This window comes from Sturnira hondurensis, unplaced genomic scaffold (genome assembly GCF_014824575.4).
Source record: "Sturnira hondurensis isolate 20B ecotype Veracruz unplaced genomic scaffold, ASM1482457v3 Scaffold0006505, whole genome shotgun sequence".
Lineage (NCBI taxonomy): Eukaryota > Metazoa > Chordata > Mammalia > Chiroptera > Phyllostomidae > Sturnira > Sturnira hondurensis.
Genome location: NW_028079136.1, coordinates 7,629,756 through 8,197,653, shown reverse-complemented (window position 1 = coordinate 8,197,653; position 567,898 = coordinate 7,629,756). Strand labels below are relative to the sequence as shown.

At 45.8% G+C, this 567,898-nt stretch overlaps 10 protein-coding genes, 1 long non-coding RNA gene and 2 other non-coding genes across 31 annotated transcripts; 5 read left to right on the top strand and 8 right to left on the bottom strand.

Moving 5' to 3' along the window:
• The first annotated feature begins 30,783 nt into the window (after positions 1 to 30,783).
• Positions 30,784 to 33,372, top strand: LOC118989817 (uncharacterized). Its single transcript, XR_005067092.1, has 3 exons — positions 30,784 to 30,857; positions 32,588 to 32,825; positions 32,933 to 33,372. It is a non-coding gene; the product is annotated as an uncharacterized LOC118989817 (long non-coding RNA).
• A 54,218-nt stretch (positions 33,373 to 87,590) lies between these two features.
• Positions 87,591 to 227,524, bottom strand: STK33 (serine/threonine kinase 33). Of its 5 annotated transcripts, XM_037050137.1 has the most exons (15): positions 227,264 to 227,524; positions 225,782 to 226,516; positions 181,824 to 181,966; positions 151,059 to 151,446; positions 149,851 to 149,964; positions 146,105 to 146,218; positions 143,681 to 143,785; positions 138,168 to 138,306; positions 134,046 to 134,134; positions 132,186 to 132,270; positions 123,670 to 123,745; positions 115,705 to 115,817; positions 115,161 to 115,246; positions 104,805 to 105,011; positions 87,591 to 88,413 (listed from the first exon to the last, which is right to left on the bottom strand). In XM_037050137.1, exons 4-15 carry the CDS (start codon positions 151,278 to 151,280, stop codon positions 88,201 to 88,203), a joined length of 1,563 nt encoding a protein of 520 aa, XP_036906032.1. In that variant the 5' UTR covers positions 151,281 to 151,446; positions 181,824 to 181,966; positions 225,782 to 226,516; positions 227,264 to 227,524; the 3' UTR covers positions 87,591 to 88,200. The 5 variants fall into 5 exon arrangements, with proteins under 5 accessions (XP_036906032.1, XP_036906033.1, XP_036906034.1 ...); XM_037050138.1 differs by lacking the exon at positions 227,264 to 227,524 and having other exon boundaries at positions 181,889 to 181,966; positions 225,782 to 226,809; XM_037050139.1 differs by lacking the exons at positions 181,824 to 181,966; positions 227,264 to 227,524 and adding an exon at positions 173,203 to 173,318 and having other exon boundaries at positions 225,782 to 226,809.
• Positions 227,525 to 235,484: 7,960 nt separating this feature from the next.
• TRIM66 (tripartite motif containing 66) lies at positions 235,485 to 284,717 on the bottom strand. 2 transcript variants are annotated; one of them, XM_037050126.1, is made up of 20 exons: positions 284,417 to 284,717; positions 270,371 to 270,474; positions 268,891 to 269,038; positions 267,920 to 268,055; positions 267,515 to 267,631; positions 265,965 to 266,079; positions 265,269 to 265,415; positions 262,968 to 263,085; positions 260,188 to 261,095; positions 258,579 to 258,740; positions 248,629 to 249,150; positions 248,276 to 248,468; positions 244,809 to 244,869; positions 244,208 to 244,382; positions 243,614 to 243,903; positions 243,034 to 243,160; positions 242,652 to 242,726; positions 242,141 to 242,293; positions 241,517 to 241,735; positions 235,485 to 240,766 (listed from the first exon to the last, which is right to left on the bottom strand). In XM_037050126.1, exons 1-20 carry the CDS (start codon positions 284,643 to 284,645, stop codon positions 240,707 to 240,709), a joined length of 4,059 nt encoding a protein of 1,352 aa, XP_036906021.1. In that variant the 5' UTR covers positions 284,646 to 284,717; the 3' UTR covers positions 235,485 to 240,706. The 2 variants fall into 2 exon arrangements, with proteins under 2 accessions (XP_036906021.1, XP_036906020.1); XM_037050125.1 differs by lacking the exon at positions 284,417 to 284,717 and adding an exon at positions 276,128 to 276,762.
• Positions 284,718 to 299,050: 14,333 nt separating this feature from the next.
• On the top strand, positions 299,051 to 302,205 carry RPL27A (ribosomal protein L27a). The gene is made up of 5 exons (XM_037050135.1): positions 299,051 to 299,122; positions 299,513 to 299,576; positions 299,974 to 300,049; positions 300,668 to 300,842; positions 301,822 to 302,205. Exons 1-5 carry the CDS (start codon positions 299,120 to 299,122, stop codon positions 301,948 to 301,950), a joined length of 447 nt encoding a protein of 148 aa, XP_036906030.1. The 5' UTR covers positions 299,051 to 299,119; the 3' UTR covers positions 301,951 to 302,205.
• LOC118989834 (small nucleolar RNA SNORA3/SNORA45 family) lies at positions 300,212 to 300,342 on the top strand. The gene has a single exon (XR_005067104.1). It is a non-coding gene; the product is annotated as a small nucleolar RNA SNORA3/SNORA45 family (small nucleolar RNA).
• LOC118989833 (small nucleolar RNA SNORA3/SNORA45 family) lies at positions 301,586 to 301,715 on the top strand. The gene has a single exon (XR_005067103.1). It is a non-coding gene; the product is annotated as a small nucleolar RNA SNORA3/SNORA45 family (small nucleolar RNA).
• A 5,889-nt stretch (positions 302,206 to 308,094) lies between the features above and the next one.
• On the bottom strand, positions 308,095 to 468,864 carry DENND2B (DENN domain containing 2B). Of its 8 annotated transcripts, XM_037050129.1 has the most exons (21): positions 468,783 to 468,864; positions 416,966 to 417,054; positions 361,711 to 361,815; positions 343,725 to 344,981; positions 339,272 to 339,408; positions 331,639 to 331,790; positions 329,849 to 330,064; positions 328,862 to 328,958; positions 328,316 to 328,360; positions 327,148 to 327,332; positions 326,005 to 326,114; positions 325,720 to 325,789; positions 322,628 to 322,705; positions 321,931 to 322,071; positions 317,212 to 317,360; positions 313,115 to 313,292; positions 312,773 to 312,814; positions 311,741 to 311,852; positions 310,503 to 310,742; positions 309,503 to 309,589; positions 308,095 to 308,878 (listed from the first exon to the last, which is right to left on the bottom strand). In XM_037050129.1, exons 3-21 carry the CDS (start codon positions 361,788 to 361,790, stop codon positions 308,844 to 308,846), a joined length of 3,411 nt encoding a protein of 1,136 aa, XP_036906024.1. In that variant the 5' UTR covers positions 361,791 to 361,815; positions 416,966 to 417,054; positions 468,783 to 468,864; the 3' UTR covers positions 308,095 to 308,843. The 8 variants fall into 8 exon arrangements, with proteins under 8 accessions (XP_036906024.1, XP_036906023.1, XP_036906028.1 ...); XM_037050128.1 differs by lacking the exons at positions 416,966 to 417,054; positions 468,783 to 468,864 and adding an exon at positions 416,211 to 416,447; XM_037050133.1 differs by lacking the exons at positions 416,966 to 417,054; positions 468,783 to 468,864 and adding an exon at positions 388,099 to 388,230.
• LOC118989781 (40S ribosomal protein S15a-like) lies at positions 428,331 to 428,860 on the bottom strand. The gene has a single exon (XM_037050136.1). The coding sequence runs from the start codon at positions 428,830 to 428,832 to the stop codon at positions 428,440 to 428,442; it is 393 nt and encodes a 130-aa protein (XP_036906031.1). The 5' UTR covers positions 428,833 to 428,860; the 3' UTR covers positions 428,331 to 428,439.
• A 25,620-nt stretch (positions 468,865 to 494,484) lies between the features above and the next one.
• Positions 494,485 to 502,359, top strand: AKIP1 (A-kinase interacting protein 1). Of its 2 annotated transcripts, XM_037050122.1 has the most exons (6): positions 494,485 to 494,576; positions 494,765 to 494,992; positions 495,469 to 495,549; positions 497,624 to 497,728; positions 499,015 to 499,086; positions 501,565 to 502,359. In XM_037050122.1, exons 1-6 carry the CDS (start codon positions 494,568 to 494,570, stop codon positions 501,703 to 501,705), a joined length of 636 nt encoding a protein of 211 aa, XP_036906017.1. In that variant the 5' UTR covers positions 494,485 to 494,567; the 3' UTR covers positions 501,706 to 502,359. The 2 variants fall into 2 exon arrangements, with proteins under 2 accessions (XP_036906017.1, XP_036906019.1); XM_037050124.1 differs by lacking the exon at positions 499,015 to 499,086.
• On the bottom strand, positions 502,273 to 513,587 carry CUNH11orf16 (chromosome unknown C11orf16 homolog). Of its 3 annotated transcripts, none has more exons than XM_037050119.1 (6): positions 513,264 to 513,568; positions 510,737 to 510,921; positions 509,320 to 509,476; positions 507,913 to 508,144; positions 506,636 to 507,283; positions 502,273 to 502,359 (listed from the first exon to the last, which is right to left on the bottom strand). In XM_037050119.1, the coding sequence occupies exons 1-6, from the start codon at positions 513,561 to 513,563 to the stop codon at positions 502,343 to 502,345; spliced, it is 1,539 nt and encodes a 512-aa protein (XP_036906014.1). In that variant the 5' UTR covers positions 513,564 to 513,568; the 3' UTR covers positions 502,273 to 502,342. The 3 variants fall into 3 exon arrangements, with proteins under 3 accessions (XP_036906014.1, XP_036906015.1, XP_036906016.1); XM_037050120.1 differs by lacking the exon at positions 513,264 to 513,568 and adding an exon at positions 511,596 to 511,777; XM_037050121.1 differs by lacking the exon at positions 502,273 to 502,359 and adding an exon at positions 502,929 to 503,345 and having other exon boundaries at positions 513,264 to 513,587.
• A 371-nt stretch (positions 513,588 to 513,958) lies between these two features.
• ASCL3 (achaete-scute family bHLH transcription factor 3) lies at positions 513,959 to 518,173 on the bottom strand. Of its 3 annotated transcripts, XM_037050116.1 has the most exons (3): positions 515,451 to 518,118; positions 515,198 to 515,346; positions 513,959 to 514,989 (listed from the first exon to the last, which is right to left on the bottom strand). In XM_037050116.1, the coding sequence occupies exon 3, from the start codon at positions 514,975 to 514,977 to the stop codon at positions 514,432 to 514,434; it is 546 nt and encodes a 181-aa protein (XP_036906011.1). In that variant the 5' UTR covers positions 514,978 to 514,989; positions 515,198 to 515,346; positions 515,451 to 518,118; the 3' UTR covers positions 513,959 to 514,431. The 3 variants fall into 3 exon arrangements, with proteins under 3 accessions (XP_036906011.1, XP_036906013.1, XP_036906012.1); XM_037050118.1 differs by lacking the exons at positions 515,198 to 515,346; positions 515,451 to 518,118 and adding an exon at positions 518,156 to 518,173; XM_037050117.1 differs by lacking the exon at positions 515,198 to 515,346.
• A 3,948-nt stretch (positions 518,174 to 522,121) lies between these two features.
• TMEM9B (TMEM9 domain family member B) lies at positions 522,122 to 536,452 on the bottom strand. Of its 2 annotated transcripts, XM_037050114.1 has the most exons (5): positions 535,948 to 536,452; positions 533,418 to 533,509; positions 529,363 to 529,471; positions 528,173 to 528,307; positions 522,122 to 523,299 (listed from the first exon to the last, which is right to left on the bottom strand). In XM_037050114.1, exons 1-5 carry the CDS (start codon positions 536,050 to 536,052, stop codon positions 523,144 to 523,146), a joined length of 597 nt encoding a protein of 198 aa, XP_036906009.1. In that variant the 5' UTR covers positions 536,053 to 536,452; the 3' UTR covers positions 522,122 to 523,143. The 2 variants fall into 2 exon arrangements, with proteins under 2 accessions (XP_036906009.1, XP_036906010.1); XM_037050115.1 differs by lacking the exon at positions 533,418 to 533,509 and having other exon boundaries at positions 535,948 to 536,028.
• A 9,753-nt stretch (positions 536,453 to 546,205) lies between these two features.
• On the bottom strand, positions 546,206 to 564,544 carry NRIP3 (nuclear receptor interacting protein 3). The gene is made up of 7 exons (XM_037050113.1): positions 564,265 to 564,544; positions 552,131 to 552,292; positions 551,532 to 551,614; positions 549,155 to 549,294; positions 548,200 to 548,252; positions 547,990 to 548,084; positions 546,206 to 547,524 (listed from the first exon to the last, which is right to left on the bottom strand). The coding sequence occupies exons 1-7, from the start codon at positions 564,436 to 564,438 to the stop codon at positions 547,509 to 547,511; spliced, it is 723 nt and encodes a 240-aa protein (XP_036906008.1). The 5' UTR covers positions 564,439 to 564,544; the 3' UTR covers positions 546,206 to 547,508.
• Positions 564,545 to 567,898: the final 3,354 nt, after the last annotated feature.

Below are 567,898 nucleotides of genomic sequence, written 5' to 3'. Positions count from 1 at the left end.
CGAGGCACTGAGCAGGCCCTCAGGGGGTTTTCACCCATTTATTCATGTCACAAGTGCTCAACCACACCAGTAACCCTGGAGGGGCTGCCTGGGTTCAAATCCAGTTGTCACTTAGTGGTATGACCTATGTGTCTCTGAACAAGTTAGTTAACCCTTTTGGGTCTTAGCTTCACCATTTGTACAAAGGGGGTCATAACAGCGTGTGCCTCCTGGTGCTGTCTTGGTGATGAAAGAAGTCCATATGGACAAAGTGCTAGAGCAGCACCTGATGTTCACCAGGCCCTGAGCTGGGCGCTGAGATGCAGGCACTCAGCGACTGTCCTGAGAGTCACTGGCACCGTCTGAGGGTGAGTGACAGTGGGGCTGTCAGGAGCTCTGTCAGGCCAGGGGGATGGCCTCCGCCCTCGAAGGTCCCCCGCATCCCATCCCATCAGTAGTGATCAGGGGCCCTGAAGCCGGGTGGTCTGAGTTCAAACTCTGCTAGGCTCTGTGCCCTTGGGCAGGTCAGTGATGCCTCTGACCCCCAGTCTCCTCCTCTGTAGAGTGGGGACAGCTTTGCCTCCTGCCCTGTGGGGATGCCCTCACTCAGAGGGCAAGAGGCTGACACGCTCTGGGAGGTGACAGCACCCCCCCCCCCCGCCAGAAGCAGTCCCATCTGCCCCTGAGCGGGAGGGCAGGACAGGACTGTAGGGGGAACCACAGCAGAGGTTCACGGAATGAGACCTGGCAGGGGCCTTGGGAAGATGGGCTTACTTGAGAGGGCATGGACTCAGTCAGGAGGTTCGGGCATCTGAAAGTGCTTCCTATTATTTATAGTACTTACTGTCACAATGGTATATAGCAGTGATGTGTGTGCCTCTCCCGTCACATATAAGCTCTACAGGAAAAAGTGTTTTTTCACAGATGTATCTGTAGCCAGTAGGACAGTGCCTGGCATGCAGTAGACGCCCAGCGTTCATTCATTGGTTGCACTGAATACAGACACCGGCGTTCCGTGAGGTGACCTTCCAGGAGTGTCAGAGTAGGTTAAGGCAGACAGGATCTGATCCGGGCTTGTTTGTGCTGGGCCTTTCCCACAGAAACAAAGTGCTTTGTTCGTGCAGAACCCGGGGAGTGGCAGCAGGCCACCTTCCAGATGTCTCATGGCCAGGCCCAAGGGGCTCTTGGCCTGGAGATGTGTTCACTCAGATGTGGTCCCACCTGTTGTGCTGGAAGGAGGAACACGCTCAGGGCTCTCAGTTCTTTATCTGAGCTGTGGGGTGAGGTGCCAGCTGGCCTCCCAGAGGAACATTTAGGTGGCTGGTAGCAGAGGGGAGCAGAGAGTCTGGCATAGCACTGACACACACAGACCCTGGTTTGGGCACTGGTCCTGGCTTTACCACTAACTCAACCTGGGACTGTAGGCAAGGCTTTTCCCAGCCTGGGCCTCAGTTTGCCTGTCTCTAAACGGGAACTCAATTAGCTCTGAGGCTGACTTTGACTTTGCTTGGCCTTACAGATAAGGAAACAGAGATCTAGAAAGATTCAATGACTGGCCTGGGGTCGAGGGATGGTGTGAGTCATAGAACTGGCCCTAGGCCCTTCACTTCCACCCTTCCACCCCTGCACCCCTATGCTCAAGTCCTGACTTAGAGAGCTGGTCTTCTTCTCCACGTCTAGACTTGTTTCCCAATTAGGCTTCGAGGCCCCCAGGACAGGAAGCATATCTGATCCCTTCTTCTCCCAGTTCTTCAAGATTGGGTAACCAGCAGGTGCTGAAGGAAGGCTCAGTGAATAAGAGGAGGTGTTGGGTTTCCCCAAACCATGTAGGGGGTGGCAGGAAAGCCAGGATCCCCACCAGGTCTCACTGGTTCTCCCAGAGCCTCCAGATGGTAGGACTTGAGTTTATCCACTCATTCATTCCTTCACTCATACAAACGATATTTGCCAAGCACCCACGGCATGCCAGTTTCCACTGTAGTGTAGGGAATACAGCAGTAATCAGGCCAGACAAGGTCCCTGCCCTCAGGAGTTATGTCCCAGTGGAAAGCAGCAAAGGAGCAAGGATTGAGTTCACACACAAGACAATTTGAAATCAGGGCAAGACATGTGAAGGAAACATAACAAAGGCAGACAGTGACTGGGGTGGAGGCGATTTAGATCTGGCAGGTCTCTGTGAGGAGCTGAGGCCTGCAGGACAAGGAGCAAAACCACCCCAGGCAGAGGGAGAAAAACTTACGAAGGCCCCAAGGCAGGGAGGACCTCCGTGTGCATGGGGAACAGAGAGGGGCCTGCAGTGGCTGGAGGTGGCACAGGAGGGAACAGCCAGGTGAGGTGAGCTGGAGAGGTAGGCCGGGGCTAGATCAAGGCCCAGGATAGTCAATAGGGGGCTTCAGCAGAGGATTAAAAGATATGATTGAGGCTTCTAACGGATCACTTTAACTCTGGAGCCACTGGGCTCTGTGGTCCCTTGTCCAGGGGAAGGAACCCTTTGCTCCTGGGCAGACAGAGGTTGGGGTGGCTGGCAGAGTCCGGGTGTCCCTCCAGAGAATGTGTCTGAGGTTCTGGTCCAGAGGAGCATAGCCATGTCCCACCCTTGCTCCCCAAGATTCCACCCCCCCAGCATCCCAGGGGCGTTACAGGAAACCGTGCCTGCAAGATGTCTAGGCCCTCGCTCCTTGATTATATTAATGCCAAAATGTATTAAAGAAGCATGGTAGAAATGCCATTCTAATTGTTTCGTACACACGCCACTGGGAGGGAACTGATTGGACACAGCTCACAGGCAGTATGTTAATACGCTATTTTCATACGATGATAGCTTTGCATAATCTTCCCTTCTCCCAGCTTTGCAGGGACCTGTTGTTAACCAAACCCCAAGAGAGAGGGGGAAAGGCAATTTGACTTCAAGTCCACTCCCCGCCACATTAATTAGTCATGTGGCTGGGGAAAGGTGTGCTCACTCAGTACAAAGTAGACTTTATAATTTATACACCAGCTGTTTCCGTCCATTCTCCTCCCTGCCTGCCTCTAATGAAATCGTGTTACCAGAGAACTGACTGGCGTGAATTGAGCCTTTAATCCCATTGACCCTGGCCTGGCTGGTGGGGCCCAGGGGAGGGGGGTGGGGCTTTTCAGCAAGGGGCTGTGATGAGAAGACCCTAGGAGGACGACCCTCCCCCCTACCCAGTCTGCTAGCCCATACAATGAAGCAGCTTGGCCAAGGAAGGGGGGTACTGGGAGTAGGCCTGCCTGGCTGAGCAGCCCTCATGGGGATTCCTGGAGGCTGGGATGGCTCACATTTATTGCCTCATCTTCTGAGATCCAGCGAAGCACAACATTCTCATCTAGGTTGTTTCTGTACTTAGAGAACAGGCCAGGCCAGACTGCACAACCAACAAGCGAATGCTTGCTTTTTGGGCCACGGGGGTCGCTGGGAAAAAAGAGATGTGATTCTGCAGAGAGAATGCTTCCCCAGCCCCCCAGCAACACACCTAAACTCTCCTGACCCAGGGGGTGGACTGGGGGCCCAGAGACCCTTCCTGGAGGGAGGGGTGAAAGAGGACAAGGGAACAGTCCCTGGTCCTAGTTCCAGCTTGTGGCCCCAGATAGGCAAGGCTGAGAAGGATGCTTCTCTTTCCCTCCTGACAAAAAGCAAAACAAGCAAGACCAGGCATCGAGAGCCGCTCAAGCAAATGCCTGCAAAACAGAGCGCATTTGGCAAGCAGGAATAAACACAGCAATTAGCACCATGGCAGCCTCTTAAACAAACACATGGGACCAAGTCGTGAGTGGGGGAGGTTCAGATGTATCTGTCAGAGGGGCCAGAGGCTACGAAGACAGGCTCAAGTGAAGCTGAAAACGGGTGGTCAGGCTACGTATGTTGGGGTGGGTGGGATAGATCTGAGGGTGGGGACAAAGAGGCGGGGGGGGGGGGGGGGCGGGGGAAGGTGCTGGGCTCAGGCTGCGGGGCTGCAGGAGCAGTATGTGGGGGAAGGGTGGCAGGAGTGCTGATGGAATGGGGTGAGGTGGGGGCAGGTTGGTTTCCAGGCTGCCCTCTGTACTGTATTGGAAGCCCTGATAGCCTCACATGGACACACGGTCCTCCTATCTGGGAAATCACAGTGGGGGAGACGCAATGTCCCCAGACCTCATTTCCCCGGAGAGCCTGAGTAGGCACCCTCTACCCAGGCCTCAGTTTCCTACCCATTGCCTGGCCTCGGCTGTCACTTTCTCCCCCCTTGGAATGGCTGCCTTCTTCCCCCAGCTAAGTCTTGGATCCTTCGAGACTCATATCTGCTGTCACGTCTTCCTTTCCTGACTCCCCAAACTGGTCTGCGTCGACAGGTCACACCCCAACTCCTTGATGGCAGGGGCCATCTCTACATGCCTCACAGCTAACATGGGGCATGACAAGGTAACCTGTAGCCGGTCTCCTCTTTGGGGGCTTCCTCAGTTTACTCATCTGTAAAATGGGTTTGATTAGCTCTGAGAGCCACTCTGGATGCCTGAAAGCCCCAGCTGGAATCTCTCAGGCTAAAAACCACATGCTCTGTCCTGATTAAAGGAAGAGAACGTTTCAAAGCCACTCGAACTATGTTGTGGGCACCTGAACTGATTTATTAGCTCTGAAATAGCCAAAGTACTGCTTTTGCTTAATGGCATTTTAAAAAAAACCTACAACCAGTTCTCTTTTTAATGAAAGTGTGGGGGAACATCAGGGGAACCGATCCAGGGAGGGAAAATGAAGTTGTCATTTTTCAACATAATTAAACTTGGTTTTCAAATATCTCCTGATCTGAAATGTGAATTACGCTAATTACTTCTGGTGGCCGCAACATTGATTTCAGTGTTAAAGTTAATGGACTTAATGGACGTTGCTTTTCCCTCGGACGTGGCTTGGGGCTCCTCGCTGAAGGTCCTGTTTGTCTACCACAAGGGGCCTCCACAGGACCCTCTGGATCCTCTATCATCAGCTTCTGCTGCCTGAGGCCCCCACCAGGTTGGTTCCTCCCTGTCAGGCCGGGATCTGGGCGTGAGGCCTTGGGGGCATGTGGGGAGACAATGGTCTGTTCTTGAATACGGATCAGGTGCCCACTTGGTGCTCCCACAGTGTTAGGTCCCTAGAGGGGACACAGGGGAGGCAAAGGAAGAGGGCTTCCGGGAGGGCTCTCGGCCTGGAGCGTGGCTGCTGAGAACCTGGGGAATGCTACTGGCAGGTGGGGCTGAGATTTGGAGTCCGGGGCTCTCTAGCCCTGGGGGCCCTCAATGATGGCTGGGTGTGCTCCCAGAGTAAGGGGGGAGGGAGCAGCAGAGGTGGGCAAAAGAGGTCAGGGGAGGCTTGCTCCCCGGAAAAGAGGGTGCAGGAGCTGGCTAGGAAGGTGGAGCACAGCATTGGGCAGGGCAGGGAGGTGGGTCCACTGGGGAAGGAGGACAGCTGGGCATGGCCAGGGGACAACATTCTCCATGGCAGCAGTGGGGATTTTAGGGGAGGCCAGGAGGAGATGTGTGGGTGTGGTCTTGTGTCTTGACTAGAGTGAGACGGAGCCTTGGTGTGACACCACAACCTGACGACTGGGGACCCTTTCTCCACCGGAAAGAACGACTTTGGCATGCCCCGGGGCGGGCTAGGCTGGCTGCCTCTACCGTTGGCATGGCCACTTCCGGAATGCCTCACGTTCCCTCATTAAAATGTCCTCTTAACTGGAAGTTCGGGGTCCTTTTCCAAAGGTTCTGTCTTTACAGGAGAAGCCCTTGGGGCGTCCCTAACTAGCAGGTCACAAGCTGTGGGGGACAAAGTTATAGTCTTGAGTACCCAGCTGCCTTCCATGCCAGTGAGAGGTGCATGGGGACAGATGCAGCCGCCTGGGATAGCGTGCACAAGTATATACTATACAATTTGTTTGTTAGATTATAATTTATTACCTTTCTCTTCCCACTAGAATGGACACTTCATGAGGGCAAGGATTGTGTTTGTCTTACCTATTTGTGCCCAGAACAGTGCCTGGCATATGGTGGCTGTGATAAATATTTTTTGAATGAGTGAAAGTATCTTCATACCTCTGTGCCTTTGCTCAGGCTGTTCCATCTTCTCCAAATGCCTTTCCCCGTGGGTACCTAGAAAACTCCAGTGCACTCTCTCTGTGACCACCTCCAATGTCACCTTTGCTGAAGGCCTTCTCCAGTTCTCATAGCCAGAGCCAGTCCTCTTTGATGGTCATAGCCAGGAAGCTGGCCCTGTCACCAGCCATACACACTGTCTGTCCTGTGTGGTGTGGTCCCTTGCACTTGACTACTTGCCACAGATGCAGCTGGAGATACTCTGCTGGAGGGCAGAAACCAGGACCCCCTGCTGCCCAGGGCACTGGGATGAGACAAACCCCACAGAGCAGAGAGACCCAGGGGAGGGCACCCATCAGCCCCTACCCCCAGCTTGTGCTTCCAGACGTGCTTTTGCAGTTCTTTGGGACTTGGCTCCTCTGGTTTCTGCTCCCATCCTCAGGACCTTCAACTCTTTGTTTCAAATCCTAATCTTCAAAACCTGCTCTGTACTTCTCTTCCACCTGACCCTCACCTCCCTCCCTACCAATCCGGCTCTAATTTATTTAGTTCTGGCCCCCTTGTCTGGGTGAATGGTGCTCGGTTGAAGAGGCTGTGTACTGCCCAATTCAAAGAGGGGAATTCACGTTGTGGGCTTTGTGAACAGCACTCCCTGGAGCTCCCGCAGTGAACAGGTGGCACAGCCAGATGAGGGGACCCGCTGGGCCCCCACGCATCGTGCCCCCCCGGGCAACACGTCCACCCAGACAGAAGTACCGGGGCTTTTCTGGAATGCTAAGTCCTGTTTTACTGGTGTCAGACTTCACCCACCCTGGGGCCCTCGACCTAGCAGAATTGTCTGAAGAGAGAAGAAGGCTCGAGAAAGAAGGATCCCTGGCTGCGAGCCTTCCTGGCCCCTGCCGAGGTAGAGGCTAAGCCTGCAGGTGGGTGTGGGGAGTCCTCACCGACAGCAGCAGCTCCCAGCCGTTGAACCAGTAGCCCCCCAGTTTCTTGGCCCCATAAACTTGATGGAGAGACAAGAAAATCCAGTGGGCAAGTTACTTTGGGAATCTTTCCTTGACCAGCAGAACTTCCTGAGGTGGTGTGATCACTCCTCACCGTGTGCCCCTGACCGCCCCTCACTGCCCCCACCCACGTCCCACGTCCGCTGCTGTCGGCACTGGCTCAGCCCCATCTGCGTGGGCTCTACACACATCATTCAAGACAGTTCATCAGTTCCCCATCTTCTCCCGGGCACAACACAGTCTCGGGCCATAGTAACCTTTATAATCACTTCATTTATGATTGTTAACCATGTATCAGACTACATGGAGACTGCCATTATGCCCATTTTACAAATCAGCAAATTGAGGCCTATAGAGGTTATGTGACTCCGCCCAATTCCTAGCAATTGGCAGAGTTAGGATTCAAACCAAGACTCACCTTCTTCCACGTTCCCAGCCACTCTGCTCTTTCACCTCTAGACCCTCTGGACACTGAACACCTGGTTGAAAGGGATGCAAACCCCTGGGCACCCAGGTGCGAGACAGGAATGTTGGACCGTGCCCAGTCAGAAGGGCAGCCTGGGTAAAGCATGAGCCACAGGTAGGTGGGTTGGGTGGGAGGAAAAAATATGGAAGCCCGGGCTGCTCTTCTCCTGCCAGAAGCAAGTGCCTGAGTGGATTTTCTCACTGAGCTGGTCAGGCCAAATCTGCTTCCTCGCAGGTGTTAGGTTGCTCCTGTTGGCTGGAAATTCAACTGCGGTTGATTTAAAATCCCGACACCTGTGTCCATCACCCCTGCCTCCACCGTGATTACTGTCCCTATAAAGTTCCTAATCCCTGTACTTATGCAGTGTCCCTACCCTCTGACGGGCCAGACCTATGTGAGCCTGGAGATTGGGTTATTATGTAGAAGAGTTATAATAAGAAATATGACTGCAAAAGCCAAGTCAGTTGAAATTGGACTATAATTAAATGCTTAGAAAATTCTATGCTTGGCTCATTTTAAAATCAAGTGCTTCTTTGTAGCAATTTCCTTTCTTTAATTACAATTTCCTGTCTAGTTTGACATTTACAATGCAATCTTGGGGGACATGTTTGTGATTTATTATTCCTGCTCCTATCAGGATATCACTGTGCAGAAATGAGTTTATAAAATAAGAGCTCAAATTATTATGGCCTTTGACCAATAAAGCAGGCTCATAATTTCAGGCCTGAGAGAAGATTACCATTTTTGACAACCCAAAGCAGAACTACTGGAGAGGGGGAGGGCATAGTTTAGGAATGTGCTCCACGTTCAAAAACATTACATGGTCTCCTCAGGGAAGGCCAGCTTTGGAAATGAAGAAGATATTAATAACCCCCCAAATACATGGACGGCTTTGCAGCTTTGAAGAACTTTCACCATCATTGAGTCACATCATTGCAAGAGGTAGGTGGGCGGGTACTATTGCCCCCATCTGTACGAAACTGATGCCCAGGGAAGTTCAGTGACTTGCTTAAGGTCACGAAGCCTGTAAGAGGGATCTTAGAAACAATCCCAAATTCTAACCGTGGTGAGTCCTTTCTCAGTGATATAACAGCTGTCCCAAAGACCTGAGAAGTGACCTGAAACGCACAAGATGCCCTGAGGGCGCCTCCGAGAGGAGAGTCTTCTGCTTCCAGTGGTAGGAGTTTTGTCCAACCCCCAGAGCAGCACCTGCCTTTGACTGACTGTGGCCCCAGCTCACAAAGGAGTGCCATCATTTTCTTTATTCTAGGTTTTACCTAGAAAGTTGAGAGTATCATCTACCCACTGACCTGCACCATTTCCTTTGACTCCTGGGCTGCAAAGTGAGAGTTCCAAGCCCAGGGATGAGGGTTCACCTCCGTGTGCATGGGTGGATGTACAGTTGCACAGCTATTATGTGGGCCTGGATGTCTGCATATGTTTGAGGGGTGTTGTGTGGGCACATGGGCACCTGTGCACATATGTGCTGTGTACATGTGCCAAGGAAAGGTTAGTAGATATGAGGATGCTTGTGCAAAAGTGTGCACTATTACCCCAGTGCACAGATCTAAAGAGTGGAAGGCCAAAGTGGATGCACGGAGTCATGTGCACCAGTATTGGTCCAGCCCCATTGGGAAGGCCTTGCAAAGAATGAGACATACAGAGGGAGGTTGGGCCCCCTGGGGGTCATCCACGGACTAGAAGGGGATCCTTCTAATACCTAGAACTTCCCATGGTGAAGGCTCCCATCACCCTGGTACCCAGCTGGGAATTGGGGGTTACTTCTGGTAGGTCAAGTGCCCCTACTGGCTCCTCCTTGAGGCTGGAGAGTCTCTGAGGGGGTGGGGGTGAACATCCATTATCCCACTCCCTTCAAGAATGCCATCTAGCTCTGTGCCCTGGTCAGGAAGAGGGTGCTGCCATCTGGTGATTGGGAGCACAGGGGGAGGGCGGGCTTGGGAGCTGGTTAGGATTTTAGCTGTGGACACGGTGCTTCAGAGGCACCTGTGGGACGTCCAAGGCGAGGTCTCCAGGTGGTTGTATGTGCAGGCCTGGGCCGGGAGAGGAGGTCTGAGTTGGGTTTGTGGTTTCTGGGCCCCTGTCCTCTCAACACCTGCCCCATGGTTATGTTGCCTCTGGGTCCTTCCCCAGCTTTGACTGTGGCCAGCCAGCCAGGATTGGAACAGACTGGGGCACACGGTGCAGACCCCTGGGGTGGGCTGAGGTGACCAGTCCGTTGCCAATGTGGCTCCCAGCAGCTGGTTGAAATGAGGTCATTGGAGCTGTTGGCCTTGGTTTGCTCATAAACAAGAGTTTGGGGCCCAGAGCAGAGGCTTCTGGGGTGCTCTCTCCTGCCCCCGTGTGGATCCCCTTTAGGAGTAGAAGTTGGTCCTCCGCTTTGTCTCACTTGAAAGGAGCTGGTATAGGAGGTAAATCCCCACCTCTGGCTTTTTTGGCCTCAGATTAAGTCTCTCCAGAGACTCATTTGTTGCCTGTGAAAATCCCTTTATTACTTCAAAACAATTTTGAGGCAGAATGTATTAAGATTTTGAAGAAAGAAAGAATCATATCCACCAGGAAGCTGGCTATGAAATTCAAATGAGTGGGCCAAGGCAAAATCCTCTTACAGTGCCTCCCTCACTTGGAACTGGGAGATGGGGAAGGGGCACAGCCCACCCCTCAGAGTGCCGAAGGACCGCATGACACTGAGCAGAGGATTGCTCTCCTGAAGGACAGAGCAGGGCTGGTCTTGACCGGGCCGGTCCTCACTTGCTTCCCCCGGTGTGTATCCCTGACCTGTGCATGTACACGTTCACACCAACACACACATGCACACAACGGTCCCTCTCTTCTACAGTTACTTCTCTGAATCATTACATTGTTCAGGGAGGAGGTCTGGGAGACTGTTTGATCCATATTGCTCAGAGAAAAAAAAATGCAAGCCCAGACAGGGGAATGACCTTTTCAAGATCAACCAGGACCAGATCTGAGGTCTTCCCCTTCCAAGGTTAGGACTCTCCCCTTAGTACTTCCCTGACTCCCAAGCATAGGTCTGAAGCTCCTCCCAGGTTCCTCACTCTGTGATGAAGGCCATCCCAGGCCCAAGAAGTCCTGGGACCCTAGCTCCTCCCTCACTGGGTCTGTGAAGCCTCCTAACCTGGCCGGCCCAAAGACACAAAGTAGACCGAGTCGGTGCTGCTGCCCTAACCACCACCGTATTCCTCTCCTGCACTGGAGCCTCCAAGCAGGCAGAGAGACCTGTACAGGAGGACACTGCTTCTAGAGCTCACAGAAATCCATCATCCATCCATTCGTCCATCCTTCCATTCCCCCAACAAGTTCCCCTACACTGCGGCTACAGCAGAGAGTAAGACAGACAGAGTTCAGCCTTCAAGTCGCTCATGAATACAGACAAAATAATAGTCCCCACAACCCAGCGTGTTAGTATCGTGACAGGAAAAGTACAGGGAGCTGGGGACGCATGGAGATGTCATTTATCCAACTGGGGAGGAAGACCTCTGGAGCCAGGACAGATGGAGGAACCAGCCATATGGTCTCAGGGAGGAAGGAGGTTGGACAGCGTGTGACCAGGCTGTTTCTAAATGTTTGGTTAGAGAGCAAAAAAAGTGGGGATGGGAGCAGAGGCCCAGGACTGCCCCTGTTAATGCTCACAGAGTCTTCAGGAAGCCTTTCCCTGGCCTCAGTGGGAAGCCCACAAACTGTGTGCGCACAAACCGTGACTCCACTGTCCATCAATCCCAACTCCACCACCGCACATTCATCAGCAGGGGGCCTTCCCCGAGCACTGTCCAAACTATGGCCGTCTCGGGCAGGAACGCTCTAACGCCGTGTGCCACACCGCACACCAAATGCTTTGGGGGATGCCGTCTCCCTTGAAGGTAACGAAGCAGGGACAAATTGCTCGGTGATGCTCAGGGTGGAAGCAATGGCACATTTATTTTTCTAACACAAATCTGGTATCAACCCAAATCTACCAATGTTGGTAAGAGGTCCAGTTCCAGTCATTTGGGAAGAGAGAAGGCTCTCTCTTCCTCCCTTTTTTTACTTTACAAGAACTTCACTGTAACACATGCCAGAGAGCCAGAGGGCCCCTTATCCCCAGACATGGCTGCCCTTGCTTCTGACTGGGGCCCATTCAAAGCAGGGGTCCCTGCTGGGACCTGCTCCCAAGGTCTCAGAGCCTGGTTCTCAGCCTGCCAACCACTCCTCCAGTGTCTCCAAGGCTGTCCTGGGCCTGAGGAATTGTCCCGTGGACTAGACCACTTGGAGTCCTCTTCCCTGAGGTTCATAAACTGGCCTAGTGGCCTGGGATCCTCTTTGGCCACCCAAGGTTTGGGTTCCTGGCAAGCTCAGTGCTGTGCATCCTCACTGGTCACTGGGAAATGTCCAGCAGCCTGCCGTCACTGCACCCTCCTGCCAGTGCTCCTGCTAGCCCCTTGGTCCCCCCTGCAGGCGGACCCAGCTCTGTGACAATTCAGAAATTGTGCATTCAGTGGGAAGATTAGGCCTGATTAAGAAATTTGTGCTAACGAACTGTGCTTAATTAGATTCGGGGAAGGACACAGAATGAGCTGCTTGACATTCCAGGGTCTTCAGCAAAGTCCTGGAGCCTCCTTGTCTCCTCGCTGCAAGGCTGGCCGTGGCCCCAGCCCCTTCACCCCCAATGCCACAGCCTTCGGCCTCTCAGCCTAGGAGCGGGGAAGTTATCTGCCTAATCAGACTAATTAGCACTGGGGACACAAAGTCATAATCTACAAAGAATGCAAATGCCAGTTTTACAAAATGAAAACGCCATATGTGCAGTAATTAGCAAACCACAGGCACATTTTATAAATCATATTTATTAGTTTGTAAACAAATCAGGCTCTAAATGAAATGAAAGATGCCATTAACCGCGACTGCGGCAATGGCAGTGTGGAGAGGCCTCAAATCGGGGAGCTGGGGTACAGGGTGGACGCTGACCCAGGAGCCCTGCCAGGGGCCCCACCAGTCTCCACCTAACCTGCCCTCCCCACCCCCACCCTGCCCGGGAGCCCTGGTGTGGGAAGCAGAGGTCTATACCTTGACTAGCCAAGGTCCATGGACCCCTTGTCCTGCCACCAGAGACCCTGGTGGACTGCCTACCTGCCAAGCACCACAGGACTCTGGGTTGGGTACGCAGGCTAGGACTTCAACAAATGATTGTTTCCACTCTGATGACAGATGGCATCTGAGCCTCAGCTCAGCACCAGGCCCCTCTTTCTTTAATTTTGGAACCATGCGCTTCCGTGTCCATTTATGCTCCTGTTTCAATTGAAGGAACTTCACACATGGACCAAACATGCTGCCCCGCTTTCCAGCCTCTGCTGTCCTTGGAGAAGAGCTTGGGGAAACAGGAGCTTCTCCAGGTTCACTCTCTCCGGTGCTGCGCTAACATGTTCTCCTGTCAATCTAGCGGAGGGTCTGCCTTGCCCTCTGCCCGCCCCTGGATGCTCACAGTGTTGGAATGGGAGTAAAAGGGTATGTCTAAGCTTTCTGGACGCTCCAGATCATGAGAAAGGCTCCCTGTGTGACCACGATTGTGTTCTGCGCAGCACACTAACCCACTCCTCCTCTGGTGAACTGTTCGCCCTGCATTGAGAAACACCTTTCCCCGCCCTAGGGGGCTGTGGCGAGGCTCTGCTCTCAGTCTGGGTATCCAGCATCACCCCCACAACAAGGTGGGTATGTGACCCAAGCCGTTGCACAAGCTGACACGAACTGCACCCATCACTCTCCTGATTTCGATTTTCTGAATAGAGATGGAGGGATTGTTAGCTTCGGGATGATGTAGGTACTTCACACTTTGATCACCTGATCTGGTCTATACAAGGAGCAACGACAGCAGATTATATAAAGAGAAACCTAGAAGTTCATAGGCAGGTTCAAATATAAGATTAATATCTCCATAAACCAGAAATGGAATAGAAATCTAAAATGGCAAATGGAACCAAAGCCATAATTTTGCTGGGTTGTCTGTCAACAGTTTATGCTACTACATCCAGGAAGAAGGAATTGCAAAGTACACCATGAGGCCTGGTTCTAGGTAGAAATTGGGAGAGAGAAGAAAAAAGAGGAGGAGAGACAGAGGAAGAGGAAGAGAGAGAAGGATAAAAGAAATCCCCACTTAAAATAAGCATACAAATAAATATTTCAAGATATATGAAAATAATTTTGCGAAAATATCAGTAATCCAAACAGAAATTCACACTATATAAAATTGATTTGAGAGAAGAGTCTGATCTAGTCTTTAGATTAAGTACATTTAGAAGTTCAAAGAGATTGAGGTAAAAGTCTGGTTACTAGAAAACAAAAAATTACAACATAAAAATGGGCATAAATAACAAGAGGATATGAGAAAGAACCAATTAGAAATCTGGGGGGAATAAAGACAAAGTCATGGAAGTTAAATACTTAACAGATTAAATAAACTCCACACCTGAGCACAGTTAAAGAGAGAACCAGAGAATTCAACTGTAATCTAGAGCTACAAAAATTCACCCAAAATATAGCATGAACAGATAGAGTTTTAGATATTTATACATGTAACATCCATGTTGAAAAACAGCCATGTTGAGGAACATGGATGTTAGATGTGTGTATATATGTATACATATACATGTGTATACATATATATTGTGTATAGCAATTGAGACACATGGAAGTTAGATCGAAGAACGCAAACAGGCTTCTAATAAAAGTTACATAAAAAGAAAATCAAAGAAACAGTACAGAAGCAATAGTTAAAGAGATAATTGTCATTTTTTCCAAAATTAAAGAAAGGTGTAAGTTTTCAAATAAAAAAATCCACGTAGTGTATTGAGTTGGAAAAATCAAAATAGCTCCACATCCAGACATGTGATAGTGGGACTTCAGAACATCAAGAGGGAAGAGATCATTTTAAAAACTACTGGAAGGAAGAAACAGATCATGATAAAAATTGAATTAGACCAATAGTAGGATCCTTTTCAGCAACAGATATCAGAAGAAAATAAAATAATTTCTTCAAGATCCCAAGGAAAAATAACAATTAATCTAGAACTTTATACCCCTCTAATCTATTATCCAAAAGTTTAGGCAAATTAAACTCCTTATAGACATGCAAAGACTAAGCTAATATGCCTCTTTAGCCCCTCACTGAAACAAAGACTTCTTCTGGTGAAAAGAAAAGTGGACATGAAGGGAAGACAAACAGGATGCAAGAAACCACGAATGACCACAGGAAATGACAAAAATATGTTGGTAAATTCAATTAAGTGCTGACTATAAAAAAATAATGATACACATATTTTGTATATTTAAAAGAGGTTAAACTAAACCTCTAAACAAGACAACAAAGTGGATGGGCATGTTAAATATAGCAACACACAGGAAAAATGAAGAGAAATATCCGGACCAGAAGCAGTGTGTTTATTGCTAGGATGGTGGGCAGGAGCTGAGGCTTTGGTGGTGCATGGTGGTGGTGGTGCGTGGTGGTGGTGGTGAGGTCTGAACACCCAGGCAGGCGCAGGAGACCCTGCCCTGGAGCTCTACAGAGCTGGAATTAAGCCCCTTGTCTATGGCTGGGAGCACGGCAAGGTGGCCATGTATATGAAAATGGAACCAGAGAAACTCACGAGCTCAGGAGTCAAGAAAGTATATTATGTGCCTGGGACAGAGGGCGGGGGAGAAAGAGTCCATGTGAAGTTGAAGCCTTGGGAACAGGAGAGAAGCAGGTGCGAAGTCCACAAGTACACTACCTGTGTGGCACGGGATCTACAAGAGAATAAAATGGGTTTAGTGAACAAGCAACAGGAACCATGGAGTTGCTTGGAAGAAATATACATATTCTTTATCCTCACCCGGGGACATTTTCATTGGCTTTTTTAGAGAGAGAGGAAGGGAAAGGGAGAAACGTTGATCAGTCACCCACCTAGGCACCAAGACCAGGGATATGAGCCAGGACCAGGATCACACATGTGTGGACCAGGGGTTGCATACACCAGTGCCTGGACTGGGGATGAGCATGCAACCTAGGTATGTGCCCTAACAGGGAAAGAAACCTGCAACCCTTCAGTTACGGGATGACAATCCAACCACTGAGCTATACTGGCTAGGGCGGAAGGAATTTTGACAACTACGGCACCCAAGACTTCAACAGAAGCACAACTGCTGCTAAAGGTGAACTCAGTAAAAAGTTACCAAGCACATGAGGAAACGAGGCACCATGTGGGAACATCAGGAGAAAAAAGAGGGTGCAAAGATTCCCCATAGTTCCGGAAGAAGAGAGCAGAGTGAATAGGGAAAGGCAGCCTAGAAGAGAAAATGAGTAAGAATTTTCCATAACAGAAGAAAGAGATGAGTCCTCAAATTGATTAAACCCCTTAAATACCAAGAAGGTCAAATGATATACATCCACATGTAGATGTATTATGGGAAAACTTCAAAACATTAAATAAAAGAGAAAAGCACAGGGAGACAGCAGAACGTCCTAACAAGAACAACAATCGGTCTGGCAGCAGACTCCTCAGCAGCCACATTGCTTCCAAAAGACAAAGGAATAATGTCTTCTTCATAGACCAAAGGCAAATAACTGGCCATTTGGAATTTATCTGGAGTAAAGGCAAAATAGGAGGTCTGAGAAAAAGTCGGAGAGGGCCTACTGTTCACGATTCTCTCTGCACTAACGACTGAGGGGTGCACCTTAGTGAGAAGGAAGTTGAGACCTAAAGGAGGGCATGATGAACGAATAAATTAGAAAAGATGTGTGGTAGATCTAAATAATTAACTACAAAAAATGAAGAAAGAAGGACTAATCTTTGAAAGGAGTTAAAAACAAGGTAGAACTAAAATATTTTATAAATAGTAAGTTGATGAAAGCAGGGATTGAAGTTAAAACATTTAAAGATCCTTGCATTGTAGGACACGAATAAAGATATTGACTAAATTTAGACTTTTTAAAAAGGGATAACATTCAAGTCAGTAGAGAGAAGAAAAAAAGCTAAAAAGAACTCAGTGAATCTAGTTTAAAAATGCAGAAAAGAAAAACAAACAAATACACGGTAGAATTAATTTTCAAGTTTATCAATAATCACAATATATTTAAATGGATTAAACCCATTTATTCTGAGATATTTTCAGAGTGTATTTTTAAAATCCAGATATAACTTGTTGATAAGAGACATAATAACTAAAACATAATCATACAGAAAGTTTAAAAGTGAAAGGATAAGAAAACATATAAGTACTAACAAAAGAAAGGAGATACAGCAGTATCTATAGCAAATAAAAAAGATTCTAAGACAAAAACAAACCTTGAGATTTGAAGGAGGTAGGTGTCAACTAATAAGAGGAAAAACTCAATAGAAATCTATATAAATGCTGAATCTGTTATTAATAACAAAGCCTTAAAAATAACAGAATTATGAGAAAAATTGACAGTATAGTAGGCCAAATTACACAGCAAAATTTGACAGACTTTGGTGGAAACCAACAAACCTACGATCATAAAGGCAAATTCTTACATCACTCTTTCAGAAACTGATGAAACAAGACAAGAAGCGAGAGCACAGGCAGCTGAGCACGTACGACTGAACTACACAGTAACAGTGTTAATGTACGTGTGTAAAGCCTGCATCCCATAATTAAAGAGCACACTTTATCTTCAAGTACACATGGAAGGTTAACAAAGTCAACTATATAATAGGCCACAAAGGAAGTCTTAACAGATACTAAAAATCTGATATAATTAATGACACATTCTATGACTCCAGTGCAGTAAAATTAGAAAAACAGCAAAAAAAAAAAAAAAGTTAAGTCCAAAAAAAACCTCAAGTCCAAAAAAAACCTCATTCATTTTCTTGTCATAGTAAACTATACTGTATGTATACAAGAGTATACTTATAATACACAGAATTTAAAGAAATAAAGCAAACACCTGTGTAATCATCACTCATTTAAAAACAGTGTATTTCCAGAATCTCAGAAATCTTCTGTGTTCCTCTGGCATTGCATTCTCTTCCTCATCCCAAAGGTAAACACCATCTGGACTAATTGTTTGTTCTTTTCTTATTGTTTTACGACTCATCTATGCATCCCTTAAAAATATTAGTTAGCTTGTCTGTTTTTGATCTTTGTAGTAATAGGATCACACTCTCTGCACTCTGCCTGGTGCTCGCCCTGTGCTGGGAGAAGGGAAGGCAGAGCTGAATTTGACATGATCACGTCTGGCTGTGGGAGGGGAACTCTGACACAGTCTGAGGAAAGCTCTGGGAGCGCAGAGAAGGGGTCCTCACAGTCAGACTGCGGCAAAGAGAGACCTCTTAGTGGAGCTACCATCTGAGATGAGCCCTGCCCTGGCTCAGAGGCTCTGCAGCCCCCTCTCATCATTGCCCCTCACAACACTCCCTTAGGCAGAGAGTGATTAGCATGATCCCCAATTGACAGATGAGGAAACTGAAGCCCAGAGAGGCAAATGGAGTTGGCTGAGGCCCCCAGTGGGTAAGTGAGGGGATCAAAGTGCAAGTGTAACCGGCATCTTGGGGGCTTCTGTTCTTTTCAGGACAGTTGTCAGGAGGCAAGTCACCTCGAGTGGTGGGAGCATGGGGCTCTTTGGAGAAGATGCTGAGCTGTGATTTTCCTGGGTGCCAGAAGGGGTAGACCAGAAGTCCAGCTTTACAGGGAACACACTAGCCCCTCCCTCTTAGGCCTGGGTTCCTAGGGGCCCACACAGCAGATGGTGACACCCATGAAAGACTGATAGCAATGTTGGGAGGGGGAGAACTGAAGGAGTGGGTGGCTGGGGGTGGGTTAATGCTGCTATCTTATGAAGGACATTTTTCAATGGAGCCAGTAACTAGAGGCCCTGAGAGTGCGTTGTGTCTCAGCAAAGCACAATCAGAGGATATAAACTGGCTGTGAGAAAGCCATCAGGGGCCGGCTAGTCCCAAACTCTTGGAAGGCACAGAGCTAGATTTAATAAAAGGGGAAAATGGAACATTTTCATTAGCACCAAATTTTCCATTTAATTTGGACTTTTGCAAAATAAGTGGCCTAATTACTGCCATGATTTGAGCTTCTCAATAGGTTTTTCCTCTAAGAAGTTTCGGGCTTCACATGACTCCTTCTCCAGAGATTGCCCCCAAGCCACGGTCCCTCTTGCCCCTTCTGCAGAGCAGGAAGGCTTCTGAGGCCTGAGAGGGCAAGCAGGGCAAGCCGCAAGGGGAGAGCACAGGACTGCTGATTCCCTTGAACTCTTACCGCCTCCTCAGCCCTCGGCCAGTGGGAAGCTGCCATTCAGGGTCATGGACCCTCAGTACCAGCCTAAACTGTCTGAGCCCTGACCTCGGGGCCTGGGATTTGGAGGAGCTGCAGTGAATGGATAGAATCTTCTTCCCGGTGGTCTGGCTTTTTTTGCTTTTGGTGCTGCTCATCCCAGGCTTCTGTTCTTGGCCAGGAAAAATGATTGCAGCCCAACCGCCTCAGGCCACAGACCACTCACACTGACGCTGCCAGTCCTGGCCAGGCTGAGGACGAGGAGGCAGCTTCAGCCTGGGCCTCACAGCTCTGGTCCGGGACCCTCGAGGACCCTTGCTATCCCTACCCTGTACCAAGCCTGATGCCTAGGGTGGGAGCCCCTTCCTTTCTCTCTTTCACCCCTCCCCCAGCTCCCCCACCAGCAGGCCTTCAGCTTTTTCCCTCTGCGCTTGAGGAGAATCAGGGATTAAAGAAACGGAGCAAGAAATTGCCAGAAACTAGCCTAGCAGACAATCAGATAGAGCGATGGAAGGAAGGAACCCTTCTCTGCAAGAACAGCCTGGAACATCTGGCCCAATGGGGGCCCGAGGGAGACAGGGCATCTCAGTGGGCAGACTCTGGGCACTGGGTATGCACAGCGCCAGAGACCAGAGTGCCATTCTGCCACCTATGGTCTCTACCTCAGGTCTGCTGTTCTCCCAGAGAGCCAGTCCCGCGAAGCTCTCATGGCTGGGCCTTTGTTTAAGCAGCATTAACTCTTCAACTCGTCCCTTTCTGCCCAGGGAAAGCAAACCCTACCCTGGCCCTTCTCCAAGCCACACCCAGCCACCCTAACCTCCCAGGACTCTGCCCCTGGTTTCCAGTGTCCAGGCCCTGCCTCAGCCTCAGCCTCAGCCTCTGCCCTGCAGTTCTGGCCCTCCCTTTCCAAAGGAGAGAGTGGTTACCTCAACTCCTTACGGAAAAGCAGCTAGGGGCATGAGGGACACACCAAAAGCCCCAATCAAACTGGGATGGTGGTAAAACAAGGTAAGATGTTTTTCTTGGGAGCTATAGCTCCCCCCAATACCCAGAGGAAGGTTTTATTATACTGGAGGGTTTTTTTTTTTTAAGCCTGACCCTTTGGAGGGGCCAGGCAGTGAGAAAGAGGTGATATCCTCCTTGTTTATGAATGAAGAGACCCGGACTCAGGCTTTGGGTGACAGGCCTAAAGGCGTCCAGCTGAGGAGTGACAGAGATGGGACTGAACTGAGGCCCTTAAGGGCAGGGCCTACGTGTGTTCGGTATCATTATAATCTTAAATTTAAATGCAACAAAAGATGCACCTCAATGCTTGTTTGCTTTTTTAATGTGTGTAAACCCATGTACCCATCACCCGACTCAAGGTCTAGATTTCCAGCATTCCAGGGGCTCCTTGGCACCCCCTTTCCAGTCACCACCCTTCTGCAAAGGTCACCTCTACATGGCAAGTCAGGGCACCCTTCACAGCATGAAAGGGTTGGCTGGCCCAGCAGGGCTCCCCCTTGGTGCCTGTGACTCGCCACTTGCTGGAAAGACAGCGTAGCCTAGCACCAGACTGGCACATAGCAGGGAATCTTGGCTCTTTGGGAGTGAAAAGATTTAATAATGTCAGGACAAGTGTTAACAGGGACTGTTCTAGCTCCTCTCTCCCTCCCCGCTGCTCCCCCAGCCCTGCTGCCTCTCAGCCCACATTACAAACACAGAGGCTCTGAGCCAAGGTTTTTCGGTGGGAGCTGTGGGGAATCTCGCCTGTGGCAGATCCCACCTGTGGAAAGACCACCAACCCTTTTCAGGGATACACCAGCCTCAGGACTGAGTGAGGAGGGTGGGGTGGGTGGAGGGCTAAGACCCTGGAGGCCTGCCAGAGGCTTCCTTTGCCCCTGTGACGGTACCTTCCCCTAGCTCTGTGGCCCCCAGCCTGTACTTTCCTCAGCGAAGGTTGGTGGGGACTCAGTGTCTGTCACTCACAGCATGGACACTGTCAGGAAGCAAAGCCCTGACCCAGTAGGCCTTTCGGGGGCCCCAGAGTCCCCCAGACCTGCCCCCATCCCACCCAACATCCACTGACCAGGAAGGAGCCACATGGGTCAGTCCTCTGTGACCCCAGCCTGTCTCTTTTTGTCTCTGAGCCAGACCAGCCAGTTCAGTGTTAAAGCTGCAGGGAGTGTCCAAGGAGACATAAAAAACTTTAGAGACTTTTAATTTGCCAGCACGGCCTCTCCCGGAGGCCAGCAGGTTGAGCATTTGTGGAGAAGGGCAGCCTCAATAAAGGCTTATTGTTCCTCCTCTGAGCCACCGTTCGGTGACTCCTTTCTTAAATGAGACAAAGAGAACCCAAGGCCCAAAGGCCTGCTCAGGCCTGGGCAGCTGGGCCCACAATTAGAAGGTGTCCCCCACAGCCGTCCTGGGGCCAGACCCTGGGGGTGGGGCCCAACTCTGCCTGCACCCACAGGAGAGAGCAAGCTGGGGGCCTGTTCCCTGGGCTTCCTCCAGCAGGGACTCAGGGCGACCCGGAGGCAGGACCCCAGTGTGGAAGGGCCCAGGAGTCCCACAGCAGGGCTGGAAGAAGAGCAGCGCAGGGCACTCTGGGGAGCAGCCAAGGCTTGCAGAACAGAGACTTTGCGAGAGTATACTGATGAGGAGGGGACACACGGGGGCCTTCTGAGAGGCCGGAAGTCATGTAGACCTTGGACTGTGTGATGGTCACATGGAAGTAGGGGTATCCCAGGAGAGATTTCCAACAGCAAGAGAGGCCACGGCAGGAGGGAGGGAGCTCCTCGCCACAGGAGGTGTGTGAGTGGAGGCACAAAGCCTGCCTGTTAGAGGCTGCCCAGAATGAAGGCTGAGCTCTGGCCAAGGATGTCACTTCCAGGCCCAAACGCCCACACTCAGGATTCCCAAGCTGGCCTTTTTGGCCGGGCAGGGAATGGGTGAGCAGAAGGAGGTGGCGACCCCTCTAGAGACACTGCATCTGAGAGAGCCGCCTGGTGTCGCACACACCTGGGAGCCAGCGATGGCTTCCCCGTGGGGCGTGGAGATGGAGAGGTGGCGCCGTGTCCCACAGCTCCCCTCGCTGGGAGCACCTGGCATCATGTCCCATAGGCCACCAGGCTCAGGGCCCCAGAAGGGAGCCCAAAGGATTTGTCTGTCCCGGCCTGCCCTCACCCACTATGAAGCATGAGACCTGTGAGCATCCTGGTGGGTGGGGATGCTGGGAACCCACTTTCTACTGTCCAGTGCCTGTTCTGAGACTCTCCCCACCTCACTGCCCCAGACATCGTGGCTTTGGAGGCATTGTGCAAACAATGAGTTCTTTAAAAATGGTATTTTAGGCTGTAAGGCTGCTGGCAGGGGAATACAGGCACCGAGCACAGTTGTGTAGGTTATTCGCTGCCCCAGAGCTAAAGGGGTAAATGAGAGCCGCAAGCTAGACTTTGTCATGCTCACCAGCCCACGGGCCCTGCACTGCTGGTCCCTGTGTGGAGGAAGGGGAGCCTTTATCTCATGTCAGTACAGACAGGGGCCCTGTGAGGGCCAGTGGGGACCGTGAAGCGGGGAGGGAATTTTTAGCCAAGATGCAGCCACCTGGTCCATGAGGACTTGACTTGCCACTGTTGAGCTCTTTCCTCTTCAGAACACTCCCATGAAGGGTCCCATTTCCGAGGTTTTTGGGACAGTCACAGGCCCAGCTGCAGTGTGTGTGTGAGTCTGTCCCCAGCAGGTGGATCCTTTCCTGGAACTGGTGCCTGTGACTTTTATGCCTGCATGCAAGGTTTCAGCCCCAGTTATACCAGGAGTGCTGCCCCGGCCCTCCCACCTCCCGACATCCCTCTTCCTTGGGTAATTGGATTGGGGAGAGGGAGTATTATTTACTGGTCACATGGACCTGTTCCTCTCAGGCCCACCCACCCTCCCTTTCCTCTGCCTTGCCAAAGAACAAAGATTGGGGATGAAATAAATTTGATAATAACCAATAAGGACCCCAAGAGGAAAGAAGGCAGCTTTTATTAAACTTCTTCCAAGACCTTTTGTGCTGAGTCCCTGCAGGCTCCCTGGGTGCAGCCTTCCCAGACTTGGCTCTGTTCTCACGGTGGGAGGAGCCCCAGGGCACCCCGACGGGCCCCTCTGCAAGCACCCCACCCTAACTCAGGCCCTCGTCTGTCCGATGGCAGTCCCGCGTCGACTCCTATTTGAAAGGCAGTCAAAGCCACAGGAAACACTCAGTCTGCGTACTGCCCGGCTCTGAGGTGCGGGCAGAGTGGTCTTCCTTGGCCAGGCCAGGGCTCCAGGCCCTGCAACTAATGGGCCCTGGCTCCTGAGGCAACAAGTCCAGGCTGGGGGCCTGCTGCCATTCATCCCCGGAGTCGCCTCTCCAGGTTGAGTACGGTACGATTTAATGCCCCCATTCCTCCATTCCTGCTCTGCATGACAAATTGTTTTAATAAACATAAACCGGGTAATAATAAAGTCATAATAAGCCCGCGACTCACCTTATATCACTGCAGTTAAATCCTCCCATAAGCCAGCGCTGGTTACAATGACAATTACGGCCGGGCCAATCCGCAGGCAGGCCTGCGTGCAGACAGATTTAATATCGTTTGTAAATATGATTAGTGGGCTGTCATGTTATTGCAGGCTGCTATTTACATTTCTCTCCGGGGTTATACACTCCGCCAAATCAACATTAAGTAGTGGGCCTCTCTTTCTTCCTTAAATCATACATTCCCTCTGCCTGCGCCCGTCCTGCTTAATGAAGAAAGGGAACCCGACGGCAGGCGCTGGGCAGAAGGGAGCCTCGCCTCGGCATTTTTCAGAAGACAGATGGGCACAGGGAGCCCCGAGAAAGCTCCGCCCAGAAACTCCAGTGGGTGTGCGGGCCCTGCCTGCCTGCTGCAGCCCCCTCCCCTCCCACCCACAGCCCTGGCCCCTCTCTCTGCCTGCTCGCTTATGAAAAATGTTCAAATAATGAATGGTTGTTGTTTACAGAAGTAATTTCATGCTACATTTCCATTATTGCCTGGATTTGTTTAGCTTCGCACACCACCCCATTGCCTACAATGAACTTTTAAGGAAATATTGCTTGCGCTTCCCGCTCTGCCGTTCCGCTTCTAATGGAAGCCGCTTGCATTTGAGACATATTGTGACACTTCATAACTGTGTGCAAATAAGCAGTCTTAAACTGCTGGGGTCAATTAATCATTGCTGCAAAGGCTGATGTGCTCTTGGTGTACCAGAATCCACCCCACTGGGTGGGAAAGAGCCAAATACCTGGTGTAAAGGGGGCAGGGGACGGGGGAGGCCAGGAGCCACAGTTGCACTTTCCAGGTCGCCCTCCGCCCCAGAGGCAACACAGGTGCACTCCTCTCTCACCTTCCAAACAGTTTAGCGTGAGGCCGTAGGCCACAGCATGCAGAATGGCAAGGGCAATGGGCCATTGGGAAGAACAGGAGAAAACACGAATAAATACCATATACCTCCTATGCCGTCTCAAAGACAGCACTGGAGACAGGACTGCATCTTCTAGAGATGGCCAAGGTCACCGTGATGTTTGGGAGTGTAATATATTGATGCACTCTGAGGCAGTGGTGGCTGTTGGTTCCTGCACAGAACGCCACAGCGCTGTGGCTTCTGAGCCCTGCAGTTGCATGCACAGGTGTCTCTAAGCCATCAGGGTGGCTGTCCACAGCAACCTCACTTCCTCGTGCTGTTCCTGGGCTTCAGCGAGTTTGGAGGCCAGGATATCCACTTCGGAGCGTGAAGACTAGAAAGCCAAACTTTATGAATTATTTGTGAAAACCGAAATAGGCTTTGGCTGACATCACAGGAACTCTCCTCAAAGTAAGGTCTGGGATGTATTTTATTCAGAAATCTGTTTCTTTGCTGATTCTCAACTGAGCTGGAGCTAGGAAAGGGCCTGGATGGAGCCTATGAGGAGCTATACGCTTATGCAGAAGCACAATCATAAATTCATTCGACAAACACCGTACATTAGGCACCTGCTGTACACTAGGCACTGTTCTGGGCATAGAGATCAGTCTCCTTCCTTCTCCGACGAGATGCTGTTGGAGCCGAGCTGCACACCCTACTCCCCTTGGTGCACAAATGCACATCCTCACAGAGCCCACATGCACGCACACCTGTGTGCATTTTCTTCTTCATTAATGACTCCTGAATGAAATAATTTCTCCTCATAATGGCCGATAGTTGCCAAACTTTGTATAACAAATATTTATTATTTTAATAAAAAGAGATAAAGATACAGTTTTTTTAATCTCAGAGGAGATTTAGGAAAGATTTTCATCCCAAAGGGCTGAGACGATAAATGGGTGCTTACATGGCTACACACTCCACTCTCTGAGAAATGTAAGTGACGCGTTAGGGCTGAGCACGTGTGTGTGTGTATTGTGTGTGTGTGCAGGAAGGGGAGGCAGAGATGGGTGTAGGCAAGGGCAGGATGACCAGCCCCAGGTCCCCAGGCAGTGGACACGAGCCATGTGTTCACCAGGCTTGTCGGCCAGCACAGAGATTAGATCTGGGACCATGGCCAGAGAGCCATCTCGGTCCCCTGCAGCACAGAGGAAGTAAGAGACATAATGAAAAGTAGTCACTCAGCACTGAAAGTGGAAAACGGTATTGATTTTTCCAGTGCTTGGTTGCTCAGGGGAGCTCATCAGGTACAACCTCATAGACTTGTCCTCCACCCTGGAAGGACCGCAGGGTCTGTGGCGCCCCCTGCCTGCCTTGCCTCCCCTCTCTGCTCCACAGAGGCCAGCTCCCCAACCCAGCCTCTGCAAACCTCACTCAGTGCCTCACCTTCTGTCCCAGGGGTGCAGCTCAGAGAGTGAAAGGGCAGGTGAGGAAGGGGGCAGAAGAGGCCTTAGAGGGCACAGCTCATGGCTCTGGGATGTGTGAGCAGAGGTCAGACCACTGCCCCAGCTCTGAAGCGTTACCCCGACCTGTGACGGATGCCTCTGGGTACCCAGGTAAGCCCCAGCACTGGAAATTTTTTCTACAGGAATCCAGAAGATAAACGAAGAGAAAGATCAAGCTTGACCCAGGAGTAACAAGCAGGGAATGGAGGCAGAAACTGTGATAAGTAGCCCTGGACACAGGCCAGTGTAGCCCCCAGGCCTCACGTGCCCGGGTAGGGGTTGTCTGTCGAGGTGATAGACCCCTTAATAGCTGTCAAGAGAGGAGTCAGCAGGTGTGGCCTGGTACCCTGACTCCTTCATTTGCCAACGAGGTGAAAGCAGAAAAATTGTTTAACTTTCTGGAGCCTCAGTAACCCCATCTGTAGAATGGGGATAACAGTTGTCTCCTCTGGAGTTTATTGTGAGGAATCCGTCAGATAAAGCAAGTAAAGCACTTACCACCTGCTTGCTCTAGAATTTAGTGCTCACCTTGTTAGCGAAAACAATACCAACGATAAAAAACAGGAACGGGGGAGGGCTGAGGCCCATGTCTGCTCCCTTCCCTGTGTTTTCATCTCACAAGCAGCACCGCCATCCCCCGTTGCCACAGGCAAACCTTGGAGCCATCCCGGACTTCTCTCCCGCCCCGTAGTTAAGCAGTCGCCCAGTCCTGCCCAGTCCACTTTCTGAACACCCTTCCATTCCCACCGCCTCCTTTCCGTGCAGATCGCACGTTAGCACCAGACTGGCCTGCCCACATCGGCTCCCCACCGCATTCAACACCCTGTGTCTAAAGCGAATCAGGATTCCATCACACTCTGATGGAACGTCTTCAGTGGCTCCTCCTTATCCTGCACCTGCCGTCATCCTCTCTGTCTCCCTCAGGGACAGAGTCCTGCCTGGGTTTTCACCACTCTATCCCCAGCGCCTAGCAAGTGCTTGGAACAGAACAGGCTCACTGAGTGATGGTTGAGTGAATACACAGTGTATACTAGAGGCTCTTCCCGCCACCCCAGCCCCATCTCTCCTGGTACTTTCAATGCAAAACTTTGGACCAGCATCTGACCACAGTGAGATAGAGGCATGAAGTGGTGGCCTGTTGTAGGTGGGGCAGGCACCAAGGGGTAGGGTGATTGGGGCAGAGCTGCAGAGGTGGGGAGGCAGAGCCAGCAGAAATGGCGGGCAGGGGTGAGATCCTGCAGAGCCTGGGACGTCGGGTAAGAATCACGTACTTTCCTTTGTGGCAACAGGAAACCATTGAAGGTTCCAGGTAGTGCAAAGACATGATGTGATTTTTGTCCTAGAAAGGTTGCTCTGGATTGGGGGTAGGGGACGTGGAGACAGGAAAGGCTTCCAGTGGGCCAGGTAAGAGTTGAGGTGGCTCCACCAGGGTGGTGATAGTGGTGGAGAAGGGGAAGCAGATCCAAGAGGCATTAATGAGGTAGAGTGAACTTGGCCTTGGTGACTGCTGAGTTGGGAGGAAGACAAAGAGAGAGACGTGGAGGGCCTAGGAGGCCGCCAGGCTTCTGGAGAATTTCCAGACAATTGTGTGATCATAGGGCCATGCCGCGTAGCAGGTGCTAACCACAGGAGAAAGGGCAGTCTGGGGCAGGGCCGGGGCCAGGGGTGGGAGGAGAGTGACAGGCTCTGTTTTGAACATGGCACGTCCAAGTGACGATGTCTGTGGTCTATTGGCTCTGAGGGTCTGGAGCCCAGGAGACAGCTCAGGTCTGGAGACAGAGAGGCGGGGGCCTCAGTGCACAGTTCCATGGTGGAGGAACCTGGCATGGACCAGATTACCAGGCGAGGAAAATCCATAGGACAGGCCCCAGAGACCAGCAACACGTAGGAGACCAGTGAAGGGGGAGGTGAGAGAAGGGAGTGAGGCGGAGCAACCAGAGAGGTAGCAAGGGTCAGGGATGATGGAGGACAGGGGCGTGTCAGTCACGGGGCCCCCAGAGACCTGACAGGAAGGGAGGGGTTCATGATGCTTTGGGATGGGAATGGGGGAAGGAATACTTCTAAAAAAAACTTGTTTTCAGTAATAATTAAAGAGACTCAGATATACATATTTGCCCTTGGGCTTTAATGTATACCCTACCTCCTTTAGGGCGCTGTAAGGCAGCTGAGGACAATGCAGCTCTTTCTAGAGCAGGGTGGGGGAGTGAACACGGAAGTGGGGCCAACACCAATTTCTTTCTTGATTCCCTGCAGCAAAGTTCCGCTCAGAGAAAGGTCTGCATTGAAAACACCCCCTCAGCAGGCGCTCTGCAGGGATCTGGGCCCTGGTCGCAGTAAGGATGAAATCAGAGTCGGATGAGGTCATGGAGGGGACAAGAGGTGTGACGACAAGGTGGGGTCACTGGGTGTGGGAGGCCAGGTCAGGGAGGAGGCTCGGTCAGAGGGTCAAGGTAGCAAGGGTGGGATCAGGGTGCACAGCAGCCCAATGGGAGGAGGGGGAGGTCAGAATCGTGCACTGAGTGTGGCCGGGCTGGGGTCCTCATGATGGGACCTCTGCAGGAGTGAGAGGGAGTGGTGACTCTGGGGTGACTATGATGAACCATTCTGTCCTTGTCCCACTCCCATGCCTGTGCATTCATATACATTTGGGTGGTGTGTGTGCCAGCTGCCCATGGCGTGTGCATGCACATGTGTGTGTGTGACAGGTGCTCTCTGAGTGCATGTTTGTGCTCGTGGATGTGGCATATGTATATTTTGTATAATATGTGCCTGTCTGTGTTATGGTTTCTAAAACCTCAGAATAGATTAAATATTACAATTAGAAACTGAATACCTGACCCTCGAAGCTGCGGCCAACATCCCATCCCATTTCCTGATGACTTCTCAAGGCCAAAGAATTTGGAAAGTGAAGGGGAAGAGATGACCTCTGGTCCTTGTTGGCTTGAGAAGGACACACTCCCAGTTTCCGGGCATAGGGCAGGGGGCAGTTGGTAAAGAACACACTCTCCTGGGTCTAGAATGTTCCCACCCTAAAGCCTTGGTGCTCTGGGAGCTAACCTTTCTGAGACCAAACAATTCTCCCACCTACATCAGCATCAGGGTGAATTCCACGGTCTCACTGCTGCTACCCCAGACCCCCCAGTCCATCCTGGCTCAGCAGTCACAGTGACCTCACTAAGATGGAATGGAGTCAGTCTGCCTGGAATCTTCAGTGACTCCCCATTGCCTACAGAGTAAAGTGTGAACTTACCAGGGCATTCTCAGTCCTTCGTGATCTGGCCCCTGCCCACCTTCCCTTCCCCTTAGGCCTCCCCCATGCCCCCTTTCTCAACAGGCCGCTACTTCATGCCTCCAGGGCTTTGTGAGCAAATGTGAGTTAAAAGTGTTGATTTCAAACGTCAGTAGATAATGGGGTTGGGGCATGGCCTCAGGAAAACCCACCTACCCTTCCTTCCTTCCTTCCTTCCTTCCTTCCTTCCTTCAACAGATATTTATTAGTTACTTCTAGGCCTTAAAATATCACGATGAAAAGAACCAGGCAATGACCTGCAGGAGCCTGACTCAAGGGAGAGAGTTGGATTAACAAAGTGTCAGCCAGGCTATAACAGAACATAATAGATGCTCAATAAAAATATACTGAACAAATAAGTGAAAAAAATGTAATAAGTGTTATAATAGGTTATCACAGAATAAGGCACAGTGAGAGGAAAGAAAAGAAAACTTCCTTTTCCATTCCTGGAGTTTAGGAAAGACCTCATAAAGCAGCGACAAGCTGGATGAACTCATCAAAGTTAAATAGAAGCTTACAGGTGGCACTGGGGAAGAGCTTGCAGCAAATGGCAGCACATACAAAGCAGAAGTGGTAAAAAGGAGCAGCAGAGTATAACTACATTAGCACAGCTGGGGCATAGGGCATGGGGCAAGGGATGACAGGTGAGGCTGGAGGAAGCCAACTCTCGTCAGAGGGCCAGTGGAGAGGGCTTCCTCCCGGAGGTGAAGGGGACTCTGCTAACTAGCCAGGGGGCAGTGTCCATGCAGGGACCTGGTGAAGAAGAAGCATTTGGGTACAGATCCATGGCCCCGGTTGGTGACCAGAGGGCTGTGGCCTGGGTGTGGTGGCCCACGCTCAGGAGGGCCCTGGGCTAAGGATTTAATGCTATCTTGAAACTTGTGGTTGCTATCTTGAAATTCTTATAATTTCATCTTTGAATTTGTGTTCTGTACGGGAGGCCTAGTGGGCCAGTGGATCAGGTGCTGGAGCTTGGAGCACAGTCCTACTTCCATCACCTCCCTCAGGTGAGTTCTCGGCCTGCTCCACACCCCTGGTCACCTTGCTGGGGGGTCCCCCTCCATGCCCTGCTACTTCCTGGAAGTCCAGGCCGGACCAGTCACAGTGGCAGAGGGAGGCCTCCCTCTGGTGGGGCTCTGGGCACAGACACTGGAAGGCCAGGGGCACACCTCACAGCTTTGGGGGGCAAGGCAGCATGTCCCACAGTCAACAGGCCCGTGTGGACTCTCTGCCATCCTCCTGCAGGGACAGGTTCCCACCCCAAACTTCCCCTGCCTGTTTTATCAAGTGGCAAAGGGTCCTCTCAGTTTGCACAGGGGCGACAGGTGAGGCACATGGGGTATAAAACAAGGCAGTCCTTTCCTGACCTTCCCACCATTTTTTGTTCTGGCTTCATTTTGGCCGTGTGGCCACCATGGGGTGATGAAGAGACAACCCTCTCATTGCTGCTTACTGGAGATTTCGGTGGGGTTGGGGGGCGGTGTCTCTATGGCGCAAGTTCTGTAGATCTGCTTGCGGACAAAGACCACTGTGCCTGCCCACGGCTAAGGGTGCTGTTAGGACCTTCACCAAGGTGCCCCAGGATTAGGAGGTGGCAGTGCAGCTCTGCTGCTACCCCTTCGGGGCCTCGGGCGGGTCACTCAGCCTCTCTGCATTTCGGACTCCCCATCTGCAAACGCCAGGCAGTAACACACCAGCTTCGTGGTGGTGGTGTGAGGAGTGAATGAAACAAACCTGAAAATTTGCTTCGTAGAGCACTTGACATCGAGTGGGCTGTTGAACAATGACACAAAGAACAATAATAACAATGGAAATTTGCACTTCCTTTGTGCCAGGTGCCCTTATCAGTGCTTTACCTGTATCGGCTCATTACGTTCTCAACGTGGCTTTGTAAGGTAGGTCCTGTTTCATGTCCACTTTATAGTTGAGGACACTGAGATCCAGGGAGATTAAGAACTTGCCCCAAGTCATGCAGCTGGTCGTGGGAAGAAGCGGGCCCATGAGCCCGGCTAGTCTGGCTCCAGGGTCTGTGTTCACAACCACAGCACTATTCAGCCTTATTTGGTAAAATATATGCTCGATAAGATGGACGTTGTTAGTTTCCTGTTCTTTTAAATTATGTTTCCTCAATATGTGCATACTTCTATACTCATCAAGATCCACACACCCACACCTTTGGGGGTCTCTCAGCTGGGAGCTCACCTCCCGGGGCAAAGGAGATCAGGCCCCTCAGATCACCTGGGAGCACGGGCCTGCTGGGAAGCCAGCACAGGCAGAGCCAGGCTGCTGCCCCGCCCGGAGGCCCACTCCCCTCCCACCAGGCCCTCCCGAGGGCACGAACAAGCCAGAAAATAGGAGTGGGCCTGGCTCTCAGCCAAGCCCACTGAAAGCGTAAAGCGGTCCCTGCTGTTACGGGAGGCCAGGCCCAGGCGACCTGGTCTCCCGCCAGTGAGAACCGGGCTTCCTAGTTCCACAAGGGTGAGCGAGGACAACCCAGGCCTTCAGGTCTCTGTGGTGGCACTGGGGCAAAAGGCCTGATGGGGGGTGAATCCCTCCGAGTGTCATGCTACACGGTTCCTCTTCGATACCTCTAGTGAAGGGCAGCTCCCTCCTCCCGTGGTCGCTGTGATATGTCATTCCTCAGTATGGCACCACAGTATCCTGGCCTGTGGCTCCTTCCCTTGGGGGTTAATTGGGCGTCTTGAAGCCTGTCAGGGTTTGGATGATCCTTCTGCCTCTCAGCAGGGCTCAACACGGTGCCTCCCTGAGACTCCGCCTGCTCCAGGCTGAGCCCCTTCCTCACGCCATCTGTTCAGGTCACTCCCACAGCAGCTAGGCCTGGATTGGAAGACACATGGGCCTGGAGATAGTGGTTTGTTGGAGTCAGCAAGAAAGAGCCAACTGTTAGGGGTAGTCAGGAATTCTGTGAGTCGGGAGCTTCAAATCCGCCATGGTGGAAGCATTTACAACCAGGAAACTGACAAACACTGTAAATCAGGGCCTGTTTTCCCCGTGGAGAGCCGGTTTGCTAACACTCCACAGCCTGGAGTCCCAGTTCCCAAGGGTCAAATGTTTGAAGAGGACTAGGAGGCTTCCCAGGGTGTGCGGGAGTGTGTACCCTTGTGCGTGTGTGTTTGCTTCTCCGGGTGTCTCTGTGTGTGTCTGTAGGAGCATGCATGGGGGTGTATTTGTGTGTGTTTATGTGTGTGTGTGTGTCCCTCTGTGTGTTTCAGCACTGGGAACAGCAAGAGCTTCCCATTGTAGGAGAATGTCGCCCAGTCGGGGACCCTATGACGAAGCAGGCTTTCCCACCTGACCCCACCTGGCCTGTACAGTGAAGGGCTGGGCCTTCTGTGCACATAAACCCGTCAGCAGCCCCCAAATTCCTATAGCTGCTCCAGTAGCCACTTGCTAGCTCTGTTCAAAAATTGTGTTCAGATTCATTTAGTGATTATTTGGTGTTTTAACTTTCACTGAAGACAAAGTTTGCTGTCTTTGGAAAGGCTTATTAAGTCTGATGGAATTTTTTTAAAAAAAGCTACTGGACATTAGTTAAGGTTAAGTTTAGTTTGTTGGTTTATACAAAGTTATTTTTCATGCAAAATTATGTTCATTCCAAATTCAGAGCAAACCAGTGAGAAGGGAGAACTGGAGGGGCCTGGTTACCATGGAAACTATACCCTGGTGAGAAAAAAGACCCCCATAGGTATGGAACAGGCTGTGGCTGAGTTTACCACCAGGGCTGGGGAGTGCCCAGGCCTCAGCGCAGCCAGGCACTGGTGGAAGAGTATGGACCTTTTCCTTGCAGCCCCCAGAGAGGCCATCAGTAGGCCTGGGCAAGCCCGAAATGGGAGGGCTGGCAGGTGGGAAGCACTGTCCCTCCCCATGCTGACCATGCGAAGGAGGTGCTCAATACATGCTTTTAGATGTTCTCTATTTGGGGGCTTTTTTTCTTCTTTTTTTTTTCTAGATAAAAATGGGGGAGATCTGCACAGCTCGGCCCCCCTGGATGTGAAGACAGCTTTTCAGACCCCTCCTTCCACCTTCCCTGAGGTCTGAGGAGGAAAGGCTGCATTGCCCTGAAGGAGAGAAGCCAGGGACGACCTGTAGCTGTGGTGTCCTACCCGGAGGCCAGGGCCCACTCACTCTCTAGTCCTGACTGAGCCCTCCTTTGGGGGAACTCTCAAAGAAGTAGGCTGTGAACTTTCTGAGAAAGACGGGGGCCACGGCTGACCACGGGCTGGACAAGAGCAGCTATCCTCAGTAGCACTCGGAAGAACAGGCTCTGCCCCACTCGCTGACCACCCCGCACACCACAGCCACACTGAACTGGCTGGACTCATGTACAGGGCCCCTCAAGGAGGAGCACCCAGGAACCACAAGTAGAGACTCAGCCTCCTGGCACCTGGGTGGCTGCCCCCTGGTGGAAGTGGTCCCCAGGCAGGCTGCCCCCTGCCTCCAGGGGTCCCCAGAGACGGTTCAGAATGTGGAGGGAGTGGGAGCAGGGGAGGGGCAAACTAAGACATTTAATCCTAGCTCTGTTGTTATCTGCTTTGCATTCCAGGCTTGTTTGAGCAAGCAAAATATAACCAGAGACATTGAAATAAAGAACAAACTGATAGTAACCAGAGGCGGGGGAGGACAATGGGGGGAAAAGGGGTATCAATGAACATGTATAAAGGACCCATGTACAAAGCCAAAGAGGGGTAGGATGGAGGTTGGGAGGTGGTGAGGAGTGAGATGGGGGGAGTGGGGGTTGGGGAATGGAGACAACTATACTTGAACAACAATAAAAAAATAAGCTTGTTTATAAAAGAGATTTTGCTTGAAGAAGGGGTTCAATGACTTTTAAAAACTGCAGCACATGACATGATAGCATATACAGAGAACCCTAAAGATTCCACCAAAAATCTATTGGCACTGATAAATGAATTCAGTAAAGTAGCAGGATATAAAATAAACATCCAGAAATCAGTTGCATTTTTATACACCAATAATGAAAGATCAGAAAAGGAAACTAAGAAACCAATCCCATTTATAATTGCATCAAAGAATAAAATACCCTGGAATAAATTTAACCAAGGATATAAAAGACTTGTACCCCCCAAAATATAAGACACTGAAGAAAGAAACTGAAGAAGATACAAATAAGTGGGAGCATATACCAATTCATAAATTGTCCATACTACCCAAAACAATCTATAGATTCAATACAGCCCCTATCAAGATACCAATGGTGTATTTCACAGAACTAAAACAAATATCAAAAAAATTATATGGTACCACAAAAGACCCTGAATAGCCACACCAATCTTGAGAAAGAAGAAAAAAATTGAAGGGATCACGATACTGGATATCAAACTATACTACAAGGCCATACTAATCAAAACAGCATAGCACTAGCATAAGAATGAACACACAGATCAATGAAACAGAATCGAGATCTCAGAAATAAGTACATGTCTTTATGGCCAATTAGTATTTAACAAAGGAGGCAAAAACATACAATGGGGTAAAATAGTCTATTTAATAAATGATGTTGGGGAAATTGGACAGATGTGTGCAAAAAAAAATGAAACGAGACCACCTTCTTATACTACGTACAACAATAAACTCAAAACAAAATAAAGACCTAAATGTAAGACTTGAATCCATAAAAATCCTAGAAAAAAATATAGGCAGTAAAATCTTGGACATTTCTCATAGCAGTATTTTTTCTGATATATCTCTTCAGGCAAGGGAAACAAAAGAAAAAGTAAACAAATGGGACTGGATTAAACTAAAAAGGTTTTGCACAGCAAAGGAAACCATCAACAAAATGGAAAGACAGCACACTGAATCAGAGAAAATATTCACCAATGATATACCTGACAAAGGGTTAATATTCAAAATCTGTAAAGAACTTACATAACTCAACACCAGAAAAATCCAATTAAAAATGGGCAAAGGACCTGAAAAGACATTTCTCCAAAGAGGACATACAGGTGGCCATTAGACATATGAAAAGATGCTCAGAGAAATACAAAGTAAAACCACAATGAGATAGCACCTCACTCCTGTCAGAATGGCCATCATCAGTACATCAACAAACAAGTGCTGGTGAGGATGTGGAGAAAGGGGACCACTGCACCACTGGTGGGAATGCAGACTGGTGCAGCCACTGCAGAAAGTAGTGTAGAGTTACCGCAAAAATTAAAAATGGAGCTGCTTTTCCCTGGTTGGGTAGTTCAGCTGGTTGCAGTGTTGTCCCCATGCAGCAGGGTTGCGGGTTTGACCCTCCCATCAGGACACATGCGGGAGTTGCCCAGTGGGTGCAGCAGTGTGTGGAGCAATGGATTGATATTTCTCTCTCTCTAAAAATCAATAAAATAAAACAAAAAAGAGAAGTGGAACTTCTTTGATGACCCAAGCAATCCCACCTCTGGGAACCTATCTGAAGAAACCTGAAACACTAATTCAAAAGAACATACGCACCCCTGTGTTCACTGCAGCATTATTTATGACAGCCAAGAGTTGGAAGCAGCCTGTGTCCTTCAGTAGATGGGTGGATTAAAAAAACACATGGTACATTTATTTTTATTTTCTAAAATACTTCATTTATTTATTTTTAGAGAGAGAGAAAGAGGGAGAGAAACATCAATGTGTGGTTGCCTCTTGCACGCCACAGACTGGAGACCTGGCCTGCAACCCAGGCCTGTGACCTGACCGGGAGTCAAACTGGCGACCCTTTGGATAGCGGGCCAGCACTGAACCATACCAGCCAAGGCCTGGGGTACATGTATACAATGGCATCCTAATCAGCTGTAAAAAAGAAGAAAAATCTTTCCCTTTGGGACAGCATGGTTGAACCTGGAGAGTTATGCTCAGTGAAATAAGTCAGTCAGAGAAAGACAAACACCATATAATTTCACTTGTATGTAGACTCTAGTAAACAAAATAAGCTAAAAAACAAAATGGAAACAGACTCATAAACACAGCTGTCAAGGGGAGAGGGGAGTTGAGGGACTGAATGAAAAAGGTGAAGGGATTAGGCAAAAAAATCCCACCAAAAAACCAAAACACCAAACCTTAAAGTCACAGACAACAGTAAGGTGATGGCCAGAGGGGCAAAGGGGTAGGGGAGGTGGAAGAGGGTAAAGTGGGGATAAATGGTGATGGAAGGAGACTTGACTTGGGGTGGGGAACACACTGCAACATACAGATGATGCACTACAGACTTGTGTGCTTGAAACATACATATTAACCAGTCACCCCAATAAATTCAATTTAAATTTAAAAAATTGCAAATCATTGGTCCAAGAGCAGCAAGTGTCATTGGATGGTTGGTTAATAACCCTTAGGGGACTCCACATGGTGGTGTATGTACTTTGCAAAAGATTCTTGGGAAGATACTGAGTTTCCCTGTCTGAGGCCCAGTAGCTAGCTAGTGAGTCAGAGGAGACCGAGCCAGGCAGGTCCCCCTGATGAGGCAGAGCATGGCCTTTCTCTTCCCTACACCACCCTCCTCTGACCAGTTGTGGGCCCAGAGGCCTGCCTGCCAGTCTGTTGTCCACATGGGCTGCTGTCCTGGGGCCTGGGCCAGCCTCCCTATGACTATAGGTAGCCTCAGTGTACCCTGTTGGGAAAAGATGGTTGGATTACCCTCCTCCCCCACCTCCCTGTCCTCGGGTGTGCCCCTCAGAGGCCGAAGGAGAGAAAAGGAGCCATCAGAAACCAGGAAGACAGAGAGTATTCCCAGCATGACCTGAGCCACAGAGACTCCGCTGACAGACAGGCAAGGGAAGGTGTCCTCTGGAGAGGGTGACTCGGGCCCTGGGAGTCTGCAGCTTCCACCTGCACCCTCTCCGTGCCTAAGGAGTTAGAAGCTAATGGAAGGGGATCCCTGAGAGAAAAGGAGGATGTAGGGGGGCTGCCCTGGAGGAGGCTGTGCCTAAAGTTGGTTCCAGGCCTGGACTCGGGATGTTAAGGAGCAGGCCGGAACTGGCAACAGACAGAAGGCCCTGGTCCAAGATTGCCCTCCCCTTCCCGGGCCAGCAGGTTACCTGCCCACTCCCCACCAGGCACGTTCTTCCAGCTCCTCCTGCCTGGCTGTCCCAAGCAGGGCTCACGGGCTTTTCCCCCTCTACCCTCTGTTGTTGCTGCAGATGTAGCTGGCCTGGCACAAGGGTTCCTTCCCTGTTCTTCTCTACCTATTCCTGGGCAGCTTTGTGCACCTGCCCAGGTGAGCCTGCGCCAGAACCCTGGGCCCTCTTGGGGGCAGCAGAGAGCACCAGCAGACCAGCTGAAAAGCCCTGTCCTACATCCATTTTTGTGCCTTAGGATGCTCCATTGCCCTTCCTGGGCCTCCATTTCTACATTTGCTTTTTGCAGGAGATGACCCACAGGCCCTGCCCTGTCAGACATATGGCTGTGGCTGAGCCACCACAGAGAATCTAAGGAGGAAGTAGGGAAGTGAGCGTTCAGACTCCCAGGGAGCTGTGCAAGGAGGCTAAGCCGTGGGGTGGCTCCAGCAGGTGTGTGTGCTGGGGGCAAGGGAGTGCCACTAACACCCCCAGCCCCAGGACAGCAGCCGGTGGCTACAGACAGGCCAGGGACCCAGCTTTGGGCAATGGGGCCTAAGAACCAGAGGGGACCATGGGCCTGGAGGAGCCTGAGAGCTTCCCGAGCCCACAAATCGCCTCTCCCTCTGCCAACACTTGCCTGAATTTTCTCAGCTCTGTCTGATTTTAGGACTGACAGATTTGGGCTTTCTCTTTGTACAGAAATACACCCCCAGTGTGCCAGGACCAGGAGACCCTAGCCCACCCAGATGCCCAGAATCCCACATCGCACCCCAGTTTGCTGGGGATGGCGGGAGTCTGGGCCTAGGGGATGTGGCGGCCCTATGCAGGAGCGCTAGGGAGTCAAGGAGGCTGGCGGAGTCTGTGCCCAGCTCCGGCCTCCGCCAAGCTGCACAGGGAGGCCCAGAGGGGTTTATTTGGATTTTTTAATTATCATTTTTACTTTTTTTCTCCTCATGAAAAAGTTTTAATATACACAGTAAATTAAGCCCAGAAAAAAAGGGAGGGGGGAACATTTCATCTTTAATCTATTTACTTCTGAATATTTAACATACAATTCTGGCACCAATCACCAAATTTAACTGGAAAATTACTCACTAATCTGTTTGCTTATTTGGAATAATTGGGTCGGCTGCCAGCACGAGGATCCCCCCCCTGTTTAATATCTCAGTTAGTAGTCCAATTTCAGCTTGGCGGCATAATTACTCTGACAGAGCTGTAGCCACGGGGCCTGTGAGTGGGGCTGCTTTTAAACCGTAAATTATGAAGGATTAGCATTTATGAATTTTAAATCAGGGCTGGGGTAGGAGACACTAAAGCTGCTTAACGCTGGGGGAACCGCGGCCTCCACTCAGCAGCAGAAGCCGTAACCCTTCCGCTCCCAGGATCAGCCTCAGTATGTGGGAGGAAGCTGGAGACACAGAGGGTGGTGACCCAGTGGGTATGGGAATACAAAGGACATGGGATGAAGGGGCAGGGGAAACTGAAGCAATGCTGAAGCCCCTGGGGGTTAGAAAACCTGGGGCAATGTGGTACAAGGGGCTTCAGCCTTCCCACTACCCAGTCCATGGGGCTCAGTCTCCCTCTGCTTAGCCGGAGTTCAATTCCCCATTGCCCCAGAGGAAACGTGGGGTGATGACTTACTTAGAAGCTAAAGAGATCAGACCTTGCAGGCCCTGCCTCCACCCAGGCTGGCACCGTGCTATAGGAAGGTTGCTACCTCTCAAGTATCCCCATCTGGTCTTGAGCCAGTCTGACCCAGTGCCCGCTGGCTCTAAATGTGACTTCTCAATGTGGGTGTGCCCAGGTGTGGGGAGCTGCAGAAGGCCATCGGCACTCCCCCAGGCATGTCATTCTGAGTTCTCACCTTCCTTCCTGCCCTTCCCCCATCCCCACCTGCTCCTTTCTGGTGCATGGTCACTGTGGGCCTGGGTTTGAAACCCAGCTATGCTTGTGAGCTGTGTGACTGTGAATAAGTTACTTAACTTCTCTGAGCCTTCCTTTTATTTATCAGTTAAATGAAGACAGCAATTCTACCCTACAGGGCTGCCGGGAGACTTCTGTCCCATGCCAACATGCCATGGGTAAAGCACCTGGCATGTAGCAGGGGTTTTTATTGGGTCTTTGGGGTCTCCTCAAAACTCAGTCAGTGCTCTGCATCCATTGCCCTCTCTCTGTGCCTCATCCTTCACGATGCAAAAAACCCTCAGCCTCGAGCCACTCAGCCTGGCTCAGGGTGGGTGCCCAGTTCAGGAGTCCAGGCCCGAGGCCCCTGGAGCACTGGCTCTGGAGCCAGGTTGGCTGGGTTTGAATTCCCACTCTCTCCCTCACTAGTAGGGTGACCTTGAACAAGTTATTTAGCCTTTCTATGCCTCAGCTTCATAATCTGCAAAACGGAAATAATAACAATAGTATCTCATCACAGTGCTGTTAAGAAGACTAAGCTAATTAACGCGCAACCTTCAGAATTATGCTTGGCACGCAGTAAGCACCAGCTCTACTAGTTATTATTATTTATTATCCATATGAGGAAGACGACTGTGGTCTTTCTGTAGGACCTGCCTGTTCTGAGGCTCCACGCTGACTTTCCCCAGGCTTGAGAGATCTCCAGGTTGCCTGTAAAAATAGGAGGAAAAGGGGCAAGATCTGAGCGGGCAGGACAAGGCCACCTCACTGAGGACCGGTCTGGACCACATCATTGTGTTTGAGATCAAGCAGACCTCTCGCCATCCCATCTGCCAGCTATGGGGCCTCCACATGACCTACGGCTCTGGAAGGGCTTCCCGAGGCACCTGATGAAGCAGATCCCTGGGGGTCCAGGCCAGCTGTGCAGTCAGCAGAGGGTCAACGGGCAGGAGAGCACACAGCTAGGCCCCTAGGACTAACAGTCTAAGCCCCGCCCTTCCCACTGCCCCACCCTGCCTCAACCATGCTGTCCATCATGTATACAGAGTGACAACCTGCCAGCACCTTAACGTGAGTCCTCTGGAAGATCACTTCCCCTCCCTGATCTCCGTTTGCACATCTGGAAATCTAAGAGAACAAGAGAATTCTTGCCCGCCTAGGGGATCTGTGATTCAAGTTCATGGCCTCTTAATTCAGCAGAATGGATACAGCATGTCACTCACCTGCTCTCTGCAGAGGAGGTTGCACAGGCTGTTCTCAGGTCCAGGCTCAGTAAATTTTGGCTTCACGTTACATATTGAATGGATTTGGCTACCCAGCATCACTCATGGCCTTAGGCTTAACGACCAACCAAGCCACAGCCTGAGCTCCAGGGCATGGGCTGGTGGTGGGAGTCCCTGGGAAATGTTGTAGCCCATGGGGGCTCCGCAGGCCCACGCATGGTATTAACGCTGCTTATAAAAATGGCCTGCATGATAATTTTGCTTCAGCAAATAAATCCTTAATTATCTCCCCTTTTATTCTCACATACCCCCCCCCCATTCCCTGCACCCCCCAGCCATCTGGCCCTTAAGGACCATGATCTGGGGGATGAGGAAAGGGGGAAGCAAACTGCAAAAGTGGCCACGGCTTGCGCAAGTCCAGGCAGAGGCAAGGCTGCGTTCCCAGGGGCCCCACACGATTTCTGGTGCGGCTGGTCTGCGATCGCGCTGGAGTGCTTGATGGATGGGATGTGCCCGGTTTGTCGAGTCCTTGCTGAGCTTTGTGATAACTCATTATATTTCTTTCTTTACAAATTGCCCCATTAGCACTCCGGAATTGACCAAAATCATAAAGCCAGGAGCATCCCAGCCTGGGCTGAGGCTGGGTCGTGAATTACCTGTGCTGCAAAGGCCTGCATTTGGGGGAAAACTGGGAACAGCTGGCTGAAGCAGGCCCTGCACTCTGCAAGGGAAGTGGGTTTGTTTTCTCTAAACTTAAGAGAATAAGAGTTCTAACCAAGTCCTGCTGGATTTAAATAGCAAGATCTGCCTCTCTGCTCATTGGCTTTCAAGCTGGGGGCTCTGATCCCTGTTTGAGGGGTTAAACTCTAACCCCATTAAGCCATTTATGGAAAGCTGACCACCAGGGAGGGAGCTGACCCCTCTCCTGCAGCCTCCCTAAACCCCACAGATTCTGAAATTGGTTGTCACTCTCAGTCAGAGGATTCGAAACAAGTAGGCGCTAATCCCCTCTGTTAAGGAGATACTTATTTTGTCTGAAAAACTTCAAAGAGCCCATGACAGACACTCAAAATCAAAATTAGCATTCCAATGAGGATTTAAAAAATAATAATTCTTATACTTCTGCCGAGGAAAGGAGGAAAGGGGAAATGACTGGCCAGGAGGCTGAAGGAGACAGTGGGGGCCAGCGCCTTTCATCTGCCCTCTCCAGGAAGCTTTTGGGATCTGCCCCTGCTGGCTGCCATGCAGAGCCCCCTCCATAAAGGGGTGAAGGCTGAGCCATAGCCTGGGCCCCCCAGGGTAAGCAGGAATTGGCAGCTCCCCCCAAATATTGTGCAGATAAGAAGTTCAAGGTTTGGAGAGGGCAGTGCTGTCCTGGACCATCAGGTAAAGCCAGAGTTCAGACCCAAGGTGGCCTGCCTGAGGGCCTCAGTCTGCCTGCCTGAGGGCCACAGTGTGTGATCTGTTCACGGGGCTTGCAGGAGGTCTGCCTGCCTGAGGGCCACAGTATGTGATCTGCTCACGGGGCTTGCAGGAGTACACAGAATCTTACAGCCATCCTGGGGTAGCTCAGTGGCCAACCGTGGAGCCCAAGGCCTTATTGACATACCTGCCCACGTCACAGCCACATTTGAGAACCACAGGGCCCACACACACCCCTGGAGTCCCAGCAGCCTGTCTCCCGGAACACAGCGAGCCCCCTCTCACCCCAGCCCTGACTCTTCCCTTCGTTACACTGGTTCTCCCAGGCCAGCCTCTCCCTGGCCTGCCCCACCCCAGGTGGCCTCTCTAGCCCTCTTCCACCAGATCCGCCCTGGCTTTCTCATCTCTCAAGGGACCCTCCTGTTCCAGATTCCAGTTCCTGGGTCAGGAGGAGCCCCCCCCCATCTCCAGACAGGGAGCTCCTCTCTCTCAGGCTCTGTACCCCATTTCTTTATGAAGTTGCTTAAGCACCTGCAGGGCCTCTGGCACCGCCCGTGGTTCCTGGGCCAGATCCCCCACTTGCTCTGCTGGCTCCTACTTGGGCTGCCCAGGGCGCCAGGACCTATGTCTCCTGCTCCCCTTGGCCAGGCCGCCCCAAGCCTGTTGGGGATCGACCCTGCAGAGAGGACTTCGCATCTCAAAGACGACTAGTGCAGGGGTCACAGAAGTTCCTTGGACTCCCAGTCTCTGCCTGCACCCCTAACACACACTGCTTTTCTGCATCCCCCCCTGAGTTCTGTCTACCGCCTGCCCAGCCAGCCCCACACCTCTGCTTTACTCCAAGGCTGATCCAGAACCAGGTCTTGTCCATTCACTCACACTCTCCTTCAGCAGGTAGACATGCTCGGTGCCTGGCCCGGGGCTGGGCCCCAGAGCACAGGCACCCAATCAGCTCTTGGGATGCTTCCAGCCACGTGGAGACAGCTGGGAGTGGTGGTCCGTCACAGTATAACAGCTGTAAGCATTTGACAGAGGGTCGGAGAACTTCATCTGGGGGCTCTCTGAGCTTTAGTAGGATGTCACCAGGAGCACAAAAGCACTAAGGACCTTCCAAAAAGAGCAGCGTGAAATGTAGGGAGGCCTAAGAAGTCTGGGAATGAGGGAGAACCCCTGGGCACCTTCCTGACACCTAGCCTGGCCCCAGGCCCCTCATGAAAACCAGGTGGTCCTTTTTACCTGTTCTGGTGACCACTGGACAGGTCATGAACTTCAGAGGGGGAAAGTAGGAAGCACCGGTAGGAGCCCTCCTCTGCTTACCAGTGACGCCCTTGGCCACCAAGGAGGCAGACCCCCTGAAGGCGTTACCTCACCAGGACAATGGTCATTGGTATTAACCATTTCCGAGGCAGGTCTCACCTCTCCTGTCTGCCACGGTGTCCCCGGGAAAACGGGCTCTGTTCAAAGCACTTTAACACCCACCATCTGACATCCTAGATTCTTAGACGTTCTCACCCAGAAACCAGTGTCGTCTCGTCCAACAGAAATGCACGTGAGCCACATATAAAAGCTTAAAACTTCTAGTAGTCCCGTTAAAAAGATTAATATAAAAATTAATTTTAGTAATAAATCTTATGCAACTCAGTATTATTATTGGGTTTCTATAACTCCAAACATTATCATTTCAACAGGTAATCCATATAAAATTATTAATGAGATATTTCATATCTTTTTTTTATAATAAGTCTCAGAAATCTAGTGTGTATTTTACACCGACAGCACGTCTGGGCTCCTACAAGGCCCATGTCACGCGCTGCCTGTGGCTCGGGGCTCCTATAACTGGACGCTCAGAGACCAGCGCACTGGGTGTGCAGAGGGGGAAACTGGTGAGGAGGGAATGGACTTTGTTCTGGACTGATGTGCTGGCCACCCCAGACTCATCTGTTGAAACCCTACCCCCAGTGCGATGGTATTAGGAGGTGAGGACTTTGGCAGGTTGGTTAGATTTGGATGAGTTCATGGGAAAGGGGATACTTGAGCTGGGCTTGGGAAGAGGGTGGAAAATTTGCAGCTAGGGCCCACGCCACTTCCTGAGACCATAGGACCCCAGCTACTCCTGAAGGGTGAGCAGCCCAGGCGCGACATGCTCAGGTAGCACAAAACGAATAGCCCAGCCCTGCCTACTGTCCTGCTGGACACGCAAAGCCCAGCCTTAGAGGTGGCCGGTGCTACGTCCTCCTCCACAGAGCCTGAAGGAGCCTGGATTTGGCTCTTCCCCTTTTCCTTCAGACATTCCAGACCCCTTTGGGATGAACTAAGTCTGCCCATGGGCCAAGCTTGGGCAAGAGAGGTAGCCTGAGACCTACCTGCTGAAAGCCAGGGAAGCCACAGCCTGAGATACGAGTGGGCCTGCCTCCTGTGCCAAGGTTGAGAGGCAGCCTGTGGGACCTGGGGCCTGTGGGGCTTGTGAGGCCCAAAGGCCGTGGGGCCTGCGCTCTGCAGACAGGGCCTAGCTGCCTCTCGCCCCCACCTGGCCACGAAGCCCTGATGCCGGTAATGAGCATCTCCCGCACCACGGCGGCTCAGAGGAGGCCTCCTGGCAGCCGGGCCTTGTTCTCATTGTCCTGCTGCAGCCCAAATGCACCGGCCCAGGCCTCAATCACATCAATGGGCCGAGGATGTGCTGACGCGGCACTTTCATCTTTTCTCAAGGCCCGTGTTTGAACTTCGAGCAAGCGGCCTTCCCAAACGGGCCTGTCTTCTAAGAAGGCGGCCAATCTCCTTTCCCTGGCTTCCTAAGCAGGCTGATCCTGAGAGTTATTGAGGCACAAAAAAGGAGACGTTCAAAGGCAAATCTAAATTACCGTCCTCTTCAAACTGGGGAAAAGTCTTATTAAGTCGCCTGCGTGTGAATCCCGGCCTATTTCTGTCTGCAGACCTTTCTTCCTTTGTGCCACATAAATGGACACATCTTATTGATTTTCTTTCAACCTGGATCACCTCCATCGCTGTGAATATGGGCACACGAATCCCATCCCTTCCTTCCCAGTGGGGCTGAAGAAGAATGGGGGTAGCAGCTGGAGGGGCCCAGCATAGTGGGGGCTGCAGCACCCTGCTCAGCACCCCCTGCGTGCCTTCCCACAGGACCCAGCAGAGCTGCCTATGAGCTGGCACTTTCCCGGGGCCCTGGGGGAGGCACCCCAGGCTGACAGGGAGGCCTTGGGACCATGAAGCTGGCACACAGGGCCTAGCCAGCCCTGCCTAAGGTGGGAAGACAACTCAACAGGCCCTTGAACTCACCCACCTCCGCCGTCAGCCTGTTCTCTCGTTTTCTGTGTCTCCTACCACTCGTCCTCTGGGACTCCCACCCCCAAGCCCTGGCCACTTCGCTCGCTCCATTCTAGCCCTGGCCTCCTTGCTGAACAGGTCACACACCGTCCCACCTCAAGGTGTTAGCACTGTTGCTCACACACCAGGGAAGCTCTTTCCACCAACGTCTTCAAGGCTTGTCTCCACTCAGATATTAATTTCTCTGTGAAACTTTCTCGGACCACTGTATTTAAAATGGCAGTTGTCCCACCCTGGCCGGGTGGCTCAGTTAGTTGGAGTATCAGCCCATACACCAAAACATCGTGAGTTCGATTCCCGACCGGGGCACATACCCAGGCTGTGGGTTCAATCCCCGGTCAGGGCATGTATGGGAGGCAACTGATCGATGTTTCTTTCTCATATCAATGTTTCTCTCTCTCTCTTTCTCTTCCTCTCTTTCTAAAATCAATAAAAACATATCCTTGGGTGAGAATGAAAAAAATAATAATGACAAAAATAAAATTGCACCTGTCCCCTATACTCCCTAGCTGCCTCCCCTACTTCATTTTTCCTCAGAGCACTTATCACAGCTGACATTACTTGGGTTGGTGGCCTCCCCTCTAAAATCTACACTCCAGCTCGGCAGAGCTGTTTGCCCCTTTGTTCTCTACACTGCCACCAGTACCTAGAACAGTACGTGGTAGTATAGCACGTGTGGTACACAGAGGTGCTCCGTAAACGACCAACTCAGGCTGAGCAGGGAGCCCAGCTGCACCAGCATCTGCCCCCTGCAATCCAGGCCCCAGCCTCCAGGGGGCCCCACCCAGAATGCCCAGACCGGATCCTCACTTAGGCATCTTCTCTACTCGAAGCCACCTCAGGCTCCCGGAGAAAGACCCTTCTCCAGGCCTGCACACTGTCCCGCCCGTTTGGCCCCAGGACAGTGGCTTGTCAGCCCACGACCACATCTCTGAGCCTCCAGTCCCCTCCTACTAGGGTGAGCCCCTGACTGAGGACTTGTCACCCTGTCAGGTCCAACTGAAATGCCAAGATGGTGGCACCGAAATGCCCCGGGCCCTCAACTCCCTCCGCAAATGACCCCCAGAGGATGGACCCTCGTGTGGGGAGCCTCAAACCCTCACTACACCCCCAGGCTGGGCAAACGGATATTATCACTACTGTGCACTATGGTCTGAATTTTCTTTCCTTCTAAAGTTTGGATGTGGAAATCCTAATTCTCGAGGTGATAGTATGGGGAAGAAGGGCCTTTGGGAGGCAATTATAAAAAAGACCCCACAGAGCTCCCTGCCCCTTTCCCTGTGTGAGGACCGAGAGAGACCTCGGCAGTGGGCAGCACCGAAGAGGACTTTCACCAGAACCTGCCCATGTGGCCACCCTGATCTTGGACTCCCAGCCTCTAAAACTAGGAGGAATGAATTGCGGTATTCTGTAAGCTGCCCAGTCTGCGGTATTTGTCATAGCGGGCTGAGGCTCTGTACAGGCTGCCCTGGTGAGCTGACGGGGCTAGCCTTGGCTTTCCCAGTTACCCTCTGTGCCCCTGAGGGACTCTTCTCAACTCCTGTCCTCAGTGTCCCCATCTGCAGCATGGAAGGAGTGAGCCAGAGAATCTGAGGACCCCTCTGTAGGCCCAAGAGTCAGAGCCCCTCTGGCCCATCCTGGGGAAAATCAGAACCAGCAGCTGGGGGTTCGGGGAGTGCAGGCAGGGCCGGCCCACCAGCTAGACTGACCTCCTCATGCCTGGTCTCATTCTGGGCTGCGCTGGACCAGGACGGTGGGTTGGAACCTTGGAGCCAGGCCTAGCTGTGCCCTGCCCAGGTCAGAGGGCACGCCCGAAGTCCTCACTTCATTCCTCCTTGTCCTTGGGCCCCAAGGGAGCCACAGTGCTAGGTGGCTAGACTGCGAGGATCTAAAGTCCACCAAACTGCACGTTAGCCCCAAGGGGACTTTACAATGACCGATTCTTTATGGTAGGGGTGGGGGAGAGAGGGTGGTGGCCCAGAGTTGCAGACTCAGGACCCGCAATCCGGTAACCTTTCCTTCTCCCAGCTCTAATGTGCTGAGCAGAATCCTGGTCACCAGCTCAGCCCTGAGCCTGGCCCTTTCATTGACCCTGACCCTGGTACCAGGCCCGGCCCAGACCTGCTACCCCACTGGCCATGCACCCCTTCAGGCTACCAGCCTCTTCTGAGCTGAGCTGCAGGGAGTGTGGCTGCCTTCCTGCATTCGTCTCCACCAGACTTCCTCTTGAGGCCATGCAGGTGGCAGCTTTGCCCACAGTGACACAGCCCCCAAGATACCTGTTTCTCTCCCTTAGTCTATGGACTCCCCCAGAGAGGCCAGTCAGCGGTTCTTGCCCCTCTGGCCTGCCTGTGCTGTGTCTCCTGAGTGTAGCCCCTCCTCCCTTCTCCCTGCCCTCACCTTAACTGGTGGGTTCTCCTCTCCCAAGCATCTTTGCAATCACTTTTTAACTGGCCCCCCTGATCCTAAATCTAAACCTCGGGCTGTGCTGGATGGGGAGGATGGATTCCAGCACACAGATGATCTTTCTTCAGTTAAAAAACCTGGTCCTGTAACTCTGTCTGGAAAACTTCCAGTGCCCCAGGGCCCAGACTAGGGCACGGAACTGAAGACACTCACTCTCAGAGTTGTGAGGAGGAGTTGTTTTAAAGCCTACAAGTGCAGGCTTGGCTTTAAAACGCAGCACCTCCTGAGACTTACTAACACCCCAGGGGACCTGCTGGACTTCCCCTGGTCCCGGCCCTGCGTCACCCTTAAATCCAGACAAACTCCAGACCCCTCCCCTTGGCCCAAGGCACCACCACACCGCAGCCCCAGCCTTTCCGCCCTGCGTCCCCACAAAGCCCGCCTGCAGGTGCCCCTGCCCCTCACCTCACTCGAGTCACTCCCCTCGGTGCTCTGCCACTCCTGGGTTTCTGCACATCCTGGGACACCCTCACCCCCGCTACGTTGCTCTCCCTCGTGTCCTTCCAGGCTGCACTTATTAGCTGTCACCTTTTCTGGGTATGCCTCTTCTGACCAGAGCAGATAAGGGGTGTCCTCTGCTCCCGGGCTCCCAGGGCTGCCCCTCACAAGGCGCTAACCCCACTGCACTACTCTGGCCAGTCTGTGTGTCCTGGTCTCTCAGTGGGCTGAGCCATCCTTGAGGGCCAGAACTCGGCCTGGTGTTTCTCCTTTTCCACCCTCGGGCTGGCCTAGGGTGTGTTCTCTGTAGGTGTTTGTTGAATGAACGCTGGGTGAATAAAAGAAGAGCCCACAGGTAGGCAGCCCCGTAAAGGCAAGTAGCCCCAGCCCCAGCCCCAGCACGCCGGTCCCTTGGAGAAACACCACACCTCTGCCTGCTGGAGAGAAGCGGACCGACAGATGAAGGCGAGAGAGGCTCCTGAATTCTTTGGGGGAAAGAAACTCATTTCCAAACAGGGGGCATATCGGCCGTAGGAAGACCAAAAAATTTCTCAAAATGAAACCAAAGGATGGGCTTGGGGAGCCGTGGGGCTCCTGGGGATTTATTAATGCACGCCTCCGAGTGATTCTTCCTCCTGCAATCCAGGCACTGGGTTAGCACCGACTTCCAAATTATATTTAATTGGACAATTATTCAAACTGAAAAACTTGCACAGGAAACGAAGGCGGTCCTTAATAAACACCTTGTCTCCTCGGCCCCAAACAGCAAGTCGTTTACTGACCCAAGAGGCACAATTTGTCTTTGGTAAATTTATTTTGAAGTAATTGCCGACTCCAGGAGTAACCATTTTTCAAAGGGAAACTTGGCTCTAGCCAGCAGAATAATAAATTGTTCCCTGACCCGTGTGACGCCTAATCCCATTAGAAAGATGTGCATTGAGAAGACAGAGGGCGGCGTGAGAGGGGACGGATGGCCCTGCACGCAGCTCGGTCACCCCACTGTGACTGGTGGGAGCCTCCAGGGCTGATCGGGGCATGACCACTGGGACCAGCCTGGGCTTTCTCTACAGAAGCGACTGCAAGGGTTGGGACTGAGGATGTTACCCAGCCATGGTCTCTGTGGCTCTGGACAGAAGGCTAACACTTCCCCAGCCACCCGTGGGCGCCACTGGGAGCCCAGTGCAGCCCTGGAACCCAAAACTCTCCCCTCGTCTCATCCTGACACTGCCAGTCTGCCCACCCCACCCTCTGCCAGGACAGTCCTCATGCTGCTCTCTGGGTCCTGCTGGCCCTGACCTGGACCCACAGCCTTCTTGGTGCCCCTGGTGAGGTGAAGCAGAGCTGGGGACAGAGGGAGGGCACACACTTCACGCAGAAGGCACGCCTGCACAGCCGCACCTTGTTGAACAGCTGAGGGCCTTGGGGAACCTGCTTTAATGAATAGAAATGCGTTTATAAATAGCATATCCATATGCAAATGAGCACCTCCAACAGCCTGGAAACAGGCTGGTCTCTGGTCGCTTCCCATTAAGCAAATGCAATCTGTGAAAACAGGGCTCTTTCTTCAGGAGAGAAATGAAGGGACTGGTTTACAAAGGGGTTGCACCTTGGTCTCTTCGAAGAACTAGGCCCCTCCCTTCTATGTAGAGTGAACCTCGGTGCCCCCAGTCCAGGCTTGGCCTGACATGGTCTCTACCAGGGATGAGCCTGAAAACTGGTCCCGCTGCTACCCGACCCCAGGTTACAGATCCCCCACCCAGCGGCCCCATCTTCTTCACTGACCCAGACTGATTGTAGAACCTCGGTCTGCCCTTACCTTGACACTGGTAACAGCCTTCCAGTGACTTCTTATCACCCCAGGGGCAGAGCCCAACCCCTCCGCCTGCCACATCCCCTCTCCCTTCCTAGGCCCCATCTCACACCCTTACCCTCCCCCAAGGGCAGTCCAGCTAGATCTCAGGCTGTGGTCTCAGCTTTGCATGCCCTGCCCCTCCCTTCTCCTCCACAGGAAATTGTATTCATCGCCTAAGCCCCAGTCCATGGCTCCTTCCCTGCAGCCCATTCCAACCCTTACTTCCTCTCATAAGCTCCCAGGTAACACCTATAAAATGACAGCAAACTCTTCCCTAGCACTGGCTACGTGCCTGTACGGCCCTGAGAGCTGTCGCCCTCCACTTCTCTCACCCTGACAACTGCGTGTGGCACACACTATGGCGGCAGTTCACAGATTAGCACACTGAGTGCAGGTAGGTTAGCAATGTATCCAGGGCCCCATAGCCAGTAAGGAGTAGGGCTCAGGCTTATCCCAAACCATCTGGCACCGGCATCTCAGCCACTATTTTATTCTCTTGATGTCAGTTACAGGCTTTGTCTCCTTCTAGGCAGTGGATGGGGTGTTGGGGCCTACGGGGGTAAAAAGCCTCTGATCCCTGCCCCATCCAGGCCCCGGCCAAGTTTCATCATTAGGAGCGTTCCATAAGGCACAGGACGGGCCCTCCCACGGGCATCACCTTCAGCCTCCATCCTTCTCTCTCAGCACCTGGCTTTTGACAGTTCCTGTGTGTCTCAAGCTGCCTGGCAAAGTCCTCCCCATTGGATCTGGAAGCCCCCAAATCTGCTCAAGGTCCCCAGGAGAAGGGCCGGTCCGGAGACTTCCCCTTCTAAACTGCCCCCCATTTTGCTGCCTCCACCCTCTGCTAGGTTTGGCCCCAGAGAAGGGTGGGGTTGGTGCCCCAAGTCTCCAGGCATCTCCAGAGCTTCCCTAAGAGGCCTCGCCGAGTCCCAGTGAAAATCTGTTGTTCTGCTGTAGCCCACATTCCAACTGTTGACAATCCCAACCCTCCAGTCTTAAGATCATTTGGAAAGTTCTGGCTAATACTAGTCACAAAACTACTGTGTCTGTATTAGCACTGTTAAAAGCTGGCAATTCTCACACAAACGGAGGATGATGTGCCCAGAGCCTGGCACAGAGGAGACACCGTTAAACTGACCCTCCCTTCCTTCTTTCCACAGACAGGCATTGCAAACTTGCTGGGAGTCCAGCCTCCTGATGGCTGCTGGGGGAATGCTAATAGACAGAACACTGATCGTCACGGTCTTAACAGTCTAGTGAGAAAGGCAGCCAAGAAAACCCACCCATCGCATGAGGTCTGAGAGCACAGATAGAGGAGGGCCCGGGGAGTTGGGGACACAGTCCCCCACCCTGAGGGGTCTTGAGTGTGTGATGGCCAGGGAAGGTCAGGCTGAGCAGCTTGGCCTCCACGGACATGGTGACAGGTCCTACACATGGGAGTGTCGTGGTGAGATGTGAGCTTCAGCAGGATCACCGGGCGGAAGAGGAAAGGGGTGACTAGGGGCAGGCACACTGAGGAGGACAACTTAAACGGTCAGGAGAACGCGAAGGGCGAGCTCTCCTAGGAAAATGGCAGTGGGGCTGGAGATAAGTGACGCTTCAGCAGTACTTAGGGGGACAGTTAATTACAGCTCCCAGTCATGGAGTGGCAGCCGTGTCCCAGGTGTTGGATCTTTGCACTTTATATGCACATCTCTAACCTTACTGCTATCGTTCCAGGGGAAAAGTGCAGATGGCTCCCTCAAACCGAGTACTATGAGAAGAGTTTCATCAGTGAACTGTTTCCAGAGGAGTTAATGGGCTTCAGAAAAGTTATAAAGCAAGGCATTCTACTCGTAAGCTAGGAATGGTGAGGACCGATTACCACCACAGTCTGGGAAGGAGATGGGGAGGAAGCAACTACTGGCACCTGGACAGAAGAGAGCTATGGGGTGCCACATACGAGGTGTCATGCTTCAGTTGAGGGACACAGTGAGCCCATGTGACCCTGCAGAAAGGGGAGCTGGGTGAAGCCTCCCAGGCACATGGCAGGATGGGGAAGGGTGAGTCTAGAAGGTCTAGATCATGGTCAAGGCCAGTAGGCGTGGTGACTGCTTGTGGAAGAAGAGGAGTCAAAAGTGACCCAAGTTGGTGGCAGATGGTGGTGTGGTGCCCTGACACAGAGGCAAAGAGAAAGGAAAGCAGGACGTCCCCAAAGGAAGGCACTGGCCTCCACCCTGAGGTTCCCACCAAGCGCACAGTGGCTCCACGGCCCTGAGGACACGCCTCATTTTGTCCCTGGCCTCTATTTCTAGAACAAAGGACTTACCAGCTCCATCAAATGGCCTGCTCATGCCCCCCAACCCAGCTCTTGTCTTTCGCCTTCTCCCACAACTCTGAGCTGGGCACATGGCACTTGGATCCCCTTCCTCCTTGGGGGCAACATTTTAGGGAACAAGAGCTACCTTGGAGCCATAAGGGAGGATTAGGCCCAAGCTCCGGAGTCAGACAGAACGAAGTGGGGCAGGCACAAAACTGCAAAGTTTTATACATTCAGATGTACAAACATCACAGACCTCCATTCTTCTGTAATTCATCTTTTCTTGAACCAGCATTTCCACAGATGGCACGGGAAGTTGGGGAGGATCCTCCACTTGCCAATTAAAGTTAGCTCATCCCTTTCCAGTTTAAAACAGTCTCAGGTTAACTCAACATCTTTTGCGTAAATACTCAGTCTTTCAAAATTCAAGCTATTGGGACTATTTCCCTCCTCTTCGAACGTATCTCCATTCTACTTCCTTCTCCTGGAGATGGCATTCAGCTCCAGGGGCGGGTTGCACCTCCCGTGACAGCAAGGGCCGTGGGCTGCGGGTTGGGCTCTTTCTGGTCTCAGGGTGATGGACTGGCTCCTTGTGTGAACCAGGAACTGAGCCCTTGAGTCCTGTGCTGGCCTCTGTTTATGACATTTGTATCAGCCGGTATAAGCTAGGTTATGTTGCAACAACAAACAGTCCCCAATGCTAACTCATGTTACATGTCCATCACACATCAGACACGGGCTGTGTTTTGTATTATGTCTTCCCTCTTGGACCCAGGTTGACAGAGAGGCCACACCAGGGAACATCACTGCAGCAGAAGGAAGAAAGCGCTATGGAAGGTTTCACTTTAGCAGTCAAATGCTTTGTCCTGGAAGTGGCACATGTCAGTCACTTCTACTCATAACGTTTTGGCTGGAAGTAATCACATGGCCCCATCATGGAGCTGGAAGCTGAATCCTGCCCCAGGCCAAGCGGGAAGAGAGGCTGGAACATCTGACAAACAGCACTTCTGGCCCCAGAACGAGACCCTGGCTCTGTGACTCTAGGGCCCGACTGACGGCAAGCCTGTTCGAATTTGCCCTCACCCTCCAGAGCACCCCCTTTGCAGGCCTGGGAACGCAGATGCATTTTCTCCCCGCTGTGACGGGCTGTAGGGGCTCTGTGAGGCTGCCCTTCAGCTCAGCCACTTAGACACCTTCCTCGGCCATCTCCAAACTGCCGCCTGCGTGGTCCCATTGTGCCCTGGCCCCTGGGGAGCTCGGAGCCTCATTAAGGAGGAGGCCTTGTTTCCAGTCTAGGTCCCCTCACTGGGAGGCCCCCAAACCATCTGGGTGACTGGCTCCCCTCCCCTAGCCCCACCCCTGCCCGATGCTTTCGCAGCAGGAGGCAACCAGGGCTGTGATTGCTGGCCCCTCGCTGATCTCTTGCTCACTGTTTTGTGGCTTCAACCCGCCACTTCCCCTGCCTGTCAGGGGAACCTCCCTGTTGTAACATCCTGCCCGACCCCGTGGCTTCAAGTAAAACCCAAACATCCAGTCCACCAGGTTTGACTCAGTTATGTCAACGAAGCTTGAGGAACCTAGAAAACCTCTTCTCTCTCAACCTCACTGGCTTTACGACGTGTCCGTTTCTCTGTGGACATGAAGTCGAGGGCCGGGGCTGTTCTGCACATGAGTCTGACTCGCACTTTGTGGTCCTGCTCTGACAACCCCCAGCCTCCCGAGACAGCAGGGGACTCTCCCTGAACGGAGGGTGGCAGTGTTGGCAGGGCACTGAGGAAACTGAAGAAAAGAAAACCCGGTGACCCCGTGTTTTAAAAGTGTCACCCTTCGTAATGCACACCACGCTGACCATGGGAACACTGCTATATGGCATGTACGAACGTTCAGAAGGTAAAGCCTGAGAGCTCTCATCACAAGGAGAAAACGTGCCTGTGTGTTTGTATCTACACGAGATGACAAATGTTAACCAAGTTTATCGTGGCAATTGTTTCAGGATATACGGGAGCCAAATCATCATGCTATACAGCCTAAACGTACGCAGCGCTGCTCATCAACCAAGTCTCGGTAAACCTGGAAAAAAGAAAAAGTCATCCCCTTGACGTCAGTGTGACTTCCGCCAGGTGTGTGTGACTCTGAACGAGCCCCCAACCCAGCAGCGCCCTGCAATCTGCCCGACAGAGCCCCGCCCAGGCCAGCACCCGCCACCAGCCTGGGAGCACCCTCTCCACACAGTCCCCTTGCTGACACCCTCCGTCCTCCAGCTAACCCTGCTGGCCATGGCCACTTCTGGGCACGTGACCTTGGGCACGTCAGATGGCTTTGCCAAGCCTCGTTTTCCTCACCTGTAAACTAGTGAGAGTGGTTATCTGTCTTCCAGGATTAGTGTATGGAAATTATAGAAAGCCCTTGAAACAGTGCCCGGCATAGGGTAACTGCTATGCCAGCGTTAGCTACTATCCTTAATTGTCATTTTTCCATTTTCCTCCCCTGGAGAACCTTTGTGCCTTAGAGGCTTCCATCTCAGGATCGGGGTGGACTGTCCAGTGTGGACTTAGCTAGTTCCTGTGAGGCCGTGTGCATGGGGCCTCCACCCAGGATCTTTGGAGAAGTTCTGGGGGTGCTCGGCCCAGGCCCTTTCATAGGCGCTTTGTCATTTCTGCCAGCCCCTCCCTGGGCTCGGTTTGCCTGAGCCTCTGACCACCTCATATGCAGGTCACCGATGACAGTGACCGCCCCAGGACAGCCGAGCCAGGGAGCGGTCCAGGATTGACCTCCGTGGGGTGGGCTGTGTTAGTCAGCATTCTGCAGAGAAACAGGACCCATAGGATGGATGGATAGACAGACAGACAGAAGAGATTTATTCCAGGAATTGGCTCACACGGTTCTTGTGAGGCCGAGAGGCCCCACAGTCTGCCATCTGCGAACTGGAGACCCAGGAAAACCAGTGGTGTAATTTGGTCCAGGTCCAGAGGCCCGAGGGGAACCATGGGAGCTGATGTTCTAAGTCCCAGTCTGAGTCCAAAGGCCTGGGAGTGGTGGGCCACACTAAGTTCTGCTCTGGGTTTTCATTCTAGCCAGGCCCTGATTGGGCCGGGCAGTGCAGCTGTCCTCACTCAGCCTACCAACTCAAATGCTGATCTCTCCTGGAAGCACCTTCACAGACACACTCGGAAACCGGGCTTCACCAGCTCTCGGGTGTGTTCTACGGCCCAGTCAAGTTGACCCATATGATTAACCATCACACAGGTCCTGGCCAAAGACCAACAGGCCCTGGGGCGTGAAAGCCCGGCTCCCTTGTCCCAGGTCAGGACGCCTGGGACTCAGCATTTCACTGCACAGTTCCCCAGGCCAGAGCGGACCAACACTGCGTTTTAGGGATCTGGAATGACCTGAAACCCTGTCTTCTACCCTGGCTCCCGACACACCAGCTCGGCCCTGCCCTTCCCAGCCCGCGGCCCACCCCCACTTTTTGCAGGCGCGTCTTCCCGGGAACACCTCCTTAGTGAACCACAGGCACACCTGTTCATCTCGGGCTCTGAGGCTGAGCCCCTGCCTCACTCCCAGAGACAACACAGGCCCCACAGAGCTGCTTACTGAGCACCTGTTGTGGGCGCTGAGGTTCACCTGCATTGTCTCACTGATCAGAGCTGACCTGCTGTACAGGACATGTTATTATTCCCATTTCACAGAGGAGGAAACTAAGTGTACATTCATCTAGGACAAGATACCTTCCCCCTAAACCAAACTCCAATTTTGCTCCCTGATCCTAAACTCAGATGGAAGCTTTACTTGACCCCTAACTTGAATCCAGCCTTACCTCGAACTACACGGACTGACCCCAGACCAAACTGTAAATCGCACCCTGCCCCTACCTGTAACATCCTCCATGACCCTGTGACAACCTCAGTCCCTGCTCAGCTCCATGCTCACCTCCATGCTCACCTCGGCCTCCGCGTATCCAGAGCCTTGGCTTCATTCATTCAGGACCATGCTGGGCACCTGGTGGCCATCAGTCTCTGCCCACCCCTGCCCAGGAGGAGCCCTTAAAGCAGCCAGGGTCCTGAATGGTTCTGGCCATCCCTGCGCAGGTGATGGATGGGCTCTGGTGCTATCAGCTCCGCAGGAGGGATTCACCAATTTTCCCGCCTGTCACTTCACCATAATTTCTAAAACACAGTAAGCCGATGCCGTCTCCCAACACCATTTAGCTCTGTCCCTGCCCTGGAGGGCTTCTTTGGTGCCAGGACTCAGAGCAATGGCCTGGATCTGTGATTCTTTTTCAGATGCTTCAGCAGTCACACCATCCGCCGGCCTCCCAGACAGACACCACGCTGAGTCTGCTCAGCCCCGCCTCAGCACGCCCGGCTTGTCTGAGGCCTCCACGTCGCCAGGAGCACCTCCATCGCCTTGGAGCTGACGGAAGCAGGTAAGTAAATGCCAGCAGGGCTCCCTCTCTAGCTGCATCCTCAGCCCCTTTGAAGATGACAGAAATCCTAAAGTTCTCAGAGGTGCTCAGGGACCTGCCTGCACAGGCCAGAGGAAGGTAAGCAGGGCCACCGTGGCCTCTCTCCAGCCACCTTCACCCTCTGCAGCTGTCCCATGTATTGACTCAGCTGCCGTCACACAGTGGCTGTGCGACTCACCGCAGAGGCAAGTACCGGGGGAAAGTGGTTCAGGAAGGATCTGAGAGTAACAGGGAGGACAGATACTACAGCCAGAGCCTGGCAGGATCACCCCCAGAAAACTGAAATGGCTGAGGGCACCACCCACCCAGAAGGCTGATGTTAACCATGGACAGAGAACTGGGGTCCCAGCCCAGGCCAGGACTCAGAGGCAGAACCCCATGGAGCAAAGGAGGGGCGTTTCCAGTCCTTGAACCTCGGTCTGTGGGGTTGTCAGTCAGTGCATCCCCAACATGGAGGGTGGGTGTTAGAGCCCCCTACAATGCCCCTCCCCACTGTCCACAGCCTCAGGACAGGCCTTCCCAGGGCCCTGTACCCGGGGAGACCAGGTGTCCCCGTCCAGCATAAGGAGAAGAAAGTGGCGTGTTGATAGGAAGATTTCATCTCACTATGACAATCAACCACCTAACCATCACAGCCTCCCATTTAAAAGAAAATCTAAGAGGAAGACACCACATCGACTCTGATTGTTTGCAGGCTTCGAAGCCTGCCTATAAAACCTCCTCGGTAATTAAGTAGAATGACTCCATTTTGCCACATAAGTATGGTTATTGCTCCTCAGAGGCTGCAATTAATATAAAAGCAACTTAAGGAAGCCATCATCAAGGCATAATGAGTTTTTAAATATTAATTAATATGTTAATAACCATTCTAGGTTGAGGATGAGGTTGCAGTGCTGTTGTATCGGAGACGATTTCCGCCAGGGCCCCAGGAACGCCTGTGTCCTGCCCTGCACACCCTGCCTTCCCCTGCCTCCTCGGGGAGCAGTGGCAGACTGGAAGTCAGGGCCTGCCTTATTAATAGCACTGGGATGCCCAACACCCCAGCACAGGGTTCTGAGCAGCTGGACTGGGCTCAAGGAGCCTGGACCACCGGCTCGAGGGCTCCGGTGGGGCCCACCAGTTCCCCCAGTGTGGCATCAGCACCTCCAGAGGGCCCAAGGACAGAGAGAGAAGCCCCGGGAGGGGTGCGGGGTCCAGTGCTCCTCCCAGGACATGGAGCCAGGAGGGATGAGCAGAGGAGAGGCGGCCACAGGACTCAGGGCTCATGCCCAACCTCGGTCAGCAAGATGCCATGACCTTGAGTGACCAGGCCCAGTGGACATCTTAGGTTCTGATGTCAAGCAGGTTAGCAAGGCCTCCATTTGGCAGGAGCTGGGAGGACAAGGGTCAGAGGAAGGTCTGGCATAGGAACGGTGAGGGGCAGATGAAGTACCCCTTTTCCTACAGTGACCCAGTGTGTGTTCTCTCCAGCCTTCCTGGTCTGCCCAGTGGCTACCGGGGCGAAGCGGGGACAATCAGTTGTCCAGTTGCTCTTAGGTAGCCAAGGCCCCTCCCTCAGCCCCTGCGAGGGTGCTGCAGCCCCTAGAAGCCTCTGCATTGGCTGGAACAGGACGTTAACTGATTAACCCAAGGCCGGTCTAGACACTTAAGCCAAAGTGTCACCCGCCCTGCTGTGTCCCCACCTTCAGTGATAAGCAGCCCCACTGTCCAGCCAGTCCAACCATAGGACACACGAGGAACCACACAGACAGCGTGGGCCACGGAGGCCTGAGCAGCGATAGAAAAATCCCCCTATGAATGAATCTCACATCCTTCTCCCATCATCAAATTCTTTTTTTAAAGATTTTATTTATTTATCTTTAGAGGGGAAGGGAAGGAGAGAAGGAGAGAAATATCAATGTATGGTTGCCCCTCATGTGTACACTGCTGGGAACTGGCCTGCAACCCAGGCATGTGCCCTGACTGGGAATCGAACCACGATCCTTTGGTTCGCAGGCCCATGCTTGATCCACTGAGCTACACCAGCCAGGGCCCCATCATCAAATTCTTACAGAGAAATTAAGGTCCCAAGTGAAGTCCCTTTCTGTATGTAAATCCATGCCCAAAATTCTCCCTTCCCGTTGATTTTGGCTGTCTCAGAGAGTGGGGTCCTTCCTTGAAGGCCTGGGACATTCAGGGCACCTCTCCATCCTTGCCTCCTGGACAGAACCCTCTGGTGTGGATTTCAAGGTTGGGGAGAGCTTTCATTTGTGCCATTTTCCCTAATACTCCAAATACAGCATCAGCCACAGTCCCAAATCCAGGCCATTTGGAACCAAGCACAGTTATGTTCGTAACAAATTACATCCGCAAGCGAATCAAAGGTCTGGCATTTCTGTTGGCAGCCACGGACCGCGGTCCCTCGGAGCCCGGGCTGAGGAGCAAGAAGGTAAGCACCAGGTTGCATTGGCACCTCTGACATCGTGTGACCTGGAGCAAATCGGTCTGCCTCTGTGGGCCTCAGTTTCCCTCTTCTGCAGAATGGGAAAGGCAGTCTTGACCTGCTTGTGTCCCACAGCGGTGGGGATACACTGAGGAGAAGCACTTCGTAAACTGTAGAGTGAGATGCGGAGATGAGGAGGGAACTGAGGCCCCTCCTCCTCCTCTGTCCCTCCTCCAGGTGGATTAGCTCCAAGGACAAGGCGGCCTCAGTGAGGAAACGCCCCTGGCAGGCCTAGCCTGAGCCACCGCCCAGAACCCTTTCATCCCTGCCGCCACCTCTACCGTCATCACCTCAGGCCTTATCTCCCATCCTAATCTGTTGTCATGCTTTCGTCCCCAGATAGAATAACCTAAGGCACAGGCGTAAGGGTGCCCAGGTGTCCTCATCTGAACTAGCGCACTGAAGCACAGCCCTCAAAGGGCCGGAGGGCCGCAGCCGCCCCAGCTCAGCACCGGTTGGGGGAGCTTTCTCTCCCAGCATCTGCCCAGCCAGGGAGAAAGTCCAGAATGCTGTGAACACAGGGCTGCCACCTTCCGTCCAGATGGTTCTGGACTTGCTGGGACAAAGGGCTGAGCCCTTCCCAAGGAGCGAGGAGTGGCAGCTGGGCCCGCGGAAGCAAGGAGAGCACTGCTGAGCGAGGCCCGTGACAATTAGCTCCTGATTGTCGGGGAGGTGGCCAGGGGGGTTGCTGGCTGGGCGCCGGCCCCTCCCTGGCTGCAGCCTCACTTCCCTAATTGGAAGCCGAGCCTGGCAGGGCTGGGCACAGACTTCACGCCGAGAGAGGAGAGAGCAAGGCGCAGCCTGAATGCTTCGGTATCTGATCTCTTCCAGCAGGAAAGAGAGAGCAAAGCTGCTGTGAGCTGCCCAGCCTCCGGAGGAGGGCACCGGCAGGTTTCAGCGGTGGCTGCCACCTGCTAGCTGCAGCCTCTGATGCTTGAGTCTGGGCCACAGAGGCAGCTCTGAGGCTGTGGCTCTTAACGCTTTTCCTCACAGCCCCTTCCCACCCTGCCCCTGCCGGACACTCAACACTCTGAGGCTCTAAAGGGCGCTGGGGAGGAGGCTCTGCAAGGTTTCGGACTCCAAGTCTTACCCTGAGCTGGGAAAGCCCCTGGCACTCAGTGTGGGGTGATTGGCGATGGCAGAGGTTAATATTCCACGGTGACCACTGACACAGCAATGGGGCCGGCGCGACTGAGGAACCCAATTTGTAATTTTACTGAATTTAGTTCATTTAAATAGCCACACGGGGTTAGTGGCTACAGTGCTGGACAGCACAGAAGTGGAGAGGACGTTGTCCACGTTATTCCCAGGCCCCTGGGGGCCAGCGCCTGGCCCCAGCCTCCCCTCCCACCACAGCAGGTCTTCCCTTCCTCTCCTCGTCCAGCCTGGGTCTCTGCCCCAGGAGCCCCTGCTGGCCTGGCCTTCCAGGAGCAGCCAAGGAGCAAGGCGAGGAGCCCAGCCTTGGGGGCCGGACAGACCGGAGCTCAAGTCCATCTCTGCTCGGCTGCTTACCGACAAGCCACCAAGCTTTTCTGAACCCGCATCCCCTCATCTGTAAGATGGGGAACAATAGATTATAATACTGTCCGTTTGGGGCTACTGTGAGGCTTGAAGGAGACAATGCCCGTGAAACACCGAGGCCAGCACCTGGCCGCTAGGACGTGCTCAGCCAGTGGCAGCTTGTGTTACCATCGTCACTGCCGGCACAACTAGTCAGCAGGCAGTAAGCCGCAGCTAGGTATAAAAGGAAGTACTGACGACTCTTCTGGGTGAAGACCTTCAAGACACAGTGTGAGTCAAAGCCCCTCCCTGGGTAACGGAGGAAAGGCTGACGGGGAAGACGGCCAACGCTCCTGCTGCTCTACTCACTCGCGGGGCGAGGGGCCGCTGCTCGGTAACTGAGAAAGTGCGCCCTTTCAGAGTCTGGACTTAGACCGGACAAGGACTGCACACTGGGCGGGGGCAGAGGAGCGGCCCACCTGCTGGGAGGACTCTGCCAATGGCAGGAAGAGTCGGGCATGCAGCTCAGCCCGGTGGGAACAGAGGCCGGACAGTCCACCCAGACACTCCCATGTCCACCCTTGACCATGGGCCTGGCGCTCTTCCTGCCCACGGCTGTCCTGGGAGACCTGGGCGGCATTGGACATTGAGGGGGAGGCGGAAAGGGAGGGTGCAGGGGTGGGCTGTCGTCCACTCCCCCCACCCCAACTGCTCCAATATGAGGGACTGATGTGGGACCCTGGTCCAGGGCAGACAGACCAACATGGGGTGGGGTCTCTCCTGAGAGAGGTGGAGGCGACCTCCCTCAGTGAGGCATGCAGGAGCCTGGGGTGGGGTGGCAGGCTTTGTAGCTGAAGAAGCAGCTCAGGAGTGGAAAGCACGCAGAAGTCCATGCCTCCGGGAAGGGTCTGAGGCCTGAGGTGACATGCCTGGGAGATTCTGGAGGAAGTCTCATTAACAAGCAATCTGAACTTGCTCCCTCTGTGGGGTTAGAACTGTCAGTCCCAGCCTGGGTGTCTGGGGAGCCCAAAGACCCCATCTCTGCTGACCCCAGGAAAGAGGGGCATCAGCAGGCAGGTAGATGGTGGGACCATGACCCGCCGCTCTGGGCAGTGGTGGCTGTTGATGGCAAGCCACAGGCCTTGGTGGAGCCGGGAACACCCAGCACCGTGGTGGAGGAGCACTTTAGAGAGACAGGGCCTGGCCCCAAAGTGACTCCCAGGTAGAGGAAGCCATCCCTGAAGCAGGCAGGTGGGGAGCAGGGGGGGTGGGTGCGGCCACACAGCTGAGTTGCACTGAACAATAAAAAAGGGCCAGGAACTGGGGGGGCCTGGAACTGGTGTGTCTGGGCCTCTGCTCACTCCTCCCTCTGCTCCCACCCGCCACCCTCCCTCCTTCCGAGCAGGGCTGTCATCAGACTCATTGGCTCCCGAGTTCTGAAATGAACTCTGCTCCAAGTAATTACAGCTCTTCAAGTTTCCCGTCCTCTGTTTAAAGAATTCGTCCTCTCGCCCTCAATGCCCCATCAGCTCCCTAATTAGCAGCGTGGCGCGATTACACATTCTCCGCAGTTCGCTGGGTCCGGCCCCTAATGAGTGTTTGTGGACAGCTGGGAGCCAGGCCGCCGCGGCGCCCTGGCGAGCCAGGAGTCAGGGCCCAGGAGTGCGAGCTGTCAGCTCCGTGATGGGGCTGGAGCTGGTCGCAGCCCTGCGGGCCTCCAGGAGGAAAGGCCTTGAAATATAAATGAAGATGAATATTCATATTTGGTTCAATAAGTGCCAACTATTAATATACATGTCTGTCGGGAAGAGGAGGTGGTGCAGAGCCAGATCTGCCAGGCGTAATTGGGCTCCTAATTCACAATTAGCCTTGAGCTCCAGGCCTCTGCACAGCCAGAACCTGGGCCTGGAACCACAGGAAGGGTAGGGCTGGTCCCCAGGGAGGGCCCTGCTCACCCCAGGGTGCTTCTGCCCCGAGACCTCTCCCCACTAGGAGAAGACCGGGGACAGAAGTGGGGCCTGCAGTCTCCTCCAGGAGCCGCTCAGGAATGACAGGAACTGTGTCCTTTAGGGGGACCCCAGAGCCACATCTGAACCATGCGCACTGGTCCTGGGAAGGCTCAGACCCAGTCTGTGATCAGAGCTCCCACCAGGGAATGTCTACAGGTGCATCGGAACAGAAGCCAGAAAGTCGCCAGGACTCAGCCAGCATGGCTGCTGTCCACTCCGAAGTCTGGTCTCCCAGGGCCAGCCTGCGCGGCCACAGAGACCCCTGTGTCCGCCCCACCCAGGCCCTGCCCCACCCAGTGTCACTCTCTGCCACTCTTCCTTGCCCTCTTGCTTCCCCAGTCTCTGTCCTGATGTCCTCCGCTGTGACACAGCTGCCACCAGGCCTTCACCCCCTCAAAACCATGGACTACCTGCACATGGCCACTGAGCATTGTCCTGCCCTGCTATACACCCCATCTCAGAGACAGCAGCAAAGAAAGCTTCATGCCCGGTGGAAGGCATGGCTGAGCCTCGGGAACGAGCCCGCACCCATCAGGGCAGCTGTGGAGACCCCCTTGAGCCAACAGTCCAGGCCTGCCTGCAGTGCGTTGGTAGGAGTACCAGGATGCCCCTGGCTCAGCCCAGATCTGCCTCAGGCAGTGGCAGGGACCAAGTCCCACCCTGGAGTAAGGACCTTCCTCTGCCCTCCAGCCAAGGCCCAAACCTGTCAGGACTCAGAGAGCCCCAGCAAGGACGCGAAATGGGCACACAGCAGGCCCACCTGAGAGCACCTTAGAGATGCTGCTGAAGGATGCCTCAGGGGTGAACAGGGAAACCTGAAGCTTGTCCTGGTATAGGTGTACTTCTGTGTGAGCGATGGCCCCCGGTGGGCTGGAGCAGGGACAGGGCGGCAGGGGCTGCGGCGAGGCCCTGGGCCAGGTCCCCCCAGAAGGCCCACAGTGCACGGGGCCTAGAGCACTGCATCCCCCCCGCCCCCACCACCACGGCGTGTGAGGCAGGTGCTGCTCTCTCCACTTCACAGCTGCGAGGGCCGAGGCAGAAAGGTTCCGCAGAGGGAGCAGAGAGGACGGCCGAGCATAAACCAGGCTCCTCACCAGTCTGATACCCTGAGGTCGGCAAAAGGACGGTGCCATCTGGGGCCTGCTGGACAGGGGGCGGCCGCCCACCGCAAGTGAGAGAGATTTTCAGTGGGATTTGCCACTCCTTCTTTTAAAGAATGATTTGGTCCCAGACCTATCAGGCGAGGCCAAACATGTTTGGGAAACATGTCGTGGCAAAATTCATTCCATGGCTTCTGTTACCAGAGCAGAAGGGACATTGTTCTGCTGTTGCTAATGACACAGGAAGGACTGTGTGAGGTCCCAAGGTGTCCACTTTGAAGGGGACTGCGNATGGACTACCTGCACATGGCCACTGAGCATTGTCCTGCCCTGCTATACACCCCATCTCAGAGACAGCAGCAAAGAAAGCTTCATGCCCGGTGGAAGGCATGGCTGAGCCTCGGGAACGAGCCCGCACCCATCAGGGCAGCTGTGGAGACCCCCTTGAGCCGACAGTCCAGGCCTGCCTGCAGTGCGTTGGTAGGAGTACCAGGATGCCCCTGGCTCAGCCCAGATCTGCCTCAGGCAGCGGCAGGGACCAAGTCCCACCCTGGAGTAAGGACCTTCCTCTGCCCTCCAGCCAAGGCCCAAACCTGTCAGGACTCAAAGAGCCCCAGCAAGGACGCGAAATGGGCACACAGCAGGCCCACCTGAGAGCACCTTAGAGATGCTGCTGAAGGATGCCTCAGGGGTGAACGGGGAAACATGAAGCTTGTCCTGGCATAGGTGTACTTCTGTGTGAGCGATGGCCCCCGGTGGGCTGGAGCAGGGACAGGGCGGCAGGGGCTGCGGCGAGGCCCTGGGCCAGGTCCCCCCAGAAGGCCCACAGTGCACGGGGCCTAGAGCACTGCATCCCCCCCCCCACCACGGCGTGTGAGGCAGGTGCTGCTCTCTCCACTTCACAGCTGCGAGGGCCGAGGCAGAAAGGTTCCGCAGAGGGAGCAGAGAGGATGGCCGAGCATAAACCAGGCTCCTCACCAGTCTGATACCCTGAGGTCGGCAAAAGGACGGTGCCATCTGGGGCCTGCTGGACAGGGGGCGGCCGCCCACCGCAAGTGAGAGAGATTTTCAGTGGGATTTGCCACTCCTTCTTTTAAAGAATGATTTGGTCCCAGACCTATCAGGTGAGGCCAAACATGTTTGGGAAACATGTCGTGGCAAAATTCATTCCATGGCTTCTGTTACCAGAGCAGAAGGGACATTGTGCTGCTGTTGCTAATGACACAGGAAGGACTGTGTGAGGTCCCAAGGTGTCCACTTTGAAGGGGACTGCAGCATCGTATTCTTGTGTATCATGTTTCTCGTATCTGCTATCTTCTTCAATAAACAGCTGTATTTTTCACAGCACGCGGCTGGATACTTTCTGGACAGACCTCATAGATGTAAATGTATCTATTCCTTTACCTATTCATATTTTCCTTAGCTCAGTCCACTGAGTGAGCCTGAGAGCAGCAACTCACCTACAGCAAAGAGTACAGAGCTTGAACTCTACGTATAATCGTCCACTGAAATGAACCAGGGCCTCTTGGAGAAATGGCTGATTCCAGGGCTGGAGCGGGGCAAGTACAAGATAAACCCAAGACACCTTATTGTGCCAAAAAGTATGTGTTCAAATAACGATGGGGAGCAACTATCAAAAGGAAACAGAAGCCAGCTGGAAGGGGCTCCCACTGGTCAAATTTGGGGCAATTTGAGCATCAAAATAAATGGCGAATAGTAGCAGTTTATAACCCCCCCGTCTAAAACAGGAAACCATGAAGCCATACTGACATAAACCAATGAATTGAAAATTTAATGATAAAAGTGATACTTACACAATCTCAAAATACCTTCCCACATAGTTATTAATTACAAAGGAAAAATGAGTAATTTTACAGTGGAGGAAGCCTGCAGACACCATCCTAATCGAGTGGTCAAAGTGACCGTCAGTCATGGAATGAACCGGAACCGGCGCCCGGCCTGACTGGACGCAACGAGAAGAACCCGCCATCACTTCCGTCATGTGTCCGCCAAAACTGCAGAGCCCGAACCAAACCTTGAGAAACATCAGACAAACCCACCCTGAGGGATATTCTACCAAATACCCAGCCTACAGCCTCGAGAATGATGAGGTAAGGGGCAGCCCAGGAACCGCTCCGTGTCGGAGGAGACGAAGGGAATGGTGACTGAGTGAGGCACAGAGGCCCTGGATCCTCCCTGCTACGAAGAGCACCTCTGGATGGCCGGTGGGACCCCGCAGGGTCCAAAGACGACGTGGCAGTTCTACGTCAACACCAGTTTGTGGGTTTGCTGGCCTGTGTGGTGGCTACGCAGGAGATGCCCCTCTCTGTGGGCAGTGCCCACCAACACGTGGGGGATGGAGCACCATGGGGGCCACTTGATCTTCAGCTGGTTCCGGGGAGAAGGCAGTGATGTGTCCTGTACCTGCCCCTCACCCAGTCACCACCTCCAGTGGGCAGCAGAGAGAAGCCAAACACCCATGAAAGACTTGGGAACTGGGATTTCTCTGAAGAGATCTCATAATGCTGGTCATCACCTCTCCCTCCCGCAGCGGTTGGAGAGGGCTACCAGGCCATCGGAGGGGTTCTCGGGGGGAACATGACCTGTGTCCTTTGAGTTTGGGGGCAGGTGCCTGACATCTTCCCGAAAAGTTTAAAGGCCAGAGGCCAGCTGGAGCTGTTGTGCTTCAGAGAGAAGAGAATGTACCACCCTGGAGGTGTCTGCGAAGGCAGAGTTTGGGTGGACAAAGGTGAGGATATCCCTAGGAGCAAGAGAAAGGAAGGTGGCAGGGCGCCAGCTTTCTTGGAAGAACCTACCCAAGGAGACTGCCCGGCAGGGCACAGAGAGCTCGGGGGTGACTCCAACAGGAAGGGCGCACAGAGGCCCAGAGCGGTTGTCGGGACCCTGAACGCCTTAGGTCCAGGTGCAGCAAAGCGGGAGTGGACGGGGCGCTGCTCTAGGACCCAACACAGCCCCTGCCTCTTGTCCCGGCCTGTGCCCCAGCTGCTCAGATGGAGGTATTTGTCACAGCCAACTATTACTGTGACACCACAGCACGACAAACCTCTCCAGCACTCTGTGACTTACATTTTGTTCCTCACTCCCAGGTCTGCAGCTGCAGGTGACCACTTAGGGTACAGGCTGACTGGGCTGCCTGCAGGTTTTGGTCGGTTTTTGGCCTGCTCCTCGGGCCTGGCAGAAGGAGCTATAGCTCCCTGGCCATGGGCTTCTCATACCAGCAAAGGAGACAAGAGGCTGAGCGGAAGCACAATGCCTTTGTATGTGTGTGTGTGAGGGGGGTGCATCTTTAGAATTCTGCAATTTTTTGTCCCGGAACCCACATACTGTCCCGGCCATTGTGCAAACCAATCACAGGGCTGTGTTAGTCTTCTACTGTTGTGTAACAAATTACGGTGAATTTCCCAACTTAGCTCAACACCTCTTCATTACAGTGTATCTCCGATCTGTGAGTCCAGCTGGGTGCAGCGGCTCTCTGCTCGGCCCGAAGTCAAGGTGTCAGCCAATCGCAGTGTCACCTCGAACTCAGGATCCTCTCCCAAGCTCATTCCTGCTCTTGGTTCGTAGCATCATTCATTGTGCCTCTGGTACCAAGTCCCTGCTTCCTTGTTGACTGTCAGCTAGTCGGGGCTCAGCTTCTATAGGCCACCCACATTCCCAGTCACGCGGCCCCCTCCACCCTCTAGCTAGCAACGGCGCAACAAATCTTCCGTGTGCCCTGACTCTCTTGCTGCCCTTACTGCTGCTAACCAGTGAGGGGATTGCTCTGTCTTGAGAGAGCTCACCTGACTGGGTCAGGCCCACCTGCATCGTCTCTGCATTTTAGGATCAGCTGACTTGGGACTTTAATTACATCTGCAAAATCCCTTCACAGCAGTACCTAGGTTAGTGTTTCATGAATAATTAGAGGTCAGGAATCTTGGTGTGTGATGGGAAAATGCACACCGCCCAGAGAGGGGAAGCAAAAACTCAGTGAACCATCATCCCATTGATCACAATACTCCTGGAAAACCTCCCCTGTACCCATTCATCTGTCCACCAGACAATCTGCAGCCGGGCCTGGGCAGGGCCCAAAGAAAGGGTGGGCCCCAAGCCTGTTCCCAAGAGGCTCCATCACTTTCCTCTTCCCAGGATGGCCCTGGCATCTGAGCCCCACCCAGGCCCCATGGACCCCCCCCCCCGAACTCCCTTCCTCTGGCTCCCTGTCCTGTCTCACAGTGGGTGGCTGTCTGGCCTCATTTCACCCCAAAGCTAGCCCCTCCTGGGCAGCCCCCAGCCCCGTCCTGACCAGACCCTCCCTGCCCTCAGATTTCCTAAGGCAATCGCCCCACACTGGGACAGAGGCTGAGGTCCAGCCCCTTCATCCTGGTCCCTGGCCCTTCGTCCACTCTCCAGCCTTTGCTGTCTGAACTGCCCTCCACCCACTCATCCCCGACGCCATGGCTCCTGACAACCTCTAGGCTTTTCATCACCCTGCACCCCACCCCGACCCTGATCCCTTTATCCACATCCTCCCAATCCTTCCAGGCCTAGTTTGCCTGCTCCCTCCTTCAGGAAGCCCTACCAGACTACCCCCTGGGCCCTGTCTTATCTCTACTCCAAGGCTGGGCAGGACTCTGTCTTGAGAGGTCAGGACAGGCCGGAGGGACCCCTAACCCACTGTAGCACAGTTATCTGTGGGAGTGTTCCATGGCAGGGAGTGAGCACCCCAAATACCAATGTTGCCCTACGTGAAGGGGGTCCAGCAGGGGCAGCCGCCCCCAAGCCCACATGAACCCATGACCCCCACGAGGTCCCACACCACCCTCCTGCAGGCCAGCTCAGGCCACTTCATTCTCTTTCACACACTCTGGGACCCTGCCCAGAATGGTTCCGTATCTGGGCTGCCTCTGTTTCCCCGGGTTTTGGAACACACCTGTGCCTCCTGGGGCCCAGGAGCTGGACTCGATTTGAACAGCGGGGGTCAGCTAGCTCTCCGGGATGCAGCTCTGACCACTCCCTGGCCGGCAGAGGCTGCGGGAGGAAGCGCTGGGCAGAGCGGCTGAGGGGCTTTGAGAACAAGGTCACATCTCGGCAACCGAAATCCAGCGGATCGCCTTCCATCAAGTTTTTAACTAGAAAAATAGTGTGCCCATTTCTCTGTAATACACCTCTGGGCTTTTTTATTATGACTTCATTTCCCCTTGTAATATTGGAACGTCTCTATAATTGTAAAAGTGTAATAGAATCTAATAGAATTTCATTTGGCGCCTGGAATGCCCGCGCCATGGCCGCTCATTCGGAGTGAAATAATGATGTCTAATGCCCACACACGCTCCCCGTGACCTTATTCAATCTTGGGGCTGATCGGGAAATATATTGATTCAATTATACACTGATGACAAATGAACTCAAAGAAAGAGGAAAAAAAGGTCAGCATATATTTGAACATGTAAATCTTAGCAATGTCTTTGGGGTTCGCCCCCAAAAAAGCCATTTCAAAATGCCATATGTGGCTAATAGTGCGGAGTTCTGGGCTTGATCGGGGAGGCACGTGGGGTGGCTGGGACGGCATGGATAGGGCATCACTTCTTCAGGGTATCGGGCCCAAACCCTCCCTGAGCAGCGCCAGCCCGAATGACCTCTCTCCGCAGGGCCTCTCCCCCAGCAGCCTCACCTTCCTCCCCCCTCCCTCCCTCCCTCCTTTCCCCTCTTCCTTCCCTTCCTCCAGGGACAGGGTGAGGTGACAGGGGTGACAGAGTCAAACCACTGGTCACACCTGGACCTAGTGAGGGCCGGGAGGGTTGCGGGCGTGCCTGGGCTCCTGGGCGGAGGGTGGTGCCCCGAGGGCGGGACAAGCACCGCAGGGGATGAGCAGGACGGGAGGAAGGGGAAGGAGCCACACTTGGAAGCCAAAAAGAAACGAGGAGCCCCGGGAGGGCTGCATCTGGAAGCCGGACAAGGAGAGAGTTGGAAGGAGAAATAGACCCGCCACTTCGAATCCCGTCAAATCCTAGAAGATGGAGCCACATAAAACCCTGAGGTGCTCACAAAATTTCTCCCACAAAAATGATTTATTTAGGACTACGTTATATACAGTGCACAATGATTGAGTGTACAACTTGATGAATTTTTACCAATTTATACATGCTTGGGACCAAATAAAAATATATATTATATATATATCATATTATAATATTATAATCATCCAAATCAAATAGAGACTATTTCCAGTACCCCAGCAAGTTTATAACCCCACCTCCCCCGAGGGCAACTGCTATTCTAGCTTCTATCGTCGTAGATCAGTTTTGCCTCCTTTTGGATTCCTCGTACATGGAACCGTAAGGTATGTGCTTTCCTGCGTCTGGCTTCTTCCGCGTGTTGGAGGTGCCAGCAGCGCTCACTTTGTGCTGGAGCTCAGGAGCACGCACGTGACCGCCAGTTGAAATCATGTAGAGCGATCTTGATAATCAGTGGGGAAAATGGATGTCCAGTGACTTTTAAGTCAAAACATTAAAAACTCTTACTGCTGGTTATAAATGCATAGGGAAATTTAAAAATGAGTAACTAATACTTGAGTGTACTGTTTCTTTGTAACAAACTCGCCAAAAGCACCTTCCTCTCATCCTGTGACTGATGATACAGAGTCAGTGTCTTTTCTGTGTCCTGGTGAATTGTCCTACTATTTTATAAGTTTGGGTCACTTCCAACATTTCATCCTTCGTGCTTTCAATGTTGTGAAATACCCCCGAAAGGGTGAAGAGTTGTGCAAGCGTCACTTTCCCTGGGACGCGTTGGTCCTTGTCTCCACCCCTGCCTTCCTCCTCACGTCAGGAAGTCTGTCTGCACTAGGCCCTTGTAGCTGAGCAGCTAGACTGGACGCCGACAGGTCAGCATCCTCGCGGTCGGCTATTTTTTCAGCAGCTCCATTTCTGTTTGAATCACATTTCAATACCATCAGGATGGACGTTCATTTCTTTGTTGCCCTTTCATCTTGGTTGCCTAACTCCTTCTTCTGATGACCGATTTTGTGGAATGTCACATGGCTTTCTAACTTGAAGACAAGAAGGCAACACATTCTGCACTTCTCTCTGTGTGTGTGAAACGAACAGCCGGTGCCCAGTGGCCGATCTCCAACAGACTTCGAAAGGACTGACATGATTGGTCACAGATGACAGAGCGCCCCTGCTATTTGCAGTGACTGAGGGACTGAAAAGCCAGCAGGGAAGTGTGTATTTCATGCAGTCACGGTTAATATGCCATGGTAGCCAAAACGGGACCTGTGTTGTTGGGGGACAAGTATGATTTAACCAAATTGCCGTCACCAAATCCGTGCCCATTGGGGCCAGCGTGTTCTTTTTCACGGCTGCGTACTACTCCACAGTGTGGCCACATCACCACTCATGTATCCCTTCCTCTGCTGATGGACACGCAGGTGTTTCCAGCCCGCCTCTGCTGGGAATGATGCATCTACAAACATCCTGCACCTGGCTCTGTCGGCATGCACACCCATCTGAGCGGGTTACAGACCCCTCTGCTCTGGTGCACTCATTAGTTCATGGGGCCCCAGGCAGGTCCCCAGCCACCCAGGGCTGGAACCTCTGAGTCCCGTCTGTAAAGAGAGTGGCTCCGCCGGGTCCGAAGTGGACTGAGGTGGGAGAAAGGGCCTGTGGGATGATCTCGTTTAGCCCTTGCCCTCCGCCGGCCACTTTCATGGATAGGAAGATGACTCTAGACCCCGGGCACTTGCCCAAGGTCACCCAGAGTCAGACCCCTGGGGCCCTTCAGCTGCCCTCAAGGAGGCAGCCCCTCCTAGCCATGAGGCTGGAACTTGCCTAATTCTAAGTCTGCTGGGGCTCTCACTCTCTCTCTCCATTGTCCACCACTTGCACCCCATGCATATTGGGGCTGAGGTCAAATCAGGTGTGTGGGGCCAAGAAGCTGATGGCAGGAACCTTCCCTCCTCCGGATACTCCAGAAGCTTTCAGTAAAAGTTCAGCCCAGCCTGGCTGCCCCATTTAATTCTCATAATTAGCTGACAGCTCATTAGCAGCTCATTAGAAGCCCTGGAAATGCGGTGACAGTAACAAATTCAGTGCAACCAAGCAGTCTGGGGGTGACCCCAGGGGCCTGGCCCAGGCTGGGCTTCTGCGGGCTACTGGGATGGGCTCAGACTTTGTGTCCACGTCTGAATCCTCGGTCTGAGACCTGTCTTTGGGTCCCAGTAAAATCATGAACAAGGCCGCTACGAACAGCCTGTAGCTGGGCTTTGTCAGCACAGGCACCTCACCTCCTGGCCACTGCCACCTTCCAGCCCCACTCCCAGCTGCAGGAGCCTCGGCGACTCTCTTACAGGCTCCTCTCCTATGAGGTTAAGACAGGAAGGGGACCCCAAAGCCTGGAAGGGACCCCAGAGAGTCCAGATTCTCTGCAGAACACTGGGTCCCAGGCCAGCCTGCAAGGTCGGGGGCTACCTGTCCACTCGCTGCGGCCTGGAGCACATGCTCTCCAGCTTGAGTCTGTGCCTTTCTGTCTGTCTGTCTGTCTGTCTTTCTGAGTCTATCTCCATGTATCCAACATTCTCTAGGCACTTACTATTGGCTATGCTGGACTACGTCTGAGGTAGCTACAAAGTTAGGTTAGCTACAGTCCATCAGTAAAGGGCTCATGACACTGGGGAAGGAGATGAGCAAACAGATCTAACCCTGTGAGATAAGGACTGCAATGGAGGAAAGACTGAGAAATGGTAAGAAGCAGGGATCCCAGGACTCCGGGGGTAGGATCAGTCAGGGGAGCTCCCTGGAGGGGGCAGCATCTTGAAGGAGAAGTAGGAGTTTGCTGATCTGTCTGTTCTTCCAGCCACTACCTCCAAGTCTTGGCTGTCTCGCTGCAGCCCTGGCCTTCCCCTCCCTGCGGCTGAGCCCCATCACCCTGTGATCCGGGGCCCACTGGAAAAAGGCCAGAGCCAGCCCACAGGAGAAAGCTAGAGCCTGGAGGGGGCGAGGGGAGACAGAGACTTCTCCTGCAGAGGGGTGGAGGGTGCAGACCAGGAAATGGGGGTGTGGGGCAGCAGGGGAGAGGAAAGCAGATGGGAGGGGCTGGAGTCCTGTGTCCCCCAGCAGGCCAGGTGACCTTGGGCAAGTCTCTAATCTCCCCTGGATTTCTGCCCCCCACTCCCTCCCTCCCACTGTGTTCTGTGGGCACCACTGCCCGGGTGGAGGGAGCAGCAGGGATTCCTGGTGTGGCCACCAAAGGTCAGGGGTATCCAAGGAGGCCTGGGCCTCAGTCCTGAGCTCCCAGCTCCACTTCCTCGGAGTGGCCAAGCGTCTGCCACTGGGATCGATGGGAAGTCATTATCATCTCCACATGTTAATGACACCAATTAATTCCCCATCTGTGGGTCCCATGCAGCCTTCAGCGCTGAAGGTGAAAGGGAGGGACATTGGCTCAGGGCGGCTTTTCCCCAGGATAACAGTGCAGGCCTCTGTGTGTGGCTGGGTGTGCACAAGCACGTGCACAATTCCCCTTGCATTGCCTTGTGTAGAAACAGCATGGCCATCCTTCACTGTTATAAGCCACACATGTACACACGTGCATGCAGGCACATTGCGTATACAGATGCTTATGTGTACAGAGTGTAAATCTTATATATTTATGCTAAGTAGTGTACATGTGTCCTATCTGTGCACAAAGTATACACTATACATTATGCTTCTATGCCATGTGTGCAATGTGGAGCTTACATCTGTGTGCATCATGTGTGTACAAAAACTAGGTGTGTGAATCCTCTATCTGTGAACACTAAGAACACAAGGTATTCATGCCTCCTTCATCTATGTGGATGGTGCGTGGGTATGTGGGTGCACGTTTGGTCTGTCTGCATCATTATACGGGTGTGTGCACCACACACCCAGGTGGGTGTGTACATCAGTCATGCTCACTTGTACATCAGTGAGCTGACGTGAGGTGCCCTGGCCAGCAGAGCCCTCATGCTGCTGTGTGGGTGCGTGGCAGGGAGCAGAGGCTCTTCTCTCCGTTTTTGGATACTGAGGTTCTGCCCTTGAGCCCAGGGTTCCAAGGGTAGGCCTTCTAGCACTGTCACATGGACCTGATGCTGCCTGACCTTCTTTTGGGTTTTGAAGGATGAGTAGGAGTTCGCCAAGCAAATAGTAGTAGAGAAGGGAAGGGGGCTCCAGGCTAAATGTCCTAAGTGTGTTGCATACATTCCTATACTGCTCACAGGAATGCTATGAAGGGAGCATGATCATTATTCCATTTTACAGATTCGGAAAATGAGTTACAGAGATGTTTAGAAGCTTAACCAGAGACACATAGCTTGAAAGTGGTACGATCAGGATTTGAACACACTTTCACTTGCACAGCACATTATACACCACTCGCATGAATAGTTACACACCCATCATCACATCAGCGTGTCGGGCACATATGTGCACACACAGGCACATGCCCATATCCAACTGTCTCCAGTTGTCCAGAGTGACCCTAGCCAGAGCTCTAGCTCAGCCCTGGCTTTGTTGGGGTGGGAGCCCAGGGGGAGGAGAGTGGTGAGTATGATGAAGGGGAGTCAAAGGGAGGTGCCTGGGGTGGTCTCCGCCTTGCAGCTGTACCCCTGCAGCCCAATAACAGAGGGTGAGATCCTCCCCACACACCACCCCCAAACAAAGCAGGCCCAGTTTGCAGACCTGGGCGCAGCCTCATTTTCTTCATCAGCCATGGGGGAAGAGTGCTGCCCCCCACTGTGCATGAACAAGCCTGTGGGAAGGACTCCCTAGAAAGTGGGAGACTCTAAGCCCTCCTCTCCCAAGTCTCATGTGTCCCCAGTCTCCTCCTATGTTCCCCTGGCAGCCACCCAGCTTCAAAAGGAGAAACCTGAAAATGGGCTGCCTGCACCGTGCTGCCTCTCACCTGAGGAGTGTGCCTGGGGGCGGGGCTCTTAAGGGCCTGCACCCTCATGGTGAAGCGGAGCCCTGGCTGCTCCCTCAACCCCCCGCCCCCCGAAGGCCCTGGATGGGCAGTCTGCCCGGCCTGCCTGTGCCAGAATGCCCAGCTCAGCGCCCCTCCCCTGGGCTCCCTCTCTTAATTAACAGAAAGCCATTGTGAATACTAAAGAAGAAATTAGCACCTGTCAGTCATTTCTGGTGTTTATAGATTTCTCAATCCCTCTTTAATTAACCCCTCCAGGTCCACAGCCCTGCCTCCCCTTGGGTGGGAGCAGGGCTCCTGCCCTTAAGGAGCCCCCTTGACCTGGTCTTGATTCCCTGCTGAACAGTTGCTTCCCATTCATCTTAGGGTCACACTCACCACGGCCCCAGGGAGGCCCCCGCCACCCCAAGATGTCAGGCAGTCAGATCAGGACATGAAGTATACATGCCCTTTCGCCTTCCACGCCACGCTGGGAATTTATGGAAAGGAGCTAATCACACAAACGTGCAATGTGTAGAGGGCCTGTCACACAGCTCTGTGTCACAGCCAACAGTCCTGCACAGCCTGTGTCCATCGGTATGGAATGGCTTGTTATGGGGCCAACAGTGTGACTCAACAGCCACCAAATAACAGTGACAAAAATATATTTATCAACATAAAAATCGCCCTTTATACACTGTTTTGGTAAAACTGTAGGTTACTAAAGTGCACTTTTACAATATGGCATTTGCATAAAATCATATTCATTAAGAGAGAAGGAGGAAAAAGACTCAAGGGACAGAAGTTTTGAAGTCACAAAAATGTTAACGGTTATTCTCGCTCAGTGGTGAAATCTCAGGTGAGGTTTTAACTTCATTTTTTGCATTTCTCTGTGGTGTTCAGGTTTTACTGTGTATATAAAATCAGAGTCCCACTGAGCTGTGCTGACCTGATGGAGGGCACTGACCAGAAAAGCTTCGAGGATGCCAGCTCGGGGGCCCAGGGGCAGCAGGAGGTACCTGGGAGGAGCCTCCAGAGGGCAGGGGAGCTGAGTGAGCACCCCCAGACTAAAGGGCTTCTCATTTTGTGTGGGAAATAAAGATTATTCGGACACACAGAGTGGGGTGGAGGAAGGGAGGATGGCTGCTGCCTGGAAATCCAATTACTCGGCCTGTGGGAGCCCAGAGCCCTCACAAGGGGATTCCAAACTCCTCAGCCTGACTCCTGGCATTTCTCCCTGCCTCTGGGCACCTACCACCTCCTGCAGGGTCCTCGGGTCCACCAGCGCCCACTCAGGTCAGAGCCCAGAGCCTGTCCCCATTCCTCAGCCCCTCCCTTGTCCCTTGCTCTCAGGTGCTTTGTGAGCTGGTAGGAGGGGAGATAGGTGGAATTAGGAGATGGAATTGTTCAGAGCCAACTTATAATGAAATATCACAGACCTGTGACTCAAACAATAGAAATTTATTTTTTCACAGTCTGGAAGCTGGGAAGTCCAAGATCAAGGTCCTACAGTAGGGTTAGTTTCTGGTGAGAACTATCTTCCTGGCTTGCGAAAAAGCAACCTTTTCAGTGTCCTCACATGGGGGAGGTGGTGGTTGCGGGGGAGAGATCTGGTGTCTCTTCTTAATAAGGGCACCAATCCTACCAGACCAGGGCTGCACCCTTATGACCTCATTTAACCCCAATTACCTTCCTCAAGGCCTTGTCTCCAAATGCAGGCACAAGAGGGAGGGGGCACTAGGCACCTGAATTTGGTGGGAGGGTACAATTCTGCCCATAATGGGGATGATGACAGAGAGGTGACATTGCAAATGGAGAGTTTTGACCACCTCGCCTCAGAGTGATAGACATCCCTCCCCCACCCATCTCTCCTGGACTCAGGCTTGTCATCAACTGGACTTCAGCCCATCAAGGGAGGTTTCCCAGGCAAGTACGTTTTCCTTCCCAGTGGGAGTTTTCACAAAGCATTTCCCCCATCACGTAGCATGAACTAAATCCATTAACATGTTTCCAGAGTCTACAGAGGACTCAGACGCAGAGGCCTCCTGAGGCGGCTGGCCTGCAGGGAGGCGGCTGAGCTCCCACCTGAAGGCACGCTCGTGGGGTTTGAAGAGCACGGATAGCGTTAAAACCGAGTGCTTGTGGTTTTAATTAGCCACTACTCTAGCCTTTTAACCACAGACTCCTATTAATTTAGCTTCATCATTACTGAGTTAGTTGCCTTCCGGTTAACCTTACAGTGTACAGTGACATGTATTTGCGACAAGAGGTGGCCAGTGCATAGCCTAGCCCTGAGGGCAGGCATTCACGTGGGTTCAAGTGTGAAACACTTCTATCCTGGGGCTACCTCGGAGGTGTGTGAGGTATACGTGCCTTGCCAGTCCCTCTCCCCATTGCTGATGGATGGACACTCATTATTGGTGATGAAATCCTAGAAATTGTGTTACTTAAACAACTAGCAAGGCACCATCAAGGTAAGAATAGTGGAACCTCTAGATGACTTTCAAGTTCACAAACAATGACTTTATAATGTACTTAAGCTTGTATCTTTAATAGTAACTACGTAGTTCAGACATGCTGCCCACAGTGAGTTGTCTGCAACTTACTTGTTTGTGAATTCTTTTCCCCTGGAAGGTGGAAGCATATCTGTGAACCTCGGAGGGAAACTCAGCTTGGAGAACACAGCCTTCTCCCTCGGCTCGTGGGCCAGAAATCTCTAAACTTCCGGCAGGACGCATGCACCCCCTCGCTTCGGTTCCAGAGAGGCCCCCAGGGAAATGAGTTGGGTCGGAGCTGTGGTTCCAACCTGGGCACCACTGAGCAATGCCCAGCAGGGGAAGGGGCTTGGGAGCAGGAACCTCGGCTAAGTCTTGGGAACCCGGGTCCTGGGCAGGAGGGGACAAAGTGAATGCGTTTTTGGTATGTCCAAACACGTTATGCTGGCTGGCTCAAACCTGTCCGCTGCAGCAGGGAGGGGGAGGAGGTTGCCCACGAGGGTGTCCACAGGTGTGCGTTGGGGGTCGGGGTGTTACTCAGGACTGGCCAGAGCAGGAGACAACAGGGAGCCTGCAGGAGCTCCCAGCCCAGTTGGGCCAGGTCCTTTCATCGCCAGCGTGATCTCTGGAAGTGGACAAGCATCGGCACAGCACCTTATCAGGCAGGCATGGCTTCTGCATTTCTCTTACATAAGCAAGATCACATCTTCTGGTGGCCACATGTTGGCCCCTGACGTCCTGGACGTGCCCAACATTGTGCCCAACATTGTGCCCGGGTGGGAAACGCTCCTCCTTGGTGGGATCTGGAGCTGCTTCCCTAGTATCGGTTCTCTCCTCCGCAGAGTCCCACATGCGGTGTAAGTTGGTCGGTTCATCAAAGCCAGTAACTTGACCAGCCCCTTTGCACTTTGTAAAATCCTCCATGTCCCTTCAGCATGTCACAGCCGAAGCAATAACTGGAAGCTAGAGGTGGTGTCCCTGTCACTGGAGAATGACCAGTAAATACTCCTATAGCCTTGGGTTCATGCTGTTGTCTGTTGTCTAGGTGGGTACATTGCAGGCCCCTTAATCTTCACTTGGGTCCCAAACAGATTCCCCTTAAAAACTGTCCAGTTAAAATGCACCTCATTTGAAATCTCTTAACCCCCAAAGGCAGTGGTTCGGGCCTCCACATGATTGGTAAAGGGTATCCAGAAATCCAGGTCAGCTGAGTCTCCTGCCTGGCCCCCTCCCCCCAACAGTGGCTCAGGCTCCTGCTGCTGCCCCCTAGAGAATGGGAGTGGGATTGCTGTTGAGGAGCTGCTGGAGGTGTGCGTAGGTTATCGAGTATGTGCCTTCCCTGGCCACCTGGTAGGATCCAGGAAGTTCATCCCACAGGGAACAGTCTGAATGCAGAGTATGGAGAGACCACACAGCTCCCAGAATCCCCCACTCCCAGCTGACACCCTGCCCCATCCAGTGGGGCTTCTGGCCCAGTGGGCACTGAGCCCCAGAACACCCCTTTCACTGAGGTTCACTATACAGCGAGGGGTCAGCCTACATCTTATCCTTTGCACCTCCAAAGATGCTTTCTATTATCTTTTTAATCCTCATCCAAGATATGTTTATTGATTTTAGAAAGAGAGGAAGGGAGATTGAGAGAGAGACATTGATTGGTTGCCTCTGGTATGTACCCTGCCTAGGGGTAGAACCCACAACCTTTTGGTATATAAGACCACGCCCCAACCAACCGAGCCACCTGGGCTCTTTGGGTTTGAAGGATTATTTCTTTTATGGGCTCTGTGTTTTTGAAGGATTCTGAATGAAAAACTTCAGGTGTGAGTGTGGCCAGAGCCATCCATCCTGGGCAGATATGCTCTTTGCATTACATCCTTGACATTTGAAAATAAGGTTATTTTTAAATAAGCAAATTTTCAAATTACTTGCTTTGGGGCCCAAACAGGAAGCAGGCCTGCTGAGTGCCAGGATTACCTGGGAGCTCCGAGGCCGTGGCGGGGCTGGGGAAGGCCCGAAAGAGAAACCCCCACGTTCCTGTGCCCATGACACTCCTCCCCACAGACTCCACCCCACCCACCCCACATCCTACACCACAGACCCCTCAGCACTCTCTTACTTCCCATATCCACCCACTTCCCATGGCCCAGTCCTCACTGGGGGCTACCTGAGGGGATACCACAGCAAGGGACGCACTAGGGTTCATGGCCTGGGCAGCCCTGTCACACCAGGCTGGGAGGACGCCCAGGTTTGGGGTCTGGCTCACATCACTTTGGACACATGGCATCTTACCGGGGTCCCCGGGAGCTGCACACACGCTGGGGAAACAGAAGCCTGAAGATAAAAGTGCGGGATGAGAACATCTAAAGTTATGTTTAGGTTTCAAGCATTGGATCTGAGCCTCTGCTTCCAGGCGAAGAGCAGCACGTGGACAGGGAGGGGCAGGTGGGGGCGCACTCCTGACTGCTGAGGTGCTTTCGAGGAATCCTCTGGAAAAGACTCTTGCTTCTGCTGGCCACAGAGCGGGAGGGTTCAGGGGCATTTACTTTCAGCGTGGAGGTAAATGTTCCCGTCGAGTAGGAGGTTTGGGGACACTTGGTGACCCAGACACAGAGGACATCCCCTGCTTGCTGTGTTTGGAGAACCCGGGACAGGTCTGGTCCAAGGCTGCCAAGCCTCCCCTGCCCCTTGCTGTCCCTCCAGCAGCTGCTAAGCCACTAATTCGTTCTCTGGTGAGCAGGCTGGAATTTGGCTCATGCGCCTCCCTTATGCGTATCTCGGTGAATAATTAGCGAGACAGACAGGAAAATCCCAGGTAATCCCAGGGCCCTGTGCCTCAGCCCCGACCCAGGCATGTCAGCACGCTCTGTCAGCCCCCTGGCAGCACACTGGGAGGGGCTCCTTTATGGTCGCCGACAGTGTCTGTCACGTGGACATCGGCAGGAAAACAAATGTGCTTCAGGGACCACTGTCGCCAACCCTGTCCTACCAAACTCACACCGTACTGCCCCCAAGTCCTGTTCACAGGACTGGCTAACAGGAACACCATGGGCCCCACTGACTGAGGGCCCGTGTCCGAACGAACTAAAATGCAGGGCCAAGAAACATGTCATCCAAGGAGTCGTCCAAGAGAAGTGGGAGCGTTTGCAATGGAGAGGGCACACAGGGCACTGAGGGGGGGCACCTTCAGTTCCTGAGGGGCCGTTATGTGGCAGAAGGAGTAGAATTTCAATAGTTCCAGAGGGACCAGTGAGGAGCAGGGGTAGGTTAATATAAAGACTTCCTAGTCCTCATGTGTGTTCAGGGCAGAATTCCTCTGCCTTGGGAGGTGGGCAGCCCCTAGCCCAGGAAGGATGTCCTCAGAGGCCTGCTGGAGGCGGTGGGGGGGGCTGCCCAGGGGCAGAGTTGGGCTGAAGGAGCAGTGCAGGCAATCTTCAAATTGGGGTGCAGGGAAAGTATCTGGCCCCCCATTTTCTTTTTTATTTATATCTTAATAGTTTATTTTCTATTATATTTTGTCCCATTACCATTTATCCCCCCCCATACCCCTTCTACCTCCACTACCCCCTCCCCACCATGGTCCCCCATTTTCTGATTTACTTCTGATAAAGGGATTATGGAATTGTGATTTAGCTGTTGAGGGCTTGTTACCTGTCCCTCAGGACAGGATTTGATTAATCCAGCTGCAAGGAGCTGGGGAGGGACATCTCTTGCAGGGACTTCCCAAATGGCATTTCATGTCACCTCACTCCCTTCGAGTCCTCGTTCTTGCCGAAGTCCAGTCACTGCTCAGTCCCGGGTCAGGGGAGACAAGCTGCTGTGTGGCCAGCAGCACCTCGACGCCGGGTCTCCCTGGGGCCCTGGTTCTGCGAGCCCTGCCCAGGGCCCAGGGGCCCTTGTGCACAACTCACTGTTAATTCTGGGTCTTTCTTAACATCTTTCCTCCGCTCTCGGCTGCCTTCCCTTCTCTCCATCCGTCCTGATCCACTGCAGCCTCTAAGTCTGTGTCAAGCTGCCACCCCCACGTCAAGGCCGCGCAGCGTCTCAGCTGCAGGTGACCAGGTGGAGCTCTTCGTTCCACTGCACCCCCACCGTGGTCTTCCTCGCCGAGTGACAGCACCATCAGTGTGGCTGCTGAAGCCTAGTCACTTCTTGATTCCCTGCCCCTTTCCCCACCCTTCACACCTGGTCCACCACTGATCCTACCAATTCTACCCCCAAAACCTATTTCAGATCCACCCACTTCTCTCCACCTTCTCTGCCCCATCTTACCCAGTGTCCTCCAACCAATCTCCCCGCCCCTGCTTTTGCTCTTCATGGTTTGTTACAAAGACAAAAGCGATCCTGTCCATAGTTTCCTGTTTAGAATAGACGGGTTCCTTCTTGTGGCCCCCAAAGCCCTGCAGGGCTGGCCCCTGCGCCTCCCACTCCCCCGTGATCCCAGCTTTCCGTCCAAGTCCCGGAATCCCCCAAGCTCTTTCCCCGCTCCCTCTGCCTAAAGGACTCTTCCCTTCAGCCTTCGAGCCTCCTCAGAAAGGCCCTCCAAGAAGGTTCCTGCCCTGTTATTCTCTACTGTAGCCCCCTCTTTCTTTCCTTCCAAGTTCTGATCATAAACATTATTTTACATATCTGTATAGATATTGATGACAACTAACACTCCTTCATGCCCCCTAGCCTGCAAGCCTCTTAAAGGCAATGACCTTGACTGTGTCTTACATCATTTTATGTCTGTCATATGCCTATCACATAGTAGATGATCCATAAATATTTCCTGAATAAATGACTGAGTCTCTCAATCCAATTCTACCCAGTGAACACTCTTTGTGGAACTCCTGCTCCTTCATGCTGGTGCCGCAGACTGTGGTGCTGGGCAGCCCGGAGGGAAAACAAGACTTCAGCAGCGGCCACACTGTGTCCCGGCCACCCAGCCCGGGCCCTGACCCCGCCCCCGCCTCAGACAGGCAGGCAGAGTATCCTGTAGGCGGGACATCCCCGCTGAGATGTCACGTGGGGTGTGGAGGACCTTATGAGGTTTCATGGTCAGAAACTGGCATAAAAACACTAGCAAGCAGAACGTGGGTATGAAATATAAGTGGCTGAATGAACAAGGTCTCATGACTGATGGGAGGAGGGGTAAACTGCTTCTGGAGGGAAAACACCTCGTACAAAAATTGCCCATTTCAGTGGGCTTCGGGAGCTTTCCTACTAGAAGCCCTTCCTTCCAATGTTCAGAGGGCACTGAGAATCCTGCATCAGAACGACTCTCTCCTGAAACCAAGCCGCAGGCAGCAGACTGAGGGACAGGCAGCCCAGGCCAGAAGTTTGCCCGGTCCTACCTCACAGAACAGGCCCGAGCCCCCAGAACTGGGGGCAGTCTGCGCTGCCTCACCCTGGGTGCTGTCTGTGCACCCCCAACGAAATGCCACCCCACCACCTCACGATAGAGCAGCAAGCAGTGGTGACAGCGAGAGGCACGCAGGAGACATAGGGTGATAAAGCGCTCCCACAGCGGACCTCTGAACCCTGTATTTCAGCTGCACAGCTACACCTGCTGCCTGGTGGAGAATCACAGGAAATGGAGACATCGTAGTGATTCTTAACTCCCCAATGGCCCTGTGATGGGAGTCATGGCACCTGCTCTGGGTAGGCATCAATCTACCCTGTCCACACCCACAGGGCTGCCCAACCGAAGAGGCAACGGGGTCTCTTCTCTCTCTTTGGTCAAAACGATAGTCCACGGTTTCCAAAGGCCAGTCCTGACGATGACCCGCTAAGGCGTTTAGAATTTACAGCACGCGAAGCCCTTCAGCACGCAGCCCTGCCTCTCCCTGGCATGGTGTGGTTGGGCCGAGTGCGAATTTGTTAACACGTCAAATAAACCTACTCTCTTCTGAAACCTCAAGCCCCAAACTTGCCAAAATTGCCGCTCCGGGGTTTGGCTGGGGGACATAGGTGTTCACGAGCACTTGGCCTCTTGCAGCGCTGAGACCAGACCTGACAGCAGTCTCGGGCCTAAACTACAAAGGCCTTGAGAAGCACGGGGCGCAATGGTGACACACTTGAGCCACGACTGGGTCAGACCCTGGCTCTGCTATTTCTTAGCTGTGTGACCTAGAGCAAGTTTCTTAACCTCTCTGTGCCACGGTGAGTACGAATCTCACACGTGGTTGTCAGGATTGAGAGACTACACGTAGACTGCTTAGAACGGTGTGTGGCAGGTGCTAAGTGCTCTGGAAATGTCACCACCATGATTACGTCATGGCCCTGCCGTGGGGCTTTAGTTCAAAGACAGACACCCCTTGCACTAACGTGGCTCAAAGTCCCATTCACAGGGGTACTTCCATTTCTGGTAAACTTAGTGTAAACCACTGCCTGGACCAGAACACATTGCTGCCACCGCCACACAAGGCCACCTTCCCCCTGCCGTGTCCCCGAGGCACGCTGGAAACGCTGACTCCCAGTGCCTTGCGATCACCCCCTGGACGGAGACAACTTTCTGTGCCAATTGGAAGTCTGTTCTCAACAGCAGCCTGGTGGCTGGCTCCTGTCTGCAAAGCCCGACTCCTGAGGGGGCCAAGATTGGGTCTCAGTGCCCTGAAGGCAGAAAGACTTACGTGACCCCTTACGTGTCAGTGCCAAGGACAGATATGATCCGAAGATGCTGCACAATCCAGTCTGCACTGGGGGGAGGGGCCCAGGTGGCAGCTGGTGGCCCTGTCCTCTGCGCCAGGCCAGGAGCCACTGCATGTTTCAGGGTGGAGGTCCTGTGGGGTCTCCATCCTGTGTCCACTGGGGACGCCTACGGTGTCTGGGGTGGCACCAGGCAAACAAGAGGGAAGGCCTCTGAGATAGCCACTAGTGACCTGCAGTGGCCCTCCGAGTCTCCCCGTGCTCTACGGTCACGTGTGTGGTGCTGCTCGCAGGGAGGCCACGGGGCAGCAGTGGGAATGCCCCCCACGCCCGCTGACAGCTGCTCCGGATAATTTAGGGAAATGTGGAAACAGAGAGGGAGCAGAGTCGAGTTCATTATACGGGCAATCAGGGAAGGCAGCCACAAAAAGGCAGAACAGACACCGAACATGGACTTCCTTTGAAGAACAAAGGCAGAAAAAAAGTTGGCTCGCCAATGAGAATTAAGTGATAACAATGTACTGCAGAGAAATCAAACTGATCTACACCAGGTCACTGAAAAATAGAGGTTCCTGAAAAATAACACCGAACTACGGTGAGACCTTTGAATAGTGAAGCATTTGCTCTAAAATGCTTTGCAAGCTGATTTTAGCCCTTGTGGAGATGAAACGAACGCACAGCTCAGGGAGACAACTTCAGATGGCCTGGGCTTCTTGCTGCCTCCCTGGGGTCAGGGGACAGCAAGGGAGGTCAGTTCCCATTCCAGCCCAGAGGTCCTCTTTGCTGTTACAAGCGTTGCATTCTTTAGCCTCCCAAAGCCCCCTGCCCCACCACCCCAGTTGAAGTTTAAGACCTAAATGCAAGGCTCCTGGCTCTAGACAGTTTCACACTCAGCTGGGCAGTGTTAGATTTCTCTTGCTCAGTCTGGGTACCAACCCTGGGAACATCTCTCAAGCCACCCCCGCCCTCAACCCCGAGTCACCACTCAGTTTCAGGAAGAACCCATGTAGGCTCTTCCCTGGGATTTGGGAGGAGCTTGGCAGCCACAGACAAAACTGACCCCAGTCAAGAAGAGTGCAGAACCAGTAGGGCAAGGGCCTGAGTCCCTTTGGGTTCCAGGAGGAAACAGGTGGTACACTCAAACAGGGCAGCTGAAAGTCTAACACAAAGGCTGTTTATGCAGGTGCTGAGAGTTTAGGGAAAACCTGCAAAGGCAAGCACAGTGCCCCAGGGCAATAGACCCTTGGCCTCAAGGAGCAGGGGACACACCTGGGAGTGAGGGGCAGAAGGTGAGTCCCATGGAAGGAAAATGTAGCCGACTGACTTCTCAGCAGCCCAGCCCCAAGGTGCTGCAGGAACCAAATGGGCCTGACTCTCCCACCCTCTGCTCTCTGCATGGTATCTCCCGCCAACAGAATCCCCATGAGCCCAGCGGCCCAGGGTGCCTGTTGCTGCAGTCCCTCAAGAGCGCGCTGCCCCTCCTCTGGTGGGAGAGGACAGGGCTGCCCCTCTGGTGGGAGAGTGGCCCTGGGGAGGCAGCTGGAACGCATCCAGCCCCAGTTCATTTCCCAGAGGCCAGAGCTTCCTGGTCTCCAGCCAAGTGCCGCCTTCATAGGGCACCACCTCCCCGGCCAGTTTCGGAGCTCTGCTGACTGCTGGGAATGCGTGTTTGAACAGAGCCTTTATTCTCTATTCCAACAGCAGGGCTGGAATTTAAAACGCTTCATTTTCAAGACTTGCTGCTTTTGATTTGTCTAACCTGAAACTTACATTTTGGAGTCAAATAGAATTATTTAAACAAAGCATTTCAGTGATAAGCACAAAATGTTTTGATTTTTCTTTCCTTTCCCCCTCCCCACATAACATCCCTCCTCAAAATGTAAGGGCTATTCCACAGCCAACTCTTAAATCACAGCCTTTTTCAGCTTCGACTTCCCTGGGTCTTTGTTCCTTCAGCCCGGGTCTTCCTCTGGGTGTGCCTGAGGACAGGCCACAGGGGGGCCAATTTGACCTCCGACTGGGCTGGAGCAAAGGCGACTACAGAACAGCCCTTCCCTCCTCTACCTCCCATGTCTGGGTTTGGCAAAGGCGTGGGTTGTTATCCATGATCACTGTTCTTTATTAATTGTACGCACTACCTGTCTTTTTGCCCCACCCCAAACCCATTTTCCTTTCTTCTCTGATATGCCTTTCATCTTCTGTTCTCAGGTAAACTTCGCCCCAGCCCCCAGCCTGCAGTTATCTCCTTTATCGTGTCCCTCTCGCCTTAACTTGTCTGTTATTTTTAAGTCGGAATGTAGATCAGTATTTGCATTCCTTGGAAGTAACACCTGTGCTGTACTGTCCTAGAGACAATGTGTCCCTCTGGGTCACACCCCAGCCCAACCCCCCTGCTGAAGCTCACAGAGGCCAGAGTGATTGTCACCGAAGCCTTGGAGTTGGCCTATCGGTCACCAAAAACCACTCTGAAACAGAAGAGCTACTTTTTTCCCACAGCCATGAAGGCAAATGGAGAAAGCAAAGCCCTGAGGCCCCAAATATGAAAGAGGAAGACAGAGCTCAGACGTGGCCTGGCCCAGGTGCGTCCACACAATTAAATAATAAACATAATGTGAAATTCCCCTTAGAAAGAGTGAGCTAAGTTTCAGTGAGAAGGTTCTGCATAAACACAATGACGGTCTGGACGGAGGAGAGCTAATCGGACGCACCTTCGTGACAGAAGGACGGCTGGCCCGGCCGGTGCTGGGTGGGAGAGGGCACAGACACAACTCCACCTTCCACTCAGTGCTTAGTTCTGGACCTTTGCTCAACCTCCTGAGCAAAATCACTCATTTAGGACCAAAGAGAAATGTAGACAGAAATTCGGATAGTACTCAATTTAACAAGAGAATTCCCTGTGATACAAAAGACTGCATCATGCTATAAAAGTTAAGAGCATTTTGAAGACCGAGCATGTTCCATTTTCAGGCCCAGCGGAGGGCAGAATCAAAGCCACCTTCTTGGGTAGCTTTCCTGCTCGGAGACCAGCAGCAGCAACCCCCTCCGCCAGCGGAAGCACTAGGGGGGAAGGGAAATCACCTAGCTAATGAGGCTGGGCTTCTCAGCAGGTAAACAGAACCTGCTTCTCAAAGACTGGCCCACTGAACCGGGAGAGAAGGGGTAAAGCTCAGGAGACAGTTTATAGACACCTGATAAGACTCAAAGTAACAGAAAGGGAGAAAGACCTTGAAGAAGCTATGTCAATGCCAGTTTTAAAATAAAGTCTAGACAAATTTAAACTACATACACTTATGCTGTCAGATTCCCCCAGGGGAAGCACATCGAAGGCAGAACTACTCAGCCAGGGGCAACACAAGTCAGTGTTACCTTTGACCCATTCAAAAGCACAATGGCATCTTCTAAATTAATCACAAGAAGCACATCTACTGCCTTTAGCCATTGAGTGGATTTATATGCAACTAACACACGCTCAGCTGGCCAGGTGTGTGTCATTTTGGAGGCCTAGATGACAATTCTACATGGGATGGGGGGTTGGAATGGAACCAACTAGGTTACTACTTTATCAAGGTAAAAGCCAATGCAAATGTCCTCTTCAGAACTGATTTGGAAGACCGAGTGAAGCATCCACTCACTCAGTTTGATTGGAATGGCAAAATTATTTTGCCCAGGTAGAATAAGAGACCCATAATACTCAGAGTGATTATAAATCCTGGCCTGGTAGGTCAGTTGGTTAGAGTGCTGTCCCGATACACCAAGGCTGTAAGTTTGATCTCCTGCCACAGTATATATAAGAAGCAACCAATGAACACATAAATCAATGGGACAACAAATCAGTATTTGTCTCTCTCTCTCAAAGCAATTTTTTAAAAAGAGAGTCATTACGTACTCCCCCCTGCACCCAGCCTCATGACCTTGCCCAGAGATGTGTGCCTCCCTTTGAGGTGGGGGGCCACACTCCTAATTTGCATAGGGGCTAAGAGGACCTTATGATATTCACTCCTTGTTAACATAAAAATGAATGTGCATGGGTAACATCTATCTTTTATTGAGTCAATCAATACATTGGGAATTTAGCAGCAAGTTAATGGCAAGCAGTTATAAAGTCTCCTATTTTTCTACATTTAAATCATGTTAAACAATCTATAGCAACCTACCATCACAAGAACACACGTGAATGGCCGAGGCACTTCTGCTGTTATGCCTGTGGTAAGTTTATTAGTAATTTCCTAACAAAGTCTTCTAGTGCAAAGTGCACATAATAATTAGGAACCTCCATTACCATACTTGGCTCTCGTTTCCCCTATAAAGAATTGTGCTGAAATCAAAGAACGTGAAGTAAAACTGAGCAAGCACGCCCACAGCCTTGCTCTGAGGGAACATGCTCCTCTAAACAACCCACAAAGGATCTTGCGTCGGTTTCGACCGCAGCCCTGCCATCAAGCCTGTGGGTGGCTGTCCGTCAACGCCACGCTGCTTGGAGATAACTAGCTTCAATTTTAAACTGATGCAAACACACTGCAGGGCTCGGTGGAGCTAAAAGCTCACATAGTGCTGGGCCTTTACACATCCTACCCCCTCATTTCAGCACTAGAGAGCTGCTCTGGTTTTGTGCTATTCAGCGTTGGAAGGAACCTTAGAGCTTCTTTTTGGTTCTGGGCAGGGCAGAGGATTTAGGAGTGTATTTGGCTGTTGTTACATGGCTTGAAGTCACAGAGGGTTTCTCTAGTTCTCCCCTGATTCCAGCTGGAAGGAGTTTGCTGGATGTGGAGTTTGAACTGCTCGTGTCCAGGTTGTCCATGTTTCCCTTCTTACTGGTCACAGGAAAATTCTTTTTATAAGCAGTGGGCTAGAAAGAAAAGGGCTGGATTAATTTCCAGACACAAAGCAACACGCATCAATTCAAAGAAGCAAAGAAGTGCAAAATTGTCCCAGATTTGCAAGCTGAATACTCTCCAGGTGTGAGATATAAACTAATCACATAGTAAAATTGTTATTATGGCAAAGAAAGCCCCGCCAGCAGCTTCAGGAAAACGGGGCTGTTTAGTGTTTGGTGGAGAGCAAACTCAAGATACAATTTCAGACCCTTTGCCACACAAAGTGAAAGTAAATGTGTGCTGACGTTTGCATGGGGAGGTCCGTTTGCACACAGCTGTGCTTGGCTTGTCTCCACAGATTCTAGACATGCGGTGACATTTGCGTGGGTCCCCACAAGCCCATCTTGACTATTCTTCCTGCCTGGGTACAAAGCTGATGCCCAGGCCCACTCCTCACAGCCTCATGGTTCTCCGCATTGGCTCCAGGCACTGGTTTCTAATCCCCATCACACCACCAGGCTAGGCCTGCAGGCCTCTCGGAGCCTCGACGCCTCACTGCCATGTGGGGAGAGCGGTATCTGCACATCTACTACACGAGTCTATTATGAGAATGAGCAAGGTGGCGGCTGTGAAAGTACTTCATAGCTTTAAACCATGAAGCAGGTAGACCAGATTTTAATAGGCGACTGTATTTTCTCAGGTCACCTCACCCCACACGGAGGAGACAGTCTCTAATCCTGTCGGGAGGGAAGCAGAGTCTATTTTGACCTTAGACCCATTCTACAAGTGATCAGTTCTAATTAAATGACGCAGAGCACAGAGCTCTAAAGGTAGTGTCTCAGGAGTCGGACACCAGCAGGCCGGGGGCAAGACTTGGGGTGTGGTCCAGCAAGGCCTCAGTAGCCTGGGGCTCACCAGTGTGTGCTCCAGTCACGGGAACAGCGTGAGCACGTGGTGACGGGTTAATGACTGAAAATGAAAAGATTACATGTGACACAAAACAATGAACCGGGTACTTCTCTGGTCACCCAGGCTCCTGTGATCCAGGTGGCCATGTTTTGTGCACAGTGGCGGCACTTAANCAGTCTCTAATCCCGTCGGGAGGGAAGCAGAGTCTATTTTGACCTTAGACCCATTCTACAAGTGATCAGTTCTAATTAAATGACGCAGAGCGCAGAGCTCTAAAGGGAGTGTCTCAGGAGTCGGACACCAGCAGGCTGGGGGCAAGACTTGGGGTGTGGTCCAGCAAGGCCTCAGTAGCCTGGGGCTCACCAGTGTGTGCTCCAGTCACGGGAACAGCGTGAGCACGTGGTGACGGGTTAATGACTGAAAATGAAAAGATTACATGTGACACAAAACAATGAACCGGGTACTTCTCTGGTCACCCAGGCTCCTGTGATCCAGGTGGCCATGTTTTGTGCACAGTGGCGGCACTTAATATCTATGTGTCCAATGAGTAAACGACCTCCCTGGGCTGCAACAAAACTACAGGTCAGTAACGGTTTTTGGTGCCGGCATTTTAAGGAAGAGAAAATCCACCTGACGGCCATGTACTGCAGAGAGCCCTGAAGTACGTGCCTCTGCAGAATGACACTCTTGCATGACCTGACCACAGCGTATGCCAATTCTTGAACTGGTAATTTTGTTCATTGGAAAATTAATTTGTACAAATTTGGAAATGTAAACAGGTCCTTTCTTCACAGTTTTTTTCCCCAAGAAAACTTCTATGTTGCTTCTCTGTATAGTCTTTCAAGAAACAGAAAACACTTGAAGTGCATTAGCATTCAGTAACGTAGGGGGCGTCCTCTCACTGTAAACTCCTCTGCTCAGCAGCAGGGGGAGAGGACAGTGCCCACGGCATCGGCATCGGCATCGGCATCGGCATCGGCATCGGCATCGGCATCGGCGTCGGCCCCTGGCTGAAGGTAAGGGGCTTTGTCTACTGCGGTGTGGGTCCTGAAGGCATGAAATCTATCACGGAAATTTCAACTCATAAAAACTTAATTCACTTGACATACAAATCCTATTAAAAGGTGAACCTCACTGTAACCCTCTCCCTTTGACATTTCCACCTCTAGGACATTGAGGAAATGTTTTTCAACAGGTCCACCACAACTAACACTCTGGAGAATAGGAATAGACTCAGTCATTTTCTTTCTGATGCACGCGTATTCCTACCTGGTTGAGTGTTTCCATTCTTCTTCAGGCTTCCTTTTGTTAATTAACGTACTTGAGTCATTACACTAAATGCTCTTACCAGAAACACACAAGTGCCTGTTTTCTTACTTTGTTTTCAGTCTGGTATTTAATACATATTAAAACTGATACTATCAACCATATATTAATGGAGCTCCAAAACTGGCCTAAAACTGGGTACAGTGAAATAAATCACAGTATTTGTTCCTCTGCTCCCTGGTAACATCAATGCAAATCCACTTACCTTTATTCGAGTGTTTATCGCTTACCAGCTTCTGTGCATATGTGTGCTTTTTGTTAAATATTATATGTGTGTACACGTTACCATGTCTCTTTGCTAATGTGAAGCTGCACGAAGTTTGGAAAGCAGTCATAAGAACCATCCTAAAGACGCCTCTCACATTTCCCCTCATCGAGACCGCTCTCCGATGCCAACCAAACAGGGTGCAGGCGGGCCCTCACGCGGCCCTTCGGGCAAAGCGTTACCTTCCTCCACCAAGAGCCTAAGTCTCTTGTCTCCCTGGAACATAACCAGCCAAGGCAAATTCTGGTTTCTGGGTTTTTCTCTAGCAACATGAACAAATCTTAATTTTTCAGGGACACAGATTTTAGGTTATAGATTAATTAAATTTAGCTCTTTTTCTGTTCTTATAGTTGATGGACTTCCTCAAAGGTCTGTCATGATTATAGTTTGACGGTTTTATGGGTCATAGAGAAAGCAAAAGTGAAACTGCCAAGGCTCCAGGAGTTACTAAGACCTTGCAGGTCATGAAAGGCCAACAGAAGCTGAAGGGCTCCCATAAGCTGGTATGAAGGGGGAGAGAGACGAGAGAGGAGCATCAGTGCTCAGGTCTGAGGGAAAGAGTCTAAAGGGTCATCATGCGACTGCTGGCCATCATCCCTAATCCCAGAAAGCGGACCTGCAATAAAAATCACTAGACGAGTCCCTGCAGACACTGGTACACTACGGCACAGTGACCAAGAAAACCTGGCTATCATCAGTAAGCACCTTCGAAATCAAAGGAGAAAAACCTTCTATCCTTATGTAAAATCATGGAGAATTAATACCCGAAAGACTGCAACCAGCTCGAACAGAAAAAAGAGACCAAGAAGGTTTACAGACAGGCTACTAATCTGATTAGTGAGTGGAGGTTTCTTTACAAGAGAGTTCTTCAGTCTCAAAAATATAAAGAATTGGAGGACCCACGTAATCACAATCCATAAAAGAAGGTTTCGGCACCGGAGCTGGACAGCATCTCGGAGCGAGGCCGGCCGGCAGGAAGGCAGGAAGGCCAAGTCGGGGCACCACTGCCCTCGCTCCTCACTCCGACCGAGCCTCACCTGACAGAGCCTCGCCCTTTGGGACTGCTGAAGGGCAGCCGGGCCTACCGGGGGCGGAATGATGGCAAAGATGACCTTACATGGTTCCCTGTAGTTCCATCTTTTAGTAATACAGCACCCTTGGCCTGCTTTCTCCAGCTCATATTACCAGTCTTGAAAAGAGGGCATCATGTGTGCAAGGGGAGATACGTAACAAGAAAACTGGACTAAATATACATATTTCATTATTCACTGGCATGACTTTAACCTGATGAACTCATCTGGTGATAATGGATGCAAAACCTGCAAAACCTCTGGCTTATCCCTGAAAGCTAATACCAGTGCATGATTACTAGAAACTGCTACCACTTCTCTGAATTTTGAGTAAAATATATGCTATTTAAGTAAAGTGGTTTATCACCATAGCAACCATTTCTAGAGTCACACATTCAAATAATAGGCCTGCACAAGGTGCAAGTGACAGAACATTCTGATACAAGTTTTCCGCTACACCGTCGGCTGCAATGGTCGCCCACTTTTGCTCACGTTCCCGTGCTTTTCAGAACGGGAAGGGAAAGACAAGCAAAGAGAAGAGAAACTGACTTCCAAATACACAGATTCCTTCCCCTATAAAAAGCTGGGTCCTGCATGGAGCTAATGAAAATAAAAACTAACTTGCAAATTAGAGAGATGTAAACATCTCTTCCTTTTTAATTAAAGTATAATTTACATACAGTAGAATGAACAAGTTTCAAGTGTACAGTTTTATGAGTGTTGACAATGCACAGACTGGCATAACCAACATGCCAATCGAGAAGTAGAACAACTTCCTAGAAAGTCCCCTGACGCCACCTCCTTGTCAACTCCCTTCTATCCCGGGGCTGGAAATGTTTTGATATTTTCCAATATAAGTTACTTTGTCTTTTCTAAAACTTCATATAAGTGAAATAACAGACAGTATGTATTTTAGTTTCTGACTTCTTTTGCATCATGTTTTAATTGGAATTTTTATTAAGATAATAGATTCTATACCCTGACTGGTGTGGCTCAGTGGAGTGGGTGTCATCCTGCAAACTGAAAGGTCTACTGGTCCTGCTCCCAGTCAGGGCACAGGCCTGGGTTGCAGGCCAGGCCCTCTGATTGCGGGTGGTGTGAAAGGCAACCAATTGATGTCTCTCTCCTATGTCGATGTTTCTCGCCCTCTCTTTCTCCCTCCCTTTCCCCCTTCTAAAAAATAAAATCTTTAGCCTGGCTGAGGTAGCTCAGTGGATTGAGTGCGGGCCTGTGAAGCAAAGGGTCACCGGTTCGATTTCCAGTCAGGGCACATGCCTGGGTTGCAGGCCAGGTCCCCAGTAGGGGACACATGAGAGGCAACCACACATTGATGTTTCTCTCCCTCTCTTTCTCTTTCCCATCCCATCCCTCTAAAAAATAATAAAATAAAATAAACAAATTTTAAAAATACATTCTCATGGTATTGTATCATGTTTTTGAGATTCATCCATGATTTAGTATTTTTATTGTCAAGTAATATTTGATTGTACATATATGATATAATTTGTTTATCCATTCTTCTATTAATGGATATTTGGGCTGTTGCCAGTTTAGGGCTGTTTATATATAAAGCTGCTATAAACATATTCTAGAAATCCCTTTTCAAACTTACACTTGGGATTTACTGCGTAAATGGTAAGTAAATGCTTCACTTTATAAATAACTGCCAACTGCACTCCCAAGGAATTGTACTGTTTTGCATTCTTACCAGCAATGCAGGAAGATTCCAGTCACTCCAATATTTGCTGAAAGTTGGACTTTGCAGTCTTTTTAAATTTGACAATCCTAGACTGTAGTATTATATCATTATGGCTTTTCCTGATATCACTGTATTTTCTTGATGACTAATAATCTTGCACATTTTTCATATGCTTATTGACTTCTTGTATATCTTCCTATCTGAAGTATCTGCTCAGGACATGCCTGTTTTCAAAATTGGGCTGCCTTATTATCATCGACTTGTAGGAATTATCTTCACCCACTGGATACAAGTCCTTTGTCAGATATCGTTATTGCAAATATTTTCTCCCTGTCTGTGGCTTTCCTATTCCTCTTCAATATCTTTTAAATGAACAAATGTGTTTATATTTGATAAAGTCCATTTTATTCATTTTTATTTTTATTGCTTTTTTAGAGAAAGAGAAACATCAATTTGTTGTTCCACTTATTTATGTACTTATTGGTTGTATTGATCTCCAGTCAGGAGATATAAATGCATACACACACACACACACACACACACACACATACACACATACATACATATGCCCCTCCTGACTGGAGCTCAAACCCACAACGTTGGCGTTTCGGGGCAATGCTCTAACCAACTGAACTACCTGGACAGGGCTTTCATTTTATCCATTTTTAAAAGTGCTTCCTCTGTTCTAAGAATTCTGACTACTCTCTGGTTGGAAGACACTCTCCCAGGCCTTACAGTTTAACTTTGAGATTTAGGTCTATAACCCGCCTCGAACAAATTTGTGTGTACAGTGTAAGTTAAGAATGTCAAATTTAATTTTTCTATATAAATATTCTATTATTCCAGTACCATTTTATTGAAAAAACCATCCTTTACCCACTGAATGACTTTACATCTGTCAGTAATCAATTGACTACATAAGTGTGAGTCAATTTCTAGGCTCTTGATTTGTTTTATTCACATATCTGTCTAATCCTACACCAACACCCCACTGCGTCAATGACTGCAGCTACACAGTGAGTATGGAAATCAGGTCATGTAAGTTCTCCAACTTTGTTCTTTTCAACTTGTTGTGTTCTAGCTCTTATGCATTTCCAAATGAATTTTAGAACTATTTTGTTAATTTCCAACAGAAAAGCAAAAGGCCAAGATTTCAACTGAGGTAGCTTTAAAGCTGTAATTTGGGGAGAATTGACATGTTAAAAATATCAGATCTTCTGCCCTGGCTGGTGTAGCTCAGTGGATTGAGCACGGGCCTGTGAAACAAAGGGTTGCTGGTTCGATTCCCAGTCAGGGCACATGCCTGGGTTGCAGGCCCAGATCCCCAGTGTGGGCCACAGGAAAGGCAACCACAGATTGATGTTTCTCTCCCCCTCTTTCTCCCTCCCTTCCACTCTCTCTAAATGAATAAATAAAATATTTTTTAAAAAATCAGATCTTCCAATCAATGAACGTGGTATATCTCCCCATATATTTCAATACTCTTCAATTACACTCAACAATATGTTGTAGATTTGGGTATAAATGTATTACATATTTTATTAATTTATAACTAAGTACTTTATGTTTTACAAAAATATTTTAAATGGTATTTTAAAATTTTGTTTTCCAGTTGGTCATTGCTAGTGTCATCTACAAATAGAGACAGTTTTATTCTTTTCAATCTACATAACTTTACTTCTTTTACTTCCCTTGCTGTACTGGTTAACATCTCTAGCATATTAAAAGTAAGTAGAGCCCTGACTGTGTGGCTCAGTTGGGTGTGTCCTACAAACCAAAAGGTCACTGGTTTGATTCCCGGTCAGGGCGAGTGCCTGGGTTGCAGGCTCCAGCTGGGGTGCTCGCAGAAGGCAACCAACCAGTGTTTCTCTCTCATTGATGTTTCTCTCCCTTTCTTTCTCTCTCCCTCTCCCACTAAAAATACAGTGATACCTCAGAAATTGTCAGCTTCAGAACTCATTAAACCTTGTACTCATTGCTTTTTGGTAAGAAAAACACGTTTCTGCACTCAGAGTTTGCTCGGGACTAGTCGCACTGGCTAGAACTTGAGAGTCATGATGCCGCCCAGAGAAAGAAAACGCTTCAGCGTTCAGCACTCATCACATGTTCTGAATGAGTTAACGTAGAGTACCAAGGCACCACTGTAATACTAGCTTTAGAAGTTTCTGGGTTTTTTTTTTTTTTGGTAAAGATCTCTCAGTATGTAAAAGAAGTTCCCATCTGTCCCACTCTGCTGAGGGTTTTTCTCATGTTTGATTGTTGAATTTTACCCAATTTTTTTCAAAATTAATGAGATAATCCCATGGCTTTCCCTCTACCTATTAATGTGGTAGTTACATCAGTTGATCCTTAGATGCTAACCCAAACACACATTCCTGGAATATACTGTACACTTCATCATTATGCCTTACATTTTCTATGTATTTCTGATTCAGCTTGCCAATATATTTTTTAAATATTTTATTTATTTATCTTTGGAGGGGAAAGGAAGGAGAGAGGAAGGAAACATCAATGTATGGTTGCTTCTCGTGCATCCCCTGCTGGGAACTGGCCCCTGTGGGGAACTGGCCTGCAACCCAAGCATGTGCCCTGACTGGGAATTGAACTGAGATTGTCTGGTTCACAGGCCCGCGCTCAATCCACTGAGCTACACCAGCCAGGGCTCAGCTTGCCAATATTGAGTTTCAAATTTTCAAATTTTTGCATCTATATTTATGAGAGATAATGCCTAATAATTGTCTTTTCTTGTAATAACCCTGTCATGTTTTGGTATTAATGTTATGTTAACCTTATAAATGTGTTGAGAAATATTCCCAAGAGTTGGTATAAAAAGCTTTCTCTTCTTTCTTCTTTAAATATTTGGAAGAATTTAATAGTGAAATCATTTGGGACTGCATTTTCTTTCTTGGAAAATTCTTAATCATAAATTCAATTTTAAAAATAAATATAGAACTATTTAGATTTTCTATTTTTGTGCATCTGTTATGATGTTTTTAAAAGGAGCTTTACTCCCATATTTACTCTTGCCAATGACCTCCATATGTTCCTGCAGCTAAGTACTTCCATCTGGGATCATTTTCTCTTACCTTGAATTTTTTCTTTTACCATGAAATTTTTCTTTTAGTATCTCTTATAGTAAAATATGCTGGTAACAAATTCCCCCATCTTTTACATACCTGAAAACATTTTTATCTTTATATTTGAAGGCGAATTACCACTAAAGAATTCCAAGCTAGCAGGGCTTTTTGTTTTGTTTTTTAGCACTTTAGTGATGCCATTCCATTGTTTTCTGGCTTCCATGATTTCTGCTAATGTGTCAGATGGTGCTCCTTTGATGACAATGGGGTTCTCCCCTCACCCCACCACTGCCCCAGACTGGGTGCTTTTATAATCCTCCCATTCTGGTCTTAAGAATTAGAGAACAGCATTGAAAGCAACCACAGACACCAGAAAGTACTGAGAGAATCTCTAAAAGGACACAGGCAGAGAAAGGGCGTCCTAAATTCTGCCCAGCTGAGGATACAGGAACTGACCTAAGCTTTGAACTGCTGGCTGAGAGACAGTTTGCCATTTGTGTTCAACCTCAAAACTGCCTGCTAAAACAGAAACATCAACACTTTTTGGAGGAACAGAGCTGAATCCAGAGTCAGCACAATGTAACATTTTCAGTGGCTAGGGTACATGCGAAGTTACTTAACAGAAATAACAATTGATATATTGACACAGACCCCGAGATGACCCAGATGTTGGATTAGTAAACAAGGATTTTGAAAAATAGTTATCACAACTATTATCAGTGCTGTTAAGAAAAATATTATTTGATGAATAAAGAAGGTATCAGCAGACCAAATTAAAATTTTAGAATAAAATATAATATGCAAAATTAAATATTACACCTGTCAGAAGACAGGTTTGATAGGAAAATAGAAATAACAGGAGAGCAAACCTGAAGATAGATCACAGAATATATCCAATTTAAAGAAGGGATTGATAAAAAAAAAAAAAGAATACACCTCAGTGAACTACAGAACAATATCAAAAGGTCTAACATGTGAGTAGAGTGAAAAAACTTAGGAAAAAATAATGACAAAATTTCCAAAAGATACAGATTTACAGATTCAGGAAGTTCAGCAAACCCTAAGCTGAATAAATGTGAAGAACATGCCTGGAAATGTCATTGTCAAACTGCTAAAAACCAAAGATGAAGAGAAAATCTGGGAAACATTCAGGGGGTAGTAACACATTACACACAGGGAAAGGACATTTCAAATTACACATGACTCCTTATCAGAGAAACCGGAAGCCAGAAGGCAGTCGAATAACATCTTTAAAGTGTGGACACCAAAACACGAGAAGACAGAATTCTGTAAACAGAAAATATCCTTCAAAAGTTAAGACAAAATAAAGACATTCTAGATAAAAGAAAACTAGGAGAATTCATCACTAGCAGACACACAATACAAGAAATCAAAGGGAGTCCATCAGGCCGAAGGGAAATCACATCAGATGAAAGACCGGATTTTTAGAAAGGAAAGAACACCAGAAATAGTAAATATCTGGGTGACTATATGACAGCTTTTCTTTTTAATTTCTTGGAATACATATGACTGCTTAAAGCAAAAATTAAAACATTGTTTTATGGGGTTTGCAATTATGTAGATTTCATACATGTGACAATTAGAGCATAAAGGCAGGAAAAGAGATGATTGCCCCAAATTAATATACCTGATTGAAGCACATTAGTAATAAGCCAACCTGATGGTTGCTTCTCCCCAGGGAAAGGCGTATGTAGCACATCCTAACAGCTACAGACCCTAAGGGGGACTAAGCAAAAGCCAGGTTTGGGAAGCCAGGGAAATGACTGGAAAGGATTCACCAATCTATCCATTTAATTGTGGATGCCTGGTTGAGTCTGTGGTGGTGAAACCTGAGCCCTTATGTGGGAGGTTCCAGAGCAGGTAAAATGGGGACCTTAGTGCTATTGTCTATGGAAGTCTATGAATCCGAACTAGCACCTGGCACTGCAAACAGCATTATTAGGTCAAAGAAAAATGGGGTCAAGATTCCTGTTAGCACAACCAATCATTTGTACCTCTCTTAGTCAGCTGTTGCTGCAGTCATGCTCCTGGGTTTGGAGGTCCCCAAGGTCACCCCCAGGTTCCATGATTCAGTATATAGTTGTGCTCATCGCTAGGATTTAGTACAGTGAAAGGCCATACACAATTAGCAATGGTAAAAGGCTCTTGAGGCGAAGTCCAGTGGAAACCAGGCTCAGGCTTCAAGGGCTCCCTTCCATCACACGGAATGCATTTAATTACCGCAGCAGCAGGTTGTGACAACACAGGCAAGATGCTGCCAACCAGGGAAGCTCTCATAGAGCACGCAACCCAGGGTTATTGCTGGGAGCTGGTCGTGCAGGCAGCCTCTGCCTTACAGATGCCAAAAGTCCAGACTTCCAGGAGGAAAGCAGGTGTTCAGCAGAAAGCATATTGTACAAACAGTTTAGGCAAGATGAATCATTCCTTATTTTAAAAAAAAGGATTTTATTTATTTATTTTTAGAGAGATGGGAAGGGAGGAAGAAAGAGAGGGAGAGAAACATCGATGTGTGAGATACATTGACTGGTTGCCTCTCACACGCCCCCAGCTGGGGACCTGGCCTGCAACCCAGGCATGTGCCCTGACTGGGTCAAATCAGCGACCTTGTAGTTCCCTGGCCAGCACTCAATCCACTGAGCCACACCAGCCAGGGTGCAATGAATCACTCTTATCAGTTAATGGTAGTAACCATCTCAAAACCTCAGTTCTCAGAAGCCAGCCAAGGGCCAGCCTTGCAAACAAACCTTTTGAAAGATAGCAGTGTGGGCCTGCTTTGTTAACCCCTTTCTGTACAACGACATAAGAAACAACTACAAAAGTCTTATATCGATAGAAATTAATTTTTCTCAATTAGCTGTAGGGCTTGGCTGTGTTAGGCTAGACTTTGGGCTTTGCTTTGGGTGCAGGTCTGCTCCACAATCCCCTGGGTTCCGAGACCAGGGGCTCCCTGCAGGCGTGTTCTCCTCATGGAGGGTGGCAAACATACACAGAGCAAGCTAAGTCACGCAAATACTTTAATGTCTCTGCTTACATTACACCTCTTCACATTCCATGAGCCAAAGTGAGTCATGTAACTCAGACGAACATTAGTGGAGTGAAAAAGAAAACTTCCTTTATTTATTGTAATAGGGAGAGCTGCAAAGTCACAGGGCGAAGGGTGTGAATGTACAATCCCTTACAGGGAGGGATTAAACAAGTGGGAAAAATAACACCATCTACCACAGTACACTGGGGACCCCACCAAACTCAGAGGACAACTAAGGTTGGAAGCATCACCTTATTGCCTTTGAAAAATTCTTAGTTTGTTCACTAGTTTATTCTAACACCTATAGCCAAAGAAGCCTTGAAACAGGCAGGCAAAAATCACGCAATTTTAGTAATAGTCTACACAAGTTCTTTAGCAATATAGTAATAAAATAAGTTAACATTAGCCCTGGCTGGTGTGGCTCAGTGGACTGAGTGCCGGCCTGAGAACCAAAAGGTCACTGATTTGACCCAGTCAGGGCACATGCCTGGGTTGCAGGCTGGGTTCCCAGTTAGGGGTGTGTGAGAGGCAACCAGTCGATGTATCTCTCACACAGCGATGCTTCTCTCCCTCTCTTTCTCCCTCCCTCTAAAAATAAATAAATAAATAAAAATAATAATACTAAAAATAAGTTAACATTAATCTGTGCTTATGACATGTCAAGAGTGTTACATGTAACATTTCATTTAGCTCTTGGTTGATACTATTAACCCCATTTTACAGATGAGAAAACATGAATGTTTTCAAAATGAAAACATTTTACAGATGAGGCCTACAGACTTGCCCAAGGTTGAAAAGTTTGCAAGTGGTGAAGCCAGGATTTGAACCCGGGCATCTTAGGTTTGGAGCTTGTGCTCCAACCTCCATGCTATTTTGAGTGCAGTGCATGGACACATATAGCAGCTTGTGATGCTTCAACACTGAAGAACAAAAGCATGCCAAATTGTGAAAACACCACCAAATCTCCACAGATTCACATGAGCTCAGAGGGCTAAGATTCAATTGTAAAAAAGAGAAAATTTTTTATTCTATTCAACTAAAATACCATGAAAACCTGACTTTTTCCTCATTGAAACATATTAATATACCACAACTCAACTGTTTAATTTCGATGTTAAATTCAGACACATCTTGTCTTTGAAGAACTAACATATGAATATATTTCATCAATCAAAATAACTTTCCAAGTCTCTAAGCCACCTTACTTTCTGCTTTCCAGATGGGGGGGAAGTATCTGCCACATGTACTATCATCTACGATACCATAAAGGCCAGGTTTGCAGCCCAGAAGAATGATCACAAAAGAATAAAAAATTTTTCCCATTTTCGTTACACGAATACATTCGACTACATTCAATAAATAATTTAACAACTAAGAAGCATGCCCTTTACGAAGCAGGAATTCTGTGAGGCAAATACAGAACTTCAATCACACCCAGAATTTCTAGTCCCTCCCTCTACGATTACGAGGAGGTGCATTTTAATTACAGACATACAAACAATTACATTGTTTTCTGGGCTTACTAAATAGTGAAAGTATCAGCACTGTTTATCAGAAGTCACTAGAGGCCTAATGTTAACAGGCATGCTCCTGCAAGAAGCAATGGTCCGCCGAGTGTCTCACCTGAACAGGAGTGAGGGCTGCCGTCAGAGTTAAAGTCTCGGGCCTGAGAGCAGATCCAGGACCCACTGTAGGGACTTCAGAGGGTCACTAATGGCACAGAACATTGCCTAAGTGTGCTCAGCTTGGAAAACACAACATATACATGAAAGAACATCTCTGTCCTCAAAGAATGCCATTACCTAAAATACACAAAAAGTTAGAAATGAAAAGAAAAAAAGAAAGGACAGACACAGCCAAATGCCAACCACGGGAGAACAAGTTCAAAAAAGTGAACCGTGCTCTCCACACAGGCAGGGCGTCTGGAATTAGGGAACAGTCACTCGGGGAGAGAGAAAAGTGCTTAGTTCAAGTGTTCTTGTTTTTTAACAAATCCTCACTTTCTCTGTTAGTTTTCCAAGAGTTCTGGCACTTACCTAAAAAATGTAATTTTCCTGGCTTGTGAGAATACAACATTAGGAGCTCTAAATGGGTTTATAAGATTTTCCAGAGGGAGAAATTGTTCTGTTGATACAATAGAATGGACAGTAGGAACTGTAGACAGATTTCCATGTAAATTAGCGCCAAATTTCAAAGATTTTAATGGAAAGATAATCATATACATATTTTTAATTTAGTAGGTATAGGTTATTCATATTATCATATCATATAGTCCACATAATGCAATTTTAAAAAACAAAATTTTCCCATGGGAGGCATTTCAATGTTGACAGAATAGATTTCAATAAAATTGAAATTCCACTCCTAGGACTATGAATGACTATGCGACTCCTGTACGGGCTCGAGAATAACTGGCCACCCTGTTCCCAGCGTTCCCTTAGAGCTTTACGCAGCACTGCCCACCACGAACGAAGATTTCGAAGTAATTTCTTAACATAAATTCAATATAGTTCGCAAAGTATCATATTTATTCATAAAAATCCTTGGAAAAAACGAAGTTTATTAAATGCATGCGAATTCTTTTATCCTCACCAGAGAATATGCTTTTGCTGATTTTAGACAGAGAAAGAAACATCAATGTGAGAGAGAAAGATCAACTGACTGCCTCCAGTACATGCCGCCAACTGGGAATCGAACCCACAACCTAGGTGTGTGCCCTGACCGGGGGTTGGACCCTTAGCCCTTCGGTGCATGGTACAATGCTTCAACCAACTGGGTCCCCAGCCAAGGCAAGGATTCTTTCTTTTAAGTGGTAACACTTTTCAGAAAAATTCCCAAACAGGAAAAGGTATCCCTCCTAAGACATCACAGCCTAAACTTAAGCATGGGAAAGTTCCTTAGTCACTCCTTAGTTTCCAGGGCAAAGTCCTGCCCATCTTGCAGGAATTTCTGCTATAGCATTTATAGCAAGTAGCTTTCCAGAGTCTGCGTGAACACGTCCAATAACCGGGAGGTGGGGTCCACTCTCCCTGGTCCAGCCTGTTCTACTGCAGATGAGCTCTGATTGTGGACTAAGACATGTTCTTTCATGTATATGTTGTGTTTTCCAAGCCGAGCACACCTAGGCAATGTTCTGTGCCATTAGTAACCCTCTGAAGTCCCTACAGTGGGTCCTGGATCTGCTCTCAGGCCCGAGACTTTAACTCTGACGGCAGCCCTCACTCCTGTTCAGGTGAGACACTCGGCGGACCATTGCTTCTTGCAGGAGCATGCCTGTTAACATTAGGTCTCTAGTGACTTCTGATAAACAGTGCCGATACTTTCACTATTTATTAAGCTCAGAAAATAATTTAATTGTTTGTACGTCTGTTGGGTAGAAATCTATAATCTTGAATTCTCAACCCACCAGGTATAGCTCTATCATCCATAAGCTCCTCAAATTCCAACTCTTCTGTTCCCCAGTTCGAAGTAGCCGAGAACAGCTTAGCAAGTCCCATCACTTTGTGACTTGGAGAGGGAAGAGGAGGAGAAGCAGATGTGTGACAGAGCAGGAGAAAAGGTGAGGGAAGACAACCAAACATTTGGTTCAGGGATGTTTCATGCCAGATTCAGCAACAAACACAGATATAACCTAAGGCTTCATAAGATAATGTGTGTGTACGCATGTGTATGTAAGTATGTGTTTGTATAGATGTGAGGGTATGTAGATGCATGGGAGTATATATATGTAATCTACATGTATGAGTGTGTAAATATGTGTTTATGCATGATGTGTGTGTATGTATCAGTATGTGCATATGTACATGCATGTATAAAATGCTAAGCCAGCTAATAAGAAAATCTTCAAATTATGTTCAATAAGAAAATGCAAATGTGGGTTTTTAAAATATCATTTTTAACAAGAAAGAAAACACACAGAGCAGCCAAGTACCGCAGGAGCCGTTAACAGATACAGAGGAAGAAGAGATCTCAGTAGATTCATGTTTACATTATGGCAAAAATACGATTATTTCAAAACACCTGAATGATTAAATGTTAAGCTTATTATCTAGACATTTACTATCAAGTAGATGAAGTTCCCAACCAGTACATCAAAATTAGTTAATCGCTCTACTAGGTCTCTTTCTGCCAGTTTCTGACGGGATTCCTAGAACGCAGGGTGCAGGCCAGCAGCACTGCACCTCGCTGGGTGGGGCCAGGCCTTACCCTCTCAGTCCCGCTCCAAGAACCGAGGAGTAGCAACTCCCCACAGGAGGTCTGGGCTGCCCTAAGGGGCACCCAGCCCCCACCAGCAGGGGGCTCACCCATTAAAGAAGAGCTAAAATGCACTCAGCAGATTTCAAGGCATGGAAGAAAATAAACATGCAGAAAACTTTTCTCCACAAACACAGAAAAGTGTTCAGGTATATTGTGAGAATATCCAGTTAGTAGAACACAATCTAGAATCAATCAGAATGTTACAAAAATTTATTCAACGAAAAGAATAAAACTATTATTTAGATCTAGTAAAACAACATGATAAACCTACATAAGTAGTTTTAGGTATCAAAAAACTGGAAACAATTAACTAGATAACATAATAATTCTTTGTCTAATTAACACACAAACACATTCCAAATTGTGTAAACTGGTAGAGTAAAAAATTGTTCATTTTAACCCATGGGCCGAATCTGACAGGCCACCTGTTTCTAAGTCCTAAAGTTGCCTGTGCCTGTCTTCATGCTACATTATCAGAGTTGAGAAGTTCTGACACAGTATTGTGGCCCCCACAGCCTAAGATCTGTCTGATCTCTCCCTGTGCAGACCCCTGTCCTACATGCAGGGGTCTTCAACATGCAGGCAACACTGCTACACCATGACAGCCTCAAAGGAGGAAAGAACTTCACTTGCTTTGTCAGGTAGGGCCTTTGTTACAAACCACCAACAAAAAAAGGCAGGGCGGCACGAGATGTTCCAAGTGCTGGGAGGGCATTTTACAGTTTGGAGAAAGAAATGACTGTTCTTCCTACTGGTTCTGTTGGTTCCTCCTACCTGTTTCTCCTCGTCTTCATCTGAAGTGCTGGCGACGTCGTGGGCAGCTCCGCCGGGTCTGCTGAGTTGGGAAACTTTCAACTTTTCTTGATTGGACCACTTGTTCTTTTGCTCTGCGGCGTTTTCTTCATCACTCCCTGGATTGTTTTTCCACTCTTTCATCATTTCTAACACATTGGTTGGTCTCGCCGAAGAATGTGTATTGCCCTAATGTCAACGAATTTTTGGTGTTATAGACAGTTTGGAAAATTAAACGGATTCTTACATCTCTTAGTAATATATTCCCCCAAATTCAGTTAAGTCACATAGAAATATTATAATGCTGAAAAATGGCAAAACTGCTGGCCCATCGGAGCACACGCCCTATACTGAGAACGACCCCAGACGGGGCAATTCCCCAGGTCCAAGGACCCGCTGGTAGCACTGTCCCTACACAAGTGGCAGAGGAGCTGGGAGGAGGAAAGCAGCTCCCCAAAGCCTAGTAGATCCAACACGAAGGGCAAGCCTACACAGCACCAAAGTGTCCAGATAAAAAAACCTAACCTCGGTTGACTAGCCAGGTGTTGTGTCCAAGGAACGGGTGTTTGATTAGAAAGCCTTTTGTTCACTGAAACATTTAGACAGGAGGAAAAGTAAGGATGCGCATCATACATGGGTAGTACCAATTCCATATATATATATACATAAATGTTTTTAATTTTTTATTTATGAGTATGCATTAAAAGTATAACTCTAGAAAGAAATAATAATATCCATATGCAAAATAATACCCTGGAATATGATAATTGGTTTTGTTTCTAAATATAAATAAATGAAAAATTGAATTAAAAATTAAAATAAAATATTTTCTTCCTGAAAGTTTATGCCAAAAACGTGGGTGCACACTAAACACGGGAGTGTATGGTGCACGGCAAAACATGGTAATTCCCACTTAATGCCAAGAACGACATGAATGCAGTCTCCAATGACTTCTGCTAGACCAAGTACGCCTTAAATCATTTTTCTCCTAACTCAGATTGGTAGAGAAAGTTTGGACAAGAAATTTGGGCCACATTTAGGTTAACATGGGACGTTCAGGCATGAGTACAGCTGGGGAGGGTTCTACACTCATTTGGTAAGTGGGTGGATTGAAGCCTCAAGCATTGGCAACACGGGATACTCTGAGACAGGATACTTCAAAGGCAGCCATCTGAGTACAATGTTGAGAAGATTTTTAGTTTCTTACATTTGTGGTTAAAGGCAAGCATTAAGTAGTGATAACTAAATGAGGATCATCCTGCAATTAATTCCCTGTAGTTCTTTTATTTCATCCTGTTTTAAGAAGGCCTGTATCGTTAACAACTTCACAGCACCCTACTTCTGACTGCACTGATGCATCCGCTACCACTTACTTCCAGAGTGCCCTGACCACGCCTTCTGCCAACCCATAGCCTACATTTCCTTCAAGGCTCAATTTGAGAATCATCGCTGTTAAGTATCCCAGAACCTCCAAAGGCATTGCCGACTTCAACAGTATGGTGATTACAAGAGGGAAAAGGGGGTGGGGGGAGGTAGAAGTGGGTAAAGGGGCATAAATGGTGACAGAGAGAGGCTTGACTTTGGGTGGTGAACACAATACGATATATAGATGATTTATTCTGTTAGAATTGTGCACTTGAAACCTATGTAATTTTATTAACCAATGTCACCCAATAAAGTCAATAAAATTTTTTAAAAAGAAAAGTACAACAAAATAGTAAAAACCCAAAGGAAAAAACCCAAAGATGTTGCCAACTTAAATTCAAATAAAGCTCAGAGGCTCAAAGACCACAAAAGAGCAGAAACCATCTACAGCGGCAGATCGTGGCTGCGCTCATCTGCAGGGGCTCTGGTCGCCAGGGCTCTGTCCGCTGCTCTGCTTGACCCTTATGATCCAGCTGGTCTCCATTACAACCTCCTGGCTCCATCGTGGCCTCCAACCCCAACTTTCATGGAATCACAGGGTCCAGAGTTCTGGAATGCTCGATTCTCTCAGTGGCAGACAGAGACAATCTAACATGTAACAGATTACACGTCTGTAATCCCAATCCTCAACTGCCCTTTTTGGATTAACTCCCCTTAAATTAACTCGTTAGATACTACACTAGTCACTAATGCTGCTCACCCAACATTCCTTTCTTCTAAGCACATGGTAGAATTGTGCTTCTCTACCTCTTTTGAGGCAGGACCGTGTGACTTGTTTTGGCCGGTGCAATGTGATTAGAAATGGGATGTATCACTTCCGGGTGTACTTTAAGAGATAACATGCAATTTTTCATGTTCCCTGCCCAGGGAACTACTGTATAAAAACACAGAGACGTTGTGTAAAAGCCTCCCTCAGCCTGGGTCCCAGAGTGAGGACAAAGGAAAACAGAGTCTCGTGTCTCGCCCCCAACCTCCCAGCCAATGTGCAATGGAAGGATGAAGACTGTTGAGATTTGGGGGCCACTTGTCACCACAGCATAACCTAGCCTACCCTGAAACACATAGCAAATAAACATTTACATTCTGTAAGCTACTTCTAAAAGGCCTTAAAAACAGTGAGCCTACTCTACCACCAGCATACCCAACAAAACTGTCACTACTACAGAAATCACACATAATCAGTACCGTGTATGTGGAAGGCCATTTATTTAGGCAGCCCCTGCTTTGCACAGTCCTAATATGTATGAATTTCAGCCATCGTGACTTAGTTAGACAACATCAACAACACAGTTCAAATTTCAATCACCATGGTATATTCACTATAACTGCAGAAAGTTCAAATTTCACTGCTAGCTCTTTAATCTAGAATCACTATGCAAATGACAGACGTGCATCATGATCAGTGACCAATCAGGTCACAGCTTTCACAAACTGTTGATGACTCAACACTGACTGTATACCTGCTATTAAGTTCACACACAGACAGCAAAGTGTGCCGTTGTGCAGTCTCCTCCTCTCCCAGGGAACTGGTCAACAAAAAGACTCACAGCAATCACGCTGGAAGCGCAATCCGAATCAAACACAGATAGAGTAACAGGAGAAACTGCTGACCGTGGGAACGATGATCCTGCCACCATCACAGAGAATCTGGATACACAACCGAAGGACCTCAGTGAAGGCAAATTTATCCGCATACATGAGGAGCGTGGCTGTGACAGAAAGGACGAATTTGCCTCGGAGACAGTGACACCTGCACAATACTGCACATTGAAAGAATTTTCAGAGATACTTCACAACACTGAAAACACAAAGGACAAAATGGTGGAAGCTGACCCAGCCTTAGAAACCAGCAGGACAATCTGGCGGGGCATGAAAATGATGTCCCCTCTGTATTGCCAGTAATATGGCAAGAAGAAGGCAAGCACTGCTTAAACCAATCTTGATAAAGTTTTTTTACCGAAAAATAAGATTCTCTAATTCTCAGCATTTCTAATGTTTTAAATTATAGTGCATTAAAAAATATTAGTTCTTTTATTTTTTTATTTTGTCATTTCTTAATTTAATTCTTGTTCAAGTACAGTTTTCTGTCTTTTACTCCCATCCCAGCCCCCCCGCCAGTGCTCCCCACCTCCTTCCCATTTAAAAAAAATATTACTTCTTTTAATTCCCTGTTTGAATGTTTTCAATATTTAACAAAAATTTTTTAAAATCACAGAACAATCCTAATATTTCCACTGATTACTAAAATCACTTTACACAGTTCTAACTTGCATTATTTTTGCAGTCTTGCACAACTGCAAAGAGCAAGAACTCCTGTATTACCTTGAACCTGCCTCTCTAGCACTCTCTCAAATGCTAGTTTACATGCGCATACCCCCAAGAGCTGGGTGACTGACACTCCACATAGGTAAAGTAGAATGCCTTTGTACTCAGTGAAATGAACCTATTTCTCATTCCAAAGAGACTGTGGAGAAGAACAAATGATCCAGAAGAGGAGCATTATCACCTCAAAAACACTCTACTATTTTTGACTCTTTGCTCCCTACATTCATTTGTGGTATCACATGGTAGTATCAGTTCCAGACTTTTTCTCTTGTCTAAACTCCAGCCAATAACTTACTAGACTAACCCCCCTTCCTTCCCCCCACTCCCCGCCGCCTCTTGCTGCCTGTAGTTGGAAGAGGACTTGCATCAAATTCTTGGACGGACCAGTGAATAACCAGCCCAGGGGTATGTGTCATCAGCCTTCTAGGTCCAACAGGAATTACAAATGAGCCAATGAACCAAACAGAAATGGGAGGAATTGTTAGGACAGACACTGTAGACTGTATGTCACCTCACCATCAGAACACTAGCCCCTGAACTCCCTTTACTGGCTTTATTCAGAGGATCAGACACTGAACTCATCAACTTTCAAGGAGTAGGTGGCAAGAAGGCAGCAGAAACAGGCGGATAATGAGGCTATCACCAGTACAAAACCAACCTTCCGGTTAACAAATAATGGGCGGAAAAGGGAAAGAGTCGAGGAATGTGTACCAAGGACCCATGGACGAAGACAAGGGGACTGGGGTAGGGGATTGAATGTGGGAGGTGCAGGGCAGGGAGAGTAATGGGGGGAAATGGCGATCCCTGTAATTGAACAACAATAAAAAAGGGGAAAAAATTCCACTTGTTTAGCAGAAAGTTAAGACTATTGTATTTTGAAAAACTGGAAAAACAGACATTCATGGAGAAGCACTGGTCAAATACTAAGATTTAGATTTAATACCTTAGTGGACAGGCTCCACAAATGGAGACCCAAACATGTGCCCCTAACAAAATCTGCCCTTTCGGGGATGATGCCCCTCAGTGTTTGGTAGGTAACAGGAATTTTTAAGTGAACGGCACACATGAGCCACGGAGAGGTAGTATACAGCACGAAACTGGCAAAACTGAAAGGAAACACGCTGGTTCTCTAGCTCACAGTCACCGCATTCCACTTTTTGTAAACAGCTAGAACTCTTCATTCTGCGATGTTCCCGGGGATAGTTTTTTCAATAGAAAAACAGAATAGTCAATCTATGTAAAAAAATAAACAAACAACCAAATCCAAATCAAAACAATGAGATGCCAGTTTTCACCTGACAGGTGGACACAAATTCGAGTTAGACAACAGCCCATGTTGGAGGGGGTGGGGAAACAGGCTTTCTCATCTACTTGCTTCTTACAGAGGGTGAGTTCGCAACAGCCTGTGTACCGCCCATTCTCTCTGGCCCGCAGCTCCACTGCTCAGAATTTACCCAGTAGATATGCTGACCCAAATGCAAACATGTATTTACAAGAACATTCATCGCACCACTGTTTGTGATAGGAAAGATATGAAGCAATTTAAATGATCCATATGCACTGGGGATTATTCACAAAATAATATTGTATCCATAGCTTGGAATACAATGCTATTTTTTTAAATAAGGAAATCTTTCCAAGACATAATAGATAAGAAATAATAATTTGCATAATATGAACCCGTTTGTGTAAAATATATACACAAAAACGTATGGAATGTTTCTGAAAGGACACATTAGAGACTTAACAATGGTTATCTTTAGTAAGAGGGAATGAGGTTAATGAAAGGAGAAAGTTATTTTTTTCTGTTTTGTTTATCATTTAAATCATTTGCCATGGTTAGTCTCAATTATTACTTTTATATGACTAGTAATTAATGTAAATTATAATAGGAGAGAAATAATGGAAGTTGCAGATACCCACAAAGAACTGACCGCACCCAATAAAATCACCAAACCTCTCCAAATGGGTCTCAGTGAGACCGAGGCAACAGCACATCAACGTAGTAACAACCACTAAAGTAAGCAATTGAACGCTGCTTTAATTTTTTTCTGACAAACTCAGTGATGTTTTTCCCCTACAAGTACAGCAACTATATGAGTACACAGGTTGGTGGTGATATTCTTAGTCCTCAGGAGGAAACATGGTAGTGATATACCATTATTCTAGAAGCTCATTTCCAATTGCCTGCTAAGAACTTCTGGCTAGAAATGTTGCTGAGCCTTCAATACTATATTGTACTGTATGTATATTTGCAAGTTGCTAAGAGAGTATATCCTAAAGCCCTTTTCACAAGAAAAAATTGCAACTGTGATATGATAGATATATTAACTAAACTTATTGTGGTATCATTTACTAATCAATACATATATCATTATGTTGTACACCTTAAATTTTACAATGTTATATGTCAATTATATCTCAATTAAGCTGGAAAAATCAAAGTGAACTCAATATATTCCAAACTGACATTCTTCAAATTGGTGCACGGGTACATCTGGCTGAACATAAAGACTTTCCAAGGATATGGGGGAAGGACAGTTTGCAGGGATCAATTTCAAGACCCTGAATTTCCAGTGATCTATTCTTTTCAAGGTCATCTGCTTGGGTAAGGATCTGCTAATCCTTTGCATGTTGATTCTCTTCAGTCGGTATCTGCCAATGCTTGTTAATGTGCATACATTTATTTGTGTGGTTGTGTGCATGACAAAAGACCCATATCTAGAAAATGCAACAAACCTCTACAAATCAGTAAGTAAAAGATACAAAACCCACAGAAAACTGTGGAAAAGACCTGAACAGACATTTTGCAAGAGAAGACATCAAAAAGGCCAATGAACATAAATAAGGGTGACCAATTTCATTTGTAGTTCATGAAATGCAGATTAAAACCACAATGAGAAGACGCAGGACAGAACTGGAACTCTGGCACACTGCTGGTGAGCGGTACAGCAGACACTGTGGCAAAGAAGAAATGAACTTCTGGATAGAGGTGCACAAAGAAGAAAATTCACGCAAGTGCAGCTGTGATGGTGGTCCTTCGGTGCCTTCGGTAGGAACCCCTTATCAAAACAAGTCAGACACAAAGTCCTCTCTGCGGAGGCCAAGGTCTGCAGCCAAACAGCCCCACTGGTCTCTACAGCTTAGTTCCGCACCACTTCCCTACAGGCCTTTGAGAGTTCTAGAGAAAAAGAGCTACTAATATGCTTCATAGTCTCCCAATATGCTTTTTTTCTTGTCTTTAAATCTTTGTCAAGTTCTTCTTATCCAGAACCCCCTCTTTCTTAGCATGACTCCAACATTAATTCCTACTTTTCCCCCTTCATTCAGAGCCAGGTTCACATATCGCCTTCACGCTAAGTAGTTTCCAGTGCCCTAAAGGGAGTAATGGCTCTCTTCTTGGGAACCTAGTAGTACCACTGCCATATACCCCTGTACACTTTCTATAAAGCATATTTTTATACTGAGTACACATTTACATCTCTTATAGAACCCATTTTATTATATGCTATAGTTAACATATAGAGTGCATGCTTACACATGTGTACGCGTACATGGTGTACTCCTTCTCCAGTGCTTTTGTTTCAAGCCCTCTACTGGTCTGTGGAAAGCCTGTGGGCCAGGCCTGGACCCACACACAGCCGCTACCAGTAAAGATCTGCTGACTAACTAAGTACATAATAATCATTGAGTATTGAATCAATCCCCAAGGGTTCTGGTTCATGAGGTTTTTCTTACCATAATTTTTATAAAAGCCTTTTTAAAAGGGCCTCAACAGCATATTCATATACATAATTCAGAGTTTGAGAACAACTAAACATAGTAAAATAAAGGTTGAGTGTAAACATATTTGGGATGAAAATATACAGTAGGAAAACACTACCCATCAATTAGGCATCAGAAAGTTTCCATTTGCTTATGTAGAGTATGTACATTAAGGCTAAAGGTCAAAAGCTAAGGACCAAGCCATGGATAACAATTTTTAGATTAATGAACAAGGGCCTTGTTCACACATTAGGACACGCTGTTCTGGAAATTAGACCCTAGACACCTTGAGTACATACGCCTTCGCAAAGTGAGACTATAAAGCAAAGTATACCACGATCTGTGGTAAATGACTCCCGGGAGAGACTGCATTTTATTCATCTTTGTACCCCTATAGTGTCCAGTGGTTTAAGTAGAAAGATACTCATTAAAATCAATATAGACATGTAAATGGCACTTGTCCCATTTAAAATAAGCCACCTTGCAAGGCTTATATACTATAACAATAATTTCCTTCATTTCAAAGAGCCTATAATTGGTCTCCACTATTTATGAAAGGAAGTTAAAATTCTTTCTAGCCTGAGATTCAAGTCCTCCACACAATTTTCTTTCCTTTTCTAAAAGTCTCATTTCCCATTTCTTTCCTTCAAGCATCTTAATCTGCCAGTCAAATTGAACTTCCTATTTTCACACTTGCTTGCCTCTGCACCTCTGGTCATTTGGCAATTTCTTAGGTCATTTATCATTCTCTCCTTTGCATTGTATCTTGTACATGGCATGCCTCCCCTACTAGGCTGTGGGCTCCTCCTGTCAGAGACCATGTCCTGCATGTCTACAGCTACATTTCGTCACCTAGCAAAGGTCCTGGCACCTGGTAGACACTGAAAAAAATTACTGAATGTCTGAATAATGCCATAGAGCTAAAATCTGAAAGCTTTCTTAACAAGGCACAGAAGAAAAATGTTTCCTTAATTCATAGCAGGGTTCTTAAATATAAGCAGGCATTAAAAATACCTGGGAAACCTGTTTAAAATGCAAATTCTTGGTGTCAGTTGTCACCAGGGGACTTGAAGGAACACCACAAGGCACCTGCATTCATCTAATAAAAGGGAATAAACTCCCGAAGTGCCGCTGAGAGTAAAGAGGAGGAAGGGAAGAAACGGACAGGGGTGGTCAGGGCCCTCCTGGCACGCGAGTCGCCATCAAACTCTTCCTGGTGGGAAAGTCATTCCTTGGCTATTTTTCTTTACATCTGATCTTTGGACTTTTGAAATCAGAATGACAATATGTGCTTATTTTAAGTTCCATTCACTTAAATGTACATAGAATACTCTTCAGATATGTACCATATTTCAAAATGGACAATACATAGGTTAAACCCTAGAAACTTGTTATCCCATAAAGCTCTTTGAAAAAAAATGGTGCATGTGTGAGATATCGCAAAAGATAAGCTCCAGTTATAAAGCAGCAAGGCACTGAGAGAACTAACATGTTCCCTTTAGGTTATTTCAAACCGAGGATATGAAGTAAGACTTCAAGTGGGTAAGAAGAAAAGAGTTCTGCCTTTTAGAAGTTTGTAAGATGCTGCTATTCACAACTTCACACACTGAACTCCTTAGGACCGTCGGATACAGTGCAGGCTATCTGTCACTCTCCATCCATTTGGCAAAGACCACACAGAAACAAATGGTATGGTGGCTCAAAAAAGGAGGCTTCTGGAAAAATGACCAAAGCCAGAAATAAAGCTGTACTAATTAGAACACAAATAATCACATGGCCAAACCCGAACGTTGTGTGATGCTGAAAAGAGAGAGATTTCCGAGGCACACCATCTGTTGTATGGGTTTTGATCTTGTTGCACAAATCTACTCAGTGCAGTTCTGCAACGATCTGTCTAGCTGCTAGCTCGTTTGCACAGTTACTTGAGGCCAGAAATACTGATTGCACAGAATGATTTGAGAGATCAACATATTCATAAAGGAGGGCAGAAAGAAACCATTTTTGAGTGAAGACTAATTTCTTTTAGCCTTGGAGAAAAAAATATTACTCAAAGAAATGATTAGAAATTGCCAAAGGAAAATTAGAAAATTTGAAAGAAGAGTGATATCACTATAAACTTATGGAATCTAAACTTACCTGGGCCTTCAGGGTCACCACCCACAGCTCTACTGGCCGGTCTAATGGAAGCTTCTCATTCTGATCTTGACCTCTCAGCAGCATTTACCTGGGAGCTGACTGCTCTCACTTTCTCAAACATTTTTCTCACTTAACTTCCTGGCACCACTCTTGCAATTTTCCTCCTCCCTCGCCAGCTACTCCTTCTCAGCCTCTATTGCTAGCTTCTCCTCTACTAAATGTTAAATGTTGTATTATCTAAAAGCAGGGTGCAGGGGTCTCTTTTCCTTTCTATCTGTATTTTCTTCCTAATTCATCTCTTCAGCCTAATAGCTTTCTATGGCATCTGTCTACTCCCAATTCCCACACTTACAGTTCCAGCTCAGGCTTTTCCAGCTCAAGACCCATATATTCAGGTATATTTGATATCTCTAGGTGGACGGCACATAGGCGTCTCACACTTAGCATTATCTAATATGCTTACACAGGGGGGTGACTCATGAGTTCCCTGTTAGAAATGCTAAGTTTGTAGATACCCATTTCAGAAATGTGCAAGACTCAGTAATTTTTTAAACTTGTCAGAAGATAAGAGAAATTGACTATATTTTTTAATAAAAACTATATACAAGCTATGAGGCCAAATGAAAAGAAATGAGCAATGGTAGAATGTCAACAAGAAAGAAAAAGTGTTGTAACGCAGTAACTTACTGTTAACCACTGATTATCCAGTAGCTCCTTAGCTGTGATTCTGTGAGCAGGATCTACTTTCATAAGTTGTTTCAAAACACTTTTGGCTGCAAATAAAGGAATATCCTGAATATCTCATTTCCTAACTGCAATTAGTAACACTTAATTTCCAATTTATTTAGAATTAGGTCTGTATGACATGAAGGAAAAATAACCATTATAAAATAAATATCATCAGTATAAATAGCTTAGAAATAAAATTAAGGGCCTACAGTGAAGTTTTATTGCCTGGATTAGCTGATTTATGTTCTACAGTAAAAATTAACTAGATAATCAGCACATTTCCTCTTCAATTTTTACTATGTAGTTTCTGTTTTGGTTGGGAGTTTTGACTATAAAAATCACAGTGAAGATAATCACTATTTCCACAAGTAAAAAGTGTTATTTCTACAAGTAAATTCAATGACTAAACAAAGGTTTCAAGTATCTGAATTACTAGCAAACTACAATTCTTCACTACGATTGTGCACATTTGCTTTAGTAAATAATAACGAATCCGCATTACCACAATCACTTATGGAATCCCAAACCGGACCATCGAAATGCAGTTCTCCTTTTCTTATTAACTCAAAAAGCTTCTCTTCTGAGCTTGCCAAAAAGGGCGGTTCTCCACATAATCTACAACAAAGGCAATCGTTTTCTTTAGATGTTTTAAAAAATCCAAATAAGGCTATTAAAAATTAAGTTTCCACAGGACTTGGAAATAGTGCTGCTTCATATTTACATAAAAGACAGGAAGAAGGAGAGACATGAAGACACGGAAACTGTTAAAGATTTTGCTTATCTTGGTTCAGTCATTAATTCAAATGGAGACTATACGTGAAACCTATATAATTTTGCTAACCACTGTCACCCCGGTAAATTCAATAACAACTAGAAATTAAATAAATAAAAGATAAAAATGGGCTGCGGCCAAGAAATCAAGAAGAGACTGAGACTTGAGCCCTGACTGGGGTGAATCAGTGGGTTGGTTGTCATCCTACAAACTGCAGATCGCTGGTTCAATTCCCAGTCAGGGCACATGCCTGGGTTGTGGACCAGGCTCCTGGTTGAGAGAGTGTGAGAGGCGTCCAAGTGAGGCTTCTCTCCCTCTCTTTCTCCCTCCCTTCCCATCTCTCTAAAAATAAATTAGTAAAATTTCTAAAAAAAAAGAGCAAGAAGACTGAGACTTAAAAGGGCAGAAATGTAAGAATTGGGAAAGACCGTCAAGAGCAAAGATGTGTCATTAGAGACCAAGGCTAAGCTCATCCATGCCCTCATATTCCCAATTCCTGTGCATGGATGTGAAAGTTGGACGATGGAGAAGAATGACACACACAAAAAATGATTCACTTGAGAAAAGATGTTGGACAAGACCTCCATGGATACCCCAGACGGCCAGAAAGAGGAACACATGGGTCCTAGAGCAAGTTACGTCTGACACATTGCTCAAGGCAAAATGACAGCACGGAAGCTGTCCTCCTAGGGGCACATCATGAGAAGGTAGGTTCTTCGGAAAAGACAGACTCACAGATAAAGAGCAGGAGGATAGATGCAGGGGCGGGTTATGGGGTGTAGGGGACTGAGCAATGAGGAAAAAGGACTTCTGGACATCAGTATGGTGATTTGTGGGGGAGGGTGTATAAGGGGACTACATGGTAATGGAAAAAATACAATAAAAAAAGTTTTAACCACTCGATCATCCTAGCACGGTATTAAAAAATATTTCTTAAAAGAAGCCATAGGCATGAATCTACAGGAACTGAGTAGGGCTGGTGAGGACAGGACACCATGGACATCACTCAGTCACAGAGTTTCCAAGAGTTGAAGCCAAGTCAATGGCATGTAACAACAGGACATACCTCCTCTGTGTAGAAACAGAAGCAAAGGGGTTTTGCAAGATCAGTGCTAGGCTCTTACACCCAGCCCAGGGGTGTCTAGCCCACAGCCCATGGGCCGCATGCAGCCCAGGATGGCCATGTATGTGGCTCAACACAAAATTGTAAACTTACTTAAAAGATTATGAGGTTTTGGGGTTTTTTTGTTTTTGTTAGTGTTTGTGCATTTAATGTGTGGCCCAGAGACACCAAAAGGTTGGACACCCGTCACTGAAACCTCCAGATCTGCAAATGACCCAAAGCTGTTCCAGGTGGAGAAACACTAAGCTTAGCCAGGGTTGAAATACAGGAAGGTGTGCACACAGGAGTGGTTGCAGATAATAGAGGAGACACAGGTTATTGTGAGCAGAGGTAATGTAATGCTAACGGCACATGAACTGAACTAAACTTCTGGGAAAATATACTGAGTTATCAGAGTCTAAATGACCATGTAAGAATTTTATCCAAGGTAAAAGACTATGCAAATGTTACTAAGACTAAACCAAGAATAACCCTGGAAACATCTATAGATCTGAGTCAAGCTAAAAAAAATCCTTTAAAATGATCAGAACTCTTCAAAAATAGCATACAAAATGAAGAAGGTCTGGATGAGAAAAATCAGATGGTGATGATTGTTGTAGACCGCTCTGCCTGGTTCTAGGAATTGTATCTCGACCCCTTGTAGCTAAGTGCGAGGGACAACCTCTGGAATGTGAGCCGCAGGAGACAGGCTTGTCTCTAGTAGCAAACACTGCCTCAGTTTCTTCCCTGCCCCCAAAGCATGGTTGGAAGTCCTTGATGGGTAAGACCCCTCAGAGGGGGGGCAACCTAAGCCAGACACAATCACTTGGGAAGTCATCATGGAAGGACTCAGGGGGCTGCAACAAAGAGCAATGGATTATCACCCCCGGCTTTGTCAAAGCCCCAGTCCCCACGTCCTCTGGGAGAAGCACTTCCTGGCTCTAATCCCCTTAAGTCTGAATATCTGTTGGGAGAGGTACAGCTCCTTGCCTTGCTTGCTAGAGCGTGTCCTGGGGAAAAATCTGGCATCGCAAGGACTTCCTGATAAACCTGGGAAATCTGCTCTGCTAAGAGTGCTTTCATTCATATGTTAAGGGTTTGAGCAGGAAACCCTAAAACTCTGTTCCTGACAGACTGACTCAGACTAAGCCCTCGGATTTCTTTGAAATGTTATCTACTGTTTGATCCTTGCTGCCCGGTATTCCTGTGTATTAGAACCCAATAAAAACCCTGGAAGAGGGTGCTCGGGGCCTTTTTCTCCTTGGAGAAACTGGCCACTGCTGGCCTTTGTCTCCCCTGAGAAACTGGCCACCAGCCCACAGTCTTTTCCCTCTGGGAAAATGGCCACTTTTCTTCCCTAAGCAGATCACATCATATCTCAGTCATGATTTACTCTCCATCCGTGGCACTCGGGGGGACTTGCGATTAAAGTCGCCCCCACAGATGATGTGACACTTCAGTCTGAAAGGGCGAAAGCTGAGCAGATGGAATGACCGACATCACTGCAGCCATGACCAGTGTGTGGGAACCCAAGCTTGTCTGTACATTCCAGAATACAGGAGCTACGTGTCGTCAGGATCTTTTACATGGAAAAACTGTGCTATGCTTAACGAAGAGCAGGGCAAACCTATGCTTCAGTAGATAATCCAGTCCCAGCCTACAAAAGTGTGCTTAAAGTTGAATTCAGTTCTTCCCAGTCCATTGTCAGCAAGTGTTAGCCATCGTCATTATGGCCAACCCTGCCTCTGGGAGCAACCCTGAAAATGATGACCAGAGTATCACCGTGACGGCCGGACAGAAGTCAGACCTGGACTCCTCACAGAGCGACTCCATCTGTCTACTCTTCAACTCTCAAGACTGTATATTTTTCCCACTTTAATGCTGAAAGAATAAAATGGCGCAATTCTATTACTCTTCCCAAATTCTGCTCTAATATGTACTTAAGTATAATGATCTCTAAGTCTATCAGTTACATTTCTACTAATTTTTTAAATCATTGCCAACCTCAAATTTACTTTTGATGTCAACAACACTTTTTCTTCTTCCTTTCTTTCATTCTTTCTTTTTCTTTCTTTTTTTTTAAAGATTTTATTTGTTTATTTATCTTTAGAGGGGAAGGAAAGAGGGAGAGAAACATCAATGTATGGTTGCCTTTTGTGCGTCCCCTGCTGGTAGTTAGCCTGCAAGGAACCCGCCTGCAACCCAGGCATGTGCCCTGACTGGGAATCGAACCGCGATCGTCTGGTTCGCAGGCCTGTGCTTAATCCACTGAGCTATCCAGCCAGGGCCTTTTTCTTTCTTTTATAATGTATTTTATTGATTATGCTATTACAGATATCCCATTTCTCCCCCTTCATTCCCCTCCACCTGGCATAGCCCCTCCCACCCACATTCCCCCCATTTAGTTCATGTCCATGTGTCATAAGTTCTTTAGCTTCTACATTTCCCACACTACTCTTGCCCTCCCCCTGCCCATTTTCTCCCCACCATCTATGCTACTTATTCTCTGTACCATCGCCCTCTCTCCTCCTCTCACTCTCCTGTTGCTAACCCTGCATGTGATCTTCATTTCTATGGTTCTGTTCCTGTTGTAGTTGTTTGCTTAGTTTGCTTTTGTTTTAGGTGTGGTTGCTAATAACTGCGAGTTTGCTGTTCTTTCACTGTTCATATTTTTTATCTTCTTTTTCTTAGATTAGTCCCTTTAACATTTCATATAATAAGGGCTTAGATGATGAACTCCTTGAACTTGACCTTATCTGAGAAGCACTTTATCTGCCCTTCCATTCTCTAAATGAAAGCTTTGCTGGATAGAGCAATCTTGGATGTAGGTCTTTGGATTTCATGACTTGGAATACTTCTTTCCAGCCCCTTCTTGCCTGTAAGGTCTCTTTTGAGAAATCCACTGACAGTCTGATGGGAACTCCTTTGTAGGTGACTGTCCCCTTATCTCTTGCTGCTTCTAGGATTCTCTCCTGCATTTTAATCTTGGCTAATGTAATTATGATGTGCCTTGGTGTGTTCCTTCTTGGGTCCAACTTCCTTGGGACTCTTGAGCTTCCTGGATTCCCTAGAAGTCTATTTCCTTTGCCAGATTGGGGAAGTTCTCCTTTATTATTTGTTCAATAAGTTTTCCACTTGTTGCTCTTCCTCTTCCCCTTCTGGTACCCCTATAATTTGGATGTTGGAATGTTTAAAGATGCCCTGGAGGTTCCTAAGCCTCTTCTCATTTTTTTGAATTCTTGTTTCTTCATACTTTTCTGTTTGGTTGTTTCTTTCTTCCTTCTGGCCCACTCCATTGATTGGAGTCCCAGTTTTCTTTCCATCACTATTGGTTCCCTGTGCATTTCCCTTCATTTCACTTAGTTTAGCCTTCATTTTTTCATCTAATTTGCGACTAAAATCAACGAGTTCTGTGACCATCCTAATCACCAGTATTTTGAACTGTGCATCTGATAGGTTGGCTATCTCTTGGTTGCTTAAAAGTATTGGCTCTGGAGCTTTGATTTGTTCTTCTATTTGAGCCATAATTTTTTGGTCAGGTCGCACCTGTTACATAGTGAGGGGCGGAGCCTTAGGTGTTCACCAGGGCAGGGTAACCCAGTGGCTGGGTTGTGATGCTGTATGTGAGGGTAGGGTCAGAGAGAGAAAAATGGCGTTTGCTCCCCCCTCTCTCGGATTTCAGTCCCTTCTGCCCCTTCCCACAAGCAAATTGGGGCTTTCTGGTGCTGGTTCCTGGGCGGGTGAGCTTATGTACGTTCTAGGACCCTGTGGGTCTCTCCAACGAACTCTCCTGTAAGGCTGGGAGTCTTTCCCAGAACCTTTTCAACTGGTGCTTTTAGGCTTTATTTCCTGGCACTGGAGCCCTGGGTTGCACGATCTGTCTCACTGCCCAATTTTGCCTAGTTTATCTGCGTACAAATGTGTGACCACGGTCAGCCCCATGCCACCTGCACTCCCGGATCTGGCAGCCACCGCCTTTTCCTGCTGCAACCCCTCTCCACCAACCCCGTCCCTCTTACTGGTCTGGTTGAATGGTTGTCAGACTTCTATACAGTTCAATTTTCTGTCTGTGCTGGTTCTGTTTTTCTTTCTAAATCTTTGTTGTCCTTAATTTTGGTTGTGCGAGGAGGCATAGTATTTCCACTTATGCCTCCATCTTGGCCATAAGTTCTACTGATTTTTTAGCTATGCCTTTAAGTTCTTTAAAAATCTTTCCCACAAACATCTTTTAATAAGTCTACATTTAATAAAAATTTTGAATGAAAATGATGATGATGATTTTCTGAGGGGGAAAAAGGTGTTTTTGTCCTACTAGTTTATCAAACTAGGATGGATAATGTAGCTTTTTATTTACCAACAGGCCCTTCTTTGGTACAAGATGGGTATTTACCAAATTGCTCCTCAAACTCTCGTTTTAATACTTTTCCATTTCTCCAGCTCCTTCTGATCCTCCTTTCTCTGATCTTACCTGCCTCACCACTATTCACTTTTAAAATGCAACTTTTAAAAAGCCAGAAAAAAAGGTCTTATGGACAATGACTATCGACTGCAACAAGTATGGGCCAGCAAAAGACCAGCTCACCGCGTCTGTTAATAACCAGCGACGTGCACATTCGCTGGTTTCTCCACTGCTCCTGCGCTGCCCGACTAGCAGGCAACTATAGCTTAAGGGCTACGTTTTTAAAATTTCACTTTTTTTTCTGTCCTTTGCAATTTTACTTACACAAGAATGTATCTAATGGCTGGTCAATCAGCAGCATGTGAAATTTTATGACAGCAATTTTCTGCACATCCAGAAAAGCAAATCCAAGACATGAAAAATGCCTCTTAATGCTTTCCTATTATTTTCTGCTGCATTCACAGGAATCAAAATAGCAGAGGATATACCCATAAAGAGTATTTATGTTAATTTCACCTTGAGAAAGTATGTTAACATTGTCCAATTAAGTAGAAATAAATCAGAAGTTACCGATAAACAAGAAAATAACCCCCCCTGGAGGAGGTAATGTGTTTGTACCCTCAGTGAAGGAAATTACCCAAGATCACTGGGCTCAGGCAGATTAATGAACAGGCACCGATTAGCTAAGTAAGAGCCTACTGTAAAGGAAAAAAGATGTCGTTTGTGATGATGTGCAGTGATGCTCTGAAGCAGAAAAATTAAAATGGTATCATCAAGAAAGAGAAAAAATTAACATATTAATACGCTATCACTTTCCTTAACATCAAATTCAAAACTAAGAAGGCAGCAAACACATGAATTATGTAATATTAGGTTGCACATATATTTGATTTGTGTTGTCTAGAGAGACTTAAGAGTATAAAACACTATGTTAAAATGGTTATATTTTTAATTAAAGACTAAGGCTCAGAATTTTTACAATATGATTCTAACTAACACAAAAAAATGATCAAAACTGTGTGACTACATTTATACTTAATGTAATCTAAGCAGGCAATGCATGCTGACCACCTGAGTTACAGCTATAATCCAATCATCCAATTTCCACTGCCTGTGTATTCCACCCCACAAAACTACGAAAGTGTAACTATTGTGATGTCAATATTTAGGAATGGTCTGGAAGAGGAAGTACACAGTGAAATCTTCAGTATGGCCACATGACTAATGTTGCATCAACACAAAAATGTTCATATTCATCAAGAGGCAGAACAATGGTCCCTGACTTTTCAGAATGCCTCTTACAAAATTCACTTTAATTCAATTAACAAACAGATATTGAGCACTGACTACATGCCTACTATTGTACCAGATGCCAGGGATGCAAAGATGAGTAAGATGTCTGTCCCTCATGGAATTTAGAGCAAGAAAAATAGATACAATACACATAATACAATAATTAAGTACAGCATTATAATCGAGTTTTTAAAAGTGCTATGAGAACACAGAGAAGTGACAATTAATTCTACCAAATTTACACACATGCTAACCTTCCTGGTTAAATATTCTTATTATTTTGCTTTTCTTTCAATGTTACTATTTTGCATACATTTCTGCATGTTGCCTTAAATCCTCTGGGAAAGTATGCATAATGAACATAGTAACTCTGCTGAGGCCGAGTAGGAATTTGCAAAATACAAAGTGTTAATGTCTGACAGAAGTTAGCAGAGACGAAAGAACATTCCAGGCAGAAGGAACTGCATGACCAAGAGGCACGGGGCACAGGGACCCCGGGCTGAACCCCCGCCTGGCTAGTGTGCACTCATCACACCTGCCCATGCGCAGGGTAGCTCTAGTGCCAGTTCCTAGGACAGCCCCCTACCCGACGGGCTCTTAGTGGTCTCCTAAAAAAACACAAAGAAGCAAAGAAGCTTGATTTGTAGCAAAAGATCAGGGAAGTTTTAGGGCAGGTTTTTCACTACGTTCACTTCATACAGTGCATTGTTACAGATTAATAAAAAGTGAATTAAAAAATATGTAATGTAAGTACCTGACAACTAGTGAGAGAGCTTTCAGACTGAACTCCCAGCTTTTTCAGTCACTGTTTAAAAACTATATTGTTTACTTTTAACTGAAAATCTACATGATTGTGCTAGAAAACATGCATTGTAAACTGCGCATTCAGCGAGCTACTCACAAAATGTACATGATGACCCCTATGCTCCAGATGTCACACTGCTGGCTGTAGTCGTGGGCATTGATGACCTCAGGAGCTGCCAAACAACCAGAAATAAAATAGTATTAATAATACAGCCCTGGCGTAGCTCAGTGGATTGAGCGCAGGCCTGCGAACCAGAGGATCGCGATTCGATTTCCAGTCAGGGCACATGCCTGGGTTGCGGGCCAGTTCCCACCAGGGGATGCACGAGAGACAATAATACAGCCCTGGCTGGTGTAGCTCAGTGGATTGAGCGCGGGCCTGAGAACCACACGATTGCGGTTCAATTCCCAGTCAGGGCACGTGCCTGGGTTGCAGGCCAGTCCCCAGTAGGGGACTCACAAGAGGCAACCATACATTGATATTTCTCTCCTTCTCTTCCACTCTAAAGATAAATAAATAAAATCTTAATAATACAATGTATGACTTTTAAATGCTTAAACACAAAGCATGAAAAATGTGCTGATGTGCTGTAATCTATTCCCCCACAGGGAAAACCAGAACCGATGGCAGATGTTAAATGAATAATGTACAGGCCCTAACAACTGATGTCACTACATCCTCACTCCTGTCACTCAGCTTCCAAAAGAGCGACGGCACAAACTGTGTGACTGAATGCATGACTACTCTTCATTCCTCTGGAATTGTTAAGAAATGATATTGCAGGACTTCCAGCCAAGATGGAGGCCTAGGTGGAAACACTGTGCCTCCTCACACAACCAAGTTTAAAGACAACAAAGGTTTAGTAACAAAAACACAACCAAAACACAGAAAATTGAACTATACGGAAGTCCGACAACAACGAACCATTCAGCCAGACCGGTAAGAGGGGCGGAGCCAGAGACTGGAGGAGCGCGGTTGCGAAGGAAAACTCTGCCAGACTGATCCAGGTGCACAGGCGGCAGTTGGCAGATCCCAGGCATGGGGTTGCAATGGGCAGACCCAGTGAGGGCACAAGGTCACACATTCGCGCACGGATAAACCAAGCAAAGGAACGAGCTGTCAGACTGACCGCACAGGCCCCTGCAGCAGGAACTAGCAGAGTGAACTGCCACTGCCCCTCTCTGACCCCACCCCCACATACTGGGTCACAACCCAGTCACTGAGTTGCCCCGCCCTAGTGAACACCTAGGGCTCCGCCCCTCATACATAACAGGCACGAACAGACCAAAACATCATGGCTCAAGAACTCAAAGCCCCAGAGCCAAAAACTCTAAGTGACCAAGAAACAGCCTACCTCTCAGATGCATAGTTCAAAATATTGGTGATCTGGATGGTCACAGAACTGGTTGATTTTAGTCACAAATTAGATGAAAAAATGAAGGCTAAACTAAGTGAAATGAAGGGAAATGCACAGGGAACCAATAGTGATGGAAAGAAAACTGGGACTCCAATCAATGGAGTGGGCCAGAAGGAAGAAAGAAACAACCAAACAGAAAAGTATGAAGAAACAAGAATTCAAAAAAATGAGAAGAGGCTTAGGAACCTCCAGGGCATCTTTAAACATTCCAACATCCAAATTATAGGGGTACCAGAAGGGGAAGAGGAAGAGCAACAAGTGGAAAACTTATTGAACAAATAATAAAGGAGAACTTCCCCAATCTGGCAAAGGAAATAGACTTCTAGGGAATCCAGGAAGCTCAAGAGTCCCAAGGAAGTTGGACCCAAGAAGGAACACACCAAGGCACATCATAATTACATTAGCCAAGATTAAAATGCAGGAGAGAATCCTAGAAGCAGCAAGAGATAAGGGGACAGTCACCTACAAAGGAGTTCCCATCAGACTGTCAGTGGATTTCTCAAAAGAGACCTTACAGGCAAGAAGGGGCTGGAAAGAAGTATTCCAAGTCATGAAATCCAAAGACCTACATCCAAGATTGCTCTATCCAGCAAAGCTTTCATTTAGAGAATGGAAGGGCAGATAAAGTGCTTCTCAGATAAGGTCAAGTTCAAGGAGTTCATCATCTAAGCCCTTATTATATGAAATGTTAAAGGGACTAATCTAAGAAAAAGAAGATAAAAAATATGAACAGTGAAAGAACAGCAAACTCGCAGTTATTAACAACCACACTTAAAACAAAAGCAAACTAAGAGGACAGGAGCGGAACCATAGAAATGGAGATCACATGGAGGGTTAGCAAGAGGGGAGTGGGAGGAGGAGAAGGGGGAAGAAGGTACAGAGAATAAATAGCATAGATGGTAGGTAGAAAATAGATAGGGGAGGGCAAGAGTATTATGGGAAATATAGAATCTAAAGAACTTGAGACAATGTAGACATAAACTAAAGGGGGGGAATGGTGGGGAGGGGTGTGCAGGGTAGAAGGGAATGAAGGGGGAAATAGGACAACCATAATGGCATAATCAATAAAATATATTTTTTTTAAAAAAGAAAAAAAAGAAATGATATTGAAAAGATTGTGTAGTTACAGTAGAAGACAACATATCTCATTTCTTTTCCAAAAATAGAATTAAATACATGACTTAAGTGGTTATAATTTAAAGTAAGCCCAATATGCAGAAATCTGGATTCAGAGAAAAACTACGATTTATGGTTATAAATCGCTGTGGTAAGATAATAACATCATGGCACTGCCCTGACAGAACATGAATTATTTTCCATGCTTTCCAAATGAGGAAACTGACACAAAGAGCGAGCTCCCTGCGACGTAACTGGATCAGCCAATAGGCACAGTGCTCCCTCCCCTCCCACCCTGTGCAACGTGTTCACAACAGTGTTCCTTTAAACAAGCTTTTCAAAGTAGAACTATTTTTTTTTTAACTTTAAGGTAGCATATTTTTTAATGACTAGATTTTTTATAATGCTAGCTTTTAAGAAAGTCACATATATTTTGGAAATAAGTCTATTATATCTCTACAGCAAGGAATCAAATATCTTTAAGGAAAAAGGAAGAATAGAACAGTTGTAAATATAAAAATAAAATACATGCATAGATGTCATTAGAATTCTAACACTGACAAAGCACTTTTGTACAGACTATGGCACTTATGTAAGTGATGTCGAGGACCTTGTGAGATGAGTATGTAGGTATTTGACTCACTTTGCCAGTGAGGAGACTGAGGTTTAGATACGTTAAGTGACTTGCCCAAAGTTACAAAAGTGCTTTTATTTTTTAAAAATTTTATTTAATTACTTTTAGAGAGAGGTGAAGGAAGAAAGAAAGAGGGAGAGAAACATCCATGTGACAGAGAAACATCAATCAGTTGCATCTGGTCCACTCCCTGACTGAGGGCCAAACCCACAACCCAGGCATGTGCTCTGACAAGAAGCTAAACTGCTCACCTTTTTTTTTTTTAAGATTTTATTTATTTATTTATTTATTATTAGAGGAGAAGGGAAAGAGAGAGGGAGAGAAATATCAATGTATGGTTGCCTCTCATGTGTCCCCTGCTCTGGGAACTGGCCTGCAACCCAGGCATGTGCCCTGACTGAGAATCGAACCACAGTTATTTGGTTTGCAGGCCTGCGCTCAATCCACTGAGCTACACCAGCCAGTGATACACTGCCCACCTTTCACTTTGCTGGACAATGCTTCAGCCAACCAAGCCACATGGGTCAGGGCAAAAGTGATTTTATTTTAGAAAACAGTTTCAATCTCCTTCACCTACACACACAGACAGACACACACACACCTTTTATAACTACTAAAAGCAAATGGAATTTCATTTCCTCTTTGTATTGTTAAAGGAGCTAAAAAGCATAAAAAAGTTAAAAAGTAAATGGAAGAGAGAATGAATACTTCACTATAGAAAATTTACAAACTGAGTAATTCATCTCCAAGTCATTGAAAATTAACTGATCAATAGTGTCCTTTAAGCAGCTGCTTGTTTTCTTTAACTTTACTTACTCTTTAAATACGGAATCATTAAAGTTCAAGTTGCTCGCTGGCCACATGCCTATGACAAGGGCACATTCTGGGATTATATTCCATGAAGAATCTCTGTAGAGATGAGACATGAAGACACTGCAGGGGCCCAGGTCCCGTCCCTCACTCTTTAAGAGTCACCTTAATTATCAGAGGCATTTCTATTGCACTGCCATCCCAGCTCTCAGAGGGAGGCAGAGGCCGGGATAACCGTGCCAAGGAGCCATTTAGAAAGTCAGCAAAGCTCTGCAAACCATCTGTTCTCTCTTGTTCTCTCACTTGTTACCAGTGTAGACAACTAATAAGCAGGCATAAAACTCAGGGTGCTTGGCTATATCTTCCCCATATAACTACAGACCAGATGTCTTTTGCCAACAGAAGGATATGAACAGAATCTAAAGTAGCCTTTTCCCAAATAAGATAAAACAATTTTGAAACCTTATGCATCAAGCAGGCCAAAAAAATCCCCCAAAACAAAAATCAATGAACTCAGTAAAATCCTTGGAAGGAAGGAAGGAAGGAAGGAAGGAAGGAAGGAAGGAAGGAAGGAAGGAAGGGGAAGAAAGGGAGAAAGAAGGGAGAAAGAAGGGAGAAAGAAGGGAGAAAGAAGGAAAAGAAGGAGGGAAGGAGGGAATGAAAGGAGGAAGGAAAGAAGGAAGGAAAGAAGGGAGGAAGGAAGGGAAAGGAAGGAGGAAAGAACAAACTACTAATATATCTAAAATCATTACATGGAACAGAAGAAAACAGACAGAAAAATATGTACTGCATAATTCAATGTATATAAAGCCCCACACAAACGCTGCTGAGCTACGGAGCCAGAAATCACGCGTGGTTGCTGGGGTCTGTCTGCATGGGGACTGTCTGAGGGGGACAAAGAAACTGTCTGGAGAGACAGAGGTGTTCCGTATCTCCACTGGGGTGGTGACTATACAAGTACATGCCTTTCTCAAAACTTGTAGAATTTTACACTTGATATTTGTGCATTTTATTGTATGTCAGTTATATTTCAGTAAAGTAGGTTTTTAAAACAAATCTACCAGAAGTACAAAAAGAATTTCTCAAAGTCCCATCTTGATGAGAGAACTTTAAAGAATGTTCTCTCTCAGAAATCAAAAGCAGCAGCAAGAAAAATTAACAATATGGAAAGTTTACATCACAAAGGTATCACATTTAATTTTATAAACACAAACACAGAAAAATTTTCATGCTCAGCTAACCAGGAATATACACACTTCTAAACACCCAATGCAACATTTACGGAAACAAATCATGTGTTCAATCATAAAGAAAATTACTAAAAGCTGGTAATGCTTTTAAGTCACAATTGCCTACTAACATGAAGAAAACCAGACAGAAAAACCAAAGGCTAGGAACACTACACACATTCACGTGAATGGCAAATACATAACAACCTAGAAAATTCTGAAAGCACTTCTAAATACATCTTGAACTAAAGAGGAAGACTAAAACCAAAGTTACAGGCTATTAAGAAATAGTCCATGTAATTTGGACACTGTATAAAGCAAAAGAAATTGTAAAAGAATTACTCAGAGGAAAATACATAACCTCAAATGCATTTATTAGAAAATGAGAAGACTGAAAATAAACGTTTAGCCTAGAAAGTTAAAAAATAAACCAAAAGAAAGTAGAGAAAAGGAATTCAAAGATTAAAGCTGAAATTAATAAAAAAGCAAACTGCATAACATTGGAGTTGAGCCAGTTCTCTGAGATCCCAATAAACTGGCCCCACCACTAACAAATCTGATCAAGAAAAAGAAGATTAATATATTAAAAGAGCTAATGTTGAGCACCAAGTACCAGGCACTGTGCTAATCACTGTACATATATTTTCTCATTTAATTCTCACGTCAACCTGGTAAGACAAGAGTATTACCATCCTAAATGTGTCCTCTCCCCTTCCCCGTTTATTTTTCTCCCTTCGCACTTCTCTCTAATATACCAGATATTTTACTTCTTCATCTTGTTTGGTATTTTCACCAACATGATGTTTTGTTCACTATTATAGTCCCAATATCTGGCCCAGTGTCTGACACAAAGACCCTCAAAAGTATTTTGATAAATGAGTGACATAATCCCTGTTCTATGACGTAGAAACTGTGACAAAAGCAGCTGTTTGCCTGGGGCTCAGCAGACAGTGAGGACAGAGCTGAAATCCGGTTAGCCAGGCAGTGTCAGAGGCCGTAGCACTGACATAACGTCAATCTGCCTTCTTAAAAAATGTTAGGGATCAGTGGGAGGATAGAACCACAAATATGCAAGGAAATTTGAAAATTTTAAGTGACTATATTTGCATATTTATGTCAATAAAATGTAAAATTGCAATGTAATAAATAGTTTTCTTAAAAAAGTATAAAAAGGATTCAAAAAGATGTGGAAAACTTGAATAACCTAGAATAAATTGAAAATGCAATAGAAACTGTATTCCCCAAAGAGTACCAGGACCAAAATATTTTAAGGGGAAATTTCATCAAACTAATGAATAAATAATTTCTACTTCTTAAATGGTTCATGAGCATATAAAGAGTGAAAATGTTTTATTTTTTAAATGAGGCCAGGATAACCCCAACAGCAAAAAAGACAATGGAATACTACTCAGTCATAAAAAATGAAGAAAATTTTACCCTTTGCAACAGCATGGATGGACCTGGAGAACACTACGCTAAGTGAAATAAACCAGTCAGAGAAAGACAAGAACCATATGACTTCACTTGTATGTGGAATATAGTGAACAAACTGAACTAACAAGCAAAACAGAGACAGACTCATAGATAGAGAGCAGGAGACAAGCTCTGAGTGGGGGAGAGTTGGGGTGGAGGAATGGAGCAAAAGAGAATAAGGACGCATGGTCACGGACAAGTGCGTTGATTGCAGATGGGGAGAGTGTAGGTGGAGGTAGAATACGGTATAAGGGGGATAAAGGGTAATGGAAAAAATACAATAAAAATTATCAAAATACACCAAATAAATAAATAAAATAAATGAGGCTAGCATAACACTAACATCACAATAGACGAGGGCAGCACCAAACAAAGCAAGCTACACCCATTGCTCCTCAATAAAGTGGTGACAAACTGAACACAGCAGTATATTAAACCAAGTGCAAGGATGGTTCAACATTTTAAAAAGCCATTAATGTCATTACTTCATTAATAAATTTAAAATACATGATTATCTCAATAGGTACAGACTTGAACAGATACATCATCAGAGCAGACATAAATAACTAATAAGTACAGGAAAAGATGCTCAACAGCACTGGTCACTAGGGTCATGCAAATTAAAACCACACTGCGATACTACTTCATACCCACTAGAATGGCTGCAGTTTAAAAAAGCAATATCAAGTATCAGCCAGGATGTGAAGAAACTGAAACCCTCATACATTACTAGTAGAAAAGTTAAATGTTACAGCCACTTTGGAAAATCGTTTGGCAGTTGCTTAAAGATTTAAACATAAATAATATATGAGCCAGTAATTTCACTCCTAGGTAGCTACACAAAGAAAATAAAACCATATAAATTGTCCTGGCTGGTGTGGCTCATTGGATGGAGCACTGGCCTGTAGACTGATAGGTCGCCAGTTTGATTCACAGTCGGGGCACATGCCTGGGTTGCAGGCCAGGTCGCCGCACTGGGAGCATGCAAGAGGCAACTGATCTATGCTTCTCTAGCACATGTTTCTTGCCCTCTCTTTCTCCCTTCTTTCCCCTCTCTCTAAAAAAATAAATAGAATATTAAAAAAAAAAATAAAACCATATGGCCATATAAAAACTTGCACATGAATGTTCACAACACCATTATTCATAACAGCCCAAACTGGAAATAGTCCCCACATTCATCAGCTAATGAGTAGACAAAATACAGCACATCCATGCGGTGGCCCACTGTGTAGCAACACAAAGGTGCGGACTGTGGACACACTCTACAACAGGGATACACCTCAAAAACATGACACCGAGGGAAAGAAACCAGACATAATAGGCTACATATTGTGCAGCTCCATTTCCGGGGAATGTTCAGAAAACGCAAATCTACACAGACAAGCAGATTAGTGGTTACCTGGGACTGGGATGGGCATGAGGCTAAGTACAAACAGGCATGAGGCAACCTTGGGGGGTAGGAGTTTTCTAAAACTGGGCTGTGGTGAGGGTATGGGAAATCACTGAATGGCACATCTTTTATGGCATTGAAATTATAGTTTAGTAAAGCTGCTAAAATCACATTTAGAAAAATGGGAAATTGTTCTTTTACAAATTAGTATTCTTCATGAAAAACTATTTGATGACAATGAAATTGAATCAAGAATGAAAGAAGGAAAAGACATTATTTTAGCATGAATTAATAAAAACAATAATTAAGCTTGGGGTGTGATTCCTTAAGAGAAATAAACAACTTTAAGAAGAGCCCGGAAAAACAATAAACACTACAATTTTTGAATGAGAAAAACGCTAAAACAACTGAAATTATTTGACCTTAAAAGAAAAAGTAGCTTGCTCAGGGCCACGAAGTCCTGATGGCAAAAGCAAATTGCTTACATCGCTTGCTCTACATTTTAATACCAAATAAATCACTCCAGGCCCACTAACTTACCCATATACATGGGAGTCCCACAGGTGGTCTGCATCATGGCCTCACTGCCACCTTGCTTCTTCACTGCTAAGCCAAAATCAGTCACCTGCAGGAAGAAACTCAGTCACCTGATGTCCTGCCCCAGCGTTCCCTCATTCTGAAGGCAGGATTTCATCATTGCATTTAACTCAAGGAACTGGGAGGATGGAGGGACTTTACTTGTATTACAAATAAGGACCTTGCTTTTCCTCCCCACCGGCCCCTTGTGGCGGTGGGGAGGAAAAGAAGAAGAAACTTGGTAAAGAGAAGCTTGGCTTCTAGAAATCTTGAGAAAATGCCCAGGACATTGATTGCTCGTTCCTTCTAATTAAATTCACCAGTTCAACATGGGAAGCAGCATCTTGTGAGAAGGCATTTCATTTTTTTCAAGTAAAAGTTATTTTTAAGAAGTTCTTTCACTGTAAAAGACATTCTGGCCTTACTATGTTTATTATATACTTTTCTGACACCCAAGCTATGTTCAGTTTAAAGCACTGTTGTAAGTGCAAATCACTGTCCTTTTCAGCACTCAGAGAAACTCCCCCTTTTTGTAATTATTTTAAAAACACTATCGCTGGTGAACACTATCTTTTCTTTATTATTCCCTTTGTTTTCTGGAGTGCACTAGTTAAAACAATGACTACACTAAAAACTCCCAGAAGCAACAGGAAAAACACAGTGTGACTGCAAACACACTGAGTCCTCCTGCTGCGGCTGTGGCTACAGCTGTGGCTACAGTCTCTCTGCTCAGTTCTAAACTTTGGTCATTAAACATTCAGTTGTTAAATATTCAGTATGTGCCCTTGGTCTTGTCTCCCAAGTTGGAACAGCCTTGGGCTGAAAGCAGAAAAACAGGCACATTTATTGATCACACAACCAAAGACAGGCTGTCAATCCATAGACACTGAATGCAAAGTTCCTTATGGAGTAAGAAAAAGTTCCTGTCAGCATGTGGTATCATTCTTCTTGTAACCAGATTAATCCATTTCCCCAGGAGTTTTCACAATTTTCCCACTTGAAGTTCCAGGACACTGTCTTTCTCCACAGAAAATCTATATGGGTATCAAATAAACAAAAGGTCTCACGATCCAATTCTGTTCTTTGGAGAGAATGTATTCCTTCATTCACCAAATATTAACTGAGCACATACTATGTTTCAGGCATTACTCCAAGTACAAACAGTGAATGAGACAGACATGAATCTTGCCTACACGGAGTTTACAATGGAAATGTTCAAGAACATCCACTCAGGTGAAACAACCATGCCGTTAAGCCGACTTGTATCATGGGGATTTACCAGCCACGGCAGAGCGAGCTACCCACAGACACATTATTCCTAAGTTAACGCATTCGTTTGTTTCGAGAGCAGGCACTAGTAAAGTGCTAAGTAATAAATAATGTATCTTATCATTTATTTGACATTAAGGAACACTTAATTTGAATAAAATCTTTAAGAATAAATACTTGGCACATTAATTTTGCTTAGGATATAAATATTAATACCCAGGAAAATTTTCAGTGAGAAATACAGACTTTGGCATTTAGTATCAAAGGCATAATTTTGAAATTAATTAGAATTCAGAGCATCTGTTTGCTTGCTATTAATTAATGATTTAGAACTATCCAAATGAATATGTACTTAAAAAAATTCAACTTCACCACTTAACTTGCAAAATTATTGTCAGTTACAACCTCTTGTGAGTTTTTTATTGTTTTAGCACAAGTCACTTATTTTCTGGCTGCTCAAAGCTTCTACAACATATCTAAAAAGAGGATGTACTTTGCTCCTTTGCTATCAAACTGTTTATGGGCGAATATTTACCACCATTTTTAATATCTTACCTTTATGTTTAAGTTCATTTCATTGTGATCATCAATAAAGCTGCTTTTAACCATTATGTTTTCCAGTTTTAGATCTCTATGTACTATATCTACCGAGAAAATAAACAACAAAGCAAATGGGATGAATAATGGAAAAATAATTAGAGGGGACACAAATACAACAAATAAATATATTTGACAAATTAACGTCCACCACTGAAACACTTGAGGCATGCCAAGCATAACTCTGCTCTGTTCCATTTCCTTCTGAAATTCAGATCCCTTTCTCCACATTTCTAACCTTAAGGAACCAGTTCTCCTTGACTCCCTTGTCTCTCCCCAGTTCCCTTGCTTCCCGACCTGGCTGCTGCTCCTCCTGACGAATGGCCTGAGTGTGGTTGAGGATCCTGTCCAAGGCCAGGGTTCCCAGGAGGAGGGAGACAACTGTAAGTTTGCAGCTTGTATCAGCTACAAGCCCAGTGACGTTTCTTATATCTGTACAACTTCAAGATAGAGAATCACTTCTTCCCTTCTTTGCATATGTTATTGCTGATAGAAACATTTAACATGCTGCAATTTGGCTAAATGTATACAAACTACACTTATTTCAGTATATTTTTCTGTAACATCACCACAGTACTACTCTTCATGTGTTAAAATAAAAAACAAACAAAAAAACCCTTGAGACACAAAATCTCCAGGAGCATATGTTAGACCGCAGGTAGGGTTTTTATGCACAATCATGTACTAAACACTTCCTTTGCAAATAACTGATTTGGTTCTTATCCATAGCAATCATTTCTCTAGGCTTAAAAGGTTATATTCTAAAATGGCTGGAAAAATGTAGTTGAATAGGCCCTGGGTTGGCAGTTATACCTAACCAGGGATAGTTCCCTTACACAGTGCCCTGCCTATATTTGGGGGATTTTATTGTTTCTATTGCTCCACTTATCTCTTCTTACATAAACACCACATAATGTTCATTAATGTATCTTTACCATATGTTTTGATTCTCGGCAGGACAAGTGTCCCTGCCGCCTCCATTACTCTCCTTTTTCATTGGTTTCTTTGCTATTCTAACCAATTTCAGAATAATCTTATCAAATTCCATGAAAAATCCTGGTAAGATTTTTGTTTTGAATCACAATAAATTTAAACCTTAATGGGGGAAAACTGACTTTAGCATAACATTAAGCCTTGGGCTTCCTGCCCTTGCAGAGGCTGTCGCCATCTGCCTGGAAAGCCCTGTCTGCCATCCGAATCAGTGTCCTCCACTCCCGCCCGCCTGCTCTGTGAACTCTCCTCTGCCTTGCCTCATTGGATGGAGCTCTTACATGCCTATGCTCCACTTTACCTGTCTCTCTACTAGAGGAATTATCATGTTGAACTATAATTTGTTTCTATCCTCAGTCCCCCACCAGCCTGAATTTCCTGAGCGGGAGGGGCCTTGTCTGTGAATTTTTGCTCTTCCAGGGCTGACTGCAATGCAGTGGGTGTTCAGGGGGTGCCTGCTGAAGGAACCCCTGGGTTCCAGATCCCGCTCTGCCTCACCTACCCATGTCGCTTCACCTCTCTAGAACAAGGTTTTTTCTCATCTATAAAATGAAACATTTCTAAAATCATAGGTAGGCCAACTAAGCTTGAAAAAAAAGGAGGGAAGCATGAGGAAAAGCAGAACTCCAAAGAACACTAAACCAATTAGAATAATAGAATAACTTTTAAATGTGGACTGTGAAGTAGTGAAGCTGTTCTCCATGGTACTATAATGGTGGATACATGCCATTATACATTGGTCAAAACCCACAGAACGTACAGAATGATCCCAATGTCAAGTATGGAGTTTGGGTGGGAAGGATGTATCAGTGTAGCTTCATCAATGACAAAAATGTCCCACTGTGTTGGGGGGTGTTGTTAATGGGGGAGGCTGTGCATGTACTGGCAGGGGTACAGGGATCCCCATTTTTCAAAAGTTCACTTTACACCACTTTGCTTTTATTAGGAAAAAAAACCTACATTAGTACCTGATTTTGCTAACTGAAAGAAATCCCAAAAGGATTTTTGCTTTTACGAAAAAATGCGAAAAACAAAAATCGAGTTCAACATTTGTTTTCAGTGAGCCTTTATAGAGGCAGCCCACACCCAGAGCAGCGTGCAGTGTGAGTGGCACCACCTAGCTCCTTTCCTGGGAACTACATGCAGCATCTCGGCATCTAGCTGCCATAGCTTTGAACTGTGTGAGCATCTGTGCTTTATCTCGATTTATTTTGGGTATTCATTAGCAAGATGTGTCTTAAGGTATCAGAAAAGCCTAAGAGAGCTCACGAGTACTGTAAAACTAGACATAATTAAGCACTGTGATTGTAGTGATTGAAATAAAGATTATGCATGCACTGAATTTGCCTGTATCCATCATTTGCACTATTTACACACAGAGATAAACAATCTTGAAAGCTGACAAAGTTACTATTGGTTCTGCTAGTTGCTAAGTGGTGTCTTTCTAGCTGATATCCAGTAATGGATAAAATGGGAAGCCCACTGCCTGAGCAGACTGAGGGCTGTACAAAACATGGCGTTTATTTATCACGTCTTTCCTGTTTTTACTATGTTAGTGTTATTTGGTATTGGATATTTGGTAGGTTATTTGGGGGTCTGGGAACACTGGAAAACTTTTCCACATAAATGAATGGTGATTTTTTGCTTTATGCCATTTCAGTTTATAAAAGGTATCATAGGAAAGTTCTACTTTCAGAGTGGGGCAATTTGTATGAGAAATCTGGGTAACTTCTGGTGAGTTTTGCCGTGAGCCTAAAACAGCTCTAAAAAACTAAACAAAAAACATTCTGAAAGCCCTGATTGGTGTGACTTGGTCGGGCATTGTTCCACAAAGCAAAAGGTTGCAGATTCGATTCCCTGTCAGGGCACATGTCTGGGTTGCAGGTTCAGTCTCTGGATTGGGAGAGAGGCAACTGATCAATGTTTCTCTCTCACATCGATATTTCTCTCCCTTTCTTCCTCCCTAAAAATAAATACATAAAATATTTTGAAAAAGACAAAAAGCTGTACTTGAACAATAATTAAATTTAAAAAAGAAATAATGAAAATAGTATTTTGAAAATACTTCAAGAATATATATTTTTAAAATTATTAATAAGGTCTGTCCAGAAAAAGTCCAGCCATTGTTAATACAATGAGAATGGTTTGCGTGACACTGATGTAACCTGGCAGCCAAGGAGAGTGGACTGCAATAAGCATGCGTGAACAATGACGACTTCGTTGTACTAGTCAGTGGGGGCAGTAGACACTGTTGAGTGAGCATGTGCACTGTGTGGCCATCGCATTCAAAATGACTGAGCAAGTAGAGGAAGGAATCTGCATTAAATTTTATGCGAAACTTAAACATTCCTCCACAAAAACTATTTGGATGATTCAGAAGGTCACAGATACGGGCAACTGGTGATTGGCAGCTCCATCACAATAATGTGCCCACTCATCATGTCTCATGCAGAGTTTTTTTGTGAAACGTCAAATCACCCAGGTGACTCCACCCTCCTACAGCCCAGATTGGGCACTCTGAGACTTCCGGCTTTCCCCCAAACTAAAATCACCTTTGAAAGGGACAAGATTTCAGACTGTTGGTGAGATTCAGGAAAATACGACAGGGCAGCTGATGGAGATCGAAAGAACTATGTGAGGTCCCAAGGGGCCTGCTTTGCAGGGGACTGAGGCATCATTGTCCTGTGTGCAATGTCTCTTGTATCCTCTTCAATAAACGTCTCTATTTTTCATATTATATGGCTGTATACTTTCTGGACAGACCTTGTATATAAATGTTTTTAAAAATATCACTTACTGATTTGCCTTTTGATTTGATAATAATAGCTGCTTTTCAAATGGTTGAATAGAAATATTTGAACTTCATCCTTGCCCATGGACAATGTATTTGTATACCTGCTTTGCTTCTAATTAAAATAAGTTATAAAGGAAAATGTATTTTTTTAAAAGGTAAAACTTTAGAATGTTTAAATAAAATCTTCCATACTGACTGGCACTCTTTCTGTGACTGTGAACCCTGAACACAATTACCCTGAACAAAAGTGGGGTCTACATTCATGCAGCTGATGACCTGGAGGATGCTCCCCTTACCGTTGTTGTGAAGATACGCTATGGCCGATGCCAGGCTCTGAATGATCCACCTCGTCTCGTTCTCTGAGAAATGCCCTTTCTTATTCAGGATTTCTTTGAGTTCTCCGTCCTCACAAAGCTCCATCACAAGGTACATTTTCTGACATTACATATTTTAAAAGAGAGAGAAAGAGAGAACAAACTATATAGCTGGGGATCTTAAACATGTTATATATTACATATGGAGTAAAAATATGTTCACAACCTCCACACCAATCTACTAACTGAAAAATATTTATCATCTGTCATGTATGAGATTCCATGCAGGATACCAGAGGGACATGGAAGGATAAGACCCAGTCTGTACAACTGCAATATCAGGTGACAAGCTTTAACAGAGGAGGGGAGATCCTAATGCCATGAGATTACAGAGGAGGGAAGTGTCAGCCTGAAGAATGACCACTGAGGAGGTGACGTCACAGGCAGGTCTGCATGGCTGAATGGCAATACAGGCAGAGAGAACGTGGACAAGAATAGGCAGAATATGTGGTACTCGCAAAGACCACAAAACTCGGAATGGCACTGGCTGTTAAAAGAATGACGGACATCTCAGTGTTAACTGTGCAGCAGGCAGTTAGGCAGGAGCAAAGTATGCAAAGTTGGACAGGCCAGGTATGCACGGAAGGTCACAGGAGCAGAAAGCCTCAGGTGCCTAGCAAGGGCCAGTTGTATGGTGGGACCCCAACCCCAGGGTGACCTTTCCTCCCCTAGCACATCACTGGGCATGCAGTTTAGACCCCTTGACCTTCATATCACTAGCCACTCGGTTTGGAGCCTCCCCTCCTCTCTCCTCCCCTGGCATGCCATTGGTCACGTGGCAAACCCCGTCAGAGAAGGAATGAGGGGCAGGGAACAGCCCTTTACAACTCCCACCCAAACCTCTGCACGAATACTCCCTCAGCCTTAAGCCCTCAGAGCAATGAGGCTCTGACTGTGTAAAATAATTTTAGGAACAAAGCCTTAGGTCTGCTGACCACAGAGTCAGAGTTCTGGTCAAACGAGTAACATTTAGGCCTCAGCTGTGTTTCACCTCCAGGCCCAGAAAAGCAGCAAAACCAGAGGAGTGACGCCATGGCTGACACCAGGACCCACTGCAACAACTAACGGGCCCTGCCCTGTCACGGTCCAATCATTCCTTTGAGACCCTCCTTTGAAACTTCCCCTAAGACCGCCCCCTCTGCCCTCAGAGAGGGGATACAACCCTCTGGGGGGTGCAGAGAGTGCTCTCGCTCTCTCTGGAGCACTCCTTCCCCTTCCCGCCTCCTTCTTCCCCTCTCTCCTAAGCTCCAAGGGCCCGTCCCTTTACCTCTGTAACTCGTTTCCCACACAGCCCAGTGGGCGCAGCTTTTCTACTTCTGTGACTTTCTAAATACACTTTCTGTAATCATTTGAATCTTGGTGTTGAGTTCTTGGTTGGCCAAAACTCAAGTACCAAGGTGCTGAACTGAGGTCTGGTCACATTCTGGTGCCACTTTGCCACTGACAGGAGCACTGGGAGTTTAGTTTGGAGAGAGGAGGCTGGCAGTGAGGGGGGGAGGCCAGGAAGAACAGGCTGGTGGAAGGCTGAGGAGAGTATTGGGTCCCACACAAAGGAGTCTGGACATTTTCCCCATAAGCGGTAGGAGCTACGGAAGATTTTTTAAGCTGGTGTCTGAAATAGGAAAGGTATATGCCATTATCAATTTTGCATTTCTAAATGATCACTCTAACAGTAAAGTGGAGCAGGGCTCAGCAAGTGTTTTCTGCAAAGGCCAGACAATAAATACTTTAAGGTTTGCAGGCCATACAGTTGCTTTTATAACTACTCAACTCTGGTGTTAGAGCATAAAAGCAAATCATAAACAATACAATGAAACTTTATTTATGGACTTTGTAATTTTAGTTTCATATAGTTTTCATGTCATGAAAACTTACTCTTTCAAATTTCTTTCAGTCATTTAAAAACATTAAAAAAAAACTTACCTCACGGGCCCTACAAAGATAGGCAGCATGCCAGACCTGGTAGCATGCTGCGTGTGCCGACCTGTGTGTGTGTTGGGGGGGGTGGTAAGAGGCACGGAAGGGAGACAAGCAGGGGGAGAAGAAAAAAGTGTGCAAGGCACCTAGGAGAAAGAACAGTGGGACTTCGGGACCACCTGGCTGTAAGGGCTGGGAGCCACGGACGAAGCGCCTGCCCCATGTCTGCCGTCTCTGCAGATGAGACTGGGACTGCTCAAGGCCTGACAATTGTCAAGTTGCCTACTGAGTCAGAATGGTTCATGGTCACCCGAAACGCAGGTCTTTTTTCACACCTGTTGCAATTCAGTCACCAAACACCCTCTCCATCGCCATTCTACTCTGTGCTGCTAGATTTTTGTCGTTTTTGAAATCTGGGGGTCTGATTTGATTCTAGAATCTCTGTGAATGTAATTTCTGTGTTCAGTCAGCAAGCATGAGAACAGGAAGAGAAGATTAACTTTTTCTTTTTATAGTCAAAATTCTGATTCACTAAGCCTCAGAATGCCTTAGAATTTCAAGAATAACTATTCTACAAAGCCTAACACAAATACGCTTTTGAACAAGGCCACATTTCTTCTACCGACAGCACAGCAGAGAACACCGGTACGTGAAAGGGTGGAAGGAACAGTTGCGTTAGCTGTGCTCACAACATGCACTGATGTCCATTTTAAGTATGTACAGTGATAAAAGTTACCCCAATAAGAGGTTTTCAAAAGGCTTTTTAAAAAGATTTTATTTATTTATCTTTAGAGGGGAAGGGAAAGAGAGAAGGAGAGAAATATCAATGTATGGTTGCCTCTCATGAGTCCCCTGCTGGGAACTGGCCTGCAACCTAGGCATGTGCCCTGACTGGGAATCGAACTGCGATCGTGTGGTTCGCAGGCCCACGCTCAGTCCACTGAGCTACACCAGCCAGGGCTCGAAAAGCTTTTTATAATTATTGAAATCATCATGTAACTGTGAAGAACATTTGGACTCACAAGATACTGGAACACAGTCAAGTCGGATGACCAGTGCTAATACCGTGGCTTGACCAATCGGGCAGCGACTTCCAGTAATTCTAAAGCTGGCTTCAGTGGAAGGTCTAGGGCCTTTGTGTGAGTTGGGAAGTCGGGGGAGGCAGATCTGACCTACATGAATCAAGGGCACGTAATACATAAAACGACAGTCACAGATAATGGTTTCCTTTGTCTTCAAACTATTCTAGATTTGGACCTTCATTTGTACCCAGTATGGAGTAGCAGAGACTACACTTACTTTCTCTCCTGAAACAACTCGAGAAATGGACAAAATATACAAAACAACAATTATCAGACATTAGACGTCAGGCAACAGAGGGCAGTGTTCCTGAGATGGGAAACCCACAAGGCAAGCCCACGATTATCCTACCTTGCTGTCTGGAAGAAGCTTCCAGGCCACAGAGCAGGGAGTGGTAATCCAAGGAGAGAGCCCAGGGGTCTCCATGAACTGAGAAAATGGAGCTGGGAATCCAGGAAGGCGGAGACCACTGCAGGGCACAGGCAGAGCACCAAAGAGGAGAAAGCTCCACAGACTCGCAGAGCATCACCCTCAGGTCTTCAGCAGAGTACCTACCACTCGGCACGTGTATGAAGAAACTGCCAGAGGCTGGGAAAAGACCATGCAGAAGGAACCAAGGGAACGATGACTGGAGCTTACACATGGTTAGAAAGAGTCTATGTTCCCATGAGCTGGAGCGGAAAATCTCACAATTCTGGGGCATCGGGAGAGTCCTCTGAATGGTCTTTCTTCGTCAGTTGAAAAAAATGAGCCCAAGACTGAAGACTGCCCTGCCGTCACCTAACAAAGCTCCACGGAAGCTTCAAAAGTATCGGACACAGTAATTTAACTGTGTCCTGCAATAAAGCTAACATACAGTTATAAAAACATAAAAATACCCAACATCCAATAAAAAAATTAACAGACATATAGAGACACAGGAAAATATAACCTGTGATGAAGGGGAAGAAAATTAATCAATAAAACTGAACTAGAAATTACACAAATGATAGAATTAGTAGAAAAGGACATTAAAAGTTATCATGACTATATTTAAGAGGAGGAAATACTGACCCAAATTGAATTTCCATTGGAAAAGATAAACACACATACAATGCTACAGAAAAAGAGATGACTGAATCGGAAAACGTCACAAGAGAAACTATGCTAAATGAAAGGACAGAAAAAAGATGTAAAAAAATCAACAGGGCATCAGTAAGCTGTGGGTGATACTAAGCAATCTAACATGTGTACTTAGAGTCCCCAAAATGGGAGAGGACAAAACAATATTTAAAGATATAATGGACAGAAATTTCCTGAATTTGATGAAAATCATAAACTCACAGATCCGAGAGGCTCCATGATCCCCAAGCACAAGAAACATGAAGAAAACCATGCCAAGGCACAACCTAATCGGACAGGTTGCCTAAAACTGATGATCAAAGAGCAAAATCATTCTGAGAATATTGGAGGATAAAGAAATCACAACTGTAAGACTGAGAGCAGAGAATACTTTCGGCACCATTGCCTACTGCTCCCATGAAGGGTAACTGTGGTCTTTCTTCGTTATTAAGCACTCCCAGTGAATCAAGCGTAATGCATAACCCAAACTGACTAGTACCGCCTTAGAGACTGACAGGGGAAACAACAGCTAACATTTAAGGAGACAGATACCTTATATCCATTTTTCCATTTAATCACTCAACAATTAAATGAGGTCAATACTATTATTAAATCCATTTTACAGATGAGGAAACTGAGGTATAGAGAGGAGGAGTAACTTGTCATGGTCTCATAACTAATAATGGAGCTGGAATTCAAGTGCATGGGCAACCTGGCCCCAGAGTCCACATGTCTAATCACTATTTGCCTCCAGGCGGAGTAACACCAGAGCCCACAGGCATTGACAGTCTGGACGCAGAATGGCATCTCCCCAGCCTTCAGAACAATTCTAAATAAAAATGACGTGCATTCAAAGAAAATAACATTACCATCTAGGGGGAGAATGAAGATTTAACACATTGACAAGACACAGATGACAAAGTTTTTTCTACGTAGTGCCAAATATACCCATGCTGACCTCATTAGAAAGCTAACCTTGTAAAATTATGACAATATTCCAAGAGACTACAATGCAGAAACCAAGGACCAAAGCGAAAGTAAAGCCATCTCTAAGGAGGCTCTAATCCCTGCTGGGTTGTGTATGAAGTTGTTTCCGTTTTAAACATTTGTTTTCAACATGCCACCCCAAACTGTCACTAAAGCCATCAATCTAATCATCAGACACCTAATTAAACAATCAATAATAAAAGTCCTCCAGAACGCTCTCATCAATCTTCACTGACAAACTCACGCCAAGGACAGGAGCACCGTGCCCCAAAGGGACCACTGCAGAAGGAAATGGCGTTCACTCTGTAATGATAACGACGTTCAGACTGCAGCGCCCGCTGGGGCATTACCTTGGGCGTCTCGAACACTTGCTCCAGATGTATGATGTGCTCGTGCTTCACGATTTTCAGGATGTTCACCTCCCGCTCGAGTAACTTCACAGCAGAGCTGCCGGCCTTAAATAACGAGGAAGCACAGACTTCGTACACGAATGTCACTACCACACACCAAGAAATTGAGTTATTCTTATATTTTTCTACACTTTCTCAAAAAGTGTCTTGTTCAAAAGATACATGCAACTTGTTTCCATAATAAAATTAAGTTATGCCCCTCCTCTCCTTTCTCTAATTTTATATATAATTTTGCTCAGACCACATCTGCCTGTTGGGCTGTTCCTGTACGTCAGCTACAAAATGGTCTCTGTCACCTCACTAAAATCGCTCCAGTTTCCAATATGTCTTTTGGTGTTTCCTTCAGAATCATGTTGATCCTCTGATGTTAGTGTAACAAAAACAAAATCTGCTTCCCAAGGACATCTACCGGAGAAGATAAAACCAAAGGAGTTTTCTCTTTTGCTGGTGTTTTGCTTTGATTATATTTATAAACATCAACGGAAACAACAAGAAGTGAGAGCCTACACTTGGCCCTGCGTTATATCACTTCCTGGTCCCCAGGCCTCAAAAATTAGTAACTGAGAGAGAGAAATCGAGAGCTTCCTTCCAACCAACCTAACTCCCACTTCATCTCCCTACAGGCAGCCCTTTACCCTACCTGACAGCAAAGGCACACAGGCAGCCACCCAGGAGCGCCAGGCCTCCAATCAGGGTGTAAGTCATCGAGTTTCTATTAATACAATGTCGTCTAAGAAATTTCAGGGCTTTCCCCCCTCATCACCGCTGCCACCACCCGTCATCTCCCTATTGAATCCAAATGACCATCATTATTTGCAAATAAGCATTGTCCTCAAGCATAAATAACATCTCTGAAGGGATAACAATGATTTTTAGCCCTTCCTCCTTCCTCACCCCTTCCCCACACACCAGCACGGCCCCCCACGCCAAGCTTAGGAGAGCACATAATAGTTCTGAGAGGACTGGCAATGGGATGGATCATAAGGCCATCTTTACAATAAAATTGTACCTAGGGTCATCTATGCTTCCAATCAACTTCACCCTTTAACCGAAACTTCCCACATACTATGCCCTACCCACGCAGGATGGAAGTCACATTTTACGGTTATCTGAATAGGGTTGAGGAAAATAGTCACTGTGAGGGGTGAATTTCTGTCTAGACTAGACATGGAAAGTTACCACGATTTCTCCTAAAATCCACCTCAATTCTGTTCCTACCTCCCACCCCAAACAGCCTGACCCGCATATTATGCAAAGATGTGCTGTCCAATACATATATGGAGTATATCATTTCATCATACTACCTCAGTGCCCTGAAAACTCTCAGCATCGGCACGTATGTACAAGACCATGAATCCCGAAAACCGAAAGCAGGTGTCCTGATTACACGAGTATCGCCCTGACCCTAAACCCATCCTACCTGATGCCAAAGAGGGAAAGGGAATAATGTTCCGTGTGGCACCATGGCTTTAAAATTCTGAAGATTTCTAGAAAACCTCTGGATCTCCCTTTATTAAGATTCGGAAGTTACTTTATTAATTTTCAAGGAGAAGTGGTATGCAATTTGTCATCATTTGTTTTAAAGAATACACTTAAAAACCTACTGCCTCATTTCATTACTGTAGTATTTATCATCATCACAAAGCTAAGGAAAAAAATCATCATTTTATTCACCAGGCACAGAAATTCTTAAAAAGCTGATGAAACGATCAGGTGTGAAACCTGAGGACTTTGACTCCCCCTTAGACAAGCCCAGCCATTCTCCAGCCCAGGGGAAATCCAGTGAGGAGTACAGTGGGCACAGTAAAGCATACAGCAGACAGCTGGGGAAAAGGTGGTCCAAACTAAAAGAGCAGGTAGGATGAATAAACAGAATAAACTAACACTGAGGAAACAGGGACTCGATGGGAAGGAGAGAACCGGAGAAAAATAGAGCAGAACCACATCAGGAGAGTTCCAGGACTCATTTCTGGCTGAGACATTTACAGCCAATAGCCCTACATTTATACACACTGATAATCAGAGCTTATCTTCAACTCACTCTGGCATGAACTTTACCTATATTTGGCTGTATTGACTATGTTAGCTATCCCTACATTTGCTTTTTCTAGATACACTTACCCCCTGAGTTTAAGAACTGGTCCCTTCCATAAGGTTTCAGAAATGCCTACAGACCCTGGGGAGAAGCCCAGACCCGGCCGTAAAGTCAGAGGCAGGTATGTTAGTGTAAAGAACTGCACTGCCCCCCACCCTGCATTGCCCCCTCACCCTGTACTGCCCCCTCACCCTGCACTGCCCATCCCACCCTGCACTGCCCATCCCACCCTCTACTGCCCTCAGTATGACGCTGCTAATAAGCCTTACCTTTTCTTTGTTTACTTTTTTAATTGCCCACTTAGTTTCTGTTTCCTTGTCTGTTGCTTCAATGACCATTCCAAAGCTCCCTTTTCCCAAAATTCTTCCAAATGTATAGATTTCCTGGATAAAAAAGAAGAGTCCCTTTGTCTCTCCCTGCCATTCACTGGACATTAAACGTGAGCATATGACACTGACAGATGCCCGCCCAAGGGGAGAGCGGCTCTGCTTCAGGGCAAAGTCAAAGAGAAGGTACCACATACTGCTTCGATACTAATAAACACATCTTAGTTAAATAAAAACAAGCTTTGATGAATTTCATTAAATGTCCTTCGGAGGAAAATCATAAAAATCCTAATGGGGAAATGTAGAAAACCTGAAAAGTATAAAAATGAGTCTCTTACAACTATAATGTTAATGAAATATCTTAATAGGAAAAAGAAGGTGGGATGGGATGGGAGTAATAGACAGAAAACTGTACTTGAAAAATAATTAAATAAAAAAATAAAAAAAAGAAAAGAATATTAATACATATATATATGTGTGTGTATAAAATACACTCACCCCCAAATTATCCCAAAACTCTAAGAGCTATACCATAAAACTAACACATATTAGCCATTGAACTACTTCTTTCTTGTTTATCAAGTAACATTTTTTCTTTACCTTATTTTTATTGAAAATAACTTGTTTTATTCCTTTTGTTTTAGAAAAAGTAGTGTGTCACAGAAATTTTAATACAAATCATCACTGGGAAGAAAATAAAAACCATCCCTGCAGGCCAGGCAGCCTCTTGCTTATCGTCTGTCTCCTGCTCACGAGCCCAGGGCCCACCGGCCCTGCTGACGCCGGCATCCTGGTTCGCATTGTGCGAGAACCTGACCACATCACTCAGGTACACTTCCATTTCTTGTGAATTTGGCTGGGAGGAGTCAGTCTCCCCAATCCAAACCAACTTCAGGGCATTAACAAGAATGTCTGGGTCTTGAGAGAGCTTCTGAGCATGAGAGAACAGCAGAGGCAATGCCACTGGGGCCGCCTCGGCTGGATGGGCAAAGGCTCCCTGGAGATGCTGCTCAGGCTCCGTGCGGTCACGTTCACCTTCCCTGTGCAACAGGTGAAGTAGCTGCCGGTCTTCCTATTTTCTACTTAGTTTAGTAACAGAAGACTCAATGCCCAACTAATTATTCACCTCTTTCATGAAGGGCTTCCCCACCTAACTCTGCCCTGTGGTGAGGGTTCCTTTCTTTTGACTTCTCTCAGCATGTACGCACTGATCCTCAAACACTATTATTACCGTCTTACTTATGTTCTCACTCATTTTTTCCCAAGATAAGATGTGTAGAAGCTCCTTAAGAAGCTGTTTCTTTTGTATCCTTTAAAAAGCCTACCCTAAAACCTTGTCGGCCAAAGATCCATGATTAGTGCATGGAGGAAGGGGGGAGGGAGGGAAGGAAATGAAGGAAAGAATTCAGTTTCAACATGTTAGACTTTCCTTAGATATTTCCTTGTGATTTATACTTTGGGGGCTACAAAGTTGAATAAAACAATTTCTGTATTCTCAGAATTTGTAATCTACTCAAGCAACAGGATTATTCTTAAATCATAAAGTCTTAAGTTAAAATCAAAATACAAAACAACATTGGGGCTAGAGACCAGAGCTAAAACCCTGGGAGAACAAACGTAAACATTCTGAAACAGGTGGCTTCTGAGATTGGCATATGAGTGAACAAAGGCAAAAAAAACCAATTGAGGTGTTTTTTTTTTCAATAATCCAAGCAAGGTAAGGAAAGCTTCCAAAGGTATAGCAATGTAAATGTGGAATGATAAATGAATGAATCAATCAATAAACCCAGTCAGAGCCTGCCTCTCTATATACACACATACAGAAGCCAGTCAGAATCCTTCTCTACAGACGTTCTTGAGAGAAATGAGAGGCTGGGTACGTGAAGCTGAGCCCTGGAGGAGCAGCTCGGATTCAGGGTCATGGATATTGTGAATGGGGACTCCTAGGTTCACAGTGGGCGTGTCCTGTCCCAGACACCTGCTTTCAGATGACTTCATTACTTTGGCTCCCTTTTCTCATCCACTACCACTTAAGAGTGAGAATCAAAGTCAAAAAACTAAGATGATTAAAATAAGACAGATATTTTACTTTTATTATACTTATACATCACTATCTACTCCATATTACATAAAATGAACCAAATCTAAATTTAAATGATCATTTTACCCCTTTATTCCCCCACAGAACAAAAATATCTCAACTCTATAACCATTTCTCCAATTTTTCTTGACCTTTAAAAATGAAATTCTCATTTTCTTTCTAAACATACAGAACCACAACTTGGACACAGAATTTTAATATTGTTTAAATAGGACTTTTAAAATGAGGAATGGGTAAAGGAATAGCTCAATGGCCCAACTAGTTTTTTATAAACTGATCTTTTTTTTTTCAACTATCTGCTCTGACATCACAACATAGTGGTAAAAATAAGAAGAAAATGAGTTCTCGTTTGTATTAATTTTAAGAGGATTCTATTAAAATAGTAAGACAGGTCTATCTTCTTTGACAGAGGCCAAGTCCACGGCACAGTGTGGAGTGTGGAAGTGTGCGTGATCCAGTGCCATTGTAACAGTGCTGAAAATGTGTGTGTGGGGGGGGGGCTCACACTGTGTGGAAACACGCTCATTTGTAGTGAGTGGTTATCGCTGGGTAGTAGAATTCAGATGACTGTAACTTCCTGTTTTATACTCTACCAAAATGTCTAAAATCTTCAAAATGAGCCTGTCCGTTAAATGGAAGAAGAAAAACTCCTAATACCACAGTTAAGGTTATTTCTTAAAAATATGTACATACTTTGAATATTCCACAATTTAAAGCAGAAAAGAAATGGAAAAGAAAAAATAGGGTAACATACATGCATAAAAATGAAGGTAATAAATGTTAAAATTGGTTATATATGGCTCATGATTTTTTTATATTCTTCACTTTTCTATCTGCATTTTCCTAATTTTTCACAATGAATACATTTTTATTTTATAAAAGCTCTTATGACTAAATTCAAAAATCAGTAAATTTGTACAATTTTAAAAATACAGGCCTTTCATTTAAAAGAGGAGATTTAAACTTTTCAAGTTAAAACTTCTCAGGAAGTTTTTCTGATCACTTCAAGTATATTGCTAAACATCTCTTAAAACAATGTTTAAAGTTAACAGTAATACAAGTTTCCTTTTGTGCCTATTCTTGTTGAAGTTCCTCTAAACTGATGTTAAAATAACATTTTATTTCTAAAATGGCACTAATATTTAATTCATATTTGTATGTCACAATCAAAATCCTAGGAAAACTAACATTGGCACTCATCCAATCAGAGGCAGCAAAAAATGGCCTCAAGGAAGTGAGCAGCCAACCCACCCGACACCGCCTGTTCCCGCTCTGACCCCAGTGAGGGCTACACAGACTCCGCGGTTGCACTCAGCAACAGGCAAGACCTGAAGACCACCATGTCTTCATTTTATCTAATAAAAATTCCCTCCACTTTGATTAAAATCCACTTGGTTCTATGAACAGAAAAAACAGCCTGCACTTTCGGTAGTAAAGACTCCAACATACTTGAGAATAGTGAGGTTCCCCTCTTCTTTCCTTCCTTTCCTTAGAGACTTATTTTTAAATCATTTTGCCATTAAGCACTGAGTGACACAGAAGAAACGTGAACATTCCTCCTAGTGGCTTCACTTTGCTTTCTAAATACCTGAATAGCAGCTCCATTGTCCATCCTTATGTGAGGGACTTTTCCGTCTGTGAAGGTGCCCCGACCCCACTGTTGTTGAGATGTCTTTCTCTCTATGTTCGGGGTTTTTGAGGGCTTAGACCAAAAAGGGAGAAAAAAAGTAGTATTAAGATACAACACACTTGTTGACAAAGTAAAAGCCCTAATTTAGAGAACATGACAAATCTTTAATGTGTGCCATGATATTTACTGCAGACACGATAATTCACTGCCTTTTTTCCGATTCTCAGTAAGCCCTTTATGAGTTACTGGCTCATTAGGCTGGAAGGGACCTTAAGAAGTTGCTCGACCTGAGCCCCGGACTCCAGTCAGATGTATGTCCATTGTCACCTGCAGAGCAGACAGATCAGAACCTCCTCAATGATTCTTCCAAGTCACAAGGAGGCAACTTCACAGCTTTCTTAATCATTCTTGTTTCGAAACATACGGGTCGTTTCAAACAGATTATACATAAAAGATTACTGGCCAGACACTCACAAATTATGCTTCCAATGAAAATAACATAGTAACAACTCACCCAGTAACAACTAACTCGGAGATGCCTATATATGGCAGTAACTATATTGTAATATAAATCAGAAAAAAAGTTTAGGGTGAAAATTTGAAAAAGGTACAACATTCAGGGCCAAGAACCTAACTTTTCTTAAACTTCCCACTCTGACTCCAAAGCTGTGCTATGTCTAGTGAAACCCTCCACACCACCTCTTCTCTGGAAAGGTGGGCACACCCAAACCAGCCTGATGGGCCGTCACAGACTGTTTGCAGACTGATTTTGTAGAGTATATTTGATATTCCATCTAGATAACCAGGAATTGTCTTCAGTAATAACCATCCTATTTAACCACAACCACAAGTCATTCTGCATTGAAAAAAGTGCCCCAAAATTCAGATTTAATTCAACTTGAACCATTTTTTTAAAAAGGTGGAACAACATTCCAAATCATTCACAATTCCAGGAAGTAACTAATTTGGGCAGTGTTAGAAATATCATAAAAGAAAGTACTAATTAACTTTGTTCAACTCTTATGTAAGAAAGAAGTGCTCCTTTAATAGTTAAGAAGGCAAAGAATTAGCTGACAAGGGCCCATAAGATCTATGAATGAAGCTAGGCATAGCATTAGACGATGGGATTTCAACTTGTGTTGGGAAGTAGAATCCTTGATATTTACCCCATCTTTTCCAGAGGAGTTATCTTTAATTTGTTGGTCTTTTTTCCTCTCCAGTGAAACTGAAATGTCTGAACAAGCAATGCTTGATGTCTCTGACATTTCCACCACCGACACTGGAGAAAACCTTGCCTCACAGGAACACACGCAAAGGACATCTTCCTGAGAAGCAGACGAGCAGTGGGAGCACCTTGTGGGTTTTTTCCTTACCCCACTATCAGCCATTTTCTTAACTCTGCAGCAAAAGCAACTCGAAAGAAAGATGTTTCCACTGTTTGAGGAGAAGAACCAGACCAAAACGGATAAGGCAAGCTGATGGCAAAATCAGTAGCTTCCAATGGGCGAGGTCCTTATGCTAAGGAGGCGCTAGGCTTCTCTTCACCCATGAGAGCTGCAGGAAGAAAAGAAACCACCATTGAGAACATTCTGGCTCCTCCTATCCCTCTCCTAGAGAGGAGAGAGACACTAGCAACTAGCACAGAAAGCAGCCTATACATAAAAAGTTAATATTTACAACAAAATTAGGACATATTTCTAATTTCTCTCAAAACTGAATTCTTGGACTCCAGAAATTTTATTTATTTAACAATCAAAAGAATCACCCTCTGTTGAGAACCATGAAGCTGCTGAAAAGCAGAGTCTAAAGAAGCCAATTTGGTGGGTTGATACTGATTTTTTTAATGAAAGAGAACAGAAAATATCAGAGTATTTTGCATCAATTCTCAGTAAGTTCTGTGCAACTTTTATTTTAATTATTTATGTATATATGTAATTATATACATAATGTTTGTGTGTGTACGCTTGGTCAGATTATAAAATGTATTTCTTTTAATTTTTTTAAATTTAATTCTTATTCAAGTACAGTTTTCTGTTTTATATTCCCTGCCCTGCCCCCCACCAGTGCTCCCCACCTCCCTCCCATTTCCTCCCCCCACCTTAATTATTGTCCATGTGTCCTTTATACTTATTCATGTGAGTCCCTCCCCTTTTCCCCTATGATTCTCTCCCCTCTCCTCTCTGGACCCTGTCAGCCTGTATTTCTTAATGTGACTTTGGCTTTTAAAAAAGCATAAAACACTGATGTGAAGCACCTGTTACTGTGATTCACAATGTAAACTTCGGTCTACTGACTATGGGAGCGGTTACATGGTATGCATCACAAAGAAGTAGATAATTCGATTTTATAAAGCCACCTAATTCTAAAAGTTCACGGCAATATTAGAAGTATCCTTGTTTTTATACTCAAACAGCAAAAACAGAAAACAATGGGTGCTATCTTTCCCTGCGTGCAAAATAGGCACGCCCAGCAGTTCACCTAACTTGAGTTATCGGCGATTACACAGCGGCAGGTTGGAAAGGAGGGAGGGATGTGTCCTGCAGTGCACATAAAGGAATACCTGGAGAAACTTCCAGAAGTAGCTGGGATTATAGTCTTGTGCCATACTACTTCACATACCGTTTAAAAGTACACAGGGTGGGCCAAAAGCACATTTCCAGTTGTTTGTATGGAAAACAACACAATAATTAATACACAATAATGTAAGAATAAACTTTTTCACGTACTCACAACCATAAACTGACTTTTGCCCCACTCTGTATTTTGTAGTCACTGATTTTTGTTGAAAAACAAGACAAGCATTAGCAAGAGGTGTGTGTGTGCGTGTGTGGGGGGTGTGTGTGTGTGTGTTTACTGGTATCAGCTGCATTCTTTTCCCCTTCCACTTGTCTACAGGGCATTTTTATACACCTTTTCTTTCTTTGTTTTGTCAACGAAAAATAGAATCTTTATTTTTTTCCTCAATAAAGTAATATCAAGATGAGGAAAATAAAACTGCACTCATGGGCAAAAAATCATTATTTATTATGCTACCCTGGAAAACTATTTGGAGATTGTAAAGTTGAGTATCTATCAAAGCTATTGGTACTTCCCAATGATCGCTTGTCATTTGAAATTGAAATTTATTCCAAAGAGCACGACATTGGAATTATAATTCACATTTAGTAGCACTTTACCTCTGACAAAGCTTATTATTTTTATTTATTTACTTCTTGACTACAGCTGGCATGCAGTGTTATACTAGTCCCAGCTGTGACCCGCGTCTCATGTACTTAATGACATGCTCACCACAGTGGGCCCAGTACTCACATGACCACACACAGTTACAACGCTATTACTGACCATATTCTCTGTGCTGTGCTTTTTACATCTCCATGCCTATTTTTATAGCTGGCAATGTGTACTTCCTAATCCTTTTCACCTTTCCCCCCAACCCTCAACCCTCTCCCACTTGGCAACCATCAAAATGTTCTCTATATCTATCAGTTTTTTCTATTTTGTTTGTTTTGCTCTTTGAATTCCACATACAAGTGAAATCATACAGTATTTGTCTTTCTCTGACTGGCTTATTTCGCTTAGCATAATATCCTCTGGGTCCATCCATTTTGTTGCAGTTGACAATATTTCCTTCTTTTTATGGCTGAGTCATATTCCGTTGTATGTATGCACCAATTTGAAGAGACTATCTTTACCCCATTGATATTCTTGCCTCCTTTGTCACAGACTGACCATGCAGTGATCCCTCACCCATCGTGGGAGTTATGTTCCAGAGACCCCCATGATAGGTAAAAATCCACGAAGTACTAGTGTTATATTTTATATATATAAAGGCTTTACAAATCCTTCCCACACTCCTACAAACCTTTCCCACTCTCTTATTAACCTTTCCCACACTCTTATAAAAACACTTCATATGCTCTTATACACTTTCTACACTCTTAAACCTACGTAATTTTAACAACATATAAAATTCTATATGAGTACTCACCAGTGAAGTATACAAAATCCTGTGATATAGAAAAAACTCCAGAATTAGATTTTTTTAAGCCCATGATACAGTGAAGCTGCAGTAAGTGAACCACAATACAGCGAGGGATGACTGTAGGCATGGGTTATTTCTGGGCTGCCTATTCTGTTCCACTGATTTATATGTCTGTTCTTATGCCAGTATCATGCTGGTTTGATTACTATAAACATGTGGTGTAGTTTGATATAAGGTAGCATGATACGTTTTCTCAAGACTGATTTTGGCTGCTCGGGCCTTTTGTCATTCCACGTAAATGTCTGGACTACTTTTTCTCATTCTGTGAAAAATGCCATTGGTATTTTGATAGGAGTTACATTTAATCTGTAGATTGCTTTGGGGAGTATGGACATTTTAAAAATGTTCATTCTTCCTATCCATCAGCACAGTGGAGTTGCCCTTTTATCTTCTTCAATTTCTTTTCTCAATGTCTTATAGTTTTCTAAGTACAGGTCTTTTTCCTTGGTTAAATTCATTCCTAAGTGGGTTTTTCTGATGCAATTCTAAACAGGATCATTTTCTTAATTTCTGTTTCTGATAGCTCATTATTGATAAATAAAAATACAAATAATTTCTGAATATTAATTTTGTATCCTGCTGCTTTACTGAATTCATTTATAAGCTCTAGTAGTTTTTTGCTGGACTCTTTAGGGTTCTCTATATATAGTGTCATGTTATCTGCAAATAATGACAGTTTTATGTACTTCTTCCTTTCCAATCTGGATGCCTTTATTTCTTCTTCTTGTTTCTTTCCTGTGGCTAGGACTTCTAATACTACGTTGAATAAAAGCAAAAAAAGTGGACATCCTTGTCTGGTTCCTGATCTTAAGGAGAAGATTTTAACTTTTCACCATTGAGTACAATGTTAGCTGTTAGTTTGAAATATACACCCTTCATTATGTTGAGTTGTGTTCCCTCTATCTCTACTTTGCCGAGAGTTTACTGTAAATGGTGTTGGATTTTGTTAACTGCTTTTTCTGCATCTATTAAATGATCATATAATTTTTAGCCTTCATTGTGTTTATGTGGTGTATCACATGAATTGATTCGCAGATCAAGGAATACCAGGAATAAATCCCATTTGATCATGGTGTGGGATCTTTGTAATATGTGGCTGAGTTTGCTTTGCTAATATTTTGTTGAGGATTTTTCCATCAGTGTCCATCTGGCACAATGGCCCACAATTCTCTCTTTTGTAGTGTCTTTGTCTGATTTTGGAATCAGAAAAAGGTAATGCTGGACTAGTGAAATGAGTTTAGGAGGCTTCCTCTTCAATTTTTGGAAGAGTCTGAGAAGAGTAGGCATTCATTTTTCTTTGAATGTTTGGTAAAATTCTCCTGTGAAGCCATCTGGCCCACGACATTTGTTTGTTAGGAGTTTTATGATTACGGCTTCAATTTTATTAGTAGTTATTACTTAATAGTAGTTAGTAGTCTGTTCAGATTTTGTTTCTTCCTGACTCAGTCTTGAAAGCTTATATGTTTCTAGGAATTTATCCATTTCTTCCAGGTTGTCCAATTTGATGACATATAATGATTCATAGCATTTTCCTATAAGCCTTTGCATTTCTGTAGTGTTGTTTTTTACTTCTCTTTCATTTGTTTTTTTTTTTTAATTTGGGGCCTCTGTGTTATTTTCTTTATTAGTTTGGCTAAAGGTTTATCAATTTTATTTACCTTTTCAAAGAACCAGCTCTTGGTTTCACTGATCTTTTCCATTGGTTTTTTCTTTAGGTTAGATTTATTTTTTTAGACATTTCTCATTTCTTGAGGTTCCTGTAAGGCTATAAATTCCCCTCTTAGAACTGTTTTGGCTGTGTCTCATATAGTTGGAGTCATCATGTTTTCATCTGTCTCAAGGTGTCTTTTAATTTCTGACTTTATCTCATTGTCAATCCATTTGTTGTTTAGCAGCATGTTTAGCCTCCACATGTTTGTGTGTTTTTCGGTTTTCTTCTTGTGATTGATTTCTACTTTCACACCATTCTAATCAGAGAAGATGTTTCTCTGGGACACAATCTCTACTGATTTCATAGCCAGATTATGGGGGCTCGTCTTCCTGGCCTGATGTCCCAGATTAGGGAACCTAGTGTGAGGCTGGGTCCCCTCACTCCAGAGTGGGGCCTCTGGAGCCAAGGTATCCCTCCTGACTCTTAATCTCTACACTGTGGGCATGGGGCCTGCCCATTCTGCATCTCCAATCCTCCTGCCAGTCTCAACATGGCTGCTTCTTTAGGTCCTTAGTCACAGTAACACTGTGCAGTTAGTCTTCAGGTGGCTCTCACTGAGGGCTGTTCTGTACTTTAGTTGTAATTCTGATGTGGTTATGGGAGGAAGCACATAGTCCATCTTGTCCAGAAGTCTTCACCTATACACCTTATCCAATGCTCAACATTATGAGTTTTTTTAAATCCCCACCTGAGGACATTTTTTTCATTGCTTTTAGAGAAAGAGGAAGGGAAAGAGAGAAATATCAATGCAAAAGAGAAGCACCAACTGGTTGCCTCCTGTATACACCCAGACCAGGGACCAGCGCCTGCACTGGGATTGTATGCATTCAAGCTGGGGTGCACACACACGCATGCCTGGATCCAGGATTGAACCTTCAACCTAGGTATGTGCTCTGATCAGGAATCAAACCTGCAACCTTTTGGTTATAGGATGACACTCAAACCAACTAAGCCACATCAGCCAGGGCTCATTATGAGTTTTAATCATAGCAGAACAAAAGGCTGGCTTTATATGGACTATGCCTTCTCCTTTGAAGTTGAATAAAGTGGACCAGAGTAAGAAGTGAGATGTCTTTATTTCATTAAAGAAATATCTTCTAGTCTAAGACTGGTTTTCAAATCAGGAGGGCTGACTCTTATCAAATCTTTACTGTGATTATCATATTTTTCTTATTGAATCACTTTATATACTTCAGTGTGTCAAAAGCTTTTTTAATATTAAAGCATTTTTGCATTTATAGTATGAACCCTACACGATCATGATGGAGGATTCCTTTAATGTGCAAAAATTTGACATGTTTTTAAGTTTTCACAGTTAAATTCATAAGTTAAACTTATATAATTAGTCTATAATTTTTTTCAGCCCTCTTTGTCAGATTTTGATACAAGATGCTGGCTAATTTCATAAAATAATTGGGTATTTTTCCTTTCACCATGCTTGGTAACAATCTGTATACCATGGGAATCCAAAGGCAAACCTCCTGGGTCCAAAGAATTTTATGATATTGCTAGTATTTTATCCAATATTTATTATCCCATCCTTCTTTACTAACAGAATGTTGATTTTGTCTGTGGCAGTCATGTGCTCATTAAAATCTATTTGCTAGCCTCCCTTGCAGCTTGGGGATGGTGACATGACTTATGGTCACGAACCTTACAGAATGAAAGCAAAGCTGTATTAAGAAAATGTATATTCTTAAACCTTCATTAAAAATAGAAAAAGAGTAAAAATATACGATATGAGTTGTCAGGTCAAAAAGAGAAAAATATGATTAAGGAATAAAATTTAAGTTGAATAGAAATGACAAAGAGGTGTCGGTTTTGTTGAATTTTGCCTGTAAGATCCCCCCAAACTGCCCCCTCTTTACCTCTCAGACTTCCTGTCTAACCATTCTCTCCCTTGCTCCAGACACACTGGCCCCCTTGCCATTCCTCGGACCTGCCAAGCACACACCCTCTGCACGGCTTTGGCCCTGTGCTTCCTCTGCCGAGGATGCTTTCTTCAGACATTTGCATGGCTAGCTCCCTCGCTTCACGGTTGTTTCTGCTCGTTTGAGAGACCCTTTCTAACCACATCATCTGAAATGACAGGTACATTCACTTTGTCCCCTTACCTTGCTTTATTTTTATTCACAGTACCTACCATGTCACACAGGAGTTCTCTCCCAGAGTTCTTTCCTGCTTTTAGGGAACAGATGGTTCCCATATAAACTGTTCCAAAGCAGTGGAAGGCCCTGCAGTTCATTTCATTCTGCTGTTATAACCAAAATCTTACCATAGCAGTAATCTCAAAAGGGTGAAAGGAATTCTTAAAAGGCCAATCTCATTTGTGAATAGATGTAAAAATTCTAAATACTGTACTTATATTTACCCCAGGTAATGTGTACAGCGTATGCTAAAATCATTAGATAGAAATTGTGGACAAGTCAACCCAGTAAGTATGACCTTTTATAAAAGTGGTGAAAATTTTTCCTGCTTTGATTAAAACTCATACAGATGAGCACTGGAAAAGTTACATAAAAAGCACGCTCCAGACCAGAAGAGGAAAAGAAGAATACAATGGATGCCACTAAACACACAGACCCCAGTCTCACAGATGCCTGGCTTTGTTTTTCAAGTATATGTAGCAAAACAAAAAAAACCCCACTCAGAATATATTTGTACCCACTTTGCAAAATGATTTAACTTCAGGCCATGGAGGGAAATGCTTTGCATTTCAGGTTAAGTGTAAGCCTGTAACCACCAGTGACTCGGAGTGGCGGAGGGCATCTGCAAACAACAACCCTTCTGTTTAGGAAAAACAGTGCTTTCTCTCTGCAGGGGTAGAAAAGCCACATGTCAGATGGATAAGGCATCATTTTATGCACGCATTAAGAATACTGACTTTACCTGAATGCATCCGGTCTCGTCTGATCTCGGAAGCTAAGCAGGGTCGGGCCTGGTTAGTACTTGTATGGAAGAATACTGACTTTAGAGTACTTTTTATAAGAAAAAGAAACCGAAGGACATGTTCACAATGTAAAGGTTTATTTCGAGTATAGCTGAGCTCATAATAAACAGTCTCCTAAAAGCGTGCTTACCATATCCTTCAAATACACACACACACACACACACACACACAAACTTTCAACAGAATCTTTACATACTAAATTTCCCATATTAAGATGAATGTTTTGTGAATCAAAAAAGTGATTTTTTTCGTAGTTCTGCTCAAAAAGCATTTCCTTTAATTTTTTCATCAATTCTTCAGCAGCTCATGTTATCACAACATCGCCGACACCGACAGACTGCTGAGGGCTTCCTCGTTCAGGTTTCTGACTTGTCCACGGCCCTGGAAGTACCTAGCAGCTATACGCGGAAAGCGGAGGAATCTCCATTACTCACTGAGAAGTTCCATTTCCGCTCTCCACCCTACCGACCGCTGCACTTGCCAGAGTGATGCTCTGCATTCCCACCACCACAACTCGAAAGCGACAGGCTGAATAGCTGCATGTGAAATTTCTTGACAAGATTTAGATTTCAAATATAACTTCTTTTTGGCTGGCTGAATTCTAATTATTTTAGCTTAAAAACCAAAATAGAGCAAATGTTTACTCACATTTCTTTCTTTCTCATTTATGAATCGATATGAAATATTTGTTACTAAAATAAATCTACTTTCTAGCAGGCCATATAATGTCATTCATATTTCAGAGGCATAGAATTAATCAAGTATTGCAAACCTAACATATCTTTACGTAAACACTAAGGTGAATAACTTCTATAGAACCATGGAATTATGTTTAAATAGGACTTTAGATAAAAAAAAAGATATATTAGAAAACCAAAGAAGCTTCTAATATAATAGTGTTTCTTTGTGCCTCCAAAGACTGGACAGCACAGGTATTAGACAATATGCAAACAAATAAAGTGAGTTCAGATCCTGTCAGTATTTAACATGTGAGCTTCCCTTTGGCTAAGGTTTTCATTTTACTTTCAGAACTAAGATAAGCCAATGGAACAACTCTGAGCTTTTATTTAAGCATAAAAACGTCTCTTACGTATTGGCCCTAAAAGATACACTTACAGCAATTTCCTCAAGAAAATGAACACCAGAATGGTTTTATGAGATACAACTATCTACAGTTCTCTTCCCCCAAAGCAATTTTTTCATTTTCTTTCCTAAAACTGTATCTACGGGAACCTAAACAGTCAGTCAATTCGGTCAACAATGTGTTCTGTTCACGTGAAGAACTCGCGGACTGCCTGATATTACGCAGACCAAGCTGAATGACTGCAGACCCAGTTTTCCACCACCCGTCTCCACGGCTTGCTCACCAAGCCTGAGGAGGGGCCCAGGGAGCTTTCAGACCGTGGTGATGCTATTCTAAAGGAGACTGGCACTTGTTTCCTGTATGTATAAAGGGCGTGATTAGGCAAATGGGTCTGTGTTGTCTTACAAAAGGCTTTTATACTACATTTAAAATTTACATTATTTCATAGATTTTTCAAAAATGTTTAACAGTTGATGCATACCATTAGTGTTTCTTTCCATTTTAATTGGTATACTACTCCTCACTGATTAAGATGTAATCTGGAAGGATAGTCTTAAATACAGTCTCCATCCCAAAAGTTTAAGGTAAGAACAGAGATTTTACTATGAAAGTCTGGCCTACAAAGACTGGATAAAATCAGGAGACCCTCTCCCTGACTCTTTCCTGCTGTCCCATGTCTTTCCTCCCCGAACAAACTACGCAGGGAAGCCAGGGGCCTTTACACCACCACGGACCCACCCCGGTCCATAACTCACACAGGAAGAATGTCCAAATGTGCGTCCTGTGGGGCAGAGCCAAATCACTCAGGCAGGGTATAGGCAGGGTCATCAAAGAATGGAGGGGGTCCTATGGAGAAGAGCTATCTCAAGTGGAATTTAATCTCTTCACAGATCTGAAAAGCATTAGGCCTAAGGAATTAGTCTTTGTGCCATTCAAAGGGAGGGTACATGCCACTTTCAACCTAACATGAAGGACTTCCTAACAGAACTGTGAAAGATGAAAGACTCAGTCTCTAGAAGTATACACACGGAGGTGGGAGGGCCAGTGGGCAGGAAACCCTAGAAAGTACTTAAACATAGTCTAGGATAGCTGGAGGTTCGTTCTAGCCCTAAAAACCTACGGAGATGAAATCGCCCCTTCTAATGACCAGCTGAGGCACAGCAGACACTAAAGGCACTGAAGGGGTGCCTGACCTCGCCTCTGCTGGAAGGCTTCAGCACTGGAACAGAAGTCGCGCTGTCGGTCCTCCCACAACCCCGGCCAGACCCGGCCAGACCAGAGTCACGTCCCCCAAACTCACCTCACCCAATCTGGATCTCACCTCTAACAGAGTAGCTTTGTGAGAATTTACCCTGGGGACAGGGGGACAGTGAGGAGGAGGAAGAAGGGATGAGATGGAAGGTTGGATGTACTGAAGAGCAGTGGAACTAGCCTCCCAAAGGCTAAATAGAGTGTAGAAGGAAAAAGAAATAAGATTTCCTGTCCACTCAAGAAAACAGCATAACAGGTGCAGAGTGAGCACGTGAGCCCCCATGTAGCTAAGGCAGCTAAAAGGCGAATCGCCACAGACTCTGGAAGAGAAGCAGAACCACTCCGAGGGCTGTTTGTGAACGCTCAGCTCTGCCCCACCACAGTGCTCACAGTAAACAGTGTTCTTATATTTAGGAATCTTTTTCCCCAGCTTTGTTGAGGAATAACAGACAAATAAAGTCACAGATAATTAAAGTGTACAATGTGATAACTTGACATACCTGTACACTGTGAAAGGACTCCCCCAAATTAACACATCCATCACTTAACCTATTGGGTACAGACTCCAGTCATAAGATGAATTGTGATGAATATGTTCTCACAACCTGATGTATAACATGGTGACTGTCGTTGACAATACCCTGTTACAAAACTGAAGTTTTCTAAGAGAGTAAATGTTTTCTAAGAGAGGAAACTTAAATGTTCTCTCGAACACACAGAGTAAATATGCACTCAGGAGCATTAATCCAACTAGCAGCAGATCAGTTAGATTAAGAACACGAAGGTAAACTTGAGAGTTCGGAAACTCCACTCACCAAATCAACACTGCTGCATTCAGAAAACGTCCTGATGTCAGTGTGGGCAGAGAGCCTTTCCTGCATGCCAAATACTCCCAGGGGTGCTGGAGGAGACAGACTTTTCCAAATCGTCGACTTTGCGTGGAGCTCATCAGCGAAGGAGATGTGTAATAGAATGCCCCTACCCAGACGTTTCACGTCATATGAGAAAAGGCAGCTGCCCCTCAAGACCATGCTCAACACTGGCTGCACAGTTCAGACACATCCAGGCAACTTTCTTCCTTTGGCCGCATCTGTGCAAATGCGACAACTCCAAACAATCTAACAAGACACCAAAAACATGCCATTGTCCCTGTTTTCAAGTTTCTGTAGAAATAATATTAATTTAGTAAAAAGAGAGAGCAACAAAAACTATTTCTCTTAACACTGATCCCCTTCAGGACAGGAACTACATTCTGTCATCTTCTGTCTGGTGAAAGGCCACCATTAAATAAGGATTATTGACTGAAAGTCATCACTGAATTATGCAAACAGTGTTTCAGATCTTATGAATATAATATACAAATACTTGCCTAGCATAAGACAGCCAGTGGCCTGTCACGTGAACAAAGTCATAATCTCTCAATCTGATGCTCCAAATAGTGTTCTACGTGGGTTCTGACAGACAAACTCCCATCTAATAAGCTCATCTCCAGCTCAGAACACAACCTCATGCAAGCACGCTCCAGACGTGAGCCGCCGAGGTGCAGAAGGAACAGCTTGGGGGACCAGTCCACAAGTCGCTTATTAACTTAAATTCTCAATGCAACAGGCACTCAAATGCTGAATTTATAACAATTCTATTTTAAAAATATATTAATTCTGAATATCAAGGAGAACACTTTATTTAGCCTAGCCAAGAGCAGTCTCCCAAAATATTACTAGTCTATGTTATACCTTAACAACTGATCAAGAAGGAAAAATATGTAAATAGTTAGATTTTTCAGAGAAAGGAAGTGTCTATAACCACAGATTTATTTACTTGGTGAGTTTTCAAAACCTTGCAATGGAACTGTAAAAACAATGTGATTAAAATCGATAGAGCACATCATTTGCTGATACTGTTGCCCAAGAAAAGGCAATAAGCCTCAGGCATGTTATTACTAGATTACACCATTCTACTGACAGGTTCAAGATTTTTAAAGGCAACTGAGAATAGAGAGGACTTCTTTTTTTCAAGCCAAAGAATTTTCCTCTTCAATTAAAAGGAAAATCATTATGTTTCTTTTTTTTATGATGAAGATAAAAAATGTCCTCTGTAATATTCTGGAAATATTAAATTTTTCCTTGGTTCCTAAAATAAAAATAGATTGATGGTCCTGATTAAAATTAAACTGAAAGCTACTTATGTTTAGCAATACTTTTCCAACCACACATCCATTTACCAAATCCTAGAACAGATCTGGGGATGGTGGTTTTTTGTGAGATTATTATCTCAGCAAAGTCCATTCGGAAGAATATGAAAGTCCAAAAATAGGAGTTTCCAAATGTCTTCTGCAAAAATAATCAATGACTCTCTTTTTATGCCTCAGTGATGAAACGATAAACTTTTTAAAAGGCCATCAAAATCAAAGAATGCATATTTCAAAGTATGCTTTTTAATCAAATAGCAAAAGTTAGTCATGCAGACATAAATTCATTTGACAAAAGTGACCAAATGAAACTGAACCTAAAATCAGTGAGACTTTAGTCAAATCTTCCACTATACTACAAATAGAAAATTGCAAAAGTTTTTAATGGCTTCATAGTGCAAACTCCAAAGTAGAAACATCTTCATTTAGCCTGGGAAAGCTGATGGAATCAACTACGTAGTTTTATACTTATGACAGGAAAAAAATTGTTGACTAGAAAAGGTAAGATGATTCTAATTATGAATCCCAATAGGAAATACAGAGCCAGGCTCATAGAAATAAGTAATTGATCCAGGCATCAGGTCTACATTTATTAGCTTTTACCAAGTGAACAGTAAAGTCTCTTCAGGAAGCGTAGGCATTTAGACCTAACTCAGATGTCAACAATTTTTAAAAGAAAATTTACAAAACACCATATACTTTCTTGTCATGAATACGCTTACATACATAGTAACTTTATGTTCTAAATAGCTAGCTATTGAAATAGATAGAATCATTACTTAAATAATGCAAACAACTTTCTGTAGATTCTCCCTTCTCCCTTGGTCTCCACACTGAACAATAACAAATTCATCCTACTTCCAAAACACTTCCCAAATGCATCCCATTTTCTCCATTCCAAATGTCAACATCAATATCATCTCTTGCCTCGATTACTGCAAGAGCTTCCTAACTCTTCCCAAACTGGTTCCTTCCCTTCCAAACTGGTCACTCTGATTCCAAATCAGCTCTCTCACCCAGAGCATTCTCCGCACTCCAGCCAGAGTGCTCTTTCTAGTACGCAAATCTGATCATGTTTTTTCCCCAACAAAAATTACTTCACTGGTTCCCAACATCACTGAGATTAAACAGAGTCACTAATATAACATAGAAGAGCCTGTTTGCCACGACCTCGACTTGCCTCTTCAGGCTCATCGCAGGCCACGTCTCTAACACATGATTGTCCAACACCCAGAACTTCTCTCCTGCAGTCCTACGCTTTCTCTGGGCCTTCCAACTTGCCCTGACAGCCTGGAACACCCCATCCTTCCCTCCATCATTGCAATTCTTCCTCTTTCTGCAGATCTCAACTCAGATATCATCTCCTCTGAAATTTTCATGAGCTCTTGAGCCTCCGCTGGGTGTCTGCCTCTCCTGTGTGCACTGCACTTGCTCAATCACATACTGAATTGCACTTGGTCATGTATTTGTCTGTGTCCGTCACTACACCCAAAGCTTCCCAAGGCAGGGATGGTGTCTATACTCTTATCAATTGTTTACCCAGTTGGGGAGTGACAAAAATGCAGGGTCTGGCAGATTCTGTAAGGCCTGTTTGAGTGTGCTTGGTAGGGTAATAATATGGGGGTAATCACTTATAGTTTTGACTATCTCACCTAAAATGTCATATGGTATGCTTGAGTGTGATACTGTCATATGTTACAGAAGTACAGGCTTACAATTTTGTAATTAAAAAGGGGCATTATTTGTGCCAGACCCTGTAGATGTGCTTTTTAGAAAGCATCTTCTACCAACAGCATAGAAAATGTACGGAAGTCTGAACAAGACTGGAGCTGGAAGGACAAGAAAAGTATTAACAACAGTTTAAGCAAGACAGAAATGTGGCCTTAATTAGGAAAAACAGCATCAGGTATGAGGGAAATATATTCAGAAAGCAGAGTGACAGAAATTGGTAAATGACTGGATAGCCATGGTGAGAAAGAGAAACGTCAAGAACACCTTGAAAACTGAGGAGGGTGAGCACTGAATCACTGGGACTGTAAAGAGAGGAGGAAGAACAGATTTAGATAAGATCATCAGTTCAGTTTGACATGCTAAGCCAGTTTGACTTCAAAATACTGAAGTGGAGATGTTTAACAGACAGTGGTATATAAGCCCACAGATAAAGAGAAATTGGGGTTAGACACATACAGAAGAAGAAATTGAAGTCTGGGGTGTAGATGAGATCACACAGGAAGGATATGTGGGATGAAACCTGAAGAGAGTCCAGGACAGAACTATGAGAAACATCAGCTTCTAAAGGATAATCAGAGAAAGAGAGGCCACTGATCAATGCTGGTCAAAAGCCAAATGGCTCAGCATTTTCAAGAAAGATGAAGGCTGAGAAGTTGTACTTAAGCTATGATGGATTATTGACAAAAAGGTCAGATTAAGAAACTCCAAAATTTCATTCACCCATAAAAACAATGAAAAAGCCAACAAAAGTTATTAGAATAAACTTTTCAGAGTTCTGGAAATTAACCAGAGGTTTGCAGCCATGCAGGAGGCATTTGTTTTAAATAAATAAATAGTTGGATCTTGGTAAGTAAGTTTTGTGGAATTTTAACTTTCCTCAGCCCCATCTCCCACTCTGCATCTCTGCAAAAAGCCTTGAAAAATTACAGCCCACATCCTGTTACAGCCAAGTAGTCACTGGGGAGAAAAGAATGGAGCTGCAGCTCTTTCAAATCCTCATTCCCAAATATTAGTCACTACTTAAACTTTCTGGTGATTCCCTTATAAGTGAGAGGCCCCACTTATAAGCCAATCTGTACTTGACCTGATTCAGAGCTCACCCAATACAAAAAGTCTGTTCCCAGGGTATATTTGTTGAAAATAATCACAAGCAAGTTCTAACTTCATAACTACCTGAGGCAATTATTAGCACTTGGAGCAATAGACTAACCAAAATTCTTAAAAGGAAAAGGTGGGAAATAAGATGTCCACATGGAATTTGAAAAGCTCCAACATATTCCTGAGAATTTTGGAGGCCGCACACGAATAGAGCTATGCATATGCACAGGAAAAGACTTGAGGAGCCCCTAAGTTCTTATCTCTGGCTCACCTCAAGGCTCTGCACAGCAGAAAGTAAAGGCTAGCAGAGTTGATGAAAAGTTTGCCTAACACTGAAGGTGAACCCTAACATGCACATAGGGCTCCTCAGGAAAGCCTGGTGATTCACTAGTCATAGACATTTAAGAAAATCTGTTCCAATCATTAGTTGACCACTGTGCTAAATAAGTAAAAAGTTCAGAAGCTACAGAAAACAAGAAACACAGACTTAGCATAATCAGAAAAGTAGCTACGCAAACTATTACTACAAGAACCAGCAGCAATGAAAAACCCTGGAAAGGGAGAGTATCTGATATGCAGAGTTGCCAACTTATTTAAAATATCCGGTTTCCAACAACAAAAAAATGCAACATGAAAAATTTTTTTTAAAAACAAGAAATTATGACCATACAGAAGGGGGGGAAAAAAGCAGTCAATAGAAACTGGTCCTGCTGAAGTCCAGATGTTGGACTTACTAGACAAAGACTTTAAGTGAGCTGTTTTAAATATGTTCAAAGAGCTGAAGGAAAATATATCTAAAAACTTCAAAGAAAGTATGAGGATATTTCACCAACAGATATTATCATTAAAGATATGTAAATCATTCTTTAAAAATCAAATAGAAATTCTGGAATCAAAAAGTACAACAATAATTGAAATAAATTTCATTAGAGATACTCAATAGCATAGCAGATTTGAGCAAGCAGAAGAAAGAAGTAATGAACTTGAAGATAAGCCAATGGGATGATCTAGTCTGAAGAACAATAGAATTAAAAAGATAAACATCGTTTTGGACACTAATAGAAACACCATCAAATGTAGCAATTATGCATAATGGGAGTCTTAGAAGGAGACTCAGAAACAAAAAGGACAAAAAAGAATATTTGAAGAAATAATGCCCAAAAGCTCCCAAATTTGATGAAAAACAATCTCCACATCTAAGAAGCTTAAAAGACAAAACAAAACCTCGAAGTAGGATAAACTTAAAAAAATCTACACCTAGACATATATTAATCAAATTCTCAAAAGACAAAGAAAAACTCTTGAAAGAATCAACAAAGAAATAATTTATCACATTCAAAGGATGTTCAATAAAAATAACAATTGATTCTCATCAGAACCCATGAAATCCAAAAGAGAGTGAGATAACATACTCAAAGTTCTGAAAGGGGGGGACCTGTCTGCAAAAACTGTCCTTCAAACATGAAGTGACTAGCCAGAGACCAATATTATGCTGACACCAAAACCAGTCAATGATACCACACATATGCATGTATGCATGCACACGTGTGCAGATTACACAACTACAAATCAATAGTCCCTGGGAATGACTATAAATGCAAAACTCCTCAGCATAATATTAGCAGCAGATTCTAGCAAAATACCAAATCCAGTAGTATATAAAAAGGATTATAAATATGACAAAGGGAGATTTATTCAAGGAATACAAGGTTGATTCAACGTGTAAAATCAGTGTACTATACAATATTAATGTAATAAAGGAGAAAATAAATGCCTGATCATCAATACCCAAAGGTAAAAAAAAACAGATAAAATCCCTCTCCCCGCCATGATGAAAACACTGAGAATTTCCTCAAATTGACAAAAGGCATCTATCAAAGTTCCACAGGTACCATCACACTTAATAGTAGAAGACAGAAAGCTTTGCCCTCAAGATCAGAAACAAGACAAAAACGTCTACTCTTACCATTCCTGTTTAACACTGTACTAGAAGTTCTAGCCTGGAGAGCATTAAACATAAAAATAAAATTAAAAGCATCCATGGTGGAATGGCAAAAGAGTAAGTTATCTCTATTTGCATATGATGTGACCCTGTGCATAAAAAAACCCTGAGGAACAGACACACACAAGCTAATAGGCAGAGCAAGGCTGCAAGACACAGGAACCATAAACAAAACTCAGTCGTATTTCTACACATTCACAACAAACAATCTGTAAATGAAATTCAGAAAACAATTCAATCTAGTAGTATCAAAAAACAAGAGTAAATAACAAAATAAGTACAATACTTATACAGTGAAGACTATAAAACCGTGTTAAATAAATCGAAGTGACCAGAAAGACACTCTGTCTTCATGTTTTAGAAGACCTAATATTGTAACATGGCAATATTCCCCAAACTGATCTATGGATTTGATGTCATCTCAAAAATTCCAACTGTGTTTTTTTTTTGGAGGGGAGGGAAGGCCAGAAATTAACCATCCTAAAATTCATATGAAAGTGCAAGACACCAGAATAGCCAAAACAACATTGGGGAAAAGAATAGCAAGGTTGGAGGATTCATATTTCACAATTTCAAAGCTTACTTTAAAACTATAGTAAATTAAACAGTGTGGTACTGGCCTAGGATAAACATGCAGTTCAGTAGAATGGAATGGAGACTCCAAAAATAAACCTATATACCTGCAGCTAATTGATTTTTGACAAGGGTTATCAAAACAAGGCAATGGGGAAAGAACAATCTTTTCAATAAATGGTGCTGGGACAACTAGACACATAAACACAAAAGAACCAATATGGACACCTACCTTACAATACATATAAAATCAACTCAAAATAGATCAAAGACCTAAATATAAGAGCTAAAACTATAAAACTCTTAGAATAAAACATAGGGGTAATACACTTTTCTGATCATGTATTAAGCAACAGCTTCTTAGATATGACACTTAAGCACAAGCAACCAAAGGCAAAAATAGATAGATGGACTTCATCAAATTAAAAATATCTGTGTTTCAAAGGACATTGCTTAGAAAGTGAAAAAATAACCCACTGAATTAAGAAAACATTTTCAAATCATACAGCTTATGGGAGTCTAAGTCTAGTATGCAGAATTTATAAAGAAGTCTTACAATTCAAGAATAAAAAGACAACCCATTTTTTTAAAAAAATGGGCAAGTTCATGGTAAAGCAAATCAAACCACAATGAGATACCACCTCACACTCACTAGGATAGTTACAGTAAAACAAAAAAATAAACAAACACAGAAAATAGCAAGTGGTGGAGAGGATGTGGAGCAACTGTTGCCTCCACGTCATGCTGCTGGGATGGAAAATGGTGTTGCTGTTACAGAAAACAATTTGGTGGCTCCTCAGAAAGTCAAACAGAGTAACCCTCTGGCCCAGCAATTCCCAGGAATAGACACAAGGGAATTTAAAACATATATACTCACACAAAACTTATACACTAATAAACAGAGCAACATTACTCACAGTAATCAAAGAAGCTGAAAACAACTGAAATGTCCACCAACTGATGAATGGATAACAATATGAGGCATGTACACACACACCAAGGATTGACTTGAAAATATGATGACACATAAAAGAAGCCAGATAGAAAAGCCACGCGTTGCATGACTTCTACTGACTGAAATATCCAGAACAGGCAAATCTATACAGAAAGTACATTAGTACTCTACTAACGTGTTTGCTAGGGCCTGGCAGGGAGGGAAAGAGCGTGAAGTGACTGCTAATGGTTACAAGGGTTCTTCTAATTAGAAATATTCTCAAATTAGAAGTTAATACTAGTTGTACAGCCACGGAGCAGCACACTTGAAAGCAGTAAATTTTATATTTAAATTATATCTAAATTTTTAAAAATTATGTTGACCTTGAAAATTTGGCAAAACAACCTTAAATAAATTGGTGGGGGTACACTAAATACAGATTTTTATTAAAAGGCAAGGCAGCTGGCCACTTATCCCAAGCTTTGTCCACACAGCATCAAAAAATTAATTGAAAAGCGAGAATTATAGTGGCCTTGTAATACAGTTTGGTATCAGGTATTGTGATCCTTCCTACTTTGTTCTTCTTTCTCAAAATTGCTGCAGCTATTCGGGGTCATTATGGTTCCATATAAATTTTTGGAATGTTTGTTCTATATCTTTGAAATATGCCATTGGTACTTTAACAGGGAGTGCGTTGAATCTATAAATTGCTTTGGGTAGTATGGACATTTTGATGATATTAATTCTTCCAATCCATGCAATGGTACATGCTTCTATGTGTTTGTGTCTCCCTTAATTTCTTTCTTCAGTGTTGTATAGTCTTCTGTATACAGGTCTTTTATGTCCTTGGCTAGGTTTATTCCTAGGCACGGTATTTTTCTTGTTGCTATATCAAATGGGATTTTTTCCTGATTTCTATTTCTGATATTTCATTGTTGGTATACAAAAATGCCTTTGACTTCTGAATATTGGCTTTGTATCCCACTGTTTTACCAAATTCACTTATTAGGTCAAGTAGTTTTTTGGTGGAGTCTATAGGATTTGTACGTACACTATCATGTCATCTGCAGACAATGACAGTTTTGCTTCCTCCTTTCCAACTTGGATGCCTTTTGTTTCTTTTTCTTGTCTGATTCCTGTGGCTAGAACTTTCAATACTATGTTGAATAGGAGTGGTGAAAGTGGACATCCTTGGCATAAGAACAGACACACATACCAATGGAACAGAATAGAGAACCCAGAAACAAACCCAAGTCTCTATGGTCAATTAATATTTGACAAATAGGGCAGAAGCACAAAATGGAGTAAAAATAGCCTCTTCAACAAATGGTGTTGGGAGATCTGGACAGCTATATGAAAAAAAATGAAACTTGATCACCAACTTACACCATACACAAAAATAAATTCAAGGTGGATAAAAGTCTTAAATATAAGACATGACACCACTAAAGTCCTAGAGGAGAACATAGGCAGGAAATCCCAGATACCCCATGCAGTAAGATTTTCACCAGTATACCCCCTAGAGCAAGGGACATAAAAGAAAGAGTAAATAAATGGGACCTCATAAAATTAAAAAAGCTTCTCCATGACTAAAGAACACAGCATTAAAATGAAAAGAGAGCCAACTATTTGAGAAAACATATTTGCCAATGATACCTTAGACAAGGGTTTGATCTCCAAAATATATAAACAACTCACATGACTCCACTCCAAGAAGGCAACCCAATTAAAAAAATGGGCAAAAGACTTGAATAAACACTTTTCCAAGGAGGACATCCAGAGGGCCCAGAGACATGGGAAAGACACTCAGCTTCACTGGCCAGCAGAAAGATGCAAATTAAAACCACAATAAGATACTACTTCACACCAGTCAGAATGGCCATCAAACAAAGAAATCAACAAACAACAAGTGTTGGAGAGGTTGTGGAGAAAAGGGAACCCTAGTGCACTATTAGTGGGAACACAGACTGGTGCAGCCTCTGTGGGAAACAGTATGGAATTTCCTCAGAAAACTAAAAATGGACCTGCCTTTTGACCGGGCAATTCCACTGCTGGGCTTATATCCTAAGAACCATGAAACACGAGTACAAAAGAACCTGTGCACCCCAATGTTCATAGCAGCATGATTTACAATAGCCAAGTGCTGGAAGCAAACTAAGTGCCCGTCAGTAAATGAATGGATCAAAAAAACTATGGTACATTTACCCAATCAGTCTATATATTTATACATTTATACAATGGAATACTACACAGCAGAAAGAAAGAAGGAGCTCACACCCTTTGTGACAGCATGGATGGAACTGAAGAGAATTATGCTAAGAGAAATAAGCCGGGGGTAAGGGACAAATACCATATGATCTCACCTTTAAGTGGAACCTAATCAATGAAACAAATAAATAAGCAAAATATACCCAGAGACACTGACATTAAGAACAAACTGACAGTAACCAGAGAGGAGGTAGGAGGAAATAATGGGGGGGGGGAGGGGGAGAAGGTTTTTAGGAACAACGATAAAGGACACATGGAAAAAACCAAAGTGAGGTAGAAGCAGGGGAGGGACGTGGGGATGGCTGGGGTGGGGGGGAGTGGTGAGAAGTAAATGCAGACAACTGTACCTGAACAACAATAAAATAATTTTAAAAATACAAAAAAAAGAAAAGCGAGAACTCAGTCTGTCTTCCAGCTTCACTGAATTTCAGGGCCCAGTCATACAAAAAAGACTACCTGAGGCCTTCTCTCTAGCTACCTTGCCCCAGAAAGAGCCTTGACTGAGCAAAACCCCCGGGCCTACGAGCCCTCTGGCCAAGCTCTCTGGACTTCGGTAGTGCTGCGTTCCTTCCCACAGACTGCCTCGGTCCAGATCCTACCCACTCACCGGGTCTGTGATTTTAACGTACTTCTGTGTTTAGTTTCCTCATCACTGCCTTGGGGATAACAAAGCACCTTCCATGGGATTATTATGAGGAGTAAGTGAATACACGTAAAATACTTGTAAATAGTACATAAATGCACAAAAAGTGTCCGATAAACTGTAAGCACTCAACGCACGCTGTGGGGTGACAGAGGGGGAACGAGTCCAGGTCATGACCAACCCACTCATGACGTCTCAGCACAGGGTCTTTGACGGGTCCCACGGGAAACACAAGGGCACAGGGTCACGTAAAGGGGAAGGGAGAAGGAGACAGGCAGGGCGTACCCATGTCAAACCCACTCAGCTAAAGAAGACTAGATAATGGGCAGTACACCTAAAGGCACGCCTGGTTAAAACAAAAAAACTCTACATCCACAGAAGCCAAATCAGACACTGACTGGGTAAACAAGCCCTTCACTTTCAACACACAGTGTCTAACTGAGGCAAATGTTGTAATCATTCCGTGAGCACTAATGTGCACTTATAATATGAAATCAACAGAAGAAAGCAAAGATCAGTTGGACCATTATAAGGATCTTGCAGTCTAGTTCAGTATTTCTCAAACATTTTTATATGATCCACAATAACAAGTACATTTTACATTTTGTCCCAATATACACATACGTGCATATAGGTAAATATTTCATAAAAATACCTTTACTATTTATAATGTGCTCTACTTGCTCTTCTTGTCTGTTCCATTTCCATCTTTGAGAACATTCTTGCCACAGTGCCCTACAACCACTCCGCTAAAATGGTTTCACTACCGAGGAAGGGTTAAGGTACTGACCAAACTGGTACTGAAATTACCAACCTGCGCATGTGTCCAACTAACCTGAACACAGAGAGGAATGACCTATGTGCTTAACGGGGGCTAATACCAGGTATGCTGAAAAAGTTCATTTTGAAGAGGGCATCCAGGGTCCACCGTGTACAACCATGGCTATGAACCTGAATACAAACAATAGGAGTTAAGAATCAGTCACCGTTGGCCTCCCTTCTGCTGCTATTTTCTCACTCTCTGTGGAGGGCCAGCTGCTACAATGCTGGGTACACCAACAAATGGCAAAGCCTGGACATAAGCTTGACGGTTACCTGATTTAATTAGGTACTGTCGTTTCTATTGTCCTTGCTCTTTCTCCAAACTTCAGCAGACTTTTGGTGTCCTCTGCTCATTCTAATGGTTAAGGTGCAAAACGAACATGATAAATAGCTTTTATCACACGCCCTCTCTGCACTCGGTTAGCAATGACCCAGGTCAGTGTGCTGAGGATGTGAGGTTGTCACAGGGAAGGGAGGTTGTGACTGATTCAGAGATGTCTGCCGCGGACACCTGAAAGAGCTAACTTGCAGCATGCGTGAGATCTATTTGCTGAGTCGGACTGTAAAATATACAAGTTTAAGAATCGTTTTAGAAAAATCTCTTGGATAACTGCAACAAAATATGGATGTAATGCAAACATATTTTAACTGCACCATTAACAACGTGTCAGATTTCATTACAACTGCTGTGGAAGGTATTGAAATAATATGCAAATATTTTACCTTCTTAAAAAAGTGAAGAAGATAAAATCATTTGTGGGTTTTGTCACAATGTAATAAAGGCCAGTTTCGTCACGTTTTTGCCCCAGATGCTGAGCCTGGAGTCTGCTTGTGAGAGAACACTAACCGTGCCCCAATGCTATGAGCCTGTATTTTATCAGCTAAAAATGTCCCCACTATTAAGACACCTTTCAAAGATTATAACTCTCAATTTTGAGGGTAATTTTTGCACATTAACACCATTTTCCCATGATGTTATTTCCAGAATAGTGAACATAGCATCAGAAATAATATTTTAAGATTTGCACATTTACATTATTATTTAAAAGGATAAAAAGCATTTGTCAAATGCTTAGACAAAAGCATTAGACAAAAGAAAAACTGCATAAGAAAATTTAAGTCTGTTGTTCCAGGCAGAATAAAAACTGCACATTAAAATTTCTATGTGGGCAAGTAAGTAACCATCAAATACGAAACCCTGGGAGAGTAGGAAGGAACCAGTGCGACCGCCAGGAGCCTGAGGGCGGCGGCCCAGGGTGAGGAGCCAGAGGCAGGTCCTGGACCGATTTGGCGAGGGGCGGCCACGCACACCTGGACGTCGGGTTTTTCTCACCAGCGTATTATTCCTCTCACTAACAAAGCCGGGCACACAGAAAGAATTCACTGATTTTCTGTGAAAGGAGGGACAGGAAGAATGAAAAGTGAAGGGCAGGGGGAACCAGAAGCTCACACGACAGAGCTGGGGCTCCATTCTGACTACTCTATTCTGACTCTGTACGGTGGTTGTAAAGAAGATGGGGGGGCTGACTGCTGATGAGTAAGTTCTGCACTGCACACAAAGATGCCTGGGGAGTCGGCCTGCAGATGCTCGGGGGTCAGTGTACTAAGGTCCGGGCAAAGCAGCGTCTCTGCAAAAGAGCGACAGCTCCTGACATATCGGGAAGCAAGTGTTTGCCTCTCCCAGGTCCCTGTGCACTGACTCTAAATAGTACAGAGACAACTGTATACCCAGGAAGCATAAGGACTCTCTGAGACCTTTAACCTTGGTGTGCAAGATGAACTTCGATTTATCATATGGTCTCTGGCCTACAGCCTGATATTAGTAACACTTCGAGAGAGAAAGGGAGGAAGGGCAGGTGACCTGCTGGGCAGTCGATGGCAGCTGTCCGGGCACACAGGGTGCAATGTGCCGGCAAAGCAAGGTAGCCCCGAATGTTCTTTAGCACTGACGTTTTCAGCACTAGGGAGAAGTGCCTGTTTATACCCGAAGCCCATCAATCTCCTGAAAATGTCTGCAAAAATGTGCACACGCATTTTTCTGAGAAGAGATTCCAGTAATGTCATCAGTGCTCCAAAAAGGCCCGATATCTACCAAACCCCCCAAAATATTAAGAACCACAATGCAGTGATTTACAAACTGTAGCTCACCCACAGGGCAAAATATTTTACATTTAAATAGAAGAGAAAATACAAGAACATAACACTGTAAATAAAGGTATCCTTTCATTACATTAGCTTCACATCATGTGTGTGTCTGTGTGTGTGTGATGTAAACTTTTTCGCACTGAGGTTTGGGTCGAAATGTTTGGAAACCACTGCTCCAAGGCATCAGAAATGACTACATGCAACTTTGTAATGTATTAAATCATCGTCCAGTAAAGACAATTAGGTGACCCGCAGTTCCAGTGGGCCTTCTACTATTTGAGTGACATGTGATCCACCGAAATGAAACTGCTATTATTAGAGAACTGCAGTCTGCAAGCTCAGAAATGAAAGTGTATCTCTGCGAGGTCTTACTTATCTTAAGAAACCGAGGACGATGAAGAGGTTGCCTCTGAAGGAACCCTGCACCCTGGGTGTCTCACAGAAAATGCAAACTACTGAATAAAATGTTTAGGAATGAGAAGGGCAAATATTTCCCTGGGATGACGGAATGCTCCAAGCACCTTAAAAGCTATCAGGAGAGGGGAGGGGATGGAAACTCATTCCTCAACCTCATACAGCAATGAGTTTTAGAAGAATTATTGTTTCTTTCACACAAGAGTCGGAAGACTACGGTGAATCTGCCACGACCGCTGGAGTGCAGTTGCCACTTTCGTCCCAATTACCAGCATCTGCTACTGTCCTCTGTTTCCTTCCAGGACTCAATAGATGGTCCAGGCACTGAACGGTTGGTCTTATTGTCTCAAATGGGACTAAAGCACTTTACAGATTTGAATTGTCCCAATCAATGCAAAAATTTCAGAAAGTATCACCAGATCCTGCAAGGCCAGACCACTACCCCTCCCTCCTACAAATGCCTAGAAGTCATCCTCCCAGCCAGGTTCTGGCTTGGGGTCCAGGTATATCTGTGATCAGCGGTGAAGCACCACTGTGAGATTCCCTGTCCCTCTTTCCCTGTTTATTCCAAGAATGCTGGAGGCCAGGCTTTTACCTCTCAAGCAGGAGAACAGAGCTTCCTTTCTGGAGAAACTGACACACACACACACACATACACACACACACACACAGCCCTGGTCAGGTTGCTCAGCAGGTGGAAATGCTGAGCAGGTTTGATCCCTGGTCAGGGAACACGCCTAGTTTGCAGGTTCCATCTCTGATCGCAGCACATACAAGAGGCAACCAATCCATGTTTTCATCTCACATTGATGTTTCTCTCCCCCCCACCACCACAGCAGATGCTGACATACAGGGATTCTTCCCCAGAACCCTACAGCCCCCGCGAAAAAGAGCTTACTTAGATCCTCACCAGGTCACACGCACTAGTTGACACAAAGCTTGTGATGGAATTTTAATACCTCCTTCTTAAACAGGAAAAATAACAAGGCTAGCAAGACATTTTATGAAAGACTCCAAAGCAAAAGAGACCAAACAAATTGGGGGAAAGGAACTCAAAGTGAGCAAAGAGAAGCCAGGAGCAGAAGTAAACCACACATATAAAAATACCCTCCAAGAGCAGAAGATATACCCATGAAATAAGAAGCTACAAGGAAAGAATACTCAGAAGCCAGAGGGAGTCCTTAACATCTAAAAATAAAAACTAAACTAAATTAAGGAGTTAGAATATAAATTTGGGGAATGTCTTAGAAAACAGACCAAAATGACAAAAAGATGAAAAATGGGAGTGAATAGAAAAAAAATTAAAGGATGAGTCCAGGAGGTCCAACACTTGAATAACAAGAGTTCAAGCCAAAAAGAATACAGAAAATTAAGAGAAGAAATCATCAAAGAAATAATACAAATAAACCTTCCCTGGAATAAATGAATCTTCAAACTGAAAGAGCCCACAGGTTTCACAGCAAGTTCATGACACATGATCCCCATCAAGAACCATAAAAGTTCAGAACACCAAGAACAAAGAGTAATGAGCGGGGAGACTTCTCCCGGGGGACCCGGCGGACGGATCATCGCTGAGAGCCCCGGTGACCTGAGACAACCTGACACCACGTCTCACCAGGTGATGTGGCGCTGCCGACGTGATACAACCAGGACCACACCGCACACTGAGGAAGTGTTATTGTTTAACCACTGAACTAGGCTAAATTTAGTCAAGCATTAATCTAAATACTGGTGTTTTCCTTCACTGTTATATTTTTCCAGTACTAGAATTTCACTTAGTTATTCTTTGTATCTTCTATTTCTATGCTGAGATGTTCTATTAACAAAAATATTAAGGGTGAGTCTTGTCATTTCAGTAGTCACGCGTGTAACTTTACGGCTGCTTTGTTGCCACTAAAGAAAAAGGCCAATAGCAGGAAACTTTCTGGAAAGACAACGAGCTCAGGAACATTGGTAATTTCCACAAAACTTTGCAGAATGACTCAAACTTAGCATCTGTGTCCTGCACTAGTGCCTGGTGTTTCACAACTGAGTGGGTGAATGAACAGATGGATGGATGAACATACACATGTCTCTACAGAATGTCTACAGCTCTTACAAGGTGCAGATGAGGGGACTAACCTGGAGCTACGATCTCCTGACAGAACAGCCCCTAGAAGCCAGGAGTTGGGAACTGTTTCAGGTAATTACGGGACAATGAACCACTGCTGTCTGGCCAGTTAACCATTCTGACAACAGGAAGGTATATAAAGGCTAAGAGGAATGTTTCTAAATACCCAGATGATATGAATGGGGATGAACAAGTTTAAGAATTGTCCAGAATCTGCTCTCCCTTTGATGTCAGACATATCCAAATATGTCACGTGCACCCAGAAGGTTTTTCCTACTGAATGCTTTGCTAAGTTTATGGAAAAGGCATTCTTTTTAAAAAAATATTTTATGTGTTTATTTTTAGAGAGAGGTGACAGAAGGAGAAAGAGTGGGAGAGAAACATCAATATGTGGTTGCCTGTCACGTGTCCCCCACTGGGGACCTGGCCTGCAACCCCCTGACTGGGAGTCGAACCAGCGACCCTTTGCTTCAAAGGCCCGTGCTCAATCCACTGAGCTATACCACCCAGGGCTAGAAAAGGCATTCTTACATTGACAGCAAGTCAAGACCTCCAGGGGCTTGCTGGCCATCTTTGGACAGAGGTGAAGGATCTCTCGTCCCAGTCGTATGAGGCCACTGAGTACTGATTTGGGAGACAGAGGGTCAATGAATAAGGTGAAGAAGTAAGACAGCTGGCAATATGGAAATCAAAACCTGCCCTGGAGACTCACCAAACCAAACCCTCAGCAGAAACAGGTCACATGCTGCCAGCAGGGAAGGGTCTTTTCATCTTTACCCTAAACCAATGGGGCACCCACAAAACAGAAACACCAACGGGGATAAACTACCCTCATTTTGGACTGCAACAGGACAGGAAAATATTTGGAGAATCTACCCGCAGTGGTCCTTCATGTTAAACAACAGCCCCTGGAAACTCACGCAATCATTACCTGGCATTAGCGTACTCATGCCATTTATCTGGCATTTAACTAACAGGAATACATGTAAGGAACTCAGGGAGGTTACTGCAGCCCCTTAATAACTATCTCATAATGAATGCCATACACAAACACAGGCTAATATAAATTTTTAGCTCCTATAGGCTAATAAAGAATATTTGATGTATCATCCTTTGGTGAGCCACAAATTAAAGAAAAGATTATATGATTAATTTAGGTTCTAAACAACATTTTACAGTGGAAAAGAGATGAAATAATCAAGGGCTCTTAAAGAATTCAGTTTAGTTTTATACCTTTAAGATATGAATTGGATTAAATTATATCAATTACTTGAGAAATGTGTACATTTTTCAATGAGAATATTATCTAAAAACTGACCTAATTTACTAATGAAAGAACAAAGGGCTTTTCATCTCTACTTTTCTATGAAGTTTTCTTTTAATAGTTCTCAGTTTGGGGCTCAGGAGTATAATACAGCTTTACATTTCCTGCTTTCTCCACCAAAGCAAGATAACTCAGCAGCTACTGTCCATGTAGGTTTTCATTTCACCAGACCATAGTTTTATACAAAATAAATTTTCTAAGTTCAGAGAATTTAACAACTGCTCCTAATGAGAAACTCTCTTCTTTTTTAAATATATTTTGTTGATTATTCCATTAGTTGTCCCATTTCCCCCTTCATTCCTCTCCACCCTGAACACCCCCTCCCCGACAATTCCCCCCTTTAGTTCATGTCCATGTGTCACAAGTTCTTTAGCTTCTATATTTCCCATACTATTCTTGCCCTACCCCCCATCTATGTTCTACCTACCATCTATGCTGCTCATTCTCTGTACCTTCTCCCCCCTTCTCCTCCTCCCACTCCCCTCTTGCTAACTCTCCATGTGATTTCCATTTCTATGGTTCTGCTCCTGATCTCGCTGTCCTCGTAGTTTGCTTGTTTTAGGTGTGGTTGTTAATAACTCTGAGTTTGCTGTCCTTTCACTGTTCATACTTTTTATCTTCTTTTTCTTAGATAAGTCCCTTTAACATTTCACATAATAAGGGCTTGGTGATGATGAGCTCCTTAAATTTGACCTTATCTGAGAAGCACTTTATCCGCCCTTCCATTCTAAATGAAAGCTTTGCTGGATAAAGCAATCTTGGATGTAGGTCTTTGGATTTTATGACTTGGAATGCTTCTTTCCAGCCCCTTCTTGCCTGTAAGGTCTCTTTTGAGAAATCCGCTGACAGTCTGATGGGAACTCCTTTGTAGGTGACTGTCCCCTTATCTCTTGCTGCTTCTAGGATTCTCTCCTGCATTTTAATCTTGGCTAATATAATTATGATGTGTCTTGGTGTGTTCCTCCTTGGGTCCAACTTCTTTGGGACTCTCTGAGCTTCTTAGAGTTCCTGGAAGTCTATTTCCTTTGCCAGACTTGAGAAGTTCTCCTTTATTATTTGTTCAAATAAGTTTTCCCCTTGTGGCTGTTCCTCTTCCCCTTCTGGTACCCCTATAATTCAGATGTTGGAACATTTAAAGATGTCCTGGAGGTTCCTAAGTCTCTCCTCATTTTTTTGAATTCTTGTTTCTTCATACTTTTCTGTTTGTTTTTTTTCTTCTTTCTGGTCCACTCCATTGATTTGAGTCCCAGTTTCCTTCCCATCACTATTGGTTTCCTGTGCATTTCCCTTCATTTCACTTAGTTTAGCCTTCATATGTTCCTCTAATTTGTGACTATAATCAACCAGTTCTGTGAGCATCCTGATCACCAGTGTTTTGAACTGTGCATCTGATAGGTTGGCTATCTCTTAGTCACTTAGATGTACTGGCTCTGGGGCTTTGAGCTGTTTTTTCTGCTGGAGCCATAATGTTTTGGTCTGCTCGCGCCGGTCTGGATGAATGGTTCATTGTTGTCGGGCTTCCATACAGTTCACTTTTCTGTCTGTTTTGGCTGCGTTTTTGTTACTAAAACTTTGTTGTCTTTAAACTTGGTTGTGCGAGGAGGCACAGTGTTTCCACCTATGCCTCCATCTTGGCCAGAAGTTCTAATGAGAAACTCTTTGACGCCCAGAAAGAGCCCATGAAAGAGAGTCTGCTCAAGCATAGCCGGGGCGTGCCTCACCCCGGGGCTCCTCCACGGGCACCAGCGCACTGTGTTCTGCACACACCTTCCTCTCACTGTATATAAAAGCACATACATAAAGTGATACAGTCCTAAGTCAGTTGCTATTTTACTTTTCATTTGTTTCAAATATTTCACAACTTAAGTCTGTGATATTACAAGCCCCTCCAGAAGATTTAAATAGTATTAAAATACTGCTTTCAATTTAAAAGGCAAAATATCTGGAAAATTAAGGTCACAATGTTAGAGAACCTAATGGAGTATGGATTTCTGCTTGAAGTGCTACAACCAGAAACCTCAGCAATCTTAAATCTGTCTCTCCTGGATATAATAAGTTGTAAAGCTTTGAATGCGTTTTCTGAATATGTTTTGCATCCCTTGTAGCTTCAGAAAAGGAGGCAGCAGAGAAGCCAAGAGCATGGTCTCAGTGGAATGCTTATGCAGCACCAACCAGTTACAGAGGCTTTAAAACAAAAGATGAATAGGATCATTCTTAAAGGAGCAAAAATAACAAGCATTAGAAGATTTCTTTTTAATAATTTGACCCTAGATAGAAAGTACTTTTCAAAAAATCATGAAATGGTAGATTCTTCGATCCAAGATGTCATAAATGCTACAGAATCGTGGTTAAATTAACTGTTAATTTTTTAATGTAAGGTTTCCTTTCAACATCTGTATAGGTAATTTGTCTACTTCCATCTTCCATAGTAAAACCTAAGTCACTTTTTCAGTTAGAGCACTACCCAGGAATACTGAAAGACTAGATCACATGAAGCATGTCCCAACATTTGAAATAGGAAAACAATGCAAAGCACGCTTCAAAAAATTTGCTTTTTAAATGTCCATCTGAAGAACAGTTCTCTACCAGAGATTATTTTCGCTCCCAGGGGACACCTGGCAATGTCTGTGGACGAGTTTACCTGTCAATCAGGAGAGTGCTACTGGTATCCACAGGGTAGAGACCATGGATGACGACGCTACACACCTGCAATGCACAGGGCAACTCTCCACGGAGAACTCAGCAGCCCGAAGTGTCAACAGTGCCGTGGCTGAGACACCTGATCTGAAACGACCAAACGTGAACAATGAGCAAGTACTCGCAGAATGAATGAATAAATCTCAATAAACAAAAAGATTTAGTTTCCACTTTTTATAACTTCTTACTTCCATCAGTTGATGCTGCCTAACACAGACTCAATCTCTATTCTCAAGCTCTTTCCTCATTCACCCGCTTCCCAGCATCGAATACAACCAGGTGAGAACCACACATTTATCAGGGCCTTGCCCGGTGCTGTGGTGCCGTGGGATCCGAAAGAGGAACTCAAATCAGCAGATGGAAACATTGTCAAATGCCTTCAGGTTAGAGCTCAAAAAGCATTTTTAAAGAAACAAAGCATTTTATTTTATCTATTTAATTTTTTTAACCATCATCCAAGGACATTTTTTCACTATTTTTAGAGAGAAAGGGAGGGAGCAAGAAGGGAGGAAATGGGGGGGTCAACTTGGCTGCCCTCTTCTATGCGCCCCAGCTGGGGACCAAACCTGCAACCCAGGTATGTGGCCTGACCGGAATCAAACCCACAACCCTTCAGTCTACGGGACAGTGCTCCAACCAACTAAGCCACATGGGCCAGATCTCAAAAAATATATTTTTAATTGTGAGAATTAAAACACTATTACTTTATTTGGCCACACTTGGTAATAAACCAAGGTATTTCAAATTTATATCAAGACTAAACAACTAAAACAAATAGTCTTTAGAAAACACTCATCGTGTGAACAATGTAAATAGAAAAGGTTTAAAAAAAACAACAATTCAAAATTACCAGTTCAAAATAACCTTAAAGAAATGTAAACCTCTGTGTCCCGGTTTACTCTAATATGAAAACTGCCTCCAGTGAATAAGGAGGGTCTGTGTGGGCATCTTCCGAACTCAGCTGAAGCCACACGCACTCGGAAAGCCCCGAATAATCAAAGTGAGTCCATCACTCAGACATGCTTTCAGGTCTCTTTCTCCCCGCCTGGTACAGACGACCAGAAAGGGTGCTGATTTGCTCTTTCTGTTCTTTTTTACCGCTAAATGAGCATGTGAATCTTCAAAAGAGAGGCAAAAATGAAAATGACAGAACCATTTATGAATGTAAAATAATCTCTGTATATCAGTGTCACGGAAATGCACAAAAATGACATATAAACATCCCAAGCAAGTACTATTCCCTTTATGAGAAAATCTGAATTTAGGATTGCTAACATTAAAAGGATTTTTGCAGATATCAGTCTCTTGATGTATTTATTAGACATCATTAACTACTTTTTAAGAGCAATCTAGCAACCACAATTAACTTGCAAATTCCTTCCAAAATTTTTATTCAGCATCAGTCATATGCAAGGGACTGTGTTAAGCACAGTGTGAGAAGTGAAGATTTATCCATTACAGGCTTCATACTCAAAAAACATACAGCTCCAGGTGCGATGATAAGACATGCCTAGAAATAACTTCAAAACAAAATATAATAAGAAGAGGGAAGTGCCTAAAGGGTGGTAAAATAAAATGTCATGAAAAGTCAGAAGCAAAAGCAGTTATGTCCGGCTGGGGTGGCCAGAGAAGACACAGAGATTAGATGGTAACATCTGGGACGGGCCTAGAACACACACGGGACTCAGACAACCTGAAGGAGGTAGATGGGCCTTAAGGAAAGGGAAACAGTGCGAGTGAAGGGTGACAGACGGAGGAGGCACCCACGCCCACTCACAAGTTCTGTGACTCACAGAAAGTACTGCAGAAAGAGGGGCAATTAGAGACGAAGTGGGCTACCGAGGCCAGGACTGGTTTCGGAGACCATCATGCTGAGAAGCCTGGACTTTATCGGGTAACTGGGGAGCGGGTACAGATTTCTGAGCAGGAAGAAGCATTATCAAAGTTGTGCTTTAGGAAGATCAATCTGGCAGTAATTGAAGTAACTGAACATCAATCAAATGCAGATGATACAGCACAGTGCGTGTAATGCAAGCCTGCAGGAATTCAGGAATTCATTTATAAAAATGTAATTTATACACATCTTTTCAGTAACACAGCTCTATAAACTGTCTTGCTCATATACTAGTACCTAATTATATAAGCATTTCCAAAGGTCATAAGCACTATAAAATGACATCACAAAACCTCTTGCCTCTGCCTGGAAATCCGTCCACCCCCTTTCCCTTCCGGTAAACTCCTGTCCTGTAGGCCTCAGTTTAAATGTCGCTTCCTCAAAAAGGCCTTTTTTACATCACTTATCCAAATTAGGTCTCCCTGTTTCTTCTCTCTCAAAGAAACTTGTCCTTTTCCTTCATAGCACTTATCGCAATTTGTAATGATGTTATTTTGGTCAGTAACTGATTACAGACGATCCCCACCACTAGACTGTGAGAAGAAGGACAACACTGTTTTTGGTCATCATCATATTCCAACCGTACAACACACAGTAGGTGCTTAACAAGTACTTGTTCTATGAAGAACGAATGAATGGAGAAAAGAAGGACAGGGTTTAAGGTCACTGCTGTAATGCCCCCTGTTCTGCACTGTACTATTGGCAAAGATACTTCTTTCAGAGAGAAAACTAAGAGAAATCTTAAATTTCAACTTAGGGCCAAATTCTTATCTTCTAAAATCAGAATACAAGTCCATACTTCCAAAACAAAAATCTTAAACCAAATAGTCAAGCCAAAATGTACCTTCTTACTTCTCCTATTTTTACAGAAATAATTCACAATGTAAATACTAAGTGAATTGGAATAAGGAATGGGGTTAGAGTCATAAGTCAGATGTAAAGATGGTAGTTATGCCCTGGCTGGTGTAACTCAATGGATTGAGTGAGGGCCTGTGAACCAAAGGGCTGCTGGTTCAATTCCCAATCGGGGCACATACCTGGGTTGTGAACCGGGTCCCCAGTTGGGGAAACATGGTGGACAGCCATACACTGATGTTTCTCTCCCCCTCTTCCTCTTTCCCTTCCCTTCTCTGTAAGTAAATAAATAAAATCTTTTTTAAAAAGGCAGTTATACCCTTGTCCTGACTCCTTGCATATCATGTTAGAACCTCAAAAAGAACGTCTATATTCAACATGAAAGAATTTATAGTAACCTCAACTACCACTGGAATAGACAAAGCCCTCAAAGAAAGACAGTTAGGCTTCTTCACAAATAATTCACTTCCAAATAATAAGTATGCGGCTATCAACCACATGCTCCTTGTGGCTTTCTACTTCATGCTACAAACTTGGTATGTTCTCCTCGTATAATAACAAATGTAAAGAAGATTAGTGATGTTCGGGGTTTTGTACACACAGAGCAGCTCCCTCGCTGCGATCTACTGAAAGTCAGCCCTCCACACAAGGGTTTGGAAAAATGAAAAATAAAAATAACTTAAAAAGAAGATTAGCGATGCAATCAACCTCAAGTCCCAGAGGTCTGGAGGTCCAAAGGAGTTCAACGTGTTGCATTTGGGACCTCAATGATAACGTGCAGCACTTTGCAAAATTTTAACTTAGAAAGATCACCCAATTCGCTCATATGCCTGTAAACTTGGAAGGCCTAACCATCACAGGAAACGAGAGAAGTCGGCTTAACCCTGGAAATGCCGAGCTAACTTGGTACAACAGAGCACCAGCAACAAAAGGAAAAACATGATTTTAATCATTCATTTGGAGGAGGCTGGACAACTAAACTTTACACATCTGATGCACTATAGAAACTTAAATGAAAAGACAAAAACATCAGGGTGGAAGGAAACACCTGCATTCCTAAAAACCGTTGCACGGTGTGAAAGTCACAGAGCGGAAGCATGGGGTGTGCAGGGAGGGAGACACCACCAAGCTCCACGGCCACGTGCAGCAGAGCTGACTGAGCCTTTAGAAGCCAACAGCCGGTGCCACCAGGATGCTGCGGTCACCTGCGACTGCTCCCAGGTCTTTAGCTGAACACAATCACAAGATTCTGAATCACAGACTCTCTAATAGAAAAAACGCACGATTTCTAAACAGATTTGTAAAATCATATGGCCAAACTCCAGAAAATGCTGCGGTCTGCTTGGCTCCACGAAAGTACAATCTTCTCCACGTAATCATTCCTGTCGGACACTAAGTACGCAGTGACAAAATCTAAACACCGATGGCAAGTGCAGCCTTGAGCAGATCTGGCTCTTCTCAGGAATGCTGCTGACTGGGCCTTCTCTTCCTGCCGCCTTCAGCAGGACACCTTCCCGCACTCTCCCCAGGCCACCAGCAGCCTTTGTCACGGTAACCAAAGCAGGAAGCCGGCCAACTCCGGCAGCCTCACGCACAGCCTCACGCGACCCTTAGCCACGGCGCTGTCCTTGCCCCTGGTGCCCATTTCCACTGGCATCACAACAAGGGTTAGTAGTGAAGACCGTATTTGTGGACAGATCTGACTTCATCTGGCTTCAGCTGGAAAAATCCAGCCTGGAAGAGGAGTGTCCCCGCCTCCGTCTGCCCCATGCGACAAGCAGGGTCTGTTCCAAGTCCTGTGAGCATCGAGCACGCTCGGTTCTGTGCTTCATGCGAAGTCGGGCTTTACTTTTTGTTGAATAAACATTAGTTAAACTTCGTTAATTAGTTTTTCTCTTTACCCAAAATAATTTTATTCCCCAAATATTAAGTTCCATTTCCATAAGCAACATAGTCGCCAGCACCACTAATCAAAGATTATTTGTGTTTGTTTTTAATTACTATAAAATTAAAAGATGATTGCTTAATAAAAGTGGGAAGAGTCCAGGGGGGACAGAATGGAAATGAACGTGCATGGCATCACCATTCCCCACCTCAGAGACAACTGCTTTCATTGGTTCTTGTGTATTGCGGAACATTCCAGAAATTTTCTGTGCATTTATATAAGAATAATACATGTTATTTTTATAGATAAGATCACATTACAGCTATTATCACGTAACTTGCTTTATTCACCCTAAATATTATAGCCTGGAGATTTTCCCATTATTAGTACATATAATTATACATCTTTTGTTTTAATGACCATATAGTATTCCAAGGCAAATAAGCACCTTCAATTATTTAACAAACAAATGTCAATAGTCAGGTATATGATTTCCAAATTGCTTCCAATGTAAGTAATGATACATACAACATCGTTTCACATATATCTGTGTATGCTAAGATTAATATATTTGTAGACATATTCTCAGAAGTAGCACTGCAGAGATAACATGTACCAGCATTTATGATTTTGATAACTGCCAAACTGCTCTCCAAAAAGGATATGAGAATGCCTATTTCACCACACCCTTTCCATCACTAGGTATTTTCAAACTCATCTTTGTCAATTTGATCAATGAAAAATGGTATATTTTAATTTCTAATTCTTTAATTATAAGTGAGGCTAGGAATGTTTTCAAATTTTTATTATTTTTACTTTTCTAAAAAATACTTGTTCCTATTGACTACCCATTTTTAGACTGGGTTGCTTGTATCTCCTTGTCGATGTATCAGTGATCTCCAAACATTAACAACACCAACCCTTCTTCTGTGAAATATATTGTGATTACTCTTTCCCACTTGAGTATCTGTGCATTGATTCTTATCATGATGATGTTGCCATGCAAAAAGCTTTTACTTTTTATGAAGCCGAATTATTAATCTTTTCCTTTATGGCCTCTGGGTTTAAAGTTATGCTTAGAAAGACCTTCTCTGTCCTGAGTTTATAAAACTATCTGCCCACATTTTCTCCTTCAAGTAAAATAGGTGATTTTTACTGAATGCGCACTTGAGGCCAGGCACTGTTCTGAGCGCCTCCCCAACATCACTGCACTTGACCCTCACAACCACCTCCGGGACCCAGACGAGGACTGAGACACAGATGAGGCCTCGGCTGGTCTGACGCTGCACGGCCGGCTGGTGTGTGGCGGTGTCAGGATTCCAACTCAGACCAACAAAGTCATCGACTGTAGGCTGCACGTGACCCTCTCCACTGCGAAAAATGAGCACCTCACATACTTATACACAACTTTACCTCTTCTCTCTGCCCCGCTTCATAGTCATTGCATAATTCCTTTTCTCATTATTAATTGTATCGCCTTCAGGTTTGCTTGTTTTCATAACACACACAGTTATTTAAGTTTGACTTAGTTCTGTATCTAAATGAGTGCCGTGCACACTGCCAGCCCTCCCATACATCTGCTTCTCCATGGCCAAGTTCTTTTTCCTGATTTATCACTTAGGTGACTAATTTTACGCATGAGGTAATTTTCAGGAACAAGGCCCTTGGATGCTTGAGAACACTGTCTGATACCTTTGCGAACACCCACGGGTGCCCTGCAAAGCTCCAGAGACTCTCCCACTGCCGCCCGCTGTCTCCGTGCGCCTGAGGCCGGACTGATTCTCTCCCTTTCGCATGACTTGCTTTTTCTTTTTCTGCCTGAAGGCCTATTAAGATTCTTGTATTAATCTTAAAACACACTGCATTTAATGTGCTTACCTGCTACTGATCACCCTGTTTCAGTTCACCCTGTTTCAGAACTGTGCACCTTTTTGATTTACAGATTGCGAATTTCCCTAATTTCTGAATGACTTTTTTCTCTATTACTGTCTAAAATTTTCCTATCCGTTTGTTCTGCTCCCTCTACCAGGCACACCACTACTGCATACGTTGTATCTTCTCTGCTTGTCCCCATTACCTGTGCTGTATTAGATAGATCTCTCACTTGCAAGCCTCTAGCAGCGGTCTCTCTCGTAAACCAGCTTAGAGAGAAAGAGTGTATCGGAAGGACACGGAGCACCTCGTACACTCTGGGAAATGCACGAAGAGCAGCTGGGCAACTCTGCTTCTGGGTTTTTGTCCGAAGAAATACAAAGCACTCTTTTGGAAAGATACGTGCATATGTCTGTTCATTGCAGCATTATTTACAACAGCCAAGTCATGGAAGCAACCTAAGTGTCCACTGGTAGACAAGTGGATGGAGAAGATGTGGTGTATGTATAAGTGGAATATTAACCAGCCATAACAAGAAGGAAATCTTGCCATTTGCAACAACATAGACAGACCTAGAGGATATTATGCTAAGTAAAATAAGTCACACAAAAAAGCAAATACCATATGACTTCACTTATTTTCACAAAAAATACATTAAAAAACAAAACAGAAAAAAACTTGTAGATACAGAAAACAAATTGATGATCACCAGATTGGAGGGCAGGTTGGGAAGTTAGGTAAAAAATGGTGAGAGGAATTAAAAAAGTACAAATTCCCAGCCATAATAGTAGTCAGGGAATGTAAAGCACAGCATAGGGAGCAGAATCAACAACACTCTAATGACTAAGTATGGCGTCAGGTGGGTACTAGACTTATCAGGGTGATCGCTTCGTAAGGTACGAATGTCTAATCACCAAGTCTAATCGCCACGTCTAATCACCATGTTGTACCCTCGGAACTAATATTTATAGGACTGTGTGTCAAATAAGGGGGTGCAGCTGGGCCTCAGGGGTAACTAGAACCACAGACTGTGGCACCACTACGCCCTGGCCTGTTTACGTCAACCAGGCTGTTCCTCTCGTCTTTCATTTCTGCTTCTAAGAGTGGAATCAGCTCTCACCATCAGAGACGGACCAACTCCCTGCCACGGCAGGAACAGGGCTGCCCGCAGCTCCAACTCCCACACCCAGGATTCTGACCTAAGGATCTTCCCAAGGTCCACTACAATCATTAAAAACCCTATGTTCCCTTCAGATTACTCCAGTGAACACAGATGTGTTTTTCTGGAACTCATCCCTTGAAATAAGTCTTAATCTTCAATGCACTTCATCTGCCTGCTTAGAGTAGAGCAGTGGAGCCAACTTCGGCTTTGCTAATTGGTTGTTCATTCACTTCTGTTCACTGGATTCTGGTCAACCTGTGCGAAGCTCACTGTCACTCCTTCCTCTTTCTTCCCCCTCACTTCGCTATAGGTCAGAAGTCAGGCAAGAAAGACATCGTTCCCTTAGTCTAATCACCTCTCTGTCTCTGCTGGGATGCAGAACTGGCTTCCTTGAGGATTTCCCAAGTTTTCCGCATGGCCCGCCCCGACTCCTAAACCTCCTAGGATGTAGCACGTAGGGCCCTTCACTTGCCTGCAGTGAAATTCACAGTCTGCTTACAATCTAGAGAAGCACATATCAGCTGTTAGCACCCTTCCTAGACTTGATCCGCAGTTCATTATATGTCTTAGATACCAGGCCGCAGCCTGGAATGGAGCTGTTCCTAATTTCGTGAAATGTCTGTCTGTATGTTTCATTCTATTTGTTAAGTTTTAATTAGTTCCATGACAAGGAATATAATTAACATGCTTTACTTTTCTAAATATCTTCTGAATTTTTAGAATAGTTGCTATTAAATTTCTACTTTGGAAAATTTACAAGTCCATCCACTCATCAAATATGCACAGAATGTGAACCATGTACAAAGCGCTTGGAGACACACTGAAGACACGCCAATGAAGAAGGCAGAAACACTCCCCCTTCTCCCGGAGCTTGTATTATAGTAGGCAAGGCAGACATGTAGACAAGGATACTAGATCACTAAGTGAATAAAAGGGGGCTATTAAAGCAGAGATTAAATAGAGCGCCCAAGAGGTATGTGTTAAATCATTAGAGCTGGAAAATCTCTGAAGTGTTCCTCCATGTGGGAGGATTCAGAAGTCTCCTTGAAGCGTGGTGCTGTTTTGTTTTGTGAAGAGTCACTTAAGTTGCTTCCCTTAATGTCAGACTGCAAGGTAAGTACCCTGCATCTGGGTATGACAGGACCTTTCTTGGGTGTATAACCTTAGAGTAACTACCTTTTCTCCTGGAGTGCAAAGCCCACAGGCCTTCTGGGAGTACTCCTTGGGACTCAAAGCAAAGGAGACTTCGGTGAGCCTGAGACGGCCCTGACCAAAGTCCTCCAGCAAGAAGGGCTGCACGTGCCACTGAAGAAGCACCTGCTCGGCAGCAGCTGTCGGAGTTGGTAACTCAACCCAGGTGCCTACGAAGGAAGGGTGACTCTGGCCCAGCCTACAACCACCATGCTTGTAATACAAGAGTACGCCCTGAGGAACAATGACTGAGAACAGGAAAGCAACCTAATAAAACATTCTGCAGCTTGGGCAGGTCATCACAATGCAACAGCTGATTTGCCCCTTTGGGCTACTCAGAATCCGTCTTCATCACCAACAGTCTTTATCAGCAACAGCTACGTCACACTTAGCACATTTCCAGCTCACTCCCCACTCGCCACATGAAACTAACGCATCCTTGGAACCTCCAGGTTCTCAGACCACCCATAAAGTGAAGGGAGAGTCCTCAAAAGGGAGATCCGGAACTTTCTGGCAATAAGAACATGTAGAAAATAATTCAGTTGACTTGGTAATTAAAAGAACTATGAATACATCGGGATTTCTCTGAGTGACAGTTGAGCAGAGATCTGAAGGACAGCAAGCAGTTTAGCTAGAAAAGCAAAGAATGCATTCCAAAAGGAGGAGCCAGGAGGTCACCGGGCAGGTCTGAGGAAATCCAGGAGAGCCAGTGCGGCTGGACAGTGAAGAAGGGCTACACTACTGTCAGTCACAGGGGCTAAGGCAGACATCTCCTCTCGGGCCTTGTAAATAGGGTAAAGCTTCAAGATGCAACCCAGGAGCACTGCAAAGGAATAAACAAGTTTTAAGAGTAACATGATCAGAGTAGTATCTGTAAAGTATGACTTCAGTTGTAGGATGCAAGAAAGTTGAGAGTGCAAATGAGCAGGAAAGCCAGCCGGGAAGTTACCTGAAGAAGAGTGGATGAGTGCAGGTGCAAGCAGGTTCCTAAATCTGGTTGTAGGGAAATCCCCATCGGCTTTCCTCCTTCTCCGTGAGACACAAGTAGGAGAGAGTTGCCTTTGGGCATTCATGGATTACAGACAAGGAAACTCAACCCCAAAGGCTCGTGGAAGACAGCGGGCACTTTGGTCTTGCAGAATTCTCCTTAAAAGCTTTGAAGGCAATTCTGGTGCTTGTGGATCCAGGGCTACATTCTGCTGCTAGGTTAAGAATTCTATATTATTTGGTCAAAGCAAATCCAAGTTTTACCCCAGAGATTAAACGCTATACAAAGAGAAGTTTCCATTTGCTTGCCCTAAGTATCACCTTCGAGCAACTTCAGACGAAAAAAGCGAGAGGACTTGGGCGACACTTTCCGCAGTCGGCCACAGGCCTTGGCCAGACCACAGGAAAGGGGCCTTATTAAAAGCGTTCTTAGCCGATGGCCCTTTCACCATTAACCAGTCACTTGGGTCAAAAAACAAAAGATAAATGCTATTCCCCAGGTCTTGTGCCACCATCAACATGGAGGAAATGATGAAAGCCCTAGATTACAGGGGAAATTCAGCAACGGGTGCCTTTGGGAGAAGAAAGCTGACACTCTGTCCTCATCCCTTCAAAAACATATCCCAAGCAGAAAGAGATCGAGGATCAAAGCTATCTTTAAAGGACTAAAAGGTCTCAGAAGCCCTGCTGCCTGCAGGTATAAAAATAAAGTGACAAAGGTATACTGACAGACCGAATTAGTGATCCCTAAACTTCTTTCAGGTTGGCCCACTGCTCTTCCTATTAAGGCCCTAGAAAGTCCTTGAGAGGGCGCCTCCGGTAGCGTCATTTACCAGAAACGGCGCGGACAGAGAGGACACCTAGTAAGGTAATTAGCGGGTTTTAGGAGAGGGGGAAAGGAAGCACAAAGGAGTGAGAAGTACAAGGGACAGATTCACCATCTAATCACTGCCACATGGAGAATATAGGTCTTTACCGTGGTTTATAAGCAAAGGTTAAGAAACTTCACATTTTTAACAAAAATATCCTTACCTCACCTCCCTGCAAGTTATAACCCTCTACTTTTGTTGTAGGGGGTTTACCTGTGGGGCTAATTTCCCACTGGGTGTGAGCCTGTGACCCTCTCTACACTGCGGGCAGCATAAAACTGGGGCAAAAGAGAAATACCTTCTGCATCAGAAAGCTGGAGTCACAAAGCCCTGGGTTCAAATACCAGTTCTACCATTTATAAGCTATATGACCCCAGGCAAGTTACTGAAACTCCGAGATCCAGTCGCCTTGTCTATAAAAGGGGATTGGACTCTGCCTCATACAACTGTTAGAAGGAGAACATTAGAACACGAGGTCTGTCCAGAAAGTATGCAGCCATGTACTATAAAAATAGGGACATATATTGAAGAAGATACAAGGAACATTGTACACAGGACAATGACGTCTCAGTCCCCTTCACAATAGGCACTTCAGGACCTCACACAGGTCTCCCAACCAACATCAGCTGCCCCATCATACTTTCCTGAATCTCACTGACAGTCTGAAATCTCTTCCCTTTCAAAGGTGACTTTAGTTTTGGGAAAAGCCAGAAGTTGCAGGGTACCTGGGCTGATTTGATGTTTCACCAAAAAAACTCTCAGATGTGCCGTGATGATCGTGCCAATCACCAGCTGCCCATAGCTGCAGCCTTCTGAATCATCTGTATAGTTTCCTTGGACGAATGCTCATGTTCTAGCTTAAAGCAAAATGTGATGCAGATTCATTGCTCTACTCACTCGGTCATTTGGAATGCAACAGCCTCACAGCACACACGCTCACTCAAGGGTGTCTACCGCCCCCACTGACTAGTACAGTGAAGGCGTCATTGTTCACACATGGTGCCTTCCAGTCCACTCTCCTTGCCTACCAGGTTACGTGATGCCATGCAAACTGTTCTCATCATATTAACAATGGCTGGACTTTTTCCAGACAGACCTCATCAATCAAGCTTCTTAGCACAGTACCTTACATATTAAAAGTAAAAGTGCACAACAGGGGAGAGCACTGTTCGAATTATAAGTCATAAATCCTTTCCTTCCTGTTCATTTGTTCTTCTCTGCTGATCTTACAGGCAACCTGTCTACCTGGAACCCCAATATCTTCTCTGCTTCTACATATTTATCTCTATCTACAAGACTTTCTTGTCCCTCACTCTCCTAAAGACCCCCTAGGTTTACCTTATTACCTACCCAGACCCACATACTCTGCCGACATACCCCCTCCTGTATAACTTCCCGCCCTGGCCTGGCCTCTTCGGCCCGTTGCCATTCTTTCCCAGTGTGACAGATCTGACGTCAAGTCAGATTTTTTTGTTAGTCTGAAGGCTGCCTGAGGGGCTTTATTTAACCCACAGCAGCCAGACCATTACTTACATACAACCAACATCGCTGGTCAACCGATAAATCGCTCTGTGCCCGGGAAAATCCTAGTCTCTCCAGACAACCACAGCTGATCCCTCCAAAACAGGACTTTCCTCTCTCACTGCTGTAGAAATTGCTTTGAAATGTCGCTTCTACATGAAGATTCTCGGTTTCTGTATCTCAGCTCAATACCTTATTATTTTCAAAACTTGACATAAAATTCTCTAGGCAACTTTTAAAAAGACTCTAAAATCTATATTGCCTTAAACTTACCAGAGGGTATCTATTAGTGAACACTAAAAATTTCATTATTTCATTACTTTCAGGGTATATTCTAAGTCCTTGATTGAATTAAATGAATCAGGACAAGAAATTTGGAGTGCTAGTAATTGGTTTAATGTTTAATGTGTGGTGAGTTTAGAATCAATAAAGAAAGGTGAAGGTCATTAGCCTTTTCTATGCCAGATGTTATCTCACAGGATATCTTGATTAAATTCTGCAAGGACGATCTATTGAGCCAATATTGGGTCTTGTAATAGTCATATATGCTTTCACTGCTATCAAGATGGCTCTTTGGTTGTATTTCTAATTCAAAAACTACTCTGCTGCCCAAGTCTCTGTCACAGCATACTACTTTAACTTAGAACAGTTAAAATTGTGCACTTCCAATAACAAAAAGCCCACAATATTCACATTGCCAAGTGATCGACTGACCTCTAGTGGACATTAAAGAAATTACTGAACAAGCTTCTTGGTGAAATCTCTGATCCAGTTAGCAGTGATTTGTGAAAATAATGTTTAAAACACTGAAAATAAAAGTATACTTGGGATTTCTTAGTAAATTTAAGCTAAGCATAAGAGAAAATAGGGTTATTAGTACAGACACTGGTCCGTGGCTCATCTCTGTCACTTCCTACCTGAGTAATGTCTGCCTCAGTTGCCCAGCTGTGAAATGGAAAAAATAGTATCACTCACCTCGTAGAGTTGAGACGAGAACCAAAAGAGTGGATACAGGAAAAACATCTACAACACGTGCTGTACATGGTTCACTAATGTAAGATTATTGGTTATTATTATTTGTGCCCAGGAGAGATGACGCCAGGAGGCAAACCAGACGTCAGAGGACATGGAGAAGAGCCCTCATGGGAGCCCGTTTCTCTAGGACTCAGGCTACAACCAGCCGACCAGCACTGATCAAGTCAGTCCTCTCATTTCCAGAAACGAGTGGGCTAGGCTTGTACCTAATTACCAAGGGGGATGGACCAGGAGCCAGTGAACTACACCTGGACAACGTTCTGTGGGAAATGCCGGGAAGTCCTTTTGCCGTCCAATATGGCAGGGCAAAGGCCACCGCACACGTTCCTCTCAACCAAAACCACCTGGATCTTCAGCCTTTAAACTCTTTTTATGCTTAATGTCCACAGCACATGCAGTTAATCCCTCGCCGCAGGCTAAGTCGTGTCTCAGGTACTCTGAAGCACACAGGCAGGACTTTTCTACCGAATACAACTGGCTTTTTCTTTAATTGGGCTTATATCACAGAATTATAGACATTTTAAAACAATACTCCATTGCTTCCAGAGTAATATAGCACATTAATGACTAAAAGATGCCTCCATACAAAATTAATAATATAATTTCCACCTCTTTTTCCAAGGAAAGCCCAAATCAGCAATTATTTTCAGCTGAGAGAAATACCCATAAAATTGAAAAATCATCTCTAATTCCAAGGTACTTCTTTACTATAAATAATTGCCATCCAGAGAAAAATGGCTTGTTTTCCTCATAAAACAATAAGATCACTCTAATAAAATGAATATAGTTTTTAGTTCTTTCCATCACTATCCTGAGGTACTCTAATTCATTTCAGTTAATTCAAATTTTTTTATTCTGCAAACACTCCAAACTGAAATTAAATGTTGCAATTCAGTTATTCAATACAAACATGAACCATTAAAATGACATAAAATTCCTCTAAGATCTTATTCATAACATTTACATGTATTTACTACAAGAGACTAAAAAGGACCAATTTATGCAACTGAAATCATGAGTTGTACTTAATGTTATATATATGTGAAAACACAACTCAAAAATAATTACAGAAATGAATACTGCATTATGGCTAGGTAAATTTTAGGAAATATCACACGTACTGTCATATAGTTCTTTCTGCAATTTAACGTCACCAAGAAATGTAACACTATTAAAGCATGTATTTCAAGATAACAGCAAAAAATAGACTGTAGGAAGTTTTTGAGGAACTCTAGTTTATTTGGAAATATAAAAGCAATAAAGCTACTTCATTATAGTATTTGCTACCAAGTACAGTGCCACTGAAACTGTGTCACTGAGTGTTTTCCTAACGCCTGTCTAGAAAATATAATGTAGCAGAAGGAAGATCAGTTCTGATACTGTGAAGAAAAAAGCTTCTTCTCTGACACATCCTTTGTAGACAGACTTAATGATGTGTTATGTTATCTTGTTTTTCTTGTACTAAATCAACACGTATTTAAGACTGAAATAATAGCCACACAGTTTTACCAAAGACACTATGATACACAAGGCAACTATGTACCCAAGCAAACACTTAAAGAAAAGCATTTGTTCATGTAAACTTCCTTTTTTTATTCATTGATTTGGCGGGGTGGGCACTGATTTGTTCTTCCACATATTCACGCATACATTGGGTTGATTCTTGTGTGTGCCCCGACTGGGGATCGAACCCTCGACCTTGGTGTATGGTGATGACACTCTAACCAACTGAGCTACCCAGCCAGGGCCTAAAATTCCTTTTTAGAAATTAAAAGCTATGGAAGTTAAAAGAGAACACAGCCTAATTCTCCTAAGAAAACTGTCCAGAGAAGACCCACAAGAAACAGCAGCAGAACTGGGTTTCACCAAGGTCTGTTCTGCGACTTGGCTTTGCTGCACATTTTACAGAAGCCGGCAGACTGTTCCAGAATGAATGTGCGCAGGCTGAAGTCCCAGAAAGTCCAAAACAAGGACTCACACTACCTGGGTTCAAAGCCCAACACAAAGCCACAACAGTGAAGGCGCGGTGGTGCTGGGGTAGGGACGGGCAGATGGGCGGACCAACACAGCAGTGGGCGGACTGCGGGCAGGGCGGCAAAAGCGGTTCAACGAGTCAGAAAAGTCTCTCCCACAAAGGGCGCTGACACACCTGCACGCGCGTGGGGCAGAGAAGTCTGACTTCGACTCCCGTCCTCCACCACACACAAACGTTAACTGGAAATGGATAATAAGCATAAATCCAAAAGATAAAATTACAGAGCTTTTAGAATAAAATATAGAAAATTTTCATGACTTTCAGATAACTTATTTCTTAAAAAGAGCATAGAAAACCTTAATTATATAAGAAAAATTGACAGATTAGACTTCAACAAAATTTAAAACTTCTGTTCCTCAAAAGACACCATTAAGAAAATTAATAGGCAAACCACAGACTGGGAGAGAATATTCATAAAACATATATTATCAGAGGGCTATATTGAGAATTACAAAGAACTCTTACAACTCAATAATAAAAAGACAACCCATCACAAAACAGGCAAAAAACACACCTTACAAAGGATAAACATGGTCAGTAAGCAGACAAAAAAATTCACAGACAATTGTTCATTGGACAGATACAAGTTCGAACTACAATGAGATACTGCTAAACACACTTCAGAAAGGTTGAAATTTAAAAGACTGTCAAAATCAAGTACAGGGGGGGATGTAAAGCAACAAAAACCTCATGTTGCTGCTGAGAATATAAAATGGGACGATCACTTTAGGAAATAGTTTAACAGTTTCTTACAAAGTTAAGCACATCTAACGCTATGAATAAATCATCCCAATTTGGCATAGCCTGGGTATATACCAAAGAAAAATGAAAACATACGCCCACAAAAAGACTTACACCAATATGTTCGTAGCAGCTGTTCTGTGACAGCCAACAGATGCGCACAACCCAATGTCCACCAACAGGTGAACGGACAAACGGCGGCACAACAAAACGCCCCCCAGCGGTAAGGAGGAAGTACTGACCACGCAACACGGTGAGTGTCGAAGTAAACACACTGAGCAGAAGAAAGCAGACCAAAAAGAGTACTAGATGATTCCAATTACATAAAATCTGAGAAAGTGCAAAGTAATCTACAGGGACCGAAAAAGTGATTGAGAGCTGCTGAGAGATGGGGCCTGGCGGGGGGGCGCAGGAAGGGGTATTAAAGGGAGCACAAGGGGACTTCACTGTCTTGATTGTGGCAATGGTATACACATATGTCAAAAGTAACCAAATTGTACACTTTAAGCATGTACAGTTTGCTGTACGTCAATTATATATCTCAATGAAGTTGTTAAAAATGTACACACACACACACACACACACAGAGATATCCACTTCCTGTCAAGACAGAATCCTGTTGGTGGGAGCAGATCCACCCTTCTGCCTGTAATTGCTAGAAAACTGGATAAAATACGTGATGCAGCAATTTTCATGCAACATGACAGACAGCACAGTACTGTGATACTCGGGAAAGGAAAAGAGTCGTTGACAGACATCAGCGCGCAGCACGTGACTGGGGAAACACATGAACACCAGTAAGAGAGAAAAGGATGGCATTTTTTAAATCATCCAGGTGGACTCTCTGCAGACAAAAAATACAGTACCTGAAATAAAAAACAGAGTGGCTAGGATTAACAGCAGATTCGGTGCTTCCAAAGAAAGGATCGGTTAATTTGAAGGCATAGCAAGAGAAACCAGACAGAATGAAACACAGATAGGGGGAAATGGCCAAGCACAAAATAAATAGGGCTTCAATGACCTGTGCGTCTAGTGCATACGAGGTCTATCTGGAAAAGTCCAGCCACTGTAAATATAATGAGAACAGTTTGCAAGACATAGATGTAACCTGGCAGGCAAGGAGAGTGGACCCAAATGCACACGTGAACAATGATGACTTCACTATACTGGTGGTAGACACCAGAGAGTGAGCATGTGTACTGTGTGGCCATCGCATTCAAAATGACTGAGCGATTAAGCAATGAATCTGCATCAAATTTTGCATTAAGCTTGAACATACCTCCACAGAAACTATCTGATGATTCAGAGGCCACAGTTATGAGTGACAGGTGATTGGCAGCTTCACAATGACAACCAGCCTGCTCACGCATCACATCTTGTGCAGAGTTTTTTTCACACCCTTACAGCCCAGATTTGGTGCCCTGGGACTTCTGGCCTTTCCCAAAACTAATGATCACCTTTGAAAAAGAAGAGATTTCAGACCCTCAATGAGATTCAGGAAAACATGATGGGACAGCTGATGCCAACTGGGAGAACTGTGTGAGGTCCCAAGGTGCCTACTCTGAAGGGGACTGAGGCACCATTGTTCTACGTACAATGCTTCTTGTATCTTGTGTCTTCTCCAATAACTGTATTGTGCACAGTACATGGCTGCATATTTTCTGGACAGGCCTTGTGTATAAACAGAGTATCAAAAGGAGAAAAATGAGACAAGAAAATAAAGAAATAATGGCTGAAATTTTTCTAAACATAATGAAAACTATAAACCCACAAATTCAAGAAGTTCGAGATACACCAAACTGCATACAGTTTTTTCAAAACTAAACAAATAAAAGAAAAATCTGGTAAGTGAACCTCACCAACATTAATTTTTTACTCTATGAAAGATGCAGTTAAGGATTTAAAAGACAAGAACAGGCTGGGAAAAATATTTGTAAATCACACACCTGACAAAGGACCTGTATCTAGAATATATAAAGAACTCTCAAAAATCAACCTTCTAAAAAATCTAAATAGAAAATTGGCAAAATACATAAACACTTCATCAATAAGACAAACAAATGGAAAACAAGCACGTGAAAAGATCAACTATTAGGGAAATGTGAATTCCAATCACAATAACATATCACCAATCAGAATGGCTAAAATGAAAAACAGCAACCATCAGATGGCTCTCATCAGTAAGTCAACCAACAACAAGTGTTGGAGAGGTTGTGGAGAAAAGGGAATGATCGTGAACTCTTGCTGGGAATGCAGCTCGGTGCAGCCACTGTGGAAAGCAGTGTGGAGATAACCTCAAAAAAATTAAAAATTGAACTGCCTTATGACCCAGAGATTCCATCCACTTCTGGGTATATATCCAAAGAAACCCAAAGCATATATTCAAACGAATATATGCACCCCTATGTTCATAGCAGTGATATTTACAACAGCCAAGATTTAGAAGCAGCCCAAGTACCCATCAATAATAAGTGGATCAAAAAGTTGTGGTACATTTACACAATGAAATACTACTCAGCACTAAAAAAAGAAGGAGGAGGAGAAGAAGGGGGAGGAGGAGGAAGAAGGAGAAGAAGGAAACCTGTCCCCCCTGGCTGGTGTAGCTCAGTGGATTGAGCACAGGCCTGTGAAGCAAAGGGTCGCCGGTTCGGTTCCCAGTCAGGGCACATGCCTGGGTAGCAAGCCAGATCCCCAATAGGATACACATGAGAGGCAACCACACATTGATGTTTCTCTCCCACTCTTTCTCCTTCCCTTCCCCTCTCTCTAAAAATAAATGAATAAAATTTTTTTTTTTTAAAAAGAAGGAAAACTGACCTTTTGGGACAGCATGGATGGACCTGGAGAACATTATGCTAAGTGAAATAAGCCAGGCAGAGAAAAACAAGTATCATATGATCTCACTCATATGTGGAATTTAATGAACAAAATAAACTAACAAAATAGAAACAGACTCATAGAGAACAGACTGACAGCTGTCAGAAGGAAGGAAGTTTTGGGGCTGGGTGATAAAAGTTAAGGGATTAAGAAAAAAAAGCCAACAGCAACAATGACTCATTGAAACAGACAACAGTAAGGTCATGGCCAGAGGGAAGAGGGAGGGGGAGGTAGAAGAGGGTAAAGGGAGATAAATGGTGACAAAAGGAGAGTTGACTTGGAGTGGTGATCACATAATACACTTGAAACTATTATTTTATCAACCAATGTCACCCCCATAAATTCAATTTAAAAAAAGAAAATAACTAACCATACTCTTACCATACAATCCAGCAATCATCCTCCTTGGTGTTTACCCAAAAGAGGTGAAAACTTAGGTCCACCCAAAGACTGGAACATGAATGTTCACAGCACCTCCATTCACAATTGCCCAAACTGGAGGCAACCAGGAGTTCTTCATCAGATTAGTGGGTAAACTACAGTACAGTTATTTAGTTCTAAAAAGGAATGAGCTACCACGCCATGAAACGACATAGAGGAATTTTAAATGCCTGTTACTACATGAAAGAAACCACCTGAAATGGTCACAGCCCGTGTGATTCCAACTACGTGACATCCTGGTGAAGAAAAAGCCATGGGGACAGCAAAAGGCTCGGTGGTTGCCAGGGCTTTGGGGACAGAGAGACTGGACAGAGGGGAGGACTCTTAGAGCAGGAAAACACTCCGAATGACATCACTCGTTCATCACACACTTACCCAAACCCACACCGGGCACAACATCCTGAGGTGAGCGCTGAAATTTGGGTGATTGTTGTATCTTTTTGAAAATTGTTAATGTGGACGTGATTCTACAAAGTGACTCAGTCAAGACAGTACCTTTAGTGCATTCACGATGCCATATGTACGTATCTCCCAAGGAAATGCACAAAGAGTACAAAAACCAGTGGTGATTCCGAGTGAAGGAAAGGGTGTGGCAGTAAGTATATACTGTTCCACCACGCACTGTTGGCAGAAATGCACAATGATAAAGCCACTCTGGAAAACAACCTGGCAGCTCCTTTAAAACTAAAAATGGCCCGACCATACAATCCAGCAATTGTACATTTGGGCATTTATTCAAAAGAAATGATCATTTATGTTCACACGGAAACTTGTGCACAAATGTTCAGAGTAACACCAGTCAAAAACTGTAAACTACCCAAATGTCTTTCAATAGGTACACAAACAAACTCTGGTATAGTCATACCAAGTAATACTACTCAGATAAAAATGAAGTATTAATACATGCAACAAATTTTGATGCATGAATCTCAAGGAATTATACTTAGTGAAAAAATCCAATCTCAAAAAGTAACATACTTTATGATACCATTTACACAACATTCTTGAAAAAATAAAATCACAGAGAACCACCACCAGCGAGTGGTTCCCACGGTTACAGACAGGGTAGGGGTCTGTGAAGGAGCCTGACCGTGGTGGTGCGGCTCAGTACTCGGACGGCAGCGACGGTCACACAAACCTATGCCTGTGACAAAAATCCAACAGGACACACACACCCAGAGAAACACAATAAATGTACAGTAAGCTCCTTGGATCGCACCGATGGCAATTTCCTGAAAGCGATGCTACACAACAGCTATGCAAGATCTTAAAACGAGGGGACAGTGGGTGCAAGTCCACAGGACCTCCCTGTACATTTTTTGTAACTTCCTGTAAATCTATCATTACAGGGGAGGATGGTGCACGCTCTCAGTCTAAAGACTTAGCCAATCCCTAACAAACCGACATGCAGCCGGCACAGAAAACATCTGTGAGACAGTGGCGGAGGGGGGGGGGGGCAGCACGCGGAAACCGGGTGCCCCAGACAGAGACGGGAGAGGGGGGTCTGGGAGGAGGGCTGCAGGCTGCTGAGAACAAGCAGCGGAGCGTCCCAGGCCTCCCCACGACTGCCTCTCACTCGCAGGGCTTGCCACCTCCTGGGACATTCACGTCAGTGATCACAATCCCGCAAGGAGAAGAAAAGAGCAGCCTGTGTTCCGAGGGGGCCTCTGTCCTGCAAAGCAAGAATTACAATTAACAGTCAAGGGAGCGTGTTCACAGGCCTCTAAGATTTCACTTCCTGTTAGCACTTTCCAAACTATCTGATGTTCATGAAACCATCTAACGTAAAAAGAGAAAATAAACTTGAAATTAATTTTCCAGTTATAGACAAAACTCTTATGATACATTACCATTATCTAATTAGATGCATGCCATAAATTGTGTTACTTCACCTGCCTGATGAGCAGGTCCTGCTCTCGTGGAGCTTATATTTTAAGAGGGAAACTGGAAAAAAGTATGAAGTTTTCCTCAAAAAATTAAAAATGGAACTGCCTTATGATCCAGAGATTCCGTTTCTGGAAATCTGCCTGAAGAAACTCAAAACTAATGTGAAAGAACACATGCGCCCCTGTGTCCACTGCAGCACTATCCCCACAGCCAGGCTGCGGCAGCAGCCCGGCAACAGACGAGTGGATTAAAAAAACTGCAGTGCACACACGCAATGGGCTACAACTCAGCCATAAAAAAGGACAAAATCCAACATTCATGACAGCATGGACAGACCTAGAGCATGGGTTGGCAAACACAGGGCCCGCAAGCTGAATCTGGCCCTCCACCTTATTTTATCCAGCCCTGCACCTTGTCTCTACCCAGTGGCAGCGCCGAGCTCCTTGCCCCCTAGTTAAGAAGTAGTTACATTTATACAGTCCTAAATTACATTCGACCCTTTGAAGGCAACCACAAGGCTGGTGTGGCCCCCAGTGAAAATGAGTTTGACACCCCCGGCCTAGGGGGTAGTGGGCTAAGTGAAATCAGGTGGTCAGAGAAAGACAAATAAAATAGCATGTGATTCCACTTATATGTGGAATCTGAAGAACAAAGTAAACCAACAAATGAAAACAGACTCACAGATGCAGGGAGCAGACTGGTGGTTGCTGGAGGGGAGAGAGGTGGGGAACTGGGTGGAAAAGGCTGGGACTGAGCAGTGCAGACTGGAGGCTACACAATGGTTGTGGGGGTGTGGGGTGCAGTGCAGGACATCCGGTCCACAGCACTGCAGTAACCACGCATGATGCCGGGTGGGTACTGGAGATACCCGGAGGGACGCTTTGTAGAGTGTATGGCTGTCTGAACACCATGCTGTGCACATGGAACTAATACCGAATAATATTGAATGTAAACTGTAATTGGAAAAATTTAAAGAAAAAGAAAGAAGAGAGGGACAAATAAACAACAAAATGCTGATGTGCCAAGATGAAAATAGGACGATGAGATACAAAATAAGTTGGGGGCTACTTTAATTTGAATAATCAAAATAGTCTCTTTGAATGGTGCTATTAAGTGGAAATCTTAATTACATGTATTTTTTAATCTGTCAACTACACAGATTTAGCAACTCAGCATTTCAGCATATAAAAACTGTAACTTATGCCCAGGGGAAATAACTTATCTAGTGAACACTGAAGTGATAGCTTTACCTTCCTGTCAAAGAGAACCTTAGAACACCTACTAAGGTAGAAACAAATACTGAGAAGCCTTTGTCCTTTTCCTTGTAGATGTTCTTCTTTTCAGACACCGTGCACATGAAGGGAAAAAATAGTAAGAGGCATGTACCAACTTTCTTGAAATGATAATATCATAGATGAGGAGACTGGATCAGTGGTTTCTGGGGTTAGCGAGCAGAGGAAGGTGTTTGTGGTGTGAGGGATCCCAAACACACATGTACACACATGTATACTGGTGAAGTCTAAATGAGGCACACAGAGCGTGCATATGTCGATTTCCCAGTGTGGTATTGTTCTACAGTTATACACGATGCCATCACTGGGGGAATTGGATGAAGAGTCCAACAGGGTCTCTCCGAATTATTTCCTACAACTACATGTGACTCTATAATTGTCTCAAAATAAAATGGTGTTTTTAAAAAAAATACAAGATGAATATCAAATACTGGATATGATATGGAAGCCATCAGAATGTCACAAAGAAATAGCTTTCAACAACTTTCATGCACTAATCCACTGGTATTTGTTTTGTTTTGTTTATTTTCTTTCTTTCTTATTTATTTGTTTGTTTGTTTATTTTATTTTTAGAGAGGGGGAAGAGAAGGAGAAAGAGAGGGAGAGAAACATCAGTGTTTGGTTGTCTCCCACATGCCCGCAACTAGGGACCTGACTCACAACCCAGGCATGAGCCCTGACTGGAAATGGAACCAGCGACCCTTTGGTTCCCAGGCTGGTGCTCAAGCCACTGAGCTACACCAGCCAGGGCTCCACTGGTTTAATGTAAGAACTAGTCATTATTAAAAAGAATAAGATAAATGTTGGGGCTGACTGAATGAAAAACTAGAAAACGTAGTTTTCATATAAGAGGCATCTGTAATCTCAAACTGTGACCTAACTGTAGAAGTACTTTAACCTTCACCAATTTCAAACGAGGACCCAGAAAATAAACTTATACTGTTAAAAGGAAGTAAGTCAAATGCACTAAGAAAATATAGTCAACAAGAATCACAAGTTTCCTGTATGTACTTATAATCACACAATGATAATATGTTCTTTCAGGGGAAAATACATTTTTGAAACTAGAAATTAAAGATGCTAACTTAATTTTAAATGGAAATGTGTAAAAGCTATACTCTATATCCTTTCAAAAATATAAAAAGCATTTGTTGGGGGGTTAACAAATTTTGTAAGCCTAGAATCTCCTTTTTTAAAAAGAATTCTCAACTTCCAGCCAAGATGGAGGCATAGGTAGACACACTGTACCACCTCATACAACCAAAAGAATGACAGCAACAAATTTAAAAACAAAAAATAACCAGAACTGACAGAAAATCAAACTGTATGGAAGTCCAACAACCAAGGAGTTAAAGAAGAAACATTCATCCAGACTGGTTGGAGGGATGGAGACAGGTTATCTGTGTGGAGGGGGAGGGAGGAGAATGCGGGGAAAGGAACAGAGAATAAGTAGCATAAATGGTAGGTACAAAATAAACAGGGGGAGGTTAAGAATAGTATAGGGAATATAGAAGCCAAAGAACTTATATTTACGATTCATTGACAAGAAGGAAAGGGGGGGAATGCAGGTGAGAGGGGGTGTGCAGGAAAATAAAGGGGGGAAATGGGACAACTGTAACGACATAATCAATAAAATATATTTTTAAAAAAATTAGGCCCTGGCTGGTGTAGCTCAGTGGATTGAGCGCAGGTCTGCGAACCAGAGGATGGTGGTTCGATTCCCAGTCAGGGCACATGCCTGGGTTGCAGGCCAGTTTCCAGCAGGGGATGCACTAGAGGCAATCATACATTGATGTTTATCTCCCTCTCTCCTTCCCCTTGACAAATAAATAAAAAGACAAATAAATAAAATCTTTAAAAAAATCCTTACCATTTAAAAACATTTTTTAAAAAAGAATTATCATACCATTTTGACAAGTTGATGAGAAACAACCAAAGTAGAAAGTACTGTGCAGTATAACTTTAAGTAAGTAATCAACTATTTTCACACAAATGATTCATTCCTACTCCTTGATTAACACAAAATGACCAAGAACACAGGACATACTGGCCATTACCTGAAATTTTTCAGTCAGAGACTCAGACAAGAAAGACCCCATGAGTGGACCAATACTCAGACCCCACCGCCGCTATATTATTAAACAGTGTCCCTGGCAGCCATTTAACTTCTGCACCTCGGTCCTCTGAGCTGTAAAGTGCAACCATGCGCCTGCCAGCTAACACACAGGGGACGCCTAAGGGCAATGTGAGTCGCTACACCTGCTACACCCGCTACACCCGCTACACCTGCACAACCCGCAGCACCCGCACCAGCACAACCCGCAGACTCCAGCAGTTCTTGCTCCAGCTAAACTTCCCAAAGTACTAAAAATAAACCCCAAATTCCTGTTGCTTTCCATTTTATCTCCAAATAACCAGACGATCATCATCCCAAGTTGAAGTATCTTCACGACAATATTTAAAAAACTAACTCCTGATTCAGAGACATGGTAACTTTGTAACAGCAGTTGATTTTAATGGTGCTCTTCTAAATGGATTAATTTGTTATGAGACTAAATTTAAATGTAAGCATTCCATAAAAATGTGATAGTCCATAAAAGAATGAAAGAGTAATGAGCTATATGTACAATCACATCCTAAAAATGTGTCAATTCCCATTTTGTTTCTTCCTTCTTTGGCAACGAGAATGTGCAGAACAAGTGAGAAGTGAAGATGCAGAGAGACAAGGTGAGACAAGAAAGAGCCCCGGCACTTGAGGCCCAGCTGAACGATGTGTTAAAAGACATTGCAGATGCCACCTCAGAGCCAGTACCTGGAAACTTTGAAAATCATGGGGAAGAGAAGTCCTTGGACACTGCCAGTCAAGTGTCACACAAATAAGACCATCTGATCACTCGCCTCTACGAGCACCACAACAAGGTTCATAAACTACGAGCACCACAACAAGGTTCATAAACCACTGGGAAGCTTATGTATCAATCAGCCAACTCTGTTCCAATCAGGCTTTGAGGGAGAGCAGTTGGCAATGGCAGGAACTCAGAGGTGTCAAAACAGGTTGTGAGTCAGGAAGATTCATTTAGAAGAAAAGGGAGACCTCCTTGGATGAAGGATTTCATTTCAGAACAGAGACCATCACAGAGTGCTATGGTATAGTACAGTACTATAACAGCGTACTACAAAAGCTAATGTGATACAACTACCAAAATATGATAGTATTACTCTTACATGCAACAATTATGTTCCAAATACAGTACAAAAAACTAAGAGGTTATATTTCTGGATAAGAGATTTTTAATTTTTTAATTAAAGTGACTTTACTCTGCATTCTCCAGTTCATTAACTATAGATTTTAATGGTAATAATGAAGAAAGAGAAAATAGCCAGAAAGAAAAATCAGCAAAGGTATTCCAAGGATGCCTAATTAGCAAATTAAGTTTTAGAAGAGCAAATCAAACTCATTTTGGGCTCAGATTTCAAAAGCCCCCATGACTTTTCACCAATGTCATTTATAATTTACTATTTATGCAACGTGCTATAAGCAGAGTAATCTTAGATGTGTTTTTCAATGTGCCACGTCACCTCCTAAAGGGTGTTTATCTGGACATACATTATTTTTCTAGCCTCCTCATGTTAATTTTAAAGTATCCAAGACCACTCCCGAAACCAGCAGCTGTCCACTCAACACAGAAAAACACAAATTGCTGCGTGGCGTCAACGTGTGCGCCCCCGTTCACGTCACGCCCCACCAAGGCAGGAGCCACGCAGACGTAAGTCTCTGTGCCACTCGCACTCCGCTCCACCTGGCAGCTCTGCAGCCCTTCCCACGCAGGCCGACTCTGGTTTCTTCACTTCCCACACAGATCTCGAAGTTTTCCTTTGGCCTGCTTTCTGGATATCCTAAATGACAACAGAGCTATTACAACTATTTCCATACGGCGACTTTTTCTGAGCAAGAATTGTACCAAAATCCTACTAAGGGTCAAATGCATGTGCCCCCCCAGGGAAGTTCTTCCATGCAGTAACCAGTCATTTTCCCTCGGGAATGAAGGTTCCATTCTATTGAGTAAATATCTGCTCATATGCAGACATCTCTCACTCCGGGTCAGTCAACTATGCCATAACCCTCTATTTTCTCATTTTTGAAATCTACAAGCCCTTACATGTATATGATTACAGTGCTTAACGTGGAGTCCTGCTGATAGAAAAGCACTCACATATTTGTTGATTTACTGCACAACTGTACTTGGAGTAAAAAAAACTTTCATATTAGTAATAAAATACAGCTCTTCCTGTAGTGAGTCCCACCAGACTCAGAACCCCCCCTCCCACATTCTTGTTTGGCATATACGGCGGACTCACACAGGCATGAATAACTCAAATTCGAAGTTATTTATTACAGCACTGTTGGTAATAGTAAAATACTGGGAAACATTCAGATGCCCCACAATAGGGGATTAGTTGCATACCCATACTGTGGGATGCGGTAATTTAAAAATGGCGATGCTTTTGTTTTTTTAAGTGGAACAATCTCCTAGATATTGTAAGGCAAAAAAAATCATGGTGCAGACCCACAGTATACCACCACTTGTGCAAAACAGATGTTAGATTTTATTTGTATGCAGGTTGTATGTGTATATCCCATACACTTAGTTTACACACACATGCACATACAAACAGAACATCTCGGAAACAATGTTCATTGTCAGGAACTGAGTGTCAAGAAGACAAAGAGGGACAAAAGAAAAACTTTTTTCACTGTATATCCTTCCTGTTTTTAAATCATGTATCAAGCGTAACTACTATCTATTCAAAAGTAATAAAACTTTAAACTAGAAGAATAAACACAGCAGTGGCATGCGGAGGCTCGGCAGATAAGATTCGGGTTGAAGTCCCAACTCCGCCATTTGCCAGTGTGCCACCTCAGGCAGGTCCTCCAGGCCCCAGCTCCCTCTGTAAAATGGGGCCAATCCTGGTTACTGAGACAATCAACCGAATCAAGTGCCTGGAACAGTGCCTGGAACTTATTGTTACTTAATGGTCTCCTTTAAATGACAGTGTGGGCTTGGAAATCATAGTCATCACCCATGTCTTTTTCTCTTTCTTATTCTTAGTGAGCAAATTTTGCTAGCTCTCTTTCAAAAAAGATGTGACATGCAACCATTTGCAGCCATTTTATAAGCATTAAGATTGGCCCAGACCCCCAAAATTTAGCTAAATTTTAAAGATTTACCTAAAGAATTATCTAAACATTTAATTCCTAAGCAAGGCAAAACTAATACATAAATAAATAAAATAAGTTTCCTTCACAAGGCAATCAGCAGCCATTGCCCAGTGGCCACTATACAGAGACACAGCCACACAATCTACTAAATACCAGGTGCTACCAATTCCTATTCACATCCCCACTTTACCATTCATAAAGTATTTTCAAACATTTTAGTTTAATTCCTGGAATAAAAATCTCCACAACAGAAAGTCTCCTAAAGGACATTGTAAGTTCCCAACAACAATGAGGCAAACAGAGCAGATACTCTTATTCTTCTTTTGCAGATAAATATTAGTAATTCCAGGGCAAACTACTAAATATGGATTTAAATGATTTTAAAATAGTAAAATAAATAAAATAAAAGCCAACGAGGAGGAGCTGCCAAAGTGAAACATTCTTTAAAAACAAAAAATGCCCAGCCCTGATGGGTGGGGCTCAGTGGCTTGGGCGTCATCCTGCACAGACAGGTTGCAGGTTCACTTCCAATCAGGGCGCGGGCCTGGCCTCAGCCAGGACCCCGTGGGCAGGGTGAAGAGGCAACCGATCGATGTCTCGCCCATCGGTGTTTCTCTCCCGCTCTTTCTCCCTCCCTTCCCCTCTAAAAAGAAATTTTAAAATATTTACCAAAAAATGCCTATAATTCAGACGTTCCCATTTCACTGCTCATTTTGCCCACATTTTCACCAGGAAGTCATCAGGAATACTGCTCTTCCCTCACCTAAAAGGCTCTGACCTATGTAAATCAAGACCTGGTTCACAGAAACTGTCCCTGATTCTAGCTACTATGGTAGCAAACAACTTAAACACATACAACAAACTGTCCACAGAGCAGATCCGCCAGGATGACCTACAAGCCCCTCAAATTCAACGTGCTTACCTTGCTCCTCTTCCCTCAACGCTTGCCCAGACTTGCTCTCCCTCTTCAGCCTTCTGGGCTCCCTATTACAGCAAATGGTCCCATGATCACCCAAGTGACCAAACCACTAATCTAAAAGTCATTCTATTCCTTCCTCTCCCTAGATCCATAAATACTCCTTCTATCTCAAAAAATCTTTAGCATTAACCTGCTTCTCTTCAGAATGGATACAGGAGAGAGTTGGAGAAGAGAGCTTGTGCCTAGTCCCCCAAACTTCCAGGGCTGGGGAGCAATGATTAAGAGCGCTGACCCTGGTTTCAAACTGGCATGCTCAAATCGCAGCTTTCTGATTCTGACCTTGGGTGTATTACTCAACCTATGTCTCAAGTTTTCTCATCTGTCCAATTGAGATAATACCAGCAGCTACCTGATAGGACTGTTGTCAAGTATAAATGAATATAAGTGCTTAGAATGAGGTCTGGTACACTTTATAGTATTCACTGCTATTTATAACATAAACATCATGTTTTAATATCATAAAACATTTGTTGTATGACAGTGTAAAATCCAGAATTTTTTCATCAAGACAGAAAATCAAAACACAGCCCAACATCCAATTAATCTGAGCCTCCATCACACTGAAGTTTTGGTCCAGTTAAGCCGATGGCCATCTCCTAATCTCAGCTGCAGTATTTCTTACCAGGGTTACTATATCAGCCTCTGAGTAGCTGATCTCTTTATCTCCAGCCCTCTCCAATATATTCTCCAATCTACAACCAAAATGATTTTTCTAAAAAGTGTCTACTCCTGCTATTCCCCTGTTAAAGCCCTTCAAACTCTCCCTGTTGCCGTGAGTCCAAATCTGAACTCCACGTGGCCTGCACAGCCCGAGAACGCACACGCACAGTGTGGTCTCTGGACTCAGCCCCAACCCGCCCTCTAGGCCCCTCACCATTTTGGCCGGTTCTCACGACGCTGTCAGTCCCCATGTCTCACAGACTCAGACTTCTGCTTAGTCGTTTCCTCTGCTTGAAATGCTGTGCCCCATCACTCTGCCTTTCACCTGAAGAATCTCTGCCTATCCTTTGGTCTTAATTTAAGTGTCACTTCATCCAGAAACACATCTCCTGGCCCCCGAGCCTGGAACAGGCATGTGCTTCCCCTGTCACGGCCCCTTTCTCAATGGCCTGGTGGCCATCTGCATTCCCCTCTCAACTGTGCGCTCTCTGAGGGGGAAACCACATCTTCCTTTTACACCAGTGCTCACCCAAATGCCTGCCACATGCAGGTGCTTTTTGAAATATCTGTTGAATTGAAACAACTTAATATCACAAATAGGGCTCCCCAAGATTTATGAATATTTTAAAAACAACATTAAATGTAAGAATTCTTTAAAACTCAAGTAAACCAAGTAATTTAAAACTAATAAATACGGAAGTTGAAAGCCTTAGGAATACGCTCCGTACAACAGACTCTAATCATTAAGACTGCTCAGTGACCAGGTCAGACTCCTTGAAAAATGACAAAATAGGCTTCTCTGTAGAACAGGCAGAAATAGCTTCCAGTAATACAGAGGCAAGAAATCAAGAGCAACAATATATCTCCTGCTGAGCCTCTAGAAACCAAAAAAAAAAAAAAATCTATCATGGGGATCTTTTTTTAAAGATATAAAATACATGCTTCAAACCTCCTGGCCAACTATAAATCCCACCACACTGAACTGAAAAATCAATGCCTGAAGTTCATGCAGACGAAACAACATTGACAAGTGCAAAAAACTGAATACATACTAAACCCAGCCTCTACTTCAATTCCCAGTTCTCTCATCTCCCCACCCCCGCCACGCACAGGAAGTCCCTCCAACCTCCCCACGTTGCGGCACTGTACCAGCGGCTCTGGGACGACTCTTACCCGACTCCAGCACACTGCGCATGCGCCTCCCTCCCACCGGGCTCTCATTGAGACACAGGTGGTGCCATCGATTCATCGATTCATCGCTGAATCTTCAGGGCTCTCCCAGCACACCCAGTGGTGGTAGATAGTTGTTCGTGAAAAGGAGAAAAAGGAGGAAGACAAGGGGAGAGAAAGGAAGAAGAGCAATCTCTTTATACAAATAAGCCAAAAGGTAGCAGTTGAGGAGGTCGAGAAACCCTACAGATTTTTTTTTTTAAAAAGCCTAAAAGAAGTTAAATGGCTGAAAGTTAACATTCAGATAATGTAGGAAACTTTTAACAATATGAATTAGCCACAGAAACAGTGACTACCCAGTCCCATTCCATTGTTACTCTGCAAACAAGCTTCTAAAGTAAGCAGGTCCATGTAGAGTTCTTTATCAATTCTACTAGAAGCACAGAGGCAATTAAATAGGGGGGGGGCGGGGAGCAGAAATGGGAAGGGGAAAAAAAAGCTAATCCATGCTCCAGCTGGGTATCTAAGAAGCCACAATGATTCCAAATACTTCCAAAATGGATGTCTATGGCCAATATTACTAATGACATTTTGAGAAAGATACACAAGGATTTTTTACAATCAATGAGAGAAAGGAAGAAAGACGTCGAAATTCTCAATGGAAACTCATTGTCATATTTTCACTAAGCAGCATGACTGTAAAGTGTTCTGACATAAAGTGATAAATTCACTTGTTTAGTATTTGTACCAGATATGTAAATACTTGAAAAATCATACATATATTTCAACATTAAATGTTGCTATTTATATTGCACAGTATCCAGGCTGGAGTCAGAAGAAAAGACAACTCCACGGGAGATTTGTCTTTAGCAGAGTCGGAGAATCTGTCCATCCTCCAAGACGGCCAAGGGCCTCCCTTGTCCCTAACAAACTCAAGGAAACCCCCCGAGTCTAACACCAATGGCCTGGGTTATGCTAGGGTTCATGGGAGAGAGGGGTAATCTGGCCTAACCACATACGCTTTCAGCTCTTTACATGGAAAGATTTAAAGAATTCTAAAACTTGCATCTTTCTCACCAGGGAAATTCTCCGGCATGACTTATTTTTTTTTTCAAAATACCGAATGAAAGCCTGAATAGCGCCCACACTGAGCCCAGGTGCATCCCAGAAGAGACATCTCTGATGCCTCAGTGCTTCAGAAGGAAGCCTTCTGAAAGAGACCTGTCTGTCCCTGGAGGGTGAGTCCACTCCAGAAAGAAGACACATGACTTCCCCTACTTCATTCATTTATTGGCCTGATAACTTACATCACTTTAAAGGCATTCCATCCAGAGTGAGCAAACTGTTTGAAAGCTAAATGCACTAAATCTTCTTTCATGGGACCTGTAAGTATTTTTTGAACTCTTAATGGTTTCCACTTAATGCTTTATTTTAAGATCAGATTTAATTATTCCATAAAACCAGTAGTTCTTAAGGAAGATGGATTTCATTTTACCTCAATATCTATTACCCCAGGTCAGAACTGCACTGAATTGTGATGCCATTCGAAACTGCTAATACTGTACTTGACAATCCAATTAGTAAACGAGTCTGAAAACACAATTTTCCAAAATGACTATAGTGCTCCCACTTCCTATTCTTAAATATATAAAACTCTAATTGAATGTCCATGCTATTTTATTTATAGGTCTTTCTCAAATAAGCTCACAATAAAACCACCAGTTTTCAGTTCCTGTTCCCACAAAGGCTCTTTGTCGGCTCTACAGTGAAGACTTAACAGAGCTGCATCTTTAAAAGTCAATTTGATATGTAAATGTCAAAATAATAAACATATTCTTATGAGACTCATGGGTCTCTAAAGCATATATATTGTAACAGTAGGAACAAAGGACAAAACTATGAAAATGTAATAAATCTCAATGATAAAACAGCTGTACGTGTGCAGGTACAAGGTCTGCCTGGAAAAATTCCAGCCAGTGTTAACGTGATGAGAGCTGTTTGCACAACTTCATTGTAACCTGGCGGCCAAGGAGAGTGGGCTGGAATGAGCGTGGGTGAACGATGACGACTTCACTGTACTCGTCAGTGGGAGTGGGGGACACCATTGAGTGAGCATGTGTGCTGTGTGGCCGTCACGTTCAAAATGACTCTGTGAGCAGAGCAACAAATCTGCATCAAATTTTGGCTTAAGCCTGAACAATTTCTCCACGAAACTATTTGGATTCAGAAGACCACAACTATGGGCAACTGGTGATTGGCAGCTTCATAACGACAACACACCCACTCACACATCACATCTCATGCAGTTTTTTGGTGAAACATCATATCACCCGGGTGACTCAGCTCCCCTATAGCCCAGATTGGGTACCCTGCAACTTCTGGCTTTTCCCAAAACTAAAATCACCTTTGAAAGGAAAGAGATTTCAGACCTTCAATGAGATTCAGGAAAATGTAACAGGGTGGCCGATAGCGACTGGGAGAACTGTGTGAGGTCCCAAGGTACCTACTTTGAAGGGGACTAAGGTGTCATTGTCCTATGCACCATGCTTCCTGTATCTTGTATCTTCTTCAATAAATGTCTCTACTTTTCATACTACATGGCCGGATACCTGTGGACACACCCCGTATTATGTGTGCAAGTGGCATATACCCACTTTGTGAACTACCTACCAGAAAAATGTAATCTCAAGAAGTTTTTATCCACCACATCACCACTTCCTGTGCTGGAGTATGTTCAATAATATAAAATTCAATCATATTAATCACTAAAGCAAACCTAGAACGGACAAGTAACCACACCACAGTGTCAGGAGTGGGAAGGAAGCACAGAACCCAGAAACTGGAAAGAGCACCAAAGGGTACCTTGTGCAGCACAGCACTCCCTTCACAGACGATCTGACGTGTGCTGGCATGGACACTGCGGAAGGTTTTCCAGGGACAGGGGGCCCACCGTGTACCTGCCCCAATCATTCCATTGGACACCAACGACGGACTGTTTCTCCTCATACTGAGTCAAAATTATTTTCCCGTAATCTTCCCACTAGTTATGCCTAGTCTAGCCTTCTTAGGGATACGCCTCGTCCCTCTTTAACAGGCCTCGGTCCTCTTGTTACGAGGAAATGAGCATGTGTCCCTCAGTCCTGTTCCCTACAGGCTAGCCATCTCTTCCACATCGCCACTACCCTCAGCTGTTCTTTGTACCATTTAAAGGCCCTTCACCATCTCAAGCCCTTCACTCTCCTCTGGCTGAAATTCAAAGTGCCCAAATCTCTGTTTAAAAAAATGGCAACCAGCCCTGGCTGCTGTGGCTAAGTGGACTGAGTGCCAGCCTGCAAATCAAAGGGCCACTGGTTAGATTCCCAATCAGGGCACCTGCCTGGGTTGTGGGCCAGGTCCCCAGTAGGGGGCGATCAAGAGGCAACCATACATTGATGTTTCTCTCCCTCTCTCCTTCCCCTCTAAAGATAAATAAATAAAATAAAATAAAATATTTTATTTTATTTTATTTATTTATTTATTTAAAATATTTATTTATTTTTAAATAAATAAACATCAGAGAAACATCAATGTGTGGTTGCCTTTTGTGCATCCCCTGCTGGGAGCTGGCTGGCAGGGAACTGGACTACAACCCAGGCATGTGCCCTGACTGGGAATCGAACCCCAATCCTCTGGTTCACAGGCCCGCGCTCAATCCACTGAGCTACACCAGCCAGGGAAATAAAATATTTTTAAATGCCACCCAGAACTAAAATTCATACTCTATAAATTATTATAAACACTTATTCACTAGGAAACAGATATCTGGAGAAGAGTTAAACCAACGAAACTTCTGCTTCCTAGGGATATACTATGGAACAAACTAAGTGAACAGAAAATATCAATCAGTGCAGACAGTGATGAGAAAAATATAGGGCAGGTATGAAAAATAGATAGTATCACAAGCCATTTGTCCATACCTAAATTATCCGAGACACTGGTAATACAAATGTAATAAGACCAAAACTTTCTAAATTTGCAATAAGCATAGGTATACAAGTATATGGAATAGTCATAACCTTTTATTTAAAAATTCCTTTTGATCTTATCTAAAGAATCAAATGAAATCAAAATACTAGATGTAATTAACACTGTTTAGTTTCCCTGGAGATTAGATTATACCAATCAGACATGTTAGGCATTCTAGGAATGAAACATTTGATACAATTAAGAAAATCCTATTGGAAAACATTAGCCTGAAAAAGAGATAATATGGGGCTATGAAATGGCTTATTAATAACTCATTCAATTCTGAGTATAATAAATACAGCTATTACAATTTCAATTCACTAGTGGCTGAGCTCAAAAAGCTAAAACTCAATCTGCCTCAAGAAACCAGATCTAATCAGTAGTAACTGCCTGCTACATTTATTAAATCATGAAATTATTTTAGGCTTAAAGGAATTTACATTAAAAAAAAGAAGCTGGTAAGAGGTAGGGTCAGAATCCCCAACCAAATTCTAGCACCTTATCTGCTACAGTTGAACAAGCCTCCAAGAAAACGGCTACACACCTGCCCTCCTGCTCCCCTCCCACCTCCACCCAATCTTTTTGCAAGCCCAGTTCCTCAGTGACTTAGAATGTGGGGAGAGTCTCAGAACTAACACCTACACAAACACCTCCAGAAACTCAGACATGTTCTTTCATGTCTGAAGGGACAGCTCGGACTAGGGAATGCGTGGCTGTATACACGGAGGATGGATGCTGTAGGGGACGTTTATTTTGGCCTGGCAAACATGACTCAGCTCTGTATGGAAAACCCATGGAAACGAAGTGGTGGGCAGGAGCCAGACCTTAAAACTGAGTTTTCCCGTGGGAATCACGCCTAGAAAATGCATACAGATTGTTATGGCTTGCTCTTGCTAAAATCCCATCACCCTAGTCTGAAACAACAAATGTGTATTGTCTATCATCAGGGTAGTATCCAAAGCCTGTACGAGTTTTCCCAAGGACAGAGCTAATCAGCTCATCGCCATTCCCCTCTGCATGTTATTTTAATTTCCTTGATTGTACCTAAAGTGTAGACAATAATATTCTATGTGATAGGTAGTAAGTCTTTCTCTGATGTAAGACCCCAGGAAAACAATAAAAGCTTGTCTAGGTAAGGGTCAGGGTGCTCTCCCCTGGAGAGAGTAGTCATGCTGTTTCTTTTTTCTCCACAGGATTGCTGACACCTGTGCATTTATTCTCGCCATCAGCCACAACAGGCGGACTCTGCTGGACAGGGTCCGCCACATCTGGCACCCAAACAGGGACAGGGTCCGCTACAGGATGCCACCAACCAGCCTAGACTCGGGTATCAAGGGATACCTGAGAGTCTCAACCCTGGGGCGGGGCCACCGGAGAGGGACCACGGAGATGGGAAGAGAGGTGCTCCCTAGGCCGACTCAGAAGCCCCCGAGGGCAGCACCTCTAGTTCAGGGGCCTTCCCCAGGAGCTCTCTCTTCTCCCAGAGCTCTCCCTCCACTTGGTCTCAGCTGGTGTGACAGGCTGGTCTTTCCCATTACCTACTAAAGCCTGGAGCAAATGGGAGACAGACCCTTCCAGAGAAAGTGTAAAGCCACACAGGGAGCTTGCTCCCCATAAGTGATCACCTCCAAGGAGACAGGCAAGTAACCCAGGATGACACCAAAGTGGCAGGTGCTGGATGAAGAGAATCGGGAAGGCAAAAGCCCAAAACAGCAGATGCATGGAGAAAATGCTAAAGACAAAGAGAAGGATTTTTTAAAGCTAGGCTTAGAATAAGGAGAACAAAGCCAAAGTAGATGGTTAATTCTGAACTACAAACTGTGCTTCCATCTTCTCCATCAAAACTGATCACAACTCTCAGCCCAGCATACCAGGCTCTTTGTAAGCCAAGCACTGCTGTCCTGTCCAGTCGTCGTCTCTAATTATAAGCCTGGATATCAGCTTTTTTAAACGCCTACTCTCTTTCCTTTGGGCGTGCTGTTCATTCTGCCTTAGAGTCCGCCCTTCCGCTCACCGGTCCCAACTCCCCGAGGCAGCCTCCGGAGCGCGCTCTCCCCAGCTCCCACAGCGCCAGTCCACGAGTCTCTCACAGCACCACCCACAGGCTGCTACAATGTTTTGGTTTTGCTTCCCTTGCAAGAGACCCTGGGCTCTCAAAAGCTGTTCTTTGTATTTCAAGAACCTAGCATAGTCTGGCTCATAATTTAGTGAGTGAATAAACCAAATGAGGGCAGTGCAGAGGAGGGAAGTGATAACAGTGTGCCAAGCCTGGGTCACGTATGTCTGTCCATCTCTGCCCCACAGACTTACGATGGACATACAGAAAACAGTCTGAAATACAGGAAGTGATCAATAAAAACTAAATAAATCAAGTAAAGAAACATGAAAGAGATCTGACAGACTCAGCAAAGTGCTGTTGTCATGAAGGTCCCTTCCAGCTCTAAGACTGTGTGGAGTTTTTTTAAAAAACTATATGATTTGTACAAATTTATACAAACTTCCCAGAAAATCTGGAAAACAGAGAAGGGAAACTAGAATTTACTGAAGGGCTACAAATTTGCTAGATACTTTACATAGGATATTTCATTTGTTTTCCATAATCATCCAGGAAAATTGGGATGATAAGCCCCATTCTGTAAATAAAGAAACCAAAGACAGAGCCTCAGAGCCAAAATCTGAACTGCAGTGAGACTGGCCCCACGCCTAAGCTTTTTCCACACTGGACACTGGAACCTCTGGGAGGATACAAGGCCCCCTTCCCTGTCTTTTCGTTTCAAGGAACAACATTCTGACACCAGCCAAGGCTCACTTAAGTCATGATTCCAGAGAGGAGAGCCATCGGGGGAGGTACAGAGCCGTGAAGGCCGGCCTTCCCCTGAGGCTCCCTCCCTTTTCTTTGAGGTGCACCTGACTCTTCCGTTCCTCCCACGAGGTTGGAAGGAAAATTTTAGGGACTCTTCAGCTAAAGATGAAGCAACTCCTCCTTCAGTCTTCCCATCCACCAGAAGGTCAAGTGGAAATCGGGTTACTATTCTGAGAAAAGATGGCAAAGAGGCAGCCACATGGGTCCACTTAGAGGCCTTAGGTTAAAGGAGGAAGTGGCCCTGCAGCTTATATCCCCTAAAAGGCAATGAACCAAGTTACAAGCCTCCACAGAAATTTGGGGCTAAGACGAGTGTGTGAAAGAGCTGTGATACACACATACAAAGGAGTAAGACTCAGCCACAAAAAAAGAATGAAATCTTCCCATCTGTGAGAGCATGGATGGACCCGGAGGGTATTATGCTAAGTGAAATAAGCCACTAGGGGAAAGACAAATACCATATGATCTCACTTATATGTAGAATTTAAAGAGCAAAATAAATGAGCAAACAAAATAGAAACAGACTCCTACATACAGAGAACAGAATGATGGTTGCCAGAGGGGAGGAGGATTTGGGTGACTGGGTGAAAAAGACGAAGGTACAAAGACCTAAAAATTGGTCATCACAGAATAGTCTGAGGGATGGAAAGTACATCACAGGGAATAGAGTCAATAATATTGTAGTAACTACGTCCAGTGCCAGGTGGGTCCTGGAAATTTCAGGGGGAATGTTTTCCCAAGTATATAATTATCTAACCACGATGCTGTACACCAGAAACTAGTACAAAATAATATTGAATGTAAACAGTAATTGAAAAATAAAACTTTCTAAAAACTGTTTTTTATAAAGATTTTATTTATTTATTTTTAGAGGGGAAAGGAAGGAGAGAGAGAGAAATATTAATGTATGGTTGTCTCTGGTGTGTCCCCTGCGGGGAACTGGCCTGCAACCCAGGCACGTGCCCTGACTGGGAATCAAACCGCAATCATGTGGTTTTCAGGCCCGCGCTCAGTCCACTGAGCTACACCAGCCAGGGCTTTAAAAACTGTTTTAAAAAGAAAATTTGAATGACAAAAAAACATTAGAGCTAAAGTTTTAGTCAGTGATACAGATATTCCTTTGCTGGGAGTGTCCTCTGTGCAGGATGGTACCATCTGACTGAGGGGACAAGGAATCAGCCGAAGTTTGTTCCCCCAAAACATGACTCACGAACTGACACAGACAAACGAACTGAGTGTACAATAACTGCCGCCGGGACGCCCGACAGCCACGTGGAAAGGTGGACGCCTGCCTCACACATGCACAAAAATTAACTCAAAATGAATCGAAGACCTAAACATAAGTGCTAGAACTATAAAACTCCCAGAAGAAAACACGCGGGTAAATCTTCATGACCTGAATCGCACGACAGTTTTTTAGACGTGACCTCTAAAGTCAAACAACCAAAAGAAAAGCAGATACACTGGATTTCATAATATTAAACACTTTTGTTCCTCAAAGGACACTACCAAAAAAGTAAAAAGAGAATCTACAGAATGGGAGAAAATAATCTGCAAATCACATATCTGATAAGGGTCTGGCATCCAGAATGTATAAAGGATGCTTACAACTCAACAATAAAAAAAGTCTGAATTAAAAAAATGATTTAAATGGGCATTTCTCAAAGAAGAGAGAGGAATGGCCAATAAACAAGATGCTCCACTAGTCATCAGGGAGATGCGAAGAAAAACCACAACGAGCCACCACCTCCCGCCCACGAGGACGGCCACAAGGGCAACAAACGGGTGTCATCACGTGGAGAAATGAGAAGCATCGTACGTGCTGGTGGGAATGGAAAATGGTGCAGCCACTCTGGAGAACAGTCCAGCAGCCTCCAAAAAGTTAACATAAAGTTACTACACAACCAGCAATTCTGCGTCTAGGTATATACTCAAGAGAAGTGAAAGCGTGTTCACACAAAAGCCTGCATGCACATATTCATAGCAGCGTTATGCATTAACAGCCCAAAAAACACCAATGGCCATCTACTGATGAACGGATAAACAAAATGTGGTACAGTCATACAATGAAATTTTATTTGGTCATAAAAAGAAATTAAGTACTGATACCAATGCAAACAGAAATGATTCTTGCAAACATGCTAAGTGAAAAAAGCCAAATGCAAAAGCCGCATGTTATATGGTTCCACTCACACAAAATGTCCAAAACAGGCAGTTCCATAGAGGAAGCAGAGTAAGTGCTCGCCAGGGCCTGGGCAAGGAGAGAATGGGAGTCACTGGTAATGGGTGTGGGGTTTCTTTGGGGGGCACGAAACATTCTGAAACTAGATAGTGCTGACTGTCACAAAACCTTGTGATATACTAAAAAGTTAATTGCACACTTTAAAAGGGTGAATTGTGTAAAATATCACAACTTAAAAAGGTGAGGTGCAACTATAAGAAGGAGCTCAGGGTGCACATTATAACATACGTGCAATCAAAGATATGACAGAAAGCAATTGGTTTGAAAATCCCCACTGACATGGGGGCTTACTTTCATAATAACAAATATGAAAATAACCGAACTGTATTACCATACGGGATATTGGTGCTTACTTTCATAATAACACAAAAATAATTGAATTTTATTACCAACAACTTAACAACAACATAAAAAAATTAAGAGAAAAAATTAATTTTATTTCCATGAAAAACATTCAAGGGTTTTTGCTTTCTTCCCACTGTCTCAGCTGGCTGGAGGCTGAGCTCCCTAGAGCAGACAGGAGAGCCGCTGCGTCAGGTGTGCTAATGGCACACAAACCTGGTGCATGCACAGCATACAAGAACCCAAGCCTCGGACACACTGCCTCTGGTGAATCCTAAGTGGATTATCTGCCAGCAAACTGTCACTGCAGATGAGCATTCCACTGGGATGATGACAAAATAACAGTATTACCTTTTGCAGCATTATCTTTTAGGGGCTTTTTTATTGGAAATCATACTAAATTCTCACTCTCATTAACACTTCCTTAATTTGCTGACATCACAAAATAACATTTTTAAGATAGCATAGTTGAAAAAAAAGTTAAAAAAAAAGATAGCATAGTTGATCTCTGTATGAAAAGAAGTTTCTAAACATAAAAGCAATGAATCAGCCCTGGCTGGTGTAGCTCAGTGGATTGAACACGGGCCTGCGAACCACACGATCGCAGTTCGATTCCCAGTCAGGGCACATGCCTGGGTCGCAGGCCAGTTTCCTACGGGGGATTCATGGGAGGCAACCATACATTGATACTTCTCTCCTTCTCTCCTTTCCTTCCTCTCTAAATGATAAATAAATAAAATCTTTTTAAAAAAGCAATGAATCAAAAAGAAAAGGATTAATTGGTAGGTAACATAAAGTTATTTTGAAGTCAATAAATTCAAAGCCATTAAAAATTAAAGGAAAAGGCAACCGTGGGGAAATGCCCCATGATAAGCAAAGGTTAACATTCCTGTTCCATCAAGACTTCACACCAATCAGTATCTGGCCAAGTCAGTGACCCCAGTGACCCCCTCCTTGTCCGTGCAAAAAACCCCTGCAAGGTTCCTATAAAAAAAGGTTACAGCTTCTTTCTTCCAGGTTTCAGGATCACTCTTGCCTCCTACCTGGATGCCCTCTTTTCTCCCGTCCTGTTACAATAAAGGTTCAGATGCACTGACAGTCAGCCTGTCCTTGATCTCCAATTTTCCCCAAGACCCAGCCTCTGAAACACAGTCTACATTGTTCTGTAGCCTGCAGGCAAGTAACAACTCGCCCCCAGCTCCAGGGATACCTCATGCAATCAATTCCAGCCAAAGCCCAGAATACTGGCTCCTGCTTGGGCTGGGAGAGGCAGAAATCAATTAAGCTGGTAGAAACAACTGAGACTCCAATATAAAAACCATCACAGAGTTTATGCGAGTAATTCTAAGAAAAGAAATAGCTAATGGCTAACAGCAAGATTTGTTAATGCTTAACCACATTAATAATGAAAGATGTGAATTAAAATAAGGAGGTACTATTTTTACCTGTGATATTAACAAAGATTTTTCTTAAATTACAATGCTAACATGGGTGTCAGAGAACTGGTGGCAGGGTGATAAGCTAGGATCATCTTTCTGAAGGCGGCAACACATTTCAAGAGCATTCGCAATGAGCCTTCCCTTTGACCCTGTAATTTCATTTTTAAGAAATGATCTTCAGTAATTAAAAACCCAATCAAAAAATTTAAGTATGAAGATGTCCATCTTGACTTTTTTGTACTTGAGAGAGAAATATCCAACCATAAATAAACTGCGGCTCATCCACAATATGGATTATCATAGAGCCAATAAAAAGGATACAGCTGACCCTCCTACAGCACTAAGGACCATTCGCCGCTTTCAGGAGTGAACAGGTATTAATTCATCTACTCCTTGCAACAGCACGAATGGAGCCTGCGAGCTAGCGAGGTGCCAGTCCCATCTCTGTTCCACAGATGAGGCATCTGAGGCCCAGAGGAGCGCAGTGGTTGATTCACGGTTACGACAGACTCACACCCCCTCACCTGAATTCCGAAATTCAGCAAGCTCTCTGAAAACCGAGTGTTCTCACAAACTTGTGGCAAACTCAAAACCTGGCCTGACCTGATGAGAAACTATGTACAGTCTTCACTTATTCCAAGTACAGTGAACTCATCTTACAAATTACTATTTTATTACAGGTGCTGACCCAGACCTCACTAGAAGTGATACTGTAACACACTGTTATCTTTTCCATAATCGGAAAAATTCTGAATTTTAAAACACAACTAGGCCCACAGGTTTCAGACAAAGAGCTGCAGTGGAGCTAAAATTCAACTCTAAGCACCTGTCTGTCTGGCAGTGGAGTCTGTGCTCTTGGCCACCATCCGACATTTTCAGAGGCTGTTTGATGATATGGCAAAATGCTCATAATTCAAACAGTCAAGCACTCATTAACTACACGCCATGTATGCTCCAGACACACACAGAGAAATAAAACTGCCTTCCTGACAAGTGCTACTGAGAAAAAATAACCGGTGTCAGGAAAGCCTAGACCCTAAGGGGGTTCGTCCTAGACAGAGGGGTCAGAGGCAGTTTTCCTGAGGAAACATTTGATCTGAGATGGGAAGGATGAGCTATTTTAGACTACAGAGAAGAGGGAAGAGCGTACCTGGCGGGGAGAAGGGCATGTGCGAAGGCCTGTAGTGGAAAGAAAAATGGTGACAAAGGACTGAAAAAGGGCAAACGTAACGAATGCAGGGAACTTGGGGAGCCTGGAGAAGAGGAAGGGGCCACAGGGCCTTCCTTATAGGTAGAGCAACCATTTGCCCCCATCTGCCTGATGGACATTCCCAGTGTAAATACGAGCAACCTCTTTTACTCCCCAAAATACCTTGAACTGGACAATAAAGTACATGGTCACCCACTTTAGAGACCACATTAAAGAGTCGTATTTTTAACCTACAACGAGAAGTCATAATGGACTTAGGCAAGGGGGCAGGGGACTCATAATTAAATTTTAATTTTTCAAAGATTGCTCCTGCTGCAGCAGAGAGAAGGGATCAGGATACTCCAGATTGTGTCAGTATCTTTTGACCAGTGAGGAAGCTGCTCATAGGAAACTCAGCAAGAGAAACCGGCAGCTTGGTCCAGAGTGACAGTGGCAGGAACAGAAATAACTAAGTGGATGGATTTGAGATGGATTTGATGATAAAATGAACAGACCGTGACGGCGATTTGGATAGGGAAGGAGATGGAATGGCGGATGTCAAGGATGCGTCCAAGACTTTGGCTTCCAAACCAGGTGGATGATTCACTGAGATAGGAGCAGGATAAATTTAACGGGCCAGAAATTTAAATGTGTGAGACGTGTGCATGCCCGTTGTAATTTGAAGCAGAAGCCTGGAAGAATGTATAAAACAGGGAGGGAAAGCGTAGGTTCAAAGTGTGTTGTTTCTTTCCATCCTCACAGCCCTCTCCAATGCGCGATGGCCCAGTTTTCTGGCTGGACACTGGGGCTGCTTGGTGGTCAGACAAAAAAGGTCCTCTGGCTGATCTGCGCCCAGGACTATCACCCCACTTGTAGCACGCACCTATCCCTTACACCTAACTCTCAAGTGTTTTAACATTTAATGGCCACAAAGGAGTTTCACCGGCCGGCTCCTTGAAGCCCAGAGTTCTGTGAGAAACTATCTGCATTTACAGACGAGGAAACTGAGGTAGAGTGCTTAAATTACCTGTCCGCTAGCCAATACGGGCTGGTCTTACGCCTCGCTATTTCCTGGTATGTGCAACCACTGTGAGCAAGGAGCCCTATTAAGTGCTGTAAGAAAGGGCTACCGTTGTATGAGGCCCTACTACGTGTCAGGCGTTAGGAGATTTTAAAAAGACAGAAAGGAAGGGAAAAAAACAACTTGAAACCTTTTAGGATGAGTTAATTTTGCCCAATCACACTTACCCTATAGTAAGTTCGCCTTAAACTTTGAAAAAAGGTCAGATCCCAAGATGGGGTGGAGGTGAGAGGTGGAGACGAACCAGGGCAGCCAGGGACCACCCCAAACACCGGACCGGGGAAATCAGGGTCCCAACGGCTCGACCCCCGCAGACGCCAGCAGGGAAGCGCGGGCCCAGGCCTGCTCCCTCCACGGCTGGGCCGCCAGCCGACCCGCAGCTGGAGGCCCAGCGGCCCGTTTGCCGGCGCGTTGCTATAGCAACGGCCGCGTCCAGCCGCAGCCCGGGACTCTCTCCGGCTCGCACGGAGCCCGCCCTGTGCGGCGACGCCAGCTGCGGCTCACCCTCGCCGCCGAGGGAGCGGGTCCCTGACCTGCGTGCACACCTGGCGCAGGTGGTCGCTGAGCCCGGAATGCCGCACCTAGAGCCACTTCCAGGCCGGCGGAACAGCCGCGGGAAGAGGCGGACGGGGGCCGCGCGAGGACAAAGCTCCTTCTACCCACCGACCCCCAGGGGCCTCCTTGCCCCGGCTGCGCCCCTAGGCGACCCCGAAAGCTGCTCCTCTTAGGGCCGAATCTGATCATCCGGTCTCCGGGACAGAGAAGCAGCCACGTTAACACTAAATTAAAACTTCCAAACAGTGGCATCACAGAACTAAGGTGATGGATGGGCCAATATTCGCCCCCAGGACTCGAGGTCTGGTCTTCCAGCCAGTTGGACCAACAGTGGGTTCAGAACTAGCCTAAAAAGACAGAAAAGTGAACCGGATGTCAGTGTGGAGGGGAGCCCCAGAAGGGACGGTGAGAAGGGTCCTGACAGACCAAACGACAATTCTGGGAGAGGTACTTTAGCCACAAACTTCTGTGAAACCTTGTGACTGCAGCCGCCGCCGCCCTCCCGCCCCGCCAGAGGCTGGAATACCTACGGATGTGGGCGTGGGCCCTGCTCTCTAGCAGCTGTGGGGATGAAATTCAACTCTCCTAATACTAGCCTAATTATTTGAGGCTGATCGCCTGTAAAATTTGATTGATAAACAATCACTTGGTACAGCAGGCCTATTCATTTAATTGCTTGGAGATAGGGGTACATTTGACAACTGGTTCATCCTTTCTGGTTCACCAGAAAACTCAAAATGGCCTTGGTGGGTGAACCCAAATAATCCCCATCACGTCCTCTACTGTAGAACTTGGGCGTCTTGGCTAGAGGGGTTTTTTTGTTTTGTTTGTTTTGGTGGGGAAATACAGAACTATCGTCTAACTAGGGTCTGGAAGAGCCTACAGGAATTTTCTCTGTGGCCCTTCCCCCAACCCCACCTCCATCGAGCATGAGGGTTAGTGCCACTGTGTCCAACAAAAGGAGATACACTCCGCCATCTGCTTGGAGCTGTGAAGTGTATGGATCTGCCTTTAATCAGCAGCTGTGAATGAAGCCTTACATTCCACATCTTTACCAAGAAATAACTTTGAACTGTTCACTTCCTAATGCTTACCAAAAGCCTGGCTGAGAAAAATTGCAGTTACGGAGAGCTGTTTGAAAGGCGCGCAGCCGGCCTCTCATCTACGTGTCGATGTGTAGTCTTTGGGTCGGTGAGTCCTAAACTCGGCTCCGGAGCATAGGCGTCTGGGGAGTTCTGCTTTCGCTTTATTTTGTGTGGAAATACAGATTCACAGGTTACACTTCCAGAAATTCTGATTAAATAGATCCCATTAAACCATTTTTAAAAGGTTTTCAAGCAAGTTTGAAACAAAACCAGCTGGAAATCACTGGTCCGTGATTTATTCTGAATTAAGCCTGATCATCAAAAAGCTGTGTGTTTGTACCACTGTCTCCACCTGAGCAAAGTTGCTGTCATACTTCACCTTTATGCCATATGTTTACCCTTAAAACATATCAGAGATCATATTTTTTTTAAAAAAAACTTCTATTTACTAAAGGAGTTGATGATCCTTATCACATCTCTGTAGTAGAATCCTACCAGATTGCTCGGTCCAGAGTTTTTCAAATTTTTTGGACCATAACTCATGAAAAGAAATATGTTTTACATTATGACTCAGCACACGTGTGCCTATACATTTAATAACTTAAACAAGTTTTACATAATATTACCCATCCTACACATGCTAATACCTTTTATCTCTTTTTAATGCTGGTCTCCCCCTTTGAAATGGTTTTTTGACCCCTAGATGAATTACAGCTTGTATTTTAAAAAGGGCAGTGTAGACAGATGTCATTTTCTGGGAACTAGCCCCGGATTCTCGTATAAGGTGCCTGGGCAACCCAGCTACCACTGATTGCTGCTCCAACAGCAGGCACCCACTCAAGCCAAGCCAGCCCTACCCCTCCCCCAGGAATCTGGGATTGGGACTGAGAGACTTCAGTCTTTCTCTAGGTAGCTAACATATTAACATAGAACATCACAACATAGACAGTCGGGAGCTGTCCACAGATGTGTTTTCTGGCCTGGAAAAAAGCAGAAAGCCAATCTGCAATAAAAATGAGAAAAGAACAAGAAGGATCCACAAAGGAGAGAAGCAAAGAGTCCTGACAGCTTCCCACCCCTGATCTAGTATTTCCTGAAATGAGCTGCATTCCTGCCTTTGAATCCCATGTAATATTTCAAATCTTTATAATAAAGTGCCCTCTTTTGCTTAAGCTAGTTCAAGTGGCTGAGTTACTGTTATTGCAACCAAAATGAATTTAATTACATTGATTTTATATGGCTGTTGTAATAAATTACCATAAATTTGATGACTAATATAATCACTCTATATCCCTTACAGGAAGGTCCTTGGAAGAAATGTATTTCAATCCTGAGTGCCAAAAAAATCTTTCTCCTTTTGAAAAACTGACATTCTTTTCCTTAAAAAAAAAAGCAAATCATGAAATTCATCACATTTTCCTTTTCACCTTGGCTTTCAGGAAGCCAAACTGACAGCTTAACTTTAATAACTTTGTCAAACTGTATGTCTTGCATACAGGCATTACAACTTTCTCCTGCTCTCTACCATTTCTCATTGTATTGTCTGAATTAGTTCAAGCCGAGTTAAATATTTTGCACTTACTGCTTCCCATGCCCGCAGGGCTCTGCTCCTATACCTCCACAAGACTGCTTCTTCTCATCATTCAGATCTCAGCTCACTTGCCACTTTCTCAGAGAAGTCTTCCCAGACCACTGTATCTAGAGCAGTCCCACACCACAGTCTATCACAATACCCTGCTCTGTTGTCTCAGAGCACTTTAAAACCATCTAAAACAACCTTATCTTCTTTCTTCCCTCAACAAAGTTGAATTCCAAGTCAATGGGGACCCAGTCTCTTTTCTGCTTACTCCCAGTGCCTGAGACAGTGCCTGGCACTTAGTAGCTATTTAACAAAAACCATGGCATTAGTATGTGAAAGAATGAATGGAAGAAAGGAAGGGAGAGAGGGAGGAAGGAAGAAAAAGAAGGAGGGAGAGAGGAAGGGACAGAGAGAAGGAAGGAGACTTTTTAGAATACGGTGAGATTTAAAGAGATGGATAGATAAATAGGTGGATAGGTAGACTGACAAATAGACAAATATTCATTTCTAGTGTGTAAATGTCACTAACATTTGTATAGAGAAATCAGAGAAGCCACACAAAGAGGTGAAAAACACAACTCCCTAAAATAGAGGTACTGGGTTTACTTGGGGAACCCTTTATGTAAAAGCCTTAGACAAAAACTTTTTTTTAAGTTTTCAAGTGGCTCTAATATTAAATATTATGGCCAGTTACCATAGCTAAAGTCATCAATTCTCAGTGAGGTAATGGGTTGCAACACCAGGCCCACCAACCTGGCAAACTCTTGATCCGGCTAAGGAAACGCAGTCTATTGCAGGGGTCACTACCACACAACAATCTGCTCTCCTTCCGTTCCTGTAACATGAGTGTCACCACTGGCAACAAGTGTTATACACCATTGACTTCAACACTCTGTGGTAACGTCATTGTTACAGTGCAGTATCAAGTTGCTCGACACTTAAGGAAGAGAGACCATGTTGAAGTTTGTCATTATAACAAAACATAGAAGCAATTAGTGCCATTTGTTCCAGGGTGTGCTGACCCTGCTGGTAAAAACACCAGAGTGTGATGGGGGTCGGGGGAGACTGACCTCGGTTTTTCTAAGTCCAGAAACAGTTGATTTATGCATTAAGTAAAATTTATCTCTGATAGTCAAAAGATTTTTAGGAGATTCCATGTCACAAAAAACCACCTCGTAATTTTTCTGTCCTACAAGCTAAAATCAGAGATGTTTAGACTACATGTTACATTAAGATTTCTTAAACAAGGACATGTCTTTCAAAAGTATATATTGCAAAATGTAACTTTTTCCTACTGAGGTCTGTCTTTGATTACTGGTAGGCTTTACCAATTTATGCAAGTCTTTCTACTTTTCTCTTCTCCAACCCTGACTGTAAAAAAAAGTAAAACTGAACCTTATGCCCATAGGTCAAAATGAAATAAACATCTGGCAAGCAATTCAGTTTGTGTCTGATCAACTATAAACATCTGACCCAGCTTCAGTGTCAGATAAAATTAATTAGAGGTCAGGTTAGTGCACACCAGAACTAAATTAATTTGTCATAAATTGGAAGACTTGATATTAAGATAACAATGATCTCCAAATTTTTACACACATACACACACATTTCTACAAATACATATGTATTTTCTTGTCTTAATAATTTATTTCCCTTTTGATAATTACTGAAACAAACAGTTCTGCTTTCCGAGATACTTGAGAGGTTTACCAAGCAGAAGAAACAACTTGGGAGTTTTCTTCTCCCTTTGTGCATCTCATTACTCTGCTGGATTCTTAGTTCCAACAAAGACTTGTCTCATGTAAAGTATGCCCTATGGACTCAAACATTATTAAAAATTATATTCTATTAATTACTTAGCCATTTTCTACAGGACTTTTGTTTTCCTAATGTTCTATTATAAATCTTGTTCACATCTAAGAATAACATAAAAATAAATAGCATGAAGTTAAAATAGCATGAAAATAACAAATTCTTAATGCCTTCAAATATTCTGACAGTGTTCAGCTTTTCCCAACTGTCTTCTGCTATTTTTAGTTTGCTTAAACTAGGTCCTTTCTTCGCAGTTGGTTTACATGCTTTTTAAGTCTTCTCACGGGTTTCCCCTCTATCTCACTTCTTCCCCCTTTCGATATATTTGTTAGAGAAACAAAGTCTCCCATCCAAGTACTAACCAGGGGGAAGGATTCACAGGAACAAGTATAAAGGACACATGGACAAAAACTAAGCCCGGGGGTGGGGAATGGGAGGGAGGTGGGGAGCACTTGGGGTGGGGGGGGGACAGCTGGGATGGGAGTATAAGACAGAAAACTGTACTTGAACAATAATTAAATTTTTTTTAAAAAAGAAAGAAACAAAGCCCTGGCTGGTGTAGCTCAGTGGATTGAGCACAGGCCTGCGAACCAGAGGATCATGGTTCGATTCCCAGTCAGGGCACATGCCTAGGTTGCAGGCCAGTTCCCTGCAGGCCAACTTCCAGCAGAGGATGCACGAAAGGCAACCATACATTGATGTTTCTCTCCCTCTCTCCTTCCCCTCTAAAGATAAATAAATAAATAAAGTCTTATAAAAAAGAAAGAAACAAAGTCATTTGTCCTGTGAGTTCTCACAGACTGGATCTTGTCGATTGTGTCCTTGTGATGTCATTTAAGCTTCTCCTCTACTCTTGGCATTTCCTGTCCATTGGGAGCTACATCTGTGAATTGGTCGTTTTAGATTTAGAGGTTTGTTTAGATTCAGATTCTACTTAGTTGGAAACATTTTACAGATGATACTGTGTTCTTCAGTCAGGAGACCTGTAATGTCTGGATGTCTCTCTTATGATATGGGTGGCCAGCAATGGTCATCGCCCAGATTCCTTAATTCATCGGGAACCAGAAAATGGTCACATTCCAATCTATCAATCCTTCTGTTATTAGCTGGGATACTTCTGAAAGGGTAACTTTACCTCATCAACTACAGTCAAACCTCAGTTCTCCAACATCTTGGTTCTCGAGAAAAATCAATTCTCGACCAAGTTCACGAAAAAAAAAGTCTGTCGTCTAACAACACTTCGAGTCTCAGTTCTCTACTGGACAACATTTCCACACTGAGACCTGTAGGATCGGTCACTTGTCTCTCAGGCAACAAATAAAGGAGAATTGGTTTTCAAACAAAGCGCATCTCCAACAATTGTCTGGGATGAAGTTCAAGAACCAAGGTTCTGTTGTATTTGGTTACCCAGAGACACCCTTCATATAGGAAAGAGGATGAATACTTCATGAACCTAACTAATAAACTTAAAAGCTCACAGAGGCACCACCCCGGCCCCGCCTCTCCTGTGAAGTGACATGCCAGTGGGACTCACTGTAAGAGCGGGGAGCAGAGCCCACCGTAAGGATGATGCCTTCCGCCAGCACCAGGCCTGTCCCTGGGCCAGGGTGGGGCTGAGGCTGTGTGACCAAGCTTCCTCCCACGGAGTTCCTTGTTTTCTCCATAAACGCGGAGCCTGCAGAGTGGAGACCAGGGGTAGAGAAACTGGCAGGAAGCAGTGTATTAGAGCAGCGCCTTTCAACCAGTGGGCTGCAACAATGTTTAAAACATGCACTGCCTGTTGGGGGCGCTGACCTCTTTTTCCCTTTGTCAAATAAACAAATTACAACGACCAACCCAACCCCTGCCTGGTGTGAATGCAGTCTTGAACTATAAACAAAGTTGCATTTTATTGGTCACATCACATAATAAGTTTGCAAATGATTGCTTAATTTTTGGTACCAGAAGTCCAAGTATAGGCACCTGACTTTTTAAAAAGTCATTTTTGCCTTGGCTGGTGTGGCTCAGTGGACTGACCACTGGCCTGTGAACCAAAGGGTTACGGGTTTAATTCCCAGTCAGGGCACATACCTGAGTTTTCGGCCAGGTCCCCAGTAGAGGGTGCTTAAGAGTCAACCACACATTGATGTTTCTCCCCCTCTCTTTCCCTTCCCCTCTGTCTAAAACAAAATAAATATCTTTTTTAAAAAGTCATTTTTGAGTAAAAAAGGTAGGTAATTACTATAATATGTCTTTGCAAATCAAAATTATACCTATTGTTGGACAGGTAGGCAAAAAATATATTTTAGGGTGCGCCACAGAATTTTAGTGATTAGTGTATGTGTGCCATGAGAGGAAAAAGGGTGAAAATTGCTGTGTTAACAGTATACACTTAACTGCTGGAACACCAATATAAAAAGACCCCAAAATAAAGGGGATTAAAAAATAAAAGTGTGTTTCTTTCTCAAGTAATAGTCCAAGAAGTAAGCAAGCAGGCAGTTCAAGGCAGTTCAAGGTGGGTTCAAGCAGAGGGCGCTGCCTCGTGAGACTGTCAAGGAACCGAGGTTCTTTCCAGCTTCTGGTTCCACCATTCTCTAGGATGTCACCCGTCTGCAGGACTGAAGTAGAGACCAGTCGCTGATCTATATTTTTGTCTGAAGAGTAGAGAGAGAGGAAGTAGAGGACAAGCAATTTCATTTCAAACCTGTTGTCGTGGACATGACTGCTTCTCATAATCAACCAGCTATGGCTTATTCATACGGCGACACCCAGCTGTAGAGAGGGTGGGAAGGTGGGCAAAGGGGGCTATCACGAAACGAAGGGGCGAATGGAGGCTGACAATCAGCAGGCTCTGCCACAGCTGGAAACTGGCCTCTAGGGGCTGATCATTCTCTCAGCTCCCAAGCCCTGCCCTGTGCAAGGCTTTCAGGGGCTCCTGGCTACAGGAGGAGGCCCTCGCCCCCTAACTCCACAGCCCTTGACAAGGGTTCTGGAGTCCACACATTCTCATTCTAGGAGGCCCTACAACACACACCAAGCATTCAACTTCACCTCCAGCCTGCAGTTAATCTAGTCTTTACTGCAAATGTTGGAAATTGTCTTTATAATATTGCCTTTTAAATTATCTGTCTAGGAGCAATTCATGGAATTGGCAGTTGGCTCGGGTTTCTTAGCAATCATCTTGTGTATGTAGAATTTCTAGTGAAGTAAAAAAACATAACCTACAAACTGTTATCAAGTGTAATAAATTTTTTATAAATTATAAAATTAATAATTAATGGGTTTAACATAATAAGTTTATAGATATTCAATTAGATGTTTATTCTTTAAGTTTTACCATCTTTAATTTTTTAGCATTTACTTTCATAGGCCCCTGAAAAACTCTAACCTACTAATTGGGTTTAGACAATTAATGGGTTTAACATATGGTATAGCTTATAGACATTAAATGAGATTAACATATGGTATAGTTTATAGACATTTAATTACATATTTATTTAGGTTTTGTCATTTAAAAAATTATAACACTTTTATCAGGCCCTAGATACTCTGCCTGGCCCGCCCAGTGGGTAAAACAGTCCAGAGGCCACATATGCAGGGCAAGGGGGTCTGCCTCAGACCTGCCTGCCAGTCCTATAATATAAGTAGTAAGGGCAAAACATAATATAATTGGTACTATAATATAATTAGTAAGGACAAAACAGCAGAGCACTCCGAGCAGGTGAGGGAAAAGTTTCAGGTACCTGGGCCAGTCTGGGAAGGGGCAGGGGACCAGGAATGATTTCCAGGTCTCATCTTGAGCATTAAAAGCAGTGACCATCCCTCCTTGAAACACAAACTTCTCTGACACCACATGCCCGATTTCTTTCTGACACCCCTGGCTTCTGAGATCGGGAATATGCGAGGGAGAACACGTTAAGAGCACCAGAGGATGGCTGGTGTCCCAGGTGACACTGAGACACCCAAAGGAAGGTGTCCAACAGACCACAGGACAGGGGGGCCTGGAAGTCAGAGAGCGAATCCAGGACTATTCCCTGAGACTTCTGCATCAATTAGGGTGCTCAGTTGCGAGTTAAAGAACCCAGGCCTGGCTAACTGAAACAGAAAATGAGGTTTCGGAAACATATTTTAGGTAGTTCACAGAATTGCTGGGAAGGCCAGAAAATCAAACTAAGCTAACTGGTCTGCTGCAGAAACTGTCGCTGCCACCAAGCACCAGGTGCTTCAACTTGTTTTGCCGCTGCCGCTGCCATAGAAACCCCACCTCAATGCCACCAACACTGCCACCAGGAAGTCTCTGTGGTCCCAGCTTTTTTTTTTTTTTTTTAATTACTACCACTAGACCTGTATCTTGGCTTCAAGGGATGCTGTAAAATGAAGATTTTAATAAATCTAGGTTCTACAGTGAGAAGCAAGCTCTGCCTCTGAAGACTCCTGAGGTGCACAATTTCCTGCAAATAGAAAAGGGGTTCAGATTCTATGTAGTCAAAATGAGTGAAATTATTCATTATACTGTCCTTACCTTAAGTGGCTGGAAACCACTGGTGTAAAGTGGGCAGAGGGGAGAGCCAAGACTAGGCAACTAGAAAGTATCACTATATAAAGCACATTCTTAAAATACTTAGTGCCCGCAAGTGGTAGACATTCACAAGACAGTGTTCCCTAATCCCACCTCGGACCTGCCGCCTGCATTTCGAAGAGCAGGCTGCGTCTGTGCAATCAGAAGCAGAGAGCTGAGTTCTTCCCTAGAAAGAAGGCTTCCCATACCTGTGTTCTTAATGATGCCGGAGTCTAGGGGCAAGAAGACCATGAAGTATGCTCAACAACCTTCACTGAAAAAACACTCCAGGACACAATTATTGGTAACAAAAAGTGCTATTTTTTTATTTGTTCTTGAATGTGTAGGTCCTTTTAAGATCAGTGATGCTTCCCCTTACAATATTCCTCCCTCATTCCCCCAACCAAAACTTTGGATTCCAATGGCCGCTTCTGGGAAAAGGCCTGGGAGGAACTCACCCTAGATACCCGAGAAAGGCGTGCAGCTTGAGGAAGGGGCGGACAGCTCAGGAAGCAGCACCAGCTACTGAAGGCTTTCCTCAGAGCAGCTCATTTTGGCTTGTGTGTCCCTTTGCCCTGCCTTGGCCAAGACTCCCCAGCTGGGTCCTACGCCCAGCATTCCCTTGTTCCCTGTGTGACCTAAACCTCAGACTTAGAGTCACCATTACTGTCTTTAGAGCTGGGGAACCTCTGGAAATCACTGCTTTCCATACCCATCCCCAACCCGTGCCCAGCTCTATAGATGGGGAAACCGTACCCAAGGTCACGCATCTCATAATTGGCATAGACCAAACTTAGGTGTTCAGCGTCTCAAATAAGATTTCTCTTTACAACACCTCCCTACTTCCAAGAAAACAACATACATTTGCCTCCAGCTCTCAGAAGTGGAGCAAGCAGGTGACTATGACCTGTACAGATGGGAAAGACCTGGCTCAAGGAGGCTAGGCTGACCCAAACCGAGCCCCAAGCAAGTGACACATCACAGCACTTCTCAGTTTCACCTCCACCAGGATGTTATCGGCAGCAGACACTCACCAGGCCAGGAGTCTCCTCCTGCCTAGCAGCACCGAACCACGCATGGAAACATGTTCACCAGGATCCTGAACTCCTTGGACTACCGTCCAACAGTGGCAAGCCCTAACTGGTGCCAGAACCTGGGATGAGCTGCCCACTAGCCTGATAATCCCATTTACCAAACTGCTTCTTGGTGAGACCCAACCCATGCTCTTGGGTTGATTTAAATGGGGCCTCTCAGCAAATGTGGCTACAATCTGTCCCTGTGCTACACTGGAAGAGACGGGGGAAGGCTGGCAGATGCTATCCTCCCAGCAGAGCTCATAAACACTGTGGCACAAGGAGAACTGGGTCCAGGAGGAGAAGCAGGCAGAAGAGAGGAGGCCAGCCGGCACAGAGGGCGGGGCCAGAGCAGCAGCAGCGGAGCTTCCTCCCGCCTGCCCAGCCGCTCCAGAGGAGAGGCCAGAAAAAGCTACAGTGCGTCCCCCTGTCAAGGTCTCAATGGAGGCTCAGGTCGTATGGCTGACAGGTAAGAGGATGATAATCCAGAGACTTGTGGTGTCCTGAAAGCCAAGAGAAGAGGGTGTTTCAATGAGGAAGTGGTAGAAGGTGTGAAATGTGTAGAGTTCAAGACAGTTGAGAACTGAAAATATTCATTTAATTTGGCAACTGGGTGGTCACTGGTAACTTTTATGAAAAACTATAGAGAGTGAAGAGTGACGTGAGAAGAATCAGTGAAAAAGATTCTCTTTAAAAGAAATGAAGCTGACAAGGAAAAAGTGTAAGAGGCAACAGCCTCTAGTAGGTTTTTAAAAAAATCTTGGGGAGGCCTGTGCTTGTTTGTGGATTACGGGAGGTAACCAGTGGAGAGGGAGATTGGCGATGCTGGAAAGTAAGGGCAATGGGACAAGTGACAGAGCAAACTCTCGGAGGACATACAGCAGGGTTCAAGAACTAGACACCAAACAGGAGCAAGAGGAAGGACAAAGACAGAGAGATGGGACAGGGGAGAAAGAAGTGGGCAAGGAAGTTGCTGCCTTAGGGCCTCTCATCCATGAAGCGGGCAGTGGGGCCAGTCACCTGCTGAGAGCAAGGATGAACGGCATGGACTGAAAGCAGAATAATAGTAAGTCGGACACACACCAATCAACACTGAGAGTTCAACTCGGGCTGTCACTATGGATCTGCCATGCTTAGCAACCCAGGAAGAGGGAGCAAAAACCGGGGTGGTGCAGAAAATGGAGAATGGTTAATAGTTTCAGCAGAAGTTGGACGGGATGAGAAACTTCAGGATGCTGATAAAAATGTCAGTGATGGGCCATGGGCTCAGGCTAGGGAGAGGGAGAAGTCCAAGAGAAGGCTGAAAGACTGGAAGGACAACTGAGGCCATGGAAATGGGCTAAAGGAGCAAACAATTTAAGTAAATAGCAGTGGGGGAGTAGGAGAAGAGGGAGCACGGCTATGGTGATCCAAAAGGAAGGTCTCAGTCCAGGAGTTCGGAGAAGATTAAGGTGCCACCATGGACTGAGAGAGGAAACAGAGCAGAGCTCAGGAAGAAACAAGAAGGGGCTTGGTCTTAGGCAAGGACCTGTTGCCAGAAACGGTACAGAGAGCCAGAGTGGGCCGGGGTTGATGGCAGGGCCTGCATACAGCAAAGGCTATGGGGGCCTGGTGGCTGCCACTTGGTGGCACCTGCAGAGTATGTGGAGTTGGCAACTGCTAGAAGGCAGGCAGGACCAACCTGCCCATGTTCTGGAAGAGTGCTCTGCAAGTCCCTCAATGTTTGCACGAAAACCTCCTTTGCATCAATGGAAGCCACTTCATCCTCCTGTTTCTCAGCGCACCCAAGAAGCCCAATTTCGTCTCTAGAGTGGTATTTTACACCATAAGAATCCAGAGGTCATTGTATCTCCATTTCTTGACTTTGTCAAGGGCCAAAGAACTTGACTGACTTCAAAATGGGGCCACTACAGATCTCAGCCAAAAGTGGGATCCACTCAAACGTGTACAAAGAGCCACTGAAATCAATCACAAAGCTAATAGATTTAAACTTTTTTTCTAACAAGGCATGATCTGTTTTCTACATGCAAAACCAAAACAAAACATAACCAAGACTCACAACATTGCTGCTAAACACACAGGAAATGCCACAGAGAGGCCAGTGCTCTCAGATAACCAGTGCAGGGATGGTATGATGGGCCAGGGCCTCGAACCCTTGGAGGGAAGGACATTCTGCCTCCTGGCCCTCGAGGCTCAGGTGCTTAAAGGAAACCTCTCAGTGTGCAGGATCTCTGTCATCAGAAGGGAACGAGTGACTCTCTGTTGCAGTACTGAGATCCTCTGGCCCGGCAGGCTGATCCCTACGCCCATCGTGCTGTCCCCAAGCTGGAAGCTTCATTGATAGCAGGCAAGCCAAACCTCTAACCAGGCATTTCTGCTTTATATTTGTGGCCTCCAGCTGGTCCTGGGGAAGGATCTTAAGTTTGAGCTGGACACAGCCTTCACCTGGCTGCTCAACACAAAGCACCGTGAAGCTCTCTCAGTGGGGGCAGGGAGGTGTGGGAACGTGGGCCACACAAAGGAAAGATTACCAAGAGCAGGAACCAGTGAGGTAATCACAGAGGGAGCCTTGCCAAGCCAACCAAACAGAGAAAACCATTCAAAAGTTGAAAGAGAAGTGGCCAGAACCTAAACCAGAAAGTCATGTGAGCCCCAAAGACTGCTTTGGAGCATTAAAAACTTAGTTACCCCAACTGAGAAAACAGGGTATGGAAGCCCACCTGCTTAGCGGAGCTTGGAAGTGCTGGTGAAAGAAGGGCAAGTCAATGGGCACGCTTTGCTGTGCTGGAAAGATCTGCCAGCCTGGGTGGAGAAGGAAATGAGCAGTGCCATCAACTCACAAGGAGAGAAGAAATGTTTTCTGTGACCCAAATGTTCCCGTCAATGAAGACCCTACAAACAAGAACTTCCTTAGACTGCAACTCTTAGCAAAAATAAAGCCATAGCCTCAGACTCCTTTGAAATTAACCAAACCATGACAGGACCCCCTAGGGAGAACTCTGTCCCCTGGCAACTGAAGTGCCAGGTCCATGGCTCCCTCACAACATCAGCAATGGGCTCTTTCTCGAGCAAAACTTCTCTGACCAGGTGGCCTGACCTCCGGCATCTGCCTATGCCTCTTCTTCCCTAACACCCTAAATGAACCATGAAGATCCCTCTGAGATGCAGCCTGGAGCTCTGCTCCTGTTCCTATGGCTTCTAGAACACTTCTCTCTGCTTTCAAGGAGAAGGAAAATCCTGAAACGGCTTCAGGGTCTCGGAAGGGCACTGGCTTTTCACCTCCCAGGTCTCCCCTTCTCCACCCTAGAGAGAACTTCCCTGTGAATGCTCAGGCCTGGCTCCTGCCAGTCCCTCTGACTCTCTCCAACCTCCAACAACAACAACCACAAAAACAAGAGCTACTAGTAGAGGCGTGGCTTTTTCTGGGCTGTGGAGAGCCCAAAGGCAGGCAAGTCGGAGGACTCCCTTCTGATCTTTGGCTCTGTGAACGTGGCCAGGTTGAGGACTAGAATCTCTAAGCAGGAGGAGAGGCCCAGCAGAGTGAGCTGGCTGTGTTGCTCTCCCTGCCCAGGAAACTCTGTCCCTTAAGCAGCTGTCTCACAGTTTCCCAAGCAGAACCTGGGGTCCAAAATGGAGAGAGGGAAGGGGTGGCCACCAACAGTTACATCTAGGAAAGTGAGTTCTGACACCAAAGAAGTGATATTAGCCCAAAGTAAGTGGCATAAAGGGCTGGCTGTGAAGTTGGCATCTTCTTAAGCTCAGTGAAATCTGAGCCTAACGCTGTGAGTGGTCTCTGCAAGCCAGCCTGCTCAGCAGCAACGCCACAGCAACCAAGCCCTCTCACAGCAGTCACCAAAGTCAACACCAGGAAAGGGGGCGCGGAAAACAAATACCCTGAAAACCGTTAGAACCCGAATAGGCACCTATTGAGACCTCTGACCTCCAGAAGCCTCCATTGCCCTGCCCAGGGCTGGTGCCTCTATCCTGGCAGGCCAGACAAAGGCAACCAGTGACAGTCTTTGGCTGTGCTGGACCAGGAATCACAGGCCTGCCATAGGTCAGAACCTCTCTCCCTTCTCTTACCCCCTTCTGAGCCCTGCACTCTGAAAGGTGAGAAACGTCTGCTTTTCAGCAGGAATTCACCAAGGAAGTTAGGTCCTCCCGAGCCCGACCAGGCTTGGTCTCGCCAAGCTACCCTACACATGTGATTACTCTGGTGTTAGGGAACACCTCCCTCTTTGCTGTTTATTACTGAAATCTTCTCTGTAGTGGAGGCACTATGGCTCCCAAATAAATGCTGTAAGATGCAAATGGCAAAGAAGGGCACTACATCAGCTCGACAAGACTTGTCTCACATCCACAGTCTGAAGAGAATGAGCGGGAAGGTGGGGAGGAGAGGTCGAGAGGATGTGGCCGCACCACCTGCCGGAGCGCTTAGTCTCCTTCCAGCCCTACACCTGGGAGACGCTGTTGGCCAGGCGGAAAGACATTCTTTTTGCTTTTTCATTCTCCTGAAAGAAAAAAATTTTCGGAATTAGAATGGCCTTCAGAAATACAGTATTTATCAATGTGAAAAGGCTGTAAGCGTCCAGCCTGGGACTCGCCAGAGCCAAAGCAGCTTTTTCCTATCCTGGCAACACAGCAGCAAAACTCACTGAAGGCACTAACCGCTGTGTGCGAAGGGTCGTAAACAACTGCAGGAGGCTGGTGGGACCCACACACAGTAGGCAGGCAATACACTTTGTGGAATTAAATCATTTTGAATTGATCTTTCAGGGCTGCCCAGGTGAGACTGTCCAAAAGGCCGGAGGAGCTCTCTCGGCCGCAGGCACCACCTCTCCCTCTCCCTCTACGCCAAGGGTCTGGGGAGGTCCCTTCCTGACCCCTAACCCAGTCGAGATCAGGCTCTGAGACCAGGCACTTCTGTCAGGGGCATCAGGGTTCAGAATAACCAGCACTGAGCAGGGAGTCGGGACACCCAGTACTCACCCTGGTTCTGCCATCACTTTACTGCGTGGCCCTACAGAAGTGTATCTACCTCTCTGAATTTGAACCTCAGGGGTAATCGGAGTTGATGAGCCCTGCACTGCCCTGCTCTGCCTTCCTCTTAGGCTAAGGGACTGGAAATGAGGGCTCCCTGTCACCATTCTCTTGTGCCACCTGGGCAGCTTCCCTCTGGGTGCTCTTGTACACGTTGCCGAGGTGCCCGCGCCTGCCCAATTGCCCACCCGCCTCCCTGCCAGCCGGCAGCAGCTCTTTACCAAGTGTCGCCGCCGCCTCTTGGGTTGGATGCCCTCCTGCACATAGGGGGGCCACGGGAAGCCCTGGGGAGTGGAACACCCACTCTCGCTCGACACCTCCTCGGAGTCTGAGTCCTCCTGCCTTGGCTGGGCGAACTGTTTCTCTGGGTAGATCTCCTTCAACCAGCCCTCAAAGAATACTTCCAGGCAGCGGCCAGCCTCTGCAACCTCGGAGTCAGGCTGAAGGGGGAGGAAAGCAGGGATGGTCTGGCTGTTTCCACCAGCCCATCTCTTCCAGGCCTCTCAAGAGCTACACAGAGACCACAAAGCCTAGCTTGGTCTCTTGGGTCTCTGGAAGGTTATGTTTTTCTCCACAGGAGTCAGAATAACTAGTTTGGACAACAGAAATGACCGTTACCCACACATGGCCAGTCACTAGCACCTCCATCTTCCTCTTGAGTCCATGGTAAAGCCCACATGGGGGAGAGACCTTTTAAACAATCGTGACTACAGCAGACCTCAGAGTTCTACTCCTAAGTCCTCAAAGCAGCCCAGGACCAAACCTGATATCCAAACCACGTGACAATCTTGGGGCCATTGGGAAATAGGGGAGAGGTTAAACCAGCCAGCCATACATAAACATACATAATTGAACTTAGCACAGTTCCAGAACATGAGGCGCACGTCTGACACCACCTCCTCTGGGGTGGTGTAGTGAGCTGGGTCCTTCTTTTGCAGCTTCCTCCGGATGATTGACAGGTCCATTGGCCTCTTGATAATTTGGTAGTAATGCCGGGCCTTGGGGAGAAGGAAGAAAGCAGGAAGAGAAAAGTGAAGATAAAAGAAGAGATGGAGAGTGAGTTGGAATAGAATTGAAAGGATGTAAGAAAGAGAAAGACAGCAAGAAGAAAAGCATGGAGGAAGAAGACAAAGAGAAAGAGAAAGAGAGGAATGTTTTACTTGTCAAGTCAGGTCGGGTGCAGCAGCAGCAGCTGGGGGGAGGCTGTGGTGACCCTGGCCCCGGTCGCCCAGACCATCCACAAATTAATATACTTGCAGTGGCTGTGCTCTGAGCCCACCTGGGTGCCACCGTCATGTGCCCCCAGGCCTCGGGCCCCCTAAACAGAAAGCACAGGAGCAGTGGGGCCTTCCTTACCAGCGGGCTGACGGGCTCGTGGAAAGGCAGGCTGAGGCTATTGCAGCACAAGGACAGTACCAGCTTCTCACACTTCTGCAGAAATCAGAATTGGAGGTGTTACTTTGTTCAGGCCCCAGTAGTGACCCTGATGACCCTAAAGGGGTTGGCTCTGCGCCACAGGGTACGAGCCATCATACTACAGCAGTTTAGCCCCCAGGCCAGAAGAAAACAGCTGGCAGAGGGAAAACCAGAGCAAACTCCCCATGGCCAGACTGGCAGGCACAGCCCCACGGAGAGTCACCTGGGGAAGCCTCTCACCCCCTCAGAAAGGCCTCAGCCCCAGCTGGCACAGAGAGGCTGCCCCAGGCACGGAGCCTTGCTCCCGAAGGCCACTCCCTACCTTCTGGTCAGATACACTCAGTCCAGGAAGGGCCCGCACTGCAGGCTGGGTGTAACGGGCATTCTCGCAGTCATACTCCATCTCAGGCTGGGTCAGGCTACGGCACAAGGTACACACCCAATCTCCCCTGCAGAGGTGGGTGAGGCCAAGTTAGGCCTCAGCACATTGCCCAGAGCTCTGTCCCTTGTCCCTATGCCCCAAGATAGGTATGGGGGTGGGGAGAGTGACATGAGAAACTGAGTACTCAGCCCTGTACTATAGGGAATGGTTTCCTAACCACAAGCTTGAGAGAAATCCAGTAACTCAGAATTTAGAGAACGTAGGAAGAGGGAAGTGATGAGGGGCTGGGACAGGAATATAGGGATAATCTGTGTGCAAGAGGAAGCTGAGAACAGAGAAGGAAAGGAAGCCAACTGAATTTTGAACATCCACCTTCCTGTGACTCACAGGCCTGCAATTCATGCAGGCTCAGAAAGGGGAGGAAGCCCACCAGAGGGAGCTCTGAGGGCCTGGCCTGAAATAATCACCCTTGGACGATGCCCCTCCTAGAGAGCTGATGGCCTAGATTGGCCTGACTCACCCTGGGAAGCTGAGCAAGGCTGGCAGGTGGCAGGAAAGGTGGAACACTTTGGGGCAGCGGTCACAGCACAGCAACTCTCCCCCGTTGAGACACACGGCACAGAAGTCCTCATTCTCTATTGGTGCCGGGGGCCCCTTCTTGGCTCCAGGGGCTCGAGAAATGACTCTGTGTTCTTCAGGAGATGCCCCCTCCACCTCTGGCGACTGCTGCCCCACCAGAGATGTAACAGTGACCTTTCTTCCTCCCAGACTTGGGGCCTGGATGGCATCAGGCTGGTTATTTTGACTGACCTGGGAGAAGAAGGGAGTCTGAGCCTCCAGAGCACAGCGCCTGTAGGCTGTTGAAGGAGAGGAGGAGGGCAGGGACTGATAGGCCCTGAACATGGGCTTATTCCAGGACCACCAGCCAGCCAACCTCCAGGAATGCTGGCAGCTCACTCCTAACATGCATCTCACAGGCCCATTACAACAGGGGACAAAGTCTGGCCAAGCTGCAGCCCCACTCAGGGACTCATGACAGGGCCAGAGCCAGAATTCTGGCAGTAGCAAAGAGAGAGGTGCCAACGTTCAAGGCCAAGGCAAAGCAAAGTAATACCTTAATGGCCATGCTGGAGGACTCGGTGCCACACTCGATGATCAAGAGGAAGCTTCCATCTTGATTGTTCTTTTGTGGCTTCAGCTTGAACACAGGCATCTCTCCCGAGGAGGCGGCACAGATCTTGAGCCGCTCCAGCCGCACATAGGGAATCTTGGGCTTGCTACTGTAGGGTCTATGGCAAGAAAGACACCCTTGGGTCTTGGTGGGAACCTCCTCTTGCCCCAACCTCCATGTAAGGCTCATCCAGGATCTCACAACTGAACTGCTGTGGAGATTTCTTCAGTCCAACCCTTGACGAACCCATAGTCTACCCTCCTGCCCAGCCTTGCCTGGCCAGGCCTCGTCAGTCTCTGGAAAGCCTTTTGGTTGAAGCTAGAGGCTCCATGAAGAGGGAGGGCTGGCCAGAGTGCATGCCACACAGTGCAGGAGCAGGACATCTTCCCACCACCATCCCAGACACCCAACCAGCCAGACCCCACAGTTGCAGGCAAACTCCTGCTTCTAGTTCAGTCGTCAAGGATGCTTACTTCCTGTGCCAGCCTCCCAGGACATAGATTTGATGGGGTGGGAGAAAGAGGCTGGGCCAAGAATCTGTTACCTGATGGTCTGGTTCTCCTTGGCATCCAGCTCTAGGGCTCCTTGTTCAAAATTCTCATACTCTAAGGCAAAAGAAAAATGTCTATGACATATATTTATGACAACGTACCCTGTGACCCACACTCATATCTGCTACTGATACCTTTGGCCACCTACCTGCCACACATTGTTAAATACACTGTAATCATTCACAGTGCACATCCTACCATGGCTCTCCTTCCTGAGAGGGGAAGAAGGCCACCTTCTTTTAAAAAGATAGGACTTCCAGCCAAGATGGAGGTGTCGGTGGAAACACTGTGCCTCCTCACACAACCAAGTTTAAAGACAACAAAGTCTTAGTAACAAAAACGCAACTAAAACACAGAAAATTGAACTGTACAGAAGTCTGACAACAACGAACCATTCAGCCAGATCGGTAAGAGGGGCAGAGTTGGTCAGGCAAAAGCAGCCTGACTGACCCAGGAGCAGGAGCTCAGGCAGTGTTGGCAGATCCCAGGTGTGGGGTGGCGGCAGGAAGACCCAGTGAGGGCACAAGGTGGCTGGTGGACTGCGGTCACACATTCACGTGCAGATAAACCAGGCTAAGGAACGAGCAGTGAGACAGACCGCACAGGCTAGGGCCCCAGCGCAGGAAGTTAAAGCCTGAAAGCACCGATTGGAGAAACTTTTGGGGTCAAGGTGCTAGAAGAAGCTCCCAGGCTCACTGAGAGTTTTTTAGAAAGACCCACAGGGTCCTGAAGGGTGCACAGGCCCACACACCCGGGAGCCAGCACCAGAGGGGCCTGGTTTGCTTACGGGAAGCAGCAGAGGGGACTGAAATCCGAGAGAGAGCTGAACAAACGCCATTGCCCCTCTCTGACCCCGCCCCCACATACAGCATCACAACCCAGCAACTGGGTCGCCCCACCCTCGTGAACACCTAAGGCTCCGCCCCTCATACAGAACAGGCACGACCTGACCAAAACATTATGGCTCAAGCAGAAAAACAGCTCAAAGCCTCAGAGCCAATACTTTTAAGTGACCAAGAGATAGCCAACCTATCAGATGCACAGTTCAGAACACTGGTGGTCAGGATGGTCACAGAACTGGTTGATGCTAGTCACAAATTAGAGGAACAAATGAAGGCTAAACTAATTGAAATGAAGGGAAATGCACAGGAAATCAATAGTGATGGGAAGGAGACTGGGACTCAAATCAAGGGAATGGACCAGAAGGAAGAAAAAATGACCAAACAGAAAAGTATGAAGAAACAAGAATTCAAAAAAATGAGGAGAGACTTAGGAACCTCCAGGACATCTTTAAATGTTCCAACATCTGAATTATAGGGGTACCAGACGGGGAAGAGGAACAGCCACAAGTGGAAAACTTATTTGAACAAATAATAAAGGAGAACTTCCCCAATCTGGCAAAGGAAATAGACTTCTAGGAAATCCAGGAAGCTCAAAAGTCCCAAGGAAGTTGGACCCAAGAAGGAACACACCAAGGCACATCATCATTACATTAGCCAAGATTAAAATGAAGGAGAGAATTCTAGAAGCAGCAAGAGGTAAGGGGACAAAGGAGTGCCCATCAGACTGTCAGCTGATTTCTCAAAAGAGACTTTACAGGCAAGAAGGGGCTGGAAACAAGTATTCCAACTCATGAAATCCAAAGACCTACATCCAATATTGCTCTATCCAGCAAAGCTTTCATTTAGAATGGAAGGGCAGATAAAGTGCTTCTCAGATAATGTCAAATTAAAGGAGTTCATCCTAACCCAGCCCTTACTATATGAAATGTTAAAGGGACTTATCTAAGAAAAAGAAGATAAAAAATATAAACAGTAAAAGGACAGCAAACTCACAGTTATAAACAACCACACCTAAAACAAAAGCAAACCAAGAGGACAGCTTGATCAGAGCAGAACCATAGAAATGGAGATCACATGGAGGGTTAGCAACAGGGGAGTGGGAGGAGAAGAAGAGGGGAGAAAGTACAGAGAATAAGTAACATAGATGGTAGGTAGAAAATAGACTGGGGGAGGGCAAGAATAGTATGGGAAATATAGAATCTAAAGAACTTGAGACACATGGTCATAAAATAAGGGGGGGGAATTGTGGGGGAGGGGATGTGCAGGGTGGAGGGGACTGAAGGGGGGAAGGGGACAACTGTAATGGCATAATCAATAAAATATATTTTTTAAAAAGATAAACGCTCAGAGGCTGCCTAGGGGTGATTGTTAGGTCAAGTGCTGAGAGGCCCGCTTCTCACCTTCAACGTGAGCTCAGAAATCACTGTTCTGCACACACTGGTGTTACCTGCTCTCGGGAGTCATTCTGTCCAGTCTCTGCCTTTTCAGCCACGTGCTGGCATTGCAGCACTGCCTGAGAGCCCAGCTCACACTCTGTGGGCCAGAGCCTCCTGGGAGCCCTGCCCTGAGTAGTGCAGCCTGCGCAGGTGGGCAGGCAGCAGTGTGGGGAGAGAAGAGAAAATGAGCACTTACTCTTACTGAGCTCCCAACTCAGCACCAGGCACTGTCCTGGGCACTTTCCACAGTCAAGCAGGACCCAAAAACTGTAACTGTGTAAAATGCAGGGTTACATTATTGTGCAGTTAAGAACCAATAATTTTTCAGTGGGTCATTCAGTCAATGTGAAGAAAGAAGGAGAATTGTTTCATTTTCATTTATTAAATATATAGGATATAGACTGACCATTACAAACTAAACACACATCATTCACTGAACTGAAAAAGTCCCCCCAGATCACCAGGCAGTTGCTCCCTAACTTCCCCACTAGCCCTCCCCTCCCCAGAAGAAAGGAACTTCCGCCTAGCCCCACTGAAAAGGGCTGTAGTAGATAAGAAGAGGATTTGAGACCATCTCCACTGGTCTAAATTCCCTCTACCATGAGGCGCAACACAAATCCACATTACTGCCAGGTGCAAGGCAAACTCTTATTAGCACAAAGTCCCCAAATGATTTCCCTGCAATCACTTGTCCCAGCAGCCTGTGAGGCAGCTAAGATTAGCCCCATTGATAGAAACAGAAACCAGCTCAGGAAGGTGAGGTATCTTGCCCAGAATCAAACATAAAGAGGCAGTGCTGGTTTTCTAACTCATGTCTATCTGACTCCCAAGTGAGATGTGCTCTTTTCCCTAAAACAGTTTGCCAAGGCTCACCATTCTAGGATGAGTTCTTCCTATCACTCTCTACCTGCAACCCAGACTCCCAGAATGCTTTTGCACAGGGAATGTTACAAGATAGCTAAGCCCTGGGCTGTGCCTAGATCAGCCCTGGTCAGCAGGAGGGAAACAGAACAGGAATCAGTAAGCCAGTTCTGGAGGATAGAGGTGGAGTCAGCCTGAGAGAGAAGCACTGCTCTGTCAAGCTACAACCTGCCTGCTACCTCTACCACACCTGGAAATGCTGAGTGCACCTGCTCAAGTCTGTGGCCAGGATGAAAGGCAGGCTGCTTACTTGAGTCTCACCTTTTGGGGTCTGGTACTGCTGTAGAGCTATGGATGTGTTGACCACCGAGACCACAGGTGGTTTTTTCACAGAGAGGTTAATTGGTTCCTCCAGTTCTGAGGGGATAGCCAAGTCCTTGGAAACATGTAGTCCAGGGGCTGTGGGGCCTTGTCCCAAGGAGTCAGTGAAATGGGTGGAATCCTCACTTTCCATCTTTGAAAAATAAAAGGACAAGAAAAATCAAAGAAATCAGACATTTTTGCCATTAGCGGTCACAGAACTGTTAGGTAAAAGCCAGGAAAAGGCCTGCAGGGGCCATCCTTTTGCTCAGTGATGAGCAGAGAAAGTTGAATAGAGTTTTCCCAGGACTTACCTTACACAGGGCATTCCCCACAGAGGAGTCAGCCCCGTCCCCAGGGCACAGGTTCCCTGCAGCTCGGCCAGAACCAGGACTGCAGCTGGCTCCAGTTTCTGGCTGCACGTCAGAAGCCGGAGGCATACTCTGCAGAGGACAAGTTGCTAGACTTGGCACGGGCTGGGCAGGACCAGACATCAGGCTGGGCCCAGACTGACAGTAATCACTTGCTAGGCTTGTGATGGCCTGGGAGGAATCACTCATCAGGGTGGGCATGGACTGGACTGTGCCACGCACAAGGCTGGGCACTGTCTGCAGGTGACCGGCTGCAAGGCTGGACACAGTCTGGTTCTGACCACTTAGCAGGCTGGACACAGTTGGTGGGGGGCCACTCAGCAGGCTTGGTACTGCCTGGGGGTGGCCAGCTGTCAGGCTGCTCACACTCTGGATCTGTGGCTCTAGGGCCCTCGCCAGCCTCGTAGATGACAGCTCCATCTCCAGAGTGTTGGAAAAGCCCATAATGCTCACAGAGGTGGAGTGCTGCAGGAGCAAAGACAGGGCCGTCAGGCTGTTAGCTGGGGATGGTGAGAGGGGAAGGGGAGATGCAACCCATAAGAGCTCCGCTGTTTTCTGTTCTCCTAAGTCCTTGTACTTGGTTCTCATAGCACAGTCTGTGACACCATTCGGTTGATGTCTGCTTACCCGACAGACTGTAAACTCCATTAAGGAATGAATTTTGCCTATTTTGCTTACCCTCTATATTTCTATACCCATAAACAGTGCCTGGCCGAATAAATAAATTAATGAGCTATTCTAATCTTTTTTAAAAAAACAATAATAATGCATGACTTTTTACAAATCTTAAGCCAAATGAATAGCAGCTTACTTTTACTAACAACTGAGTCTATGAACCTCTCTAAAATAACGAATGGTTTTATGTTGCTAAAATGTATTAAGAATTTATTGTATGCAAGGTAATTTGCTGAGTGTTTTACATACATTTCCTCATTTAATCCTCACAACAAACACTGAAGGCCCCTTGTGGAGACTAAAGGAAGAGCCCATGTAAACATCTAGAACAATGTCTGCCATCTTATAGGTGCTCAGTAAGCCCTGCTGCGGCTCTCAATGTTGTTGCTGTTGTTGGGACCCGGATTTGCACTGGAGTGAACGCCACAGGGCACTACAACAAGAGCTAGTCATTGCAGGTACAGGAAGAAAGATGGCAGCTGAGAACCCCCATCCAGAAAGGCACCTGAAGTTTTTTTTTTAATGTTATTGGAAAACGAATTTTGTTTGTAAATTTCCATTTCTTTCTGTTTGTGATCACATATAGAAATACAATTAATTTTTGCATATTGACTTTCTACCCAGAGACCTAGTTAAAGTCAGTTTGGGATTTTTCTTTACACACAAATCCTGTCATCTGTGAATAGTAACTTTTATTTCTCCCTTCTCTTACATCTTACTTTTATCTCTCCCTTCTCTGTTTTTCTCACCTTACGCCACTAGCCCAGACCTCCAGTAACCGGTTACACAGAAGTAGTTACAGGAGCCACCCTAGTTTCATTCCTCATCTCAGGAGGAATCCCTTTAATATCTCACCATTGAGTGGGACTTTTGTAGATTTAGAATCTAGATCTCTGGCACTGAAGCCACAGTCTTGAGTCTGGCCTTTCTGCCTCTATCTCTCTCTATGCTTCTTCCTTTCCTCCGTCTCTCCCATACTCCGTTCTTCCCTCTCTGTCCTTCCCGCCCCTGCTCTCCTCTCTCCTGACCTTCTCTCTCTTCCTCTCCACTGGTTTTCCTTTTTTCTTATCATTATTTTCTCTTCTCTGCTGGCCCTTTCCCCCATTACGTTTTTTAGCGTAGCTTATATTTTCTATTCTTATTCTCAATTTTAAAAGCAGATGAGCTGAGTATGCTTTATCTCTCCAAAGAAAAGTTTGCTTTTTATATGTTCCTTGGTAGCTCAATAGCCTTCAATAAAACAGCTCCAATATGCTCTATACTCTAAGTCCCAAGACAAGAAAGGTTGAGAAGGAGGAAGGATGGGGGGCTGCTCAAACCAAATGAGGCAGACTAGGCTGGGAGCCTCGCTCGAGGGACTGCAGCTAGAGACCAAGGGCTATCCCAGACAGGCCCCGCAGCATCCCTGGTTGTCCCGGCTGTGTACGACATGGTTTCCCAGTATTCTGTATTTCCTTATCTATGGACAAGGGTATCTGACAACGACTGCACGCCCTGCTGTCAGGCAGCACAATCGAATCCTTGGAGCCGGACCCTCCCACCTTTCTCTGACTTGACAAGTATATTTAATGCAGTTCTGGAGTTCGTTTCATCTACCCGTGACACACACACTCTCAGCCCTTCAGCGAGGTCTTAGTGCCAAGCAGAGAAAAGACCAGAATCCACCCGAGCCCGTCCCAAGTAATAACAATCAGGTGCTATGTGTCACAGGATTAAACTCCCAAAGAAAAAACTTCCCAGATTAGGGGTAGAGATCACATCTGTAGGATATCAACTCTCCTGATTACTTATTGCTATCATGAAATGTGAGTTAATATAATAACAGGAGAGAGGAGGGCATGCAGATTGAGCCATGGAAGACTTGTGGAAACTCTCACAATTTGTCTTAACCTGGACCTGATGGACCTATTCCCATAAATACCCATGACAGCATCAAAATAGTACAAGATCAGTAACCTGTCCTAAGATACTGCAGACTAGACTGGTCTCTTTTGTCTCCATGCCTACAGCCAATCTCAAGGAGGCCTAGGCTCTCAGGAGGTGGGGTGAAGCTCTGGTAGTGGTAACAGAGAACCTAGGAAATGCGCCCATGGGGGACTTCTGAGAAGGGACTCGGAGCGAGTGCTATGAGGAAATCAGCCCCAACTCCATTTATACAAACACAGTGGCATTCCTGGAACATATGTGTGCTGAGTATTACTTATTTTTGGATGCTTTATCTGTCTCTCTGGAGTGAAGGGCTATAAAACAGCAAAACAAAAGGTACTCATTTCATGCACAGGAAGAAAGAGGGGAACTGAGGACCTCCATCCTATTCTCCTGCCAGCGTCACAGGGTGAAAGGGGTAAGGGAAGGATCCACTTTCAGGGTCAGGAAAGCAGGCTGAATCTCTAGGGCCTGCAAGGAAGGAAAGGGCTCCTGAAGCGCACACTAGGGTTGGGGAAGGGCTTGGGAATGCGGCCACTGCTGACATTGGGTGCCTCGCACATGGGAGGAGCTCATCTGTCAACGGCGATGACGCCGCCTGCCCTCTCTAGCACCTAGGATCGAGGAGAGGTCAGATGAGAAACAGTGGAAGTCTGCGGCCAGCCGTAAAAGTCTGCAGAGCAATCACGGACACTTCCAAGCTGGCAGGTTTGTAATGGACACCCTGATCTCATCTTTACATATAAAACCTTCAGACTTCACTGGGAAAAATGTGTATTTGAGATTTTCAAGTGAAAATAACCACTTTCTAGTTCAGGGAAGAAAAGAAGTCAACATACAGAAATATTCACTCTGCTAATCCACTGAGGTTGCCTTTGGGGTGAGAGGGGAGACAGCCCTGAGCCTAAAGAGCCCCTCCTTACCTCCCTGACCTGGTATACCCTCACTGACCCTTATTTTCTCTCCTCCTAAACTGTTTGTTTCTGTCCCAGTGTTCTTCTTGTCCCTTATCTCTTTATTTCTTTGTCTCCTCATCTCTGTTTGCACCTGCTTGACCTGGGACTGCTCTGACTCGCCTCATCTGGAATGCATGTAATCCACCTGTCTGGACCACCCGCCCTCCACAACTTGCTGGCCTGCTACTTCCCTGAACTGTCTGACTTTCACCCTCCTCTGCTTGTCACCCATGCGATCTTCACCCATCTTACCTGTCTCCTGCTCCGCCTGTGCTCTGTGCCCTCTCCCCACCTCACCACCCAGATCATTTTCTGGAGTTCAATCTGTTAACCATTAGTATTATAATTGTAGCCACATGGTGATGTCAAATATCAGAGAAATCATTGTTCTTTCATTTTATCAAAAAGGAAAATTGAGACACAGAGTAATTACCCATATTTCTCAAGCCTGTTTAGGCCCAAGACTAGGAATCTGAGCCTGGCCTTAACAATTTGCTGGCTGGTCTTGATTTTGTGCCATTAGCTAGAAAGCTGGTGCCCAAGTAAGAGGGAATTGAGAAGTCAATAAACAGACACTCAGTGCACATATGCCCTGCGTTTAATATCCATTTCAGGTTCTTACAGCAAGATAATGGTGCTGGGGATAAAGTAACGAAGATAGGGTGATGTTCCACAGAAATTCACTTTTCAGATATCTGAAACATACCTTTAAAATGTTATTTTGAAAGGGAGCACTTCTGAAACAATTTACACACTACCAGGCTGACTAAACATAGTACACGGAAACTAATGAGGCCATTTCTTCAGTGATACAAAGAAACTCTGATGAACTTCTACATTGAGGTAGGCTGTAGGTCAGTGGTGCTTTAGGGAACTCCTAGGAATGTAGGGTTTAGCTTTTCCTCTCAGTTCTCACAACCTGTCACTTTCCAGGTAAAGTTTCTTGCCTTCTCCCTTGTTGTTTGTTAGCTGCTGTTATAGAAGTCCTGACTCCCTGCTTCTAATCTGCTCTGCTGTAATGTAAGAAGATGAAAAATTTCCAAAGAAAACCATACAGCTAAGCTTTTCAGGTCAACAATGCTGACTAGACACCTGAGTGCAGGCTTGTGCTCTCATACAGAATATAACGCATGAAGTTTGTGACATCTGTTTTTGCTGCTGCCCCGAAGTTTTGACTGATCACTTCTGATGTCAGGTGTTTATTCCAGTAGTTGAAACTGTCAAAGGCTAACCACACCGTGTAAGTGTGCAGTAGGAGAAGGGACCAATGACTTGGCAGTGTGTCTTGGAAACACATTGAAAGCCTTCACTCTGGCTGAAGGAAACAGAAGGAGACAAGGATAGAGGTAAATAGATTTGTGAATTAAATCCTTGGACTATCTGAGTGCATCAGCAGCTTCAGAGTAGGCAGACTAGTTTAATACAGTATAGTATATCTTGAAACAGTTGACTCCAGCTAGCTGAGGAGGGAACTAGTGTTTCAGCAAGTGGTTTCACAAGCTAATATTTAATAGTGAAGTCATTGCTCTTATTGACAGTGAGGGCTAAGCTCTTCTAAGAATTAGGGCTACTGCTGTGACTATAAATATGGTGATTTATGCTAACTGACCAGAGTCAAATGAGAGAAGTAAAGAGCGACCAGTGCCCTGATGATCCCACAAAGATAGAAAAGGCAAAGAGGACCCCAAAGTCTGAAATGGAAGAAAGAGGAAAGGAATAAATGGATTCCAGCAAGTCTAAAGTGAAAGCCAGAAGGAGCGGAACCCTCAAAACACTTGGAGGGCTTCAAGACTTGGTGACTCAGGAGAAATAGGCCAGAAGCTCTTTCGCCAGGCCAGGGTAAGGAAATTTAAGACCTATACACAGGAGGACCTGTTTTCTCATGGACTAGGAGATCCAAACAAAGAGCTTGAATTTGGTTTGTGAACTTAACCAGGCTAGAGTCACAGAGACAGGCTTCCTAGACAGAAATATACTCAGGGAACCAGTCCTGGGGAGTGTTTGACTTGATTCCTGAGTAGCACAGTGGATCTCTGTATAGTTCTACACATGCTAACACAGGCTATGCCCTGAGAAGGCCTCACGAGGCTCTTTGTTCAGGAAAATTCTGAGCAACAGCTGCTCTTGGGGCTAGGCTATGAGGTGAGACCATGGCTGAGGTTGAGAACCTATGATCTGATCCGTGGTAGCGGATTTGGAGACTATGAAGGTAGGATGCCCAGGGTGTCCTCACTTCTGCCAGGGTTTAGAGCATGAGTTTAAGCAAGTCATTTCCTGTCTCTGGGTTTTAATTTCTTCTTCCACAGGTTGATGTGAATCTCACTGAGTTGTAAGAATAAAAGTTAGAGCTCAGACATCACAGTGTTTTAATAATGGTAATAAATGCTATTTGTATGAGTCACACTCCTTTACTCTTCTGCATCACTCTTAATGATCCGGACCACAGGAGTACCTACTTCTTCAGTAACACTCACTGAAGATACATCCGGGCTGCTCTCAAGCCATGAACAGCATCCTGATGCCTCAAAGTCCTCTGTTAAACCCCCGGGGCCATATCATGGACAGAAGAGAGATCCCTTTCGCAGGTGAACTGGGTCTCAGATGGGGCTCTCTGTGATGCCTTCAGCCTTGACTCCATAGGAGCTTTCCACAAAGAGGCGTACATATTTTCCAGCAGTTGACTAGTTCAGAAGTATAAAATAAAGCCATCAAAATGTCTTCCAGTTTCACTGGAGAGGTAAGAGGGTTTTGTTGTCGAGCTGGAACCACGTTTTTTCTTCAGAGAGGCTGAACCAAGACTAGGAAGCTTAGGCAACAGCTAGTATCAGACAAATGTCAAAGTTCACTCAGAAACATCATGGTGGGTTCAGGGAAGGTGGAGGGACAAAATGCTCCTAGGATTGCAGAGCTCATGCCACTGGAAAATCCATTCTAGAACTTTCACATTTCATTTTCAGCAGCAATCTGCTTTCGCATCAAACAGCTCATTGAGTCCTAAGTCCTAGGTACCTGCGTGCGGCTGCTCTGCTCTAACCAAACCCGTCCTTGTGGCGTGTAAAGTCGGCGAGCGGCTCAGAGCACGAGCAGGTCCCTGTGGAACACAGGTGCCCAGTGCCATGGGTTCCTCCGTCCCGTGACCTTCAGAGAGACTCTGACTTCCCTGGCACTCAGGCCAGTACAGACTAAGGGGTGGGCTGGAGGCCGAAGAAAACCTCTACCATATAAAGAAAACCAAGACCAAACTAGGTCTTGAGACCAAACTGGCTCCTGAGACCTCTCCCCAGGAGGCCTCAGCCTACTTCAGAGATTGTGAGGACAGGAAAGTCCAGGACACGAGAGGCCACATGGAGTCCCACCTCTCACACTGCAGTGTACAAAGAGAGGTCATTTACCTTAGTCACTGAACAACACATGGTTGAGTCAGGAACCCGGGCTCAGGTCCTAACGTTGCCAATAACCAACTGTGTAACTCTTAGGTGGGTCACTTAACCTCTCTGTGTCTCAGTTTCCACAACTTTCAAAGGGGAGCAAGAAAGTGGCTTCCTCGTAGTATTTCTAGGATAGACAAATAGATAAAATGGAATAATTCATGAAAACATCTATGGAAAAAGTAGAAAATGCTATACAGAGTATTACTATTCATCGATAAGGTGCTCAAAATTTTATTTGGTGTCCTCAAGCTTCATACCCTCCACCCTTCTCAACTGTAGGCTTAAAACAATGAATGCACTACAAAAGAAAGCCCTTTTTCTCACTTAAGAAGCTTTGTTTATAATTAGTACTCTCTCAGTTAAGTAGACCCAAAGGGTCCTCTGGGCCAGGATGACAATCCGGAGGTCCCTTTTTCTGGGAGTCCAAGCCATAAAGAAGCCTATAAAACATGTGAAAAATTCCAGGCCTTCTGGCCTCTCAACCTCTGCATGAGCCCAGGTTAATAAAGGGCAGGGCAGCTGAAGATGAGAAGTTAGAGTTCCTAGGACCTTCACTAACCCCACCACCAATCTGCAGCCACACAGGAGGGCAGCATCGCCTCAGCATGACTCCATGCTTGCGCCTGGCTCGCCTCCTCTCCTTCCTCTATCCTGTGTTTAGGTACAGAACTGAGACTCGTCAAACAAGCAGTGACACTTTCTACATGGCTTCCACTACCACTTGAACCCTGGCAAATCCCGTGCTTCCTTCTGAACTACTGACACCTGCAGCCAGCTGCCTTTTGGTCATCTTCTAATGCAGCTTCCACAGAAGAACACCAGCAACTCCAAACTTGTTTCTCCTTCCAAATATGCTTTCCTCCCATGCTCACATCGCACTGAATGGCAAACCAGGGGGCCAAAACAGACCTGGGCGTCAAGCCAAAAGACGTTCTTTCCCTCACTTCCCATTGCTGATCAGACTGAGTCCAAAAGCGCCTGTAACTGATCTCTCAAAGTCCTTGCTTCCTCTTTAGTCCCATCATCACTGATTTCATTCAACCTCTCCTATTTCTCCTCTGTACTATTTTGGTCTCTTTTACTGCAGTTAGAGTGACTTTTCTAACATTTAATTCAAACCAGGTCCCTCCTTGCTAGAAATTTCTTATTCACTCCTCACAACCCACAGACTGGGTGCATAGGCTTTCCAGCCTCTCTGGCTTCACTCCCATCCCCCAGTACACCTCACGTTCTTACCAAGCCAACTCAATCCGAAACCCCTAAGTGCCCACGGCTGCCTCTCGCTTCTGGAGCTTCCTACTCACCATTCCCTTTGACTGTGTGCTCTAGTCCCCCACTCCCACCCCTTCCACTAGCCTAACTTCTTCAAATCTCATCTCAAAACCATGTCCTCTGGGAATCTTCTCTGAATGGTCCCTTTGCTCCAGGTTAGGTGTCCTTTCTCTGCCCCCCGACTATCACAGCACTTTGTCATGCTTTATTGTTGCTGCTTAACTATCTCTCCCTCTAGACTTAAGCTCCAGCATGAGACAATTGACCCATGTGTGCCTGACACCTAGCAAAAATGTTAGCACATTCTAGGGGATTAATATATATATTTGAACATCAAGTGAATAAGTGTTCAGATAGATAGGCAGTTCACCTAAGATTTAAGAACCTGATATTAAACCTTTACCCTAAGAGCCACAAGGTCCTATTTACAGCATTTCTGCAGCCTCTACGCCAAAGCATTTTGACAGGTAGAGCAGGACAGGCATAAACAGAAACCACTAATACCAGAGACCTATGCAGACTTCGAGAGTCACCAGGGATTCCCTAGTTCAGATTTCATTTTGGCCACCCCTTACTTTTCTAAACTCTCTTCTCAAGTACCACTGAAATAGACTGACCTAAGACATGGATGGCACTGGTGCTGCTAGGGAGACATGGTGAAGGGTAGGTACACAGGCAACTTGTGAACTGGGGCTGTAGTCCAGAGTGATGCTACAGGCCTGAGGGTGCCGGGTAGAAGGGCACAGAATAGCTGGCAGAGCTTCAGGTGCAGGGCTGAGTGAGAGGCACCAGGGGGGCTGAGGGGACCAGACCAGAGAAGGCAACAGGATAATAGGAATGGGGCCAAGGTACACAGAGAGGGCTGAGTGGAGGGCATGACACAGCACAAGGTTCCAGCTAGGAGGATGACAGTGGTAGGGGGTGAAGGGCAGGGGTAAAAGTAAAATTGCTGAGGAGCAGTGGGTTAGGGTTACATCCAGTAAATGAACACTTCTGGCAAACAAGGAGGTGGGTGGACAGGTAGGGCTCCAGTAGCTGATCTTCAAGAGATCTCAGTGCACCTGGCTGCTCGGGACATGCCTACAGATCACTCACCCAACAAATTCCACCAATTCTAATTCTAAGGCCAACCAGCTTTGGGGTGTGGAGTCATAGGAAACACTTCCCTTGTTGTCATTGCAGAGAGGAAAAAGTTCAGGCTTTGGATTCTGACAGACCTCATTTAAAATAAACCGCAGCCTTTTGCCTACCAGCCATAGCGCCCTGGACCTCAGTTTTCTTAGCTATAAAATGGGGACGTTCACCTCACAGAACTGTCAGGAGGGGTGAGATAATAATGCTTGTGAAGCACACGCACAGTTCTAGGCACAGAGTAAGTGTTCAATAAATTGGCTCTTTCCCATTCTAAATGAAGCTTAATATCATTTTAAGTATATATGTGGGTGTGGAAATGGGGGTGAGAAGGACCCATGTTGCTGACTCATTAGGACAGAAGGCATGAGTCAGGGCTGTGTAGCATCCAGGGATGGGACAGCGACACTCCTCCCCCCGCCCAGTCCTCCTCATCCAGCTCCCGGGGGTCTTGGCTGGCAGTGGGTCCCACGTGGTTAGGACAAGCAGGCTCCGTTAGTACCTTTCTCACCACATTTGTAGAGGAGTGCTGGGTGGTGCTGTCCAGCGAGGGGACTCTGTGAGGGGTTTCTTCCCCGGATGACTGGGCCATATTAGCAGCAGTGTTCTTGTCGAGAGAGAGAGCTGGCTTTGGGCCTTCCGATGCTGGGGGCTCATCCGTAGCCTGGAGAAGAAATGAAACCTCAGTGGGTTTCACTGCTGAGCGTAGCAGCGGCAGCGGCAGCGAGGGTTAAAGCCCACCCTGCACTCCCCATTAGCACCACTGTGAACTGCCTAAAAATTCTTCAGACAGATACTCTTATCCAAATCTTTCTAAGATTACATCCTAATAACAGTTTTAAGATAAAACCCCTACAGAGAATGTTGAACAAACTCTGTCATATTCACCTTAGTCATTCAATGGTAATGACTTCCATGTAGCTTGGGTCCTCTGTGGACCCTAGACCTTTCGAAGCCAGCATGAGGATTATCCTATATCCCCTCATAGAAGCTGAGCCTCAGAGGAAAACGATGAAACATGCTCTAAAGTTGTGAGTACTGAGAATAAGTGTGAGACCTTACATTCTGTACTGAAAGTAAAAGTGCATAGAGCTGCTTTGAAGATACAAATATGATGACAGACTTAAAGAAGACAGCAGCACTATGGGGAAAGTGAGGAGTAGAGGTAAGGGGATGGAACAGGAAGCTCTGGAGAGAAAGAAAAGCAAAAGTTAAGAATGAAGATGTAGAAGGCAGCAAAGATCCCAGAGGTACAAACTGTACCCCTTCCACTGGCTTTTAGCTGAGAAAAGAGCATTCACCATCCCCCGAGGGAGAGAACAGGGCCGCCTCTGTGGTGTCAGTCAGCAGACCTGGATCCAAGACTTGGTTCTACCACTCAGTGTTCTGTGGTCTCAAGGCAAACTCACCCTCTCTAACTTCCACCTCTACATCTACGGATATGCATGGTGATACCTACCTAACAGTGCTGTTGGTAGGGTAGATGATATCATGTATATGAAACATACCTAGTTTAGTAGACTTACAATAAAATTTAAGGCTATAGCTGTGTAGTGTTATAAAGATGCTTCCCATAAGTATCTAATGCATACGCTCCCTCCACTTCTGAAGGTCTCCCTTTCCCGTCTGAGCTTCCTAAGTTCCCAGCAAGGAAAATGAAGCAGTCTGTGGCCACACCACCCTGAACGCACCCAATCTCATCTGATCTCAGAAGCTAAGCAGGGTCGGGCCTGGTTAGTACTTGGATGGGAGGAAATTGAGGCAGTTACAAAGATGAGGGACAGCCTCCTTTCTGCCATGGCACTAGCAGGAATCCAGCACAGACCAGAAGATTCCAGTAAGGGTATCTGGCATCACAGAGAAGAGGGCTAAGCAAAGCCACTCTGGAGAGTACTGAGCCCAGCTCTATGTTGGGACTAGGCACTATGTTCTCCAGAGCTTTCCTGAGATAAGAGGTGAGCCTAGGACAGTCTTGAAATGTGAGGGCTGTGCTCAAGGCCATCCTAAGGCGAAGAGACTGTGTTCCTGTGCCACCCTGTGACTAGATATGCTGTTTTCTGAGCAATTCGACGATGGGGAGAATATATACCCCAAGGCACCCTGAGCCTCACCTGCACAGTGTCCTCCTGGCTCTGGGACTGGACGGGTGCTGGCTGCCTCACGATGTAGTTGATCTGTCCTACAATGGTTTGCTGAAGATGCTGAGGTGACTTGGTCTGACTCAGTTGCAGGCTGGGTTGTTGAGCCTGAAGGAGAAGCTCCAGGTCCTTCTGCATTTCCTCCAGCTCAAACTTGTGGTGCATTATGTCCACGTTCTGGGAACAGGCAGGCCCAGGAGAGCTCTCATGCTGACTAGAAGCCAGATGCTGGGATGGAGGTAGAGGTGGGGGTGGCTGCTGCTGGGGCGGAGGCGGCAGAGGTGGCGGAGGTGGCAGCTGCTGCTGCTGTGGCTGCTGCTGGAAGTGGCTGAGCTTCAGCTTCTGGTGGTGGCCAAACTGGACTTGGATAGAGGGTGTCTGTAAGGTGGGCTGGGCATGGGCTCCTTGCTGAGCATCCTGTGGGGGGACGATGCACACCGGCTGGGAAGTCAGCTGATGCCCCAGTCTCTGGGATATGTTCTCCGGCTCCACAGAGGGTTGGGTTTCCAGCCAGGGCTGCAGCAGCTTTGGTGGGTGAGGAGTGCAAGGCAGCTCCTTCTCCCTGGGCAGCAGGGTGGAGCACTGCAGTGACCCCAGCTGTTGGGGCACTATCTCAGAGGGCTGCCTAAAGCTGTGGGCTGGGTGTATGGTGGGTGGGGGGACCTGGCCTTTGAGGGAGGGTGAGACTGGGGGGCAGTGGGAGCAGCACATAGACGAGGAGCACAGTGCGGAAGAATGGAACTTGTGTGAGGGGTGGCTGAGAGTCTCTTGCTGAGCCACAGGGGACTGGTGGCTTTGATAGAAGGATGATGGTCCCTGTAAACCTCCATAAGCAGGGGTATCTGGCCGGGACAGTTGTCCACCTTCTGTAGTGATACAGCCTGAAAGTTTGAAATAGAGAATGTTTCCAAAAGTAACCTGCAGTTGTTCCCTACTTGCTACCTCCTGCTCTTAGGACTAATGGAAATCATTCAGGAAACCTGTACCAGGCACAGAGATCAATGAATTCAACCCCTGATCTCTAAGACTCAGTCTGGAATAAGACCACTAATTGAACCTATATGGACCAGCTTTGGGGGCCTGAGCCATTCAAGAAATTAGCTCTGCTTTTACCACATGCTCAGTCCTGCCTCTGTATCCCATTAAAGAAATCATGGACTGCCCTGGCTGCTGTGGCTCAGTGGATTGAGCACCAGCCTGCAAACCACAGAGTTGCAGATTCAATTTTCAGTCAGGGCACATGCCTGGGTTGCAGGCCAGGTCCCCAGTAGGGGGCACGGGAAAGGCAACAACACATTGATGTTTCTCTCCCTCTCTTTCTCCCTCCCTTCCTCTCTGTCTAAAAGTAAATGAACAAAATATTTAAAAGAAGAAGAAGAAGAAGAAGAAGAAGAAGAAGAAAGAAACTACAGACTCTCTCAAAGAGCACCCATTCTTTTTTTTAACAGAATAGCTCCACAGAGACTGAGAAAAAAAAATCAACATTGGAAATAGGGAGGGAATGTGCTAGAAAGTAGCAAAGAGGAGTCATCCACAGGACAATGAGCACATCTTCAAATACAGTCCCAGGGAGCTGTGTTGGGGGGCAAATAGGGTGGAAGAGAGCGGGGGAAGCTCCACCACCAGCTCAGTGGCAGGCACAAGCACTGTCCTCCGAGGTCCCGGGGCCTCCTGAATGAGTAGATGGCAGCTATTTCTAGCTCAGTCTAAAAGCTCCTTCGGCTCATTGTTTTGATGAGGCTTACTTAGGGGAAGGCCGAGCAACTTGAGGGCAGAAGGTGTTTTATTCACCTTTGGTCTCTTAGCACTCAGAATGAGACCTGACCCAGAGCAAGGGCTGCCAAACTTTATTGAGTTAAATCAAAGAGAAGATTGCAGCAAAATAAAATCCTAAATATCATTCATCACTCTGTCAAGTTCAAAAAACTTCCAATGAGATTTAATAGCCCAGATGAAGGCAACATTTGGCCTTTAGTTTAACAAACCTACCACTAGGTTGTCAACACAGACAATTACAAGTTGTCTATATTCTTCCTAGAGACCGAATGTCAGCAAATTATTACAGCCAAAAAGAAAAATACACAAGATCATAAATTATCTGCTTACATCTCAACTCCAAAAAATGTATACAATATTATTTTTTCTCTCCTCTTTCATCTTTCCTCACTCTCCTCTGCCCCTATTCTTCCTCCTCTTTCCTCTCTTCCTCTTTTCTCTCTCCTCTCCCTCTTTCCTCTCTTCTTTTTCTCTCTCCCCTTTTTCTCTTTCCTCCCTCCTTCTCCCACTCTCTCCCTCTCCTTCCCTCTCCCTCCTCTTGCTCTTCTTCCCCCTGTTGCTGAGATTGCTGAGATACCTGTTTGTGCCCACGCACACATACACCCTCAAAGAACCACAGACACACAGGTTCACCTCACTGCCACACAACATTCTGGAGAGTAGGGCCACTGTCTTATCTCCTCTCCACCAATGAACCCAAGGTAATGGGGACATTTATGCAGAATGGGAAACTCAGATTTCAACTGGTTCTGTTGCAAAAGCCCTGCATAGCCACTGGCATTTAAGCTGTCCACAATCTCACCTATACCCATACCCTGACCCCCAACCCCTCACAACAGCTTTGCTGAAGTGACCTCTGGCCGTCTCAGGGAGTGCTTTCTCTTGGGCATATGGTGACTTATCCAATAAGCTAAGCAGATGTTCTACATTCATTCCCAGCAATTATGTAAAAGCCCACAGTGTAGGCCCTGGCTCACCAAGGGAAGCCAGCTGCTTGGTCCAGAAGTTAGGTTCCCAGGTGAATCTGATACTCCAAGGGGAACCAGGATCTGTGTTACAATTTGTCTCCAGCAATCGCTGCATCTGAAACACAATCTGACAACAAAGTCATTTCTTTGGGCATTTGTGCCTAAGTGACAACTTCCTCTCCCTCATTCTTTAGACAGGTTGAAGAGCTCAAAGCCCTAGCTCTTTAACCTCAGGTCCTCCGCCACAGGCTCATTCCCCTGAACCTTAGTATCCTCAATATCCCTCTCCCGCCTCATTACCACCCTATCCACCTGGAACTACCCCCACTCCCCACTGATCCCCTTCCTCTTATTGAGGGTTCTGGAACCCCTATATTCTTATTTCTCCCAGGCCTCAGATGGTCTGTAATTCCTCTCAGGAAATCACTTGCCTGAAAGTCCTCACAAGGGTGCTCCATTCATTCTATCATATCTCACTTTACAAGCCTACGAGGGCGGACGGTCTCTGAGCTCCACATTGCTGTCTTTTCACACTCATGTAAAACTCCCTTCCATCCTAATCTGCTGAGCTCTCCTCCCTTTCATTTATTTCCTATCCCTAACTCTGGCAAAGGTTCCACTTATCCTGCCAAGATCTAGTTTGTGGATGATGTCCCCATCGACATCTTGGCCTGTTACTTCTCTGATGTCTTTGCTGTCAATCAGCGACACCTCTCTTTTCAGTTCAGTCATCCTTTTCATCATCTAGGGCCATTTTACCTATGAGACCATAAAATCCAATAACCTATTGCCTGATCATAACTAGTTCTCACTCTTTCAGAGCACCCTCTCCAACCTCGCTGAACTCCATAAGCCTGTCCCATCAGTCCACAGGGCCAACTCAGCTTTCCATCATTTTCGGTAACAACACCACTGGTGCCCAAATTCCCTGCTCATCACCAATGCCTACCTTCACGGTAATTTGGCCATTCCACAGCTATGTTATCTGGGGCCATTTCAGTGATCATTAACCTCAGTCCTTTTTCTTGTCAGTTCCTTTCTTGTCAGCTACCTCTTCCACTGTCCTTGAGGACTGTAAAGATTTAAAATCTTTACATCTCTCTTCAGTGACACCTACCCAATGCCTCACTCTCCTATTATCACTTTCAACTTCACAGAGGACAAAAGAGATCATAAAGAGCAGGCTCCCCCAAACTTGTATCCCTCCCACCTCCAAACTTAACTACATTATACTGACACCTTCCCATTCTCCCATCTCACAGGAAAGGAATGCTTCCTAGGTTTAAGGTCAACCACTTCACTTTAGATCCCACGCCTTTCTGCCTTTTCAGCATGCTCACTCCAACACACGACTCTTCTCTTTTCAACTTCAACTGAACAAATGCATGCAAGTGTTTTCCGTATCAAAAAAAAGTCTGTCTCCTTCTCAAGCCATCTTCAATTTTCCATCTTTCCACTTCTGTCTTTCCTTCACCTTCCATCCTCAGTCCTCTCATTCTAGCTTTTAACCCTTCCTGCTTGCTAGAATTTCTTTCAAAAAGTCACCAGGGGCCTCCCAATTCCCAGATCTCAGGGCGTCTCTTCATTATTCATCCTCTTTCACCTACATAGCAATGATAACATTGACTACTTGAAATTTGAAACTGTTAATCTCTATGTACCACACACTCCTATTTCTCCTTAGATCTTTGCTTCTTGCTTTCCTGCACTCATCCTCTTCCTCTCTTCTCTGCTGAAACTCATGGTATTTCCCTGGGTTCCAGATGGTTCTTCTCTACTCCCTTCACAGACTTTTCCAAGGGGATACTACAGATATACTAGAGACTCCCACATCTCTACCTCCTCTGACTTTCAGACCCATCTACCAAAACAGATTTTGGATATGTCCTATTAGAGGCCCTACAAGTAGCTTAGATTCAAGGTCCTCTGCCATATGCTCACTTCCTTGAATCTTAGATCTTCCTAGCCTTCTCCTGCCTCCTCATCCAATGATAAACCCCACCAACTTCTCTCAAAGTTCTTGCTCCTTCTCCTGAGTATCACCCTCCTTCCAAGCCTAACACTTCAACATTATCCTCAACTTCTTTCCTTTTAGTCCCCCCACTTAAACCCAAAATACTTTGTTTGGGATGACCAGCACACTCCCAGTGTCCAGGGTAATTTCTAAATCTGTGACCTAAGACAAATAACTACAGAATTTCCTGGCTGAGTTGCCTACAGGAAGGAGGGACAATTCCACTGCAGGGTTTGGTAAAAATGGCATTCACTTACTAACTCAAAGGCAGTGACTGAGGGGTTAAGAGTTCCTACCAGCTCTTTGCTGAAGAGGAAAGGGATGCTGGTTTTGCTGCAGACAGCCCAGTTGATAAAATTCTGCACATGCTCGAACTGACGGTTGAGGACCATGATGCTCTGTAACTGCTGCTCCAGCTTCCGCTTCCTCTCATTAGTAATGCCCTGGGCACAGAGAGAGAAGAAATATTCTTGGACTGAAGTCTTACTTGGGAAATCTGGTGGCCTATGTGTGTCAGTATGGACACTAACAGAATCAGACGAGACTGCACCTGACAGGAGGACAGGGAGACAGAGGGCTGCCACAGGCTGCTTAGGGATGGAGGAAGGGAGCGGGAAAGAGTGGGTATATTTTATAGTGCAAATATGGGATAGGTGATGAATGTCTATCTCTTGGACATAACTTGATGAAGAAAGTGAGTTGTTGCACAACTCTCTTCCAAGGCTATAATGCTGCATAGTCCAGGAAGGCAGCTGCCTTAGAGCCATAGCACTGATGGGAGTTTGAACTAATTTTCCAGCCCCTAATTAGCCACCCTCCCAAAACTAGCCTGGACACTTTAAAATCTATAGAGCAGAAGAGAGCTATGGAAACTGCACATCTAAATTCCAACCCAAGCAGCTCTGAGTCCTGGAACTAGTTTGATGTGCACCTGGTTTCTGACCTAGGCAGCGCACAGAACCCATCCACCTGACCCATTTGTCCACATATACCTCCAACTCTTCTATGAGCCCATTGGCCTGTTTGTTCAGCTCATTCATCAAAACCATCTTGGCCATTTTGATCTGGTTTTCCACCTTCCTGTGCTGATGCTTCACCTCGAAAATCCTGTCAACAGGATAAAACATAGCATGGTAAGCCCTTCCCTCCAGGACTATGAGGGCCTAGAGACAACAAACCGAAGAGCCAACAACTTGGAGGATGCCCATTGAGATCAGGGCCCAGCAAGCACCAAATATAAAGAAATAAGAACCTTCCTCCACCACCTCACCCTTTGTACAACCCAGCCCACTTGATCTAAGTGGGCCAATGGCACAAAGCTCAACCTGGTTTTCTCTAGACAAACCTCAGGGCTACACCCAAGTCAGTGCAACAGCTCACTAGGGCACACAGCACTAAGGGTGGGACAGAGTGAGTGAGTATAGTTTCATGTAATCTGTTGTCTTAAAAAGCTCCACCAGACCTGGCTGGTGTAGCTCAGTGGATTGAGCGCGGGCCTGCGAACCACATGATCACGGTTCGATTCCCAGTCAGGGCACATGCCTGGGTTGCAGGCCAGTTCCCAGTTCCTGGCAGGGGACGTACGAGAGGCAACCATACATTGATATTTCTCTCTCTCTCTCCTTCCCTTCCCCTCTAAGATAAATAAATAAAATCTTAAAAAAAAAAAAAGCTCCACCAAACAGTACCATGCAGTAACAAGAGCATGGGCAGAAACACAGAGCAGACTAGGGGCTGCCAAGAACTGGGGGTGTTGGGGGAATGGGGAATGACTGCTAATGTGTATGGGGTTCCTTTTGGGGGTGATTAAATGTTCTAAAAGTAGACAGTAATAATGGTTGCACAAAGCTATGAATACACTATGAACCACTGAATTATACATTTTAAAAGAGAAATTATACTGTATGTAAATTACATCTCAGTAAAGCTGGTAAAAAATACAAAAGAACATGGGCTTTGAAGTCACACAGACCTAGCTTCCAAACTTAGCTCAGTCACTGATTAACAAATCACCTATCCTCAACAGTAAAATGGAGGTAACCCCTGACTCAAAGAATGGTAAAAACTGAACAAAATAATGCATGTATGATGCCCAACTCAATGCCTGCCATATGATGAGCTCTCAGTACCTAGTAATTCCTCTTCCTCCGTAAAATGCCAATGACTCAATATCATTTGTAGATTTCTACAGCAAATAATGGGAAGGGGTAAAAAAGGGCTGATTAGCACTTACTGGTTGTACTCTTAGGCTAAGTGGCACCCTCTTCCCCAGTTATCTGCCCTGTGCCCTGGTCTCAGGCACCTACCTCTGACTATTTCATAGCCACTCTCAGAAGGCATCTACTTTGGCCCAGACTCACTGCCCTGCCCTAGTTTGGTCCCATTCACTAAGTGATGACCTCCAGCCCCTTCACAGGCCCCGAGACCTCTAAGGCCAGGACATATGCCTTATGAGACATGTATCTGTATCTGTTTAATGGCATGTCCAGGATGAGAAGGAACAGAGCATTTTCCAAGCTAGCAAGGGGATAGCCTGTGCTACCTGTCCTCAATTTGCTTTGCAGATGTCTGTAGAGCAGATTTCTTATGGGCCACCTGTGTAGTCACACTTTCCAGAAGCATCCTCTGATTCTGCAGAACTTCTTCAAGATGCCTGCACCTGGAAGAGGAGGCAGAGAAAAAGCTGAGGAGAGCTGACTCTTATTCTGAGCATGCCAGCCAAGCAAGAATCCCCACAGTGCATGTCACAGCCAGGCTGATGGAGGCTGGGACTGCATCTAGGAAAAGTCAGAGATACTGTCAGCACTTGGCCCTTTAGTCCTTCTGCCCAGGAGCTGAAGGTTGGCTTAGGCAGGGAAAGAATTCTGATGCACTGGAAGCCCGACACTCCCACAAGAAGGGAGTCCAGAGCTCTTCCCAACTCCTTTGAGCAGTCAGCCAGCCCCACCTGTGTTCTTTGTGTTCCACCATGAGGCAGCGATGGCATGTGAGCACATCACAAGTCTCGCAGAATAGCTTGAGCACTTCCTGCGCGTGTAGAGGACAGTACAAGGTGAAGTCTCCAGAACCACTACCGTTCACTCCTGCCAGACAAAATAGAGAACGCTCTACTGAGTAGCCCTTGGCCCTCAATGGACACAGGGGAGACACAGGGCTTTGGTGGTGCAAAGATAGATGGTGCAAACAGCAGAGACCTCTCTCTGGGCTACCAAGTTTCTAGGAGTACAAGGAGGAATGCAGGCTTAGCTCAGATAGATTTGCCCAGCTGGCCAAAAATAACATACCATCAAGTCCCAAGCATTCCACCGCCTACCAAAGGCTCAGGAAGGTGTTTGTTACCACTGTCACACAGGATCACCTGCAGAATAATGACTCCTCTAAAACTCAACCTAAACCTCTTCATCAAGCAGGGTTCAGTGTGGTGATGCTGAAACCAGCTACCCAGCCTCACCAGGCTCTAGGCCGGACCACACGGATCGTTAAACCCAATTCCTGTGGGTATGACAAAGGTAAAACTCCCACGGTTCAAGAGCCTTGGGAAAAGACTTTCAAGGTAGATAGACAAATGGACAAACCCTGATACAGGCTGTTTAATTAAGTAACTAAACAGAAGTGATGCATGACTTATAAATACAAGTGAAAATAAGGAACTCAGCTACCTTCCATAACCCAAAACTATTCCGCCTTGCACCATCTGACCCACACTCGCCCACTCCCACCCCAAAGGGGAGAGCCTAGAGTGACTTCTACTGTGACTCTGATTCTGGAGGAGATACCTTTCCTTTGGGAAAGGCTCAGAGACTACCTCACCCCCTACCCCCAGCAGGGGAACAATGTCAGAGAACTATTCTCTGGAAGGTTTAGGGTTCAGCACTGCTTAAGGGCATGTGAGCCAGTAGAGAGAGCAAGAAGTGATACCTGGAGCTCCCTTCTGGGCCCGGGTGAAGAGCGGCCCCCCAGGCACAGGGCCATGCCGGTGCTCTTCCGTGCAGGAGCTGCACAGCCAACGGTTGCAGTAGGTGCAGAGGATGTGTGCCGCCCTCTTCTCCTTGCACTCAGAGCAGTTCTGGAAGCAGAGGGTTCTGGAGTTACTGACAATGTCTTTATTTGGGCCCGCCTCTATGAGTGGTCAATACTCTAGGGTCTGGAGTCCTGCGGGGATATTGTTCACTACTGTGGAGTGAAGGCAATTCTTAGAGCTGCCTGGGAGTGACACATAGGGGCCTGTGAGGAAAGGCATCCAAAAGAATAGTTGGCTCAGGGGCTATTAACACAATGCTGTGCTGAAGATGAGAGCCAAATGAGTAAGGCACACACAGCCTGGACAGGATGGCAGGCATTCAATGAGCAACACTGATAAAAGGAAGCACCGAGTGCTACAAAAGCAAAGGGAGGTTTCCAAGAGCTCAGTCTCAGAGAGGCCAGGAAAGGTCTCATAAAGAGGTGACATTGGAGCTGAATATGGAATGACAAGTAGAAGTTTACCAAGCAGACAAGGGAGAAAAATAGGAAGGCATGGGCAGAAAGTTCAACGTGCCTGCAGAGAGGAGGAAGCCCCAGAAAGATGACTTAACACAGCCAGGAAAGACCAGCTCTCAGATCTATGTTTCCACAACTGGGCCTGCTGGGCTCAGGAGTACCCAGTCCTCTCCCAGTCCACATGTTCATTCATTTGGGTAGCAAATACCTTGCAGGGCTGATGTAAAACATGTGGAGAAGAGATTTGGAAAAAATTAGCATGTCTGTTCCTGAATAATAAATTGACATAGATTCTAGTAGATTTCTCCTCACACTGGTCTCTGAAAAGTCCACAGCAGGAAGGGAGGGAGAGGAGAAATACAAGTTCACTAATTAAACTATGAACTGAGGATAGAAAAAAATGGGTCTCTGTCTGCCTAGCACCCAGCACAGGGCCTAACCCATGTAAGATATTCAATAAGAATTAGATACAGGAGCAAGTAAGTAAATTGACAAATGAATAAAATGTAGTGGTAAGGATACCTTAGAAGAGAAAGGAACAGGAGGGGAATCAGTCAGCAAGTAATGTGAATCTCAGTTTCAGGGTATCGGTCATTAAATACAGGTAAGATTGAAGAGCCCTGAACCCAGGCTGGTGCATGAGTTTAAACTCAGGGGGAGAAAAAAAGAAATAAATGTTCAATACTGGTATTTTTTAGTAAGAGATGTAGGAGAGAGAAAAATACTCCCATTTTGCTTTCCTCAACTCAAAACATTTTAATCCTTTTCTGGATAGATGCATAGAAGGATGGATGGATGGATGATTAGGCAGACGGATAGCAGGGTAACTAAGTCTGATGGAGGAATAGACAGACTTATGGACACGGACCCCACAGATTTCTGGAAAGGATCAGCTGCTTCTTTGCTTGTCCTGACTTACCCTGGTCATCTTGAATTGCCCAGCAGAAAAGCACTGCAGAAAAAAATATTCAGTTACATCGCTGGTAGGGTACACTCGTTTACACCCAGGACAGGTGATAAGCTCTGGGACAAGGAGGAAAAGAGCAGAGTCAGAACAACACGGCAGATTATACATAACATAAGCCCAAGACACTCGGCTTTCTAACACTAAACACCAAGGTATTAGCCAATACCACTTGTGCCAAAATGAACTAGGTTTGACTGCTACAGCCTGCACTTTCCACCTGGGTACTCTGAACATGACCGTCCCATTAGGAGCCTGCCCTACAGACCTCCTTTTATCCTCATCTTTGCCTGGTCCTACCTTCAGGTAGGACCTCCCACAAGCCCTGCTACCACATGCCCAACCCTACTCTAGCTCTGAAAATTGGGCGCCTTCTGGGGCTCCCACTCCTCTTTCCACAGCCCTGAGAGCTCAGCTCCTATTAATGGCTAAGCTCCAAGTTTAGCCCAGGACACAGCTCTAGCCATTAAGGTTACAGGGTAGCAAAATTACTTTAATGATCTCAAAGCTAATTTCTAAAAGGCCCTAACCAGAGAAAAGCAAGGCCTTCCTGCCTGCTCATTTAGAAGGAACTTTTCTCCTGTTATAGCCAGGAGAAACCCCCAGAAAAATGCAACCATCTCCAACACATTCCTCAGCACAGTGGGCTCCTAAACTATATAAGCAGCATCAGACTGTCCCCCTGGAGACAGTAGTGCTCTTCAAGGGCCCAAGAGTAATCAGCTCATTGGGTGCAAGGAAATGAGCCTCCTGACCATGACCAGGTGCCTGTGACCGAGGATGGGAACGACATGGAAAGGGGCTGTCTATGACAGAACCACCCCAGTCTTCTCTGTCACAATCATCAAAAATGACAGAATGGCAGTTGCTCTAGACTTGCAGTCAGACAAATGTAAGTCCAAACACCAGGTTTACCACTCAGCGACCGTGGTTGGCAAGTCACTCAAACTCACTGAACTCCTCTGTGCTCAGTTTCTTCATATGTAAAATAGAAAGGGGACACAGGAGTTGCTGTGAGGATTAAATTAGGTAATACTTGAGAAGCACATGAGCGTCCATGAATGTTGACTTTGAGTTCAAGATTTCTCATACCCCATTCATGGCAATGACCTCAATTATCAACTCTCCCAGATGATGAAAATCAAATAGTCTGAGAGGTAGATTGAAAAAATGGCCACAAATTCTTCCCTTTTGTGTGTTCATGCCCTTGCAATCCTAACCATTAAAAGGCTGAGTCTGTTCTCCACCCTTTGAAGCTAGGCTGTCCTCATGATCTGCTCTGACCAATTGAATGCAAGAAAAGTCACACTGGACAAGTTCCAAGCCTAACCCTCAAGTGGCTTTGCATGGTTCTGCTCTTGCTCTCAGGAACACTAAACTGCCAAGTGCACAACCTCAGGGTAGATTGCTGGAAGATGGGAGGTTATGCGCAGAGAAGCCTCAGTTGTCTCAGGTGTCCCAGCTGAAGCTATCATAAGCCTGTTAGCTCCAATTGACCCACCAGCTGAACCCAGACACCAGCATGAGCACAGCTGAGATGAGCCAAGCCCAGCTCAACCCAGCCAAGACTCCCAGCCCAAACGCCAACCTGTAGAATCATAAAGTAGTAGTTTTAATCACAAAGTTTTGAAGTGGCTTATTATGAAGCAAAAACTGATATATCCTGAAAAAATTTCAAAATCCACAAAATCATGAAATATAACGGTTTAATACTCTTCCTCCTCTCACTCTTACCCACCCCCCACCAAAAAAAAACTTTAAAACCTCCCCCCAGCCTTCACAGAACCATGGACAGAACTGGATCTGGAATCTTCTAGATAGTCTCCTACCTGTCAAGAACAGTGGCCAGAGGTGGAGAAGGTTGGTCTCCGCAGGAGGCCTCATGCAGGGGAGTCAGGTGACTGTCCCTTCCGTCCACCTGTCTCACCCCAGGGAGACCGGACTCATCTACGCCCAGGTCAGAAATGCTTCTCTAATCCTTGAAAATTTCTGCAAGGCTTCCAGCCCCCTGGTACCAGAGGGCCCACACATTAGTCATACTAACACAGCCTCATTGGCACCACAAAAAAGAGAAGTAACTAAATAGGTCCAAGAAGACCTCCCTTCTTCGATCATGTGCCCTCTGCCTCCCTTGGCCTCAAGGCCCAAATCCTTAGCCTGGTTCTCAGGCCCTGTCCAAATTGGCCTTACCTCTGTCTAGGTACATCTCTAGCTTCACCTGACACACACTCTAGGTCCTTACTGAGCCAAATATCAGTTATTGCCTGGATACACCAAACCTTTGCAAAATTGTTTGTAAAAGTGCTGTTCCCTCTTTCTGAAATATTCTTTCTTTCTTGTTCTCTCCTTCTCAGATAAACTCCTCCTCATCCTTTCAAACTTGTTCCAAATGTTCTACCTTAGAGAAGCAGGGTTGATTTCCCTCAGGATCAGTTAATTATTCCCTCTTCTGAGTCCCTACAGCACCCTGAACATCCTTCTAGTATAACAAATATCACAGTGCATTCTAACTATCTGTTCATATTTCTGCATTCAAAAATAATCCACAACCGGTACTAAAAAACATTGCATGATTTTTAGCAAATTGGACAATTACGTTTCTTTTGGATTTGGATATTCCATGTGTATTCCTCGCACTTACAGCCTCTGAGAGCAGTAACACTGGGAGTTGTCAGAGTGATGGAAAAAAAGCCAGCTCAGGATAATAAAGGAATCAGGTCTGACCCAGAGCAGAGGTGTGGTGCTTGGGAAAGGCTGTAAATTGGGAGATGTGGGTTCCAGGTCCAGGGCTGTCACTATCTTTGTAATCTTGGGTGAGTGACCCCCTTTTTCTGAACCATACTTTCTACATCCTTAAAATGAGTGAATCGGGAATACCAGGGAAGTATGGACTGGCCAACCCTCCTCCTCTGCCTACTGCAGCCAGGCTTCAGAAACAGTCCCCGGGGCAAGATGAGACGGCATAACCAGCCAAACAGTGACCTGGCTAGCCAGTCAGCAAGTCGGGGACAAGCCAGTGCCCAAGCCTGGATCTGAAGGCTCGGCCCAGCTGAGGAGGGGCTGATGCAGCAGCCAGCAGAGACGGAGAATCACACAGGGGTGCAAGCAGGTTCCAGGGAGACTGTGGGTCCCAGAGTGAACACAGAGGACATGTTCTCTGTGTCACAACACTTCTGTCCAGAAATTCTTATCCTCCCTCAGAAGGTCCCTGGTCCCAACAAGCTGTGTCAATGTTGAGCTTTTTTTTTTTAAGAGAATTCCCCATTTTTCAACAAGGATACCAAAACAAAATTTTTAAGACAATTGGAATACACACAGTCCAACTCTATGTATGGGTGTGTTATGTATCTAAAATTATCAAACATCTACTGATAATATTTAACATGTAGCTATTCATGTAGCTATTTGAATCACATATTACATATTATTTAGATATATTACTTCTTTTCTATTTGAGTTATTCAAGCAACATCCTTGAGCTTCTATTTCATACACAAGAACATCAGTCCTGATAAATGGTCCAAAGGCCACATAACTGTCCCCGAAGGAGAAGTTGCTGGGGCCTGGTGGCCTGGTAGAGTGGCTCCGAAACCCCGTCCAAGGGTGTTTGGTCAATCCGTTACCAGAGTGAGCACTTCCCAGAATGTGTGGGGAAAATTACTCTTTTACCACCACTCTCTGTACCAGGCGCTTTTCATGTGTCATCTCATTTAATCATCAAATCACCTCGGAGAGGCACGCATTGCTTCCATTTCACAGTTGGCAAAGCTGAGGCTCCAAGAAGTTGTCTCCCTTCAAAGGTCATACAAAGCAAGGGCAGAACTACGACCAAAACCCAAGTGTGTCTAAAACCCAGCCCCTTTACTACACTACACTCCTTTCTAATTAGAGTGTAACTTTTTAAAAAGCTTATTTTATGTTAATCAACTAAATAATTTCATTGTAAGTAAAATATCCCATAATAATGATCAGACTCTAATGATGACATGGAACCAGCTCTGGACCTGGGAACCCAGAAGAAACTGAAAACCAGCCCTAGCCATGCTTAAAGTTTTAAGAAATATGATCTTTTAAAAAGGCGAGTGAAGCAGTTTTTTCTGACTGGAGAAAATATATCTGGGGACAGTGTCTTTCTATAGACTAGTGGTTTTTAAGCTTCGTTACATATCTGAATCACTTTTAAACATTCTGATGTCCAGTCCACATCCCATATCAATTAAATACAATTAAATGCCAGGAGATGGGATCCAGGCATCAGTATTTTTAACCCAGGTGACTGCAACCAAGTTTGAGGACCAGTGCCTTAGAGAGAGCACCCCTCTCCCTGGGGCTAAGCCTAATAGCTCTGTTCCCTGTATTTGGCAGCTGAGAAAGGTAGGCTCACCCAGTTTTAAAGATGCTCCAGCAAGTTAAAGATTCTGAATGCAACTATGATGCATTTCCCCTCTGACAGAGAATAGCAAAGGCCAGATGCTCAACACACAGAAGTGTATCCTGATACCTAGGCACCCTGGCGGTTGGCAGTGTGACCTGGCAGACATTTCGCCTCCCCTAAGTCCCACCTCCACTGAAGGACCAATGAGCAGGCCTAGGGTACAGCCTGAAGTGTGGCACTACAAGACTGCTACAGGGTTCCAGAGAGTGTGCTGAGCCCAGGACTCAGTGAGGCAGCAAGGGATGGGGGCCAAGACTGGGTAGTCAGACATGAACAGCACAGCCAAGGCAACCTGTGCACCTTACAAACAAGCAAGGGGGCTGGGGTGGAGAAAAAGCCCAAGGAGGTCTCAGAAAGCTAGCATTGGGTCAGCTCAGCCCATCAGGTGGGGTCCCATACACCCCAGGTGCATAAGCCTTGTCCAGAGCTCCATGAAACTTTGTAGCAGGGGCCCCAGCTCTGACTCCAACAGAGCAGTGGCATCCTCTGAAGCAGTCAGATATTCCTTTGCCAGCTCTTACCTGTAAAACCAAAGCCAGACGGACCTGGCTTTTTTCACTGCTCATCTAGACAATTCCCTTACCATAAAGATGGTAACATGGAGGCCCAGAGAGGAGGAGGAACTTAGCTAAACACCACAGAGCCCTTGTAAAACATAGGTGGTATTCTGAACCACTGAGCAGTCCCTGATTACCTCTATAGCCACAGTAAGACATTCTACCTCCCTATGCCCCCATTAGACACTATACAAGCAGAAAAAAATACTCTGGTGGTATCCCCTGGTAGGCTAGCCATTCCTGTCCTCCCACCCAAGGGCAGCTCCAGGGTCCTGGGCATCAGCTAAGACCCCCAGCACACAAGCTCCTGAAGCCTTCCTCTAGCCCACAGCTCAGAGTAGCACCACCTTGAGAAATATGTTGCACCCACTCCCCAGATACCCAGTCCCTGCTAGAAAGACAGATCTTGATCCTAAGTGACTGCTGTTCCTGCCCCTAGCTGCCAGCAGGCTTACCTGTGGCCCTCGCTGCCCTGTGATTAGAGCAACACCTGGGAGAGAAGTCAGAAGAGCGACAGGTGAGCCCACCACAGGTCCCAGAGGATGGTGCTTACCAAGCACCCAGGAACACCCCACCCTGCATGGTGCAGCCAGCTGGGCCGCAGGGCCCAAGCCTCGGGGAACTGGGTACTGGGAAGGGGGGAGGGTTGGGGAAGCAGCCTGGATCCTCTCCTCCTTTCTCTGATGCATCCTCAGCCAGGGCTGCATTTCTCCAGCTCACCTGCGATGCTGCTGCAAGAAAGGGCTTGGTTGACTCCTCCTGCTCCTGTTTATCTCGAAGGCTCTGCAGCAATTTTCCCAAACTGAACAGCAAGAGGGAGACCTCAAAGAGGCGACTCTCTTCCTAGCTGCAGCTCTTTCCTAATCCTCTGGGTGCCTTGGAATAGAAGCTCAGAAGGAAGAAAACGAGATTTTCAACTTTCAGGAACTAGCTCTGCCGCTCTCTGCTCAGCTCAGAAGGCCATCCTTCTCAGCCTTTTAGGACTCGATCCAAAATCCTTCAGCCCTCCATGTTCCCCAAAATGACAGTGCTCATGTGTGGCTGGAACCTGCCCGGATCCGGCAGCTCATTTAAATAGAGCTCATCACAACAACAGTGTTGGTAGAGAAGTGAGTAGCTGCAGGGCCCTTGGGGACCCCCTGTTTATACGTAGGAAGAATGATGCAATCTGGGTATCAAAATAGCAATCCAGAATGGAATAACAGGCTCACGCAGCAGCGGTGCCTGCACAGCCAGAGCTCAAGTTGACACACTCTGTCAGCCCCACACTGCTGCAGCACGCAGATGCCAGGCACACACTCTCACCGCATCATTTTTAAAATCAGCAGGAGCCCGAGATAGCCCTCCATGCCCCCAGCACTGAAGGAGGGTGGGCAGGGGGCCTTTGACAGACATTAAAATCGGTCTCTTACACACTCACCTGCTCCTGCCACTTCACCTGAAGTCCTTATCCTGTGACGTCACAGTCAGTTGCCATAGTGACCAATTGTCCGTCACAAGTGGAGGATTAGGACTTCAGATGGAGAAGGCACACATTTTATGATGCACAAAGGTCCTGGGAGGTGTCCCTTGGCAGCTAACTCCACCCCACAGGGAGTTACAGTCCTATAGGAGCAGGATGAAAAAAAGGAAGAAAAAACAGGATTGAGTTGGAGCTAAGATATTAGAATGAGGCAAGCCTACAAGTACAAAAGAATTACAAAAGTACAGGGTAGAGGAAAATTTCAAAAGCACATAGGGGGAGTGGCTCGGAATGCACCTGGAGATTGGCAGGAAAGTATGCTCCTGAAAGGCCCTGAATGCTAAGCTAAGGAGCTTGGCCTTTGTCCTAAAAGCAAAAGCAGCCCAAAAAGATTCTGGAAAGAGACAGAGCTTGGCTTTCTGATTATTTGGATGGACCGCAGATGGCAGTGGGGAGAGGGTCAGTGTCAGGGAGGGGGCTTAGGCAATTGAACACTAATGGGACCCTGAACAAGGGTAGCAATGGAAAAAAAGGGACAGAGGGGTCATTTCAAAGAGAACCAGTGGAATACAACCAAAATGGGATGTTGTGGGGGGTGCAATATGTGAGGAATAGGAGCCAAATGGATGGGCTGTCACAAACAGAGCAATTGCCAAATCCCGTCTTACCTGTGTCCTACTTTCTCTGCCCCCCACAGCCTCTTAAGATCAGGCCTCATCCTGCCTTGCTGGATCAGTGATTCACAAACCTCTTTGGTATGGGTGTGGAACCAGGAATCGATACATTTACCCAATTTCACAAATAGATTTTCCAGTAGCCAGACCAGTTCTGGTTCAAGGACCAGGAATCTGGAACCAAGAGCCTGGACAATCACAGTAGCCTCCTAGCAGATCTTCCTGCCTCCAGTCTTGTCTCCTCCAATCATTCTTTGAAGCAGAATGACTTCTTAAAAATACAGATTTGAACATACTCTACTGCTGAAAAACCTTCAATGGTTCCCCACTGACTACAGAATAGCTTAAATTGGTTGTGACCCATCACACTGTGGCCCTAAATTTCCTTGCCAGAGTTTCCTTCAAGCAATCCTATATTCTAGTCAAAATGAAGTCCTCCCTGCCCCTTCTGGCCTCTCCTCCACATCCCTCCTCCTAATACTACCCCTACCTGAAACTCATTGCCATATTTTTCTGGCCCTGCCTGGCTCCTACACAGCTATTCTTACTTGATGTAACCCACACGTCAAAATCCCACCCAATTTCCCTAGGAAGAGCCCAAAACAGGGATCAGAGAACTACAACTCACCTGTTTTTGTAAATAAAGTTTTATTGAAAAAGAGCCATGCCCACTCATTCCCATACTGTTTGTGGTTGTTTCTGTGCTGCAGCAGCAGAGCTGAGTAGTGGTAACAGCAGCTGTATGACCCACAAAGCCAAAAATATTTACTATCTAGCCTCTTAACAAAAAAGTTTGCTGACCCCTGGCCTAAAGCAACAACTACTTAAACAGTTCTTGCCTCACCCTTTGGGGTTCGATTCTGGTAATGGGGATCCTGCTTAATCCCAAGTTAACCACATCCCTATGGGCTCTAGTTCTGGTAACTGGGTCCCAATCGATCTGGACCTTCATTTTTTGGTAGGCTGTTCATAATAAGGAAAAGGCACTTCAGGAGGATGTCAGATGTCAGAGTGTGAGGCCTCTTGGGGGAAGATGGGTAAAGCTAGGTCACATAGGGAATGGCAGCAAATGAGTCTCTAAAACTGGTTTGGGGTCAGATTGGGAAGAGCCTGGAAGGCCATGCTAAGTTTCTGTAAGCAAGTGGGGGCCTTGAAGTAACTAGAAAAGCAGGCCCAGAATAGGAGAGAGTGATCAGGGTTAAAGCTAGAGGATTGGAAGAAGAACCAGCAGAGGAAATATGTGAGATGATATCAGGCCAGGGGGTCCAGGGACTGTGGGGCACGGCCAGGCAGCAGATCTGAGCCAAGAGTCAGAATCTGGGCATAAAGGCCAGGTGACAGGCTGAGACAGGACATGAAGGGTCCAGAGCCTTCAAAGCCCATGCTGTCAGAACCACCCAACTGTGAAACAAGCTTTCTGTGCCAAAGAAGAACCCATGGCAGAAGGCAGAAAGTATAAGTAGGATGAATCTGGGTTCATTTCATCTGATAGTGTGGCACCTCTATCCCTCTTCACTTCAACTCTCAAGAATCAACCCAAGGACTGATGCACTGGCATACTCCATGCAAAGCCACTGTCCCCGTTCCAGCTGGGCCTGGACAGAGAGACAGTGGGGGAACCAAGGGCAGAAGAGTTCCTACTCTAGGTCTGCAGTTCCTACTGGCCCTCAACTCCAGGCAAGCCACAGACTGGCAGGCAAGGGAGCTGGACATTTTTTTCTGGTTCTGGAAGTGACCAATTATGTGACATTCAGCAGGATTCTAGGCCTTTCTGGAATCCCGATGCCCCATTTATGCAGTGAGGGGTTAGAGATAAGCTCCAAGGGTCATTCCTGCCCTCTACCCTCCACAGCATCAATTATGACTGCTCCCCCTTGACTAGGAGAGTCCCAGCAAACTACAGACCCTGCCACGACCTGTCCTTCAATCAGAGCTACCAAGAACTCCCTCCCTCAGCAATTCTGTTCTAGCTATAGCCTTCCCCCAAAACACAGCCCGCCTACTTTGTTAGCAGGGGAACTGATCTCCCAGTAACGAGCACCGTTCTGAGGTGCACAGTGCTACTCCCAGGGCCCTAGAGGGCCAATTAAGTTGAGGAAACTGTTCATGAACTAAAAAGCCATCCTACAGACAGGGTTCCAGAGCTCTAGCTCCTGTACCTGCTGCACACTCCGCTCAGCCCAGCTCAGCAGCCTGACCTCCACCTGGGGGACTTAGGTCACTACCCACAACAGGCATAACAACAGTTGGATACTCTTTAGCACCTGGAACAAGCAAATAGCAGTTGCTTTGCCTGCCAGGCCTGCCTGCTGCTGAGCTCTCACCCGCACTCACCTCCCACCCTCTCCCCAGGCCATTAGAGCCCCTCCAGCTGAGCTGCTCATTAAGATGTGCCTCATGTCCCACGCTGACTCTGAGGTTGTAGCATCTTGCATCATTAACTCTCTTTGGATCTTCCCAAAGCCCCAACACTTGCCCACTGAGGAACAGAGATTGCTCCTCCTTTCAGCATTTGTAATTTACAAGGGACACGCTGTTACCTGTCACTGGCTTCAGGAAGCATGAGGCTATGGTGGTTACTTGTGTTCTTAGAGCTCTTCAAGTGCAGCCCTGAAAGCTGGAAAAGGCCCAGGATCTCCCGGTCAGTTGGTGCTCCAGACAGAGCTCCAGGGGCCGTGACTGCCAGGCTCCGTCCACATCTTTACTTATCACCCTCACTGACGACGGAAAAACTAACAACTTAAAACAAGTAGATTCTTGCATTCTAATGTTAGAATCAAAGTCTCCAAGCTAGGATTTGTCTTTTAGTAGATTTGAAGGGAAAGAATAATGTTCCTTTTACTTTGGTGGGGAAGGAAATACCCAATTAATTGCTGTTTCTCCCCCAAAACAGCAAATAGAGCCACAGGCACCCTGAGAATTTTGAAAACAGATCTAGCACTTAGTAAATGTCAGTTGCAGGCCAGCCAGCTCCCTCCAGATGTTGTAACATTTATTTCAAGTATCATTTTGGGACTCAATGGCCAACTTTCCAGACAGAATTTGACCTGGGACCATTTCAATTTGGTTTAAAATTAAATAGTCCCAAGTAAGTATTCTCACTGACTGAGTAAATCCCTTTCTGATATCCAGCCTTTCTGTGCAGAGCCTCCAGCTCCAGATACCCACTGCATGTGCTCAGCACACTACTGCCTTTGCTCTGGTTCCCATCATTAGCTTTGGAAGACCTTGCCCAGCGGGTCTCCTCAGAGCCCTAGACCTGATGCAGTCCCATTTCCTAGTGTGAAGGAGTTGCTGGGGAGAATCTCAGCTAGGCTGTGGCTGCATTAGTTAAAGATTTGCACCTGATGACTCAGGCTTCAGGGTTGGTTCTTTCCTCGAGGATTCTCCATGGAGTTTCCCCATCAGTTCAGTAACTTCTGTGAGCAGGTAATCTCCCCAAAGTGCTATAATGCAGATCATAAGCTTTGAGGACAAGTGAACTCTCATTTGACCTGATCTGACAATCTGCTACCTTCTCCCATATTTTACCTCTGAAGACCCCAGATTGGCAGAAATAGGATAAACCTTTTAGCAAGTCTATGCTCCTCCTCCACTGGGTAAAGTGGCCATGCTTCTCTTTCCAAAGAACCAAAGTCCCAAAGCATGGCTTCCCAAATTATGGGCCAGAAATCTAAGTTCAGTCATTGGGTGTCTCCCTAGACTTACCAGAGATAGGTAACAGCTCTGCATTTCATCAGATAGCCCATTCGGGTACCATTCTTTTAGTCCCTTAGAAATCATCCAGTAAGCAATTGGTATCCACCAGTCCTGGTGGTGAGTGAAGAATCTTCCAGAGGTATCATTCCTATGCCCGAACTTGAAACAATCTTCTCTTCACATCCCTGCCACATGGTACGATTATCATCTGTGTATAGGTATCTGCCCTGACCTTGAATTCCTTTTCATCTCTGTACCCTAAATGTCAGAGGGCCTAGTACACAAAAGTCAATAAATACCTGTGAAGCAGACAGACATACAAACCAACAAATACCACACATGCCAGGATCCTAATATCTCCAAGTGGTAGAGGAAGATCATTCCACTCTTCACCCATAAATGCAAATGTGGAAGGCAACGATGGCCTAGCCAGGCCACAGGACATCCAAAAACATTTAAGCTGCTATATATTCAAGAAATTGCCTCTCTGGTTCCAAAACAAGCCTATTTGCTCCTAACAGATTTTTTTCCCATTTCAGTTTCACAAATTCTAAGTAATAGTATTTTTTCTCATTTCTCGGTCTATTACTAGATCCTTGGCACAGTACGGAATGTTTTATGTGTATGTTCCCATTTAATCTTCATAGCAATCCTGAGCTACTTATCACTGTCATCATCCCCAACGTGCAGGCAACGAAGCTTGCCCAACGACACGACTGTTTCGTAGCAGGCGTATTAGGACTCACACTCAGATACCCAGGTATACTGACAGCAAAGCATATGATTTGGGTCTCCATTGCGCTTAGAAAATTTGGCAAACACATTACAATTCTAGTGATTGTCATCAGTATGAATTTATTTTTCTGGGTCAAACAAAGCCTTGAGACATGCATATTAGTTTATGTTAAAAATATTAGGTGAGATCAAAGACCTACACATAAGACCTAAAACTTATAAAATTCTTAGAAACATAGAGTAAAAGCTTTATTCATGGCAACAGATTTGATAATGATTTCCTGGATATGAAGCTAAAAGCACTGGCAACAAAACGAAAAACAGAAAAGTTGGACTTCATCAACATCAAGAGCTTTTACGCACCAAAGGGCACTATCAACAGAACAAAAAGGTACCACAAAGAACAGGGGGAAACATACGCGAATCATTCATCTGACAAGGGACTGATACCCAGAATGTATAAAGAACTCCTACAACTCAACAACAACAAACAGCCACCGGTTTTAAAATGAGCAAAACTAAAACTATACCTCTAAACAGGAACTCCCCATTTCTGCCCCCCGCCCCCGGCCCCCGGCCACCACCATCCTGCTTTTTGTTTCTGTGGACGTGCGCACTCTAGGCACCTCACGTAAGCCGAATCACAGAGAACGTTCCTGTGTGTGTGTGTTCTGACTGGCTTATTTCATTTAGCACAACACGCTCAAAATTCACTCATGTTGTATTATGTGTCAGAATTTCCTTCCGTATTAAGGCTGAATGATACAATATCTGACTGTATGCATATGCCACATTTTTTTACCCATTCACCTATCGGGCTGCTTCCACCTATCAGCCATGGCACATAATGCCACTATGAGCGCGGGTATACAAATATCTCTTTGAGTCCCAACTTCAATTGTTTTGGGTATATAACTAAAAGTGGAATTTGTGGATCATATGGTAATTATACTTTTACTTTTTTTTTTTTTAGGAAATACCATACTGCTTTCCACAGAAGCTGCATGATTTTATAATCCCACCAACAGTGCCCAAGGATCCCAGTTTCTCCATATCTTCACCAACACATTATTTTCTTTTTTTTTAATGGATGTGAAGTGGTATTTCATTGTGGTTTTGATTTATATTTCCCTAAGATTAGTGATATTAAGAATCTTTTCACATGCCTAATGGTCATTTGTTTACCTTGTTTAGAGAAATGTCTATTCAAGTCCTTTGCCATTTTTAACTGGGTTGTTCATTTTTAATTTTTGAGATGTAGGAGTTCTTTATATATTCTGGATATTAACCCACCAGTGCTTGAACTTTTAAGATATATTTAAGATTTACCATATTTACAAATTTAAGTTACTGGGTTTCTAAGAGTTCTTTAAGTAAGCTTATTGGCTAGACAATTGCATTGCTTAAAAAGACAGTACATTTAATTTATAAAAAGCACATATTAACTAAGTTTGTAAATAGACTCAAATATTAATGAAAGGCCCTTAAAAATGACTGTTAAATTTTGCCACATTTATAAACAGAATAGTATTTATAAGCTAAAACCAAAACTTTAAGGAAGAGCAAAGTTTAAGTTATAAGTTTAGAAATCAGATATTAATTTAAAAATTCAAAGTAGTTCTCTGTGGAAAAATCCATAAGTTCTCTGTGCTCCAAACTCTCAAAGAGGCTCAGAGAGGTCGGGTAGTCTGCCCAAGAGCTTAAAGGGCTCAAAATTCAGATCACAGGACAAATGCAAAGTTATACTGCCTCAAAGAAAACCTAGACTTGTGTTTCAAAGCACCTTGAAAATACTGCCAACAAAGACACACACACAGAAGATAATGTTTCTAAATGCCATCAACTTATTTGACTTTCTCATCCTATTAAGTTCATTCAACGAATACTCTCTGTACCACTACCAGGTGCCCAGTGCTGCAACACAGAAACGAAGAGACCTGGCTCCTGTCTCCAAGGACTCTGCAGTTCTCACAGACTGTTTCCTAGGAAACCTGACATTCAAAGACAAGACACAAGCTCCTCCTCCCTGCCTGGCAGCGGCTTAGATGGTGAATAGTTCACTAGTCAGTGTGTCTGTTCAAAATCTGTTTCTGACCATCCCTAGTGAGCCCAGTCCATACCCCCCCGTCTTAGAAGTTTGGTGACGCAAGACTTGTCCTCTCTGTCTGGGGAGTCATCAAACCTGAGATTAAATCCTTCTCTGGGTTCTTAGTCTGCCACCAATTTAGGGAAACCCCAAACATGAAAAGCCCAAACAGATACATCAGGCATCAGGAGGAGTTGCTTTGTCTCACAGGTTCCCCACAGAGTTGCTTTCAGCAATGAGTGTCCCTTGAGCATTTAAATTCTCATTCTTTCTACACCTGAAATGCAGATCCTATGAAACAGGAGAGATCTGTTACTTAGAAGGAGGTGAACCTGTGCTGCTTGTGTACTCACCATCTGGGACAGTCCTGGGAGCCTTGGCGACCTGTCCTAGCTCCTGCACCAAGCCCTGAAAGCAGTCCTTACAGAGCAAATGCTGGCAGGGCAGGAGCCAGGCTCCCGCAAACTGCAGGTCCTGTTGGCACAACGAGCAAGTCAGTACCTTGGCCTCTATCTGTCCACTCCTGTGTTTTTGGTCAACTAGTGACAGCTTCATAAAGCTCACACCCATATCCATGGCCATGCCTGTGCCCGGGGCTGGGGCTTTTTCATTGGTGTCCTCAGGCGTGAAGCAGCGTGTAGAGCGAGCAAGCTCCACTCCCTGTAAGGGAAGCACAAAGCAAAGTGATTGTCCCCAGTCAAGAAGCTCAGTTGGTTAGAGCATCATCCCGATATGTGATTGATCCCTAGTCCGAGCTCATACAACAATGAACCAATAAATGCATAACTAAGTAGAACAATAAATCAGTGTCTCCCACCTGCTCCTCCTCTCTCTCTAAAAATCAATATTAAGGAAAAAAAGGCTGGTTTATTTCTTTTTGGAAAGGGGATGTTCCTGGATGGGCCAGGGAGGACTCAGAAACCAAAGCCTCAGAAGTCCAGGCCATGATCCTCCCCAGAACTGGAGCTCATGCCCTACAGCAGGTCACAGCCTCAGCCCCTCCCTCGGGCACAGAGACCCCCAGCATCTTTGCTGAGGAAAACAAAGGCTGGAGGGGTCTGCTGGTTGTGTGAGTCCTGCAGGGTTTGTTTGCCTTCAGAAGTGTCCCAGATCTACTTGTGCCTCTTTATTAACGGAGAAGCTTGATCCAAGATTTCATTTTGGAAAAGAGAAGGAAATTTATTAAATGCCAAGTTTATGCCTGGAATCTAATCTATATTACACACATACACACACACACTATATATGTATAATATATTTACTTTATATACATACTACATTTCAATCCACATAGCTACCCTTGAAATAGGGATTAAGATACTTTTACAAATTATATAAAACCACAAGGGGCAGGCAGGCTGAGGACACTGAGGCTCACAGAGGTTTGGTAGCTGCGCAAAGATAGACGATAAATAGCAGAGTTCAAATTCAAATTCAAACCCAGGTCAGTCTGATTCCAAACTCCACTCTTAACTACTGACATGTTTTTCAAGCTGAGGTCCACACACATGCTTTCACGAGTTCTCTCCAATAATTTTTTTAAATTAGTGTCTCATTCTGGTGTGAGTTTTTTAAAGTATAAATATTCTGGATCATCTACATATCTATGAATGCAAGATGTAAGATTTTAGGGTCTAGTTCACACCAAGCAGTGTCATTTTATCTCAGGCTAATGAGAAGACAAAGGAACAGGCTTAATATGTAAAGGATGCATTCTTGACACATGAAGTGTAAATGACATTGGGCACACGATGATGAATGTGTCACAGTACATACTTGGAATGGACAAAGGAGGTGGGGAAAGCAGACCATGATCATTGGGGGGGGGGGGGCAGTTGCCAAGCTCAGCCACAACAGGGAGCACCCACTGCCTTTGAGTTACAGTGGCAGTGAACTTCAGCAACGCATCATCTGCAAATGAAGTTAGTATTGTTAATTTGATTGTTCTGTGATTTGTAAACTATGTTGTTTTATAACTGTATAAGGACAAAGGGAGTGTAACTAATTTTATATTTGTACTTTTTAAGAAACAAAACAAAAATAATTTAATTCAAATCTGGAGCTCTGTTATTACGCACATTTATTTGAGAGAACTTTCACTTCAGTCCACAGACTCCAGGAGCCAAGCCCACTAAGGACAAAGGGTGATGGGGCTGGGAGAGGCCAAGCTGCTGAGAACCCAGCAAGATGCCACTAAATAAAGGTAGGTTTTCACCTCTGACTCATTACGGGGCTCTCAGGGCAGGTGTTTCCCGGAAAGCAGCCATAGCAGCAGCCCCAGTGGACGTGAGGGCAGTCTCCCTTGGAAGGTTTAAGTGGCTGAGTTTATTTTGTTAGACTTTGAGAAGGTCAAACTTTTTGGTTTTAGAATCCCTGAACATTTTTAAATTACTGAGGACCCCAAGGAGATTTTGTTTATGTGGGTTATAGCTATTGCTATTTATCATGATGTAAATTAAAACTGAGATGTTTTTAAATATTAATTCATTAAGATAACAACAAATCTATTACATGTCGATGTGAATAACATGCTAGGAAAAATGAACAATTTTCAAAAAGTAAATTTAGTGAGAAGAGTGACATTGTTTTTCCTTCTTGCAAACCTCATTAAAGCCTGGCTTAACAGAAAACAGCTGGATTTCCACACCTGCTCCTGCAGTCAATCTGCTACTTTTTTTGTTTATCGTATGTGAAGAAAAGCCAGCCTCACACAGCTACACAGTTAAAAATAGGGATATCTCAATATTTCAGTTGTGGATATTCTTCTTTGATACTACACAAAAATTCGACAAGGAGTAGTTTCTTAAAGGTTAGTTATAATGAGGAATCTGAAACTACATTAATGGACATTTCTTCTTCTAGTATATTCAATCCCACTGGTCTATTTTGCACTATGAACTGCTCTTTTAGGCATAATTTTGTAATACCAAGCATTGGTCATTTGGAAAATACTGGTTCAACCACTTACGCAGATACTCCAAATATTCACATGTTCCATCACACAAGAACACAAAAATCACACTCTTTAATCTCTAATCTCATAGAAAATCATTCAACTGTTAGAAAGTTGCCAAACTCAGAGAAGCAGCTGTAACTTTACCAGATTTCTATTTTTTGCCTGAAAGCTCAAATTTTGTCACCAGCAGCAAATACTGCCAGTTTTTCCCTTGAAATGACAGGCTTATTTCATTTTTGAGAAAACATCCACAAAATTCCCAAGCCCGGATAACCACAGTTTGTCTGTTAGTTGTTCATTCAAGTAAAACTGGTGTTCTACGCCCCCCACAGAAAGGCTGGTTCAGCTTGCGACTCAAATAGTAGCACAAGCAGCGGAAGTGCTTATTGCACTTCCATTCCAATTTCTTACTGCTCTGTAAGAGAACAGTAAAAAGACATGTATTCAAGGATGGAAACATAACAAAATTATTTACTGCTACACCTCGTACATTCTGAAGTGAAACTGGCTTTTCCCTTCTGTTTCTTTTCTTTTTAATGCAAATGCATGGCAGTGGAACAATGACTTGTATCAGCAGTTTTACATTCCATCTTTGGCCTCTGCTTTGGCACCACCAATGCAAATATCACCCTGGTGAAAGGGGCAAATAACATCTTCATATTATGATGGAAACTGTTCTGACCTTCTGGACCCCCTGAAAGGGTCCCTAGGACTCTCACAGGTCTAGGGACCACAATCTGAGAGCTGCTGTATCAGACTTGGAAGAACAGTTCTGAGAAAAGGGGAGGTGGCATGGCCTTCCAACACCAGTGGGCTCTACCCAGAGTAAAAATATAAAGAAATAACTATTTAATTCCTGTCTTAGAAAAGCAATTGAAGTAACTCTGTGAAGATAAAGATTAAATTAAAAGCACAGCCAACCAATGAGTCTGTGATTTAGGGAAAATGGGGGGAGGTCAAATGACTTATTTCTGCCCCCTTCTCTGGGCTGCTTTTCATCATAACTTAGTTCTTCCCTCTCCTCCCTCTTTCCCCTGACCTGGAAAGCGGAGAGGATAGAAGGTGGCAGAATGTGCTTAAGCCAGGGGCAGCAAACTCAAACACCTACAGAGCCAGGCATACTCACCTAAAAGAATGGGGGTCAATGTTGACAAACCTTAGCTTTGCAGAACCCCAGAAATTCAAACTTTCATTTAAATTTTAAAACACTGGCAACTAATTAAGTTAAAAAGCACAAGAGAACATCATGAATCAAAAAATTACATATCAGTAATTGTTTTGCGACTTCTGCTTTAAGCCATGGAGAAACCTGGATGAAATGGAAGAACTTTCCAGGATGGGAAACCTTGTGGATAAGACTAGCTTGCTCACCGACCACCTCCTTTTAATATCCCACCCCAGGGGTGGGAGAGAAGGGAAACGTTTCCTGGTTTCTGCTCCTTGCCAAGGAGTGACAGAACAAGTCATTCCACGGCGTACTGGGAGTAAGAACTTCAAAGACGGTCTGCACGGGTGGTACAGAACAAATTACTAAACAGACGCATTTCAGGGAGGCAACGGGAGAAACACTGGGTAATGGCACAGCATCCACGCCGCGCTAGGGTGTGTCGATGGTGATACATCATCAATTTCTTTACTTGTCTGCTGTTTTAGACACAGTCCTACAGCAGGACTTCGTCTTTCTGGCTCCCCACTGTGCCTGCCCCTCACTCCCTGGCACCTATATATGGTGCCTGAACACGGCAAGCACTCAATAAATATTTCTAAAATGAATGAATGAGTCCTGGCCATTTTTCATTATACAGACAAGAAAATTAAGATTCAAAGAGAATATGCTATTTGTTCAATATCATCCAGAGGTAGGAAATAAACCCAAGTTTCTGTGTTCTCTCCACTAATTTTATCATCTGAAATGAAATTCACACCCAATTATTTAAGCTCCTCTTTGGTGCTGGTGGATAAACTGCTATCTCAAGGATCCCGGAATTCCGCTCTTCACATTTTGCTATTCTGAGTTCAACAGCAGCAGGGCGCCATCCTAGCTGCCAACAAAGTCTCTAGGAATGCACTTGCCATCCACTACAATGAGGTTTTTTTAAAAATCTATCCAGCCCAGAAAGGAAAGACTCCCACAAATTCCTAATCCTCAAATTAGATTATTTTTACTTTGTGGTGGAGAAAGCCCTGTGGGCCTATGGATTTTCCCCTAGGTGCCATATTGTCATTTATCAAAAACCACTGATAAAAAAATACCTCGAATCTGGTGGAGTTGAAATTGGAAACTATGCACACAGCTGGCACATTGATACAATCCATTTAGAAGAAATATACAGCAACACAACATGAAGCACAAAAACGTTCACACTCTGCAGTCCAGCAATCTCTCTCCTGGGAATGTATTCTAGACAAGTTACTTGACAGAAGAAAAAACTATATATACATACGGATATTCAGTGTATCGTGTCTCTAATACCAAAGAACACAACCAGAAAAAATGAAAACAAAATACATGAGAAAATGGCTTAGTATGTTATAAAAAGTTATAGTATGTGCTAAAGATAAATCACTCTTTAGCTGTTAAAAATAATAATCATAAACATTGGTTAGTGATACAAAAAATGTCACAGTAGTCAATGAAAAGCAGAACACAAAGATTTGTATACTATGATCATCAGTTTTGCAGATAGCTATGTCTCCACACAGACAAGAGCTGAAAGCTAATATTCAGACATGAAACAGCATTGTAGGGTGTTATCATTTGAGATGTTTATACTTATGTTTTGTCCTCAAAAAATTGTTTTAAATGTTTTACTGCCTTTTCTATTACAAAACCATTTTTTAAATTCTTTCTGAAACAAATTTGAATTTCTAAGTTTTTCTCTAATTCTCACTTAGAATGGATTTCTGGCTCTTCCCATCTTAAATTCACAATCCTCTGCCTCACAGGGGGCAAACACAAGGCCTGTGGGCTGAATCCGGACCTCCACCGCGTTTTATCCAGCCCGGCACCTTGTGTCTACCCAGTGGCAGTGCTCGCTTAACTGTTAAGGAGTAGTTATATGTATACAGTCCTAACATTACATTTGGTCCTTTGAAGGCAACCACGAGGCTGATGTGGCCCCTGATGAAAATGAGTTTGACACCCCTGCTGTACTTGAAATAGGAAAGCAACATAGTATTTCCAAATGTCCAAATCTAAAGATGAAAAGCCAGAAAACAAGGCTGAACCCGTACACGCTGTTGCTGCTGTCTGAGGGACTGCCGATAACGTCAGGAGGGGAAGAGAGAGGAACCATCGGGACCCTCTTCAGAGTGGCAGTGTGCCCACAAGGCCACCTGGAAAGGGGCATAGGGCAGCTAAAAGGCCAACACATCTTTACCTGCCTCACCAGGCTGCTGCCTGGCACCATCTCCTGTCTGCTCATTTCACAGGTATTTCTGAGGTCCTGGCTCTCTGGGAGAGCCCACAAACCTCATAGGTCACAATGTCATGCTCTAGTTCAAAAGAGATGTCACAGAGAAGGATGCCTCTCAGGAGTCATGCCCTGTATACCTGACAGGAAGAGACAGGTCACTTACTGGCTACTCAACTTTACAGACAAAGAACTCAACTCTGTTTGTTCTCCGAGAGCTGCTCAACCCAGGGAAACTGACCCACTGTGACAAACCCCACATGGGCCTTTTTTTAAAGCTACATGATTATCTTGTAAAGGAGAGGGAGCTGGCGAGAACCAGAGCCGAGCACCCAGGGCACTCCCTACCTTGGAGGCCAAACCTGTAAGAGGAATTCTAGGTGAACACCACGTACTGCTGGTGCATCCAGGGAAGCCTCCCAGTCAGCCAGGTGGCCTGACAAATAGGTGTAGCTCTTCTACAACCAAGGAACTTGGCAAAACTACCCATCACCCAGAACTCTACTTCCTGTCCCCCTCTCCCCTGACATTCTTGGTCCTTGCTTCAGGACCTAGTTATAGGATACCTCTCATTCCCAAGGGTCTGCCCAGCTTACCTTAATTCACAGAGCATCATCCCAGTGTAGTTTCCAGTTAGCTCAGTTCATCCCTTAGACACTTCCTGGCCAGTTTTGATGTCCAATAAATGATGATCTCTTCTTAGACCGTGTCTCACACCCTCAAGACCCCTTTCTGCTGGTCACAGGCACTATGTGATTAAGGATTGAAGGAGTGGCAAAGACCACACTCCTGTGAGGTCAGAGAGGGAACAGCTAAAGCAGGGGATCTGGAGAGGCAGAGGCCAACGACTAGGCTTTCCATCCGTAGCCCCTGGCAAGTCACTCCACTTTCTGTGCCTCAATGTTCTCATTCATTAAACGGGGATGATAGAGTTGACTTCTGAAGCAGATGCGTTTTTGTAAATAGCAAGGTGTATCTGGCTATTATAACTGTACATCAGAATGTTCTGAAAAGAAGCATATTATAAGATGGGCCTTAAAGGCTGAGGAAGATCCAGGATATATGCTCAAGAACATCACGAACACTCCAAGCTAGAGAGACACACAAGCACAGGCAAAAGGGCACAAGAGAAGTACCAAGTCTGGCTGCACTAGAAAGCTTGTGTAGCAAAGAAGCTAATATAAGGCTGGAAAGGCAGGTAGTCTAGATTCTGTTGGCAACAGGGAAATACTGAACTTTTTGATCAAATAAGTAAAAGGATGAAAGTCATTTTTAGGAAGATTAACGGGGCACAGGTATTATGGATGGAGGGATTGGAGGAGAGTTAGAATGCTTGCAGGGTGATCAGAGGAGGGTGTTGAACCCAGGAGATACGATGAGGGCCTTCGTGCAGGCAGTGGCACAAGGATACGGCGACAGTGTTTCAGAGGAAAAGAAGGCTTGGGACAATTGTAAGTTCTCCCTGACATTGCTATGGTGGACAAGGTATAAAGAAGGCACATATAAGCCGGGAAGACTGATGTCTTTGGCTACGTTTATCTAGTTTGTCTGTAGAATACCCGCAATATTAGCCAGAAATTAAATGAATACATGAGTGTGCAGCTCAGCAACAGAGATATGAACTGAGGCCACCCAAGAGGAGTTCACCCAAGAAGACTGTGTACTGTGAAAAGAGGTACAAGGGCAGGAGGCTGAAGAACCTTTAAGTGGTGGACGAAGAAGAACCTGAAAAGAAGACTGAGAAGTAGCCAGAAACACAGGAGGAAGGAGAGTTTCTCTAGGAAAAGAAGTCAAAGGGTAAAATACAACGAGAACAAGAGCTATGAGGAATAGAACTAGTCCATTCAATTTGGTGTTTGGTTAATCAATAACTTTGGTGAGAACAATTTCACTCAAATAGTGGATCTGAGAGCAAGATTGCAACGGATTAAGCAGCAAATGGGAAGTGAGCGCATGGACGGCACTCCAGACCATTCCTATGGAGGAAACTCCAGAAACTTGAAGGGTTTGCCGGCATGAACGTAAGCCAGTTAGCAGAGGTTGCTAACAAGGTCTACAATATCAGGGAGGAGAGGGCAGCACAAGGGGCCCAGAAAAGGATGAGGGAGAGGGCATCTCTCCTGGCAGCCGCTCTTGGTAACCCCCTACCGAGCAAGAAAGAGCTGACCAAAGGAGGGGGCAAACAGCCATCTGAGAAAGGAAATAGACTGGCACCCTGGAGCATAGACCCGGACCAGTGCGCCTATTGCAAAGAGAAAGGGCACTGGAAAAGAGAGTGCCTCTATAATAAGAAAAAGAGAAGGCTGACAGGTGAGCAACAGGGACCAGGGTCACAGGCGCCTACAGTCCTCATCCTGGCTGGCTGGGACTCAGACTAGGAGGGACCGGGCTCACTGAATCTCAGCCCCCATGAGCCCTTGGTCAAAGTGACAGTAGGGGGCCAAACATTCCCGCTTATGATAGACACCAGGGCAGAACACTCAGTGGTGACGACACCCCTTGCACCGCCGTAGGGCTGTGAATGGAGCCACGGGACGGCCCAGTAGCCCCAAACAATTCTGCAAGGCCCAAACTGTTGAACCGGGGGGTCACCAGACAAAGCATGAGTTCCTGTACCTACCAGAATGACCTGTACCGCTCCTAGGGCAGGACTCGCTCACAAAACTAGGAGCCTGAGTTATTTTCCATCCATTGAGAGAAGCCCGGCTACAGGTTGGCACCCTGAGCCTCATTATAGTCTTGGTCCTCCAGGAGGAAGAGTATCAGTCATATCAGGAGACTGAAGGGGACTGGAAGGGAGAGGCAGAATATAGAGAAGTGAACCTGCGAGAAAAATATCCCGAAGTGTGGGCAGAATATAACCCATCGGGGCTGGCAGAAAACCATCCACCTGTGGTAATAGGTCTAAAACCAAGGCAGATCCGCCAATACTCCATCTCCAGAGAGGCCAGGATAGGCATTGCAGAAGTCATGCGCTAGCACCTATGAGAGGGCATACTTGTACGGTGCCAGTCGCCCCTTTTGCCAGTACGGAAGCCAGATGGGAGTGGGTATAGACTGGTCCAGGACCTGAGGGCAGTGAATGAGGCAACAATCACGCTACACTCGGTGGTGCCAAACCCATAACCCTCCTCGGTCAGCTCCCACAAGGAGCCGCATGGTTCACCTGTTTGGACCTAAAGGATGCCTTCTTCTGCCTCTGGATAGCAAAGGCAAGCCAGCTGCTCTTTGCCTTTGAATGGCAGGATCCACGAACTGTGTCAAAAACTCAGTTAACCTGGACCCAACTGCCACAAGGCTTCAAAAATTCTCCCACTCTCTTTGGAGAGGCCCTGGCCAGGGACCTAAGGCTGCTCACCGACAGGGAGACTGGCCTGGTGTTACTACAGTACGTAGATGACCTTCTTTTAGCCGCACTGACCCAAAACTGGTGCTGGGAGGGCACTTGCCAGCTGCTCGAACTGCTGACTAGGACAGGGTACCAGTGTTGTGGAAAAAGGCACAAATATGCCAGACTCAGGTGAAATATCTAGGGTTTATCATCTCTCAGGGAAAGCAAGTCCTAGGCCAAGAGAGAAAGAAAGTAATCATAGCCCTACCAACCCCAACAACTCGGAAGGAGCTCCGAGAGTTCCTGGGGGCAGCTGGGTTCTGCAGAATCTGGATCCCGGGATATGCTACCCTAGCTAAATTCTCTTATCAGGTATTAAAAGGGACCGGACATGGTGCCTCTCTCTTGGGACACTGAGCAAGAGAAAGCTTTCCAGGCCATAAAGGACCACCTTGGTCACACCCCAGCACTGGGGCTACCAGACCCTAGCCAACCCTTCAATCTGTGTACGCATGAAAAAGAGAAAGTAGTGCTGGGCGTTCTCACCCAGCAAGCTAGGCCCTGGCAACAGCCAGAAGCTTACTTATCCAAACAACTGGACAATGTAGCAGCAAGCTGGCCACCTTGCCTCAGGGCCATAGCCAGTCACCCTCATGCAGGAGGCTGACAAAAATCACACTAGGACAAGAGATCAGTGTTTATGTGACACATGTGGTGACCAGCCTCCTTGCTGGACAGGGACACAAATGGCTCTCTAACCCAACACTGACTCAATATCAAGGCCTCCTTCATGAAAATCCCTGCATATAAATCAAAACTGTTCAGCAGATTAACTCAGCCACCTCTCTCCCCACAGAGCTGGGAGAACCTGACCATGACTGCCTCGAAGTGACGGAGGAGATCCATGCCAGCCGGCCTGACCTGCGAGACCAGCCCCTAACAAATCCAGAGCTGACATTCTATACCGATGGGAGCAGCTACATGATAGAGGGGAAACGAATAGCAGGGTATGCTGTAGTAGACAACCAAGTAGAGGCCAAGTCACTGCCAGTGTGGTGGTCAGCCCAGAGAGCGGAACTGTAGGCATTAATCAGAGCCCTAGAATTAGCAGAAGGGAAAAGAGTCAATATATATACTGACTCGAGGTATGCTTTTACCACTCTCCACATACATGGGGCAATCTATTGGGAGAGAGGACTATTGACAGCCAAAGAGAAAAAAATAAAAAATTAGGCTGAAATACTCCGACTATTAGAAGCAGTCTGGGTCCCTCAAGAAGTGGCTGTAATACACTGCAGGGGCCACCAGAGAGAGGAAACAGAAGTAGCCAGGGGAAACCAGAGGGCTGACCAGGCAGCAAAAGTGGCGGCAACAAGCCCAGAGGTGACAACCACACTGCCGGCCTTGCAGGGACCCCTGATAGGCCTGGATATAAATCAGCCAGACTGCACCCTAGAGGAGCAAAAGTGGGCAATGCAAGAGGGCTGCCTACAAACAGCCTCTGGGATATGGAAGCTGCCAGATGGCCGGCTCTACATCCCACGGGGCCAAGCCAGCAACCTGGTCAGGCAATGCTATGCCCTCCCTCACCTGGGAAAAACATCCCTAGAGACTTTGCTTAAGAGATACTATTACTTCCCCAACATGTCTACGCTTCCACAACATGTGCTGCAGCCTCAGCACAGTGCTTGACCTGTGCCCAGAAAAATGCGGCAGGTCACCCAAAGACCCCGATGGGAGTCCAATACAAAGGATTACAGCCTTTTGAGGATTTATAAATAGACTTTACAGAGGTAAAACCTAGCAAAGGATAGAAATACCTCCTCATGACGGTCTGCACATTCTCCGGGTGGGTGGAAGTGTTCCCCACTCAGACAGAGAAAAGCAGAGAAGTAGCAAAGGCTCTATTCAGAGAAGTAATTCCAAGGTTTGGACTGCCCACCACCACAGGGAGTGACAATGGACCCGCCTTTATAGCCAAGGTGATCCAAGATCTTGCAACTCAGCTAAGGCTTAATTGGAAATTACACACTGCCTACTGCCTCCAGAGCTCAGGAAACGCAGAATGTATGAATCAAACTCTGAAAGAGACACTAGCCAAATTTCATCAAGAGACTAACCTACCCTGGCCTGACCTGCTGCCATTGCCACTGTTCAGAGTTTGGAATGCCCCAAACCCCCAGGGGTACACACCATTGGAGCTAGTCTACAGCAGGCCACCAGCTATCTTGACCCTGCCTAGGGGAGAGCTTAAAGTTCTTGGAGAAGCAGGGCAGACTAGGTATCTCCAGAAGCTAGGGGAAACACACACAGTCAGACACACCAGGCCGGATTAGGCCAAGAACCCTATCCATGAGAGGGGCCAGCCCACTCACATAAGCCTGGAAACTATGTATGGGTAAAAGATTGGAAAAAGGAGCCCCTCCAATCCACATGGACAGGGCCTCATTTAGTCATTTTAACTACCCCAGCTGCCCTTAAGGTTGCGGGAATCATGCCTTGGATCCACTACAGCCCAGCCAAGACAGCAGCAGACACCAACGACCAGAAGGCTGACAACCATCCAGAGCCACCATCGGCGAGGCTGCCCACCTTGAGGTTGAGAAGACCAGCCACCAGCAAGGACTCTGGCAAATGGATCGTTGTTCCTGGGGATTCCTGCCTTCCTGGGGATACCTGACTCTTGTTGGCATCTTCGCAGTAATCCTAGGAATTGGACTAGTGACCATAACTCCCCCGGGATGAAGTTCTGGGGAGCAGGCCGCTCTTGGGGTAGCCTACCTCTGTATTGTCTGTACTTTTGGATACTTAATATGTTTTGCTTAGCTTGCTCGGCCCCTGCTACAGCCCCATGCTCAGCTGCATTTGCAAATGCAGCGCACCAGGAGAAAGAATAAGGCTAGGAGGCGGCGTAGTAAGCATGTATACAGAACCAAAAGATTCCGTGGCAAGCACCTGGGGGGTACCCCCAAACTGTGTAAGAGCAGTGGGGACTTGCACCTGGGGAGGAAAGCTATACTCCACAGGCATTATGGCCAGCCAGAGCTGCATGTGTAAGCCTCATGGGACCCTAGGTAGACAGGTCTGCTGGGAGTACGATCCACAGCTGAGTAGACTAAGCCAGAAAGAACCTGAAGGTTATCCACAGCTGAGTAGCCTAAGCCAGGAAGAATTTGAAAGAGTCAGGAAAAGGCAGTAAAAGGAATAGCAAACCACCTCGACCAAGCAAAAGTAGAATACCAAGGTGCCAATTTTACTGCTTTCCAAGAAGTTCTACAAACATCTAGAAGAGAATATACACTCAGCCTATCAGAACTCCAGCAAGTCTACCCAGGGATGCTGGATATGCCTGCCTCTCTGAGAAAGAAGATACAGCGGGACTCCAGTCCCGCAAAACTGGAACCATACCAGGAGGTCCCTCCAGACCAATCAGATCGTAGTCCAGGGCCCAGTAGCTTCCAGAGTCCTTCTAGATACGAAAGAAATGAATGTCACCTGTTTAATAGCTAATAAAACCTCCTCTACCAAGAATGAAGTAGGTTCCCTCAACCCCCAAATTTGCTCCAATCAGCTCAGAATCCCCAACAGCAGCCTCTGCACAGGACCAGGATTATTCCTCCTATGTGGGCAAGCAGCCTACAAGTGCCTCCCTGTGAACTGGGATATGTCTAGAAGTCTTCCTAGCCCTCAGCATAAGCATTCTGACTCTGACCCTGAGAAATGCTGAAACTCTTCAGGCAGGGACAGACAAAGCCTGCCCAGGTTAAGAGAGGGGCAGCTATAGCCACCATGGCTGGGGTAGGAATAGCTGTAGGAAGGTGTTGGAGCTCTAGGGACTTTCAGCAACCACCTACTATAAACTCTCAGCCCAGCTTAATAATGACATAGACGAAGTAGCAGACTCGCCGACTACAATCCAACAGCAGATTAACTCCCTAGAAGTCACCCTCCAGAAAAGGCAGGCCCTAGACCTCCTCACTGCGGAAAAAGGGGGTACCTGTATGTTCCTAGGAGAGGAATGTTGCTATTATATAAATCAGTCAGGAATTGTAATAAAGAAAATTAAAGAAATTAGGGAGAACATAAACTGCCATGCCAAAAAAATAGAAAGTTAGAATTAGAGAAATTAGGGAATAAATCCTCAAGCCTGGCTCCAGTGGCTGCTTCCTTTCTAGGACCCCTAATTATTATCTTCCTAGGAATAAGCTTTGAGCCCTGCATATTGAGGACCACAATCCAGACTCTGGAGGCCACAGTGACTAGACAGGCCACAGCAAAAGTCCTTGCTCTTTAATAATACCAATATAGGTACCAAAACTTACTGAAGTCCAGAAGCCTAGATGACAGCCAGCTATAGCTGATGGCCTATAGCATCAAACGGCCTATAGCATCAAAAGGGGGGAATGTTAGAAGAAATTGGCAGCTATTTTAAAACATAGCACAGCCGCCCAGGGAATGACTTGTATATGACTTTTTTTTTCCTTTGCTTCTTGCTTTCCTCTGCGCGCCAGACATAACGCTTGCCCCTGTGTGCTAGAGATAACGTTTCACTTCTTGCTTTCGCGCCAGAAGTAACAATCTGTGACAGACCGCCCCTCACCCTACATAAGCAACTGCTCCCCGCTGATCAGGACCCAAAATTTGGAGACTGCCTCCTCTGGGTCCGAATGCGTAAAGGAACCACTTCGCTTCCTTCAGTGTTCGGCCTGAGTTCTTCCCGTAACAGGATGACAGCATAAAGGCAATGAGAAAGGAAAATCCAGCGTCCCTCCAGGAGGGTGGGGCAGCAGTCCCAGAAGGTGGTACACACGTCTAGAGACAGACTTCAAAGGGGGCAGAGTGAGAAGCCGAGTAGGTACGACGAGGGTCAAATAAACAGTGCCTTATTGCTCCTCACCGTGTCCGGGAAGGGGACGGGGCAGGGGCAGGCTAGCAATCGCTATCACCGCGCTGAGCTGATTACTAAAAACAGAGCAAGGCTGGGGTGCCACTCAGGGCTGGGGCTTTTGAGGAGGGGCTGAAAGATACGGTGGTCTGGGAGAATACTTCGGACACGGCGTCAAGGAAAAGGTCCGGCTCACAGCGCCCTCAGTTTCCACAACTCTCAGCTTCCAAGGCTCTGCACACAACGGATTGGACAGAGAACGGCTCTTCGCCGCCATAGCCACCAAGATTGCCTAGACACCGCAACAGCAACCAGCGACCAAAGAAAGCAACACAGCAATCATTCACGCGAATTCCGCAACGCCGTCTAGGCCCGGCCTCCCCGGCCGGAAGTGAAGTGTTTGCCCCGCCCCTGCTTCCCATACCTCGCGAGACTTCGCACAAAGTTTCCTTTTGCGTCTCGGCGACCAACATGGTAGGTTGTCTTTTTCGTACTTTCCTTTCACTGCAATGGCAGGCAGGGATCTCTACTCGCTGTGCAGCCCCGCCACCTACCTTCGGTCTTAGCCCGGCCTTCCAGATCGCGCATCGTGGGCCGCAGGGTAGGGGGCCGGAGTGCGCCCGGATCTCTGGGCCGCGTGTTCGGCCCGGGATTCACTTCTCTGAGACACGCGGGCCCGGGCGTCCTGGCGGCTCCGGGAGGAGGCCGCACGGCCCCGGGCCAACGTGTAGCCTCAGCTTTGCTGAATGAATCACAAGGCAGATCCTTGATCTTAAGGCCTATGTTTCCCTTACAGTCCGGCATACTTTGCTCCCCTGCCCCACCTTTTTTAGGCCTTAGCACCAAGCATCTTTTTCCCCACAGCCATCGAGACTGAGGAAGACCCGGAAACTTAGGGGCCACGTGAGCCACGGCCACGGCCGCATCGGTAAGTGCCTGCTTTCCATCTTGGTCGGCCTTGGGCTCACCCAGCTTGTTGCTTAGGGAGTCGAAGGTAGGTAGCTTAGAAGTGGGTTAGTAAGAGCTTTGTTTAGTCGGGTCGGATTGAGCCTGACGTTTTTTTCTTTGAGAATCTTCTAATGCTCCAGATACAGAGCGATATCGCATCAGTTGGGGGAATGAAAATTGAGCGGGGCACAGTATTGGTTGAAGGCGTGGAGTAGTGTAATAGTGCTGCAAAGATAAGTTTTGAGTGGGGTCTTGAAGGAGTAACAATGCTGAAAGAGAAATTGTAGACTGGGGACAGCATAAGCAAAGGCAGAAACGGGGAGGAATGGTTTGGGGCCGGGGAAGGCTGTTAGCCATGTGGCTTTGTAATCCTGCAGGCAAGCACAGGAAGCACCCGGGAGGCCGAGGTAATGCTGGTGGCTTGCATCATCACAGGATCAACTTCGACAAATAGTGAGTGCTTCTGAGATTGTATTTAACTGACACAGTTTGGAGTTTGGCAGGGTCGGGGAGCTGGCTCTGAACATTCTGAGAGGGGAGGAAGCCTCTTACTACCAAAAATCTATTTTGGGCGTTTACCAAGGTAGCACTTGATGTGAAATGAGAAATTTTGTCATCGAGGCTAGAGTCACGCTTGGGTATCAGCTATTGCCTTAGTGTGCTAGAGTCCTCGAAGAATAACTGCTGACCTTATTCACTGACTCTGGCCCCCTATGGCATGGTCAGTCACCAGGTTAGTGACAGGCATCAAATTGATCTCTACAGGTCTAGTTTCACTTATGCCCACAAATTAGGGGATGGGATTTTAATTATTTGTTTAGAAGATCTCTTGTTATTTCAGTGACTTAACCTGGTTTTACGAAATAAGGCTACTCTTTTTCTCCTGAAAGTCTTTGGTGGGCTTTTTATAAAGATTTGATTCATTCAACAAATGAATGAAGCAGAGCATGTTGTATCGCAGCTGTACGCCAGTTAACAATTTACACTGTACTGGGGCAGATGGCCCATAAAGATGGTGAGTATAGTTTCTTAATTAGTGAGGTAATGAAAGTGGTTGCCTTCTCTTCCCAGTCACCCAGGTTACTTTGGGAAAGTTGGTATGAGGCACTACCACTTAAAGAGGAACCAGAGCTTCTGCCCCACTGTCAACCTGGATAAACTGTGGACCTTGGTCAGTGAGCAGACACGGGTCAACGCTGCCAAAAACAAGACCGGAGCCGCTCCCATCATTGATGTGGTGCGATCGGTGAGCAAAGGAATATTTTTGCCTTTATGTGGCTTTTTACCTCTCCTCAAAACTCTTTGAGTACCCTAATCTACTTGATCTCCCACCTGAAGTCTGTACCCAGTTCCCTACTAGACGTACCTCTTGGCAAAATTTCTAGAGGTAATTCATTGGCCAAAATTGAACTCTAGTTCAGTTGTGATTGAATAATACTTGAGTAATCCCTCGTACTCATTCTTTTGGGTACTTCATTTTCACTTGAATGTTTTTCCAGTCAATAATCTCATCCTTGCTATTACTGCCCTGGTTTGCACAGGTTTCCATTTCTCACCTGAGCTATGGGCAGTGTCTTAGCTCAGCTCTCTCTGGTCTGTTTTACACAGGTCTGCATTGGGCATAGCTGTTGACCCTTCATGTTCCTTACAGAAAAAAATAATAATGTGTTTGAGATTTAAGGCCCTACATTACCTGAAGAGGGCCTTCCTCTCCACCACCTCCTCAAAAACAAAACTACACCCAAGCTTTTTTTTTTTTTTTTAATCGGAGTTCTAGTCCTTCTTATCAGTCTTAACCTCCCATGGATACAGAAATAGTCTAAACCCTGAGAGGACTTTCATTAAATATCAGATTCCCCTTCCCAGCCTGTTTACCATCCATCCAACAATTTCAATGGTCATAACTCCTTAAAGCATTGCTGGGAATGTGGTTTTTCTTTTTTGCTTATTAGATGGTAATTGAGTGGAAAAGGGGGGGGTTGGTTTTTGCCCGAGACTAGAGTCACATCCTGACAGCTGTTGTCTTGGTGTGCTACAGTTCTCGGAGAGAATTTGCTGGTCTTGATTCACTGACGAGGGCAGTCAGTGCCCCCGGTTAGTGCCCAGGTCAGAAACATACCCTCCCCAGCTACCTGATGGAGCGGGTTGCCCGCATCTTTCCTCATACCCACTAGGGAGTCGGTACCTGTCATGATGTGCTATAACCCTTTTCTCTCTTCTTCTAGGGCTACTACAAAGTTCTGGGGAAGGGAAAGCTCCCAAAGCAGCCTGTCATTGTGAAGGCCAAATTCTTCAGCAGAAGAGCTGAGGAGAAGATAAAGAGTGTTGGTGGGGCTTGTGTGCTGGTCGCTTGAAGCTATGTGGAGGGGAAATCATTAAATGCTCACAAGTGCTTTTGTCTTCTAGTCTGAGTGTAGGTTCTTTGGCACCTCTCCCTGTGTGTCAGAAACCTGCAAGTTCTAGGCGTTAAAGGTATGAGGGCCTGGGCTCCTCTGCCAACTCCCATGAGAAAGAGAGTATAGTATGCCAGAGTTAGCACCAGCACTTAGAGGCCTTGGTCTGTTACCTGACTTGAACTTCTCGTTTATAAAGTGAAAATGGTAGCTGTTGGTAGTGTGTGCCTGTGTGTGTGTGTGTGTGTGTGTGTGTAGATAAATATAAAATAGCTGAAAGGCCTGTTTGCATTGTGTACTCTGAATTTACAATGAGTAGAAGAATGTACCCTTAACTGTTCCGTGGGGCTCACAAGGGATTGACTCAGTTCTGATGGTCTTTTACAGGAACTTGATGTGTCATGTTCTACAGAGGGGGCAGAGTAATAAGGTCGAGGTGGTTCTTTGGGGTGTAATTCCTGAACCTAAGGTTTTTCCACCTGGCTCCCTCCTGGTGGACTTTAATTAACTATTCTAGTCATAACCAAAATCTTGAGATACGCCCTAGCAATCTGAATTTTAAACACAGTGGGGCTTTTACATATCAAAGTGGGGTTTGGATTATAGAAAGCCATGGGGGGGGCTGTAAGCGTCCCTATGTATAGCAGGCTTAACTTAATGTTCAAAGAATTATGTCATGAATTGCTACCAATTTTTCTTTTAGTCTTTAGTGTTTCTAGTAGAGACATGGTGTATTCAAAGGCCAGTAACTGGGTATCTCCTGCAAAAAAACGATGCCTGTTGCTTGTGTGCAGATAGGACCCTCATGGATTCAAGATGATACTTATAATTTGCTGCAGTTTTCAGAGGTCTTTCAGTGGTTTTGAAATGTTGACCCAAAATAAAACTCAGTCTAGAATCTTGGGCAAAGAAACAAGATAGCACTGAAACCTACTAAAACTCAGCTACTGGGTTTGGTTTGGTTTGGTTTGGTGGAGTGCTTCCTTTACCGCTCTGTGGGGTTATACATGGGCTGGGAACCATGGGTTTCTGTAGGACAAATCTGTCATGGTAACATTTAGATGGCACTGGCAACCATCATACATAAGGAAGCATGGGGTCAGGGGAGACTTTCTGGTTTAAATAATGGTAGTTAAGAGATGTCAGTAAGCTTTTATTCAGTTGGACAAACCATTTGGATTTGCATCCTCCATGATGGTGCTGAAGAAAGGTGAAGTGATGGGTTTTCCCTTAGTGTCTTCCTGAGGACTTAAACGTGGAAGCTATAATGCCATGGATCTAAAACAAGTGAGCAATAGATAAGGAATTACAAGACCTGATTTAAAGTTTCAGTCCTTAACTGACACTGACCTGCATAGTGTCGGTCAAATTTAGATCCAAACCCTAACAGCTGTGTGACTTAGGCTTTGGTCTGTTAGTAAAAGCTATGTGGAGTTACCTACTTGAGGATCATAAGGATTAAGTAAAATGGAAAGTATTAAGTCTTTTTGACTCTTAGTAACTAGCGGGTTTGTAAGTTCATTATGGAAGCAGACAATAAGTATCAACCTTGGTGTGAATCAGTTAACGAGAAAGTGGTCCAAGCTGAGGGAAGAACAAACATGCATTTATGAAACCGATTTGTAAAGGTTAGGCTAAGTGACTTGTTATCTGGGAGAAGAGCCTGGAGAGGCTCTAGATTAGGGACTGGGCTACATGGAAGAATGGAGGCCAGGACCAAGAAAAGGATGCAGAAGACAAAATGGTCAGGAATTGGTTACCTGATTGTGGGGCTGATCAAAAATTGCTGAGATTTAGGGGTGAAGAGGACGATCACTAGTTACTTAGCGGTCAGTGTCATTCCCAGGAATTATCGTTGGCATCCTGTGGTAACTCTCCAGAAACAGGATGGAATAATCCCCATCCCGATCCTATATGGAGGTGCAAGTGCCATTTCTTGATTTGGGATGAGCAGCTATTTGTTGAGCTTTGGTCAGTTTGCATACTCATCTACAGCTAACAGTGGGGCAGATTCTCTGATTTCTCTCCAAGCAGTAATGCCAAAGGAGGCTGGGTGACTGAAAGGCACCCAAATAAGTGAAGGGCGCAGACATAAGAGTAGCTGGAACCAAAGGCAGACAGGTTTTGATTTTAGGTTTCTGTTGAGAGTTAACACATGTCCTGTAAGCACAAGCTTGTACTGCCCATTCAGTATAAACAGGGTTAATGATGTCTTCCTTTTGTTAGGGAACCTGACAAACCGAGCTTTGTCAGGTTCCCTAACTCCCAATGTAGCCTTTGACCTTTGGCTTATGTATCTGAAAGGGATTGTAGAAAATGGTATTCCCTAGCACAATAGGTTGATGGGTAAATTTTCTATAAGCTAGAATTGCAACAGATGTCACTACTGGCCTAATGTATGCTTTGTTTTCATAAAAGCCCCAGAGCTGCAGCTATAACTCAAATTTATGAGAAGTGTCTGCCACATACAGGGCAAAATGAACTAGGTCTGATTTAGCTTTTTAATTCAAATGTATTACTATTAATCAGCTAGGCCCAGAGCAGTCAGCCTTTGGGGCAAAACCCAACCTGCCATGTGCACTGGTGGGAGTGGGGAGAGATGTGTGGTCTCCACATACACTAGAAGGTGGGAACCCTGCGGAGCTTCAGGCTTTTGCGGCTACTTTCATTAGTCTATACTGCTTGACGTACACGGCTCCCTAACAGGATGGACCACAGACTCCAAAAGCCGTTTACAAAAACGAGGCTTATGTTCCGGGCTTGCTATGGCCGGAAGCCTGGTTGACGTCGGATCTGTTACTTGGCTCAGCCACTTCCGGCAGAGGGCGGGGCCTGCCTGCCTCCTGCAGCGAGGGAGCTTTCCTCCTGGCGGGAGGTTTAATTCGGCCCCAGTTCTAGTAGGGCGTGGACCGCCGTTAGGGTGGAAATCTTCCCCTTTGCACACTTCAAATCCTGTTTCAGCCACGCTTAACAGGCGTGGTCTTTGCATACACTTTCAGGACGGAGATCTCCAAACCTGTCGGAATTAACTTCCAGTTAAAAAGATAACAAGCGCCAACTATGTTCATGGTGCCTTGGACTAAAAAAAAAAAAAACCTGCATGCACATGAAATGTTCAGGAAGAAAATAAAACAAGGAATCTCCGGTGAGGGAGAAAGGTGTATTACTTTCATATTAAAAGGTAATGTAAACAAACAGTATTTTTTTAAATTGCCATTAACTTGCCCAGTGTTAAAAAGTAGTATTTTCGTTCTAGAGTTTTCATGATCTTTGAATTTACACACACACAAATGGAATGCATTGATATGATTTGAACTCCTAACAGTACTGCAATGGCTCTAGAAACTATTGTGCACCATCCCTAGTGAGAATATAGGTTGAAGTGTATGTTTCACTCATGGATCTATTTTACCTCCCAATGTTTTATTTTGATTCCTACATTTTAAAAAACTATCGTTAGAAATGCAATTTGATACCCAAGGTAGGCTTCAGGTCTGCACATGAACTATATTTAACAAAACTTAAACTGAGCTGTGATTGCAATTACAGTGATTTTCCCGGGGTCCCAACTGCACTGACCATCATCCAGTGTGAGCCACAGCTGGAGCAGTAATGCTTTCCAAGGGCACTCCTTCAGAACACTGCCTTTCGAAAGCCAGACTCCTCATTCTGACACTACTTGTGTTGATTACTTAACTGAAAGGAGCATTTAGAAAGATAGAATAGGGCAGCCTGGCCTACTTTTAAAAAGTTACTAGACTGATTACAGGAGAAAACCCAGAGTCTTAACTCCAGAATCGAGGAGGGCTGACATCCTATGGGCACTGGGACTTATGGTGGAGGGGACAGCACTGCCTTGCCCCAGAGCAACTGCTGCAGGGCTGTCAGGAAGGCACTGCTAAAGGTCCTTGTTCTCAAAGGGGGCAGGGAGCCGGGAAGCAACTAGGAATACTAGCAGCTGCCTGCAATGACCAGGTTCCTTAACAAAAAGGAAGACCTACCTTAGACTAACTCCATTTACACGTATTCAATAAGTTGTGTGGTTTTTTCAGTCAGTTTTCATTCACATCCTCAGTTTCCCAGCACTCCAAATACTAAGTCAGGGGAGCTCATATTGTGTTTTGTTCAGAGTATTACCCCAAACTGTGTGTGTAGCTGTTGCAGTCCCAGCAACTCTGAACAGGTGTTAAGTCAGACTCCGTTGTCTTTTCTGGCACATTGTGCCCCAGCATTTAGTTACTTAAATACGTGCTATTTTATTAAATATTTCTCCCCTTTTATAGTTAAGACATGTTTAGGTAGGTTATATTATCTATGAATTTCATTTCAGGATAGTAAAGGGGAGGAATCATGGTATTTCCTACAGAAAAGGCGAGTGCTGGATCTGACAGGGTTGAGAACCATCTGTTTAGGGGTCCAGAGATCATGTGAAAGCCGAGTGTAGAAAGAAGCCCTGAGCACTTTTCATCAACCCCAACCAGGCGTCCTGGTCATCCCCACCTCTACCATCCCATGGCAGAGTCTTACCAAAGTAAGACGTTGGTACCGATGGCAGTTACTGTATGGGCCCTTGCAGTCCACTCTAAACCACTACGTGCCAGTATTGGTTGTCTGGATCGGGATGAGCACTGTGGCCACAGGAGGAGGAAGAAATCCCTAGGACTAATCTTAGGTCTTTAAGATTTTAAAGATATATAAATGTTTCTAATCCGCTCCCCGCCCCCCAAAAAAATCCTTACACCTATATATATCTTGTGATCTGATCACATCTTGATTCTTTGAAGCCACATTAAAAAAGAGGGAGAGAAAGGAAAAATAGCAGCTTTTGGAAACTCTGTTATTTATTATTAAGGAATCCACTTTTATGACGGTCAGTAAGCCCAGGCTGCGTTAACAGTGACACATTCTGGAGGTAACTGCACCCCACTTTGGACTTTCTGATTATAACCAGTCTTCTCTCCCTACCTCAACTGAAAACCCAGATTCCTGAGGCCTCAACCCCTGCCCTTCTATTCCTTCTTGGAAGATGCCAAGGCCAATTATGTAGGAGGCTTTTTTTGTTTGTTTAAATTTGTTTCATGTAGGAGGCTTTTCAAAGGAGAAGATAACGCTCTGCTTTATGAGGCAGACAGCAACCTCAGGTCATTGGAGATGTAGCGAAGGAGGAAAGGGAGCTAAGGATGGGACTGTCTCCTGCTTAAGTAGGTGAGGGTGAGGGTGGAAGAGGAGGGAAACCATGGTTCAAACCCACCCACCACTAATGAACACAGTTCCAACTTCTTGAAATGTTCAAGGTCTGTGCTCTGTGAAGGCCTTGGGTGAAAAGAAAGCCTAAGCCACCCATATGCCCCCATCCTGCTTCTTTCTCTCCTTGCTCCCCCATGGAAGGTAGTAAAGCTTTTTGTATTCAATCCTAGTTATTTCAACAGAAATAACTTCACAGAGTTACATGAAAGAGCCCTAGGCTCTCAGCAGACCTATCGGCAAGCCCTGGGTTGGCTGCAGCTGGGCTTCACTCCACCATTGTCAGGGTACGTCCGTGATGTGTTTTTTTTTTAAGGGTAAGATTCCCTTGTTTTATTTATTTATTTTAAAGATTATCTCTTTATTTTCAGAGGGGAAGGGAAGGAGAGAGGGAGAGAAATATCAATGTATGGTTGCCTCATGTGTCCCCTACTGGGAACTGGCCTGCAACCCAGGCATGTGCCCTGACTGGGAATTGAACTGCGATCTTTTGGTTTGCAGGCCCGCGCTCAATCCACTGAGCTACACCAGCCAGGGCTAGTGATATCTTAAGAGCTCCCTACTGAATAGGAGAATGTTAAGATCCACCTACTAGTGGCACCAAGGGACAATGAGAAAGAATTTTCCATCACTGGAAACAGCAACATAGAGTCTGGACAGTTGCCGAACCAGAGCAAGGTTAGGTATTTTCTAACCAAAAGACTAGTCATACACCTCAGACCACAATCCAGTTTCTAAAGCTGAACTCTTAATCAAGTACTCAATTCCCTGCATGATGGCGTTTCACCCCTGACTGGTCTACCTCAGCCTATCGCCCAGGAGAGAAAGTTCTAGACAGTGAAGCCAAGGAACACATGGGGCTCTGGGCCCAAACAACTGTACACTGTTTATTGAGAACACCCGTAGACGGTGGGAAGGAGGATGCCCTGTACCGCATCATGGCTGCCACAACTAGGAGCTGGGCCCGGAGAGCACAGGCAGAGCTGGGGGTGGGCTTCCCACGACTCACTGACCATCACCAAGGCGGGAGGCACAAGATGGAAGGCCAGGCCCAAGAGCCTGGTATCGTGCTACAAATGGAGATTGATTGACCTTTGCCCTTCAAAAACAGGGTTAGAGGAGGGGGACAACTAGGAAAAAATAGAAACTCTGGAAAAAATCTTTTAAAAATAGTCCCCCTGTACATAACAAGACAGCATCTGCTCTCCACGGCCCGAGACTGGCAGCAGGGGCCTCAGGCAGGCAGGCCAGGAGCCGTGAGGGGAAGATCAGTGGTTTGGCTGAGACAGTCAGCTGCACATCATTGGCCAGTCACCAGCACCCAGCAAACTTCATCCATGCTCGGGCAGGGCAGGAAAGCACCTGGCCCCTTGGGAATATACAAATATTTACCAGATTCTTTTTGCTTGTTACAAAAACAGATAAGAAAGCTTACAGCAGATTATTTACAAACAATATCTGGGATATCACGAAGGCAGAGGTGGCCTGGCCTGGAACGGTGGGGTCTGTGGGGGCAGAGCAGCCACAGCAGCCCAGAGGGTCCCAGGCTCGGCCCCCTCCCCAGGCTCCAGGCTCTGCAAGGCACTGAACTCTGTCACTGGGAAAGAGGCTTAATTCTTCTTGTGGAGGAACTTCATTTTGTTGCCTGCGGGCCAGAAAGGGCAAGAGAGAATATTTCAGTAGCATCTCTTCTAACAACCCTGACCCTCCCAGTTGGAGGGAAAGGATTTGAAAGACTGAATGAGAGCTGTGAGAGATCTGCCCCATGATAGGGAAAACACTCTGGAGCTCCAGCGAGGGCACTGGTATTAATCACTGTTTGGCTCATAGCAGGCATTAAACTTCTTTGGCCTCAGTTGCCCTTTAAACTGAGACACTATGATCTAACTGGCTGAGCTCTTCAAAGAGAGTGGAGGTTTTCAGAGATGGGCACTCCTGCACTGCTGGTCTTGTGCACTCCTCATGGCCTAGAGGAAAGCTCTCTTGTCCTAGTGGTCCTCCTGCTCACTCGGGAAGCAGTGCACCCAGAAGACCCAACTCAGGTAAGGATCTGTGGTGTCTTGGTTCTGCAGTTTAGGAAATACTGTGCTAAATGCCCTTGGAGCCCTTGGCTGAGAACCTTGTCTTCACCAAGGGATCTCTTCCTGTTCTGTCTATAGGCCCACTATAAATACCCACTGGCACTGGTTTGGAGCAGTTTAGGGTACAGAGCCCCCTGCCCCCTCCCTGGTTGGTGAACATCTATCTCATCAATGACAGGGCTACTTACCCAAACCTCGGAGAAACTTATTCATTCCACTCTGCTCAGTGTCTGGGAGTTCCTCTAAATACTGCTCTACTCGCTGCTCAAAGAGGCCTGGGGAAGAGGAGAAACAGGAGCAGGGAACAGAACAGTCACTGGAAGAAGGGAAGAGGAGGCCTACTGAAGGGACCCCATAAGGCACAGATCCCAAAATGGGAAAAACCAAGGATCTGCAATTATAATTTACAGGAGCATCTTAGAATTCAGACTGGCTCGTCAACACTACCATCAATGACATCTCACTGGTGTTCAGTGCCCCTAGACCAGAGGCCCTCGACACCTTGCTTCTGGCTGCACATCCCTGAGCTGCATACGGGGAAGGTGCTATTCTCCTTGTTTCACAGCTGCCCCTGGGTGGACACCTTCTCTAGTTCCTTTGAGACCACCCTACAATGTTGTTTCAAAAGGGTTTCCAGACTAATGGAAAGTATTAGTGGACAGAAGAACCCTCATGTTAGACAAAAAAATCTTGATGAAGTGAAAAAGCCCAAGAGTGAGCAGAGCTGACGAAATAACTAGAGATAAGATGACCTTCTGCTCTGAATGCACTGTGCCACCAACCTAAGGCAGAGACCTAGCTCAGTTCTCTTTAAGGGCCTGCCCAACCTTGGATTCTCAGACCACCCTCCCCCTAAATTGCTCTGTGCAGCTTTTTTCTCTGAATAAGAAGGGTGTCTGAGGAGAGGCTGGGCAACCAACGGCATGCCGCTCTTGGAGAACACTAGCCCTGCTCTCTAGCCACGTGACTGCAGCCTGTGCACAGCCTTGTGCAGGCATCTCCTGGGACAGGAGAAGGAAGCTCCCTTGGAAGTTTCTAGCAGAAGAAAAGGGACGTTGGGAAGCCTGGCCCTGGCCAAGACCCAACAGCTTCCACCACACACAGTGCCTAGTTATGCAGCCCTGCTGGTGGCAGAAAAGCTAGAGAAGAAGACCCACTGCCCCCAACCCCAGGCTCTTCTAACCTTACCCTTTGCCCGACACTTTCTTAGCTCCCTGTCTTGGATGAAGCCAGCAAACATCTGAGACTCCATAAAAACCTCGAGAAAACGGCGGATGCTTTTGGAGGCCACAGATTTGCGGAAGGCTTCTCGCTGAAAGGCCCTCTCCCCCTTCTCACTCTGGGTCAGGAAGAGGGAGTAGTGCCCAACAGTCTCCACAAAGAACCGGATAAACACCTCTGACACCAACCCATTGAGGGTATTACATTCTGGAAGAGAAAAGAAAATATTTGAGGTTCAGGTCAAGAGCCTGCCACCTCTAACTTCCAACCTCCATCTCCACGGGTGTTGTCTCTCTCTCCCCAGTAAAATTCCCAGCCAGATCCACTTGTTTAATTTAATTTAAATTAAATTAAACTTAATTATTTTTAGAGAGGGGAAAGGAGGGAGAAAGAGAGGGAGAGAAACATCAACGTGTGGTTGCATCTCACATGCCCCTCAACCAGGGTCCTGGCCTGCAACCCAGGCATGTGCCCTACCTAACTGAGAACTGAACTGGCAACCCTTTGGTTCACAGTCTGGAGCTTCCTCCACTGAGCTATACCAGCCAGGGCCATTTATCTGTTCTTGAAACTATCTCCTGTGCTCTTGAGCTTATAACTTGCCCACAAGCTGGGAGGCTGAAAACTGTGCTCCGGACATAAAAGCTGGAAAACACTTGCTAGATGAACAAAAGTGGAAATCAGAGGTCAGAGGACCCCTCCCCCACACCCTCACCCTCAGTGGTTTTCCCGGCTTCACAGGAAGAGAAAGTTCCCTCTATCTCCTCCAACATCTCTAGGCAAGGCCTGAGAAGGAGGAATAACTAGCTTCCTGTTAGCAAGAAGAGTCTTTATAGCTGTCTCATGTCTTTGGGTTTTCCTTCCCAAGCCTCCTGAGGTAGAGAAGAATTAGGGGAAAGAGGGTAGCTTTGTAGTCTGGGCCACCTGAGAAGCAGCCCCAATTTTGTTATGTTCCTGCGCTCCCTCTGATGAAATACCACAATGCTTCTCTCAGGCCTAGCCAAGCCATAACTCCCTGAACCATAACTCTCGTGGGGGGGCACGAGAATTCCAGGCTTGAGTGAGATCAAGGTGCTGCAATTGGAACCTCATCAGCCAGAAGGGTCTGGTGCACAAAAGCACCAGGGTCCCGGCCCCCAGAGGCCCAGACTCAGAGCAGAGGGAGCCTGGGACCAGAGCTGCGTGCCGCAGCAAGCCGCACTCACCATCATCGGAGTCGCTGTCAGAGTCCTGGGAGATCAGTTCGTTCTTCCTCTCCAGAGCCTGCTCCAGAGCCGCCTGTAACTTCCTAGGTAACAACGTGTCCTCGTCATCCATCTGCAGGAGAAGGAAAATCCTATCACAGCCGACACTGACCGAGCACTTACTATGAGCTTAGATATACAATTACATCTAATTCTTCCAAAAACCTGACACTATTTATCAACCTCATTCTAAGAGAAGTTGAGGCACAGAGAGGTTAAGAAACTTATCCAAGGTCACACGGATAAAAAGTGGTAGAGTAAGTGGCATTCACAGGACCCTGGCACCCTGAAGTCTCCCCAGTTCCTCCATCTTCAGCTCCAGGTGGGAAGAGCAGTTGGCTTGGGTGGGGGGTTGTGGCCCAGCCTGTTTCAGATATGAGGTTAGGCTGTCATTCCCGTCTCTACAATCAATCTGGTTCAGTGTCCACACCTTGATGCCTTGCACCCAGGAGTCGTAGTTCTGTCAAGGCCGTGTAACAGACTGTGCACTCCCAGAGGGTACAGCATAGGGCTGTGCTCTTTGTAGAGAGCCACAGGACTGCCATGACTCACAAAGGCTTTTTGAAGTTGACAACAATTGCAAACCTCTACATTCCATGGCATCCTATGCATTCTGTGTAATCAACCCCCAGCAACATTTCAAGGCCAGCGCTATCACCATGCCTGGTTCAGAGATGAGAACTCTGGCTTACAGAAGAAGCTTAGAGGCCTCTGTCCGAGACACAGTGCAAAAATGGCAGAGCCCAGAGGCCAAGTCTTTAGACTTCCAGGCCCTGTTCTTTGCACCCCAACACTGCCTTGTAGAAGTTGATGATGCCAACCAGAAAGGCAGATCCTGCTGAGGTCAAGATTTTCCAGATGGGCCTCTCCCACCCTGTCTCTTCCATGTGTATGGAACCCAGAGAGCTCCACAAGCCGGCTGTGGGGGTTGGGCAGTGCTGCTCTGGAGTCTGCGCCCCAGGTGGGTCACCTTCTGCGGGGTCCCGCTCTTACCTGTCGGATGAATCTGTCAGATCCCAGGTTCACCATCAGTGCCTGAGAAAAAGAGTCATTAGCAACAGTGATTTGGGGTATGAATCCCTGCAATGCCCTCCCCAGGCCTCCAGCCCCCCAGATTCCCAGGGTCAGATAACAGGAATAACTCCAGCTGGGGGCAGCCCATCCAGGGAGAAAGAATAAGAGCTGGGCAGAGAGGCCCAGGGGTCATAAATGAGAAGATCCCAGTGCTTTTCTCCCCTCCACTCGCCCCCCTCCCGCCCTTCCCTCCTGGGGGTTTCTTTCCCTTCTGTCCCTTCTTCTTCACCCTGCCCCCAGCTGGTTCCCCAGGTGGCCCACCTCCTCCACAGGCAGTTCCTTCAGTTTGGGAAGGGAGCTGGAGAGCAGGCCAACCAGGAAGGGGGTGGGACAGCAGACGATGTCAATCATGGAGGCCGGGAGGACAGGAATGAAGGTGTGCTGCCAGGAGAAGGGGTAGAGCAAGGCCACCACGGCATGGGAGCAGCTGGACAGGGTGCTGGTAGACAAAGAGAGACACAGTGCCTGAAGGCGGGCCCAGCACCTTCAAGGAAGGGAAGTTAGAGCCTGCAGGGGTTCTGAACTCCCTTTTATGTTAAACCTCCCAATGCTAGAAAAGTAAAAGCTAATGAGGCTCAGACCTGGTTGGGACCCTGCAGGCCAGTGAAGCCCCCACATTACCACCAGTCAGGACCCCAAGGACATTGGTCCCCAAGGACATTTGATGACTCTGTCTAGAAACAGTCAGGAAGGTATGTAGCAATGCCTGAACACACAAAGGACTCACACACCTTCAACCTCAAAAGGGCCACCCAAATACACAGGCAGGGCTGACTAGTGCAGGAACAACAGCTCAGGCCAGGGAGTACGAAGGTACAAGGAGGAAGAATGGATCACAGATTCATGGAGGGTAAGAGCTGGAAGGCCCTACAGAGGTCATCTCATCGATTCCACCTATACAGCTGGGGCCACCGATCCCCAGGGTCCGATCCCCAGGGTCCGTTTGGTCATAAGGAGCAGAACTACAACACACTCAGACTTCCTGTCTCCCAGCCCAGCGCCACTTCTGCTCTGCCCTCTATCTATCCCTTCCTCCCCTGGATTGGAAAAAGTGGTCCGAGAACCACTATAAGAGCTGAGGGGGCTGGCACCATTCTTACCATCTTTCCTCTCAGGCTTCAAAGAAGGCCACAGGTATCAGCAGGGTCATCCCTCTTGGGGCCTAGAGGGGGCTTCAGGTCTCTATACCCAGGTGCACTACAGGGCTGGCCATCAGAGCCAAATGACCAATGGGAGCCAGAAGGTACAAAAGCGACTGCACACTCCCCAGGTGTGTTGAGGGCTGATGAAGGGCACCGATAAACACAGGAGACGCTTGGCTGAACTGCCCATCTGTCAGGAGCAGAGTCAAAAGCCCTCCCCTAGGGACCCTATTATTGACGAGGGGACAGAAGCCGACAGTCAAGATCACTTTCAAGCTTGACTTTCCCACCCTGTCCTCTACCTCTGTTGTCTCCACGTATTAGCCATAAAAGCCTGGTCTCTACACGATCAGCTCCAAGTGGGGACTCCCGCCCTCTCACAACTAATGAACACCTCACCAGTCAGAAGACATGGTTCTAATCCACGACAGAAACAAATCCTCTCTTCTGGAAGGACTTCTGCATGTTCATGAGCGTTTTGTCAGCCAGTGCCTTGCTTGGCTGCCCTACCACCCTAAGGACACCTATAATGCTGCTGAGACTGAGGCAGAGACACAGGTGTGCTGGCCCTGACGTCCTTCCCCTAGGAACAGCAGCTCCCCACACCCCAAGAAGAGCCATTTAAAAAGATCTGGAAAAGGTTGTCTCCGGGCCTGGGGACACACTGATCCACACCATCTCCTCCAGTGGGCCTTGGGAGGCAGAGGGCTCTGTGCACCCCCTTGGTCCAATTGCCACAGAGCCTGGGCATGTGTATGTGCATGCACCCCATACGCACACACACACAGACATCAGAGCCAAGTCAGGGGGTCAGAGGACTTGTGGAAACCCTAAAACGTGAGCAATGGAATGTGAGGCCACACTTCTGAGCCCCGGTCGCAGTCCAGCCTGTGTGCCATCCCTGGGGCTCCCCACCCTGCCTGTCTCTGGTCAGAGGCAGGCCTGGGGCACTAGGACATCTTTGCTAAGATCCAAGAATGGCAGAACTCGAAGGGGGAGCCTGGCCAGGAACAGAACCCTGGAGCATTTTCCTCCCAGACCAGTCCTGTCCTGGAATGTGCTCTGAGGCAGCGGCAGCCACAAGAAACAATAGCTGTATTCATAGCCCTGCTGGAATTGGGCTAAGGCTGGGTGGGGGTGGCAAAGAGGAGACTCTGCCCCCCTGAGGGAATGGAACCTTCAGGAAAAGAAGCCTCAGGATCCAAGCTCCATTAGGGGCACAGAGGTCTCGCCAGACCAGGGCCTCTCAGCTGGGCAACTGGGGGGTTGCTGGTGGACAGTGAACATGGTAGGCAGAGAGGTGGTGGGGCAGGCAGGGCCTGTGGGGCTGCTGTATCTGGCTGGTTCCAGCTGCTGGCTTGGCCCCTTCACAAGGGCCTGAAGGGCCCACAAAATAGACAGGACTGTGGAATAGAGAGAGACGTTGAGGCTGTGATGGGAAATGAGGGGAAGTTTCATCTAAACCTGGAATTTTCTGGAAAGTCACAGCTTTGGTTTTTCCTCCTTCATCCTTCTCCTGGGCTGAAGTGGGGCCTGGGCCCCTGCCCCGGTGGCACATGGGAGTCCATTGGTCCTGCTCCCTCACCACCCCGTCACTCACACAGACAGAAATACCTCAGGGGTCTGGGGCTTAGTCGGGGACAAACCAGACAGGGGAGTTTTCCTTTTTGCCCGTCCTCGTATCAGCACCTGGCCAATGGCACGCGGCAGGTGGCAGGTAGTTTAACAGATACCCAGATGAATGAATTCTACCACCTTAGAGAAACTACTGCTTCCTGTGGTGGGTTCTTTAACAAAAACACAAAGTGTTGCCAAGATTTCATGCTCTCCCTGTCTGTCCCACCCCCCCACACATACTCTCTGCTATGGTCTAAATGTTTGTGTCCGCCCAAATTCACATGTTGAAATCCTAACCCCCAAATGCGACATTAGGGGGTGGGGCTTTGGAAGGCACTTAGGTCATGAGAATGGAGCCCTCATAAATGGGATTAGTGTTCTTACACAGAGCCCCACCACAGAGTTCCCAAGGCCCTGCCACTGTATGCGGGCACAGTGAGGAGGCGCCGGCTGTGACCCAGGAAGCGGGCCCTCGCCAGAACTTGACCATGCTGGTCCTTGACCTTGGACCTCCAGTCTCCAGGATTGTGAGAAACACATTTCTGTTGTTTATAAGCCACCTAGTCTGTAGTATTTCACTACAGCAGCCCGACCAGATGACACTCTTTGTTTTGAAGCATTGGCTACCTAAAGGAGTTTGGAACACCTCAAGTCCAGTGACATCCTGCCACCCCTCCGATGGCCACAACCAGACCTTGGCACCTGGAGCTCCTCTAAAACCATAAACACCAACACTTCAGACCCAGACCTGGGCTCCCTCCAGCTCTTTCCCCATTCCTCCCAAACCAGCCTCCCTGCCTCACTGACACCTCCAGCTCCCGCACACCATCTTGCTCCCTTTCCTAGTCTCACCGAGGCCCCACAACCGCTCCCCCTGCCTCCCACGCTCAGTGCACACCTAGTCCTTCTCCACAAAGCCCCAGGTGCCTGCCCTGGGTCACTGCAATCAATTGTCTTCTCCAGGTGACACCCTGGACCGGCACCTCTGTGGACGGCCCAGCGCTCCTCATACCACCCCTACCCCTAGGCAGTGCCCTGGCCCCTTCTTCAGGGCGACTCTTCCGAGGGCTCAGCACTCTCCTCAAACTCAGCACCCCGCAGAGATGGCCTGGCCTCCCCTCCAGTGGAAACACGTCCATCAGCCAGAAATCTCCTTACCTTCTTACTTTTCTCCATATAAAATATGGGGGGGGGGGAGAGGCAAAAGTAGGTTTACAGTTGTTCATATGGAAAATGCTACAATAACAAATAAACACTAATACAAGAATAAACTCTGTGTCTCACATAGTCACAACTATAAGCCTACTTTTCCCAACACCCTATTTGCACCTGCACAACCTGGGCTGTTGCTGAAGTATCCCTCCTCTTCCTCAGGTTAAGTCCTCTAGTGACTCTCAATCCTGCTGTCCTGTGTGCTCCCCAACGCTGTCCCTCAGTCGTCCTCTCTTCCCAGGTTGCTGACCTGTCCCTCTCCCTTTGGCCAAATACTCTCACACTCACACACAGGGGCTGGCACGTACCAGGGCCCATAAATACATGCTGGATGAATTAATGAATGTGCCTTCCCCCTACCTTTCACCTTGTCCTACTAGGTCCTACCTGAGCTTATCTGCCACAAAAATGACCCGGCGCTCCAGCAGCAGCGAGGCAAAGATTCGGATCAGCTGGCGCACACTGAGGCAGGTAAAAAGGCACTCGAAGTCCACATGCTCCAGCCGGGAGTCCATCGGCCGCCGCAGCTCCAACACCTGCAGGAGAGCGACGGGGCAAGTGGGTCAGGGCAGGCCCGGTGGGTGCCACTACCAGGTCCTCCACAACGTGGTGGGGCACTGGTTTCCCTCCCCACCCTCTCTTTTCCAGGGTCACCAACCTACCCCACTATGCAACAAGGCTCCATCTTTTCCACCCCTCAGACTGCAGCTCTGCTCCCCTTCGGACACCCAATCTGTAGGCCAGAGGGCTGGCTCCACGAGTGCAGGGAGATACCAGCAGGAAGCCTGAGAGCTGCACGTCAGGCTCTCAGGAAAACGGGGAGGAGAGCTGAGTGCTCTCACAGATACGGAGAACGTGGGAAAGCACAGTTTGATCTGCTGGGTCCTCCCCTCCCTACTGCCCGTCCCCGGCTCTTGCCCACCTCCCCAAGCAAATGTCTTAGCCCCGGGGCTGAGCAGACTCCACAACTGATGGATGCTCCTGAGGCCAGAAGAAGAGCAACATCTCTGTACCCCAGGACTCTCTTCTCCAACACCCCTGGAAAGGCAAAGCGGTGTCCTTGTGGCCATGTCCCCTCCCTTTCCTGCCGTCCTAGCCTCTCTCCCCATCAGCCTATCTAACCCCTGTGCCAGGGACAAGAACACAAGGGAAGGGCTGGCTGTTCTATAGCCTTGCCAGGAAGCAGGACTTTCTTTATCGGGCCAGACCTAGCAATCTTTCCTCCAAAGGGATGGCAAGGCCACTCCTAAGGTCAGTGCCATGGCACGGACAGCCACTTCCCTGGGCGCAGTCATGAGGGTGGAGGGTAGCAGATGACCCCAGGACACAGCTGGGCAGGGGGAGCTGCTGGCCTCAGGCCACACCAAAGTGCCATCAGGGGATTGCCCCGGCTTACCCTGGGCCCCTCAGCAAACGTGCCCAGCATGTACATGCAGGCCTCCTAGGGCCCAGGGTGAAAAACAAATTCCCCCTTATTGTCCTGTGCTGTCCTGTGGTATCAGAGCTCTCTTCAGGAGCCTTCACCCACATCATCTCACTGGGGCCTCAGGGTCTAAGCAAGTGAAGTTCTAACTCTTAGCTCATTATTCACCCCTCTGAGCCCCAGAGAAGCAGCAAAATGGGCACAAGTCACCCTAATAGTCTGTTTATACTGTGTCTCCCCAAAGGATGCTGAACTCCCAGAAGACTTGGTGCTGGGTATGTAACAGGGGCTGAGCTAGAGTTCCCCCCAAATAGAGAAAGACCCCATAGCTAAGGCTTGGGGGATGAGGGAAGTGGAGCAGGGCCCTTGAGAGTTACTTTGCATATCTGAAGAACTTGGCTAGTGTTTTACCAATGTTAAGTGGCTGTGCCTGCTCAGAGCGGGGGAGATGGAGATGGGCATGACTCTAACCCTGCACTTGACGTAGCCAGAGGGGCTAGCTGCACAAGAGAGAGCAGGAAGGCAGTGAGCTCTACGTCCAGGGACCAAGCTGCTCTGGACTAACAATAGCAGCCAAGAAAGGCAGAACAAACCAGACTACTGGCAGGTGTAACCTAGTGTGGAAGGAGTCAGAAATGGGATTACCAAGGAAGATCCACACTGGAACTTAAACAGAGGCAAGGAGTAGCCCTGCTCTCCTGACCGGGTAGCTGGGGAAGGAGGAGCCTCTTGGCCATGGAGCAGCAGTGTGGGTTCTCTTGGCCACAGGTTTGAAAGAGTGCAAAAGGATTCCTGGGCCCACCATGAGGACACAGTTTGGGATTAAAAGCAGGAGCCTAGCTAGCTGAGCACCGATGACTGGAAGTAGCCAGAATACAGACGGGAATCTGCCCAGCTAAGCTACAGACTTCTATTTCTTTTCCCGAGAGACAGTCCTCCTGACTGGCCTAGTTTTGCAAGGAAGACAGGACTGTGTGTTTGTGGATGTTTTTAGGGTTTTTTTTTTTTTTTGGTTTCTAAAGGGAGGGCAATTTAACAGCAGAATTCCACTATTCTAAGCCTGTATAACTTTTTAATAAATAGGTCCTTTCCTTTTCATAAGACTCGCATTGGGGTCATAGTTCTCATTGGTGGCAAGCATTACAATCCAAAGCAATAGAACCAGGGGTTGTTACAGGTACCCCTGAAATGCTCAGTGCGTGTGGGTTGAAGGAATCCCACATCACAGTATGCCAGGGACCTCTGCAGTGGTCCTATCTTTGCCAGGAGAAACAGTGAGGTGCCCCCACCCTGCCTCCTGAGAGCCTTCATGTCGTCCAAGAGGCTCTGCTCTGAAGCTCAGAGCCCCAAATTCCTACCACCTGAGGGGCTGGGCGCCCTCTGAGGAGTGAGAATTCACCCAGGCAACTCTGTGACCTAGGCCTCTTCTCATTCACTCCAGCCCTCAGGAGGTCCCACTCCAGCAGGGCTAAACGAGCCTCATCTCAGCCCAGGAGACTGGTGTCAGGACAGAGAAAATGTGTGATTAACATCTGCAGAGGGGCTGAGAGGGCTTTGAGAAGGCGCCGACCTCACATGGGGCAGTGCAGGGGCAGGGCAGAGCAAGGTGCTCACCTGCCTGCCCAAGGAAAGAAGAAGGAAAGTGTCTTCTGGGAAAAAAAAAAAAAAAAGCATAGTTCAGGGATGGCAAGCAATTCAAGTCTGTGTGATGAGAAAGGAGGCCGGTAAGGGGGCCGGGGCCACGGGATGGAGTTGGCTGTCCCACCCCCACACCACTCAAGAAGCCTCAAGTCCCTCCAAGCCAGGGTGGGCGAAAAGAGGCTAAGAAAAAGGCCTTAAATGGTATTTGCCATGTCCACCAAACCCAATATTTCTCTAATGAGTCCCTCTCCCATTCTCTGCAGCAACTAATTTATTTCTTCTTCCCTGTCCTAGAACCCAGCACCCACCTCTCATTCTCAGATGATGACCTTTTCAATTCTGAGAAAACAGAAGCCATCAGAACAGAATCCAAACTCTACAAGCCATGGCGCTTCCCTGGCATTACACAGATGTGCCCTTCTCTCCGAACAGAAGCTAGCCCCTCCCCGGATCCCACCCACCTCCAGGGCCTCCTCCTCCAGGACAGAGGACTACCCTCTCCCTTCTGCTTCTTCCTGGGTGGGGCCATTCCCACCGGCATCCAATCACCTTCACAAACTCTCCCCAGCCCACATTCCCTTTCAACTGCTGTCCCCTTCCCTATTTCTCTCCACAACCAAGCCTCCTGAAGAGGTATCTACAGAGGCTGTTTCCACTTTCTCACCCCTCATCCATTCTCTCTCAACTCACAGAACCCAGGCTTCTGGGGCCCCACCTCCACTCTCCTGAAATCCACTCTCCTGACCTCTCGGTTGCATCTGATTGCTCCTTCTGTCTTGAGATGCCCCCTCCGCACCCCTCGGCTTCCCAGCCCCACCCTCTCCTGGTACCCCTCCTAGTCTCCCTCCTGGGCTGCTGGTCCCGCTGCAGGACCTCTGAATGCCGCAGTCCCTCGGGACTGAGGAGGGCTGAGGCCTGGGCTCTCTTCCCTACCTACACTCTGTCACCAAACATCTTCTCTTGGGTGTTTCAGGCATCATTTAAGATGCACAAAATTGAACTCGACCTCCTCAAAACCTGCTCCTCCATCAGGGGCTCCATCAACTTACGCTGCTGCTCAAGCCAGAAAGCTGGGAGTTAGCTTTAAAATCTCCCTAAACTAATTCCCTATTTCCAATCAAACACAAAATGCTCTTGATCCTAATTCTCAAACGCATCTCAAAACCAACCACTTCTCGTCTTTTCTACCACAGCTTCATCCAAGCGACTACCGCCCCTTGCCCACACTACTGCACTACAGGGACCCTCCTTTCACTCCAGTCCCTTATCTGCAGACTAGCCAGGGTGAGGTTTTAAACACTTATCTCAGATCTTATAACCCCTCTTCAGAGAACACTGAAAATCCTTACCATGGCCTCACAGGCACACTGTGATTGGACCTCTCCACCCCTGCTCACCACCTTCAACCACCTTGGCCTTTTTCCACACACATTTCCCCAACCTTCGCTTTTGCGTGCGTGGTTCCCTCTACCTGGAATAACCTTCTCCCATCATACCCTTCCCCTTCAGCCTCCCTCCTCTCACTTCATCTAGTTGACTCTACTTCCCTCAGGGCCCTCATAAAATGTCACTTCCTTGAAGGAGCCTTTCCCTGGCCCCCTAATCTAAAGCAGATCCCTCATTACAAACTCTCACTACTGTGCTTTCAGTTGGCACTTACACACTTAGGAATTATCTACTTACATGTAGAAGTATTTATCTAGCATCAGTCTCTCCCACTAGACTACAGACTCCACAAGGACAGAGCTGTGCCCTTCTTTGACTTTAGGACTGTGCCCCAAGGTCTGGCATGACCCCAGACTGTGCGTGAACACACAGTAACCATTTGGTGAATGAAGAAGAGGGCAGTGGCGTGCAGAGAGCTGGGCAGAGAGTCGGCAGCTCTGTCACTCCCCTTTTCGGTCCGTATTGATGAGTCCATAAACACGGTGAGCAAGGATGGGGCCACACTCTGCACCTCCTGCAGGCTGCACCCGTGGCTAGGCAGGCCAGGCTCCCACCCCAGTCCCTAGTCTGAGAGAAGAGGCAGCAGAAATCCCTACCTCATTGCCAGCACCTGGCAGGAATGTCTTCACTTTGATGGTCTTCCCAGGAGCAGGGAAGGGCGACTCCATGAGACTTCTCATGAAGGGATAAACCAGAGCAGCGGAGATCCCACGCCGTCGCTCCACCTCGTCTAGGACCTGTGCCCACCACCAGCAGCCCAGAGAGAAAGAGTGTCAGGGTGCTGCCCTTCCCTCCTATGGGCAGAGAGAGGGCAGCTCGGCATCTGACCAGCCTAGTCCCACCTTTCAGGGGCTTCCCACCCTCCCTTCTCATCTCCCTTGGCACTCAGTGACCACTCTGCCCCCCAACCAGTCCTTGCCTCAGACGCCAAGAGTTGAGTAGCTAGGCAAAGGAAATACCACTTGAGAGTCAGGTCCCTGGGCCCTTGGCTTCCCCAAGGTGGTCTCTATCCCCAAGAAATCTATCTCTGCCCATGGCCCAAGGTGGGCTATGGCACTAGCAGATACTGCTAGTGCAGGAGCTGGGGCGATGCCAGCTGGCTGGATGAGGAGCCAGGCTTGGGAATCGAGAAGGAGCCAGAGAGCTCGCTTGCACTTGCTCTTGCATGCTCTCATTTTCTTGCCCTCTCACTCACACACACAGGTGGTTTTCTCATCTAAGCTGGCTGCAGATGCTCCTATGGGACCTGTCAGCTCGGGGGAGGGGGAAGGAAGTAAGCCAGAGCCCTCTTACCTTGGAAAACAAGCCGAAGCAGCCAAGGCGGCTGATGACACAGTATACCTCTGGCAACCGGGGCCCTTTCCCGCTTGGCTGGGTGGGGATGAGGAGGAAGAAGAAAGAGACACAGACACAGAGAATGCATGATTACTATATCTGGTTCCTCTTCCTTGGGAGCTGAGAACTAAGGACTGCTCTTCTAGAGGAAGAAGGAAACCCCCCTCTTCTAAACCTTCATTCACCAGGCCCCAAAGGAGAGGCTGCTGCTCTTGGGGGGCAGGCTTCAGCAGCCTCTGGGGGGCCTTGCAGTCCAAGGTGCCAGGTTCCTGCAAAGCTCTTCACAGGCTTACCCTGCTCCCAGGAGGACAGTGATGGGCTCAAAGAACAAAGCAGTTTGGCAGAGGCTATAGTATGATTTGTGGATTTATATCCATTAGGCTGGGACCCCTAAGAACACCAACAGTAACAAGAGGAACTTGTGTACATTCTTAGCAGCAAGCCATGTAGTCTTCTGTCCCCCCATCAGGGGACATTCTGAAAAACATTCCTTTTCTCAGTTGCTCTTTTCCCCTTTCATTGATCTGTTCCTATTGTAGGAAGGCTAAATGGTAATAGAGAAGGGAAGTAAGCTACCATTTACTAAAAGTTTACCAGCCTTGACCAGGTAGCTATGTGAGTTAGAGTGTCATACCGATATTCAAAGATTGTGGGTTTGATCCCTGGCCAGGGCACATACAAAATCAACCAATGAATGCATGAATAAGTGTGACAACAAATCGATGTTTTCTCTCTCTCTCCCTTTTCCTATCTCCCTATGTCTCTCTCTTTCTCTCTCTCTCAAGCCAATAATTTAAAATTAAAATTTTTTTTACCATATCTGAGTCCCGGGCTTGCTACATTACTGAGGCAAACCTATGAGATAAGCACTATTATCCCCACTTCATAGATGAGTAAACTGAATTTAAAATATTAAGCTATCGCTCAAGATCATGTATCTAAAAGTCATGGAACCAGGAGTCTGTTTTGGCCTCCAATTTGCAGTTTTACCTCTAAGGCATGCTACTTTCCGACAGGAAGAAAGAGAAAAGGGCTCAAAGACCCAGGATAGAGATATGCTACAGAGTAGAGGAGAACAAAGAAAATAAGAGATTTAAAAGGTGGGCAGCAGGAGGAGATGTGCACCAAGAGCTCCCATGTCTGGAGCGCCCAGTGCAGGCTGAGGTGCATCCGCAGGAGTCTGCTGCTCCAGCCAGGGGCTGGCAGGGCTCTGCGGCTGCCTTGGGCTCAGAAGCCTGAAGTGCCTGGCAAGGCCTGGTGGGGAGGGATGAGAGCAGCAGGTGCTGGCCCCTCATGCAAGCTGCTAAGCAAATGCAGATGGGGCTATTTCAGTCTTCAAACCTGCTGGCCACACGTCACAGATATAAAGAGAAGGCAGAATCTGTTTTTGTCCATATTAGGCCTGAAACTCACTCCTCGATCTTTCCCTCTCTCCCGCCTCCCCTAAAGCCCCAAGTGATTAAATCAAGTATGTGGGATTTGGGTTAGAATCATTGTGTCCAATCTGCAGGAATGCCGAACTAGTGCCAGCCCCCTTGGCAGGGACCCAGCCCAGGCCCTCTCTGAGCACGCCAGGACAAACATGCTCTTCCCCGGGGGGCAGCAGGCCCACTGCAAAGGAGCAGCTCTGCTCCATCTCTGCTCCTGCAAAGGGAGTCTTGGAAGGCTCCCCTTCGGGCCCAGGTGAACCTGGGGCGTGCTGGCCTCTGCCTGGCTCCCCAGCTGCACCTGCACTGCTCCACACTCCCAATCCCTCAGCCCCACTTACTGGGCATTCCACATCCGCATATCGCTTCTCCCCAGACTGCCCTTTGGGGTGATCCAAGAGCACCTGACTTGGTGTTTAAGGACTTGGGAGTCAATTCTGGCTCCGTCCCTCACTGGCTGTGTGACCTTGGGAAAATTATTCCACTATAAGTATCAGTTTCTTAATCTATAGAATGGATATAATACTATCTTGTGGGCTATTATGAGGATTAAAGGAAATGACATACTTAAAGGATCTAGCCTGGAACATAACAGGTACTAAATAATAGTTTATTCCCTTCGCCTTCCCTTCTACGTTGAAAGTCCTCCCTCCTCTGCTCCACTGTCTAAAGTTCGAGGGTAGCAGGATCCATGTCTAAGTGATCTTTATGTGCTTTTAGCATGTGGCCTGACCGTCAATAGGTGTAGGGTGTGTGTTTCTGAATGAATGAATAAATGAATGAATGAATGAATGAATGAATGATGGGCCCAAAATCCTTCCCCTGGGATTCCTGCTATATATTACCCTTGCCAAGGATCCCCCTCATCTACCCCTACACTGGCATATAGTAAGGCCTTTTCCCATTAAGGCCTGGCAACCCCGAAACGTAGTCGACAACCCAGGCCAACAACATCCCTGTTGAGATCCCGGGGACAGTGTAACACCTCAATCTGTTTCCCAGGACTAACAGGAAGAACTTCTCTCTCCACAACATGGCTTATATTTCCAAACCATCCCTTTCCCCTGAGTTCCAGAATCCCATAGAGAAAGCACCTCTCCCAGAATCCCAGAGAAGGCACTGCTCTGCTCCTGCTCCACCTCCAGCCCCACCAGACCATGGACGGGATGCCTCCCTGCCTCAGGCTGGCTGGAGATGGGGCTGGAAGAAGGTTTTGCTCCACCCCAGTCTGTCACACATACACATGCTGCTGGGAGACAGGGTGCTGCTTTTTGGAATAAGCAATGGCTCAGAAGCCTGAGGCCAATGAATGAGAAGGGAAAGTATGGACAAGCTAAAAAACATATGATAGCCTAGTAGAAGGCGAGCCATTCTCTCCCGCCTTTACACACCATCTTAGATCCCAGGGCCCAGGCAGAGGGGATCTAAGTCCTGGCAGCTTGAGTCCTGCCAGCTCAAGATGCCTCATCTATAAGAATGTGTGTGTATGTGTGAGTGTGTGTGAGTGTGCTGGGGTGGCCTCAGGGAGCAGAACATGGGATTTCATACAAGCTGAAGTTGAAGAAAGGCACACACACAAACACACTGTGGCCCAGTCCCTGAGGACCGAATGGCCCTACTCACCAGTAAGCGCCTGCAGTAGCCAAAGCGTCTGCTGCCATCCTCCCCAGTCAGCATGAAAGAAAAAGTCTCACTGGAACAGGGAGAGGTCTGGCGTCAGGAAAGCATCAGAGGACCCAGGAGACAGCCCCAAGAAGAGGGCCTGCTGTCCCAGGGAGGGGGTGAAGGGCCACGTTGCTGCAGGAGAGGATGTTGGGACTAGGGTGGGCCCCATCCAACTGCGCACTGCTGTGGGGTAAAGAGGCTCTGCCCTCTCCATCCCCACAGCCAGGTCAGGGCAGGCCTCACCTCGTATACTCTGACACGGGGAGCCAGTCCTTGGCGTCAGGGAAGCAAAACTGGGGAATGGCCTTGAGCCTCTCTTCTGCCTCACGCATCTGCTTTGTGGGTCGGTCCAGCTACAGGGAAGAGGAATTTAGGGAGAGATAGATAAGGCATGAAACCTGAGTAAGGGGTGGCTGAGGAACATCTTTTCCCTGAGAGCCCTGGACGGCATTCTACCAACTGGCATGCTTCTCAGCAAACCCTGCCCCCCTTCCCAATCTTACCAAGGGGTCTGGGTTGAGCCATCATTTACTCATTCCATATATGCCAAAGGAGCACTTTGCCTGTGGCACCTGGCACTGTGCCACGTGCTGGGGCTACCAATGGAAACCAAGTGGACAAGTTCCCTGACCCTGCACATTCTGGTCAGGAGAGTGAGATCATGACTAGCACAATTTCAGAGACTGTCACGAAGGAAATAAACAGGGTGATAAACAGAGAGCTGGGCAGGGGAGGGGCTACTTTATCTGCAAAGATCTTCTGGAAAAGGCATCGTCCTAGCAGCGAATGGAGAATGAGAAAGAGCTAGCAGCCATGAGATGAAGCAGAGCAAGGACATGCCTGGCAGGTGCTACAGCAGAAAGAAAGGCCTGGAGGAGGGAAAGAGAGGCCAGGATGGCTGGTGAGGGGCAGGAGAGAGGTGGGAAGGGATAAGGTAGATGGTGGAGAATGGGGAGTGGCTGCTAACGGGAACACTTCCTTTGTGGGTGATGGAATTTGTTCTGAAACTGATGGTACGTCTCTGAGTATACTAAGTCATTGCTTTGTACACTTTAAAGTAGGTGAATTACGTATACAGTATGTGAACTACATCTCAATAAGGCAGGAAAGAGAGAAAGAGAAAGAGAAAGAGAGAGAAAAGCCGGGGGATCTTCCTCAGGACAATCTGATTTTATTCTCAGCACACTGGGAGGGGTTCTCTCCACCCTCAGCATCTGCATGAACACCTGCACCTCCCTGAAGCTCTGTCTTCTCTCCTGGCAATGGGAGCCACACTTGGGGCAGCCAGCTGGGTCCCCAAGATCAGGGCCTCTCTTCTCCCCCAGAGGGGCCAGGCAGACAGAGGTGATGGGGAGGAGGACGGGCAGGGGATGGAGACGGCCTCACCTTGGGAAACTGGTAGGAGACTTCGGGGAGGTAGGTGTTCCGGGAGGGCTTCTTCCTGAGGGACACCACCACGAAGTACTCGAAAAGCTCCCGCTCCTGCCACTCCAGCAGCTCCAGCTCCAGCGTCCGGTAGCTGGGTGCACGCTTCAGCATCGACTGGATGTGAACTAGGCGCTGTGTGTGGGCTGGGGGCAGGTCACACATCAGAGGACAGGGCCCATACCAGCCCCCCTCCACGCCAGACTTGGGGCTTAGCTCCTGTGGATCACTTCTAAGTGCACAAGCCTGGTCTGACTCCCCACCCAGCTAGGTGTCTCAGGGTGGAGCAGCAGGAGAGAGGTGTCTGCCCTGGCACAGGGAGCCCCTGGTCTGGGTCTTCTGGGGCCTCTGGAGGCTGAGCTGGGCCAATAGGACTGCCCCAGCCAGGCAAACCCAGGGATGCATCCCTGGTGTCCGCCCACCCCTGCCCCAGTGCCAACAAAACTAGAAGAGAGCAACAGCCACAAAGGTTTCATCCTTGGGCCTCTACCAGTCCTTGCACTTGAACCTTTTGTCCCTGTCCCCAGGCCCAAAGTTTGCTTGCCTACTTGCCTGAGGCCAGTGGAGAGGGAAGGAGGGAACTAGCTCCCACCTACTTCAATCCCCCAGGAAGACCTAGGCAGGATTTCCCAGGAGAGAAAGAACAGATTTGTCCAACCCCCTGGAATGTGAAGCTCCCAGGACCTTTTCATGGAGGTGGCATCCCCCTCTCTGGAAAAAGGGGAGGTGAGTAGCTGCAGGGCCTCCGAGGAAGTTTCCTCAGACTACCACACATTCCTTATGACGAGTCCTTATGCTTGTAGTCTTCTGAACTTGTCTATGACCAGGCAAATCTCGTACCCAGTACCCACGGGCAGCAGCTTGGGAGAGTATGAGCAATGCCACCAGCCTGAACTTTGGGCAAAAGGAGACGTCTAGAGGTAACCTTGCAAGGCTGAGTTCACATGACTGCAGGAATGGATTCCCTTGTAGCCCTTCACTCTGCTGCCCTGGTCTCCCACCTGCCTGGCACCTCTCCAAACCAGACCAGTTGGGACATGGGCATGACACATGTGGAGGGAGAGAAGTCTTGCTCTCTGCAACCAGGACTGGGAAGGGGTTCCATGCTCGTGGGGAGCCAAGCCCTCACCTTTGAACCTGTCGTCGGAGTCACTCTCGCTCTCACTATTCTCATCTGGAAAAGAAACAGCAGGAGCGCACGGGTGCTGAGCCACTGTCCCACAGCAAATGCTCCCTGTGCCCGCCCCCAACTCAGCTCGGGAGGGATGAATCTGGACCTAGTCTGGGCTCCAGGGGGTAAGGGCCAGTGTCTCTCAGAGCTCAAACTGCAGATGCTCATCTATGTTCAAACCCCTCCTATCCAGTCCTGATCTGGGGGGCGCTGAGGACCTGAGTAAGTCCGAACTTTCCTTTTGCCAGAAGCAGATTCCCACATCACCTCCCTACCAGGGCCTCACAGGCCGAAGCCTGAACCAACCCACCCAGGACTTTCTTCCCTCTTTGGCCCATTTCTTTTGTGTGACCACTTCTTGGCAGGGCTCTGCCCTCCTGGGAAGCAGGAGGATTCCTACCATTGGACCACGAAGGGTAAACTGAGGCTAGTCCATGCATCTCCCTGTTCCTAATGCCCAAGGGCCCCAGACACAGCTGAACCAGTTTAGGTATCAAGGCCTACCTCTCAGTGATGCTGTCTCGACGCTGGACATAGACAGCTTTTTTAACCTCTTCTTTCCTCTCTTGGCATTGTAGATGGAGTTAATTCTTTGGACAAGCTGGGTGAAAAAGCAGGGAGGGTGAGAGGACCCTAACACCAGCTGTCCCTACTTCTGAGAGGGTTGATTAGTAGCCCACCTGTTCCCTCACTGGTGCAAGCTTTCTGCACCCCCCTGCCCCAGGCCCGATATTGGTCTCCCTGCTGCACTGACCCTGAGTGCAGATGGTCTAGTAGCTCTCCATCTACCTAGTCCCCTAAGGGGACTCCTGCCCCAAGACAAGGACATTAAACTTAGCTCCCTAGAGGAAGGAACTGTGGTCAAACCGGACAGGATGGGCACTCCTGGGTCCCCAGAGTCACTGAACCAATGGAGACAAAGAGCTCCTCAGATGCAATAACAGGAACAAGGATTCCAGCCTTTCCCCTCTGGGCTATAACCTGGAGCCCTGACAGGAAGGAGCTAAATTCCCAATATACTCAAGCATTGTTTGCAGGCTAAAAATACCACGGAGCTAAATCCTGCTGCTCTGGGCTGAGGGCCCTCTGTGTGCAAATCATTGCTGAAAACTCTGATTCTGAAAGTCATAGAAAGGAAGACCCATATTTGAGCCTGGAAATGTTTGCCTGTGCGGAAACTTCAAAACACACCCCCCCACGTGCACTAATGGGGGCCTTCTCAGGCCTGGCGTCCACCCATCCAAAGGCACAGAGTGCTCCCTGTGGGAAGAAGCTGGCCTATCTGTCCCCTAACATCCGTCCACCATTAATCCCTTAGTGCATCTTTATTGGCAAGCAGAGTGAATTAACCAGCTGAAATAGAAAGGCTGTGGGGCCCAGAATATCCTCAAGGAGAACTGAGGAAGAACCCCCAGATTAGGGGAAGGACAGAAGGGAGAGAAAGCCGCCTGCCTGTCTGCCAGCCCACCCAGCCCTGTCTGGGGAGGCTACCTTGGGGATGCGGCGGGCCCGGCGGCTGGACAGCAGCTCGCTCGTGGTGCTGAGGCTGTCCTCATTGAGGCTGGAGGGTGAAGACGGCAGGCTCAGCTGAGCCAGCAGCAGCATGTCGTCATGGCTGTGCCTCTTGGGTAATCGTGGCAGCCGGTGGCTCTTCCTTTCCGACCAGTTCCCACTGCGCAGGGACTGGCTGCCGGGTTTCAGGGAGAGCTGGCAGTGGGGACAGAACGTAGAAGAGGGACTCACCATAGAAGCCTTGGGCAGCCCCGGTCTGCTGAGGCCTGCATTTAGCAGCCACAAACTGGCATCACTGGGTCCCCAAATCCCACCCTCGAATTTCCATCCACCAGGGTTTCCTCTTTCAAGACCTTAGCTGCTAATCAGCAGCTCAGGGTAAGATTAGATACTTGCTTCCACAAAGGAAGCTTAACTACTTCTGCCAGAATAAAGAAAGCAGAGGCTAAGAAAACTGGGCTGTCATCAGAGTGGAAAGAGAAGGCCAACAGCGGATTCTGGGGGCTCCTCCTGAGCTTTGGGACAAGGCTTAGACTTTGCTCTTACTGCAGCCAGTCTTCCTGCCTCAGCCCCTGATCCAGTTCTAAAAGGCTTCTCAAGCAGAGGCCGTACTCTACGTGCCAGCCGGGCCCTGTTCATGTATTCCAAGGGGGAACACAAGTGCTCTGGGCTCTGAACACCAATGCCCAGCAAGGCAGGCCTCAGAGCTAAATGGCTTCCCACCCACCTGTCCCTGGGCTGCCCTCTTCCTCAGCCCTGTTCTACTTTCTGCTCCCTCTGTCTAGATAGCCACCCTCCAATACAGAGCACCTTACTCTCAGCAGGTCCTGCTCACTGCTAGGAAGGCAGCACCCCCTACCCCCCTGCAAGCTTGGTGGACCTCATACCCATTGTCTGAATCTGGCACTGCCCCTCACCACTCTTTACCAAGTCCTCCTTCCTCTCTGTCTCAATTTCCTCTTCCCACCCAATCAGTCTAGCAATATGTATTCAATGGAAGCCTGTTTAGACGGAGCACATTAGGAAGCTAAATTTTTTTAAAAAACAATCCTATCATTCCAAAGCCAGAAGAAATAATTTTGATATTCTCTAACCAATGTTACAAATATCCAGGTCCCCCCATTTACACGGAAAATTAGAGTTACCTGGGTAGGTCCAAAAAAGCATCTCAATTCTCCCGCCTCCTGGTCTACCATCCTGGACAAGGCCAGGAAGAGCAGAAGTCTAGAGCCTCCTTTGACTCTTCATTTTTCTTCTCATCCTGCCTTCTAGCAGTTCACCCCTTGGAAATTCATGCTTCTTCCCTCCAACAGGAGTAGCTCCAGGTCTCGTGGACACCTGGCTAGCTTTGAAACCTGGTCCCTGGGCCAAAGCCTGGCCTCCAAGTGCCTGTACTGAGACTGTTCCTGCAGACTGCAGAATGCCAAGACTGCAACCAGGGCCCTGTCTTCCTGTTTCCCACAGAAGGGGGCAGCAATGATGATAAGACAGCAGAAAACAGGGACTCTTGCCTTAGTCTGGCAGCTCAGCGCTCTGATAGCGAAAGGAAGACAGCTGGACAAGATGCCCCTAAGAGCATGTCTCAGTTGTCCCCAAGGGCTTCAACATGCCACAAGTACCTGAGCGCAGAGGTCTTTCCTGAGGTCACCTCCTTTGCCAGATGCTAATGCAGGTAGAAGCCTGAGTGGGGACCAGCCCGAGCCTTGGGAGGACAGGGCCCCAAGTGCAGCCCTCATGCTGACCCACAGGCCCAAGTTCAGCTGCCTCACCTGAGTGGGTGGGTTGTTGTACTTCCTATCCTGAGGACTCCACATCCTGTGCAAAGAGTCCAAGGAGTTCTCTGACAGTTGTTGGGATTTGCGTCCTGCTCTTCGGCTCTTTAAATCCACATCCTCATATGGATTCTCCTTGGGCAAATCTCCTGCAGAGGAGGGGAGGTTAGAGCAGGGAGAGAAGGGAAGAAGGAAACACATGCGTGCTCTCTCTCTCTCTGTCTCTCTCTCTCTGTCTCACACACACACACACAAATAAACAAGCAGAATTCCTGTGAACCAAAGAGAATGGCTTCTGCCTGGCCCTTCAGCTCATGAGTCACGCAGCTGCCCGCCGGCAGTGGGAGGCTATAGACAGATCCCGGCTCTGAGTCCAGGAGCTGAACCCCCACCCCCAGTCAGCTCAGTCTGGTCTGGCCTCTGCTTTACAAATTCAGAAATTGCACAACACTGGCTCAGCCACCCCTGCCAGTGCCCAGCCAGAGGACAAAGCCAACACCAGGCGTCTTTCCTTGGCTCTGGTCCCTCTGCTGCAAACGCCCCAAAGATACACAGTTCAAGGTAGGACAGGCTGTCAGAGGTCACGAGGTTGTCCCACTACTGACAGTTCCCTGAGGACCTACTCTAGGGCGCAGAGCTTTCCCGGGTCTTGCTCTGCTCCACGACGCCTTTAGAGCAGTTCTTCTGTTTGGCCCCCTGAGGGGACCCCAGCACGAGCACAGAGACTGGCAGGTAGTGAGTGCTCCGGAGTTATCTGTTCAGTGAGCCGCTCTCCCACTTCCCCTACAGCTGAGCTCAGTGGAGAAGAGAACGGTCCCCTTCTGGAACTAACTCTCCTCCTAACACAGGGGCAGGTGTGAACAGCTTGAAAGGGGCGGGGGTGGGAGACAGTTCTCAAGTCCCTGGGAGCAGGCACTGCAATGGCAGGGCCAAGGACTCTCAGAGTGATGCACAGTCCTTGAAGAGCAACCCCTTCCCATAAACAATACCCGCCTGCCCCTTCCCCCCGACACATGCCTGGACGTTTGTAAAATACAGTAATATTACAATCCAGGTCAGTCCACCTTCAGTCCTGCCAGAATCATGGTGGGAAAAAGGTCCACGAGAACTGTGAGTGAACACAGTCCTCTGCTCCCCTTTCCCTTGTCTCCCCATACCCTTCCTTCCATGTCAACACCACCTTGGGGCACATGGAACTTAGGTACCACCGACCAGAATAAGGTGTTGCTGGAGGCAGCACACGTGGTAAGAGCAGGGCTCACTCCAGCTCCTTGTGAAGCAGCAGGATTGAGCCTGGGTGACCAGGGAGCCCCATGGATGCCCTGGTGTGCCTCACACCCCAGGGGAGTTCAGAGGCCACTTGTCAGGGAGAAGGCAAAGGAAAGAGCTACAGGACTAGACACAAAGGCCACTGGGAATGTGGTGGGGATCCAAAGCCAAGATCCCTGCTAATTGTGGTATCCACTTACTACTATCCAGAAAAACCACAATGAATTTAGGAAATGCCTTCACAGAAGTTTGGGGGGAAGAGATGAGGGGAGGTGTGAATGGCAGACTTCAGCCAGAGCTAATCAGACTGCCAGGGGAGAAAGACAAACCCCATAAATGCAAGTCAGAGATGGCACAAGGAAGGATTTGGGCTGGATTAAGTGACTCCCAACACCATCAGAGTCCCCGGCAACTCAGCAGCAGTTTTCCTGTAACACAGTCATGGTATGAAAATGACTCGTCTCTATTCCAGAGCCCTGACTCAGCAGAGCTGGCCCAGCAATGCTGCCTCTGTGAGCCACACGCTCAACCTGGCATCCCCTGCAGGCTGTCTCCAGCCCACTCCACTGCGGGCACCTAGGAGGCGTCGGGGTTGCCTCTGCTTCTCAGTCCCTCTCCAGCACACTCACTGCAGCAGTAAGGAGTGGGGATGAAGGGTTGGATGATGCTGGACAGCCTTCCTGGCCCTGTGCAACGGGGCCAGAGCATCACTGTTGGGGGGGTAGGAGGGTGGAGGAAGAGCGCTTATTCCCAGCTCATCAACTCCCAACTGCCTGGGGCCAGGTGATCCTCCAGAGTCTTCACTGTCACCCCCCACCTACAGTATGGCTTTGTCTCAACTCCTTCAGATCAAAGTTTCTCCAAACTACTGACATTTGGGGCTGCACAATTCTTGCCGTGGTGGACCATTCTGTACATCTGTAGGATGTTTAGCAGCAACCCTGGCCTCAATCCACTAGACTCCCAACCCCTGGGCCTGTTAGGAACCAGGCTGCACAACAGGAGGTGAGAGAGCAAAGTGGCACTGGAACTACTGCCCAAGCTCCGCCTCCTGTCCACCAAGCCTCATCCCCAGCCTGTGGGAAAACTGTCTTCCACGAAACCAATCCCTGGTGCCAAAGAGGTTGGCAACTGCCGCACTACAGGAAAGTAGCATCCCTTCGTTTGTAAGAACCAAAAATGTCCTCTGAGCAGAGAGGTAGATGGTTAACAGAAGGAAAAAGGAAAGGAAAGAAGGTAGGAAGGAAGGAAAGGAAGGAGGCAGGGGAAACTCCTCCCCCGCCCCCCAAAGAACCACTGCTTTAATAGGGAATGTATTCAATAACATTGTAATAATTGTGCATGGTGTCAGGTGAGGACTAGTCTTATTGGGGTGAGCACTTCATAAGGTATATAAATGTCTAACCACTATGTCGTACACCTGAAACTAATATGATATTGCATGTCAACTATAATTGAAGAGTAGTTTTTTTTTAAAAAAGAACCACTGCCTTAGATAGATGTTTCTGAACTCCCTAATAGTTGCAGAGTGCCAGGGCGCATGTCCCAAGTTAAACCCTCTTTCTTCCATCCTTCCCTCCTCCCCCTCCCTCCCTCCCTCCTTCTCTCCCTTCTTTCTTTCCCCAGAATCAGAGCTCTGAACATTGATATAAAATCCAAACCTAAAAGAACAGATGCAGGTGACTGAGGCCCAGGGAAGTAAGAGAGGTACGATGTTGCGGCACATCAGTGACAACCTGGGAGGAAACAGTGGGGAACACCAGGTTCCCCACACTAGTCCTGCCTCTCGTCCCTAAATTTCGGGAAAGCCTCACATGCCAGTTCCTCTTGCCGCCTAGCCCGAATATCAGCCCCATCTTCAGCAACGTTGAACACCCTGTCTGATACAACCAGGCCACTGATCCTCTCTCCAGGAAGTAACCACTGGCCCCGGCCCAAACCCTGCCTCCCAGGCTTCCTTTGGGCCCTTCACCACCCTGGTTCACCTGCTGCTTTCCACTCCCAGACTGCCCCCAACTCCCCTTCTGGAGCTGCCTCACAGAGACACTCCCCATCATCGCTCTGGGTAATACAGGTGCCATGGGGTGGGGATGTGCAGAGACCACAAAGGCCCTGAGTCTTAGAGCCACTAAACTGAACCTGCTGAGAGCAAGTTAAGACCAAAGCAACAGCTCAGAGCTGGGTGAGGAGGAGGTCTGGAGAATAAGGCTCAGAACTTCCTGAGCAGCAGAGCCACACCACGGCTGGAAAGGCTACAGCTGAGTGGAGAAACATGGTGGAGAGGCAGGAGGGACAGGGATAGGAGACAGAAAGCCAGGCGGACTACAGGACTTTCACCTGCATTCCTTCCCACACAACTTCCCTGCAGCCCCCCTCTGCCCTGGGGGAGGGAGACGGTAGGCCCTTCCCCTCGAGGCCTGGCCCTGAGCAACCCCACCTCCTCTCATGAAGCCCAGCTGGGGAAGCCAGAGGTCTCAACCCTCCCAGCTTTGCTGATGAGATAAGGGACAAGGGCATCGCCAAGAATTTTTGCTTTGTGCTCTTTTAAAGGGACTTGTCAGAGCCCAAACTTATCACAGTGATGCTCTGGAAGGAAGAACCCAGCCCCACCAGGCCCTGCCTCCACTCCTTCCATTGCTCCTTGGGTCCTAACACCCTCCTCCCAATACACACCCAACTGGAAGAACCAGTTTGGGAAGGGGCACGCACGCATGGGTGCATGTGCATATATGTGCACAGGCGCTGAGAATTTCTCCAAACAGAATCCTAAGCTTCCTGGACCACACCCATGACTAGGGCGCTGGGTCAGTGTTTCCCTCTCCATCCCTCTGTCCCAACCAGCTGTTTCTTCCTGGCAACAGCTTCCCCGCCCCTCCACCCCCTCTCACACACACACTAGAGGGAGGGCCAGGGTAAGGGCCCAGCTCCCCTTACAATGCACAACACATCAGATGGGGAGCTGTAATGGGCCAGTTGTTACCCACTCTCCAAGCCTGGACACCACTTCCCAACTGCCAGGGCACTGTTCCTGGGGCTGTGCCCCTGGGCTGTAGCCTCCATTCTGTTAGGTGCCCTCTGTTCCTTTCCTTACTGCTTCCCAGCCTGGGGACAAACGAGAAGAGGGCAGAGAGAAAGAGCAGAGGCTCAAAGAGCTCTGCAGCCAGGCTGACTGGCCTGTCCCCAGCTCCCATCCCACTCAAGTTCCTGGAAACTCTCCCTCATCCCCGGCTAGCTGACAGGAGTGGGAATCTCTGTAGGAATGCAGCCCAGGCTCCCTGGTCCGGCGCCGAGGCCACTCCACAGAGCTCCCTAACAAGCTGCTTCCTTGGGTGCATTTTTAAGTGTCAGGCTCAGAATGCAAACAATTATAAGGCTTTGTCAAATAGCAGCATCTTCCGGGGCAGATGTCAAGTTGGACAGGTAAGAATTAACAGCCCCAGGAAGCAGCAAGGCAGTCAATCTATTTTGAACTCCTCCATTGCAAGTTAGCAGGAGAAACTCCAGCCTGTTCTGGAGAATCCCATCCCAGTTCCCCAGGCGCCCTGCCTGGTGTGGGTGGGAGGACAGCAATCTCCCAAGGCCCCTTGTTCGAGTCCACTGCTCACAGAGAAGACAGGATAGTCTCTGGGCCAACGGCCCTCAATCTCTAACAGCCCACAGTCGGCTGGTCCCCAAGATGGAGATGTAGCGTGGGTGCTCTCCCCTCCCTGCCCCATTATCACACACCCCACGAGTGTGTCCCTCTGCAAGTGAGGCGGCACCGATGGAACCGGAATCGACCATAACCTCACGGAGCACAGGCTGGGCCAAGAGCAGAGACAGGCTCTTGGGAAGTCAGAGGCACCGGAGGGAGGCAGAAAGTGAAACTGACATTCTGAATTCAGAAACAAGGCCCCCTGCAAACCTCTGGAGGGGGGTCCAAATTCTTGGGGCCTGTCTCCATCTCTGGAGACAGGGATAAATCAACCAGAATCTAAGAGAAAGAGCTGTTTTCCCTCTAGCCTCCCTGGTCAGGTCTAGAAGCTCCCACTGGGCTGCTGTGAGAGATACAAAGGAGGACAATGTGCCCAGGGCACTGAACTACCTACAGACACTGACACCCGCCCCTTACCCCACAAGGCACAGCAAAGCCCAGGTGCCTGGGTCACTCCCCCGCCCTCTCTCCTATACCACCTCCCCCTTTCCTCTCCCCCCGAATTCTCTAGGCAGGCGCCAAAGATCAGAAGCCAGTGAGCAGCTAAGGACCACGCCCCAACTCTGGTGTCACTCCACACCAGCCCTTATGCCTGATTCTAAATCACCCACCTGAGAAACGTCCAAGGAGCTCCTACATTTGCCTGTCTCCTCATGCCATGTTCTCAAGTGGCTTCAGAAGTCCCCTCCACCTGCCTCCCCCTTCCCGTTCTCTCTAGCCTGACCTAGAAGGCCCAGAGAATAGTTCTGTTGCTCAGGAAAGAGGCTCCAAAATTTTCAGACACACATGCACGCACACACACACACACACCAGACACTGCCCCCAAACAAGCCCAAATGGAGTCCTAGAATCATGGAACTCAGGATCGCTCAAATGGTTAAAGTGTCCCTTTCTCTCACTTCAGCTGAGACAAGAACATCCTCCCACCTGAAATCCCTGGGCAGCCCAGATGGGCTGCAAAGATCTTAGAGAAGAGAGAACGGTGAAGGCCACGGTGTTGGCAGTGCCTTCTCTGTCCGGGACAGAGGCCACAGGGCTATGGGCAGCAGTGGTGCCACAACTGCCTCCCGACCAAAGAAAACTGGAATTCACCCTGCCACTGGGGGTGGGGGCAGGGAGGGGGCTGTGCCTCTGATCCCCACAGGTCTTGACCTCGATGCCAAGTGACCCATGTACACAAAGCTTTTCCCCCAATGGTAAGGGAAGAGGCCCCACCACAAGCCCTTTTGCTGTTTGAGGGATTTCACTCCCACAACCTTCCTGGTATGACCTAATTTTGAATGGCTACATGTTAATAATCACTTCATTCCTGGGAAAGCAGAGCCTGTGTGGACCCAAGCGCTGCTGCTGGCATCCCAGGAACGCTGGTCTAGCAAGTTCTAAGAGGGAAACAATGAACCTGACGGCTCAGATCGAATGAGGGAATAAATGCTTCTCTTTTCCTAAGATTCCAGTCTTATGAGAATCTAGAAAGGTCTCCACTAGGCCACTTCTCTCTAATGTGTTAACTAAGACTATGTTCTCTAGCTTCCAGGCCCAAGACAGGCAGAGAGGAGGGAGGGATGAGGGCTGGTGGGCCAGCACACCCTACATGGGGACACGCCCTCTACTTGGGCAGAATTAAAGCCCCCACTAAAGAGAACGAGGCCAGAACTAAAATGAAAGCCAGAAATAAACCCACCCAGCCCAGATTAGCGCGGTTTTATTGACCCTCAAATGCAAGTTTGCCAACACCCAGTCCTCCCACTCACTGGAGGGCAACGTGCCATTTGCCTCACATTTCTGACCTTCTGAGCAAGAGGAATTAGCGGTTCCAACTGTCTTCTCAGAGGTGTTTATAGAGCAAATGGCCTTGGGAGGCAGGAACAGTAGCTCCTCCAGACAGAGGCAGATCTGATTCCTCACTGGAGTCACAAGGACCATGTCTCCTCATGGGCAGGTTTGCTCACAGACCCTTGACAACACTGAGGTTTCTTCCTAAGCCCTGAGTGCAGCCTCCAGCTGGACCTCCCTACACCACCCTCAGGACTCAAGAGCGAGGGGAGTCCATGCCAACACGCTATGCCAGGAGGAATAAACCCTCTGTCTATGGTCCAGGCATCTTGCTTCTTCTGCCCGCATCTGTGACTCTGGGGCCGGCCGGCCTTGCCAGCCTGCATGCAGAGCAAAATCTCAGACACTTTCACACTAAGAAACCAGGCACTGTGCTGGGTACTTTGATATATATATTTAATCTCCTTTAATCCTAACAATAATCCTATGACGTATTATTGCTTTTATTCGTTGTTATGACATCGTCGTCATTTGAGAAAACAGAGGCCTCAGAAAAGTTAAGGGATTTGCCTAAAGGACACACAGCTCAGGAAGGGCACCTGTTGGACGCCAAAAGGGTTTCCAAAAGTAAAAGAAAGGGATAATGTGGTTTTCCCCTTTTGTATTCCCAAAAGTCCTTTGGGTTTCGGTTCATTCAAAACTCGGATTTAATCTCTTAGCTACTCAGCCTTTGCTAAGCTACTTCCTCTAAAGACCATTCCCTTGAGAAGTTCCAGTAGCCAGGCCCTGGCTGCTCATGGTGAATGCGGTGGACCCTGGGAGTGCCCCCCTCCTAGTCCTGTTCTGCAGCAGCCCCCAGAAGTCACCCTGCCCACCACTCCAGCCACTGCTTACCCACAATGTCTTCATAGGCATTCTCTTCTAAAGTGCTTTTGGATCCAAACTTGGGTTGGCTCTCAGTACCATTCTCAGTGGGAGAAGAGGGGTACAGGGACTGGAGACTGGATGCGTCCTCAAACTCAAAGGATTTTCTGTGGACAACAAGAACACAAGTCACTCCAGCTGAACTAGATTCCTGCTGCCTTGGGGAACGGCCACGGGCAAGAGCAAAGCCCCGAAGTCCTCCTCCAGAGACCAGCTCCTGAGCAAAGAAGCACCAAGACAGATCCAAACTCACTGCCCAAATGAAGAACCAGAAGGTCTGAAAGGCCTGGGCGACTTAAATCATACCAATAACAAATGACCACAGGTGAGAAGGGTGCTCTGCGTCAGAGGCTGAGTCAAGTGCTTCACTGGAATTACCCGGTTAGTCTTCACAGTGCCGCTACTGGGCACTGTGCCATTTTACCAGTGAGGAAACGAGAGCTCAGGGAGATGAAGACATAGAGGCAGGATTCTCCCAGGGTGTCTGACTGCAGGGTCTGAGCTTTTGACTCGGGCCTCCAAGCCTGAAGAAAATCCTCCTTGAGCAGCATCTCCCTTCAGAGTCTCACATCGTGTCTGCACCCCAGTGAGGGCTCCTGCCCTGAGCAGGCAGTGAGGGCTCTGAACCTGACAGGTGATTCCCAGGGTTGTTCGGGGGTCAGGGAATCAGCTGATGGTGGCAGTTTGCTAAAACAGGAAGGGCTGAGCCCTCAACACCAACCACACCACCTCTGAGGTGGAACTAGCAGAACAATCTGCAGGATGAAGCTACTTCCAAGATCCAGCTTCCCTTCAGTTGGTCACTCGCTCCTTTCTAACCCCCCAATCACCCTTCCATCTACTGTAGAATTTCAAAATCACAGCTTGTCAGCTCCCCAAGCACTCTGAGCCACAGTACTCTTTAGTCCTCTCCTTCATGGGTCAGGTACTGCCCTGACCTAAGACTTGACCCCAGCTGCAACCTCTCCCTCTTCAAGGCAGGTCCCCAGCAGGCTCCTGGGAGGGAGAGAAGGCAAGACACTGACCCAATTCCTCCTCTCACCCATTGATAGCTCCCTCTTCTTTTGGGCACCATTAGGCCTTTTGGCCAATGAAGTCCTTTCTCTCTTGCTTAATGAACAACTCCTGCTAAGAATCCTGGGGTACAAGGACCAAAAGTATCCTAAAGGCCACACCTTGTCCTCAGCTTGCCTGGCTACTCTGCAGCACTTGTCACCACTGAACCCTCGAAGCAGCCATCACCTCCCCCGCTTCTATGACACTGTCCCTCCTAGTTTTCAGCAGCTTCTCTGGCAGTTACTTTCCATGCTCTTGTGAGGGACCCCCTTTCCACTTGCCTCTCCAGTGCCAGGATCTCCCAGAGTCCTGTTTGTAGGACTCTTGCTCACTTGGCACTTTCTGGGGACCAGATATTGATGGCCAGCACCATGATAACCATTCTACCACAGTGATGCCAGATCTGTCTCTGACCCAGACTTCTCAACCAGTTCTATATCCAACGACCAAGCACAGTGGTTCCTGAGTGTCGGCCCTCAGACCACCATTGGTCTGAGACCACCCTTTCATTAACATGTACGGTGGAGTCGACACCTTCTGCAAGCAGTCCTCCAGTTAGCAAATAAGACACAAATCATGTTCAGCCAAATTATCCTTGAAAATCCCTTAGGAAGGCCCCATACCGGGGACCAGCAAACTGTCTTTCACTAAGATTAATAGAGTCAGCTTCTCCCCCAGATTTCTTAACAGATTTCTTTTTTTAATTTAGTGATTTGTTTTTTGAGAGAGCAGGGACAGGGAGAGAAAAAGAAACATGGATTAGTTGTTCTACTGATTTATGCACCAACTGGTGGATTCTCGTGTGCGCCCTGAGTAGGGAGGGAACCCGCAACACTGGCATATTGGGATGACACTCTCACAGCGGAGCTGCCCAGCCAGGGCAACAGAATTCTTTTTCCTTGGGTGAATACCAGAAGAAACATTTGGCTTTTTTTTTTAAATTTAAAAGTATGTTAAATATAAGAATCATACCTGGCACAACAGATACAAACTCACCACCTCATGCTCTTCAGGGGAGTATGCTCACGGTATGGAAAGGCCAACAAAACAGCCTGTACTTTTTGGGCCATTTCTCTTTTTTCCCCAAGAGCACAGATTTAAATCTGCCAAGTTATTTCTTACATGAAGTGAGTCCACCATGTGTGGTATGTATGTGTATATATTATATATAAATGTAATGTGTGGGGGAGTGTGTGTAAACCTTCAGGCTCATCTCCTATCTCCCCACCCCCTCATTTCACCTAGCTACCGTATTTTTTGGACCATACGACACACCTAGGTTTTAGAGAAAAATAGGAAAAAAAATTTTAAAGCAAAAAATGTGGTCAAATATTTAATAATATAAATAACATAATACTTCACCAACGTAAACAGAACTCAACAGCAGCATTAACAACCATTATTCCTCCCAAATGGGGGGGGGTGCGTCTTACAGTCCAAAAAATACAGTAACTGCTTTCTGATGTTCTAAATTTAGCTCAGCAACTCCATGAGGAGGCTTCCCTGTCTCCCCAGTCCAATTTCAATGCCTCTCCCGCTAGATCTCTGCAGGGTCTTACCCCCCGACATGGACCATGGCATGTGGCCCAGCATCTATGATGGATTTGCGCATCTATCTCCTGCACCAGACTGAACGCCTTGAATGGAAGAGCTTTGTCTTATGTGCCCTGGTGTCCTCTTGACTAGGACAAGGCTTTGTGCACAGCAGGTTCTATCTAGGTATGTGTTTATAAGAATAGATGAAGACAAAGCAAACACTCTCAGTGGGCTGTTAAAGACTTGAAAAGCCAGTGAGCATGTGGGGTGGGCCAAAGCAGGGGGTCATCCTTAGCCAAGGGCTTTGTGGTCCACGGGTCTGCACCTTTGGGATGTCCTCTCTGCACGGCAGGAACGTTTCTGTTGGGTTGGCCAAAAAGTCTCTTTGTTTTTTTCATAAGATGGCTCTAGTAGTGCTTAGTTGTGCTTAACTTTATTTAAAACAATTTTGTGAGATTGTATTGTGACAGCTGTCAAATCAGCATTCATAAAAAAACTGGTGAATTTTTGTGTAGCCATTTAAATATTGAAGGTGGAAGAAAATATGCAACATTTTCAGCATATTATGCTTTCTTATTTCAAGAAAGGTAAAAATGCAACTGAAATGCAAAAACACATTTGTGCAGTGCATGGAGAAGGTGCTGTGACTGATCAAATGTGTCAAAATGGGAAGTTACATGCAGGAGATTTCTTGTCAGACAATGCTCCATGGTTGGGCTGACCAGTTGAAGTTGACAACGATCAAATTTAGACATGAACTGAGAACCATCAATGTTACACCATGTGAGATAGTCAACATCCTCAAAATATCCAAATCAATAAAGCTATTGGTGAAAATGAAATATATGTCTTTTATTTTATGAAAAAACCACATGAACTTTTTGGCCAAACCCAATAAATGACATACAATATGCTGGATGAAGTCTGAGGTATGGGGTTAGGTTGATGAACCCCAGAAGTGAAGCAAACCTGAACGCCCATCTGACTCTGGGTTGGAGGAGAAAGGCTGAGAGGCAGCACAGGCCTTCCAAAGGAAAAGTTGGCTTGCAGCCCACCCCAATGCCAAGAGCAAGATGCCTGTCAACTCTGACCCACTTGAACTCCCAAGTCATCAAACTGTGGAAATGGCTGGGTAGTCAGGATTGGGAATCCTGAGACTGACCAGGAAACCAATATGAGTCTCAGAACAGGTCATTCTTCAACATGGCTAACTGGTAGGTGAAATGTTCTTTCACTCCTTTTCCCATCAGTCTCCCTTCAGGATCCAAGGATCCCCTCTTCATCCAGGCCCAGATTTTCTATGTGGCCAGGTAGCCCTCAGGAAAGAGGAAGTCACATGAAATGTGTCAGTACTACTGTGTTAATGATAACATGCAGTGTTCAGATAATGCTGCACTCAGAGAAATAAGTTTCTAATGCTGGCACTTCAGGTAGTCGTGAGGCTAAAATCCTACGGTTCTTCTAGGGACTGTCTATCCTATCCTGAAGTAACATGGTCCTACCCTTCCCAGAGAAGACAGAGGAAGTTCCAACAGGGCTCAGAGGCCAACTCCGCTCCAAAGGCTACACCCAGCCAACACCTTCAGTACACAGCATCTGGAAGAAGCACTTCATCCCACTCCCTCATGTTTAAGTATCCTTTTCCTGTGAGAGCAAAAGAACAATTTCCTTTTCACCTAACTCATGTTACCACCTGCAAATTATTTGGTGCTTTGGAACTTCTGCCATAAAGCACTACTGACTGCGACCCGCGACTACAACCTGCTCTGCACCCTCGTGGGAAAGAGAGCTGCCATGTCCAGCTATCAGGCACGGGAGGACCATGCGTTACCTGCTCTGGGACTTGCGGTGCGCACGCACGTCCTTCTTGGGTCTCCGGGTGACTGGCGGGGCTGGGGTGGAGGGCAGGGGAGGTGGAGCAGCAGGTGTGGGCGAAGGAGGTAGACCATTGCTTGGCTTACTCTTAGGGTTCCTGTCAGCCTCATACTCAAAGGTGCGCTTGGGTTTGGGGACAGGATTCACAGCGGAATCAGGGGAGCTCTTCGATGGCAGCAGCTGGGAACTTGGGCTATTTCCAGGGGTCCCTGGCTTAGTGGAGCCACTGCCTTCCCTCTCCAGGGGTGGGCCTGCCTCCCCCCTTACTCCAGCCACTCCTGCCCGGCTGCCAGTGCTCACACCCACGCTCTCTGTCAGTTCCTCCAAGGTGCCCACGGTCCCAGTCTTCCTTCTTCCTCGGTCTACACTGTAGCAGCTGCTGGGCAGCTGGGGGAGTCCCCGGCCCGGCTGCTCCTTCAGGGCCTGTTCAATTTTCTGGATGCGACTCAGCACTGCTGAGCTCTCCTTCCTGCCACTGTGCCCCCTGAGGAAGGCGCTGGGCTCACTCCGGCCTGGCCATTTCTCCAGCCGGTAGAGAGAGTCCCGGATAGGGAGGGTCTCTCCTTCCTCCTCGGTCTCAGGGTAGGAACACTCAGAGAAGGTCCTGCTCATTCTCCGGAGGCCCTTGAAATCAAAGGTCTTTTCTGAGCTGCAGGGGGACGGCAAGACACTGGGACAGCCCGCACTGGGACAGCCCTCACTGGCCGCCCACTCGCCCCCAGAGCCCTCCCGCTTCTCTCCACACACACTCATCCTGGGCAGAGTCTCTCGACGACCCTCCCATGCTGAAATCTTCTCCCGGATGCCCAGACTGTGGGCACGGGTGCCAGTGCGGTTCTGAAAGGCGCTCCGTGGGCTGCAGGCTGGCCCCAGGGATGGAGTGCTGTGGGCAAGGGGGAGGCAGGCAGCTATTCCCTCTACATCCTGGGCTGCCCTTTGGACATTCTCCTTCTGGTCCTCTCTCTTGCACACTGAAGGGCTTCTGTCCAAATAACTGAAGCTGGTGGCCTTAAGGGGACAAATGGGTGGTGAAGTGTCTGGGGAGGAAGCTTGAGGATTTGAAGGTGAAGGCTCACAGGGGTGCCAGTCCTTGAGGAGCAGCCGGGAGCTGGAGCGGCTGGGGTACCTGCAGGCTGACGTTTCACTGTCACTAAGCGGGTAGATAGGACTCCTTGGTGGGGAGAGAACTGGAGGTGGAGAGACTGACTGAGACCTAGAAGCAAAAAAAAGAAAGAAAAAGAAGAGAAACCGGCAATCAGTGGCCTGACAACCAGAGGCAACACATTTTAATCCCAGAGAGCTCAGTAACTCCTTGACTCTTTTTTTTTAAAGGTTTTATTTATTTTATTTATTTTTAGAGGGGAAGGAGAGAGGGAGAGAAACATCAATGTATGGTTGCCTTTTGTGCATCCCCTGCTGGTAGTTGGCCTGCAAGGAACTGGTTTGCAACCCAGGCATGTGCCCTGACTGGGAATCGAACCTCGATCGTCTGGTTCACAGGCCCGAGCTCAATCCTCTGAGCTACGCCAGCCAGGGCCTTGAGAGACTCTTGAAAGCACTCTATTCAAGTAACCCACCTTCAAAGCTGCCCTTGAGGAAAAAACCGGCCCCTCATCCACATCAGGCCTCTCTGCCCAACTCAACCCCACAGACCCTGAGGACTGCGTGCAACAGAAGCCGGTTGAGGTGGGCAAGAGCACCTCAGAAGTTCACATCTGCCACCCAGAGAACGGTAAGACCAGTGGAGTGCTGCTAAGTGTTTAACAATTGGCTCTCTGGGCAAAAGCATAGATTTGTAGCATTTACCAAGTTCCACAGTATTCCTACTTTGGCCGATTTCAAGCTACGATTCTACGTCACTGAATGGGGATTTGGGGAATGACACTCCTGATTAGTTCTCATGAGCTGGTACAAAGCAACTCCGGCAAACAGTTCCTGAAGTAGTCCCCCTGATACACACTCAAGCCCTCTGACCTGTCTCTTAAACAAGCCCCTGTATTCCCTGATACTCCTGCTACTGGACAGAGATACTGCTCCTCAGACTGCGTCTTGATCAGAATTCAGATCTCTGAAGGTCTCAAAAATATCAGGAGGGCCCTTCAAGAGTCCTTTCCACTCTCAGGGAGGAGACAGATGGGGAGAGAGGACACTTCCACCCGCCAGCCGTGGCATCCCATCAAACAAGCCAGTTCCCAGCTCCAAATGCACATATGGATCTCAGCAAATATCAGGAATAGGTCTAATAAATGCTTTTACATAGATTAACTCATTTAATCTTCATAAAAACTCTATAGGATTATTATCACTTATTATTACCCTCATATTACAAATGAAAAACACGGAGGCAGGGACTTCAGCCAGGATGGAGGCATAGGTAGATACATTTTGCTTCCTCGTACAGCCAAAAGGACAACCACCAATTTAAAAACCAAAAACAACCAGAACTGCCAGAAAATCAAACTGTATGGAAGTCTGACAACCATGGATTTATTAAAGAAACATTCATCCAGACTGGTAGGAGGGGCAGAAACAAGCAACTGGGGTGGACAGGATGTGTGGCAGGGTAACAGACCGGGCCGGGCAAGGTGGCAGCTGGCAGACCAAGTGGTCCCACATTCACATGGGGATAAGCAGGATGAACAACTGGGGAGGAAGACAGACCACGCAACCCAGGAGTCCAATGTGGGAAATGAAAGCCTCAAAACCTCTGGCAATAAAAACTTGTGTGGGGGGGGGTTGCAGTGGGAGAAACTCCCAGCCTCACAGGAGAGCTTGTTGGAGAGACTCACAGGGTTCCTAGAATGTACACCCACCTGGGAATCAGCACGAGAAGGGCCCAATTTGCTTGTGGGTAGCGGGGGAAGCCGAGAGCCAAGCAAGTGGCACTGTTCCCTCTCTGACCCCTCCCCCACATACAGTGCCACAACACAACAATGTGGGTGGCTGCTTACAACATAACAAGAGTATCCTTTAGAACATAACAGGTTTGCCGAAACAAAGAAATATGACCAAAATTAAAGAACAGATCAAAACTCCAGAAAAACAATTAAGCGATGAGGAGACAGCCAACCTATCAAATGCAGAGTTGAAAACACTGCTAATCAGGATGCTCACAGAAAAGAATGAGAATGGTCATGAAATAGAGAAAGAAGTGAAGGCTATGCAAAAGTGAAATGAGAAATATACAGGGAACCAACAGTGAAGGGAAGGAAACTGGGACTTAAATCAATGGTTTGGAACAAAAGGAAGAAATAAACACTCAACCAGAACAGAATGAAGAAACAAGATTTCAAAAAAATGAGGAAAGGCTTAGGAACCTCTGGGACAACTTTAAATATTACAACATACAAAGCATAAGGGTGACAGAAGGAGAAGAGGAAGAGCAAGAAATTGAAAACTTATTTGAAAAAATAATGAAGGAGAATTCCCCCAATCTGGTGAAGGAAATAGACTTCCAGGAAGTCCAAGAAGCTCAGAGAGTCCCAAAGAAATTGGACCCAAAGAAGAACACACCAAGGCACAACATAATTACATTACTTGAGATTAAAGATAAGGAGAGAATCTTAAAAGCAGCAAGAGAAAGGGAGAGAGTTACCTACAAAGGAGTTCCCATAAGACGATCAGCTGATTTCTCAAAAGAAACTTTAAAGGCAAGAAGGGGCTGGAAAGAAGTATTCCAAGTCATGAAAGGCAAGGACCTACATCCAAGATTACTCTATCCAGCAAAGCTATCATTTAGAATGGAAGGGCAGATAAAGTGCTTCCCAGATAAGGTCAAGTTCAAGGAGTTCATCATCACCAAGCCCTTATTATATAAAATGTTAAAGGGACTGACCTAAGAAAAACAAGATGATCACAAATATGAACAGTAAAATGACAACAAACTCACAACTATCAACAACTGAATCTAAAAAACAAAAACAAAAACAGACTAAGCAAACAGCTAGAACAGGAACAGAATCACAGAAATGGAGATCACATGGAGGGTTATCAGCAGGGAGTAGGGGGGGGGAGAATGGGAGAAAAGGTATAGGGAATAAGAAGCATAAATGATAGGTACAGAACAGACAGAGGAGGTTAAAAATAGTATAGGAAATGGAGAAGCCAAAGAATTTATATGTACAACCGACCGGTGGACAAGAACTAAGGTCGGGGAGGGAGTGCTGGTGGGAGGAGGGTGCAGGGTGGAGGAAGATAAAGGGGAAGAAAAAATGGGATGATTGTAATAGCATAATCAATAAAATATACTTAAAAAACATGAAGGCATAGAAAGGTTAACTATCTCATTCAAGATCACTGAGCTGGTAAGCGGTGAAGCCAAGACTTGAACTTCCACTACACTACGTTGCCCCTGCCATCGCTGTGAACCACCCAGGCCCCAGCCACACTGTCCAGCAGACACCCCCACAGCAGAGGGCACAGCCCTGTCTTGAAGGCAGTATTTATACGTATCATGGGATACTCTTGGTCTTTCCTATGAGGCCATGATTTCTAACATGGGGAGGAACGCATGCTCAGTATCTGGAAGGTACTCAGTAAATGGTAAATAAAGAAAGAAAGAAAAAGGTAAAGGTGAGCTTCCTGAAGAGAACCATGAGCATATTTACTTTTCAGTGTCATTTTCTACTTGTCTCCTCAGGTAATTATTGTCAACTATCAGAATTCTTCCAAACAGTTTTAGTTCAGAGACAGCAGGGTTTTGCCAGTCCTGCATGCTCCAGAGGCCTACTTGATCCCAGTGCCGTGGCCCTCATGGCTGCACGGTCGGCCTACAGGCTCCCGATTGCCATGCCGTCCACGGGGAGGCAGCCAGCTGCCCCGAGCCAGGCTGCAGTCACTGCTCGCTCACACAGAAAACTGGAGCTGGGGTGAGTCAGGGATTGGCCGACAATTCCCTGTTGGGTCATAGCCTCTGGCTGCCCCTGGTCAACAGGAAACCTCAACATGCTTAAGTTGTTTTTAAAAGGGCAAGTCAAACAAGAGCCATCCCACGTGTACATGGGCACAGATGAGAGAAATTCGGTGCCCAGCCAAGCCAATGACCAAAGAGACTCTGCTCGGCAAAGAAGTGTGAACAGAATAAGCCTCAGCACTCCCCAGGGCAGGGAGAGGCAGGGCAACATGCTGGGCTTGGGTCAGAGGGGTTGGAGGCCTCCTCACAACTGAGAGAGGCCTCGGGTCCCTCACTTCTTTCACTCTACCACGAATTCAAAAGGTCATCAGTCCAGTCCTATAAGCCAGTGAGTATCTGGGCTATACAAAGGACTCCAAGTTTTAGGTAGTCTCCATTGGAGCTAGATACAAGAATAAATAAAAGAAGACAAAATTCCATGTCCTCATGAAGCTTCAATTCTAGTGGGAGATGAGAGACACCTAATGAGACTCGGAATCTCTCAGGAAGCCTTTTCAGATTATGTATGTCTCACCTCTCCAGACATTCTGATATATGATCTCCTTGGGATATGTCTCCACAGCCCCCAAGGTACAAATTCACCAGGCCATAGAGACACTGTCACTCACAGGAAGGAGGCATGGCAGGACTCCCATAGGTGGGACAGATAAAATTGGTGACGACCTCTGGTCTGTCTAATTCCAGCATACTTTCAGAAGGAATTAGAAAATGGAGAAGCCAAAGAACTTATATGTGCAACCCATGGACGTGAACTAAAGTGGGCAATGCTAGTGGGAGGTGGGGTGCAGGGTGGAGGGAAATAAAGGGAAGAAAAAATGAGACAACTGTAATAGCATAATTAATAAAATATACTTAAAAAAAGAATCATTCTTAACTTTCCTTAGCAGTTCCAGCATGGAGAAATCCCAAGCAAAGAAGATTTCTCAATGCTTAGCCTGCTCTAACTGAGGTTTAGTCTCTCTCCTCCCATGAAGGATCAAACCAAGAAGAGACTGGCCTTTCCTTTTAAAGGTCTTGGTCTTTGTGTCCCTGCTGATCAGGGGCCCAAAGCTGCAAGAGCTCCTCACCCAGCCTCCCCACACAGGCAGGCCCAATGCACTCCAGCCACTCGGGATAGAAAAGGGGGGTCTGCCCAATGTTGACCCGGGGTGCAGGCAGCCCTGCTTCATCACAGAGGAGGCGGCATCTGCTCACTCCACGGTCCTAGGGAGGAATTTGCAAACCATACCAACATGGCCCTTCCCTTCCCTCACAGGGCTGCAATTCTTACCTGAGGGTAGAACTCACTGCTATCTCTCCATTTCCTGACTCTACCCCAGATAAGGAATGTGACCATTGGTAAAGCCAGTCACTCTCACTGAGCTTCCAGTTTCAATTCCTCAAAACTGGGCTAACTCGGTGATTTTCAACTGGTATGGCACAAGAATTTTTAAATCATGCAATAACTGACTATTTAGTCAGGAGCACTGACCTCTTTTCCCTTAGACTGTCAAATTAAAAAATGAAACAACCAACCCAACAACAGCTGTCTGGTATAAGTGAATCAAAATTATATCTATTTTTTTCAGGTCAGCAAAAAAAAAAAAATATATATATATATTTTAGTGTGCTACAGAATTTTAGTTAATTAATTTATGTGTGCCACAAGATGAAAAAGGCTGACAATCGCTGGGCCACATACAACACCAGGCTGTGGTAATGGGTCAGTGAGACTGTGGATGGGAATGCCGTTGCACAACGTAACTCACTAGGACATGGTGAGTTTTTCAGCAGGTTATGCTAGGCCTGAGGGTGCAGGTTTCGGCATAGCCACTGACAAGTTACTGACTTTGAGCCAATAACTAAATCTCTCTAAACCTCAGTTTCCTTATCTGCAAAAACAGAGGCGAAGAAAACATACCTCAGAGGATTGTTGTACGGGATGAACACAACACACCTCAGGGTCTGGACTCAGTAGCTAACACACAGCCCTCCATCTCAGCTTGATGATTACTAACATGAAGAAGGAGCTGACTGTTCAGAATAATCACTTGGCAAACTTTTTCAAACAGATTACGTCTCTGGCCTTAGGTTTTAATTGCTCAGGGTGGGAGTGGAAGGGAATAAATTAAACACAGCCATAAATTCTCTGCAGCTCATGCTACCAAAAGGTGAAATCTGGTTTTCTGCCCCTTGAATCCAGACTGACCTTGTGATGCACCTTGACCAATAGGATGTGGTAGAAATTAAGCTGTCCAAGTTCCAAACTTGAGGTCTCAAGTGGTCTTGCAGTTTCCCCTTTCACACACTTGGAAAGCCGCCCCGAGACCGCCATGTAGGGAAGGCTAGTCTTTCAGAGGATGAGGGGCCATGTGCAGCATAACCAAGGTACCTCAGCCAGCAGCCAGCCACCACATGAGCCGGACACAGGAGTGAGGTCATCTTGGACCCAAATGACCCCAGCTACATGAGTGAGCCCAGGGGAAGCCAGGAGAGGAACTGCCCAGTGAACGCACAGGAATGTGAGGAATAATAGATTGCTCCAAGCCACTAGGTTTGAGGGTGGATCGCTCTAGTCAATAGTAAAATGACACAGGTGGGAAAGACGGGGCTTGAGTGCAGCTGGCCTGACACATCCCCGTGCCCTCCTCCTCCAGTTCCCCACCCACACCCCAGCCTAGTGTCTTCTCACATGGTCTCGTCCCTGTGCTGCTGTGTGCTTCCTTCTCCCCCGACTTTTCCTGCTGCGTGTGTCTCCAACTCATTCCACCCAGGAAAGGAAAGGTCCAGATTTGTTCTTCTTTTCCCCTCCTTCAAGCCCCTTCTTCCAAAACGCTGATCTACCTGATGACTAAATGACCTCCATTCTACACCCCTCACATAACTTGGACTTGTCCCCCTCCTCACCGTCCCCACTGCTCCTGCTGCTTCCCTGGCTCGGGTCTTATCTTTCACCAAGGCTATTAAAACAACCTCTCAACTCCCCTCTCTGCCTTAGGTCTTACCCTAGTTCAACTCCATCCTCTCATCTTCTGACATCTTTACAAAACACAAAACTCATCATGCTCAAAACTCCCCACTACCGACAGAATGAAGTGCAAATTCACTGGCATGGATGACAAGGGTGCCCAAGATCTGGTCACCACCTGTTTTCCTTTGTCATCTCCTACTGTCTTTTCTTCAACACGAACCTGCATTCCTCTCCCAGACACATCAAACATCTTGCTTTTTACATCTCTAGGCCACTACACGTTCTGTTCCCCTTGCCTGGAATGATGGCCTACCCACTGCACATCTCCATAGCTCCTTCATGGAGTCTCTCTTGACCTTACTCCCCTGCGCCCATCCAGGTGGAAATGGACAATTTTTGGTTTCCACTGTGCCTGAAAAATTGTCTGTTATGGTCCTTGTAACACTTCATAACCTACGCTGTGTCCTCACTGCCCCCTTACTAAGCCGCAAGTGGACCTACTTGAAGGTTGTGGCCGTGTCCTATTAACTCTGATATCCCCATTCTTTGGACCGCAAGTAGAATTTAGTAGGAATTAGTTATGTGTGTTGAATGACTAATGAATGAGTAAAAACACATGGTTAAAGCCTGTCTGCCCAGGGCACTGTTCACAGACTTCCTTGCCTCCTTCTTTGTGCCACATGACCTGGAGAACAACACAGAAAGGCACACAAAGCCCTCAGCGCAGCCTGTCCCCGAAGCCCTCTGCCACAAAGCAAAAGCCAGAGGCTGGACCAAGACTCTAGAGACCTAGGTTTTCCTCTGGTCCTGGTCCCACCATTTCCTGGTGTGTTCATGGGCAAGTCACATAACAATTCTCTGAGCCTCCGGTTCTTTATCTCTAAGTCAGGAAGAAAACTCTTGCTCTGAATATCCAGGTAAACTACCTGGGTGACTAAGGGAATGTAAATTTTAAAAGTGTTTGGGCACCATAAGTAGTTCCATGAAGGTAGAAGAAATATGAAAGAAAAGTACAAAGTGGCTAAAAGACACCTAAGCCTCCACTCACGTCACCTCTTGCTCTCTCTTCTAAAATCCCAGAGCTTGTCCCCAGGGGGGTGGAATTGTGAAACTGGGCACTCGGGCCCTGTCAGCGGGCCGCCAGGCCTGCTGCTCCGAACAGGCATGGATGCCAACACTGCAGCATGCCAGGCCAAAACCAACATTTCAGGAGAGGGCGCAAGATAAACAGAAGTTGAAAGAGAGAAGAAAGGGGAAGATTGTAAAGGAAATTTAAAAGAAACAGGAACATAAGCACACACAGACAAACTCATAAAACAAGTGGGTAGGATATAAAATATATGAACTAAGGTGTGAAAAAAAATTAAAGAGAAAGCAATGTATGTGTGTCTGTGTGTCTATATGTCCATGAGTGTACATCTGTGAGTGTCTCTCCGGGTGTAAGTATCATAAAGTGAGAGTGAAGATGCACAATATGTGCCTTTCCCTCTGCTGTTGTTGCACAAGGACATGACTGAACCCCCGGGTTAGTTACTTGTGCTACTGGGAACTAGCACAGCAGGAAGTGTTAGTGGCAAGGGATGCCCCATTTATTGTCAAGTGCACCCAGGGGCTTTTTTTGCAGGAAAGGCTATCGTTAATCCTCAATGAAAAGACAGTTCTGAACTTCGGGCTTCTGAAAGTAATCAGGAAGAGGAACAAGTTGGGGTCAGCTGGGGAAGGTTCCTGGGAGTCTCAGAAATAGACCTTGGCATCAAGATGGGCTGTAGATACCACAAAGTGAGTTTGTTTGCAGGTTGAGGTTACACAGAGCCCAGCTTCCAATATGCTTAGTCCCTCCTAAGCAGGTGTCTAGCCTGCTTCCAAGTGAAAGCTCTGGGAGTTGGCCACTCACCATTCTCAACTGCTCAACTAAGGTGGGTCCTATTGTCTCAGTGGGTACCAACACCCTCCCACCATTCAGTTACTGCCCCAACTCTGGAGATGACAATATTACTGGACTTCCCCAAGACCATGCTCTGAGGCACACAGGAGCAGAGAAGGGAAGAAGGCTGCCTGAGTCGTATCAGTATGTATAGGAGTTTGGTCCCCAGGCCAGAGCAGGGTCTCAGCTCAGTCACTCCTACTGAGTCACTCCTATTTAACTCTAGGACAGCTGTGATACTCACAGGTATCACAAAAACCAAAGGACAGGGTGACACTTACAACTTGGCCTTCCTACTCCCTAACCAACCTCATCTGGAATGGTCGGATGGCTGCAATAGGGCCCAGGACAACCTTCAAGGAGGGCCACATCTGGGCCATGACTTACAGAGACCCTTGAGGTCAGTCACAGCTTTTTAGGGTGAGCAGGATGGCAGCTAACCAGGGTCAGAGCAGAAACGGAGTCCCCTTTTCACCTCCAGGAAGCTCATCTAAGAATCCACCACAGCCTTACCTCCCTGCCCTCAAGCGGATTTCCAGGGAAGCACAAAGAGGCCTGGTGAGCTGTTCTCTGGGTGGGAACCTCAGGTCCTCCAAGAAACAGCAGAAATGAACAGAGGATTTACAAGACAAAAGCCCTGTCTGAGGCAGGTATAAGAAGATGCCTCAGGAACAAAGGGACCATGCATAAAGCAGAGCCAGGCACTGTGCAAGGCCAAGAGGGAGAGACATGCAGCTCCAGGAACCCCTGCTAAAGACACTGGTGACAGTTTTAAAAACATGGTCCTGAAACTCTTTGACATGTCTCCCATCTCTTGAATATAGGCTCTGTGACTACCTGACGGACAGAATACAGCAGAAATGAATCTGTGCCGCTTTTCAGGCTTAGGCCTCAAGTAACCAGCAGCCTCCACTTCCTGTTCCCACACTGAGAGGACGCCCTGGGCACATGGAGCTGGCACTTGCAGGTGTCCGACAACATTCTTAAGGGTCTTAGAAACCTTGCCATTCACCAGGGATCTGCATGCCCACCCTTGCGAGCCCTAGAGGGCCCTTCGTCTGTCTGTGAGAGCCTATGAGGCAACACTGAAATTCTTTTTGAGGTCTTGATAAAGGATCTTTTAGTCCCACTCTAGATTTTTAAAGATTTGTTGAGGGATAATTCAATCACAATAAAGTGGATACTTTAAAGAGTACAGTTTGATGAGTACACACACACATACAATAAAACCATCACAATCTGGAAGCCATTTCTTTCTTCCTTTTTAAAAAAATTTTCAATTACAGTTTACTTTCAATATTATTTTGAATTGGTTTCAGGTACTCAGCATAGTGTGGTTAGACAATTATATACTTTACAAAGTGTTCCCCCCTGATATTTACAGTACCCACCTGGTACCACACATAGTTATTACAATTTTATTGTCTACATTCCCTGTGCTGTACTTTACATCCCCATGACTATTCTGTAACTGCCAATTTGCACTTCTTAATCCTCTCACCTCTTTCGCCCAGTCCCCCAACCTACTCCCCTCTGACAACCACCTGTCTTGCTTGCTGCATCTCTAAGTCTGTTTCAATCTTGTCTGTTCATTTATTTGGTCCTTTAGATTACACATATAAATGAAATCACATAGTAGTTGTCTTTCTCTGACTCACTTATTTCACTGAGTATAATACTCTCTAGGTCTATCCAGGCTGGTGCAAATGATAACATTTTGTTCTTTTTTATGTGGAAGCCATTCCTTAAATTGAGAATTCTTTCCTGTCTAGAGAGAATGAGAAAAAAACAATTCTTCTTTTCTAATCCAGAAAGCCCTTCCTCACTTATGATTCCTTTAAAATTTTGCTTGAACACTGAATAAACCCTTTTTTTGGCTCTTTTCTTTTCTCTTTTACTATAGGCAGGTAGAATAAGTTTATAGGACTTCACATCAAGAGCACTATATTCAAGGAACTGCACACAATAAAAAAGACTGCACCCCGAGAGCGGCACCTGTGCCTGGACCTGATTTGGATACAAAGATCCTAGGCTTCGAGCTGGAATCACTAACAGGATGAGACTTTGGATCTTAAGGGAGAGAATGAGTGTATTTTGCATTTGGGGAGGACGTGAGTTTTTGTGACCAGAGCGATGACGGTGGCAGACTGCATTTCCCAAAGACAGTGGCCACAACATGTTCCATCTCACACGCCCTCCTCACAGTGTGATGCTGATGCTCTCATCAAGTAGGAACCATTTTCCTTCCCCTCGTGTGATACTATGACTTACAATAAGTATGTATTTGATTTTCATTCCTGTTTCTGGCACAGAGCTCCAAAACCCTTGGAATTTCCTAAGCGAAGACAGGGATAAGGATGTCTTCCATTATGTTAATGAAGTGACTTCTGGACCCCCAGCTAAGGTTGGGAGCTGATTTCCAGGAGAACCAACCTGGTGATAAGAGGGTTGGAGCTTTCAGTCACCGCCCCCCCCACCTCCGGGGAGAAGTGAAGGGCAAGAGGTCGACTCAATCACCAATGGCTAATGATTTAATCAATGGTGCCTATGTAATAAGACCTCCATAAAAACCCACAGGGACAAGGCAGAGAACTTCCAGGTTGGTGAACCAGAATGCTTCCATGTGCCACCATGCCAGGTCTAAGCTCCATGTGGACAGAAGTTCCCTGGTTTGGGACTTCGCCCTACATATCTCTTCATCTGATTGTTGATTCCTGTTTCTTAACACATCCTTTGTAATAAACCGGTGATCTGGTGAGCAGTTCCTGAGTTCTGTGAGCTGCTCTAGCAAATTAGGCCCCAGGTCGGGGGGGGGGGGGGGGCCATGGAAATCTCTGACTTACAGTCAATCGGTCAGAGACTCAAATGACAACCTGGGCTTGCAATTAGCATCTAAAGCAGAAGGTAGTCTTATGCGACTGAGTCCTTAACCTATGGGTTCTGATTTCATGTGTCAGAATTGAGTGAAATTGCAGGACACCAAGCCAGTATAGGAGAATTTCTTAGTGGTGTGGGGGTAACTCCGCACCCCCACACACACTCCCACCCTGGAAATCGATGAAGCTCTTTACCTTGAACTCAGGCAGACCTTTGCTATTGCCTTAATAGAGTAAAACTATGCACTATGCAATTTCTGAGGCTACGTCATCAAATGCCATACATTTCTGACTTGTTCTCTTGAGATGCTCACTCTCAGAACCCTGACGTCATCCATGAAAGCATGCAGCCCAAGGCAGAGGCCATGTGCGGTGTTCCCCCTCTACCCCGTGAGGCCCTATGTGACCACCAGGGTCAGGAGGCAGACCTGCACTCAAACAAGCCTTCGGATGATCCCAGCCTCTCTAGCCATTCGTCACCCCCAACCTTCAGGACACCCCAGCTGATGCTGCAAGGCATAGAAATGGGCTTTCCCTAATGAGCCCTACCCAAATCTCAATTTATGAGCAAAGTATATGACTGTTCATGTTTTAAACCACTAACACAATGTTTTTAGGCACTAATGTTTGGGCCAACCTTGTTTAGGGTCATTTGTTATGCAATAATAAATAACAGGATTAATACCAATGACATCATGGTTGGATTTTAGGAAGCATCTCAGGAATAGTCACTATTCCTGAAGATTTTCAGGAATAACCTACAGTCACTATTCTCAGAAGATTTTCCTTACCTTTTTCCTGAAATCTAAGCTACAGGGTCTACATCCGTACCCACTCTGGCAGTGAGATCTTAAGACCTCTCTGGATTTCAGTGTATCCTGAACAAAGGCTGCCTCTGCACAGAAGCCTGCACAGGTGAGGGAAGTTATGGTTCCACTGTCGATTAGCTCTATGTGGGCTTTAGCTTCCTTGTACGTAACACCGGGTAACTGAGCCCAAAGCATCCCATGATTCCCCTCCACCTCCAACACCCCGAAATGGTGTGTGCTGTGCCCGCAAGGAGTTCCAACCGACTAGGGAAATAAGACCCACACAAACATCCACCCCATGAGGCACTGTTTGAGAAGTGCCATTTGGAGGCTCCAGACCAAGGTTCTAAGAGGGAATGCCGAAGGGAGAGGAATCCTTCCTAGCTGGGAGGCCAAGAAAAGCACTGGGAGGGAAATAGCTAACATTTTTTTGCATCCAGATTGGCAGAAATGTAAGGTTTAGAGAGCAGGAAGATAAGGCTAAAATGAAAGACCAGGCTTTCATCCTACAAGCCGGGCCAAGTTTGACTGTATCACATATGACAGTTGTGCTTGAGCAGGGAGATTCCAGTAATGTTTGCAGGGAGGTGGATGTAGAAGGACATTAAAAAATAACAGGAGGGTCAAACAAGCTAGCCTTAAGTTCTCCCTCCCATTGGCTTCGTACCCTTGGGAATACTTTCCCTCTTCTGTGCTCGGTTTCCCCTTCTACGAAACAAGTGGGTTAGACTGAATGAATTCCAAGGTTCCTTTTCAGCTCTGCCTTTCTAAGAGTCTACGGAATGAATAGAAAGGAGTTCAAAGTTAACAAGACCCTTTAGGAAGGCACAACAGTAGCTTTTGCTCTAAGAGGCTGATCTCCCAGCCATCTAGTTAACTGCTCAACAAATAGTTAACTGTTTTCTACATATTAGGCATTGTTCCAGGCTCAGGGGAGAAGGAAAAAGTCAGGCAAAGCCCTTGACCCCCAGATGTCTACACTGTTACAGGCACCCAGGTTTCCCACACCTATACCCAACAACCTGGATTTCACAGTGACCCAGGTGCTGGAGTTTCACAGTGAAGAAGCTGTCGAGGAAATCAGCAGGTGTGGCAAGTCTTCTAAAAACAGTCTCTGCTGCCTGCCAGGTCTTCCAGCACACGTGGGATCTCCTGAGAACAACACAGGGCACAGCTCACACCACCTCAGTGGCTGAATTAGCTCTAACACAACACTCCCTTGCTTGCAAGTCACCACTGCTTCTAGTCCCACCACAGCTTCTCCACACCAAGGTCATTAAGCCTGACCTCTGGAATTCAAAGGAGCTTTGAGAATCCCCCCTCCCACACCCAGAAAAAGATGCAACGTCTTCTGAGCTAGGGCAGGAACAGCTTGGGAAGAGGGTACCCCTGGCAACCAAGGTGACGCCTTGTCAACAAAGGGAAACCTACCTACTCCAGGAGACCAGATACAGCAAAGAACAAAACTTTGGTGTGGTCAAATCAAATGGCTTAGACTTCCTCCTCCCACATACCTATCTTGCCTAATGAAGACAAAGGAAAAGGAAGAAGATAAATTAGCAAAACACTGGGGAAAAAAACTAACCACGAAATGGAATTCAGGATCTTTAACCCCTATCGGTTTAGCGGTAGCACCGCTAAGTCTTAATCAAATTAAGGACACAGCCTTGCAAATACTTATTTTGACAGTTCCACAGGGTCCCACTGGTCCCTCCCCACCAGCTTCCAAGTCCCAGAGGACGCTCTGTCCCCAAGTCTGACATAAATGCCTGTTAGCACATTGGGTCCCTCTGCCTCCATATGGATGAAAGGAGGTCCCCAAGGCAGCTGGGGAGTCAAAGGCCCAGCTTTCCAAGGCCTTAGGATCCCTTCACACCCCAACCACTTCCTGTCAGTCACACCTGGAGTCTTTTCCCACGGGACCCCTGGTCTGACAATGAGAAAAAGGCCCCAGGTTACTGCCAAACATACTGGTGAAAGGTCAGACTAAGAGATAGGACGCCAAGGTCATCCATCCAAGTTGTAAATGCCTTGAAGAAAGAGAACAGACCATCCCTTTTTGTCCCCTACTGCCCATCACAGAGCCTGGCACCCAGGAGGAGAGCCCTCGGGGTTCACTGACAATGACTTCATCAGTGAACTAGCAACCTACTGCCCTACTAGCCCAAAGAACACCCCAGCCCCAGATGTGGCTGGTGGGGAAGGCAGCCTGAGAAACCACCAGGTGACAATTTCCAAACAACACCTACAGTCCAGCAGCAGCCTCTGAGAGAAGGGGGCAGCTAGTCAGTCACAAAGGCCTGAGACTCCATGCCAGAAGTCCAGGAAAGGAGGGAGGGAAGGAAGCAAGAGTGTGACAGGAAGGAAGGAAGGAAGGGGAGTGAGGACTTAGACAGGAGACTGCAAAGAGGCTTTTTTTAGGCACATCAGGGGCTCAGATATTTACAAACACCATCCACCTTGTTAGGACAGCAAGCATGCTAACAAGCTAAAGAAGCAATTTCTAAAAACGTTTAAAACATACAGATACGTTTCTAAGTAGAAAGTGGAGAACCAGCAGCAGCCCTGATTCTGCTTTGTGACTGATGTAAACATGCATCACACCACCCTGCAGAGGGAAAATTAGAGGAAAAAATGAATACTTAAAGGAGTTAAAGGCTACTAGGAATGGTAATTTCTAATTCAGGTTCTAAATATACTGTGTTCTTTAAATTTATGAATAAGACCATGCAATCACATATAATGTTTATTTCTCCTCTACAGCTTCACATTAAAGATGTGAGAACCTTAATTAATCGCCCATCTCTGGCTGCCACCAGACCGCTATGAGTCCGGCAAAGCGGCTCCCCAGAAGCCAACAAGGGGGAACAAAGACTCTGTGATCTAGACCTGTTCCTGCCTCGGCCACCACATGCTCTGGGAGAATTTAGTGTTTCTGTCTGTTTACCCATGAAGTTGATGGTCCCTGCCGTTCTTGGCCTCACCCAGTTCAGGGAAGCAAGCAAGCAAGCAAGTACCTCTAGTCTGGGATAAGAGGGTGCGTGGGCAGAAGGCAGGGGGTTCTTATTGGTCTTCTTGCCACAGAGCAGACATTCCATTTGTTTGTCTCAGTACCAAGCTCTTAGGTACTTCACAAGTCAGGACCTACCCATGTCCGTCTGTTCAGCTGGCACAGTCCATCCATACCGTTCCCACTGGGACCAAACCCTGGCATGCGGGGTAGGAAACTCCTCCTGCCTCATCCGTGCAGAGTGACTTCCCAGGGGCCATGTCCTGCACCCCATTCTGCCCACCATATCTGGACTCCAGTTCTGAATGAATCACATGTCCACAACCCCTGGCCCGACATGAGCATCCTACACCCCACTGGGCTTAGCCTGGCACTGCACAGCCCAGACATCCTGGAAGGAACAACCCTGCCCCAACCTAAGTTGAGCGTCCTTCTCATAGCTAGTTATCCATTCTAGTGGTGGAGGCACCAAAAGCCAAATCTGCCCACCTGAGATTCAGCAGAAGGGGCTATGAAAGGTATGCAGCTTTAATAAAAGAGCCTTTTTTAATAAAAGAGGTTATTCTAGGACATCAGCACCAGGCATTGGCCAAGACCGGAGAAATGCTGGTGAGAATTGGACATCCACCTGCCAGCTCTGGAAGCTTTCATCCCGTCACAGGGAGGAAGCTACCATTTTCTGTGTGCCTTTATGCCAGACACTATGCTAAGCACCAACACATACTATATCAGTTAGTCCTCACAGCAATTCTGTAGCATAAGTACTATTACTGTTTTATAGAGGAATAATCAAGAGTTTAGAGGGCATAAGAAAACACCCTGTGATCTAAGTAGTTAAAGCTTAGATTTAAAACCAATTCCATGAGTCCAAAATCATGGGTTTTCTATGGTCCAACATTCCCACTTTTAAATGGAAGACATAACCAGCAAAGTAGATTATAGTTTAGGCTGACTACAATTTCCGAAGCTGCTTTGTTTGCAGCCCAACATAAATTCTTGTAGACCTAGACTCCTGTTGGGAACTTGTACTGATGTGCATAACTGCCACCCCCTCTCCCCAAAGTGTGGTCAGCCTCCCATGCTCCAGCACAGCCTAGCTCAGGAGTAGCCCCCCAAGCTGCCCCAATTTTGGGAAAAAGAAACATCAGCTGCTTTGCTGGCTCCATTCCTGGAGCTCTAGGCTCCTCCAACAGCACAAAGCAAAGCGTGTTTTACGGTCCCTGTTTCTCTCTCCTGGGGAGACTTAGACAACTAGAAAATATTCATCTTATTTTTGCCCAGCATGAGTTGGGCCCAGATCAGTCACCAAGGTGATTGTCAGAGTCATGATGACACTCGTTTACAACCTGGCAGGGATCCTGCCCAGGAACCAGGCCACTTGGCTATCCCTTGATGGCACCCTGTAGTGAGCCCCATCCCCTCCTCCCCACCCCCACTCTCCCGCAGTGCTCCCCCACTCACCTGCTCAGAGTGCCCGGAGGGGCCTTAGTGCCTCCAGCTCCGTGGGTGATGCTGGAATTCTTGTTGGCAGTCATGGTCATTTCGGCTCTCTGCAAACCCACAGCCCTGCAAAGACAAGGCCTATAAGCCAAGTTTCCACGGGCAGCCCAAAACACCTCAAACATTTCCAGATGACCTCCAAAACTGCCAAGAGGGTTTCTGTGGTGGGAACCACTTTCCCACATATATTTAATTCTACTCATTAGAGCTTAAGAGCCTCTAAGGACCCCTGGTCTGGGTTGGGAAGAGAGTCCGTGAGCTAACAGATGACTTATCTGTTCACAGAAAATTATTTAAAAAAAAAACTCCACCTATATCCTACCTTTTTCCCATTTAAAGTAGAGTTTCTCAAATTCCTAGTATGCCATGCAGCCTGTATGAATGTTGCCATATTTGCATACCTCCTGAAAAACTATTCAGTATTTTTCTTGAATCCACTTGAAATTGACTTGCTTTTCTTAAAATGTTCTAAAGCCCTGGCCAGGTCGCTCAGTTGGCTGGCGCATTGTCTCATCCACCAGAAACATTGCAGGTTTGATACCCAATCAGGGTGTGTATGGGTGACAACTGATTGATGTTTCGTTCTCTCTCAAATCAATAAATTTATCCTCAGGTAAAGTTTAAAAAAGACATAAACCATATTATGTCAAAATAAAATTTTTTGTGCTATTAAAAAAAGTACCATCAAGAATGTAAAAAGACACCCACAGAGTAGGAGAAATTATTTGCAAATCATATATCTGCTAAGGAACTAGAACAAATAAAAAGCTCTTACAAAATACCAGAAAGACAAACATCCCTATTAAAAAGCAGATAAAGGGTTTGAATAGATATTTCTCCAAAGAAATAAAATTGGCCAATTAGCACACGAAACGGTGTTCCACATCACTAGTCATTAGGAAAATACGTATCAAAACCACAATGCGGTATCACTTCACAGGCATTAGGATGACTATAATCGAAAAGAGAAAAACAAGTGCTCGTGAGGCTGTGGAGAAACTGGAACCTTTATTCAAAATGAGCAGCCGCTTTGGAAGTTCCTCAAAAGGCTATACTCGGAGTTCCCACATGACCTCTCACTAACCACTCCTAGGTGTATATCCAAGAGAACAGAAAACATCATGTCCACACAAAACTTGTACACACAAAGGTTCCTAACAGCATTATTCACAGGAGCCAGAGTGGAAACAACCCACTGCCCACCAACAGATGGAAGCATACACAACATGTGGGGTAGCATGCAATGGAACATTATCCAGATATAAAAAGGAATGAAGTACATTGATACATTCTGTAACACGGATAACCCCTGATGCCAATTTTTCTTTTAAATGTCCAGAAGAGGGCAAATCTAGAGAGACAGAAAGTCCATCAGTGGTGGCTGAGGGACAGGTTGAGGATAGAAGAATGGGGAGTGACCGAACGAATATGAAGGTTTCTATTTGGGGTGAAAAAAAGTTCTGGAATTACATAATGGCAATGGCTACATAATTCTGTGAATATTCAATTAAAAACTGAACTATACACTTTATATGAGTGGATTTATCATAGGTGCATATCTCAATATGGATGCTAAAATAAAACTTAAGAGCAAAACAAATTTCTTAAGTGCCCTGGAGAGTGGATGGGGCACAACCACTGTGAAAGCACCCCCTGGCCCAGGCTGACTCCACCCTCACGGACGCCGAACAAGGCAGGAACAGCCGTCCTCTCCCTCTGATTAGCATTCCCATCACGCCAACCAAAATCAAGTATATCAGATGTGAAAGTTCAACATAGTTATTTATGGCCACTAATGACCTTAATCCAGGAGGCCCTCTATTTATTACCTGGACACAAATAAGTGATTGTCTTGATGATAAAAATAGGCCAAGCCCTCATTCTTTACATCACTCATACTTCTTTCCCAATTTCAACATGAAACACACCCCCTCAAATTGCTTTAACTTCACAGAATCTGGCAGGGTTGTGGTTCTGGTGATGGTGGTAGTGAGTGGAGTGGGAGCTGGAAAGGGAGGAAGCTGCCTTCAGGCAAAGGGGCGATTATCTGATGGTGAGAGCAACTAGACACTTCTCTAAGGCGAAAGCTGCAGGTGCTTTATTTCGGGAAAAGGGAGCCAACCCCAAGCTGTACTTTCAAGTTTCATAAAGTGGAGAAAAGCCATCCCTACCTGCTGGGGAAAAGTATTTATAAACTGAAGTACACAGCATAACATTAGTGATGACAACGATGAGGTGGAAGAAGAGGAAGAGTCCATCTGGCCACCAGGGCACTGATGCCCACTGGCTCCGGTGAGACACTCTTCACTTGCACCAGCCCAGTGTCGAGTTACGTACTTGACATGGGGCTGTGTGCACATAACAGGAAGAAGGGAGAAAGAGGCAGGCCCTGGGAGCTTTCCCAGGCCAGTGCTCAGGGTCAGCAGGGAGCACAGTGTTACAAGAAATCAACCTGCTCAGCATAAGCCTTCAGCTGTGCCCATGGTAACAATGGTCACAACAGCCATGTAACCCATCAAAACAGCACTGGGCATGCTCTAGCACCTGCAGGGCAAGCCCCCAGGGAAAGGGCAGAAGCCTTGTGGAAAGATTCAAGACAGAAATACCTTAAAAGAACATGATGAAAAATATATTCTCCCTGAATTCCCAACACAGGAGGGGAGACCAACTGCTCTGAAATGCTATTACGCAGTTGAATGTGAGAACAAAGCCAACTTGGTAACAAGGAAAACTGTAGGTGATGTTGACATTTGCTTGGTCCAAGAAGAAATATCCTGTGAAGATTTAACCATAGAGCCCTGGCTGGTATAGCTCAGTGGATTGAGTGTGGGCCTGTGAACCAAGGGATTGAGGTTTGATTCCCAGTCAGGGCACATGCCTGGGTCGCAGGCTGGTTCCCAGTGGGGGACCCACTAGGGGCAACCATACATTGGTGTTCCTCTCCTTCTCTCCTAGTCACCTTCCCTTTCCCTCTAAAGATAAATAAGTAAAATCTTTAAACAAAGATATAACCATAGAGGTGTGAACCAAAGTCAGACCCTTGCTCATGGCAGAGTCATGCTTCTGCAAAAGCATAGCTGTTACTCTCAGAAGTGGCCTCAGAGTTAAGGCATCTTGCACAAACACTGCTGAGAACCCAAGAGTGCACAGTAAGTCAGAAGAACAGATGAAAAGTATCTTCTTCATACTGTCCTCCCTCCTGCCTGCTGTCCATAGGCCAGATCTAGGGTCAGTGGGTAATCTAGGGGGTTGAGGAACTGAGAACCTGGCTAATCCTTCGCACCTGTAGCTCAGACATGAGCATTCTGCACAGCTGCCTTCCTAGGGGACCATGCTTCTCCTAGGGCCCTGAGAACAATCAGGCCTCTCATTTGTGCTTTCAGCCTGATGCCTTGGCTATTTGGGTTGAAGCAGAGAAAATAACCACTGGGAATAGAACAGAGAAGCAAGAGGCTGAGAGGCTGCTTTGTAGTTCCCAGGCTCATCAATGGTACAGTCCAGACAGAAACTGCATGTCTGGAAAAATGGAATTACTGAGCTCCAGAGAAAGGAACACAATTCAACACCTCTAGAATCTTTCTGCAAACTCTGCATTGAGACAAAGAGACCCCAGTCCCAGAAACATAAGGTGCAGAGGGACAAACACCTGACTTGGAGTTAGATAACTAAGTCCAAGCCCGCCTCTATCAACCGCTACTTAAGGGACATCGCATGGGTGTTTTCCAAGATTCAACTTTCTCATGATAAGAGCAATAATAGCAACATGACCTACCTCACATGATTGTTATGTTTGGCACAGAGAAGCTTAATAGTACATGGCTTTGCTTCCAGCTTATGTTTTTCTAGGTATTTGGAAGGCAACCTCTCCACTCACAAGCTTGAGTCACTTTTCCGACTCCCTGGCACTGTCATTTGGTATGTTTACTCTATTCTAGGCACTTGCAAGGCAGAAGGTATAAAAACTGACAGACACAATCCCCGCCCTGGAGAAGCTAACTGTATAGGCAGAAAAGTCAAGTAAAAGGAAGGCCTCATAGAAAGGCAACATTTGAAGTAAGCCTCAACCTCTTTGTTACCCACAGTAATTGGACCTAAGGAAAAGCAAAGGTACATTTACTAGGAGACACGCTGTGAGATCCTCTACATAATCATAATAGCTATAGCTATAAGCACTTCATATGTATTAAATCATTCAATCCTCATAACAACCTGATGAAGTAGGCTCTATTATTTACACATTATGGGGAAATCAAAGTACAGAGCAATTAAACAGCTTGCTCCAAGCCACACAGCTAGAAAGTGCAAGGCAGGAATTTTGAGCCCACGCGGCTGCCCTCATTCCCCGGCTCCAAGCCAGGACCCTGCACAGCCCCCAGTCACCCTCTCATTCAATGCTTACCATTCTACGAGGCGGTAGAGCATACAGACCTGTTTCTCCAATCAGGAAATTTAAGTTCAGAAAGATGAAAGGACGGGCTCAAGATCACTCACCTAGTGAAGGAACAGGGCAGGAATGTGGACTCGGCTCTGTCTGACTCCACCATCTACTTACTTTCCTTGACATCAACAGGGTGCTCGTTAAACATGCCAAGTCCCAGGCCCCATCTCTACTTCCTGAATGGGAGTCTGTAAGGATGAGGCCTAGGAATCTGCATTTTCAGAGAGCACTTTAGATTAGCCCTGCATACCCATAAGTATGAAAACATGCATCCTACAGCATGCTCTCCAAGGACTTGGAAAGGTATGAAGGGTCACCACCAGTCATCCTCCCAAAAGTCTGCCTAGCTGTGAACAAAAAAAGATGAACACTCAGTCCCTCTGCTCCCCCGCCCCCTCAGCTCCTTCCACCCCGCACTGCCCGCTGACCCCCATGGCAAAGGAGCAGGTAGGAACATCACCAGATCCAGTGAAAGGTGTGCTCAGAGCTCTTGTATCTCACAACAGCTCTTCCTGCCACCACCTCCGGTTGCTATCAACTGCTCCCCTCACTTTTTCCTTGCTTGTGTTCCTGGGGGGTGGGGGGGAGTTTATACCCAAGGACACAAACTGGTTGTTGGCAAGAGCAAAAAAATGTCTCGTTTGGCCTTCCCTTTATTTGTAAAAACTTTGAGCCATTTGTCAAACATTTTAAAAATTAGGTGTGTACAAATACAAATAAAAATTCAGATTTTTGGCTTCTCTTGAAAAATCAGAAAATCTGCCATCACTGCCTGCATTTCTATACAATATGCCCACAGTAAGCCACACCTGAGAAGTGGCCCATTCAGATGCAGCAAGCTCTCTCCAGTTTCCCTCCCTACCCAACGCCTGCAGCTGGCCGGCCTCACGCAGCTCTGTACCTGGCTCTCGCAGGCAGCAGGTGGGTTCTGCAGCCCCAGCAGGAAAGTGCCGGGAGGTATCACACTGTGGGCAGCCACACAAGCCTCCTAGGCAGCTGGGCTTGAAGCAGTGCAGAAGAGCCTATTCCAGCGCAGGGCATCGCCTCCTGGCCACTTGAAAACCCATAGCTACTCCCCTCAAGTACCACTGGAAGAAAGGGCCTCTGGAAGGCGCCCTGCTTCTGCTCAGGACAGCCTTCATCTTGCAACACTCTCCCAACTTCCTGAGTGCTCCCTCTCCCCGCCGGCCAGTCCTATCACCAGATCTGGAGGCTCTCCCCAAGGCCCAAGAAGAGCTGCACTGGAGGTCAGCCTCTGAAGGGAGTGCCTCCTGAGGGGTGCCCCGCCTCTAAGAATGAACTTCCTTATCCTACAGCAAAACACTGTTGCCCCTTGTTTAGGTGACATCTCTGAGTGTCTATCTCTTCCGCAGGCCTAACTGTGGACGTGACAGGACGCCTTGTCCCTCCCTGAAGAAGGAGCCATCTGAACCCTGAGAGTGATGAGGAACAGATGCAGGCACTAGGACGGAAGCCTCCCACTCTGCTGGGGCTGAAGCCTCCACCCAGGGAGACACACTGCCTGGCATCCTGCTTTCCTCGTCCAGGTAAGAAGGCGAGACAGCTGACAGCAGGAACCTCCAAACCACATGTGAGAATTTCTGCCGACATCTACGTTCCACTCATTTCTTAATCAACCTCTGGTATGGAAGTAATAGCTTAGGAAACAGCCCAAAGGGAAGGAAGAACAAGGGGGTGGGGGTGAGCTAAACCCTGCGTGTGCCCGAGTGCCTGCTCACAGCCAACAGCTCTGCACAGCTGTTGTCCGACTCCTGGAGGCCAACCTGCCCACTCCCCCCGCCCCAGGAACACTGATTCAGACCCTCCTGACCCTTTCACGGACTTTCCCCTACAGCCTTTCTCCATCCCTAGGCCCTGGTCGAAGAGATAATCAACAAACTGACTGCCCCACAATCCCAGACAGGCCTAGCTCTTTAACCTCTTCCTCCCAGAGTCTCCGCACCGTTGTCGCCACTGCAAGCTCCAAGGAGGACAGCCTTTTCAGTACCCAAGTCAGAGCCCTCAAAAATGTGAGAGCTTGATTCTTCCCTTCTCTCCCACAGGTGTCCATGGACGGGAGAAGGTGGGACGGGCTCTGTGTACCTGCCACAGTTCGGCCAGGACTAACTCCTCCAGGCCTTGCTGTAGCAGCTCACCGGTGCAGCCCTGCTGGTCTGTGGCATTGCTGGGCAGTTCAGCCAGCCCACAGATCTGACAGCCTGGCCCCTCCTGGCCCCATGTAGCTGAGAAAGCTGTAAGGAAGTACTAGCTAGCTCTCCATCTCTGTACTTGGCAGAGTTCTGCACCCAGAAAGGTGCTCAAATAATTGCTAACTGACTTGTTAACTGATGACAAAAGAGGGCCCCACGGAGTCCAAGGCAAGAATGACAAAGGGCCCTGCAAATTCAAGCACTGGCCATACTCCTCCAGGAGCACTTCTTCTCTTTCAAAAGTCGGTAGCTATGAAATGGTAGCATTTTCCAACTGTAGCTGCCACCCAGTCAGCTGTCAGTGGTAGGCCTCCCCCACCTGGTCCCCGGCCTGCCTCCCGCCCTCACCCCTCTGCCAATCCTGGTCTTCACATGTGTCCCACTAGACCCCGCACAGTAGCAAGTTCTCACCCAACACAGCCCTGAGGAAGGGCTGTTCTTGGGAAATCTGCCTTCATCTCCTGTAGGTCGGCTTTCTCCTCCCTTCTCCCTCTTTTCCTCCCCTCCTTTCCTGATTCTTCTCTCACTGGTTTATCTGCCCACAACTTTGTCTTTGGCTCTGCTATGCCCCAAAACAAAGGGCTACAAGGGGAAGGGGAGGAAGGGGGTTTGAGGTTGGGTGGGTGGGCCTCTAAAGCTTTAGAAAGGGAGCTAGGAGGGATTTTCTCAAGTGTATTCCATAAGGCCCTTTCCCATCTCACTGCTTCTACCTACCTCGTACCTTGGATCTTTTCATTCCAGGCCCAGGTTCTGGGATTCTAGGTCCAGAAAGCCTTTCAAGCAAAAGTGTTGAGGGGATTATGAGCCCAGTCCAGTGGAGAGGAACCAGGATCTGTTTTGCTGGGAGGTCAGAGGGATGGCTGGGTATTTTGACAGGTCCCAGTGAGGGTGAAATCCTCCTCAACCAGCCACAGGAAAAGAGGATTTTCATTATTGTTGTTGTTGAACAATAATCCAAAACAAAATTAAGCTCTCTTCCCATCTCCTCACCGTCCACTTGTCACTCCCACATCCTCTTTCCCAACCTTCCTCCTCAAAGAGCCCTTGAAGTTTGGGTTTTCAACCTCAACCATTTTCAATCCCCTTTCCTGCCAGATGGTCCTTCTCCACTTTAGTACAGATTTCTGTGGAGGTTTGAAGCTGGTTTTAAACATTTCCTGAAAGCCTGAAATGGGGTGAGGGTTTGTTAGGCAATCCCAAGCCAAAGAAAATCTGGATGCTTCCAAGACAGTTTTAAAGACCGAGAAGCAGCTGTTTCTGCCAGTCTGGGAACTCAGCCTCTCAGCCAGCAGCTCAGCCCACTCTGCCCCACGGCTTGCCACCACTGGGAAAAAGAGAGTAGAACTAAGGCTTGCCCCACAGAGCCCTGCTCCTGGGGGCTAACCACTCTGGCAAGAACAGCTTGGTGGGTCCCTAGTCATGGTGACACGTGAAAGGCCACAGACCTGTATCTCACACCAGCGCCTTCCCCTGGCCAGACCCAGCAGACCAGCTGCCAAGTTCTGCCCATACTAGGAATGTCACGCCTCCAAGCTTTCTGGTTCAACCAGCTCCTTCTATGTCGATGTCCTCCACCTCCATTCTTTCTGAAATATCTACTTCAAATGTCAACTACTTTCTGAAGCTTTTCCTGATCCTAAGTCAACCCCATTCTCACCCCTCCCATGCTCTCTGGTCCAGCTGAACTCAACCCGATTGACGGCAAAATGCCTCCCCTGCCCTAGAAAAACATACCACCCACAAGTCGGCTTTCTCAGAAGACTCGGAAACAGTAAGGGTGAAGGGGCTGGGACTGGGACTTTCACCTCTGTCTTCCCATCTGTAGCATAGGGAGAACGCCTCATCTGTGCAATGAGGACATGAAGATTAATGTGATACCATCTATAAAAAAGACAGAGGATACTCAGAGCCCAAAGAGAACACAGTTGAAGTCTCTGGGCCAAGGGTTTAGCTTTCTCCCAACTCAGCCTTAACTCTCTCTCCTTTGTTCTCACTCTTTCAGCTGACTTTGCTCCCTACTTCCCTGAGCAAACAGAAAGCACCGGAACAGACCCTCAGTAAGCTACCACCATCATCGATCACCTTTACCCACCACCAGCATGAGCGCCGATCTCGGCACTTCTCTGCTCAGAACCCCTACGTTGGCTCCTGACCACTCAGGGTAAAAGGCAAAATCTTTACAATGACTTATAAAAGGCCCTGCATCATCTGGGTCCCCATGATATCTCTGGCCCCCCTTCAATTGCTCTCTCCTCTTACTCCTTCCACACCAACCACATTTTCTCATTAGTTCCTCAAACACATCACGCACTTCCTACCTCAGGGCCTTCATACCTGCTCTGTCCTGGAGCTAGAACACACTCCCCTGAGAGAACCTGCTCCCTCCTCTCCCGGGTCTTTGGTCAAATGTCACCTTCTTAGTGCGGTCTTCCTTCCCTGACCACACTATAAAAAATTAGTATTAAAATTGCTATTTATAAAATCTCCCACCACCCCTCTACCCCCACAAGCCCTATTCCACACTTTTGTTTTATTTTTTATTTTACTTTTCCCATAGCATTGATCATCATCTAATGTACTACTTTTCTTTTCCATTTATGCTTATATAAGCTCCATGAGGCTATATAAAGCCTCATGTGTTCATCCACAGTTGTATCCTCAGTGCCTAGGACAGTCCCTAGGGCACAGGAGACCCTCAATTAATATTTTTAATGAAAGAACATTCATCACCAGCTTAGCGTTGTCCTCCCTGGACAGGGACAGCAGTGTGGGGCTCCATTATCCATCCGGCCCACCTTCCAATCCCACCAGCCTTCCCAGTTCAGTCTGACTCACCGGTAGCAACCACACCCGCTCAGATAATGAAAGAGGGCCATGCCCTCCGTGCATCCAAAAGATCCAGGGTAGGGACGCTTTTGGCCCAAGGACTCAACTGAAATTGCTCTCTGCAAAGATTACCACCTTTTTTCCGCTGAAAGAGGCCAAGGTCCTTTCTCTGGGGCTTACTGAATTACAGGCCTCCCCTTCCTGACCTCTGCTGTCTGGGAGACCACTGATCAGCCCTCCCTGAAGCACTGCAGTGAGCTCCCTCCCAGTCTGGAGCACACTCTCTGGGGTAGCCCTGCACACCTGCCTGGAGCTCTGCACGCTCATCCAAAGGGGGCACTGGTAAAGGGCAGCTGGGAACTACTATTGGCAAAGTGGGGAGAGAGATAGATGGTGAGAGCATTTAAGATTTTCATGTGTTTCATTAAGAACCATTTGCAGGCATGCCACTGCACTATACTCTGCACCTTGCCCTTGGGCAACTCCTCATCCTGGCCTGAGAAAAAAATAGTAAAGAAAAGACTCTGGAACAATGTAACAAGAGCTGGGACAGAAGTGTGAACACAGTGCTCTGGGAGCAAGGAGAAAGACAGTCATGAGGTGTCCAGGAGGGATGTGGGGGAGGGCTCCTGGAGGAGCAAGAAGTAACACTGGGCTGCGTCTTGTAGGACTTGTGCAAGATAAAGAAGGCAGAACACTGCAAGCACTAGAAAAAACGTGAGCAGAAGCCAAGGAGACCTCGAAGCAAGCTGAGATTTTTGAACAGGGCACAAAAAGCAATGACCATAATAGAAAACACTGAAAAATCAGACTACATTAAATAAGAACTCTGTTCATTTAAAAAAAAAAACACCATTTAGAGAGTGAAAAGGAACCAACAGAGCAGGTACACAGGTTGCAGGGTGAGGCAGATTTGAGAAAACTAAATACACAGAGCGAAGTTATCAGGAAAAGTAGAGTAACTCTCAAACTGCAGACGTTGGGCAGGTCATGAGGGCTGAACTTCCCTTTGCAGAAAAGCCCTTTGTTCCTCACTTTTGGAAGGAAGTGGAAGAAAATGTACATGTAAGGCCAGGCTCTGCTGGCCCTACCCATGTATTTATCTCACTTAATCTACCTGTCATTATCTCTATTTTATGGGTGAAGAAACTGAGGCCACGTTAAGGAATTTGCCCAGGTTTCACAGTAAGTGGCAGAGCCTGGAGTGAGAGTTGGTGCAGAGCTCTTTGCCTCCACAGGACACCTTTGGCTTCTGTCACATGTTATGGCAAGAAGCCTCCAACCCAGGCACACTCCTGCAGCCCGTTTCTGGCCCCTAAACTCTTGGTGTTAAAAACCCATTTTTCTTGAAGCCAAGTATCACAGGGCCCTGAATCAACATGACATAAATATAAAAGATGCTCCTCTCTTGAAGTTCTTCAGGAGTTTTGCCCCGCCAGTCCTCCTCACTTAGGGCCGGAGGCACTCCCAACTCAGATCCTGGTCAGAGCGAGGACCTCCCCCTACAACTGGGCCCAGATGTCTCAAGGGACATCTTGCCCCTTCTCAGCAGCAGCTGAGACTGCAGACAAGGGAATTCAGTCCATCCATCTGTCCAACTTTTTTTCTTTGACATCCAAACTTTTATTTAAATATACCTAATGAAAGAGTCTCTTCTTTTCATTTTTTATTGTATGTTTTTTCCTGCCCAACTTCTTTAAGCATCATGACAGGGTCACAATTTGCCCCTTTTTGCTCCTTTAAACAAGCACTACTTGGCAATTTCAGGTCTGTGGCTCTCCAGCTGGGTGCCAGGGGCCCAGCAGCACTGCAGTGGATTGCCGGCGTGCTGCAAGACAGTTCACATTTCTGAGGGAAACAGAGCAATACCCAACATTTGTCAGACACCCCAAGACTTGCCAGTTTTGGCATTAGATTGCACTACCTGCTTTTCAACAATGTCATTTCTTTGTGAAGCTGTGTTTTTCAGCAGCTGCTGTAATTTTTTTAAAAATGTTAGGACCAAGTGAAAAGCAATGTGGAACAGGAAGCGAGGATGGCAGCATTCAGTCCAACTCCAAGATGTGAGATGTTGTGCAGTGCCCAGAATATCCCATGAGTTAGTAATTGTGGTTATTTTAGAAGGAAATAATATTTTCCTTCGACTTTATGTATAATTCTTTCAAATGGCTACGCACCTACTATATTATTTAGACCTAAGTACTTAGTAAACGAAACTCAGGTTTCCTTTTGGCCTATGGGCACTGTGAAAAATTCCTGAAACTCTACGGATCCATGACCTGAGAAAGTTTGGGAACTCCTGCAGCAGGTTTGGGTAAGTCTGCATGCAGGAGCCAAGAAGGAGTTCCCAGAGCAGGTCCAACCCTGCCCCAGCAGCAGGCAGACAGACAAACAGGCGTCAGGACCAGGCGTCAGGACGAAGGACGGCACACCCAGGCTTCCCACAGTGGCTCACAGAACAGTGCCCCTCGGCCTGAACAGAAGGGGCTCCCTGCTCACCCAGACAGAGGCTGTGCATCTACTCCAGCTTCGCCCCAGGCTCCCAGGCTCTCCTCAGAACTCCCTCCCTGAAAAGCTCTGTTTATGAGTCAAACCTAAAACCTGCCCAGAGGCCAGCCAGTGGGGGACTTCCACACGTGCCCAGACTTGGGTAATGTCTACCAACAAAACCATTAGTCCAAGGGGGAGGGAGCAATGGGAATCTAGGAGAGGGTTTCCACTGACAGCCCAACCACTGAAAGGCCAAGTGGGCTTTCGGGGTGAACATTTACATGAAAATAACTTCTTTGTTCACAACGGACATCTTGCCCCACACAGTCCCTCCCTCCATTCTTCCCTGAAGTCATGATCCTCTGCTGGTGACATCACAGCTTTTGATACAATGGTCAACTTTTGTGATGTCACAAGACTCAACTTTCATCGATTTTGGGAGCGGGGAGATAGAAAATGTGACAAAGGGCAGAAATAGAATAAAGTTATAGAAATGAAATTTGCTTTTTTATGCTAATTTCCCTGGTGATAAAGGGCAGTGGCTCAGAAAAGGGAATGCAAGCCACTGGCATTAGGCTGTGGGTAGATTCATCTACACCAAGGGGGGAGGGGCAGGAGGGCAGGCAAGGGCAGAAAGGAGACAAAAGAAAGGAGTTTTCAATGCCAGGATCATCCAAATGTGAAGATGTTCTCAGTCTTGCCCAGTCCAAGACGCTCTCCTCCCATTATTCACTGTCTGAGCTCGGAGTAGGCGGGGGGGGGGGGGGGGGGGGGGGGGGGGGGGGGGNGGGGGGGGGGGGGGGGGGGGGGGGGGGGGGGGGGGGGTGCTGAAACATACAAAGGGCACCAGGCTGCAACATGTCCTGGAAATTGCCCGGGATATTATATTGAGTTCTGGACTCCACACTGTCCGAGGGACAGACTCAGGGGTGCATCCTGAGGGTGGCAAGCAGGATGCAGAGGGCCCTGGAAAACACATCCCTTGAGGAATAACTACAGCACCTGAGAGTGTTCACGGGGAAGCTGTCTGCGGACAGGGGGAGCTGGCAATGGCCTTGAGAATTCTGAAAGGCTCTCAAGTGCAAAAGGGACTACGTGCCCCCCAAATGGACTTGCTGTGGTCCCCCAAAGAGACTTCAGACAATGAGAAGATCAGAATAGCCAAAATGAGGAAGAACTTTTTATTCTTAAATTCCAATTACAGGCTGTAGTTTGTTTGTTTTTTAATTCCTTACTTCTCAATTACAGACTATGCTCTCAAGGATAAGGACCATCTTATTACCATAGTATATCCCAGAGCTTGCACATAGTAGGAGCTTATTAACATCTGTGAAATAAATAAACAAATAAAGCAATGATATTGCTCTGCTGAGGTTGTAGTGTTTACTGGAACTTGCTCATTTGATAAGTATTTTTTGAATCCCCACCAAAAGCCACTCACTCCGTTAAGACACTGGGGACACAACAGTGAAAGGGGCAGATGAGGTTAGACTGTCTCACGCCCCCACCCCTCCTCCAGCTTTGTAAATTAGCACAGGTGGTATGGAAGGTCCCTTCCAATACTGAGACTCCTTGATTCTTAGAGATAACTAAAACATTTTAAACCGAGAGGAAAGAAGATCCCAAAAGCCACAGAAAATCCTACCCACCACCACTACTACCTATAAGCCAGGAAATGTAGGCCAAGCTAAGGCTGCCTTCTCAGCTGGGCAGAGGCTTCGCGCTAAGGCAGCACTGTGCCGGACTGCACCAGACCAGAGCGAGCACCTAGGCATTCATCTACGGAAGCCCTCCACCCCCACCCTGACGAGACAAAGTAGGCCCTATGGGAAGGGGAGCTCCCCCGGCCCCCCAGTGAATAAGTATGGCTCACCTAGGTAATGTGAGGTTATTTCCAATACCTGCACTGCTCTCAAGGAACTTAAAATTCCCCCGTCAACCTCAAGCAATGATCTTCTGGGGTCCATCTGCATGACAACATAGTTACTACAGAACAATTTTCAAAGAAATAATCCCAAGATCTTCTTTGCCTAGGTTGCGCTAAAGCTGCAGCCTTGATTCCAACTGGCGAGGGCATGAAAGTATAACTACAAGCAGTGAAACAGCTCATTCAGCAATAACGATAGAGTGGTGCCTGCCTACCTGCAGAAGGTAAGTTCCAAGACCCCTAGTGGGTGCCTGAGACCTCAGATGGCACCAAATCCTCTACAGCTATGACAAAGTTTATACGTTAGGCACAGTAAGAGATTCACAACAATAACTAATAATAGAGTAGAACAATGAGAACATTATACCGAATAAAAGTTCTATGAATGTGGTGTCTCCCTCTCCCTCAGCATCTCTGGTTGTGCTACTGTCCTCACCCTTCTGCGAAGCTGTGAGATGACGCAGGCCCAGGGCATGAGATGGAGCAAGGTGAACGATGTAGCTGAAGGTCAAGCTGCCGCTGACCTTCTGACAGGCACGGAGCCCCCTCAACTGTAGATCACGAACACAGCTACCAAGTGACTGACGGGCGGAGAGTGTACAGCTGGCCCCAGGATCGCAGGTTCTGCATCTGCATATGCAGCCTGCTGCACGTCAGAACTATTCTTTTATTTTTATTGTCTCACTGTTTACCGAAAGCCAGTTTTCGGGCTTTCCAGGACACATTTATTACAAGTGCCTTTGAACGCAGGGCAGACTGCTCTGGCACACAGGTGGCGCTCTGCTGGTGACACATGGATGCCTCCTCTGCGCGTTTTTGTCTCACAGAGTTGTCTTGGTCACTTGGTGCTTTCCCAGGTCCCCTGATGTTTGCTCAGTCCCCCCTCATTCTGTGCTTCATGGCATATCCTGTGACAGACTCTATCCTGATGTGGCTGTCTCAATTTAACAGCACACACTTGAAGGAGTTTACAAAGACTGGGAATCAATACAAAGGCACACTTTTTAAAGTTACATTGTTGCTGACATGTACACAGCATTTATATTATATTAGATATGATAAGTAATCTACAGATAATTTAAAGAATACAGGAAGATGTATATCAGTTATGTGCAAATATTATGCCACTTTATTTTTTATTCAATATGGTTTATTCATTATGCTAGTACAATTGTCCCATTTTCCCTCTTCACTCTCCTCCACCCTGCACACCCTCTCCCACCCACATTCCCCCCTTTAGTTCATGTCTATGTGTCATACTTATAAGTTCTTTACCTTCTACTTTCCCATACTATTCTTACCTTCCCCCTATTTTCTACCTACCATCTATGCTACTTATTCTCTGTACCTTCTCCCCCTCTCTCCTCCTGCCACTCCCGTTCCTAACCCTCCATGTGATCTCCATTTCTGTGGTTCTGTTCCTGTTCTAGTTGTTTGCTTAGTTTGTCTTTATTTTTGTTTTAGGTGTGGTTGTTAATAATCATGAGTTTGTTGTCACTTTACTGTACAGGTTTTTTAATCTTCTTTCCCCTAGATAAGCCCCTTTAACATTTCATATAATAAGGGCTTGGTGATGATGAACTCCTTGAATTTGATCTTATCGGAGAAGCACTTTATCTGCCCTTCCATTCTAAGTGATAGCTTTGCTAGATAGAGCAATCTTGGATGTAGGTCCTTGCCTTTCATGACTTGGAATACTTCTTTCCAGCCCCTTCTTGCCTGTAAGGTCTCTTTTGAGAAATCAGCTGGCAGTCTGATGGGAAATCCTTTATAGGTGACTGTCCTCTTATCTATTGCTGCTTCTAGGATCCTCTCCTTCATTTTAATCTTGGCTAATATAATTATGATGTGCCTTGGTGTGTTCCTCCTTGGGTCCACCTTCTTTGGGACTCTCTGAGCTTCCTGGACTTCCTGGAAGTCTATTTCCTTTGCCAGAATGGGGAAGTTCTCCTTTATTATTTCTTCAAATGAGTTTTCCACTTGTTGCTCTTCCTCTTCCCCTTCTGGTACCCCTATAATTCGGATGTTAGAATGTTTAGAGATGTCCTGGAGGTTCCTAAGCCTCTCCTCATGTTTTTTAATTCTTGCTTCTTCCTTTTTTTTCTGTTTGGTTGTTTCTTCCTTCTGGTCCACTTGATTGATTTGCATCCCAGTTTCCTTTCCATCACTACTGGTTCCCTGTGCATTTTCCTTCATTTCACTTAGTGTAGCCTTCATTTGTTCATCTAATTTGAGACCAAATTCAACCAATTCTATGAATATCCTGATCACCAGTGCTTTGAACTTTGCATCTGATAGGCTGGCTATCTCTTCGTCACTTAGTTGTATTATTTCTGGAGCTTTAATCTGTTCTTTCGGTTGGGCCATTTTTTGTCTTGATGTACCTGTTACATAGTGAGGGGCAGAGCCCTAGGTGTTCACCTGGGTGGGGAGACCCAGTTGTTGGGTTGTGACGAAATATGTGGGAGAGGGGTCCGAGAGGGAACACTGGTGCTTGCTCCACTCTCTGCTGGATTTCAGTCCCTTCTGCCACTTCCCCCAAGCAAATTGGGCCCTTCTGGTGCTGATTTCCATGTGGGTGGGTTTGTGTACATTCTAGGGCCCTGTGGGTCTCTCCAACAAACTCCTGTGAGGCTGGGAGTCTCTCCTGGCAGCTCAACCCCCACAGATGTTTTCAATTGGTGTTTTGAGGCTTTATTTCCCTGAGCTGGAGCCCTGGGTTGCAAGGTCTGTCTTGCTCCCCAGTTTCGCCTATTTATCTGCGTGTGACTGTGGGATTGCTGGTCTGCTAGCCACCTTGTGCACTGTGCCCCTCCACAATCCGCCACCTCACTGGGTCCACCTGCTGCCACCTGGCATGCCCAGGGTCTCAGCTGCCACTTTGCCGAGAGTTCTCTCCACCCAGCCTCCCAACTTCACCCCTCTTACCTGTCTGAATGAATGTTTCTTCTTTAACTCCTTGGTTGTCAGACTTCCATACAGTTTAATTTTCTGTCAGTACTGGTTGGTTTTTTGTTTCTAAATTTTTGTTGTCCTTATTTTGGTTGTGCGAGGAGGCACAATGTGTCTACCTACGCCTCCATCTTGGCCAGAAGTAGTCTTATGCCACTTTTATATAAAGAACCTGAGCATCCACAGATTTTGATTTCCACACGAGGCCCTGGAACCAGTCCCTGGTGACACGGTACACAGTATGAGTACAATGGACAAAGTGATAATTCTCCTGGGCAGGACAGAGCAAAAAGGTGCAAGGTTTCATCCTGCTACTCAGACCAGTACGCAACTTAAAATTCCCGGGTTGTTTATCTCTGGAATTTTCCATCTAATATTTTAGGACCACAATTGGCCACAGGTAACTGAAACCATAGAAAGTGAAACCATGGGTAAGGGGAGACCACTGTATACAATATACCAGGTATCATCCTCTTCAAAGTAGCCTTAGAGGCCCGCGCTTTTATTCCAATGCAGTCTCAAAACATTCCAAAATTCCCATCTGCAAGTTGCCCTCAAAGTCCTTGAAATATTCCTGGAGTTTCTCTGAAGGAACGTGTGCGTCCTTCAAGGGTGCTAACTCATTTAGAGCCATGTGACAAAAAATGGTGCAAACTACAGAACTTCATCTTAGGTCAGAATAAGCAGTAACTGTCAAGTACACTGCAGAGCCTTGATATCAAAGGGGATATGCAATGAGACTGCCCCAAATCTCCACCCTAGAGTATAGTAGTTGTCATTCACTTTGCGGTCATAACACCCTGTGAATATCTTAATAAACCGTAGGAACCTCCACAGAAAATTTATATGCACATAAATTTCTATCAACCATTTTAGGGGGTTGACAAGCTACCAGAGTTCTTCCAGAGACTTGTTTTAAGAATCCTTGTCTTAAAAAAAAAATTAGGCAAAGAGGAAGGGAGATGAGACATCTTCCAGAATGTTTTTTGTTGTTGAGAGCTCAAAAAAAAAAATCCTGTCCTTGCCCGTTTCACCTGCCTCATAAATGCACAGCTTAGTTCTGAATGGAGGTCCGCAGAGCTCAGCAGACAAGCGGATGCTGGGCATGAAGACAGGCTCCCATGCAACAAGGCTCCCTGCTTCCCTGAGTCCTTACAGCACTGCTCCAAACTTCAAAGCCAGCAATTTACATACTGCATATCACAGACCTTCGTGAGTGTCAGAAATAGTTAAACCCCAAAACATTAGATTTACAAATGCCAAGCATCCAGAGACTTAAATGTGACCTTCTCCAATGTGGTCTGTAAACTAGTGGTGGAAATAATTCCCAAACAAAAGTCAAATCTACCTTCAGGTAAACCCATTCATTTAACTGTGCAAGCGCACATATGAAGAGCAAGCTGTGGTCACAGCATGTACTTGTTCCCCTTTCCCTGAGTCCCCAGTCTCCCTGTGGGAAGCATGGGGAATATGACTCCCACAGGGGAGGCTTCTTCTGGGCCAGGCAGCATGTTCCCCAAGCAGCTCCCAACACCCAAAAGCCACCCAAGTCACATCTGACTCATGCCATTGCTCTCTGTAATGAGCTATGACATGCGTCTAAGCTCTTGTATATTTTCATATTTGCAGCCTGCAATTAGGCATTTTTGAGGGATGTAGCTGACTAGTGGTTCTGTTCAGTGACCTATAATTACTCACACAGGCATCGTGGCCAATCCAGGCAACTATCAGGCTGGAGGCACTCTGAGCTGGGCTCACAGGAGGGCCAAGCAACTCTCGTTAGCAACGGGCCTCAGAAGGACCACACCGCTCCTCCTCGGCTGCACAAGGACATGTGCCCCTCTCCATCCATCCCCCTCGCCTGCTCCTCATCCACTGCCGGGCTCAGCACACTCCCCAAGCCCAAGCAATGGCACATGTGTGGGCCCAAAGCCCATGAAAATGGCCAACTTCATTGCAATAGCAATGTCAAGCAACTCCTTTTTTGTTAGTTTGTTTCTATTCTGCTTGTTTATTTTGTTTTTGTAGATTCCACATTCAAGTAAAATCATCTGGCATTTGTCTTTGTCTGACTTATTTCCCTTAGCATAATACCCCCGCTAGGTCCATCCATGTGGTTGTAGATGGCAAGATTTCATTCTATTTTATGCCTGAAGCATATTCCACTGTGTATGTATGTGTGTGTGTGTGTGTGCGCACATGTGTATGTATGTGTGTATATATGTGTGTGTATATACATACATACATACATGCTCCTGTAGGGCCCGGTAGCACAGCCTCCCCAGTCTATGAAACAACTTCTAAAAACTCCCCAGACTTCTCACCTGAGGAAAAATGGGTCCAACCCACCCGCCCACGGAATCCCGCAGTCCACTGCTGTGCCATGGGCTATGGGAACTGACCTGGCCACATCTCCGAGCCAGCCTCCCTGCCACCAGCTGCAGCTGCCTCACTGCTCCCAAAGGCCCAACGGATAATTCTCCCCTGTGCAAATGCCCACCACCACCCTGCTTCCTCCTACATCCCTGGCTAGGAGGGAAGGGCTGGTTAGCCCTAACAATATGCCACTAGTGACATTTCATATACACATTTGACTCCAAGAAAAACTGGTTTCTTTAATGGCAGCTCAAATTCTGATTCTAAACAGAATCAAAGACTGAGCCACTGGCCAGCCCAGTGAGGCTGTGAAACACAGTCGAGGCCCACACTCAGGGCAGCCTATACAGGCTATGTATGAGTCCAGTCTGAAATAGCGGATGCAAGTTCCCTCCTTCCCCAGTGCTGCCTCCACAATACCTTAGAGCACTTTATCCTTTCCAAAGACACTTTCACACGTTCTCTCATCTTAAAACAAGCCCGGGAAGTAAATGCCATAGGTATTTTTCTTCATTTTACAAAGGGGACCGAGGCTCAGAAAGGCATTCTTGCCCCAAAGTCTATCAACTACTACACGCAGAACCAGGTCTAGAACTACTTCGTTGCTGTGTGAGCACAGTTCTTCGCATGGCAACAATTAGAGGATCAATGGGCTAACACAGCCATCCCAGACCTTTTCGGCACCAGGGATCAGTTCCGTGGAAGACAATTTTTCCACAGACGGGGCCGGGGGCTGTCGGATAGGCAGGAGGCGGAGCTCAGGCAGTAATGCAAGGGAGCAAAGTTTCAACACCTAGCCCACCGCTCACCTCCTGCTGTGCAGCCCAGTTCCTATCAGGCCATGGACTGGCACTGGTCCACAAGCCCTGGGCTAACATACAAAAAGGGCTAGAAGTGGTGTCTGGCCCACAGTAAGGACTACATTACTGCTGTTGCTGTTGCTGTTGCTGCCATTGAGTGTGCTGCTGCCACCACCACCCAGAGCCCCCAGTTCCAAACCCGGCACTCTTTCCTCTCCGTCCTGCCACAGTTTCTCAAGACTCCTTGGGAAGTCATTCCATCTGACCTCGGCTGAATTCAGACTGAATCCCAGAACTCTGTCTATGGAACCTAGAACCCACTGGGCTGACTGTCTTACGACTGCACAAACTCCTTCATGCTCTTGTACATGTCCCCCCACCACACGCCACCTCTTCTGCAGGTCTGACACTCTATTCTCCTGACCTCTGGTGTCACTTGAGCTGTTAGCCACCCTGCTGTGGCTTGCCCTGACCACAGCACCCAACTTTCACTTACGCCCAACTCTTCACGCACTCAGTTCCTTCCTTCAACAGCCATTTCACGAGCCCCTACTGTTTACCAAGCACTGCACTGGGTACCAGGCAACATGCTCCTTGCCCTCCAAATACACCAAGTGAAGAGGGCAGGAAGAGGGGGACACACAGGGGAGGGACAGCACAGAGGCACCAGAAAACAACTCTCTTGGAGGGCAATGCAATAGGTTTTGGAGACGGCAATGCTGACACAGTTATGCAGAGTGACTAGAGTTTTCTAGGCAGAAAAGGGAGAGAAGGGCATTCTGAGCTGAGGGAGCAGCACATAGGGCAGTACATCAAGTATGAGAATGTCACACCGCCAGCAGGGAGGCGCCGTGTGTGTGTTTCAGAGAGTCAGAGAGAGACGGAGGCAGAGAGACACAGAGACAGGCAGACAAAGGGAGGAGAGAAAAATGAGACGCAGGACAGCAAGCCTACACTGCCTGGGGGTGGCAGGCCGCTGGGACAACAAACATCACGTATGCCTTTCCCTGCGCTGAGTGGCAATCTTGACTCGCTAGCTCTGCTTACAGTGTACTACTTTTAAATGCAAAATCCTTTAACAATTGTTTTCTCTCTCCTGCGCCTTTCCCTCCTTCTAAATAAATGCTGTTTATCCCTATTCTCGCTTCTGCCCCGCTCTGAGCCCTGAGTGTTAGTGCCAGTGCTTTAACACAAATCCAGCTTCACGTCCTGACTGAAATATAATTTCATAGGAATGTAATTCTGGAATGATCTCATTGAAAAAGCACATCTAGCAAAGGCCACGAGCAAACTTCGGGCCAGCCCATTCACACCCAAAGCCAAGGAGATCACAGACCCCTTTCCCTTAAATGGAGAATGTGCTGGGGGCCCCAAAGCGAAGCACACCCACTGCCCGCAGCCAGCCAGCCGGCCAGCCTGCTTGCAGACTGGGGCCTAGGCCCAGAGCAGCGACTACCACAAACCACTCTGCACAGTGCAAGGAGGGACTCCAGAGAGCATCCAAGGGAACAGCCCTCACCACACAGATACTCCCTGTGTCCCTAGGAGGGCTCTGGCTGCAGACCACAAGGCACCAGCTGAAACTATTAACACTCCCTGGTCCCGCCCCATCAGACAGAAGAATGTCCAGAAGCCACACTGCTAAGCATCTCCCTTAGCTACCTGCCTTCCCTGACTCTCTAAAACTCGGTTGTTATCCAACCCTACTGACGGAGTCAGAAAGTAGGGTATTTAACTCGGAAAGTAGATGTCAAAGCCAGCTCTAGCCCAGCATAGCAGAGCTGAAATGAAGTGGGGTTGGGGAATAAATAACATACTTTGACAGACTTTCAAAAATCCTAGCCAAGCCCTGGCCAGATGGCTCAGTTGGTAGGAGCATTATCCCACACACCAAAAAGGTTGCAAGTTCAGTTCCACTCAGGGCATATATAACATGAATGGCTTGCAGGGACTATAGGAACTCTCTGTACTATCCGTACAACTTTTCTGTAAATCTAAAACTATTTTATTTTTTTAAATATTTTATTTATTTATTTTTTTAGAGAGAGGGGAAGGGAGGGAGAAAGAGAAGGAGAGAAATGTCAATGTGTGGTTGCCCCTCATGTTCCCCCAACTGAGGACCTGGCCTGCAATCCAGGCATGTGCCTGACCAGGAATTGAACTGGCGACCCTTTGGTTCACAAGCCTGAGCTCAATCCACTGAGCTACACCAGCCAGGGCCTAAAACCATTTTCAAATAAAAAGTCTTCTAAAATCAATGGCTTGGTTTCTTCTACAAGGAATAAGGGGGAAAGGGTGGCCTTGGGTATACATTCCAGCCGTGGCCCTACTAGCAATGAAGCCGTGGAGGAGTTACCTAACCTTTCTAAGCTTCGGCTTCCTCATCTATGACATGGAGATGACAGTTCCAACCACAACATGTTGCTGGGCAGATTAAATAAGATATCGCACGCAAAGGAATTACCACTTCCAAAGTGCTTTCTTCCTGGACAGTAGCAGTTTCTCAGCTCAGTCAGCCTTTACCTGGGGTTCCTGGCAACTGCCGTTGGAGACCCTACCTCACTCCACAGCCCTACCTGTCTTCATGATTTACAGCCTCTTCCACTTATGACATTACACTTTAAGCCCATAGTAATCACCCAAAGAGCTGAAGGCTGCCTTACAGCAAGTTCCAACTAGTGAAAGCACACCTTTGTTGACAGAAATATGTTCTTCTTCCTGCTTTCCCTTCCTCCAACAGCATCCAATGTCACTGCCGTGAGCTGAATTACTTTCCTGAGGTTGGCAGGGGTCAACCAGAAGGAAAGCCAGAGGATGACAGAGTTGGGCTTCCAGTATGATAAGCTGTCCACAGTACAGGATGGGCAGAGCAAATATGCTCTCGAAGTTGCCACAAAAGATTCTTCACTCTCCGAAACACGGCTACTGCCCATCCCTACCCCCTCACCCCTCCCTGCACCCTCCTGGTCTCACTGCAAATCCACCCAGTCAATGGGCACAATGAGTTCCTCAAAGCCAAGAGACAAGCCCCAAAGCTGAGCATGAAGTCATCTCCAACCCTTGGAGCCAGACTCTTGAGCCTCAGCCACCCTGGCTCCACGATGTGCTGTCCATGTCCCCCCTGGGAAAACTGAGGTGAGGGGACAGTGGACAGGTGAAGGGACAAGGGCCCCAGTCTGGTCTTATAAGTGGATGGGCTGGAGGCCAGGAAGAGAATCACGTGAAGAAAGAAAGGTACGGCTCTGATGCTACGTTCTCTCTTTGATATCACTCACTCTCACACGGATACCAGATTCTTAAAACACTCCCCTAAACCAAAGCAGAAGTCCAATCTCACCCTGAAAATTTAGTGTCCAAATAAGGGATCACTCAGTACTAGAAGTTAGCCTGTTCCAACTTTGAAAAGCCCTGTGAGAGAAGCATTTCCCAGGCTTAGGATTCCACTGACAGGTTGTAACCCCTCGAAGCACTAATGGGCACATTCTAGTGGCTAATTTCACTGACCTTCCAGATGGCTGAATTGGGGACACACCCCAGATGAGGCCCAAGGACATTAGTTCCTGGCAGGCAGTATGCGAAAGCTCAGCAGCCCAGCCATGCCAGATAACAGTTCCAGCTTCAAGGACAAGTTTTCGGAAGCAGAGCCCAGGAAGATGTCCTTGGAGCCATTTCTTATTTAACCACATAAGAGCCAAACATAGCCAAATATGAAGATACTAACTGTATTATCTTTGTGCAATTTTTTCCAGCTCATCACCTCATATCTAGTTTACTACAGTGATCTGATTATATATATATGGAGTGCTTTATCAAGTGCCAGCCCATGGGAAGCACCAAATAAATATGAAGTATTACTGTTATCATTATCAGTTCCCTCTATTCTTCCATCTCCAGTCCTCCTTGCTCATAAGTGGCAAACTTAGCATCCTGGAGCATCCATAGCATCATGTCATTCCTCTGGGGTCCTTAACTGCCAATTCCACTGCATCCAGATTCCTCCCCTTCCTCCAGCACCTTGTCAAATGCTACACACCAACCTCCATTCCCTCTTCCTTTCTCCTCTTGCACCACCCTCCTCCCTAACCCCCTGCCCTTCATGCTCCTCCACTCAAAGACATACACATAAATGCACTTCTCTCTCCAGACAGGATACCTGCTCCAAAAATGTCCATTACTGCCCCTGTGCTTTTGTGCTGAGACCATGTCCAGTCTAGAGCACTCTCCTTCCTCTCTGCTTATCCACGTCCTATCTGCGCTCCAAGGCCCAGTCGAAGGTCCCTCTTAAACAGAGGCTGGGAAATCATTCCATCCCCAAACAATGACCAAGTACTTGCTCTGTGCCAGGCACTAGGCCAGGCACTGAGGACACAGTAAGGAAAACAACACAATCCTACAGGCTCCTAACTGGTGGGCAGGCCTTCAACATGAACCCCCCTGCTCACCTGAATCACAGGTAAGGGAGTCAGCCACCAGACCCTACGGGCAGCTTGTTGAGATACTTGTGGGGGTCGTGGTGAGCATGAGACATAAAGTACAGTGGGGTGAGGTTTTCTTGCCTGTCCTTCAACCTTTCCAAGAAGCCAGCCAGGCCTGGTGGTTTGGAGCGTATTGTTGCAAGAACTATCATTCTATGACCAGCTTGAGTAGCGCTGCCTTCTGCCTGGCTTTGAAGTTTTATTAGCTTCACAGCTAAGCTGGGTCCCACCCCATTCAATAATAGCCCTCATCAACTCCTCCTGCTAAGGACCAGGCACAGAGCCTCACAGTCCTGCCCTAAGCCAGAGAACAGAGGGAAATGACCAATGCTTTCCTCGAGAGGTTCCAGACCTCCTGCCACAGAGACTGCTGGGGTGATGGAGGTCACATGGAGGCGACCCCCTCAGGCCTCTCCAGGGCAAGACGCAATTCCCAGACCCGAACAGTAATGCCACTCCTCTCTGCCCTAGTCAAGACAAGTTCTTGGAATATAAGTTAGGTTGCTATTATTATAGGGAATGTCTTGCATACCTCCTAAATTATCAAAAGAGGTAACATGTATCTTGGTCCTTTAACTCCTGTAGTAATAAACATAGTAACTGGGACATAACATGACATATCCTATCACCGAAGCTCCTTTACCCGCCCCCCTCCCAAGTCAGAAACGGAAGAGGTTTTCCAGGTGTAACCTCAGATACCTTTGAGAACCAGGGAGGAAGGGAGAACACCTAATCTGTCCCTATTTGTATTTCTAGCAATGGAGACCCACTGTCTTCCTCATCACAACCTATCTGAAGAAGCCCATCTGATAAGAGATGTAACTGTTATTTCTTCTGGCACTAACTACTCAGCCTCCCGCTGATAAGACCACCCCTCTCGGCAGGCTGAATCCGTCTAAGTCCATGCTAAGGAAGCGCTCACCTCTCCAGAGCTTACCCAAACCACCAGTCACTTGTTTAGGTGTTCAGACCTCAGGGGGCTTTTATAGTCAGGATTGCCGGAAAGGCCAAGGCTGCTGCTGACCAATGTACACCACCTGTGAGCGCCCCAAGGGATCAATGAGCAAAGCCTCAAAGAGAAGGCAGGACAGAAGGGAAGAAGCTGCCATCAGCCCTCAGGTCACCAGCTCCTAGCCTGGAGGAGTGTCTGCCTGAGCAAAGCTTTGCATCCAACAGAGGCAAGCAACTAGCCTTTGAAACTTGTGGCATCTGGAGAGTGTCATCTCCTCCTTGACTGCCAGGCTGCCCCCGACCCAGCCACCCCTACCAGTAGGCCAATGCCCAAAGTTGGAGAGAGGGCCCAGGGCATACTAAGTATCCTCAGAGGCTTAGCTGCACATTTTTAGCCCCCTTCCACTCAGGCCCTCCCCCTGCCCCTAACAACTCAGAGTTTCAGTCTCTTCACATATCTATGTGCCTGAGCAGTCTGTATTTTATTTATACTACCCATGTCTGTTGCTAGCAACAGAAACAAAGTACTTTAAGGCAGAAAAGGCAGGTCAGCCAACTGGCTTGCTGCTCCCAGTCCTGCTTCCAGCTCAGGGAAGAGGCTGGTCAAGGATGAGTCAAGTTCCAGTCTCTCATGGTGCCTACAGCCTCACGTCCTCAGGGTGCGGGCATTGTCACTGCCACGTGGGCATCAGCCACCAGCCCTCCCTCTCCTTCTCTGGAATTCACACCCTGACTACCTCATCCCCTTACCTGCCCAGGTGCTGACTACTGTGGGAAAGCAGGCTTCCAAAGCCAGAGCTCAGGAAGCCCTCCCTCCTCCCTTGCATACCAGGAGGCTGTACAGATGAGCAGGCATTGTCTCCAGACCCAGACTCCAGCCCAAGAGAACCAGCCCAAGTTTTACCTTTATGTCCTTTCCCATCTTCAGTTATTCTGTTACAGATAATCCTCCAGGTTCTAGTATTCGGCTCCTCAATGAAATCAACAGTAATTGCTGATCACTGCTCTGTTTCCACAGAGAGAAGAAAACATGAGAGGTGATTCTTGTACTCAAGGAGCTCACAGACTAACTTAGGGAAACGAGACGCAATAGGAAATAATTCAAATGCGAGAGGCAGACCAAAAGCACTCTGAAGTACAATAGGTGGGAGTGGAGGGGCTGGAGTAGCTCGGGACAGGATTTCCGTGGGAGAGGAAATGTGAGCCAGACCTTCAAGACAAACAGTAGTTGGACAGAATGAGACAGGAGGCTGTTTGAGATGAAGAGCTGGATGATGATACCAGGTCCCAGGACAGGAAGAACGGCAAATATCATGCCTGTCGTGTTCGCCCTCATCCAACTGCAGCCCCGCCCTGGGAGGGAGGGAGGAAAGAGGCCAGCCTGACTTGACGAGAATAAAACCCTCACCACAGAGTCGCCACACTCTCCAGTCCCTCTGCTCCTACCTCTGCCAAGAGCTTTCTCAGTGTTTCCTTTTCCCATACTCCTCCAAAACCCTCTCCCTGCAGCGCACAGAACGCAGGCAGCCTAACTCCCTGAGCCCAAAAACGTCCCGATGGAACTCTCAGACTCAAGGTTCCTGCTCCCACAACAGGACAGGCTTCATGCTCTCCCCACTGCAACCCGGGTCAGCAGCTTGGCTGCTCTTCTGCAGGACTATGTCAAGCTAAGCCTGGTTCTTTACTCACTAGAGCAGGAGAAGGGTACAAAATTGTTAGGAGTCTCTCCTCCCTCCACACACACATACAATCACATGTGCACTCGACTAAAACATACCAAACAGCAACCATGTGTGAACTGGAATACTTAGTGCTGGTGGGAACTCCAACACACATACGGCACACGTCCACCCTCAAAGAGCTCACATTCTAGTAAGGTGGGCACAATAGACACTTAAAGATAACAAATACCAGGAAAACTGTGTTAAGTGTCATTAGAAGGCAGAAATGTATGACTTAGGTAGAGAGGGACTATTTCCACCTGAAGAAGCAGGAAGGTTTCATAGAGAGGGGTGCCCTCGCTCTGGGCCTGGAAGATCAAATGGCAAGAAGATAAAGGGGCAACCCTGAGCAGATGGAACTACAAAAGCAAAGTCTTAGAGGCAGAAAAGTGACAGACACACCAAGAACAGCAAGACGTTCAGTCTGGTGGGAGTTTAGCTGGAAGAAGGCCTGGGAGAAGGATGAGCTAGAAAGACAGAGAAAAGTCAGATCTTAGAGCCAAATTAGGGATCTTATATTTTCTCTGGGAAATCACAGATATTTTCTGAGGAAGGAACAATGGGTCAGGAACTGTTATGCTTCTGAAAGATGAAGCAGCATATACTCAGAAATCTAGGGGCTATCGCAGAAAAATTCAACCATGTAGTCCACCAGGACTGAAGATCGCGGGCAGCATAAGAGAAGGAAGGAGCTCCGGCAATCAAGCACCTGCCTGGAATTCTTGTCTTTGCAGTTCAGGCTGAATAGGAAAAGAACTGGGCAGCCTCAAGGGCAACTGAGAGGCTGTACAAACCAGGGAAAGGCCGGAGAACCAGGTGTCTGGAGTGGACCATGAAGGAATAGGAGGTGCAAATATTCAGAAGATTGAGGAAGGAAGGGAATTTCAAAGTTTAGGATCCTGAAAATGGAAAATCTGCAAGTGATGAGGCTAAAGAGATGGCCACACTATAAGCACCTTAAAAGGAATGAAGATGGAATCTTAGAGTTGAAGAGACCGAGAGACTGTGAGGCCACAGCACTGAAGGATTCTCAGTGTAAACTTCAAGTCCATAATAATTACGCCAGGAAGGGGCCACATGAAGACGGTTGTAAGCAATTAACATGGAAGTCAAGTACTGACCCCCTAGTCAGCACCAAGAGTGAGGAGGGGAGATATACGTGAAGGGAGACACTGACTTCACAGGGGGGAGGCTGCCAGGCAGGGCTAGAAACAAGGTAAGTGAGAACAGAGTGACAGCTGGGGAGGGGATGAAGTTCCTCCGTGCGAGTGGATCACAGAGAGTGAGCTCTTCACAGAAAAGCCACGTTTCAACTATAATAAAGAGGTAACAATACTTCAGGAAAAGGCAGAAAACAGGAGGTGGTAGCACTTTTGTCTACCAGATCAGGCAAAATGACAGAACTATAACGAGCGAAAGGCAAGGTGTGGCGAATGTGGCATCCTCATACACTGGGGGAGGTGCCTTAAACTGGCCCAACTTTTAAAAGACAAGCCACAAGCAGAAGAAAATAACTGCCAACTTTGAAAATCAACAGGAAAGAGGAAAAAACAACTGAAACACATGTAAAAGATATGAACAACAGAGAAGTCAAAGAAAAGGAATCCCAAATAGTTAATCACATATGAAGCAATGCTCAAGCTCTCTGGTAAACTAGGAAAATGCAAATTAAAGCAGTGAGATATTATTTCACACTCATCAGGTTAGAAAACACAGCCCTGGCTGGTGTAGCTCAGTGGATTGAGCGCAAGCTGCGAACCAAAGGGTTGCCAGTTCGATTCCCAGTCAGGGCACATACCTGGGTTGCAGGCCAGTTCCCAGAAGAGAATGCATGAGAGGCAACCATACATTATTATTTCTCTCCCTCTCTCCTTCCCTTCCTCTCTAAAGATAAATAAATTTTTTAAAATCTTTTAAAAAGTAATAAATCAATAAAGAGTTAATTTTGCACAAAAGAATAGAAACAGGAAATAAGGGTGAGCTGGACTGCCAATAGAAGAAGGGTTTTACCTGGAATAATGCAAGAGGTTAGCAAAAGAGAGAGAGAGAGATTACAGACAGCAATGTAACAAGAGATCTGCAAAAACAAGAGCACAAGGAAGGCTCTGAGGTTTTCACCTGAGGTGAGAATCTTCAGGAACCCGAAGGTAGCAAGAAGTCGGGAGTCAGCTGGGGAGAGCCGTCCTGCCTAAAGGGCAGAGAGTAGGAGTCAGAGAGAACTACACAGTTCCCAAATCCCTCACAAAATGCCAATAATAATTTGTGCTCTGTTTCACATTCTGAACCTGCCATGGAGACCAACTTCTTTTGGTGGAGCTTCAGCAACAGGAAGTAGACTCTTGGTATAGAGTGCCTTACCCCCACCCCCCATGCACCTTCCAAAGCCCTATGGAAATGCCAGTTAGGACTGAATTGTCTGGGATGAAGAGGGTGACCAAGGCAACAAACGCAATGGTTTCACAGTGGCCTTGGTGTCCACTACACAACCAGCAATTCTATTTCTCTAGAATTAGTGAGATAAAGGCTGGGGAAGCTCAAGGCGCAGAGCAAGAAAAGAGGACTGGCAAAGCTAGGTAGTAACCCTAAACCAGTCCTGCACACAGACAAATGGGAAACATCTAAAACCTGAAACCAACCAGGAAAGTACTGGCATCTACAAACCAGTACAGATGTTCTCTTATCACGTGTATCTTCCTTCTGGGTGTGTTATTCCTATTCCACAAGCCCCCAGAGGGCTGACAGTAGTTAAGAAAGCATAGGAAGGTACACTATCTGAGGGTCCATGGACATCAACTGTACTTTCAGACTGTAGATCTCATCCAAGGAGCCAGCTACCTGCATCTCCACAAGCAGTCACTGCACCCCAGGCCACGAAACCTGAATCTTCCCTATGTTAGTGAAAAACAGCCGTCAGTTTTCCTTTGCATCAAACACCAATTGTGATCATGGCAGTTTTTCCTGTTTTCTAAGATCACTGCTGCAAAGAGGAAAAGATAGGACCAAGAGGAGAAAAGTATACACATGCAAATTCTTCAGTGGCTCAAATTCCGTTTATTCTACCTGCCTCTGACCAAGAAGGATGAAAGAGAGCAAGGGGCCCTTCTGCACTTTGAAGGTGGTCACCTCTCTGCTCTGTCGTTGTTTTCTATCTTCTGGAAAAGCCATCCACCCCCAATTAGGATCTCTCCCTGGGTCACTATAATCCCGTGATTTGCTTGTGATGTGAGTGAGCATCATTCAGCAACCGTCCAGGGCTGGTATTACCTAGAAGTGATGATGGTCATTTCCAAATCGGAAATAAAGCAAAGGGCAGCCCTGTCCAGCATTTATGACCCAGGAGAGGGCGGAGAAGGGGAGGGATGCAATGGGTTGTTCACTGGATCTCTCAGCACTGAGTCAGCCTCCCGTTTGTAAATGAAGGAAAAGTCCAATGCCTGGTACTTCAAAGAGAATGAAACATCTGGTCAGTGTCCTTCCCTCCCAGGGCTATTATAAAGACTAAACAAAATTCGTAATGTTTGAATACAGGCAAAAACACAAGTTATGAGGCCTTAACTTTCTTGTAGAAAGTCAATCCTTCCATCTGTTTCCCAAAGTCTGTGGACCTGCTTTCAGCTGGAAATACAGAATAGAGCGGAGAATATAGAATTCAGGATTTCCGAATTGATTGCTGTCCAACTCTTACAAAATCCCAACTAAAAAAGTGATGTTTAAAGAAGACCATCTAAGGAGTATGATGAATAGCCATGCCCCTGGGTATTTTAAGCTCCATTTTCCTACCAGTTAGGTCACTGGGAAGCCATACAGCTACATCAGGAGCTCAGCTCCTTGCAGGTGGTTTTCACTGAGCTGCAGTTTCGTGCAGTTTTTGTGTTTTATTAGCAGTCACCACAAGAGAGCTATTGGAAGTCAAGACCATATAAACATCTGTTGTAAAAGTAGTAAAGAAGTGTCCTTGTGGTTGTAACACAAGAAAAAAAGCAACTCTTGATTAAAAATGGTAAGGCATACTGTCTATGTCATTATTTGACATCTCCAACAAAGATACCCACATAAGAAATCTCATAAAAATATAACATTAAAAAACAAACTTTGTCTGCCTTGAGAAAATGGTGTGTTTCCTCTTTCCTAAAGGTAGAAAGTATCAGAAAGTCAGTTTCCATGACTACCAAAGAACTCAAACTCCAAGGCCATTCATAGAATCCACCTTAACGGACTAGATTAGGACATTTGCATGCTCTTCTTTTCTTTGGTGTTGATGCTCTGTTTCTATGTCACTAACATGATTAAGGCCTCTCTTTGCCAGTTAGCTACTGTGTGCCAAACACTGTTCCCAGTGTTAATTATGTTAATTCATTAATACTCTAAAACTATCCTATGAGGTAAATGTTATTAATTCTATTTTACTAAGTAAAACTAAAACCAAAGGTCATACAGCTAGTCAAAGGAAAAGCCAGAATTCAAACGAGGTCTGACTTTCAAGTTTTCCTTCCTTCTGCTAAGTACAGGGGGTGCCATCTTCATGATGTCCTCTGTGGCCAGCCACCTCAGTTCCTCTTCTGAAAGGATGGACCATGAAACCGATGAAGTGATGTATGTAAAGATATTTTATATGTTTTATGCTATTATTCATATATAGATGAGTATCATTATCCTCCAAGTAGAGATGCATAAAGCAGAGCAGACATTTCTGCTCTCACACATACATACACACAGGTGCACACACTCACTCATATGCACATGTACACACATGTACACACACATCAGCCAAGTTAGCAGGAAATGAGCTCCAAAGGCAGCCTAAGAGAAACACTTTTCTCTCCACAATAAAACTCATAAAAACCATGTAAGTCTGTGGGTCAGTCACTCCCTTAAAAATAGGTGTTTGGCAAGATAGCGAGAAATCATCCCACTTCCAGACTCCACTGGGCACAGGCTCTGTTTGCTTTGGAATCAAAGAGATGCTGGAATCAAACCAGGTCGGCCTTCTTTTCTCCCAACTCCCCTTTAACCTCTTCTCCTTCAGTGATGATCACCCTGAAAGTATTATTTCAAGTGAGATCTTAGGGGCAGGAATTTTCACTTCACGTCTTCATTTCTGGCTCATCTACAAGTCTAGGACTTTAGCTCAAAGTTCTTCAAAAACGAAACCTACAATATGCTTCTTTCCGACAGGCTTGATGATTAATGACCCAGGAGATAGAATAGATAGACAGATAGACAGACAGACACACACACACACACACACATACACACGCATGCACGCAGGGTGGGGCAAAAGTAGGTTTAAAGTTGTTCATATGGAAAATGACGCAATGGATAAGATTATGAGAATAAAGTCTGTGTTTCACACACACACAACTGTAAACCTATGTTTGCCCCACACTGTGTGTGTGTATATGCCTTCCCCGGTATTTCAGAGACAACGATGAGAATAGACAAGGGCAGAAAAGAGGACGTCCACCTCTAGTCCTGAGGCTTCAATGGATTTCTAGTTTAAGAGGCAAGTGGTCACCAGTGGCAGGAAATGCTAGGACTTCTCTGGACCAGACCTTCTCCAGAGATGGGCAACCCCTCTACCTGCCCTTACCCAAAACCTGTAACCAAAGTGTAAAAAATGCAAAACAAATCCTCACAAAGACTTTCTAGCAAAATAAACCTCAATCAAAAAGGCACCAGGGGCTATTACACCAAATGATCCCTTAGGGATAAAACAGTGAGTGAGGACTCACTGGCCACCTCCTGCCCAACTCCCCTAATACTGGCACTGCTTAGGTGATCGAGGGTGTCTCCTCTCAAGAGCTCCTGCTTCAACCCCACCCACACATCACAATCCTTTTCCTGTTCCGTATTGACTCCCCTACCACAATAGTTTCTTCCCACCCCAACTAGTGGACAGCGGTGTATGTCCACTAGTTGGGAAGCAAAGAAGCTCAAAAGTTGTTTAAAATCTTGTATTTTCTTCACTTGCTTTCTCCCACCACCAACCAAGCTTCCAGCCTATTCCAAAGTGCTATGGCTCTGCTGCAAAGCAACGGCCCCTCATCTTCAGACCCTTCACAGTGTATGCACCCTCTCCTGCCCTGACATACACCGGGCTCTCCCTGACAGCCCTCTCTTCATCCTGGCACCTTCAATCCCTATGTGGATGGATCCACTCAAAACTCCGGTCTCACGACTGATACCTGACTTCAGTGTTACTTTTGTCACTCATATCTATGGACGAACCTGGGAACTTGTCGATTCCTGAGACTACACATCTCAATCTCGTCCTGCAAAATCCTACTTCCTGACCACAGTTTCCCTTCCTGCCAACCACTTGACCTTCTTACTACCCAAGAGCTTCCCTTTGACTTTGGTCAAGTCTCTCTTCCCTAGTTTATACTGGCCACACCTTTCTGTCCTTCCAGGGGAGATTCCATGATCCCTCACCCTCAAATCCCTAGCCCCTTCTCTTTCCACTACATCTACTTGTAAAGCCCTCACTCCGGATCAGTCAGTCATCAGTACACTGCATTCCCTGTGAAAGTAACTAAAAAGTGCTGGTCAGAACCCAACACATCTAAAATATGTCTGAAAGATCTTTTGGAGATGCATTCTTAAGTATTTATGGATGAAATGGTATGGTGCTTTTTTTGCTTCCAAAACTGCAATAGAAAAGGGGTTGGTGGACAAGGATAAATATTTAAAAAGCTAGTCCACGTGGTAGTAACCGTTGAGGCTGGATAGTGGATATATGGGTGTTCATCTTCTGTTCTGTCTACTTTTGTGTGTGTTTGACATCTTCCACAATAAAAAGTTTAAAAATAAAACCACTTAAGTGAAAGATTGATGGGGACGAGTGCCAAAGGTCACCCACAGATTATCTGCTAGTTATAAAATGAAAACTGTAATTTTACAGCAGAGTAATTTGGCTGGCCCTACATTAAGTAGTGACCAAATTTAGCATCAATAATGGTGGGAAAACCAGGCATTATGTGCCTCTGATTTGCTGTATCATTTATAAAGGGTTTTTCCTCTCAAAAATTCTTAAACTAAAAACTAATCAAGGCTCTATATCTAATTTAGTTTACAGAAAATACAGAAGAGAGAGGAAGAATCTAAATAATACTCAATACTCCAAAGAAACAATCAGATAAATCCATAACATGACAATGAATGCATGTTAAAAATTTTAAGAAAAAGGAATGCCTAAATCTGAACTCATCGTTCCCCACTTCAGCCCTAACTAAACACTTTCCCCGCTGGTGCTTTTTCCACAAAGTCACACAGGTTTCTACAGCTCATCCTAGACTTTTCATTCTCCTCACTTTGGTGAGGAGAATGGAGAATTTGCCCTGCAAATTCTACCTCCTTAATGTCTCATACGCACTTCCTCCGTTCTCCTGCCCTCTTAATTCAGATCCTATTGCCAATTGCTTGGATTATTGCAATAATCTCCTAAAAACCATCTCCTTGTTCATGCTTTTACTTTCTTCAGATCTGCTCTCTGCACATCAGAGTGACCCTGCGAACTTAGGCCTGTCACTCCAGCCCTCAAATCCTTCTGGCGGCATCTTTGCCCAAGCAGAGCTTCCCGCAGTGTGGTAAGGACTGCACAGCGGGCACTAACTCCATGCCGCACAGCATTCAATGCATATGTCACAGGGTGACTGAGTCATTCACGCTTTAGTTCTTTCAAACCTTCTCACTAGATTAGAAGAAACTCTTAATTTGCTTCTGTTTTTAACACTTGATAAACTCTTAAGAGAAAAAAGATTTTTAAAGGCAGCAATATGTAACTAAAATTTTTAACATTATTGTTTTCATTGTATGTATTTACTATTTTTTAAAAGATTTTATTTATTTTTAGAGAGAGGAGAAGGGAGGGACAAAAGAGGGAGAGAAACATCAGTGTGTGGTTGCCTCTCATGTGCCCCGAACTGGGGACCTGGCCCACAGCCTGGGCGTGTGCCCTGACTGGGAATCGAATCAGTTACCTTTCAGTTTGCAGACCAGCACTCAATCCACTGAGCCACACTAGCCAGGGTTTATTGAATGTACTTTAAAAGTTATCTTCTGTACACAGTAAATAACACTGACTTTCCACTTTTAAAAAGTGAGGTAACATTTCCTTTTAAAATAAACTTAAGCTAGAAAGTGAGCTGATTTAGGCATCATGTAGCTCAGGTACTAAGAGGCCATGGTGATACTGGGAAGATGATAAGCAATAAATGAAGTCTGGGGGAAACGGCCCAACTGCATGACATGCAAGTTTCTCTGTATGACTGTGGTGATTTCAAAATGAGTTTGCATATTTGCTGACATTTCTCCCCTGGAACCAGATGGCTCCTGTAACTACATCGAGAAATGTGTGAGGGCGCTTGACAAGAGAAGTCAGATAAAGGCCTTGCAACCTCTGCCGGTCTCTCTAAGGGCACTGGCTTTCGGCCACCTGACAAGAAAGCTAGCTACACCCGGGCCACCATGCTGGAGGGACCACAGGGAGGAACGATGGGGGTGGGGGGTGAAGTGAAAGAAACAAAGCCGAGGAGGCCCAGCTGCTTGAGTTTTCCCACCTCAGGTACCACACGCAGAGGTGAGTGAGTCTTCAGCTGAGTCCAGCCCCTGCTACCCTCTGGCTAAAACTACATGAGAAGACCCCTAGCAAGACCCCCCAAACCATGCAAAATAATAATAAAATTACAGTTGTTTGGATACCCACAAAGTTTGAGGGTGAGGAGGAATGAGAACGGTGGTAGACACCCCGAGACCAGTTTCTGCGGCCTGATCCCAACGCCACTCACCCTGCACCGCTGCGTGCAGCAAAACGCCCTGTGGGCAGTGGCGCGCCAAACTCTGCACACACTGCCTCACTCCTGCCCCTGCGCATGCTAATCCCTCCACCTGGAAGGCCCCTCCTTGCCTTGCCCACTCAGAAAACAACTATTCATAGTGGTCAAAAGGTACAAACTTAAAAAAAAAAACTATGCCTTTTGCTAAATCTGAATCATGTCCTCTGTGAAGCCTTGCCCTCATCCTCTTCACCTTCTTCCCACCAGTGACTGAATTAACCCTTTCCTCCCAGTGCCACACGTACAGCAGAATAACTCACACTGCGGTGTACTCACCGTTTATATGTCTTGTCCATTCAGATATTAAATTCTTTAAGGGTAGGGATTAGATGTCTGTATACAACTGGTCCTACAAGGGGCCTAATGAATGTTTGCTGATCTGAAGTACGTTCTCCTTCTGCTTCTGTATTTAGCTCATTTCTACTAAAAACATTTTAGTCTCCACTGGCTGACAGGGACAGGAACAATGTCAGGTCAATGCTACTTTCTGCAGTCTCTCAAACTCTAACTTTGGCTCCTAGGACTGTATTTAATCTGACCCCTGAATAAGGCTTTCTTTTCCGGGTTTGCAACCCTTAGGAGCAGCAGCCCCAGGTTGTTAACACAGCACTAAACACTGACTTTTTAAATACAGCTGGGTGGAACCTATACTTCAGTGTCCAGGACATAAGTGAGTCCTCAATAAACATTTTTTCTCTTTTTGTCTCTCAAATCTCTTCCTTAATCTATCTTCTAAATAGGTTAAGAAATTTCCTTAACACTTCTTCCTGCCGTTTCCCTCCCACAGAATCTCACCTTCCTGGGTCTTAACACGCCCTCAGACTTGGGTCCTTGCATCTCCTCAGCTCCAAACCAGGTGTCTTCAACATGCAATCGCCTCCCTGCTCCCACCGCAATACCTGGGCCTAGTGTGCCACAATATCCGGGTCCAGGGAGTCCACGTACAGTTTTCCAGAAGGGGAGTCATACAACTGTTCCTAAACACAGAGGAAAAGGAGTCTGGCTGTACTGTGTAAGATACCAGAAAACGAACAATGGGGTTAGAAATCGGAAGACAGGGGCACAACTTCTTGACAGCATTTTTTAAACACTGAGTTTATAAAATGCTGAAGAAAATGTTTCTAATGGTTATGGTACAGACTAAATAAGAAGTACAGCAGGAATTTGAATACACATAACCTCACTCACTAAAAACACTAAAGTGGACAAGTTTACAAATTGTACAGGAAAAGTAAACTACTAAGAAAAAGATTATTTTGGGTTTTTATCAATTACAAACTTATAGTTTAAATACAAAAATTGAAATCATAAAAAACATAAACCATTCTTATAACTCGGATAAGTGAAGAACATTTTTCAAAGTACGACATAAAATCCAACTCAAAAGCCATGGGGGAAAGTGATGACATTCAATATCTTCTATTTGCCCACATAAAAACTTAAAGCAGACTTCTGGCCAAGATGGAGGTGTAGGTGGAAACACTGTACCTCCTCGCACAACCAAATTTAAGGACAACAAAGATTTAGAAAGAAAAATACAATCAAAACAGACAGAAAATTGAACTGTACCGAAGTCCCACAACAATGAACCATTCATCCAGACCAGTAATAGGGGCGGAGTCGGCAGTCAGGGGAGAGGGGTTGCGGCAGGAAGAGGCCATGGTTAGTAGAACCAAGAAAACAAGGTGTGCAAAGCAGTTGGCTTCCCAAGGACACACATTCATGTCCACATAAACCAGGCAAAAAAAAAGGGCAATGGGACAGACTGCACAACCCAGGGTGCCAGCGATGGGAAATAAAGCCTAAAAGCACCGAGTGAAAACACTTGTGGGGGTTCAGGTGCCAGGAGAGGCTCCCAGCCTCACAGAAGAATTTGTTGAAGAGACCCACAGTGTCCTTGAACATACACAAGCCCACCCACCCAGGGAACCAACACCAGAAGGGCCCAATTTGCTTGTGGGAAGCAGCAGAGGGGACCAAAATCCAAGAGAGAGCAGAACAAGTGCCATTGCTCCCTCTCTGATCCCACCCCCACATACTGGGCCACAACCCAGCAACTGGGTTGCCTCATCCTGGTGAACACCTAAGGCTCCGCCCCTCATACATAACAGGCAAGATAAGACAAAAACATTATGGCTCAAACAGAACAGATCAAAGCCCAAGGGCCAATACTTCTAAGCGACCAAGAGATAGCCAACCTATCAGATGCACAGTTCAAAATACTGATGATCAGGATGCTCACAGAACTGGTTGATTTTGGTCACAAATTAGATGAGAAAATGAAGGCTACACTAAGTGAAATGAAAGAAAATACACAAGGAACCAATAGTGATGGAAAGAAAACTGGGACTCAAATCAATGGAGTGGACCAGAAGGAAGAAAGAAACAGCCAAACAGAAAAGAAAGAAGAAACAAGAATTCAAAAAAATGAGGAGAGGCTTAGGAACCTCCAAGACATCTTTAAACATTCCAACATTCAAAGTATAGGGGTACCAGAAGGGGAAGAGGAAGAGTAACAAATGAAAAACTTATTTGAACAAATAATAAAGGAGAACTTCCCCATTCTGGCAAAGGAAATAGACTTCCAGGAAGTCCAGGAAGCTGAGAGAGTCCCAAAGAAGGTGAACTCAAGGAGGAACACACCAAGGCACATCATAATTACATTACTCAAGATTAAAATGAAGAAGAGAATTCTAGAAGCAGCAAGAGATAAGGGGACAGTCACCTACAAAGGAGTGCACATCAGACTGTCAGCTGATTTCTCAAAAGAGACCTTACAGGTAAGAAGGGGCTGGAAAGAAGTATTCCAAGTCATGAAAGGCAAGGAGTTACACCCAAAATTGCTCTATCCAGAGAAGCTTTCATTTAGAGAAAGAAAGGGCGGATAAAGTACTTCTCAGAGAACATCAAGTTCAATGAGTTCATCATCACCAAGCCCTTATTATATGAAATGTTAAAGGGACTTATCTAAGAAAAAGAAGATAAAAAATATGAACAGTGAAAGAACAGCAAACTCACAGTTATTAACAACCACACCTAAAACAAAAGCAAAATAAGCAAACAACTACAACAGGAACGGAACCACAGAAATGGAGATCACATGGAGGGTTAGCAACAGGGGAGTGGGAGGAGAGAGGGGGAGAAGGCAGAGAATAAGTAGCATAGACGGTAGGTAGAAAATAGACGGGGGAGGGCAAGAATAGTATGGGAAATACAGAATCTAAAGAACTTGTGACACATGAACATAAACTAAAGGGAGGGGAATGGTGAGAGAGGGGGTGTGCAGGGTGGAAGGGAATGAAGGGGGAAAATGGGACAACTGTAATGGAATAATCAATAAAATATATTGATTATATATATTTGCATGTGAAGGGCAAATACATAGCATAAACAAAGCCAAAAAATATTTCAAAAATGGGAAAAATATCAGCAACATATAAGGCAAAGAATTGTAATGTAATATGTATGTCTTACAAAGCTACAAAAAAAAATACTGATCAAACAAAAATAAACAAAATATTCGTACAGAAAATTCACATAAAAATAACCCCAGCTTTCAGTGAGCATAAAGGATATTCAATTTCACTAATAATTACAGAAACCCTAAATAAAGTAACAATAATAAATCCTTTTTCACCTATCAGATTGGCAAAGATGAGTAACACCCACGTTGCCAAAGGCGTGGTGCACACATGCAGGTTTATATACAGTTGATGAGAATTAAATTGATGCAACTTCCTTGGAAATCAGTTTGGCAATATTTATTAACATTTTAAATGAGCATAATACCCTTTGATCAGCAAATCTTCTTCCCCTTCTAGGAATTTTGCCCAAGGTAATACAAGTACTGAAACATTTGGGCAAGACAGCTGCATCATGCTATTTATTGTAGCACTGTTTATTTAAAAAAGATTGGAAAACAACTCAGTTGTCCATCAACAGGGCTTGATTAAAGTGCAATACATCCACCTGAAGAAGCATGATGCTGCCTTTAGAAGCAATGCACAAACATGGAAAATACCCCAGGTAAATAATCAAGCAAAAAAATTTCCAATAGAGTATAATCATGTTTTTCTTTTTTATGTGGTAAAATATACATAAATTTTGTCATTTTAAGCATTTTTCAGTTTACAACTCAGTGGTATTCACAATGTTGTGCAACCATGGCCACTATTTTCAAAAGTTTTTCATCACCCCCAAAACAGAAATTTGATAACCATTAAGCAATAATCCCCATCTCCTCTCTCCTTAAAACTCCTAGTAGCTTCTAATCTACTTTCTGTTTCTGTGAATCCGCCTACTATAGATATTTCATATAAAGAGAATCAAACAATATTTGTCCTTGTGTGTCTGGCTTATTTCATTTTACACAACAATTTTAAGGTTCATCGTGTGGTCGCATGCATCAGAACTTCATCCATTTTAGGCTGAATAATCACTGCATTTTCCACATTTAGTTTATTCATTCATCTGTGAATAAACACTTGGGTTGTTTCCACCTTTTGGCTACTGAGAATAACACTGCTGTGAACCAATATTGGCATACGAGTACCTGAGTCCCTGCTTTCAATTACTTTGGGTGTATACGTAGATAAGTGGAACTGCTGGACCACATGGCAAGTTTCAGCTTTTGGAGGAACCAGAAGAATTTGGTTCCACCACAGCTGCACCATTTACATTTCCACCAACAACATATGAGGGTTCTAATTTCTCCACCTCCTTGCCAACACTTTTTATTTTCCTTTTTTTTGGTTAGAGGATAATCTTTTATTTTAAAAATAAAATAAATGTATATATAAGTCTATTGTAGAATAAAAAGGACCCACTGTTACCCAACTGTTAGCAATGATTATATGTCTGGGGCATAGGTTTATAGGAGAGACCCACATTCTGACATATATTTTTCTATTTTGTAAACATTTTAAAAAACAAATGTATTGCTTTTTTTTTAAAGGAAGATAATCTAAAACAAACATTCACCTAGGACAGTTTCCTGCATGCTTGCTAATCTGAAACTGTAAAACATCACAGTTCCTGCGTTAAGCAATCAGAAGAAATGAAGGGCCCTGGGCTCATCTGAGCGTCGCCACCTTGGGCGCTCAGTTTGCTCACCTCCGACTTCTGGGGCACCTGGGACTATATCAGAGTCCCAACCAATATACCAAGAATGGGTTCCAGCTGTGCAGACGTGGTGTCCCCTTCAGTGCTGGGAAGCCTCCGCCTTCTATTCCAGTGCACCTTACAAAAATGATCATTTTCTTTGTGTGCAGGAACATGAAAGAGATTGGGCGGTGCTGGGTAGGGTAACCTTCACTATGTCTCCCCACACTGGGACAGAAATCTAAGATTGTACTGAACTAATGAGAAACTTAGGAAGAGGAGAGAGAGGCCCAGGGGGAAATCTAAGAGTCACTGACCACAAATTAAAAATGAAGATCCTTTCCCCAAGAGGAGAAAGAAGCATATACAGACAAAGATTCAAGAAATGAGAGTGTTAAAGGAGAGAGGGCATTCATATTTGCTGACTCAAGTGTGTCACCTGAAGCCACAGGACCTGAAGTCAACTGCAAGGGGCAGTGCCTGGAGCCAGGCTGCTCTAGGAGAAGCGTCCCCACGTTCCCTGCCTGGGCAGCAGACTAGTAGAAAACCTGACTCCTATGGGAAGAGGCTCTGAGGCCTGGCTCAGTGAAGGTCAAGTGAATGCCTCTCTTCCAGGTATTCTCAGCCTATTAGCTGCCAACAGTGGACTTTGCCCTTGAAATTGTACTCTGGAGCTAAAGAGGTAATCTCTCAAGCATGTCTTGTGCAAACCTGGTTAATCAACAGAAGACACTATTCCGAGCCTGCCCAGGAAGCTGTGCTGAAGGATGGAGACTGGGGCAGAGCTTATCCCAGAGTACAGGTCACCTGTCCTAATAGAATCAAGTGACCAGATGGGCATGTTCCAAAAATCAATCAAACACTGTTTAGAGACAAGCATATACCAGGAAAGCTCCTCCAGGAGTGACACGGATACCATGAGGAGCGTCATTGTGACCGATCAGTTATAGGGTTAGTCACCTGAGAGATTCTAAGGTACAGACGTGAAATTCTAGGTTGATGAAAGAAGGCATACGAATTAGCATCTGGCCCTCAGCCTCAATCGAACCTCAGCTGCGGAGGTTCTTAAGCAGTGGTTCCCAGCCAGCAGCAGCAGCAGCACTCAGAAGCTTGTTAAAAATGCGAATTCTTGGGCCCCACTTCAGGACTACTGATTGGTAACAAGCTCTCCAGGTGAGTCTGGGGCACGCTCGGGTGCGCAAACCACGCCTCCACAGCTCCAGAGGGCTCCGCAACATGGAGCTCAGATCCCGCAGATGGTTCTTAATTTTGAGGGACTGGACTATCACCTCTTAGTTACACCCAATGATGTAGACAAGCTTCCTCCCACTGCAATTCTGTCTTCCAATGGTCGTGTAGGTTTCTTGTCTACCAAACAAATCCTATTTGTGTTCTTTGTGTGCCTTCAGAAGAAAAACAATCCCCCAATTCATAGAGGCCTCAAGCCCCTCAAGATCTGACCTTGACCAATCTTTTCAGCCTCATCCCCTGACTCATCTGTGTGGACCTGCTCCTGGTGGGTGACCACCTATTGTCTGCCAAGTGGATCCGTGCTAAGGATGAAGAAACACTGTCTAAGGAATCTTTCCTTACCACATTATCTTTTCCTTTAGAAGCAAAGTAGTTACTAACACAGACAGGAATAGGGAGACTGGAAAAGAGAATCCCGTTACTTACAAAAGAAATTCTTGTATGTGTCAGGAATCTGGGCTAAATCTTCAATTCAATCTCTCTCTGCTCTTTCCTTCACAAAACTGGCTGGCTTGGCTGAACACAGATCTCAAGAACACGGAGAAATGAGCATTTATAAACACCTTACACATTTTCACTTCAGAATCCTAACCCTTACCTTACAGAATCCAAACAGGATCAATCCCTAGAAAAAGAAGTATCCATCCACAGAAATGAGTCCATGCTCAATTTACAACCAGTGAAAAGTTGTGACCTAGTAAATTTCTTTCCTCAAACATTTCCAACAAATGTGGAAACTCTAAAAGAGACCTGCCAAGTAAGAAATCAGAGTTCATTTTCAAATGCTAGTTTACTGATAAATTTTTGATTTTTCCAAAAACAATTTCCATCTTCTTACCTAAAACAGGAGGACTCAAAATCTAAGCCATCTAACTACTTGTGGCATATTAATGAGAAAGAGCATCACTTGCCCCACCAGGCACAGCAGCGATTCGGCTATTGTTTTCAAGTCTTGCCACACACACCAGCCCTCCCCTGGTTTTGATTAAGGACTGGCGTCCTCAATGTTAACCAGGAACTCCTTTCGGAGAAAGCTGGGGAGAAAAAAACTCATCCAACTCCACAAAATCCATTCCAGCTTCCAATGGGTAGAAAGGAGAACATGGCAGTAATCAACAGATAACAATGCAGGAAAAAAGCACTCCTTCACTATTCTAGATAAATAAGAGGAGGTACACATGGCATACAGATCAAAGTGTCCAAAAAGCCCATTCTTTGGAGTCATACAGACTCAGCTTTAGATTTTAAGCATGTCAGCCACTCTGAGTTCCTCATCTGTAGACATGAGAATACCAACAAATTCACTCACAGGTTGTTGTGAGAATTTACCAAAATGATGAAAAGGAAAATGCCTAGTATAACACAGCGCCTAGAACAGAGTATGCATTCTACTAATGATACGAAACAAACTCTAAATCTACAGAAACTTTGTAAAACACATTTGCTCGATCCCAAAAAACATGCAGAACTGAATCCTTACTCAACTTCCTTTAGCTAATCAGCTGTGTGCTTATCCCCACTCCAGATCTTTCCTATTTGCCCAGATTTTACCCTTGATTCTTCTCAGACAATCAAGTTCAATGCTCCTTTTACCCAACCATCTCTCAAATTGCTCAGCTGGTTAGAGCATTGTCCAGATGCGCCAAGGTTGCAGGTTTGATCCCCAGTCAGAGCACATACGAGAGAGTCAACTAAAAAGTGCATAAATAACTGAAACAACAAATCAATGTTTCTTTCTTTTCCTCCATCCTCTGTCTCAAAAATTAATACATCTTTTTAAAAATAAAAACACATACATATATATGTGTGTGTATGTGTGTGTGAGTGTTTATTAGCCCTTTGTACTGGTTCTCCAAGCGCCTTACCGGTGCCAAAAGGCTCTGCCTGAACTAGCCTCTGCCAACGCCTCACGGCCCACATCCAAGAGCTCCCCGTGTGCTAATGACGATGACCGCATGTCCTGCCAACATGCCAAGCTCTTCCCCACCTTCGGGGCTGTACCTCTGCTACTGTCTCTCCCAGGAGCACGTACCTCCCCCACAGCTGCACCTTCAAGGCTCCTTCCCTTCCTTAACCTGCGGCTCAAATGTAATATTCTCAGAAGCCTTCTCTAAGTTTTCTTTTGAAAAGGCTCTCAAAAGTTCCCATTACTCTCTTTCATGGCACCATTATTTCCTTCATGGTTCCTATCATGATCCTTATTTCACTTACTGACTTGTTTGCTTGTTTACTGGCTGCTCCCCACTATACTTTAAGCTCCGTGATACAAGGACTTGGCTGTCTTAGTTATCTCTACATACCAGCATTTATAACACTGCCTAGAACAAAATGGATTCTCCAAAAAATACATATCGAACAAATAAATAAATTTGGTTTCCAAACAAGAGAGGCAGAGTTGGACAGTCCCCACGCCCCTTCTTTCCCCAACTAATTGGTGGCAATGGAATACTGGACCTCAGGGAAAGACTGTAAATCAAAAAGAGAAAGGGCTGAGGAGAAATAAACTCCTGGGGAACACAACAAGACTGCGGTGCCCCCACGCTCCCACTGACAAAACGGGAACTGCTCTTGGGGGCTGGGGGGCCCACGCAGGTGCTGTGATCTGTATGGCTTTTCCCTCACCAATTTTTCTTCTCATGGCAAAATACACACACTGCCACAGTTTTCTCCTTTAGTGTCTGCAGCTTCCCAGGTCTCAACCCCTTCCAGCAAAGCTATGTAGACATCTGAACTTCAGTGTTTTTCAGGTAAAAGGAAGTCTGGATAGCACTGGTTTCAAAACCCACCTGGGCTGACCAAACAGTTGTGGGGTTGTGAGATTGAAAAAAAAACTTTTCTATTTCCATTTAATGAGACTGAAATAAAACAAAAATTTCCACTTGTTCTTCTTATTGTCTTTTTCACTTGCTCCCTGCCACTTCCTTTTGGGCACTTGACTCAAGAGTCAACAAGACCCACCCCACTCCTTTTCCAGTCACGTCCCCACAGCTGGCTCCCCCAGACAAGGGGGCAGTGACTCGGTGCTGAGCAGCAGTGACGACAAACTCAGAGAGACAGGAACCAATTCTATTTTAAAAACAGCAACTTCTCTGGCAGTCTTTCCATTTATGTCTGAACGAACCCAGAGGGGGGAGTGAAACAGCGGTTAGAAGGAGGCAAAGAAAATAAGGAACTTCAGTGCTATCTTCCCTTTCCAAATTCCAAAGCCTAAATTCTCTGAACATGCAGCTAAGTCAGTCAAGTCATGGACAGCAAGCCACGGTCCCTGCTATTGCCACGTCCATCTCAGAGGCCCCAGGTACTTTCCTTCTGCATGCCAGCACCACACTTCTCTACAGTTGCCAGGTCAGTCAGGTTCTCTAATTACCTTTCCTATTGGCACCCATTTTGCCAAGTGACACCTATACACACACACAGGTTTGACCCTCTCACCCTCAGATCTTTACAAGCAAGAACAAGGCCCCAGGTGTATCTTGTACACTATCTGGTCTTCACCTCTTTAATCACTCCTTCAGAACACACAGTAAGTACAAATTGGTAATAAACTAAATAGGATGGGAGGTCCTAGCACAACTTTGTGCCAGGAAAACTTGCCTCCAATAAGGCGTGTAGGGCATACTCTAAGTATCAAGGCTGAGCTCCTCCTGATCGGACTGGGAGCTACTATAGAGTCTGAGCTCCTGCCTGGAGGAGCCGACAGAAGGAAAACAGAAGAAATAGAACATTTGACCCTAATGTGCAGAGTTTGCTCTCTTAAAGCAGAAGGAACCTTAAATTATAAACAGCCTCACTCAAAGGGAAAATTTGTGAAGCACCTACTCCCAGGAACTCCCTATTCTGCCCTAGGCCTGCCTGGGTTCAGCAGGCCCATAAATTGGCACTGTTGATACGACCTTTCCAGGCTATATTTCAACAAGAGATAACAACAAAGCTGAGAGCTTTGGTAGCACTCAAAGGAGATTTGAGGGACTTAAAAAATGCTGCTAAGTTTGGCAGCAAAAGTTCCTGTTTCTTGCACTTGGAGAAGGAAATCTCTTTATAATTACACTTGAAGATAAGATGCACCAGGCTATGCATGCTACTCATTCTTTTCAGGAACAGATTAGAACCTCCTCATCTCAACCTGCCACTCCTCCTAGAGTGGTCTGCGTGGACGCTGCTGGGGCAAAGCTCACCTGGGGCCAGGGAGTCATGTGTCTCTTGGAAAGATAAAGTGCTGGGAGCTTCACAATGCCGCTTCCTGTCTTAGCCCCAACCACCTGCCCACTCTTCATACCTAGCTCTCTGCCTGCGAGTTTACACTCTCCCTTAGCCCACTTCCCATCTCACTCATGTCCCTACCCCAGTGCCATATAACATACACTACTCATCAGAGAGGGACCTTTCAACCGACAGGCGCCTTTGGTTCAGCCAGATTCCCCCTCTGGTTTACATTTTTCTTTACCACAGCTACGTACAGGAGCTATGACCTGTGAACTGATTGGGGGACACCTACAACTGCTGTGCTGACCCCAGACATCCACCCAAGACAGAGGAAGAGATACCTCCTCACATCTCTCAGCAGAATGACCCCCCAACAGACTACAAACTCTGAAACTCTGCTTGGCTTACAGTGAAATAAGCAACACAACCATTGGTCACGTTTCACTCAGCACTAGGTACAAGGCATTACTATTCTAAGCACCTGGCGATTAGGCCTCACAACCCTGAGCAATTTTACAGAAGAGGAACTAAGGCAGGAAGGGCTAAGTTAATTCTCCGAGGCTGCACAGCTAGCAAGTGGCAGAGCCAGAATTTGGCCCCCAACAGTCCAGAGCTCAGGCTTTCAACACTACTCTCTCATTGCATGACTCTCCCCCTAACACACAGGTTTGTCTCTGAGCACAACTGGCTCACTCAAAACTCCACAGGAGAGAGGGTCGGTCACAAGCCACTGCTATCTTTCTCCACTGAGGGGAGGAAACAGTGACGGCAGTATTCATTCACGGTGCCAATCTAAGTCCACACCGCAGGACAAATAAGCAGTCCCCGCCTGTCAACTCGAGTTCTCCCAGAGTACCAAGTGAAACCCACCCCCCAGCATCACGGCTCTGGTGGGCTCTCTAGCTCACAAAGGGCTGGAGTCTCTTTGCAAGTTATTGCAGCCACGACCTGTGCATCAGAGAACAAGTTCCCAACTCTCTAAGGTATGAGCACCAAGTAGAAATGCTTCCTAGAGTCCAGCTGATGGGATTAAAAAAAGTTACTCAAATATTTGAGAAAATGAAATGTATAGAATATTATACTTAATTCTATAGAACTTCAGAGGATCTAGCTGGATAAATAAGACAGAATATTGATGGAAACACATAATGCAAACCTCCCACTATCAAGAAGTGGAAACTAGAGCCTAGAGAAGCCAAGTCACTTTCCCAGGATCACTTGGCCAGTCGTAGATGGAGCCAGGACTAAGGCTCAGGTCTGCTGACTACCTGGCTGGGGCTCTTTCTACTGCGCATGCAGGCACTGAAACTCACAGACAGGAGAGATCTCTAATAGCAGCAGCAGCAGCAGCAGCAGCAGCAATAGCTGCTAACTTACTGAGAGCATATTTGTGCCAGGAACTAAGCTCAGTGTCTTGCGCGACTACACTCATTTACCCCTACAACAAACCTTTGAGGTAGGCAACAAGACCCCCAAGTTACAGATGAAAACACTAAAGTTTACAGAGGTTAACTTGCCAGAGGTCCACAGATAGTAAGAAGAAGAGCCAGATGACAAGCCCCAGAGCTGGCTTCAGTGCTTGTGCCTGAAGCTGGGGCTTGAGGCATGCACAGATGGAACCCACGGAAGTGGAGGGAGGAGTGCTGGGGTGGTCTTTGTCCAGAGCAGGGAGAACAGCTGGTGAAGGGCCTCCAGTGCCAGGTAAGGAGGAGCCCTACGTGGGCTGGCCTGAAGGAAAGGGAGCCAGCAAGAGGCAGTGCTAATCTCTCCTGACTGGGTAGGGTAAGCATCTCACCAGAAGACAACGCTGAGCTGTGACACTGGGTTGAGAAGGACCACCTCAGAGACTTTCCTGGGGTCTTGACAGAAAGATGAAGAAAGTGTTAAGTGGAAACTCCTACTAAAAGGAGAATCTGGCGTGCCTTTCCTGGCATGGTGACTCCAACCTGATGAGGAGGTGCCAGCCTTACCGTCTTGAAAATGCTGCTCTAAGTTGGTGTTAATCATGGAAACCCCCGAATGTTTACTATGTGCCCTGCGGTAGGTGGAGGTCCTTACAGATGTCATTTCATTTCATCTTTGCCACAACTCTAACAAGCTAAGCACTATTACTGCGTTCACTTTACAGATGCCTCACAGAAAACTGAGGTTCAGAGATTAAATACCTTGCCCAAGATCACCCAGCTAGTAAATGGTAATGTCAGGTCCTACATGTAGGCTTGTAAGACCCCTGAGCTCCAGGTTTTAGTCACTGCACTACAATGACTGTAAAATACTCCCATTAAGTGCAAATGCTCCCACCAGAGCCGCTCAAAGGCAGCACCACACGCTCAGAGCATCTGGGTGAACAAACACGTCACACGTTGATTCATTCAAAAGCAATCTATAAAACTCGGTCATCAGAACTCCATAAGGGCGTTCCAAAACCCAAGTGAGCACACCAAAATTCAGCTCCTCCCACAAAGCGAAGGGATCCTAAAACCTAGCTGACTTTATAGTTTTCTTTCCATTTTTCCCATTTCCCTCTTCCTATTACTCACTCCCTACACCCCATCCTTTGACACTCTCCGAGAAGCTTTGACACAGGCAGAGAACCTCTCACCCTCCTCATATTTCCAATCCTTCAGCTGGCTCTCTTCCATCATTCAAACAGCACTTTAAATCAGCATCTAACAGTTGGACCCTCCTCCTTTTTCCCAGCCTAAAGCATGAGATGGTCATTAACCCTACCACCAAAACCCCAAACTTCGGCAGATCTAACTATATTTCTTCTCTCTTAATCACATGGACAGAGGCTCACACTGGGGAGGAAATCGCCACAACAGCTAACACAACATACATGGGGATGAGTTCCACACTTGATACTTTTTAGAACCTGCTTGGATCTCTTGGCTCTTGGCTCTTGGCTCTTAACTCTTGGCCCTGATCCTCTGTGTTCAGTGACTAAATGGGTGAAGAGACCAAGAAAGCACATGGGCACCAGAGATGCTGCCAAGCCCGAGAGCAAATGAACAGGATGTCAACTGCAATGCCAGCCACCCCCATCTACCCCTGTGCTCCCAGTACTTGTAAGAACCTACACAACACCGTCCCCTGAAGTCCCCTGGGGCAGGCCAGCCTTCTGCTCAATTGTGAAGGCCTCCCAGGTCTACCCAGGTACCCCCTCCAGCTATACCCCCACTGCCCCTGAGAACCACCTTCTCTCCAGTCCTCCTCCCCAAGGCCTCTCTCTTGTGTCCTTCCAGTAGCCTTCCACTGTTTCATATCTTGATTCCCATAACCTTCCGTTTTTCTCAAGTGTCCCAAACAGCCCTCCATTCACTGTGCTGCTTCCTATTGGTCCATCTCCAGTTCACACACATACCCCCCCTTCAGGGACAAGTCACACAAAACTAGAGTCTGGATCTTTGACAACCTCGGGTGGTTTCATAACAAACACTTAGGAACAGGTCAACTTTGGTAGAAAAGGGCCTTCACAACCTAACTGCGTGTAATTCGCCCTTTCTAGGGAAAGTGTAAGCCCCATTCAGGCAGTTCGTGGACAAGAAGAATACTGTGATAATTTCAACAGCCCCTCCACAACTGTATCAGAGCCAAAAAAAATAAGAGAAGAGATCTTTGGAAAAATCTTTCAATACTGTAGTCTAGACTCATTTAACATCTTCCTCTCCCCTCCATATGCATGTGCACATGCACACACACACACACACACACACACACACACACAGGAGTTTTCTAGGGTCTTTGGCTAGAAACAGAGACCCCAGATTTCCTCAATCAGATGACAGATGTGCCCAACATTTTCCCCCCGCCCACCTGAGACCCATATACGCAGTATCTCTTCCCAGCATAAAACAGATGCACAGCACTCCCCTCCCCGCCCTCAGAAGAAGGCACTCACTAATTCAAGTTTTCCCACAGGCTTTAAAGAGAAATCCCTGCAGATTATACCAGATGGTCTTTTTTTTTTTTCCTTTCATGCCCTCCTGGCCCCTTCTCCACTTTCCATGGTCCCTCTAACTCAAAGAACTCAATTATCTGCCGGCAGATTTCCCCTCCCCCTCTCTCAGCCTGCCCTAAACATCCTCTCCTCCCCAGCCAATGAAGAACACAGAAGGGAGGCTGATCCAGGACTCTGCGGGGCGGCTGCCTGGCCTCCTGCAGGCTCCCATACATGTTCCCTCTGCTCGGCTGCCTCAGAAGACTCTCTTAGGCCCAACTCTGGAAATCAGGAGTCTCTTAGGTAATACCTAAGAGAAGCACCAGGAGGGCATGCTCTTCAATCTCTCAGTCCCACCTGCCTACAGAGAGGTGCTTTGGAAGGCCCGGGACTCATCCCTCTCCCACGTCCCTCAGGTGCCAAGCAGGCCTTCCCCAAATCATTCTCAGAGGAGGTGAGGAATGGAGCATAGCCTCTCTTAGTTCCAGGCCAGCAGTGCAGCCATGGTATCCGGGGTCTGGAGTGCCCCCCCGCAACTGTACACCCAAGCCCTTCATTCTAGGAGCAGGAGCAGAGCCAGCAGAATAAAGGATGCTCTTGACCTGTCCTCCAAGGAATTTCAAAGATTCAATTCCCTTGGGTCACTGATCACCCTAATTTTAGAGAGAGGGAGCCCAGGGGGAGAGTGTGCAGGGAGGGGAGTAGAGGAAGGGGAAGAGAGAGAATGAGAACAGGAATGTTACTTTTCAATCCTTAAGGAGTATGGAGGGATCCAAGNCAGGCCTTCCCCAAATCGTTCTCAGAATCAGAGGAGGTGAGGAATGGAGCATAGCCTCTCTTAGTTCCAGGCCAGCAGTGCGGCCATGGTATCTGGGGTCTGGAGTGCCCCCCGCAACTGTACACCCAAGCCCTTCATTCTAGGAGCAGGAGCAGAGCCAGCAGAATAAAGGATGCTCTTGACCTGTCCTCCAAGGAATTTCAAAGATTCAATTCCCTTGGGTCACTGATCACCCTAATTTTAGAGAGAGGGAGCCCAGGGGGAGAGTGTGCAGGGAGGGGAGTAGAGGAAGGGGAAGAGAGAGAATAAGAACAGGAATGTTACTTTTCAATCCTTAAGGAGTATGGAGGGATCCAAGTTGTGACTCAGTTCTGGGAAGCTGGGTTGACCAGGAGTGGGGAGCAGCTGCAGCCCCAGTCTAAGTTGTAGACAACTTCTCCTGGGGCCTTAGAAGCAGCCGTGGCATGATTCACCTGGAAAAAGGCCTCTGTTAAAAAAAAAAAAATCTGCCTGCCTGGGTCTTTCTAGGGGCTTCCTCCCGGCCACCACGCCAGGGCATGGCTGGCAGGTTTTCCCGTCTGACAACATAAGCTGAGGCCCCATCCCATGGGTGCCTGTCCCCTCCCTGGGTTCCCACCTAGTATACCACAAGCCCCACCGATTCCCTGAGGACAGATCTCAAATGCCCTTGCTGGCGTCACCCCTCCCCTGCACCTCTGTGCCTTGGCACAGTCCCACAGCCTATCAAGTAACTCTGCCCTTGGAATTCCCACTTCCTTGTTCTTTCTTTCTTGTTTCCCTCTCAGCTGCAGCCGCAGGGGTTCCTGAAAGAGCTGCCCAGCCCCCAAGGGCCCTGGCAGAGCAGTAACTCTTCCTGCCAGTTGGAGCCCTGCCTTTCCAGCCAGAACGGAGGAGAGGCCACTGTGCCCTCTCTGAGCGGCTTCCCCAGCAGGGCCGTGCAGGAGGAAGGAACCAGCCCTGGCAACCAGGAGCCTCTCCTCCAGCTACTGAAATGCAGGGCATCGTAACTGCCGGCTAGCAGTGGGGCATGGCGAAAGCACAGGGTCTCCTGGAAGCCCTCTCCTCTGTACTGAAACTCAGGCCAAGTGACCTGAGGGAGGGTCCTCTGTGAAGGGTCGTTCCCGAGGCTCAGAGTTGCAGTGAACCCACTCTTTCTAATCTTCCCAACCCCCAAAGCACTACTTTTTCCTTTAACATCTTAAAGCAGTCTTCTAAGGTTTTTCTCATTTTTATTTATAAATGCAGAAGAGATGAGGGTACTTTAAAAAGCAGAGAGGCAAAGTGACTTTCCAGAAGAGCATTGGGCCATCCTTTATATTTCAATTCACCTTACACTATGTAGGACCTGACTTACTTAAAACTGCTTTCATGGAAAATATCCCATTGCTCCTTCCAACAATCCTGTGAAATAGTTTTATCATTATTTCCATCACAGAGCTAATAAATCTGAAGGTCAGACAGGTTGAGGGATTTACCCATGTCCACCTTGAGAACCTGGCCAGGGACTCAAGACTCCTAACCCCGAACCCATCATTTGTAACACCCAAACAAAGGTCACCTGCTAGCCTCTGTCCATGTGTGGGGCAACAGAACCAGAGAAGCCCCACCTACAACCACATGAGCGGAGAGGAACTGCCATCCTGGACCTGCGCTGCCCACCGTCACGCAGTAGGGCCCCACCTCACACCCTGCAACGTTAGTCCCAACCTACAGTGTTTTGCTGTATCCCCCAGTAAAATACACTTCACCCAAGCAGGGGATCCCTGAAGTAAAAAGATGCCTTGTTTTAGAAGAGGCCCATCTGAGGTCCAGGGCCACTGGGTTCACCCTCGAGGACCCTCAGGCCAAAACATTCGTGTGCACACATGCACATTCAGGAGCCCGAAGTGGGGATGGCCAGTGCTTTCATTGGCAAGCTGACCCGGAATGGAGCAGAAGGCCCCCTCATTGTTTGCCAGAATACAAAAGACATTCTGTTCAGAAAGTCCAAGAAGAAAAACCGAAGAGCCAGGACGGCAGCTGTTCCTTCACCCCACAGAGAAACCAAAGTTGCCTGAGGTCCAGGAGTGAGTTTAAGATGCAGCATGGCTGAGGCAGAGGTACACCTCCTGATGGGTGTCCACTGCAGGAAGCATCCATTGCATTTGTCCTCCTAATGAGACCTCAGGCAACCTAGCTCCCCCTTCACCTAGGAAAGTGCCCTTCAGACTGAGTCTCCACTCCTAGGCCACATTGTGAGCTCACCACATGCAACACCGGTAGGTCAGAACAAGTTTTACTGAAACGGAGGACAAACAGGGCAGGGGCACATTGCACACCCTGAGATCTGGTTAAAATATTAACCCAAGAGTTCCATCGGCACAACCCCAGCACCTCATGTCTCCTCAGGCAGCCTAGCTCTCAGCAGCTGCTGCTGAGAACTCACTCACAAATCTGGATAAGAAACCTCTTTGCAGGTCCTCCAAGACAAGACACACCCCTTACCCCCCCCCCCATATATCTTTACAGAAAGTCTGTGATGGACCTTATTAATGAGGAAGGATAGTCTGCTTCTTACCGAGCTACCTGGAAGAGACAGAGAGACAGACAGACAGACGGGTACACACACACCCCGGACCCCAGTGTAGATATCCCTAAGACAGTCCCTCTGTCCTGGTAATTGCTCCAGAGAGACCTGGAACTCCCCACAGGCTCCTAGCTGAGTTAATTAACATTTTTTTTCATTGCAGGTCAAACACAGCAGCATCAAGAGACAAAACAGACAGTGTTCACTAGAACAAACCTAGTCACTTAAAAGACACTGGAGTTTCCACATAAGAACTACAAACACAACGCTGGAGTGATGAGAACTCCTTTTCTCTACATCAGAGTCTTCCTGTAAAATATCCTAAGCCTTTGTTCTAAATAAAAGTAAGATGATTTCTATAGTGAAGTCTGAACACTCCAGGTTCAGCGAAAGTGAGATCAGCTAGACTTGCAAAGTCAAGAAAATTGGCTGTACCCCTCCTCCTTAAGCTAATAGAATCCAACTGTTGGAGCATGACATCATTCCTGAGCCCCAAACCCTAAGCAGAAAGTACAGACACTCGCCTGCCTCCCAGAAAACAGCCCACATTGACGATGGCCAGGAAAGGAGGAAAAACAATCCAAGCCCAGGGCTGACCTTACCTGAAAGTCCCGGTGGTTTCCTGCCCACTCCATTCTCGGCAGAGTTTGGCTCACACCACAGTCTGTTAGGGAGCCCAGGGCCCCAAATCCACTCACTTAGCTCTGATACCTGCTGCGAGCTTCCCACAGCTCCTTCCTCTGACCTTTCGTGGCGCTCCTTCCAGCCAAATGAGCAGAGCTCGGCTAACTGGCCAGGCCAGTTGTCATGGAGACCCTGTTCTCGCCAGCACTAGCTCATGTGCGCTCGCTTGCGCCCTCTCCCTCCCTCTCTCTCCCTCCCTCCCTCCCTCCCTCTCTCTCTCTCTCTCTTTCTCTCTCTCTCCCTCTCTCTCTCTCTCTCTCAGTTCTGGGAGGCTTCCATGAAACAGCACTGTCTTTTGATCAGCTCAGTTTTTGCATGCATTCCACTCCTCCTACCTCCCTTCCAGTCAAACAAGGGCTCTGGGCTGCTCCTGGGAACTTGCTTAAACAGCTCAGAGGGGAGAAGGGAGAAGACAGTGAGTGGACTTGTTTTCCTCCCCTCCAGTGTCTCCTTTTTTTTTTATAACTTGGAAGAATCCCACGGCGGAGGGTCGGGGGGAGCTGTAGCACTAGGAGGGAAAGCAAGCCCTTTCTCTGGGTCCTGGAGTATGGTGCTAGACAGACCCAGACACACTGCCTTGACTTGTTTGTGCACTTGGGATTTTCCAGGCAGCAGCTGAGGCGGAAATGCATTCACATCCCAGGAGCTCGTCTGGACTGGCCTCTCTGCTTACCTTGCTGCCTGCCCAGGTCGTGGCGATGGCTTTAACCAGTGCAGGGACTCATGGTACTAGTGCTGGTGCCCAAGCAGTCTCTCATCTTCCTGTAATGGAGAGGAAAGACACTAGGTCAGGACCAGTCAGAGTCCTGGGCAAGTCCAGAGTCATAGCCCAAGCAATGAGGGTGATACAGCTACATTCTCATCTCTCTTCCCTGCTCTGGGCCTGCAGCTAAAGCCCAGGCTTCCAGTGAGCTGCCATCATGACCAGGAAGAGTCCCACCCCTGTCCCAGAGCTGGCATGGTACACAGGCACAGGAGGCCCTCTGAGTTTAATCCCCCTGGGTGCATTTATGCTTTTATGTGCACTATTTTGTTTGATCCTCAGAACCTTTTGAAATATACTGGATAGATATTATCGCAATTTTATAGATAGGAAAACTGAGGTTCAGAGAGATCAAACCTTTAGACCACAGTTACAAAGCTAGTTGTGCAGTCAAAAAGTAGAGGTAGTCTGCTGCCCCCTAGTCCAGTGCACTTTCCACTAAAGTACACTGCCATCTGGTCTTACAAACTAACAACTTTTTGATAACCAGTTATGAAATACAAGGCAGGGTTCCCAGGGGAAGGTCGGGATCTTTTCTGAATGATGGTGAGGTGGGCCAGACCACCATCCTTATAGTCTGAAGACTCTTATGATAGCACCTACAAGATGTGGAAGGATGGGTGCACATTTCAGAGGAAAAAAGTCCTGCCCTATAGCTATAAATTATCCTACTTTTTTCCAAAATACACAAACCTTGGCTCACCTGTTCAACACAATAGGCCTGAGAATTAGGGCTGATATTATTGCACTAATTGATCAGATTTTTAAAAATCTGAAATAGAGGTCAAATGACTTGCCCAAGGTCACAGAACCAGGTGATATCAAATTCAAAAATCATACCCGAGCCTTTCTACTCTCTTCCATGTATACTGAGCACAGCAGTCCAAGAGCACCAGGCAGAGCAGGAATCCAAAGACCTTGGCAGTGTCTGGCTCCACCACTATCCCCGTGCCCTTGGGCAAAGTCATCTAACCTCCAGTTTCCATCTGCAAAGCCTCTCATAACTGAGAGGGCTGAGGTGAACATAACGAGAGATAACGTGTACAAGCATTCTCCTTAAATCAGGCCCTGAGCTAGGAATATCATTCATCTCAGATGCTCTTCACCACAAACAACAAAAGCCTGGGACAGTTGTCATCCCCCCAAGAAGAGTACAAAAAGCCTCAAAGGGGGTACACACCCAGTCACCACTGAAATGCCCAATCTGACCCAAGCGCCAGCTCAGGAATCCCTCATCGTGTCTCAAGTGCGCAAAGAGAGGATGAAATGGCAAGTTCAAGACCAACAAATACTTAAAGTCTCTCCCTCTTCCCACTCCCAACGGCATCCCTCAGCTCTTTTCCTGACTCTCAAAATGTATATTCCACTTGCCCTATCTTCCTACTGAGAAAGGAGAGGAGATGCCCATCCATTTCTAAAATAAGGTATTATTCACAGTTTTAATATTATCACTATGGTTTACTGAGCCCCTGCCATGTGTCAGGCATTTTTCCAAGAAGTGAGAAGGGCCATGGGCCAGGGCCAAGCTGATATAAGTCAGTCTTTAAAACAATCTAAACTTCAAAAATCCCTCCAGATCAGACACAGAATGCAGGCCATGCTCCCCCTAGTGGCGACTGGAATTATACAGGTTCCCTAGGGCCTGTCTGCAGCCAGTGGAGACTCAGGAGGGCCCCAAGCAGGAGAACTGGAATCCCTTCTTGGGGTGCTGCTGTTGTGTCTGAGCTCCTTGAAATGGACAGTGGACAGCTGAGTCCTTCTGCTGCTTCTGTGAGGCTGGATTCAGATCAAACCTACTTGTCCTGTCTCAAAGGATAGGGCTTTAAACAGCCTTCAGTGGCACACTTGTGCCAAAACCCTGGGAGACAGACATCCATCTCTCCACCTTTCTCTCCCCTCATCTAATCCATTTACCAATTCCAGGGAATTCTACTTCCAAAATGTGTCTCCTATCTGTCCATTTTTCTGCACCTCCATTGCCACCCAAGTCCCTCCCCTTAATTATTGCAAAAACCTCCTGATTGCCACAGCTTCCACTCCCTTCTCCACGGAGCTGTCTGAATCACCTTTTACACCAGAGCCTGTCACTCCCCACAGCACTTAGGATAAAAATCTAACTTCTTACCTGACCTACGAGGCTCAGCACAATCCTTCTCCAGCCTCCTCTAAATACATTTCCTGCCCTCCCCTTCTGTATGCTAGCTACATAGGCCTTTCTGTAGTTCCCCCAAACTCCCAGATTTAGGTGGGGCATTCCCCTTCGCCTGGGACACTCCCCACATCCTAGTCTTTGCCTGGCTGACTTACTCACCGTGCCTTGACTTGCCTCTCACCTGCTCGGAGAGCTCCTGCATAATCCTCCAATCTAAACGAAAGCTCTTCCTTCACAGCACTCACCGTAATTTGTTACTGGGTATCTGTGCAATTTTTAATGTCAGCCTTCCCCCATGATTCCTTAAGGAGCAGAAACCTGGACTGTTTTTTGGTGAGCGCCACATTTCCTACATTCAGTACAGGGACCCCCTCATAGCTGGCACTCAGTAAATATTTGCTACATGGATGCGGAAAAACCCATCTCTTCCTGTCTTACAGGAAGAAGCAGCTTAGAACAGCTATTTCATGTCACTCATTGTATTTTTTCATAGACTAACAAACTGTAATTACATCTCCTTTCCTCATGTGTCCTGCTTATTGGCTCAACCAAAAATTCCTGTAAAGTCTCCCTGTGGTTTGTTTCCCAGAATTTCCCTCGTAAGGTCACTCTTCTGGGGACGTGCTCCAGGGGCTTGCAGCCTCTCCCATTACCGCAGTGCCCACTCATAGGCGCTCCACCGCCAGTGTCACTGCCAAACCACACGGGACGCAGCAATAGCCCGGGTCCCACAGATGAGAATGTCCTCTCGAGTCAGCTCCCATCCAGAACAAAAAACACTTCCCCTCACCTCCGCTGTGCAAGTCACTGTGCTTACAGAAAATATGTTACTTAAATTAGAAAAATGAAAAGGACCCTGACCAGGTGGTTCCATTGGTTGAAGCATCATCCCAAACACCAAAAGGCTGCGGGTTTGATAATCAGTCAGAGCACACATACCTAGGTTGTGGGTTCAATCTCAGGTTGGGGCACATAGGGGAGGGAACCAATCGTTATTTTAAAATTTGGAGATAGATGTAAAAGGTTTGAAAAATGTTTCTCCATTACTAAAATAAATTTTGAAAAGGCTTGTCTGGAGGGTGGAGATAATGAGGCCCAAATAACAGTGTGGGCAACATGATTAAGTCCAACCCCCTCTCAGGAGATACAGTTCCATCTAAGCCTGAGGCCCTTTCTGGCTTCATCTCCTGCCCACTCCCCCTACCGCTACCACCCCATTATGGGCACAACCACAGCATGTCACCCCGGGTTCTGAGAAAGGCATGTTCCCTGTCCCTCTCCACCCGTCACACTGTGACCTTCCTCTGAGGGCTTCTCCTTCCCCAACTAGCAAAGTCTGGTTGCCTTCAAGGCCAAACCCAGTTAACATCTCCTCTGTCAAATATTTCTTGATCTCCTGGCAGGATCTGTTTGTCTCCTTGGCAAGGCCACAGTAGTTAGAAGGTGCATTTGTTATGGTATTTACATCACTTTATCACTGTTACTTGTACCCCTGTACCCCTCACAGTCATGAACCCCTTTAGGTCTATCCACTATAGTATTTCATTCACAGTGGGCAACCAATTAATATGTGTGGGATAAATGAATCCCTAAAAAAGACCTTGAAAAGCAAAAACAGAAATAGTTGTCCTCTCCATAAGATGAGAAAACTTCAGTGGACAGACTTATATTGTACCGACTTGGTACATGTAAGATTTTGTAATAGATTCTAGACTTGGTCACTAGAAGAATTGATCACATTGTCTTGTCTCTTTAAAAACAACTAAAATTCTGTTGAAAACACAGAACTCAGGAGCACAGTAAATCTTTTAAAGTCACTCCTCACTTTTTAATCAAAGGAAGAATCAAGAAGAGTAAGCTATTTAATACTACTGGTTTGCCCTGGCTAGTGTGGCTCAGTGGACTGAGCACTGGCCTGTGAACTGAAGGGTCACTGATTCGATTCCCAGTCAGGGGACATGCCTGGGTTGCAGGCAAGGTCCCCAGTTGGGGGCGCATGAGAAGCAACCACACATTGATGTTTCTCTCCCTCTCTTTCTTTCTCCCTTCCCCTCTCTCTAAAATAAATAAGTAATCTTAAAAAAATACTACTGGTTGGATGTTAGGATGCCTAGGGGAGGCAATATGCCATCAGATACCTCTGGGGAGCCTAGCTCCCGATGCCCCCCAGGTCAGGGTCCAGCAGCATCTCCCCTGAAGACATCCAGTTCCACCCACATCATCGTGAATTGGTGTGGGTCCTGCCCAGTTCTCCTATACTGGACTCTGGCTGCCAGGTGAGCAGGCAGGCTTTGTACAAAAGCCCTTTTAGGGTTTTCCAATTTTTCTTCTCCACCTCTGAGGGGCAATATGAGGTGGGGGGAATTAAAAACTCAGAAATAGAGGGTGGCACACTGGAACCGAGGTCCTCCTTTCTAGGGTAGGGACAGCTTGAGCAAGTCCCCGTGCCCCTTAGGACCTCAGCTTTCTCCTGCGTATAATGAGAGGGTTGTTGCGACTAGCTGTTCTCCAACGGTCCTTCTAGCTTGAATGTCCTACTGCACTGTTCTATTGCAAAAACCTTGTCCTGCTGCTTTTTGAGTGAGTTCATGCAGCAGCAGGAGCTTGTTTTAGAGCCTCCATCTACACCTTTCAGCAGAGCCCCTGACCTGGGGCTCTGGAGACATCTGCCTGGAATCAGACACAAGACTGTCACTAACTAAAGGCTACCTTTTCTAGAGGAAAAGATGGGAGATTCAGGCTTCCTGCCAAGGGAAGACTGGGGAGAGGAGAAAGGAACCAACCAGAGGAGGGGGAAATTAGGAAAAGGCCTGGAAGTGCCTGGGAGAAGACTGAGGCTCTGCCAGGGACCCACTGCTAGCCATCGTCCAAAACAAAGCCACCTTTGCAAAGCAGAAGAACTGGTAATACATAACTAAGTCCTCCTGGAAGGCAGTCTGCCTATTGCAAATCAAGCAATCTCTTCATGGGTGCTACTAAGGCCTTTGAACCAACAAATGTCTCCCTCCAGATGGCAATCCCAGCCCCCTCTGTCTGAGAGCCACATCTGGCAGGACCTCCAATGAGCTGGCCACTGCTACCCATACTTGCTTGCACAGCCTTCCTGGGAAAATAGAGAAATGTCCATTCTATGCACAAGTCCTGCATTTATAGACGGGAACTCTCCCAGGGCCTTGCCCTAATCCCACCTGCCTCCCATCCATCTCTCACCCCTCACCCTTCGAACTACACCCCCCAACCAACTGTAAGGCTGTGAACTAGAGAAGTGTGGGATTCAGCCTATAATTATCCTATAAGAAATCCCACTTCCCAGTGGTGAAACAGTTGATGAACATCTTCAGGCCGGGCTGAGCACGATGTCCTGCAGTCTGCCAGCCTTCCAGCCCTAGTTCACCTCCCCTCAGTTCACAACCCTCCACACAAAACTCAAAGTTGAGGTCCCCAGGGCATAAGGTACTCAGTGGCTTGATCCAGCCTCCTGGAGTATCTGCCACAATGTTCATCTAACACTGACTTTCTGGAATTTCTCAAATCCACAGGCCCCTAGCCACTGCCCTTGTTAAGTCCAAGCATTTTAATACTTGGCCACATACACGCAGTCTTGGGACCAGCACAGACTGCACCGAGGAGGCCCTTCCAAAAGTACCATTTTACCCATTCAGAATGGGTTTCTCATGCTTACTTGGCTTAGAACTCTGAGCTCAACCAAGATCTTTTTTTTATTATTATTACTATTTTATTGATTTTAGAGAGAGGAAGGAAGAGAGAGAAACACTGATCTATTGTTCCACCTACCCATGCATCCATTGGTTGCCTCCTGTATGTGCCTTGATCAGGGATTGAACCCACAGCCCTGGCACATCAGAATGATCCTCCAGCCAACTGAGCTACCCAACCAAGACTCAACCAAGAGCATCATCTGTCGCAACCAAAGCTGCAGAATGAGGAGGCAGGGTACAAAGTAGGAGGACAAGACATGAGAAATAAGAGGAACAGGGATTCAAATGGATTTTCCATGATGTAACCAAGAAAATCCCTTGAGCCTGGAAAAAGAGTACATCACAAAATAAGCCCTGGGCCAAGCTGGGGAATGTGGACCCAGACTGTGTCACCTCTATGCCACCTCCCCTGATTTCCTCCAGCTAGACTGGGTCCTCCACCCCTACGCCTGCCTTCCTTGGAGCAGTCTGCTACTCCAGTGTCAGCTGTGCTCGCTGCCTTGTGTTTTGGTGCACCAAGGCTAATTCAGCCTAATTCTCCTTCTAGCCTCTAATAGTCTTCAGGAAGAATTATGTCTTTTCTTAAAAACACTTCTTTTTAAAAAATATTTATTTATTTATCTTTAGAGGAGAAGGGAAGGAAAGAGGAAGAGAAACATCAATGTATGGTTGCTTCTTGTGCATCACCTGCTGGGAACTGGCCCCTGCCAGGAACTGGCCTGCAACCCACGCATGTGCCCTGACTGGGAATCGAACTGCGATCGTCTAGTTCAGGAAGAATTATGTCTTAATTCTGAATCCTGGTCTGGAATTCTCTGCACCAAGAACAATTAATGAAGTTTTAATATACAAACTAAAGAAACCAACCAGCTAATCAATCTAATTAATAAGAGATCAACAATATCACCATAGAACCTAAACCATTTGGTGCTTAGTACCCCAGAGTGGTCCGGGGTTTTCAAGATACAGTAGGCATACAAGATAACCACAAGTGGTATTTGGACAAATATTTTTTAAGTTTTCAGTATTTTTATATTTTAATGTGCATAAGAAAAAAAGATAACAAGCTATTAACCCCATTTTCACTGATTTCATTGATTAGACCAATGCTAAAGAAGGTATATAAGTTTTTTATTTGCTTTTAATATTTTTTTTGCTAAAATCAATGGGTAAAAGTTTAAAGAGAAACAGGATACTTGCAATGTGTCTCTTCCAGAATATGTATTAACTACAATGGCAGAAACAGTGAACTTGACAGTGGAGAAAGCTGTGGTGTTCTTCCACAAAGTCCATAACCTCAATATAATCATGAGAAAAAAATCAAACACACCTAACTTGAGGCATGTCATATAAACTACCTGTCCAGCATGCCTCAAAAGTATCAAGGTCATAAAAACAAGGACAGACTGAGGAAGTGTCACAGACAGGAGGAGACGAAAAGATACCCCAACTAAATGCAATGGGGGATCCTGGATGAGGTAGATCCTGGAACAGAAAAAGGACCTTAGTGGGAAAAACTAATGAAATCCAAATTGAGTGTCTAGTTAACTAAGTTTATGCTTACATTACACCCTCTGATAACTGTGCCACAATTACGTAAGATTAGGGGAAGTGTCTTTGCAACTGTTCTGCAACTCTAAAACTACTTAAAAATAAAAAGCTTTCAAAAAGCCAACTTAAAGATAAATAAATAAAAGTACATATGGTACAAATCATAAAGGTGGGCAGCAATTACTAGAGTAGTCACCCCTCACACCCTAAATCCTAGAAAAGCTGCTCCCGGAACGAGAACTGTGGATGTAGAAGAGTATTTAGTAAAATAGGGAAGTGTTCACTTTATGTTGCTTGGGAAAAAATTAATTATCGCATTTTGTTAAAGAATACATGTCACATATATAATGCACTGGAAAAAATGTCTATGTTAAAAATAACCTAGCTGAACAAAGTACAGATGGCATTTATTAAACAGGAAACAGGACATAGCTCTTGGAAAGTAACTCAGATAGATCAATTAAAATGCTCCTATCCTTTGACTCAATATCCTCATTTTTAGAAGTTATACTAAGAAAAAAACTCCAAACATGAGGGGGGAATGCATGTTCCCTGCATTATTTATAATAATGAAACAACCTCCATGTCAATCATTATTAGACTTGTAAATTTTATACTACATTATGTCCTATATCACATTATAAAAGTGCACTTTTATATTGTAATATAATATATACACGTGTGAGAGGCCTTGTGTGTGTGCATGTGTGGATAAAACTGAACCAAAAAGGTTTCTCAAAATAATACTTATCTTTACCGTGTGTGATTTTCTCTGTTACTTTCTATACTAGTCTATTATATTAAGAAAACAGTTTGTTAGAGACCCACTAAATTGACTTCACAACCAACTGGTGAAAAACACTGCACCAAATCAGCAATTTTCAACCAGTATGCTGCAAGAATTCTCAAAACACTCAATATTTGACTGTTTATTCAGGGGTACTCTTTTCCCTCAGATTGTCAAAAAAAATGACAACAGCCAACACAATAGTTGTTCAGTTGTTCAATAAATCAAAATTATACCTATTTTTTGTCAGATTGGCAAAAAAGACATTTTTGGTGTGCTACAGAATTTTAATAATTAGTTTATGTGTGCCATGAGATGAAAAAGGTTGAAAATCAGTGCACCAGATGGACTACTGTGCAGCCATAAAAAAGATGACAGCAATCCGCAAACTAATCGGCCTCTAGGGAAAGAAAGGGGGAAAGAAAGACTTGCTTTACACTATGCTTTTTGTACCTTTCGAATTCACAATCCATACATGCATTACTTTATTTAAAAGTTAAGTGATGACTGTGAAGACTTGTACAGCATCAGACAAAGCTAATGCTAATTATGCACGACAAAGCCGTAACTACTCTAAAGATGTAAAATCACATACAAGTAAAAAAAGTATACCAAAACTATAATTGCATGCTGGACACTTTTTCCTTTTTACTAAGCTCTAAATATTTTATACTATTACTATTTTATTTCTTCAATTTAACACATGTATTTCTTTTCTTAAATTAATGAAGTTGTTCACATAGAAGATTTCAAAGCTAATAGTAATGTTCAGCTGGATAACAGGTATCTGAACATTCACATTTAAACTATACACATAAAATATACTCTCCATATTTTTAATAACATTTTCAAATGAAAGATTTCAAAAGCAGACTCTCTTTCCAGGCCTGCATCTCCCTACCCTCAAACTCAGAAAGATACTCCCAAAAAGTGCTGGGAGAGGATTTAAAACCATCAGTGAGTTCGATACCTTTCATCCTTGTAACGAGGTTCTAACATGGACCACACCACCACTACGGCTTCCTAAGATTTCCATTCAGAACTTTGTGCACGGGCTAGTGCCAGCATTCCATTCGCATTCAGGACTCTCTCTTTTACGTTCTTTGCTTTCCCACTTTCCCCCAACAAGCCGTTGTTCATTCCTTCGTATTTTTTGACTGTTTTATTTATTAATTTTTAGAGAGAGAGGGGAGGAAAGGGGAAAAAGAAACATTGATTTGTTTCACTTATGCATTCATTGGTTGATTCTTTAATTTTTCTCATTGTTGTTCAATTACGGTTGTCCCCATTTGTCCCCCATTGCTCTCCCCTGCCCTGCCCACACCCCTTTCCACATTCAATCCTCCCTGCAACATTGTCCTTGTCCATGGGTCCTTTATACATGTTCCTTGACTTGACCCTTCCTCTTCTTTCCCCATCATCCCCCTCCCCCTCCCTCCTCCCCTCTAGTCACTGTCAGTTTGCTCTTTATTTCCAAGTGTCTCGTTCTATTATGCTCACTTGTTTGTTTTGCTGATTAGGTTACACTTACAGGTGAGATCATATGGTATTTGTCTTTCACTGCCTGGCTTATTTCACTTAGCATAATGCTCTACAGATCCATCTATGCTGTTGTGAAGGGTAGGAGTTCCTTCTTTCTTTCTGCTGTGTAGTATTCCATTGTGTAAATGTACCACAGTTGTTTGATCCACTCATTTACTGATGGCCAGGCCGTAGGCTTTTTCCAGCACTTGGCTATTGTAAATAAAGCTACTATGAACATTGTGGTGAATAGGTTCTTTTAAACTGGTGTTTCAGGGTTTTTATGGTATAATCCCAGCAGTGGGATCACTGGGTCAAAAGGCAGTTCCATTTTTAGTTTTGTGAGGAGATTCTACACTGTTTTCCACAGTGGCTGCACCAGTCTGCATATGTGCCCTGACCAGGGACTGAACCTGCAACCCTGGATAATACTCTAACCAGCTGAGCTACCTGGTCAGGGCCCATTCCTTCATATTTTTAATCACATATAACCTCTTCTGAGCAAAGGGACAATTTCTTATTCCTCTTTAAATTTACAACAGACTGTAATGCAGGGGATTTCTTTAGACATAGTAAGTGTTCCATAAATATTTAATAAATTAGCAATATCATAGGCAAAACTCCAGAACAGAGTAAATGAACTATGAAATGTGGCAAGAACACAGAAGGGAGCATTGATCACTGGAGATTAAGTACAAGTCATGCTAGAAAAAAGTAATTACTTCTATTTAATGAAATTAATATAGAATTATTATAAAGAATAAAGGTGATAACATGGGCAAGATACCCAGCAATAGATAGCAAGTGGTCTATAAATAACAGCTTGGGGATTTTAAAATAGTACGCATGCATATTTTCATGACACATACAGAGGTCCAGCAGAAGTAAGGCCTGCTTAAGTCTGGTTGGAAGGGTAATAAATAATACGGCTACAATCATTTATAGTTTTAATTTCATCATTTCACCTAAAATTTCATATGGTATACTTGAGTGCGATATTGTTATGTCACAGAATTACACGCTTATGATTTTGCAACTAATGATCTTGTGCTAAAAGAGGAGCATTATTTGTTCCAGGCCCTGTATTTGTTATATGGTATACATTACACACCATATAAACACATACATATGCACACACACATCAAAGAATGCAAGAATGCCAGGGGCTGGATCTCAGAAAAACCCCTCTTTTTTTTTGACATGCCATCCAAATTTACTTTGAGGTCTTAGTGAGCTGTGGGCTCTGTCTTTCTCCTGCCTGCTTCCTTACAAGCACTTATGTAGTTAACTGACCATATTATTTTCAGGGCAGTTAACAGTGCATGGAGTATTGTATCAACTTAAAAACAAGAAAAAAGGCATCACTCCTTCCAGGGTTGACATAGACCCCAGAAAGGGACAGCTTCACCACTTGGACCCCAACCTAGACTCAGCCATCCAGAGCCAGGCACCCTCCTGTGCTGAGCCACAAGGGTTACGGTGGAGTCACAAGCCAAGACTTTCTTGTTCACTTCAGGGAAACAGCATTCACCAATTAATACAAAGGCTGCACACTGCTGCGGGAGCTCTTGCTACTCTGCTGTCACGTTCAAAACAACCAAGTGAAGAACCAGAGTCCATTGAGGCATTTTATTTGCACATATGTATTACATCCCTAGAAAAAGAATCCCAAGATTTTCCCTCCTGTGTGTTTTCGTCTTGCTTCTTCATGGTCCATGATGCCCGCTGAGGTTGTCAGTACAACAAAACCAAACTGATAGGAGGGAAGCAAATTGTTCTGCCATTTTTCCAAATCTTTGAGTTGCACATCAAATCTGGGGCTGGTTACTCCACACTTGTTCAACCTGCCAGTAAGGTTTACAACAATTTTCCCAGCTCTGTGGTCATCAATAATTTCAAATTCGCCAATGTAGTCATGCTTCATCATCACAGTTAAAAACCAGACGATGACTTTGGAGCACGGCCTGATAAGAACCTGGCGTTTGCCTCTCTTTTCAGCATTGTTGATTCTCTTGAGAGCATCAGCCAGGACATTCATGCGCACCATTATGGCGGCACGGAAAGATGGCGGAAAGAAGAAAAACTCCTATTGAGTTCATGGATAAAACAGAAATGCACTGGCTGCTGGATGGTCTGGTAGCTCAGGACAGCGGGCCCAAACAGCACTGCGGAATGGATCCACACCAACTGGGAAGAGACTCTCTGGAAACCCTAGAAGTCCATCCCCATCCGCTCTAGATCCTACCATGGTCACCCTTTTTATCAATGACTTAGAGAAGACCTGCATATCAAAAATGCATATGACAAATTAATGGGGAGGGATAATCAATACACTGAAAATAATCAGGGGAAAATGGCCTCCACAAACTGAATCATAACAACATGAAATTTTAAAAGGACAATAGATACCATTTTACCCAAGTTTAGAGAAAAGTTCATGACAACAGAATGAAAATGTATACATGAGAGAGACTTGAGGAATATGAGTCGGCTCATGAGTCAAAGTGACCGAGTTTCACCCACTGAAATACAGAGCACAGCTCAGATGAGGTCCATGCCTTACTCTGCTCCATTCTGGTTAGAACAAGTGTGTATCCAGAGGCCGTATGCAGACCCAGGGGTAAATGGAGTCTTAATAACACCTCAGGCAAACACGCTGAAGGGAAAAAAAGAAAATCAAGTCTGTATAGCCCCTCCAACTGTGAAATAAGGTAACATGCCTGGCTCAGGAGGCTCTTGAGTCCTCCCGCAAAACAGGAAGCCAGAAAGCTACACTTTTATCCCCATGGAGTCAGCTCTGGGGTCTCGTGGCTAGAGAGCGTACAGGAAAAAGAGACAGCTGAGTCCTGCCTAATCTGCCATTTGTCCCTCCTGCTACTCACACCAGAACCTCCCATTTGAAGCTCTGACCATCCAAGCTTTAGCAAGGGCACAGAGCAGCTCAGGAATCCAAACAATCTGAGCCATTATCTCCCCAAACCATGGTTAACCATGATGAGAATTACAAAATGATATTTTTAACTATCAGAGTAAATTCTTATGGATTTTTAACCTCCTACACTAAGCCGTCATCTGATAGCTGTTTGTGAGCTAGGACTCGGCTTGACTGTTGTCACTGAAACGTTACATGGCAGGAACGCAGCACGTCAGCTCTGTCAGGCATGGCTGAGAGACACACATACCAGCTTATCTCCCATAATGGGGAACTGCAGTGCTTCTTCTGGGGGAGGATCCAAGAAGGATCAGGAAGAGAAAAGACCAGTGACCCCCAAAATCTAGTTCTCATTCTAGGAACACGGAGGTCTACCGATGGGTGCCACACTAAACAAACACAAATGTCCTATAGTAAAAGACGCCATTTTTTAAACCACTCTCTCTTTTCCCCAAGGGTGGAAACCTAGAAGCTTCTCATCTGTGTAAGGATGAGCTCCTTCCCTGACAATACATGCACTAGATGCATCCCATTTTTATGCACTGGGTTGGCCAAAAGTTCATTTGGTTTTTTCCATAAGCTGGCTCTCATAGCGTTTATTTGTCTTTAACTTCATTAGAAACAATTTTGTTAGACGGTATTGTGACAGCTATCATATCACTGTGCATTAAAAAAAATCATCAAAGTCGGTGAATTTTTGTGTAGCCACTTTAATATTGATGATGGAAGAAAATATGCAACTTTCTCAGCATATCATACTTTATTATTTCAAGAAAGATAAAAATGCAACTGAAATGACAAAAAAAACTTCCTATAGTGTATGGAAAGGTGCTGTGACTGATCAAATATGTCAAAAGTGGTTTGTGACATTTCATGCTGGAGATTTCTTGCTGGACAGTGTTCCAAGTTTGGGTAGACCAGTTGAAGTTGATAGCAATCACATCGAGACATTAACTGGGTACAAACAATGTTATACTATGCAGGAGATAGCTGACATACTAAAAATATCTATATCAATAAAGCTATTGATGAAAGTAAAAAATGCATGTTTTATTTTATGGAAAAAACCATATGGACTTTCTGGCTGACCTCGTAGAAGGGAGTTAGTTTGATTTCTGTATAAAAAAGAGGTGCTTATAAACATTCATTCACTTAGAGATCAACACAGAGGAAAAGAGAACACTATGTAAAGTATATGATTGTCTAACCACTAAGATTTGGCTGTCCACCCAAAACTAATATGTAAAACTAAAAAAAAGCATAGAGGGATCTATTCAGTAGGGGTAAAAAAGCACACCCTGGGTTCCAAGGGAGGGACAGTGGGTGAAATGATGAGAGGAAAAACAAAGGAATGTGGAGGGAGAGCAGAGAGTAATTTAAGGTCCTGAAGCACAGAAACCCGAGGAAGCTTGTTTGGAAGCCTGAGAACAGTGTATTTGGGGGAATTCCTGAGCATTACTCCCAGGCTGTCAAGAAACACATTTAAGTACCACTTAGTCCTCCGAAGGAAAGAAGGAATTCAGAGAGCCTATTACTCCCCCCCCCCCATGCCAGGGTTCCTTACCCTGGGTTAATGTGATTGTCCCCAGCCCCATGTAGCTGGTTGGCTAACACTGCTAGTGACTGGGAGGAGGGAGGCAGAGTGAAAAGAACAAAAGGTCAAAGACTACTGTCCCCAACACAGCAGATGCCAGCAGAAGACTTTTCTCACAAGCCATGGGACTCCAGAGGCTACAGCTGGGAGACACTGGCTCTCCTCAAACAAAGGAAGTCAACCATTTTGAGAGTCCTGAAGGAGACGACAGATCGCAGCCACTCACCCTCGATGCAGAGGCCTGCCGTCTGCTGCCAACAACGTGTGGACACACCTCCTCCAGGGGAAGCCTGCAGGAGCTGAGGGCAAGTCCGCCTAGGGAAAGTCCAGCAGGGAGATGAGGCTTGACTCTGTCTGTGTACTCCAAGAGAGATACCACTGCTTATTAAATTACCGTTCCTCTTCAGACGTGGAATTTCTGCAAACACAGCCAGCAGAAGCACAGCTAACCAACGAGGCAATCACAGAGGGCCAGAGACCAAGCAAGAGTGGCAAGCGGGTCAGAGGCAAAGCTGGACACTCTAAATTGGGATTTGGAAATTTGCTAAAGGTCTCTGAGGATTCTGAAGGCGACCCTCACCTCTGTTTTCCTTTCCGCCACGTCATCTCTCTCCCTGCTCTCTCTCCTGCTGTATGGGGCAATGAGAACAGTCACCCGAAGGGAGGGTCAGGAGCTAGTTTAATAGAATACAAGAACTTGAAGATGCCCGAATGTGGAGGAAGGATCCAGAATGACTCCCAGGTTCTGGCTCAGATCACTGAGCACCAGTCACCACGTCAGGAAATACAGACAAAATAATATTACAAGGTGCTGTGCAGTAGTCATGACTTTAACCAAGAAGGGAGGTTGCTCCAACACAGGAAGTTATTCCGACAAGATATACAGGAGAGGAAAGGATAGACGTGGCGAAAGGGGAATGAGACAAAAACAGTGAAGAAAGAAGAATAAACAGAAATGGGAAGAGAGAGAGAAAAAGGGAATGGAGGAAAGTGTGTGTGTGTGTATGTGTGTGTGTGTTAAAGGAGGTGGGGAGAGGAGGTTGATAAAAACAGAGCCATAGTGTAACTGCAAATACTGAGTTCTTGGCTCTGATCTGCACTAGCCACAGCCTACCAACAGCAGTGCTGTCCTCCTCGGCAGTTACGTTCTGTGGTCAGCACATACGGTGAACATCATATGGTGTCAAATTTACTCTTGAAATTCCCTAAGAAAGGCATCACAATGCAAACCAGCCAGTCTCCCAAGAAACTCAATTCAATACTTGTCATATTACATTCTTTTTCTGTACTCAAGAATCTCAGAACCAGAAGAAACCAGAGTCATCTTTGACTAGTGGTTCTCAAAAACAAAAAATTCTTAGTAGTAAAACCACTGATCTGAATGCTTCTGAATAAGCTTCATTTTGCTCAGAGAGGTTGGTTACCACCTAATGTTGCCCAACTAGAAAGGACTTTTGTCTGACCCAACACTCCTCCCACCATGCTATGATTCTTAAAATCCCCCCTGGAAGATAAAAGGCCAGGATTGAGGTCCTGCCCTACCCCTAAACAGCTGTGTGCATTGGGAATATTACCTTCCCCCTTACCGGCTCTAATTGCCCACCTGGAAAATGAAGCCAGGCTAGGTGAACCCTAAGAGCCCAGACAACTCTGAGATGGTTACTGAATGAAAAGTGCAAAGCACTTCATGGATATACCCTCACAGGGCAGAGTTTGGCATTCTGTCTTTCTCCTCAGCTTCATCCTTTTTTAAAATTTATTTTTATTTACTGATTTGATAGAGGGAGAAAGAAACATCAATTTGCTGTTCAACTTATTTACACATTCATTGATTGGTTCTTGTATGTCCCCTATGGGGATCAAACCTACAACCTTGGACTATCTAGACAATGCTCTAACCAGCTGAGCTACCCAGCCAGAGAGCCTCAGCCTCACTCTTAATATCCCACGTCTAGGTCCTACCTATTTCACTTTTAAAGTCTCTAGGATTCACCCCTTCCTCTCTATTCCTATTGCTGATGTTCTTTAGCAGGTCTCCTTACTGCCAGTCTGTCCTCTCTAAAATTACCCTACTTTCTTCTACAAGAGTGATCTTCACAAATTCCACTTTCACTGCATCAACTCCTATGCACCAAGGCAGAGCTCCCAGAGTTCAAATTTCCAACCCTGCCCTGCCCAACCTACCACTCTGGAGGCAGACCATCACAGTGACCCTGGAGCGCCACCTTCTCTCCTTGTTCCTGCTGTTTTCCACATCCAGAACACTTCCCACCCCTCCTGAACTTATATCAAGTTGATCTAATTTTCCAAGACCAGAAAATATCCTGCCTCCTCCTACAAAGTTTTCCTACAGTTTTGAGATACGATGTTATTCTGAGCTACAGACATACTCACTTAGTAATCAAACAGTTAAGACCTTCTATATTCTCTAACTGTTTAACAAGTTCATCTGTCCCAAAAGATTATAAATCCCCCCGACCTGGTCACGAAAAAACAGCTTCATATATTTCAATCGCAATGTTGCTTAAGCTGAAAAATTACAGCAAGTACTTATTGACTGCCTAAAGGCTAAAAGGTAAGATCTGTTTTCTCTCCTGCCCTTGACCATTCACAGGAAATGTTGGGGGTGCAGGAATGGAGCAGGGAAAGGAAAGTGGTGAAATCAATACCCTGACAACTCCTGAAGTACCTTCCCACCTTTACCTCCCAGCTCTCACTGGCAGTTGTTTGGGGTGGAAAGGCCCTCTCTATTGAAAATCCAAATCAACCCCTTTGCTAAGGGTGCGCCTGAGCACATCAGAGCAGCACATGCAGACAGTTATATTTAGCTCCATTCTTAACGCCCTGATCTGTCTGTGTGATAGCAGCGGCTGCTCACAATCCCTGACAGTGATGGGAAGACAGAGGAAAGAAAGACACAGAGGGAAGAGAAGCCAAGAGTAGCAGTAATTTGTAATATACATTTTAGATTTGGGCCCTTGAGGTAGGTTTACTTCACACTAAGCCACATCTGTTCTCAAGCCCACAAGGGACAGGGCACAGACACCTCTACAGGCCACACCAGTGAGGACTGGCAGCTGCAAAGATGCTTCTCATCCTTAGGGAGCCAGCAAACTGGGTGGTGCGGACTCTGGCCAGTCAGCCCACTCTCACATCCAGGGCCTCTGCCCCAGAACACTCTAGGGCAGGACCCAATGGGCAAGAATCACATAGATACAGTTGACCCTCGAACGCAGGGGTTAGGGGTGCCACGCCCCTGAGCAGTCAAAAATCTGTGTATATGTCCTGACTGTTGTGGCTCAGTGGACTGAGCACCAATCTGTCAACCAAAGTGTTACTGGTTCAATTCCCAGCCAGGGTACATGCCTGGGTTGTAGGCCAGGTCCCCAATGGGGGGCGCTTAAGAGGTAACCACACATCGATGTTTCTCTCCCTCTCTTTCTCCCTCACTTCCCAATCTCTCTAAAAATAAATAAATAAATTTATTTTTAAAAATTAAGAAAGTTTTTTAAAAAATCTGTGTATAACTTTTGATTCCACTTAACTACTAACAGCTTCATACCTTACCAGTGCATATGTAGTTGGTTAGCACTTATTTTGTATATGTATTATATCTATATTCTTAGTAAAATTAGAGGGAAAAAAGCAACTAAGTAAATCATAAGGAAGAAAAAATGCACTTACGATTTTTTTAAAAATCCACATTATCAGCAGACCGGCGCAACTCAAACTGAGTTGTGCATGGTGGGGAGAGCTGCCACAGGACCAGCTGTACTCCCAGAGGAAGGCGGTCCAGGCCATCACCCCCAAGGTGCTTGGCAGCGCAAGCACAGCCAGGCATGCCCAAACCCACTCCCCCACCACTTCTGCCTCTAGCTGCTCTGGAACACGTCTCTGCAAAAATTCCCAGCTTCCAGGCCCTCCGCAGCCAGCTTCTTCCATTCCCTCTCCAGATTTACTGCCCTTTTTTGTTCATTAGCAGTGTTTACTTCCAGCTTCCACTTCCAGCCCTAACCACCCCCCACACACACACATGTGCACACATACACCCCCCCACACACTTGGGTAGTATCTACAGGAAGAAGTCTCCCTCTCGGGCTCATCTGCTCAGCATGTTCATTCTTTATAATGTTCTCTTGGGCCATTTCTACTTTACAAGAGCTGATGGTGCTGCCCTCTAGAAGATTTTAACCTAGCTAAAGGTGGTGGCACCTGCTTTCAAAGACCAAGGGATGTCAACATAACCATTCAGTGTCAACATACCCAGACTAGGAAGACACTCAGTTTTCCAGCAACCAGAAATCGGATTCTCTCACCTGCCTCTAAACACCTTCCTCATGAAAGGCATTGTCTGCATCCATCTCCAGCATCAAACAAAGACCACAGAAAACTGAGGATTAAGGAGAATCGATACCACGCCACTCTCCATGAAGAGCTAGCTCCTGGTTCCAGGACTGTAGGAAAGGGCAATTCCACCTTTAAATTGCTGGTTATCTGCAGCAGCTCCACTGGTCTCAGGGAAATTGCCTCAGATTTCTCTTCTCTGAGGCAGGAAGCAACTGAAGCAACCACACCCCACAGAGCCCTGGGGGCAGAGCAAAGGGCAGAAAGGAATGCAGACAGCTTCCCAGAAGTGCCCGGCTGAGAAGGAAACCCAGAGCTCACCACAGCTTCCTGGGCCCAGGAGTCGGGGAACCAGGCTCTCAGCAGAAGGACTTTGATGGCTCAGAAACCTTGAAGGTGAGAGTCTCAAAGAAGAGAAAAGCATGTCTGAAGACACCTGGATAAAACAAGCCTTGGCTGGCCCCATATGGCTTCAGGTAAGCAATGGCTATATTGGAATGTGACCAAAGAAACTCTAGACTATCAACAGCTCCAAAGAATCCCAAAGAAACCCAAGGCAGGCCTGGGATGGGGATGTCTGGACCTCTTAGCAAAAGTATAAGCTTAATATAAGCTTTTTGCTGGTGACTTTCCATGAAGAAGCCTCATTTTTTCCCTACACCTTTTCAGGGGGAGGGTGGAGCCAGAGTAAGCGCCCAACATCTGAGATGAAATCAAAGCCAGAAGGAAGGTGGGCTCTGTGGGCCCCAGTGCCTCCCAGCTCTGTTCTGACATGCTCTCGAGGCCATAAAGCCTTGCCCACTCCCACTGTGAGCAGGCTCCCCAAGAAGCCCCACCACAGTTTCCAGAACCCAGTCCATGAGGCTGAGGAAAGAGGAAGATGTTCCCTGAGGAAGCGCTTTCTCCAATGTGTCACATGTTCTGGCTCTGTGCAGCTGTTTTAGGATACATACAGGGGAAGGAGCAGAACATAGAAAGGAAATTATTAGAAATGCCCTCCTACTGTATACTGGATGTCCACATTAAGAGTATCAAGAGAAAATGACCAAATAATGTTAATAAAAAAATGAGTTAAATCATAAACTGCTTTCCCTTCCAAGAAAGGGGCAACACATTACAGATTCCAAAAACAAAACTCAGACAATGCTTCCCCTTCCGTCTCATGTCCAACTCTCAGCTTGGAACCCCTTGCCAGTTGTTAGTATTAACACAAGTTACACACAGAGACACAGAGACACACATGTCTGTTCATTCCTCAATGCTTTGTTCCCACAGCCAAAGTTGCAAGACCCTTTCCAATTCCAGGTCCCTATGGAGACAGCAGGAGGCAAGAATTAGATGCAGGCTTTTCCCAAGCAAACGCCTTGGCTGCCAGTAGGACTGGGGGCGGCTTCAGACACCCCCACAGGCAGGAAGGAGGCTGAGCACCTGGAATCTCCCGTTCCCCCACAGCAGCAGTAAACTAGCTGATGTCATCTCTCTGGTAGCCACATGTCTGCACCCCAGCCCCTAGGACTTTGCCCATCCTCACCTCAAAATTGCACAACAAGTGTCTGTAGCTGGTTGTTTCAGGTACTTACAGCCTGCTACCAATGAAGCAAAGGTGAGAGGTGTGCTACGTAAAACAACCATTAGTTTTACCCTGCCCTGCGGCCACAGATTTTATTCCCAAACCTTGATCAAAATGCATGCTGCTTTTCTCAGAGACGTGACCAGAGGTGGGCTCAAACCAGCTCTGGGCACCTTAGAAAGAAAGACAACGAACGAGGTGATCAGGTGTGGCCATACCTCTTTGGAACCACACGGTGCACACTATCCCCGGGCAAAAACATACGGACACGCTGCAGCACTCAGACAGGAAACTCTCTGTCACTTGGAACTAGTAGAGCTTGGAGTTTTATCCAAACAACTGTTCTATCTTGCTGAATTGTTCACGCTACAGGGAGATGCTGCAGTGTACACAGAGAGCACAGAAACACCCTCGGTTTTCCTAAACTGGCAGCAGATCGGCCCCACTGGAAATGTATACAACTTCAAACTAGAAGCTTTCCACTTCAGACCTGATACGGCAACACAACAAGAATGTATTATTTCCTACTCAAAAATAGAAGGGGAAAATTCAATTAACTCCATGAAACAATATGTTTAAACAATGTGGTCTGGTCATAATTAGATCATGATTTTCAAAGTGGGAGAACTTCTTCAGGCTTTAAGCTAAAGTATTTTCCCAAAGTGACATGCAGCAGGGGGTGGGAAAGGGAAAGAAGTCAGGCATGGAACACACCAGCACCTCGAGCTACCACCTACCTAAGGGACTCGGACAAAAGGAGGACCCGGTTATCCTGACCCAGCCCCAGGCCTTCCTGGGAAGCATTCTTCTTCCTCCCCATGTGACAGGAACACAGTCAGCCACTTCCCTAGCAACATCACCAGGAGGGGACAGAAGGTGGAGGCTGTATTTTCATTAAACGTTCATTTACCACTCAGTCACTTTTATAAGTTGAAGACATTTTTCCAAAGCAATAACATTAGACATGTTAGTCCGATGACCAGATAAGCTTATTACTGAATAGTGTGGCTAAAATATTGTTTACATATACCAAAGATACAAAAAATTCCTCTGAATAAACTATCTTCAGCCCATTCTATGTGCTTGCTCTCTCTGTCAAATATTTTTTCTGTTGTTTCTTTTTTTTATTGTATTTTTTCCATTACCATTTAGCCCACAAATTTCCCCCACCCCCACAATCACTACACTGTTTGTTGCCCATGTCCATGAGTTCTCTTACTTTTTTGCTCAATCCTGCCACCCCCTAAACCGCCCCCCCATAGCTGTCAACCTGCTCTCTGTCTATGAGTCTGTCTCTATTTTGCTTGTTGGTTCAGCTTGTTCATTAGATTCCACATATGAGTGAAATCATATAGTATTTGTCTTTCTCTGACTGGCTTATTTCACTTAGCATAATGTTCTCCATATCCAGGTCCAGCCATGCTATTACAGAGGGTAAAATTTTCTTCTTTTTTACAGGCAAATAGTATAACACTGTGTAAATGTCCCATAGCTGCTTAAGCCATTCATCTACTGGTGGACGCGTGGGCTGCTTCCATAGCTTGGAGACTGTAAATAACACCACAAGGAACGTAGGGATGCTCGTGTTCTTTTCGAATTAGTGTTTTGGGTTTCTTTGGATATATTCCTAGAAGTAGGATCCCTGGGTCCAAGGCAATTCTATTTTTAATTTTTGAGGTATCTACACACTCTTTTCCACAGTGGCTGCACCAACCTGCATTCCCACCAACAGTGTAAAAGCATTCCCCATTCTCTACATCTTTGCCAACACTCGTTATTTGTTGATTTATCGAGGACAGCCATCCTGACAGGTGTGAGGAGATATCATTACGGTTTTAATTTGCCTCTCTCTGATAGCTAGTGATGCTGAGCATCCTTTCACATGTCTCTGGGCCCTCTGTATGTCCTCCTTGGACAAGTGTCTGTACAGGTCCTTTACCTATTTTTTAATTGGGTTGTTTGTCTTCCTGGAGTGGAGCCCTGTGAATTCTTCATATATTTTGGAGATGAAACCCTTGTCTGAGGTATCATTTGCAAATGTATTTTCCCATACAGTTGGTTCCCTATTGATTTTGCTGATGTTTTCTTAAGCCGTGCAGAAGCTTTTTATTTTGATGAAGTCCCATTTGTTTATTCTTTATGTCCCGTGCTGTGGGGACCTATTGGTCAAAATACTGCTGCATGGGATATCTGAGATTTTCCTCCCTACGTTCTTCTCCTCTAGGACTTTTATAGTGTCTCAACTTATATTTAAGTTTTTTATCCATCTTGAATTTATCTTTGTATACGGTGTAAGTTGGTGGTTAAGTTTCATTTTTTGTACATAGATGTCCTGATCTCCCAACACAAAATGGAGTAAAGACTTAAATGTTAGACCCAAAACCATAAAAATCCTAGACAAAAACATAGGCAGTAAAATTGTGAACACTGCTTGCAGCAATATTTTATCTGATATATATCAGAAAAGAGAAACAAAAGAAAAAATAAACATATGGGACTACATCAAACTAAAAAATTTTTGCACAAGATTTCTGGTCAAGATAGAGCCGTGGGTAAACACGGTTTGCCTCCTCGTACAACCACATCAAACAACAACTAAACTACAGAACAATCATCACTCAGAACCATTAAAAATCAAGTTGAATGGAAGACCGATACCTATGGAACTAAACAAAATACATCCATCCAGACGGTAGGAGACACAAAGACGTGAAACAGGCCAGTCCCATACCCACATGTGGTGGATAAAAATTCAGGAGGGATATCTTGGGAGTGAGGGGTCCCAGTCCCACACCAGGTCCCCCCGCCCAACGTTCCAGTGCCAGGAATATAAGCCCTCATAACTTCTGTCTGTAAAAACCAGCAGAGTCTGAGATGGTAAAAGGAACTACTGGAGTCCCAAGCAGTGCCTCTTAAAGAGCTCACACACGGATTTACTCAGACTAACTTCCTCTGAGCTCTATTACCAAAATGGCTTGTGAGGCACCAGGAGCATACAGGGAGGAACTGAAGTGTCTGGCACCAGGGTGAGAGCTGGGGGATAGCATTCTCCCAAACAGAGAGGCAGGAAGAAGCCATGGATCCTTTTCTGAGCGTTTCCCCAACAGAGCCGCCACAGAGCTGGCAAGTGAGGACCATATCTGAGATTCCATCAACCTGGCTCACAGGGTTTCTTCTGCCCTGGGGAATCCCTGAGGCTCTGACCCACCCAACTTGTAGCCCACCCAAGCAGTTAACAGTCTTTTCCAAATGAATGGTTGGTCTCCACTCAGGCTTCACAACTCTTAAATTTTCTCAAATAAACAACCAGCCTCAGTGAGCCCCTAGCCCCCATATCTCTGGATAAGCGGCCCCAGGCCCAGAACTAGCAGCAGCCACCTTTGGATCACAGTCTGGCTACATCTGGGAACCTCCAAGCCAAGAACAAGTAGCAGCCATCTCAGATTACTTTGTAGTTCATGCTAGGTAACCCCAGGTGGAACACAGTGGGTGGCTAGCCCTGGCCTGCACCTCCCAGAAAACCCCAGAGCCTGCACACCCAGTGGACAGCTACAGGCCACAATGGGGCACCAGCACCCTGCCCCTGGAAAGCTGAGCCTCCATGGAGGACAGAAGTTGTGGTCAGTGGTTACAGCCAGTCCTTGCAGCTGACTGGCCTGGGTTAATCCCTCCTGTTGACCTGCCAACAGCAATCAAAGCTCAACTACAAGAGGAGGATGTACTCAGCCCACACAGACAGCACACCTCAAATACCCAGCTTGGATGATAGAGGAGGCTATGCCACTGGACACTAAAGGACACCTACTAATTAGACCATGATACCAAGATAGGGAGTCATAGAAGCTCTACCTAAGAGATAGAAACAAACACAGGGAGGCTGCCAAAATTAGAAGACAAAGAAACATAGCCCACATGAAAGAACAGATCAAAACTCCAGAAAAAGAACTAAACAAAATGGAGACAAGCAATTTATCAGATGCACAATTCAAAATACTGGTTATAAGGATGCTCAAGGGATTTAGTGAGTACCAGAACAGCATAAAAAAAAAGACCCAAGCAGAAATAAAAGATATACTAATGGAAATAAAAAACAATTTACAGGGAATCAACAGTAGAATGGATGAAGCCAAGAATCAAATCAATGATTTGGAACATAAGGAAACAAACAAACAAACAAACCAAATCAGAACACAAGAAGAAACAAGAATACAAAAAAAAAGAGTATAGTGTAAGGAGACTCTGGGACAACTTCAAGTGTCCCAACAATCACAGCATAGGGATGCCAGAAGGAGAAGAGAAAAAGCAAAATATCAGAAATCTATTTGAAAAAACAATGGAAGAAAACTTCCCCAATTTGGTGAAGGAAATAGACATGTAAGTCCAAGAAGCACAGAGAGTCTCAAACAAGATGGACATACACAGACCCACACCAAGATACACCATAATTAAAATGCCAAAGGTTAAAGAGAGAGAATTCTTTTTTCAATGTTTTAAGCATGTGTTATCGATTATGCTATTACAGTTGCCCCATTTTTTCTCCGCTTTATCACCCTCCTCCCTGCAACCCCCTTCTCTTCTGCATTCTACACCCCCTTAGTTCATGTCCATGAATGATACATATAAGTTATTTGGCTTCTCCATTTCCTATAGAATTCTTAACCTCCCCTATCTATTTTGTATCTACCAGTTATGCTTCTTATTCCCTGTACCTTTTCCCTCATTCTCCCCCACCTTCCCCACTGATACCCCTTCATGTGATCTCCATTTCTGTGATTCTCTTCCTGTTCTAGTAGTTTGCTTTATTTTTGCTTTCTTTTTAGGTTCAGTTGTTGATAGTTTTGAGTTTGTTGTCATTTTACTGTTCATATTTTTGATCATCTTCTTTCTTTTAGACAAGGCCCTTTAACACTTCATATAATAAGGGCTTGGTGACAATGAACTCCTTTAACTTGACCTTATCTGGGAAGCACTTTATCTGCCCTTCCATTTTAATGATAGCTTTGTTGGGTAGAGTAATCTTGCGTAGGTCCTTGCCTTTCATGACTTGGAATACTTCTTTCCAGCCCCTTCTTGCCTGTAAGGTTTCTTTTGAGAAATCAGTTAACTGTCTTATGGGAAATCCTTTGTAGGTAACTGTCTGCTTTTCTCTTGCTGCTTTTAAGATTCTCTCCTTATCTTTAATCTTAGGTAATGTGATTATGATGTGCCTTGCTGTGTGCTTCCTTGGGTCCAACTTCTTTGGGACTCTCTGAGCTTCCTGGACTTCCTGGAAGTCTATTTCCTTTGCCAAATTAGAGAAGTTATCCATCATTCCTTTTTTCAAATAAATTTTCAATTTCTTGTTCTTTCTCTTCTCCTTAAAGTTGTCCCAGAGGTTCCAAAGCTTCTTCTAATTTTTTTGAAATCTTGTTTCTTCATTCTGTTCCAGTTGAATGTTTATTTCCTCCTTCTGTTCCAAATTGTTGATCTGAGTCCTGATTTCCTTCTCTTCATTGTCGGCTCCCTGTATATTTTTCTTTATTTCACATTACATAGCCTTCATTTTTTCCAAAGGTTAAAAACAGAGAATCTTAAAAGTAGCAAGAGAAAAGAAGTTAGTTATCTACAGGGGAGTTCCCATAAGACTGTCAGCTGACTTCTCAAAAGAAACTTTGCAGGCTAAAAGGGATTAGCAAGAAATATTCAAAGTCATGAAAAGCAAGGACCTTCAGCCAAGACTGTTCTATCCAGCAAGGCTATCATTTAAGATCAAAGGGCAGATAAACAGCTTCCCAGGCAAGAAAAAAAAACATTATTATATAAAATGTTAAAGGGACATATTTTATAAAAAGAAGATGATCAACAAAATGTCAATAAACACATATTTATCAACAACTGAATCTCAAGAAGTAAGCAAACAAGAACAGAAACAGAATTATACTTATGGAGTGCATTTTGATGGTTGCTAGATCAGAGCAGGGTTTGGGGGAATGGGTGAAGGGGTAAGAGGATTAAGAAGTACAAATTGGTAGTCACAGAATAGCCAAGGAGATATAAGTGCAGTATAGAAAATGGAGTAATCAAAGAACTTACATGCACAACTCATGCACTTGAACTGCCTGAGGGAGTGGAGGGTGCTGACTGGAGGGGCAAAGGGGGGAAAATTGGGACAACTGTTAACAGCATAATAAATAAAATATTACTCAAAGGGAAAAAATAAAGTATACATGCAATATACCAAGAAAAATAAAATACAATAAAATCGTTTTTGCACAGCAAAGAAAACCATCAACAAAATGAAAAGACAACTCATGGACTGGGAGAACATATTTGCCAATATATCTGATTAGGGGCTAATATGCCAAATTTATAAAGAACTTACAAAACTCAACACCAAAAAAACAAACAATCCAATTAAAATATGGACAAAGGGCCTAAATAGACACTTCTCCAAAGAGGACATACAGATGGCCTATAGACATATGAAAAGATGTTCAACATCACCAGTCATCAGAGAAATGCAAATTAAAACCACAATAAGATATCATCTCACACATCTCAGGATGGCTGTCCTCAGTAAATCAGCAAACAAGTGTTGGCAAAGATGTAGAGAATGGGGAATGCTTTTTGCATTGTTGGTGGGAATGCAGGTTGGTGCAGCAGTGACCACAATTTTGATATATGCAAAAATTATTGAATTTTATTCTTCTGTGTTTTGTTTTATTGCTAGTATTACATGGGGTTTTATTTTTTATTATTTTATCTTATTTTCATTGTATTTCTTCTCATTATCATTTACCCCACATATGCCCCCACCTCCGCAACCACTACACTGTTATCTGTGTTCACGAATCCTTTTACTTTTTTGCTCCATCCCGTCACCCCCTAAACCATTCCCCCCATAGCTGTCAACCTGCTCTCCGTCTATGAGTCTGTCTCTGTTTTGCTTGTTAGTTCAGTTTGTTCATTAGATTCCACATATGAGTGAAATCATATAGTATTTGTCTTTCTCTGACTGGCTTATTTCACTTAGCATAATGTTCTCCATATCCAGGTCCAGCCATGCTATTACAGAGGGTAAAATTTTCTTCTTTTTTACAGGCAAATAGTATAACACTGTGTAAATGTCCCATAGCTGCTTAAGCCACTCATCTACTGGTGGACGCGTGGGCTGCTTCCATAGCTTGGAGACTGTAAATAACACCGCAAGGAACGTAGGGATGCTCGTGTTCTTTTTGAATTAGTGTTTTGGGTTTCTTTGGATATATTCCTAGAAGTAGGATCCCTGGGTCCAAGGCAATTCTACTTTTAATTTTTTCAGGTATACATACTGCTTTCCACAGTATGTGGAAAGACAAAATGGGATGGAGGAAAGTGCCAAGTAGCCAAACCTGAGCTTACAATTCTTATCAAGCCCCAAATCAAACCATTATTTTACCCAGATGATGTTGGCACTCACAACCAACAGGCCTACAGAGCCTACCAGAAATGCTCACTGCCTGTTCTCCTGGGGCTGGATGAACTGGGCAGTAGCTGGCTACCTACAGACAAGGAACCATCCCAGAGCACTACATCACCATGCAGAATCACGATGGGATCAGGACAATGGAGCACAAAAAATACGGAATGAGCACTGTGGTTTATGTCCCAGGGACTTAGAGATAAATAAAAATATTGCAAAACAACGAAGAAGGCCAGCTGAAAGTATAGAGTCGATTATGTAACTCCTCTCCCCAGAACTATTCTGCTCAGTTTCATGACTTTCCCCAAGGAGCTTCAGCAGCCTGGGAGCTTCCCAGGGCTGGGCACAGCAGTGGCGAGTGCAGGTCTTCATCACTAAGCCCGCAGAAACAGGTATCCCTCTGCACTCTCAGAAAAGTTGCCAATTACATCTGACAGAAGACTGCAGAGCAGCAAAAGGCTGTGGGGACTGTCTTTGTCCAGCTCATTCTGCACTGTTGGAAACCAATGCAAATCTTTAACTGGAAAGAAAAAGTATAAACCAGGCAATATTTTACTAAATCCCAGAATCACTTTACAGGGGACAGATTGGGAAGAAATATAGCCCTGCCTATGAGAGTATGTATATGGGTGGGGGGAGTAGGTTTACAGTTGTGAGTCGCATTGTGCCACTGTGACATTCTTTTGAATAACAAACCTGTTATAATCATCATAATCTGCATGTCTTTTTCCATACAAACAAGTGTAAACCTACTTTTGCCCACCCCTGTACGTGGGGGCTATGAGGTATGCAGGCAGATGTTAAACCACCTTCAGTGTCCTCTTCAAAGAACTGTCTGTCATGAACACCAAAAGGGCATCTCTCAGTCCTTTTGTCTACTTTATGTCCTAGTTCCTGGTGATAGAATCCCCCAGAATTCCCCCCTTCTTTGCTGGAGCCAAATCATACTCCCTTCAGGGCACAAGAATTGCAACACAGCCATGCACAGAAGGAGTGATCAACAAATGCAGAAGCCAGACATGTTAGCAAACATTTAAGGTTTCTGGAAACTACAGCTTCCCAAGGACTGTTTCCACATGATGCAAAATCCAAGCCAGGTGAAGATCTTGGCTGAGTTTCAAATATTCCTGGGTTTATGAAGGAGCTGGAAGGTGGGAGGCAGAACTCTGGAACTGAACCTACAGAAAACCAAGCCTCCCACATCCCAAGCTGACAGCAAACAGGTGTGGACTCAGAGCAAGCCTGAGGGTGGACAAGGCAGTTATCTCCCAAAGTCATCCTTGCCAGAGAATTCCTACCATTTTGTCAGCATGTTGTATATTTTTCAAAGGGCCTATATGTATACATAAATTTTATCTGTAGTTGGATCTCGGTATCCTTCTGGTTCCATTAATGATACTCATGGTCATGGTTCTCTGCCTCCAGCCCATATACTCTGTCCTCAATCTCCAGATTTACTCTCTGGGTTCCCATCTCCTATTCATAGATTCCTATCTTCTTTACCATAAGGTCCCTTTTGACAAAAGGAAACTGAGACAGAAATGTGCCTTGCTCAAGATCACACCACAGGTTAATGGTGCAGCGAGGACTAGAATCCAGCTCTCCAAACTCTAGTCCAGCACTCTGTCCAACTGACCACAACGCCTCGGTTCCAGGAGAAACATCTGCCCTAGAGCACTGAGAGCAGGACTCGAAACAGTTTATCTGCACGTCTTCTTAAGCAAAACAACACAGCTCGAATGTTTGGCAGAGACCAAATAAATATTTCGTCTGTGATCTGTGCCAGAGGGGAAGTCTGTGGGAGTGAGGTAGGCATAGCACATGGGGACGCTGAAGAGAGGACCACTGTGAAGGCCAGGAGATGAGTGACAAAAGGGAAAAGGGGGACAATGGGGGGAGAATAGAATCTTAAACTGAGTACAGCTAGGAGCAAAGGAATCCGATTTTCTTTTAATTGTTGAGATTTAAAAAGAGGATTCCAGATCTAAATGTGAATGCAGATAGACTGTCACATGAGAGCTGACCAAATAGAAGCCAGAAAAAAATATATTAAAATATCAAATAATGTAGAGTGGAATCGTGAGAAATGAGAACATCTGGGAGATCAAGGGCAGAGGGCAGAGGGCTAGAGGCAGAGGACCACAAACCATCACTCGCAGAGCCAGATGGGAGCTCAGGGTACCCCAACAAGGGTCTTCCAAAAGGAGGAAAAGCACCAATATTGATCAGCTGGAGGAAGGCTGGGGGAACAGAAGTCACTAAGCAGAACTAGGCCCATTGGTTTAAACCAAAAAATCCTATCTGAATTACCCCAGAGAGAAACCTCCCAAAGAGTATGAGAGCTATGAAGAAAGTGGAAAAGTTATTACCAACAAGCAAAAGTCACCTGAGCTTTCCATGACCTTCAAAAAGAAAAGGCTTCAAAGGACAGACAGGGTCACTTGACTGGATCAAAGGTTCTGATACCAGGACTGTTCCAATGAACAAGAAGAACAAAGAGGTCTGAGGCAGGCCTTAGGGCAGAAGGGTCTTCTATGGCACGTACAGTGAGCCAGACCCTCAGACAGCACACAGTGAAGTCAACCTCAGGGCGGTCCAGGCTGCACCTGTGCTCCAGGTGGGCAGGCTGACACTGTGAACACAGGAGACACAACCTCACCTTCAAATTCAGCCACAGGTGGTGGTGGTCACCCTCCCCACAGAGTCCCTCTCTCCTCTTCTGTGCCACACTTACTAGAGACTGGGGAGAAGGGGAAAATAGCCTGGAGCTCTTAACCCTAAAGGTTTTACATTCTACTTGAACAGCCAAAACACACATTCCAAAGAACTAGGGAACCCTTTGTGAACACACTGGCTTCCCAAGCACTAGTACGAACTCTCTCTGGGCTGGGAAGACTTTTCCTTTTCTTAGGGAAACTACTGACAACTACTAAGGCAGTGATAGCAAATGAGAAAAGGTCTACTGGTCACATAATTCAGCAAAAGGAAATTTTAGGAGACAGATGAATCGATTCCTGAATGTGAACTAATTCACTCACTGGGCAAAATCTGTGAGCCAAGAAGTTAAGCCAAGGAAAGTGTTTAAAAGAAGAGAAAAAATAAGAAAGGAAAGAAAAAGGTAGCGCTTCCCCCAGGTAAAGCAGTTGAGAAAGCAGACAAAAGGAAGAAGTGACCTCCATGGAAGCAGGGAAATCCCCCACCCAAGGCCTCATTTGTAATCAAAGGCAGAAAGGACCAAACTAATGTAAACAGGCCGTGGAAGCTCATGTGCCCTTTCTCCAGAGAGGCCAAAACACACACTTCCCCCAGCATGGCCCTGGGCATGCAGAAGGTAGGTGTTCCCTTGCACCAGAGAGGCATGCTAGGGGAGCTGGGAAATTCCCAAGTTGCTTTTAGGCTTTTTATTGGACTTTTTATTGTTTTTCTGTTCCCAGGCCCTCAGAACATTCACCAAAACTCCAGGGCACTACTGAGACCAAGTGAAAGGCAAAACTAAGACTTTGTTGCTTGGAGAAAAATGCAGTTTGCCCAAAGTCCCCAGCAATAAGACTCAGGAGAAAACAACCAGGCAGCAGGACCATCCCAAATCTGAGCACCCAGGCCACAGTCCCGAGGGCCTCCCACACCCTTCCTCAGCACCAATGCAATAAACAGCTGCCCTGGAGAAAACAATGGGCCTTTGTCCGTGCTTCTGCCTTTAGATGATCTCAGAGAACCAGACAGAATAATTCCTCTGGAGAAGTGGTTCTCTTAAATACTGGTCTAGGCCACGATAAAACTTTTTCAAGCATCTACAGCATCCCTCTCAAATACATTTCTACCTGTTCCATACCTGGCAGTAAGGGTCCCATGCAGTCCTTGCCCCCACCCACATATGACTCAGCCACAGACAGATCCGTGGGGCTTGGAGCCGTCACCGTCACCGGTCAGACACCAGCGCTGCTACTTCTGCTTTCTTCTTGGCCTAAGAAATAAAAGCCTAAGAACTGTTCTTACTCCTCTCCTCTCCATTCCCCAAAATACCCCATACTGAGCTGTTTTCATACCACACCTGCTGAAATGGGCTGACAACAGTAACTGGGATTTAAAAAATAAAGTATGAAGCAACCTGGGCAGTCGAGCTTCTCCTACTGTTGCATTATCAATTAAAAATTCCCAAATTGGAAAACATACCACTAATTTTATGTTGTAACTTTTCTTGACTTAAGAAATATTTTAAATCTAACCTAATTTTGTCATAGATGAGCATAACGTGTTTTCTTGGAAAGGAAAGTCCTGTTTTCCTGCTTATTTATTTGTTTTTAATTTATGACATTCTGCTTTTCAAATTTCCTTTTTTATATGTGTATTTTTGTTTCTTTTTAGTCCCTTCTCTTGGGAAAAAAATGTTAAAAATCTGGCAACCCTATGTGGTCTCAAAAAACAAACAAACAAACAAACAAAAACCATGTTTTGTGAAATTCCATACCCCTCTATAGTGTACTAGGCTTCTCTCATTTTCCTTCATAGGGAAAACTGGCAGTAAATGAATTCAGGAGCCACTTCCTGCCAAACAGCAGCACCAAAAACTAGATGCCACAGCACAAACTCCCTTTCCACGGAACAGACACCATCTGAAGAATTCTAGTACCTTCCCGCTCGGGTCCCCCCTCCTCGCCAGCATTACCCCTCTCCCTGAATGCTTCCCAATAAAGTGCACTCGGAATTTTTCAGAAGTTAGCTGAATACCATGAGTTCCCTAATCCAAACCAGACTATCACTCATTTTCCATGATTTCAGCCCTAAGAGGCATCACAATGCAGTGGGAAGGGCTCAGGGGTCCAATGAACCAGGTTCAAATTCTGGATCTTGGACAAATCACTTGGTTTTTCTGAGACATGGTTTCCTCCTCTTTGAGACAATTAGTGAGATTTATGAAAGCAGCACATGGCACATAGTAGGTCTCCTGTACTGACTCAGCAGTCCCTCAACAACATTCTCGACTGTGGTCCCCCAAGAGCAAAGCAAGGCTTTTCTAAAACTTTTTTGAAACTGGAGTTGGAAATTCTGAAGCCAAATGTCACATTTTCCCACAAGAAATCAGTCATGAAGCTCTCCGTACCTTGCCTCACTTGTCACATTCCCAGGGCTGTCCTCAGTGCCTTTCCAACTCTCCCAGAGAAGGCCCGGGATATCTGTTTAATGGTACAAATATCCCATTTCCCCCTCGCACGAGCCTGCAAGAATTAAGTATTCGGTGGCTCAGGGTTCGCTAAGGGCAACGCTGTCAGTGTCATCCTGGAAAATATTAAAGTCTGGAAAAACTTCTCATCTCACCAACTCGTGTTTCTGCGTGGTATCACACCAACCCCTTGACGGGTTCCTTCCAGAGTTCATTCAACCTGCTCTATGCAAACACTGAACCATGGCTCTGTCTCACTTTACTGAACAAATGTTCCAAATAGGCAGAAAAAGCAATCAGTTTTTCAGGACTACATGGTCTTATTTTACGGCCCTCCTTTTCTGATCCCTATTCACAGAAGGCTGTCTGCCATGAAAGCAAAAGAATTCCCAGTACCAGATGGACCAAAGAGTGCCCTCACATGCTACTTTTTCTGGGACCATAGAAGTTTTGTAGAATTAAATTCTTTATAGTAGGGTGATTTAGTAAAAGTATATGGTTTTGTTAATTTATTTTATTTATTTATTTATTTATTTATTTTTAGAGAGACGGGAAGGGAAGGAGAAAGAGAAGGAGAGAAACATCAATGTGTGGTTGCCTCTCACATGTCCCCCATGGGGGAACTGGCCTGAAACCCAGGCATGTGCCCTGACTGGGAATCGAACCATAACCCTTTGCTTCACAGGCCCTCACTCAATCCACTGAGCTACACCAGCCAGCGCTGTTTTAATTTTTATTGATTGATTTTTAGAGAGAAAGAAAGAGAAACATAGTTTTGTTATTCCATTTTTTCATGCACTCACTGGTTGATTCTTGTATGTGCCCTGACCAGGGATCAAACCCACAACCTTGGCATATATATGGATGACAATCTAACTGACTGAGCTAGCCAGCCAGGGCCAGTAAATATATACACTAAGTTGATTTAATTTGCAGAATTTTGTAAAGCTTTTCATGTAAACAAATTCACAAATCAGAAGTGAAAAGAAAATCATGTACTGGCCCAAAGATCTAAAATTCTTGTTTCAAAGCTGTCGCCACCCTGTTTAACAACGAGCTGTGGCCTCAACTGAGCCCGTGGCCGGTGTGAAAGGACCCCTGCACTCCAGCACTAACCGCAGTCTGCCCGCTGCTGCTCAGGTACAAAACCGGAAAGAGGAATAGGCCCTTGCTGGGCCTCATTCTCCTCCCCCAGCAGAATGTAAATAGAATCTCTGCACTTGTAAGAATGTCCAAAAGACTGCTGTTAATTTGGAAAACATCACTGGGAAGGAAGCACTGCTAATAGATCGCTCTCCTTCTCACCATCTCAGGTCTGGCCCTTCGCAAGAGAACCCTCCGCAGACATCTACCACTGCCTATCACCTGTTCTTTCTGGGCCGTCAAAGCACACTGTCAGGCTGGCTGAAAACCACCACCCTTGCTCATGCCACTCTGCCATCTCCCCCAAAGTCTTCAAGTTCTTTTAAATCTCTAGGCCCCTGGCATATACTGTTCCCTCTTCTTGGAATGCCCTTCCACCTCTATTTTGCTTATCCAACTCCAACACTCCCTCAAGAGTCAGCTCCAGCAGTGTCTCCTCTGGTTGCTTTTCCTGATTCTGGGGCTCCCTGTGCATCTGTTCCTTATTACTGCCCCCTTCCTTCTGGTCAAGAACCTGTATCATATTCTATTGTAAATGTCTGTTTATCACATATGCCCTAAACAAATTTTATAAAACAAAACTCCTGCACATATATTTAAGTTAACATTTAAATTTTTATATCATAAATAATAGTAGAGACACACTTTCTGGCATGTTATAAATATTGGCATTTTATAAATACTGATATTTTAAAATAAAACTGCTATGTTATTATATTCTCTTAAATGAATCCAAATAAATCCAATGAACTCTAAATACCACAGTGATTTAAAATATATCATCCATTTTTGAAAACATGAAACTTTACAGCATCCTTTTCATCCTCAACTCTAATTTCCTTTTTACTTCTTCCTCAGAATTTTATCCAAATACTTATGCTTGAAAATCTTTCACTGATCAATACATGGTACTTCTCCACAATGTAACTATTAAAAATGTATATACACATTTTTTTAAATTTTCCTATGATTGTAAGTTCTAAGTGTTAAAAAAATTTCCTTTGCATTGCTTTCATTATCTTTATTATTAATATTCAATTGATCAAAACATAATTATATTACAAATTTATGTTACTAAATATAAGTAAATTTTATTATAAATACATTAACTTTCCATTTTTGTAGTTGCAAACACCAAGAAATTTTTTTTACATAAAGAACTAGATAGAAATGAAAGAATTTTATTATAATAATATCAGTCAGTCTTTGCACTTGTTCTGAGTTATATACTAAAATTACACAGTAATTTATCATCAAAAATTGTTTTTAATTATGTACCAGCTGACAACTTTTTCAATTTTGTTGAAAGCAAAAATGAAAACCATCTGACTTGAAAAAGTATGTTTCTCAGAATCACTCATGTTCTTAAAAATATTTTTGTTTCTTTGTTTGCTAACCTTGAAGTTTTCACATACTAGGTATACAAATACCAAGACTGGGGTGAGTTATGGCTATGCCTTCTTTTTATAAAGTGGGAGAGAGTGATTGAGAAAAGGAATACCTCGAGTCCAACTGTATTCACAGACGGATTGACTTTTAGAAAGATAACATGTGGAAAATCTTCCCAGTTTGAAGACCACTGGCTTATCTGCCTCCCTCACCCAAATGGTAGCATTACCAAAATTAAAAATTAACATTAAGTTGTGTTTACTCTTGGATAATCACTGTTACATTCTAACAGAAGAGACTGAAAAATGATCAAAATGTTCTTCAATAAAGGCCTGTACTATACTACATGGTCCTCCCTGAGGAATGAATCAAGTCCTCCAAAATCAGCCTTGGCTCCTACGACCCCTTCTCTACAGTCCCCATGACATCATTGTCCATTCTAATGAGAGTTTCTAGACTCCGGTATGGACGCCCATAGCCCATGGAGCCACACAGACTAGGAAGTGCTAGAGAACCAAAGGGTTACCAGGCTTGCCATGAACATTATGGAACTGCCACCTGCAAGCCTAGGTCTGGAGCAGGTGGGAAGTTTCCAAGCTGAGATGGCAGGTAACAAGGACCCACATAGTATGAAGGAATCCAGTACTTGAGAGGATGGTGATATTGGAAAGATTTCTCCACAAGTCGCTGGCCCCAAAGGACAGGGCTCTGTCCTTGGAAAAAGGCAAGTGGAGGGCAGCGCAGTCAGAAACAAAGCAGCACCCAAACTGCAGAGCTGGCCCCCTGGGCAGGGCGCTGCTCCGTGAGAAGGCCCCCACTCATCGCTGTGTGCAGAAGGAAAAAGGAGCAGTGAGCCAAGGCTCTGCAACTTGGGGAGGGGGACAGAGCCTACAGAGAGGAGCAAATAAACCTAGTTTTATAAAACAGCTTCCTACCTTTGTGCCTCAGGATATTCTTCACAGTTAAAGTCTCCCTTCCTCTTTACCAGGTCAAATCCTGCCAACCCTCCAAGGGCCAAGATTATGCCCCTTGTTCTCCCTATGCAACCTCCTCAAACACTTCTGCTCTTAGTAAGTCCTTGTACAACTAAAGTCCTGTCATATCAGACTCTTGATGACTTCTAACCTGCCTCATGACTCCACTCACCTTTTGGTATTAACCTTTAGCTCTTTACTGTAGATGTTTTACGCCTCTTTGAGGGCAGGTCTGTGGCTTACTAATTTTTTTGTTTTTAAAGATTTTATTTATTAGAGAGGAGGGAAGGGAAGGAGAAAGACAGAAAGAAACATCAATGTGAGAGAGGAACAGCAATCAATTGCCTCTCATACACGACCCAACCTGGAACCAAACCCACAGCCCAGGCACGTGCCCTGACCAGGAATCAAACCGATGACCTTTCCCTTCGCAGTACAATGCCCAACCAACTGAGCCACACTGGTCAGGGCTGATTAGTTTTACAGGTCTGTGATTTTCCTATCCCATGGAATTGCCCCTCAGTGCTTTCATCACGCAGGAAAACTACTTGTTTATAGTTCCAATGGATACATTGTTTCCTGTGATTTATCCCAAATATCCTCCTCTTTTATGAACTGAAAACTCCCTAGACACATGTGAACTCTTCTTGCATCCTTCACAGTCTCTAGCCTAGGGCTGCTAAGAGACTTCTTCCAGCAGCCCTAAGCTAGAGAGCTGGTTAGAAGAGAGCTTTCACTCCTAAGCACTCAGTGAAACTGCCCAACCAACCGCTCAGCTGCTGCCCTCCATGGAGGCTGTAATACCAATCAGCCACTCGAGACAAGCCCTAATGGCATGTCTTTCAGGTATAAATCACGTCGTATGAAAGAAGGATCAAGAAGTAAATGCAGAAGAAGGAATAAATAGAAAAAAGATATAAGCAGTCAAAAAAATTATGGTCGAAAAGAAGAACAAAGCTAATCCCAATAATGGCATGCTTTCCTCACAGTAAATACTCAATAAATAAGTAAATAAAATTTACAAAAGGGCAGATATTGAGTCTCAGGAACATGAAACAAACCATCATAATGACTATGCAAGTACAGGTTGCAAACGAAATAGTAAAAACATAAGGTTCATACTAAATCAGTGAAGAGATGAACACAAGTCAATTCACAGTGAAACTAACAAGGAAAGTAACAACAGTGCCCAAGTCCCAGGTGTGCTGGAAGTATTAGAGTCAGTACATGTAAAGTATATAGCATAGACTCCAAATGTTAGCGATTAACATTATTATTATTTCATAACAATAAACTCCAGATTTAGTAATGATTTAAGTTAAGACAATGACATCATAAAAGAGGCAGAAGATTACATATGGGTACTTATCTTAATCTTGCTGAGGGTAGATTGGTCTAAGAATGACACCGAGGGCTAAAAAACTGTTTAAGCCTAATAAATTTCACTACATTAAATTATTACAAGAATTTATATGTGGAAAACAATAAAGTATAAAGATAAATGATGAACTGAGGGAAATATATGTAGTACATATACCATGAGTTAATATCCTTAATATTAAAAAATTGATAAAAATCAGTAAAAATATGGAAATACATGAACACATAAATCACAAAATAAATATAAAGTGGCATTAAACATATGAGAAAACACTAAATCTCTGTAGCAATCAAAGAAATGCAAGCTAAAATTAAAATGCAATACCTCATCAGATTTGTAAATATATTCACTGTTTTTTTTGGCAGGATGGCTAAAATCAGGCACTTTCACTACTCTAGTGGACCTGCGCACGGGTTACAGACTTCTGGAGGGCAGTCTGGCTAAGCACATCAAAAGCCCTTGAAACGGCCGTATCTTTCATCAGTGCATTTTACTTCTACAAATGTATCCTCCAAAGACAATCAGGGAACTGCACTAAAATCAGACATAAGGAAGTTCATCACAGTGTTTTTACAACAGCAAAAGAGGAAAAGACTAAACATAAAGTAGATAAATATTCAGTGTTTCTGTGGATGTATATGTTTGTTTTACAGTGTTGGTATATATTGTAGTATATATGTAAAACTTGGTTGTCTCTGTATAGTGGGATTGTGGCTGATTTTTTGTTTTGTTTCTGTTTCCTAATTTTTCTCTAAAGCACATGACTTGCTTGTGTAAAAGTTCAACTAAGGAGGGAAATGTCCTGTCCACAGTCTCTTAAACATGATGAGAAGAGGAGAAAAACACTTAAATAAGTAATTTTGGTAATAAGCATGCCTCCAGAGTGCACAGAGGGACCGCCTCAGCCTAGAGCTGAGTCCCAAAGGATGAACTTGCCAGGGAATGAAGTCAGAAGACCACAAGAATATCAAATGCAAAAAAAAAGGAAAAATGACTGTTGTGTTAGCAACCCACCATGAGTTATCACTGAGGCAGGAAGGGCAGGCTAGTGTGAAGGACTTGAAGTAAAAGCCAGATAACAAAGATTTTTGAACGTCAGATAAGTTGGGGCTTACCCTGTGAAAGAAGATTCATTAAAGAGCTTTTGTGGTTCATTTATATGAAGATCAAGAAAAGGCAAAACGAAAGGTACAAGAAAAGTGGTTAATGACAGGGCTGCGAATACTCCCTGGGAAGAGATGTAGGGCAACCTCCTGGGTGCCGGAAACGTTGTATGCCTTGATCTGAGTGGTAGTTACACGGGTGAATACCAGTGTTGAAATCCTTTAAGATATATGCTTAGTATTTTTGCACTTAACTGTGTTATTCCTCACACACACACAAAAAGGAAAAAAGCTTGGCCCTGGCCAGTGCGGCTCTGCTAGTTGCGGCGTTGTCCCATGACCAAAGGGTTGTGGTTTCAATTCCCTGTCAGGGCACATACCTAGGCTGTGGTTTGATCACATGGGGGTGTCATGGGGGGGCCAATTAATGTTTCTCTCCCTTCCTCTTTCTCTAAAAGCAACACTAAAGAAAAAAAGTCCTCCAGTGAGGATTCAAAAAATAAATAAATAAAAGGAAAGAAACATGGCGATTAAACTGTATTTCAGAAAGCTCACTCCACTCTAGGGAGCAGCCTAGGAGACCAGCTGAAGAAGGCAGAGGGGCGGACATGCCGACACATTGAAGCTGCATTCCAGGAAAATGACGAAGCTGACAGGACTTCAAGAGTGTGATTACTGAGGGAGAAGGAGAAATCATAGATGACTCTGATATCCTCTACCGAAGCTGGTGGATACAAGAGAAGAGAGAACAGCTTTGCAGAGGTAAGTATTGAACATGGGAAGTGCGAGGTGCCTGTGGCTCATCGGCTGTTCAACCGCAATAATTATAGACACTAACAATGTGCCAGGTCATCTTCTAAGTGCTTGACATATATTAATTCCTTTAACCTGGCCCTGGCTGGTGTAGCTCAGTGGATTGAGCGTGGGCCTGTGAACCACACGATCGCGGTTCGATTCCCAGTCAGGGCACATGCCTGGGCTGCAGGCCAGTTCCCGGTTCCCGGTAGGGGACAAATGAGAGGCAACCATACATTGATATTTCTCTCTCTCTCTCTCTCTCCTTCCCTTCCCCTCTAAGAAAAATAAATAAAATATTTGGCAAAAAAAAAATTCCTTTAACCTCACGAAGACCTGACAAGATAGGCACTATTATTACTGCCCTTCCAGTTGAGGAAACTGTTGAAAAGAGAGGTTAGGCAACTTGTCCAGGATCACATGTCCTGGTGGAAAAAGGACTTGAATACAGGCCATTTGGCTCAAGAGTTCATGCTCTTACAATACAGGTGATATATAAAGGAAATAGCTGAAGCTCTGGGGATACCCGAGGTCTCACAGGAAGAGAGTATACAAAAATAAAGAATACTAATGCATGCTTCTCAGTGCTGTCGCAAGGATTAAACAAAATGATACGTATAAACCCCTTAGCGGTACACAGGTCACAAAGTCAGCACTCAATTAACGATACTATTACAGGTAATTCTTCAACAAGATGGTATCGTACAGAAAGGACTGGGTTAGATTAAAAGCAGTTTAAGGGCCATAACAACCAGATATAGTGCACGGCTATAGGTTCAATGTTGGCAGGGAAAACACCAACAATAAGGACACCCAAGGGCCAACAAAAAATCTGAAACACAGTCTGAGTATTAGTCACAATAAAAACGTACTGAACTGGAAAAGTGGAGATAATTTTTAAATAAGAGAGAATGGAAAACACTAGGCATAGTATGGTCTTGCACTGGTAAGTCAGAGACGACAACCATGTACACAGATGCAACTAGACAAGGAGCTAGGAGAGGGAGCACCAAGATACAAACCCTGATCGCTGACCTCTGGGTGTTGGGAAAGGGAAGCTCTTTTATTTTTTACAGTGTAATACGGTGCATAAATCAAAATTTTAAAAGAACCAATTTAAAGTTAAGTGGAAGACAATTTTATTTTCTGAAGTTTTCTATTACAGGAGTTCAAGACACTAAGGAAGGAGCACACCTCCACGGGTCTACGAGCCTGCTCCCGGTGCCAAGCCAAGGAGAGGGAAACCACCTCACTCCTGCTGGCATCCCAGAGGCTCAGTAAAACACTCCTCCCCTGTCTCTGTCCTCTTTGCATCTTTGTCCTAAGCCGCTTCCTTTCTAAATGATGGGAACATTCACCCTGGTTGCCTTCCTCTCATTTGTGTCATTCATTCTGAGAAAACAAGACACGGTGGCCCTCCCGGCACCCCCAGAGAGGGCAGAGGAATACAGATTACTGCATGCCCTGTATCCATACTGAAGGCAAAGCAACCTTCAGAGGCCGGAGGAAAGAGCTCATGGAGAACTCTGTGGCATTACATAGGTAAGAGAGATTATCCCAGGAAAATTTCCAATTTACAGGTTTCATCAGGGAAATACTGCTCTAGTGGAACTTCCCAAGCTTAATGCAAGGGAGCTAATTTTCATTTCTCTAAAATGTAAAGATGGGGCTCTGACTGGTGGGGCTCAGTGGGTTGGGTATCATCTTGCAAACCGAAAAGTCACCAGTTCGATTCTTGGGTCAGGGCACGTGCCTGGGTTGCAGGCCAGGTCCTCAGCTGGGGACATGCAAAAGGCAACCTATCAATTGACATTTCTCTCAATATCATGTTGATGTTTCTCTCACTCTTTCTCCCTGCATTACCCTCTCTCTAGAAATATAAAAATAAAATCTTAAAAAAAAATTAAATATAATATAAAGCTGGAGTTAGAGGACAAGGATAAGCGCAGGGTGGGTAAAACAAGTAAAGCAGAATACATTACTGCCGACTTCACTCTCCTCCTGGCTAAACTGGAGAGCTGCCACACCTAGATTCCAGTCACCAATTCTTACTCACCTTCAAAACTGCCTCAGCATCAGCACACGATCTGATACACAGTGGACATTCAACAAGTGAATGCAAACCTAAGTCTGAACTGAGGATTTACAGACTGAGGTACAAAACTTTTGTGGCCAATATAAACCTTAACATAGAAAAGAACCAAATGTTAATAATAATCTGTTCATAACATTTGCTGCAATACAGTCCAAAGATTAAAGTTCCAACACTCAGCACAGTACCTGGGATTTAGTAGGTTCTGCTCTATGAGCATTTGGTGAATGCTCCAGGATTTTTTCTGCAACTCAAACTTTCTGATCCACTATGAGATTATTTAAAGGTCTGTGTTCTCACTGTCATGCTGACCTTCAAAGATTTTCCTTAGAGATGGAAAAAGATTTCTGAAGATGGAAAAAACTTTTAAATGATCATGCCCCGTACCAATTAACTGGTCTTGTAAGGGCTCTATCAATCTACTAGCATATGCACTGGTTGAAAACTTCTGTGGACCACATCATCTGCCCTGGGCTTTAGCACAACCCATCCATCCAAAGCATTTGTGGACCCAGAAGGCAGGTTTTACTTCCAGAGGGCTTGTATCAAAAAAAAAAAAAAAAAAAAAAGACTCTGTGTGCAATGACTCAGGGCCTGGGTGCCTGACTCCCCAGCCACTACACAGCTAGAGGTCCAGGTGCTCTCTCAGAAGTTGCGCCCAGTCATTATTCACCTGCTCTACTACCCCTCCCCACCTCCTCCATCATTATTTTCACATTAGTATGGTGTTGCCCTCTATCCTTACTTTCCTAACCTGCATCAGGTTAGAAAAATCCAGGAATTAACATGTAGATACTAAAATGTCATTTATAGCCATATGCAGAATTAAAGCAAAATACCAGCTCTCCAGCTTCATACTCCAAAACCCTCTTAGAAATCTGTTAGAAAACACACCTCTTACCAGAAAATTATATGTCATCTTTAAAACCACTGCCAATTTCTAAAAGCCAAACAAATGATACTAGGTCCCTAACTACACTAATATCTGGATTTGTTACAAGGGCTTTCTAACTCCTCCAAGGCTCCAGTTTCTTCCTCAATTCTAATCCATTTTCTATATTACTAATTATCTGTCACCTTCACTGAAGAAAAAAATTGAACAGTATTTCAAGCATTTTCACATGCACCCATCATTCCAAATTTAAAGTCTTTAAGATAACATTCAAGAGCCTTCAGGATCTGGGCTTCCCCTTATGCAGCCTACTGTACCTCCCATGGGTCTCTTTCACTCCTCTGCTGGTTCAGTTCGCACAGCCTAGTTCCCATGCCAGTTCCCATGCCAGTTCCTACAGCACACAAGCCAACCACAACTTTCCTGCCTCTGGGACCTGGCTCATGCTACTCCTAGTCATTTCCCAGCCCTGTAAGTGTCCTCCTCGGTTCTACAGGCAGCATTGTATCGAGGAAAGAGAAATGACTTAGGAATCAAAAAACCTGAATTCTAGACATGATTCTGACAAAAACTAGTTGTGTGCCTTTGGACAAGTCCTTTGCCTCTCTAGGCTCAGTTTCCCCATCTATAAACAGAAAGACTGAACTAGACCATCTTCATAGTCCTTCCAGGTTAAAAAAAAATTCCCCTATGACTCATATGCCCAATAAATCCAATCTCTCCTATAACATCTACAAAGTCCTCCACAAATTTTCTCTAAGCACTCAGCCCAAAATCCTAGGTCTGGAACCCAGAGCAAATCAGGTAGTGCATTGATTCAACTAAGATTTTCTGAGCATTTTCTCAACCAGATTTTATGGCAAATCCTTGGTAATAAATATAAAGCCACGTAAGACCTACATCTATATATATCACCTGTATATCCATTTCTTTTCCACTATTTTTGTGCAACTGAAGTCATGTGAAACATGAACATCAGATACAAATAATATCATTTATTCATTTAACAAATATTTATGAAAACTTTCCATGTACTGTTCTAAAAAGTAGAGATACCAGTAAACAGATGGAGCAACTCCCTAACCTTTATGGGGTTTATTTATTTGAAAAAAAGACAGGAAGAACACACAAATCTGTATATAATTTTAGCAAGAAAAACGAAGCAAGGATTAAAGATTGATGAAGGGCAGCAGTTTTACCCAGAATGGTTAGGGAAAGCCTCCCTGAGAAGGTACATTTGAGCTGACACCTAAATGAAATGAGGGTACAAACTAGCAAGTGTCAAGAAGAGCACCCCAGGCACAGGGCAAAGGCTCTGAGACAGAAGAGACAGGAGCAAAGGGGAGAGCAATTGGGAGGGTTAAGGTTAGAGCACCTGAAGACTAGGCAGTAAATTTGGACTCTAAGTATATGATGGGTGGGATTCCACAGGAGGGTGAAAGCAGGGGACAGATGTAAAACTTTGGTTACTACCTGGAGAAGAGACCCTGAAGGGGTAGGAGTAAGTGAGTCAGGACAAGTTAGAAGGCAATGCAGAACCTTTAAGAACCTGGCATCCAGTCTCCAACTGCCCAGGTTCACATCCTGACTCTTCAGCTCATAAGCTAGCTATGTGATCTCAAAAAAGTTCATTTCTCTGCATTTCTATTTCCACATATTTAAGTGAGGATAACAGTACCTAAATCATAAATTAGCCTGGAAAATTAAACTAGTGCACTAAAGCCCTTCAAACAGAGTGTGCCCTGAGTAAACACTCTATGAATGTTACCAGTGCACTGAAACCATGACATCACTCAAGAACAGTACAGAGAAAAGAAGGGGTCTGAAGCCTGAGACACCCCAATTCTCCAAAGGTCTCCATTCAGCCCAAGATTTTACAATAAGCCTGCATATGCTAAGCCTTGTCTGAAGCCCCAAACCCCTTTATGTAACTCACAGCTGAAAATTTGATAACATAATACTTTATATAGTTCTTTAGGCAACAATTACATGTTCTAAATTTGGGGAGAGTTCACATACTTGTGAACCACCATGCTTGGCATAAAGTTAAACACATATTTGGGTGTTCACAAACACACACTGTGGACATCATGTAATTTTTTTCTAAAACCCAATCTAATGCACCATGATTTCCCTTAGGAAAAAAAAAACAGCCCTCTGCTTCTTTATGGAATAACATGGATTATAAGATACCCTCCGCGCCTCACCATCATGCTACCATCAGGCCCATTGAGACAGTCACACTGGCCAAAAGCAGTTACACCACAAGCCATGTCTCCTTCTGACTTCCCAATCCTTATGCTTCATGTACGAGTTCTGTCTCTTCTTTCCTGGAGACTTCGCCTGAGTGCAAAACTCTCTCATCTCTGGCAACACGTCACACGCTCAGTCCCCTACCCTCAGTCCCCCAAGCCCTAAAAGAATCTAAATACTGAAGCCAGAATATTCCCTTTTTTAAAAGTATCAATATTTAGGAGGAAACGAAGGAAACAGAATGGGCATAACGCAGATGCATACCCAGAGGGCCATCTAGGAGGGCCCTTCCCACCAGGGTACAGAAGTCTCGGTGCCTTCAGCTGGACACCGCAAGTATTTATAAAATAACCTTGAGAGATAAGAGTTTCCAACAGAACAAAGGTCAAAGTCAGTGAGGGGGAAAAAAAAGAGTTCTAACTTTTTCATTCCCTTACTCAATTTCCACAAAACTATATGCCCTTCTATTTTTTTCTTCCCTGCCCACCCACCCATCTCCCACACCCCCAATCCTGGTGGTGATAAATCACAGAAAATGATGCTGACCTACCAGGACCAGCTCTTGATGTGGTTCCCACCAAGTCTGAGCCTCATAATCCTGAGATCTACCCGAGGCCCCCAGGGACCAGAAACAGGACAAATACATGGGAAGTATGTAGGCGACTTGAATGTGGGCAGAACTGGGTACAAGACACTGCTCCCAAATTGGTTTTATTGCTCAAATCTAGTCCTGGAATAGACAAAGGCTGCTAGATGTTATTTTACCAATACCGTTCGGCAAAGTTCTTTCTTACTAATTCTGACCACTGATCTACTTACAGTTTTTTTTTAAATGGTCCATCTAAAATAAGATATATAAAGTGGCCTCTGTTCATCTTCCATGACTCTGCTATCACATTCTGCACAAACACTCTGGTCCCAAACACTATTCTAATTCAGGGCGGTGACATGTCAAAATACAGGTGTGGGAGAAAATAGCAAACAGAACCCTCACAACTGGCATCTCTGATTAATTGGACATTGAGGATTCAAATAAATGCTTTGACCTTAAAGCCCATTTTTCCATGTTCTCCCAAACCCCATAGCATGCAATATTCATTTGAAGTTGGGTTTTCTTCATCTGTAAGTCTCTGTGCACAGATTCTGGTGTCCACCAAGAAGCAAAATGCCTTACCCTCCCTAGGCCCACACTGGTACACAATTTTCAGGAGAATGCCATTTCCCTTGGATGTGGTACTAGCGTTAGGGTCACCATGGCTTGTGTAGAAGTCCTTTGGGTCTGAGCACCAACAACCCATCCACCCCTGGCTCACGTAACACGACCAGACTTTGAGGAAAAACTTCTCCAGGCAGTCGTTACTACTGACCACAGGGCGCATTTCTAATCCAGGGGGCATTATGTTAAGTGGAGGTGCTGGCAACATAAGTGTAACCTAACACAACTCAAAAGAAAAATAACTGACTGGGCCCTGTTCACTCATTAGAAAATAGATCTCTGAATGCTGAGCCTTCTTATCAGGGGTCACCTCAGCACCTACAGCAAAAGTCAGAGTGATGTATAAACAGCCACTTCCCAACAGTGGCAGGTGAAACAGGTGGTATCCAACACCCATATCCAAAAATAATTTTCCATCTAAGTTTTTAACATTACTCACTCATTAACTCTTCAAACACCTAATATTAAGTATGTTTACTGAAAAAAGTAGTAAGAGAACAAATAGATGCTTAAAAGAACTAGCCCACTGCTTTTTCCACAGCAGATATTCAATAAATCCTGCACATGAAAGAAAGGAAAGGAGGAACAGTGTGTAAATAATGGTAACACAGAGCACTTCCTCGGAGACTAGAGTCAGACAGAACATCCCAGGACACCTTCTTGATGGCATCTTCTACCCCACTCAGCCTCGGGCAGAGAAGGAATAGGGAGAAGGGGAAAAAATACCCACAAATATCTAGATGCAAATTTGTCTTAGCTAAATTAAAACCCAAGATCCCAACTTTACCTCAAAGACAGACAAAAAGCCACTAATAGTGATACTTGTCCCCTAAAGCAGTTTCCAGAATACCGACAACCAGGATACGTCCAACCAGCATACGTGTATCCTGACTGCCATGGCCCTTTATCACGAGGCCCATTTAAAAAGGTTTTATTTCTTCCTTGGCTGGTGTGCCTCAGTGGATTGAGTGCCAGCCTGCAAACCAAAGAGTTGCTAGTTTGATTCCCAGTCAGGGCACATGCCTGGGTTGTGGGCCAAGTCCCCACTAGGAGGCACATGAGAGGCAACCACAAATTGATGTTTCTCTCCCTCTCTTTCTCTCTTCCTTCCCCTCTCTAAAAATAAATAAATAAAAGCTTTAAAAATAAATTTTAAAAAGTTTTATTTCTTGTGCTGTTAACAAAGGATTAAGCAGACTACTTCTATCATATTTGCTTAGGGATCCTAAAGTTCAGTTTAAACAAATGATTCCCACACTTCTACAAAGACCTTAATTGGGCTAGTTTGTTACTTTAAGAGCAATTCAGCAAAGGCTGGGTTCTTTTTACACCCTTAAAGAACTAAGCAAAATTCTTTCAATGATAATTTTTTTCGAGAAAAAATCATCTTGAGTTTACACTCGTCCCACAATTACTCGTCGTGGGGGGGGGCGGGGTACAGTGTGCACATTTTATTTCCAAATGGCACCCTTCAATCTAAGAGCTCTAATTATCAGCATATCTAATACTGACTTTCTGCTTAAAACACTAAGGAACAAGTATCATCATAGGTCTAAAAAGTAAGACTTACAAAAGAAAACAGAAAGGTCTGTTTGTTCAGCCAGAGGCAGGGAAGGAAAGCAGGGCACAGAAAGGGACAATCTGTATTTGCAATGCAACCACTGGGGTCCAGAAAAAGCAGTTTGTTTACTCTGCGAACATCTGTGCATTGAAGAGGGAGAAGAAAAGCGTAAAAGTAAGAAATACTAAAAGAAAACTTAGGCTAACTATGAGGAGACAATCTACGATCAACAGTCTGGAAAGCTCAGAAAACATTTCTCAGGCAAGCTGTGAAATCTTGGGAGAGGTTTAAGGATATTTGGTAAAATAGTCAAATTGTTCTACTACACTAGGAGATTACATCTGACTATCAAAAGCATATTCCAGTCCTATTTTTCAAAGCTATCTTTTTGCTATCTTAGAAAATGAAAAGCACTCCTTAATAAATTATTAAAATGACAAATGCTTACCAAATATAAAAACATTTACAACTATGTGAGTTAGCAAGGAGCCAAAAATGCAACCAAACATCTCTGACATTTAAATAAGAGAACTGTTGCCCTGGCTTGTGTGGTTCAGTGGACTGAGTGCTTGCCTGCAAACCGAAAGGTCATTGGTTCAATTCCCAGTGAGCAACCTGGGTTGCAGGCCAGGTCCCTGGTCAATGTCTCCCTCACACACTGATGTTTCTCTCCCTCTTTCTCCCACCCTTCCCCCTCTCTAGAAAGTAAATAAATAATCGAGAGAATTGCAAAAGTATCTCTTTGAGATCCCCAACTCTCCAAACTAACCTCAAGAGCATTCTCACAGGATCACCAATGGGCCAACTATGAACTATGTCATCCCCCGGAGGAAGCCCCAGAAGGCTTTCCTTTCTGATCTATAACTAGAGGCTACAGATAAAACAAAATAGCTTTTAGGTGATACCGCATACAAAAGGTGGTATCAATTTGGGGGGAACCAGGGGACTAATCAGGGGACAAACCTCATGCCGTCCTAGGAGACTGCCCTGATCTAGAAGAACCAGAAAAATTGAGCTAAAAGGGTCCTCTGACATCAAACTCCAGAAACTTCCAAAGAAATAGCAAAGCTGGAACTTTAACCCCTTTCTTTGGACTCTTAAGGCCCCTACACTGAGAGGTCACATTCCTCAGAGGTCCAAAACCCTAACTGGGTCATCCTGACACATTTAGAGGTGCTGGTGAGAGTTTCACATATCAAAGCACCATTCAATAGGGCAAGCTCTTCAGTTAGAGGCTCGTAAAGGTAAAAATGGATATGAAAAACTGGGGTCATACTTTGCTTTTGCATTTTTCTTTATGAAAAAGCATTGTTGACTCTTACATTAGTTATAACAAAACTTCTCTGGTTGGTGAACTTGATTTTTTGCCTGTCCCTTTTTTGTGCAACTTTCTACTACCTGGCATTCCTTGGCCTAAGAACCAAGTCTTCAGAGCTCTCACACGTTCAGAGGAAAAGGCCTAGAGTTTGTGCAAGGAAAAGCAAGAAATCTAGATTATACACAAAGTGGGAGACAATTCTACTAGAATGGCTCCACCCACTGCTGTCCTTCCTGAGGCTCATTATCTGCAGAGAATCAAAAGGCTCAGCTATAAACTTAGGTATTCAATGGTCCTGTAAGCTCTCTAGCTGTGTGTGTGTGTGTGTGTGTGTGTGTGTATGTGTGTGTATATATGTATATATATATATAATTGTGTGTGTATATATATATATATATATATATGAACACAATTAATTGGTAAGAAATGTGGAAGGGCAGGAAGAGCTTTGCACATCTCCAAATCCCGGCTTTTGCAACCAAAATTCCCACCCAGGAATTCTTCAAAGGCATCACCCTATTGCTTCTCCATAACAAAAAAATTAAATAAATGTGCGTTTTATCTTAATAACTAAGAAAGGTAATCTCAATTATTTTTATCTTGCCAGTACCAAGGCTTTTTTTAATTTATTATTTTTAAGAAACAAGGGAATGTTGGGGGAAAAAAGAGCACCTCAACTTAGATGTTTAGGGTAGAGACCCCGGTTTAAAGCTCAGCTTTGCCACTCTGTAAAGGCTCTTAAACAAATGACAACATCGATCTACATCCCATGGGTCCCAGGCAGTCGTGAAAGAACATGACTCTCACTGAAGCATTGCGAAACATGTGGGGAACACAAGGACCAACCACCGGTTGTGTGGCTCCACACGCACATTCCCTGTCAATGTCTGCCTGGTCATAGCAGCTCTTTTCTGATCGCCAGGAGCCCTATGGTTAGTTTGACTAGTTCTTACCCAACAAACCAAGCTACTGAAGTATAAATGGGACAGGAATTTAAACATCTAGATATTTTGGCTATATCACTTTTTCTTAAACCTCCTGATTAAGGACTATATCTTCCCTGTGATGAGTGTGTCACACTCCTGAACAAAGACATCACATTAATCTGCTAAAAAACACTGCTTTGCCTATCACTCCTTCTCTCCAAAATCTTTAAAAGCTAGATAATGTGTAGGATAAAATTCCAGCTCCTAAGCCAAAATTCAAGCTGACCACAGTCTGCTTCAACTGAACCTCCCACTGCCCGCTGTGGAGGGCAGCTGAGGAAGCACCAGCCCTCGAGCCAGACAATGGGGAGCTGGAATTCCAGCTCTACCACTTACTACTTGTGTGATCTTGAGCAGCTTAGCATACCTTTTTGATCTCCTTTACACCAAGAATTCCCCCTTTTTAAAACAAGAATAACAATGCCTACTTCACAACACTGGAGGATGAAGGAGTGTGGCATGTGGCACAGAGGAGGTGCTCAGGGAGTATTACTTTCTCCCTCGCTCCAGTCCAAGGGGTCTAGTCTCTCTTCTCTGGAAAACTCTCCCTAGCAGCTCTCCACTAGCTGCAGAACCGCACTTGGCTTCAAGGCCCAAAAGAAATCCCTTCTCTTCTGTGAAGCCACCCCGACTCCTAAGAATTTTCTCCTCTGAGCTTCTATAATCTGAAACTGTTACTCTTCTCTGATATGTCTTCTTCCCCCAGTGAGCCCACAAACCCAAGAGCAAACTTTTCACTAATTATCAAGCCAATCGCAATCTAAGTGTTCAACAAAAGACACTTTGAAGACAGAGTTGCCTAAACACAATGAAGAAAGCCTTTACTTCATGCATTCAACAGGCTCTCCTTCAGCTCTTGCTTTGTGCTGTCCTTCATTCAGCATGGAAGACAGACTATGCTCAACTGGGTCTCTACCTCTGATTAGCTTTCTGGAACCTAAACTATTTCTGATCCTTTAGAAAGCCCTACTTCTCAAAAATCTCATCAATGAAGAGATTCACCTCCTGAGAATATTACTTGGAGGGGGGGAAAACAATGCAGTCACTTGGGTTTTAACCTCGTGGCCTATCCTAAGATAGCCAGCTGAATTGTGTGCGTATAAAAGATATCTTAGCTCAGAACAGCCCTGGAGATGGGATATTGACCTCCTCACCCTTCCCAAGACCCTGCTGTCCAAACAGCAGCAACACCTGCGAGGGGGATATCAGCAAAAGCCGGCTAAGGCAGCAACAAGGCAGATTGTCTCATTTAGTGAAGGAGTTGTTTTATTCATATTCAAGTAATATAAACCACATTTATATAAAGGTTCCAGGAAATGCAAAATTTCTCTTTAGAAACACTTGAAAATGTTCAGTCTAAATTACTAAATTCTTGGATAAGGTAGCATAAACTCTTCAAGTGTGTTCCTTTAGTCTTGGGTCACTTAAAAATATATCTTTAATAGTACACTTAAGAAGAAAGGAAAGAAAAAAAGGAAAGGTAATCATTCCCAATAAACAGTTCAATTTGTTTAGAGTACAAAGTTAATTTTTCTTTGTTTGAGTTCCGTGTGTGTGCGTGTGTGTTTGCTTTTAGGAGCCTGCAGACAAGCCGCCACCACCGCTTGGGCATGTCCAGGGGACGAGGCAGCTGGCAGAGCCCACTTCCAGGGCCGCCCAGACTGCAGCCATCTCTTCGCACACCCCACCTCTGCACTTCCCTAGACCCTCGTCCGATGTTCCCCACCCCCAACCACAGCCCGCGGGAACGCAGAGCTGCCGGACCGGGAGGGCAATCCCCTCCAGCCCGAGGAGCTCCCGAGCCGCCCTGCTCCTTGGTGCCTACAGAGGTCCCCCCGAGTCAAATACTCACGGAGCTGGACCGCCGCCAGGGGAAAGGAGTGGTGAATAGCGGGAAACCGGCTGGGGCTGCAGCGGCAGGCAGGGCAGAGCCGGAACCGGCACCCCTCCTGTGCGCCACCCAGCCAGGAGCAAAGCCAGGGGGGCAGGCAGGCGGGTGGGGAAAGCCGGGCAGTGGCGAAGCACTGACCTCAGCGCTCCCCAGCCAGGCTGGAGGCTCGCACTGATGGGGGCTTGACTGGCGCCAGGAGATGTGAAGCCTGGAGGAGGAGCTGCGCCTGGAGGGCGGGCAGGCATCCGCACCGGCAGGCTGGAGAAAGAGACCCGGGCGGGAGCGCGAACTTGAGTGGAGGGGCGTGGAGGAGGTGTGCCTCCACCCAAGACAGAGAGGGTGGGCTGCCCCGCCTGGCAGAGGGGTGTGCTCCCAAGCAACGAGAAAGCTGCGCAAAGAGCGCGCAAGGGGCGGGGCCGGGGATGGGGGGCACAGGGAGGAGGAAGATGGGAGATGGTGGGGTGGGCAGGATGGATAGCTAGCCCTCAAACTGAATGGTCCTCACCTCGGCACCAGCCATCCAAGAATTGCCTGGGCCTGGAGCAAAGCACAAGAGGGTCTAAAACTTTATGTCATTTTCTCATACACACGTGACCCCCCTGCAGTCCAGATGGTTTCAATCACTGGAGGAAAAAAGCGGCTCTGCCGGTATGCAAGAAAAAACGGAGCTGGGAGCGTCTGGGAAAAACTGCCCGGAAGCCTGAAGCCTGCCTGCCTTCAAACAAACCGACTAGCTCTTCCCGTTCTCCCAGCCCTCAGCCTCGGGGAGCCCTGCAAAACCCCAAAAGACACTGAAAGGACCTCCATTTGGTACCGCAGCAGCAGCAGCAGGGGAACTCTGACAGCTCTGGGGTAGCAAGGAGTCTGGTCTGGATGGAAAGTTTCAAGGACATTCAGAGAATTTGTTTTAAATACTCCATTAGCGTGCAAAACCAAAAACTACAAAGGGGTGACATTAAATAATAAGCAAAAGAATACCTCATAGTAGTGAGAAGCTGTGATTTATTAGTGGAATTCTGAAACTTTTAACCAAGTGTAAGAATCCACTTGGAAAAGAATAATACAAATCACTTAAAATTTAAACCCATACATACTTAGTGGAATATCAGGAAGCCAGGTAACCTAATTTCTCCTCCCATAAATCACTATAAATAGAACCTGATATTGAAATGCACAAAATTGACTTTCACAAACCTCGCTACATTCTGAAGGAAGAAATGTATATGAATGAACATAAACTGGCTCTAAGACCAAGACATGTCTAACAGCCATGCCAATTCAACTGTCACATATCCTAATGAGGTATTTACTCAGCTGCAGGGCAACCATCAAAAATAATGGGGAGTTTAAGATACATCCTGGAAATAATTTTACTTGTTTATGATCAAACAGAAAGAGTGGCAAGAACCAAACTGATAAAGTCTATTATTCCTTTGCCAAAAAAGATAGTACCATGAATTACTAGTACTAACTCTATCTCAATGATATTGATGCCAATGGATGTTTGGCCTTTCTAGCAGACGACCTTCCATACAGGGTGACACAGTGGTCCATGTGTGACAAACAAATCAATTCTTGGTAAAGTGACTTGGCTGGTCTACCTTAGCAGAACCCACAATTCCAGCTGCTGTTGAGGCACACTGGGAAACACAAGAGACAACTTGAAACTCAGCCAATTTGAGCAAGTTTTACTTCATATTCCAAATCCAGCAGTGAGTTTCTACTCTAGCAGGGCTTACATCCTTCAGGAGACCGAGGTCGTATTTGCAAAGACTTAGCCTTCTCCGGTTTTCTCCAACATCAGTTTCGGGAGTGTTCTACCCTCCACATGCAACAAGAGAACTCATGTACAAGGCTCTTTAGGGGACCTGAGCCACAGAATTTAAAAATGCTCCTGGCAATTCCACCTGCAGCTCCCTAAACTCTGCAGGGAGGTTCTTAAGTTTCCCATTTCTGAAACTATTAAAATGACAGAACGCATCAAGATTTTCTGTTCAGACCAAGGACAGTAACTGTTTTCATCTCTGGCAGCTGTAATATGAGGGCAATAATGAGATACAAACAGTTCTTTTTGTTTGCCAATTCCATTGCAAATTATGCACGGAACTTTTTTAATTCCTACGAAAAACCTTAATTAGGTCTGCTTTATCAGAAAATTAACACCCCTTAAGTTTGCTAAATACAGTCTTGAGTCCAAATTCCACTGGTGTCTGTATTAATCTTAATACTAGTCAAAGATTTACTGGAGACACTGACATCTGAAATATTTTAACAGTATTTTAAATGGTGCTAATTTAGCAATTTGCATTAACCTAATTTCCACATTACTTGACAAATAAAGACAGCTATGTATAAAGTACTAAGGGAGATGGAAGTTCTCTGATAGGGGTGTCAAACTCATTTTTACCAGGGGCCACATCAGCCTCGAGGCTGCCTTCAAAGGGCTGAATGTAATTTCAACTCCTTAACCATTAAGGAGTAGTTACATTTAAACAGTCCTAAAATTATTTCAGCCCTTTGAAGGAAACCTCGAAGTTGATGTGGCCCCTGGTGAAAATGAGTTTGACACCCCTGCTCTATGAGAACAGGGACCAGGTCTATCTTGCCAATAATTGCATCCTGTGTGCCCAGCATGAAATAGGTGCACCAAAATATATGCTGCCTCAGTACATGCAAAATAAATAAAAACATTCCCTATAAGGTTAAAACCCAGTGGGAGCATGTGACTTGTAAGCGACCAGATGAACAAACAGTTTTAGGAAGGATACTAGCAACAAAAAAGAGGAAGGGGTAATTAGTATTAACTGGCTTTGGACTTTAATCACAATATATATTCAGAGACGTGTAACGATTACTGCAAATATGAAGCCCTTATAGGTGGAATTTAATATATTTAGTGCTAAATTTAGGGATCTCAGAGATACACTTTCCCAGGTCCCCATTATTCAGTCCCCTCAATACAGAGCCAAGACAAGATCTGAGCATAAACATCCTGGCTCTAATTTGGATGGTATGAATACTGTTCCTTTCATCCTCTCATATGTCTCCCCCACCCCCAAGCCATTTCCTCTGCACTGTCTTCTGTCAGTGTAAGGACAGTCTCCTAATCTTTAGAAGCAATAGCTTTAGTTTCTTTGTGTGAAGAAGTACAATATACTCTGATTACATGGTTATATTCCATACAGATGCCTAGCACCACATTTTATAGCTGAGGGCCTATTTAATATTTTAACTGTGAGGGACTTAGAATTCAACTATTTTTTTAATATACCAAAATAGCTCTTGACATCAGAGATGGGCTTTACTTCCTTTTGCTATTTTAAATACTTCACTTAAGCGTGGTGAATAGTTTTGAGTTTTCTGGTTCATGGATTTTCCTTTGCATGTTTTTTTTTCCTTTGAGGGACAAAGGGGTTCAGTCTTTCAGGTTCTCAGGTCTAGCACTCATGAAGCAGTTATTTCCTCCTAAATACTCTGCCTATATTATTTTATATCATCATAAGAGGGGCTTATTTAGGCCTCATGATCCAAATAGCAAGCTTCTCAAAGGTGGGCAGCAGACAGGGAAAGATGGTTGACCGAGGCAACCTTTAAGTTTTATGGGTCACACTTTTCCACATATCAGGTTTAAAATTTTTTAAATAAAATAGTATTTTTTGTTTAAAGAGCTAAACACAAATACTAAAGACTGAAATCATCCTAAAATGTTTTTAAAGTAATTATTAATTACTAATCCATAACTTCAGCAAGTACTATTTAATCCAATCCTGCGTTCCATTCCTTCTAGATCTCAGTGGAGCCTCATTTCTAAAGCACCCCATACTCACCCTTGAAGTGTTTCCATAAGCTTTAAGACTTTGACATACACCGCCTCTGATCTGTAATCTCCAGGAGCCCAGCATACCCTGACAGGGTCATCCCCTTACTCCTGAAATAGCTACCAGGGGTACAAAGGGATGACTTTCCCTCCTTTTGACTTTGACCTTCCCTCTTTTCCAAGGCCCTCAAAAGGCAAATGGGGCTCACATTCACACAGATGCCACGGAGTAGTGTGAGTCCCTGTGACTCACGTTTGCAGTCAGGAAAGCATGGTATGTACTACTTTACTTCACTAGTTCCTAAATCAAAATCCCTAGTTCGGAATCTTCTAGTGGCTTTCTGAAATACAGATTCTGGCCCCAGTCCCAGACCCACTGAATTAGAATCTCTAAGGTTAAGAAACAGTACACTAAATTAACTCTATCATCTTTACTCTTTCAGTTCGACATACGCCAATTTTCCCTCGGAGGAAATTCCCACCATCGCCACCCACTCACACAGGCTTCCCAAAAGGAATCAAGCAGATATACGAATTGAAATATAACATAGTTCTCTTCCTTCACAGTGCCCAACTTATCGGGGCACAACTACGTTTACAGCCTACCTCCAAAAGGAAAAAAATTCTTAAAGTGAATGTTTAAAAAAATTTTGTAAGATATAAAATAGATCATTGAGGAGTTGGCAATGTTTTGTAATACAAACATAACTAAATTTCTCTCTATTGTAATCAAGTAAAATAATAACTGCCTAATTGATATATTATTGTTATTCCTATAGTCTATTAAAATATCTTATATCCTATTAAAAGTTACTCAATTTAAAGAATTATAGGGGTAAAAAGCACAGAACCCAAAATGTATGTGCAAAATTTTTTGACATTGTGACTTAAAGAACATATATATAAATATAAATAACATCTATTCCTGGTTAATACCTTCAAAAACAGTATTAAAGAATAACAAAGAAAAGGAAGTCTTCCTTCCCACTCCTGCCCTCCAGCTCCCCTCTCACAGGCAATCGCTGTGGTTTCTTGTATATTCTTTCAGAGATGTTCAAATGGAATGCAAAATTATTTAGGTACACATAATGCATTTCAGGGAGGAGAGGTCTATAGCCTGTCACAAATTCTCAAAGGGGTTCATGATCTCAAAAAAGGTAAGCATTCCCATTCCAGAACGAGGCTAAGGGTTCACACTCTACCCCCAGTCCTTTGGTAGAATTAGCAGAATTGCCACCTTGTTTGCTTATGGGTATGACTATGCATAACTCCAGACCAAAAAATTGCTTTGGTAAGCAATGTTGGTTAACATGCACATGTGGTTATACAATACCACATCTGTTTGTAAATAACTTTCCAATTCTTATGTTTTTTCCTCAAACAATCCCTCCAGTGAAGTCCTTCTGTTACTACTTTGACTGATTGACAGTGAAAACCTGTAGGAAATTTCTGGTGTATACCTACCTATACGTATGCCAAGACAGCAGATGTTTTTCTCTCACGACCTGAAAATTTCCTATTGAGATAGAAAGATTTTACTTATATCTACAGAGAATTTAAAGAGCAAAATTAACTTAATACTCCTGATAGATGTAACATAAGTTACAGAGTTATTAACAAATATCTTAAGAACCATATCCTTTAAAATATACATTAATTTTGTCTAGATGGTAAATCTCATTTGGACTTTGGTGATTATTAAGCATCATAATTAGGATTTTAACAAAATTATAAATGTTGGGTTTAAAGGATAACTGAACTGAATTGCTTCACTTATCCACCTTTTTATAGTACTGTGGAATCTATTTCCTTGCCAAAATACTATAGAGTATCTCACCGTCCCCTTCCAAAGCGCATGGAAAATAAGATACATAAAATCAAGCTTCTTCTTCTTATAACCAGCTTAGAACAGGGTTCGGTCTGACCTAGGGCTACTTATTTTATTGTTCTGTAATGTTGTTTGGGATTTTATTCCAAATAACATACTATTTATTATTTATTTAAAGAAAGTATTAGGCTAGTTTGACTGCTGATGCTGGGTGGGCTGGACTTGGGAGAAAATGAGGTGCTAGGTACTCTCTAAATGGATAGGGGACAAGAGCAGGCTCAGAAAAGCTCACTAAGCTGGAAGGCCTCCTCATTGGTCCACTTAACTGATGGTTCTTTTTCCCTGTCTCATGAACTTGAAGATAATTTTTGATTGGAAGAAACTAAAGTCTAATAATTTACTGATTTGAAACTAGTTACCAATCACTGTTCCAATTATATCAGTCTTACATCTAATCAAATATCTCTAGATTAAAGAATGATTTATCCCTTATGACTAAGTTCATTGAATTTTGCCCAAGTATCCCTGAAATAAGAATTATGAGAATGTAGTATCTTCTAGTCATTTTTTAGATTAACTGCAAAAATAAGAAATGACCCTATAGCAAATAAGAAAAAGATGATTATATATCTGTAGCTATTAATTAGTTTCTTTATTCTCTAAATATGTATTTTAATAAGTTTTTACTTTTCAATTAGAGTCAACATATTATATTAGTTTCAAGGACTTTTAAATATTGGCAAAAGAACTGTTTTTGACATTGTTGGAAGTAAAAAAGAAGTACTATAAGCGAATTTAAAATCTAGTAAGGAAAGTATACATGAACAATGAGTCAGAATAAAATAAGTGGTATAAAGAGAAAAAAAGGATGTTGTGGCTGGTATGGATCAGTGGACTGAGCACTGACCTGCAAACCAAATGGTCGCCATTTCAGTTCGCAGTCTAGGCTGCGGGCCAGGTCCCTGGTTGGGGGAACGTGAGAGGCAATCACACATTCCTGTTTCTTTCCCTCGCTTTCTCCCTCCCTTCCCCCTTCTCTAAAAATAAATAAATAAAATATTTTTAAAAAGAGAGATAAGGAAGAGGAAATACAGGAATTTGCAGTAGTAGCAAAGATTCTTACTGAGAATTGAGGAAAAGAGAGTTGGAAATGAACTTAAATGACTGTTAGAATTTCTATTTCAATAAACAGAAAAGAAGGGGAGATAATTCAAAACCAAAGAAACTGCCTGGGCTATGAAAGTTGAAATTATAACCCTGGCTGGTGTAGCTCGGTGGGTTGAGCGCAGGCCTGCGAACCAAACTACCGCAGTTCAATTCCCAGTCAGGACACATGCCTGAGTTGTGGGCCAGTTCCCAGCAGGGGATGCATGAGAGGCAACCATACATTGATATTTCTCTCCCTCTCTCCTTCCCTTCCTCTCTAAAGATAAGTAAATTTAAAAAGAAAGAAAGTTAACATTCTAGCTTTAATTTAAGATCAATGACTGGCCCTCATTTGACTACAGTAACAGGCTAAAAAGGTAGATTAGATGGAAAATAGTTTGGCACTTCCTCAAAAAGTGAAACATAGAATTAGCATATGACCCAGCAATTCTCCCCCTGGGTACATAACTCACAGGTTGGAAACAGGCATCCAGACTCTGTACCCCAGTGTTCACAGCAGCACTACTCACAACAACCAAAATGTAGAAACAACCCAGTGCCCATCAACAGATGAACTGTAGGGTATTTACATAATGGAATAATCTGGTCACAAAAAGGAATGAAGTACTGACATATGTTACAACGTGGGCGAACACTGAGAACACTGTACAAGTGAAAGAAGCCAGACAAAGGTCAAATGTATGATTCCACTTATATGAACTATCCAAAATAGGTACACCTACACAAAAAGAAAGATTATTGATGGCCAGAGGCCGGGGTGAGGAAGAAATGGGTATGTAATTTTGTTTGGGGCAAAGAAAATGTATTGGAACTACACTGAAGTGATAATTGTGCAACATTTTGAATGTAATTAATGCCACTGAATTATACATTTTAAATGATTTTTATGCTATATGAATTTCACTTCAATTTTTTTTTAAAAAGGTAGGTTGCAGGTCTGTGGTAGATACTACTAGTGCTTGCTAATATCCTTCTCAGTCCCCAGAACTTCCTGTGTCCCAGTCACCCTGCAGTTAGGCAGGACCAGGTGACTGTTCTAGACAGTCAACAGGCTGGGAGCAGAAGTGACAGATGTCACTTCCCGGTCAGTGTATTGAAGAATGGGTGAGAGATGACCATGCTTCTCTTCTCTGCCATGTAGACCCAAAGTCATGTGAGAAACTGGAGCAGACTGTGTCCTTGAATAAGCAAGCACCTCCCTACTGACCCATGCTGGACATGCTGCATGAATAAGAAACATACTTTTTAAAAATAATTTATTTATCTTTAGAGGGGAAGGAGAGAAGGAGAGAAACATCAATGTATGGTTGCCTTTCAGGCATCCCCTGCTGGGAGTTGGCCTGTAGGGAACTGGCCTGCAACCCAGGCATGTGCCCTGACTGGGAATCGAACCACAATCCTCTGGTTCGCAGGCCCGTGCTCAATCCACTGAGCTACACCAGCCAGGGCAAGAGAATATTTTTAAGGATAAAAAATGACCTGATGTGCACTTGAGAAAACCTGAATGCAATGTGCAGAGCAAATTAGAAACAAAGGTAGTCTCAACCTTTGGTGCATGCTACAAATCACCTAAGGAGAACTGTAGTCATCTCCCAATTCATTTATATTTCTCTAAAGAATAAAATATCTGTCCTCTGAGGGAAAAGTCATCTGAGGAAATTTTCAAAATGCCATGTTCTGGTCCAGTATATCTTTCAATATTATGAATCACAATCTCTACAGGTAGGGTCTAGGCAGCTATAAGTTTTAAAAACTCCATGGAAGTTCTAGACTACAGGTGAAGAGTCAAGGAGATGTCTAGTTCAGAGATGACCAAATTTATATGCTTAGTAGACTCAAATAAACAATATGATAAAATAACTATTTTCTTGACAAATGGAATCACAAATGCTTAGGGGGTTGTTAAAATACTAAGTTATGAAAAGGTTGCTCATACTGACATGTATATAGTTATAGTTATGACTTTAAGTATTACACGCCCGTACGAGGGCGGGTGGTAGTTTGCATGCATCCACTTTACTACTAGGGATAGCCTGTCCCAACATTTCCGTTGTGCTAGGAAACATGGTGGACACACCTGAGTCAGAGGACAGAGCTGTCCTCAGTCTCCCGAAAGACCAAGCTCTTCCCTCCTCATTTCCTCCTTTCTTTCTTCTTTAGGATACTAGCATTCCATTCTGTCCTTAGTTCCTTCCTCCTATCTAACTCATCAGTCAACTTTCCATTCATCAAGACTTGGAGAGCCAGGATTCAAGGATCCAAAACCTCCAGGTTATAGTGGATTGGAAGCTGTCACTCTACACTTTGTGTGTGTGTGTGTGGTCTTTACTACTAAATGTGATTTATTAAACGCAATTACTAAAAGCCCCAGCTTTCCACCATAGAGATCCTAACACTGTAAAGAAATAGATCCTTTATTTACCATAATTTAGTTCATATTGCAAACACAAATCTTCAGAGCATCTCAGAAAAAGTTTTTCATCTCTGATAAATAGCACTGAAGCTGACTGACAGTAAAAGCACCTTCATTTCTGAAACCCTACTACAAGGTGGAAAAGAAATTGTTAGGCTTCACTACAAACCTGTTCCCAATACTGAATATTATTCAACAACCCTTTTACTTATTGTGACTCAGATCCTTTTCTTGCTCCTCATAGCAACTGTTCCAAGCCTATTTTCAAAAACTTCTAACTACGGTCATCAGGTAACCACTGAGAAAACAGAGGTGTGACTCCCTCAAAGTTCCTGTACTATGTCAAAATGCATCTTTGTGAGGACATGCTTATTGATTTTAGAGATGGGGGAAAGGAGAGAAACATCATTGGTTGCCTCTTCTATGCATCCTGAACCTGAAATTTAGACATGTGCCTTGGCAGGAATTGAACCTGTGACCTTTTGGTTTATGGGATGGAGCTCCAATGAACTGAGCCACACTGGCCAGGGCTGCATTTCAGGTCTTCTTTCTTTTTCTACCTCTTCATTGTTGTGAGGACCCCACTCTGGTCATTTTCTAAGAAAGGGTACATAGGAAGTAAATTATTTTTTGCTACTTTGCAAGGTTGAAGATGATTTCAAACTATGCTCCCACTGAATTGACAGTTTGGGTAAAGAATCTGAGGTAAAAAATATTTTTGACTCAGATTTTAGAAGGTGTTGCTCCACTGCTCATATACTTTCTAATATTGCAGGTTAGAGATATGTTTTTGTTTGTTTGTTTCTAAAAGTTTGTACAACCTTTTCTGAAATTTCATGATGTGCTTTGATGTAAGTACTTTTTTCAAACACTGGTCTAAGGCACATGATGAGTCTTATCAATCTGGAGGCTCGTGTCCTTCAGTTCCAGTAAGTGCTCCTGTACTGTTTTTAAAATAAATTTCCTCCCCTGCATTTTTCTTTAATTTCTCTTTCTAGAACTCTTATTATTTGTATGTTGGACCTCCCAGACTGATCTCCTTCATTATCCATCTCACTGCCTTTTTGTTCTACTTTATGGGGAATTTTGCAAGTTTCCTTTGAATTCTTCAATCATTTTTTTTAATTTGAACTATTATATTTCTACTTTTGAAATGTTTTCTCTAGTTCTGATTGTTCCTTTTCTATAGCGTCTTGAGCTTCCTTCTTGACATTCTCTACAATCTCAGCATTACCATCAACTCCTCCTACTTCTAGGACCACTATTTTCCAGTGTCTTTCATTACTACCTCTTCTTCTGCATACCCTTTAATTGGAAGATTTTCCTCTTGGCTCTTCTCTACAGATAGCCTCTCCCTAGGCATCTTATCTGTTTGCATGGTTTGAATGAAATATGCTGCTATTTCCAAACTATTACCTCTAGCTCCAACCTTTTCTCTTGAGTTCTAGACCTGAACTTCCAACTACCTAGTAGGTATCTGCACCTGGATGTACCAAAGACACCCCAAACTTTACATCTCACTGCTGGCTTCAGGAAGTCTGTGCTCTAATCTCATAAATAACTTGTCATTCCCAGAAAGTTAACATCCTTGATAGATCCAATACAAATGTCACCTCCTCAGTAAAGCCTTCTATGAAGTCTTCCTACCCCTAAGCTGAATGGATTACTCCCCCTCTTTGCACTGAAGGCACAGTTCATAGCCCATAGCACCTGTTCACAACCAGCGTTCACCATGACTCAATCTGTTGACTGTGCTAGAATGTGTACCTCTTGAAGGTGTCTCCACCATCAACATCTAGCAAATACCAGTTACTTAATAAATAGCTGTTGAATTACAGTAATTTCAAATAAATATACAGTATAAATGTTTGACTATGTAATCATCAAATAAACAAAGAATCTAACCAGACACCTAGCCTACTAGAAAAATTACATGATGTTAAGAACATATCTGTACATTCTTTAAAAATATCTGTAGATATTTTTAATCTTAACAGATTATTTTTTAACCAAACATTTCCAATCATATCCAAAGTCATAGTCATTTACACAGGTGCAAATTTAGAATTTAAAAAAGCTAATCATGCCCTGGCTGGTGTGGCTCAGTGGATTGAGTGCGGGCCTGTGAACCACACGATCGCAGTTCAATTCCCATCAGGGCACATGCCTGGGTTGCAGGCCAGTTCCCAGCAGGGGACACACCAGAGGCAACCATACATTGATATTTCTCTCCTTCTCTCCTTCCCTTCCTCTCTAAAGATAAATAAATAAAATCTTTAAAAAAAAGCTAATCACTTTAAAATAATCTCTTCACCCAAAAAGGTACCTTAACAGTTTCCTTAGAATACTGAGCACATTTGTTGTTATCTGGAATAACCAAAACTAAAACAAAAAAAAAGCAAAAAGAGATTTCTTTAGAACGCATCACCCATATAAAAATGTCAGTAATGGGTAGCTAGCCCCTCTGATAATTTTTTGAGCAATATTAAGTGATTAAAGAGTAAGGAAGAGATACCCGTGAAACCTAACTAGGGCACTGCAACTAAGGGCATCATAAGGCTGAATAAAGAATGTTCATTTGCATGAAGGGACTTAAGCATTTTTGTGGGCTTTTTGTTTACTGTAGTCTGGGTTTGATTTTCTTTTTGAAACTATGTCGTAATGCCAAATCTTACGTGTTGTCTTTTCTTTTTCCTGTTGAACTGATACTATGTTAAGATATAAGCACAAACATCTCATAAGTGTTTTAAAGCCATCCAATTGTTTGAGAAGGCATACGTGCTGGGCCAGTGAAGCCAAAACATTAGAGCTAGGAATTTTGATGAAGATAATAATTGCTTACAGACCAGCTTGTTTTAACTTGCTGAACAAAGAACACAATTTTATACCACATTTTCATCACAGGCTTTTTCTCTGCATAATCACTACTGTAATGAGCACTTTGAAAGGGAGATTATCTACAGGTTAAACAGTAAGGAAGTTTTCAATTAGATTCCATCATCTTCAAAATTTCACTTACTCAAACTTTATACTAATTTAAAAATTTGTTTTTGCTGGCCTAAGCACTGTTTTGACTCTTTGCAAACCATTTGTTTAGTGTGCACAGCATAAATCTAGGAACGAAGATACTCAGTTCATTTCTAGTGCTGCCCTGAATAGCCCTATAGCCTTAGATAGGTCAGTAACTTCTTTGTTTATTTCTAGGACATTCCTGTAGAGCAACACATTTCCATCTTCCTCACATCTGAAAGCTGCTCTCAGATTCTGGGCCTATGTCAGAAGTTACTCACTCAGTCCTTCTCCCACTCAGTGGCTTCCCTCTCTTATAGATCTCATAATTCAATGTTCAACCAATATTCATTTCAGGCCTACTCCAGGCAATGCAGTGAGTGTGGAGATGAGCTTGGTCCCTAAGAAAGCAGTGCTACTAGTTTCCTGACTAACAGAAAGGACTATCTCAATCATTCTGCTTGTTTCACCCTCACTCTGGATTTCCTCTTCTTTACTTCCTATGGAATACGTAGCTGAAAATCCTAAAAATTAAGGTGGTGTAGAGTCACAGGATTGTCACTGAATGATCAGGTGGTTTAAGAGCCAGGCAGTCCAAGAGTCAATATGGCTTTCAAGACAGAGATGGGCAGTCATGGAAGGGACCAAAGTCACCAATTCACAAGACTAAGATAACTCTACACATGGTACCAGAGGGGACCCTAGGTTTGCTGCATCTTTTTGCCCTTACTATTCAGCCTCTAGGGCAGAACTCTCTAGATGTCAGCAAGCTATAATGACTTTTGATTCTCTTAAGGCAAGGAGTCATTCATCTCAGTGCATAAGCCTCCAGCATCAGTGTGTGAAGGCATGGTGACATCTTCTAGTTAAGTCTGAAATCTCGTAAATTACAGAGAGGCAGGGAGATCCTATAGACCTACGTTGCACATAAATACTAAGGGGCCAGACCCTAACAGCTGACCTTAAATTTGAGACTCTAAACTCTGTACATGTGCTCATTACTCCCCACCTACCCATCCCACTGGTGTTTGTACACTAGTCTTCTGTAGTCTTTGTCCCTGGTCTGCTGTCCATCCTGACGCTTGCCATTCAGAGGCATTCTGGTTCTAATCTATGGATTTGTTCTGACTGTGGATCACGGATATACTCCCGATCTGAAACGATTACCTGGCTTCAGATCCCCAGGTCTGATCACAAACTTCATTCTTTCCACTTGCTCCTGTTATTCTTTCAGTTTCATGACAACTCCTGGTCCTGCTTCCCCACCCACTACTGCCTTAGTTCTGGTACTGGCTAGTATTTTAGAATCGCTTTCTAGCTCACTCTGGCAGGACAAAGGAAGTGTGTAATTAGGTTCTTTAACAACAGTATTCAGAGAGGATGTAACTTTACTCATGTCTAAATGAAGCATATATGTCAAGTTACTCTTCCTTTGTGTATGTCAAGTTTCTCATCTTTATTATTATTACTATTTTTATCCCCACCTTAGGTCATTTTTTCACTGTTTTTAGAGGTAGAGAGACAGAGAGGGAAACATCGATGTGAGAGAGAAACATCAACTGGTTACCTTTCGTATGCACCCCAACCAGGGATCAAACCTGCAGCCTACGTTGTGTGTCCTGACTGGGAATTAAACCTGCAAACTTTTGGTGCAAGGGACAACGCACTCAACTGAGTCCCAACCAACTGAGCCACACCAGCCAGGGCTCATCTTTAAATGAATATATTTGCCATCACATTTCCTCAAAGATATAATTATACTTAAAATAACACGAATTCTGGGATTACAATAAAGCTGTAATATATTCCTGCATTTCTAACTTTTAATGAGTTTTCAGTATTAAAAACTGGCTCCATAAAATGAATTAAAATTTTTGAGTTTTTTTTAAATACAGTATCTATCTCATTTCAGAAAATATTACTAAAATGTATGTAAAAAACTCCTGTAAATCAGTTAAGTAGATTATACTCTTTGGAACATACTCAATGGTGGGCTCTTTTTCTTAGTGAAAAAGGATTTTGAAAATGTTAACACTTATCCCATAATTAATAACTCTATATATTTACATATAATTGCATTAAATTTTCTGAGACTTAACAATAGAAAAAGAATATTCTACGTACACTTTATTGGGTTAATTCATTCTAAGGCTTTGATTTTTCTACATGAGAATTACACTACTAAAGCAGATGCATTCTTCTTTCTTTTAGACAAGAATTTTCATTGTGCTAGTATAAAGAGTAAATTCCACAGTATTGTGGAAAAGACACAGCCAAAATGTAAATGGGTTAAAGGGGACTCTTCATCTCAATTCCTAGGAGATGCTGTAGGGAAAGGGTAAACAGAAGCAAACAGTTTCCTGAAATTGTGCCAAGGCTACATGTCAACTGCCTGGCAGGAAATGCTTTTACAGGCCCTAGATAAACAGACTATCATCCTTTTTTTTTTTTGAAAAATCCCCTTTGGCTTCTTACAAAGCAAATGTACTGAGTTTAGCATGATAAACACAAAAAGGAGGAAAAGGCACAAAGGATTTGTAAGTGCCCATACCTATAGGTTCTATGTGACAATCACATAATCAGTCCATCATTTCTTTTTTTAATATATATTTTATTGATTATACCATTACAGTTGTTCTATTCCCTCCCCTTTATTCCCCTCCACCCTGCACACCCCCTCCCCCAACCATTCCCCCCTTTAGTTTATGACGCGTCTCAAGTTCTTTAGATTCTATATTTCCCCTACTATTCTTGCCCTCCCCCCCTATTTTCTACTACCGTCTATGCTACTTATTTTCTGTACCTTCTCCCCCCTTCTCCTCCTCCCATTCCCCTGTTGCTAACCCTCCATGTGCTCTTCATTTCTATGGTTCCGCTCCTGATCTAGCTGTTCTCTTAGTTTGCTTTTGTTTTACGTGTGGTTGTTAATAACTGTGAGTTTGCTGTCCTTTCACTGTTCATATTTTTTATCTTCTTTTTCTTAGATAAGTCCCTTTAACATTTCATATAATAAGGGCTTGGTGATGATGAACTCCTTGAATTTGATCTTATCTGAGAAGCACTTTATCTGTCCTTCTATTCTAAATGAAAGCTTTGCTGGATAGAGCAGTCTTGGATGTAGGTCTTTGGATTTCATGACTTGGAATACTTCTTTCCAGCTCCTTCTTGCCTGTAAGGTCTTTTTTGAGAAATCAGCTGACAGTCTGATGGGAACTCCTTTGTAGGTGACTGTCCCCTTATCTCTTGCTGCTTCTAGGATTCTCTCCTTCATTTTCATCTTGGCTAATGTAATTATGATGTGCTTTGGTGTGTTCCTTCTTGGGTCCAACTTCTTTGGGACTCTGAGCTTCCTGGATTTTCAGGAAGTCTATTTCCTTTGCCAGACTGGGGAAGTTCTCCTTTATTATTGGTTCAGATAACTTTTCCACTTGTGGCTGTTTCTCTTCCCCTTCTGGTACCCCTATAATTCGGATGTTGGAACATTTAAAGATGTCTTGGGGGTTCCTAAGCCTCTCCTCATTTTTTTAAATTCTTGTAACTTCACTTTTTTCTGTTTGGTCATTTCTTCATTCCTTCTGATCCACTCCCTTGATTTGAGTCCCAGTTTCCTTTCCATCACTATTGGTTTCCTGTGCATTTCCCTTCATTTCAATTAGTTTAGCCTTCATATGTTCCTCTAATTTGTGACTAAAATCAACCAGTTCTGTGAGCATCCTGATCACCAGTATTTTGAACTGTGCATCTGATAGGTTGACTATTTCTTGGTCGCTTAGAGTTATTGGCTCTGGGGCTTTAAATTCTTCCTGAGCCATATTTTGGACTGTTTGTGCCTGTTACATATGAGGAGCGGAGCCCTAGGTGCTCACCATGGTGGGGCAACTCAGTGGCTGGGTTGTGATGCTGTATGTGGGGGCGGGGTCAAAGAGGAGCAATGGCAGTCCCCTCTGCTGCCTCCCACCGCCAGGGCCCACATGGTCCATCCCACTGCGCATGAATGTGCTACTGCAGTCAGCCCGACGCCTTGCGCACTCACTGGGTCCACTGCTGGGGCCTGCGTGGTCCATCTCACTGCTCACTCCTCTGCTGGTTTATCTGCGTGTGAATGTATGACCACGGCCAGCCCACTGCCCCGCACCCTGACTGGGTCCGCCCGATGCTATCCCAGCTGCCTGCGTGCCTGGGGTCGGGGGATCCTTCCTGCCCAACACTGCTTTGCTGCTGGCTCCACCCCTCTTACCAGTCCAGTTGAACGGTTCGTTGTTGTCGGACTTCCGTATAGTTCAATTTTCTGTTCTTTGGCTGCGTCTTTGTTTACTATACCTTTGTTGTATTCAAACCTGGTTGTGTGAGAAGGCATAGTGTTTCCACCTACGCCTCCATCTTGGCGGAAGTCCCTCTTTCAGTCCATCATTTCTAACTCTCATGAACCTCACTGCTCAACAAGTATATATTCAATGCACTCATGATGAAACATTGTGGTAAATTATGTATGATTTTTCCATTAGTTTTCATCATGATTTTAGTTAAGCTTTATCTTATGGTAAATTTTCATTTTGCAGCAGCTTTTAATATTTAGCATTATACAATGATAACATTTTCTTGCATTTATATAGTGATGATTTCTTCAAAATAATTTATATCCATTAACTTAATTTTTGTTATTTATAAGAGCTAATTTACCATCAGTGCTAGCACTTATAAAATGTTAGTACAAAAATTAAGTCAAAGATCAAGTTAGAGAACTAGACCTAAAACCAATCAGTCTGAAATATTTTCTAGCACATTTCCTTCCATCCTCCTACATTATTAGATAATGGGCAGAAAAATCCTATCAAACTTACTAAAATAACCCCTCAATGTCATCTCATTTTTGCTTTCTTAAACTGCAGAAAGGATGACTGATGAGGACCTAGATGTTGACTCGCAGCACCTACTACCAGCCACAGAAATGTTCCAACCTCTGGAAAGCCTGGCCTGCCCTTCTTGCGGGTCCTCTCTCCACCAGCCTACCTGTCCTGTTTGCTACAATCCCAATCATGCATCTTCTTTTCCGTCTTTCCCACAATGAAACCATCCCCTGTCTCACTCACCTTATGCCCAATCTTGCCCAGTCCACCATGAAAAGCAGAATTTCCCTGGCTCAAGGAACAAATACCAAAGATGGCATACCTCTCTATTTGCCACACCTCATCCTACAGCCAAGTCACCTCAGATAACAACTTGAGCCACTTCAACTTTGGGGTCCTTCTCCATATTCCACCAGCCATTTCTTCCAACATCCCCCCAACCTGTTCCCTCCGACGCAATCAGGACATCTTTGCCTTAGTTACTTTAGGCCTTATGGAGGGGAAAAACATTTCCCCTGTGGATAGAAACATTTACATTTACTGTAGATGTAAAACATTTTATGTTCTCTCTATGGAATATAAAGGGGATGGTGTGTGACTGGGAAAAATAGTCACAAAACTGAAGAATACAAATATTTCCGTGTAAACAGTATATTTTAAAAAGTATAACTACCTTGTTATTTCTTAAATTTTAAAATTTATTTCTATTATTTCTAAAAATGGGGTAACCTATAACTATAATTAGGTAAACTTAGTACAGACCAAGGGATATGACTCAAGTTTTCTCTGGTATAATTCTAGTCCTGAAAATCTGGCTTCCTACTCTACTCCTTAAAGCTCCTGTCATGTAAATACATTCTAACATCAATACAGAACAGAGGTTTAATAAATGACCACTGTACAAGTAACAAAATATTGATGGAAGGAATAAATAAATATAAATGTCATCCTAAAAAAATATATACAAGTAAACCTTATAGAAGAGTCAAGAATTGTGTTTTTAAGAGTTAACAGGGATATACAATTGGAAGGAAACAAGAAGATAAGTATGCTGATTTTGTAAAAAGCTGCTGGGTCTGTCAGGATGCACTGTATTGGCAGTCAGGACGATGAAACTCTACACAGGGAACACTTCCAAAATGATGGAGCAAGGAAACTGGCAAACCATCTATTCAAAAAAGCCACAATAAAACTATACAAAATCGTCAGAACAATCATTTCAGGATCTTGTGAGGAAAACTGACCTGAGGTATACAACATATTAAAAACTATTTATTGAAAACAAATGCAAAACTAAAAAAAAATACCAAACCTCTATTTGAAAAAAAAAGGTGAGAAACTGGAGCTCTTCCCATCTTTATCCCCCTCCCCCAGCTCCACATGGACATCGTTCGATCAGGACAGGACAAGCCACAAAAACCAGCAGCTCTGCGACTGGAGGGTGATTGATGACTTGATTTAGTGACCAGGATACTGTCAGAAACAAGCAACCTTAGAAAATAAGTGCTAAACAATGAAGGCAAAACCAACTTCAAAGCTGGCTGAGTCTGCAGCACCAGTGGGGACAAGCAACAGATCAGCCAAAAATAAAACTGTGAGTTCCAAGGAACAAAACAGCCATGAGGACCTTGATAAGCTCTCAGTTTCTTGGTGATCGGGAAGGTATGCACATGTCCAAGGTTATACACAGACTGCACGTGAGGCCCTGCACACACAGAAAACAAAGGCCACGCAGACATAACTGAATTTTAAATGTGTTCCCCAAGCCCTGACCAGTGTGGCTCTCAGTTGGTTGGGAATCATCCCACAAAGCAAAAGGTCGCTGGTTTGATTCCTGGTCAGGGCACATGCCTAGGTTGCAGGCCAGGTTCCCGGTTGGAGGCAACAGATTGATGTTTCTCTTGCACACTGATGTTTCTCTCCCTTTCTTCCTCCCTCTCTTAAAAAAAAAATAAAATAAAAATAAATAAATGTGTTCCCCAACCCATGCACAAACTAATCAGCAAAGGGTAGAAGCCTTACTAGGCTCAAAATATTTAAATACATCCTCTTATTATTAGCTGACTACTATGCTGATAATTCCTAAGAAGTCAGACTTAAAAATAAAAACAAGAATGAAAAGAAAAAAACTGAGGAGAGACATCAGTAGCCACATATCACAAGGAGACAGACACTGCAGAATTAGCCCAGACAAGTACACTAACAAACAACAGCAGTGCCTACAACCCCTGAGGCAGGGAGCAGAGCAAAATCCAGAGTGGGTATGCTACCTAAAATAGAGGTCAACAAACTATAGACCATGACCAGTCATGGTCATTCATGGTCATTGCCTATCTTTTTACATAAAGTTTTATTGGGACACATCTACACTCATTTATTTACATATTGTCTATGTCTGTTTTCATACAACAACAGCAGAGTTAAGTAGTTACAACAGAAACTATATGGCTTGCAAAGTCTAAAATACTATCTAGTCCTTAATAGAAAAAATTTGCTGGTCCTTGATCTAAAATGCTTAGTTTTCAACAGAAAATTATGAGACATACTAATAAATAGGAAAGTAGACCCCATATGCAGAAAAAGATGCAGTTGCAAGAAACTAACTCCAGCGGAGCCCAAATGTTAGACTTAACAAAGACTTCAAGGCAGTTGTTGTAAATATGTTCAAAGAACTAAAAAAGTAAACTTTTAAAATTTAATGAAAGTATGACAACAACTGAATAAAGAATACCAATAAAAAGATAGGGATTATAAAACAAAACCCCCAAATGCCAGAGTTTAAAAATACAACAATTGAGATGAAAATTCACTAGAGGGGTTCAACAGCAGACTTGAGATTGCAGAAAAAAAGAATCAGTGATCATGAAGCAAGAACAATATAGATATCCAATTTAAAGAAAAAGAAGGAAAAAGAATGAAGAAAAATGAACAAGCCTCTGAGACATGTGGGACCCCATCAAGTATACTAACATATGTTTAAAGGGAGTCCCAGAAGGAGAGATACAGAGGGCAAAAAAGTATTTAAAGAAGAAAATGGCACAAACTTTCCAAATTTGAGAAAAAAATTAATCCAAACCTTCAAGATGTACAATGAACTCCAAGTACAACGAAAACAAAAAGTACAAAAAAACTACCAGTACTAGTTAATGAGTTTAGCAAGATCACAGGACACAAAATCAATATGCTAAAATCAACTACATTTCTATATACTAGTACATAACACAAAAATGCAATAAAAAAAACAATTCCAAATACTAAATGTTAAAAGAAGTGCAAGGTATACATCAATAACTACACATTATTGAGAGAAACTAAACTAAAATAAAATAGATATACCATGTTCATGAATTTAAAAACTTAATGTTGTTAAAATTACAGCTTTACCCAAATTCATCTACAGATTTAGTGCAATTCCTGTCAAAATCCTAAAAATCATTATTTGTAAGTTGACTAGCTGATTATAAGTTTTATGAAAGTATAAATCACAGAGAATACCAAAACAATCTTGCAAATGAAGAACATAGATGGTAAATTCACACTTCCTAACTTCCAAACTTACTAGAAAACTGTAATAACAAAGTCTACGTGGTGCAGGCGTGAGGACAAACATACAGATCAATGAAACAATTCAAAGTCCAAAAATGAATACTCATATTCACAATCAACAGATCTTTTTAATCCTCACCTGAGGATATGCTTATTGATTGTTTAGAGAGAGAGAGCAATGGGGAGAGGGAGAAACATCCTGTGAGAGAGAAACATCAATCTGCTGCCTCCCATACGTGCTCAGACTGGGGATCAAACCCACAACCTTCTGGTGTACACAGTAGACCAGAAGCCCACTAGTGCCCACTATAGATCCCTAGTGCCCACTATATGCAGTCAGTTTCAGCTACCACCCCTCAGTAACCAACTGAGCCACCTGGCCAGGGCAGATTTTAAACAAAAGTGCCAAGGCAACTTAATGACAAAAGGATAGTCTTTTGACAAATGTAACTGAGACAATTGGACATCTGTATGTAAAAACATGAATTATGACCTTTACATCATCAGGGGAAAATTGGGTCAATGTAATAGAACAGTAAATTAATACATACATACATATGAGAAAAAAAGACCCTTACATCATAACACACAGATACATGCAAAACGGCATAAATCTAAGTGTAAAACTAAAATATAAAACTTTTAGAAGAAAACATGGGAAAAAACCCTCCATAATGTTGGGTTAATCAAAGATTTCTTAGATGACACCAAACACACAATCCATAAAATTTAAAAAAAATACAATAAACTGGGTTCATCAAAATTTAAGATGTTCTGTGCTTCAAAAGACATCAGTAAGAAAGTAAAAGACACGTCAAAAACTGGGGGGAATACCACATAAGTGAAAAAGAAATCTTGCTCAGAGTACATACGAGTTCTCACAATTTGGTAATTTAAAAAAAGTAAGCCAATTTAAAAATGAGAAGATTTAAACAGACATTTCACAAAAGTAGAAAGAGGAATGGCTAACAACAAGAAAAGCTGATCCACATCATTAGTCATTAAGGAAATGCAAATTAAAATCACTGTGATACTACTTTACACTCACTTAGAATGACTACAATAAAAAAAACAAGTATTGAAGAGGATACAGAAAAATAGAAAAACTAGACTCGTCATACATCACTTGTGGAAATGTAAAATGGTACAGTCCCTTTGGAAAACAGACTGGTAGTTTCTTAAAACATTAAACATAAATTTACCATGCAAGCATTTCCACTCCTAAGTATCTCCCCTAGAGAATGAAAACAGGTATCGACACTAAGTCTTATATGCAATCTTTCATAGCAGCATTAGTCACAATAGCCCCAAAGGGGAAACAACAAAAATGGCCACCAACTGGTGCATGGATAACTAAGATGTAGTGTGGTCATACAATGGAATATTATTCAGCCATAAAAAGGAATGAAGTACTGATACATACTACAACATGGATGAGATTCAGAAATATCATGCTATGTGAAAGAAGCCAAACAACAAAGTCATATTCTCATTCATCTGATCCATTTACATGACTTATCCACAAAAGGCTAATTTATAGAGACACCAAGCAAAACACTGGCTTCTGGGTCTAGTGGTGGGAGCTGAAACTGACTGCATATAGTGGGCACTAGGGATCTTTTTCGGCAAATCTAAATGCTCCAAAACTGCATTGGCATAATGTTTGCACAATTCTGTAAATTCACTAAAAATTATTAAATTGTATACTTGACACAGGTAAATTTTACAGGGGAATTATACATCAATAAAATGGTTTTTTTAAAAATCTACATGGATTCTAACTATTTATATCTTCCAAAATTATAATTCCTTCAAATCTCTGGTAACTTTTAAACTAAATGACGAAACTTTTCCCTAATCATTCCTGCTCTGCAACCAACTTTTTAACTTCTAGTCAATTTTAAAAGGTTCTAAAAGCAAATTCTCAAAAGTTTAATTCATTCTCTTTAATCTATATAATCAAGATGGCAATTTTGATAATGAGTTTCTTTCATTCCCCAATCACCCAATGAGTTGATGTAATCAGGCAAAATGAATGATCTAATGACTCATATATAATACTACTTTACAAAGCTGTAATAACCCTAAAGCTCCTAAGTCTTCTGAAGAAATAAAAATACCACCTGTCAAATGAAGTGATTTATACATTCTCTGGTATGTACAGTGTAAATCATTGTCTAACTCAGGTACAATATGCACTTTTGCATCCTAAGTTTTTAACTCTTTTTTGCTCTCTTCACATAGAGGAAGAAGGAATTTGCATTGTTCATCACTAGGCTTGTTTTTTTCTCCTTAAAATGTTCCCCAAAATATACAGCACCCATCTCATTGGTCAGATCTCAGGAGTAAAGACTGACTCCAACTCCTCTATTCCCCAAACCATATAACCTAGCCAATAACTTCTACATGTCCTCTGTAATGAATCTACCCTCATGAACAGATACATCATGAGAGACAAACCGAAACAGCTGCTCTCTCTGGTGATGACCAGGCACATCCGGAATATCTGCCCTTCCTCCACGTTCTCCATTTCCCAGTCTCACTGGTGGCTTTCTCAAGTACCTGCTTGGGGCTGCGTTTGACCCACAAGGGCCCTGATGGTAAGTCACGTTCCATCCTTCTCATTTCCATTCAATTTGTAAAAAGAGAAAAAGGATTCTCTCAAACTGTGGTTTACAGTACAAACCTTAAAGTTATAAAGATGTACATATAAACATAAATATAAAAAGAAATGCAAAGAATTAATTTGGTGCCAGTCTTTAGTCTTCAGTTTCATTCTAAGCATCTTCTTTTTCATATATTTCAAAATGTTAAATTGTGGGAAAATTAGTTATAACTGAATATTCATCATTTCTTTAAAGTGCACATAGGTAATTTTTTTATAGCCAACTCTTACCTGGCTTAACAGGGGTCTATTTAAATTAGAAATTGAGTCAGTCTATTCAACAATGTCTATTGAATACTCACTAATTAACAGGCCCTGGATATTTAGGAACAAATAGGGTACAGTTTCTGCCTTCAAGGAGTCCATAAGCTGTTGGGAGAGAATGAAGTACAATTACATATCATTTAAATCAGACTGAAGTAAGTACCACAGTACATATTTTTAAAAAGCTATGAAAACAGAAGTCGCAACTTGGGAATAACTGAAGATTTCAAAGAGTTGACTCGACAAAAAGAAAGTAATGCTTCAACTGAACCAAAATGATGAAAGTAGGTAGCAATAGATTCCTGGGGAAGAGCCAAGTCAGAACCAGGTGAGGACATATTGGGAGACCAGTCTGATCACGTCTGATCACAGAGAACTTACTTTGTGCCAAATACCATTAAAAGCACTTTATGTGTACTAGTTATTTGATCCTCACAACAACCCTATGAGGAATTTACTATCATTTCCATTTTATAAATGATAAAACCGAGATATAGAACAGTTGCATAAGCTGTTCATGGTTACACAGACACAGCTAAAAGTAGTGGAGTCAGGGTCTTGAAGTCCATAATAAAAGAAGACCAAATTTTCTACCTTTGATCACACTCACTACAAAAGCAGTTAACAGGTAAGCTGACTAGCCCCTTTCTCATTAATTTCTAGGCCATCCTTCAAGGTCTAGCTGAAATAATTCCATCTCCACAAAGCCTTCTTTGACCCTTCCCCTGCAATTAAACATAATTTCTGTCTCCTCTAACCTACATAATGCTTTATCTTTTTTAACCTTATGACAAGCCGTATTTTGTTTCTGACATTCGATTTTTTGTCATTCTTTTTTATTTTCTTTTAGTCTGACCCATTTTCTATTCTCCATAACTCCTAGAGCAGTGCCTGGCATATAATAATACTAACTAAATCCATGGAACACTTATTCTTTGCAAGGCATTATGCTAAGCATTTTGCAAGAATGATTTCACAAAATCCTTACAGCAACCCAATTCACAATAGCTATTTTTAGCCCATTCTGTGACAGATATAATACTAGATGCACCTTAAATTCAGTAAACAAGACAGATACGGTCCCTACAAGAAGCTTACAGTCTAGGGACATTGGTACTATTGGTGTCCCCAGGTATAGAGAAAAAATTGAGGCCCAAAGGATTTAAGTAATTTGTCAGAATCACACAGCAAAAAAAAGTGGCAAAGCCAGAATTTAAACCCAGTTCTCAACTTTTTGAGAGGAAATTAGCAAAAGTGTGTTGTATTTTATTACATAGGCAATACCTCAGAACTGCTAATCAAGTCATCTGCTAAGGAGCCTAGGTGAGTATTCGATGCCCCTGTGTCTCTTAAATTGGTCCCTCCTGAACACCAATGCTTTGTTGCATGCAGTGTTGGGTAGAGGAGGCACTAAATAGCGAGACCTTGGCTTACATCTCTCAAATATCTGAAAAGATTGGGGTGGGAAGGTAACTACACAATTCCTTGCTTAACCGTGGTTCAACTATTCTTAAAAGTTGTGTTCACTCACACAATTGTGTGAGCCCGTAATTTCTAGTGGACGGGCGAGGATTATCCTAAAAGCTACTAAGGCATCCCTCTGGCCCTGTGGGCCAGAAATACCTGCCTTCTGGCAGAAAGTCCGATCCTCCACAGCCAGCCGGCCACAGAGACTTCCTTCTCCAAAGGCCACCCTCGCAGCCGCACTGTGTGGCCTATCCTACCCATCTCCTCAAATAAAAATAGCGACATCCCAAAATATTGACCAGGCAGAAAGAGTTGCCCAGAGGCACGAGTCTTATTCCCACAATTTCTTATCCCAACAAGAGACAACCTGACTTCAGATCAAGTTCATTACGTTATACAGCGGAAATGACCTCCAAGACCCAGGACCCAGGCCCTGAGGCTCCTCCGACAGAGCGCACTGGGAGCCTGGGCTGCGAGTTACACACGCCACCAACCACCACCCGCCTCCGGCGCTCTCTTTCGCCCCGCTGCCCTCACGCTGAGGTCGCGGACAAGACGCAGGAAGCGTGTCCCGCGTAAGGCGTGCGCCCCGCCTCCCACCACCCGCCAAATACCTGCGCCCCCCCCGCCCCGCCCCCCCTCCGGCCTCCTGCTGCGCCGGCGCGGGGTGCTGTAGACAGCTCTCCCTCTCGGCTTGAGCGCTGGGCGCATGCGCCTTGACAGATGGGCTGGGTAAGGGCTCCCTTTGGAGGGTAGGGGTAGATGGAAATGGAAGGGGACAGCCGCTGGGTAGCGCGTTGGGGGCGGAGGCGGGGCGGCTGTTCGCTGGGGAGGTAGAAGCCCTGGCTCGGACCCAAAGCTGTAGCAGAGTCGCGGCATCCGGCTGACCCGCCGTTGTTTACACGTGTGTGCCCGCTTAGGTCTACATGGAGAACTGCTTGGCGGCCGCGGCGCTGAACGGGGTGGACCGGCGTTCCCTGCAGCGCTCGGCTAGGCTGGGTCAAGAAGTGCTGGAGCGGGCTAAGAGGAGGGCGGTGGACTGGCCTTCTCTGGAGTTTCCCAAAGGCAGCGTGGGGGTCATTTCCCAGGAGCGGCCCTACGGAGAAAGATGGCCCACAGCCGGCCCCGAGCGCCTTCTCCTAGGAGAGGTGAGGGCCACGGTGCTGGGGAACCAGACCATTCATTCACCTAGAGGTGGCCTGCTGGGTGCCAGGGCACGGACCACACGGAAGCACCCGAGGGATCCTGCCCTTGGCGGTGGAAGCTGTGAAGTGTCAAGAAAATGAACGGAAAAGCTCTTTGAAAACTCGTGACTTTTACAGATCATTATTGGGTAGCTCTAGGATACTGTTAGTGCTCGGCCTTGGTTGGTTACTTAAAAAAAAAATTCTTATATGCAACCATATGAGATTAGAGGAAAACCTGTAAACCATTCTTTGCCCTGGGTAAATTGCATGACAATTTACTCCTTTTAGAGTTGGAGTTCTTTCCTAGTAAAATCTTTCTCACCGACTTAAACTTTCAGAGACTTTCGAAAAGTAAAATGGAAACTATTCCCCAAATGACTTAATTCTCCAGTAGGGAGTACCAGATCTCACCTGTGACTTGCCATTTATTCAAATAGAGAGAAGAAAGACGCCCAACCCTCAGTGCTTCCTTCAGAACAATGGCTGAATTCATGGACTATACTTCAAGTCAGTGTGGGGTAAGTTGGTGTAAGCTGAAGCCAGGCCTGGATCTGCTTGGTGATGGATCACAAAGTGGACCTTTGTGGACTTTAGGGAGAATCTGGAGACTGCCATTTCACCCTGCCCTCTCTTCATGTGTCAGTTGTAATCACTTAAGAATTTAAACCAGGTGATAAATCCAAGCTATTGGTAGAATTCAACAATATTTATTGGATGCCTAATTCTGTAGATATTATTGAGGATAAAGCAGTGAACAAGTCAGAAAAGGTCTCTGCCCTCATCTGCTGAATTCCAAAACAATCAAGTCCAAATATTTGGAGTTTTTTAAACTTTGAACTGATGAGTTAAAAAAAAATTCATTAGGATCACTCTAAACTGGGACGGAGCCTCTCTGTTTTCAAAATGTGTTGAAACAAAATCCGTACATTAGAATTTAACCTCTGTTTCAAGTCCCTGGTAAGGTAGGTTTTAGGTATGTCCCTATGGGTTCGTATTGCCTGATGGCTGCACAGGTGGTTCTGTGGAACAGGAGCAGCCCCCAAGGAGTCAGACCCGAGGTCTGCCACATACTGGCTGTAACACCTTAGGGCAGTTCGTCTCTGTGGAAGAGATGAAGATCTCTGAAATCCTTTCCAGCCTTTACAGTCTGTTTCTTTAGTTTCCACTGAGAGATGAACATCAGAAAATTATCATAAACTACAGCATGAAGATTTATGATTACCACATTTGGTACCATTCATTGAAATGGGTGAGCAAAGGTTTTAAAGACCCTCTTCTCAAAATTATGCTAAGGTCATCTTTAAGTACATCGAGGGAATGTTGAAGGCAGGCCAGCCAAAATTCATGGAGGGCATTCTTTATGGTCTAAGAATTACAACAGACTCTGGGTCTCTTCCAGCCTTAACTGTTTATGATTCTTACATGGGTGTAAGCATGCTGGTCTATAAGGGAAAAGGAAGAGAATGCCTTGTTTCTGTCTTTTTAGTTTCACATAGTAAGACTTCAAAAACTCTCTAATCTTTCTACAACTTTCATAGAATCCCTATGGCTCCAAGAACAAGATTCCAACCAATGAGATGTAGTTCAGAGAATACTTTTATGTTCTTACTCTGTTAAGGGGTTTTAGAAAAATTCATAACTTGGGCTCTACTGTGAAGTGATCAACTTAAAAGGAATAATATTTGTCTTTGGTTTGAGGTTTAGCAAATTGGTGTTCTTCATTTTGGTTTTCAGTTCAGGTCTCTGTTATGGAATGGAGCCTCAGAACCCCTTGTCTTTCTGAGATAAAATTAAAAACAGTATTATAAGTTTGTCGTCACAATTTTCAAGGAGCCCCTAAGATACATCATCGGGTCCATGTCTTGAAGTGCTTTCTCTAGCTTCTCATTCTTTTGGTCTCCTACCTTAAATACTGTCCCTACACTGCATTCAAATTCAACAGGCTGGTAAATGTCCTCATCATTAGTCATAATCAGGGACAAATCTAAGGTTAACTTCGAGGGGCAGGAAGCAGACAAGAAAAATATAACGGCTTTCTGATTTGGATTATTGTCCTTAAACTGGAGACGTCTTCCTTCCCCTCCCCTCTTCCACAGGGTAGAGCGGCTGCATAGCTCTTGGGTTTATGTTACATTTCCTGTTATATTTCCAAATCTCAAAGGAGATACACCCCTTTCTTCCCTTTTCCTTGTCTGAGACTTAGACAATTAATGTAGAACTGTTGTGCACCAGAACTTGTCATGGAGAGAAGATGAAAAGGCATGTGTATTTGACAAGGGAGAGCAGTCAGGAAAACTACTTCACCCAGCAAAGAGCATGGGTTAAATGCTCCTACCCAGCTTTAGTTGGCCAGAGCCGTTGCCCTACAGAGGCAGCAGATGGCAGCAAAGTAATGCCAAATGCACCTTCCTTCTCCGCAGCCAGTTTACAGGGGCTCAGATGGTGTTAAATGACTTCGCAGGCCTGTCAAGCAGGCAGGTGATTTACCTTTGCTCTTTTGCCTCCCTTCTTAGCCCTATTTTGCCTAAGTAACAGAGTTTTTTGAAAATTTAACCAGACTGTTTAATCACATCTTTCACATTACTTCTCTAGAAATATTATTCATCTGCGCCAGAGGAAGGAGGGGCAGTCCACGTCTTTCGATATCACAGAAAGAAGTCGCAACTGCACTCGTGCTCGGACCTAGGGAGTGGTCAGGTACACGTCCTCAACTGTGCTGTGCTGTGTGCCAAGCCTCCCAAGATGGGAGGCCCTCTGTCGGGAGCTCCTGTTGGAGCTGCATCATTGGATGCCCACGGGACTCAGCATTCCACTGCTCCACGGAAATGTATCAACCCCAGTCTCAGAAAGCTTACAGCAGTGAACATGAAATAGGGCCTTGTCTAAAATATAATATCGATGCCACTGTAGGATCTTCCCTTGAACTTGCAGTCCTGGCCGTGGGATTCTTGGGCAGGCTGAAAGAAAAGAGCTTCGAATATCCTCTTCTACTTTAGGGATAGGAAAGAGATTTTTTTTTTCATAATCACATATTTTATTCTAAAGTAGTGATATGTATCATGTCTTAGGTAATTTTTTAAAAGTGCAAGAAGGAGGTCTCTTAGCAAAATACTTTTCCTAAAGATAATAACACAAGCCTCTCACTACAAACTTACCTGTTTTTTTGGTAAAGACAAAGATTCTACTTGTTGAACTGATCCGACAGAAATCCTTTGTTGCCAAGGAGAGCAGGTGTTTCTATTTTTGTTTTTAAACTCCCCTAGTTGTACTAAAACATAGCCAACTTAAACCCAGAGTCTAATCCTCAGGTTGGAGTTGTGACTTCTCTGGCCTGTGGGTTTGGGGAAGGGAAGCGTGGCCACAGGGATGAGAGTGAGGACTGAATGCACAGGGGAAGCCCCCTTTGTTCCCTGGGCTATAAGGAGCAGCACCAGAGCCTGAACCCTGGCTTCTCTTTTCTGGCCTGACGCCAAAGGGGTTATTTGTAGGCCAAGGTCATTCCTATCCCTCCCATTCTTCCCTGTAAAATGCAAGCTGGTGCCTCTCAGGGCAGTGTATCATTCTGCCCGTTCCCCTCTGGTACCCACACTCCTGAGACAAGCACTGAAGACACTTCTGTTTTCGGAGAGCCCATTAAGTGTCTGTCACTTCTACACTTTAAATCTTCTCTCCAATCTCATACCCCCATGTGATAGACTAGGAAAGCAAGGCTTAGAGAAATGAATCCCTCTCAGTAAATAGCAGACATAAGATTCAAATTCAGGTTTATCCGACTCCAAAGCCCATGAAGGTTAAAAGTAATCATGGTGGACATGACTAAAAATATCTCACAGAACTCACCAAAAGCCTTAATAATTTAGGTGGCAACTTAGAAAAAATTGACAGAACAATTGCTAGTTCCTAATGAAGTAGGAGAAAGTTTCTCTTTGTAATCCAGAAGTGAGAACTTGGGCACAAAACCGTGTTTCTGCTTGTTTCTTCAGAGTAAAACAACATCCCTTGGCTTTGGAGGCAGCTGTCAAGCCCCCGGGTGCATCCCAGAGGCATCCCTGCCCGTGAGTACAGAGCTCCCAGTGTCCCACACAGGCTTCACCACCACTGCAGAGTTGTGAGCCAGCTGCCTGGTTATTTTACGGTTCGTGGTGCTGGATCTGCAGTGTCTGCACGTTGGGGTGTTTTTAGCCTTGTGGAGCATGCGCAATGTTGTGGGTCAGTGTAAAATTCTGTTTTCTCCGTATCCTTCCTTCACTTGGAGCTTTAGCGATGCTCTGCGTCTGAACTCATAGTTGTGGTTGGAAAGAATGTGAAGTATTCCCGTCTCAGTTCCTACGGCTCAGTTGGGCTGGCGCTGGGTCCTGCTGGAATTTCACCATCTGTTCAGGCAGCAGGAGGGGCCTGACCCTTGTGCTTGCAAAGTGAATACCGTTGCTGACATTCGGAAACTTACACATTTGGTGAGATCGGGTTCCAAAACATGTGAAGGGATTTGTTCCCATTTTCCACTAATGTTTCTCTGTAAAAAGCATATGGGGGTAAGTTTCTCTTTAGGATCAAGTACTCTTTAGTTTATAAACTCAGGAAATCTTTTGGAACTCAGAAGGGTTGGAATCCTGAGGAAAGGAACTCCAGCATGTTGCTATAATTTGCTCTTTTTTTTGGATACAATATGCTACCCGAGATTCAGAATATATTGGGTTCACCAAAAAGTCTGTTTACTGCTTTCAGTAAAATAAAAGACACATTTTTCATTTTCACCAATAACTTTACTGATGTGGATATTTTGAGTATGTCGGCTGTCTCCTGCATGGTATAACACTGATTGTTCTCAATTCGATCGCTATCAACTTCAGCTGGTCCACCCGACTGTGGAGTATCATCCAGCGAGAAATCTCCAGGATGGAACTTCACAAACCACTTTTGACAGTTTTGATCAGTCACAGTACCTTCTCCATAAACTACACAATTTTTTTTTGGCATTTCAGTTGCATTTTTACCTTTCTTGAAATAATAAAACATAATATGCCAAAAATGTTCCTTATTTTCTTCTATCTTCAATATGAAATGGCTACATAAAAATTCACCAATTTTTATGTATTTTTTTAAATGCACACTGATATGACAGCTGTCACAATACAATCTAACAAAATTGTTTGGAATAAAGTTAAAAGACACCTAAGTGCTGCTAGAGCCAGCTTATGCAAAAACCCAGACTTTTTGGTGGACCCACTAAGTAGCAACTAAGACTACTGCCCTTCTAGTACAAATGTGAGTGGTTAGGCTCGGGTGCCTGCCGCGCTGGCTGGGTTTTGGTAATGCCAGCCTTCCCGAGAGCCCCGTGTTGGGAGCGCACATGCCAGCCTTATCCCGTATGTGATGTCCTTTTATTCAGACAGATGAAGCATCACTGCCTTTTTGAAATTCGGATACAGCTGTATTTTCTGAACCTACTTTTGTTTATTTATATAGCTGATGACTAGTAAATACTTGTGCCATTCACATCAGTTCAATGATGCCACACCTCTGATTTTGCAGTAACTGGAGTATAACATGGAAGTGTATAACATAAGCAGTTTGAGGGGAAAAATGGCTTCAGATCTATCAGGTGGAGGGGGAGGACATTTCTTAAAAGTACAAGTATTATCATTCATCTTCCTAGTAGAATTTGCTGGCCAATGCTTTTGTCCCCTGCCCAGAAGTGGTGGTGGAAATGACAGCTTCTCCTTTTGGGCACTGAGTAAGCATGAGTGGTATCCCATCTGTGGAATAAGAGCCTTGGCGTTAAATGACAGGCTCCTTCCTGTTTTGCAACTTTGCTCTTTTGCCATCTAAACTAAGATGCCCTCCTCTGCTTGCACACCTGCCGTGACCCGTGTCCCCACCGTGTGTGAAGTCCGTGCTCAGCTCAGCTCTACACATCAGTCTTCCCACTTCCTCCAGTGTCCCGTGTTTTGCACTGTCGGAGACCCAGTCCGCCGAGGGAGGGCTTTTGCCAGCCGGCCAGCCTGCTGCATGACAAAATGGAATCTACTCATAGAATTCACAGCTTTAGGAGAAATATTTCATCATCCCAATAATGAATTTAGCAAAGCATACTGAAAAAGAATGGTTCTCATAATTCCAAGGTGCCTCTGCATTGCTGCTACTCTGTGCTAAGAAGTGCCACTGTCTGCTTTTGATCCCAAAACAGTGGACTTAGCCTTTCCCTCTTTCTAATTCTTATCTTTCTACTCTAGCTAGAGTGTTCCTTTTATGATCCTTCATGTTCCTGTAATACTTGGGTATTTACAGTGCTCTCACATTGAGGGGTAGGTATTACCACAGTCTTAGAACTAAGGAAACACGCATAAGAAGACACTGAGACTTACCTAAGGGATAGTCCTATCATGTGGCTGAGACTTGAAAGCAGGGCCTCCATTTCCCACATTAATGCTTCACTCCATCCGGCCTCCGGCACACAGAGGTAGCCTGGTAGGGATGCCCTGGGCATTGGGATATAAAAACCTCTAAACTGCTAATATTTGCTTTCCTTCCAGGCTGACAACATCTCTAAGGACCTGTACATAGAAGTGTATCCAGGGACCTATTCTGTCACTGTGGGTGCGAATGATCTAACCAAGACTCAAGTGGTGGCAGTCGGTTCAGGACAAAGTGTGGACTTGGTTTTCCCCATATGATGTTGACCATCATGTTACCTTTTTTTTTAAGTAGTGAGGAGAATAAAGCCACCACGTGATTCTCGTAACATTTACACATCCATCTGCTTTGGGGGCCGACCATAAAGGGTCAGCCTTACAGGGAACTGGAGCTTGTCTCTTTCAGGGCCTATTTTTTTAAAGTGTAGAAGTCCTCTTACTCTGTTTTCCTTGAAAGTAATAATGGCTATCTGAATAGTTTTTACTGTTTGCTTTCCAAGTAAAGGTTAATCATGATAATAAAAAGGAGACTCAATTTGAAAATAAAGAGAATACCTTTTTATTGGTATTAGGAGCAACAAAATGTCATACGTACAACTGTAGGCTTTATGAAAACACGGCAGAGAGGCTGTGGATGCAGATGCCCCAAGCAGGCCGACCACGTCCTGTGACTTGTGTGGAGTAGCATCCTCCAAGATGGCCCCACTGGGCAGGCAGCCCTGGCCAGGGCCGCCAGCACGCCGGTGCCTCTCACCACAGTGCCTTCCTGCCGCCCCTCTGCAGGGAAGTCTTAGTGGGGCGAAGGTGCTGCTGCTTATTCAGCTAGCCTCCATGGCCTGCACGCTACCTCCTTCCACTGGAGGCTTTGCCAGCCACTCTGTAACTCTTCCTCAGGAATTTACTGTCTGTAGCTTCCTATAAGGGGAAAAAAGCCCTCAGAGTTGTAGACTGACTGTAATTTTAAGGATCAAAAGGCACTGATTTTAAAAAGTCATCGGTGAGTCCTTCGCATTGAAGCTACCTCACCAATAGTGTGATTGCTGCACCTCTCATTTGAGTTGCCTAGTTATTCATCTCGTTTTGAACATGACAAGTCTTCCCTCAGGGGAAAAACGCCAGCACTTTATATAATGAATATGAAGTTTTAAGTAGCACTGTTTTAGCAGTCCTGATGAGAATCAGACTCCCACAGACACAGGGCCTAGTAAAGCAGATCCGTGCAAATAGAGGGTCATTTAACTGGGGGCCCTTGCTCCCCTAAGAAGCTTATGATGACCTTTGTGGGTTCTGTAAGCTGTTTGAAATTATGTGCAAAATTGTGGGTATGTGAATTTTTCTGGAAAGAAGAGATGGGTTTTATTTTCAAAGAGGGTGTGACCCCAAAAGGTTGAAGAACCATAGGAGGAGTCCTTAAGCCCCCTCCCAAGGGATTCAGAAGGAAAAACGAAGCAGTTAACAAAATAGTCATGGCAACGTAAAGTGCAGTATAGGAAATATAGTCAATGATGTTGTAATTGTGTGTGGTGCCAGGTGGATGAAGGAATTATCAGGGGATTACTTTGTAAATTATGTAATTGCCTAACAGCTATGCTGTACATCTGAAACTAAAATAATGTTCAACCTCAACTGTCATTGAAAAAATAAAAATTAAAAAAGTCCCTTCCAAGCCATGCTGCTTCACCTGGGTCCTCGGGGCACTTAATCTGAGCAGCTCTGGCCTCTCGGACTCGCCGCAGCCGCGCCCTGACTCCGTGCTCTGCTTGCAGCTTTCTCGGGCAGGATCTCCAGTGGCTTCGTGTTGGCTACTTCCAGGACCAGCTCCTTGGCATTCCCCATGACTACAGTCTGTTCTCTCTGTTGTTTGTTGCCCTTCATGTCCTGGGTGTCACAACATCTTTTTCCTAACCCTAAGATTCAGTGGGGTATGTTGACTATGCCACCATTTTGATGGGATGGGCCTTGATGGCCTTAAGTACAACTATGCCAAGGGTCACAGCGTCTCTTCACTAGCACCGTTCTCTCTTTCTAAAGCAATAAATCATGCTCATCACTTCTGCCTATTATGCTTTTGAGAAAGGTGGTATCTGGTCATGAGATTTGGAATTGGGTAGAAGTTAGCAGGCATGTCTTTCAAACCAGCCGTTAGAGAGAGCAAAGGTAACCCACTGCCACCAGTTAAAGGAGCTCAGAACCATGCTGATCACAAAGAAGAGATCGTAAGCTGATAGAAAAACAAGTTTTCACAGGTTGAATGAGGCCACAAAGGGGGGGGCATGACTTCCTGAGGAATAGGGCAATATATAAAAAGGAAGAAATACTTTAAAGGAAATCTGTCACCTCCCTGACTTTTAAAACTACAGATTGAATCCTGTTTCAGCCCTAAGCAAGGGAGGAGAACAACATGGCTGCTGGTAGCCAACAGTCTGGCCTCTCCCAGCCCTGGCTGCTGTAGCTCAGTGGATTGAGCGTGGGCTGCAAACTAAAGGGTCACTAATTCGATTCCCAGTCAGGGCACATGCCTCAGTTGCAGGCCAGGTCCCCAGTAGGGGCCATGTGAGAGGCAATCACACACTGATATTTCTCTCCCTCTTTCTCCCTTTCCCTCTCTCTTAAAAAAAAAAGTCTGGCCTCTCCAGGGTTGCTGTCTTAGGATCAGATGGTAACCTCACTGCCTGTATGTCAAAGTAACAAAAAGGGTGGAGGGTGGAGGGTAGAGGAACCCATACGAGAGGGTTATTAAGAGGCAGAGCCTGAGACTGACTGTTGAGCATCAGTACGGAGCATCAGTACGGATGGCTACCAGGCACAGCTAGAGGACGCAGAACACGTTTCCCTTAAAGAATACAAAAACCTGGGGGGGCGGGGGCGGGGGCCCGGGGGGAAGCCCTGGGGTTTGGCATTGTGTCATCATCACTAGTCTGTTGTGGTGTATAGCAGCCCACCTGTGGCAATGGCCAGGAATGGCCCCTCCCTCCACACCCCATCTCAGGCATATTCTCCATCTGGGCCGGGACTGGGCAGAAGACAGGCCCACCGATTTTCCCAGTTCAGCTCCAGCAACTACCTTCACCTGGAGCAACAACTGATCCAGCACCTGGAGAACAGCTGGGCCAAGTGCCCAAAGATACTATATTTCTCTTTATGTAGCCAATTATTATCACCTATTTGGGGAAGTAAACCTTTGCAGCGGATTTGTTTAAATACGGTGATGGGGAGAGAGACTGAGGTAGGATAAGGTGGGTAGGCAGTGGGGGGGAATAAAAGCAGTGTGTGCTCTGTGCCCGGGACGGCTCCGGTTTGGCGCCGTCTGACCATCATCTAGAAGATGGCACATCCGACCCCCTGGACCCCGCTGGCGCCTGGCTCCCCTCCGTGAGGTGGGGCCTGGGGCTGCCCAGCTGCTCCCCACAGACTCCTCTGAGGGTACAGCTGTTCTTTCTCCCCACTGTGCTGAAGCAGGAGGCCATAGACGCTATGGAGAATTTAGCGTGAGAACTCTAGATCTGGGCACCATTTTCTCTTTATTAGCACCTGTTGGGAGGGCACATCTAGTAGAAAAAGCTGATTCTAAGTAGCTTTGCCGAGGCCTCCCAATGTTTCCCTCTGTGAGATTGGAGTGACCCATTTCCCAGAAGCACAGGGACCTTCCCCCAGCCTTTGAACAGGGAGGGCAAAAGTAGAGAAATAGTTTATTCTTGTATTATTATTATCATGTTATTTGTATTACAACTGTACACCTACTTTTGCCCACCCCTATTTCTAATATATTTCCTCTCAGTTAGGGGAAGAAGAGCTCAGCTGATCATGGCTAGATTCTTGTCCTTTTACTATTTTCCTCCCAGAGGTGGGGGAGAGATCCCACGCCTTTGAAAGCCAAGGAAGGCCTGGCGCCCTCTGATAAAACACATCAGCAGTGACATCAACCCACCCCTGCCTGCCCCAAAGTCCAGGGGTCCAGTGGAGATGACCAAGAAAGTTTCTCATTGTAGAAACAATCTCTCAACCATCTGGAACTGAGGACTAATAAAAAGTCTGTCCTGGGGCAAGACTGAAATCCTCGTGAGCTAGAAGGTCTTTCTGGCTGAGCCACTGTCCTGGAAATAGGGTGATGGCTTCAATCTGGGACCCACGTGGGTCCCAGTGCGGGTGGTACCTGGAGATCCTTGAGCTTTTAGCAGTGATATTCGTTAACCCTCAGAGCATCCCTGCCTCAGATGGAATGTTCACTTAGTTCACTGAATGTTAAAATGATGACCCTAGGACCCCAAGAATCTCGTCTAGGACCGGGCTTATCCCCCACCATATAGCTCGGCCGGCTGACAGGCTTCTGCTCTCCTGAGGCCCCTTTGGGACTTTTGACAGGGTGGGCATGAGGCGCATCAGTGACCTACTGCTCCTAAACCTGTGAGGGCATATCACACAGCTCTTAGCCCATGATACAGAAGTTTGGGGATGGCCCCGCCCCATGTGCCTCAGTGGGTTGGGCATCACTCTGCAAGGTGAAAGGTTGCTGGTTTGATTCCCGGTCACGGCACATGTCTGGGTTGTGGGTTCGGTTTCATTTGAAGTGTATGAGAGGCAACTGATTGATGTTTCCCTCCCCCTCTTTCTCTCTCTTTCCCTCTCTCTAAAAATAAATTAATTTTTTAAAAGAAGAACTTTGGGGATGGCTGCAGATTGCAAAGAATGACACCGCCTTCCTCTGAGCTGTAAGAACGAGCAGCATGGTGCAGGGCCCTGCTTCTGACTTAGTACGGGCCCCCTCTAGAGAGTAGGGCCTGACCACTGGTGTTTGAAAAATCGCTTCTGGGCTTCTTGGGGCACTGAAGACTAATCAGCCCCTGGAGGGTTTAAGGTGCTTCATCCAGAGGAAAATCAAGGCCTCCAAGAACAAAAAGGGTGAGGGGGGCAGGTATTATAAAAACAAAGGAGAGCAGCAGTACCTCCAGGAGAGACTAGTGAAGAAAGGATAGCTGTTAAGGAGAGAGGCGAACCTTTGCAAGAAGATCACCCCATCCTTTCTTGCTGGGCTTTACTGCTTAAATGGAAACCTACCATTTATTTCCCTCTTATCACAGACTCTGCTTATTATTTCCACTCCCAGGTTAGTGGTCACGTGGCTCAGATTCCCAAGAGACATAAGGGAAGAAAGGGGGCAAAGGCCTCAGCCCCGCCTTAGAAGAAGGTATACCTGGCTTCCCAGGCTGTGGCTCCGGCCCGTTTCTCCTCCAGTACCTCCACTCGGGCTGGGAGGGGCCACCCGGCCTCCTCGGAGTCTTCTCCACAGGGACAGGGTCTGTGTTGGCCGGGACAGGGTCTGTACTGTCCACCATCGGCCTCTGGGGGGCGCCCATCTCCAGATCCTTCTCCACATCCTCTTCAGAGGGGGAGGAGGACACAGCTATGGGAGCTGGCACTGCTACTTCCTCCTCTTTAGGAGCCTCCAGGGGCAAAAGCTGTGCTGTGGGCTTCAGCTCTGCCTCTGGATGTTCTCTGGCTATGACCCCCGAGGCCCTGGTTAGAGGCCACCAGGTAGGTCCAGCCAAAGGGCAACCAAGGCAGCCCTGGCACAGCAGCTGGCAGCAGGTGTGGGGGTGGCAGGGAGGGCACAGGAATGGGGGGCCAAGTGGAAACCCGTAGGTAACACATCCAGTGCCCGGCCCCAGCAGGGAGCAGCAGGGCACCCTGAGGAGGGCACTGGGGTGCTCCCTGGTCAAAGGCCGGCACAGCTTCTCCACAGCCTTCTTCCAGACAGCGGGGGGCACCCACCTGACCCCACCTAGAGGCACCGTAGCTGTCTTGCCATTCCAGAAGTGAACAGTAATTTCTTCTTTCCATGCTAGATAACAGAAAATGGCAACATTTTGTTACAACTACCTCTTCTATGTTCTGAGATAAGGGTTCTCCTCTCCCCAAAAGCAGCCCTTCTACTCTGCTGCCTCCGCACACGGACTTCTCCCAGAGAGCCTGCAGGAACACCCCCTCACCTCCAGTGCACCTGCACAACTCCCTGCCTTGGTTCTGATGTCAAAACCAAAGTTCCTCCTCAGGTGGCAGCTGGAAGGAGGAACCTCCTTCTGTCATTCTCCTAACTATGGTGATGCCGACTGGTCGGCCCTGTTGAAGGGGACTGTCCCAGTCTCTGGACAATGTGGTGGGGGACAGGTCACACTGGATGAGTACCGGTGTGACCCCAGGATAACCCACCACAGCATAGGCTGGCTAACCAACATAGACATAATAGTTTTAGGCTATTTCACCCTGATGAAAAGTATTTTTTAATCTCAACGATATGATTTGTAGATTTGTTGCCACACCCCGGGTTAAACTGCAAGTGAGGGGGTAAGGGTGGTGTTTTTTAATGCCTCTAAGACCCCTAAGCTGTAGAGACCCCTTTGCTCTCTCCTCTGGCCTGATCACCAGCCTGGTTCCTTCTGGGAACCGGTAGGTCAGAGCAGCTGGCCTTACCTCTCTGGGGATCTCTCGCCTCCAAGCCCAAGACAGTGGCGGGGCCATAACGCTGTCTGTCTGGCTCCCAGGGGGCCAGCACTTTGTCCCCAGGTTGCAGTGAGTGTTCCATGGATGGCAAGAACTGAACGACATCTTCTCCTAAGACCACGCTCTGCCGCTGGGCTGGCAGCTCTGGGCTTGTGACAAGCGGAGCCTCAAATTCCACAAGCAGGGCCCCCTGCCTCTCCAGCTGTGGGGAAGAAAACACTCAGAATAAGGTCTGGGGGAGGAAGCGCCATGGGGAGCATCACGGCTCCCTGCAGCCATGCCCTGGAACCAGGCCCGGGGCTTCCTCACAAACATGAGGGCCAGAGAAGGGAGGGGCAAGCACTGCTTAAAGACCACGGTAGCAGAGACAGGCAGCGGGTGGTGAGGGTATTCTCCACCTCTTCTTGCCAGGATAACTCTTGTTCACCCCGTCCGGCCCTTCCTTCCCATTCTCGTCCTTTTCTTGTTTCCTCTCCTCCTGTTCCTGTTTTTGTCCTGCAAACCCTGGGTCCTCTGGCTCTTTCCCCAGTGCACTCCCCCGGCTGCTAGCATGTCCAAGAAGTGCAGCGTCCCTGTGTCCAGGACCAGCCAGTGACGGTGTCTTCACCCGCAGGCCCACGAGGGCAAGGAGTGGCTGGGGTGCTAGGGCAGCGCTCAGCCCTGCATCACGCCAGTGAGGAAAGAGCGGGAGAAGTGCTAAAGTTAAAGTATGAGCTTTTTTGAGAGCTCTGTATGATTTTGAAAAGAAATAAATTCTAGTTAACAAATCACTAGACAGAACCTCTCTATTTGAGGGAAACTCTGCTAATATTTCATTTGAATTCATGTATTAGCTACTTGAAAATGACAAAATGACTTTTAATTGGAGATTGTATCACTTGTGTGTTTTTTCAGAACTCACACTAGTGTTTCTTCCATGACCCCCATTCCCACAGTCTCCCTCCATAAAGAAGAGAAAAGTCCCGAAGCGAGCAGCCACCGAAGTCAAAGCCGGGCCTAGCTCCTGAGTGCAGGTTTAGGTTCCGGTGCTTCTGCGTGTGCAGGTGCACAGGCGTGCACACAGGCACACGTGTTTGCTCCTGCTACCCTTAGGCTGTTGCCCAAGAATTCCACACATTGAATTTTACCCAACAAAGTACTTTTACAATAAATTTCTGTTGCTGTTTAAGCCATTCTGTTCGCACCACTTTCTTACACAACCCTTGCACGCTAATGCACTCCCTGACACCGCCTTTCCACTTGCACGGCCCAGCCAGGGAAGGGCTGTGCTTCTCCAAGAAACTGAACTTCTGGGCACACACCGCTGAGGAATGTCGGGGACGACAGGGCCACCAGAGGAGGGAGCGGGGAGACAGCTGTGGGCAGTGAGGGACTTGCCTCTGGAGCGGTCTTTATCTGAGCCCGGTAATAGAAGCCATCTGGTTCCTTTCTTGCCAGGACCCACGTGCCAGCAGCATCTCCCACTCTTCCCAGCCAACAGGGCCCCTGCCCGGCTGGCTCAGCCACGTGGAGATATGGTTGATAAGACACACATCTGGGAAAAAGCAAACAGAATTAGGAAGTAGAGAAGACCTAGCCCTAAAAACATCAAGAAACACGTTTCACAGATAGATTTGAGCAGCAAGAGGCATGTGTGTGACACACAAAGCTATATGGAACAGAAATCCACGTACAAAGTGCCCATCTATGACTCCCAGTGCGGTAAACTGTGGGATGGGGCAGAAGGAGAGGACGGAGGAGGGAACCATTGTTTGAGGACTGGAAACTGTTTCAAGGTCATCAAAATGTGATTAGCTTTGACGTATTCAGGTTAATTAATGCCGGTTCTGAGATTAGATAGCAGCCCAGAGAAGAATAGCGCAAAGGTGAATCCTAAGTGGGTGTGTGGGATTCCAGGAGGAGGTGTGGAGGCTCGGATGGAGATGCCACAGCAGCAAGCGTGTGAGAATGCCTGGCGCTGTAGGGTCAGAGGGAGGAGGAAGGTCGTGTGTAGGGGAGGCACCGAGGAGCTGGACAGAGGCTGTGGGGACAGAGACAAGAAGCTGGTTCTGGGAATTTTGTGGACACAGCCGAGCCAGGGAGGGAGAGAATGTTGAGTCAGAGCTTGGGTTTCTGAAGAAGCTGTTTACTTCCGTGGGCAAGCCAGGCTATAGGATTGCTTTCCTCTGGTTTTGAATGAGATGACCCACCTAGGAGAATCAAGAAATGGAGCTGGCTACTAAGGGTTTGAGTGGCCATGTCAGTAAGCTGGGCAAACTGAATGGAGGGGCAGTCCCTGGGACTTACACGGCCAGTATGTGCTTACAGGCTGAGGGGTCTTTCCCCTTGAGTAGGTGCACCTTAGACAGCTGACTGAGGATCTGGTTTCCGAAGAGCCAGGAGGACGGAGGGATGCGGAGGGAACCCAGGGAGGGGCCTGGAGATCTCACCTTGGCTCTGGATTGCGGAAACCCCAATTTCTCACATAGTGCCAGATCAAGTCCCACGGTTGATGCTAAAACGATCCAGAAACCGGGGAGGCCTGACTGCCTTCTCTCACACAACCCGACTCTGATACGTGCCACTCTGCTATATGGTGGGACAAGAGCCAGGCAGCCCTTGAGGTCCCTGGGAGCACAGTTTAGGTTGGGGGCATGTAATACCTTAAGCAAATCATAGCCCACACAGTAAGAAACACTTTTGGCCTTCCCAGGAAGCAAGTTCTCTCCCTCACAGTACGCTGTGCAGAACCAAAGGACACAGAAGAAAAAGGGAGATGACCACCACCTTCCTCTAGAGGGGTGGGGCCCAGTACCTGGTGAGAGGGCTGTGCCAGGTGAGCCAGGATGCTTGGGGGCCAAAGGGGCAGGTGAAGGCGAAGTCCCAGGGAGGAGCAGTGCTGGCCCAGGCGGGGACCTCCAGGGTTGTGGCCACGCTGCAGTATTTGGGCAAAGGCATCCCAGGCTCTGCGGAGGATTCCATGGGCTTCGAAGAGACCGCCTGAGAATAAGCACCACCATTATCTGAGTTGTATGCAGCCCAGCAGAGGGTACCGGGCTTGGAGGAGGCTCAGCTCTGCAGTCAGCAGTCAGCGGTCAGTGGCCTCTCTGGGGCCCCACTCACTCCCACAGATGCTCAGAGTGTCCTCTAAACCACCTGCCCTGGGCACCTCAGTTCAGAACAGGGTGGAAAGAGCAGGAGCTGTGATTGAAGAGAAATCTGCTTTAAATTCTTCACAGCCTGGGAGCTGCATGCTCTCTTCACCTCTGCACTTCAGTTACACGCAGTCAGGAGGTAATATATGGAAAGCACCTGGCACAGAAGTAGCTCAGTATATACCTTAGTTTTCTCCTCCTTCCTTTTCTCCCCAGTTGTAGGATTCCTGAAGGTAGGGGAGGGTAAGACCATACTTCCCTTCACAAATCCTAACCCTGGTGGTGAAATGACCCCTAGCCCAAGCCACAGACGTCCTCCTAACCCAGTCATCTACAGGACCAACTCAGGCCCAGACCCAGGCCCAGCTGAGATCCCAGGGCTATGGCCTCCACAGACCTGTTCAGAGGCAACAGCTGTGACCCAGGGCCCAAGAGCACACTCTGCTGCCCCAGCCCCCAAGAGCCCTGTCAGGGTCTGCCCCTGCCCAAGTCCACAGGTCTGAACCCAAAGGCACTTACCCACAGCCCCAACCTCCTCCACCTCGGCCTCAGCCCTTTTGACAGTTGGGGCTCAGAGCCTGAGCCCAACTGACTCCTGGTTGCCAAGCAGGTTGCCATGGCTGTGCGCCAGAAGGAACACTGTGGGCTGAGTGTACTGAGCATGTGCAGGGGCTGACAGGGGGCCTTGGGAGGCATGGGCTGGGTGAGGGGCAAGGGGTTATTCTCCATCTGTAAAGAGGGAGATATTCGAGAGAAAGGTCATGGTAGCTTCAATTCCCAAAAGCTCAGGCTTCCTCACTGCTGGAAGACCCAGTCATGGCGGGAAGCCCTCACAGATCCCAAGGGAGCCCTCACAGATCCCAAGGGAGCCCTAGACTCAGAACTATAGATATGCCTCCACCCTGAGCAAGCAGGGGGCTGGGGGGTGTGGATCCACTGGCTGGACTAGGGACTCTAACATAGAATTTGTTGGTAGTTTAAAACAAAATAACCCAAGGCGTGGGCATATTTGTTTGTAACAGACAGGACTCTGCCTAGAAGCAGAGGTGTGGTGACCACTTCGGTGGTGGGGTGGACAGTGGGGACCAAAGGAACAGAAGTCTAGTTTCTGCCCTCATTTGAATGCCCACAGGAGAAGCTGGTTTTGAAGCATCTGACAGTCATTGGGCACCAGTGGTGAGCCAGGCGGGGCTCAGTGGAAGCGAAATAGCAACACTGTTTGCTATTTGTAGGTGTATTTGTAGGTGTCTCTCCCATGTTTAGTCCCCTGTACCACCAGTGCCTGTTTCTATTTGAGGATCCACGTGGTCAGGAGAGGTTGATGGTACCCCCAGACCCACAGGTGGAACATACATCAGTCAGCACCTTGCAGTCCCCTGGCTGCAGGGATCAGCTGGGACATGGACCCAAGGCACTCCAGACTTCCGCTGGGAACCCCAGGCTGCAGACTCTCTCTCTCCTCCTATCCGTAATAAGGAGGTATGTGGCTCTGGGAGCTTCTGCCAGCCTTTTGGGGACACTGAAACTACTCCCAGAGAAGGATTCAGAGGATAGACCTACAGAACACAGGTTCCTGGTGACAGTGTTGAGCCCTGTGAAGGCTGCCCTACTGCAAGATGCTTCAGTTATGTGAGCCTTTATCGATGACACCGATCTGGACCAGATTTTCTCTTACACCCCAAAGCTTCCTACCTGACGACCGCTCTCCTGCCTAAGGGCTGCACAATGATGAAGTCAGAGTCCAAGAAAAACCAGTGAAGTCTCTGGCAGTTAGAGGAGGATTCCTGAATAAGACAGGTAGGATTTCAATAGTAGAGGGGAAAAGGAGAACATTTCAGTTTAAGCAGGAAGCAAGAGCTAGGAGAGACGGATACATTTGCAAGACTACACTTCTTTTGGGGGGGGAACGTGTTTCACAGGAAAATCAAGGTGTGGATACTTGAGAAAGGGCCAAATTGGTGGGAGTTTTGAAAACCAAGCAGATACATGTAAACAAGGTGGTAGTCAAAGGCAGTCTTCATGGGGTTTGAGCCACAAAAGGGCGTGAAATGCTTTAGGAACCTCAGCATGAGGATGGAGTCAGTTGAGAACAGAGCCTGGGAGACCCGGGAGGAAGCTGTTAACAGTTCAGACGTGTGATGATAGGACTGGAAAATGGCAACCCAGATACCCACTGGCAACACCTACCTGACTAGAGGCTCTTTGCCAGGTGCTATGGGTGCAGGATGAGTAAGACTGGTCCCTATTTTCAAGGAGCTTCCAGTCTCCTGAAGAATACAGAGTGTTGTGCAAACACAGCATGCAAAGATACCAGGATAGAAACCGCACGAAAATATATATACAAAATGAAAAAGCAAGCAACAGCCAGAGTGAGAAGGCTTCACCAAGAAATGACAGTGGAGATGAGTGTGACAGTGTATTGGAAGTGCTCTCTGAGCCTGGGGAGAGATGGGACCTGGGAGTTAAGGGGGAAGGAAATTCAGACATTTTGAAGGCAGACTCCAAGACCCTCCCAGTGGTGAAGGCAGCTGCGCATTTTCTGGCTGAGAAAGCCTAGAGAATGATGATGCTAAAGACAAAACAAGAGAAGGACAAGAATAATAGAGGTTATAGATACTTATGTACCAGGCGCTGTTAATATGTTAATCCTCATAATAAACATACAGGGTAGTTACTATTCTCATTATTCTCATCTGTGGATGAAGAACTGTGCCGTGGAGAGAAAGCAGCAGAGCCATAGTTTACACGGAGGCAGTCTCATTCCGGAGCTTGACCTCTTCACCGTGCACTAAGGTGCCTAAGGAAGCCTTCTGTATGCAGGAAAAAATAACTGAAATAATTTCAAATGATGACAAGGTTTTGTTGACTACTTTTGTCTCAGCTCTGAGACACTTGCCCACCATGACATGGGTAAGGTATAGATTTATTGTCAACCTCAAATAAAAAACACTAAAATTTGACAAATCAAGGGAGGTTCATTGTGTTTGCTTTGCACGCGGTGCCTGCAAAGTGCATTTTACAAGCATTCAGTAATCACTAGCCACACAATACTTCTGTGAGACTTTCTCACAACAGAGACTCTGGGGAAGGGTGTGAGAAGGGCAAGCGGAGAGGTACAGAGGATCCTGGGAGTCCCGTTCCTCTCAAGTGCTGGAAAGCAATCGCCAAAGCTTGAGAATCATCTTCTCGGTCTGCAGAAGGTGATGTCTGAAATCCAGGTAATAAATATGCACCATAGGTTGGCATCTGAGCTACTATCTGCCCGCACAGAAATTACATTTAGGAAAAACTACTGCATGATGCTCTACGAGCCCCCATTTTGTGACATTATTTGCTTCTCTTTGGAAACACTGAGTCAAATGATTCTAAAAATGGGGTCAGTGTGGCGGCTGCTAGTTGCTATTATGGTGGGACCTTTCCCAGGGTTATTGGGGGTCTCAGCCTTATCGGGGCACAGAAGAGACTGCAGGTAGTTAATGTACTTGATTGCAGCTCTGAGGGTTTCCACTTTGCTGAGTCGTTTCTCCAAGTACTCCTCTGGCAGATGGTGTCGGAGCTGGGCGTAGCCTTCGTTGACACATTTCACCCGCTGCCTTTCCCGTTCGTTCCTTTTCCGGATGAAGGCAGGCCCGTAGGCGTACTCACACCTCCTGTAACTCGCATAGGGCATTGGGAAGGAGAAGGGGCAGGCTTCGCTGTAATTTTCCACCATCAGGGAATCACTGGGAAAGGGCAGCAACGACAGGTCTTCAGCATAAGGGGATGGCACCGGGGCTTCCGGGTACAAGTGGAAAGTGACCACGGGGTCCAGATAGAAGGACCGGGTCAGAGGCAAGTGGGCAGAGTCAGAGAGGACAGGCAGTTTTTCCGGCAGATTACAGTAGCTCCTATTGTCCATCATTTCCTCGTTCGCCTGGAAACACAACCGAGTGTATTAATTGGGATAAACTAATAAATGGGGAGAGGATATCGACTTTCTCAGAGATCAATGTTTTAAAGACTCTTCTGCCTTGATGTGTAGCTTCTGAGCTCAGACTAAAAGGGGTTACAACATTCTGTGGGTAGTAAGAGAGAGGATGTTTGATGGTACACAGAAGCAGTGTTAAATAACACTGACTCACCTTGTGAGAAAGTTGTTGCCTTTCAATTCTCTCTCCGTCCCAAGGATTACAAAGATGCAGCTTTTCGTCTGCTGGGTGTGCCCTGTGCCCCGCCAGAGTGCTCTCTAACCCTCCTCGGATGGAAGCCTTCAACAAGCAATACTATCTAGCTAGAATTTAATAATACTTTACTCTGAATTCCTTTTTATTGTGAATTATACTGATTTCACATTTATAGTACGATTCAAAGTTTATTTTAAAAAATAAAACCTACCTGAGTGAAAAATATGAACTGAAGGAAAATGGAAAGTCAGTAACGGTATAGTGGAACTCGGATAATAGTGGCTGTGAAGGTGTGTGCGAATGACCGTCTGGGAAACACTGCAAGGCCACGGTGCTCGAACACGCATGAGAGGAACTACAGACTTAGTGCCCCTGCGTCCTCGCAGGCACAGCCTTCTTAAATAATGCCTAACGTTCCAGAGGCAGGTCTGAAAACAAAAACGGGAAAGGAATCATTCACTCTTAAAAGTTCACCGGGTCTTTTAAATGAAAAACTCTCCTATCACATTTAAAACATAGATTTACATATTTTTACTTGCATAGAACTTAAAGAATATGGAGTGGAGTGTATCTGTGTTTAAGTTTTGTTCTTTTAAAAATGGACCGGAAGGATGCAGTATCACCCCGAGGTCCCACGCTGCCACCTTCCCTCAACCTGACTAGGCCTGCACTCATCTGGTTCCTTAAACCGCCATTGCCTTGCCTTTAACTGTAACAACGCAGCTGCAGCAGGTTTTCCAGGGACACGGCCATTTACCCAGCTAACTGGGTGCCAGGGTAACGTTGTAAGAAAAGAGCGTTTTCCTTCAGTGATGGCACCCCGAGTTTCCATGTGGTCTTTGCCCCTCCTCAGCTGTGTGGCCTTAGACAAGTTTCGTAATCTCTCTGGGCTTCAGTTTTTTCCAATGACCAACCGAGTTGCTGACTGTTCTGCAGAGAGACTGTGAGGACTGAAGGAAATAAAAATATACACAATGTGCTAGGCACTGGCTCTTCCCCTTTTCCTTTATTAACGGAAGAATACTTGTGCAGCACTCCTTTCTAGATGGCACCTTACAGAAAACCTGGCTTATGTTTTCCCTAACACTGGAAAACCAAACACTGATATACCCCAAAGCATACTGGTTGAGAGATGAAGAGCATACCTAAAATGGAAAAAGGAAAGCAATATGAAATCTAACTGGGCCTCCAGAAAAAGAAGGAAATAGGGCTTTTTGCTAATTTCTCAGGGGTGTGATTTTTCAACACCTTTAGGAGAGGTTGTTCTCTGTGCTTGGCATATGTAAAAAAAACTTACCCACCCCCCCAAAAAAAAATCCCTAATGCTCACGAGCAGGGTTAGATGGCACTGTCACTGGTGCCTCCACCTGAGCAGAGCCGAAACTCTGCAGGCCGCAGCACGCGGTGTGGAGAGCAGCCTCTGAGCACCAGAACTCTCGTGCAGTCAAGTGCATTGCAGCTTTTGTGGAAAAGCCTATATCTTAACTCACATGGAAAGACAAGTGACGACGGAAACAGAAAGGGCGGTGGGAAGAGTTAGAAGTCATGGGGAAACAAGCCGGAAAAAAGTAAATGCCGGGAAAAACTGTTCCTTATTGGGGGAGTGGGGAGTCAGGGGTGGGATGAGATAAGTGCCATAGGTCCAGTGAAAAAAATCAAAACAAAGGAACAGGAAGTGAAAGATTCCAAATTACTGACCAACTGGCCTGAAATAAAAACAAAAATCTCTGAAGACAAAAAACTAGACAAGATTGTGTCCCCCCCCCCAAAAAAAAACTGCTGAGAAAAGAGTTAGGAAACCCCCAAGCCAGAGATTCTAGAGGGCGGAAACAGAACATGTGTGGAGCCTATGTCCCTACACATCTGAGAACGGCAGTCCTCACGGCTGCCCATGGCTGACAAGCCAGAAGCGACACAACAGGACACCAACAGGTAAGACAGGAGTCATCAAAGCCAATTTTGCACAAAAATTCTTTGGGTATGGTTTTATTTTTGACAGAACATTTCAATACTGTCTTAAACACTGACTCAGATGAAATCTGAATAAGGCGTATTTGCCCCAGTAATTAAAAGTTTCTAGGCTTTAACAAGTCTTTGCATTATTCTTAGAAAAAGAGCCCGGTGTCTCGGAGACACGCTGATGAGGAGCTGTTTCTGTTGAGCATTTCCAAAAAAGTTCACTAATCACTGTAGTAGCAGCGATCATCTTTTATTCAAATAAAAAAATTTAACCACAACAGGGTGACAGAATGAAAAGTGCAGTAATGAAGAAGATCAAGGCAGGAAGTCCAGTGGAAGCTGGGTACGTTTGCAGAAGCTGAGTACAAATTTTATAAAAGAAAGCCACACAGATGACGAGTGCTGGGGTCTGGCAGTTCCCCGACCCATGCATGGCTAAGAGACACACCTGTCTTGGAAAAGTCTCAGGTTTCGGTCCTAGAGCTCTTCTGGGAAATACATGAGGTCTTAATGATAAAACTCTGAAGAGATTTTGGATGCTCTACTGAGCGTAAAAGAGTCAACTTCCAGAGACACTGAATATATCTAGCATGTAAAAAACAAAGCTGCAACTACACATATAGCTGAATTTTAGAATGTTAGGGATGGAAGGAACCTTAGAAATCCACTTATCCTGTCCCCCATAGATTGAAACTTGGTTAAAGTTGCAGAGCCAGTTGCAGAGTGGGGGTCAGAACCTAGGTCTCCTGACTTCCAAACCAAAACCTTCTCCACTGCTCTAGATGATTCAGCCACCAGCAAAATCTGAATCTAACATACAGGCATAATGGATAGTTTAAGATAATGAAATAACCAGACAGCTGACACAATTCATCATTTACCAGTTGTGCCTAGGAATCTTCCTAGAAATCATATTCTTACTCTCCCCATGGGCCACCCTGGGGAAGAGTCTCTTACCTGAGTTTTATCACCGAGATGCTGTATTTTGGATTCAGTCCGACTTAACCTGATTTATAACAATATGCAAAGAAGCTGACAGTTAAACAGAACTGCTCAGTTCTGGTTTAGCTGTTTTTTCTACACCACATGTAGATATGACAACACAGAACAAAAACTAAGTGGAAAGTTTTGCTTACAAAACTGGACTCTTGTAACAAATTCGTTTGGAAAAAGAATGTTCCCCATTCATCTGGGTTATATGATTTTTTAATCAAAATTATTCATGAAAAATGTCTTTAAGTAATAATTTCATAATGTGCCAATATTGGTCAATATTCTTTTAAATAGTAATTAAGACCATAACCAGAAAGGTCAATATGAACCTATAGTTTATTAAAATACCTATTAAATTTTTTCCCTTTTAAATAGACTGTACTTTTGTCCAAGCAATTTTAGATGCACGGCAAAATTGAGCAGAAAATACAAAGAGTTCCCATACAGCTCCTGCCCCCAAACACATACCCCTCCCCACTACCAACATCCCACCCCAAATACACTTGTGACAACTGATGAAACCGCACTGACAGGCCATTATCACCCCAAGCCCAGGGTTTACATAGGCTCACTCAGCTTGCATAGGGTCGCACATTCTGAGTTTCGACAAAACTGTAATATGTATCAACACTGCAGAACCGCACAGAACAGTTTCACTGCTTTAAAAGGCCCCTGTGCTGCACCGACTCATCCCTCCCTCCCTCCGGTATCTGACAACCACTGATTTTTTCTTTACTGCCTCCACAGTTTTGAAACTGGAAAAGACACCGGAGTTCAGGCTACCAAAACCAATAAGGGATTGAAACTTTATGGGCACTTTATCCAGATGGCTGGTGATCTGAGAAGATGGTGGGTTCATACCCTAACAGACCACCTTTCTTTTCTTTCCAGGGCAAGGTTTTCATAGCAGGGAATAAACAAGGTGTGGAGAGGGGTTTTGAAAGTCAGGGAAAAGTTAATTGGATTAAAAAAACAACTTCAGCACTCTTGTCCTGGGTGTTGGTCTTAAGCTGTGCCCCAGGCAGTGGTCATCTCACCCCGGAGTACAATGGCTCAGATACCATCTAGAGGTGCTCACAGTCCTCCTGAAGGACAAAGGTGGAACTGCTTAAGGTCTCCTGGAGTCAGGGTGGGTCATACCTTCAGTTCCTGGAACAAAAGCTTTTACATGCATTGATTACTAAGCTTATTAGCTATTCCTTAAACTAAAATTTTCCAACTCTTAAGTCCCCTATCAGTTTTGCCTTTTCCAGAATATTATATAGTTGGAAATATACCATATATGGCCTTTTCAAATTGGCTTCTTTACTCAATACTATGCATTTAAGATTTTTTTTTTATGGTATGATAGATCATTCCTTTTTAGTGCTGAATATTGCTCTGTCTGGGTGTACTTTACTTACCCATTCCTTTACTGAAGGATGTCTTGGTTGCTTCCAAGTTTTGGCAATTACAAATAAAGCTGCTGTCAATATTCATGTGCAGGTTCTTGTGCGGGTACAAGATTTCAACTCATTTAGCTAAATACTGAGTGTGATTGCTGGATCTTACAGTAAGGGTATATTCAGTTCTGAAAGAAAATGTCCAACTGTTTTCCGGAGTGGCCGTACCCTTTTGCGTTTCCGCAGCAGTGAACGAGGGTTCCTGTTGCACCAGCATGTGGTGGTACGAGTTCTGGGTTTTGGTCGTCCTGATGTGTGTGTAGCAGTTATCTTGTTTCTTTGTATTTCCCTGGTAAGGTATGATGTGGAGCCTCTTCACATGCTTCCTTGCTATCTGTGTGTCTTCTTCAGTGAGGTGTCTGTTCAGGTCTTTGGGCCTTTTGTTAATCAAGTCGTCTTTCTGTTGAGTTTTGAGGTCTTTGTATATTTTGGATAATAGCACTTTATCGGATGTCTTTTGCAAATATTTTCTCCAAGTCTGTGGCCTGTCTTCTCATTCTCTTCACTATATGTCTCAGAGCAGAAGTTTTTAATTTTACCGAAGTCCAGCTTACCAATTCTTTCTTTCATAGTTTGTGCTTTTGGTGTTAAGATTTTATTTATTGTTTAGAGGGAAGGGAAGAGAAGGAGAGAGGGAGGGAAACATCAGTGTGGTTGCCCCTCACATGTCCCCCACCAGGGACCTGGCCTACAACCCAGGCGTGTGCCTGACTGGGAATCAAATCAGTGCCCCCTTAGCTCACAGGCCCACACTCAATCCACTGAGCTACACCAGCAAGAGCTGTTTTATCTGAAGTCATTGCCAAACATAGCTTTTATCCTATGTTATCTCATAGATGTTTGTAGTTCTCTGTTTTACAGTCAGGCCTGTGATCCATTTTGAGTTAGTATTTTGAAGGGTGTGAGATCTGTATGTCCACCTTCATTTCTTTTTGTTTTGCACATAGATGTCCAGGTGTTCCAACATCATTTGTTGAAAAGACTTTTCTCCATTGTATTGCCTTTGTTTCTTTGTCAGTCAGCTGACTATATTTGTGTGGGTTTATTTGGGGGCTCCATATTCTGTTTTATTGATCTATTGTTGTGCTAGTACCACGACACTGACTTGACTACAATAATGTTAAGTCTTCGAGTCAGACAGTGTCAGTCCTCTGACTTTTTACTTCTCTGTTCATACTGTGTTGGCTTTTCTGGGTCTTTTGCCTCATGACACAAGCTTTAGAATCAGTTTGTTGAAATACAGAAAATAACTTGCTGGGACTTTTATAGGATTGTGTTGAATCTATAGATTAAATGGAGAACGAGCATCCTGGCAGCACTGAGTCTTCCTATTCATGGACATGGAATCTCTCTCCATTCATTTACTTCCTCTGACTTCTTTCATCAGTTTTAGTTTTATATATTTGTAATCATATATATTTTGTACCTGTTCTCTTAGATTTATACCTGTATCATTCAGGGGGCTGGTATTGGTAAATGGTGTTGTTTTTAATTTCACATGTTCATTGTTAGTACATAGGAGGGCAATTGCCTTCTGAATATTAGCCTGCTATCCGGCAACCTTTTTACAATCATTGTTTCCAGGGAGGTTTTTTGTTCTTGTTTTGCAATTCTTTTGAATTTTCTACATGAACGATTGTTTCATCTGAAAGACTATTTCTCCCTTCCTGATCAATATACCTTTTATTTCCTGTCTATTGCATTAGCCAGGACTTGCAGTGTGATGCTGAGGAGGAGGGGCGAGGCCTCCTCGCCGTGCTCCGCATCTTGGCGGGAACGCTCCTAGTGTTTCATCACAAGTGTGTTAGCTGTGGGTTTCAGTAACTATTTTCTGTCAAGATGAGCAAGTTCTCTTCTATTCCTAGTTTACTGAGAACTTTTCATAAAGGGTGTTGAATTTTGCCAAATGCTTTTTCTGCATCTACTGATAAGATCATTTCATTTTTCTTCCCTAGCCTGTTGATGTGATAAATTTTAGTAATTGGTCTTGGAATATTTAACCAGTCTTGAATCCCTGGCATAAATTTCACTCAGTTCTAGTTGAACTTAGAAATCTTTTAATACTCACAAATAAAATCAATAATTTTAGGTTAGTTTTGTAGGTCTGAAAAATTGTTTTTTTACTAGCTAAAAAGCCATTAATAGCCCCTGAAGCTTTATACTTATGAATTCAATATAACTTAATTCTAATAATTTTTGCCAAGAATTTCTTAAAACAAGCATTTGTTCATACATTTGTAAATCTCTCAATTTATCAAAATTTTATTTGTATACTTTCAGAGAACCATCTTAATACCTGTACATCCTCTCTCTCTCTCTCTTTCTCACTTGGCACACACGGTCACACACAATTTGGAACCAATGTTCTATGATTAGACTGGTCTAAAACAGGAGTCTGACAATAGAGGACAAAATGCCTTTGCGTTTTTAAATCCATCACAGAGCAAAAGAGGGAGGGGAGAAAAGTTAAGAGACAGATACACTGGTAGGTGTTTCAAAAATTATTTTTATTGTTCCATTCCAAAGAGGACGTAGGAAGGAAAAAGCCAATTATCCACTGACCGCTCCACCTTCTGGAGGGAGGCACACAGAACTCCAGTGCTTGTCCAAAGCTGTCTGCGCCAGAGCTCAAACAGCTGCCTCTCAACATGACCCAAAAGGCTGACAAATATGTCAATGTCATCAATCCAGCAAGGCTTGGGTTTTAAAGAAAAGTTCTTTATTGCAAGTACCCAAGTCCTTAGGATTCATCCTTAAAGATATGAGGGATGAGACAGACAACACATGCCAAAACTATGGTTAGTCATTACAGTGAAGGAGCAAACGGCCAGTGTGTTCCAGGATGCATTACATCACACACCACAGTACTTAAAGAAAATCTGCATTGTGTGACAAGCCACCGGGCATTTCAGATCTAGTTTACCACGAAGTCAGCCACATGCCAACCAGACACCTAGACAATACAGTCAGTGCAAAATTCAAGAGGGATAGGTCAGGGCTTTGATGAGGCTGACCACGCTGCGAGAGAGAAATGAAACGTGAAAATATAAGGTAAAGTCTATTTACAAAAGATTTTTTAGTAAAGTGACTTGAGAAAAGTTATGTTAAGCAGTCCCCACACACTTCTTTTCTCCCCTGCCAAAAACAACAACAGCAAAAACAAACACCTGAAAATTATCTTGAAAACCAAGTTAAAACTGTGTGGTGAAAAAGAGAATGCTTGTTCCAGGGGGAGGATTTCAACATAATTTACAAACAGACTTATTTTTACTTGTAAAAGTCACAAAGAGGAAAGGGTTTATTGGCTGACTTGGTGTGTGCTTTAAAAAATGTCTCTTACTATGTTAACAACAAAAGAAAACACCAAGCACGATTTTGTTTCATGTTTTGAATTTCTTAGCAAGAGTTGGTGAAATCAACAGGGTATAAAACAAAATCCAGGAAAACTCAGTCAATTTTTTCCAGTTGTCTGCCTTGTTGCTTTCTAGTTACCTTGAATTTGCTTCTCAGTTAGCTGAGGACAACATGACGGTCAAAGACAGATTTTCGCTGCTCTTGAACTTGAAGCTTCCAGCGCTGCTGGGCATACTCTACCTTATTCAGCACATTGGCTCGACTGCGAGAATGGGCCAGCACATCGTGGGCATTTGCAAAAGGCTGGTGATCCTGAAAGTTCAAGAATGGAGAACATAACAGATGGCATAATCAGTGTAAAATGTGCACAGAAAACAGCAGTTATTGAGCCACAGAGACAGAAGCAGCGGGACTTTCCAAAGAACAGAACACCCATCTGCCCAAGCACTCCAAGGCACTCATCTGCCGGAAGTGGAATGAACTGAGCTGCAGAAAGAGGTGATTCAAGTGGCATAAGTGATGAGTAGGTATTTGTGTGATGTTCCCGTGGGTCACTACTTCCAAAGACATTTCCCTTAAGAAGCAGGGACCAAAGACATTGGTCATGTATATTAAAGAAAGCTTCCCTAACAGGTAGGGGAAAGGAAATCTATTTTCATGTTAATATCTACATGCTACAGACACAGAAGGCAAGAGTTTTACTTGCTTTATTCAACACTATAGAGCTAATCTATGGCAGAGGAAAGACCTGTCTTGTAATTACCTGATTACTATTATATCAGAATTGTTACTTTCCAGCTTGGGGCCACATTCACCCTGGGAGATGAGTTGACAGGATCTTATCTTGGTCGATTTTAATCTCTACCTGCACCCTCAACACAAGCACTAAGCGGACTGGTTTACCCCTTCCCCAGTCTGTAGTGGAAAGAGACGCAGCTCAAGTCCTAAAATTACCCACCATTACCAAGAGTGAAGAATTATTACTGCAGAATTTCTATTCAATAAAGACTTGAATCTTTCAATGCTGAGCAACCAGTGGCTTCTATGCCAGTGGCCACCTTAGGAAAGAGGCTACTAAAGGCTCACCCAGGTCTCTGTGTAGAAAACCAACCTACCCTGGTCAAAGTACACAGAGGCGCCTGATGTTTGTGGTCATCACACAGGAGAGCTAATCTATCTATGAATGAGATATAAACACAGCTGTCTAAATGACAAAAAGCATTCAAAACTAATTTATCTGCCTTTACCTTGATCTCTTTCTGCTGAACCCTGGTTAGCAAAGCTTGTGAGAGTTCTAACACAGGATCCAAGTCGTAAGATGTACCTCTTACACTAAACTTTGCCTCTAGTACAGAAACAGCATTGTTTTGCTGTGCATGTTTGCAAAAGCTCTATTATATACCCAGGGCAGGAGCCAGCACATGTCTATAGAAAGCTATATACGACAGTATAACTACACACAACTGTAACCATGTGGTGTTAGAACACCTGGTCTTCTTTGTACACCAAGACATGCACATAATTACATCAAAGACTTTTCTATAAAGGATCTTTCCCTGCCTTCTTTACCAAAACTCCCTCAACTTTCCACTTAATTTAGGTAACAGTAGTACACACCCTATTTTCTTATTTTTAATTTTCAAGTGAAAACAGTAAAAACAATTTCATAAAGTTAAAATGTATCGAAGATGTAAGAAATAAAGAGAGGTGAAAAAAGTGAAGAAAGAGGAAAGCTGAATTTGTTGGCTTCCTTGGTTTCCCATGAGGAAATAAACTGATCCAAGGTCACCTAACCTTGACTTACTGGCACAAACACCAAGATTTAGCTCACCTAACCTTGACTCGGTGTCATATTGTCTAAACACACTGATTTTGTTCAGGTAGATTAAAATGACACTATAGGAATATGGTGATGAACTTGTATATAAAATATTATTACCATTGGTTTGTTTTGACATAAATAAGACTGGAAAGAAGGATGTACTTGATCAGTAGAGCACCTCTCCATTTCACAGTCCTGCTACGTACTCTTCAAGGTAGGGGGAGAATCATCTTCTCAAGGACCAAATTTAAAGGACTAAACAAACCAGTAATCCTTTCGGCTCCCCACCTATCAGGACCGGACTGAACTAGTTGCTCATGGTCATGAATGCAGGAAGAATGCAAATAGAGAGTTAACCTTTTTATGTTTGTTCTTTTTACACCTGATAAAATTACAATAAATACAAAACATGTTTTAATGTAATGCTTTGATAATAGCAATGATGTGTCATGGATATATAATACAGTAAATACTGTGACTGCTTACACTGAGCTTCTTAACTACGTATACTAACTCTCGATTTAAAATGGTCTACGCTGAACAAAAATCTTAAAAATTAAAACAATTTAACTTAGAATTTAACAAAAGTACTTTTTAAAAGCACAAAAGTAGTAAAGTGCTCTTATCTTAGCTAACAACTATAGAAATTTTATTTTAACTTCCTTTTATACAGAATTGTTGCCATCAGTTCACAGCTCTGGCCTGAAAGTCCGTCTCTGCCCACCGTCAGTTTACTAGGTATCCAAGGTTCAGCCAGGCCTCTCAAAAACAGTGTCCTCAAGTGGTCAACTTACACACAGAAGCAGTCACTGGTGAGCGAAGAGGTTACCAAGCACATGATCCCACCAATCAAATGCCTTTCCTACATGTTTTTATCTACACATCTGTGCATCCATTTCTTTTATGTTATTTGTGTATTACATTGATATTATCTATTCTTAAAATCAGGAACCAAATGTTTAATGGTGTGATGTAATTTAAGTCAGACTTTTTATCTATGTGCCTTACAATGGAATGGTTTATACGGCCTTTGATACATAACATTTTCATGTTAGTAGTTCTCAACTGGGGATGATCTTGCTCCCCAGGAACACCTGACAATGTCTATACACACTTCTGATTGTCATGACTGGGATAAAGATTCTATTGACATCTAGTGGGTAGAGGCCAGGGATGCTGCTAAATACCTTATAAATGAACAGGGCAGCCCCTACAACAAAGACTTACCCAACCCAAAGGGTCAGCACTGGAGAGGCTGAGAAAACCCTGCCATGCCCTGGCTGGTGTAGCTCAGTGGATTGAGTGAGGACCTGCGAACCAGAGGATCGCGGTTTGATTCCCACTCAGGGCACATGACTGGGTTGAAGGCCAGTTCCCAGCAGGGGACCCATGAGAGGCAACCATACATTGATATTCTCTCCCTCTCTTCTTCCCTTCCCCTCTAAAGATAAATAAATAAAATCTTTAAAAAAAACAAACCCAAAAATCCTGTCATGTATGAATCGGCGAGGGAACAACACCTGAGTCTCTCGTGAGCCTGGTGCATAACCCCCTGCCCTTCTAGCTCTCTCACCCCGTTCGCCCCACTGTGTCTGAGTTTTGATCACTCCAGACCCTAGTCTTAACCTCTGTCCCAGCCTGTTAAGTCTCCTCCTGAAATTTTTCAAAAACAGATAGCCATTTCTTATATCATTAAAAATAAAAGGAGTAAACAAACTATTATTTGTCATTTCTGTACATGTCTGTTTCTGTTCTACTCACCTCTTTATTGCTCATATCCAGCACAGTACCTGATAATGAAAAGTTATTCATTTTGTACTGGATAAATGTATAAAAGAAACAAGGGAAAAGAGGTAAATAGAGGTGTTTCTATCAAAGCTCTTGACAAAAAAAAAAAATCTTCCCCAAATAAGTTGAATATTCATACCTGATATTCATGAGACAACAACATATTGTTGATCAAAGAGCAAACTGCATTTATAGTTATGAGTCAGGCCATCCTTCAGGACCTCCTTTTCCATCTTTTACCAAAAGGTCCACAGGCCACAGAAGGACTTCTGACTATGGTTAGCAAGGTTCACCCTGGCTTTAGTTTTGGAACTGGTTCTTGAAACTTGACTGAATTTTATCCACTTGGAACATAGTCCAATAAAGTAATCCAAGATAAAAAGTAATTTCTACTTTTTAAAAGATTTTATTTATTTTTAGACAGAAGGGAAGGGAGGGAGAAAGAGAGGAACAGAAACATTAATGTGTGGTTGCGTCTCATGTGGCCCCAACTGGGGACCTGGCCTGCAACCCAGGCATGTGCCCTGACTGAGAATGGAACCAGCGACCCTTTGGTTGGTAGGCCAGCACTTAATTCATTGAGCCGCACCAGCCAGGGCAAAAGTAATTTCTAAAAAATTATATATATAATGAAAATGTGGAAACAAGCCCAAACAGGATAATGACAAAACAAATAATATACTTCTCTACGCTAAATTAAATAACAAGTTTGTGGACTACGTCAATTTCTGGACATTTTTGAATGAAGTAATATTAACGCAAAAAGCAGACCACAAAACAATTTATGCACTGATTATACCAACTATATGTAAAAATACAAATGTATCTTAAAGATAGGAACATAATCTGGAGTGATGGTTTTATTTTCCTCTAGAGATCAAGATCACGTTGTTTTTTTTTTTTAAAGGATAACAGGATATATAGAACATCAGCAGGTTATCAAGCTGCACTTCATTAAGAAAAGAACAGTACGGTCTTTGTGCTTCTCTTTACCAATGCCTCTTTTTTATTTTTTTAAAAGATTTTATTTATTTATCTTTAGAGGGGAAGGGAAAGAGAGAAGGAGAGAAGTATTTATGTATGGTTGCCTCTCGTGAGTCCCCTGCTGGGAACTGGCCTGCAACCCAGGCATGTGCCCTGACTGGGAATCGAACCACGATCCTTTGGTTCGCAGGCCCGTGCTCACTCCACTGAGCTATGCCAGCCAGGGCCACCAAAGCCTCTTTATCTCCTAAGATATTTGGTGATGCTGACAGGAAAGGTGTTCAGGCAGGAGCTTGGGGAGGAAACTGTCTCAGATGCTCTTCTCAATGTAAACAGGCAAAGGCAATGAAACTGTGCCCTGGGTACTGAAGAACAAGACCTTGTATAACACACTCACTAAGGACCATCAGTTGAAACCACCGTATTTATGGCTTCCCAAAGCAATGTCCTCATAAAGAGACAAATGCTAAATTTAGAGTTGTCTTCAGCTTCTCTAGTTGACGATCTGCTCCAGCACACGAACATCTGTATTACACCTTGGTGATGACAAAGGACACCATCACGTGTGGTGAGGGCATGCTGAGAACTTACCCCAACATCGTCATCGCTCTGTATTAACTGTGAGTGTCCAAACAGGCGTCTCTTCAGGATGGGCTCCACCAGGGTAAGGTACACCATGTACAGAAGGAGAAGGCCCAAAATGGACAGATAAATTATAATGGTAACCTAAAGGAAATTGGAAATAAGTCACATCTCTGTGCAAGCCGAGAAATTAGAATTTTATATAATAATAGTAAAGCCATAGTGAAGACTGATCTATCTGCTATGCATAAAGGATTTCTACACAAACCTACATAAGAAACACACTCAGCTCTTCACCAAAGTAGTAAAGAAAAAAGGAAAGGTGGCCTCTGTCTCTGGGGCTTTTTTGTGAGGCTCCAGAACTTCATCTTCACTCACTGCTAGTCATTTGTCACCACTGATAGCACCTGAATACGATGTCCTGGTGCTGCGAAGACAAGGTAAAGGAACCCTAACAGAAATGTATGCAGAAGGACTTCAAGGGAATACTCTTTCAGATTATTTTAGATGTACAAAAATATGTTACAGCCTAGTGATTTTCTTGAGATCTTAATTCATGTGCTGACAGAGTCAACCACAACAGAAATCTTCGTAACTGTTACAGCTGACCATGCCCAGATTCCCCATGAGGCATCTTTTTGGGAAAGAAATAGGAAGCTCCACATAAAAACAAATTGGGGGAAAGAACCACAATGAAGTAACTGAACTCACTAGAGGTCAAAATGGTGATCGAAATGATCTACCTCCCATTTCTTACACAAATAAAGAAAGCAAATCTTAAAATCCAGAAGTCATGTTTCTAGACTAGAACAGTCACTATATACATAATTTTTTCCAAGGGCTGACAGGGTAGAACGAGGGCCTAATCGTGCCACTCTCACTATCTGTCGGCACACGTGATCCACAGGGAAGACGGGGTATTTTTCTGGGATATGCTAATTACATATAGGGCATCTTTGTGCCAGTCACACATCATACCTTGATTAATCCATAAAGCATGTCAGTGAGGCAGGCAGAGAGCAGGGCCATTGTTTCTTTTGGGACGGAGGTTGGAGATTGGACAGAGGGGGTGAGGGGGTGGGGAAGAGCAGTTGTTTAAATAACTACTAAAATAAAATGTGTTTGACAAATTTTCTTTCTTGTCTCAAAACCATCAAGAACTATTCCAGAAGCAGAAAAAACTGATTTCTTTTTTTTACCTTGATCGTCACCGAGCTTCTTTCCTCATATTTGCACTCGCAGCGCAGACAGTAAGCTTCTATGTCAGGCTCCCGCACGGACATGAGCTCCACCACATGAAGGCAACCGCTGGGAGACACAAAGTACAGCTCAAATCTAACTGGATTTTCTACTCAAAACTTTCTTGGAATCCAGACTAGTTCTTGAACTTCCTCAATAAAAGAATATAAGAAACAAATAAGGGAAGTAAAACCACGTTCTCTCTTCATATCAGCAATTTGGTAACATTTAAGAGTCTAAGAAGCTAACAAGACATATATGTAGTAACTATTTTCAAAGGTGCTAATGTTTAAAATGTAACTAAAAACTCCCAAATGGGATCGGATCAAAAACTACTTAGCAGACTGAATCATAATCGAACTTGTTCAGCAAAACTGCTTTCAATGATTTAAAGTGACCCAGGCATTGTTCAAATATGAGATGATCTCTTTTATGAATTAAGTAAAATTGCCCATCATTCTTAACTGCCACAGTGTGGTATATGAATGGCTAATCACAATGAACAGTTGGTAAATTCTGAAACTCTGAAATCTGAACATTCAAAACTACAATAAGAAATAATTACTTGTTTTAATGAGCAAAAGTCTATTGAAAAAACATGGAGAAGGAGGACTAGAACAATATAAATATTTTAAAATGAAAACTGATTACTTGGAAGAAGAGGTCTATCCAGAAGGTAACCATCCAGGTAATATGAAAAATAGACACTTATTAAAGAAGACACAAGATACAGAAACATTGTACGTAGGACAATGACATCTCAGCCCCCTTCAAAGTAGGCCCCTTGGGACCTCACACAGTTCTTCCAGTCACCATCAGCTGCCCTGTTGAATTTTCCTGAATCTCATCAACAGTCTGAAATCTCTTCCCTTTCAAAGGTACTTTTACTTTTGGAAAAAGCCAGAAGTCGCAGGGTACCAAATGTGGGCTATAGCGGGGCTGAGTCACCTGGGTAATTTGATATTTTTCCAAAACTCTGAGAGCGAGGTGATGCACAAGCAGGTGTATTGTCTGATGAAGCTGCCATTCACCAGTTGCCCATAGCTTCGGCCTTCTGAATCATCCCAATAGTTTCCACAGAGGCATGTTCAAGCTTAACATAAAATTTGGTGCAGATTCGTTGCTCTACTCACTCCATCATTCCGAATGAGATGGCCACACAGTGCACATGCCCACTCAATGGCATCTATCACCCTTACTGACAAGTACAGTGAAGTCGTTATTGTTCACACATGCACATTCCAGTCCACTCTCCTTAGCTGCCAGGTTACACTGATGTTGCACAAACCACTCTCATCATATTAACAATGGCTGGGGTTTTTTTCTGGACGGACCTCATATCAAAAATAAAAGGCTGAATGTTTTGTTGTTGGATGTTTTTTGTTTATCCCCCCCCCCCAGTTTCCAGGCTACTTATCTATGGCTTATAAAAACGCAACTCTATAAAAAATCTTTTCCCAGAATTCTGTCAATTCTAGGAAATAATCATTACTATCCTTAGCTAATATGAGCCCATTTCTCTGATCACCTTCAGCAAAAGTAGGGAAACTTTTCTTTCTTCCTGCCTTCTGGGGGGCATTTTTCTTCCCTTTTGTCATCTCTTCCTTAGGAACTTCTGGCTACACAAACTCTACCACAGCTTCCTGTCTCACTCTCCCCGCCCTTCTTGGGGGCGCCCAATGCTCTAAGCTGATTCTTTCCTGCTGCCCTACCAAAACATACTTTCTTTTTTTGGTTTCATTCCTTCTATGATGTAGCATAAGAAGAACACCCAAACTAACATAAATAATAAAAGTTCAATACTGAGCAGGTAATTTAAACAAAGGCAGTATATAATGAAAACCTAAGTCTCCAATGGCAGAATGTTAAATAAGGGTAAGGTCCCACAACTCACACCATATAAGTGTCTCATATCTGTTCCAAACATATATGAGAAGACCAGGAATGTAGCCAGCTGGATGCAAGCATAAAATGGGCAGAGAAAGCTAAATCTCATTACAGTAGTTATCTACCTCAGAATCATAGGGCTCATCCAGCCCAGCACTCTCAGAGAGGTCACCTACACAAGATCACAGAGTAAATTATTAGCTAAAAGGATGAGAATCCAGGGCTCCTGCCTCCTTGGTCAGCCCGCATGTATCTCTCTGAACTTCAGGAAAATGAGACTTATCTCCCATTAGTTTCCTATTTCTGCTTCAGAAGCCTTAGTAATACTATGTAAGAACGACTTAAGAGTCTAAGTACTGGGTACTGAGTGTTTCTTTTGAAGAAAAAATACAGTTTAATAACGACGAGATTTCGAGTGTTGTGCAGAAGTTGTGCAGGGTGGGAGAGGAAGCAGGAAAGTTGGTCTGACTGGCCAGTGTGAACACAGAGCCCAGATACAGAACTCAGCCCCTTTAGGAACTAGGCAACACCTCCCCCTAGTGCCAAAGGGAGGACATATTTCTCCTTAGATCACACCCTAAACACAAACCAGAGAACTCAAACTTATCTTAAGTCACACAGCATAAGTGTGAAGAATTAAAGCTAATGAAGAATTAAAGCTACCAACTGGACAGAAGGTAAAGATACATCTAGGGCCAGATATTGCAGGCCTTGCAAGCCATAACATAACTTGCCTATCCTTCCGCCAGTCAAAAACTTTCAGTGACAACTGGGAACCTATCTTCAGTAAATGGCTAAACTGCAGGAAGGAAGCAGGGAGAGAGGGAAGAAATATCCTAAACATGCCTTGTTTTCAACTGCTCATTCTGACCAATAACCAGGGCTGAATGACATGTGGCTCTGTCTGAATCTGGAATAACAAAAAGTCAATGGAAAGATTAGTGCTAACCACTTGAATAGCAACTTCATCTGCCACTCAAATAATAGACATCATATGTTATTACTGTTAAGAGAATGAACTATAAGTACTCAATATATTTTGAAAATTTGTAGGAATAACTTCAAAACTTATTTGAGCTTTGTGTCATATCAAGTAACTTGCTGATATAAAACCTATAAAAATACAGCTAAATCACTTTATAATATAGAGATCATTTAAGTGGAATGTGGAAGTTCACAGGAAGTTCTCAAGAACATACTTATCAATATCGGATTAAACCAAAATGGGGATAAACAATAACATTAGAAAAATTAAACATGCTCAAAGACTGCCTTTTCTTTTTCAAAGGCGGCTGGGAATATAGTAACCAAATGAATTTAATTTTGCTTTCAAACCTGTGCAGGCTGTTAGGCTGTGAAATCAAGCACATGTAAAAGTACACAGCATTTGGAGGTATTTTTCTTCTACGCCCACCCTGGTGTTCGTCCACTATGGTCACAAACCATGCACACATTACAGTTCCACAGGAACGGGCCCATCCATCCTGCGACAAAACAGCCGCTTCCCAACGGTTTTATGGCACATTTATAAGGTCTCCTGAGATGGACAGGGAGGGCTGCTAGAGGCGAGCCAGTCAGGATCCCAGCCATCAGAGGCCTGCCTGATCACCCTGAAGCCTGGACGGATCAATAGCTTATCACACCTATAGCCTATTCCTGGCTATAGCCTATACCAACTGGGAAACTGATATACATGATTCATTCCTGTTCCTTCCTGAGCCTCTGACACTTTTAAACATAGTCTACTATATTTGGCAATATGGTGTCAAAACCTATAACTTGCAAAAATTATAACCCAGATAAATGAGGTTTGCTTACCTTTCAGTGAAAAGCAAGAGGGCAGGCCAAAATTTAAGGGGGCAAAGGAAACTAGTGTGGGTGGCACAAACTCAGCCCCATCTCGAGAAAGCCCACCCTATCTGGGGCTTAGTGTTTGGCCCCACTCCTTCAGGTTTCCATCATGCACTCAGGGCCTTTCTCTCCCTTTTTCACACGGAAATGGAATTTGACATTTTTGCTTAGAAGAAATACTTAAAAAGAAAACAACACATTGGATGAACATTCTGAGCTAACAGTGACAACCACAGAAAGAAATCTGACAGGTAATTAAGTAATCCAGAATACTTACCAATCTTTCTGGGATATGTTCCTATTATAAATACGCCCCGGAATATCTTTATAGGGAGGACAAATACATTTACACCGGACATCCCCGGAATTCTGTAACCAAAATGGAAACGTGGTATATAGCTTATTGATAGTCTATCGTCAATATTTTTAAAAACCACACTGCATACCATATTTTGCTGTGTATAATGCATACTTTTTTGCCCAAATTTTTGAAGGAAAAATAAAGATGTGCATTATATATGGGCAGTACTAATTCTTTATCTATACAAGTGTTTTTAATTCTTTTATTTATGTTTATGCATTAAAGGGCTAACTCTAGAAAGCAATAATGGTGCCTGTATGCAAAATACTACTCTGGAATACTATAATCAGTTGGGTTTCTAAATGTAAATAAAAGACTGAATTAAAAAATTAAAATGAAAAGTGTTTTTTCCCTGAAAGTTTGGGCCAAAAACATGGGTACACATTATGCACTGGAGTGCACTACACATGGCAAAATACAGTACAGTTGGTTAAGCACCGCCTGCCACGTATCCTAAAACCATTCACTTAAAACTTTCAAAAACTTTAATACATAGTACAGGATCTATAACTTATTAATCACATTACGGATCAGAAAACAAATTGTGCTAATGTTATCACCACCTCTCTGACAATAGAAAGACACAGTACATGGATAGCTGTGCTTGCAATTAAGAATGTTGATTATAAAAGGATGGGCAAGAATCAAATTAAAAATTACTCAAAAACAAGTCACAATTCTTCTATCCACCATTCTTCCACGCTTAGGTAGACAGGCATTAATTGATATGGATGAGAAAGATTAGGCCGGAGTCCTATCCTATTGAAGGGATGTAGTTTTAGAGGCACTCAGCTACAATTAGAAAGTCCTTAGAGGAAGTAGCTTGAGTCCAGCTGAGATCAGTTTGGTCTACCTCCACAGGAAGCTGCTTCTAATCCCTGGCAGAGAGGACAGCCACGGATAAAGCAAATTTCAAAAGATGGAGGAAGATGTGACTAATACATGAACAGAGGAAGAAGGAGATGCTTCCTCAGCAAAGGGGAATCTATCTGAGAAGGCAGTGGCTCACTAGTCCCAGAGGACCAGGCCCCTCCTCCTGTACATGACATGTCATTCAGCAACCACTTAGTGAGCATTTGCTCTGTGCCAGACCTTGTGCTCAATGTGGTAGATTCAGATAAGTGCAAGACATGGTTCCTGCCTATAATTAGGACACGCCCTAATAAAGGAGACTGACAAATACGTGATTACAATACACTGTGTAAAATGATGACAAGAGATATGCAGATATGCCAACAATGTTTTGAAAGTCAGGAGACTTGCTACTATCCCTGTTTCTGGTGGGAGGTAGAGAAAATTTCAAAAAGAATCCCTGATCAGGAACCCCAATCAAAACCCCCTGATCTGTCTGCCTATAAATTGTTTTCCCCAGACTTTATATTTAAAGATATTACAGAGGCCCTGGCTGGGTAGCTCAGTTGGTTAGAGCACTGTCCAAATATGTCAAGGTTGTGGGTTCGATCAGAGCACATATAAGAACCCAACAATGAATGCATAAATAAGTAGAACAACAAATCACTGTCTCTCTTCTCATCCTCATATAAAAATGACGTTAAAGATTAAAGCTCCTATTTTTTTAAATGCAAATGTCATTTTGTTTTCCCACCACACTAATGTGAATTCCTTCTATTTTCCCCAATAACGTTCTAGCTCATCAAGGAGGAAGCACAGGTGTACGGGGCCAGGGCAGGTCTGGAGCGTAGCCAGACAAGGGGACTAGAAAGCAGCATCAGGAGACTAGAAGAGCCAAGAAGTGGAACAGGGGAGAGACCACAGCCTCGTATTCCTGTAGTTTGGATCCTCCCTTACTCACTGAATTATAAGTTAGAGAGGAGGCAAGAAAGGGGTCAAGAGGTCCTGGAGGGAGTTTGGTGAGGATATTAGGTCGGTGAGGACTCCAGAAGTCCTATTGGGAAGGAAGGCTGCCAGAAGAGACAGGTTTCCACAATGGTGAGGGAATCTGCTCAGGGATGAGTTCAGAGGAGTTAGCTCCTAAGAGGGAAGACTTATGTGAGATGGGGGCCCCATTTTGGCCTGGGGAAGGGGGCGGGGTGGTGGTTTGTGAGGCTGGTGGAGGGTGTCGGTAGGCTGTCAGAGCTTCAGGGTGGAAAGTTCAAGTTAAAGGCTCCCAGAATTGGAAAGATTATACAGTTTGGGGTGGGGGCTGTCGGGGCAGGGAAATGCCAACGAGGCGGAGGAGTTGCTGTCCAAGCGGTGGGCACTGTCCGGGCTAGGTGGAGGTGAGGGAGGGCGGGGTGTCAGGGCTGGAGGTAGAGGGCTATCAGGCAGTAAGTAGGGATAGTGGGTTGCGGGCAACCAGGGCTGTAAAGCGAGGAGTCGGACGATCGGGACTGGAGAGGAATGGGGCGAGCGGCAGGTTGAGAGACCCCGCCAGGCAGGGCAGAGGCGGAGCTACAGTCCGCAGCGCAGGTTTGGCGGGACTCACCTTGGCGGCGTCTGACATCTGCACCAGCAGCAGCACGGACAGCGCCAGGCAGGACACGCTGAGCAAGGAGCCAAGACGCAGGAGGCCTCCCCACAGAGTCGCCATTGCCGCTAAACCAAGCAGCCCTCACGGCACGGAGCCCGCCTCGAACCCCTCTGGTTCGGGGTCCTCCGCCTGCACTTCCGCCTGGGCCTTGCGTCACCGGCCGCGCCGGGTCAGCTGCGAAAAGCATCCGCCCCGGAAACTGTTCCGGGTACGAAGGGTCCGAGGCTGCGCGGTCCTGACGTTGGCAAATAGCCCTAGGGTTCGGGAACCAAAGGGGACCTCTTTTCGGGAACAGCCTCGGCCCAGCAAAGCTTCGAGGCGCTAGGATTTCTTTCTTGGGCGCAGAAGCAGCGGGCGCAGGAAAGTTCACCTGCCCGTGGAGGCCCCCAGGTAGTCCGGGGTGTCAGAGGGGAACCTGCGACCCCTGCGGGACCGCAGCGAGCCTCAGCCGCAGGGGCTGCTGAAGGGGCGGCCTCTGGCGGCGGCGCAGGCGTGGAGCCGGGAATGGGACTGGCCAATTATCCCTTCCCGGGCTGCGGGCCCCGGTCGGAAGGCTGGGGGTAGTGTTCGCACTTTGGGGAATAACTGGCCACCACGCGCCTCCCGAACGCCATTCCCCGTAAGGTTTTTTAACAGTCTCTGGGAGGTGCCTGCGCCGTGTGGTCTCCCTGCTTGCCTCCCGCTGGGGGCTGGCCGCCCAGGTCCACCCTGCTGCCCTTGTTGGCGAAAGAACCGCCCCAGTAGCCTCCTCCGCCTAGCACTCCAGAGTGGGGACGGCGGCCAGGCCCCTGAGTTCGGGGGAGCGCTGACCAGTCTTCCCAATGCCGTTCCTCCTCCGCGGGTAATTTAGGAGGACTGTTGAAATGGCACAGTGTCCGCAGTTAGAATATTTTTCAGTTAGTGGATACAGTAAAGGATATAGATAGAGCTCATCACAACCACTACCGATTTGCTGATGACTTTGGCTAAAATTTCCCTTTTCTGGGCCTCTGGTTCTTGGCTCAAATGAGGAGATTTTATCTATGGATTCCAAATTCTGCTCCTGTATTTGTTTCATAAGCATTTTTAAAAGGCGGACTATTTGTGGAAGTGTTTTAATTAACAGCCTTTTTATGTTATTTTTCTCCTATGCTTCTTGATGCTAGAATCTAAGACAGGAAGGAGACCCTTTAAGTCCCAACCGACAAGTGGTGCCCAGTCCCAACCAGAACCAGAGGGTCAGAACTGGACGACCTGTCATTCACCCAGGCTCCTCCAGGCTGCCTTGTGAAGATGCCATCACATTAGTGAAATCTCAAGTCTTTGTAGTGGATGTTCTGCTGGGTAGAGAACAGCCTGAAGATACCTGGGTCAAATATGTCTGACTGTGAGGCACTACAGATCCGATTGCTAAAAGCTGACTCATCAGCAACTTTGGGATCAATTTAGGTTTAATAGTCTAGGTCTGGTATCTACAGGGAGTGCCCAGTGTCTAGCTGAATCCTCATGGGCTTTCTCTTCTTCAAAATTGTTCTTGGGGGTACGGGGAATATATAATAATGCTGCAGTCTGACAGGCCTCTGTTTACTGCAGAAACACTGAGTACACTCCATCTAAGCAGAACTTCAAACTATCCAATACGGTAGCCACTAGCCACATGTGGCAATTAAGCACTTGAAATGTGGCTAGTTTGAATTGAGATATTCTGTAAGTGTAAAATATACTTGGATTTCAAAGGCCAAGTACAAAAAGAAAATCTCAGTGTTTTCATATTAAGGTTGAGATATTTTGGATACATTATATTATTTAAATGATTTCACTTGTTTCTTTTTTTCATAAATGTGTCCATTAGAAAATTGATATTTATATTGGGCATCCCTGTTAGAATGAGGCTGCCACTGAGACGTCCAGGAAGCCAGGGCAAGTGGAATAGGGAAGCTGAGACAGACAGCTGAACAAACTGGCTGAGTGATTTACAGATACAGGTCACCTCCCTTGAGATAGCATTTACGCCTCAGTTGTATTTCAGCTCCAGACCCAGAAAAGCAGCAAAACCAGATGGGCAAGACCAGGTCCAGCTGTAATGACTAAGGACCCCCTGCACTGGCACTGACCAATCAGTGGAGACCATAACCCTGAAAGGGCACACCTGGAAAACATGAGCGTTCTGTTGAAACCATCCCTTGAGACCTCCCCTAAGTTTCCTGCCTGCAGGAGAGAAATAAAAGCCCAGCACATGATCTCCCTGCACCATTCTTTTTCCCCCTTTTCCTTCTTCTTCCTTGACAGGCATGCATGACCTAGACTCCAAGAGTGCCTGTGAGACCAGGTGAGTAATGGGCAGCAGCAGCTCTTCCCGAGCGAATCCCCTGAACCTGTCTCCAACGCCCTCTTTTCTTTGACTTCCCAGTGGGTTACAGCAGCTCAGCCTGGGCTCTTCTGTTGCTTCTATGCTAAGCTCTTTCCTGTTTCACTGTCCGCAGCTTTTAATAAACGTACCCTCCCAGTCACCTCCACTTGTGTTGTGAAGTCTTCCCTTCATAAGAACCTTCACACTGCTAGGCAGACCTGCTCAGGGCCAGGTTACCTGTCCAGTAACAGCATGACTAAGTGTAGTGTGACCATAAGATGGTTGCCTGTCTGGAGACTGAAGAAGCCTGGTAAGAAGGCAGGGGTCATGGGCAGGTACTTGCACAGCTAGAGCCGAGGGTTTGGGAGATGCAATTTTAGGTGATGCAGTAGGACTGGAGGGGTCAGTCGCTCTTGTTTTGCCCTCTTCGTATCTAAATAACTCCTCCCTTAGGTCAGGGGTTATCTTAAGCTAGAAACCCTTCCCTGATTTAAGTGCCCTCCTTTCTGCATTTGCGTAGATCTCTCCTAATTCAGCCCATTACAGTAAAATTATTGTTTTTGTATCTGCCTCTATATTCCCAATCTCCACCAAAATATTTTGAGCCCTGAGGGCAGGGCCCTTGTCTATTATTCTCGTACCTGGAGCCTGGGATATAGTAAAAACCAATAAATGTGGGGACCTGTTCTTGAATCCCCACTTGATTCCTTTCTGACCATGACAGGGAGAAACTGAGGTGCCCAAAGAAGTCCACCGGGGCTCTGGGGCACCACAACAGGCAGGAGAGGGGAGAGTTCTGGCCTAGGTTCTTCTGTCGCATCAGAGTTGTTCTATTTACAGGCAAGATAGGCCTTTGTCGGTGTCCACGCTTTCCCCTCCCTTTTCCTTGTTTCCCTGTGACTAGGTTTCCCTACTTCATTCCTTTTAAGGAGTGGCACAGGTCCACTGAGGTCCTCTCACTTCTTCCCGAGACCTGAAAAATCCTCTGGTTGGGGATGGTCAGGAGATTAAAAAGAGCCTTCTCTAAATTTAATTGTGAAAGTTGGACTAAGAGGCAGTGACAGTTTACGTATCTGGGACCAAGGTTTTGCCTGCTCTGACAGCCTTTCCCCTCCAGTGATCAAATAGCTCCCTGCATGCCTCTTTCTATTTTCTCTACCCGATCCTTGCTGATCTACCCAGCACTTTCCCAGGCCACACTGGGGCAGGAGAACAGATGGAGTGGTGCATAGCATCCGTGACCACTCTGTCCTTGGATGGTGCCTCTAGCAGTTACGGCAGGACACACACACACGCACAGTTCTTCCAGTTATTTCTGAGCATGTTTGGGAACATCCTCTCTGATGAGCCCCCTCCTGTACCGTGGGCATCTCCAGGATGCTCCCTTCTACTTGTCCCCTTTGGTTAGATTTCTGTCCTCTGCTGCCTGTAAAGCTACAGACGTGTGCCACGCCCTCACTTGCCGGTGCCCACCATGACAACAACGTATGAGGTCACAATATTATCTCTGTGTTCCCAGAGAGTTGGGTGTCCCTATTGCTGACAAGTTACTGCAGTCCCCAAACAAACAAAGCAAATTTAGTACCAAAGCAGAGAGAACTTTTAAAGTTTCAGAGGAGTTCCAAATCCTTGTTGATTTCCCAGTGTCTTAAGGAAATACTTAAGCAAAACAGTCCATCCTTTCAGAGCCCCAAGATTTTCAAATAAATGAAATACTACATTACTTTTATTCATTTTTATTTTTATGAACGTAGAGCATTAAAAAAATAAAATAGTATTTCACAACAAACCCTGCTCTCTCACAATCAATTTCTACTCCCCAGAGACTTCTTTCTTATTTTTTAGCGATCTCTTCTGGGATTGATCCTTTCAGAACTGAGATTCTAGAGGGGAAGACAGACAGTAAGCCACACAGTGTCTGGATACACTGTGCTATGGTAACAATAATAGAAGGCAAAAGTGGAATAGCTGCACGTAGATGCTGGTTAGAGGATAGATGTGGTGGGAGTGGGGAATGTTCTGGTGATTTCATGAATGGAGTAGAAAACAATGTCAGCGTCTGAGAGTGAGAATGTGGAAGGAGGTGTTAGAGGCAGACGTTGACTCGGTCTTTTCAGGACGCTTCTCAGCTCCTCAAACATACGGGCGCCTGACTGGCCCGTCCTTCTGGCATACACAGAAAGCTCTGAATCCCAGTGATGGAGTCAACTTAGGCTGAGGCTGGGATTTCCACCCCATGTTTCCTTCTTTTAATTGTCGCTCTTTTCAATTTCTGCCCTTCGCCTCACCCCTTATCTGCTCATACTGAGTCTTAACCATTTCTGAAATTCCACTCTCCATGGGACATACACAGCTGGAAACTCTCCTCTCTGGCTGCCCTTCTTCAGAGCTTTGAACAGGCCCTCTTCACACACCTGAGAGTTCTAATTGGTCCTTATGAAAACTGCTCCCTTTAATGTTTTCCCAGCTGGTTCATATATACCACCGAGATACTGTTACGAATTTAGACATGCAGGGAACAGTTTCTATAGAACTTTCAAAACAAAGTAATTGCTTCCTCAGCACCAAATTCTCATGTTCTTACCCATGTTAAAAATAAATAAGATAAGAACCACCCTATCGGCACCCCCAAAGAATAAAGTCGTCCAGCATATCTGGGAGTCCAGAATTTCATAACTGATGCAGACACCAGCCAGCAGTGTCCGTGGCACTGTGTGTGGATGAGACAAGACAAATTCATATGAATTACTGAGTCCTGTGGACAAAAAGGGATGGCACAGCCACTCTCTCAAGGGAATAGCACCTTGGTGCGCCTTGGCTACTCTCTTGAGTGCCCCAACCCTTGCTTTGACAAGCTTTTATTGGGTTCAATTTGCACAGGAATACAGGGTGCATACCTAAAGCTCATCAATCATTATCAGGCAGAAATGATTAAACAATAGGTAACATTCAAAGAACTCTATGAGCTTATTCTGAGTCAGGGTCAGATAGCTAAAGGGCCATAAAACTTTGGGGAAACAAACTCATTTCATGCTTGGACCCTTATCATTTATATTGAGGGTATTAGCAAAGCAGGTTTCACAGGATTTTATACATTCTTCCTTAGGCCTGATCACCCTAGGGAACCCGCCTTTTCCAGCACAGGGCCACACCCACCTCCAGCATTGTTTCAGGCTTAGGTTGAGCAGGGAAAGTAAGTCAGCCAAGAGATTAGGAGACATCTTGCAGACAGAATGAGGACTCAGGCTATGTCAAAGCCAAGGGGTGAGGGTCCATCACCCTCTTTCCCCAAATCCTTCCCAAAAGGACTCTTGTGACCATGCCTGTCTTAGGTCATCTCTCCTTTGAGGAATCTTACCTGTCGTTGGCTAACCAGTTATACATGGGGCCAGGCAGGGTGAAGTAAAGTGAGCAGAGGTGGTGCTCCTGCCAGGGAGATAAGCGTTGTCTCCTTAGTGGCTTAGGGTCTCACTCAGCCATAGCCATGGGGGGTTATAGTTTCTGAAACCAGGAAGGTTGGTTTCCAACAATAACGACATCCTAAGATACCCCACATTGGTTTGCCAAATGATGAAAACAAAGTTAAATTCCTGTCATCCGGGATCACAGTACAGAAGATTGTATGTCCCCACTCCCTCTCCCCTCCAAGTGCCTCCTCTGGCAAACACAAGTATCTCTACTAGATCAACCACGCTCCCCTCTTCCCAACCGGTTTCTGCTGTTCAAGGCAGCTGACAGGGGTTGAGTATGTCAACACTGGAGTGCGTGGGTTCCCTGCAGAATAAGGTTTTCTGTATTGATTATGAATTGGGAGGCTACTCTGGCTCCAGGAAAAGCAATGCCAGGACTGAATCCCCCTCCTCAGTGCTGGTAGCTGGGATGTGCTGGTTAGGGGCATATGTCCAACACAATATGTAAGGATGTTGGAAGGCAAGGACAAGGCCTAGAGTCAGTCACCAAGCTGCTAGAACCTCTGGGCAAGTCAGTACGTAAAAGCAGGTAAAGACCCAGATTTTCCTCTGTTCTGCTCAGGCATCTGAGAGGCCCAATCTTCCAGAACATACCACAACCCTTGAATTAAAAAGGTCTTTGAGAAAACAGTTGTCACAATGCCTACAGGCTTGACACCATGTGAGAAACAGCTACCACTAAGACACCAGCCAGCTAAGTGAGAATAAATTAGGACAGCAGCAAAGTATAGCTGAGGATGCACTGACAATGGAAGGAAGTAGCAACAGCTCACGGAGGAGCCCAGGCTATCACAGACTAGTTTGTCCCAGCTTTCTGATTTCTTAAGAACAGTAACCTCAACCCTTCAAACCTGGATAAAAAGCTCATAATTAATGAGTCTATGTTTGCAGTGATGGCGATGAGTCAACAAGAAACTACATATGATTCACAATGCCATCTGATACAATTTGGGCATCAGAAATGACTTTGTAGGCCTCCTTATCTAACCTTCTCCCCAGTGCAGAAATCTTTTTCAAAATGATCATTCCACCTTTCACTTTCAGTGAAAGGGAATTTAGAACATTCCATTTAAGTTGTTAAATACTTGCATCTCTACACTACTCTGAACTTTAGCTTTTCCTTCTGCAAAACGGTGAACAATACTACCTTCTTTTCGAGAGTTAATATAGTCCCCAGAATACAGTGTAACTGTAACACAGTCAGAGCAGATGCTTCCCTCCAGTTGCGTCAGGATGGGCCTCTCTACAAGCTCCGCCTACTGGACATGCCTGCTTTCTTGTGATAGGAAAACACTTTCCACATGACAGCATGACAGCTCTGAAGGACAGTCATGTTGCCATTGTCCTTTTCTGGATGCTCTACATATTATACACACATCCCTGGCTTATGAATGACATCTTCTCCACACACAGTCCTCAATACTGCCTTATAGAGCTTAATCAACTAAAACACCAACATCATCTTCACATGAACCTTTCTTAGTCCAAGTTCTCTCTCGCTGTGCAAGCGCAATACATTTTTAGAAATGAAAGTCAGAATGTATTTTTTAACTCCATTAAAACTTAATATTGTTGGTATCATTTAATTAAGATGATTATGAATCTTGATTCTGTCCCTCACTGCTTAAGAGTCAGGTTGGGTAAGTCTTTCTATGTTTTTAATATGTAGAGTAAATGGACACAAATAAGACAGAAAACCTTCTAAGGTGGAATGATAGTCATCTGAGTAGCAACAGGACCCTAACTCTAGATTATGATAACCTCTGGCACAAAGGTTATTTCTTGTTCACTGTTTACTCATACAGTTTAAATATTTAAAATATTAACAAAGTTTTTTATCATCTGTGGAACGCATTTATTTGGAATATCACTTAGATAATGGCTTTAACTATATCTTTAGGTTCATTAAACCCTTCCCCTTCCCAAACCTCTTCTATTTGTTTGAACTAAATAAATATTTCCTTTTCTAGGAGTGTTCTCATACTGATGAGCCACCATAAAAGTTTGTTCTCACTCTCACTGGTGTGGCTCAGTGGATTGAGTGCCGGGCTGCGAACCAAAGGGTTGCTGGTTCGAACCCAGTTAGGGCACAAGCCTGGGTTGTGGGTCAGGTCCCCAGATAGGGATATGCTGGAGGCAACCAGTTGATGTTTCTCTCTCCCTCTTTTTCTCCCTCCCTTCTTCTCTCTCTAAAAATAAATAAAAATAAAATCATTTTTAAAAAAAGCTTTGAGGGAATACATATGCCAACCACCTTACATGGACTATCTCACTTGACATTGTAAAGTACATACTATTGTGAGCTTTCTTACAGATTACAAAACCAAGCTCAGAGAGGTTCATTAATTTGCCCGAGAACACACAGCCAGTAAGAGGGAGAGCTGAAGGCCAGTAGCGATAGAGGAAATGAGGACAACAAAGCCTTGTGTTCAGAACACCCTACGGGACAAACACTAATGCAGCGATTAGGCTGTTCCCGGCCTCCCCCCCCTCGGGGCCCTGACATAGACACATTGTCAAACACACACACGGGGAAGATTTCACTTTATTGTTACATCAATCTCACAAATAAACCCAACATAGCCAGAAACACTGAGCAGATAAAGTGCTAATGCAGAGGCCTGGCAACAGAGGGAGGAAGTAACGCAGTTCGTCTCCTCCATGTCCCCAACCTGGAAAGATATTGCTATTACACAAGAGTGGGGAGAGCTGACGCACTAAGCAGTCATCCTATAGACACTTTGCACTAAGGAACAGAGAGTCTTACCACATGGGATGGGTGCAGGGCAAGGAAATGGAAAGGTCAGGAAACATTTGTTCCTCAAACAAGTCAGGCAGAGAAATACCAAATGACAAAACAGTCTTTTCCAAACTTTCTGCGTTTGAGATGGACATCTAGTAAGGAAGGGGAGGGGTACCAGCTCTAAGAGCTACTTCCTGCTACTGCCTGTCTTCAGAACTGTGACCTAGGTAGCTACTCTCTTCCTGTACACTCAGTCAGAGGGGCCAGAGAGAATTCTCCAGGATTCTGGGAAGAACTGACCTTACCTGCTTACCTTGCCAGCACCCACCCCCCAAATACACCCAGTGCTCCCTAATGAATATCAAGGAGAGATGGGCTACCAAAGTAATCAACTTGGCAGCATTTAAAGATTAATGAAGGTCAAATTTTCCCATAATTGTCTTTGGACATTTTAAGGTACCTCTATGAAGCCTGAGGTTTAAAATACAATTTGGTTAGTAAATTCAAATGATTTGACTACATTGAGATTATGATGTCCTAAGCTCAAACTGCCCCACTTGTTTCTTGCCCCGATTCCAAAATTGGAAAAATCACTAATTCTCAGAGGCCAGAAAGATCACTAACGGTCATCTACCTTCCCCCTGGTGCCATATAATCCTGAACTCAAAGGGCACAGAATCCTTCTAGTACCTGAGAATTCCTGGTCTCGCTGGTCCACAGGGAATCTGTATAAAGATACACCAGGGCCAGGAATTTCCTACAAGCCTCACTCGTAGCCAGGAACAGAGGCTCAGAGTGGGACTTCAACTAGGGAAGGAAGGGGCGAAGTATTTCATCTCAGACCGTGGATAAGCAGCAGACCAAGGTGCTGTCTGTCATGACAGGTAGGGGAGGAGAGTAGAGAGGCCTCAGTGGGAAGGCACAAGTCCCACCAGGTAAGAAAATGGAGTGGAGGTGAAGGGGGCCATGAAGGCTGGGAACCTGGGAGCATCCCTGCTAAAGCTTCAAAGGTGACCACCTCTACTGTGGCTCTGCTTAATCTTCCATCTTACTTCCTCTACAGGGGATGATAAGAACGGGCCTGCAGATGACCCCGGGATAACTGGTTGCAGCTGTTCAGTGGAGGTCACCAAGTCTCCTTCTAGTCTCGAGGGAGCTTCTGTAAGGCTAAAAACATCCCAAGTCCCAAAGAGTTGTTTGGTAGGGGCAGCAGCTGAATGCTAGACAAGACTGTTGGTGGAACCTGGCAAAGTCTAAAGTGGGATCCATTAAACACTCTGGGAACTCATGCTATGAATCAAGGGTAGGCTTGGGAATCTCCTAAAAGGATACCCACAACTGGCTATTTTCCTGACTTCTCCAGGAACTTCTATAACAAAATTGAAGAAGAAATGCCATTATAGGTATCTGTGTGCCCAAGCTGACGTCCCCAATGAAAAGCTTCAAGAAGTCCCTGTGATCTTCAGCTCTTTGAGAGGGGTCAGGAAATATTGGGCAGTCAGAAAAAGTTTTCCTCGCCCTGGCTGGGGTAGCTCAGTGGATTGAGGGCGGGCCTGCGAACCACATGATTGTGGTTCGATTCCCAGTCGGGGCACATGCCTGGGTTGCAGGCCAGTTCCCAGCGGGGGACTCACAAGAGGCAACCATACATTGATATTTCTCTCTTTCTCTTCCCCTCTAAAGATAAATAAATAAAATCTCTAAAAAAAAAGTTTTCCTCATTAACAGCTCCTGCCTTCCCACTTCCCTCATACCGGGACAGAGGTAAAGTGTTCAAAACCTCAATTTCCAGCTTGAAAGTTTCCTTCCCAGAAAAATTTCCCTGTGTAGGCCTTCCCACCAACTGATTCTATCTAGTCCTCCCTTGCATTCTGGGCCTGCTCCAGGTTTTTTCGCTTTGTTTCCCCATTCACAGCTACTCAAGTCCAGGCCAGACAAACAACAGGCTGGGCAGAGACAGTGACTGCGTCCTGGGACTATTAATGTCTAACAATAATATCCAGGTTACCAGTATTTACCGAAGCCTTCAATTCCATCTCAGAGAGTAATTAACATTCTTCTGTCTGTGGTTCCTTCCCCTCCTTCCCTCCAAGAAATTCCAGGTGAAAGACCATCTTGTTGATCTTTGTAACTTCAGCTTTTAGGTACCAAGACAAGAGCTTGAATGTGATAATTCAGGGTAGGGGAATTTCAGCAGGCTTAGCTCACAAGAGGGAGGGACACCTAGTCCTCCTTGCTTCCATCCCCAAAGCACATTCCTCCCCTACTCTGCCTTTTTACAATACCCCATCTCTTTACCTTCCTCTCAAGTCCTAAAGATAAATGAAGCAGCATGGGAGAATGAACACAGTCTTGGCTGTTCAGGAACTGAGTTCTAGGTCCCCTCTGCTGCTGACTCTGTGTTTGAGTTTAGACAATTCACTTGCCTCTCTGGTCCTTTAAGTGAAAGGGTTGAATTAGATTATCTCCCTGGGCTCTTTCTGATCTCAGATCTATTCATACCTGAGAAACCAATGAATGAATTAAAAGAGATGTTCATTCTGAAATATATCCTGCACCTATCTGAAACAGCTGAAAAGAGATAAAGGTCAGGGTCCTGTTTATTATATATTTTGGCTATAGGAAAAGTAGCACGTGTACGTATGGGGAAATAGAACCTGGCAGCCCCTATATTTGACTAATAAAAGCAAGTTCCTGGAAGAAGCAGAGAAAGAGGCCACAAGTGAGACCTGGCAGTGTCAAAAGGTCTATATTAAGTGGTCAAAGGAGTAGAAAACAATGGCTATAACCAGACAAGATCTCTAAGCACAGACTAAAGTCTAGAGAGGTCTGGGTGGGAAAGAGCCCCTGTGGCTTCTATTAGAGAAGAGGACTTGGTCCACAGCAAGTTGCTACTGCATTTGGTTCAAACCCCGGTTTCTCCACCTGTCCACCTGGTGTGTGTGCACCTGTGCAGACACGCTGCAGGCTGCGGTTATGCTTCTGAAGTGCTGAAAGGAGAAAGAAACAGAAGAAATGATGCCCAATTCAAGGACTTTAGGAAGGCAAGCGTAAGTTTAGTTTAAAAGCTACTCATTTCCTCCACCACTCTGTGCAGCACCATCACTGCTCATTCTGAAATGTGAGCTAGAGAGTTTTGTAAGATGGTGAAATGTGGGGGTGGGGAGAGTGTATCTGTGGTATGACTGAAGGCCCCAGGCAGAACACAACCCATGGGGATGGCTGGGGTACGGGGGAATGGTGGGAAAAAATGAGGTAATGGATGTTGAGCTAGACTTACTGTGATGATCATTTTGTAATATATACAAATATTGAATCATTATGTTGCATACCCGAAACTAACATAATTGTTAATTGTACCTAAAAAAAAAGAACACAACCCAACATCCTGTATGAGAACCCCTCTGATTAATGGCCAATGGATTTGACTTGATCTGACCCATTTGGACACTCACTTGTCTTCATTCAAGGAAACTGTCTCCACAAAAGGGATTTCTTCTTTGTCTGTTTTCCCCATGATCAGCTGGTGCTTATCCAAGTTTATGATGCACTGAAAACAAAGGAAAATCACTGGTAACTGTTAATGATCTCACTTTGGGGGTGTCCATACAGGATGACCCCTTATATGGGGTCATATATCAAAGGGAAAGTAGAACCAATCCTACCTTCAGGGATCGGAGAGTCTGGAGACCAAGGGACAAGTTTTTCTCATTGTCCTCTAATGAAAAAAAAATAAAATTCAGCCATTTCCATATTGATTTAGAAGTCAGCCTTATCACCAATAGTTTCCACCCAACCAATCATCCATCCACCCAATAAATATTTGTTCTATCCATCTAATAAACATCTGTTGTGCATCTGTTATTTTAAGTAATTTCCCCAGATCATTATAGTGAAACGTCCATAGAACCAAGATTCAAACCCTGGTCTTTTTAACCAAGATTCAAAAGCAGGTCTCTTTTTTTAATCTTCATCTAAGGATACCTTTATTGATTTAAGAGAGAGAGGAAAGGAAAGAGAGAGAGAGAGAAACATCAATGTGAGAGAGAAACATCAGTCAGTTGTCTCCCATATGTGTCCTGACTAGGGAGCGAACCTGCAACCTAAGTACATGCTCTGACCAGGAATCGAACCTGCAACCTCTGGATGTACGGGCTGATGCTCCAGCCAACTGAACCACCCAGCCAGGGCAAACCCAGGTCTTTTTAACTTCAAGTAAAAATCAAGAACTTAGAGTAGTTTCGAATAGAACACATAAGGGAAAGTAATAGATGGTGGGGAATTATCAAGGGATTTATGGCATAGGAGTAAGAGGATCTTGCCTTCTACCTCAAAGTAGCTCATGGGAAGCTCTGAGGGGCCACTTTCACATTTTGTATAAAATGTTTGTTGTCTTGCTCCTTCCCCCTTCTTTTTTTTCAAGAGTAAGTCTCAACTTGCCTTGCATGTAGCCGAGGGTCTCACTGGTATTTTGGAGGGCAATGATTGGGACACAGTCTATAGTACAGAAAAGTGAAAACCTGGGATTTTGAAGAAGTCAGTATTTACAGACATGAGATCTCAGGAGTAGGAACAGGATTTACACTGGGGCCCATAGGTGCAGTCCCCAGCTCTACTCACCAACCACAGCTGCTGGGCAGTCCAGGCGGAGGGAGCCCAGTGTGATCACGAGGTGCTCAATCTGGCCCACTACTTTCAGATGCCGGGGTAGAGAAAGCTTCTCTCCTTCGTGCTTGTGAGATCTGACATGCTCCTTGAGTCTGCACCAGAGGAGAAGACACCAGAATCCCCTTGGCAGAGGCTTCTGATGGAATCGGGCAATATCTACCTTCTGACCCACAGTTGGAATTTTCCAGGGATTTCCTGGGATCAATTTACAAAAAAAGTGCTAGCTAGTCTATACTTCTTGTTTTAGCACTGCATCCTAAACATGCCAGGGGATACAAGAAAAACTAAAAATGCGGCCCCTGTTCATAAAGAGATACGCCACTATGTGCACGGGTAAAAGATAAGAGTTGATGCAGTCACAGAATCCTATTCTGCATCCTAACATCTCCACTCATGTGCAAGGCGGCTTAGTTAACATGTCCTTTTACCCCTCTGTGGGTAACAGGTCTCAGAGAGGGCAGGTCGATTCTAATTTTAGAAGATACTTTGTTCAATGTCTAATTTCCTCTGTGTCTTTTTTATTTCAGTCTACTCCTCATCAGTGAGTCTTAGGCTGTAAGTTTAAAGTCAGTAAGTGCACTGATATTGATATCAGCAAGGAATATCACAGAGGAAGTTCCAACCAATTTAACTTGTCTGTGCAGGGGAGGAAGGAAAGAAACAGCATCCAAGGTTTCACAGTTATGTAACGTGATGGGAACAGCTAGCACCCGAACCACTGTGGGTTGGTGGATAAATACTTAATTATGGACTTTCTGTGCCAATACTTCTGCTTTACTCCATTTCCTCTCTTTTAGTGTGATAGCCCATCCAAAAAAATAATAATTGCAGCTTCATAGATGGTTATTAATTCCTCTGGAATCATGGCAATCTGCTGCCTAATTATGCACCAGGACATTATTAGTCTTTCTGGAACCATCACGTTGCACTTTATCTCATCTTTTCACCACATTAAAAAGCCCAGGGTTCTTCCCACAGGAGCACTTGCATCTTGGACTCCCCCACCACCCTGTATAGCAATGTACAAAACCCATGGAGGCAGCTTCAGAGACACAGTGATGGTGAAGGTGGAGGGCGGGGCAGGAACAGGAAGGGACAGATCATGTAGCATAGGTCACTGGTTCCACAAATCAAGGCTTGGGCAAGCCCTGCCTAAGAATATGAACACCTTGAAGGTAGTTAAAAATGGGCCATTATATCTACCCTAGCGATTGTGTCAATGCAGAGATTTAGGCTAGGGAATGATTCGTTGTGTGTAGGGATACAGAAGTGGAAAAGAACACTGGGTTGATCCTCCCAATTCTGGAAGGCACATCTCAGTGCTCTTCTGATACTTTGGAAGAAGGAAGAAGAAATGAAAGTACAGACTGAGTNAGGCTTGGGCAAGCCCTGCCTAAGAATATGAACACCTTGAAAGTAGTTTAAAATGGGCCATTATATCTACCCTAGCGATTGTGTCAATGCAGAGATTTAGGCTAGGGAATGATTCGTTGTGTGTAGCGATACAGAAGTGGAAAAGAACACTGGGTTGATCCTCCCAATTCTGGAAGGCACATCTCAGTGCTCTTCTGATACTTTGGAAGAAGGAAGAAGAAATGAAAGTACAGACTGAGTGAAAAGGAGGAAGGATACAAAACAGTTTTCTGTGACTAAAAGAGGGAGAACTTATTACCAGCTGTTAGAGAAGTGAAGACATTCAATACACAAGGTATCTGCCTCTCACACCCAAAACCCAGCAGGCACAGATGTAAGATGTCATTTTTACATGTTCTTCAGAAAGAGAAAAACGCACTAAGAAACTTGTGGTTAATGACTGCTATTCAGGCCTGGCAGCAACAGCAGTCCCATGCCAACTTCACACTGATGCTTCTTGGGACGGGCAGTGTGACCTTCAGAAGGACCCCAGTAAGCTAAGGCCTCCCACATTCCCTGCTGTTACTCATGGAGGTTATACCAACAGGACAGCTCCTTCTAATTTGATGTCTGGGCAGGGCACAAGTCTGGATCAGGGCATGACACACAGCAGCCAAGAATCTCATGTTCTCTCATTCCAGAGCCCAGCGGTCTTTTCTCAAAACTTAATACGTGGGAGTTAATGGAAAGTCTGAGGCTTTCCTGGCTCACTGATTCCTCCCAGGGGCCCAAGGACCCCCACTCTGTCCCTCTACTACAGACTGGATCCAGCTGATATTTTAGCCCTGCATACTTCTCTTGAAGCCTCTGTGGAGACCTTCACCATCTCTAACCTCAAAACAGATTCAGGCAAAGAGTGATTAGCATCTGAATTCCATCCATCCACCCAGTACAATTCCATCCAGCAGCTACTCACCCCAGTCTGTACACACAGGCTGAAGAGATGAGATTATACTGACAGCCTGTGTCAATCAGGGCTTTCACATCCTTTCCAGCACACTGTGGAGAGGAAACACACTGTTCAATAAGAGCAAGGGAAGGGAGATCCAGAGAGCAAGTAGCAGATGTCATATGAATGGCAGGGGTGGAGAGCATCTTCCCAATATGGGGTGGTAGCATCCCATCTTTACCCACTGCTGAGTCTCCTTTGAGGGGTTCTTCTCCCTGCTGAACCTAGAGCTGCCAGAAGATCCCAAAGGAATTTGGGTGTTTCATCCTATACATCAAGTAGATGTTGTGTGTGTGTGTGTGTGTGTGTGTGTGTGTTTATATCATACAACCCCATGCAAATCTGATGAATGTTTTGGTTCTTTTTTCAATAAGGATGCACATGCCTGCAAAATACTGCATACACGTTCTCTGTTGCATGGGGTGCCCTCCTTGAAACTAATTTACGAATTCTATGGTAAGACCCACATGCTATAATTTGGAGGTAAGAAACCCACTATTGGGATCACAATAAGCCCAAACTGTACTTGGCAGAAAACCCTGGAAAAGCTGTTCACAGAACATTACCTGGCAAGAAACCAAAATCATGTCATCATCCTCAGACCTCTTCAGTCCCTCAGACTTGGCCTGATTGAGTTTGTTGGTCTTGGAGGTCCAAGGGACACGACTGCTTCGGAGCTTGGACAGGTTGGTTTCCATGAGGCGCCTCTGCAGAATGTTATGTGGTTGCTTGAGGAAGGGAAAGCAGAGGCTTCTTAATGGCAAGTCATTTTTCCCACTGTCCCCCAGGTACCACTGAAATAATGAAGGAGCTGCACATAACAGAGCCCTACCTTTGCTATTTACTATTCTCCCTTCAAGTAGGGACATCATTGGTATTGTCAGAGCAGGTACTATAAACTGCTTTGTAGGAGGTAACCCTGAATGAAATGAGCAAGGCGGGACACTAAAAACTGTGGCGAGGGCCAATGTACAGTCAATGGCTACAGAGAACTGAAGGACCCTTGTGATTGGGACTGCCTGGGCCTATGCCTTCCCACCCCTTCCTTACAAAGGCATTTCAGGAGAAACGTGTCCTTTTCCCATGTGGAACAGATGTACTTTCCAGGTGACTTACAGAAGGGGCAGCTTATTTTCAGAAGCTGAAGACACCTGCCTAGGACTTGCCGCGGTCCGGCCGCAGCAGGGTCCAGGGGTTCCTGAAAGGTGGGTAAGGCGTTGGCGGTGGGTAACAGATGACAACACGCCTCAAAGGGCAATGAAGCTCTGTTCCGTTTATTGCAAGTACAAGCAGGTTTTTATATTTTCATTTTTGGTAGTGATTAGCATTTACAGGTGCATAGCATGATCAGTTAAGCAGAAAAAATCAATACAAAGGTAACCAGGAAAAGTACGAAAGTTCCTATAGATTCAGTTATGTTAAACAAAAGTTGTTTTGACCAGGAGAACCATTAATCAGACAATTTGAAATAGCTCTATGTACAGAGTTTGAACGTCTTATTGTTTATTAAAGTTCTCAGAGTTTGACATGGGGCAAAAGGATACGCTCGATTGAGTATAAGGCCTTTGTGATGTCTAACTTAGCTATCTATCCTTTTCTGTCTAAAATGTTTCTCTGTGTACTATAAACTCTGACTCCCTAGTAACTGTTTTCTACATGCTTACTAGCTAACTAGCTTCTCCTGTTTCTTTGCCTGTCTAATTCTAATTGATATATATTCCTATTCAAGGTAAAGGAGGGGCTGTTATTCCAACTTTTAAACATTCAGGGGCTACTTCATTAGAGGGGATTTTTCCATCCTTTCAGGCAGTTCCGTGGGGAATACTAATGTTTTCCCCTGAACGTCCCTTCCTCTTGGGTAATTTTCACAGGAATAAGTAAGTATAGTACAATACCTATATTCAGTAGCAAGAGTAAAATAATTAAAATAAAATAGCCAATTGTTAACCCATTTTGGATGCCATGTTCTCTTCCGGGGAGATGAATTCCTTGAACTCGAGTCCTCCATGCCTGGACCTTGTCAGACAACATGGTTGGAAGAGGACGTGGCAGGACTGATGTCAGAGGCTCTGCCTATTTCTATTTCAAGTCTGACTCCCTTACAGCCTTATGCCTTACTGGCCTGAGGGATGAGTTACCCACAGGTGGATGGGGTGGGAAGACAGAAATTGAGACCTGCTGAGCAACCCTCTCAAGAGACACACTTTGGAACGTGGCAGAACCCACAGGAATCATGCTTACTGACATCTTCTAAACCTCAAAGAGTGTAAGACAACTCCTGCCATACGCTTGTCATATGCTTGGCATCCATTCCATTCTCGTCAATGGGCCAAAAAGTGGGAGTATAAAAGGTGCAGAGACTGACCAAGAAGAAGGGGACTTAACTTGACCTTATATCTGTGTCAGGATATCTACTGTTAGAAAGCAGAGTGAGGAATGTGATTTCAAGTCTGCTTTTTGACTGAGCTTAGGAGAGAGTTCCCAGGGCGGATATGTCTGTGCTCTGTTTTCACCCAAAGTGGCCTCCAGAAAGTATAAGCTACCTCTTGATAAGCTGTTGTTGACCTGAGAAACTTCTACACATTGCATCTTATTCCCAGTTTACATTATCATTCAAAATCCCTCGAAGTGCAGCATCTAACCCTAAGTTTCAACACATACCAGATGGCACTCCAATTCTAGGGGAAGACAGTCACTCTTAGCAGCCCAGAGCCTAGAACTTTCCCAGGGAAGGCAGGAGGATGGAGTCAGAGCCATGACTCACTGTAACCCTGGTGAGGCGAAGAAATGTATTCCCAAAATACTCTGATCCTTGGCAAAACAGATTCTAAATTAGTATCCTTGAGAAAAGGAGAGAAAGAGGTACTTTAAAGAAAACGAGCTTCTAAGTTGATAAGAAGCTAGAGGAAGTGTTAACTCAGATTTCCTGATGTGCCGGTGGGAGAATGCTTTCCTCCTTAAAAGAAATAGAAATTCTTCATTCTTATCTCTCTTGCTAATAAGCCCAGACTCCTAACTCAAGTCATACTAAAGCAGGGTGTTTGCTTCTGTCAGGTTCACGCTTAGTAGGGCCAACTCAGGTAAATTGTGCAGAACTGAAAACTGCAAGAGGTTTCAAAGGCCATCTAACCAAAGCCCTCCTCACGGAAAGCTTGGGGCTGTCCTTCCATTATACATCCGTTTGCTGAACAGCACTTTATTCGGTTACTCAGTCCTGCAGAGGAGTCTCATCAGAACTGCACAGATGAGGCAAATGAGGAACATTCTAAAATGATTCTCCTCGAAGTCATCTCTCTTTTGAATTTTCCTCCCTTCCTTTTGGGCCCTTCCTCCACAGGCTACAAAACATACTCAAAGTTCTAATATATTGGGGAGAAAAACCGCAGACCCAGTCTCCTCAACTCTACACTCCTCTCTAATCGTACCCTTGATCTTGAGTGGTCTTTTTAAAGAAAAGCCGAATCACCACGTCTAGTTCCCAATACCCTCCATTTTCCTCACCGAGTCACTTTCGATCCCAGAGCACCAGTAACAACCTCCTCAGTTCCAAATCGGGCAGATATGTTTCAGCCTTCACATTATTTGACTACTGGAGGGCCTTTGGCCCTGCTGACCAATCAGCCCTCCATACCCACAGGCTTCACAGCCACAGATTCAACCAATGTGGATTGAAAATAATCAGGAAAAAAATCTCAAAAAGTTCCAAAAAACAAAACTTGGATTTTCCACATGCTGAGCACTACACTGAATGAACCCACACGGATTACATGATGTACAGGCATACCCAGCTGTAGCCTATATACAAACATGACTGCATTTTATATAAGGAACTTGAGCATCTGAGAACTCTAGTGGTGGGGATGGCGGGGAGCCTGGTACCAATCCCCCATGGATACTGAGGGGTGGCTGTTTCCATTATTTGTTCTTTTCTTCAGAAACCAAAGAAGGTTCAAACGCAACGCACGCTCAATGTAAAAATATGCACATATCGCTGAAGCATATAAAATTAGAAGGGACAGGCTCCCCAACCTCTCAACCCCTGCCAACAAATCACAACCGTCAAGTTTAGAAGCATATCCTTTAAAAGAACTTTAATACAATCACAAACATATACAAAAAATAGAATCATACTATAACACTTCTAAAATTTTCTATTCTTGTTTAATGTATGAAATGCATTTCTACCGATACATATAATTCCCTTTGTTTACTTTCGTAACTAAAAGTATTCAGAATACAGTTCAAGAATTGAAAATTATCAGCCATTAAACCCATATGGACCTCCAAGATGTGTTTCTGTGGTCATTTTATTATGCCTGCATGTTTTCGATGACAGTGTAACTATACACTTCTTCTTCGAAGCAAAAATTTCCTAAATGATGGTCAAGGAATAAGAAAGGCCTAAACCTAGAAGAACAAAGGGAACAGTAAAGAAAACAAAAAAAAAGAAAGAGGTGCTGACAAAATGTTGGAATCTGAAGGGCAGACATAGAAGTGGTACGTGACCCAGACTAGAGAAAGCTAAGTGAGCAACAGCATTCCACTCCACAGAGCACGGGGGCGGCAGACACTGCCAGCTATTCATGGAAATCCATGTTCTCCCTCTTCGTGCTGGGCAGATTCCTAGATTGTTTCCCAGCCTCTCCCAAGTGGGACACGCCCACATGACTGAGTTCTACCAAAGAGAATATGGGTAGAAGAGACGTGTGCCACTCCTAGACCTGGCCCCTGAAAATCTCCTGTACACACTCTTCCATATACTTTTCCTCTTCTGATTGGCTGGAATGGAGATGACCCCTAGGGTAAACTTCTTGGAGGTCACATGTCGAAGACACAAGAGTCACTGTCAGCCTGGGTCCCTAAATGACTATGGGAGGACGGACCTGCTACTTAAGAAAAAATAAACTCTTATGTTTGAGCTATTATATATTTTGGGTTCTAACTATAAAAGCATTTTTCCCACTAAACTAAAACCCTGGAAAGGCTGTGGAGCTAAAGATATTAGAACCTCTGTAGTTGGGGGCATGATTACGGTAGGAAAGCAGATTAGTGGAAAGCCTGCAGAAGACTCCCACTTGACCCAGATGACTGGGAAGAATGCCAAAAGTTTATTCTTTTTGTAAGAGTAAAGCAAGAGACTCCGGGTTGACAGTTTGGCTAGGCCTAGAAATTATGCACTGTCAAATTTCTAAAACAACTAAGAGAGGATGGTGTAGCATATTAAGCCAGAGCCCATGGCTAAGAGTTTAAAGACTGAAAGGGCCCACACTGAGCCTTGCATGATGAAAGAAAAAAGATCCATGCCAAGATTTCACATCACTATGAATTTCTGGAGTACTATAGATGACAAAGATTCTAAATCTTCCAAAGAGAAGAAAATGATCCAAACACAAAGGATTAGGAACCAGAATGGCATAGGACTGCTCAATGGTGATAATGGAAGCTAAAAGACAATGAAATGATGCTTTTAAAAAACTTGACAGTGCATACATTCTAAACCTAGCCAAACTATCAATCAAGACTCAGCAGGTACTTCCCATACATCCTCAAGAAGCTCCTGAAGGCTATGTTCCACCAAAGCGAGAGAAACCAAAGAACAAGGGGTGGGAGGGGGAGGCATAGGACCCAAGAAATAAAGGATCCAATAGAGAACAAAGGCAAAGGAAATTCTGAGAATGGTGATAAAGGAAAATTCGAGGATATAGGTTGTGCAGCAGGTATTGAGAGCAACCAGTCCAAAATGAAATGGGAAGATAGTGGGCTCCAGGAAGATGTTTCCAAGACAAATTTTTTTAAAAAAGGAAAGAAATGGACCTGCTAGGTCATCTTCAATTTTAAGGTACTTGAAGTACATTTAAATTTTACATAGCAAATTGAATGAATGAGTAAATAGGCAATTAATAATTGTGAGAAAAATAAGTATGTGTATGAGAAAGGAGACAATTAAAATATATTATTTGACTCAACTGTGAGTAATATGAATGTAGTCATAATAATGTAAGCAGTACATGCTGATTTGACACAAAATAGTTATTTAACAGAATGTTGGCATAATAGGAGAGAGACATGATGGAGAGGTGTAGGAGAATCAAAACGTCATCTATTATTGTAGGAAATCAATAGGTAATAATAAAATCAATAAGTCAAAAAGCTGTTTATTTACTTGTTTACTATTTCATTCCCCCAGCTTGAGTGTTAACTCCACAAGGGCAGGGATCTTGTCTTGATCACAGCTATATCCCCAACGCTTGACATAGTAATGAATAAACCAGTCTCTACCCTTTATGTCCTCAAAAGCCTTTCCTGATGAACATCATTAGCTCTTCCTTTCAGAACCCCTTCAGTTCTTGTACATTACATAGTTTGTACTACTTGAGTTCGCACTCCATGACTGTTGCCATGTAAATTTGCTTAATTGGTTCATTTTTTACGTTTATTGAAATACTGGCTCTCCAAGGACTGTCTTCTACATTCCTGGTATCCTTCAAGATACACACTGGTAATTAGCTAGGCAGGTGTTATAGGTGCTCTGATGGCCTTTTGGGCATAATTCTCAAGTCATCCTCCTGACATGAACCCTTCTTTATGCTTTAGCTCAACAAGGCAACTACTAACCTAAGCAGCCCCTGGTTCTCTACTGTTTCTGACATGTTGCTGCTAAACCCTAACCAGGGTTCAGGCATCTAAACTCTAATCCAGCGAGCTCAAATGCACTGCCGCCATCACTATCAGGAGCTCCCGAAGGAAATGGGCTCTGTGGGCAGTGCTGTTTTCTGGGCGGAAATAGTTGAGGTTCCTCGATCTGGCATACAGTTTGCTTAACTATCTCTTCTAATCAGGCTGTAGGTGAGAAGAAAGTGGGGGGAGAGGAAACAGATTATACTGCAGGATGCCACACAATATGATTGGTGCAAGAACTTCTCAATCCCTTTACCTATGCTGCACTGAACCCAGGAAGAATCAAACTAACAGAATTCTCTGGTCCAGGCAATGGACCAGAGTGGAAAACAGGGAGGATGACAGAAGTCTGCCTTCTTTGTAGCATTCACTTCCAGAGGAGAAACCCAAGGTTTCTAGCTAGCAATAGAACCACAGTTACAACCACCAGAAACAGGGGTCAGTAAACACAGCCCCCAAACCAAATCTGGTCTGCTGCTTGTTTTGTAAAAACTCAGAAACTGTCTATGGCTGCTTTTGTACAACAGCAGAGTTGAGTAGTTGAGACAGACTGTTCAGCCTATAAAGCAAAAAAAAAAACAAAAAACGGGTCGCTATCTGGTCCTTTACAGAGAAAGTTTGCCAACTCCTGACTTAGAGTAGTATTTAAAACTATATGCTTTGGAGTCAGACAGAGCTGAGGTCAAGTTAGTAAGTACCTTATAGTGCTTTTGTGAGGATTTAACGACATGATCTGCATGAAGCACTCAAACGTTAGTAAGTGTATGTATGTCTATATACATTAAATCCTCATGAGTAGCCTAAAACTGAAGCTGGTTATCAGTCACTTTTTTTCCCTAAAAGCATGAAATCATTCTACTCTGCAGATAGACATGGACTCCTGATTGACTCTCACTTCAAGCCCAGTATACACGTCTCTATGCAATCTTGGAAATGTGAAAGGGCACTAGTATCTATGCCTCCTCTTCTTTATTTACTAGTTGAATATACATGTGACCCATTCTACCCCATGGGAATACAGACAGGTTGGCCTTGGGCTTGCAGTTGCTCAAAAACACATAGGGACCTATATGTTAGGCAGGCTGTCACACTGCCCAGATCTTCTGTGTTCTGTTCCTTTGCCTTTGCCTTGGTATCCAAAGGACACATTATTTCAAAGAGAACAGTTTTATTCCTGATTGCTGCCTGCTTGCAGATTGGTCTGAGATGGTGGTTTCTCAGCTGCCATGGCAGGCTGTACTTTTGTTAGAAAGAATCCACATACAGGCAGGGAATTGGACCAGATAACCTGTAAGTAAGTTCATCTTCCTCTGAGGTTCTATAGGACATACTACGGAGGCAGCCTCCTCTCCAAGTCATCGCGTAGTCAATTTCCTCACCTGGGAATGATGAAGCTACACTCAGATGCTGGTCTCCATCACTATCGTCACACCAGGCCAGAGGAGTCCCTTCTGCTGAACTCCTTCTGCATTTAATGACTGTAACATCTTGGCAACTAGCACAGGCTTCCTGGTGGTATTCCTTCTCAGGAACTGTCTACAGCTATGCTTAAATAACTAAGAAATACCCCCAAACTTGTTCAAAAATCAGATTCCTGATTTTTAAAAAATTATTGTTATTCTATTACAGTTGTCCCAATCTTCCCTCCTTTGCAGTCCTCCTGATTCTTATTCTCTGCCCCTAACCTACTCCTCCTGTAGTCTTACCCAGCTCATAGACGACAAGTTGATTCTTCCAATTGCCAGATCAAAAACCTTGAGGTCATTCATGACTACCCTTTCCTTCAGATCCTTAATCCAATCCATCAAGTAAACTTGTCAGTTCTGCCTTCCAAGTATACCCAGTACCTGATCTTTTCTTGTCCCCTGCGCTGCTGTTACCCTGCTGTGAGACACCTTCATCTTGCACCGATCAGTCTCCTGGCTTCTTCTCTTGCCCCTCTACAGCCTAATCCACACAGTGATCTGAGTAACATTTTTACAGAGTAAGTCATCTCAGGTCACCCCTCTGCCCAAAGTCTTATACTGGCTTTCCATATTGGATTAAAAGCAAAATACCTACACAATGACCTAAGTACTCTGGCCTCCCGTCACCTCTCTGATGTTATAGCCCCCTCTCTTGTTCATTTTGCTCTGGCCAGAATGACCTCCTAATAATTCTTCAATCACATCAAGCACACTGATAATTCAGGCCTTTTCACTTGCTGTTCCTTCTGCCTAGAACATTCTTCACCAAAACATTTTGCTCTCTAATTTCCTTCAGTATCTTTTAAAATGAAATCTTACCAGAGGTGCCTTCCCTGACCACCCTGTATAAAATAGCAAGGTCCCACTCTAGCCCACCCTGGCCACTCACTGCACTCCCTATCCGCCTTACCCTGGTTTATTTTCTCCATAGCTCCTATCGCTACTTGATATATACCTATTTGTTTTTATTTTCTGCCTTCTCGCAACAAGAATGTAGATTCCACAAGGGCAGGAACGCTGTTCGGTTCACTATTATACCTTGAATTTCCTACATTATTGCCTGACATGTAATAAGTGTTCAATAAATATTTGTAGAACAAATTAATCTGTTCTGTTCTTCCTCTAATCTATATGCTCCCTATAGAAATTTTGCTATCTTCTTACTTGTGGTTCTAGCATCTATCAAGTGTTCTGACCACAGCAAGTGTTCAAATAATGTTTGCTATTTTTAGGACACATTCGCAGCTCTGAAAATCTTCAGTTTGCACCAGATCCTGGTGTTACACTGGTATTTCATGTTCCTTTTCCAAGGTGCCAAGTTCTTTGGTTCAAAACCTGTAGAATTATGGATGTCTTGTGGCATTATGAATAGCTAAACTACAGGGTACCACCCATGGCTGCTCTAACTGACAGATTCTGATCAGGTAGATCAGACATTCAGAGCATAGGGCTAGCTATTTCATGGTTGGTTGGCTTTGCTGTGTTGCACCATCCTTCCCCTGGCCTTGGCCTTCATTCCTAATTCCAGTAAGTTTTGCTAAGGCATTTGGTTATAAGCAGAATCACTCATAGGTAGGAACACAAAACTCCTTCTATTGCTAGACAACTATGGATTTGGCCTGATGCTCACTAATACTATTATATTGGAAAGACTGCACATTATCCTATGACACGACTGTTTTTAAAACTTAAAAAGTCCTTACCTCTGTGAGAAAAACATTTATGAACCTGGTAACTAAAACAAAAGAAACTCCAAGATTTTTCTCCAGTTTCATCAATTTTTTTAAAAATAATAACTCAAATAAAATATCACTCATACCTCTGATTTTGGCTCTTAACATTTTTTTCCATACAGAAAAAAATCTCAAAAAAATCTCAAGATGAAAGGCTATACAAAATAAGAGAGCCAGACATAAGAAATAAGTTAATTATGCAATTAATTTGCATAGCAGACTTTGTAGCAGCCAACTACACACAAAACAGAAAGAGGGCAAAGGCACTTATTGGGGGCCAAGAGAATAAGACCACATTTGACTGCCTACTGGTGCTCTTTGCCAATCGAAAAAAAAGTTAGCAGGCTAGTATCAAATAGCATAAATTACAGACACAGGTTGGCAAAAGGTAGATAATTTAACAAACCCAGTAATATCATTCTAATATAGGTCACCAGTAGGAAAAAAATAACCCTTTATTTAAGATAACCCTTAAGTTATCTTAAATCCAGAATGGAAGGAAGAAAAACATTCCACATTTTTTCTCACTCACTGGCACATACCCCAGAGTCAATTAAAGCTAATTTATTTTTCCCCTGTCTCTCTCTGGTGCCATCCTCTTCTTATTCTTGTTCTTTTTCTATTGAGTTTGTACTATATACCTCCTTAGTCAATGTTGGCATCCTCAAAATTTCACTTCAATATGAAAAAATTGAGTCAACACTGGTCTATATTACCAGATATACCCATAAAATGAAGTGATAGAGTACTTCTAAGGTTATTCTAAAATTATATTGAGGCAGCAAAATCAGTTCCAGGAGAGCTTAAGCAAGCCACCTCACTTCAGGACTCACAGTTCTGGACCAACCATAGCCGGCCAGGCTGCGACCTGTTCTCTTCTCTGCAATCATCTGCACAAAAATAGGTGTGAGAACAGTGAGAAAGGGATATCAACTCCATGGCAATGGGGGGGTAGAGGCGGAGAAAGTGTGAACCACAGTTCAGGACCTCACAGTAAACTGATGTGTGTCACATCCACTGCAATAACCTGCTTTCTGAGGGTGCTTCCTTCTTCCAGCCTATGGCTAATCAGCTTCTGTGTGGTTCAGCTGAGACAGACTGGAGTCAGAAACACAGACGGAATACTTTCTACACAGGAGGAAGTAGTATAAGGAATGGTAGGCAGAAGGATGGAGAGGTAGTTTCTCAGGGATAGGAAATCAGGAAACCAAATTTTAATCATATCTTGAATCCAGACTGAAAGGAAGAAAAACATTCCACATTTTCTTTTCCTAATACTTTCTTCTTTATTGGTTCCTGTGGCTTCCAGGAGCTAGGATTATTTTGGCCCGAACGTGAGAAGACTTGGACCTGATTTGCTAAATAAATCTAAACTGCTTTAAAGTAAAAGAAGGGAAGACAGAGTTATCTTTTTTTCTGGGAATACATTTCAGTCACCACTCCAAGTGAGTCTGAAGCAGATCGACAATCCTGTGACTTGTGCAGGAAAAAAATCTTTGAGAAAACAGAACAAGATAACTGGGTAGACCTTTCTGCACATAAATAACTAAAAACGGCTTTCATCACAATAAGGGAGGGCAAATCTGGTATTAGTATCTGTGTGTCATTAGGGTCATTTAAAAAGAAAGATTCAGAATTCTGCCCTCAATAGTTATTCTTGAGCTGGAAATGGCCATTTCAGTGAACCAGGCTAACATGCCCCCCCCCCATTAAACATTCTAAAAGCCAAAAAAAAAAAAGAAGAAAAGAAGATAAAAACCCACTGGAAAAAAAATACAGAATACTTATTTCACTTAAAAGGCATTCAATTAATGTTTCATAAGTATTGCCCCAATGAATAAAATGGTCATGGGATTTAGGGAAACAAGTAAACTACAAGAAAACTCCAGACAAAACTACAAAGCTAAACATAAATTGGGCCCAGGACCACTACAGTGATTGAAGGACGAGGGTCAAATACAGTCCTTTAAAGTAATGCCCCTTAGCCATCCGTCTCCCTCTATATCTAGAGGGCAGCATGGCCTTTGAATCCAGACCTCCAGTCCTGGGGGGTTCTCCTTAACGCGAAGAGCAATCCTCCTAGAAAAAGCTTGCACCAGCCCCAGCCCCCGACCCAGCCTCACACGTTAGCAGGTCGGTGAGATGGAGACTCCTGGGTTCCACCGTCTACCCGCTCTGTGGGAGTGGGGGGTGGGGGGTGGGGGGAGGGGTGGAGTAGGAAGGGATGATTACGATGAAGATATGTTTGGGGTTCAGGAAACCTTCAGGTTCAACCCTTCTTTCCTGTCCCACTTCAGGATGCAAGGTCAAACGTAGGTAAGACCCAAATCAAACGGAGAAAATTTTGCATAGGGGAAAATGGATTTAACAGAAGGTTAAATTTTAGTCATCTGGTATAGTGACTACGAAGAAACCCACCCCGCTTCCCACTTCGTCCTCTCCTCACACTTACTAGGACCTCATGGGACCGGCCAAGCGGCCTGCGGGGCTGCCCTGGCTGCGAGGCTCCAGCCCCCTGCGATCATACTCTGTACTGCGAATAACGGGAAGGAAAGGCGACTTGAGGGCAAGAAGGCAGGGGAGGATCTTTTCTACTCGAGAACAGACCTCAAGGGAGGAAGCAGAGCCGAGGGGAGGTGCGAGCTAGAAAAGCCACAACGGAATCCTGAGACACCGAAGCAAGGGGATGGATGGAGAATAGCGAGACGGAGGGCAGCGGCGGGCCGGGGCGGTGACTCAGTGAAAGCGGCAAGCGGCAATGGGCGGGCCCCGGGAGGCCGCGGCGCAAGGGGATCCCGAGGCGGGCGCGGCCGCGAGGCTCACCGTGTCCTTGGACGAGCCCAGCTTCTTGAGGCCGTCCAGGGGCAGAAGGTCGGCCGAGTCCTTGTGGATGAACTGCACGGCCTGCTTCATCCGGCGCTGCTGCCGCAGCGACGCCGCCTCCCGCATGTCGGTCTCCTTGCGGCCGCCCTCGGTGAGGAGCCCTGAGTAAAACATCGCTGAGGCTCCCGCGGACCGGCGTCAGCGCCGCTCCCGGAGCCCCTGCCACCCGGGTCTTCGAGCTCCTCCAGCGCCAGGAGAACCGCGCGCCACGGTCTTTATAGCCGAGCATGACGTCACGGAGAGCAGCCACTGCGCGCGCGGGGGGCGGGGCCGCCACAGGGCCTGGAGCGAACACAGCGCCCCCGGCCGGCGAGAGGCTCCCAGCGTCGACGTCGGCTGAGCATCTCAGGGTCACCCCGACTTGGGGTAAGAGCCGGCCGGGAGGAGTGAAGCTGGCGGGACCGACCCGGAGCGCCAAGTGTCCACCTCGGTCTCTTTACCCGATTGCCCCTCCCGTTGTGGGCGTCCACATCCCCTAGACCAGGAGTGGGTGTGGTGCCCAATGCCGGGGCAGCCTTTCAGACCCTACCCGGTGCCGCCCCCGGATTCCCCCTCACCAGTCCACGCAGTGGCCGACCCCGGGATCACCGACAGCCGGGCCATGCCCCGAGTCCCGCCGCCCGCGCCGCAGTTCGGCTTCGCAAATTGCCACCTCCGCCCCTCCTTCCGATGCCCCTCGCGCCCACAGCCCGGGCTCGGGAGTACCCGCAGCGCACTCAGAACTTGGGATCGCTCGCGGTTTCTCTAACTTCAGGTCGGTCCCCACCCACCAAGCCACGTGACTGGGGAGGGGGCAGCTCCTGCGGGCCGGTTGGAGCTGGCCTTCCGGGGACCCTCCCTCCTCCTAGCACCCTCTGCCTGGGAAGCCTGGCGAGGCGGAAACCTGCAGGTCAGCCTGGGGCTGAGGAGAGGCGAGGGTCCCTCCGCGCCTGGCAGAAAAGCACGTTTCTCAGCCAACACTAGGGCTTACCATCCCTGGAGTACGTTTCCAGAATCAATTGGTTTTCTTGTGGTTCATACTCTCAAGCCATTCTAATAGGGCCTTGGGGCATCCTGGGTTCTGGCCTCAACTTTGTGACTCGTGCAAACTGCATTTCCATCCTAGGCACAACCACTTTCCTCTCCCAGCCCCTCTCACTGGAACGGCGTGAAGCAGAAAGATCTACTTTCTGTAGAAACAAACAATAAAAGTAATTGCATTTACTGAACAGTTTACCATGTGCCAGGTATTGAAATACTTAAAATGTAGTAGCTCGCCGAATCTTGGCAACAGCTTATGAAATAGTGTTATCATTATCCCCATTTTACAGGTCAATACCTGAGACCTTTTAACTGGCCTCCTGAATTTTGGTTCCCTTCCAATTCCTTATTTGCGACTGCCAGGGTAATGTTTTCAAACTGCCAGTGTGATCATCTCACCTCCCTGCTTATCATACCTCAGAAGGCTTCCTGTTGCTCTAAAGATAAAGACCCACGTCCTTGCCCATCTGCTCCCACCTGCTTCTCTCCCCTGTACTTCAGCCTCATGAGCCCTCTTCCAGTTCCTTAGAGGAGCCATTCTCCCTTTTGCCAAATATTCTACCTTTGGATATCCTGTTCCTCTGCATGGAATGCCCCTCCGACTCTGTTCAGTAGACAAACAGCCCTCAGCTTCATTACTGGTCTTCCCAGACCTCAGCCGCATTACTGTTTCTTTAGGAAAGTCTTCTGTAACCTCCCAGAGAGGGTGCATTCTCTCTCATCATGTCCTATGCATCTCACCCCGACGTTTCGCTTTTTTTGGTGACAGTGGTGGTGGTGGGAGAGTGTTATTGTTTAATTAATGTTTATCTCCATCTTCCTCATGAATTGTAAGTTCCAAGAAGGTGACTAAGTCTTTTTCCCCCCTTACCATTGAATCCAAAGCATGTAGGAGGCTCTCAGTAAATACTAAGTATGGCAAGAGTTAAGGTCTCACCCAAGGAAAGCAAGTGGTAGAAATGGGCCTTTAAACCTAGGACCTACTGTCTGCTCCCCCGGAACCAGTGCTAGACCTTCCAGACCTGGAAGGGCTTGGTTTGACTTCATGAACCTGCTTTTCCCCCTCTGTTCCTGCCTTCAATGCTTGCCCTAGATTCAGAGCTCACAGGCAGCTTGTGGGAAAATAAATCCAGAAGGCTGCTCACCTGGCCTCAAGGAATACCCTCACCGTGCCCCCCCCCCCAAAAGCTACACAGAGAGCAATATCTCCTGGAGGGGAAGGTGAGGAGGGGGTGGGATTGCAGCTTACCTTCCAGTCCCCTGGCACACTTCCAGCAGTAAACAACAGTGACTGCCCTGGCCCCTTCTATCCTGTCACCTGGATTTCTGCCTGGTCACTCCTCCAGGCGAGAGTCACCCAGGGAACAGTGAAAGACAGCCTTGCCTTGTCTCTCTCAGACAGGTGCCTCTGAGCTCGGCAAAGCATCAGGACAGGCCCAACAGTGAGGGCCCCAGGGGCTCGGGCTGGGACAGCTACTCTCCGCAGGGAGGAAGCCAGGCAGGCAGATTCTGAATCCTTGCTCCTCAGGTGGCTCAGCTCAGTCTTGCAGCCTTTTTAGCTGAGGATGGCCCAATGGAAGAAAGGGGCTGCTTTCATTGCGAGAGCCGGCCCCCCCCCCCCCCGCCCCGGGAACACCAGGAAGCTGAATCTCTCTGGTTGAACTGGAATTTGTCCATATCAAGTGTTGCTGAAAAATAAATAGGGCCTTGGCTGGAGCCGGGAATCTTTTTGTGAGTGCAGAGCTCTTTGCCGTCTTGGGATTTGTGTCCTGCAATTGGATATGTGGCCACAATACCCGCTGGTCCCCTCAGCTGTCAGAGATCTTCCTTAGCCAGACTGATAGCATCACTACCCTTACGCGTGGGTCAGTGTGGTGAGGCCAACCCCACCCACTGCTCATACATACTATGAGTTTCTGCAGACCGCACACTGGCTGTTCCCTATGAGGAGCATCACCTTGGGCAGTTTATCCAGTTGGCCCAAATGACTTTGAGCAAGTTGCTTCCTACCTCTATGCCTGAGTTTCCATATCTGTAAAATAGGTGCAGTGAGATTGCATGTAAATCTGGGCTTTGTAAACTCTGGGAGGCTGTACCAACAGAAAAGACTGTTATTAATTCTCCATACAGCTGAGCTCTCCTACCCCCATTGACTCATCTTGGAAGAAGTATAATATTAGTGTTAGAACCACAGGTTTTGGAGTCTAATACACTAGATTTCAATTCCCATTCTGCCACTTACTATCTATATGATTAGTAAGTTGCTTCATCACTGTGAGTTTCAATTCCTCCTCTGAAAAATGATGCCGGTAACATATCTACCTCTCAGGACTGCTGTGAGGATTAAATGAAATAATACACACAGCACATCATGGCATATGGCTCTACATAAGGTAGCTACCGCCATTGCTTGGGACAGCTTCAGGAAAACCTGTCGGTTGCCGAGCCTCAGAACAGGCCCTGGTCTGTGCCTCCTCCAAGCTTCCCGACAGAGCTGCAGGAAATGTAAGTTAAACCTGAGCATCTTTTACACACATGCCCTCCACGCCTGCCC

Coding starts and splice junctions, on each gene's coding strand:
- DENND2B (XM_037050129.1), bottom strand. CDS start 361,790: ATGACCATGACTGCCAACAAGAATTCCAGCATCACCCACGGAGCTGGA. Junction 328,361..328,861: donor CGAGACAGCATCACTGAGAG/GTAGGCCTTGAT, acceptor TTTCTTTTCCAG/ATGAGAATAGTGAGAGCGAG. Junction 311,853..312,772: donor CTGACAGATTCATCCGACAG/GTAAGAGCGGGA, acceptor CTTCTCCTGCAG/ATGGATGACGAGGACACGTT.
- LOC118989781 (XM_037050136.1), bottom strand. CDS start 428,832: ATGGTGCGCATGAATGTCCTGGCTGATGCTCTCAAGAGAATCAACAAT.
- RPL27A (XM_037050135.1), top strand. Junction 299,577..299,973: donor CCACGGCCACGGCCGCATCG/GTAAGTGCCTGC, acceptor GTAATCCTGCAG/GCAAGCACAGGAAGCACCCG. Junction 300,050..300,667: donor AGGATCAACTTCGACAAATA/GTGAGTGCTTCT, acceptor TTCTCTTCCCAG/TCACCCAGGTTACTTTGGGA.
- STK33 (XM_037050137.1), bottom strand. CDS start 151,280: ATGGCTGATAGTGGGGTAAGGAAAAAACCCACAAGGTGCTCCCACTGC. Junction 146,219..149,850: donor ACAATGGAGCTGCTATTCAG/GTATTTAGAAAG, acceptor TTTTTTATCCAG/GAAATCTATACATTTGGAAG. Junction 115,247..115,704: donor GGATTCCATAAGTGATTGTG/GTAATGCGGATT, acceptor CTTTATTTGCAG/CCAAAAGTGTTTTGAAACAA.
- TMEM9B (XM_037050114.1), bottom strand. CDS start 536,052: ATGGCGACTCTGTGGGGAGGCCTCCTGCGTCTTGGCTCCTTGCTCAGC. Junction 533,510..535,947: donor AGATGTCAGACGCCGCCAAG/GTGAGTCCCGCC, acceptor TTTTGGTTACAG/AATTCCGGGGATGTCCGGTG. Junction 528,308..529,362: donor GAAGCTCGGTGACGATCAAG/GTAAAAAAAAGA, acceptor AATTTCCTTTAG/GTTACCATTATAATTTATCT.
- NRIP3 (XM_037050113.1), bottom strand. CDS start 564,438: ATGTTTTACTCAGGGCTCCTCACCGAGGGCGGCCGCAAGGAGACCGAC. Junction 551,615..552,130: donor TGATTTTGGTTTCTTGCCAG/GTAATGTTCTGT, acceptor TCCTCTCCACAG/TGTGCTGGAAAGGATGTGAA. Junction 549,295..551,531: donor GCCTGTGTGTACAGACTGGG/GTGAGTAGCTGC, acceptor CCTCTGGTGCAG/ACTCAAGGAGCATGTCAGAT.
- ASCL3 (XM_037050118.1), bottom strand. CDS start 514,977: ATGATGGACAATAGGAGCTACTGTAATCTGCCGGAAAAACTGCCTGTC.
- CUNH11orf16 (XM_037050121.1), bottom strand. CDS start 513,563: ATGTCTGAATTTCCTTCCCCCTTAACTCCCAGGTCCCATCTCTCCCCA. Junction 510,922..513,263: donor GGCAAAGAGCCTCTAGTCAG/GTAGGTGTTGCC, acceptor GCTTATTCTCAG/GCGGTCTCTTCGAAGCCCAT. Junction 503,346..506,635: donor GCCACAGCCTGGGAAGCCAG/GTATACCTTCTT, acceptor TCTTAGGGTTAG/GAAAAAGATGTTGTGACACC.
- AKIP1 (XM_037050122.1), top strand. Junction 497,729..499,014: donor CGGACCTAGGGAGTGGTCAG/GTACACGTCCTC, acceptor TTGTTTCTTCAG/AGTAAAACAACATCCCTTGG. Junction 499,087..501,564: donor TCCCAGAGGCATCCCTGCCC/GTGAGTACAGAG, acceptor CTTTCCTTCCAG/GCTGACAACATCTCTAAGGA.
- TRIM66 (XM_037050126.1), bottom strand. CDS start 284,645: ATGGCCATGGATATGGGTGTGAGCTTTATGAAGCTGTCACTAGTTGAC. Junction 268,056..268,890: donor GGCCCAGAAGGGAGCTCCAG/GTATCACTTCTT, acceptor TTTGTCTGGCAG/GAGTGAACGGTAGTGGTTCT. Junction 244,870..248,275: donor GCAGTACCAGACCCCAAAAG/GTGAGACTCAAG, acceptor CTTTTGCCTTAG/AGTATGAGAATTTTGAACAA.